This window comes from Colossoma macropomum, unplaced genomic scaffold (genome assembly GCF_904425465.1).
Source record: "Colossoma macropomum unplaced genomic scaffold, Colossoma_macropomum, whole genome shotgun sequence".
NCBI classification, from domain to species: Eukaryota; Metazoa; Chordata; class Actinopteri; order Characiformes; family Serrasalmidae; genus Colossoma; species Colossoma macropomum.
The window spans coordinates 15,423,552-16,000,267 of NW_023494805.1; the positions used below are offsets into that span (position 1 = coordinate 15,423,552).

Below are 576,716 nucleotides of genomic sequence, written 5' to 3' on the forward strand. Positions count from 1 at the left end.
AAAGAAGGAAATAATAAAAGTCCTCAAAGAAAGAAGAAAAGAAAACCTACTATGAAAGAAGGAAAGAATAAAAGTCCTCAAAGAAGAAAAGAAGAAAACCTCCTATGAAAGAAGGAAAGAATAAAAGTCCTCAAAGAAGAAAAGAAGAAAACGCTTTATGAAAGAAGGAAAGAATGAAAGTCCTCAAAGAAAGAAGGAAAGAAGAAAACCTTCCATGAAAGAAGGAAAGAATAAAAGTCCTCAAAGAAAGAAGGAAAACACTGAGAGAAGGAAAGAATGAAAGTCCTCAAAGAAAGAAAGAAAGAAGAAAACCTTCCATGAAAGAAGGAAAGAAGAAAACCCTTTATGAGAGAAAGAAAGAATGAAAGTCCTCAAAGAAAGAGGGAAAGAAGAAAACGCTTTATGAAAAAATGAAAGAATGTCCTCAAAGAAAGAAGGAGAGTGAAAGAACATCATCAAATAAATAAGGAAGCAAAGAAAGACCTCAAGGAAAGATGGAAAATTCGTAAAGAAAGAATAAAAGTCATCAAAGAAAGAAAGAATGAAGTAAAGAAAGTCTTCAGAGAAAGAAGGAGAGAGGAAAGAGAGGAGAGGTGTGTGTGTATTTAGGGTGATGTAATGATCAGTGCAGTACAGTGTAGCAGGTCTGCTGTGTGTATCTGGTAAAGACGGACAGTAGGAGGATTCTCTGTCTACACTCACTGTCTCTACACTCGCCACCTCAGATGTTTTCTTTTATTGGTCTTGTGATTTTCTCAGTGATTGAGTCTTTTCACTTCTGCTTTCTGTCTTTATTAATTTATTCATTTATTATTTATCTGTTCAGTCTATCAAATCAGAGCAGCACTGCTGCAGCTGAAGCTGATGTTCTGCAGTGTGTTTTAGATCTCAGTCTTATAAGGAGAAAACCTTCAGCTTGATTTATTTCCAAATAATCTGGTAAAAAATTTTATCTTTAGTGATGAGAACATGCAAAAACATAGTCCTCCTACACACGACTCAGTGTTCCATCTCTCTGTCTGCAGCCCGCAAACTCAGAAATCAATGTTCAAACTTGTGAAGAGGCTCTAAATCGCTCTCTAACTCCAACGTCACGCTTCTTACCGCATTGATAAAAGTCACACTATGGATCCAAAGGACAAGTAATGCCACTGGAAGCACTTATCCATCCAATGTGGCACTCTGTCTCAGTCCTGCTCTCTCTCTCTCTCTCTCTCTCTCTCTCTCTCTCTCTCTCTCTCACATGGTAGGATGAGCAGAAATTTGTTCCCAGCAGCAGTGAGAGGAGAAATAGGTCAATGAGATTTTTTAAATGTTTGATTATTTCATATTTCACAGACGACAAATCGAAACCAATGTGATTAACATAAATTCTGAAAGAAAGGATAAAAGAAGGAAAAGAGGTAAAAGAGAAAGTAAATACAAAAAAGAGATTAAAAAAGAAAGAAAGAAAAAGAAAGAAAGAAAGAGAAATTAGGAAGAAGCAAAAAAAAACAATAAAAAGGGAAACAGAAAAAGAAAGCAAGAATAAAAAAGAAAAAGTAAGAAAAGAAAGCACAAGAAAGTAAAAGAAAAAAGTAAAAGAAAAGAAAGAAAAACAGGAAGAAGTAAAAATAAAGAATATAATGAAAAGAAAGAAGGAATAAAAGGAAGAAAAAAGGAAAGAAAAAGAGAAAATAGATAAAGATAAAAGAAACAAAGAAAACAGACATAAAAGAATAAAATAGGAAGAAAAAAACAGGAAGAAGTGAAAAGAATACAGGAAATAGAACAGAAAAAGATTAAAAAATGAAAATTAAAACAACAAAGGAAGAAAATGAAGCAAATGAAAGAGAAAAAAGAAGGAAAGAAAAAAAGAATGAATGAAAGAAAAAAAGGGAAGAGGAGGAAGTGAGGAGCAGTATGTGTCTTGCTCAGGTTGCTGCACTGTTTCTTGTTGTAGACTGAAGAGAGACATGAACGCTGACCACTGGAAGCTGAACGCTGGAGTGAAAGCAGCAGAGCAGATGGTTTTCTCATCTCTCCTCACGTCCCCCTCCTGCTCTTTTTCCCTCTCCCGAGAATGAAGAAGAAAAGGAAGTGAAGGTGAAGGGAAAAGAGTGCTTCTCGGCCTCGTGTTTGTTTGGTGAGGAGAGGAAAAAGCGCGAGTTAGAAGGAGAGATAGTTGGAGATGGAGTGTGTGTGATAAGGAAGCTCAAGGGTAAAGAGAGATCATCCTCATCCTCAACTGATTATCACAGAAACAATTTCATTACAAACTTACTTGCGGGAATATGCAGATGAGGGTGATGGGTAATAGAGTAGCTAATTATTTGCCACAAGTCAACTCCCCTGTACCTGTATGTGCTATATAAGCTCAGGACATAAGCTCCCAGTTTTGTATATAATTCATAACGGAGATACTTAATTAGCAGCTAAATTATTCAGTTAATTTATATTAAGCAAATGAGTTCCCTTGTTGTTGAATATTTCATTAAAAGCCTGTCAAAATATAACAAGTTAACTTTGGTCACATACAAATGTGTGTCTCGTGCTCGTCTGCAAATGGGCTCATCTGTCCCCATAGCCACTGCTGAATATGATTAAATATTACAATTAAACATACTAATGCATCTTCACAAGCGACTTTACCGCACATGATGGATCTGCAGAAACAGGTGTAGAAATGCCTTTCATTGCAGCTCAAAATATAACTGACATATATGAACTGAGATAAAATGTATCTATAGAACATATAATCGGATCAGAATAAGTTAAGAGGGGATGAAATTTAAGTGCACTATTCATGAAGCCATTAAAATATTGGTGAAAATTCATAATTCAGACACTAATCTGAGCTTAAATATCACATACAGTGGTGTGAAAAAGTGTTTGCCCCCTTCCTGATTTCTTATTCTTTTGCATGTTTGTCACACTTAAATGTTTCAGATGACCAAACAAATTTAAATATTAGACAAAGATAACAAGTAAACACAAAATGCAGTTTATAAATGAAGGTCTTCATTATTAAGGGAAAAAGAAATCCAAACCTACAGGGCCGTGTGAAAAAGTGATTGCCCCCTAAACCTAATAACTGGTAGGCCACCCTTAGCAGCAACAACTGCAATCAAGCGTTTGGGATAACTGGCAATGAGTCTTTTACAGTGCTGTGGAGGAATTTTGGCCACCCATCTTTGCAGAATTGTTGTAATTCAGCCACATTGGAGGGTTTCCGAGCAAGAACCGCCTTTTTAAGGTCATGCCACAGCATCTCAATCAGATTCCGGTCAGGACTTTGACTAGGCCACTCCAACGTCTTAATTTTGTTTTTCTTAAGCCATTCAGAGGTGGACTTGCTGGTGTGTTTTGGATCATTGTCCTGCTGCAGAACCCAAGTGCGCTTCAGCTTGAGGTCATAAACAGATGGCCGGACATTCTCCTTCAGGATTTTTTGGTAGACAGCAGGATTCATGGTTCTATTTACCACAAAGTCTTCCAGGTCCTGAAGCGGCAAAACAGCCCCAGACCATCACACTACCACCACCATATTTTACTGTTGGCATGATGTTCCTTTTTTGAAATGCTGTGTTACTTCTACGCCAGATGTAATGGGACATACACGTTCCAAAAAGTTCAACTTTTGTCTCATCAGTCCACAGAGTATTCTCCCAAAAGTCTTGGGATCATCAAGATGTTTTCTGGCAAAACTGAGACGAGCCTTTATGTTCTTTTTGCTCAGCAGTGGTTTTCGTCTTGGAACATGCAGGCCATTTTTGCCCAGTCTATTTCTTATGGTGGAGTCATGAACACTGACCCTTAACTGAGGCAAGTGAGGCCTGCAGTTCTTTGGATGTTGTTGTGAGGTCTTTTGTGACCTCTTGGATGAGTCGTCGCTGCGCTCTTGGGGTAATTTTGGTCGGCTGGCCACTCCTCGGGAATGTTCACCACTGTTCCATGTTTTCACCATTTGTGGATAATGGCTCTCACTGTGGTTCCCTGAAGTTCCAAAGCTTTAGAAATGGCTTTATAAACTTTTTTCTCAATTACTTTGTTTCTCATTTGTTCCTGAATTTCTTTGGATCGCTGCATGGTGTCTAGCTTTTGAGGATCTTTTGGTCTACTTCACTTCGTCAGGCAGGTCCTATTTAAGTGATTGAGAACAGGTGTGGCAGTAATCAGGCCTGGGTGTAGCTTTCCAAAGATGTGATAAACCAGTTAATTTATAAACTGCATTTTGTGTTTACTTGTTATCTTTGTCTAATATTTAAATTTGTTTGGTGATCTGAAACATTTAAGTGTGACAAACATGCAAAAGAATAAGAAATCAGGAAGGGGGCAAACACTTTTTCACACCACTGTATATATGACAACCATGTCTAAATAAATATTGATACATTTGCTTGATGTGAAACCAGCATGAAAGTAATTATGTAAGTATGTGATTTGTATGGGGAGGGGTGAATAATTATGTTGTCATTATTTATAATGAATTATGGATTTATTTATAATGAATGTACTGTCCCTTAATATCCATAAAACTATGAGGTCATTTTTTATGATCTGAGGGGAATGGAAGGCATTTTATTTTGAAACAACATTAAAAATCCAAACTGTAAAAATATTTGAATATGTAAAACTATGTAGGCTAAACAGCCCCTGTTCATCAATGTAGTGACAACTCTGAGCTTTATTTCTTAAACCAGTGGTCATCAAACTGCATCTAACATGCCATCCCCTCTTTCGTACCTCCAATGCATCTAATCCAGCTAATCAAGGAGTTCTGAAGAAGTTAATTAGCTGGAGCAGGTGTGGGAGATTGCAGTTGGAACTAGACTCAACAGGAAGGCAGATCTCCAGGACCAGAGTTGGTGACCACTGACTTAAAGCTTATACACTTGTGATACCATTTTGTGCCACACTGTGGCAGTAGATATCAGCAAAACAGCCCTGTCACTCTCCAGTCCTCCCACTTCACAGCATACATTTCAGCTCAAATAGAGACAAACCTTAATATACTTTATTCCAGAAAGTGATTTAAAAAAGTTTTCAAACTTGTGCTGCCAAACTTTGCACAGAAATATATTTGACTCATGATTCATTGCTTTGCTGTCAAATGTTACAGCAAAATGTGATGTTTTTTCAATGTTTTTCAAGCTGTGAAAAAGCACAGACTTCATATGTTGAGATGTTTTAAAATGACTTTTACCTAATTTGACCACAGGAAACATTTGTATATAACTGTGAGTCACATAAACATTTACATTTACATTTACAGCATTTAGCAGACGCTCTTATCCAGAGCGACTTACAAAAAGTGCTTTGTCTATCCAGAGAAAGTATCTTTGCTGGTTACCAATAGGTTAGAGAGAAAGCCAGTCCTGAGCTCAGATACTGCTAGAATCAGAAAGTCATTATTGACACCTAGAGAAAAAGGAACAGATTTAATCACAGAGCAGTGCAATACAATACAATACATAAGTGCTGTACAATACATTACAATCAATACTTAATTCAGTGCTCATTTAAGTGCTGTATAAAGAGATGAGTCTTCAGTCTGCGTTTGAAGACAGCGAGAGACTCTGCTGTACGGACAGCCAGTGGGAGTTCGTTCCACCACCTGGGTGCCAGCACAGAGAACAGTCTTGATGCTTGCCTTCCACGCGCCTTGAAGGATGGCAGGTCAAGTCGAGCTGTGCTCGAAGCTCGAAGGGCTCATGGTACAGTTTGAGATTTCACCATTGCCATCAAGTAGGGAGGGGCTGGTCCATTTTTGGCTTTGTAAGCAAGCATAAGGGTTTTAAATCTGATGTGTGCAGCTACAGGAAGCCAGTGAAGGGAGCGCAGCAGTGGGGTGACGTGGCTGAACTTGGGGAGATTGAAGACGAGCCGTGCTGCTGCATTCTGGATGAGTTGCAGAGGCTTGATGGCCCACATTGGAAGACCAGCCAAGAGCAAGTTGCAGCAGTCAAGCCTTGAGATGACGAGACTGCACTAGTACCTGGGTGGCCTCTCGAGTGAGAAAGGGTCGGATCCTCCGGATGTTGTACAGGAGAAATCTGCATGACTGAGTTAGGTTTGCAATGTGAGTCGAGAACGATAACTGGCCATCCAGAACCACACCAAGACTTCTTGCCTCTACAGATGGGACAATCAGAGAGTTCTCGAATGAGATGGCAAGATCATGATGGGGACCTGTAGTTGCAGGGATGAATAGCAGCTCAGTCTTCCTAGGATTGAGCTTCAGGTGGTGAGCTGCCATCCATGAAGAGATGTCAGACAGACATGCCGAGATCCGACTGGAAACCTGTGTGTCAGAGGGTGAGAAAGAAAGCATTAGTTGAGTGTCATCAGCATAACAGTGATAAGAGAAGCCTTGTGGGACACCAGTGGAGAGCCTGCGTGGAGAGGATGTGGACCCTCTCCATGTTACCTGGTATGAGCAATCTTCCAGATAGGACTTGAACCACTTCCACGCAGAGCCCATGATTCCAAGGTTGGTGAGGACGTCCAGAAGGACTGTGTGGTTGACCGTGTCAAAAGCTGCCGAGAGGTCAAGAAGAATCAGGACAGATGACAGATAGGCTGATCTTGCTGACTGGACCTTCTCGGCCACTGCTATAAGAGCAGTTTCTGTTGAGTGCGCTGGTTTGAAGCCAGACTGAGTAAATATGAAATTTTTTTTATTTTTATTACTCACATAAACTATGAATTATTTAAAAAGTGTGATTTTGTTTTTTCTTCCTTTTTCACTACTATTAAAATGTTCTCATCAGTGTAGACATGCCTCCAGAACACTGACTTCTGTGTTTAGGTCTTTTCCAGCTTGATGTGGGTACGATGTCTGGATATCACAGCTGCATATTCTGTACCAGAGCGGTAAACGGTGCGCTTCAGCTCAGCTGTGGAGAAGTCCACATGAAAGAGGCCAAATCGCGCTCTGAAGCCTTCTGCCCACTCAAAGTTATCCATGAGTGTCCAGGCAAAATACCCCTTCACACTCACACCATCGTCTCTGATAGCTGGAAAACAAGGCGGGACATGGTGATAAGTAAGTGAATGGAAAAGAAATAAAACAATGTGTAATTGTACAGTCTTGTGCAAAAGTTTAAACACCCCAAGTGAACAGCCATAGAAGTGGATGAGTAATTTGTTTGAAAAAGTTAAAAAAGATTTTGTTTCATTCTATTAAAAAAGTGATTCACTATTTCATTGATGTTTATTAAAAAAAGCCACCCATGGCTGTCTATGGATCACTTGCTCCCCATAAGTACTGGCCCAAGAGGATGTTTCATGGCCCAGTGGTGGAGAAATCCTGTTCTAATGTGAAAATAAGTCAGCATATCCTCTACAGGGAACAAACTTACATATGGTATTTTTCTGCAATTTTTAGTGCACAATATCTATTTATTATTTGTTTAGATTTACTATATTGGAAGAAATAAACCAAATTCCTCCATTATGTTCAATTCAGCATAGAAACATTTAAAGAGTGCAGAAGTGGGTTTCATGTAGGGGAACTTATTTTCACTTAGAACAAAACTTGATTTGACCAGAGATGCCCAAATGCTTGCATACAACGGTTTATTCGTATAGCATGTATAATTTGTGCTGAGCAATGTATTGCCTGTACCAGTATACTGGTATTGATGTTGCACCACAATCTTGGTTTTTTTCATGTTTATTATGACACATGTTCATTAACTTCATTAATGAAAACTTTAATGCCACCCTATCCTGTCATATTGAGATGCATAATGAGTATTTGATAAAGCTTTTGTAACATTCACTGATATTGAAAGACCTTCAGATACTTCCTGAAGAGTGTCCTGATAAAACTGGCAGCGCTCAGCGTCTTCAAGTTCAACTGGTCCAATCTGTGAGAAGCCATTTTCAGTGATGTAGATGTCGGGGTTGTTGTAGGTCTCCTGAGAGAGAGATTCAGAACAGTAAAGATAATGCTGTGAATTTTGAAATAGCTGTATCTAATATGAAGTAAATCATTCCTGTCGGAACAAAACCTTGTATCTCCATTGCTGTTGTTTTTTTTTTTACATCATTTGAAAATAAGAGCTGTCCTTTACATTGTTTCATGATAAATGGGCCGATAGAAATGATCCAAAACGACTTATAGCGAAATCTTTAGACTGACTTTCACTGAAATTTAAGAATGTTGTTTGCTTCTTTGTAGAGTTATTGTTTAAGAGATGTGACATTTTGTTCCGTGTTCAGTGACTAAATACAAAATACATGGATTAAAAAATGTGGGGTAAACATCTCTCTCTGTACCTTTATGTAATTTAACAACTTGCGCAGTCTTTCTGGCACTACAGCGAGCCAGGATAGCCCACAAATAGGCCATGATGGATCCATCACACCCTCTGCTCCCTGGTCCCCTTTGAAACTGAGCTCACTGGGATGAGAACTCGTATCCTTCACTTTGCGTGAAGTGTAGTAGTTCAGTGCAAAGAAATCTGCTGTGCCTAAAGGGTTGGGCTCATCTTCTGAAAACTTTGGCAGCCGAGGGCCCTCAGAGAACCCTAGTTCCAGGTTTCTGGCCTCAATCCTGGTCCTCATGGTCTCTGGATAGTCCCCTGTGCAGAACACAGGGCAGGCAAACCAGCCCAGAATGAAGTCCATGTATCGTTGTGTGGCTGCTACATCCTCGGGACTGCTCGGGTCTAATGGCTCAGCCCAGTCACTATTAAGAGCTATGGACACTTTCCCTCCTTGGAGATGTCTGAAATGAGCATTGTAACTATGCCAGGCTCTAGCGTGGGCACGCAGCATGTTGTGGCCCACTAGGTAGACAGAGGTCCCTGGCTCTCTGAGCCCTGGAGCAAAAAGGCCATCCTCGTACCCATGTTTAGCACACACGTAAGGCTCATTCACTGTAATCCAGAGCTTCACTCTGTCCCCAAAGGTCTTAAAGCAAAACCTAGCATATGAATCAAAAACATCTGCAATCTCTGGAGATTTCCATCCACCACGATTCTCCAGGGCCTGGGGCAAGTCAAAGTGGTTCAGGGTGACCATGGGCATAACAGCATTGGCAATTAGGTCATTGATCACTTTGTTATAATATGTAACACCTGCGGATTAAAAGAGAAAATAGTTCATTAATTCTTTTGAGAAGTGGTTTCCTGACGATGAATCATCCAAATCTCCAAAAATTACAGGTTGTAGCTTTAATAAACCTTACAATGTCTTTGGTGTACATTTATAGTATTTGGTGCATACCACCTATTTCTATTGAAATATGCAGGACAGCACATGTCTTCTCTACTCTTCAGATATCTATTTTCAATGTACAGTTAGGGGTGTTATGGCATAAATGTAACATCTTGATATTTCAAGACCTTCTGCCAATACATAACATGCATCACAATATTTCTGTTTTCTGAGGTTTGAATGCATCAATACTGTCAAAAACTATGAACACAGTGATTTTTATTTATCGTTCCACATACTACATACTACAAAATTCAGTTAAACAGACCTAATAATGCTCTCTTTGTAATCAAACATGCAGTTGTTCTTCAAGTACTGACGATATCCACAACATGCTCAGAAATGTGTATTGTGCTCTAAAATGACAGTTTATGACAATAATGATAAATAGCATCATACTGTCCACCCCTGTGTATAATACTGTACCTTTTGGATTGATATAATTTGTGGTTCCATCAGGAAGCAGTCGGGACCAAGATAAGGACAGGCGGTAATGGGTGAGGCCTAACTGAAGGATACACTTCAGGTCTTCTTCCCAAAGCTGGTAGCTGTTGCAGGCCACGTCTCCTGTTTGATCCTCAAATACTCTGCCTTTAGCATGGCAGAACGTGTCCCATATGCTGGGGCCTTTACCATCCGTGTCCCAGCACCCTGCACCAAAAAGACATTTTAGAAAAATGATTATAAATAATACTTTGCCTTCAAACAGGACATAGGAAGCATATAATTTGTACTTTAAATCTTTAGTTTCATTCATTCAGTTCATTTCTTTAAATGTCATAACCCAGTATATTAATGCAATTCTAGGATAAAATATCTTTGGTATGACAGGCAAAGGGACATTCTTCTGGTTTTTATATTCTCTGCATAATTAAATGGAGTCAGTCAGATTGGTAAGTCGTGAAATGCTCCTTTCTAGAGAAACCTACCAAGTCAGAACTGTTTACAGTGGTGGTGACAGGAACTTTTGAAGAGGTTAACACAGGGGTGCACAGCTCTGGTCCTGGAGGGCCGGTGTCCAGCACAGTTTGGTAATCTACCTGCTCAAGAACACCTTGCATGTTTACATTGTTGTTTGCCAAAATAATACCCAAAGAACACTTTTTTTCTGCCCAAATTTACCACTATTTCACCAGTAGTAGAAGGTGTGTAGGTTCACTGGTCATTTTGAATATTAAATAAAATGGTTGTATTTGTGCTGCAGACATCATAACCCCTGCCTCTTCATCCCCACTGTAAAGAAATCCTCAAGGGTATGTTTCTCTATGATGCACCATTTCACAACAAACCACTCTGAATGACTGTTCACATCTCAACCACTGAATTAAGGAGGAATTTTGAAAACTCGTCGGAATTCCCCTTTAAATTGGTTCTATGAACTACGGAGTAAACAGTAAAGGCTGGCTTGGAGACGTGGGTCAGCTGGAGCTGGAGTAACGTTATACCTTCGATTTGATAAGCAGCTGTTGCAGCTCCCCACGCAAAATCCTGTGGAAAGGCGTCCACTGGTACCTCTTTAAGAAGAGACATCTTCATCACAGAGCAGCGTTCATATAACGCACTCGTGTTCTTTCAGGTTTCTCTGCTGGGCATCTACGGTTTTGTTTCGAAAAGTTCTGCTCGTATTCACACAAAAAGGAAATTCAGCGCCGACGCACAGCCTTACGTAGCCTTACGTCATCACGCAGTCAAAGAGGAAGACGCTCCGCTTGAGCTCAGCGGGTCTGCTGGGGTGAGCAGACTTTCTCTGAACGAGAGATTAGAAGGAGGTGGAATTTACACGAATATCAAAACAGGTCCAGTTTTGTCTCCAGTGTTAATCCACACTTGCACGCGAGGTCTTCTTGGCTTTCCGGTTGACCACTAGTCTGTTCCACTGTTCGTGGCAGCAGTACGTCGATATATATAGACTAAATATCTCGAAATAATAACTACTTTTCTCGAAAAACTTGCTTACTGTCTGGAAAAGTGAGTGTAAGAAGGTGTATTTCTGGATTATTTTTTTTCAATATGCTAAGTGATTAGCACGGTAAGTCATTATTCCCTGCTGCAAAAAAATATAGAAACCATTAAAAGGTTCTCCCAAATAGTCAGTAATGGTGTTCTTTGTTTTCCTGATAGGTTGATATCACAGTGTAAAGATGCTACTGGTTTAACAGGTGACCTGTCACTGATTCCAGATGAATTTGATGGTTTCCTAATGGAATCTAAAGATGTCCTACCGGAAACTAGTGGTCTCTAATGGAAAACTTAAACCAATTTCCATTAGAAAGCATCCTAATGCTTCTAATGATTTTTACATACTAAATATGTAATGTTGACTCAGTAAGTGAATATTTTGATAAAAATAAATAATTATTTCAACATATTAATTCAACCCTGCTAGAAAAACAAGCTAGTCATCAACAAACCAGCGATTAGATGCTAGTTTGACCATGCTGGGTGACCAGAAGTAACCTAATGACCAAAATAAATCATTGTTTCGGTCAATATTTTGAAACTTTCCATTTGGTCATTTATGTCATGTTTAGTTTTTCAACATACAAGTTTAAACTTGTATGTAGTAGTCACAGTATTCATATTCTATGAAAATCCATATTTTTAGATTTTTGAGAAATTACTTCGTCATACATTTGAGATACTAAATTCTTTAGAAAATAAATCATTTTGAAATACTAAGTCACAATTTTGACACAAGGAGAAGGGAAAAAATCACTTTGCCAAGTGCTACATAAATTCCTCAGTTAGCTATGATTGTTTAGATTGTATCTTATGATAAAACATAACACAACAAAATGTAAAGTAACATAATATAGCATGTATCTACTCAACACAATTTATTTTTATGAAATCTCTGCTGCCACTTTCCCTAACTAATGGTTTTGAAGATGTACCCTTGAGGCTACCACCCCAGTGACTATTTAGTTTCTTTTTTTTCTGAAAGTGCTCTGTAAACAATTCTGACTCAGTATTTCACATCAAACCACTCTGAAAGACTTTGCTTACATCTTAAATATTATATACAAAAATGGTGCAATTATCCTTTAATGTGAGCTACTGACAAGACAAAATTCTCATGAATGTTGTCTTATATTGTTCAGGACCTCCCCGTGACCCAGAAGGATAAGCGCTTTAGATGATGTGTGTGTGTGTGTGTGTGTGTGTGTTTCTTATGTTACCAGTCAAAGCAGTTCTGATTTCAAACTGTTACATACAAAGCTATTTACCTTTAACATCATGAACTGTCTGCTGATCAGAGGTGGGCAGAAGAGCCTAAACTCAACACGGGAATAAGTATGAAAATACTTTTCTAAAAACAATTTGAATCGATGTGCCACAATATCAGGCCAAGAAAATACTTCACTGAGCAGCTTCTACCCAGCTAACAAGAACTGAGTAACTTATAGGCCTACAGTGGAACTTATTAGTACATTTAGCATCTATGAGTAATGAAGTGCTTCTCTTGGTCTAAAATGAAAAGGTAAAGCTCAGAAGTTAGAACAATCACAAAACTGTTGTCACTACATATTATAATGAACTTAAACACAAAAAATAGTAACTAAATGTAACTGAGGAGTAAAAAGTAGATTCTTTTCCGCATAAATGTACAAATCTAAATAACTGAATAAATGGGTCTAGTCACTACTGGCCTGTGCTGTTAAAATGAATCGCCGAATCGGACAGCTCGATTCATTGAATCGAGTCGTTCAAAAGAATCGGTTTGGTGAATTGAATCGGACGCTCCGCTGCTACTCCTATTTTCCTCTAAAGAGCGAGTGAACCTACTGTGACGTCAGCAGAGGAACTGGAACATGGAGCTCAGGCTGGGAGAGTTCAGTGTGAATGGACGGAGTTCAGAAACTACGGGCAGCTGCTGAGGAGTACAGCGCCGGGCTTTACACGCTTTTTTAATCGTATGTTGCCGCGGACGTGGCTTTACGTTTCCGACACGTGTGGATATCGCGTACAATTCTCAAGAACTGACAGAACAAGTACTCGGTCCGCTGTATTTCAAGAAGCTTATCGTTTGGCATGCGGATATGCATTTAACAGTTGTTTTTGAGAGGCTGACGCACCGTGTCTGTCTGCGAGCGCTCATGGCTTTATCTTCTGCTTGGTGTTCAGTGCTGGGAGTCGGTGTGTAATGAGAGGACCGCAAGGGAAAAGTTGTTCTTGATCGAAGTGTGATCAGATTTCCCCCAAGTTTGTGTGTGTGTGTGTGTGTGTGTTATCTTTGCTCGGCTGCAGCTGTCTCGCTCTCTCGTCGTGGAGTAGCTTAGCAAAAGGACCTGGATTCCACCAAGGAGCAGCAAGAAATGAAATAAAGCATGCTCGAGTTGAAGTTGCGTGTTTTCTCGCTGAGCTACGGTGTGCTGGTGAACTTTTAATGTGCCGGAGGAGCGATGCAGCAGCGGAGCGGAATGGTGAACCGAGGCGCCAGGAAAACAAAGGATCTCCCACCACCTCTCCGCGTTAATGTGGAGCTCTCAAAGCCATGAGAAACCACGGCATAAACCGCTGTTTTGGGCACGACGGCTTCCAACATGACCTGATCAAGTCCGTCTCTCTGAATTGCCCTGATTTGTGCTTGAGGGCGAGCCTTTTCTCGCGGAGATAAGGGGCTACCTTATCAAAGAAACCCCGCCAGAGCTCGCCTGCTTTCTTTTTTCTTTCTTCTTTCTTTCTTCCTTCGAGATTTAATTAGAGGCTACGCTGAATTCTCCTCGTCGTCTGTGGCTATTATCGCCTGAGAAAAGCGAGAAATGTCGGTCTGCGGTCTCTGGCTCCTTCTCTTGGCTTTGGAGCTGCTCGGAGGCTCAGACTCTGCAGTATCATCTGATTGTAAATCATATGACGAGCGCTCCAGAAATGCAGGGAAAGGCTCGCCGTCGGTGGCCACAGAGGACAGGAAGGTGGTCTGCAGCAACATGGAGCTCCATCAGGTGCTGTCTCCAGAGTCTTTTCCCAACAGGACAGTCACACTGTAAGTAAAATAGCACTGGCACCACATATAATGACCCTCTGCTCCACTGTTTTGCCTGCCATTTCTTGTGGGTGTTGGCTCTCCCGGTGCTGGGGGGTAAAAGTTCTCACACTGTACACATCATACCACAGCATTTACTGGGCCAAAGTCAAGTTAGGCCTCAGAGTTGATGAAGAGCAAGAGAGGGACACATGAGATGGTGTATACAGTGCAGTGGTAGGATATTGCACTAATTTCTAAAATATTTTGCTTTCCAGTTGCTGCACACATTCTTCAAGGGTTCTTTAGTAAAGGGAATGCTTCTATTTAGAACCATTTAGTGCTTACATTGTTCTTTGCATGGTAAAGTGGATCTGTCAGATTGATGGGGAATGTATTTAGAACCTTTTTGAAGATGGTTCTATATAGCACCATAAAGAGTTCTGCTATAGTTATGATGTCAAGCTTGTAACAATAGCAGAACCCTTTTTGGTGCTACATAGAACCATCTTTCAGAAAGGGTTTTCATAGAACCATATCTGAAGAACCATTTTGCCATGCAACAAACTATTCTCTCTATATAGAACCATATACAACATATTCTCCATTAGCCTGGCGAACCATTTCACTGTGCAAAGAACCATTCACTTTAATAATAAGCCCTTTTTTAGTAGTGTAATATAACATGACATCAGAAAGCCCAAAATGCCATATATACGTAGGCCACCTTGTACATAATGTAACCTGAACATGGCTGCTACTAAAGTACTCACTCTCTGACTCGCTTGCCAGTTAGGCCTAGTCACTGACCCTGTTTATGAGTGCAGAAGTAGAACTGCTGTCTTAGTAAAAAGGATTTTATGACTTGTAACAACACCAGAACTCTTTGTGGTGCTATACAGAACCATTAAAGAAAATGTTCTTTAGAGGGTCATATGCAACAGGTTTACTATCATGGGGAAGAACCATTTAACCATTCAAGAACCTTCTGCATTCAAATGAATCTACAAGTGTTCACAATTATGTAAAGAACCCTTGAAGAATCATTTTAAGTGTAAAAGCTGTTACAAAACTGCACATCAGTATATTTGATTGGACTAAAGTGTGAGATGCTAACATAGAACCTGGTGCATCGGACTGCTGTATGTCTTAGATACAGCAGTGTTTACCAGCGTTGTGCAAATGTGGGTTGTTGTGTCTATCCACTGTTTGCATTTTTTTCCTCTGTGGAGCTTCAGGGCATTGTCAGGCCAGTTCTTTTTCTGTGTGGTCACCTCCTGAAAGGGGAGGGCTCAAACAACATGATACAATAGTGAAGAAAAAGTTAGTGAATCCTTTGGAATTATCTAGGTTTCTGTATGAATAGCTCTGAAGCCATAATAATAAATAAAGTCAATCTTATTTAACCAACAAAACACCCATTTTACTCTGCCGTGTCTTTATTGAATAAACAATACAATGCAATCAAGGTCATTGATGGAAAAAGCATGTCAGCCTTTAAGATAATGTCCTTTTAAAAAGAAGGTAATTGATCTCAGGTGTTCCAGTCATTTGAGGTGGGGGCCTCATGGAAAAACTGCTGTTTTGATTGCCTACTCTTCACAACAGAATTCTGTTCCAGCGTAATATAGCACAATCAAGAAACTTCAGAGGACGTCTGACTGGAAACATTTACAGAAGAATTTCAAAAGATTTTTTCAGAGCCTGATTGGCTTGCAATTATTCAGGAACCAATAAATTCCAAGTTGTACCAGGAAAGCCTACAGCAGAATGTTACTGCGTCAGTCTGCAATCTAAAACTATAGCAGTTGGGCTGTGCAACAATGACAGTCTTCTGAAAAGTAGGAATAAATCAACAACAGAGTGGCAGGAACAGAAGAACATGCCCATTTTAGAACCACCAAGTCATAGTCCTGACCTCAGTGCAGCTGAAATGCTGTGGTATGTTCTGAAAAAGGCCATTCAGGCAAAACATCCCCAAAATATAGATTAGCTTAGTTTTGTTTTGAAAAATGAACCAAAATATCATTTAACTGCTCATCAGCTGCTGCAGATGGTGTTTAGTCATGTTTCCTGCCAATAACGGAGGCTCCAATCTTTTCTTCCATCAGTCACTGTAATTGGTTAAGCTATTGGTTCAAAAAAGATGTGGCAGTGTAAAATGTGTGGTGTTCAGCAAGACTGTGTATTTATTGTTATGACTTCGGTCAAGTTCTGGGCCTGTGTGCACAAAGCTTCTCAGAGTAGATGTGCTGATCTAAGATCAGATTTCTCTCTCATTTGCTATGACTTTACTGACAGGAACAAATTCTAGATCAGCACTCTGAGAGGCTTCACGAATACAGGTCCAGATCTCAGTTTAAGTTTATCTCACCACCCGTTTCTTCTAGTCTACATTTCAAATCAAACAGCAGCGATTGGCAGTCATTGATAGTATTCCCATGACGTCACAATTGTGCTGTTCAAGCAGTGCTATGGTGGTTTGTAAAGAGAAAAAGGCACAACAGATGAAGCACTTTTTAAATGTCATTTTTAAAGTGTATGAACCAGTGTATTTGAGTGTATTGACTTGATATTATCTGATTTGTTTTTGTACTGACAACAAATGAAAGCTAAAGTCAAATCGGCTGAGATTTCCCAGTGCGATATTAGTTTCACGTTCCAAACTACATACTAGCACATTAAATAATATGCAAAAAATAGTGCGTATACCATTAGAGGTGCACTTGTTAGTGTAGTAGGTGAAGTACGGAACAGTGTGTGGTTTGGGACACAGCGTTAAATGAGCCAGTGAGAAGCGTTCAACAGATTCAAATGAGAAGTTGCCGAATAAGAAGAGGGCTTAAGTTTGATATATATGTTTGAGTTTATTATTTAAGAGCTTTGGCAGTTAGATTCATTTTTATTTTATTAGCCAGTTTTATTCGTTATCAGTCCACCAATCTAGCTAATCTCGTCATAGCGTTTTCTGGAGACTGCATCTAAAACATCTACGTATTTTTTCATCTTTTTCGTGGTCGTTCAGACCTGTTTTGTTTTGCTTTGTTTTTGTCCACCTGCAGGGCTGTGACAGCAGTAACTGTGATGAGACAAGCTCTATCAGAGCACAGTCAGAGTTACGGTTTGCCTATCAGCATGGCAGCATGGTGTTCTTAATGATGTAATTGAATACTATGAATAGTCCTGGCAGTCACCCTACACTTCACATTGTTTTCCTTTTTTCCGACAAAACCATTACAACATTCTTAAGATTAGGGATCTATGATGATATCAGAATCATATCAACAACGGCAGGTATTTGCTTAAAAAATTACCGGCATTTACATTTGACTGATATTTCAAAGCAGTATTTGGTGATGTAATTATTGTGCTCTGTAGGAGCAGAATGTTCAGATGACGCTGGTCTACTGCGCTAAAATATTTGTATTTTATTCATTTTGCTGGATTTGTAACCTTATAGATATAAATGTTGTTTTTATCTATAATGCTGATCCAGGTAGATATCGTCCCAATATCAAAAAATGTTTTTGTACAAAATATTAGAGATCTGCATTGGCTTGCAATTCCCATATTGGTGCTTCCCTAATCAAGGCTTTGATAATGTACTGAGGAGTTTAGTTAGGTGTGTTAAAGGAGGGGACACACCGAAATGTGCAGTGCAAGACATCTTGATTAGTATCAGTCATTTTTATAAGGAGCTGTAATGGCTCAGAATATTTCCAGTCTTTCACAGTTGCCAGTCTTTGAGTAACTGCTCTAACTGGCCATTGTCCTTGTATTGTTTTAGCTGTTATCCACTGATCAGCCATTTGCCCTTCACTTTTTGCGTATTTGCATTGTTTAAATGCAAATGAGTTGGATTTTTCTGAGAGATTTTCACAGCTTCTTTTGCCTATAGAAAGTAGAGTTTGTGGAGTCAAGCATTTGTCCTAACAGTTCATGTAGTTATAGTCTAATATATGAAGGGACAAATCTGTAGTGGGATTTTTGTACTTTCAACCAAAGTTTTTCATTACTGTTCCATTGCTGCACGTGGACCTGACCACATTCCATTTCATTGAGAAAGTGCAGTTGTTCCAGACTTCTCAAGGTGCTGGACACAAAGCCATATCTGAGTAAAATACATGATTTGCTTCAGGCCTCATACTACTGACAAATATTCTTATTTAAAGATTGGTACACTCAAAAAAAAACTTTGTGTACTGTTCAAAAACTATTTCATTATTTTGGTATACAATATTTGTGCATGTTTTCTATGAATAACTTTCTGGCAGTTAAAATATGAAAGTTTGTCCTCCTTGGATAACAAGGGTAATTAAACCTCAGCCAGTGTCAAGGTCTTGGCCTCTCTTTGGGATGTTTGCACATTCCACTGGTGTATCTAAACTCCTTTTTAACTCATGGTGTCTCAGTGGCCTCCTGAGCATGAATCATGCAGACCAGCCAAAACAAATCTGTCCAAAGAATCATTCCATGAATTGTGAAGAAATGAGGTGATTTAGTTTAGGTTGTTCAGCAGAAGGCCTGCTGGATAGTGAAAAGAAAACAGAATTCTAATGTCCACAGTTTGTGTATGTACCGGACAATGGAAAAGAAATACTGTGTAGGAAATGAATAATGAAGATGGCAAAAATGCTTTCAGCGTTTATTAATAGCAGTCAGATACATTTATAAATGTACATTTTAGATATTCACTTAAATAATTGTTTTATTTAAGTGAATCTGTTTTTACTTCACTATTAAACACACTGTTTTTGTTACTGTGCCTTTTAAGACTGATATAAGTAAATGACCTTTGAGCTTATGGACTGTCCTGCATTGTGCCTCATTCAGAAAGTAGTCTGGACTGAAACACTCCCTATAACTTGGGCAAGAATGGATGTGGCTAAACTGCTGTGGGCTGAATGGGCAGATCTGTAATGTAAATGTGTTGATAACAGTGAATTAAAAACAGGCTGTTTTTTGCAGCATTGCTTCCATATATAGACTGTGTAGTAAGACTGGGTAGTAAATGGATGGTCTTTTAAGAACTTTAGAAACTTTTTTTTTCTTTTTAAAGCACTTTCTGTTTAAAGAAGAAAGAGAGAGTGACTAATCTTGTCCAAGCATTTCAACTTCAATGTCTACTCATGAACTATAGACCGACCTCTCACTTCGCTGTATAGTTTAGCACCTTGGTGGAGCAGTTAGTCGACATCTAAAGTCTTGCGGTGCCTCTTCTGAACCTTGCAGTCAGTTACTTCCTCTGGCCTAGACTGTGTCTTAGCACATAGATAAAATCTGTGAGGTCATCAGGTCTGCTCTGTCATCCTTGGCAGTTAACTTGGAAGAGCAATTAACTCGGGAGAGGAACACTTGTCTTCTTGAAGTTGCCGCAGGCAAGGTAATTTTCAGGTTTCTCACATGAGATGTCTAATTGAATGTAATTATGCATGTAGAGAAAATGTCCTGTTTATACTTTTACCTTGAAAAGGAGTCGTCTCTCACTGAATTGTTTTTGAATTCTGGTGGAGAGGGCTGATTAATACTGCTAGAGCTGGCAGTCATGGTGGTGTTCTGCTTTTTTTATGCAAGTGTAGCTGAAGGTTTTTCCCGACTTGAGATTTCAACCATGCCTAAAACTACAAGCAACTAGGCATCCCATTGTTGCTGTGTAATGAAGTGTTCTTTTGGGCTTCAGTTTGGACTGTGTGTGGAAACCACACAGTACATGAGGTACTGTTTACTTTGACTGTTGGTTCTTGTCTTTTAAGCAGAGGTTCCGCTGCACTGATGATTCATGTTCAGTGTGTTTTGCAGACGTATTGTTTGCTTTTTGTTTCACTCTTTCAGAAGATCTACATTATCTGTGTTCCATTTAGTGAGGAGAAAGAGATGAGAATGGCTGTGTGTGAGTGTCTTTGAATGCATTTCTGGGTGTGTGTACACACAGCTGTGGCTCTTGTGTGTCTTTAGAAGGCTGTGTTGAGTGCGAGCATAATCACTCTTTAGGAGCACCTGGCTATTTCTCTCTCCCCAAGGCACACCTGGTGCCCAAAGCAAAACACTGTGGAATACAAGAGTTCCTCCCATGCCAGGAAGAGCAGCCTTAGTTTGGCACTCCAGCAGAGCTCCATTAAATGTGTGGTTTGCAGTAAAACAGGTTCAGTTCTGATCAGTACAACGCAGCCCTCCAATCACAGTGAAGAACATTTTTGTCTTTGTTGTACACTTTTTAAAATGAAAGTTGCCAAATGGAACCAAAGGGCCTGTTTACACCTTGCGTCAACATGCATGGTGGTTGGGTCATGTTCGGATTTCACTTGACCCCATGTACAGCCAGGTGTAAACACCCCCAGGACACAGTGTGATCAGATTGTGATCAGATCACTCAACCCCGATTTAGGTGCACAAGTGTGAACAGAAAGTGTTTTTGAGATCCGTAGAATCACATTAGTGGAAATACGTCTGCTGAGCGCTGACTAGTAGGTGAGAGCATATGCGAGACTGGAGTTATCTCCAGACTTCTTGCAACCTGGACTGATTAAAGCATCCAAGCTGAGCTTGTTGATTTGTATCGTAACAGGAAAAAAGTAAACAGAAGTAAAACAGATACTGTGTTTATGTTCATGTGCTTTTTATGTGAGTAAAGAAAAATTGGCGCTCATCTGGTCAAACTGGGGACACATTTCAGTAAAGTATAAATGGAATCAGGCCAAAATCTATCCAGATGCGATGCTAACAAGACGGGCTCAAAAGGTGTTGCCAAAAAAGTGTTGCTATAGACACCTTTTGATTGCCTTAAGATCTTTTTAAGCCAGAACCATGTTTATGTGAGACATTTGAGTGTCAAAAAGCTCTATATAATGTTAAGGTTGTATACTAAGTTGCACAAAGTATCGAAAGTCCAGTACTTTTTTCAGTACCTCAATTTGGCCAACAATTCAGTACTCCAACTTTCTGTACTTTCAATACTTTCAGCTCTTTATGTAATAAGCTAGCGCCAGGTTGACCTCTTATTTTGCATACATTTAAAGAGTTTTATATTGATAACGGGATTCAGTGAAAAAACACAAACACATTAATTAAGTTGTAGAGATCTGATTTTCAATTCAATAAACACTTGTTGTTCAAAATGTGTTGAATGTTTACCTTTTTGCCGTAGCCTCATTTGGTATTGAGCCTCGTGACACTTGGTATTGGTATCAAAATCCAAATTCTAGTATCGTGACAACCCTTTTTTATACCTGTTAAACGCTTGTCCCCCTGTAGATCCATAAGTGTAGGAGAAGACCCATTTATGAACCTTTAATTCTAAAGGAATATTATATCACAAAAAGGAGCATCTGACATGCTTCTCATTTTGACAAGTCTGCTTTTCCCCTTTTTAAGATTCTAACTATTTCTGACAGATGTGTTTTTGCAACAAGTTGTTGCTTCAGGTGGTAGAGCACTTTACTGGCTTGTTTGATTTGTTTAGCTGCTGCCACATGAAAAGATGAACTTGGGATCGTTTGAAGTGTTTGTGTAAGGGGTGCCCAGGAAAACACGCACGGCTCCTGTGTGCTGCTGTTTGCTTTTACCTTTCAGGCACTGTTCTGGGTTCGGTTGCATTGCTGGCAGAGAAATAGATTTTCGTTCATTGTTCTGTCTGCTTTTTGTAGGTTAAGCAAATCTAGGCAGTTTAGTCCTGTCTTACCAACTGCGTTCTTCCCAAAGTTCTACTGAAAAGTATTTTTCAGTGGTTTTAGAGATCACTCAGATGGGATTAGTTGATTTCTTTGCTATACTCTCAGAAAAAAGGGTACAAAACTCACTGGGGTGGTACCCTCAAGGGTACACTTCAGTACTTTTAGTCAGGGAACATAATTGTACCATAATCCATTGAAATTATTTTCTAAGTTGCATTGACTCCACACACCATGTATCGTCTCCAGGCTTTTTATTTTATTGTTTTGTTTTAAAACATTAGGCTATGGGAGGGTACAAATACATACTTTTCCACTGGGAAAAGCTAATTTAAGGTGCACAATTTGACCTTAAAACCTCTGTACCTTTGAGGGGACACTTACATTGTTTGTGCCTTAATGAATGAAAAATGTACCTGTACAGTACCTTTATTTCTAACAGTGTAGATTGAGGCAAGTCTTCCCAAAAGGATGTAAAACAATTTACTCCATGTTTTTGCCTGTAAAGGTTATTACTTTACCTTGTGTGCTATAAAGTGACTTCCATTTGCTTCTTATACCTTAACTAACTGGAAGTGAAAGGATATGTTTGGCAACTTGCCGCTCAGGAAGGCTCTCTTTACTTAAACCTATTCAGCTTTGACTTAACAAAAGCTGACTATATGTGCCTTTATTTTCTCGGCAAACAGCCGAGTATGCATGTTGAGAGGCGAATGCTACCTCCAGCAAAACTATCTGAATAGTTTTAGGCCTACAGGTCAGTGAGCCTTTCAGTACGGCAAATTTCACATTTCACAGCAGAACAATAGTGAGACGTGATAGTTCTACTATACCTCCCAAGCCTGTCAGCTATTATATACTGGTGTATGGATTTGATATTGGGGTGTAATTTTTCAAACCAGTTAACTGATACTACCCAACACGAATACCTCATTGTATATTTTTGTGATGGACCTGGAAGTGATGGTTTATGTTACATTACAGTGCTCCCATTACAGTGCTTGCCAAAGGTATTTACTGCCTCTGCCTGTGCTTTTTAGCAGTAGCATTAGCATTGCTGGTGAGATTTTACAGCTGTGCTTGCTGTTTAAATGTTCTTAAGGGTAATTAGTAAGCCAGTGTGTATTGGGCAACTGGCCTTCTACTTTTTAGCCCCATCCACTTGACAAAGATATCTTGTGCATTTGTGATTAGGAAGCAGGGAATATACTATAGAACAGGTTTCAGAGATTAGAAACACTAACACAGCAGAACAAACAGTAGCTCAAGACGTCTCAAACAGCTGGCATGTTAACATTAGCTGGCTAGCTACCTTGCTAGTTAAGCTGAGTGGTTACCAGCAAATAAGCACCATTGTTCAATAAGATGTATGTTTATGATGTTTTGATTGAAATCAGTCATAGGGGTGAGCAATACGGCAAAAATGTTGTATCAGTCATAGAAGACGCTTCCATGATACACAATATGAAGCCTGACATTTTGATATGGAACACACACAATGCACTAGTAGTGTGACATTTAAAAATGGCTATTAAAAAGTGTGTGAAATGTTGATTTTTATTCAGTATTGCGCATACTGCACTGCATTAAATCCAGTTAAACAGCACTAATCACACTTTCTTTGTAATTAGACATTTTGACCTTTTTTTTTTTAAAGTACAGATGATTTTGCATGATATCCTTAGAAAAGTGTATTGTTTATCACAGTAACAGAATTTATCATGATTAGTTGGTAGTATCATGATGATTGGTTGGTTCAAATTAGGGCTTTGGCGATTAATGCAGCACTTGGTAACATGGCAGCTGCAGTGCTGGACACGTCTCCACTATAGCTGCGTATATTTACCCCCTTTTATTTGTTTCTTGTTTTGTTTTTTTTGAGAGCACAGAAGGGGGGACTACTGTATTTCAGCAGTGTACAGCTGACTGTTGTACTACTATGTTAATCAGTGCACCTTATATACTGAATGTGCGCAGCAAGCTGCAGGAGCGGTCATGTGTGCATAATGTGCATTTGTTTGCCGCTTGTTATTAATTGCGTGTGCCTACAAGCATGTACAAAGTACTCATACCAAGTTCTTCACTTGTGACTGCCATGGGAAAATGAACTTCGTTAAAACATTTCTGCTTTGCTGCCCCTTAGCGTCACTTTCGGTGTAAACCTTGACTAACTGCCTGATTTCTGCTACTGATATTTTATTCTCTGTGGTGCAGCATGCAGGTGACTAAGCAAGTTTGACTAGTTTCTGTCTTTTTTTTCTGTAAATATTAAATTATTGAAAAATATTAAAGTAACTTGAAAATTAACCATCCCTTTTGGGTCTGTCTGTTGCAGAGGCAAGGCACCCAAACATTGCTGTGGTTTGGCACCACAACAGTTCTAGTTGAAATGAACGAACAAATTACTTTTGTCAGTCACAGTCGTTTCAACTGAGTTGCCGAAGGTCTTGCATCATTCAACTCGTGAAATTTAGTTTCTTGTGTGTTTCAAGCAAAAGTTGTGTGAAAGTTTCACTGTATAAAGTCAGCCTAAATCTGGGGCTGCCTAATCATGTCTTTTAGTTTTGTCTCTGAGAGGCTGGTGTAAAGTGAACAAGTTATTGCTGGCTGATATTTACCCTCTCTTGGGCCTTCCTGAAAACTTGGAGAGTCTCTTTGTAAATATCCAGTTCAGCACCGTCAAAGATATCTAAGTTTTCTGAATTTTATCAACTTCTCGACTGGCAGAACATAGTATCCTATCCCACCAGAGGCCCCTCAAGCTGTCAGACTCTAGTAGGTAATTAAACATGTGTTTGGCCCTGAGGCAAGAAAGGCTTGGGCTGAGATTTCTACCATGTCTAGCCAATTGGCAACTCATACACTTGTGACTTGACTTTGGTTGTGTTCCTGGAGCTCTCCAGGTTGCAGTGAGGCCCTTGGGCTCTTAGTTTGTATCTGAATATCAAGATAAGGGTTAGAATCCCCTAGAAGATTCCTGTCTCCTGGCCTGTGAGACACACAGGCACCAAGGCGAATTTTCATTTGTATGCTAATTGTCTGAGCTTCCTATCCATGCTTAAAGGCCACAGGAGAAGTCTGAATCAGGTTGGCCCGTCCCTGTACTTCATAAACGATCTTTTCTGGAGTCTCTCCGTTTGCTAGATCTGTGCTGATCTTTACAACAAGAGATAAGGGACGATTTTTTGCACTCCGTTGTTCTGAAACATCTGAAATGGAAAGTGGAAAAATTCCAGGTAAATTAAGAAACATACTGGAAAGAAATGCATTCTAATAATTCATTGTCATGTGTGAGGTGGTGATTTCAGTCTGTTCCAAAGTTTAGAGTCTGAAAGATAGGAAAAATTTGTGGCTGATGCCAATGTTTAGTGGATAAAAATTGCAGTAGCTGAAATCAGCTAATATATAATTTATGTATCTGAAACATCTGAAGATCCCAATCCATATAAATGTTGCTCCATTGGGGTTGGAGCTACTCATAATTCTTTGTGATTTTGATGATGTGTATTTTTTTTATTTATTTTTTTTTCCTTGGTTTTTCTTCATTTTGTTTTGTGTTAACATTTTCAGACTAAAGAGTAGATATGGATACAGTTTACATGTTTGTTATTCTAGCCATGATTTTGTTTTTTGTTCGGATTCACCAGTTCAGCCTGTTTTGCTGTCAGATAGCCAAGTAGTGGATGTCTCATGTTGGTTTCCCCATCTAAGGTTTTGCCAAATTGGCAGGAGATCACAAGTTCAAGTTCCGGTGGTGCCTTAACCAAATAGGTTGCTGTTGATCAGTGATATTTTTGCAGGTACAGACAAAAACAATCTCAGTATTGGCCAACCAGTACATCAGACCTAGCAAAGTCTGCTGCAGTTGTTGAAGCCCTCTAGAGCTTTCACAGTCAGTTTGTAGGAAGAACCGTCACTGAGTGGTTGTCGGGGTTTAGTTATGCTGCACAGTATATTCATTGTCAATCACTACTGTAGTATTGACCTTTGATACTGATGTACCAGAAGGATGCAGTTTGCAAATAAACCCTCTGACAAATAGCATTTTTAAAAAATGTGCGCTGTATGCATTTTAGCTAGATTGAGTTAACCAGAATATTGAACCTTTATTCTCCCTTTAAATGCAGCTTTTTCACTGCTAGAGAGATAATTAGATTCATTTTTGGCAGTAGTTTACCTTTTCAGCCATGGTATTGAGTCCTTCATCTCTGGTATTTTTGTCATATTCTGATTAACTCATTCTCCAGAGGAAAGAGGCACAGGCTGAAGGACAGTTATAGGCAAGCTGCTGTACACATGACTTTTGGTTGGCCCTTTTACACCAGTGTATTTCAGCAGTGGGAGAGTCACAAGGTTGCGTGCATATTTATCTAGGCAATCTTCTGAATATTTTTTGGCAATTATTTCTCCCTTGCCTGGGAATTGGCTCCATAAACCAAATTACAGCTGTTCAGTATGAAAGCATAATTATTTGTGTGATCACTGCTGAAATTGCAGAGGGATGTTACACAGATCCAGATTGTACTGTATTTGTTTGCTTGTTTTGTTGCACAGTTTCACTTGAACATGCAAATCAGATTTATTGTATTTTTTTCCCAGCCATCTGTCTGTCTTGATTAGCTACTGACCTGCAGTCACCGAAACCAATAATTAGATTTTTCCAGTAGTCCAGTTTCTTTTTCAGCCATATTTTATTCCTTTACCTCATTATCACAGCACATTTATTTCCAGCTCTTGGGTGCCAGCTGACAAGAGAGCATGCATGTGTGCATATGAAGCAGGGCTATGTTCCAATGCAAATAGCCAAGCAGATCTGTATTTGTAGCTAGTGTAGTGTCTGTGACTTTATTTGGCCTAAATCTGATGTGATGCCATCATACAGGCTGTGTATGGTGTAGTACTTCAGTGCTTTGGTGCACGTTTGGTGTTATGCTCAGTCAGAGACAGAGAAGGAGACAGTTCATTGGTTAAAATATGAATGGGGTATTTTTGTGTTGTTTGAGCCAAACACCTTAACACCTTAAACTGTTTGTCAGATTTGTCAGATTTGTCAGATTTTTACTAGTGATTTTAAATTTAGGTTTAAATGTCTCTCCTCATTTAAATACAGTAAATGTCCAAAAGTATCCAGACTCCCATTCCAATTGATACATTTAGCTACTTCAGTGTGCACTCGTTGCCAATAGAATGGGACAATCTGGAGCAGCTGCACAGGAGCCTGTGGTCACCATACCCAGTGCCAAGCATCAGCTAGAGGGCTGTAAAACAGTGGAACCACATTCTCTGGAGAGATGGAGCTCCTCCAATACCTTTGGGATGAGTTGGAGTGGCATTAATGATCCAGAAATGATCATCCAGCATCAGTACTTGATCTCAGTAATGCTCTTGTGGCAGCATCTCGTGTAAAGTCTGTTACTGCAGCGAGAGAGGTGGGGCAAACCCCCTATTAATACTCTTGATTTCAGAGGAAACAAAGGATGAGCAGGTGTTTACAGACTTTTGAACATATAATGCAGACAGTAGCCTGGTTCTTGTGTGACTGTAAATAGCAGCCCGGGGGCATCATTGAGATTGACGCAAAGAGGGCGAACTTTACTGTAAGAGCTTTAGCTCAATGCAGGAACTGTTAGTGCTATTAACTCTTGGGTAAAGAAATATTGATGCTGGCTGAGCTGTCGAAACTGACCTAGCCTGCAATAAAGTTAGCCTTCAGCACCCTGTAACGACAACAGTGTGGCTGTGTGAGTAAAGGCTGACTGTACAAACCACTACATTCTCTGGAGCTTTCTGAGAAAGTTCTGGCCAGGAAATAGTTTTCCTGTAAGCCGTGTTGATTAACTCCGTTTCCTACCATCCGTTGTTGCAGTAGCGAACAATTTTGCATAGAGCTTAAGAGTTAACAATTGGCATAGAGCTGGGTCCTCCTAGTGCTTTAAAGTAGTGCCGCTGTGTGTTCTGTAATATTTTTGTAGTAAAATCTCATAAGAAAAGCTTTAACGTAGCTAATGGTGAAAAACAGGACTATTAGCAGTAGAAGAATATTACCAATTATAGGTTTATGTACGTCTTTACACGCATTTCCCTCTTGGATTTTTCCCCGTTTGAATATTTAATGTAGGTGTACTTGTGTCTGATCACACAAGTATTTACTTGGTCCCTCAAAATGTGTCTAATTGCAGTTACGTTTTATCTCTATCCAGATATAACACTTCTGTTGCATACTATTGCCGTATCTGTGTTTCCTGAGCTTAACTTAGTCTCATGGTGTGTGAGCTAATACAGCAGTAACTAATGAAAATAACTATAGTCATGCTGTTGATCATAAAGATATAACACAGAAGTAGCTTTACTTCAGTAGTTCAAAAAAACCTACGTTTCTATTCCTACTCAAGTACGTCCTTAAAAAAAAAAAAGCACTTTTACCTTGACTAAAATAGACTCTCTAAAGTAAGAATGCTCCTGCTTCAGTGCAGCTTTACAACACTGATAGTCAGTTGTAGATAATTTGTCAACATTTGTCTTCAGGCATCCATAAACAGTGGCTAATGATGTTTAAACTTACTTCACACTGTGCTGTATAATTCTGTGGCACATTAAAACAAACAGACAGTCTTTCCCTGTACATGGACAGATTACATGCCTTTACTAGCGCATACATGAGAGCGGTAGCCAGGATATGGAAAACAGCCGTCTTATCTCGGTTGTGATTTGCAAAGTCAGTCTACCAAATCCTCTATTGAAGTGTGATACTACAAGAGGGAGTGAGGATAGTGGGTTTTCTGTGCTCCACTTAGGGAAAAAATGGGAGTTCAGCACTTTGAAACTGCTTAGATGAAAATAAAACAAAAAGAATGCATCATATAATGCATCATTATTTCAGTATTGGAATATCATTTTAATGATACTTGTGATTCAAGTGACCTGATGTATGTTGTGCTTTATTTGCTTATCATCATCTGACTATTAATGGCACTTTTGTCTTTGCAGGATTTTAAGCAACAATAAAATCCAAGAACTCCTAAATGGCTCCTTCATCGGTTTGTCCACGCTCGAGAGGCTGTAAGTTGCACTCTGTTTGCTTGATTTTGTTTGTTTTATTTTTACTGTAGTTTGATTGTATTAAACATGTTGATAGTAAAACCATGATTTTGAGCCTCTTGATTGTAATTGATAGCGATGGCTCTAGTTTTATCTTGGTAATCAAGTAATCTGTTCAATATCCAAAATATTCAGATTTTCCAAAATACTTTATTGGAAAAAGGTTCAACCCTGAATCCTTTAAAAAGACCTATTAAAATATAGACATTGTGTGATGAGGCTGTAGTTCTGACTAGGGGAATTTAAAATATGCCTCGTTGCACAAATTGCCAGTTAGTCTTTACAGATTCACTGAGAAAGTGTTTTTGAAATTCATAAATAAAATAAAACGTAAATAAAACGCAAAACAAATGTTGGCTAAGAAAATAGTTGTGGGCAACAAACTTATTCAGTTGGTTTTATTGACTGCTGCTGTTGTGAGTGCAGTGCTGCCAAATGGAGAGTGAACTCTCTCTTACTATATTAGCCTGTCAGCTGCCAGCAGAAGTGCATCCGTATATTTGAGGAATCTTTAAGTGCCTGTTGAGAGGGGGATGGTAGAAGAGAAAGTTAATTTTAGTGACTGCCCTCAGGGTGCACTATTGTCTGACCTGGGTTCTGCTGTAGAAGAGGTTAAACCTAAACCATTCCCATTGATTTACATGACTCTCACTTTATGGACGCATTGAACAATTGGGTGAACATACTAAGCTTATATTGAAACCTTTTATGAAGTTCAGGTCATTGACATTTTTTCATTGCTTAAATTTACTTTACAGAAGAGTTATGAAAACTTTTCTTGTTGTGGGCTAAAATGTCTGGAGTTAGAACTGTGTTTCTCTGGAGAATAAGGGGAAAATGTTAAGGTCCTACTGTGTAGCTCTTGAGGTGATTTACTGCTTGAAAAACAGCTCTGTGCAGATAAAATAACCAGGCCATTAATAGCCCTTGTGTTTCAGTGAGGGCTAAAATAACATGACGCAATCTGAGTGGAATTTGAAGGGCATATTTTCCATGTCATTATTGCGAGTCCTGTGTAATATGAAAAAGAAGAGCCAAGGAAAGGGGCCTTTCTGAGGTGTTTCTGGATATTCTGGCAGTGGTGAGGTGATACTGGCTACAGACACATCTCAAGCCCTGCTCTCTTTGACCCTGCTGTGCCCTTGGCCTTAAAGGCATGCTGTGTAATTTCACTGGTTACAGAGATATTCAAGTCTTGCATTTTAGCTATCTTTTTTTAAGCTGATAAATGGTTGGAATTATCCCAGATGGACATCTGTGAAACAAATTATTCTGTATAAGATATATGTTGGGCTGTGTTCAGCAGAGCTGACTCCAGAATTTCACAGTTACCCATCTTATCTCTGAAAAGTATGCCCTGCGAGTACAATCAAGCCTTCTGCACTACACTGTATAGTGCTGCCAGAAAGCTTTCTTTTGCCAGAGAAGAATCAATTTGGTTCTCCTAAAGAATTTTTCAGTGGATAGTTCTTAGAAAAGACTATATATTTTTATGTATATGTATAATCTCCACATAATGTAAAGGTTCTATCAGGGTGGGGGGGGCTATGATAATATCTATCCTCAGTACATGTATATTATTGCGAGTCCTGTATATTTATCCTCAGTGATGTTATATTTTTGCCATATCACCCATGCCTAGGTTCTATACTAATTATTTTTTCCTCAGAACCTTGTGTCCAAGTCAAGATCTGTTTAGGAACCTTTATTTTGAAGAGTGTAAATGCTCCCTTTTGCTCCAGGTGCAAAGCTTCATCCTGACATCTCTGAGCTCAGGATTAGAACTGCACATTTCCTTGTTTACGCTCTCAGTCGTGTTGTAAAGTGGCTGAAATGGTAAAATTCAGGAGAGGGAGATAAATGGATGTCTTTAAAGCCCATCAAAGTGTAAACAGCTTTGATCCTCCTACACCTTGGAAGCCTGAGGAATTCAGCTTTGCCTCATTGCGGCTAGGCAGAACGGTTGAGTCTGCCGGTTGGCCGGTCTCTGTGTTTCTTTTAGTCTCTGTGTCTTGCTCTTTCTGTCCACCCCCCCTTTCCATTTCCCTCTCCTTTTAACAGCGTGTGACATTCTGCTTTTGTTATGCTAATAAGTCTCTCAGAGGCCAGAGGTGTCGACAGAGTGATTCACCCTGAGCTCTGTGCCTCTGTATGCTTTTGTGTGTGTCAGAGAGTGTGAGCGAGTGCTGGGTTACCGTCCTTTTTTATGTAAAATAAAGAATTGCTGCCGTCTCCAGCTCACGCCGTAGCATTGCTCACTGGAACTGCAGCTGCTCTCTGCTGTGTGATTGACAGGCTTGGGGGAATCAATAAAAGCCCACCTTTCACCTCAAACTCCCAGCCATGAAATTGTAGTGCAACTGTGTCCACCTCACTGTTTCTCCTAAGGCTGTGTGCTGTCTAGTGGGTATAGCCCAAAGGCATTCCATATTGTTGCTGTTATTACTAAAATATAGACCCAAGACCCCTGCCATATACAGGCGAACATGCACGTACAGTACTGTCATAAAACATGCTACATTTGTCATTTCCAGTCAAAATGGCTGTTGCACGTTATTATTTTTTTGGGAACTGAGGAGTTTAAATATAAAATAACCCATTTGCAAGGAGGGGAAGACAGAGTAAAATAAGTATCTGCAACTTCAAAGTTTAAAATATTACAAAGAGAATGGGACTCCTAACAACCATGCAAACTGTCACCATTAGATAAACAGTACTGAAGCTTTCATCTTTGAGAGAGTGGAGGAATTCAAGCTCCACTCTTGCTTCAGATCTGAAAAAAAATCTGCAAGTTTTTGTCCATCCTTCCACTGTGAGATCACAACTCAACACTGAGTCTGAAAGGATGTGTAGCTGTTAAGTAGCCCTTACTGAGAAAATAAAATAGGCAAAAAGAATACAATTTGCAGTCCAGACCTCGACATCACTGAATGTGTTTGGATTACTTGGATGGTGAGAAGCAAAACATGCAACCAATTTCTAAGACTGAACTTTGGACACAGGACAGATTTTACATACTGAAGGTAGTCATAACAAATAGCACATGCATTTTCATCTCATGACTTTTTTATTGTTGTTATCCATGGATTATGCAGGGCGTAATACACAAAGGTCTTAAGATCTCAAAGTTGAGCCTATTAAAATCACTCATCAAAATGCGTCATTTGCTTACCCACAGTTTCAGTTTGTCATTTTAGTCATCTTTCTAAAAAGAATTTTCTTTCCTGGTTGTTACATTGCCGTAGATTCCTGCCAGCCTTTTTTAGCAGTGCACCAGAAACTCCTTCCTGGAGTGGCTTGGGTCAAGAGCTTATTTTTGCTGTGCTTGTGTAAAGAAGCTTGCTGAGCAGAGCCACTGAGATCTTTGTTTGTCTTTCTATTCCACAGTGAGTCTGAGCTCCTCTCTCTGTTGGTCTGGTTGGTTTTTGGAAAGCGAGACCAAGATAAACTTGAAATAAGACTCTCTGACGTGTCACTGTAAGACGCCATTTATTTGTTTTAGCAGCTTCAACCGAAGCAGTTCCTAAGTAACCCATTTTGGTACATTCAGTGGAGGTAATCAAATTTGGCTTTAACTGCCCCAGTGTATTTTAAAGAGGAGCAGAGTGGTTTGGGACTGTAGATGAATTCTTCACTTCACTTTCAAATCTTGCCATTGTATTTGGCTAAAGCTCCATGCAGCTGAGAAAACAGTGACTTCATTTTCATATAGACATTGTAGGCTCATTTGTTGTCCTGGCTGTCAGTGTGAAGTGCATTGTGTGGTACTGATGCAATTTTTACATTTATAAAAACTCACTGACTGCTGGAAGAAAATACATAGATCATGGAATGTCAGAACGAATAACAATTGACTATAATAATATTCAGAAATATAGACATTTATTTATTTATTTATTTATTGGCAAAATTCTCAGGCTGTTATTAGACATAAAATCTTGTTTAAAGCTGCACTATGTTAGTTATGGGGATTTGGAGACCTCTCAGGTGAAAATGTGTAATTGCATGCAACGTGTGGAAGAACGTTTTATAACATCGGACCTAAACTTCGAGCCTTCTTTTTGACTTTGTGAGTGTGACGTTAATATGTAAAGATGTATGATGTGGTCCAAAAAACTCCTGCCAATGATTTAATGAATATTTCATGTATGTATGTATCCGTGTATGTATGTATCCGTGTATGTATCTATGTATGTATGTGTGGAAAATGTATGATTACATTTTAAAATATAAAACAAACTATAAAAGATTTACATTACATCTAAAAACCTTTCCAGCACTCTTATATGGAGTGACTTGGAGTCATTCTGAAATAATTAAAAAAAGTGAATCAAATCAAAGTCAGAGTTTTTGTGATACATTGAAAAAAGAATCTCTATCGAATAGTTGTGCAGTCAGAGGTTTACACTCCTTCTGAGTCCCAGACGTGTCTTAGGTTCCCCTGTAGAACTTGATATCGTGCTCAGCTGAGATTGTTTGCTAGCACTAAGAATGTCTCCTGATGGGAATGAACTCCTAAATTACGTTGTGTTTGATGATGTATGTGTTTTGAACAGTCAGTAGTCTGTTTCTGAACTCTAATTTGCTCAGTCGTTTGTATGTCCCCTGCAATTTATTTTGCATTACCGCTCTTCGTTTGAAAATGGAAGCTTGGGAAAAACCTGAAAACAAGAATGTGCATATTGCATTTCTCTTTCATCTTTCCAGTATATTCTCACCTCTTCCTTTATCATGATGAAAGTCTTTCAGCTTTTAAAAAATAAGGGTGCAGCATATCAAAACCACTCCTGTCAGGCGGGCCAGCCTTCTCTCTGCACTGCACTCTATCCTCCACTCAAACCACAGCGACAAGACTTCAAAAGGCCTTTTGGCCTTTGAGGTATTGAGACGGCAGTCTGTGTTGAGGGTTTTGAACAGGAGCTAGCTGCTAGCTGACTAGCGCAGGTGTGGGCTGCGGTATCAGTGACTGTGGCCTTTGAACTTCGGAGGATGCAATGTGTTGTCTTTTGTGTGCTGACCCTGCAGATCATGGCGCACTGCTTGTTTATCTGCATAATTGCCTCCCAGGAGACCATTAAAGTCCTAATTACTGACTATTAACTAGTTTCTAACAATACTCACATGGATTGTGTAAATTTGATTTGTGTTGTCAAAGCCTTATCTTTTTTGGTTGAAATGTTAAAAATGTGTCACATTGAAAATGTTTGCATCACTTGCTTCTGTGCTTATTCATGAAGTATCATTGCTCTCAGTTACTCAGTTAAGCCGAATTACTTTTAAATATTCAAATTTACTTCATCAAATTAGCAGTGATTCGTTGGCAGTTTGCATGGTTATGCACAACTTAATTGTCCTATTGGTCTCCTTTGTCATAAGGAGCAAATTCTGATGTATGCACTCATTTATATACATTTTCAACTATGTAGTGGTTTATTGTTTTTGTCTGTTTTAAATAAAGTCTTTTAAAAGGCGTCTTTATCTTTTTACAGTACCATATTAATGTATTTTGCAACTTTTTAAAAAGCTGTGTGTGAATTGTTCTTGTTTTAAATCCATTTTGATTGTTTGGCCTTAAAATAATCAGTTGATTACTCTCTTATTAATATAATAAATATTTTCAACCAGAAATAAATGTGTCCTTTGTTTTAGACACTGTCCGTTAGTCCATTTTTCAGTTTTTTTAATTTTCTCTTACAGGAAAATTCTTCTCTTGCATATTGAACTCATTCCACTAATTTATTGTGCTTGCCTGAACTTTTGTGCAGATAATATTGGAGTATTGCTTATGCTTCCTGCTTTCTGTTTTCTTTGTAGGGACATAAAGAATAACATCATCACTCGCATTGAGCCGGGAGCCTTCCTTGGACTTGCTGCTCTTAAAAGACTGTAAGTAATTTTACAGCTGAATCCTCGTCTCTTGCATATTGACATAAAAACCACTCTTGAAGATTAGTTCATGAGAGTCTTTAAAGTGATTTGCTGCAACTAATCGCAAAAGGCCTGTACATAGAAGGCCATGGAAATTGGTAATAACTCTGAGTGATGCTATCAGCTTTCACATAAGCCACTGAGGAAGTGTGTGGGTGTGTGTCTATGTCTGTGTGTGTGGGTGTGTATGTGTGTGCGTGTCTGTGTGTGTATTTTTTGTACTGGGTGTGTATGCATGTACTGCACAAAAACCTTCGGAAACGTCTATCAGGTGTAAATAGCTTGCATCATTCAATCTAGTGTTTTTCTCTCTTAAGATAATGTAACACTAACTCATATGCATATTTGTACTTCTAAGGAGCATCTGTTTTCTAAGTGTAAATGTGCAAATAATCACTGTGGCAAACCTCATATCTCCCAAATGGCAACATTACAGAATAAAAAAAAGCTTAACTTTTACTGTCAGTAAATGTGACAGGATTTTACTTGGTGCTTTTTTTTTCTTGCTGTTTTTTGTTTATTTTCTTTTTTTTTTCTCAGTACTGATAGGGCAGCTGGTCTTTACAAACGTTGTTTTAAAAAATTAATTCATAAAAAAAATCCACAAGGTACAAGATTTTGATCTGGTAGAGATGAGAAGAATACCTCTATGGGTGTATACAGTACTATGTATCTTTTCATTTTATTTAATTTTCAGTCAAAACAGCCAAGCTATTCATTTTTAGATGCAAAGCACCTCATAGACCTGGGCTTGTAACTCACTCACTGACTCACTCACTTGCTCACGTTTAAGAAGATTGCCCACAAAGAGGAGTTACTGGCACTCTAGTAGTAGCAGGATGTCCTGTGTTTGCAGCATGTATGTTTACATTTACAAATCACTCTTTACTTCATTGTTGTCAGTAAATTAATCTAATCAAACTCTACGTAAGTTCACAAATTCAGCACATATTCAATGCTGCACAAAAGCGTTTACCTAAATCTAGGTGTGTTCATTGGTATGTTGAGCTAGTTAGGTTGTGCAGCAACCTTCTGTTTACTGGAATGTCAACTGTGGACATGAGAGGTGCGTGCTTTCTGTGACTTTATAGCAGTGGTGGTCTGACCTGGGAGAATTCCTGGTGGACTGCTGAAAGGGTGAGAAAGATATAAATGCATGGTCTTTATCCTGCTGTTGTCCTATATAAAATGAACGGAGACAAACAGCACGTTCAAGGCGAATACTGGACAGCGCATATCTAGACACCGTGTGTGGCCATTGGCCAATCACAAAAATACCACCATTCCCAGAACCAAGCATACTGATAATGACCAGGGAAGTTAAACGGTGAAGGCTAGCTAGAAAAGAAGGAGAGGACCTCCAAAGTCTCTGTATGACTTTTAGATGTTGACGGCTCATCTAATCATATAAAAGCCACAGCCACAAAGACTGGACCGAATTTTTTTTTTTCAGTAGTTCAGTAGAAAATGTTTAAAAACATACTTTTTACTACAGGATAAATATATTTCCATGTTGAACTTCAGTATATGTTCATTTTAACTTACAGTGCTTCCTTAGTTTCATTTATTCTTTTTAAATGCTATATATTTCACCTGACATTACAAGAATGAATTTAGCTTAGTAAAACCTTTACTTTCTCACATTATTCTACCCCAACCTACACAAGTCAGCTGGGTTATGGTAATGTCCACTGGTAAAAAGCACACAAACCAAACAAGCAAAAAAAAAAAGCTATGACATGCTGGACACTTTTTGTCCTTCAGTTTCTGCAAGGATATTTTTCCACAACACCGAAGTTCAGTCTTAGAAGTTGGTGTAGGATTTTCTGTTTCTCACCATCCAAGTAATCCAAACACGTTCAGTGATCTTGAGGCCTGGACTCTGGGGTGGCCAGCCCATCCTGAGAAGACCAGCAGTTTCTTTGTTTGATTTGCAGATGTTTATCTTTTTGTTTATATATTTTTCTCAGTAAGGGCTTCTTCACAGCTACACATCCTTTCAGACTCATAGTGTTGAGTTGTGTTCTCACAGTGGAAGGATGGACAGAAACGGCTGTGGATTTTTTCAGATCTGAAGTAAGAGTGGAGCATGATTTTCTCCTCTCTCTTAAAGAAGTTTTAAGTACGGTTTATCTGAAGGTGACCGTTTTGGTCTTTCGAGTCTTGTTAGGTGTGCTATATTCTTGGATTTTAATATATAACCGTTTTGGAAACGTGCCTTTTTTTTCACTTATTTTCCTTTGTCTTACTCCTTCCCTATGGAAGTGGGTTATCCTGTATCTATCTCTTCAGAACTATGTCCTGAAAAATAAACAACTTAAACTACTTAATGGCCATTTTGGCTGGAAGTTAAATGAGTGAAAGGGTGGTCTCTGCCTTTTGCACAGTGCTGTATATTTCTTAAAACATTTGAGAGGCAGAGAGCTCTGCTGTGTGTGTGGTAACAAGTGGTTTAGATGGAGCTGAGTGTATGTGTGGTGAGATTGTGAATGTACACATACTGTATATTGTACACATATGGTGAGAGCGTGTGTGCTTAGAGACTGTTAGAATGTTGTATATCTTGCCAATATAAACTACTGCTTGGCTGGCTGAATGGAGAAATATGCAGTTCCTCTGAGCGAAAATGACTGTCAACCTAGCGTTCAAGAGAGAGCCAGTGCAAGAATTTTCATCTTTTTATGCACCACGTTTAAAGAGTGTGAAAAGAGTTTGATTTTTAAATGACGGAAAGGAATTGTAAAAGGTAGATTGTAAACCAGTTCATGGAATATTTCTCAAAGCAGTTATAATCTGATAAATTGTGGTAATTTGGGCTATAAAACAGGGTTCAACCAGTGCCTAACTGTGAATAGCAACAAAATGACTTGACTTTGAAGCTTGCGGTGTCTTGTTTGATTTTTGGAAAAGAGTGACAAAGTTAATTCACACTGAGAACGTGAAAAGCCCACTAGCTGGTTAAATTCGGTCAGTAGCAGGCTTGGTCAACAAAAGAGTCGCTGTGTTTCTAACTCTGCTCAGTCCAATCTTTAATTTCTCCCATCTGCTGCTGCTTTGCCTCAAAGTGCCTAATTACATTTCCCCCGTTACGTTTTGAGACAAGCCTCTGGCTTCAGCTCCTGCTCCCTCTCCTTCACAGAGAGACTGAGGGAGAGACAAGGAGTTTAAAAGAGCAATATAGTGGAAAGAGATGAAAAGTTTAGAGAGATGAGGGAAGGGTGAGACAGCAATGGAGAAAGGAGATGAAAAGATAATGAAAGGAGTGAAGTAGAGGGGGAAAGAGTGCTTGAGAGTCAGTGGACTTGATAAGGGCCAGTGGAGGTGGTATGAGGAACGTGATTTAGACTAGTGGTTCCCAAACTGGTCCACAGGGACCCCCAGACTGGCACACAGATTTCCTCTTTTCGTTGTGGTCACTAACTCCTGGAGATCTATCTTCTTGCGGACTCCACCCCTAATCAACCCCACTTTATCCATCTTATTATTACATTCAGAAGTCCTTGATTTATCTTATTGAGGTGTGTGATGTTTGGGTTGGAGATGAAACCTGCAGGAAGGCAGATCTTCAGGGAGAGAGTTGGTGACCACTGCTATCCTAATGTGTTGGGTTGGAGCAAAAGTGTGGACTGCTTTGAGAACCACTGACATAGACTATTGAAAAAGGACAGTTGACAAAGTTCAGGGGTTACACAGCTAAATATAGGACAGTTTCTTGTCATAGTTGACTGTACTTAATAAAATAGGAAGAAAAAGAAAATAAGAAAAGAAGTTCCTTTTTGTGTTTTTCAGTCTTCGTTGCCACTGCTGCTTTACTTGATCCAATCCAACAAATCCAACCCTTATTCATGTATAACTAGGCGCTGGACCTTTGCTTTTAAAAAGGTTCTTCGCACTCACACATCTTAACAAAAGTGGTTCCTTAAAGAAGCATCCATCAGAAGGACTTCTAATGAACTCAGGGTGGTGGTTCTCTGGCAAAACCTCTTTCTGGCACCTTTATTTTTAAGACTGTAGGTTTGTTAGAAAAACTGATCCCAAGTCAGCAGTGAAGTGCTTTTCCAGCTTACAGTCTGCCCTCCAGCTCCACTCGGAGTGGAATTTCCTTGCTATAAATTCCCCAGCTGTTCCCTAAAACCCACAACAGTAAAATGGAACCACTGTTCTTTCAGTCAACAGGCAGATTTTAGCTGAACAAGAACTTAACATGTGGTTCTGTCTACTCCCTTGACTTAGAGTCACTGTCTGCAGGGCATAGTAAATCCATTCTGACGCTAACATGTCATGTTAGATAGATAGGAGCTAAACGCTTACCCCCCCGCCCCTGCGCCATCCAATCGAACATGTTGTAGTTGTGACCATGAAATTTGGTGCTTTAACTGGTTCTATTTACCTTCTTTGCTTAGATCAGGATCAGGTTTTGTAACATTTTGAATAATTTGGAAGCAGAACTGAGATGGGCTGAGTTCTCAAGGTGAAAGTGGCCTTTTGATGCCCTGAACTGGTATAAACTTTCCTTTAAATTTCTTTAACTTGTATTTAATTATTATTATTATTATTATTATTATTATTATTTAGATTTATTTTTTAAGTTTGTTTGGGTTTGTGTTCCAAGAACAGTCCTAATTCATTTTTGCATGGCTATTTTCCAACTTCTCTTTATCCCTTAGGACAGGTTGTTTTTGTTACAGTGCATTTAAAACTGGTATATGTAAATGAGCTCTGTTCTGATTGGCTTCCTTATAATTCAGAAGGCAGTCCAGGCTGAAACACTCCTTATAACTTATCTTGAATAAAAAAAAAACTCTACATGTACCCTGCAGGATGTATATACATATCCTGTAAATTATTGCATGATTATAAGCAAAAACTAGAACTCATAAATATTAAAATGTAAAATGAAGCAGTCCCCCAGAAAAAGGGGTGGTACTGCAGAAGCTAAAGGGAAATACATAAATAAATTTTTCTCGACATCACGAAAACAGTGAATTCCAAATAGGCTGCTTTTGCAGCTTAGTTTCCGTATATGGACTGTATAGACTGGGGAATGGAGGGTACCATTTGAAACTTTAACAGCGTTTGCACACTACATCAAACTCTTACTTCAATAAATTGAGAGAAGTTCAGTTTTTCTTGATCTGGGCTCTTTACTAATTGTAATAAATTTAATAAATGTAATATAATCATCACTGTATCTTTGGTGGCATGTGCTTTTGTCATGTGTGGCCCAGAAGATCAGATGTAACTGTAGTTGTGTGCATTATTTTGAATATTTGAATCTGTGAAGATGAGTTCAAGTGGAAATCCCAAATATTTTTTTTGTTTCTGCAGTATTCAGTCAGTGAGATGTAAACAAGGTCATTGAGTGTTTTAATGTCAAATACTTTTTCTGGGGAAATGTACCAACTTGAAGTGTCGTGGAGTAATGCCTCCATTGCAAATATAGCATTTTTTTTTTACTATCCAAAACAACCAGAGAACCTACAGATGTCTTCTGAGTTTCCATGTGTAATGTTGATGATGGTAAAAAAGTGGTAAATTTGATCAAATAAGTTTTATCTAGAGACTCTTCAGACATATGGGTCTACCACCACCACTGTGAAAAATTCTGATTCACTAAGTTTCTCCAAAATGGAGCCTTTCCACATCAAAAATCATTTGATTTCCATTTAACTTTATGCTGCATGTGCTGTGGCACCTTAGTCGTTGGTTTTAAAGAACCAGTATAGAAACCATTACGGAAGGTAATTTAAATAGCTTAAGGTTGTCATAAAATGTTCAGTACAAAACTGGGGATACGTCTTGACAGTTATAATTGCACAATCGTCCAGTCTTGCTTTTGATGTGAAAAAGCCTAAGGCTAAATGGGACTTTTCCAATTTATGCTAAAAGTTTCCCTTTACTCTGATCTGAGACTAATTTTGCTCATTTCTTTGTAGTGACCAAAGTCATGATTTGTAGTGAGACAAGCAGAAGTGGCGTCTGCTTTGTCCAAAAGGGCAGCCTCTAGCAAGAGTATGTAGTAACAGCAAGAGTTGGAGAACTGACAGGGTGAGATTAGTGTTGGGTTTTTTGATAAACCAAAGCTCTAAAAGGCCAAAAAAGTAATGTGAACCACTGCAGGGCTGTCATTTATCAGCATTCAACACTGGCTTTGATCTATAGGACTTTGTCTTCAGTACTTTTTGTGGTGTTTTTCCACTGCACAATGTAGCGAAACCTTTGGCACCAGTAAAACGTAAACTGTATGTTTTCCTTTGGTTGTCAGTCCAGCACCGAAGGTTCTGGTTTTATGGTTTTGGGTACCTGCTCAAAATGGGTACCAACAGGACCTAATGGTACTTTAGAGTGTTCTCTTCTGTCTTTGCTAACACTTGCAGATGAAGCCAGTGATGTTTTACTGAGTTCTTTACTCTTTCAGGTGAAGCACTGTTGCATCAGCAGTAAGAGCAGAATGTAAACTAGGATGGTATGTTAATGTGTCAGTGCTATTTTTAGAATAATTACTGTGCAAAAAGTGTTAAGAGGGCATAAACTACTTAGGAAGCTGTTAGCATTTAGTGCTTTTGCTCATATTTTCACACTAGTCAGAGAAAAGTATAAGCTTTGCTTGATGCTACACATGATTCTGTGTGCTTAGTGACATTTTAGGAATATGTTAATATTAAAAGACTAGAACATTTCCATCACTGGTCTCTGTTATTATGGAGGTTTCAGCTGTATCTCCAGCAGGTAGAGAATGAACTAGAACTGAAGCTCTGTTGGTTCCCATTTGGGGTCTTGTTTTTGAGTGTGCAGTGGTATTGCCTCTTCCCAGTGCAAGCTTTATTATTTTGTCTTATTGCATTTTTGTTATTGTTGTATGGGAATGTTTGTGTGAAAAGTGTATATAAATTCATATATTTTCTTTTCTCTTCAGAGATTTGTCCAATAACCGTATCGGCTGCCTCAATGTGGATATATTCAAAGGCCTCACAAATCTTGTCAAACTGTAAGTAAATCGGCTTATTTTGACATTATCAGCATTGCGCAGTATCAGTCTCTGTTGGTGGTTTGAACATTTATGAACTCTGTTCTAAGAACGTGGATTTTCAGACAGTAGGCAAAATGTTTTTTGTAGTGGTTATCTCTGTGTTCAGGGCTTAATGACAAGGACATCAGTGTCATTGTAGGCATTTGGCTTGGAATTATGGACTTAATTGTCCTTCACTGAGAGCTAAAATGTAACAGGTGTTGTAAGATTAGCGTATTAGCCTTTGCATCCCATGGGTGTAGCAACAGCAGCGCACATATTAGTGTGTCCTCTCTACCTCATGAAGGTGAGGGTAAAGCTATTTCTGCCAAGTTCATTAAGACTCCCAGATGACAGCAGAATGAAGCTATTGTGTTCATTCCTGTGAAAATAAATCTAACAAATGCGGGTTACATAATGAAGTGTATGCCAACAAGATTGCATCAGCTATAAGAAATCTGAAACAAGTCAGGTGTTAACTTTAAAACATAGTTTAGTTACTATAGCGACCCTGGCAATGTGGCAGGGTCTGACACTGCAGCTAGCAGGGTTTGTTCTGTTTTTGTTGGACTCAGAAGGTGTGTATGCCTACCAAGTAATATTATATAAACACTTTTCAAATAAGATCTGCTTTACATGTTAAATTTATCTTGACGCTCATCTACACTGCAGCAATCAAGCTGTGTTTTTGTTTCAGGAACCTTTCGGGGAACATGTTTTCATCGCTGTCTCAAGGGACCTTTGACAGCCTTGTGTCCCTCAAAACACTGTAAGTAAACTGAAAAGTCAAAAATCATTTCAGTTGTAATATAGAAACATGGACTCATTTCAGTCCCAGTGTTCTCACTTAATGCATATTAATAAGCAGCACTGGTCTTGGTCCGCCCCTGCAGGGTTTAGCTGCAAACATAACAAACTGCACCTCGTTTGTTTTATTATGATCTTTATGATATGGGCCTCTGTGAACTTCAGCCCAAACAGATATTTCCAAATGCTGAACTATTGTAGCTGTATCAGTAGATCTGGGCACTTTGACTTCTGCCATGTATCAAGTCACTGTAATAGCCAGTGACGTAAATAGTTTTTTGAGAAACTAAACATATTTTTGTTTAAGAAGTAATATTGTTGGATTACCACATGTACTGAAGAGAATAATGAAAGTAGGGTACTGTGCAGAGGTCAGAGACAACCCTTTTGTTTATTTAATTTACAGTGACAAAAATGTTCATTTTTCAGTGTTAGGACAATAAGCAGAAAGCATATATTTAACAGCAAATTACCCAAAAGCTTCTAATACTGAGTGTAATATCAAATCCAATGATTGTAATTTGTCCACTCTTCACTTTTGTGAACGCTGCTGCCACTTTTACTCTTCCATCCTTCAAATCTCCATCTTTCCAAGCTTTCCAGAAAGGAGTTACAGTCCATGTGCATCTGAAATGGCTAAAAGAGCTAGTTCTAAGGAGATTAGCTATAGGTATTATTCACTTGCATAAGGAAGTGTAAAGTCAAAGGAAACATAAGCTAAAAGAAACACGTTCAAGAAATTATTAAGAGATAGGGAAAAAAATGAGACTCCTAATGACCACAAGACCTGGTAGACCACCAAAACTTTCTAGAACACTGAAACTGGACATCTGAGATGTGGAGTAAGGTGTTCACAGATGATAGGGGTTACTTGGATCCTAAGAAGCAGAAAATGCAACCAACTTGTAAGACTCAACTTTGTAGGTGTTTACAAGAAGCATGAAAAACTGAAAACCATAAAGACCACTTGGCTTGACAACTTTCTCAAAAAGAATGGAAGCTGTGATAAAAGTTGACTCACTAAATACTGAAAAATAATATGTTTAGTCGTTGATGCTATTGTATAATTTTCTGTTAAGTATGTTTTTTGTGTGTTTGTTTTTCTTGATGCTGAAAAATGAATCACTTTTACTTCGTAGTCCTTATGACTGGATCTTAAGTAAACGGAAGGGTGATCTTTTACTTTAGCCTGGCACTGTAGTTATTGTGGTATTTTATTTGCTACACTCCACTGGTTTATGCACTGTGTCTGTTCTTAGGGAGTTCCAGAGCCCCTATCTGCTGTGCGACTGTAACCTGCAGTGGCTGGTGCGCTGGATCAAAGAGAAAGGTGTAGGAGTAAAGGACACACGCTGCTCTTACCCTCGCTCACTACAGGGCCAGCTCATAACCTCCCTCATGCCTGAAACGCTAACCTGTGGTAAGAATACACGACCACGAAACTACAGACTGTGTTTGTTCAAAAAGAAAAATTATGATACAAACAAAAGTCAGGGTTGAAGTTTGCCGCTGCATATTTTTGTCCATTTTTAAAGCTGTCATATGCCAGAAACCATAGTCTCCCAACACTAAACTAAATGGCTGTTTAACTACATTTGTGGTTTTATTGCCTGTAATTTTAAAATTTTTAAAGTTACTTAATACAGGCTATTTTCATCTTAATTTGTTTTGCACAAAGTAAATGTAAGCTTGTGTTTTAAAGGGTCCATATTGTAGAAAAATGAATTTCCCTCTCTTCTTATAAATAATGGTGTTTGAAGTAATATATAAACATTGTTAAAGTTTCAAAACGTACCGTTCACTACCCAGTCCATACGGTCCATATATGGAATCTAAGCTGCAAAAACAGCCCATTTTGAATTCAGTGTCACAAGTACTCATTTACATATGTCCACCTATTCAGGCTACAGATGTTTAGCTATGCCCACTCTGAAGTTTTAAAGAGAGTTTCAGCTCTGATTTTCAGTTCTGGTTTTTGAATGAGGCAAAATACAAGGCAGCCCATCAGGACAGAGCTCATTTACATATCAGTCCTAAAGGTACAGTAATGAAAACAGCCAGTTTAAATTTAATGGATAAAGAGAGATTGGACAACAGTCATGTAAAAACTAATTATGACCGCAGTTGTTATAAGTGGGCCTCAGTGGAAAAATAAACTGCAGTAAAAATTTGGAATATGAGTTTGTAAGTATTTTCTATCGTTCAATAAATTTTCCTCTAGGGAAGTGAATGGAACTGAATACATTATTTGAGTATCTAAGGCAGTATTCATTAGAGTATTTGAATGCACACAGTGCTGTGCTTAACCTGTAGCAGGCCCTGGCGCTTACTCTCAGTGCAGACTGTTCAAAAAGATGAGAGATAAGCACAAGTTTGGCACTGAATACCCTTCTTTTTTTTCTCATCCTCATATTTTGCAGAGGTTGTGCAATATTTAAGACTGATAAGAGCAAGGCACACTGGCACAATGAAGACTTTGTCTGGCTTCTTTCCCAGACACAGATTATGCCCACTTCTAGACTTTTTCAATGAAGAATCACTATTCATAGTGCTTGATTTAGTTCAAAGCTAGCTTTAATATGCCTGAGGAAACCGCTCCATGAGGACTTTGATGTTGAATGTTAAATTATTGGTGGCGGATGGTTAAAATGTGGATATGGTTAAAATACTGATTAGGTTTACTCTAAATCATAGTACTCTCACTAGTCTCAAACATTAAAACCAGAGTGGCTTTTTTTTTTGTTCTTCATATTGTTAATGAGTGTAACAGCTTTGAGGCTTGGGAACGCCTCACCTGGATGAAAAATCTTGTGTTTATCTGTACAAAACTAAAAGGGAAAGATGTTTAACTGTTTGGTGACATCAGTCAGCACTGTTGACAGAACCTCTTCTTGCAATGCTTACTATGCCTGCCTAACCTGGACAAAATGCAAAATAGTGTTAGGACTGTATTGCAGTGTATTGTGATACGCCTTGCAATATATTGAAAATGCAGTTGTGTATAAATAATTACATGATTGAAGAGCGATCCAGCAATATTTACCTTTGTCTAACTACACGAATACCCTGATTCATCAAAACTACGGCTGCACCTATGCAGAAATTCTGGGCCAATGCCAGTATTTAGATGCACACATCTGATGATAGTGATGCCGATGTTGACACAAACATTTGTAAAATAGCTTTACGAGATTACTCTTGAGTGATTTACAATTAATTTATTGATACCTATTAAATAGATCGTGAGCATCTTAAAAATCATTCACAAGCATTTATAACATCAATAAAAAGGGCATCTGTTGCTTTCCAAATACTGAGCCTCTATTTATATTGTTAAACCTCAAATCTTGCTGGTTACATATCTTATTCATATGCATTAGATAGAACGGTTTACTGTTGCCCTTTTATTTGTGTTGCAACTGTTCATTACTAATTTTATGGTGTTTATGACGTAATTAATAACTAAATGAATTTTAAACCAATCGTAAAAAGGTAGTCTTATTGTAGAGCAACACAAAAATTGCCACTACGTCTACCTGTATTAAAAGTACAGAGAAATAACACTTATTGGTATAGGATTAGAAAAATGAATGAAATGCAGATATGTTAGCACCGTAACCCAGTGTTGCCCTAAACATTCTGCAATACAATTCCGATATTCCTTTATCATCTTGCATGTTTAATCAAAACATCCACAGAAACACTGAAACTGTGACTGGTCAAGATGCTCACAGCACACAGGGGAAGAACCTTGTGATTGAGTGGAGGGCTCCATTGCATATTGTAGCCTTCTGCAATATCAGTCAGCCAATATTGCTGTAATGTTTAACAAGTGATATTTTATGCAGTACTTGCCTTCACCCTCTCGCTGTAGATGCACCCCTGGAGCTTCCTTCTTTCCAGATGACTCCATCCCAGCATCAGATCGTCTTCCAGGGGGACAGCCTGCCCTTCCAGTGCATGGCTTCCTTCGTGGATGAAGACATGCAAGTGCTCTGGTACCAGGATGGCAAGATGGTGGAGCCTGATGCCACTCAGGGCATCTACATAGAGAAGAGCATGGTGCAGAACTGTTCCCTCATCGCCAGGTACTGCAGCCAGACTCAGGAAAGCTTCTAGTTGAAGACTGTGATGCTTGTTGATATGCTGAAGATCTATATGGTATTTAGGTTGTAAATTGCTATATACTTATGAGGAAGGGCTGGATAAACTAGCGTTTCAACAATTAGTTAATCAGAAAAAGTGTTGATATTTTAATTAATTAATTAATTAATCAATTAATTTATTTTTATGTGCCCTTTACTTAAAGAGTGCTCTGTAATGTTCTGTAATGTGTGATACACGCAGCCATTCTGATAGAATGCAGTGTACTACTGGAAATATTGGGGGAATTCAGCTTCTAGTGTTTTATTGCACCAGTAAAGACTGATGCATGTAAAGAACTTTTTAATGGTGTTGACAGCAAAGAGAGAGGAACCAAAGCAGGCAAAATTGCTAGAATAGTCAGTTAATTGAATAGCATTCCACAAGTTAATTGATTATAGAAATCACCCCAGATGTTCTTCAGCATGCATGTAGAAGCCATACATGATGGTTTGAAGCTCCTCATGCAAGTCTATAGAAATATCAAAACAAAGCATTAACTCCGTAAAATAATATGTCTGATGGACTTATTTGCAGCTTTTGAGGGCAGAGGAGTGACCTCAATCTCTCGTCTCTTGTGAGCAGTCTGTCATTTGAGAACAATCTCTTCTTTTTTCCCTCCTCGCAGTGCCCTGACCATCTCCAACATCCAGCCAGGATTCACGGGGGACTGGGAGTGCCGTGTGCGAACCAGCCGAGGCAACAACACTCGCACGGTCCACATTGTGGTTCTTGAGAGTTCTGCCAAATACTGTGCCCCTGAAAGAGTGTCCAACAACAAGGGAGAGTACAGGTGAATTTGGCTGATCTTCTGAGGCTGAAATGCAGCTGCATATATGTAACTCTGAGCAGTAAGCCATGTAAGGTCAAGGCTTTAAACGTGTTTCATGAGGGAAGCGTGCTTACTTGTCCAGCTTGGGAATTTAGCTCTTCGCTGTCCTCTAGTGGCTGAAAAATGCATGGTTTACAGTTGGTGGAGCAGAGAGAAAACCCAGCATTAGAAGCAGAAACACAAAACATTACACACCTAGAATCTGTTGTTGCAATAAGAGAAACTAGCCTGAGGAATGTAGCAGTTCTCCAAGAGGACGTTAAAGAGATGATTTGACCAGAAAACATCAGATTTACACAGTTTTCCCTTTTACATCTAATATAGTCAGTCAGACAAGTCACGTTGTCTATAAAACTTAAATATTTACCCCATTTGCATCTGTACACCTCTAAATGCCCAAACAATTTAAATGATAGCTTTTCACATGCTGCCGTCTTGCTCATCTCTGCAACCCATTCTTGAAATGAAGGAGCGCCTGCTTTTTTCCATTCCCTAAGAATAATTTGCCTGTCTATCATCAGACTGGTTTGTATCCACTTCTGTAAGTACTTGTCCCTGGTACTTAGAACTAAGGAATCCCCTAAGACAAAGAGTCTAGAACAAAATGCAATTTGACTACCTAGTACTTCATGAATAAATTGCAATCCAGAATTCTGGAATCTAGCGCAATGCCACATAGCACGACTTAAGTCTCCTTCCTCAGACTCACAATGCCAGGGCTCAGCTGTATCCCTGTAACCAAACCTGTACAATCTGGTAGGGGACCGGTAGACCTGGTGTAGAATTTTAAATTGTGCAAGATGTACTCTAAGATCTCTTTGAAGTTTGTTTCTTTAGTTTTCCAACAAGAAAACCGTGGCTAATGTAGCTAACCAAAAATGGAGAATCATGCCCACTGGTTTACAGTGTGCACACTTACCTCGAACTATGTTGTTAAGTAACATCATATAAAATGCTTATGTAGTTTCTAATGTTGTATGACTAAACAAAAGTATGTTGCATAGCTAACAACTTGAATAGAAGCCACCTGAAGCCTGTGTTTTATCTAGCCCTGCCCAGTTACTAACATACATGGCATATTTAAAAGCCGTTGGCACAAAAGAAGCAAATTTTAGGCCAAAATTACTCCATATTGAGTTCCTGTACCAGAGCCTATCAGTTCAATCACAACTTTGTTCTGTGTATGTAGATGGCCTCGCACGCTGGCTGGCATCACCGCGTACCTGCCCTGTGCCCGGCAGGTAACGGGTACAAGCATCTATACGGGCAGCTCGGCTGAAGACCGGCGTGCAAGGAGACGCTGTGACCGCAGCGGGCAGTGGGCTGAGGAAGACTACTCCCGCTGCGAGTACATGAAGGACACCACCCGCGTGCTCCACATCATCAACCAGGTGCAAGACTGCTTCTCCCTCCCAGCCTGCTGCTCAGTGTGTTCTTAGCCTGGTTGCTGTTCTAGAGTGCATGCAGGAGAAAAGCTCTGACCTTTACCCCCCATCACCAATTTTGTGTAATCTCTTGACTACCTTTGTGTTTCATATCTCATTACTCATTATTAATAGAGCCTCATCAATATGATTTTAGATGTGTTCTGCTATCCTCTGTGCGATATACGATCATTTCTCATTTTCTTGGTTTCCATTGTGTCTGTCTTGCCCTATTGTGAGCAGATGGCTCTGAACCTTACCAACGCTGTACATACAGCACAGCAGCTCCTGGCTTACACGGTCGAAGCCCCTAACTTCTCTGACAAGGTGGACGTGATCTTCGTGGCCGAAATGATCGAGAAGATTGGCACATTTGCTGAGAAATATAAAGAGGTGGGTCAGGAAGGAGCAAATGCAGCCATTACATTGTTATAATAGGCTCAAAACTATTGGTTAGATTTAATGGTTACTTGGCTTCATTTATGTTCAATCACAGTTTTTTCTTCCCAGATCAAATAAAGCTGAACTCTATGTATTCCCAGACCCAGATTAAGCCGAAGCTGAGACAGAATATGATTCTTAATGGACAACCAGTAGCATCCCAGTTTAGTCCTTAACTAGGCTTAATCTGTGTTCGCATGGATTTTTGTCAAATTCCTCAAAGACTCTGTTTGTGCTGCTTCTGAAGTTGCTATCCTTAACTAAGTCTGAAATTTAATCAGAAAAAGACAAACTGAACTCAGTTTAAAAGGGGCTGCTTTTATCAATAACCCTGTTCCCCACCTCACTCTCCTGCGTTCTTCCTTACTCAAGAACAAAGCAGGCTTTCTGTGGCTTAATCCATGGAGAGAGCGGCATGGAGAGAGGAGATAAGATCAGAATGGAGGGATTTGGCCGCAGAGCCGTAGAGGAACGTGGAACTTCGTCTCTAGTATCGTATTTCGCAGTGCTCCGTGTTGAGGGGAAATGTTAGCATGTAACACCTGTACATAGATACACTTCATAGCTCTCAGTTTAAAGAGTTGTAGAGCTCACATAGCTCTCTGTTAAAACAAATGATTCTGTGTAATTTCTTTACTTTTTCTGCGCTTATTTACTTCTCAAGTTCCGATCAAGTTAGTCATACATATCTTCGCCTGCATGCCATTGATTACAATATGTAGTGTGTGCTCTCGGCATGATGGACTAATAAGTTAATGTCTCGTGTCTCATGACCTTGTGCTATACATCCCTCAGGTTACAATTCGTCCTTTCAGTTAATCCCTTATTTTCTAGTTATGTAATGTGTTTGTGTGAGGATGTAGGATAAGACTGCTCTCACTTATGCATATGATCTAACACTGTGCATGAACCCTGCTACATAACATTAATATAACCGTCCCCTAAACATGTCATGGAAAATGCAGATATAACATGCTGTCAGGGGTCGTCATAACAGTATCATGTTACGTTTATTGGTGCTGATTTATTGTAATGCGGGCAGATTTTTTCCTGTGTGCTCTAGTTAGCACTCATGATACCCATTTACACCTGGTCATTCATGTGTCTTGAGTATCAGGATTAGGCCTATTGCCAGGTAGGTGTGATCCACATAAAAATGCAGATGTAAATGCACCCAAGTCATTTAAAACAGATTTAAATCTGTTTGATCAAACCACTTCAGGAGGGGGTGCTTTTTAGCCAGATGTTAGATGAGTGTAGATGCATCCATCTCCAAGGCAGTCCCCTGGAATATTGTGTGTGCGTGCGTGCAAGAGGAAGAGAGATGTTAAGATAAAACTTTTTATCTTTTTTAAGTCTGGCTCAACCCTCTGTTCACATACAGAGCGACCTGCAGTGAAATAGCAAGAGGCTACCACATAGTGGACAGAAAAAGTAGGCTCCTGACCTCAAGTTCACTTTGGTAAATGACCATTCCATGTAACCTTTTTTCCTGAGCCAAGATTAACTCAAACCTAGAGGTTTAACACTTTTTAGATAAACCCTTTTCCACTCTTATGCAGAGGGTTTCTTTTTGCCTGTTTTGCAGAAAAAAGCGTGTACAGAATGTGGTCATTTCCTTGCATCGTAAATCTATCACCAGAAAATCTCTATTCACGCAGTCTGACATGGAATTTGGCCAGGATTTTATTTGCACTGTGGTAAGCAGGGTATGCGGCAAACATATAAGACCACTCCAGTTGCACAGTGTAAAGCAGGTTAACTGAAGATGCATTTGATTACCAAGTAAATGCACATAGTTAAAATCTTGTCAGTGTCAGATTATAATCCAGACACACACACACACACACATCTAATAATGATCATAGAAATTATACCAAGTAATATGAATGAAACTGCTCATGTTAAGTAATGTGTATGTTCAGTTTTTTGAGTATATACTACTGAATGTTCCAGTGTTCTCATGCGTGTGGGTGTACGTTTGTTTTGTGTGTGGGTGTTCTGTCTCAGTTGGGGGACGTGATGGTGGATATCTCCAGTAATCTGATGCTGACTGATGAGCGAGTGTTGTGGATGGCGCAGAAGGAGGCACGAGCTTGCTCCCGTATTGTTGAAAGTCTGCAGAAGATCGCTCTACTCAGACTGGCTAGTGGATCTTACTACACTGTAAATACCATCCAAACCTTACAGTACACATCTCAGTTACTTCATTACTTTTCTGTTCAGCCTCTATAGAAGGCAAAATAAAGGTTTTTTTTTTATGTATTTTTTTATTTAATTTTTTTTTTTTTCAAATTGTTGGTATTATAGTTTTGGTTTGATAGGTTTTTTTTTTATGCGTTTATTTTATTTTATTTTGCTTCAACAGAACTCTCATAACATCGCAGTGGAGGCGCATGTGATCAAGGCCAGCAGCTTTAATGGCATGACCTGCACATTGTTCCAGAGGATGGCGCCAGAGCGCACTATGATTCCTCACCTGGGCTCTCTAAACCCTGACTTTAATATGGACCGCCAGCTCAGCTTCAAATGTAACGTCACCAGCAATCTCTCTGCCCTGGCCCTGAAGGTGTGTTACTTGTACTTTTTTTGTTTGTTTTTGTTTTGTAATGGATAATGTGATTCTTCTGGAAATATGTTTTCCCACTCTATATCTAGCTTACATGATCTGCAGAGCATTTCCCTAGTATTTCTGAGATTAAAGATTTGGTCAGTTCTTTTAGGATAACTGCTTTTTTGTCTGCATAATTAGATTGTTGTCATATTATCTTTTATGGTGTTTAACTTTTTTAACCATTTTAAATCAACAGCTCCCCTTTTCATTCTGCTCATTCAAGTTTTCATTATGCTACATTTTCAAGAAACGTTTGAACGGCACAGGCAGAGAATTTTGGGTGACATTTTTAATGGACACACTGCCTTTACTATTCCAGTAAAAAATGAAAATTCTATAAAAAGAATGTACGTTTGAAAATCTAAGATGATTGTGGTTAAGAAGCATATATTTCATTCCTGTGCAGTTGCATATGTAAATAAATTATTTGTGTTTTGATTTTAATGTCAGTGTTTAATAATTTCTTCTTTCCTTGTATACATGCAGAACACAATAGTAGAAGCATCAGTGCAGCTGCCTCCAGCTCTCTTTTCTTCGCTGCTTAGCTCTGGTCAGGCTGAAGATGTTGTCTACAAGCTCCAGCTGCTGGCTTTCCGCAACGGCAAACTCTTCCCCCCAACCGGCAACTCCACCATGCTGGCCGATGGCAGCAAGAGGAGAAGCGTTGTCACGCCTGTGATCCTCACCAAGATCGGTAAGACACAGCAGATCAGAACTGAATGTTGTGGAGTCTACTGTATGTGTTTCTGCTCTGTTTCATGGCTGACAGGGGCTGTACACTACCGTCCAAAAGTTTGGAATCACTGCACTGTTTTCGGTAATATAAAACCAATTTTTGTTACTCAGCATGACTGTGGTCATCACTCTGTGTCCAGAGTTATGACCACAACTGTAGAAAATTCCATAACAACTGAGAAAGCGGCATAACATTGTTAAAAAAAAGAACAAAAAAAACAAGTACCCTCTATAATGACTCATACTAGAAAAGTGGTGATTAAATAGTGAGGCAAAAACAATACCTCTGGTCAAATTGCATGCTTATTGATAAGTTAACATCCTCTGCAGAGAACAAACATAAAATGGCATTTACTGCAAATTTATTGCACATTTTTTTTTATCTATTTGCTTAATTTAACATAGTGGAAGAGTATTTAATGTACATTATACATCATTTTAAAATAAATAGCCACTTGCAGCACAACTGCAGATTTTATGTACTGTAAAACTGTTAGAAAAATCCCCTGACCAGCCTTTTTTATAAATGCACAAAAATGAGAAAAATCCCAGAATAACTATATATGTAATTCTTGTGTTTTAATGTTTAAAGTATCTTGATTGAAGTATTTTGCGGGCTAATAGTTAAGGACAGAGTAAGCAGCTGAATGTCACTTGTGCTTACATGAGAGACTGACGTCCGAGACTCTGCTCAGCCCAGCACATTGCTACTCTAATATTAGACACAGCTTCTAACACTACAATATAATTACAGTGCTGTGAAAAGTATTTGCCCTTCACCCGATTTTTCTTAGATTTTTGCTAATTTGTCACATTCAGCTGTTTCAGATCATCCAACAACACTACCCATAATTCAGTGTCAACCAGATGGGCTGTGAACATGTTTCAGATCTTATTACTGCTAAAGAGGACCAGGAAGAGAATTGAGTCCCCTATAACATTCACTTGCATTGTGAGCACAAAAAGGGTCATTTGAAGCTGGATCGCTTTCAGATTCACTTTAACAGAAATGACTTCGGTCCATTTAAAATGATATGTGAAACCACAGGTAATTTGATCCTTTCTTGCTTTGCAGCTCTTTATGATTAATTTATTGCAGGAAGTTGTATTGTGATAATGATAAAAATATAATTCATTCTGCTGCTCTGATAAATATATAATTACATTACTTTATCACTTAAACTTGTTTTTTTTCCCCAAAAAATAGAAAAAGAAATATAGAAATCAAATAAAGCATCTGAAAGTCTAAAAGTGGTGACTAGTTATGATGTTACAAGCTATATTTTTTTTCTAAAATAACTATAACTATAAATATAACCAGTGACTCCAAACTTTTGAATGGTACTGTATGCTGAAAGGAGTTCACAGCAGTACATTTCACACCTCATGAGTTCATGGTTATAATAGTTCCTTACATAGCTGAACAATAGGTAAATGTTTAGCTATAGTGCAGGCTGCTTAGTTTGGGTTTACTTGTAATCACATGAAGATTAGCTGATGTCTGTGTCTTTCTTGCTGTCAGAGGGTGTCCCACTAAAGCCCCTGCGAAGCCCAGTGAACGTGACTCTGCGGCGCTTCTTGCACGGTTCGGACCCTGTGGCCGCTCATTGGGATTTCAGGGCGCTGGACGGTCAGGGTGGCTGGCAGTCGGATGGCTGCAGGATTCTTCACCATGATGACAACTTCACTACGCTGTCCTGCAATTCGCTCAGTAACTACGCTGTGCTGATGGTGAGGAGGGATGATGTATGTTAGTCGACACAAAGATATTAGCTTTAACAGCCTGAGGATGACTCAGTTCAGGTCTTTACTGCAGCAGATTTCTTTGAATGTTTGACCCTTACAAAATGTAGATGGTGATCAGGGACCACAATATATGAAAAAAGTCCTTAAGTAATTTGCCTGGTGGTTCTTTTCTGGGTGGATCCTGGGAAAAAGCAATAACTGTTCTGTCCAAAGTTTTTGAAGCCCTGCTGAAAAGCAAAACACCAAATGGAAATGGCATGTTAGGTGTTTATCTAGGTGTTTGTTTCAACAGGATTTGAGTAGGACTGAATTCATCACATACAGCTTCAAGCCCCTCCATCCAGTCATCTATGCCACAGCTATTGTACTGGTGCTCTGTCTGCTGGCCATCATCATCAGCTATATCTACCACCACAAGTAAGAATCTAGCCCTCACTCCCATCCGTATACTAAAGTAAACACATAGAACAGCCCAAATCTCAGTCGTAGAGTACGTTTTTTGCTGAGTAGTTTTTCCAGTCCTAACTAATCAGTTCATCTTGTTACAGCTCATCAGCCATTATGGTTTTTTTAGCCTTATCTGATGTATTATTACTTGTTAGAGCTTGTGAAATTCAGAATTGTGCAAGGTACCGCAGGACAGAGATTGCAATATTGTCTTGCTAAGATTGTAGAATTGTACTTAGAAAACTTCTTGTCTGCTAGCGCACTATTTCAAGATGCCACCACTGGGCCAAAGCTGGTAATATCACCTAATAATTTGGACTGTATTTGCCTTAAAGGTGACACTAATCCATGCATTGTTGTGTATGCAGGTCTGTACGTATCAGCAAGAAGTGCTGGCACATGCTCGTTAACCTGTGTCTGCATATTCTTCTCACTTGTGCTGCATTTGCTGGGGGTATCAACCAGACTCGCTATGCCAGTGTGTGCCAAGCGGTATGAGCAACATCACTACAAATCTTTTCAATCACAATGTCATTTATAGCATTTTTGTAATACCTGCATAAAATACTTAGCTTTATATGTTGCATGGGGTATCTGAAAGGTTTTCTCAAATATTGGTAAACTTTTGATCTGTCTGCTTATGAAAAAGTCCTGTTGGAACTAGAGCTTGAATTGAGCCTGAATTTCGGTCCCAACCTGTATACAGCCCCAGAATTTCTGTCTGAATTTCTGACCCAAACCCAATGATAGTCATTAGAGCATGGAGAAATAAAATAGGAAAGGATTAATGTGCTGTAATAAAATTGCCAAAAGAGTGCTTTTGAACAGCATCTCAAACATTTTTGTCTGGCGAAACTTTTCATAAACTGTTATTGCGCTGTGAGTTGCTGACATAGTGAAATGTTAGCCTTTTTCTGTTTAATACTAAAGTCTTTACATTGAACATATTGAATATATCAGAAATATTTTTGGCCAAACAAATCAAGCATTCTTTTGGCCACACTTACTTTCCTGAATCGATTCACTGTTTGTCATGTTTTCTCATGAGTGAGGGGCTCGTGGACCTCAGTGCTGAGTGAATGATTCCAGCATGGCAGATTACAAAAAATAGTTAAAGTAGTGAAGAATAAAATAAAGAGAAAAGCTGAAGCAGGAGGACATCTGGGAAAAATCTGTTAAGTGTGAGGCAGGCTTTGAAAACACAAACATGACTTGCTCTAAATGAAGCAAATCAGCCAAGTGGAGGATTGTGATATGGCAAAAAATGTAATATGACAGTACTTAAAGAGTGTTTCTAACATAATATTATTTTTTTCTGATAAGATTTTTTCTGACAGACAGAGCAGTGTCACAATTTTATAAAGAAAATGCTGTCAAAAACTATGAATCCAATGATTTGTAATCAAAATTGTATTGTGCTGCACTAAATCCAATTAAACAGCACTAAGTATGCTCCATTTGTAATCAGACATGCAGTTGGGAAGAGTCTTTGAAGTACTGATGAAATCCAGAAAAGCATATTGTGACATTCATTATCGAGATAATGATATATATTGTCATGTTACCCAGCCCTACAGCCAGTAAAGTTTACTTGCTCTAGAGCTACAGGACTAATGTTGCTATCAAGTAGCTTAATATGCTTACACCCATCCATTAGTATCATGCCTAAAAAATCTAAAATCTGCCTTAAACAACACAATGTAGTTATGTGATTCTCAAATAGCCAAGCTTATGTAGCTTATGACACTGTACATCATAGTGATATCTATTATGCAAATTAAGAAACCACAAATCAAGTTTATTGAGATGACTGAACAAAACACTGTGTAATGTGTAATAATTTAGGCATGTACTTGGTAACTGATGGCTGTATGCCCTAATTACCTGTCAGCTACCTCAGCCTTATTGCTCCAGTGCAAAACTAAATAAGCAGACTTTGAAAACAATCTTGGCAGATTGACTGATTACATTTGGGGTAAAGGGGAATCTTTGTACATTAGATTTTTGGGCTCCACTTCTCACTGGTGTAGATATTGAAATATTTGGTATGTGATTTCTGTGTCTCAGGTGGGCATAGTCCTGCATTACTCCACATTAGCTACAGCCTTGTGGTCAGGAGTCACTGCAAGGAACATCTACAAGCAGGTTACACGCAAGACCAAACAATACGAGGAGCTAGATGAACCTCCTCCTCCACCAAGGCCCATGCTGAGGTAAAGAACTACATTTCATATGAAAAGGGAGGTTATAGGAAGTTATGACACTTGCTTATATCTCTGTAGTTATGCATTTGATGACACCAACTGTCTAAATATACTAAAATTCTCTGCAGTCTTTTACATATTTTTTGCTACATGTAGTAGAAGTCTGAATATTTGATGTTTATTAGCTTGAAAATATTCTGATTTCCTCTCCAGGTTCTACTTGATAGGTGGTGGGATACCCATAATTGTTTGTGGCATAACTGCAGCTGCTAACATAAAAAACTATGGCAGTCGGCCCAGCGCACCCTAGTAAGTGTGGTTTTTCATAGCGTTAAGTTGATTAACTACCCATTTTATATCAAATGAAAGTGAGTTATGGCTTCAGTCTAGATTTTTGTGTAGATATGTAAAAAATAGTAGACGTGTCATGAAGAGACAAAGGTGCTATTTTGCTAAAATACTTGAAAGTAACATTGCATATATGATCTTGTCTGAAAACAGCAAAAAAGGCAGAACACAACAGAAATAATAAAACAGTCTAGTGTGCTTGCATAGATTTGTCACATTGATTGCAAGTCTGCGTTTTCATATGGTGTGTCTGCAGAAACACAGCCTTACATTATTTTTTGTATAATGAGTGAATGTACATGACAAGATGTGACACTGACTAAATGTGTAATCTTTTTGCATTAGTGGCTGCTTCAACACACTGCTGCTTTCTCAAATCTCTCAGTTGACACCATTGTCACATTCATATCTTTCTACACCCACAAGCTGTTATTGATGGCATTTTCTGCCCACGCGCTGCGAAGTGAATAATGGATACTTTGCGGAGGCGAAAAGTTGAGGCGCTCTGAAGTTAGCGAGCCTAATTATGGCATTCTATTTTTAGCCCGAGCCTAGCCACCCTGTGTCTGCCAGTTTTCCTGCTGCTGTCTTCCTCACTAGTGGCAGCTGTTTGGGTTGGGTAACAGCAGAGCAATTTGGAAAATCCGCACCATCTGAGATTTCTGTAGTTTAATTAATCTTGCACTTCCAAAGACGAGTACATTTCAGTGTGTGCAAAGACGAGAATCGCAGAACAAACTTGCGCATAATGAGAAAGGAAAAATGCACTGTAAATGTTTCACCATATGGCTGATGGAACTTTGATGGCATTCAGCTCTATTTAAACCTGATCTGCATATTTTGTGCTCTTGAGTGGCTTAAATAGAAAGTAAAAATATAGTACGATTTGCTGTCATACATTAATTGGCTATGTACTTTCATTTTGTTAATTAAAGGCTAACAAAAGCATCTGCTGTTTCCTCAGCTGCTGGATGGCGTGGGAGCCCAGTCTCGGAGCATTTTACGGTCCGGCAGCCTTCATCGTCTTTGTGGACTGTATGTACTTCCTGAGCATTCTCCTTCAGCTGCGTCGCCACCCCGAGAGGCGCTTTGAGCTCAAAGAGCAGCCTGAGGAGCAGCAGCGGCTGTCTGTGGCTGAGATCGCTGAGGTCCCTGCCGCACACGTGGAGTCGTCGTCTGTGTCTGGTGTCCAGCCGGTGTCACTGTCAGCGCTAGAGAATGAGCATACGTTCGCAGCTCAGCTCCTTGGCGTGGCTGGAGCCTTGGCTCTCTACATAGTGTTGTGGGTATTTGGCGCCCTGGCTGTTTCTCAGGAGCATCCCATAGATCTGGTGTTTGCATGTCTGTTTGGGGTCGCCGCTTTGGCACTTGGGGCATTCCTCGTGGCCCGTCACTGTGTCAGTCGCCAAGACATGCGCCGCCACTGGGCACGGGCCTGCTGCCTCGGGCGACGGAACTACGCTGTCCAGGTTGATGCCCTCCTTGTGCCAATTCCAGGGCCTGCTGGGAGCGAGTCGGTCACTACGGGGAATGGGGAGGTTGGAAGGTGCCCCGCCAGTGGCACAGAGTCGTCTTGCACCAATAAAAGTGCACCAAGTCTGCGGAATTCTAACCAGGGCTGCAAGCTGACTAATCTGCAGGTGGAAGCAGCCCAGTGCAAGGCGATCCCTGCGCCGACCAATGGAGTCACTCTGCTGGACAACAGCTTAACAGAGCACTCGTTGGATAATGAGATCAAGATGCATGTCACACCTGTTGAGGTCCAGTATCGCCCCGTTGTCACCAACGGTCACCCTGGGATAGGGAACGCCAGTGTCAACGGGTACTCGGGACGGCACCACAAGAACCGAGCACGGGCGCACCGCGCTAGCCGACTGACTGTTTTGCGTGAGTACGCCTACGACGTGCCCACCAGTGTAGAGGGCAGCGTGCAGAGTGCCCCTCAAAGACGTCACCATCATGACAGCCTGCATGCCCGCAACAGCCGGCGAGCGGCCTACTTGGCGTACCGTGAACGCCAGCAGAGCCAGCTACAGCAGGACAGCAGCGACGCTAGTGCTAGCCTGCCTCGCCGCTCGCGCCATTTTGATAGAGGGGCCAATAAAGGTGGCATTAACCTTGGCAATGGCCGTGTGGGGAACAGCCTCAAAAACGGCCTTGGAGGCAGCCTGGGAAACGGCCTTAGCAGCAGTCAAAGCAATGGGGTTAGTAACGGATGTGTAGTAGGAGAGGGAGCTGAGACTGAAGTATCGAGTTCAGTTAAAGACTGCCCGAAGCAGCCGCTCCCTGTCGAACTGGAGGTGCAGCCCAAGTCTTATGGGCTGAACTTAGCCTCGGAAAATGGACCTGCTAAAACATCAGAGAGGCAACAGAATTTGCCGTATCTCAATATGGAGTGTTCGGGCTCTGTTAAGACTGGGTTGTGGAAACATGAAACTACCGTATAACAGATGTTGCCTCTTCATAGACTGCATATCAGTTTCTTTATAACTGTGAACCTCCTGTTTTTTTTTAATTATTATAGACAATATAGTTTCAAAGCAGGAAAAAAAGGATTTATAATTGAATTGTTTGTATTCAAAGTTGGAAGAAAATGTTAGTATACCACTTGCCAACTGTTAGACGATCTACAAAAGGTCTATTTTTGTACCATGTATTTCCTTTCCATATGTAAACATGATTTTGTATGTGAAACTACACATTCTGGCATCCTATGGGTATAGATAGGACTAGATCTTATGCTCTGATGTGTTTTGGCATAATTAAACGGATGGTTTCCAATTGCATTTGCAAAAATGTAAAAAGTCATCAGTGTTTTGCTTCCCAACCCACACCATATGAAACTAAGAGCCGAGTTCAGAGGTGAACTAAAGATTCTTCGGCAGAGGGCTTGATCCAGGCTCTGCGGTTGCTGTAATTGGGGTAAGATGCAACATGGTGTCTATTTCCTGAAGGCTCTGCACTCTAATTGAGGTGCAGGTCTTGCTCTCTATCTGCTTTTCTCCTCAGTGGAGGAGCCAATTCGGCAGACTGTGTCAGGAATATTCCGGGCCACTGCCTCCCGAGTCTGTGCCCACGCTATGATTGACGGCAGAATCTCAGGTCAGCCTGGCTGTTATTGGCAGCAATGAGAGAGGAGTATAATTATTGGAGTGAAACACCACCACCTCTCCAACTCCTCTTTCTCCAGCTTGCTGTCTGCGCAGTAACTCGCTGCAGGGCATCATTGTGTGGGTGAGTATGTGTGTATATTTAGAAAGGGAAGCGGAATTCTCTGTTACCCAGGTAGGAAAAGTGCAGGTATGTCCTTAAAATTATGAACTAGAACTAGTGCCTTGGGTGGTTCTAACAAAGTCCTGGAGTATTTTGCTCACACATCAGGCCTGATATGAAAGGCTTTGAACAGAGGGATGACAGCTAAAGCAACATTCTCACAATATGCAGTGGGTTTCCACGCAGGTTAAACTCGAGATGTAATCGTTATAGTAATAGTTGGGTTTTCTTGTAGGAACTGCCACCTTTAAAGCTTTTTACTGTATATTTCAGTCAATTTTTAATATACCTAAATACAATAGATGTACCTTGCCTGATAATGATCTGATACTTTTTTCTTACTGAAGCAGTTGATTAGGTGCAGAAATGCTGGTGATACTGACATTAATGCAGATGTGAAAAACAGTGGCAGTGTGGAATACTGCACCTAAATAAGTCTTCATAATAAGCTTCATAGCGCTGACGTGTTTGTTAATTGTAAATTATTAGTTAGGGACTTGTTCTGCTTACATTCAGAGTTTTGTTATTTTGTAGCCATAAATAAGTAAAATAGTAAAAAATACGATGAAGACCATATATTGTTATTGCATTTGCATTGATTGGCCATATTGATTCTAAGTCCATCTATGTTTTCATGTGGTGTGTCAGCAGAAACATGGTCTTGAATTATTTGTGCGCACATATGTGTACATACAAGGATATGACTTGAAAACATGCTGTGATTTCGTTAGCGCCAGCTTCAGGGAGCGCACTGCCTCTTTCGTATAATGTTCCATCGACAAAGCTGTCATATTCCTATCTCTGCACACCCACTAGAGATTTCAGCATCACTGTCCTAACTGCATGAGGACTGTACCTTTAGGTGGCTCCTTTAGACTACTGTGAGCGTCATTCGTGAGCCCGATTGTAGAGCAACAATAATAGGGATCTGATCTGTTGGATCAGTACGGGCAACGCTGCTGAGGTTACACATTTTCACACAAGCCATTCACTCCACAATCCACATATATGGAAACTAAACAGCAATGATGTGATGTTACAAAAACAAACACATTTACATATTAGCTTACAGCAGTTTAGCCCTGCCCATTCACACTGAAGTTATAAGGAGTGTTTTAGTCCCAATTGAATGAGGTATAATACAGGGCAGCCAATTGTAACAGAGCTCATTTACATAAAGCAATCTAAAAGATAACAGCAAGTTTTAATTCTATTGCACATAGAAGAATGATCCCAAGAAATTCCACACACTGTAGTTTGGATCAGTCCTCAGCATCAACTGATGCCTTTAGATCATGTATTGGAATCAATATTGGACAGTAAAAAGTGTGATCAGAGCATCCCTAAACACAAATCACAGTTTAATGCTACTGTTTTTGATTAAGCCACTGTTATTATGAACTGTTTTGAAAATCCATGGAAAACTTTGCTTTCATCCTGCCCTCAGAGGTTGGTGTCCCTGCTGATTTATATCCGAGCATGTGGAGTTTTTGGCAACTAAAGGATTGCAATTCTCTGTCCATTCTCAGCCAGGCCAGATGGGTCCAGATTCTGGGGTGATAAATTAAGCTTATGTACTAGTTACCAAATACGACACCATCGGTTGCAACACAGATGAAGTGGTCAATCGTAGGAAAGCTCTCTGGACAGTCTGCTATGTGTGTGTGCTGTGAAAAGCTGGTTTGAGTTATCACCTTAAAAACTTTCATCCAGTTGATTTGAATGATGGCCTGAGCTTTACTGTTTCAAGCTCTTGTGTGAAGGTCGAACAATTAATATAGAAACCATTAAAATGCAGGTTATCTGTTACTGTCATCTGCTGCCACAAGGCATGGAGGACTTTGCCAGCAAAAAAGAAACAAGATGTCCGGAGTTTTCACCCTGCTAATGATGTATTAAAAGTATATTTCACCCAGACAGAGATGCATTGCCTGGCCGTCTTAAGTGTGACAGTGAAATAAGGGTTTGAATTATGTATGGAAGGCTTGTGACTTGATTAGCGATGGATGTGATAATCATCCAATCAAGCTGTTATCTTCAGGCCAAGTCAGGACAAACTTAAAACATCTTTCAGTTTGCAGCATGTGCCCTTTAAAACTCTGAAGTTATTTATGACTTTAGATACATCTAAACAAAACTTGGCAAGAGAACGTAAAATTTATGTATGCCGCAGCTGTCTGAACTCCAAATGAATAACAAATTAGGGCAAGAAAAAGTTTTGTAAGAGTAAGTTGTCTTTCATGATTGAGGAGATATAAAAAGTTTACACACCCTTATTGAAATGGCAAGGTTTTGTGATGTAAAGCCAACTATCAAGATAAATCAGGTCTGACGTTTTTCCATCTTTACCAACAATAGAATTCAAGAGGACTACACAACTTTGTTTATTGCAGCAGTAACTATTTAAGTGAGTAACTTTACACCTGGATTTAGTAATCTTATCCCAGTCTTCTTTGTGAAAAAGTTCAATTTCCTTCACATTGCTAGGTGATCTGTGCACAGCCTGATACAGGTCATTTCACAGGGTTTCCTATTGGATTGAGGTTTGGGCTCTGACTGGGTCATTGTAAGATGCTGATCTTCTTTTTTGAAGCTTTTCCTTGGTGGACTTGGTTGAAGGTTTTGGATAATCATCATGCTGGAAGGGGAACCTCCATCTTCAGTTTTCCCCACGGAGGCCAGCAGGTTTTGTGCTAATGTCTTTAATATTCGGAGCTAGTCATATTCCATCTATCTCGACTAGAGCCCCTGTCCCAAAGGAAAACAAGCAACTCCACAACCATACTGACATGCTTCACAGTTATGGTGTTTTTTTATTGATGAGTTGTGGTGTTGTTGTGCCAAACATATCTTCTGGCCAAGAACACCCAATTTTTGTCTTATCAGATGGTTTTGGGTAATTTAAAATACTTTATGCTAACTTTAGATGGGCTCCAGCTTTTTTCATGTTGCTGTAGGCCTCATGGTTGCCTCTCTGATAAAGTTTTATCTTGTCCTGACCTCAACATTTTGAAGGTTTTTCTGACATTAGCAATGTTTCTGTTGTGCCACATTTTATTCCACCTTTTGATCAGTCTTCACATCTTTGCAGTGCTCTATGTACCTTTTTAACAGTAAGGTTCTATAGATGTATCAGCTTCTAATAGAACATAGCTATCCCAGAAGGATGCGATCAGGAAAACATCAGGGGTAAGAACTCCCACTGTGAAATAATTCATACCTCTCCACAAAGACTGCTGTGCAGAGTCAAAACAGACGGCATGACTGCAATTTTGCTGATATCAAGAATGTGTGTACAACTTCTCCATTTTGTCCCAGAAATAAAGAACAGAAGAGTATTTTGAAATACTGAACACAAAGAAAGAAAAAGTTATGACAAGTAAAATGAAGAAGATTCAAGGCTCAGGATTCTGCATCATGTCTAGGTCACTATTCAAATTTAAGCAAATCTGACCGTGTTCAGGCCTTTGTACAAAAAGGTTAATCTTATTCTTTTCACTTGAGCTCATGTTCAGATGACTCTCAGGTGGATTTGTTCTGCTCGTTAGAGGCTTTTGTCACTGTTAATGGGAGTTTGTGCCTGCTAAAGTGCACAGTGTCATTAAAGGGAGACAAACTTGAAGGAATCTGAAATTAAACGTTAAAATTTTGAAGATTCTACTGTTCACTGAGTTTGTTATGCTGATAATATCATTTGTAGTGAAAAATGTATTATAAAGAAATGCAAAATAGGAGTATTTTTACCAGTGGTCTCAGACTTTTGGACCCCACTGTATATTTCTTATATTACCTTTACTGGGGGAAAAAAATGTAATTCAATGGAGAGACCTCCAAAACAATGCAAAACAAAGGATTAAAGAACCTCCACATAATGGTAAAGGTGCTATACTAACTTTCCCTAGAATTCCCCAAACCTTTTCAGTAACCTTCATTTTTAAGAGTGTGCAGTGGCTTACAGTCTTACCAAACCACTGGTTTATCAAATGTCCTGCATATTTTCTGTACATCCCTAACATAAGCATGATATTTATGTTTTCTAAGTATATACAGCAATGCAATTGTGCTTATTAGCCTTGCAAACGATTCTGTTTTTCAACCTGTCGGTTAATGATTGCCTCAATTTCTCATGTGCTGAGCTCTGAGTGTTTGCTGAAAATGTAATGGGTAATGTCAAAGCAGCATTGATTGTATTACCTATTTCAGTGCTTGGCCAATGCAGCTGTAAAAGGCATCAGGAAGTGTTGAACAGACTGTACCTTGGAAATGAAGAGTGATATCTCCTTTAAGGTCAGGCCTCCTGTGCCTGTAGAATTAGCCTGGACAAACTGTGGAGAGGAACGCATTAGTTGCAGCTTGCTTTGTTGAATGGCTTTCTGAGTGATCCCTGCCCATTTATCTTTGCAGTGTTTTACATATGGGACCATAGTTTTTTTTTATTACAGATTTAGGAAATTAACTGTTGTGAGAAGGTTATTTTATGGTACAATGCAGGAATTCATTCATTGGAAACAAGCAAGGGATGAAAGTCTAAGTTCCTGACTATTTACGGCAGGTTTTCATATGAGAGAACAAGTTGTGTCACATAAATAATAAGTGCCACTTGTCTGTAGAGGTCATGTTCACTCAGCTAGATCTTAAACTAGAGCATAATGATCCAACACATGGCTGACCAAGCATGGAAATAAAGAATCCGAATACATGACACCACGTTCGAAGCCTTGTTCCTAACGAGAAAGTAAGAAAGGCATGATAGACGAGAGATGTTAGTACAGACCCCTCCTAACTGAAATAATGAAAGATTGCATATCGTCACTGTCCAGCGAAAAACAAGCATCTCCAAAATATTAACTTTACAGGAAAAGGCAAAAACGTTCTTTACTTTCCATGTAAGTTAATGGAAAAAGTTTTTATTCTAAGCAATTTTGAAGCATTTCTATTAGTCCAATCATGAAATTTTTACACAATGTAAAGGACAGCTGCGGAGCTCAAATGATGCAGAAAAGTAAAAATCACAAAAAATGGAGATATGTTTTTCATTGGACAGCGACGATATGTTAAACAGCAAAAATGATCCCGACTGTCATAATGTTAACGGCGAAATGTGGACACATTAAATAACTACATATACACCTTTCTTTCTTTTTGGGAGACGTAAATCAGCTTCTTTTTTGCTTTGTTTAAAAAAAACTGCAGGGCTAGTTTGGCATTAAAAGGTTGAGAGTGATGGTACCTTTTAGCTGAGCTTAAAGTAAAAGCCAGTCTTTGTGCCAAATAAATAATAAAAAGCCTATATACATACCTCACAAATACTAAAATACAACAACATAGTGACAACCTGTACTTTTATCCTATACTTATTCCTTGTCTTTAGTTCTAACTGATATAGAGGTAAACCACTATTTTAGATGGCACTGCATTATCATTTTTGTGAAGACCTGTACCTGCACCACTTGTTGAACACACTCAGATTTACCCAGCTCCTTTTTTAGCTAGAGGTCAAAAAGCTGAAAAAAAAACACCTTCAAACTCAACAGCATATGGTAAACCAATAGGAGGTCCAGTTCAGGTTCATTAGTATGCTTTGAACAAACAGTGTGAGGGAGAAAATAAAGGATCTCAGTTAAATATGTTCTTCAGGTGATCTTTAAAATTAACGCATTGAATTTTTAAGCATATAGAGTTTTGAGAACATACTTTTTATCCAGCCTGTTGATATGCAGTTTTGCAGCATGCCATTGTGTATTGCTTGTAGCAGCACTGCACATTTAGTGGTTCAGAAAATTCATCATCTCTGTATTTTAGTGGCAGACGTCTGCAAATAGCATCCAAATAAGCTCTTCATATAGGTCTGTATGTGGCAAAGCAGGCAGGTAACCTGAGCAGGAATATCATAACCTCTGAACTTTGCAGATGGCTATTTGGGCAAAAGTGTAAACACAGGATTGGGGATGAGAAGGGCTGTAGATTTTGACATTCTTCATACTGTGTAATACTGTGTAATATTTCATATCCAAAGGCTGTATTTCTACCTGGGCTGTGTATTTCTGTCCCTTTTCTACTCCCATAATGACACATTTGCAGCTGTCTGAGTTGACTGCACCTCCACAAAATCACCCCAGTTTCCTCATTCTGCTAGTTCGTTCAGTGCTCCTCCAATTGTCAGTATGTTGCATCAGTACACTGGATTGTTTTCTTCTGTCAGTCACAATGGATGTGTCGTTCCTAACAAGAAAAGAAGAGAATGGTTGCATTTTCTGTTTGTCATCTCATGTAGCCTATGTGCCTAAGACAACAGGAGCAAAACAAGTGGGTGATGATGGAAACCAAAATATTTTCACCTGTCTGTGGAGACTGGCTGACTCTGAATTGGTCTTGCACTGTGCCCACTCAAAAACTGTTAGGACCCATACAATAAAAAAATAAATATAATGAATTTACCCGAGTTTGATCCCTGGTGATGCCACAGCCATCTGTGGCTGGGAGTCCTAGAGAGCATAATTGGCCTCATTCTCTCCGGGAGGGTAAGATGGCCTTCACTTCCCCAATCACTTACCATGAGGCTAGCCAACACAAACATCTGTTAGCTGACAGAACAGAATTGGCAGTTAGCATTCTCCTCCAAGCACGTTTAGCTGCCCGGTGACTTTGTTTATGATAGCTTGAAGAGACATGGTGGCTGATACAAGCTAACCAGCTTGAAGGAAATAAAGTACATTCATATGCAAAAGTTTGGGTGTCCTTGGACAATTGAGATGTTTTGTTGATTTTCTAGGTGAAAAACATTTACAGAGACATCTACAGAGAACACACTTCTGCACACAACAATTACTGTTTATTTGCTGCATATAACATATGGAGGGAAAAAACATAAAAGATGGCCTGCACAAAGGTTATGGAACATTTTACAGATTATTTTCAATATATTTAACAATTAAATAGGAATATGTAGAAAAGTATCACGTTTAAGTTTGGAGGATGTGTTAACTCCTTTTCACTTACAAAATCAACAAAATGTTATTTGACCAGACATGTTCAAATGTTGCATACAACTGTATATAAACATTGTTAAAGTTTCAAAAAGTACCTTTCACTCCTCAGTCCATACAGCACATATATGGAAACAATTAAAAAATAGTTCATTTTGAATTCATTGTTTTTGTGATGTCACTAAAACCAGCTCAACTACAAATATCTGCAGTTTAGCTCCACCCACTGATAGTTATAAGGTTAAGGAAAGTTATAAGGAGTGTTTCAGCCTATATTGCTTTTTGAATACGGAACAATAGAGGGCAGGCAGTCAGAACAGGTCATTTACATGTGTCTTAAAGGCACAATAACAAAAACACCATGTTAAGAGATACAGAGTGGAAAATGGTCATGTAAAAATTGTGCCTTTTTTTTTCTTATTTGGTAATAAAACACGAAATAACACAAAAACCACTGGGCACGAAGATAGTAATGATAGAATGAAGCTATTGCATCAGCCAGGTCAAGGTGATGATTCCAAGCATCATTGCATCATTTTTATACCTTGTAACACTTTCAGTTCTGCTGCCCTGTCGTCTCTCCACCATTCCACCATACACTGCAATACACGTTTGTGTTTGTGGATGTAAGTTTTTTTAGGTGCATAAAGCAGCTTTTAGTCACATATGGCTGTCACAGTGTATTGCTGAGACTCTAGCTTCAACCTCTAGGCTGGAGTGTGACCAGCAGACAATTAAGTGAAACTGAGGCTAGGGGCTATAGTTAAGCAAGTGCAGTGGAGTTAAAGGAATCACAGTTGCCCTTAAATCAGTTCAACTTATTTCACAGTCCTTCTTTAAGAAGATTCCTTAATTCAGCTTGTTCAGAGCTCTCAGAGTGGTGGGCTAATTGGCCTAAAAAAGACTTGCTATCAGTTTTTCATTACAGAGCATGTGGTAATTGATTTGTATTGGACCTTAAATATGCAAAAAGATTCTGTCAGTGTGGAATCTATCAGTGCACATAACTTTGGCTTTAAAATTCTAATAATATCCTTAATTATTTCATTTATTCAGCTATCATAGTTGACTGTATCTGAACTCATGCATGGTTTAGCAGAGGTGCTCCAGTGCACAGAATGATTTTCCATAACTGTCACGAGATCTCCATGGCACTGGAATAAACTAACAGATTCTGGAAGAGGAACAGAAATGGCCCATCTGGCAGATGCACAGCACAGTGTTCCTTATTCTCTGTATCCCTTTCATTCGCCACACAGCTTCTCTCTGAGCAAGTACATACTGTATTGAGATACCAGGCAACAAAGAAGTATCTCTTGGGAAATAGAAGCCATTGCTGACATTGTTTGTCTTGAAGTTTTGCAGTTACAGTGCGAGAGATCTTTTGATGGTGTCATCAAGCCATTACTGTGAAATGATGATTATATTTATATTTGTTTAAAAATATGCCACAGAGGACACTGTGCCACTGCTGAAGATTAACAATAACAGAGTCGACAGCTTAGAGCTTAGACAAGCAATAGACTCCATATGCCCATTTGCTATGTGTAAATGTGTATATAGGTATAAAATACGGAACTGGTCACTGTATTACTGTATAACGTTGCTCTAGGGACAAAACCTTGTGTATCCATTTTTGTTGTTGTCCTCTAACCCTCCATCAGTCACTTTTTGACCATAAAACTGTCCTTGGCTGGAGATGGTGGCTGACCTAACACTGATGCTAACATGTGTAACATGGTTCCTTCATACCAGCCCCCCACAGACTACCATATCAATGTCACTGCTGTGCTGAGAATGGTCCACCACCCAAGTAATGTCTGGTTAACAGCGATCCTGTGGTCAGAAATTAACCAAAGATGCATGGGGTAGAGGGTGACTGACAAATTGTGCATAACAACAGTCTGTAATTGTACATGCAGCTTATCCCCACTCATGAAGTTATAAATTGTGTTTCAACCTGGATTGCTTTTTGAGGTCAACCAATCAGAACAGAGCTCATTTACGTATCTCAGCCTTAGAGGCATAGTAACAAAAACAGCCTGTTTTATTCTATGGAATTAAGGGAAGACAAAAAAATGTCATGTAAAAATGAATTATGACTGTTTTTGGTACATTAAGTGTCACAAATGTTTTAAGTAGACCTCTGGGGAAAAAGAATAAAATACAAGAATAATGTAAGATATGGTCCTTTAGTTCTTACTGCCATTTTGACTGTTTTTTCTGCCAGAACTAAAACTGTTTATTCCCTACATAATGTGCTCAGAGAGTCAGTGCTAGGAATTTAGCAGCATTTTACACAGTTTTCAGAAAGTATGTGTGTGGGCTCCACACTGTTTGGGAGAGTTCATGTTTCTTGCCTCAGGCATCGCAATCTGAATGCTCAATATATTTGAGGCACTCTCAAACATTTACAATGTTGAATGATACACTACATACAAAAGGATCTGGATACCCTTCTAATAACTGGGTTCAGCTATTTCCCTTCTAGTCACAGCTTTATCACATCATTTTGTCCACTATTGTAGATAAACATTTACTTTGAAGCTTAAAGTGATGGTAGAGCCTGTGGATAAAAAATGACAAGCAGTCCAGTCTCTCTAGAAGAGGACAAGGTCACGCAGTGATCTAAAACAGCTCAGGTGTGCCTTTACCGTTGGACTGTAATCAGACAGAAATATTTCAAATGGTTATCTCATGCCTAAGCAGCTCACTTCTGGGGACACACTTTGGAAGGCAAAAGCTGTTTGTTTGCTTGCTTAGCCACGTGGGTTTCGTATTCGCACGATGTATGGATCTATTGCAGTCCTGGCCATCCTCAGTAAATGGTTAACTGGACTGCCTGTTCTGTGTCTGATGACTTTAAACACTAAGATATCGCATATTTTGGCGATGAAGGTGAGATTCCTGGGCTTTAGGAAAGTCAGCCATTGTCTGGAGTGGAGTGTCCCATAAGGCCTATATCAAGCAAAGCTTGAGTATGGTAGGACATTGTTTTAAGACAGAAATTTAACACCAATAAGAATATCTATTCTCTATTGCAAATGCTAAATATGGGTGTGTGTGTATTCAATATAGAGTGAATTCAAAGAAGATTGTTAGCTGAAACTGCTGAAGCTTTGACGACTACACAAGCCTTGGAAACTGCTAACAGAGCTGTTAAAGATTCAAAGGGTTCGTGGACAGATCAAGTTGGGTAAGTACCATGGCGGTTTTTCTAAAATGGTGCAGACAAATGGTGGAGCAGAAGCCTTCAACTTCATCAGTTCAAGGGGTCGACGGCGAGACACTAAGATAAATCTTCTCAAACAGAGAATGGAGGCCGTTAGCAGCAAAAGGGGAACCAACTCCATATTAATGGTCTTGGTTTCAGAACGAGATCTACAGCAATATTTTATTATGGTGTCTACATACTTTGGGTCATACCTGAACCTCACTGGCTCTTACGTTACTCAGCTGACATGAGCAGGTGATTTTTTTGAAAGGAAGCCGAGAACTTTCTCAGACAGGAGCGGTAATGATGAAGTAAGCTGTTCTGGTCTTCAGTAAAAGTCAGACACCCGAAAACTGGCGGGAAGTTTTGCGCGAGCGTGCGAAACTGGAGGCGCGCGCCAGCCGTGCGTCAGCATATCGCGAAGTTGGAGAAGGAGCGCGCGAGCAACAGCCTCCACCCCAACGGTCAGTCAGTCAGTCAGACAGTCAGTGTGCGATGAGGAGCGGTAGGAGCGGAGCAGCTGTGGAGATGGAGTCAAAGAAACTGGACAGCATCTCTGCCCGTGTGGACGCGTCGAGCTCGTCGAGCGGTAGGACCAAAGGTGCATGAACGCGTCTCCCGAATGGCTTGGAAGCTTGTTTTGCCATAATATTCGCCTCACTCTCACAGTCGAAGTTGTCATGTTTGTACTTTTGCCGTTTTCTTCAGTCACTGTGCTGGAATGTTGTGGCGTTTTATTTACACCGTGTCTGAGTCTCTGGAGCTGATTTTCTGTAACATACATAGCGTTATTAAGTCTTGAAGGGGCTTTGTGGCGTTTTAAGTTACAGACAGACCAATAATATTTTTCCTCTGTTCAGTCCACCTGAGATACTTTGGCAAAAGAGTTTCTTGGTTTTACTGTTACAGCTTGATGCTTCTCGGCGGCGTTTTGTTTTCTTTAGCCACAACTGAGGCAGTCTTTAAAGCTACCATTGAAGCCAAGTGTCATTATGTTGGTTCAGATTTTTGCCTGGGGTTTGTTCTTTTGGTATGGACTTGTTGGCCACCTCTTTAGCCAGTTAAATTTCATTGTAAGCCTTTTTCTCATCTGTTGTTTACTCCCGCAGTTTACCTATTAAACTGCTCGTGGCACTAAAAGGCCCAGGTTCCCAGATCCAGACTATTCCTAAAACTACAAATGTAATTTATTATTGGCACGGCTGTTTAGTCCAACACCTAGGCATCCACATCTGGGGAAACTGGATCATTTTGATTAGACACAATTATGAAAGGATTTAGTAAGTTGTAATGTTACTTGAAAGACTGTCTAAACACCTAAAGTGCTTCCCTTTAGCCTTCCCTACTAAAGGGCACTCACCTGCAGTGGCAGCCAATGGTGAATGCCAGAGATTTTTTGGAACTGAAAAGAAGAAATTATCCTGTTCTGTAAAAGTGGTTACCAGGAGGTCAGGATGGGTCTTGGTGGGAAGTTTGGCAGGGACCTGGTGCCAAAGAGTGAAATAATGCTCATTCTTGGCTTTCACTGATAACAACCTAAGCTTTTAAAGGGGGCTGTGTTCCTAAGCATGAGGCGTAAGCTAGCGTAGCTTTAGTTGATTTCCACTCAATGGTTTCAGGGTTGTGTGTTTGCCCCGATTGTGGTGGGCGATATGGGTAAAATATAAAATCAGGATGCACAAAGATTTTGATACATGGCATGCAGCTTGATATTCAGTTTTTCTGAAGCTTTATGGGGTGGAACAGACAAATTATTATTATTATTATCATAATAATCATATTGCCCACCCATAACGCTAACTAAATGAACACTTAAATTTGAACATGTAGGTTAATTTCTTACATGACATGAGCAAGCACTTGCATTTGGGTATGGCGTGTACCCTGTGGCGTATAATGAGCTAACTGTTGACATGTCCTGCTGATAACAGAGGGCAAAAAAAAATGGCACGTATTTTTTTTTCCCCCCTTTTTATACTGAATGTCTTATCTACATTGATAAATGTGTTTTGTAGTGTATGTGCCCTTGTTTTCCTCATGATGTACTGTGGCCAGTTCTGCCCTTGCTTGCTAATGGGGCCTAATCAAGTGGCTGGTGGTCCTTAGCCGGTCTGTTTAATGGAGGATGAGAAAGATTGAAAACATAGTAAAGTTAAATCGAACACAACTCAGGTTTGCTGCTGTATTATGTCCTGCTATTTTATTCATCCTGGCACTTCTCCAAATGGAGCATCATGCCTCTAGACTTGCCTCAAGCACCTTGGTGATTTGCTCAATGCTTGGAAAACAGCAAAATTCTCATCACCCCTGCATAGGTTACTCTCTGTTTTGCAGTAATGAAAGCACACTAAGTATGGGCATAATTGCATCCATATAAAGCTGTTTTTACTCAGCTGCAGGCTAATTTAATTTGTATTACGTTTTTGCCATGTATTATTGATTACCTTTTCCCCTATAATGAAATGTCCATGGTATTCTGTGTGAAATGACCAGGTAAACAAGGTTAAACTGGGGAAAAACAACTTGGGAATTGCTGCTTAGGGATTTAATCACATTTACCCCTATGTGCAGCTTGTAATAAATAACCCTTATGATGTGGTCATTCAGCTCATTTAAAAACAAGCAGTGCAATCAAGATTGATGTGAGCAATTTTGTTTTCTCAGTAAGGGAATGCTGTGTAAGTCTTGTGTTAGGACTTGAACCTGCTAATGTGCTAATTTGTTTTGTTTCCCCAGATGAATTGAATACTGTATCTGTAAATCTTACCACTAGGTTGGTTGTTCGTTATTATTAGTGCATCGCACCACCAGTAAAAGTGAGTTAGGCTACATTTGTCTAGAAAGCATGAAATTTCTGAAGTTTGTTTACAGTCCTGTCCTTATCATGGCAAGACTTAATAGCTTCAAAGGTGTGAGATGCGTAAGGATGTGACCATTTTAGTACAGTGTACAAGAATCTGAAAAATGAGCGTTCAAGACAGTGTATTGAAATTTAAAACGATCACTGATGTCCCAATCAGTCTCTTTCGATACTCTCACATTTGCCGTGTTTGATGGAAAGCGCAATAAATGTCAAATTGTTAAAGTTAAACTGTACAACTGTTGACATTTATTGCTACAGTCCGTAGTCAGTAGTTCATTCAATGGAGGGACCACCGCATTGTCTCCTGCATAGTATTCATGCAGTTACTTTGTATTTTTGTACTGCACATTATTCTTAATTTTAGTATATTTTATTCTATTATTTATCTCTACTTTTGTGACTGAGTCTGTCTATCTATCTATCTATCTGTCTGTCTGTCTGTCTGTCTATCTATCTATCTATCTATCTATCTGTGATAAACTAGGCATCTGGGTGCACCTTTTCTGTTTTTGTACAGTGTATAAAATCATTATTTTTCACAAAGACATGGACTTTGCAGTCCTTTTGAAATAAAATTTGTTTTTCTGAGCCAAATCAATATGTTGTGGGGGTGGGTGACATGGCAGAAATGTATTGATGGCCTACTTAGACATTTTCATGATACACAGTTTGTATCACTGTATTTTCTGTGAGGTATGATGGAAGTTGGAACAAACAAAACAAACTAGAATCATGTTTAAAATACTATGAAATAGTAAATATACTATGAAAAGTTGAGTACAGTGATTCACATTAAGCATTTTACATACAACATTGCACCAAATCCGCAACCAGGACTAATTATGCTATGTTTTCTAATGAACTGTGTAGTTGGTTTGAAACATTCAGCTGATCAGTGTTCTTTACACCCGAAGTGCTGTTTTAGATGCTGTCATGTGGACTGTGTACTCAACTGCTGTGCAGCAACATATTATACAGGACGGTTTGTTTCCTGTCTTTTGTTTTATCAGAATGTCTGAAAACACATCTGATAATTTCAGCTTTTTTCTTGTTGAGTTTAATTTTACGCCATACCACTCAGTGCAGTGGTTCTTCATCCCAGTTGTAGGGCCTGTTTTTAAGTTGGAGAAGCACAAGCTTGCTAAAAGTCAGCTTTAGCTGTAAGGCCCAAATAAAAATGGTTTATGGGAGTCCCAGCTACACAAGTTAAATAATAGGCATGCTTATTTAGAGAACCCTGCATTGTGGTGGTCACACTGACTGAACAGATTCCCTCAAATAGAAGTGGGTGTGCATTAAGATAATGTAGGTAGCAACCTTACTTTGCAAGTTACTTGATTCTCAAAGAGAGGATTTGGAAGCCATGAGGATTTTTTTTCTATTCAGTTGAAAATGTAATCCGTGTTGCTTTGCTGACTGCTAACCTTTTTTGTACAGACACATTTACATATAGAACAGATCAAGTCTGCTGAGCGGAGCAGTATTCAATATTTAAAGGCCTGCAAGATAGATGAGTGAAAGAGTATTTTACATTTTGTTAGCTGACCACAGTGTCAGTGATTTGCAGAAAATGCTACACACTCGCTTTTCTAATGGTGAGACTTTAAAGTGGAGAAAAGTTCTGCTGTTTGCTAGTGGGCTGTTTGTCAATTCCTAGCCCAGCATGCTGACTTCATTTACATTTCTGCCTCTTGTTGTTGGTTTGGGATCAAATCTATTGCACATGGAGTTCTTTACTAATGATCTGTAAATGAATGCTACCCCACAGTAATCAATGAAAAACATCATTAATATTCACACTTTGTTTTGCAAATACAGCCTGCTGTTTGTGTTTTGGCATACATTCAGGTGCCTCTCACCATAAATTTACACTACTGTACCATAAGGGTGTTTGAAAGGCCTGGAATAATGTATATTAAAGGAAAAGAAAGGCAAAATGGCTGCATGTGCTTGTGCTTGAAAAAGAGCACACAGTGTAACTGTAGCACAAATTGATGGATGACCAACCACATGATGTGCAGAGTTGGTAAGATTAATTTCAAAGTAGTGGTTGTAGCGTTGTGCCTGATTGACAGAGTTAATGTGGTAACAGCCCCTGTGACAAACTAATTTTACCGCCAGTTTAAAAACACTCTGTTCATTTATTTGTTTGATTTTGTACAAACCATAGCAAGACAGCAGTGTTCCCACGCATGAGGATAAGTTTTTTTTAAAACGTGCTGGGTGACACATTCTTCTTTAATACCACATTTATTCTATCTAGTGTAGATGACCTTGACTAGAAATGTTCCAAAAACTGTTCAGCTGTGCTGGTTTAATGCACTCAGGGCAGGATTTGGGGTGCCACAGCATGCCTTTTTGGCAGTGTGAGATCATGGCTGTAGAAAAAGCCTCATATGTTACTGTGTATGTGTTAGGACATCTTAAGACCACAGTGTCAGGATTCAATCATCAGATAAAACAGCTTTAGATCTTGGGAATAACACAGTCATATCTTAGCTCTCATACAGCGTGACATCGGGCAAAATAGCCTCAAACAAATGGCATCCAGCTATGCCACTTCAGACACCATGGCTTCCCTTCCTCTCATTTACTGCACTTTGCATTGTATTGCCTTGCACTTTGCTTTATTGAAATAAATTGTTCTTTTGACAAATTAAGCTTGAGCTCCCATGATCTCCTGGATTTGTGTCAAGTGTTACAAGGAGGAAATGTTCAATACCGTTCAATGGCATAGTTTGGCATCACTTTGCATTTAGACATGCTGGTGTATAATAAAACTTGAGCAGTTCTTTGAAGTTGACTGACTGCCTTAATCTTTTAAATGTAGTGTTCATTTGCTGGTGTGAATAAACTGATTTGTTCTCCCTGAAAATTAAGTCAACACATTCAAAATATTGTATAAAAATTTAAATCTGTATTCCCCTTGATCTCTTCTGAGGATCCGTCATTTACATCATCTTTAGTAAATCCCCTTTATCAAAACTACGCATTTTGTGCTTCCCAATCTTTATTGTTTATAGCTCAGCTGTACTGTCTTATAAGACCACCGTTTTTCACAAGGACATGCTAGTTCACAGACTTTTGTTTTGAAGTAAACGTTGTATTTTTCAGATCCAAACCAATCCGTGTAATGAGCTGTGTAGACTAATGACATGGACATACATAAAATATTGAAAATCAGGTCACATCCTGACAGAATAAGTCTTACTGAACCCGGACAGATGTGTATTGCTACAAAGCTGACAATATCATTTTATTGTTTGGCATTTAAAGTGGTGCATGATAAGTAAGGCCCGATTTAGCCAGTTTGTGCTATTTACTTGTAGGATGGGAGATATGTTAGAGATAAAATTGTGTCTTAGTGCAGCACTTAATTAAAGAATGCTGGATGCCTTCAAGCAGGTAATTATGGCTTTGCTAAGATGGTGATTAAAGTATCTACCTAAGGTAAGAAAGATTGGTTGGTTGTTTTTTAATTATGTTTGATGTGGCTGACTTGATTTTTCCTCACAAGTACAAGCTGTAACTTGTAAAAGTAACTCAATAAATGGCTTGCAGGCAGGAAAGCCCCAGGTCTGCTGCACTTGTAGGGTCATAATGTTTGATAAAATGATGGAGTCAGTGAAACAGCTGACCATGGGCAGATGCTGACAGCCTTCAATGGCACTGTGTGCATCTTCAGTTCAAAGTAATAATGAATACCATGCCCTGGATCTGTCACAAAATGGATGTTTCTGTTTCGGAAAGAAGCTCTGATGCTTCTGAATTTTGAGTTGATGCTCGGAGGTCCACAGTGAGAAGCATGGACATATAAATCAATTTGAAACTTTGTTCATGTCAGAAACTTCCTTGCCCCAGTAACTAGGCCAAATCGTAGATGCCAAGTGATGCCTGCCTATGCTCAAATGGATTTTTAAAGCTCAGTATAGTCGTACCCAAATTATGGGTGGCCAAAATGGCACATCACAATACTAAAAACATTTTCATGGCATAACATAAAGAAGATTTTCTGAGGTCTATTTTTATGGTCGAAAAAATCCAAGCCTATTTTGGGAAGTTAATTTGTTAATTCACATTTAACAAAAATTATCTGTTTATCAAGGAAAAAATAAATGAACAATTGCTAAAAATAAGTAAAATAAGATGGTAGTCTAACATCAGACCAGATACTTGTCTGACAATATCCCTGATACTCTCAGAAAATGTTCTGATATTGTGATGTAATTAATCACAATAACAGTATTATTGCTACTCCTTAGATTGAAGTTAATTTACTGGACTATTGTGGCAGTTGTAACCATACAGTATAGGCTTGCGTGTACACAAACAGTATTAAAAATAAATAAATAAATAAAGCTCTATTAAAAATGTCTACACCAAATACTCTTGCTTAAAACCTCTGAATCCATTTCTTCCCACTTAGAAAACTGGGGATTAATTGCCACAAGCACTTCCCATTTGTCTCTCGGGCTTTTCCCTCCATGTTTTGTTTGCTGCAGGGCCAGTCTTTCTTTTTTCTCCCCTTTGGGAGCTGGGGTGGCAAGCATCTGCCAAGGATGGCCGCCTGCCGTCGGAGCTAAGCCAGGCGTGAGCGGTGGAGGGACATGGCCCGAGTCAGAAATAAACTTCCAAGATAGAGCCAACAGAAGGCGTTTGTTTATACTTGCTCTGGGCCAAAAGGAGAATGGACAGGCTTTCATGTTTAGAATCCCCTGCCAGGCTTGTTTATGCCACATATTCACTCCCTCATTGATTAGTCGGGGACTGTGCCAGCTAGTATGGCTCAACTACCTACTTCACCAGCGCTTTAAAGAGCATTTTAGCATGGTAAGCACAACGAAACATTAGCAACAGTTTATATCGCATTTAACATTTGCTAAAAGATTGACTCCCCCCTTGTGGGATATCTGTGTGCCATTTGTCTTCTGTACAGTTGCTTCGGTTTGTTAGTGAATTCTATACTTTGGATCCATATATGAAATTATTTCCTATATATTGTCATATCCTCATAACTTTTCACACCATTTAAAAATACTAGTTTCCCTTTACATCATGTGAACTTTTCATGGCTAACAGATAGATAACAGATCAAAATTACTTGGAACTGAATCTTATTACGATGTACATAAAAGATAGTTTTGCCATCTCCCATTGCCATTTTAGAGATGCCAGGTTGTATTATGACTACTTGCACTAAATGACTGACTCAGAAGCTAATCATTTGTTTGTCTTACTGACTGAATTGGAAAATGGTATGGTAATATTTACAGAATCTTATTCTTTCTGTGTTGGTGTTCTGAAGCCCTTTATTAAGTCAAGGCAAATTAAAATGCGTCTGTATTTTTGCTTTAATAAGTTCCAGTTACCACAACTAATTCATGACCGCAGAACGAGTGCACTGACTGCTGTGAGATCAAAGACATGACAAAATCTCAAGACAGGCGCACAAACAGGTGTAGCAGATCAAACTTGGCTACTGATGTAACTCTGTCATCTAAATATATCAGAGCTGTGGAGTTATTCAGTGATGCTGTTGATCACAAAAGATCTTTGCAAAGGAATAAAGAATGTACCAAGTACCAAGAATCTAAAGAGTTCTTATCAGATTCTGAATACAATAGCACAATACTGAAAAATAGAGCATTTTTTATTTCTTTTGTGCCAAGTTTTCCTAAATCTGCTGTCCAGAGGTGCTGTTAAACTTTCTGATATGCCCATTTTGGAAATGCAGTAAAATGCAAAGACCTGCAAACAGGCTTTGGGTACAGAAGTGTTGTATCCTACTTGTTGCTGGATCTTGTGGTTTCTGTGATTATTTTTCAGATATAATTTAAATGTCACTCAAGTACAGCATTTTCAGTAAAATAGAAAAAAATACTGAACTGTGTTCAGCAACAAACCTGTAATCATTTATTTATTTATTTTTTTAAGCTGGTAGTTAACGTGCAAAACCTAAGTAAAGTTGGCATGATGTAGGAAACAGTGTACCAGATCTCCAATCAAAATTAAACAAGTTAGGACGTGGAATATAATTGCGTCACATGTATGAAGTAATGTAGGTCAGTGATGTAGATTGATGGTGTGACTAGTTGCACATACATGTGGTTGTTCCGAAATATGACGGTTGGAATGTTTGCGCTGTGAAACCAGGGATGTTGGGGAAATAACAATACAGCAATTTGAGATGAGGCTCTCACTTTAATATGCATGAGCAATGCACAGGGCTTTACACAAACTGCTTATATTTAATGAAGTGTAATAAAAAATAAACAAGACCCCAATTAGGGCAGATCACTTCATCTTTACCTCAGTGTTGAGTACAGGGGAAAAGCACAGTCTTTGTAAGCGTATAACCCAACTAGCGCATTAGCTTGTACACTTCGTGCTCACATCACTTTTCAACAGTTTGGTGCTGTGGTTGGTATGGTAGTAGTATTTACTAATACGCTTGTGAAACTGCAGTTCTGCCGCAGTTCAAAATGACATTAGGTTAGAGATTTAATTTTAAATCCGTCTGATGCACTGGTTACTCATCTTATGAGGTTAACTTGTGTACCGTTTCATTTTGTTATTTAACTTAGTGCTCAGTATGCTATCACAATTAAATGAAAATTTCCTCCATTTTACTTGCCACAAGTAGTATCCTATCTTTTTCTCCTGAATAAATTTAATAGAATAATTGCTTTTCAGCATCGTAGGAACATAACGACAGTAAAAAATGACTAGCGCACACACTTTTCAGCACACAGACTTGGACAAAGCTTTAGCATAAAGTTATACCTTAATGGCCAGATTCCCAAAGTCCTGGACATTTCAGTGTTTTTGCTGTTCCATTCGTGCAGGGCATTCATGTTTCGAGACCAGGGTGGGGAACCACTGCCTTAATGCTACTCAGAAGTACATGAGACCTGGGTGTCTAACAGCATTCCATGGATGAATGTAACAGTCACTTCTGCTTAAGTCCAAGGCCTTTGTCTATACTCATCAAAAAATTGGCTATGGAAAAAGCAGTGTTTTCGTTTTACCAGTACACTTGTAAAAACAAATTGTGCTGGTCTGGGGCACTCGGGTGTGTTTTTGTTTAATATTTTATTAGGTTACATTTTTAGTAGTAGTATATGCACTTTTTACCTTTTAAATGTACCTTTTTATGTCTGTACTAGAAATATATAATGTACTTTTATAGTCAACAATCAGTTTTGTACTTGAGTGACATTAGCCTAGAGGCTTAATCTTAAATCCAAACTGCATCTGATGGTATGGTGCTGAAACTGTGTGGTGTTTTTAGTTTTGATTCTTTTTTTCTCTATACACAGCTTACATTAGCATTTCCTAAGGAAGCATTTGCTTGCTATAATTTGACTTTTTCTTCTGAGTGATTCTTTATGCTTAAGGATAAATCAATCTGTCATGCAAATAGGGCCATGAACTCAAGTCACAACCAGTGTGCATGGCTTTGTTCTGTCATTGTGTGCAATACTGCCATCCAGTGGCTGAACTGTTTAAATGCATGTAAATGTTGGCTCGATGCTTTATAGCCAACAAAAACCTACTCATGGCAAAATCACACATTATCATATCCTTCATTAATGACCTTTTAGTGTGTATTTCAGCTCAAGAATCCAAAAAGAGTCTACTCTGTAAACGGAATCTGCTGTCTGTATGTAGCAGGACTGTTAGTTCCTAACACCTTGCAGATGTAGTTGAGCCACAGAGCAAGTAGAAGCTAGCTAATTGGCTGAAGTTAGGTTTAAAAGGTGAAGGAAACGTTAGAACGCCTAAGTGCATTGTCTTTCGCTCTGCCTAGCAATGTAACAAAGCCTTACTTAGAGGAAATCTATATCACCCAGGCTTGGTCTGTATCAGGATGTTGTGGAGGGCTGACTGCTAAAGTGCTGCTTGTTATCTCCTCTTACCCGGCACATTAGCTGAATAATTAATGTGGACATTCCTCCACATCGACTGATAGTCGCCCTCAGGGAATGAAAGTAGGAAAAGATGTCAGTGTTTGCATATGTGTGTGTGTGTGTGTGTGTGTGTGTGTGTGTGTTTGTGTATAACTCTGTTGGACAGTGGTGGAGGGCAAAGCTTAATAAGCAAAATACAATAAAATACAATGGATCATGATGGATTGTACAGACAAAATACGATCAACCATGATAGGTTAAGTATATTTCATAATAAGCTCAATGGAAAAAGACGTAGTTTTCGGTGGAATTAAATCACCATATTTGTTAGAAATCAAAATAGTTACCTAACTTATCTGTTTTGGCAAATTACCTTCTTTGGCAAACTTGTTTTGAATTTGCATATTTGACCCTCTGTAACATACTATGGATTTTGACTAGGGCTGCCACAAGTAGTTGATTAAATTGACAATGTCGATGACAAAGAAAAGCTGGCAACAAATCTTGTTGCTTTGTCTTGAGTAGATAGCTTGACCATACTTGCGCTTCCCATCTAACATTACATCACTTCCTTTAAAGAAAATAGATAGTGGAGACTGCACTACAGGGTTGAGGGTCAGCCAGAACCCAAAAAGTCAAAAATATAGAAACCTCACTAAGATCATCTAAAAAGGCAGTTTTCTGTAAATTATATATTTCCTGTAAATAGCTTAGCATGGTGAGTAAATAAACTACTAACACCAACTCAAAATAGGGTGTCTGCTCTTCAGCTAGCTCTGTTTTAACTTAGTGAATAGAGAGAGAAACTATGCTGGTCTCATGTACATGCTCAGTGCTGTTTTGCTGTGTTGAGCTTCAGGACTGTGCGTGACTAACAGGGCTGATAACTGGGCTGTTTGTGTGCTTGATAATATCAGATTTTGTTGTGGTTTTACATTTTACACTGTAACTAATTCATTTAGCTTTGCTGTGTCGTTACATACAAAATAATTTGTTCTTTTGTTTTTCCACCTTTCACCTATAAAATAGGTATTTTTCAAGAACAATGTAGAGGATCCGTTGCTGCTGTAAACGGGCCGTTGTACAGCATTAGGATTAAAACCTAATGGTTTTGCTTTCTAATGGGAATTGGCTTAATGGTTTAGAGATAGAGACCACTAGTTTCCTGTAGGACACCGTTTAGATCCCATTAGGAAACCATCAAGTGTATTTAGAATCAGCTGTTGGACACCTGTAAAACTATCATGATCCTTAACACTGTGATATCAACCTATCAAAAAAGCCAAAACACATTACAAAACTGTCAGGAACCAACAGAAACACTTAATGTTTTTTTTTTCTTTAGCAGAGTATAGAAAAGAAAAAGGAAAATAACAGATCTCTTTTAATATTTTCGGACTCGCTGGAGCGCTCTCTAGTGTTTGACAAACCTGGACGACACTACTGAGTGGCAATTCTCTCTACAAATTCTCTGCCTGTATCTTCTGTCTCATCATTTTATTCCTATTTTTTCAGGTGAGCACCGTCAAAAATGCACTAAAACTAGACTAGTTAAGACAGAGCACACTTAGGCCACGCCCACACGGTGGGGGCAGACAACTCTGCACTTACCATTGATTTGCATTGCACACTTCTCTATTGGTTTTAAACTAAAATATTAAATATACCAAAAAGCAGTTCAGTGGTGCGTTGCAGGGCAAATAAAGTTAAAAACCATGATTTAAGGTTTTACAAAGTTCCAAAACGGAAACCAAAAAGACACCATAGTTGGCTTAAAGCCATCAACAGACAGAAGGGCTTCTTAGCCCTCTTCTTAGCCATGGGATCCTGATGGTATCTATGTCCAGGGGCGCCGCCCTGAGCCTAATAACGTTATAGAGGGGCATGTTCACCCACTCCTCAAAAGAATTGGAGTAAGAGAACGACATACAACATAGCTGAACTTTTAAACATGTTGGGTGATGTGATGTCCTGCTTTATCACACGTATTGTACCCAGGCTACATACGATTTTTCTATAAATGGCTGAGCTGGTTGAGTGTGTTTGGTGTAGATGGATATCATGTCTGTACAAAAAGCTTCTCTTGTTAAGGTGTACAATATAAGATGTTCTCAGACCACAGCGTCAGTTTTTACAGAAAAACATGTTAATGGAAAAACATGTTACAATTTGGTAAAAATCAAGTCTCAGGGAAAACAGGCCTTTTCCAGCAGCCTCAGGTGAAATGGAGAAGAAAACATCGGGTCAGTTGACCACAAACTCAGATGGTTCATGACATCCGCAATTCCATTCTTTCTTACCAGCTTAATTACAGTTTTGTGGATAAATGAAAGATGACAGTGTACAAGAACCACAGCTTTTACTGAACTGTGCTTTTGTATATTTATTTATTTTTTGGACAAAGATTAAGCTTAAACTCCTATGCCATCACTGCGCTTGCTCCCACGTCCACTTCAGTGCAAGGAACTGTCACTAAACTACTAGATAACGTAGCCAGATTTAACCAGTTACCATGGTTATTTTCTACATGGTTACCTAACAGGCCTATACGTTTTTCCTCACAGTATGCTTCCTAACGTATGCACATTCTTTCTAGTATATTGCTAATTATTTTCCCCGCTGTTCTCATCTCTGCCATCATTTGTGCTTTCTCTAAAAATAGCATTCTGAAACATTAAGCATCACTGATAAACATAAACATAAACCACAGCATTTGTGAAAAGCTCCGTCTCATGTCTGTATTGTAATCCCGTAACGACCAATGTAGGCATTTAAGCATGAATCTAATTAAAGGGAAACTAATGAATATTTTCTTGAGATGCCACATTAAGCCACCTGGAATGGCTGCGGTGAAAGACCAGAGTCTATTTGACATGCTCTCATGAGCTTCTCTCCCATTAGCTGCTTTGTTGATGGGGCCAAGGTCACAGTGTTAATGCTCGAGCTGCGGTCGGCCTGCATTCACAGCGCTCTGTCTGGCCCCACTGAGTCCAAACACAGCAGCGCCTGTCGCATAACTGCCACGCTCTCAACTACAATGACTTTGGAAGTCCAAACGGGGGCTGACTCCCACTGATTCACAAGCACATTAAGCTTTGAGACCTTGAAAACTAGGACAAAGCTTTGAAGCAGTTTTACTTTGTGTGGATTTTGTAGTGTTGGTGCAGATAGATGAAATAATATTTACTGACAAAGGCAACAGGAACACACTGACTTTAGCTGGTGTACTCACATAGCACACAGTGGCAAATCATGGCCTTTCTGTGATATTATGGTGTGGAGACCAGTATTTTGGTGATGAACAAGTGATGCATTAGCCACCCTAAGCTAAAGTCTTGTTAAAATTAACAATTTTTTTTTTAAATGCTTGGTGACAACAGCTTTTATTCAAATGATTTGCATAAATGGCAGACATGGGGTCCTTAAAGTAGGATAATTTGAATGCTGTGTGATACTATGTGAGTTGATGTATTAAGAATACAGACTGTTTCTGAGGAAGTACACACAGACCTTGCTGAGCAGGCTGTTATCTACAGGTGTGTGTGAGCTGAATTGACTCTAAATAAAGGAAGAAACTGGATCAATAGCATTTTCAAAATGCAAAGGTTAGCAGTTTTATTACTGCTACAGTTTCAATCAGTCCAGTTAACCGTTTACGTATTTTCTTAATTGGCAACAAATTTTAATAGACCTAGTTGTTTTAAGACCTTTTCTCTTCATGATCTCGCAGCCATGGATGTGGTTTTTACACTCCGAATAAAAGGTTGTTTCACAGGATTCTGGTGCATAGTGCAGTGTTATCACAGCAAGAGCCAGAACTGGGCTCAGCTGTGTGTTAGGATTGTACCACCCAGTGTTATTGACCAGTACACCCTCCTCAAAGACCAGTGTGTTGATTTCGCACAGTGAGATTTAACAGCATATGGATGCTAAGCGAGATCAGCCAACATTAGAACAGTCTACATGTGCAAAGAAAATTAGAAGTGGTCCTGATCTGATAATAGGTGTTATTTAATGTTATTGGTATTCAAGTTATTTGAAGATGTGCAGTAAATATACCATTAACCCGTTTAAATCCCAGGCTTATTACATACTGATTATTCAGTAACTACAGGGATTTCCGTGCAAACTGGTTGAGCTGTTCTTATGATATAGAAGTGTGTAATAAAACTTTGGGCCTTCCGGCGGGCCCTGGCCATGTGAGGGGTTAAATGTAGATTTGAAATATCAGTCAAATCTAAACATTTGTCTGATGTATATTTTTTTAAGCAAATATCTACCAACTCTGATACTGTACTTTCCTCCACTTCACTAATTGTCTTTTTCGTCATCTGATTGAAAGGTCACTGTCCTGACTGCTGGATGAAGTGTGTGCTCACTGTACTGTCTGGAGTCATTCTTTGCTTTTGCTTTTGGCTTTTCATTTACCATGCTGTCATGCTATTTTCCAACAAGAACAAGGAGTAACTACCGTCATTGTCAGTTCCACATTTTCATTATGTTTCAGTAGTGTCCTTTCCTAAAAGTACTTTTTCTACAGACTGTGTGATCACAAAGGAAATGGCTTTTGCTTGCAATGCATAGCTACCCCCACAGATTAGCTATCTTGCTAGCTGTCTCATTCCTATCAAACATGGGTTACAGTTAGGCTTGTTGCAGCCTGTGATTAAATATGGGGTAGTCTGGATTAGTTGCCAGGCATTTAACAAAAAAAAATCTGAAAGTGGCGACTAGGCTAATTTTAGGGCCTAGTTAGCTGTGGTAGGGTCTGGGGATATGATTAAAGCGCTCGATTCTTCATTTAGAGACTATGTTTTTCATTGGACCCTACATAAGCAGTGATTGGCTAAATAATAACTACCTTTATTTTTTCTGAGATTTGCTTCTTTTTCAGTCTGTTAGCCTGTTGTCAGGGTCAGATTTAGTAGGCTGTGTGAATCTGTTGGGGTAGAGGGTGGGTGGGGGCTTACTGTTGCTAATTATGGCAGCTGAGCAGTAGGGGAGTCTGTCTGTGTGTGGTGTATGTGGGTGAGTGGGAGAGAACAGGGAAAGATGGTATTAAAATGTTGATGGGGTTAATTTTTTGATACATTTTTTGTGTATATTTGTGTATGAGAACGCTTTTATGTTTGACAATTCTGTAAACATTCATGCTAAAATATAGATATGGGCACTGACCTGTGAGTATGCACTCTGGACTGTAATTCTTCACAAGGTGAGTGAGGTGGCTGCCACTGACGTGAATAGATCATGCTGCTGTCTCAGTGGACACTCTGGGACACTGATAATGTTGATGCACTGCTCGCGCTTGACTCCAGCAAGAGATGGACAGGGGCTGAGTCCATTGGCAGCCGATCTGGTCACAAGGAATCACTCTCATTCTCTCCTCCTCCTCCTCTCTTGCCATCACTCTCGTTTCACTCGCTTGGAAGAAAGGGAAAGCGGTCAGTTGACTGAAATCTGAGGACCGTGCTGTTACCCAACCGGGAAGATAAACCCACTCATCTTATCGTACAAGGTAAGGGCATGATCTAGCTGAATTATCTGGGAATTCATTGTCTATTGATGTCACATTTAGAAGATGTGAAGCATCCAATGCAGTATACCAATATAAAGAGCCTTCATACTTAATATAGTGATGTAAAAATATGAAGGCTTAGCAGAAACAAATGTAATTGCCTAGAAAAGACAGAAGTCATGTTGTTAAAGTGGTCTGACTGCAGTTTTAGTATTACAATAGTCAAAAAATTAATCTTGTCTTTTAATATATAATATGTTAAAATTCTACTTGATGCCAAACTTCATTAGTTTTATACATATTGAACTTCACTCTTTCAGTTTTGGGTAAATATTGTTAATGGAGTGTCCTGCGTTTCCATTCTTGAAGTATGAAATACAGCTTGGTTCTCTTTGAGCTTTTCAGAGATAGGGCAAGTGCTCAGAGAGTAAAATGATCAAATCTCTGTCAGAGTGAGGCCTCCCTGGCTAGATGGCAGAAAGACACTTTTAGGTTAGGGCGAACAACCCTAGAGACAGCAGACTTGCATCCCAGAAAGCAACAAGAGATACTTTATGTGCTTCTTCTCAGTCAGTCATCCTTTTAGTACATTTTCTTAGAAAGAAAAAAAAATGAATTTCCAGTAATCCAAACACCCCCCGTTTTGTATTTGAACAGTCTGAGCATAACTATGTCCACACCAGTCAAAAGAACCTACTGGAGGGAGGACTTGTGCCACTTCCCCAGAAACCATGGCCTCTCTAAGAAAGTGCTGCTTAACTGCTGTCTGGTGAGACGCATCATCTCCTGGGCTTTGCCTGACAAAAAAGGTAAATATCTCTTTAAGGCAATCAAGGTTGTTGTGGTACTCTGTCCAGAGAGTGTGGGAAGTGATTTCCATGATTGAAGATGCATCTGTAGTTGGTTCCAGGAGTGTAAGAGGAGAATTAACCTTATGTGAATACATACACTGGAGATGAGACTTCAAACTGAGACCAGTTAAACTTGTAAGCTTTCCATCGACATCCTTGATAAAACATTTCTTGATTCTAAAGCCGTTCTGACATTCTATGGAATGTTCCCCTTGCTTGATATGAAGACGATGAAACTTGAGTGGCTTGTTTCTTGTTTTATCTCTGTTGTTATTGTAGTTCATTAATAGTAGTTCGTTTTTGTCCTATTGTTTCATTTCTGATTTTCTGACATTTTTAACAAGTTACTTTCAGATAAAAATGGCCATGTTTACATGTTTGTGTGGCTGGGCAAATTATTGCAGTGTAATCATTTAATTAACCAGGATCCTTTCTCAACTGTTTGAGGTAGATTTGAGTTTTGAGATTACAGCTCTGGAGCACCTTCCATTCCTCAGTAAACATTGTGAAACTCCTGTGCCACAAGGGATTATATTCATTAGCTTTTACAGACATTTCAGGCACATTTCAGAGGTTCATTTGTGCTACATAACCACCTGCCATGAATCTTGCTAACCTCACCTACTGCTTGGTCTACATTTGTGTACCTTTTGGGAGTAATACAAAAAGTGATCCACAGGTGATATGCTAGATACTCTTTAGACTTGCATCCTTTCATTTAGCATATGTTCTCTTACAAACCATACCAGAACTTCAAAAAAAGCCAAGACAGGATTGTTGATTATATGAATTATCTATAAACTGTGGCACTAGGCACGCTGATGCTGATGTGATATTGATCATTTTACTGCCTTGTGAGCTCAGAGAATTTATGGTACTTTTAGTGGAGCAAATCATCATTGGTTCGTGTGGAGTGATGGCTGTAATAAACCACAGTATAGTAGTGGGTGGGATTTTAGTGGTACACTGGCTGTAAATTTAGCATATTTCATTTGCTAAAGTGAGTTAGAACAAGATGCAGTGCATTTGCTGTGTGTCCTTGTTTTCTAGAATGTTCTCTACATATTCCATTTGCATGTGTTGAGTAGGGCTTGAATAATTTCACAAGACAGGCTGTGTAGATTGGCAGCTGAGTATCAAAATGCCACATACTGCAGTAAAGAAACAGAACTAAAACAGAGGATATGTAAAAACACCTATTTATTTTGTCTGTTTGACTATTAAATGTGTGAAGGGATTTAAGAGGTCTCCTTTGGGGTTGTTCAGATGCTATGGGACCATTTAATAATTAAAATTGTTAAACTCTGTGTATTTTGGAATTACATTAGCAGAAGAATATTTACCCTCAGCAGGGTCTAATGCTGTTTTTATTTTATTATTATTTTTTTTAATTTTAGAATTTATTTCATTATTTATTTATTTATTTATTTTTTAGTGATTGTGTGAAAGAAAGAGGACCATGTGTGCTGTGTGTAGATGTGTGTGTTCATGATTATTCTGGCGTCTCCTCTGAATATTATTATCCAAGCCTCTCCATTCTGTAATCACGTTGGCCTGGAAAACAGCTGGGTCCTTCACTGTGTCAGGTGCTGCTGTCAGAGTCTAGCCAGAAGACTGAATGAGTTTGCCTGTCTCAATGCAGAATAATTCTCACGTGTGGGGGTATTTTACACATGCCAGAGTTGATAAACCAACCCCCAACAAGATTTTGACAAGTTACTTAAAGTCAGTTAGTGCAAACATGACTTAGTATGACAGTGATCGCAAGTCAAAAAACAGCTGTGTATGTGTTTTAGCTGGAGTAAACCACTGGGGATGTGTATCAGCTAGAGTATTCCTTTAAACAGCAAACCTGTATAAGGCATGTCTCATAATGCCCTTTAGAAAAGACCTTTTGGGGCAGTGTTTTAGTCAGATACCACACACTCAAAAAAGCCAATCCGTATGGTCTTTTAGTCCATTTTTAACTGCACTTTTGGAAACTTAATGTACCCCCACAAAAAAGTCACACAACGTGAGATCTGGTGATGCTAGTGACCTTTTTCTTGGAACTGTTGGTATGATAAATGCTCTGAGCTGTCGGAGGTTCACTGCTATACTGACAGTCAGAAACTCTATGACCCCCTCTTTCAATTGGTATGTGATTGGTTCCTAGGCGCCTCGCAGTTGTAAAAATATGGCCCTTTGAAATCGGATAAATCTTTTTGAATTACTTGGTATTGAAATGCTGATGTTTTTGCTTGTGATGCAGGACATACGACAATTTGGAACAGGATATGTTTTTTTGTTTTCTTTTTTTTAAGCAGCAAGCACACGAACATGTGCATTTTGTCACATTTGCTTGGTGCCTGTTACTCTATGTAGTGGCCATAAGCAGGAGTAGTAGGTATGAAAATTAGAAAAGAATCTGAAATTATTATTTTTTTTTTTTGTGTATTTCCATGAAGTTTTTTTCTTTTTTTGGGTAATTTCTATTGTTGCCTCTAAAAGACAGCAGTGCTTGCTGAGGGGATAACTGGCACAAGTCATTTTATTATAAAATAAAGAATTTAAACTGAAGTGCAACATCTCTATAAAAGCAAACACAAAAATGTAAACTATGGGGATAAATCTCAATATTACATGAGCTGAGCTATAGAAGTTAATTTACAACTGGATCTTGTGTTTCTATAAAGTGTGGCACTTCTGCCTTAAATGAGTGAGAGAGGGGATCTTCTAACATGGCTCACTCACTCTGGCAAACTTTAAAATCCACAACTGAGTAGAGGTGTAAATGGGTAGCTATCGACATCCCTACAGAGTGAGTTATTTGTTTCACCCTTTCACTGTTGGCTCTTAGCGACTGCTTTAAGCTGCTGAGACTCGTATTTTCTCCATGAGGCTAAAGTTGGCTTCCTGTTTGCCAGCTTCTTGTTAAAAGTTCCCTATTATCCTTTAAATGGAGCAGCAGTAACATGTGCCTACTGCTTCATTTACGTTCGCATATTTCAGGTATTTGTTTGGTCTACCACTCTCTGTCTATCATTATGGTATTTAACTAAGAAACTCACCATTTCAAACAGCTTTGCTAATCAATCACCCACGCTAGGATAACTAAACCATTTTTTTTTCCAGTTTGAAGTTTTCAGTTTGAAGGTTAATATTTTTAAGAATCATTGTGTTGAATAGATCTATGGAAACCATTTCCTTCAGGCATTTTATAGCATGAAGTCTAAGTGTATTTGATTTGCAGTGCATATCTTCTCGTAGCTCCCATATAGAAGAAAATAAATATTAATATGTATTGTGACACCCTTATAAAGTACATAATATTAGTGTTACCTTTATTATAACACATTTATGGCAATATATACTTTTCTAAGTTTATTGTGGTTACTGAACTGAACGAGAAAATGTCTTAAAGAAAATCTTAAGTGTGTGGTTTTTCTTAACTTCATTCTTAAGAAAAAAGTTAATTACTAAATTATTCTTCAAACTCTTAAGAATTATTTTATTTTTCTTAACTATTTTAGTAAGAAGAATTCTAAGAACAGGTAGTATTGTTGAAAATATTATGTTCTTAAATGTTGTCTTAGGTAGTAAGTGTTGATGAGGTAGGCATCTAAATATCCACAATACTACCTAGGCTACTCCTGCCCATCTTCGTCCATACCCCCAACAATTATATTGTTCAATGAGATTTTTTTTTCTTCTGTTGGCGGTTTCTTCCACTATTACCTCTAGTTCTTGTTTGCAAAATTTTTGTAAACGCTTGGTTTGTTTTTTCCTTTCTTTGCTGTCCTCTGAGCAGATTAAACTAAACAGAAATAACAGTAAATTAAAAATGTGTCTTGTGTTGTTTATAATACATGGTAAAATGCAGCTTGGCATACATAAGAAAACAATGATTTTCTTAAATCTTATATCTCAGATATTTTTTTTTATTTAATTTATTTCTAACCAGTTGTTTAACTCCTGTTCCTTCTTAACTAATTTGCTACTGTAATATCTTACTCTTTACTGTAGCCCATTCAGAACAGTTGTTAGTTTTACGTACTGCTTTATGCTCTGTAGACAGAGCAGGTCAGTAACATTTTAATTATATAATTTACTGCAAATTAATTTTCCAATCATGGAACATTTATATTACATTTAGAACAGCCTTGTATTGTAGTTAAATATTACCTGTTTGTCCATTTTGGTGTTTTGGCTTGAGCTATGTTAATATTTGTTAGCTTTTATTTGTTAGTCTAAAAAGGGTTCGGAAAGGTGCAGTGTGGGCACAGGTTTTCGTTCTAATCGAGCAGCAGCAGGTCACCTGATTCCACTTGTTTAATCAGTTTGACTTATCAGTTCAGTGAGGTGTGCTCCTGCTTGGTTGGCATGGTTTTGATTTTTTGATTTCACACATTTTCATACACAATTAACAGAACCTTTGAAGCCCCAAACTTGAATTGTGTATTTTTATTGTGAAAATACACTGATCTCACCAGTGGAGGGTGCTCTATCTCTAGGTATCTCCTTCTCTATGAAAGCCTACATTGCTCTAGAAAGCTGTTGCTTATAAACCAAATACTTACACTTAGTATGCTCTTGGATTTAGAAGAATATTTCTGACAAGTCGAGCATTCATTAATGCTGAGAAATGTACTGAATTGTTTTTTATCATATGCTTATTTGTACGCTCCGCCATTTCTAAAGGTCTCTGCTTTGTTCACATTTTCTAACTTACTGTGTTCTCAATTGTGGGGTATCAAGGAAGAAAGTGATAGTGATGAACAGCCTACAACTTACCAGCTAATTAAGAAGCCTGTCCTGGGCTTAAGTGGTTGTGAGCAGGAAAACACAAATGTGCAGGACAGAGTGGGGAACCTGTGATGTAGTGCATGCTGTACATACTGTACACACTGAGGTGTATTGTGAATCTCCTTTTGTCCATTAGGTGGCATTGAGGTACTCTGAATTGCCCCAAGAATGCCTCAAAGTTGTGCACTTCAGATTTGCTGATTAAATTACACCATGAGCTATCATTACACTGTACTGTACTTCACATTTGTAAGTAACTGAATAGGGACACAGACAGCATGACAATAGACTGTGATCTAGTCATAATCAGTGAAACTCTAGTATACATAGTTGGGGGAGGTTTTAAAGGGTAAACGCTGATGTTAAAATAATCATGTATTAACATAATGTTTAGTTAACTACTTGCGAAATACATAAAAACCAGTCAGATATCGTGTAACATGTCTCTGCTGAAGCTTTGTGTGTCTATGGTTTTTGAAGACTGTATGTATGTTCTAGCATTATTTTTAACTTTCTGTTGTATGCGCACTTTACATCTTATCATTTCAACCCTCTTGAATTGAACTAGCAGCCTTCTGGTTCCTAGCCTTTAGCCCCAGGCCCTGAGTTCTAAGCTTGCTGTCTCCATTGCCTATCCAGACCCTTGATGTTGATGAACAGCCTCTGTGTGCTGATTAAGCTCGGCAGCACAGGATGAATAAATGATGATGGCATGAATATGGAGATATCAGTGACAGCTCTGTTGTCATTAGGCTCCACAGACTGGAATGGAGCGAATTTGCAATATTTACCAGGTGAGACTGTACATCACTGTGCCGCTGCATATAGGCGAATAGCTCTATTTTTCATCCTGATGTTGCTGCTCTTCTGGAAAACGGCAAGCAAATAATTAATCTTATCTGAGGTGAGGAGATGAATAATACAAATGGCTGCAAACTTAAATTCATTACATGAGTAATGGCATAGGCAACTTTGACCAGGTGCAACGTTTAGCATTACAACTTAGCTCTTACAGGAAATAGCAAATTTGCAAGTGTAATCCCAGTTCAGGTAATAAATTACTAGCACTCCTGCTGTTTTTATTACTGAATTTAACATTTGGTCTGTATTATCCAGTCTTCAAGCAAAAGTTGTGCAAATGTCTGTGCCCTCCAGCTCTAGTGCATAAGTGCATTCCCTCTTTTGATGTTGCATGTTATTTCCAATAAATAAATGAATGAATGCATCAAGAGTTTGTTGACCAATACGGTAAAGTGATGCAGAACAAGCCTAAGGGTCGTGTTTATTGAGGGGTGCACAAAACCTTTAGTGCATGCTAAAATTAAATAAGCACTGAGTTTTGTTTTGTGGTTAGTCCATGACTTTCTGTTAAAACCAGGGGCTCCCAGTATTTTCAACCTTTTGGCCCACCTGTTTATCACTAGAAAACATGAAGGCCCACAGTAAAGCAAAAATTTTTGCTGAAAAAATTCAGGAAATGTTCAGCCAACCTGAGTTTGAATGCCAACCTTTGCAATTTTTGACTAGTATGTGTGAACATAACTTGCCATCACTCTGTTGATGTTTTAAGTGAAATGTTTCTACAAAACTTTGTTTGTGATTTTTAGTAGTGTTGTGAGTGGACAGAAGCAGCAGAGGAGAGTGTTTATTTCTAAAGGCAAAGGGGAAAAAAATAAAGCTGCTTCACTGTTCTTGCAAGGCTTGTATTAATGTTTAACATTATAAAACATTTTTAATTTTTTAATGTTAAGTCAGTTATTTTTTGACTAATTTTTACAACAAAGTGCCATCACCGGCCCACTACAGACCACTGGCCTTCCTGCAGTGCTAGCCCATGGACCGCCAAAGGGTGCTTTATGGCCCACTTGGGATACACGCCCCAGTGGCTGACAAACCCTGCTTTAAACAACATACTGCAATGCAAACTGGCTCATTTGAATTGTGGAGATATTAATATACAGATCCACTGTTAGTGTGTTTTGAGCAGTTATAGATATGGAGAAAAGCAGAGAAAGAAGTTATTCACTCTACAGAAGTTCTGAGGGACGAGGTGGTTCCCAGCTGCTAAATGTCCTTATAAATTCTCTTGTAATACATTTTGTCCATAAAACAAGAGACTAAGGGAAAACCGCTAAATGGAGGAAAGTGGAGGAAATCCTGGAAAATTAGTGAACAATAAGGTCTTTATTCCTTCTTTTCTTGTGAAGACACACAAGAAACTTGCCTTTAACAGATTTCAGAGATTCTCTGACTGAATATTCTCTCTTTCCTGTGTCACTCTTCCTGTCTTCTCTTGTGCCTTTAGTGTTATGGCTGATGTCAATAGTAATTTTCCCACCTTCTTGTGTTTTTTTTTGTTTTTTGTTGTTTTTTTTTAAAAAAAGATATTTTGCATAACTAGGGTTAGTAAATCCTTCCAAGTTCTTTGTCACCTCTTATATTTGTGCCTTAGCAGTCCCAGCTCTTTTAAATGCATAGTCATGAAGTCAGGTGGGCTAAAACCTGCAGTTTACTGATGACCTCGTGTGCATGTGCCAAACGTCTCCTGCTCACATGTTTATAAATGAACTGTGTGTGTCCTTGTGCATGCAAAACACAGTGGCAAGAAAAAGTATGTGAACCTTTTGGAATTTTATGGTTTTCTGCATTAATTTGTCATAAAATGTGATCTGATCCTCATGCAAGTCACGTGTATCCTTCTTGTGCAGAGCAAATTCAAAAAGTTTGAGCGGGTTTTTATCAGTCAAAGTAGCTCTAGTCCACACCTCCAAACTCATTTTCTTAACAAGACTCCAGGTGTGCTAACACCTGACTCCGATTAGCTTTTTTGAGATCATTAACTCAAAGGTTCATATACTTTATCCACTAGCGCTATGAGGTTTTTATGGTTGTTCTCAATGAAGACATGAATGATCAGAATTTTTTTGTGTTATTATTTTAGGCACATTATATTTGTCAATACGCTTGACTTGGATGAGGATCAGATCACATTTTATGACAAATTAATGCAGAAAACCATAAAATTCCAAAAGGTTCACATATATAAGTCACTGTATATGTGCCACCGCAAATGTTTAGTAGATATGGTCCTAAGTGTTTAAATCAGGGCTGCCCAAAGTATGACCCAAGGGCCAAAATTGGCCTATTTAATTTGTCCTGTCAAAGGTATCATAACCCCTCATCCAGGGAGAGAACATTCTTTCTTTCTCTCTCTCTCTCTCTCTCTCTCTCTCTCTCTCTCTCTCTCTCTCTCTCTCTCTCTCTCAAATATTGTACTCTAGCCCCACCAAGACACAGGTTGAAGAGGAATACAATGTTTCTCCGGGCAATTTTTTTTTCTATGGTCTTGAATAGTGTTTGTTTTAGTTTACAATTTACCATGAAATCTGAATACTTAGTTGCAGGTGGTACAACTAAGCATTGATTTGATAAGCAGGTTAGTGTGATTGGTTTTAGTTTGGCTTCCCTTGTGTTCATGTAGCTTTTTTAGTGCACTATTTAATTCCATCTTATTAATCACCACATAACTGCATACCTGTTATTACTTGAGGTATGTAATGCTGTGGTAACCCAGGTACAAGCTGCTGTAACACAAGTTACGATCCTGAAGAAACTAGCATTCTTGTAACTAGCAGAGATGTGAATGTGGCGTTGTGAAAACTAGCAGTTGTTTTGCTGAAAGGTTAAGCTAATAGATTTTCCACTAGCTTAAGTTGCCTCACCCAACGGGAGCTTGCTCTCCAGATGCCGGCAAGAGGAGACGACTGACAAGATTAACAGCTAAAAGCAGCTAACAGCTGAGCTTTCCCCCCCGAAGGGTCAGATTTGGTAACAAGGTCTTTGCAAAGTTTCTTAAAGTAGTCTGTCTGCTGACAGTAGACTGACAGTCCATTGTCACACGATAGGTCACATGAGATGTCATTAGAAAACATGACACTCAGGTCATGTGTGTGCCTGACAAAGCCTAGCCTTAAACTGACAGAGCTGGATTAGTGTGTTTGTGTGTGTATGATTGCTGTTTCTATGTGTGGAGAGTGTCTTCTGTACTGCAGTCTCACTACTGTGCTTAAAAGCACAATCACATCATTGGCATCAGTTCTTCAAATTTAGGCTTATCAGCGCAAATTTTGGCAGTCATCACGGCTCAGAAATGAAGGCCTAAAGTCTGACATTGTAAGCCAGATGTACTTACAGGCTTAGGAAGATTGCAAAAATGTGCCTTGATGTGACCACAATATATGCTCACAGTGAGCCCGAATTTAACCTTTGCTATGACTGCAGGCTGTGTACCCGCTACTGAGTTTAAAAGGCACAATGAGGTGATAGAGTCATCAGAAGGTTTGTGGGCTGCTTACGACGAGATAGCAATGTTAATAAATGAAGTTCTTTAAACTCCAGCTAAGATAATATAGTTTGTGAACCAAAAACAAAATGTGATCTGCTACCGCACCTTGCAGCTGCATTACAGCATGTTTTGCACCATCTTCTCACATACGTACATCTAGTCCCGAGCAGCTCATCCTCAAATGCACATGTATGATTAGATTTCCCAGTTTACCATGCATGCAGCTCATACACCGCATGAATAGGCCTATGTGGCAGTTACATACATAACAAATGGGCAGAATGTGCCCGTTTTGCACTAGAAACTGGCACTCGGTCTCATTGAGTTCTTCTGTAGTGTACTAGCCTCTATTAGTGCATTTAGTACATTCACACTGGGCAATAAGATGTTGTGGTACTGTTAATATGAGAATGACTGACTAGAACCACCAAAACATAACAGAAGGGGAGGAGCTGTCAGAGGTGGTTGTGGTTTGAAATTTCAGATATTAGATGCCTTGATCTTTCAGTAAATATTCCTATGCAGCATTAAAGACTAAGGATATCAAAATGTATATTATGGCTGTTGACAGCTGGGCATCTTTTGCTTTTGCACATTAGCTAACTACTTGGGGTTAGCTAACCTGGGCTGCTAGGCTAATTAACTGCTATCCTGATACCTCCTCTCGAACAATCCAGGCTCTAAATGGTGCCTAATGCTAGAATATAATGTAAACAGTAAGAATATAGTGCAGTGTTGGTTCAGTGCCCAAATTAAGAATTGGGCTGTGTCCAAAACTAAGAACTATGCTTATTTTAAAAATGTTATGCAAACTTTTACTTGGAAATTGTTCAATAATAAGTCATCAGACCAGACACCAGATCTCCAAACTGAATATCTTGATGAACATTTAAAATGGGAAAGGTTAAAATAAAGGTCTTCCAATTGTTCTGTGACTTGACATTTAGTAAATAATGAGGAATAAACAATATGTATTCTTGTGTGTTCATTAAAAGTATATTTCTCAATCAGCTGAAGCCTTTATTGGTAGAATCAGACCTTTAGGCCCTACTGTAGTCACACAGCTTTCCAACAATTTAAAAATAATTACCTCATCCACCATGTGCAAATGACATTCACTGATGACCCTTCTCAGTTTAAAATATGCCTCTATTTTTTTTCTCCTTCAAGTGGTTACTACACTGAAGCCTATAAATTACTTCTCTTCCAGACAGATGCTAGAGGATGCAGGTCTCATTGCTCTTTGCAGGTAACCTACTTTGGCCATATTTCTGTATTCCAGTGGTGGCCTGGTAATCTATAAATAGTGGGGTGATTGATACGGGGTACTGGAAAGCCTCATAATTTCTAGTGCCTGCAGGCGGAGATGACTTTCAACTATTAGAAGGCGTTCTGTTTTTACACACCTGCGCCTGTCATGGACCAGATTTACCACTCCAGTGCTAGTATTAAACCACCACTGAACCCATACAGGCACAGTGCTGCTGCTGCTGTGTTTCAGAAACCTGAAGCTAAAGTTTAGCAAAGACCAATTTTGGGACATTTGGTGTTCAAATTGCAAGAAATGCTACAAGAAATCCTGAATATGCCTCCAAGGCATAAGGATATCAGATGGCATCTGTGTGCCATGTGCAGAAGCAAAACTTGCTTTTTACATTGAATTAGATCAAGAAGGCTGCAGAAAATGACACAACACACAAAACTTTTCAGCTTGCTTAAAAGGGTAACATAGTGGATAACACCTTCCATCTTCCCCCACACAAAAGGTCGACATCCAATCTGCTCTGTCCCTGTGGCCTTTGGTCTCACAGACTTTAGACCTACATTCTGTGTTCTTTCAAGTTTTGATGACAAACATGCATAGTAATGCTGTGTTTCACATCAAGTCTGAAACTTATGGACTGTGATGCTGCATAACATTTTTTATTCAGAGCCAGGCTGAACAATTAGAGCTCCGTTGCCATAGTTGCAGTCTAAACAAAGGTGTGATTGCTGCAGAACAGCCCATCTTGCTTGTATCCTGTACATGTCTGGTCTTGTTTGTAGGACGATTGCATTCAGTTTGTTCGCCTTTTAGTTGTAGTGCTTAAAGAAAAAAATATATGTATTGGTGCCACAACTTAAAGAACTAATTTTCACCTTCACTTGTTTTCTTTTTGTGTTTAGAGTTTAAGTATTGGATTTGGTGTGAAGATTCCTGCAATATTAAACATCTGTTTTTCATCTGAAAATCATACTTGGTACGAATAGGCCTTCAGACTCCTAATGCTACGTTCGGCTACCAACATTTAAATATTTGTTAAATGTTATATATATGCATAAAATAGGTTTGTAGTAATTGCCTCATTCAGCTGTCAACACTGTCATTCTCCATCAGGGCATTTACATTTCATAGGAGAAAGGTATTAAATGATGGAAAAGGTTGTGCGTGATGGTGTTTGTGTCTGTGAGGTTGCTTTTCAAAGCAACGACTGCTGTGGGGCCATAGTCCAGGCAGAGGGAAGAGACAGAGACACACTGATCTTGTGCTGCTTTTTAAGTGTAGTTTGTGGAGGTAATGCGTGCAGTAGATGAGTTGGAATCAAAGGGAGTGCACCTTCATCTTATTCTTTGAGAGATGGTGGAAAAACGGCAGCCAAGTGTCCTCTTTGACCTGTGCTGCCCTTTCTGTAGTTCAGAGATGGGCAGCTTCACTGTGGTGATTTTTCTGCTCCTGCACACCTGGTAGCCCTGGTAACTACTGTGCTGAATCAGGTATGTTAGAGCAGAAAAATCACCAACCTGTACTGGACTCCGACCTCCAGAACCAGTGTTTCCCCAACCCTGCTCTAGCCCTTCCCTCTAGCTGCTCCCTCCCACTTTTTCTTCTGTTTATTGGAGAGATGTCAGTATTTGTTGATAACTTAACAATTGACTAATCTGCAGATTATTTTGTTGATTGTGTTTTTTTTTGACCGAACAGTAACAAGTCATGTATAATATTGCAAACATTCTATTTGTGTATCAGCAAGACTTCATGAATGGATATTCGGTTACCCATAGGGAAGGAAAAAAGTCTGTGACCAGAAAATGTAGGGTTGTAGGCCTACCTTTTTGGGTGACAGCAAAGGTGTTGTACTAAAATATAACAGCACACAGTAGGAATGCACGTTTTATTATTAAAAAAAAGGGCCGAAGGAAATTTGGTAGGTTTTCATGTTGGAGGAAAATAGACACTGCCTCTTTAAATGAGCTAATTAATTAATAGGGCTCACTGTCATGTTGGATGCTGATAAGGACTCGTCTTCTTCACAAGGTGTTTTCCTACTCAGCAATGATGTGTTAACTAGGCCTGTTCGATAGAGCAGTGTAATTGGATATTGCTGATGATGGACAAGTAACTTGATGGTGATGTGTAATCAGCGATGTTTGCAATATTTTTGATCATGTTTTTTTTAACTAGAAAAATTGTGCTTATTATTTTGAGATCTTCCCCAGGCCTAGTGTCAACATGTTATTTGTTAGAAAAATATATTTTCATTGTTTCTGGACCTGGCTATGTCATCTAGAGTAGCTAGCCTGGTTAGTTCTAGTACAGCCTGGCTATCTCAGCGTTCTCAGCCATATCCTTAACAACTGCCCTTGGCAGTGCGCTCATGTTTAGGTACTTGTGTTTTGGTGGAGCAAAGTATAATATATTCGCAAACACATGCACATTTTGCTGAACTGTTAACCTGTATATTGCTCTGTCTTCCCATGATGAAATGTAATGAAAACCTAGATAGCGGTTCAAATAGTTCAACCTCGGCACCTCGAGCCGTTGACGGAGTATAAATCCCTAATTTGACTGCCTCAGAAGTTCTGACATGACCTGTTTAAGGCTTTGCTTGTAGCAGGCTATTTACTAGACCAGTGCAACTGCTTATGCTTCAGTATCCCATTATTAATAATCAGGAAAGGCAACTTGTGACTTTAAATAACAGCCTGTTAAGCCCAATAGACCTGATGATTGAGATCTCATTAAGAGGGGCTGAGTGTGTTACATTGCAGGTTGCAGAGAGCCTTTTGTGCCAAGACACCATACGCAAGGGTTGCCAGAGGGAAAGGAGGAACTCTGGTCAATTAACAAATTAGAAACTCATATAAAAGAAACCTCCTGAGGCCTTATTCTTCTTACAGTGTCATTATGTAAGCTCTCACAGAAGAATGAATAATATGTGGCACTTTGTATTCTGTGCATTATGGTTGTTTAATATATTTTCGAAATTATCACACTACTGCCCTTAAATAAATTGCAAAAGGCCACACTATGTAACTGGATGCTCTTGACATTCATAGAAATTTCCAAAACCTTTTGAGCACACTGACCTGATGAATGTTCCCTGAGTGTCCTGATGACATGTGATGTAAAAGTGCTTTCACCAGTTTTTGTAATATTGCAGTTACTTTTGCAGGACTTCTTGATATGCAATTCCATATTTGTGTTTTATTAACAGTTACAGTTGTTATGGAACCTCCATGGACACAAAAAATGTAACAAACATTTGTGTTTTCATTCTGTTAATATGTACACTTTGCAGATTTTATCATGAATCTGGATGGTCATTGCAGTAAGCCTAACCCTCATGTCTTTTACTTGGTAGAGCATCTGGCAAACCTCAGGGCATTCTGTCATGCCCAGAGTCCTTGAAAATGTTAACTCGTACTCTTATGGTAACACGTTCTTGACTTCATTTTCATGGCGCTCTGCTGTGATGAAAACTAGATGCTCAGCATTCTGGCATTCATATTTGAGTTAGGGCAGACTGCTATGAATAATTAAACATCGGAACCTTTGTTTACCCTTGATTACACTGCCTCGTCAACACTTTGCCTAATGGAAGACACAAAATGGATGTTCTTGGAAAGTCAACGTGATGGCAATACCCAAAGCAGCGTGTTAGAGTGAGATGGATGAGAGAGACTGTTGTAGGAGGCTATTTGTACATCATGGCTCTATACTAAGACCATGGTTATTTGACTGTAAATCTTGCACAGAAACTACATTTAAAACCTTTTAGGGCTGAACAATGAATAGATTCTGTATTGAAATCACGATTTAAGTTATGTTCAAAGTACAAGAGCTATGATTTTAATTACGTCTTACATTATTAAACATTGTCTAAAGTTTTAAGTGGGGAAGAACAGCAGAGCTCATGAAGATTGGCAGTCTGGCTCACTACATTGAGAGTTCAAGGCTTAAGAAAAAATGAAGGTGCTGGTGGTCTTTGTTGGGGGGGGTGCCTGAAGCTTAAATTATTGAATATAATCAACAAAAATATAATATAATAGGAAATTCAATTTTACTTCTCTTTTTTAAATGTGTTTTTTATTATTAAAGGGAAGTAAGCTTTAAGCAGAGCCCCTGAATAATGCATAAAATTGTAGCTTCTGTCTGCAGTTGTTTGGAAGAAGAAAAGGCTCGAGAGGTGTTTTGGGAGCCATTGTAGAGCTACAAGGAAAGGAGAGGTAGGAACTGTGTTTCTTAAATCCAGAGAGAACCATGCTGATGGATCCATAGAGACCCATCTCTTAGCGAGCTTGACATAATCTGTAATAGAATTTTCAAGTGAGTGTCTGCACTGTATTTTCCCCTCAAGAGTGAATGCTTGCATTGGTGTGTTTTCTTGTCGGCAGAGTGTGATGAAAGGTGTCTAAGCCTTCTGTTAGACATTGTTATAGCTTTTCTCTGGGATTAGACTGTAAAGCTGCTGTTTTGTGGAGGTCATCTAACCTCCCCTGCAGTAATGATGGTGAAGGTTCGCCAGGCAACCTGAATACTATCAGTTGGAACGTCGCTTTAGAACAAATGTAGTGCTGAATATAGCACTATTATTATTTCCTGACATACTTACATCCATGAATACTGAAGTGATTTACATTATGGACACTGTCTCTGCTGTACATTAGATTCTTTCGTGGGCTGCACAATTTATGTACAGCAGTGCACATTTATTAGACTGTTATTTTCATAGTTATTTAAAAGAAAAGACAGATTCTGGAGACAGAATTGCACTGATTTTTCTAAATTGCTGCTTAATTTGATGGTTGTTATGTAAATAGCCTTTCAGAGCAGCATATCTGGTTCTTATCACCACCACTGTGAACAATTCTGACTAGGTAAGGTTCTAAAAGGGAGCTTTTCACAGCAGACCATCTGAATGAAGTATGCATGAGACAAATACAACATTTCTCAAGATTGAGCAATGTTTTTTGGTCAAAATACCCAAATTATCCACATGAGACCTCTACAATGTTATTTTCTATAACATATTGAAAATTTTTTAGGTCAGTTTAAAATGTAACGTGACCAAGCTGTACTATGTTATAGCTACTCAAAACTGATAATATGCCACCATGCTAACATTAGCTCACACAAAAAAAAATGCAATCTATTTTGACAGTGTAAGCTTTCACATGCATGCAAAATAAATATTAAACTTCTGACAAGATCTGAGTTGTTCGCTATAATGTCCAGTTCAGTTGAATGGGATTTTCGCCAGAATTCTGTAATGCTTTTCTAACCTCCTATAGTTGCTAGTAAAGAACATGCTAATGAGTTGAGCATGAATGTTAGTTGATCGTTTTAGATAATCAGTAGCACATCTACTATCAAAATACCAAGGAATCACAGTTACAGTACTTGTTGTCTACATTGACAAATTTGTTGATGCTACATGACGAATGATCTGTTCAGACACTTTATGCGTGGTTTACGTACTGTACTGCATTAAAATGGTTTAATAGCTGTCTGTGGCAGTCCTTAATCTTAATTTGCAGTCCTGATGGTTTGTGTGCGTAGTAAAATCCATTGAAGGAGCGCTTTTCTCGCTTCTATCTGTAGGTGCAGGTTGTTGTTTAGGTTTCTAAGAGAGGATGGCTCTTGTGTTTAGGTTGAGAGTGGATTCTGGTTTGAGGGAATGTAGGTCGACAGACAGTTCCAGTCCTCCCTGCAAAGGTTCAGCTAAACAAATCAGGCCATGGAAAAACTGTGTCAGCACCAGCCGGCCCTTTTTAATGTGGATAATCCAAGTTCTGTTTTGACAGATAACTCCATTTGTGCCTATTTGGCCTCAAAGAGAGTATGAACTTCGTTTTACCAGAGAAGCGATAAAGAGGGTTCTTGTGTTCATAACAGCCACGAAAACCTATGAGCGGATGGCCTTAAAAGAACAGGCTTTAGTTTCTTTAATCAAATGTTATTGATTCAGCTTCATGTTCATTTGTATCTCTTTCTAAATTTACAAAACTTCTGTTCTCCTTTTGGAATAGGTAAAGACAATTATCTGGGGAAAAAAAAGTTATCTATGTTTAATTAGAAATTACAGGATCAGAGTGACATTTAAATGGTATTATAACTTCATGTCCACCACATATTCTATTTGGAAGCCTTGAAACACAAGTACATTACACTGTAATCCCAAGGCTCAAGTATCCCAAAGGTAATTAAGTGTGTTTTATCACCAACCACTTGAGTGTTGTTATTAGAACTGCTCTGTGCTGATTGCAGCTGTATATACAGTTTTAAATATAACCAGATCCCTGCTGAAGACAAATGCAGCAATGGCATCTGCATAGTCAAGGCTGCACAGTGTGCTCACTGGAATTACTGATGAGAAATGCATATTTTAAAAAATGGATTGACTAATGAATGAATGTTTTCCTTTTTTTACTCTAAGCATAATTGTACATTTCTAATTATATTGGATATTTCATTACTGTGAGTCAGTTCCTAGTCTAAGCCATACATATATCATATTTACAGTGCCATGAAAAAGTATTTGCCTAATTTGTTATTTTTGCTAGATTTTAGATCTTTAAACATAATGTAATATTTAACAGAGAATCTTTTCACTAAACACATTTTAAGATCATCATTTCATTTATTTAAGGCGCAAAGTTATCCAACATGCAAATCACCCGTGTGGAAAAGTAATTGCTCCCTCTGTTACTCAAGCAGCAAATTACTGGATGTAATTGACCGATTCACCTGATTGAACACAGCCAGGCTTGAATGCAGCTAACTCTGTTGAGTGTAAACCTCACTCTTGTTGATGAGTGATGTACACATTTCAAAGTTTTTATAAGGACACTAGGCCATGATCAGAGATAAGGGGGGGTGGGGTGTGGGCTGTTAAAATAGCAGTCTGGACAAGGCTACAAAACCATTTCTATCTATTCAAGTTTTTTGGACATCAGTGAACCACAGTCCTTCAGTATCTGCCATAAAGCAAGTCTATTTCACCATAAAAACTTACCACTATGTTTCAGTGTTGATGTTAGTGGGGAGGGTGTGGGGATAATTTGCTGCTGTGGGAGCTGGACAACTTTATTATTTAAGGAATGATGAATTCTGTTCTGTATCACAGAATTATCAAATAGACAGTCTGTTCATCTGTCCATGATCGCGAGCTGAAGCAAGCCGATGATTCAAAACAGAAAAGCTAATCCAGATCTGAATGGCTCAGAAGAAACAAAGTCAGTGTTTTGGAGTGGCCTTGTCAAAGTCCTGACATGAACCCAGTAGAGATGCTGGGGCAGAGCCTCAAACCAGCAGTTCATGATCAAAAACCTGCCAGTATATAACGGAATTTAAGCAGTTCTGTGAAGAAGAGTGAGCTCAAATTCCCCCACAACAATGTGAAAAGCTGATATCAGGTTATAGGAAATGTTGGTTGCAGTTTTTGCTGCTAAAGATCATGAAACATTTGGTAAATAGGCAATAGTAAAGAGAATCAGAACAGAGCAAATCCTTTTTTATGACATTGTACATAATTCTTAATTATTCTTGTGTGCTTTACCTTGATGTACAAATTAGTAGACCTTCAGACAGTAGTGTCATTAGTTTAAAATGGAGCATGCCATTGAAGTGCAAAAGTGAAACTGATTGTGTTCATACAGAGATTCCGTTTTCATGTGTGAATTCCGTAAAATCCTCTACAGTTCCTCGAACAGAGTCCATAGGGCCCTGCTGAATTGACAATGTGGTAATACAGGTATTGTACTGTCTAATATGCTGGCATTTCCACAGTGTCATCACCATCAAACTAACAAAATCTTCTGCTTATGATTTCTGTTCAAATCTTGTAATTCAACTTTCGGTTCAGTCCTGAAAATGGATCCCCTCTGTCACTGCTTTGCTTGTGATGAGACTTTAGTATATTTCACTGTGTTTCACTACATTGCAGTGAAGCACCAAAACATCTGCAAAATATCTTTAATGAAATGCCAATATGCTACATTAGGCGAGGTTGTTTGAGTCAGGCCAAGGTGCTCCATTATTTGGAAAGTCATGCTTTTTGCCGTGTGTCATTCTGTTGTGTTTACAGCTTAATTCCCAAAGCTGTCAGGTGTGGTAACGTCTACATTTCTCTGCTGTCGGCCTTGGTGACAAGCTCATTTGGTTAACTGCATCATGATATGTGCTGGTCCGCAGTACGTAGCTACCAAACACCATAGTCATCCCTAGGGCTTCTATTCTTGGTGGGATGATGAAATGGTCGCTGTGAATACTGATGACTTAGACTTGAATGCCAAATGCTGGGGAAATGGCCAGGCAGTATGAAAGGCTTAAACATCATGTGCTGGCATCATTGCTACATGTGCTAGTCAAATGTTCACATTTAAATCATATGTTTAGATTTAAAGACATTGCCGAGCACTTGTGCTTCATAAAAATGAAGCTTTTTTAATGCATGCATATTTAAGGTTTTCTACTTGTTCATTCAGACTGTCAATGGTAGTTTATCATGGATTTAAATGGTAATTGGCCACATTCTTCATAGTCAACCAGCAATCAAGACAAATTAGACAGACATAGATTTAATAGCATATCTGCTCTATTAAAAAGGCATGCTTTGTCAGTTCAACCTAAAGATATATGTGGTCATAGATTAACTAGCTTTATTCAACTCAAACACACTGAGCTGTTGTTTCAAAATTGTTTTGTACCACGTGAAGTCATTTATAAGGTTGATCTGACAATGTAATGTCATATGCCTTCCAGATTGATATATGTAAATGAGTTCTGTTGTGATTGGCTGTCCTGTATTGTGCCTCAGTCAAAAAAAACCACCTGAGCTGAAACGCTCCTTAACACAAACACGAATGGACAGAGCCAATTTTCTGTAGATTTGAGAGGTGGATATATATCATGACTTCACAACAGTAAATGCAGCTAGTTTACATACAAACTGGAGAGTGAATAATACATTTTTGAACTTTAAGTGTTTACAGACTACATCGAACTTCACAAAGTGATATTCAGTTTGCTGTGATACAGGTTGAGAAATGGATTTTTTAATGTTGTATCCTCAGCATTGCTTTGATATGGTCTGCATAATTTAGTCTTCCAGTTATCTTGTTGTATAATAGTGCTGGGTATTCACAGTTGCTTGTCTATTTTGATCTTATAGGCTGGTCTTCTAGGTGCAGACCACAGCAGTTGATAGCAAAGTAAATCCTGTTCCTTTTTAGTTTTAGAAGAACTGACTGTTCTGTCTTATTTGAGAGTTCTGTGATTGGATTGGATTGATGAGTGCACTTTCCCAGTGTGGGGAGATGTATTTAATATCTTGGTTGGCCAGAGGGGAATGAGAGAATTGGCTTTGTGGTTTTACACTTGATGGAAGTGCACTATTACATCCTCTAGGGTTAAAATACTGAATTCTCTCTGTTTCAAGGAATGATTGATGGGTAAGCTGCAATTGTCATCACTGTCCAAAGCCCTAAGGTCGTAATTACTATGGCCCTCACTCTCTCGCTCTGTTTCTCTCTCACTGTCTTGTACACAGAGACTCAGTTGCTGTATAGGCATGTGTACCTCCCCTATGGAGTTCCACCTTTAGAGGCAAGTGAGAAATGGAAAGAGAGATGAAGTGGAACAGGAAAAGTTCTTTCATCTCATTCCTAGAGACAACCAAGAAAAACTACAGAAGAAGCAGTTTTGATTATAGGAAGTATTCTAAGCCACAATGGCATAATCACACAGGCTGTTTCTGCTTAAAAAAAAAAAACAAAAAAAAATGAATTAATACATACAAATCTGCATCTGTAGAGCCTAAACTGGAAGGGTGGCTTATTTATTTATTTATTTATTTATTTATTTATTTAGTATACCATCCTCTCACACCAACTTCCGAACCATTAAGTGACTTGCTGTGCCAATAAAATACTAAATACAGTCAGATGCTAGGAGTATTACAATAACCACATTAATATGCCTTTTTTTCCTGTACACAGGTTGTGAGACAGTATGCACCATGCATTGAATGCGGATACATTTTATGTAACAGTATCTGTGATAGTAGACTTTCCATGGTTCTATTAAATCAGCTCTGATCTTCTAAATGCAGTTTGGAATTTAGGTACTTAAAACAATAATACTACATTGAACATTTTTCTTATTTTTATGTAGTCTGCCCCGCCACCTATCTTAATATGCATTGTAACGTTGTGATGCACTGTGAACTTCTGTTAAATGTACCTTCTAATGCAATTGCTTTGTTTGAAGCAACCGTAAGTTTGCACACACCAGTCAACATACCACTCCAGCATGCTCGTGTTGTTCACTGCACTCCTACTGCTTCCATCTTTATCACATTGTGAACCCATTATCATGAGTCAAATCGTGGTCTGTGTGTGCTGTTAAGCCCCTACATCTTAGTTAGGTTTCTACTAGTCAAGGTATTTTGCCCATTCACAGTGAAGTCATAAATTTTTACTTAGCAGTTGCAAATGCAGTCATAGCTATAGGCATTTTACTAGAGACATCTAGAAATCTAGACATCTCTGTTTTGTGGATTTACATGATGGACTCGATCAAGAGGTGAATGGAAATGTTAACATCAAAATTTCAAGCTGTAATGAATATCATCACTCATTCAGGGTTTGTGGATTAAATATGTAACAGATGGTTCATTTACAGTGTGGGAAATCAACCAATAATTATAAATTTGAGTTCACAGCCTGCAATGTCTTTTAAAATCTGTTTAATTAATTAATGAATTTATTTTATAGACACATTTACTTAATGATAATTTTAGCCTTGTTTTCTTCTCCTGTTTATGTAAATAGCTGAGAGCAAAGGTTTTTTTTTTGACCAACCTCTACATAATTTGGCAGTCGCTCTGGATGTTGGCCCCAGGGATGTTCTTGCCCAGCTGTGCCTCAGCTAAAGCTAATGCTACAGTAAGTGTTGCATTTGCTGTAGTGGTACCCAGCAAGCCTGAGGCTGCAGGTTAGCTTTAAAGACGTTGAAAGTAATTTCAATGCAACTTTTAACTTTCCTTTTCTTTCTTACCTACTCTTGAACTAAGTTTTTGATAGTCTGTGACACCATGGTGGTTATGTTTAGCTTAGCAGCTGCTATTGTGCCCTTTTACATGGTTACTCTTTTTCATGCCTTTCACTAGTCAAAGACATGATTGTGCTTAATAATGTTCTCTCCCCTCTGTTAACCACAGTAATGCTTGGTAAATTGGAACATATGGCTTCTATTTTAGTGGACCTTCTATTTTGACCTTCTCTGAAATCGGGGTGATTATAGAAGGTGGGTGATGAACACAGTTCTTGGGTCGCCGCCAGGGGTGAAGATTCAAATAAACAGAAATCCGAGCAGCGTTCCTCTAATGTCTAGACAGCTAGCTCATTAACAGGGCCTAATGCGTTTGTTCCAGCCATATCTGTCTTGCTTTTCTCTCCCTCTCTTGCTTGCATACAGTTCTTTGAGCCGAAACTGGGAATCAAACTTTCTCAGCAGAGATAAGTCATCAGTTACAGGCCTTTTAAGCAGTGCCTGAATTGGGACTCAGTGAGCACTTCTTGCCATTTCCCTGTTCATAGCCCTTCATCATTCTTAATGGCATTTCTCTGATTTTTAAAAACAAGGGGCATCTTTATTTTAGAGTTTATTTTTCTGAAATTGTCAAATTTACACCAAGGAATCATCTAGCTCTTTTTAAATAACCAAGGAAGCACATTGTGATCACCCTTCATCTATTTGATTTCCAGGAAAAAAAATGATTTAGTATTAATTAGTGTTAATTAATTCATTTATTTATTAATTGTTTATGTTTCAGTGTCAGGAAAAACAGACAACAGAACATTACCCAGGAGTCTCAGCTAAATATAATTTCTAAATGTTCAGTGCTTAGTTGGTCTGCACTGAATTATTTGAATACTTTAGTACTTGTTTGTTATGCTGGTATTCCATTCATTCTTTAGTCTTCAAAGGCTTTGTTTTTTCTTCAAGCTACAAAAGTTGTGTATCTTGCCAGGCTTCCACGTCACCTCACCTTTGAGTGAAACAAACTCCACCACTTTCCTTGTGGCCACTGAAGCTGAAAGAAGCAAAGATGTTTAATATTCATGTGCATGAGCACTTTTTTTACACAGTTATTGCTCAGTGCAGAAGTTTGAGAGGCTAGTATCCCCTATAGCCATGACAAGTTTGATTCCTCTCAAATGTGCGAGTGTAGTGTACCGTCTGGTGTCTAATCCACTTCAGATGGTATCAGAACTATTCACAGTGGTGACGGAATAGACTCTTCAGAATGGTCTGAAGAGTGGATTGCCTCTAAAACCTACGTTCCTGAAAATTATTGCTTGAATTGGTTAGGTATATGCCAGTGATGTCTGACACATTGTTTTTAGATAATTCTGAAAAGGTTTTGGCCTAAAATAATCCATTCATGGCTAGGGTTATGTGTAGAACTTATAGTCCCCAAAGAAAACTTTTTTTTTAAATGTTGATTCCACCAGACAGATGACTAAAAACTCTTCAAATGTTTTTGAGGGTGATTTTGACAATTAGTTTTTAAGGATTCTCTTGGAAGTATTCAAAGCCTGTAAAATGCTGCTCAGGTCAGCCCTAGCATTTAGTCTGTCCACACTTCCGTTGTTTTACTTTAAGTCTTAAGACTTTAAGACTTGCTTTCAGTTTTTCAAAGAAATCTGCAGGGGTGTTTTTCCACCTGCAAACTTTCATCTTGGAACCTGGTTTGAAAGCATTTTCTCCTTCTCATGATTCAAAAATACCAAATTGCATTCAGTGATGTTGAGATTTGTACTCTTTCAGACCCATCGCAATGATTTGCATGGACTTCAACTGTAACAAACTAGAGATGAATAAAAAAGCTATGCAGCTGCTTTAGTCTCTGCTGTGATGCAGTTAAGGTGGTTATTCGTTGCTGCCAGGGACGAATGATGATTTACAGTGAACGTCCATCCATTCATTCCATTCACTTCCATGCTGCAGTTTTCTGTAAGCCATTAATAGTTCCAGTCTCTACCTTTTCATAAAATGATGGGTGAAGCAGTTTTGATTGTCATTTCTTTACTGCAGTCCTAACTTTACTTTGTGCTTATTTTTGAGCTCAACTACTAAATATTTACTGTCACCAGCCATTGACTTTATTTAATCATTCATTCAAAGACTTGCTTGATGCACTGCTTAATGTCATGAAAATCGTTTGAAATTGCTAGCCTTCTTTTAATCCACACTGTTCTCTCTATCTCTCAGAACCTTTCCGTGCATTATCTAGTCTGTACACTTATAGCAAACAGAGAAAGTGCAGCAATGGCTGCCTATAAAGTGACTTGTTATGCCTCTTTTACATGCAGAATTTTTGACTGATGGTTGCAGATTGCAGTGAACACTATGGTAAAGAAAAGTGTCTACACAGAAGTATTTAATTGTTGGTTACCAGATGGATTTATTGGTAATAATAAACAATCAGTTTGGTGTGGTACTGTTTTCAAATTGAGAACAACTAGTAGCTGTACCTGCGTTATATGAACAATATGTTATAGTATGTTACATTATTGTGCTGCATTTCCCACAGAAATATGAATTCATAAAACTGTTTTTTTTTATAAAGTGTTTTTAATTTTTGTGAAAACCAGGTATTGATTTATCTATAATTATTGACAATGTCTAAATCAAGAGCTAAAATGTATGTTTGTCTTTTTTTCCGAGCAGTCCTGGTTTTAGTTTATTTACACACACGACATGAGTGCATGTCACTGGTGTGTTGATGGACAGAGAAAAACATCAAAACAGAAATTTTCATTACATTATATCCCTTCATTTTTCACGGATGAGATCCGTGATTTTAATCCACTGTGAATCCACCATGTCTGTAGCTTTTACAAGTCTGCAAAGTAATAATTCCTGAGTGAATTACTTTCTATAATTTGTTGAACTTTGAGCTCCCTCAGTAGTAGTAGTCCTGTTCAAATCAGCATCTCAGTAATATAGTAAAACCACCACCATTTTTTTATTTTTGTGAGCTGAAGACGAGGCTAACAGCTAAAATGAATTTTTTTCTAAATTCCTTATTCCTCAAGTTCATGATGAGACTGCTGAAATCCACACAATTTGACGTAAAGTCTTTACTCTTATCTTCTGTTATTGTTTGGAAGTGTGGCGTCTATCTAAAATCTCGTCTGATGTGTTTTTGTTTTTAACTAAAAACTCAACTAGATCCATGAAATTATGTGGGCTTTGCTTCAGCTCAGAGCTCTGAGCATCAAAAGGAGCAAACAAACCAAGTGTAACCATGAGATCTGACATAAACGTCATTAGTGTGTACGTTTTCAAACCTTTATCGTGTTCTTTATTTATTTTGTGTCAAAACTCTGTACGATGCACTGTATGATGGCTTTGTTGTCCCCTCTGGTGCACATGGAAACTAGATGTACCCCCCCAAAATTGCTTATTGTCCCAGCTCCAGTTTTGACACACTGTGCACTCACATGGTGCAGAGGAAGGCCCTGTGGGAGAGTGTGGCTGGTGGTAGCCAGAGATTGAGGGGGTGAACTCCATTAGATAGCAGAGTAGCACTGCCAGTATGGTCACAGTGTAATTTGATACCATTTCCCTACCTTATTTGGTTTCTTTAAGGTGATTGACTGACTGGAAAAAGCAAAGGAAAAAATGACATTGCCTTGAGCTGTTCATGTATATGACTGGATGGCAACTGCTATTTTTCAGATGTTGTCTAAAAGTAATGAGGTGTGTGGATGCTTGAGTCTGTATCAAGTTATGGACTACAAATTTCACATCCAGGATCTTAGTACTCCTAGAGGAGCGCATGCAGACCTTCAAAATCTGATACTGTCTGAGGCCATCTTCTGAAGTTTTGACCATTATATCTTGCGAAATGTATTAAAAATGATTTCTGTCAGCAGCATATTAGATTTTTTTTTCTGTGCTCATCCAAGTTGTGCAGTTAGATCACAATACTTGTATTGCAGTTGATTTATCTCTCTTAACTTCAGAAGGAGAACTTTTAAGTAGTCTATCTGTATGGAAATTTTTGTCTGACTTGTTTGGCACACCTGTGGAGCTGAACGTTGAAGTGTGTATTAGACTGTCTGCTTTTTGTTTTATCTCGTCTGTTTTTCATCAATAAAGGAGTCAGGGTCATCTCATAAAATTTGGATTGCTGGTTGCTCTAGTGAAGTTTCTTATGCAACAGTTGACGGTGGGATATTTTAATTGTATTCAGTCTACACAGGTTGCCTGCTGTCAATTTGATCCCAGATTTAATCAAATGAAGCTTGCCATTTAGCTATGTGCCCTGTGAAAAGTAGTGCTATATATCTGATTTTAGGAGGTACTTTGGAGACTCAGCAGTTCACAGTAGATATTGACGACCTGTGGTTTTATTGGTATCTGCAAAAATATTGCAGTTAAAGCGACTTGTAATCAAACCCATAATCTCCTGACGGTAGGGCGAAACCTGCTGTGCCAGTGGGGAATCTTGTGTGAGTCACTATATGACAACAGTGCTGACTGTTAGAGGAAAATTTTATTGCTCAAATGTGGCTCAAGAGACCTAGTAGTGATTCATCTAAAATTCTTATTGAGAAATCACGGACAAAAGGGGACATGAGATGCAGGAGAGATAAAGAAGAGATAAGAAATAATTTGCAGATAAAGATTTGTGCAAATTTAAGCAGGTGTAATTTAAGCTCTGCTAACTCAAAAAAGAGACACGAGATTACTTTGCTCTTTTGCTCAGAAGAAATATCTAAGCGGCAGGTGACCTGAGCAGAAGTACTTTGCCTTTCCACCTGCTCTCTTTACCTAGGAGAAATTAAATCTTTTTTTTTATTTCTGTTCTATCAGTGAACTGGCAAGTCTGAACACAAAACACTATCATTGTTAAAATAACAAAAATATACAAATCCAAATTTAGCCCATAGCGTCAGAGTAATGTCATGAGGTAATTAACTGAAACCAAAACCACAAAGAATTGTTGGTAGCTCCTCCCCACAGCACAACATAGTTCATGATTGTTCATGATAGTTCATGCAGCTGACATTGAGGGAGGAGTTTGCAGCTTTACTCGCCAGCTACAATTGACATTCTTCAATAAGCTGAAAACCAGACTTATTAACCCAAATATTGACTCTTGTACCAGTTTAAATGATACATTTGTCTGTTTATTTGTTTTAAATATAAATATAATGTAATTCCTTTTCACATCAGTACATCACTCCCCATTACTTTTGGTTGAGTGTTGTCCATACAGAGTTAGTTGTGGCACCTGCATCTGTTGTGGAAGTTAATGTGTCTTCTGTCAAAGGCCAACAAAGCCTTAAAAGCCACTACATTTCTTCAAAAACACTCACTGGGTGAATCCAGATGAATTATATTCTTTAATTGATTTTGCCTGCATATAATATAAAGTCAATTTATATTAAGGAGAAGAAATTTGTTAACAAAAGTTTGAGATATGTGACACATTTGAGGCTTGACTGGTTTGAGGCTTGAGGCAAGACTGGTTTAAATGGGTCAAGAGCAGTTTGTCCCATGTCTATCTGCAAGGTCCACCACTAAAGACATCCGGCAAGTCAGTATGAGGAAAAACAGCTCTGTTATGGAAAAGAGAAAAGGAGGAAGAATAGACTGAAGTAATATTCAGGGATGTAGTGGTTATTTAAAAAAAAGTAGATTAATTTCTAAATACAAGTGATGCATATCTTTTCATCCCTTTAATAACATCTAATCACATCCATAATATCTACAGTCATTGTGTCATGTGAGCTGCACTGCAGTTTGGTTTCCTGTACTGTGCACACATACATACACAGGTTCTGTAAAACAAGCGTTTAACATTTAAAGGATATTAAGTCATAATATGTAGTTCTAATTGGAAATAGCCACTGAAAGATATCAAGTTTTCTTTAGTGTAACATTACATAGAAAGCTGTATTTTCTAGCTGCGTGACTTGTGATATGTATATTTCATGGTTTTATTTTTGCATATGTGTCAGCTCCAGCAGCACTGCTGTGTCTGATCCACTCAGACCAGCGCAACACACACTAACACACCACTACCACATCAGTGTTACTGCAGTGCTGAGAATGTTTGAGAATGTGTAGATGTTTGGCCCCTGGCAGTGTTGTTTGATTTTAAGCCAGTTTTGTTACAGATTTTACATTTTTACATTTTTGTTTCATACAGAATGTATTGACGGTTACAGCAGAATCTTTCTGGTGCAGGCAAACTTGAATGTCACTGTGTGGAATCGAGTCCCAAGCTTTGATGTCAACTCTGGAGTCCTGAATTCCTAGAGTTAATTCCTTTTGGAATTGACTACCAGACATACTTTTTAATGTTCATTTCATTCAGTTATGGTGAACCAGGGGAGGGTTACTTTGAAAATGTATTCCGGTACAGATTACTGATTGTTTGTTAAAAAATAATGTAATTGTAACTTTATCCAAAGAGTTGCTATCACAAAGTAAAATGTTTTGATGTTTGTTTGTTTTAATAAAACATAAATGATTGTTTACCCTTTCTACATGAAACACTTTCTTTGGGGAGCTTTGTGAAAGTTTCCAGTGTCTGTAGGGCATTTTGCATAATTGATGGTGAGCAAACACTGTTTCTTATTTAAAAAGGGATGTAAGTAGTGTTTATGTATCTTTACCCTCAACTACATCCCTAATAATAGTTCTAGGTGTATAGTTACTCAGCTGACTAAAGAGGTGCAGTGCAACATTAGGAACGCATCCCAGATGATGAATGCAGTCACTGAATGTCTGTTTGGTTTGTGATTAGTGTAAGGTTGGGTTTTACATCATGCAGCATTCCTCACAAACGCTCCGCTCTGTCACTGTGTGATAGATATTCTTAAAACTACGATAAAATCTTTTTTTTTATTTTGTTTTCTGCTGAGACACAGGCAGCAGAGTGTGATAACATTGTACCAGAAATATTCTGCTCTGTTAAGTGAACTGTTAAAGGTTTTGTTGTTCACTGACAAAACAAAAAGACAAATGTAATAATACACCATTAAAGGCAGCGACTCAGCTCCTTCAGTTATTGTCTCCAGCCCTTTTTTAATGTCAAGTCAATATTTTATTTAGATTTTTTTTTATTGATTTTTGTTTAGTTACCATTTCAGAGAACACCTTTTCTACCCCTGGCAGAGTTTTCTAATGTAGTTTAAAGCTGAAGTGCCAAAAATCTATGTGAATAATTCTTTGAGCACTGTAATCTTTTCCCATACTTGGTCCACCCCCCACCCTTGTCTTCTTGCTATCTGGCTCTTACTATGCATTTCTCTTTATCTCTGGGTCTCTCTCTCTCTCTCTCTCTCTCTCTCTGTGTAGTTATCATGCTCTTGCTGTGCCAGAGGCCAGTTGGGTCAGGGTATGTGGCTCTAGGGCTGAGGATATGGCTTTAATATTTCAGCAGGAGGCTCATCCAGGGTGCCCTGCTGCCTCTTGTTTCCTCTGTGGCTGAGCAGAATAAAAGCCAGGCCATGCAGTAGAGCACAGCAATAACACTGCACTCAAAGCCAGACAGGAGAACAATTCTAGTCACTATTGGCCCAGTGCCCCATTCTGAAAAAGACTACAATATGGTGTCATGAACTGTGAATCAGTGACTGGACAGTTGCACTGGTGTTATGCGCTAAGCATATTTTGTCTAATTGGTATGATATAGGGCATATATGCAGTCTAGTATCTGGCACCAAGATGTTAACAGAAGATCTTTCTAGTCCAGTAAGTTGTGAGATGGAGACACTGTGGATTGGATTTGTTCCAGCGCATCCCACAGATGCTTGATTGGATTGAGATCTAGGGAATTTGGAGGCCAAGTCAACACCTTGAACTCTTCGTTATGTTCCTCAAACTATTCCCAAACAACGTGTGCAATGTGGCAGAGCGGATTATCCTGCTGAAAGAGCCCACTGCCATTAGGGAATACAACTGGCATGCAGGGGTGTCTGCCAGCTTGTCGTCTGACAAGTCTACGGCTACACAGCCCCATGCAAACTTGTGACACGTCCCTCCAGATATTCTTTTTTCCCTTGTGCATTGATGAGCCTTGGGCACCCAACTGATTAGGCCCTTGTCAAAGTCGTGTTCTGCCCATTTCTCCCGCATCCAACATGTTGACTGATGAGAACACACTGTTCGTCTGTGCCTGATGTTTCCCAGACCTTGACACACACATCATTGTTACAAAGTAATCAGCGTTATTTGCTTCATCTGTGAGTGGTAATAATGTTTTGGCTCATTGGTGTATATTGTCACTGTCATGTCCACACCTCGTTCAAATTATTATTTGTTTATATATATATTTTTTTTACGCTATTTGAAAACTCTTAACTTCTTAACTGCTCTTAACTTTGTGAAAACATTGTAGTGTCATGTCTCTGTTTCTCAAACATATGGGCACAAGGCTAAGGGGCCACACTCGCAAAATTGTGATAAAAGTGTTGTCATTATTGTTGCTATGTGTGTAAACATTTGGTGCAGGTGTATCTAGTCTTATCTGTAGAGGGCTGGTGTGGCTGCAGATTTTCGTTCCAACCAGTGGCATATCTGATCAGTTGTCGAAGACCGAGACTACCTGATGAACAAGTGGAATTAGATGTGCTCCTGCTTGTTTGGAATGAAAACGTGCCTCAGCACTGGCCCTTTGCAGATGAGGTTGCATACCTGTGGCTTTTTGGAAATAAATAAATCAGTACCACCACATACATAATATAAATAGAAGTATTGTAGTCTGTTCGATCTTGAAACTAGAAGATCTCTTACGGACCAATAAATTGCTATAATGGGAAAGATTCAGTAATTGCCCTGCCTTTTTTTCTGTTTTGGAGAATTGGCTTTTGCAGCTTTTTTACTCATCTTATTTGGGTCTTACTGTATAAGGCTCTGGAATTCTGTTGTGTGTCGCATACATCATGTTGTACGTATGTCGCACTGCAAAGTGAGGGAGCCGTTAGGGTGATGTATGAATGCAGTCTCCTGACTGCTGGGTCAACGCTGAGGGATTGCAGCTGAAACTCTGAGGACAAAAGGCAGCAGGTCCAATTCAGATAAAGCAGCTGTTCCCACTGGCTGCAGCACATTCTGTTAGGGTTGTAATTTTTTTTATGCTGTCCTTTGGCTGTTATTGGCTGGAGTTGGACTTTTAAAAGCTTATTCTATGGCATGACCTTTATTGATCATTGGTTTCTGTTTAGAAAGCATGTCCGATTAGATCATGTTCCCTTATTCTTATTTACGTCTCAGAGGTTTGACTCTTCCAGTGACCTGACTCTCCTGCTCAGTGACTTCAGAGCTATTCAGTGTGGAGCTCCTCAGTGCAAATGCACAGCTCAGCCCAATGTGACCTTTGTAGTCTGAGAGGTTTTATTCCCTTGTAACATTTGTAAATTTGTAGTTAAATTAACAAATTAAATTATTGGTCTGATTTTTTGTTTTTTTGGTTTCAGCAGAGGACTTGTAGTTTACACAAAATGTTCAGCTGAGATACCATGAATGATTAGTGAAACTCATTTTTCCTTTGACCTGTATATACTAAGGAAAATGAGGCAATTAGCATTATACTCACCGCCATACATATGAATTATAGTATGATTGTTTTAAAATGCAGCAAAAGTGAAATTATCAGCCACAGCAAAATTTTATCTCAGTGAATCCCTACTTGCAAACGTTCTGTCACTATGAGAATCAACTGCACACAAATTCCATGCTTGACATCTCTGTAAACATTCTTGTGTGGCCAAATATTGAGTAGTGCCAACCCGGTGCAGTGAGTGATAAACGGCCCTTAATGACCACACAAACTGCCCAACTAAATTTACTTAATTTAATGAAGCAGTCTCTCAAGTGCTCTCCTCATCATTGTTTTATGAGTTTATCTTCAGTCTGCTGTGTCAGTTTCCTCTAGAGAAAGTAAATTGGCTTCTGTTGTATTTGTCTTATCAATATTATTCTAATTTTGTGTAAGTTAATAATTTTTTTTTTTTTAATAAGACTGGAAAAGAGGCTGTGTCAAACATCTAACATGGCAAATACTTGCATGATTAAAATTATTTACATGGCCTCTGTAGTATGTTTATAATAAATTTCCAAAAAAAAGACTGTTGGTTTACTCTGGGAGGCTTAGTTCTTAGTTCTAATGTTACATCTAACCTCACCATGAGGAGGCTGTACTTTTGTCCTGGCTAGATCTTACTGTGAGTTTATTTGCTTCAAAACATTAATACAGCTGCCAAGTGATTAAAATGATATAGAAATATCTGTCCAACTGCTGTCAAATGTTGCAGATGATGTTGCTGTGGGAATGTGTGAAGAACATTCTGCTTGATCCTGTTCAAGTACATAAAATATCCATTTTACACCACGCTAGGTTGTGCCCTGCTCCTCCTTGTACTGAATTGGTGTTTCACAATTTTTACCTTCTGTGTCACCATGCTGGTCCAAAGACTGCAGGACAGAGTGTTCTGTGATAGCACAGGAATACGGAAATGAATGACTTTCTTTTGGCTGCTGTTTTTTTGTATTTTTTCAATTACAAAAAGCAGACACTTGGAAGGTTATGTCAAACATACACCTGTGAAAGTGTAAACTTTTCATCTGGCCTTAGCATTAAACAGACTGTGCTTTAGTCTGTAGGGCAGGTCCATGTATGGAAAAGAACACACCTCTTTGCGGAAACAGCGTTCTCAGATGACGCACAGCAGAACAGAGGCAGGGGTCTAAATCCTCAGTGAGTGTCACTCATGGAAAAAAGCTCTCCTTTTTGAGTACTCCTGAAATAGGCCTTTCTCCAGCAGGAATGACCTATGGAATTCAACCTTCATTTCACATGGAATACAAACCAGCTCATTTCATAGCTGAACGCTTCTTCTGTATAGACGCTCTGCAAAAAAATGGGGCCTTCCACTGTAGTTAGAATAGAAGAGTATGAACACATTAAAGGAATAATCAGTGGGGAAGGTTGAGTCTTTGTGTCGTGACTGATCAGGGATCAGATAGAAGTGTCTGCGGGATTGACGTAATTGAAGTTAATGACAGCACTCATGGAGAGAAGGGCTTGACGTTGACTGATGATAATTGAAGTGGTGGTAATTAGTGCTTAAGTTGATGTGCTCCTAAGTTCATGATGTCACAGGCTGTGCTTTTTGATGTTAATATTTAAAGATGATATAAAATACCTACAATATGAAAATGAGTCTCAATTCACTCACACTTTTTGACTTTCTCCTATATCTGTTACTAACTTTTAGTGATTCTTACTCGTCATTCTTCTCTTTTTCACCTTGCGATTTCTTTCTTTCTCTCTGAATTCATTCTCTTTTCTCTCTTACTTTTTTCTCACTCACTTATCTCCCTTTTTTTCTCTCTCCTTTCTTTCTACTTTTTCCTCCCTTATCTTTGTCCCCCTCTCTTTCTTTCTCGTTGTACTCTCTCCCTTTCTCTTTCTCCCTCTCCCTTCTCTCTGCTTTCTCTCCTACTTTGTCTAGTTCTCTTTCTCTGTTTCCCTCCTGGGTTTTTTTTTCCTCACTCTCACTGCCTTTTTTTCCCTATCCTATTTTTTTCTCTGTCTTTCTCTCCTGTTCTCTTTCCCTCTCTTCCGTTTGCTTTGGCCCTCTTTCATTGTCTGTCTTCTTCTCTTTCTCTCTTTGCTCCTTTCTTCTATTCTTTGCCTCTTTACCTCTCTTTCATTCTCTCTTTCTTTCTCTTTTTCCTCTCTTTGCCTTCTCTTGCTCTCTCTCTCTTCCCTCACTGTGTGGTGCAGTATAGGTGTTGTGTAACGATGGCTCAACAATCACCTGTCACTGCTGATTCATGAGCTTAGACACTTTCACTGCTGCCACTCTTTCCCCACTGCTCTTCCCTGCCCCCCCCACCCCCCTCGCTCTCTGGTCCCGCCTCTCCAGCAGTGGTCAGGGGGAGGGTTAAAGCTCCACAGATGGTGCTGAGCCACACGAGCAGCCAGACTACTACCAAAGTGTGTGTGTGTGTGTGTGTGTGTATATGTGTGCGCATGAGAGCACAGTGTGTGAAAGCGTGTGACGGAGAGAGAGCTGAGGAGCCACGCGCTGCTTGAAGGCTTACAGATAGGTATAGCTAAGAGAGAGAGGAAAACTCAGCATCTTGGGGAAATATTTTTATGAGCTGATCCTCGTGAGCCGGCAGCCTCATCCTGCAGCGCCGTATGACCACGTCACCTCACACACTCATACACAGCTGCCGATCGCAGTTTCAGGAAGGGAAGTTATCTTTTAACGCGCAGCCCTCAGAGGATCCCAAGGCAGGAAGAGTCTCCAGCAAGTGACAACTCTCAGAAATGAGCTGCAGGAAGAGATGCAAGAGAGAATTCCTGAAGTTTGCCCAGTACCTCTTCAGACTCATCACCGGCACCCTTAATGCAGGTAAAGTTTGGAGCGGTTCCCTCACTAGCACTAGTGCAAGTTTGTACTGCGCACTTCAAGTTGTCATGCTTTTGAAGTGCTGATGCTGGTTTGCCATGAGCAAATATTGTGAAATGTATTGAAAAGTAGTGATTTGGCTTGAACAAGCAACTTACCTTATTAAGCAATATGCACAGTAGCTCATCTACAGTATGTTCAAGAACTGATTGTTAACCTAATTTAAAATATTCACTGTTGTAACAAATCTCCAAGATGGTACTTTTATAGGAGAAAGAAAAACCCTTAAAGTATGTTGTTATAATTCGTCATTTCTATTGGTCTATTTATCGTGAAAGGTTTAAACAATTTAAAAGAGCTGGTTTTGATGACAGTGACATTATGCTTCTCCTTGAGCTTATATATTTGCTTATCTTAGGTTGATACAGTGCAGCATACAGTTCAGAGCCTGCAGGCAGTCTCAAACATGATTTTGACCTTCATTACCAAGCCCCTCTATCCTAATCTCTTTAATTAGGTCAATTAATGTCAATGATTAAATTATTATAATGAGGTAAACAGGTTTGACTCATCCTTTGCCAAATCTAAACTAATATGAACTGATATGACTGCAGTGTATTCAGACATGTTTGTGGATACAGTGCTAGAGTCCTTCAAACATTTTGTCACTGGTTATGGTCCTGGCCTTTAGCCTTTACTCTGTGATATACTGTAAATGTTGGTTCCAGTGTTTGAACAGTATAGCACATTTCAAAGATTTACAGGCTTGGTGCATAATTGCTAAAATAAATCAATGATCGTGTAGTGGGCAAGTTGACCTTGGCGCAGCTTTCACCTCTCAAGGAACTGGAAAACTGTGAAAGAATTGGTTTCATTGACTGTTGCTTCATGTGAAGTGAACAAGAAGAAGAAGAAATTGGTTGAAGCTGATGCTTGCTGTGCTGGTCAGTAAAGTGGTCAGAACCTCTTTATGAAAGGTGAAGTAACTATTGCAGTTTTTTTCTCTGTCCTCACTGTATTTCAGTCAGACTTTGGTGGTAGAATTGGCTATTGCATCAGCATCTTGTGCTGGTGTATAAATTTGGACTACTTCAGTGGATGGGGTGCTAATGAGTACATGGGATTAAATTAGGTTTGGCCAGATTATATTGGATTTCTGGAGATTATACCACAACAGGCTCTCTATCAGACTAGTGCAACAGCAGAATGCACAGAAAACCATATTACAACCATTGTGTCTGTGTTTGTCTCTTCTTCTTCTTTGCAGTCAATATTGCGTATCCCAAAAAAAACAAAAACACTAGTATCTGTAAAATAGTACCTGTACAGGAAAATACAAAAATGCTCCTTATTCTTAATATAAATTGGTGTTAAGATGTTATATTCCAAGTGTTTTGGAGAATTTCTGTTGGCCCAGACGTCATAAAATGTTCACTCATTGTAAAGGACAGCTGCTGTTTTCAAATAGTGTAGAAAAATCGAAGAAAATGTAGAAATTTATTTATTTGTTTGTTTATTTAATTTTGACAGTGACAGTGTCTTTTTGGCACCTGTATGTGGAGTATATGGGTATACAATGTGTAATTTGATGCATTGCACTGAGATAGGAACTTATTTACAGACTTTTTGGTTCTTGTTTCACAATATGACACTAATTCTACTTATTTATTTGTTATTGTAGATTTTTATTTCCCCTTGACTTTTTATTTTTTTTTAATTCTATAAAGAGAACATATAATGTAATAATCCTCTGGTTGAGTGGGCAGATACACAAAGGTATGCAAAGGAGCGTGGGTGTTTTGACTCTGAGAACTTCAGAATATTGATGGCAAAGACTGACGTTCATTGCTTCTTCATTCATCATTGGTTCTCAGATGATTGATAAGGTGTGTAAAAGCCTGCCATTGACATATCTCTTTAAAGCTGGACCCCTGTAGTAATGCATAACATAATGGATGAAAGCGATTGCTGGAATGACTTCAGCACTGGCTGCAGGTTAATTTAAATGTAAGTCAGACCTTTGTAGGCGGTTATGTGCAGTATTTGATTATCACTGGATATGCTTGAGACTTTTTGCTTGATGTCCCTTGCTTGATTTGGAGGTCACAGGTCATTTCATCGTATGCAGCTGGAAAATTTTAAATGATCTGTTTAAAAACAGGGTAAAGCTTTGTTTAAAGGTTGGGTACATAATGGTTTAAAAGCAAAGCATAAAGGTTAAATAACATTATAACAATATTTTATGAAGTAAATTACATTGTATTGACAAGCACTTTTATACTTAAGTGATGGACATTTGTTTAATTTATGAAGCATTATTGCCAAGTAATGGAAACATAGTTAAGGCTACATTAATAGTTGGAGCCTGGGGCTTAATTTACAGAAAATAATCATGTTTCAGTCACAATATTTGTTAGAAATGATGCCCTCAAACTAAAGTAATACAAGAAAATATGTGTAAGTTATGTATAATGTGTACATATCCTGTAATGACTGTTATGACTTTAGTGTGAGGGCATCATCTTTCTTAGAACTATTATGGTGTTCTTAACTTGGCGTCTTCCTTCCATTACTTAGAAAAGATGCTTCATAATAATGTTATAGACCATTGTCAGTTACTTTAATATAAGGGCTTATGTCAATATAATGTTTATTTTAAAAAACTTATCTAGTGAATACTGACAGGCTGTTCACAAATTCTCAAGTATCTCTTTAAATGTTATTAGATGCTTATATGTATAATCATTTAAAATCATTTAAAAAAATGGATTAAATTTGGAATATTTTTGTCATAGTCAAAGTTCTTCTGTTTAAATAATGCTGAAGTATTGTTTTTCTTAAGTGTCTTTTTTTCATATATATAGCTTTTGTTTGTCTGTTTTGTTGGAATTCTTGGGTGCAATACAATAATGGGTTTTTAATGTTCTCTTACTTTTATCTACTGTCTCATTAATGTTCATAGAACTGCAGTATTTATTCTGAGAACACACAGTTTATAACAGTTGTATAGATTTCAGGTGGTGTAAAAGGCTAGTGTCTTTTCCAGGGGTGCTGTCCATTATCTTTCTAGTGGGTAATTTACTTTGAACAGGATTTAAAAGAATCAGTAATCTGATTTAGCTCCTTATTGATTGCAGGCCTCTGGTTTGCCAATCAAAACCAGCAGGTATCAATAATAAATAAGTACCACTGGAGTGAGCAGCCCTATTGCTGTTTGGAGCAAGCCCAAAGTTGTTTTTATTGCTGAGTCACTGAAACTGAATGTTGCTATTGACAGCCAGACTCCCCAAGAGCCAGTCAGAGTATTGCCAAACTAATATCGCCTGCCTCCCTGCCTTATGCTGAGATTGATGTTGAGGATCTCACACTCCAGAGAAGTGAACATTTTTTTTAAACAGGTGAAGAAAGTCTGATGTAATATTGTACAAACCAAAAGTCAAAATAATAGGAATAAGATTGTTTGTATGCTTTTAGTTTGTGTGAAAATGACAGTTTTGTTAAGCACTTCCCACTTTTTAGCATTTAGCTCCTTTTAATCATGCAGAACACAACTGTAACTTCATTTGCCCAATGCAGCCTTTTGCTGGGAATGAGTAGGACTTCAAAGGCATATGTTGATGAATGACTTTCGTTTAGCATTTAGAATGATTGATTGATTGATGCGAGTTTTATAATAATTACTACATGGATTTGAAACATAAAAATCTTCTCTCTAGCTCCTTTAACATGCATGTAGTCTTTTCATCCTGTTTTTTTTTCTTAGTAAGATCCCAGATAGTTTGAAAAAATAAATAACAGTCGTTAAATAACACCAACAGTTATGGGATTTTTATTCCTGTCCATGCATTTTCCTACTGAATAGCAGTGTTTTCATCTTCTTTCGATTCTACTGGTTTCTCTTTGGAGAAAGCCTAAAATGCCTTGTCCACTTTTGTAAAATATTTTTGTTGAAGCTAGGCTTGTGCCCTGTGACAGTTAAGTTACCACAGAAGTACTTAGACTGTCTGATGTATAATGCACGCTAAAATCACCATAGCTCCCAGAAACTTACCTCTCACAGAGAACTTAAACTGGCTCTGGTCCATGCACTGTCCGATGGCAAAACAAACGACTGTTTCAAGATAAATGCTAGTAGCAAGCTGTTGCATCTACTCAACAGTAAGCCTTTCAAAGTGAGGTATAGGCCTAGTGGCTGAATCAGCAATCATTCCTGATATACTGTTTCACAAGTTATTCCTAAATTGTGTTTGAGCTCTTTGGTAGCAAGTAAACAAAATATCCTTGTGCATTTGCCAACCAGCACTCCATGTTTATCACGCACATCAAGCTGCACAGTCTGTAATTGTTTTGGATGTCTGTCAGACAGCCCTTTCCTATTGAGGTTCTCAAAATCTACCTGGTCTGGCTTACAAGCCTGTATTTGAGCGTAGTCTGATACAGCTTTCAGTTGCAACTGGTTTCATTTCATGTAGTATTTCCACAGTGATAAAGTACTTAGGTCATTGTGTTTAGCAGAAAAAACGATTTCTAGTTGATTAGCCTATGCAGCCTCTATTATATGATAGTTTGCATTATATGCCATCCGGTTCCAAACACCAGACGAATCACCTTCAGGTCTCAGGGAAAACACCTGAGCAAAAACATGTCTCACCTCTTGTACATCAGGCAAAATAAGCCATTGACTTAATAGAAGAAGATATCAGGCTAAGCAACAAACTGTCAGATGTTAACAGTTGTGGCGTTCGCAGTTCTCTTCTTTTTATTACTAGATAAAAAACAATTTGTGGACAAATGATGGCATCAAACTACAACCACAACTCTTAATGAATTCTTTTGAATGCATTTGTTATTTTGTCAACATAATAATCATCTAATTGCATGGAAAATGCTAAAGAACCTTTTGTAATGTGGGTTGCGGATCCCTATGAGTGGATCACTCTGACTTTGCAGTTGGGTTGAAAGAAAATTCAAAAAGAACTCTGTCAGAACTTGGTGAAAGACATGTCTTTCGAGAATGTAAAGTGAATTATCTACTTTTGTTATAATATTTTCATCAGCATAATGTTGATTTTTGTATTTTTGAGACCAAAACCTCAAGCAGGACCTTCTTTTTTTAGCTTTTGCCTGTGGTGTTAATGAGTAAAAATGTCATCCGAAAAAACCCTTGAAATCCCTTGTTTACTGATTCACAGCAGTGCACAGACAGCATGTTCTTTTTTTCTCCTGACTAAGTAATGCTGCTACTTTTAGTTTTAACAAAAAATCTTACGTAGTGCTGTTTTAAGCTTCAACTGGTACTCCATTACTGTGTTCATTCTTACACCCACAGCAGTGTCAGTGTATCATTGCAAAATTACAGGACAAAAAGGTAAAACCACGGACCCAACCCACCCCCCACCCCCCAATGCGGATTAACCATTTACTGTCGTTATTTTCCACATGGTTATGCAAAAGGATGACTCTGTTATAGGCACAGTTTGGATGAGGCTGTGGTAGGTGGCGTCTTTGATTTGTCTTACACAAAGTTTACGTTTTTCATGCAAAGGTCTTAGACTTGGCCCATTTCTCAGTGCTGTATTCAGATCATTTATGCTCTTCAAAAGATGTGTAATACCATTTACTATGTTGCATGTAATTCTTTCCTTCAGGATTTGCTTAAAATGTCTAAGGTTGTGCTCCTTTAAAGCAGCATGTATCTTTGTGCATTTTAGTCATTTCCACAGCAAGCACCTTTATGAGCTTATGGCCATCATACTTTAGCTTCTGTGTATTATATCTGAGGTGTTTCAGGATGATATGTTAAAATACTTGGCACAGATTCTGGAATATAGTCTGTCTTTTGTCTTACCTAAGAAAAGAAACTAAATTTGACATGATGTTTCTAACTGGCTATAAGCAACCAGAAACACATTCCATTTGCTTGACTTTTATCCCCTCAAACAAAGCTCTGATGTCCATAATGATTAGCAAACAGCTTTGCGCATAGCTATCAATAGACAATCAGTTGTGATTTGATTTTGCCTGTCAGTGCAGTGGTCTGTAGACGGAGATTTGAAGTCATTACTTGCAAGACCAATAATCTCTTACACCAACAGAGATAACTAAGAAGGGAGGGTACTATACTCTTTCTTTCTGCCCGAGGACTCTTTGGCATTATCAGGATGATGACCTGCCCAAACCTTTCCTTTCAATGAACTGCAATTTAAGGAGCTTAGCACTGTATATATTTCAGTCTGTATTAATATTTCACTAAGAAATGCTGGCTTTGACCCCTGCTCTGTGTGTGTGGAGTTGAACTGTTGAGCAGGGGGATATGTTGGTGGTGTGAAAGCATAGATCTGACTGACCGTGTTAGCTGTCTGTGTTTTATGTGGAGCCTGCGACACAAGCCGTCTTGATTTCCTCTCTTTGGTTTCCTGACAGCTATTACCAGGTCATGTTCCAGTCATCCTTACGAGACAGTCCACATAATCCCTCATCAAACACTGAATATTTAATCCAAGGTAGTAGCTTGTTTGGGCCTGAGCACATCCTACCTGTTCCGTCTGGATGAAGCAGACTCACAGATGAGCTGTGATTATACAGTCATGTTAAGTTGTCCTCGAGATGGTCTCATGGTAGTCTAAGGAAATTTAATATCCCTGTTTTTAAATGAGACATCTGAGCATGTTATCATTTTGTAGTCTCTTGTCTACTGTGTTTAACTGTGGGAACCACAGTTTATGATCAAAACTAGCCATCTGGACACATCATCTCTCTGCTGCTCCAAATATCATTGTTATTTGAAGTATAAGATAATCAAAATGGTATAGTTGCTACTTACTTCAAGCAAGCTCCTGTGCATTTACTTGATATATTAAGATACCTTGTTTATAGCTGCAAGCATTGTAAAATGTAATGGTCAAGTAGCTTTGGTATAAGAAGGCTACAATTAGAGTAGCTGGTGTTATTAGGGATGCACCAATGTTGGAATTGTGGAATGTGCAGATGTTTTCCATGTACATATCCCATGCTGATAGAAAGACATTTATAAAATGTGAGAATTGGGTCTAGGTCCACCTGGATTAGCATTATAGTGTGTGATTTATTTATTTTTAGAGGGTTTATAAATTAATAGAATTAATATAATACAGATGTTTTGGCACAGTAACCCAGCATTGCCAATCAAATAAATACGTCATCAAATATTGGCCAAACATCTCTCCGTAGAAGTACAGCATTAGTTTGAATGTAGCAATATTTAACTACTTAAGACTATGTAATGATCATGAAATTCAAAGGTTCCAATGACGTTCAAGGGAAACTGTATATATTACAGAAAGTCTTATTGCCTTTGAAAAATTATTTACCACATAGTATGATGTGGTGATTTTTAATATCATTCAGATTTCCCAGATAAAAACAGCTTAGTCCCAGAGTTCTTATTTGGGAATGTCACAGACTACAAAGTGGTATGATTTCAAAATTCTGTTGTTGACAACTCCCAGGATAAATCAGTCATTTGTCCTTGAAAATCCTGGTGTTGTCCAAGTCCAAGCCAGAACACGCCACCAAATGCCTTTTCTCCAGAGACAGCAGAGAGAGCAGGCCAGTATCACCATATCATATTCCTAAAGTAGCCCTTCTCACTTTCACATTTAAAGAGTTTTTTTCTGACCAGTGTTAAGCAGGCCTTCTTGGCTAATCACCAAATGGTATTATCTGCTCCGATACTATCTATCTGTACCTTCAGACACTTCGACAAGTCTTATGGCAAATATAATTAGTTAAATGGTGATATGTTTTGATTTTGATAACACATCTTAAGAAATGCATATATACTCTACAAGTCCCAGCACGAGAAATTTACTGCGAACTCTAGCTCATTGTGCCTGGTTTAGTGCGTCAGTAGCGTTCACCATTGGCTTTGGCTTCCGCTTCAGCTTGCGGCCTCATGAGCAGCTGCCTCTACAAGATATCAGTCTCTGATGTGATCGCTAGCACTTTGACCTTTAGCTTTGGCCCCTGTACCACAGCTCGCTGCCCTTGGCATCCTGAGCCAAGCGAGATGAGCCTGTAACCTTTCTTACATCCTGCCGTGACTGAAGGCATAATGCTCTGGCTCTTTGTCAGCAGAGGTGTCCTTAGCCTCATTGAGTTACATGTCTATTGTGTCAGTCAGACTGGCTGGCATTCTCTTTGATGGCTGACTGGACTGATGCCAGGTTACTGCCACCCTCAGCAGTTCTGGAACCAGGCAAGACTGGAACACAGTGAACTGAAGGCTTCAAAGACCCAGCTTTCCCTTTTCGTTATGCTAATAGCTAACCAAAGATAAAGGAACAAGCTTTTTGCTCATTGTGTTCAGCTCCCACTGTCTGCATCTTCTTTCCCCCTTTTTTTGCCAAAAAATAACCCTCCACTTCAGGTGTTATTTCAAACTCAGCCCATTGGCATGCATTGTTGTTGTTCTGATGTTTCAGCAGAGAGGCTAAATGCACATTGAATAATTAGTTAGATGCATCATGAATAATTAGATAATGATGATGCTGTTAAGGTGATGTGATGATGTTAATGTTACCCTCAGGGTTTTGAGACATTACAGATTTCCTTTCTCAGGGATCTGCAGACTTGTTACTGTGATACATGCTATATTCAAACACTTGTCAAAATCTTCTGCTGATTAATAGATTTTCGTAGATGAAACATCTGCTGACATCCATGAGTGGTACATGGTTTCCATGAGGATGACAAGCCAAATATGCAGAAAGGAGAATTAAACCTGTAATGAAACGACAGCGGTGGTGACAACAGTATCTGTCAGCATATCGGCTCTCAGTTGTCATCTATTCAATAGGAAACGCATTTTTGGTAGAGCAGATAAGATGGTATTTAGTTATGATACTACAATTAACAGATTTCACACCTGTGCTTATTTGAAAGATTTTATATTACAGTAGAGTCTGTGTCTGTATTCTTTCCACATAATGGCTTTCCTGCTGCAAACGTGCTGGCAGTCATTCTGAAGATTACCCCACAAAAGAATATCAAGGCTGAATGGAATAGATTCTTCCAGGCTTTTTCAGAATTTGAAACATTGGCTGCAATGCAATCATCTGAGCCTTGTCTGGACCTCAGGGAGCCCAGTGCTCTTATTGTTTTTCTGCCATTTGATTCAGCCTGCAGCTTCCAGTCAGCCCAGTTCATTCGATCCCATTTCAACCCCTCCAGCAAGTACAATCAGTTTTCTCATTTGCGCTAATGTTTGTAAATGAGAACCTCCTCAGTCTAGAAAATGGGTGGGTATTTTTGGAAGGGCCCTTTTTTTGGTCTACGAGTGCATTGTACAGGGTTTCACCTTTAACACTTCAATGTCTGGAGTTTTTGTCATAATTACATGGTCACATGCTAAATTACATCTGCTTTTAAAATAGAAACTATATAGAGTCTTTGCTTCTCCTTGTTTAATATCAAAAAATGCAAGAAAAACGTCATCTTTTTTAAAGAGGACTTCTTCTTTTCCATTTAATTCAAATGATAAAATATCTTCCCTTTTACTTGAGATACGAGAGAAGTAAATACTAAAAGACTAGGTTTTTGCTTTTGTAACCATCAGTGATTACTATGAAGTGTCTAGGATACCATTGTATCTATTAGAGTGTATATTAAATACTTTAGGGCCATCACACACAAAAGAACAGCTATTTCTGTATTTACTTGTATTGTGCTCTTTGCCATCAGTAAAGTGATTTCTCTTATGTTATGTTTAATATGGTTAAAATGCAGATTTGTGCAGTGGTAGTTAGGGCAGGTTGGAAAGCTGAATCTTGCTCCACTGCTTATTTTGGGTAATGGCTTTTGGAACTCCAAACGGTTGGACTGAGGGCAGTCAGCATTTGGTGGAGATGGTAGTGTGTGCTCAGTCAGCTTGAAAATGGCTTGCCCTTTATTTGTCTGAGTGTGTTCTGTTGAAGCCTTTTTCATTTTGTCATTTCATTAGTCATCTGCCACAGCCATGCCATTTCCACCCACCTCAACCCCTGTATATCAGCACACTCTCAAATGAACATTACATTACACTTAAATTGCTTCACGTTTTTCTTCTCTTTTTAAGGTTGTTCAGTTTCTGGAGTTTGTATTTCTGTTACCAGTGTTCACAGCCTATACTCTGAACTTTTTTGCACAAGCTGTAACTGTACCTCACCTGGAATTCTTGAGTTTTCTGTTGCTCTTGCCTTTTATGTCATGGAGGGTGAGGGCTACCATGTGCATCCTCCGAGAAACATGAAGCCTCCGCATCTTTTTAAATTTCTACTAATGCGACATCATTGGACAGCTCACTGCGCTTGGAGGAGAATGTTAATTGCCAATTCTTTTGTATTGGCCAACATGCGCCCGTGTTGGTTTGCTCATGCTGAGTGATTCGGGGAGATCTGGTGACGACAGCGCCAATACTTACAAACGTTTGAGTGCTTAAAATGAGTTTTGAGTGCTTTATGATAATTTGATACATGTTCAATGTTGTGATTTATTTAAAATAATATAATGCATTTTGCATTTATCAAAAATACCATCCTGATCCACATACTATGTAGCAATGTGGAAAACATTAGTCATGTCATGTTACAGTAGTCACCACATTAACAAATTTATGAATACGTCTAAAATTGACTACAACACCAGTGCAAACTTTTGAGGCACTTGCCATTTGAGATCTAAGTTGAGTTCACATTTACTTACTGTGTCTAAATGTCAATGGCATTTTGTAAACAGTTTGGATGTACACTGAAGGCAAAGTGTTTGGTGTTAAAGTAGATTTCTGTTGTAGCCATGTTCCATATTGGTGCAGTGCCAGGTACAGAGTTGAAGTGTTTCTGGCTGTAACACTGAGGAGTGAGGTAGTGGGGAGGGGTGGTGGCATGGATGTGGAGGAGTCCACTAACATTCACTGTTGCACCATGACTAATTCACATTTACAGTATGTGTATATCTCTTATTACAACAGTCATTTTTTCAAAGCAACTTTCCAGAAATGTGGGTGTAGCCCCCTAATGAGCATCACTGAGGGTCACAGTGTCAGGAAAACGCTAACCTCACAGCAAAACACTACAAGGACCACAAGAGAGCCCATCCTCCTCTAGATTGTAGTGTACAGTGAAATTGCAATAAAGTAAATAAATTACTGTAAACATTCTACATTGGTATTCAGATCAGGCAGAGGCGAGATCAGTGAGAGAAACCCATTGCTAATGATATTCCTTCTCTGGCCAAGAGGTAGAAAAGTGCTTTGCAAATGAAGACACAGGTAGACACATTCTGAGCATTCTTCCTGTGTTGTTTTGTGTCAAAAGCACATTTTTTCTGTATCATTCTAAATAACAACAAAACAAACTAGAATTAGCAAAAAACCTTTAGAATACAATTCACACATGACATTCAGGTTCCTCTGGTAAATATTTAAAATTGGAGCTCAATCTGATATTTTGACAGTTCTATGGCTCTACCCATGAAAGCCACAACTTAAGAGGGAATTCAGTATTGCACATTTGCTAGAATGAGTTTTTTGCTTCTTTTTTTTCTTTATTTTGCAGAACTGTTGTATAAAAGCAGAATAACACTTGAGATTGCATCACAAATAACATCGGTGGCAGGGCAGTGCTTTCTGCATGGCCAAGTAAGACTAACTGTGCCTGTAATGAAACTTGTAAATAAACAGATATGCAAAAAAGGACATCTGCAGTACGTTTATCACATTATTGCCTACACTTTGGCCAAAAGAGTTTTCCTTTTTGATTTGCTTAGTGTCATTATTTGTATGTTAGTGATTAAAAAAATGGCAATTTCATGAGTGGGTTTTGGACTGTGTAAGGTAGGCCTGTCATAATTATCACAATCATCTGATTGCAGTTATTGGAACTGATTGCAATTATTGTTTACTTATTTCACAACAGATATGAAATGGGCGCATTTATCAGTTGGGTTGGGACAAATACCCATCAATAAAAGCAGAAAATGCATTCTTTGAGACACATTAAGGGTCTTCCCAAAATAGCTAAAGTTGTAACTTCTGACTAGTGGCGCAATTTACGTGACAGTGGTGAATAATGTATGTATGTTTGTTTATTTAGTGTTTAACATCTCTAGAGGGCAGCAGTGAGTAACATATGTTTGTTTCTCTGATTAACATCTTTAGAGGGCAGCAGTGACCTTTGTTTGTTTTAATAGTTAACACCTTTAGAGGCCAACCGTGAAAAAGCTTTTTGTTTGTTTGATTTTGGTTGCCATCTTTAGAGGGTGGTGGTGAGGTAATATTTGTTTATTTGAGCTTCATTTGTTGTCAGCTATGAAGTATCAACTAGAAACCAGGATAGATAATCAGCTAATTTGAGCACTTAACATAAGTTGTTAATTGCAATCATTTATATGGTAGTTGTCAGCTAAAGTTTCGTGATTGTGACAGTCCTGGTGCAAAGCTGAAATTTTATTATAGCAGATATGAATTTGAGGGCTTTGAGGCCACTTAAGCTGCATCTGGGTGGCAGTAGTTAGAGGGTCAGTGTGGTCAACATGCAGAGCCTGGTCGTGCAGTCAGGAAATGTGAGTGCTCTCTAGTGCTGGTATTGCATTCACCCTCTGCTGCATTCTGTACATTATAGAAATGATTTCCTCCTCAGAGAGGGACATCAGTCAATTTTGTTTACTGTTGATTGTTTCCTGTATTGCCCACAAAACAATATTTACCCTCCCCAGAGGCTTTTAGAACTTATGTGAATTAGTCTCAAAAGCCGAGCAATGCCTTTCAGATTTAGCATCATGCAAAGGTCTTTCTGCAGGGAATACAATAATAAGTCATGCTTTTCCAAACTGTGAGTACAGCATCTTTCTGTTTACGGAATTTAAAGGAATTAATTTTAAATGCTATAATTCTGTTTGTCCCAAGTTCATCCACGACTGTTCATACAAAATAATAATGAAATAACAATGTGAGTGTGTGGTGGGGTTGGGATTTCGTTATTTTGATAAATTAAGTCACCATCTTTTTGTCTTATTAAAAGAGGTCAAATAAGAGGCTCTGAAGTGCTGTAGCTTTTTAAGGCTTCACTCTATTTTCTGGAAATTGCAAAGAGTATACCTGGCACTTACTGCTGCAGGCTTTATGATAGTAATATTGAACCTACATGTGTGAGGTGTGGGGTTTTCACATGTCCCCCTCACTTTTAAAATGGATGCTATCCCTTTGGTGTTACTTACCAAAGGTTGCAAAGGAGAAAGTGTGTGGCCTGAAATCTGGCAAAACTAGGCTTACCTAGTCTTGTTTATAGAATCCTCTGATAACCTTGGTGATCCTGTTGATACTCTGTAAAGTTAGATCCAACCTTATGCATTGACATAGGAATGTGACTCTCCTTATTAGCCCTTAAATTGTCATTACGCTTTAGTTTATGAAGCATAAGTTGCATGCAATAACTGTTTAGGTTATAGTATGGCTCAGTTTATAAGGCGATGTTCAGTAGCAGATGGTTGAAACTAATCAGTATTGTCAGAGGAGTGTGAAGAGATCGAAACACTGCTGCACAGCAGCTTCAGTGTGAACATTCTTTTCATAGGCAGATGGAGTGCACCCCTATTGTAAAGCAATTACCATCTCTGCTAGGTGCTGTCATAGTGTATCCATCACTTGTATCCACCAATTGAATTAAAATCTCTTCAGAACTGAATTGTGCGCTTTAATTGAGAAAAATATAGGAACACACACACACACACACACACACACACACACACACAGTGCTGTGTAAAAAAGAAAAGTATTTGCTCCGTTCCCAGTTTCTTCTACTTTTGCATGTCACAATGAATGTTTCAGATCATCAAACTACTTCTAATATTAGAGAAAGACAACCAAATTAAACCCAAAATTTCCCTTTTTTTTAAATTTTCATTTATTAAAGGAAAAATGCAGTACAGCCTTACCTTGCCCTATGTGAAAAACTAATTGACCCCTTAGCTACTATGTCTAAACATCACTTAAATAGAACCTGTTTGGCAACGTGAAGCAGGCTATAAGGCCACAGTGAGCAGCATGCCAATTTCTGAAAAGTTTCAAATCCAGATGTGAAACAAAGTTATGGACATCTACCAGTCTGGAATCGGTTACAAAGCCACTGCTAAGGCTCTGGGACTCCAGTGAACCGCAGCGAGAGCCATTATTCACAAGAGTGCATTGACAACACATCTATGAGGTCACAGAAGAACAGAAACGAACAACTAAAGAACTGCAGGCCTCACTTGCCTCAGATAAGGTCAGTGTGAACAATTCCACAATAAGACGGACACTAGGCAAAAATGGCATCCATGGGAGAGTTGCAAAGCACAAACCGCTGCTGACCAAAGGAGTCATCTTGCATTTGCCAAAAAAACATGTGACAACCAAGACTTTTTGGATATTATTGTGTGGACTGATGAGTCAGAGGTGGACCTTTTTGGAAAAGATGGGTCCCGTTACATCTGGTATAAAGCTAACACCATATTCCACCATAAGAACATCATACCAGCAGTCAAACATGGTGGTGGTAGTGTGATGGTCTGGGGCTGCTTTGCTTCTGCAGGACCTGGACATCTTGTCATAATTGATGGAACCATGAATTCGAATCTAATTAAATCACTTTTGAATTCTGCTGTCTATCAGAAAATCCTGATCGAGAATGTCTGCCCGTCAGTTTGTAACCTAAAGCTCAAGCGCAGTTGGGTTATGCAGCAGCACAATGATGTGAAGCACACCAGCAAGTCCACCTCTGAATGGCTCAAAAGAAACAAAATTAAGGTTTTTGAGTGGCCAAGTCAAAGTCCTAACTTGATTTCTATTGAGATGCTGTGGCAAGACCTTAAATGGGCAGTTCATGCCCGAAAACCCTCAAATGTAGCCGAATTATAACAATTCTGCAAAGAGGAGTGGGCCAGAATTCCTCCACAATGATGTAAGATACTCATTGCATGTTATCGCACGCATGTGATTGCAGTTGTTACTGCTAAGGGTGGCACAACTAGTTATTAGGTTTAGGGGCAATTACTTTTTCACATGCATGATGTTTTGAATAACTCTTTATCTTCACTAAATGTAATGATCATTTAAAATCTGCATTTTGTGTTTATTCATGTTGTCTATCTTATATTAAAATTAGGTGGATGATCTGAAGCAGTTAAATATGACAAATTAGCAAAAACAGAAGAAATCAGGTGAGGGACAAATACTTATTCACAGCACTATGTGTTCTACATAGTCTAACCACCCTGTATGTCTTGCTACACTTCAATTCCTCATTCTCTTAACCAGGTAACTCATAAGTTTCGTACTGGTCACTGAAAAATAAGTGAATAACTGATTAATACACACTTACCAAATGGAACCAAAAAGTTCTTTGAAGCAATGCCATAGAAGAACCACTGTTGGTTCCCTAAATATGCTTTTAATCAGTTTAATTTATCAAGTATTTCACTAAAATAACTTTTAATGGTTTTTCGCAGCATCAAATTCACAAACTTAACTCCAGATATTTCTGTACTGGTTAATGCTGATTATTATGCTGACTATGTGTAGAATTAGGTAGTTTGGTGGCAAACAAGGCTGATAATATTAAATTTAGCAAGCAAGTAAGCTCACTAGGCTAATTTTATTTTTCTGAGGTAAACATATGCAACTTCTCAGAGTATTTGTAGATGATAAGTTTAAAACCTTAGTTTTTTTTCTGCTCAAGTTTCACTCACAGTCTGCATACAGACAGTTCACATAAACTGCACCACTCACACATCAAATTAGATGAAGGAAGGAGAATTAAAGCAGAATAGCTTCATGAAATTAGTCAGATAATTTGTTCTCTTTCTCTTGATGTATTTCATTTAAGATGACAGATGGACATACCAGTAAAAAGCCACTTAAGATTCAGATAAGAAAAATAAGAAAACTGTTTAGCATTTTAGTTATGCATATTAGGTCTATTAAAAGGTAAATACAGACAACTTGTACAGGTGGGAGACAAATTAAAGGAATCTAAGCAAATGAGTGGAAAAACATAGTGAGTGTGGATGCTTTCAGGCAGGTATACAGCATGATACAATTAAGCAATAAACATCCTACTATGCTCTGAGGCAAATAGAATTGCTAAGCAGGCCCAGCTGACCTTGAGTTTGTATCAAGATGTCTAGAGGAAAAGATCTAAGCCACTTTGAAAGAGTTTATTATTGAGGTATGAATAGCAGGAGCTTCAGTTACAAAGACTTTTCAACTGGTAAGTGTTTTCAATCTGAACAGTAGCTAAAATGACATCTACATTTAGATCTGTGAAAAAGATAGTAAGTAGTGTTGGAAATTGTGGTTGAAAGCGCGCTCATAGGGCACAAGGGGTCACTGAATGAGTATGAAAATGAAATCATACATTTATGGCCTTCAGTCCAACTGAACACCAATGGAAGATTTTGGATCAACATGTCACAGCGCTCTAGACCTTCTCTAGACCAGTGTTTCTCAACCCGGGTCCAGGTGGCCCACTGCTCCGCACATTGTACTGTTTTCTCTGCGCCCAACAAACCTGAGCCGACTAATCAGCTCATTAACAACCCCTTACAGAGATGAAATGGGTGTGTTAAAGTGGGGAATCTAGAAGAAGAATCTAGGCCGAGGTGTATTGTAGCTGCTCAGGTTGCTTCACTAAAGCTCTTTATTTTTAATTTAAACATTTTTAAACATGTTTTTTTCACCCATTTGTATAATTAACACGATCAACATTCTATAGTGATATTTTGGGCCACAGACAGTCATGCTTAACCATGTGCTTTTCTCATCTAGATGTTTGTTTGTACAGTTGTTGATTGCATTCGACTGCTTTCTTAAAGCAGTTTCTACCCTGAACTAAGCAGTAGTGCCTGATTTGTCACAGTAAGCTGCCTCTGTTTATTTCTTATAAGTCAGCCTAGCTTGTCGTGGTCCATCACATCCTTGCAGATCTCTTCTGTTGGCCATCATTCAGTGGAGGCTCTCCAAATTGGATTATTTCAGAGAGGTGGTGACAAGTTTGGTCTTCTTTTCCTTATTGTATTGACTTTCCTGCTCAGGAAAGGGTCTTGGTAGCATTCAGCTTCAAGTACAGGTGGTCCAGTTGTGCCATCGAGGAATGTTATTTTATCGCTTCAGTACACACGCCAGTTATGACACCCAAATCAAAGAAATGCATAATCATTCTCAGAGTCCATTTTTTGGATCTGCTGTCTATCTTGTATATGCTTAATGGTTGATCCACTTTGCCTTCCTCACTCATGACCTGGTTCACCTGCTCACCCCACCCATGACCAGTTTCAGCATGCTCCTTCTGGTCTCGCTCTTTCACTTGAGAATACTCTCCAACATTAACAAGGCTGGAAGCTACAGCCACACCAAGTCCAAATGTTTAGGGCTGTAAACATTGTGTGATGTGTCATAGTGTTTAGTTGAACTATTACCCTATTTGAGAACAAACAGGGTAAAGCTTGACTAACATTTGTTAGCCCCCGGGAGCCTAAATCGGTGCTTTCTTTCCAAGTAGGTTAATCTTGTATACTATGTGCCCACAAAAACATGAACACTGTGCTGTATTAACAGTGCTGTATTAATTGCAACTTTCTGATGGTTAATAAATGGCTGAGGCATTTTGCCAACATTCTCCTAGGCAGGCCTAACTTTGGGTAATGAGACATTATAAAGGAGAGGAGACCGGTCACTGCTTGGAAAATAAATGGAAAAGCTCATAATGCTCAACACTTTTTACAGTAAGTGATTTAAATTTTTTTTTTTGTTTTTAGGTCTCTCCTCATTCAGAGAGATTGGAGTCTGTTCTTTTATGACTGGAAATAACTGCCTGTTGACTTTGCAAAGATTGCCACTTAGTGTACAGACTTTTATATAATTTTGTTAGTTTGTTAGATTTTGTTTTGTTCCTATGCTCATGCAACGCATAACAGGCTGGGAATGTTGTGCTGAGGGATGTCAATCACGTTCAGTAATCAGAATATTAAGCAATGCCCAGACAGTTTTCAAACAGGTGAAAATGTCAGTTTGAACTAACATTTCTGTTCCAAGTGTGTGTCCTATGCTGTCTTCTAGTACTGATACGATTCCTGTATCACTGTGCATCCCTACTTGTATAAGAAGTCATAAGATACACCCTGTGTAGTTCCATTTTCTCTTTAGCATACTGAAGGATGGAAAGCTTCCTTCTGAAAGTACCATTTGTTAGTCAGTACAGAGAGTGAAAGATGCCACAGACATATAGAGGTCAGATTTTATAAAGTTGTATCATTTGAAGTAGCCACAAGGAATGAGTGATTCAGTGGTTTCTGAATCATTTCTGAATCCCATGTAGAAAACACGAATATATGTAGGTGCTGTGAGGCCTCTGGATTTGTATCCCCCCCCCCCATTGACAGGTTGGCATAAAATTTGTCCTCATGCAATATTCAATATTTTTTTTTATTTCTGTGCTCTGGGTTTTCCTCACCCTGTAATGTCTCCTCCTACTTCTCTCTCCAAATGTTTTATCAAAATGCTGTCCCTGCTTGTTTCTTCCTGAGTCTGTCATATATGCAGTGATAGATTTTGAAATATTTCACTGCTTTGCAGTCCTGCTGTACAAATCCTTGTGGTGCAGCCTTGATGCAAACAGCAAGCGGCATCACCCCAGAGTGTATGCCCCCCCAGTGTATCTTCAACTTCTTTATTTATGTATGCAAATGGATTTTGCCATAGAATCAATAATCTAAATGAATCAGTCACCTTGGCTCAAAAGTGTTAAAGTATTAGATAGTATAGCGGTTACTTAACGTTTATCACAGAGCTCTGGAAATATGCTGCATGATGCAGAAAACTCCTTCTGTGATGGTCAGGAACGGAAAGCTTCATGGGCTGATTCAGTTAATTCCAATCCTATTTAAATGCAAAGTAACACCACTGGTGTTAATGTGCTTAGTTGCGCTGCATAAGAAATCAATGAGCTAAAGACATCTAGGCTGGATTCATTTTCCCATACTGTTTAACTGTGGAAAACTATCAAGTTAACATGCACTGAATCAGCATTTGATTGGTCTTGGCTTTTCTAATTAAGATAGATTACATTCATTTTAGCCTTTGATTTGGTCTTTTGTGTGGAATTTAATGTAATTGGACCTTTTGTGCTGTTGACAGTGATGGATCCAGAAATTAGCTCTTTACCATATCAACAAATAAGCTGGCTAATAAGTATGCGCACTGTTTGAACTCAATATTTAATATTGTCCCCTTATTCTGTAATTGTAAGTGTTAGATTAATTTTCCAGGTGTGGGAAGTTGTAGGTGAACATTGCCCTGCTTCCAATCCGACATGCAGTAAATTCTTACTTGCCCTCAAGGGACTGCAGTTTTGCTGATGCTTGCTCTCACCTCACTAGAGAGTCAGATACAATCACTGATGTAGGATTTCCCACCTTAAAATACAGGAGATCAGAGATCAATGGGACAACCCGAATTACACAAGGCCAAATGGCTGGTGTCACTTTTGACATTGATATGCCACTGGTTGGTCTCCAGGAATTGCCAGGGGCACATCACCGTAGCGATTATGCGGCATTGTGCTAGCTAGAAATCGGCAGCCTTGCTTGACTGCTTCATAATGAAAATTACTGCCATAGATCTCCATGACAGATGCATTGCACCATAAAGAGTGCAGGATTAGGATTTTCCCTTCTCTCTCCCACTGAATCATACTGAACAAAAATACAGCACTTTGAATAGTGAAATGTTGTATATTGTCTTTAAAGCCACGAACAAAAATTGTCAAAGCAATTTTATATGCCTCAAATATGCAGTACATTACCATTAATTTAGAAGAATAACTTCATCTGGATGGTCTTTTTCTAAAATGTTAGGCTACACTCAGTGAATGTATAAACAAACCATTTAGTGCTTTTAGTTCAGTCGTTTGTGCTGAATGTCTTCTTGCTTTTCACATCTCTATACACTTGTGCAGTGATTGACCTTTGTTTGTTTACTTTTCAGTCAAAACGACCATTAGAACAAGTACCATCTATTCATTTTTCAGGAGATATTTCTGAGGTCATGTGAAAGATTATTGTAAGTAAGGTGAATTAAAAAAATTAATTTAAAATGATTTAAAAAATACAGAAAATGGGACTCCTAACAACCATGTCCTAGTAGACTGCCAAAACTGTCTCTATCAAATAAACAGTACTTAAAGCCTTCATCTTTGAGAGAGAAGAAAATCAAGCTCCACTCTTGCTTCATATCTGAAAATATCCACAGGTGTTTCTATCTTTTCACTGTGAGAAGACAACTCAGTGCCATGGGTCTAAAAGGATGTGTAGCTGTCAAGAAGTCATTACTGAGAAAAAGAAATAAGACAAAAAGAATATTTGCAAATCAAATGAAGAAGCTGCTGATGTTCTCAGAAAAATAAGCTGTGGAAAGTGTTTGGATTACTTGGTTCATGAGAAGCATAAAATGCAACCAACTTCTAAGACTGAACTTTGAAGGTGTGAAAAAATATCCTCCCTTGAGGAGCATATTTGATAGAATCCTGAGACAAGATGATCATCAGTTTCACTTTTATAGCCTCCACACTTTTTTTTTAACAAGAATTATGGTGATAGAAAGGAGAATTAATCTAGCCAGTACAAAGGGAGGCCACTAAGTAGAAACTAAATACTTTGAACAGTACCACTGTCTTTCTTATTATGCTACACAGCTCAGGTGCAGGGCTTCTTCCCTACTAATTGCAGTCTCTTTCTCTCCCACCCACCTTCCCTGTCTGTCTTTGAGCCTGTCTCTCTCTCACTACCTTAGTCTTACTTCTGTTCATCTGTCCGCCAAAGAGATTCTGTAAATGTCAGAAAGTTCACTGCCTTATATGTTTGGAGCATTTTTCTTGGTTTGAGGGGGAAGACATTTTAAACATATGAGGCAGTTCAAAAGCCAGACTTGAACAGAGCTCAGGATGCAAATGCTGTTTTCTTCCAGGAGCTAACTAATGCTAAATGAATTAAAGATACTTTATAAGCATTATGGGTGTGGGGGTGAGGGAGTCGATTGATGTGTTTTTTCTGGGATAGTACCAATACCGATGATTGGTAGACAATCAGACCCATGACCAACACGTGGGGTAGATAAACATGTGCCGTTATAGCATGAAAATTTATCGTGTGTGAGTGATTTAATTTAACATTGAGGCTACTGGTCCTTTGATTGGTTAAAACGTTTTATTTTACATTTACGTTCACATTGAAGGTACATTTAAATTCCAGGGATTGTGATTTTCGAGCTTCTTTTTTATAAAAAAAATTAAATAAATCTTGACCTTTGTTTGCGAAGTTTGCAACCTTTTCCACACAATACTCCGTTGACTAAATGTGTTTCTTATTTTTCATTTTAATCAACTGTATTATTTTAAGAGTAACCAATAAAAATTAGTCACTTTCCGGGTCCACTCGATTTAATACTTTCTGTCTACTTCTTACTAACAAGCTCCATAGAATCCTGTCAGAATGTCTCTTTCAGTACGTTCAGTTTAAAATGGTATTTCTATTAGCAGGCGCTAATTAATAACTGACAGAATGCATAATTACTGATGAGTAAATTACTGAAATAATTGTTTTGCTGTAGCCCTAGTTCAGTTGCTACCTTCCTAAAATCTAATATATATATATATATATATATATATATATTTTACATAATTATGTAGAGTGTAAGGGGAGTAGGTCCATCAAACTAAATAAGGCATTTGGATTTTAGTGAAGACAATGATTGTCACTAGAATGGATTTGCAGTAATATTTGTGAAATGTTTATGAATATAGTAAAGGCAGTCTTGTGTGGAAATTGTGATCTGATGGCATTACAGTTAAATGTACAATGGTGTCAGAGCAAAACAAAACAGGACACATGGAAGTGTAAAGACGGGATTGCATTTAGTTCTTGCATTTAGAATATTAGCTAACCCCAGGGGTTTTAGGAACTTTAGGAACATGTTACATTATGTTTCAAAGTAATAGGTTCACTGACCTCTGATAAAGGGGAAAAAGATGTTTTTAGAGCTACAACCTTTTCGCAATGTCAAGCTTTCTTGTTTAAAAGAATAGTATGAGGATAATTGGGTTGTAGGTAACACGTCTTGTGTGAAGTTGACATTCTGCATTGTTAGTTTCATCCACATCAACTGCGCCCTTATTCGGTTTGTGTTGCCACAAGAGCCTTTTTCAGCATAATGACTGAAGGACTCATCATTATTTCTCAGCTAAGCAGCCGATTTTCCTCTCAATATCACGGAGCGTTTCCTTGTAACTGTGGTAAGGATCCTTGGGTGACTTTTATGTATCTGGACAGTCTCAGTACCTCAACTCCGAACTTCTGTCCAATCCTTGTTGTCTCGGCCTGTTGCCTTAACTGCCTTAAAGGCTTTTTATGCTATTTAGTCGCATATTGAACAACTAATTGTAAAATCTCTTGGCCAGATATACTAAGCCTTTCAGTCCCAGGGTAGAATAGGGATGCTTTCTGCCTGTTTATGAAGTTGTATGAGCCAAAATGCATAATTAATGGGACATGGATGTACGTACATACTCTTTGGCATGAGGATCCTGCAAAGCATGAGATTGGTCTGTTGTACTCATTAGGAACGCACCAATCGTGAATATTTATGGCTGATTCTTGGGCTGCAAAATAAATTGTATTTTTATTGTTATGATTTCCATGATAAACACTGTGTTAAGGACTGCAGTGACAGAACAGATGAAATTACCTCACATGCAGCACCAAAGTGACATAATTAGATTGGCAGAAATTTAGTGTTATATAAGCCCAGCAAGTGCTTCTCTGTGCTGAGCTTGAACCCAGCTCTCCAGCATGAACAGGCAGTAACCAGCTCAAAACCGCTCTATTCTGTTCAACTAAGCCTGTAAAAGTGCTTCAAACGTGATGACTGTTCTCTCTTTCAGTGTTGTCTATAAAATGTGTCTAGCAGAAATGGCTCTCAACAAATTTACATCATCCCAAGGAGCCTTTCAAGGCTTCAAAGCTTTTTTGTGTGTGTGTATGTATTTTTATAACCTCTAAAACCACAGCCCCAAACCATGATACTGCCTCCACCATGTTTCAGAGTTGAGATGAGGTTCTTATGCTGGAATGCAGTGTTCTTTTTTGCCAAATGTAACATCTTTCATTTAAGCTATAATGATCCATTTTTGCCTTATGAATCCACATAACTTTATTTCAATAGTCTTCTGGCTCGTCTGGGTTGTCTTTAGGAAACTGTAAATGGGCAGAAATGTTCTCCAAGAGGCCTGCAGCTTCTTAGATGTTACCTTGGGGTTTTTGTGATCTTCCAGTCATTTTTATTGGATGCCTACTCCAGGGAAGTGAAATAAGTTTTGAATTTCCTCCATTTGTACATTATTTGTCTGACAGTGGATCGGTGAAGTCGAAACTCATCAGAAACAGGTTTGTGATTTCTTCCTGGCTAATGAGCAATGGCAAATCATTTTCTGAGGTTCTCATAAATCTCTTTTCACCAAGACACTAACGTGTCTTCACCATCAAAGTCTGGTCACAGTTAATGTTTCTTTAATAGGGTAGGGTCAGCTACACTCTTATCGGAATGTCATCCAGTTGATTGAACCTCCTGACCCCAATTTTCACCTATACCAAACTGAGAATTCTAAAGGTTCACATATGTTTGTCAACAAAGACGTTTAATGTAGGATCACTTTGTTCAGTAAATGGATGAAAAAACTATATAATTGTGGTGTTGGAGTTCTCTTTATCTCTTGTTATGACAAATGAAGATCTGATCATGTTTTAGGTCTCATTTATGTAAAAATATGTATTAATGTAAGTGTGTGAGTGTAAAGATTCACTATTACAGTGCACTTAATAAATCTTTAGACATAGGTACTGTACTCAATGGTTAATAGCAGCTGGCTAAACTGCACCACTTCCTGCTCCATGTGTAATGGAGAAGTCTATTTGAATTGAAAAATGAAACTCTCCTAATGATGTGGCACATCAAACTAATGTCTTGTGCCGTGGCTATAAAAACACCATCAAAGGGCAAAAAAATGCATTAGGAGCTACAATAATTGCAATAAATGCATTAGTTGTTCCCCCATGAGGCCCAGCACTCAGAGGTAGCTTGTGGGCTTCAGGTACTAACTGCAGGGAATACATTAACATACTGTCAATTTCAAGGAGAGTGAGATCTCTATAAATAGCTTAAGAGTAAGCCACACCGCAGGAATCTGTATGGATGAATTAATTTCGCTGGTGACGGGTTACTGCTTTTCCATTTGAGGATGCACTGAATTGGTATTGATGTGTTGTCAGTAAGACAAGTGTTTACTATGCGCTCGGGCATGATGGTGATTTGTCAACATTTCTTACTGTACAATACGGGCAGTTGATGGTGTCTTTCTTGGTAATATAGTGCATTTAGAAAGGCAGGCAGAAGGGGAGACTACTAGTGTACTTTAGATCTTCATTCATTTAAACAGTCACTGTCGCAGCATAACCTTGCGTCTTAATTTTTTTTATTGCAATATCCTAACTTTTTATCACTGTTTGATTTTATCAGTGTTGTAGTTTTTTATCTATATCAATAAAGATGTTTTGAGAATGTAAGCATGTTTTGAATGTCTTTTTTAAATTGTCATATACGTGTGCAATATTTGCAATAAAATAATCACAAAAAAACAAAAAAAACTGTCCACATAATGATGCTCACACTATATCATTATTATGCAATGCTGTTTATAATTGAGTTTGGAGTTGAACTGTCTTAGAGCACCAGGACCTTTACCAAGACCTGTGAAGCTGCTCCAACATAAAATACAGCAAGGAACAAACTACTAGTACATGTACTGTACCAACATAAATAAATGCTGTATTGTATAATCATTGACATGCTATACCCATTATTATATAACAGTGCTTAATGAGAACACCTTTACTTTATTAGTAGCCTGTGGTTATTCAAAATATTCTATATATTTGGATATCCATTATATATCAATTATGTGCTAATGGTGATTGCCCCCCCCCGACACACAATGTTCAGTACTACATAGCTCGAGTCTAAATACAAACTTTTGCCAAGCAAAGCTTCCAACAGACATTCAAATGTATTTTTACTTATTTTACTACTTTGTATGCTGTGGTTTTACAGTCAGTCTTTCAGTAAACATTTCAACTTAAAAACCCAACTCTGAATCCTACTGGTTTGGCCTTTTAGCCCGTTACCATGAGTGTTTAATATTGGGCTAAACCAAATCATAGAATACTGGCACATGTCTACATTCTCAACTTTAATGTAGGTTAATGTCAGGAGATTGTACTCCAGGTGACTTTGGACCATGTCTGTTAGTTCATTCTTGTGTTCACTGCATGGAAAGGGCAGCTGTCTCTTTCAAATAGTGTAAAGAAAAGTAAAGTTGCTAGTTACAATCATGGATCAGATTCCATTACTAGTTTGTTTTCCCCTTGCTAATACACTAATCATTTATTATGTGACTTAGCATTCTGATAATGATTAGTAATTATCAATATCTTGCCTGAAAGCACCAACTCATTCAAACTTTGTTGACAAAGTCATTTTTAGGCATTTGATTTTGATTTATTTTACTCTGTTGCAAGTGGACATGCACAAGATTTTTCAGTCTAACCTACTTTTAAAATCAGTATTTATTACCTTTGTTCTGCAGTCTCTTTCCAGTCTGCTTTAAATGAAAGTTCTGCAAAGACATTTGGATCTTGTAAAATCTCAGATTGATTGATTTGATTGGACTGGAACTGACTGATATCAATAGTATATTAGCAGATCTCATAGCAATAAAATATGGCCTTTCTGTGTGACTGGGTCTAGCAGAGGTGTTTTCCCAGGTTTATCCATTTACCTAAAACATTTATGCACATCTGGCATATCATTACTTTGAGAGTGCCACACACTATATCTTGTGCTAGGAATTGGACAGTATGAATATGTCCTGTCACGACATCATTGACAAAAATTTTGTGTTATTATCACAGTATTGTTATGCTATTTACTGAAAATGTTTAAAAATGACCCATTACACATTTCACCACAAATATTCATGGGGTTTTACTGAACAAAAAAATAATTTAAATGAAATTATTAGGGTTGGGCTACATCATTTTTACAGGCTTCAGATTCTTGTTCGTATTTATTTAACCATAATTTTAAGCACATTCATTACTGCAGCATCAAAATATATCCCGCAGATGGCAGAGCAATGTTTTTGGAACAGACATGCTTCCATTTTAATCATTGTTTCAGCACAGTTATACATCTGTCAAAATGTGAGCCCTTATGTTTTCCTTTTTTACCCAGTGAATGTCTGTTACAGCTTGAGCATGAATCAACTCATGTTCCATTCAAATCACCTGCTCCCACTATCTATAGCGTTCTGAACGATATTTTAAATTATATTTTACTGATCATATTGATGTGATAATTGCAGAGCAGCTCCTGCGCTATACTAACAGTACTAACAGTGTGTCAGCTACTCTTTTCTGACACCAGCAGAGGTAAAAATGTGTGATTGTTTTGCAGTAAACAGACTTGCTATAAAACTGTTTAAATAGAAAAAAGGAGAAAAGAGCTGAAGTGGAGGTACGATTGCTTGTGCTTCACTCACGCTGTCCATGCATGATGCTAATGTGTCGTGTCCAAGACATGCTTGCTTACTTATTCAAGGTGATTCATCAAACCTGTCATTAAAAGCCTCTTATCACAAATTTTGTGCTGAGCCTTTTTTTTTACGTAATGTAAAATGCTTCCACCTGTGATTTCTTTCAGAAACATCTCTGTTCTTTTATCTTCAGTGAACACGTGAAAAGCCATGGTTGTTGTGCTTAGAGACGAGGTGATATGGATGCCTGGTATGAATTTATGATGCATTCAGCTAAACCAGCTATTAAAATCTGAAAAAAACTAAAAGATCACAAGCAGTGCTACTGTTAACTGTTCAAAAATAACTATGTAATAACTGTAAATTGTGGATCCCTTAAGTCTTTATGGAAAGTAGCTAAAATATGCTTTCATTTCTAATGTGACCTTCCTGATTTTGTTTTCTGTAATGTTTTAGGGAGTGAAGGAGTGTTTTATATGGATGAACTTCTCAAACAGTTCTGAAACAACACCATTTGAAATATTATACTTACTGCAATGGTCAGATGCCTCAGTGCTTTCCTTAAGTGCTTGGCAAAGCTTCATGACCAGTGGTAAGGAAAGGGACAGAGTTCATGCTGTCCTCTCTGGTTGTTTGTGGTGTGCGGTGTGAGTAGACTTACTGGATCATGTTTCAGAAATTATGCTTTTCTGTACTCTGGTGGTTTTGTTACCTGTTCCTCATTCCTTATTTTATGAGCAGCAATCATCATTAAAAAAAGCAGTGCATGCGATTATGAAGAGTAGAGTGGTACAGAAAAAGCAGCATTTTCTTTTTAGTGTGCGACAGGGAGTTGTAGTCGGCATTCATTAAGAAATGAGCAGCAGAGGCTCTGATAGTAACACCCAAAGCATCAGATGGTAAATGTCTCATAAGCCTGTAACTTTTTAGTAGAGATGGTACCAATCTGATAACCTATATCTGTATCAGGTTGATACCTTAAGCAGCTAGCTATGTATATACTAGCATTATTATTATTATTATTATTATTATTATTATCTATTAATCTATTTATTTATTTATTTAAAAACAGTCTCATTTTTGTACGTTTTTCTGTAGGGTGGTGGAGGGTTTGAGCATGGTATATTTAAATGAAGTGGTTCAATTGATAGTGATTCATTTTAAAGCTTAGTAGTTTTTAAAGAAAAAAGTATTTGTGTATGTGTCAACCAGCACTCAAGTTTTCAGTATTGCTATCAAAAAGGAAAAGTGATGTCTTGTCATCCTTATTTATTAGTATGTCTGAAGTAGGGGTGGGCAGTAAGACGATGTGTACGTTATTGTGAAAAGTTACATTGCAATACACTTTCCAGAACCTATCATAAAAATCATCAGTACTTTAAACAACTCTGACCTAACTGCGTGTTTCAAAGCGTAAATATCCTGTTTAATTGAATTTAACACTCAGCCCTAATCTTAGGCTCCATGCAGGAAATTCTAAATGTGTCCAGTGAAATCAAATTTCAAAGATTCAGATTTCAGTGATGAAACAAGGTATTGCCAGTGCAGTGACTTCAAAAGATATAACTCAAGTCAAATATCCAAGATTGTAAAGTTCAAATATGTAATATTTAATAGTAATGATGAAGTGCTTTGTTTCTATCCTGTGCATGATGTGCATCCAGATAGAGCTCAGATCAAACTCTTCCTTGTGACAGATGACTCTGTATATCCATCACTAAACTTTGACACAGCTTTTATCACCAGAATTAGTGTCAGCTTCCCTTTACTGAACAAACAGAAGGGTGCTGTGGAGGAAGCGCTTAGTGCCCCTTTGAGCAAACACTTTCCTGGGGGTCCCTCTAAGCTCTGGGCCAGAGTGACACTGCTACAAACTGCGCTTGAAGAAGCCTCCAGGCAATTGGAGAGCCCGAGTCACCACAATTACTCGTCTCTTAACCTAGCAATCAATGCACACTGCACAGTTCATCAGCCTGGGACAGACTGGAGCTGCAACTTAGTGGTGTTGCAGTGATTCAGGATGGCAGACCAAACCGCTGAAAGCTTACAGTGAGATGACTGGAACCGCTGTGAGCAAGAGATCAAAGTTGTATTCTTTAGGCAGCGGCAGTATGGAGTAATGTAACTTAAGATGTTATAGCTTAGGTTGTTTAAAGGGGATTCCCTATTCAAAAAACAGTTTGTAGCCTTTTAAAATGTGCTCCCAGCTTCAAGATATGTCATCTGAAAGGGTTTTCCCAGCATTCAAAATCAGAATTGCTTAGACTGCTGTGTCACTGCCGTAAGAAGCAAGTAGACATGTTTACAACCGATGATGAGGTTAAAAAAGTACCCATCGCTACATCTGTTGCAAACATGCATACTTGAGCCAGAAGTTTCTAGATTGAGATTTCCTGAGATCTGTATTCTGAGGGTGAAAGTTTTGAAACTACCCCCCCCCAATAAGCCCACTTAAAGATACCAGAGAGCTAATATTTCTGCTAGGAGTCCTTGTCTCTGACTGAAAGGCCAAGACATTTCTCTCTACAGTGGTGTTTTTGTGTTGAATAAAGATGAAATTGCCATTTCCTTTTGTTGGAAACCCAGTAAGTTTCTTCCAAATCTATCTAGTTCTTCAGTTTCCTTTCTTAATCTAGAAAGACTGTGGTAGGAGATTTGTGGCATTAGCTTTCTTGCTCAACATCCTGTATGACGCAGTAGCGGTATTCCTGCTTGGACGGTTAATCAAAAATCAAATGTTCAGGCGGATGGTTTTGTTTATGCTAGCCACTTGCTACTTTTCACAATTTCCACACCTGAATATGGTAAATTCACAGGAGACCTTTGGTTAAATTATCTCTTTGATAAAGACAGACATTGCCTTGTTTGACAAGTTATGTGTTAGCCAGCTAGCTCAAAGGATGTATTTATTAGCATATAGATCAATAGCTAGCAGAAAGAGAACACCGATGGATGAAAACAAAATGCTTAGTATTTAAATAAGAGTACTAAATTATGAATGCTGTCAAATTAGCAACCTTGAGGGATAGTGTGACCAACATTGTATTAAAAGTTAGTTGTCACTTTTTTGTGTTTTGAAGCTGTTATGCAGTCCATATGTGTTTGTCCTGTGGCTTGTATTCTTAAGTCGATATGTCTTATCTGCTGTTGCTTTAAAAGCCCAAGGTTCTCTTCAGTGTCCTCTTGCCTTGCTGATTTCCTTAATCTCACTCTCCAACTTTGCCTTTGTGTAACCCATGTTAATGCAACCGGCGGTGTGCTTAGCAAGTCTAATCAACTCCTCCGCATGGCACAACTGGTGAAATGCGACCGTGAGTCAGTGGATGCCATGGTGACATCCTTGCTTCGATCAGCCACAATTCGTACCTGTCACTGTCAGTGCTATAGGACAGCGCCTTCACAGCAGATGGCCACTGCGATTAATGTGTCGATGCGCTGAGGCACCTGACATGTCTGACAGGAGAGGGGAATCGGATCAGAGAGTCAGAAGGGGCAATAAAGTGAGTGGCGATATGCTGCAAGTTAATTCTTTTAATCCAACTTTGGTTAATCAGACTGTTTAAAGTAACCGTGCAAAGATGACAAGCCAGATTGCAATTTAGAACTAATTTACAATTTTAGGAGGAATTCAGTAATGACACAGATGGCACATAGGATATGACGATTTTATGTTGGTTTTGTGTAAATTCTCTTTGTATATCGGCTACGAGGTTTTGATTTTTTTCATGGTTCTATTTTTGACATTACCATTTCTTTGTGTGCAGCAGAAGTTCTCTGTAAAGACAGTCATACATAAATATAAATCACATTCAAGCATGTAATCATGCTCTCCTCATCTGCCATATGCAGAATTCCTTAAATAATCAATTATTAATCTTGCATGTCCGCTCTTCAGTTTCATCATAAAGTGCTGGCATGCTTGTATATGGGAATATGATTCAATTATAGATGCTCAGGGCTTTTATAACATGTGTACTGTGAGCCTTAACGGGATGGTGAAATACCAGTCTTTAGTTTCAACACTTAGATGCTGAGCTGTTGCTGTTGTTTTGCTTTTCAAATGCTGTGTGTAACATGATTAATTGCAAAATTAATTAAAGAGAAAACGAGTTTTGTCATGACCTTTACACTGACATGCTACAAACAAGCATAGCAGAGCATACATACAGCACAAAACCTGCAATGAGTTCAGCCTGATTGGTTGTATTTCAGAAAAAAAGAATGAAAATGCAGAACCTCCTGCACCAGTTTGTTGTCAAGAGAGCAAATGTTAGAAAGAAATATGCAAAGAACATCAGGTATTTTGGGATTTAGCCTTTAGCCTGCTTGCCATGCTTCTGTTTTGTTTTGCACTGCTTGTGGTGCTGCCTCCTGCTTTCAGCTGCATCAACTGTCCATTCTATTAAACACTCCTACCTTGTCAGTCCACCTTGTGGTTGTAAAGTCAGAGACAATAGCTCATCTGCTGCTGCACAGTTTGTGTTGGTCATCCTCTAGTCCTTCATCAGTGGTCACAGGATGCTGCCCACAGGACACTGTTGGCTGGATATTTTTGGTTGATGGACTATTCTCAGTCCAGCAGTGACACTGAGGTGTTTAAAAACTCCAGCAGCACTGCTGTGTTTGATCCACTTGTACCAGCGGACTACATCAGTGTTACTGCGGTGCTGAGAATGATCCACCACCCAAATAGTACCTGCTCGGTGAGGGTCCATGGGGGTCCTGACCACTGAAGAACAGGGTAAAAGGGGGCTAACAAAGTATGCAGAGAAACAGATGGACTACAGTCTGTAACTGTAGAACTACAAAGTGCACCTATATAATAAGTGGAGCTGATAATGAGCATAGAAACAAGGAGGTGGTCATAATGTTATGCCTGATCGGTGCGTGTATGCACACACACACTGTGGTTTACATCAAATCTCAGTTTTTTTGGCCACACTGTCCATTACTACCTACTTACAAACATAAATATGACCTCGATTGAAAGTTAAGAATCTGCACTTTTAATAAAATTTGATGTGAAAAATATCAAATTACAACATGATTTTGTTGTTGCTGGTGATAAGCCACTTCTAAAATACATTTCCAAGAACAAGGTCTACTTTCTGTTGATTTTCCAGGTTGGTGTTTCAAATGAGCCCATTCTGGTCCTGTTCCTGAACCACAGAAACAGGAAATGAACCACATTGATTTGGACCTGATCCCAGAACAGATGCAGGATGACTCAGAGTTGCCAGCTCTCTACCCCTGCTTCACTACTTCAATCTGCATTCAGCTGCATGGGCTAATATTGCACATGACAGATATGTATGTAGATCATGTATCTGGAATCAATAATTAGAGCGACTATGATTAAGATGTTTGCAACAGCGTATTTAGTCTGAAATTGAGGTTAGCGGTAATACACATTTTACCACATTAATGTCAATTATCAAAAAATGACTTCCCTATTTGCTGCTTTACCCCGATCTTCATTAGTGATGTATGTATTTATGCAATTCCTGTCCATTGTGGTCGAATTAGTGGCTGTTTGCAGTCTGATCACTTCCCCCATTTCCTCGCTTCTCAATTTTCCATCCACTCAGAGCCAAGGCTGCGCACTTTATGGCTTCTCACTCACTAGACAGCACCAAGAAATATTAGAAATCTTATAGCCCAAGGTCTGTGGAGGTCAGTTTTAAGGAGTCGATAAAATGAGCTACAATGCTGCATTCTCTCAGGTTCTATTCTTAGGCTGTCTAAAAGCCAGAGGAGCTGTTCCTTCTGGCCTGTATCTTCTAAAAGAGCAGAGATGAAAAATAAGAGGCAGACCTTGGTGCAGGCGGGCTAATGATGAGCATTGTCTGGGCCTGATACACACCAGATGGATGGGCCGTGGGCAGGAGCATTTAGAGAGTGCCAGAGAGCTCTTGAGCTTACCTGGTTCTACAAGCTGTGTACATCAGATACTGAACTAGGGCTGCACAATATGGACATAAAACATGATGTTCGATAAAGCTGTTGGAGATCCTAATGACAATGTGTGAAGCAGTTAATTGCTATTAAAATGGTCTGTCTCTGTCTGGATGTACAGACCTTTTTTGCTGGGTAACTAGAAATCTAACTAATCTTTCCTTTAGGCAAATAGCAAAAATGCAAAATTACAAAATCACTAGTTTTATTTGTGCAAAATAAAAATAATAGGTTACTAATTGCAACTTGGATCAGAATTGCAAGAACTTTTTTATGAACTATAAGGTTATTAGAAAAACATTCAGCATTCCCTGAACAGCCTGTCATGATTATTACAAAATTATCTGATCCAGTTACTCTAGCTGATTTTTTAATAAGATATTAATTGGATGCTAATTCATCAGTTGAGTTGAGACAAATAGCTGTACATAAAAATAAAAGCAGAAAATGCATTTACTGAGGCCTATTATGGGTCTTACAAAACAACTGAAGTTCTAACTTTTGACATGTTGCTGTGACATGAGTACAAGTTTAAAATTGAAGCTTTTGAGATTTTGCTATAAAAATGATTATTATTGCAGTCGTAGTTCCTGCCAATCTGTGTGTGAAGTAGTTTTATCTTTTCTGCCATTTCAGGCCTTCAGGATGTGTTTATTGGGGGAACTCGTGGCAATAAAAATATGGTTTGTTGTGCTGCCGTATACTGAATGAACCCAAGATGCAAGATTAATTTGCTTTGTAGTCACTGACTTCCCTGAGGGTACAACTCAGTTGTACCCTTACCAACATGAATTGCACCTGTGAGGTATCCTGGAACAGCTGTAGTGTGCCATGGCCTGTTTTCAGTTTTGGCCTTCTTGTATGAACTTACCCTTAGAACTTCCTTGACATCATGTGTTCGAGCTGATGTGAAAGATTCTAGATGTGTTAAATTGACCAAACTCAAATCACCTAAATGCATAAATGAACCAGGGCACTGGTTCAAATTAATATTAATAAGTGTCATACATAATTCAGCTATGCATTTCTGCCAGTCAGGTTAACCTTGTGCATTTTTCATGGACACATTTAGATACATAGCTTCCTCATTTACACATGGACAACATAGTGTAAAGCCAAGGGCTTTTAATGTTTTTAACATCAGTTCAAAACTCTGGCCTCTGTGTATTTATAAAAAAAGACTGTGTTTAGCGTGCATCCTGTGTATACATGAGTCATGCTACGTAACAAAGTGACTGTAAATGGTTTGAATGAGTCATTGATTCTTTTATTTGCCACTTGACAAGTTAGTGGTAATTGCATCCAGTGTATCAAAATGTAATTCAGCTTGATGTGGTGGTAATTTGATATTAGATTTGGCATGTGTTGAGGACTGACATTGAGTCATCACAGCGCAGTGTAGCCTGAATCTTTTGAAATGCAAGCACCATTAATCATCATAATGTGTCAACACATCCATCTTGAGACCGAGTAACTGAATTAAGTTGACATCCTAGAAGACTCCTTCTATGCAATTGACATATTCTTGGAGGGAAACACTGTCATTGTCCCTGTCATCATTTAAATGCCGGTGTTATTGGAAAACAATGCTGAATCAACCTAGAATAGTGTGAAGGTGATTCATTTTGAAGGTGTCCAAAGAGGATAAAAGCTTACAGGTTTTTCTTTCAGTAAAATTAGAGCATGGTTAGTAAGATACGAAGATATTAGTGTGTGGAATTGGAGTTTTCTTTGTGCAACCATGTTTTCTATCGTTTAGAGAGGAAGAGTTTCGTTTAAACACAATTGGCACATTCATCAACTTTCTTTTTTCTCATGATGTTAGTAGTTGGTAGTTAGCTTTTCACATACAAGAAATATCAATGCTATTTTGTGATTAATACCACATTTACTAGAGGAATAAAAATGTGCTGTTTGACAAATGTCAGCTGTTATTCATTTGAAACCTCTGCCTGTTACAAATGGATGTAAACCATTTTGGAATGAAGCTCTTTATAAAGGAATGATGCCTTTATTGTTGGATGCAGTGTGTGCACATGATGGATGTAATCGCTAAGGACTTATTGTTTTTGAGCAAGCTGCCTAAAACTTTTTGACCGTGAGCTTGTAGGCAGTAGCCTTTTTCCCTTTTGCCACTGTTAGGCTGTAGAGATCATAGCATTGCCACTTTGCTACTGAAAAGTCCAAGCTTGTATTCTAACGTTAGTCGTATCAAAGGCTAATACACAACTTTGTGTGTGTGTGTATGTATGAATGTGTATATATGTACTGTTTTCCTATTATTCATTTGTGTGTAACTAAATAGAACATGGCATGCTCAGCTGCTACGATATATATGCTTCCTCAAAGTAATTATAAGAGGTGACTGTTTGTTTACTCAAAATGGTAGTTTGTGAATAACAAAATAAAAATCTGTCTTTTTATTAGGCTTTGTTAGATCATATTCTTTACATACCAAAAAATGCTTCATCATTGAGAAAAGAGTAAATTAAAAGGAGAAATTGCCTGTTTTGCCCTGGTATTAAGGGGTTAAAGCAATGCTGGGACATGCAGGATACAGGAGAAACAACAAATAGGCATAGGAAAGGTAATTGTTTTTGATAGTATGGAATACTACTGACAAGGACAGGCAGGAAAGGGCAGAAAGGAGAATTGGGGAATAGCAGGGAGTGGTGAAAACAGATCGAAAGAGATATTGGATTATAGAAGAACCTATCATGGGAAATACAAATCAGTGAAAGTGTTGCAAAGAAAAGCTGTATTCTAACGCATATATTTTGACAAAACTGCTGACTCGGGTCTCTCTGGATGATTGATGAGCTATATATGACTGCAATATTACTTAGATGTGAAGCTGTCCAATTCCATCAAATTTTGAACATTGTTTAATGTGTACATTATGTAACTTCACTGTTGTAACAAAATCTCGTACTTCTCTTATAAAATGGAAAAAGGAAAAAGATGTTCTTAACTTTGTCTGCTAAGGTAAAGATTAGTCCAGGATTTTTTTTTTTACCCTTTCTATTGGTCTGTTCATCATGACTGTGTCAGAAGTCAGTGTTTTGGTATGATGAAGTTACACAGTTGTTTATTTTATGAATTTATTGCTGTGATTCATGAGTGCAGTATTTTTCAACACTGTGTACCATGTGCTGTCCTTGGCCTGGAGGTCCTTAGAAGTGCATTTGGCGGTACTCTGATGAAACGGGAAACTGACCACCTGATACAGAGATCTGCTACAGTGGGAGTTGGCTTTGACCAGGCTGGGCAGGACAAATGAAAGACAAGTTTCAAAACGTAAAACATGAATGTGATAGTTATTGTAGTCTTTTTGTTTTGTTTGAGATACAGATGTAAATTTATATTAGTCCCACTATAATCGACCAATGATGAGACTGAATTTTACTTGGTGGATAACTTGAAACTGAAATATGAGATGTATCCTATGTGTATAATTAAGATCAGGCAATGTTGTTAGTTGTATGGGATATGATCCACACTAATCACATTACAAGTCAGGTAGTGCTGTTGATAAATTGTGTAACAGCGTAACGGTATTGGTCACTGAATATTACGGATAATCAGTGTGTTGTGGTGGGTCTTGGGTCAATATCGTTTGCAATTGTCCCTCAGCATGATTGGCCGATGCCGATTCTGATCAGGGGTCAGGGCGGGATTATGCAGCATTTAACTGTGCAGTACATTAGATGAGAAATCCACTCCGTCTTCACAGTTTGGTAGCTTATTGTTGATGCCGTGTTCCATGGATTGATGGATAACAAAAACCTGGTTAACCGTAATGTATGTCATTTGCTGGGTGCTTCAGATTGTTTCTGTAAATCCGCTTTGGTCTGGTTAATTATATGACTGTGTAAGGTTCCATTTGATGTAATCAAGCTTTGTTGCCTTTGGAAGAAGTTATTTTAGAGTACCAGTGCTTGGTATGCATTTCATTAATGCACGCATTTAAACATGTATTATGCACCATACTGTAGGTTTAATATAGATTTTATATTTATGAATCTGTAGCTGCTAAATGTTTCTAGAAGAGTGGTATGTGTGACTCTTTGCTGTGGCCCTGACATGGAAGAAGCCACAGGAGTGCTAGCATGCTAAGCGCTCAGTTACAGGGTTGAGAGACATGCCGACATATTGGTTACAGTTTGTAAGTCGTCTCCGGGGGAAAGGGTTTCCCTTGTGCACCTGAGTAGGCCAGGTTATAAATAGGTAAGGAGTCCAGCCTGTCAGAACTAAACCTGGACTAACTGTGAAATTGGGGCTGATGTACCTGATATACCCAACCGTCTGCCTGAGTGATGGCTGATAGTTAGGAAGTGCTTAGAGTCTTTTATTGAAGCTGTCAACACCTTCTTGGTTTTCAGTGTCAGTCCCTGTTGACTGGTTGAAGACCTTGATGGGTCAGAGACCTTGATTACCGTTGATCACCCTGTGATCTGCTGGTCAGTTAGTCGACAGTAGCCAATGAAAATGCAGTTTCCAGCTGATTTTAGAGGTCACTCAGTTGATTTGTGTGTGTGTGTGTGTGTGTGTGTGTTTTTTTTTTGTCTTAAAGACTGCTAATGGGACACATACATGTGATGGGATTGTGTATAAATTACAAAACGTAAAGCAAACTGGATTTGTGTCTGCATAGGTGAGCAAGCAGGTCGGCATTTATAAAAGTCTTTTTATTGTGTTAATAATAAAACTGCCCAGACATATCTTCTTTTTAAATGTAAAGTAGTGATGCAGCCATACATTTTATATCGTCTGATTCACTGAGCTTTTCAGTATTACCAGTTGTTAAACACAAATATTAAATGTTAAAGATGGAAAAAAAATGCAAAGCCAAATGTGTATATGTACAAATCTTTGACCATTTTCCTCAGCACTGTTAGTAAATGTTTTCAGTTCCTGATCTTACTGGTGATATGTCTTGCTATAGAGTCATAGAAAAATGGCAGGTGAGCTTCAATCTGTATACACTGACTCTGCAGATGTAGGGTAGATTTGTCCTTGGATTTCACAGGGAAATAAGTCACACAGTATATATGGCATATTGTCAGAAAGCTGAATTTTAGTTTTGGGTGGAATTTTAAGTTTGTTTGTGTCAAAGGGTTATGAAGTTCTTTAAGCTTAAACACCGTAAGTTCTGGATGCATCACTGGCGCAATGTTAGTTGTGTTAAACACTTCTGGCTGTGGCGTCTTTCATCTCAACATGATCATCGTTTTTGGAGAGGCATGAATTGTTTTCACATCAGGGGGTTCTCATCCATCTTCTTTCACCCCGCATTTCCTGCTAGCAGCTCAACAGAGTCAAAGCATTTCACACAGAGCCAACAATCCTAGTTATTCTGATAAAGGGGTTAAAAGGGTTGATGCAGACCACTAGACCCCTTTTCACACACTTTTGTTTGTGTGTCCACTTAACGTTTATGTAGGTTTATGTATTGTGCCTTTTAACACTGTTCTATACTGTATATATGACTTCTGTTTTGATTGCCTGCCCTGTGATGTGCCTCATTCAAAAAAAAAGGGAAGGCTGAGACACAGTATAAATTTAGTGTAAATGGGTAGGGCTAAATTGCATTAGGTGGAACGGGCAAATACGTGTAAATGTGTTGGTTTGTGTGACATCACACAAATAATTCACTCTGGATGGGCCATTTTTGCAGCTTAGTTTCCATAAATAGCCTGTATGGAGTGGAGTACATTTTGAAACCTTTAACAATATTAACACACAAGTGGCATAGACAAAAATACAGTTTTTGTGTAGGTCTGTGGTAAAATGGAGGAGGTGAACTTGTTAGACACAAATTCCAAATGATGTCATAACATCAGGTTATAGTCTATTCCTGACAGCAGTGCAGTCATCAGCCTACCTATTTCAACACTTCTGCTCAGTGGTGGTACAAAACAATAGCAATCACCATGCAGGATTCACATAAACTCAACCGACTCCAGCACCCTTCTCTATAAAGCATGTTCCTGCTCTCCACAGGCATGCTTGCCCAACAAAGATGACATGATTAGGTAAAATCAGACATCTGAGATGTACAAAGATGAGGAAAAACAACACGACAAACTTAAAAAGCTAAACCTAATCTTCCTAGGCTAAAGCATACTGGCACAGCAGGTGGATCCAAAGAAGACAATATGACTGAGACAATTAGGCAGTTGAGATGTGCAAAAACAAAAAAGGCACAGCAAGCTTGAAAACCTAAACCTAATAATCGTAGGCAAAAGCACAGGACGGAATCTCACTTTTAAACGTCCTGTTTAATTTTTTAACCGCAACTGGAGCTTCAATTTTAAACATTGACGCACTGAAGAGCTGAAGCCTTGAGCAACAGTTACTAAGAAGTGTGGGGAGTGCTGAGGAAATTAAGGTGGTGCTTGGTGGAGAGCGTAATAATTTGATTGGTCATAATAAATTACAGTGGTCACAGAAAACAAATCAGATTTCTTTATCTTTAAAAAATGTAACTTAATGTTTGTTTCATGTTTGTTTACACATAAAAGCATAAAAACTTTGGTGAACTGAACTGCGACTTTGATTGTCTTAAATCTGCTCAAACAATTGATGTATCTGCTTCAAAGCTTTTCTATTTACTGTTTGCAGCTGGGGGAATACCAAACAAAATCTCAGTCATTTTAAAAGGTAAAACCATTTAAAGGAGCTTTTCGAAATACTTGAAAACTTGTAATTCACTTGAAAGGCTAATACGTTGTCTGTGTTCTGTAAGTAAACTGTTTTCAGAGAAAAGCCCAACATTTTGCATGTGCACAGGATGAAAGCTGGTAGAGATTCTGAGATGCTGTCTGATGACAGTGTAGAAAGGCAGTCTGTGCCTATGGGAACAGAAATTTATTTTTTAGAGCAAAGTTATCCATGATGTGTAATAATGCAAAATTGACTTTGTTTGGTAATTTAGTTTTTGTAGCCTTAGCAAACAACGTAATTATGAATATACTCAACTGTGCAAGAGCCATGTAGCCACAAGGCATAACATTTTCCTCGCTCTGCTTAGAAATATAATTTGAGGAAACTATTTTTTTTATGCTTTAAAGCAGTTCATGGCTTATGATTTTCCCCTGTAAAAACTAAATATCTTAATGTAGGGCACTGTGTGTGATATGGAATGCTTGTAAAGAAGCAGTGAAGCCAGCTTTATTTATTTATTTATTGATGTTCTTGTTTATCTAAAACTTCATGTATTTTTGCTTCTTCCTCTTATTCTGTCAGGCAGAGATGAATCACTTGCCCATGAACTCAGCCATAACTCTGTGGTTCAGCCTCAGCAGTAGGTTGATGTGTACAGCTGGCTGTGCACCTGCACACTGAGGCCCTCCAGTGGTCCCTGTGGTGGAGCTAGGAGGACGTGTGTGGATCACTGAAGTTGACGGTTGCCTGCTGATGTATCAAATGGATGCTACTCTAGTTACATTGGTTCAGAAAAACAGATACGTCAGTGAACTGTATTACTTGATTTGGTTGATTGAATGAGTTTATTTGAGAATCAGTATAACGCGAATACATTTACAATATAACATTAATATACACACAGCAGTCATTACACATACTGAAATCACACAGGATTAAAACACAGAACCTGAATATACTGCTAGTGTACACATCCACTTCGAAAGGCCTTTATACATTTTCAATGGGATTTAAGTCAGGAGATTGGTGAGGCCGTGCAAACATCTTCACCTTTTGTAGAAACCAGTCTCAAGTTATTTTGGCTGTATTTTTGGAGTCATTGTCTTGTTGAAATGTCCATCTTGTCCACAGACTCAGTTACTTAGCCATTGAAATTAAATTCTCCTCGAATGTGTCCCAGGACATCACTCATTCATGTTTCTTTGGGTGACATGTAATTCAACAGTACCATTTGCAGAGAAACAGGCACAAGTCATGATGCTCCCAGCTCCGTACTTCACTCTGTGTTTGGCGTTCTTGGGATCATACATGCAACCCTCCTTTTTTCAAACACGATAAGCTGAATTATTACCATAGAGTTCTAGTTTTGTTTTATTTGACCAGAGAATATTGTTCCAAAAGAGTTCTGATTTGTCTAAACGCTTGTTTGCAGATTTTAGATGTGCATCTGAGTGCTGCTTTTTTAGCAGAGCAGTTTTGCATAGGGTGTTGGAACAGAGATGATTGCAGTGCAATTCATTATTGTTCCCTGTGTATCTTCACTTTCTTCGATGATTAGTTGTGGTTCCATAAACTTTCCACTTGCATATTATCAAGTCAGTTGCACTGACAGGAGTTGCACTGTGCAAGATCTTTGTTATGTAGTGAATAACACACAGAGCAGATGCCATGTCATTTGTTAGATGCTCACTGCAAATGTTACAATTATATTAACTTACTGGGATATTGGTTAATGTGCATCTTTTTCAAAGTTTAAATGTAACTGCAGTTTTGGATAATAAAAGTATATAAAAAATTTAAAAATAATTCTGCTCTTTGTAAGAAAATGCAGTTGGTCAGTGTTCCTTAAGGACTGGTGATATCCACGGTACTCTCTGAAGAGCATGTTGTGATGTAATATGACAATTTATCGTATCATATTACCCACACCTAACATCTAACATATTACCGCTGTCCAAAAAAACAAGTATCTGCTTTTTATTTTTCCGTATAATTCAAACACAGCAGCTGTCCTTCAGGTTGTGTCAAAATGTAATAATGAGTGAACCAATAAAAATAGTCCAAAATTACTTGGGAAAAAAACCCTGTTGCATTTACTTACATTAAAAGGAAATAATGTTTTTGCCTTCTGTGAAGTTGCCATTTTGGAGATACTTACTTTTTTCTTTTGTGTAGCGAAGATGTGAAAGCTAGTATGTCTTTTCTGAAATGTTTTGCACACACACACCTGTCCCTGTAGTCACAGCACCCTGTGGGCAGAAACAGCCTGACGTGGTTTAGTCCTGCCAACGCTGCTCTTCTCTCCTCTCAAACTGCCCCTCAGTCTATGAAGAAAAAACTGTAAACACTGACAAACTGTATGTCTTGTAAAACTGTTTATTTGAATGTGGTTCACCAGCTCTGCTCTGTGTACTCGTTGAGGTCATTGTCCTAACTTGGCCGTAATTAGAAACAGCAGGTGATTATGCTCATTAGAGGCTGCATGACTGCATACCATTGACTACCTGTCCTTGGCACCTGCTGCTTGGCCCAGTTGGCAGGGAAAGCTAATGTTAGCACTGGTGCTGATGTTCGAGCTGTCCTTTTGTTAGCCTAGATCTACACATGCTGTAGTTTCACTGACCCTGTTGACTTTTTTGATGCTTTAATCATATGGCTTTTGAAACAAAGCAGCATGTCACATTTGGACAGACCTTTCCTGGAGTACTGTGCAAAAGACACCTGAGAAAATGATATTTAAAGCTGTTTATCTGTGCAGCAAGCCTTTTAGTTTAGCTTACCTATTTCCAAAGCTCTCCTTGTGGAACCCGTATATTTACTTACCAAGCTAAGTCAGATTTGCATATGTTGTATGTGACTACTTTGTAATTCATGCCCCTAGGCTATGTGCTCACATAGGTATGCCACTGTTAGTGAACTGCTGCCCTCTTCCGGTTAAGTCATTTACCCCTGCTAGGCTGGACATCACTTTGAAAGTGTAACAGAAAAATCAACAGTTTAAATATTTGTCAATTTTTATTGTCGATATTACCGATAATGTCAAATAATTTTTTGAGCTATATTGCTAATGAAATTCTAATTAATTTTGTTTTGTATTTAATTTGTACTAATGTTTATTTGTATTTAAAATAGTGTTTTATAAGCGCAGATAGTTTCATAGTTTCAAACTGTACAGCACTGTATATAAAGGCACTTGCACAAAGAGGAAAATATATTATAGCATACAAGTTCTGTACAGTTTTTTTTGTTGTTGTTGTTGTTTTATTTTTTTCATTCTCTGTCCAGTGTTGGGGAAAAGTTTCAGAATTGTAGAAAGTTGACTCTCCACATGAAATTATGCCAAAATGCCAAAACTGAGCTACCATAGAGAGGAAACTGCTCTTAGAGTTGCTAACTACTTTGTAGATTCAGTATGAATTAAATGTATTCTTAAGTAACATCTTTCTTAATGATGAACAGCAGAAAGATTTGGGATGGACGCTGTCCTGGGACTTCTGACTACAGTGTAAAGCAGAAGAATTGCTTTCTGAAATCTAGCAGCATGGGTACATTTAGTCACAGGGACCTGGGGAACATTAACAGAGTCCTTTGCAGAAGAGGTTCAAAGTCCTCTGCATTGTCTAAGGCAGAACAGAGCCGAGACAGAGACACTTCAGTTTCAGTTGAAATAACTTGTCCGTTCGCCTCCGGATATCACAGTTCTCTGCTGTATTTTAATTTCAGCCGGTTTGAAGGCTTTGTAATAATGTTACTATCTGAAAGACGGATTGTTTGTGAATCTACCTGTGCCACCATCTTACCCATGATTTAAAAGCAGTGCTTTGATCTTAATGGAGTTTAGTCTATGTCCTGTGTTTTTCTCATTTATAATGCTGTATTATGGCAAAGGGGATGTATAAGGGTGGCGAGGCTCGAGATTGTGCTTAAAGAAATGAGGGGCAGAGCTTCTGAAGCATTAAAAACTTTGTCTCATACTGCCCCTGAGTGGTGACTCCAAGTACTGTCACTTTTGCTGTCCAGACTTTTCCACTAAGTGGTGCTATTACAGTGTTAGTACTTTGCTGTATTTTCTCCCACAAAGCCACCATGTAGAGGGAAATGGGAGAAATTCTCCACCTCAGAGTAATCGTCATTTACTCTAAAGGTAAACCGTATTTGTACATGGGCTTAGCATGTGTAGGATGATGATGCAAAAATGTACACAGTTAGGAGAAATAAGCTGGAACAGTAGCCAGTTTTGTTTGTTACATGACAAAATTAAAATCATAAGTGGCATCTTGCCCCCTGTGGTGTACAAAGTCCCCCTGGTGTATCCTGCATCTGTTACTCATCTAGGTTTTATAGAATGATCTCCAGCAAGTTGGCTGATAATGTTGCATAATTTTATCGCTCTAACTGGCATGCAAGGCAAGTTTATTTGTATAGCACTTTTCATACACAGCGGTCATTCAAATTTGCTTTACACAAACACAGAAAGATCCTGATCTAAAAGGGTTTTGCAAAGGTAGTTACAAAAACATAAAGTAAAAAGTACATGACATAGTATAAAAACATAATAGGGAGTTGAAACAAAGGACTTACCTGTTATTAAATTAGCTTATGAAGAATAAGGTACAGTAAGAATAGAGTTAAACATAAAAGGGAATTAAAACAAAGCTAAAGTGCAAGTTGTAAAGCTCAATAATAGGCACATGAAAAGGGAAATACTTTTAACCTGGATTTAAAAATTCCTATATTTGGTGCACATTTAAGATCTTCCGACAGTTTGTTGCAGTTGTATGCTGCATAACAGCTAAACGCTGCTTCACCATGTTTAGTCTGGGCTCTACTATCTGACCTTAGTCCATAGATCTAAGAAACTTATTCGGTTTATATTCTTTAAACATATAAAAAACGTATTAATTAAGATTAAGAGATCCTTATTAGTCCCACAATGGGGAAATTTCACCTCCGCAATATAACCCATCCGTGCAGTGAAACACCACATACACACTAGTGAAGACACACACTAGGGGGCAGTGAGCACACTTACCGGAGTGGTGGGCAGCTCTGTCCGCAGCGCCCGGGGAGCAGTTGGGGGATTAGGTGCACGTCCTGTCCGCTCAGGGGATTGCAAAGCTGGTCCCCTAACCTCCAGCCCATGGCTGCCCCAATCCTGGGCCTAAACCACTCACTGATTTATAGACTAGTAGCAGCGCTTTAAAATCTATTCTGTAACTAAATGGAAGCCAGTATAAAGATTTTAGAACTGGAGTAACGTAAACTTGTTAAAATTCTAGCAGCAGCATTCTGAATGAGCTGTCACTGTGTGTTGGTCTTTTTGGGGAGTCCAGTTAAGAGAACATTGCAATAGTCCACTCTACTGAAGATAAAAGCATGGATGAGCTTCTCCAAGTCTTGTTGGGAAACCAAGCGCTTGATTGTGGTTATGTTTTTTAAGTGACAGAAGGCTGTTTTGATGATTGCTTTTATGTGACTAGTGAAGGTGAGTGTATTAAAACGCTAGGATTTCTGACTTGATCTTTGGTTTTTAGAGCTTGAGAATCAAGATGTTCACTGAAACTAATTCTCTTTGCTGCCAAACACTATGATCTCTGTTTTATCATTATTTAACTGAAGGACATTTTGGCTCATCCAGACGCTGACACGGTGAGTCTGTTGGGCTGTGGTCATCTGGTGTGAGAACCAGATATATTATATATTGTTGTTCTGTAGAATTTGACCCAAAGGCAGCATATATAGACTGAAATATAACATAACTGATAGCTAGTCAGTGAAACTCCAGAAAACTGTTTTGCCCCAAAAATTTGGGGGACTTCTTATCCCCCTCCTCCCCTCCAAAAAATCCTCTCAAATGTGGTGCTGTCTTCATGGCTCCACTCATGCATGTTTTTCCCCTTTGTGCAACTATAGTTGTATCCGAAAGTTTGGGCACCCCTGGTCAAATGATGTTGATTTTCTGAGTAAAAATAAGCACACTACGGAGAACACACTTCTGCACATTTTAATGCACAATTTATTTATTTATTGAATTAGAATATTGGGAAAAAAATAAAACATAAAATGTGGCCTTGTTTTATATTTTATTTATTCCAATATAAACTCATCAAATAAATTGTGCAATAAAATTAAAGAAATATAACATTTACCTTTGTTCCCCGTAGAGGATGTTAACTTATTTTTCTATTAGAAAATCAGCCAAAAATGTAATTTGAGCAGGGGTGTTTAAACTTTTATCCAGTGTTAAAAAATGAGATCAGCTGACCCCAAAACGTTTTCAAGGTACTGAATCTCAGGAGTGCAGTCATGCAGATGAAACTTCAAATTGAACTGGATCGTAGCCATTCAGTAAATGTGTTGAGATTAGATGTGACCTCATTTGATCAGGAAAGAAAAAAAGTGGGAGACATCTTACTCTGGTGGGCTTCTTCACCCAAGTTGCCTTACTGGTCTTAATTAATCATCTGTTCTCACTGTGCCTCTTGATTACCCATAATTACCATAGGAATAATTCCATTGGCTTTATTAAACAATCAGAATGGTTTTTGCCTAATGTGAAGTGTTTTAATGCAACCAGCACAACTGTGCTATAAAATTATTTAGAGCCATGGCTATGTTATCTTTAGTTGCTCTTTTATCCATAGATGGCAAAATAACGTCAGCCTGGAACAAAGTGGAGTGCATATGCCTGTATTTATCATTTACAGTGGAAAATAAATAGGATTTAAGAGATGTAAATCCAGCCTTTTATTTAGGGTTAACTCCATATAACCGACTCTTACCGACAGTGCCAGAACTAAGGAAACGTGTTTGATGCTGTTTGAGTTGTACTGAAGTATTTCAGGGTGGGTGCTGTAGAGATGTTAGAGACTGTATGATATATGAGCAGATGTGGGTGGAATGGCCTAAAACCAAGCTCAAGTACAAATATTGTTACCTTGATGAAATAATGACTGAAGTAGAAGTAGCTGCCAGAAGCCAACTTGACTAGGGATTAAAAATAAAAACTCCCTATAGAACAGCAGTGGTACATCTTAGTACATCCAGCATTGGAAGTTGGGAGTTTGTTAGGCTTTATTCTCCTCTTTTTGATTTCCTAACAGCAAATCCAAACAACTATAATGAAATTACTACTACCCAACTCTCCCATAAAAAGAGAAATTAGTGACTAGATATAAAGGACTGAAATAGAATTAAGGAATATATTTTTCACACCAATAGGCCACAGTATAAGTACAAGTACTAGCATTTGAAAATTGTGGGGAAAATGTGGGCTGGCTTGTGTCTTAATCATGTTCTCCATTCCTTGTTCATGATACTGCCTGAAAATTGAATTGAGCTATAAAGCAGCATAAGGCAGTCCATGCATTTACAGTTTCATCAGCCTGAATTAGTCTAATCACAATGTTGCCATCACTGAAGAGGATTATTAGATATTTTAAAATTGTACAACTTCATAGGTGTCAAGATCTAGAGATAGTCTTCAAACTGTATAAATTTACTACCAATGTACTACATTTCTATCATTAAAATCAGTAGCAACAGCAGCAATTTATCCATTTTAGATTTTCTAGCCTGTGAAATAGTCCTAGGGTAATCTTACTAATTACTTTATACAGAATGAGAATTAAACAGCTAAACACACAGACACATGCACACACAAAGGCGCTGAGAGAGAGCGGAGTCAGGCTGTGATCTGACAGAACAAAAAAATCCTCTGATGTATCATCTGCAAGATTGAGGCTGAGGAGGAAATGTGTCTTTGCTGTTGCATTTTTAAGTAAGTTCCACTCTGGACACGGCAATTTTATTTATTTTCTGCCATCAGATTGAACGATGATCTGATTATTACAGCACAACACTTTATCGATTGAGTAACACTTCATGTTTTGGCCCATTTCTCAGGTGAGGTGATGTTTTGTTCATGCATGCGACAGAAGAATTTCATATAAATGGGTGTGCCTGTGCTCTCACCTCACCACCCACAGTCTTATCAACAGAATTATTGGCCAGAGTTTTATGGGGAACCTGTATTAGACTAGGTTTCCCCTTGTCTCAGTCTAATGCGACCATATACTTTCAAAATTGCTTCAAAACAATATTTTGTGAAGGTTAATGTATGGGTTGAAACCTGTGCAACTTATACCACAGGTTAGGTTGAATTCAATTCTTAGAATTTTAGATTTAGGAATCAAATGTATGAACAAAAAGGATTTATTCAGGCATGAGACTTATACTTTTGTGCTATTCACGCTGTTGCTTATACCTCCCCTAGTCAGAAGCAGATTCAGTCAGTGGCTAAGACAAATATCATTTCTGAAATGTTTACAAACAGTTATTTTCACTTTTTATGGTTATTAACTTTGTATTAACATGTCAGCAATCCATGCTCTACCCAAACACTGCTAAATGTAATTGAATGTACTAGCTTTGTATTTATAAGACTAGCCAGAGAGCAGATTGCAAACTAGGATTTTGGTGACCTGGACTGAGATGAATCACTTCAGTAGAGATCATTTTTTATAATTCGGCTATGAATTATGAATTAACCATAATTAAGTTCATAAGCTTCAGAGAGTTTGCTTTGGAACAATAGTTTTTGAGCAGACATTTGTCTTAGACACCTGTATTTCAGCCTTGAAACTACTGTCGCTTCCTAGTCTTGCTTCGCAGGTGTAAATCCCTGCCTTGTAAATCTCACTAGCTTGCTCAGGAGGGGGCTGGACAGAAATCAGGATAAAGAAGACACACATTTCATTTTGTGTTTCATAGGATGCTTCTCATGAGATCGCTCCCCACTGGCTGAGACTGTCACATTTTTGGGTATATTCTGAGAAGATAACTGGTGGTGCTCTGTGATCAATTTGTGCATATTAACACTTCATAATGGGTTTTTTTAGTTTTTGCCTGATAACAGTATAAAGAGTTTTTTTTTTCTTCTTTTTTTCCCCCACCATTTCCTTCGGGGAGCCAAAGACTTTCTAAGTAACATAATATATGTTTGTGATCACATACCTTCCTGTCGCAGTCTTTCGTGTACTCCCCCCCCGCCCCCACGCACCTCACATGGTAAGGCTAGGCTAAGTAAACTCAACCTGTGGAAGTTTTTTTCCTCCAAATAAAAACAGTTTGGATTTAACAGGTTTTATACAAAACAATATGATTGTTGCCTTATGGCAATAGTTTGTAACAATGGAACTGTAATCTGTAATACACATAATGAGAATAAATAACGACACTTCCATTGACACTTTATGTTTTTCATTCCAAGTTGAAGGTTTAAAATATAATGATAATGAAAACATGCAAATATCAATGGTTCTCTTCACTGTGTTGAAGAGCCATGGAGTCATTTAAGAACTGGAATGTGTAGAGATTGTGTCCAAAGTCATGATACAGTAAAGGCTCTTAAACTCAATGAAAAGAACCATGGATATTTACTTGTTTTCGAGCTTTTGAACCCCGCTCCATAGAGCCTTTGATATTTGTTTAGGGCCCTATCAGTAGAGCTCTCCATGTTTGTATTTCTTTGATATTTTCAAATTCGTTTCTGTTGTCTTAAAACATTTATATATATTTGGCTGTTATGCACTTGTTTTTTCATACCTGAGTGATGAATGTGTAAACTAAAAGAAATAAACACTGCCACACTTCTAGAATTTTGCTAGCGTGGCAGCTAGCACCTGCGTGACACTCTTACAGTGACTCACAAGGAATCTCACTGCTGTTTGTTTGTCGTTTTGTCAGTTAAGATAACGGATAATGACTCACAGGAGACTCGTGCAAATATGCAACAAAAAAAGATAAATGGGTTTGTAGTCTCAGCTCTTTATTATTATTGTTTATTTAAAATGTCATTGCATTTCCATCTCCACACAGTCACACTGAAAGTGAGGAAATGTTAAGCACGGCCTCTTCCATGCAATTTCTCTTCAGTAGCGTTCATGATCATTTCATCCCTGCGGGCATTCTGTATTCCTTCTAACCTGTCTAAAGTTATACATACTACCTTGTAATTGCAGCTGCTGGGCCATTAAGGCTTTTCTGATTAGAAAGAAAAACTGTTTGCAAACTGTAAGTCTCACAACTTTTGATTAATAAGCTGTGTGGTTAGTCATTCTAGCTCATGTGGGGATTCTAGCATTTTTCAGCTTGTTTTGCCATCTCTTTAATGCAGCCGTCGCACATTTCTATCAGGAGAAATAGCTGAGCAGAATTGCAAATGAAGGTTGTCAGATGTTGAATAGCACTGATTTAGATGATCTGGCTCTCTGTGCTTTAAAGCTCTAAGGTTGAGAAATTGCTTATGAATTTTGAATAATGTAGACTAGCCTTGCTTTTACATAATTACTGTTCTTGATTTGAAACAGTGCTCTTGTCGCAGCAGTATTTATTATCAGCTGTTATCTGACGTGCGCTTGGTTTAGTAGTGTGGCAGAAGTGGACACTTTGAACGCTGCCTGTGCTTTTGTGGGTAGCTGCTCTCTAACTGTCCCTTTCACTTCCCCTCCTCCTTCTACTCCTCCTCCTCCTCCTGCTCTGCCTCCTTTCTCTCCCGCACTTGTGAAAACAGCGTGCAACAGTCAGCGCTAACAGAAAGCACACACAGCTTCATTTATCTAGTTCCTCAAGTGAGCCAAAGTTAAAGGAGCGTTCCATGAGAGGAAAACAAACATTCATCATTTTGTCAAAGTTTGGAGAAGACCACCTTGCAGCCTTCATCTAGTGTCCAGTGCATCCCGCTGAACAAGGAGAAAAGAGTAGAGCTAACGGAGAAGACTTGTCACTCTTGTCGTGAGGAAGGTGCGGGGTTCTCTGAAGCAAAAGACACCTCAACAGGACTTGCGGACCACTAAGCAGAGCAGATAAAGAAGGGAAGGGGCAACATGGGCGCGCTAATGGTCATTTTCTCCCTCCAGCCGAAACAAAAGAGAAAAAGGAGAGGTAGGTGATTTGAAGCTTGTCTCTTATATTATAAAGAATGGCAGTTAAGCTGGTTCCTTTGCTCTGATGACATCAAGACTTTATGTATTACATACACAGTGCCTTCAGTAAGACATGGTGTGACTTTTAATGGTGTTTTGAGGTTTAAATAACTTTTTAGATATATATTATATTAATAAACTGGTCATTTCAAAATGCTGTAGAATTTTAGGAGCTTTTCTAGATCTTAAATCTGTGCCTACATAGGGCAGTTATTTTGCCTGCAAGGAGCACCTTCAAAACTTTCAAACTCCACATTTTGGTTTCTTTTCATACATGTGAATGTTGCAGTATTATTCAGTGGTACAGTAGAGATATAAAGTTTTTTAAAGTTCTGAGAGAGGTGCTTCAATCCAGCCTCTATCTGGTGATCATACTGAAATAACTGTGCCAACTCCAGATAACTCGGCCTTGAAGAGCTGCTTTCTTCTTCCTTGATGTCCACTTTACATCGTAAACCGTTCTTTTCTGAACATTCTTCTGTACGCTCAGAAAAAAACTATGTTTAAAGGTACAAACACTGTCATTACGTTGGCACCGTCAAGGATACTTCTTTAGTACCTTCAGTAAGGTGACATAATGGTACCATATTCCATTGCATTTAAGTGGCATTAACACCATACACTGTCCTGAATCCATCCTTTCTATTATACTTTTCTATTTTAAAGCATTTGTTTGTGAAACGGTACAAATATGCCCCTTTCCCCTGAGAAAGTGAATGCAGTGTACCTTTAAAAAGGAACACATTTGGACCTAAGGGACCATGTTGTACCTTTGAGGGTGCTTTTATATTGCTTTGTACCTCAAGGACTAAAATTTACCCAAGCAGTTCCATTTTTTTTTCTCTAAAATTTTTTGGACCATGCATTGAATATAGTTTTAAACATCTTTTAATCTGGAATATCTTGGCTTTTTTTTCACATTTTCACATTTTAATTGTTGCCCTGCCTTTCTCTACGTCTTTATTCATGTCTTTATTCTTGATCATCTACGAGAGGTTATGGAACACCAAAGCCTTCATTAAATATGAGGAAATGAAGGGGAGAGCTTTCCAGCATTCACCTATTGGTGACGTGCTGCTGATTTTTATGCAAATCCATCAAGAAAAATGATGCCAGGTCAGCAGGCTGTGAAATGAAGTGTTATTCACCTGCACTTAACTCCATATAAGTGTGACTCAGCTCACTCCAGAGGTATCAGACATTTGCACTTTAGGATCTTATTGGGTACCTTTACTGTGCTTAAGTGCCTGTATCTCTCGCTTCATACAGAGTGACTTTGAGAAGCTTTTTCATTGCACATTTATCATACCTTAAGAGTCAAAGTACTACTGTTTGAAGAGTAAGAGCTTCAAGATTTTTGCTTTTAAGTTTTTATTTAGCACCTGTGTATATTTAGGAGTGTATATTGTGTATGTTTCTAGATATTATCATTATTATTTTTATTATTATTAGTGGTCCAAAATGGTAACTTAATATAAGAACGAAGAAATATTTTTTATTTTAATATACATTAATTTAACAATTTTATTCAAAGTACTTTTTAACCATTTCTATTGGTCCATTTATCATTAAATCTTCACAGTTGATCTTCACTGTAAAGTACAGCTTGTACTTTGAAATGGTGTACAAAAATACATAACTAAAAATTACAGTTGCAAGCTTTTGGTAGGATAGTGTTGATATGTTTATCCAATTTTAAAATTATGTCCAGAGCAGTTAATGACATCAGCAGCTGAGGCAAGTTTAATTAAGTCAATAATGGTACTCTGGTCTTGGTGTTGACTGTCATTTAGGAGCTGTATCTATACAGAAGCCTATATTTAGTGTCTCATTTCCAACCTATATTTTATGGATGTTTTGTGGAACAGGTTGAGAGCAAAATGAATGGGCGAGCTTGGTCCCTCTCCCAAGCAATAGATCATAGAAGAGACAGTTTTGTGCACTGTAAGCAGAAATGGGGGGACCCAGTTTTCACAGCAGGCTTTGTGGTGGCTGTGCAGTCCACTCCTCTCGCTTAAGTTTGGTTTAACTGAGTCTGACTTTTTACCAAAGAGTCCTTTTCAAAGCCGTTGTGAGCAGTAACCCCAAGAGGCACTGAATGTGTGTCAGTATGAGCTTTTGTAGGTGTGGCTTATGAGCTGCAGTATAAAGATCAGTACAATGCAGCATTAGTCATTCTTACAGGTTCAGTTGTGCGTTGGATTGGATGTTGACTAGTATTTTAAACTTGACAGTCAATTCAACAAAAAAGTCTCTATTTTAAGGATCTGCTATCCAGACACAGTCTGTCATGTTAAGAGAGTAGACCATTATAATTGCAATTACAATACTTAGTTGAAAGAAAACTCTCTATCTCCGCAATAGTAACTTTACTGAAGAAGGGAGAAGGTTTTAGCTGTTAATGCAAGTTAATGTAAAGAGGTTCTATTCCAAAGTAATTCAGGACCATTTCTATTGACGCTTTCTTCCAAAATGTTTACACAATGCAAAGAACTGATGTTTTCAATAAATGAGGTTTTGATATGACAGCTATGTATGCCAGCTGTATTACTTTATTCAGACATTGGCACAAATGCTACATTGTATTTCCTTTTGCACTTTGAAATGCAAATCAGTCAACATTTAACAATGCTTTCTGTTTAAAGCATTGTACAAACAAATACATTCAAAAGTGAAATGGGAAAATATCATATGTGTTTTCCTTTCACACTTTGGCCAAACACATTTTGCATTCATGGGCAAAATAGTTTTCACTTAACACTGATTTCAAAAAAGGGAGCACATAAAAGGGCCTCTGTAAGAATGTCTTTCAATTAGCCACTTGTTTTCTCATTTATAATTATGAATGCCTACACAGGGGGCACCTGTAACACTGACAGACGTACGCATTAGCATACCTTTAATCATTTAGTTGTAAAATATAAAAGACAGTTTCAAGACAAGTGTGCTCTGAGTGCAGAGTCTTGAGGGATGGGGTTGGTCTGTGAAGGGATGAGTGTGTATATGTTTGTTTGTACGTTTTCAGGACAAAGGAAAACTAGTCATGTTCTGAACCGGTCTGAAAGTTCAGGATTAGAGCCGATCCAGGCATATTTGAAATGGTTCTCAATCCCATCCTCAGGGACCCCCAGCAATTCCACTTTTTTACTTGATCCCTGTGCGTTGTGAGTTGGGTTGGGTTAAAACTGTGACTGTCTGGGGGCCCCTAAGTGTGGGACTTTTTAAAGTGGAAAATGAAAACTGCGGTGCTGGTGTTTTGACTGCATTTAAGCAGCCTTTGTCTAAAATTCTGCTTTAACTAGCTACATATAAAATGTGAGCTATTATGCTTTGAGTCTGCTTTCTGCTGTTTATTGCAAGCATCATGCATGTACAGAATACACTCTTGCATTGGGGCAAAAACAAAAGCATTGCAGAAATGTTGTGCTGTACAAGCTGTGCCGCGCTACTTCTGGTTTAAAACTACCATTAGCAGTAGTAGCACATTTAAAAAATTAAAGAAAGGAACAGTCTACTTTGTGCATGTTGGAGCAGTGTGAAATTGTATATATATATATATATATATATATATATATATATATATATATATATAGCCACTTCAGCACATCTTGTTTCTACACCCTTTGTCTGCTTCACTTACCATATAGGTACACTTTATAGTTTTAGAATTACAAACTGTAGTCCATCTGTTTCTCTGCATACTTTGTTAGTCCCCTTTAACCCTGTTTGTCAATGGTCAGGACCCCCCACAGAGCAGGTATTATTTGGGTGGTGGATCATTCTGAGTGCTGCAGTGACACTGATGTGGTGGTGGTAGCGTGTTAGTGTGTTGCACTGGTATGAGAAGATCAGACACTGTTACTCTCACATAAAAAAATAATAAAACAAACTAAAATAGTAATAAAATACAAGACTACTGATTATTCTAATAATATGTGGTGCTTTTACAAGCAACAACGCTTATTGCCCAGACAATAGTTTTAAAAAAGTGCTTGTGTTTAAGACATTTACACAATACTGTGTGCCTGTGTGTGTGTGCGCGTGTGCGTGATGCATGAGACATATGTTTGACCCTGCGTCCTGACAAAGCATATAAAACTAATGTGTGTGCTTGTCACATAAATGAATATGAAAGTGCGAGAAAGTAATCAAAGTTGTTGAGAGGACACATCATATGAGTGCATCCAGTGGGCTTTGATGAATGTTGCGCTCGCTTTCAGAAACACTGAATAATAAAGCTTTAGTGGCACTCTACTCCCTCAATAATACCTGCCATTCACTTTCCCTGCCTGTCGCATGGCCATCTCAAGAGCCCCTGTGTTTCAGCAGAGCCTCTTCTGCAGCACAATCATGCCATCCCAATACATCAGGCCAAACACGCTGATGCATTTGAAGTGCACTATAGGGACACAGTCATACCCCATAAAGAAGCAGTGCTGATCGAGAGCTCTTGAGTACTTTTGCAGCTTGCACTCCATTTGAGCTTCAGTTTGGACCAAAAGGGAGGTGAGTGAGTGGGAGTACCATCATGCACTTCATATATTTGTGCAGGAGCACAAATAGCAGAAGGAGCACAACCCGCCTGAGTCAGGGGTACTTGCTTTTCCTCTTGCTGTGGCTGCTAATTGATTTTGTTTCCCTTGTCGCTTGCTGAGGAAGCAGTCGGGCCGTGCTTCTGGCCCCAGTTCAGTTCTGGCCCGTCTGGTGTTTACACTGATAAACAGGGCAAGCAGAAGAAGCACGATGACTTGCTGACCACTACAGGGAGAGCAGCTGTCGCAGAGCGCAGGGTAGCGACTACACATGAGTCTCCATGTCCACTCAGCAATAGAGCCATACACCACGCCTAGAGAGAACTTACAAACCCCATCATATTATTCTTTAAGGGGATGCAAAACCAGCTAGCGTTAGGTTAACCTGACAAAGCAAAAATTTAAGGATACGACCCATCAAAATATCAATTATGAAACGAACAGTTTTAGTTCTGAAATCTGATTGGCTGGGCCACATTCGAAGCCCTTGCAAAATACTTGATTCATGTACATTTTATGAGCACACACGTCAAGTGAAGGCCATATACCAAAGTAATAATAAATAATTTTTTTTTTACTAAATATGCAATTAAACTAAAACTATGTAAAACTCTGCTCCCTGTGGATGAAATGTTAACTTACTTTCATTTTTCCCATCTATTACATTTCTCTATCATTTTGCACACCCATATGTGATTTCCTAACACCGTGAGCAGCACACATTCTCTCAGAGAAGTTGTCTTAACACTCGTGGATGTTTCCCTCACCCCCTTGAAAAGTGGTACTAATTGGCCTTTCTAGCAAAAGCAACTGCTTATTGTGCCCCCCAACATACAATTTTAAAAAAATGTATATTATGTTTTGACAGGCTGCACTCTTTTCTTATGTCAATAAATTACGGTTTTCCAAAAGACAATAGGGTGTAGCGATATGCAGATTTCATGATATGATGACATTTACATTTTTGTGTCATTATACAATAAGTTTTTAGTACAGAATAAGAAAAGAATGCTAACATAAATTTCACATTTATTTGTTTAATAATTTTCCTTGTTTCTACACCCATTTTCTAACAGTTTGGTGACTCCCAGCCAACTGCGGAATTCAGGAGTTTCTACAACCGACTAGCTATTAGAAAATATAAGCATTCCTGCAGAGTTACTTTTTTGGCCCGTTCAAGCTCGGCACTTGGCGACTTTAACTTATAAATACAGCTGTGATGTGGATTGTATTGACAGTTTAGAATGTGAAACTACTTGTTTTAGTGAGCTACGAATGAGATCATTAATCACACCTGGCTTTTGTTGTTGCCAGCAATAACTGTGACTTCTAAGGATTAAAGTACAGGCTTATTTTTGTAAGCTTATTATATGTGCATAAAGGTATTATTCATAAATAAAGAACTTTTATTCATTAACTACAAAAAACTAGTTACTTAAGTTATAAGAATGAAGAAATGAAACGTGGGTTAGAAAAGGTCCCGGAGGGCTGAATTCCTGCACAGTTTGGAGATTCTTTTCTTTTCTGTTTTCTGCTCAAGCACACCTAATTAAACTCATCAATTAACTGCCAGATTTAGGTAATGTGCTAATGTGCTAGAGCAGAGAAATCACCAAATTGTTCTAGATTCTAGCCCTCAGTTGCCCATCTTTGGTGTAGAGTATAAAGAGTTAAACATACTCCCTCATATTTAGCTTACCTGTTCAGAAGCAAGACTTTAGTTGGGAGTCACAAAAGTGGGTCAAACGTTTGAAAACACCTGCTCAGCAGAACATAGATACTCCAGTATGCCCGCAGGGTTATACCCAGCTAGGTGTTTACTGTATGTGTACCTGAGTAAATCAAGTACCTTATGTCTGAAAGTATCTAAGATACCTGCTTGTCCAGAGTTTCTTCTGAAATCAAGGGTCTTCATAGGGAGTTTGTCCCCCTTTGCTGCAGTATCAGCCTCGTTTGTGAAGGCTGTACATTAGATGCTGGAACTTGATTCCATTCAGCTACAAGAGCATTAGTGAGATGATACCCTGATGTTGGCCAGTTTGTTCTGGCTCACTAATATGGCGGTTCTGATTTAAATCGACTTTAATCGATTATTTCTTGATGAATTGCTAGTGATTTAGTTGGCAGTTTGTGTGATGATAATCCATATTTTCAGTTCTTCTACTGCTCTCTCTTACCCTGTGTACACATTAGATCTGAGACCCCCCTCCACCTCCTCAAAAACCTTAGAAAGTGAAATGATGATTAACTTTTGCTGTTAAGCCAAGTTTACATACTGAAGTTGGGATTAATCCTTGTGTGCATATATATATTTTTGGTGATATTGTATGGTGCTCCTTTACTCCAGAGACTGTACTTCCATTGCCCAACGCTAAGGGGGCTTTATACCCTTGTAGGTGATGCTTGGCATTCTGTTGACAGTACTTTTCTATGGAGTTTATGTGGCCGTGTGTAATGCTTATGTCAGCAATGTGTTCACATTAAAGTGGCTGAATTCCCTAACTAGAAGGGATGCTTGGACACCTTTTGGACAAAGTGTAGTTTGGACAAAGTCAGAATGGCCCACATATTACTCCTGTGGAATAAACCTTCCTTTTTCTGAATCTCTACTTAGCATTGTTAGGAAAGGCAGCCCTCCCCAAAATGTTTTCCAAATACAATTTAATCAGTTACTTTACATTTATATTTCCAAACAGGTATTTATTTCTGTTCTAGGAATATATGTAAGTGAAAGCGTTCGGACAAGGATAAACATAAAAGAATGCATCGGTTCAAATTAGCATTTAGATTGAAGAGCCACAAGAAAGGGAAGAGCCCTTAGTGCTTCTGCAGTTTTAATTCAGTGTCTCACTGCATGACTTTCAATGAGAGTTTACTTTGTAGAATTAATCACAGGTCTCAGTGGACTTCACTGAGATGACTTGAAATTGCTTGTTTGCACTCGGATTCATAAGCGCTGTCTCTCCAAAGCACTGCTAGGCGTACCCTTTCAAGTGGATGAGCCAGGCATACTTAGATGTCCTTGCATTAAGAGGGAATTAATTCAATTTGGTGCAGATATATTTGTGCAACCCTTTTACAGTAAACATTGTCGCAAAGCAGTTTCATGTCCAGAGCCCTAATGAGCAAGGGTCAAAGTGGCAGGAGAAACTTCAGAGCATAAAGAAAAAAACGCTAAGAGAAACCAAGACTTCAAAAGTGAATCCAGCCTTGTCTAAATGACACAGTGCAGTCTGTAAGGAACATAGATGAAGTCAGTCTTCCTTATAGCTGTAGTGAGATGAAATGTGCGCAGGTAGGATAAAAAAAAGGCTCTTGGTTCATGGAAAGAAAAAACCTTGGGATAAGTGGCCAAGGTTAGTCTTTAGAAGCTTTTTTTTTTGTTAAACTAGTCAAATGTAATGGCTAGGGCTGTCAAGCAATTAAAATGATTAATCACAATCATGTTATATTGTGTAGTTAATAAAGATTAATCGCATTTGTCTTCTTTGCTCAAGTGCAACAGCACACAACCAGCTGGGCTTCAAGCTTGAACTACAGATGGTTTGAAGGGTCAAACTTGGAAACTGTTAACAGCATTAGAAAAATGAATTTAACTCTGACAAATCTACTAGTGATAATAATAGAATTACGTATAATAGTACTTTATGTAGTGAGTTATGCAATAGATTACATTTGCATTCAGTTTACATTCTGTGTTGGCAGATTTGTCTGCACTCATGGTTTTTGTATGTTTTGATGTTAAGAAATGACAAACATGGCGAAAAAAAGTTTTTTGCAAAACTGTATGCATAACAATAGCTTCATCAAATTATTTTGTAATCCAGCATCTACGTATATACACATTGTGGGATTCACAGTGTAGAACCCCAGCTTTAAACAGAATTTTTCACTTGTTTCAGTGAGCAACAAGTGGGACATAATTTTCATATAAAAATACATCATGCTTTTCTTATCACTAAAAATTGCTATGGATTCAAAATGTGAGGTTTTGGTCAACATGCACAGAACTTGGCGTTTGGATATTGTTGCAAAAAATAAATAAATACATACATAAAGACCTGTGCTTGACCTCTTCCACTGGCAAGATATTCACCAGACATACCTCATTTTTTGTGTGTTCTCATAAATTCCCACTGATTACCAGAGATTGGTAAATACTTGGGGAAATTACCAACATTTGCATTATGCCACATCCTTGTCCATATAATAGAGATATTGATGATGTTATCCACTTGAGGGCAGCACAGTCCTGTTTAGCCACATGTAGTACTTCCCTCAGCCCATGGTCCAATTTCACCCTTGTGACTGACATCTCTCCTGGTGCCTCAAAAAGACACCTGATGCTTTCCAGATACCCAGCTAACAGGCTTGCACTTCACACCAGATCTAAATAGAAGAAATCTGATATTTTAAACAATGTAGTGGTAGCATTGTGGACCCTGACTGTTTCTCTGTGAACTCCACTTGTTTTATTCATAGTTGTATGTTAGAAATAACATTTGTCTCCCCATGACAAAATACCCATGAACACAATTTAGTGTTGAAGCTTGAGGGCTTTAGAGATACACAGAGCAACATGCATTAACTACACAAGGTTATAGGCTGTTGGGAACTTTCAGCATAAATGGAGGAACAAATGGAGGACATTAATTACATTTAACATCTGTGCTTACAGATACATTCATCAAGTGTTAAGAATTCAATGCTAAGCTAATTAAGCTACACAGAGAATGCTGAATAATTGCCTTTTGTCCCGTCTTTCTAAATGGTTGTTTTGCTTCGAAACCAAACAAACACTATAAAGAAAATTGATGATGTTCTTTTGCTTGTATCAAATTACAGGCAACTAAATATAATTAATTCTAGAGTAAGCATGTTATTTGAAAACCTCAGTTGTTGTCTATTCAGACTGGTTAAATGTCAGAAATTCTCTGGTTCTCAAAGTTTTTAGCCGCTTATAGAGAAGAGTGCCTATTGCCTTTAGGAAAATACACTGCTGTATCAATACAAGCATTGTCTGTAAAGATTATGGTGGATGTGTATGGTCCAGTTACACCAAATAAAATGCATCAGAATCAACAAATAATTGCTTAACACAATATTGTTATACATCTAATAGCAGGATAGTGTCAGCAGTTCTTGTTCAATATATGAAACTGATTTGTGGAAATATTTAACATTTTATTAGGGATGTAATGACACATTTTCACATTTTGTATGATTAATATTCATTTTGATTTTCAATATTTTTTGTGTTAATCTCAATCTGAAAAAAACAAAACCTTGTATCTCCAGTATGGTACCTTTAAAGGAGAAGGAAAAAACATTCTTTAATTGAAATGGAAGTTAATGTAGCAAGATAATTTTTGAAACCACAGTGCACATGATAACTGGAATATTAGTTTTTAGTGCTAGAAGTGATAATGTCTTTGTGCAAAGTGATCTTAACCAATATTGAACTATAGATGACACAAAAAAAACTGTCTCCATTTCCAATTCCTTAAAGGAGGAATTTCTGCATAATTCAATAGTTAAGATGTAAACTCTCAGATTTTTTACAGTGGTGGTCATAGGAACCAGGGGTCACAATGTCAACAATTCAGATTTAGCCTTTTATTTACTGTCCAAAGCTAACAGCGAGCCTGCACGTGTCTTCTGAATTTTTATGTAATACTTATGATAAAATAGTGATCTGGAAAGAAAAAATGCTCAAAAAACCTTCTCACAACTATTGTAAAATAATGTCTCGGGCAGCAGCTTATGCATAACCATTTCATATACTCATTTTCTGTGCAGTAATTTTTAGAGGCATTGAAAACTACAGATGTCTGGTTCCTGTCACCACCACTGTGAACAGTTCTGATTTGGTAAGCCTCTATAGAATGTAGCATTTCACATCAAACCACTCTGAATGTTCACATTTCAAGGTTTTAATTATGCAGAAATTTTGAAAAATCAGTGGGCGCTTTTTTCTTCATTCATTTTTTTTTTTACATTTTTGATTACTGTATTGAATTTCTTTTATATACTTAACATTCATTGACGGATTTTTCATGAAAGAAACATCTTACCTGTAGCTCCTTTAAGAACTGAAATTGATGGACTAATCATGGCACTGACCTCTGTGCCACGGTGTGCTTGTGGCTACCGATGTTAGGGCACTATCTGTTACCATTTTATTTGTGGCTGCTGGGCTCACTCTAAATATAGCTGAGGGTACAGGTCCTGATGGCAGGCTTTGTGTGGCTGGATGGTGCAATCACTCAGGACATGCTGGTGTGTGTGTATGTGTGGTGGAGCTATCTGAGACACATTGGGTTGCTTTCTCACCTGTGTATAGTGACGGAGGAGTGTGAATGAAAGACTCACACATGAGGACGTATTGTGTATGGTGATGTTCCATTTTTAGAAACAATGTACTACATACATCAGAATGGATCTTTAGGTTCTTGAATGAAGAGTCCTGAATATTGTGACATGCTTGATCAGTGAGCTTTGAGATGTCTTAAATGTAGATCATGATCTTTATTATGTCAAAAATATCTTGTGCTTAACCTTGTGCACTTGTAGATGACTAAAACCATAGAGAGGATAATTGAATTCAATGGGAGCACTTGATGATGGCAATCAAAACCTGGTTGAGCTAATCTTTAATCCCTGCTTGTCTTCCCAGTTGCACATGATTGATGATGGAAATCTCTCTAGGAGAAACGTGAAGAATATCTTTTATTAGAATCTCAGCATGGTGTAAATTTTCACCCCCAACTTGCATTTCACAGAATATCCACTTGAGACAAGAAATGGCACAGTACCTCCTTTTCCACAACTGAAACTTTGAGTACCAGTTAATACTGACACCAATACAATATTTCTTTCCCTTTAAAAAGTAGTAAGCTTTAAAATTAGCTATTTTCGATTGAAGTACTTCACTTACAATAGCTATATGCTCATTTCACATTATCACCATCTTGAAATCCAAGGCTAGAAACAATAAAAAGAAATCTCAGATAAAATATCATGTTGGCATATCGTTCACTGAGGAGAAAAGACCTGGAAGATGCAAAAAACTATCCATTTCTCTTGGCTGTGTTTGAAAATGTTTTGCTAACCAAACTCTTATGTGTGCTGCAAAATATTTTGCACTTCTAAATTTTTAAGCCTCTTAACAGCAGTGATGGCACTTAAAAGGTAATGTTAGGCCTGTTTGTTTGTTTGTTTTGTTTGTTTTTGATTATATGACTAACCATTCATTAACTCTTACGGATACTCGAATATCACATTTAGTCAGAATGTACATCCCTAATAAGCATTCAGTGCTAAAAACAGTAGTTCTTATGTTACTTTTGTTCTATACTTATCTATGTATCTTATCTGCCAGCACTGAATAATGCAGCCCTCGATCCAGTTGCTGTAGCTTTTCGGCCTCAGTATTCTTGGTTTTTGGGGTCCCTCTTCAGCCTTATTTTTAAAATAATATATTGTAAAATTGGACAGCAGCCTAGAATTAGTAGTCCAGCAAGTCATCTTTTGTCTCCACTCTCAGAATTTTTGTTATGGAAATAAAATGTTTTTGCTCTCTTTTATATTGCAATGTCTGATCTAGCATTTTCTGCTGGTTTTGGCCCAATTCCAGTACTATCTACTGGATATCATATTGGTGCCCAGGGAGGGTCTCTGCACAAGAAAAAGATAGGTGGCTGCTAGGACTCCCATTAAAATACAAATTATATATACTGTGATGACATTAAATATCATATTATGAGGAAAAAAAGATATAAATAGATAATATATATACATAAAATAATTAAACATAATGTGTGTACAAAGTAGCTGTTATTTCTCAAAAATAACTCATTGTAGCTTCAATTTTAATTTCACAACCGTGTGAAGACAGAGTAGTATGAACATGGTAATTAAGTGATAACAGGTCCTTCTGTGTAATTTTGTGAATTTTAAGGGGGAACATCTAATAAAATTGTCCAAGTACAGCAGAGAAACATGAAGGAAGAAACCGAAACGTTTGGTGCCACACTTTCAGAACTAACTTCCGGTTCTCAGTCAGAACAAAGCGCTTCACAGACTCTGCAGACTATACATAACGCTAATGTTAATGTTAGTATAGATAGCACAAGTGTTGGGCTAATGTTACTAATTATTCTCTCAAATGTAATACAATGGGATTGTTACTAATTACTTTCTAGAAAAAGTAGTCTCATCACTCGTTACTTTACCCACCCTATACCTAATTATCTCTCTATGTTGGCAGATAGTTTTGCCCTTTTACTTAATAAAATTACTTGAGTACAAAGTGTCTAGAAATAAGTTTAAGAATGTTAATGTTCTTACAACTCTCTCAAAAAAAGAAATATTAGATATATCGACTAGACTTACAATAATATAACTTGCCAAAAATATTTGCAGTGTACACGGTTGAGCCAGTGCCCAAATAGTTGAGACCTATGGTTCATTCATAAGGGGTCCAATTCCTGTTTTTTTTTTTTTCTCTAGAGCCCTGGAAACACTAAATCCACACCTGTCAGTGCCATCTTTACTCAGAACACTACAGCATGTCTAGATTTGCTTATTTGTCCATATTGCTTTATAGAATTGCATCTGATTTAGCTCCAATGTGAGATCCGACAGCTAATATGTCCTGAGGTAAACTGACCTTCCTTATCAGGCTGAAGGACATGTAACTACAGGTAATTCCATCTCTCACACCCACACAATCATCTGTTCTAAGGGGAGTTATTTTGAACCCAGGGCATGAGTGTGGTTACATGTCCTTGTTGCTTTCAGATCTACAAGAGACAGGCATCTGTTGCTAAGACTTTTTTTTTGGTACATGAGGAGCAGAACTGTTGTATTAAAGGCTGATTTGTGACTGGAACAGAGGGTTCTGTGTCTATGGTTGCTCATGCCTCGTAGAGGTTTGCCATCCAATAATTCATGTACTTAAAAAAAAAAAAAAACCCTAAAACTATCTGGCCCTAATATAGTAAAAATAAATCATTGCTGTCGTAAGAAAACCTTGTATCTCTGAAGAAGTGATTAACTAAAATTAGGGGTCTGTTGGGTCATATGTCATTAAAATGTTCACATTCTAAAGACATAAAAGGTAGTTGCCGATTTGACATATTCAAAAATGGATAAAAGTGAGCAATTCTGACAATTACGATGGTGGTATACTACTCATGTACATCGGAGTATGTATGTTACTTGACATCTACAGTCTCTGTTCACACTGGTTAAAATGCGTATGGCACAGTTATAAACAAACCCAGGGTCATGGTTTTCTTAGAAAACCATGACAATATGCTCATGGCATAATGTTAATGTACCCTAAACTTGTGAACTTTTTCTTCAGTGCTTACTTTGCAGACACAGATGAATTAATCATGCGTGGCTGACAGCTTGACCTTGAAGGTAATCAGGTGTGGGGGCTGCTAGAGGCACTAATTTACCCGCATTAATACAGCTTCATTAGCAGACAAATCAAAAGACTGTTGCCCTAATCAAATGCCACAAAATAGCGTGATCAGAACAGCACTAGAGAAGAATGAACAGCTCTTTCAGCAGCCATTTTAACCTCTTGAGCAAGGGGCTTGAATGTACAGCAGTGTGCTTATGGTGATGAGAAGTGTCCCACTAAGTTGTAGGGGTGCGTGATTTATCGATGGCTGATACGTTATTCTACGGTAAGTAAGAAAAGTACAGTGTGCTGCTTCTACCTTGTGCACACACTAATATAAGTGTAGTGACTTGCTTGACATTTTCTTTCTTTAGTCAGATAGGTAGCGTAGTGGATATAACCCTGCACACAAGATAAGAGCATCTGCTGAACACTTTAAAATATTTACGTAACATAATGAAATTGTTTACAATTAGGGATGTAAATGATTAACCTTAAACTGACAAATAAACAATTGTTTGACCAATGATATCAGTTTAAAAAAGTGAATTGTATTTCTTTTCCAGTAAACAACAGTTCCTATTGGAATAGGCAGGTTTGTCATTCAAGCTGTCAAACATTTTTGAGTTGTACACAAGAGGATGTAATAGGTCTGCTAGGCAAGCATACAAAAATGAAGCACGCAGCTAAAAATAGTGGTGTTTGGGACCACTTTTCAAGAGGGTGATACCACAGCTACATCGAAGCAAACATCAGCTAACACAACCACCACTTTGTCCATTCTGCAATAGGTAGTGTGAGGAAGTCACACAAATGATGTAGAAGGGTGTGGTGCATGGTGACTGCTTTTGAGAGCTATTGAGGGACAGTGAGCCAAAGCTAGCCCTGGTCTTACACTCTTAAAAAGGATTGTTCTTCGAAGGTTGTTCTTTACTAAAGATGGTGGTTCTATATAAAGAACCATGAACACTCAAAAATAATAAATTGCATGCTTAAAGGGTATGTTGTGTGGTGAAATGGTTCTTTAGATTGGAGAATGTGTTGCGTGTGGTTCATATATAGAACCTTTTTAAAAAAGGATTCTGTATAGCACCAAAAAGGGTTCTGCTATTGTTATAAGCTTGACATTTTAACAATAGCAGAATGCCAAAGAACAATTTTCAAAAAGGTTCTACATAAACCCATATTCAACCACTTGTTCCATCAATCTGAAGAACCATTTTTCCATGCAAAGAACCCTTTGCATGCAGATGGTTCTTTGAGTGTTCATGGTTCTATATAGGACCATTGGTTTTTACTAAAGAACCACTGAAGAACCAAATTTTTGAGTGTGACATTTATGTTTGTTTTAACTTAGACGAGTAATGTCTGGCAAATATAACCTTTGAGCTTTTAACTATAGAACTTTTAGTAGCCCATCACTAAATCATTGTCATTTTGTCAACTTTTTAGTTTTTGGTCATATAATCACAAACTTCATTACATACACTTCATTTACATCTGACTGAATCTATCCGTTCTATGTTCAACGGTCCTGATGCATATAAGGAACGCTTCAATATCTCTATGCATTAATACAGAATTCAGTTGGTGTGTGCACACAAAGTATTTTATAACTGCTTCAAAAGTGGCTCAGCCAGTCATATTTTAGGACCAGAACTATATGTTTTATTGATATTTTGATGGTCACATCCTCGACTTTAGGCTTGCCAGTTAACAGTTAATTGTTGATTAATGACTGTCAGTAATCTGTCAAAAGAATTTACCAAAACTTGCTTTCTTGTTTACAATATTGGCCAAGACCAAATCAGATATGAATAACCCGTCTTTAGAGTTTTAACCTGTTTTACGTTCACTGGATTATAGTGTGAACTTGTTTTAAAATGCTAAAAATGTATGTTGTATGTATTGGTATCAACCACAACAAGATGTTAATGGCCCAGAAATTCTAAACCAGTGCATTTCCCTAATGTACTATGTTGTGTTTGATAGCACTGCGATGTAATTTTTTTGTGTTTGTTATTAGGTTCAGCAAGTTTAGCACTAGATTTCTGTAAAACTGTCAGACTTCTGAATGAGTACTAACTCTCTCAGGGACACTGAGTAGTGACAAGTTTTGGCATATAATGTTGTGCTGTATTTTGGGAACAGTCTCTTTGTGTCCAGTGTGGATCCTTACTGTATTTGTTGCAGACCCTGTTTCCCAGGCAACGGATGCTCCATGTGACAGCGTCTCGAGGTGTTTAGAGCTTCCGAGCTCCACATATGCTGTTTTGTGTGAAGGCCAGTCTCAGGGGCTGGATTATGACACCTCACAGTACGATGTCCTGAGGTGTTATCTCTCCTCTGTGTGTGTCTGTTGGGAAAAGATAACTGGACAGAGATGTACTTAAGTGCTTCATTGTGCAATTTTACACAAGGTATAAAAAAGGGCTTTCTTTCTTCCTATGGCACGCCCCCTCATCACTTTCTATTGTCCTTTCTACCTTTATCTGTTTAGTCTTTATCTAATCCATCATTTCTTCCTGCCCTCCGTACTCCTCTTCACTCTGTCTCCCCCTCCTCCTTCTCCTCCTCCTCCTCCTCCTTCTCCTTTACCCTCCCCTCCCCTCTCCTCTCTTCTTTTCTGTCTTCCCTGAGGATGAGACGCAGGCTCTTCAAATGTAGTTAAAAGGCAATGCTCTCTGCCCAAAGCAGTGGTCAGACCATGACCTGACCCAGTCAGCACCATGAACCTGGAGGGGCTGGAGATGATCGCTGTGCTGGTCGTGGTCGTGCTCTTTGTAAAGGTTCTGGAACAGTTTGGGCTTTTAGAGGCAAGCTATGATGGTAAGAGAAAGTGGACACTTCTGTTGCCAATCTTTAGTATTTGCGCCTAAAGAAATTGGTTTAAGTTTGAATAATAGATACTATTTATGCTGTATTTGACTGTGATAATGTATTGACAGTGCGGACTTACAGAACTAAGATGGAATTAAAAAAGTGGAGGTTTCTGAATAGTCGCTAGTATTAATAGTATTTGTGTCTGAAGAAATTGACTATATAAAAGTTGAATTTGAATAATGTTTATGCTCTGTTTTACTCTATCATGTGCTGACAGTTTGGACCTCAAAGGCAAGCTATAATAATGAGGGAAAAAACGTGGAGGTTTCTGTTTACTTGCTAATATAAGTAGCATTTGTGCTATGTATGTTTATAAAGTTGTTTTTGCATTTGAACAGTGCTTATGTTTCTTTTGACTGTATTTGATTGTGTGAGAAGGTTATTTTTGATTATACTCACTGCAGTCAAAGAAAGTGCAAACAGTCTGAAATTTTGTGACTCAAAACAGTCAACAGGTCTGTGAGATGTGTTTTTAATAGTAAATTGTGGTCCTCCTTTTGTTGTTTTTAAGCCTTGGAAATTGATTGACATTGGTGATCTGTGTGGTGTCCTATGTCCAGATACTTCTCGTGTCTCGTATGATTTTGTATTCTTTTGGCAAAGCTAGAAGTTGAACCTGAAAAAGAAAAAAAAATATATTGCACACTGTCCCCAAGATACTAAACTTTTCTCTGGCATGCTTTCTCACTTGGGACAGAATTTATAGAACTGATAAAGCTCAAGATGGCCACTCAGCTAATTGAGTGAATTTTAAAAGCTGTTTCAAGACATCCTAATTATCCAAATGATGAACAGAAGCTACTGGTAGAAATGAATAACGTTCAGCAGAACAATTCACTTTTGTGAATAGTAATTTGCAGTGTAGTAAAATATGTATATTAAAGAACTTCCTTTTAAAATAATGCCCAAAATACAAGAACTGTTGTCAGAAAACTGCTCACCCTGTTTGCTGTTGCAGATTAGCATTTTTTTCAAAATTTCTAGTAAATGTAGTTAGTAGTACTTGGAAGTTATTACCTGATGCAGACTTAAACAGTGTGATATAACTCTTAATTAATGAAGAGTTTGCATGAGTTTTGACATGCATTTTTTAAATCCTCTAAGAAGCTTTTTGGTCCTGAAGGTTCAAATTAAATACAAAGCATTTCAAAGTAAGCGTTTCTCTATTGCAAATAAACTATTCAGCATAAGCTCTTTCTGTAGAGCACAAGATGTTTTGTGGGAAGTAATGCTGGAATCACAGTTAGGGGTCTTTCTACGGTCTTATTTTGAACGTGTGAATCTCATGTTCTGCAGCCACATGGCTACCTGTTATGTGCAACTTTGAACAGGCTAAAAACAACAGGCTGCTTTACAGCGGTCTCTGTATTTGTCAACTGTACAAATGTCATTTGAAGCTGTCCACATCGCCACCTGTGACATCATACAATCAATAGTGTTAATAGTAATGTTTTAACACAATAAATTTCATTTAAGTGGATAGGACCTCTGGAATATTTAGACTAATTATATGGAGACTGTAAACAAAACCAGTGTGTACTAACTATGTATATGGCATAAAAAACAAGTATTCACAACTAGGTGTCATTTTTGAGTGATGATTAGGCTGATTCAGTTTACACTGTTTTGTGTTATGGACGCAGCACGACCATGAACATGTGCTGCTGTTGTCGTTGTTGTTGTTGTTGTTATTATTATTATTATTATTATTGTATTATTATTATTATTATTAATTATTATTATATTGCTGCAATATTTGTTTAGCTATTTGAAAAATAGGTGTGTGTGTGTGTGTTTGTGTTTAAATGTATGTGTGAATTATAGTTCAAGACTGCAATTTTATATGATTGTCTAAGTACAAAAACTAGTTCATGCTCATTTACGGTAATAATAAATAACTTTGATTAAAACTATCGTATTTTAATGTGTGGCTGCATTTCCTGACATTTTCTGCATGGGAAATTTGATAATTCTGTTTAGAAAAGACTTGTACCATTATAAAAGCAATAAGAGAGAATATCAGTACATTGAGTCGATTTTTGCAATGCAAAAATGCACGTCCTTTTTTATAAGGATTTTACAAATTGATTTATTATTTTTATTTGTCATTGATCATACTGTTTTCCTACGGTTACATAGTTTTGGAAAAAAATAAGTCAGTGTACTTGTAGTTTTTCATAACTTTTTTGTGGAATTATAGTTTTACAGGTACATTTTGTCCATTCCAAAATATTTACGTACTTAAAACAAAGTACATGTCGTAATACATATTGTGTATCATTAGAATGTCTTCAGCTAACAAGATACATTTTTGCGATATTGCCCAGCCTTTACCCAAAACCCTTTGTAAACTATATCTTTTTACTATATGTACTATTAACAGGTGGTCAGATCTTTGTGTTGTGCCTTAGATTTAAAATAAACCCTCTATAAAAAATATTAGGTCTATCTGTTGAGTTAATGGGATTTAAAATATGAATCAGTGGGGGACAAAAAGCTTACATGAAGTTCTATATTTGTTTATTTGTTGCTGTTCTGTTTAACTTTGCCAGACGTCAAGTCAAAATGCTGGCTCCAGTTAATTAAGCCCAGAATGTGAGTATGTTTTGCTTTTAACTGTTGTCTTTTGAAAGGCAGCTGGAACAAATAATGGCCACTTAGACATTAGCAGAAACTTAAGTGCCTTAATTGATAGTGAGCTGCTTATGGATGAGGCTAATTGGAAAGTCGAAGGCCAGAACATTGTTCAGACTAATGCACTGATGGCAGCCTTCCCGAGTTCTGTGACCTTGGTTTCTTGTAACAGCTCTTGGTTATTATACTTTTTAATTATAAGATTTATTACAGTATTTACCACACAAAATTATCTTTTGTATCTTTGTTGATTAAAAGTTGGAGATATAACTTCCATGCTTTATAATCTATTTTTATTTAGTATTTGCATGGAAATACCAGCATTTAAACACTGGGTGATTCCTGAACTGTTTGGAAAAAAAAAGGTTAAAGAAATAAATTCAATATTCAACTGATTTTGTATTACTACCTGTTATGTAAGATATGTTTGTTGCTTTACTACTTCACTCATTTCTACTGTAAGGTGCACCAGTTTCTGATGTTCAGTTTCACATGCGCAGCTTATATAATCTACATAGAAAAGCTCTGCCAATAGAATGTGATGCCTTGGAGTACATGAGCCTAAAGACAGCATGCTTAATGCCAGGCATTGGCTAGAGGGGTATAAAGCCCCCCAGCATTGGGCTGTGGAGCAGTGGAACTGCATTCTCTGGAGTGATGGATCTCCATCCAGTACCTATGGGATGAGTTGGAGTGGAGTTTGTGATGCAGAACTAATCATTCATCAGTATTTAATATCACTAATGCTGTTATGGGTGAATGCAATCACATCCTCACACCAGTGTTCCAACATCTGGTGTAAAGCCTTCCCAAAAAGAATAGGGGCTGTTACTGCAGCAAAGGTGACAAGCTCCCTTGATTTCAGAAATGCTGTATGAGCAGGTATCTACACTTTGGGACTTCAAAATCTTGTAGAAAGCTTCCCAGAAGAGTGGAAGCTGTTATAGCTGCAAAGGGGGGACCATATTAATGCCTGTGAATTTAGACTGGGATATCAAAGCTCCTGTGGGTGTCCCTATACTTTTGTCCGTATAGTGTATATAATATATATTTACATATAGAATATCAAAATGTGTGGTTTACCAATTTCATGATTATATTAATTAATATATTAGTATTGTCTACCTTTAGAATTATAACTTGTCATATATTAACTGCACTTTATATATGAATCATAGTGCAAAAAACAAGTAAAATGATCAGTTATTGGTGTTAGAATTCGCCACAACAAGGTATCGATGCATCTCTGTCTAGGTACAGTGACAGTAAATGTAAAGTTGTAGTGAAAGTACTGTATATATCTTGGGCTGAATGATTCTGAAAGCATTTTGGTCCTTCATCAGAGTGCTGACTGGATGTGCACGGTCATCTCCACACGACAGAACAGACATTGATCTAAAACACTCAATGACCAAACCCTATTGAAGGCTTGTCTGTAGAACTGAGGCTGTGTAAGTTCTTGTCTGCTCTGCCTCAAGGGCAGACAAATAACAACAGAAATACGCAAAGTGAGCAAGACAGCTGAGTCATAATGTATAGAGCTGTGATTTGACATGTTTTTATATGCAGTAATTTAAATATTTGTCACAATCAGGAATTAGTAAAGACTTCATATACATTCTATTTATGTAGTAAGCACCACATTCTTTAAGATGTCACATTTTAGATGACTGCTTCAGTGTCCCAACATGAGTCACGGCAGAACAGCTATGACCTCATAGTTTGCCAATGAAAAGTTTCCCAGACTTGTATTAAGTCTCACTTGTTGTGTTGATCACCATTAACACAGCAGGCCTGTTCATTCCAAAAGCTTCAGAGCCTGATGGAACAGAAATCGTTATGTTGCAGATGCTCTAGCTCATAGAGTTTATATAGTGATGATCACTGCTGCAACACTTTAGTGTCTGGACTTTTGTCTGAAACTAAGCCTCTATTCCATTCCAGTGAATTCACACTAAAGATAATTTCCTCTGTATAATGATACAAGAAAGTGTTCCTTATTACCAGATGAAGCTACTGGCTGTGTAGAGAAGGAGGCCTTTTGAATGTGCAAAATATTCATCTAAGATGAGAAGTTTCTCTCAATGCTGGGTTTATATGTATATATGAATGAAATGCCCAGCCTATTTAATAGTTTAGGATTTTTTTTTTTTCGATTTTTATTTTTATACATGATTTGAGCAAAACAGTTGCTATTTGCATTCTGTAAAAATTTCATAAAGAATGCACCAACAAAAATACTCTTACAGAAACTTACATTTGTAAATAGGAATGTTCTTTTCCTCTTCTGTAAAGGTGCCATTTTGGTGATACTTGTTTTGGTTTGGTTTTGTTTAGATGGAAGCTGCTTGCTATCTGTTGTTCACTTCTTTTTCCAAACTTAGGTATGTAGTAATGTAAATATCCACAAAACCATATCCATAATCTACTTTCACTACTTCCACTGCTATGGATCAGCTAAACAAAGCAGTTTATGGTAGATTTGAAAGGTTGTTAGTTGTGGCTAACTCTGTTGGCTGTCTAGTGTTTAGATCGAGTCATCTAGCATCTAGTCACCTTATTTTAAGTGTGATGTATGCCTGAAATACTGTTACCTTTTTGTTATTTTACTGTTAATGAGAGAACCAGCAAAACCTTCACTTTCTGGATGTTTGCAGAATAAGCAACCAACTACTTCCTATAATATTCTTCAAGCCCTAATAATGAAAAGCAGATCCAACCTGCACTTTCTCAGAAGTTTGATAGTCTAAGCCATATAAATACTTGCAGTGAATTATTAAAAGTAAAAAAAATCCATATTCTTACCTATTTCTGTTGAAATATAAGGATTTATCTTTGACCAAATATAAGCTCTAAAACATTCAGTTACACATGAGTTATTCAAATATAAATGAAAAGAAATGTGCTGAGAACGTAAATAGTCCAAGCCCTGCACACGTTTAAAGACTAATGTGTAACAACACAATCTGCCACCTGGCCTGAAAAACACTGTTTTTTTTCTTTTTGTTTTCTTTTTTTTTCCAGGTTGGGCCTAAATATTATTTCCAATTAAAAATTTACATATTAGTGAATAAATGACTGTATACCTCAGTTATGTAGGGAAAAGTGAGCATTGAAAGTGAAGAAATGTCTTACTGCAATTACAAAGGACTTTAATGTACTCAAAAGCAGGCCGTACCTGTTTGTACAGCTGTAGTTTTAGCTATGAATAGACATGAGCCGTAATATTTGAGTAAGAATAAGCAGCCCTAGGTCAGTGTAAATCTGAGACTCACCACAGAAGTTGCACTGCAAGCAGCACATTAACCTGCTTTGGCTGCAGGTGAGGGACCAAATTGTTTGTTTAAACTTTAAGGCTTTTTGTTTTGCTGTACAGTGTGTATATAAATGTCCTCAAAGTGTCAGCACTGCATTTTGTGGATGACTAATGAAATACGTTGTTGAGAGCTCAAAAATGCAATAAAAACTCAAAATAACGTAACTAAACATTTAGACCAAGATGTTAAATGGAGTTATCAAGCTTCTCTAAAGATGTTAAAGAGGAATTCCACCAACTTTTTAAAATTTCTCCATTATTCAGTTGTTGAGATGCAGACAGTCTTTCAAAGTTTTGATCTAGGAATTGTTTGCTAGAGAAACTTAATGACTCATATTTCCTTTACAGTGGTGGTGATAATGTTGATAATAGCAAACACCTGGGAACGTTCCTCTCTTTACCATGAATAGATTTACTAAAAAGGTTTTAGACCACAAAATAATTGCAATGTAATGACTCGGACATCAGGCAGCATATTCATCGGTATTAAATGATGAATCATTGTAATCATTTTCTGTGATTTTAGATGCATTAAACAATTTTGACTCTGTACGTTTCTTTAGAATGGTTATATTTACATCTTATTTATGCAGATATTTTAAAAAATCTGCAGGTTTAATACTAAATAAGGGCAGGAATCTGATTTGCCAGTCACAATTTAGGGTGCTATAATGTGATCATAAAACAATTTGTTATGGATCCTTTTTTAATTCTATGGCCTTTATTAAGATTTTTTTTTTACATTTGAAACAAAAATCGCAGTGTGCTTTAGGATATTTTTTTCTAGAATTTTTTTCCCTACTTCTAGCACTGTGCATTGGTGCAATCATGCTTTGTTAAAATTACATTTACAAGTTTAGTTTGTGTTATTACAACAGCTAAAAAGTTGTAGACTCATGCTTGTTTGCAGTTGCATTTTCTAGCACTTTGATAAAAGACTGAATTCTCCTAAAGTGAAAGGCTGATGTCATTAAAATAAAAAGTCCTCCTGAGCTGAGTGCAAATCAGTCTCTCCACCCTGATCACCTTCCTTCTGGTGGAATGACAATGAGTGACAGCAGTGTGTCCCCAGAGCACAGCAGTTATGACAAATGATGAGACGAAGATAGAGATGACCGGGAGAGCTATGAAGCAGGGCAATGGTCTGTAGCTGCAGCTATAGGAGCACATGGTTTTGTGTTTAATCCATTTGCAGAGTGATATTTTGTCAAATTTCTGATTTTATACACAATATGTTGACTTTGAATTGCTATTGTGATGCTGGCCTTTGTCGTTATGGCATCGCAGAAGGTTACAAATGAGCCATCTAACCAATCACAGTGCCTTATTGTTTGTTGTGAGCACCTTGATTAATATCAGTTCTAAATGAGTGTTTCTGTGGGTGTTTTTGATAAATCAAGGTAAATCGTGGTATTATTTTTGGCCATAATAATGCAGGCGTATTTTTATTTTATGTAGCACTGCACGTCACCAATCTTTTGTACCAATATCATCACAGTACCGTAGCATTCATCATTCTGTGGAAGGCACTGAGGTGATAGGATTTCTCTGGGTAAGCTAAGATGAGACTCTGGCATAGAAAAACAATGGAGGTGTTGGTTCTTGTGTGAATCAGTGTGAAGCCAAATGCTCACACACAGACACCAATCAGTCTCCTGTCAGGCTCTGGACAACTGCTTGTTTGGCCATCTGCTGTCCATTCATGTTCAGCATGTTACAGGCCAGGGATCCTCAATTCACAGTCTGTGGATTTTCCTAAATCCCTTCAGGTGTGATGACAGCTACAGATTGTTCAGTTACCCATCAGTGTCTAGAGCATGGATCAGATGTGGATCCAAAGGGCCAATCTATGTATCACTACGTATAGATATTAGAAATGTCACTTTAGTTTATATTTGTAATCAAGTAACCAGCCGAGTTGGTTTGTTCTGTTTTCTTAGGCTAAACAATTCAATTCTGAAGTTGTTGGAATCTAAAATAATTTACTGGAAAAAAGACTTCACACTTAAAAATGAGAGTTCTTCAGAGGTTCTTTAATAAAGAAAATGTTGCTGTGTAGAACCATGAGCACTCAAGGAACCCTTTACATGATTGAAGGGTTCCTTGCATCGTGAAAGCGTTCTTCAGATTGATGGAGAATGTGCTGTAAATGGTCCTATATAGAAGCTTTTTGAAAAGTTGTCTACATAGCACCAAAAAGGTTTCTTCTATTGTTACAAGCTTGAAGCCTTTAAAGCACTGTGAGGCAATACATGCATGTAAATGGGTCCATCAAGCAGTTTCTTATTCTACTCTTGGTCTCTTTACCAGCAGGAGATATTAAAATATACATTATCATCATGTAAACTGCCAAGTATGAGAAGATAACATTAATTATAAATTAAATAGAAATATCTAAAACGGGTGTTTTGGGGTCTTTAAATTGTCAGCCAGGTACGTCTCACTGAGCTGATCTCTTGCAGTACTTTTAAATTGCCACTTGGTGGAGTTGTTAGGAAGTTTGGCAGTGCTATCCATGTGAGTTGTTGTTGGTGATGGTGTCAATAAAGGTCCATTTATTTAATCAAGAAACTTTTAGAAAGCTGGAAATCTCTAAACATATGGGCATTTATAGCCATAAAGACTATCTTCATATACTGATTTGTGACCATTTTAGAGGAGCTATAGAGTTTGACACACTTGATGTATGACACTGTTAATTCAACAGGTAAATAACCTTTATGGCCAATGGCCAATAATTACCAAACCATAAAAACAAAGATTATCTTTAATATACTGATTTGTGGCAATTTTAGAGGATCTTTTTAATCTGTCTTTAGCTCCTGTATGCAAAATAGTCACATGCAAAAGTTTGGTTACTCCGGTCAAATGACATTTTATTGATTTTCCTAAGTGAAAATAAGTTAACAAATCCTCTACAGAGAACACACTTCTGCACATTTTAATGCAGAATTGCTGTTTATTTGCTAATTGTAACATATTAGGAGGCATTTGTAAAATGTGGCCTGTGCAAAAGTAATGCTAAACTCAGCAAAAAAGTACAAATCGTGCACTAAAACTAGCAGAAAATCATTGTAAGTTAGTTCCTTGTAGAGGTATTGGAGTGTTAAAAATGGACAGTGCAAGGCCAGCGTGATATAACTGCTTTTAATTGGAGTCATTGTGCATTTGCCTGGAGATCTAGTTGATGGAGCTACAGTAGAAAATATTTTCTTGTATTAAATAAATTAAAATGTATTAATTGACAGTACATGGCCATTTTTCACAACCATCATGATATAACTGCTTTTAATTAGATTCTTTGTGCATTTGCATGTAGATCCAGTAGATGGAGCTGCAGCAGAACATATTTTTGGAGGGGCCATTTTGTTTCTCAGTCTCTGTCAAAGACTGCTGTCAAAGCCTGTCTACATGAGTGTGTGTTTGTGTTTGTGTTAAGGGTCACTGGGGATTAATTTGTTATCGAGACCAGATGAAAACTAAATAATTAAATTCAGATAAATCAACTCATTAATAAATAAATACAGCTTTGTTCCTTTATTCATGACTTCAGTTTTGTGGCCCTTACATAATATACATTATCTTACGCTCTCTTTTGATGATTACAGCAGCATCAGGAACTAACATCACTGTAGCTTGTTGTTTTTGCTCTAAATCAGCGTTTTGAAAGCTCTAGCCAGCAACCACGCACATTTGAGCATTCAGTTGTAGCATAACCAGCAACAGCCACACTGAAAGCCATTTGTTTAGTCTTGCATTTATTAAACAGTAAGACTCCTCTTATACATTGTAAGATATTTATATTTGTCTTTTTGATAAAATACAGTGGGGGGAAAATGCATGACATTACCATATCATATTAAAGTTATGTACTTTTGCTTTGGAAACAGGTCATTTTCACGTTTCATTTGATTTAAATGACTGAGTCATCCATAAACATGCACATTAACTGATTTTAATGTGAGTGTAGCTGATAATGAGGTTTTCTTACACTATTTTTTATAGCAGGTACAATACACAGTGGAGTGGCATGAATTTCTATTATATTACACAGGAGTATGAGGCGTTTTCTGAGACATGAATTTGTACTTCATCTATCTTGTTGCACCAGTAAGCGCTGCATTGTGGAGATATCATTTGCTCACCCGTGTATGCTCAGCTATAATTTCTTTAATACGGCTTACAAACACCTTTTTTAATGGAAAAGTGAAGACTGTCTGTGTGTGCAAGCGGAACATCAGAATTAATCCTTCCATTGTTCTCCAGTCCCTCCCATGCATATATATAAAAATAATCCTTTTGTCTTATTTACCTACTGTCTTTAGTGCAAGATCAAGAGAGTTTAGCTTTTAACAAGAAATGTTTGCTATACATGCTATAACTAGCAGCATCACCCAAAGACCATGGCAATAAACTCTCTTATTCTGTAATTGTGACATTTTGACTGAAAGTGACAGTATTTCAATAGGAATATTCCACCTTCAAACTTCAATAGTAATTTATGAACTATACTTTTAGATATCATCTTTTGTTCTTTTATGGTTTGTACCAATTGTTTTGTGATGTTGAAATTACTTTTCATCAAATAGACTATATTGCCAAAAGTATTCACTCACCATTCCAAATCATTGAATTCAGGTGTTCCAATCACTTCCATGGCCACAGGTGTATAAAACCAAGCACCTAGGCATGTAGACTGCTTCGACAAACATTGTGAAAGAATGGGTCGCTCTCAGGAGCTCAGTGAATTCCAGCGTGGTGCGATGATAGGATGCCATCTGTGCAACAAGTCCAGTCATGAAATTTCCTCGCTAGTAAATGTTCCACAGTCACCTGTCAGTGGTATTATAACAAAGAGAAAGCGATTGGGAATGACAGCAACTCAGCCACGAAGTGGTAGGCCACGTAAAATGACAGAGCGGGGTCAGCGGATGCTGAGGCGCATAGTGCGCAGAGGTCACCAACTTTCTGCAGAGTCAATCGCTACAGACCTCCAAACTTCATGTGGCCTTCAGATCAGCTCAAGAACAGTGCGTAGAGAGCTTCATGGGTTTCCATGGCCGAGCAGCTGCACCAAGCGCAATGCAAAGCGTCAAATGCAGTGGTGTAAAGCGCTGCCACTGGACTCTAGAGCAGTGAAGACGTGTTCTCTGGAGTGACGAATCACGCTTCTCCGTCTGGCAGTCCGATGGACGAGTCTGGGTGTGGCGGTTGCCAGGAGAACGGTACTTGTCTGACTGCATTGTGCCAAGTGTAAAGTTTGGTGGAGGGGGATTACGGTGTGGGGTTGTTTTTCAGGAGTTGGGCTCGGCCCCTTAGTTCCAGCAAAAGGAACTCCTAACGCTTCAGCAGACCAAGAGATTTTGGACAATTTCATGCTCCCAACTTTGTGGGAACAGTTTGGGGACGGCCCCTTCCTGTTCCAACATGACTGCGCACCAGTGCACAAAGCAAGGTCCATAAAGACATGGATGAGTGAGTTTGGAGTGGAAGAACTTGACTGGCCTGCACAGAGTCCTGACCTCAACCGGATAGAACACCTTTGGGATGAATTAGAGCGGAGACTGTGAGCCAGGCCTTCTCGTCCAACATCAGTGTCTGACCTCACAAATGCGCTTCTGGAAGAATGGTCAAAAATTCCCATAAACACACTCCTAAACCTTGTGGAAAACCTGCCCAGAAGAGTTGAAGCTGTTATAGCTGCAAAGGGTGGGCCGACATCATATTAAACCCTATGGATTAAGAATGGGATGTCACTCAAGTTCATATGCATGTGAAGGCAGACGAGCGAATACTTTTGGCAGTATAGTGTATTTCGTACATTGTAATGTTTTTGAGAAATGACCTTGTGTGTTTTGCATTAATGCTAAATTCAAGTGCGTGCTAGTACAATTACAGTACAATTGTTTGTCATATATCATATATTTGACCAATGTAGCCAATAAAAACTGATTAAACGTCACTGATGACTTCCTGCTAGGGTTTCTTCCCACTCAGCCTCAGAGACGTTAGTGACAAACATGGAGAGCTGACTATTAGTGCAGACTGATTACAAGCAAAAAACGCAAGATTTCGAGTTTAATCCCCAGTGATGCCACAGCCATCTGTAGGCAGGAGTTCAAGGGACCGTAATTGGCCTCATTTTCTCTGGGTGGGTAGGATGGCCCTCCTTCTCCCACCACCACTTGGCACAATGCCAGCTTACATGTGCATATGTTAGCTGATGTAATAGAATTGGATGTTAGCGTTATCCTCAAAGTTCTTCTCCAACGACGATGCCTAGCTAGCAGGATGAATTAGACATAACTAAACATGACTAGAAAGTTAAGGGGTTATGGCAAAAAAAAGTTTTACTACTTACAGCTGGCCCTGCGTACAATGTTCATACTGCTAAAGACATAATTATGCTTAAGGCGTAATTTCCAACCTCACATGATGCAGACATTATGCATACATTTTTGTCCTCAGCTTGTGTGTCTACACATTTCAACAAGAAAAAGGAAATCAAACTTTCCATGGAATGTGCTGTTCAGAGAAAATCAATATTACAAAATGAGTCAATAAGCAAAAAAAAACATTTTTTTGCTTATTGACTCATTGATGCTGAGAGAGACTCTGTACTTAGATGCTGAAATTTAGTGTTGAATAACAGAAGTTTTCTATACTTTGTGGTATTGAAGGAATTCAGTCAGTATCATAAAGAATTAAATTTTGATACCAAGCCCTGATCTTAAAAACTGTGTAGATGTTTTCGATATTAACAATTCTAAACAAAATTTTCATCATAAGTATATGTACTGCAGAAAGAGTGATTTCACTGTTTTTTGCTCTATACCTCACCACAATGTCACCTATTGTTTTACGTATTTCTTCCAGCATGGAGCATGCAAGTATTAGAGTTTAAACAGCTTAATATTGTATTAAACTGTCTTTAGCAGACTATCTGGCAGCTTTGAGGACTGTTTTCTCTTAGATAAACAGTTGTAGAAAAATACACTACACAGTAACTGTTGTACAGAGGTCCTTTCCATGGGTTTAACAAAGTGAGGCATTACTCATCAGAAAACGGAGTAATCCTGCCCCTGAGATCAGAACTGTCAATACATTAAATACATTTTATAATTTAAGAGTTTAAGAGAAAAAGGTGTCTTCATTTAGGCTTCCATTTGACATAAATGACATTCACCAAAACAGTCAACCTTTGCAATCGCTAACAGGTCAACAACTGCATAAATCCCTCCTCAATATGATTATATGATGTCCCTTTCTCTGGCGTTTATTAAGATTGTTTAATGGTCCATATGTTGTGACACTGATTTTAATGGTTTTGACTTGTGACACATTGTGGGTCATTTCATAGTTTGTAACATTGTCTTTTCTTCAGGAAAGGAAATGAGCAAATACATCCCTCTGTCAACATTTGTTTCAGCTGAACTTACTCTTTGACCCATTTCGTGGGGTTATTTTATACCCACTAATTTAGCAGTTTGCAAAGTACATCTGAAGGGAAAAGACTTTGTTATCTTTTAAATCCTTCTGATTAAATTTAAGCTAATATCATTATATCACTCGTTCATTACAATCCAACCCTAGGTGGTACAAAATTCAGCGTTCAGCATACTGCAAAAGTCAGCAGGTTGAGTGGAACGTAAAAAGCAAGAGCAAGGGAGGGTACCACTGGGGAGCTGTCATGAGCCATTTGGTCCAGTGACATTGGGAGGATGTGTAAATGGACATTACAGTAATAGTTTGCTGAGTTTATGCATCAAAGTCTATGTCCTCATCACTGGGAGAACATTTATGACTGACTGAAAAATAACATTTATGACAAAAAAAATATAATGCTTGTTGTGGATAGAGGAACAGCCTATTCTATGGTGGGGCAAACGGACACATGCTTCAGATGGTTGAACAAGTAGTTATGTACTACTCATAAACTATAGTCATGTATGCTATAGGTCATATCAAATTTCTTCTATCACCCACCACTCATCTTTGTATTAGTATTAAGGTGATAGGTATAAGGTTAACTGTGCTTGCATGAACGTAGAATTGTTGACTGCATACCTTCACATTTGAATATCTTCCTTGTACTGTATCATCTAGATGTTTTGAATTTGAATTAATAATGTATAAATGTAAAATAATGGCAGGTGATGCCTCTCACTTTTTGTTTTATTGTAACTTTTACACTCAAGTATGGCACTAATGTAGAGCTGGGCTATATATATATATATATATATGTATATGTATATATATAGACATATTTGTCATGTCATGATAATTGACATCATGATAAATTTTCTGAGCTTATGGATATTGTCATTACTTAATCACTTTGCAGCTGCATGTTTTAGCAAAGTGGTTTTTTTTTAAAGGGGGTTTTAGTAAGTGTTTGAAATTTTGAATACAAGTTAATTGGATTCATAGATTTTGATAGTATTTTTAAAATTTGGCATTACTACTGTCTGTTCTAACTTATCAGATGTCAGAAAAGGTCATGACACATCATGAATTGTTAAAACTTCCTGAAGTATCGTGATATTACATTTTGACATATCACCCACCTCTACACTGTCCTGCATTGTTTTTGTTAATAGTTTACAATTAACAACCATTGCAAAACAAACTTGCTCAGCTCTTTTTCAGTATCTGTGCCTGACCTTGCCTGCTTGTAAATCTGCCCCTTTGGAGTGCTGGGAGTGTCTAAGTAGCAGACTGGCACAATGTGTCATCGTAGTTGTTGTCTTTATATTTGAAGACCTCAATGGGAATAAATATCTGAATATGTTGTTGTTGTGGCACACTTTGAACCGTTCTTGTATGATTCACTTTAAGAGAGCCTTTTTGATTGTATAGGACAGAACAGTGGTAAATCATTGTTATCTCTTCCATAGCTTCAGTTCAGTAAAGACTCTCAGGAGATGTGGAGTTCCAAGATGGCATCTTTTAAACAGATCTGTTTCTGCAGGGAGCACTTTTAGTAACTCAATGCATTGTGCTGCAGCCATTTGATCAGGTTAGATAGTCCTAGACAGAACCAAGCATTTATTGACCCCAACATAACAATAGCTGTCTGCACAAAGCAGGCAAGTATTGGGATCCATTTGATGTAAATAAAAGCAATTTAAGAAGTAAGACTGTTAAAGCAAAAGGAGGAGTCTCATGGGAGTCCAAGCCAGTGGTTGAGGACAGTATAAGAGAAATTAAGTGTTTGCTGTTGCTGTTTTCATTACATGCACATTATAAAATATCCTTCTAGGCCTTCAGAGAAAGCATGATTTCTATGAACAAAAGTTCTGTAATTTTTAGTTCATTTTTATTTAATATTATCACCAAGCTTGTAGTATTTAAACTATGTAAGAATTGTAGTATTAATCTTGTCATTGCTAAGCTTTGATTGGAAACAAATAGGTTTAATTATTGAACTGCCAAATAGAAAATTGTCCAATCAGGTTTTTTTGTTCTCCATGGTATGTTGGTAGGTATATCTAAGCTACCTCTCCTATTGGTTAGGCCTTCAGAAACTGAACCAAAAGTCTATTGTGAGCCTAACATGTCAGATCATTAGGAACTTTCAGTGGAATCAACCATTTTGATTAACAGTGGGTGGGACCAGTTTTGTGACTTTCTGATATTCCCTACAAGCATTTCAGAAAGATGTAACAAATAGAAAGCAGCTCTGTGCCAGGATATCTTTAATATCTTCAATAAAGGATCACTGTAAAGTTGCTACTACAAGGTAAAATGTATGTTAATGTGTTTGTTAAAATTTTCAGATAAAACATAAAATGTCTTCTACAAGCTTTTAATGTTCTTGCTTAATCTACAACAGCCAGAACGGTTTGTGAATCACTGTCAGCTTAGTGCTAGCATGCTCCTAGAGTGGCATACTGGCACTCGTGGAAATCAGTGTAATCATAGAGGTTTTTTTTTCCTCATTTTTAGGCATTTATGGCTTTATGGTCCAAACTGAAGGCATAGCTCTAAAACTCATGGTTTGCCATTGCATTCACTAAACTTCAAAGATGGTGGCTAAATCTGTTTGTGTGTCTTATTGTGTGTCATGTAGAATCTCATTTTATGTGAGATTTAGGCCCTTTCTATACTACCTTAATGGTGACCAAAGCGTTTATACTCCGTTATTAATGTCGTACGTGGTGGGGTAAGCCTTGTTCTTCAGGTTCTTATGGCAGATACTCTGATCAGTGTTTCTGGAAACACCTTAATGAGCAGTAGGCTGTTGAATGTGTCAGGCCATTTTAGTAGAGCAAACCACACATTTGTCAGCATTTACAGCATTACTTCATCCTTACTCAAAACTGCCCAGGGTTGCAGTTCCTCACCATGCTTTTGCCCCTGCAGACAAATTCATAATACGTTACCCTAGCCGTCCCATTATGAATTAGATGTTAAAGGTCCCACTCAACAAAGTTGAACTGCAACTCTAATAGGTTATTCTAAGATTTTTAATTGATTTGTGTAATGTAGCCTGAACATTGCTAATCACTGATGCTTGCTGTACTGCTGATGCTGGTAACCTTGTTTAGTGACATATCTGCAAAGAGGCATTAGCCTTTGCTGTTCTGAGCACTTGTCTGATGTTTGTGGGCATAGTGAGAATGGCCAGGCCATTGACCTACGCCTACACCAATTGATTTATATAGTGCTGCTTGGGTAAACACAGCCGTTATTTTTGTAAGAGTGTGCTTGGCTGTGTGCCATCATGTTTGTTAATTTCGGCTCATTGAAGCGTGTCATTGGTTGACTTTCTGTATAGACTAAAACTTGCAAGAATGTATAAAGTCTCTTTTTCCTATTATGCAGACTTGTAGTCTTGAAAATGTCTTCAGAATAACATTATTACATCTGTGTTTTGACTTTAGATGAGTTGACAGGGACAGGTCATGTAATTCAACTTTACATACCTTTTACATACATGCAGTATGCGACACTGCTGACTCTATTAATCAAACGCAGAAAGTAGAGATGAAACGGTTACCGGTTTCACAGTAAACCGCGGTAAAATTAATGACGGTTAGTACCGTTTGAACTTTAAAGTATCGTTAAAACCGCGGTCGATTACCGTGGTGTGAAAACTCGGAGATTCAGAGATATTTCAGCCTTCTAAGAAGACCAAGTCTGACGTTTGGTCATATTTTGGGTTTTATAAGGATGCAGAAGGAAAGTTAATTGAAGATGACCACCCTGTCTGCAGAACATGCCGAAAGAAAATAGCGGCGAAAGGGGGCAACACATCAAACCTTACGAGTCATTTCGCGACCACCACCCGCTACTTTTCAGAGAATGCAAGGTTAACTTTAACGTAGAAGTCTGTGGGGACTTCGAAATAGAAGAAATGTCATGGTTTGTGTGGTTTAACCTATGCTTATGGTTCGTTTATCATATAAAATGAAGCTTTTAGCGTCAAAAAAAAAGAAACAATCGGTGAATCAGCTGTGAATCGAAACTAAAGCTTTTAACACATTTCTGTGGAGCAGTGTCTCCAAAATGAGCTCTGAGTTAACGAGACGCTGCAGAGGTTCAATCTGCACAGCCCCCCTTTCTCGCCTCACTTGCAGTGTTTACTCTGAGAGGAGAATAACACCGTCTCAAATCACTCAGTGTCCCCTACGTAGAGCGCTACTGTTCAAACAAACACGATCATCATTAACCAGCAGTTGAGTTTTAAATAGGGAATTTGTAGCCTGTTGTTAATGTTGATTATAGATGACTTAGTCGAACATTTCCTGCACTCTTTGGGTGAAGGATTTGCTATTTCATGATCCACGAAGTGCACTACATAGGGAAGATAGTGTGCTTTGAGACGGGACCTTGCGCGAGTAAACGCTGCGTGCTGCTTTTAGGAAAAGCAGAGTTTCAGAGTTTAAACTGTAGGAGTGTTTCTGCCGCAGCTCAGATGCGCGTTAATTTTAAGTTATGTTTTAGTTTTAAAATGCTTTTAGAGAAGCAGCTCCACAGGTGAACTCACACTGTGTGAGTTCTACACTGTCTGCAGCTCACAGCACGTCACGCAATTCCTCTGTGATTTTGGCAATTTTTCCTGGTGCACTGTATTGATTAGGGGTTCAGCGCCACAACGGCACAATAATGCTGCAGTTGCAGTTCGGACAGAAATCCCCCGAGTGCAGCACGTCTTAGAAGTAGTAATTTTCCATTAAGACCCACCTCAGAGTTGGTCGAGATTTAATTTTCTATGCAGGGAAATCCCTAGTTATGGTAATAAATAATAATAATAATAATAATAATAATAATAATTACAGCAGCAATAATAATACATTTGCTATTCTTTTGTTTACAGAGTATTACAAGTATTGTAAGTAATACAAAAGTAATACTAAAAATGTATTGACCTTATTTTTTAATGTTTATGCAAACAAAAAGTGCATACTGCTGCCAATTCTATTTGTGTTAATATAAAAGTTGGTGAAACGAGTTTCAGTTTGTGTATCAGTATTTAATTTTTATTTATTTTACTTTTTAAAACATTTGAACAGTATCGCGATAATACTGATAATCGTGATAATTTTCGTCACGATAATCGTGATATGAAATTTTAATATCGTTTCATCTCTAGCAGAAGGTAAAATGCATCCTATATTCCCCTGACACACAACAAATAAAAGTACAGGATATGAATTGTGAGCCTACTGCTGGGGTTCAGGCACTAGTTCTAGCCATGTCATGCACGTCATCATACAGAGTACAACACTAGAGTGGGAATCAGTAGAGGCCCTACGAAACAATGTTATCACAATCCTTGACCTACAGTACAGTTCTGTTGAGGCTTGGGATGTGTTAAGTATTGTGATATGACATGTTGTGACATTGTGATGTATGGCTATTGACTGTCTATATTTTCTCCAGAAGTAATCTTTCTTTATCTAAATTAATTTAGACTTTGCTATTGTCCCTAAAATCATTTATTAACAAAGCAAAAACAGAGTTATGGAAGCCACATTGCAGAAGCTTCCTCCTACATTTACATATATAACACATGATCTTATCCAGAGTGACTTACGTTAGGTGAATGTAGTGTAGTCTGAGAACTCATTGGTTTATCCATGACATTCCTGGCTAGTTGGAGATTTAAACCTCAGAATCTGTTCTGCATGCAGGCCAATGGTTTTTTCCGCTATGTCATTCAATCAGAGCTCATTTAAGGAGAGCCCGGCCTCTTCCTATTGCTATCACCTTACCAAAAACATAACTGCTATAGGTTGGCTGTGAGCAAAAATCTAGACAGCTAAAAAAAAGCTGATAAAAGCCTGGTTTTCATCAAAAAGGGGGGAAAAAGACTTCTCTACACCATCTTGTAGACTAAGAAAAAAATTGCTGCACTATTGTTCTAACAATGAACTTAATACACACTAAAATACAATAATGGAATAACATTCCTGGGCTAATATCGTGATGAGTTATATCAGTTTTCATCTGTTACTCAAAGAGAACACAATGAGCTGTATTGTGACTGTGAAGGAAAGATAGCACAGCTAGTTAGACTGCTGCATAGTCACATGGCCTGTATCATTATATAGTGAAAAAAGATGCTGTCAGATTTTTGTTTTGTTCTCCCCCTCTGAGCATGAGGAAGCAGTTGACAATGATTTGTTGCCCGTAGTTCAGAAAGATATGGTGGCACCATGGTACGTATCAGAGGAGGCCTGAGCTGGCCTTAGGCCTTCATCCTCCCAGACTAATATTACTGTCATGCAGCGGGGAAGAGATTTGCTGCTACATTGGGAATTTGCCATGACCAAATTGGTAGAAAACAGAAATAAATAAATAAATTGTTAAAAAGTAAACAGCCAAACAGCCATCTCAAGACTGTGTACAACATCTGCCACATCATCTTAATGATTTCCTCCTCAGGACACTTGCAATTGATTTCTCTCTGCAGGCCTTTCAATAATATATTTTTTTTTCTGCTCAATTTATGGTCCATTTCTTGGTTGTCATAGAGTGTTTTGGACAGGCCGCTGCAGTTCGATATGCATTTCATCTCAGCCAGACTTGCACTGAACGTGCTTCAGGAATTTCGTCAGAAAGTTCAGTGTTCAATCAGTTGAAATAACACGCTCATCTGCGAGTTCCTGATTCAGTACACTGATTGTTAAACAGTCGTTCAGCAGGTGTCGTGGAGTTATTAGTGCTCTGCCTAATTTGCTCCTCAAACACATTAGACACACAAAACTCTCTGTGCCATTTCTGCCACCTCTGTTCAACACCTTTCTGTGAGCACAAAGGGAGGCTCTCTCAGAGGACCTGTCTACTCTGCTGTCTGAGAACCACACATGGAGCTGCAAATCAGTGTTATCAGGCCCACTGTCCTGTTCTCCAGGCTTACAGGTACAGCTCAGACAATGGCCACGCTTCAACTCTTTCACTTTCTATCTGCCCACTGGCAGCTGAACATTGTGTTGAGGGCAGAGCCCAAAAAAACAAATTTAAAATATCAGTTCTCTCTGTGTTGTTTATCTGTTAGCACAATAGCACTTTTTGCAAATGTGTTCAGTTGACTGTGCCCTTAAAAAAAACGGCACAACACCTAAACGCCAACAAAACCAGTTTTTACTGTCTCTCATTATCCCTTAGAATTAACAGACTGTTTTTGGTACTGTGCCTTAAAGATATAGATATGACCTCTGTTCCGATTTTCTGCTCTTTATTGTGCCTGTGGCTGAATAATGTTGGCAAAATGACAGATATCCGTTGTCCAATACTGTGACGGCAATTTAGGTGGTGATGGAACTTTCCCTACAGTTTTTCAGCTGGCCCCTCTTGGAGAAGACCACCTGCATAGTGCCCCCTTGGTAATTATTGTGCTAACTTTTCCCACTTATAACTTATGACAACATTGTTGATAATATAGGCTACAATAAATAACTAAATAAATAATAAAAATTTGTAAATTGTGATTTTTATATAAAACAATATAAAAACTGAGAGCAGAAACACTCCTTATAACTTCTATGTGAATGGGTGGGGCTGAACTTCTCCAGACCAAATAAGTGAATATATGTAAATGCAATTTTTTTGTGACAGCAAATTGAAAATGAGCTGTTTTTTGCAGCTTAATTTCCATAAATTAGACCATCAGAGAGTGAATGGTATGTTTTGAAACTTTAACGTTTACATGCTACAACAAAGTATTTTATTTAAGAAATGTGAAGAAAATGTGTTTTTTTCCATGAGATGAGCCCTTTACTGGTGGCAGAAAAACAGTCAGCTGTGTGTGTGCGTGTGTGTGTGTGTAAAAGATGGAGAAGAGAACAAGTGTGTCCTTTGGTGGTGCATTGTGTATGCAGCATTGCTCGGGGCGGCCACGGTTCACAGGCTTTAATTGCTTGCATTTCACACACATTGCCTTTTTAAATATGATGGGCTAATTTCAATGTTTCCTAAATATTGGAAACCTAAGCTGATTTGCATAGCCTAACAGGTATCACTGTGTGGCATGTAATTAGTCCCAGAACACTGTCCAACTGGTATCAAAACAGCTTAATGATCCTATTATAGATTCTTTCATGTCATGTAACTGTCATCAGCTTGATAAATGGCATTTTTGTGGGGCAGCTGCCGCACATCTGAGAATGGAATAATTTTGGAGCGTGGCAGTAATAGCTGGGTGTGTTTTAATGGATTTTCACTTGTATATTGGAAAGTATGAAGTAGAAGTTGTTTGCTCAACTCTGTATCTATAAAAGGGTGAATAAACAATACATATTACAATCTTTATCTGTAGTGCACAGTGTAAATACAATAGTTACCAGTCTGAAGGCTCTATAGTGCTTATAAACCTTGTTCTTAGTTTTGTTCTGTGTGACCTTTTGATATTTCTGAAGTGTATTTGTTTACATATGATCATTTAGTTCACACTTGGGTTTTCATACAAAATGAATTGCTGGGGAATTTATAGCGATTAATATCCTTTACATCATGCTCATTATTATGGTATATAGTAGGTGGGTTGGTGAGTAAATAATTGCAACTAGATACCAGACATTCACATTAAAAGCTCTCCCAACAATGAAGTTACTGATTAAACAGTCTGCACATAACACAGTAATATATTTGTTGTTTTATCTCTGTACTCAGTACATTGTGTTTGATATGTCTATGAGGCTAAAGTGCTTTAATTTGATGGTATTTACATATATATTGGAGGAACCATAGCCGAATCGCAGTCTTTTTTTTTTTTTTACAGTTTCCCCGCTACAGGGAACCAAAAGTAATCACAGTTTGCTGTTTAGTTTTTTATAACCGACTGTGTGTTGTGCCATTAGCATAAATTAATCAGAAACATAGTTAAAACGCGAGGTGTCAAGCAACACATTGGTTAGATTAGCTTAGTTTAGCAATAGCAAACAATCTGGCAGACCACAGAAGACAGGCGTGAGTGACTGCAGAATACTTCCATCAAGATCAGTGATGACATACATTCTTAAAAATGAAGCTTCTTACATGGTTCTATGGAATCCTTACATACGTTCTTTACATTTTAAAAAGGTTCTTCACTCTCACATCTCAATTACAGAAATGGATCTTGGAAGAGCTACCCATATAAAGATTCTCTGAGAAACCAAGTGTTTCTTCTATAAGGAACAGCTCCAGGGAACTCTTTTTGGAACCCTTTTTTAAGAGTGTATATATGTCTCAGACTACCATAAAGAGAAGAATCCAAAAGCCTGACCTCCACATTAGGTGCAAACCACTGGTAATTCTCAATGACAGGCCAGAAAGCCTGTGGAGTTTTGGGAAGAGGTTTGTATGAGAGGAATATAAGCCTGTATCAGAGTGTTAGAATGATCTAAAGTATACCACCTCATCTGAGAAACCTAGTGGCATGGATTGTGCTGGTTATGTGAACCTTGCAGCAGGTCACTGATTCCAAACATATTTCTAAAGCACATGTGTCAGGCTTCAGTCCTTGCAAGCCAAAACACTGCAGACTTCAGCACACTGCCTCATTAAACACACCTGATTCAGCTCATCAGCTAATTAGCAGGGCCTTCATGGACTGACTTCAGAGCATTAGATGAGAGTAAACACAAATATTCGTAGCACTTTGGCCCCAAAGGTCACCAGTGTGGCAACACTGTTCTAAAGCAACATTCCATTTTTCCCACAAAAGCTTCAATGCTGAAAAATATAATGTTCTTGACTGGTTTATGCCAGTCAGTCTCCTTGGCTGAAAGTTATGCAGACACATATTTACATGTATGAATACTTGATTAGGAAGGACATTTGGCACTTCCAAGGATTTCATCTTTGTTTTGAGTAAGGGGGATATGATAGAAGAGGAAGTGCTTTTCTTCCTATGGTGTAAATAAATAAAAGCATCACACTGAGATTAGATTTACTTCTAAACGCCATGCAGACTGGTGTCAAGTCGATATATTGAGCCAAATGTAAAGGGTTTTTTTTTCTTTTTTTTATTGTTAACTGATAAGGACACCAACGTTGCCAATAACTATAGCCAATAATTATGTACAATAGGCTTTTAAATATAATTATATAGTAGTCTCCTTTTTAAATGGTCTGTATTTAAGGACAGTGACACATTTGCATTATATTGGTCATCAGCCACACTGCTCTCAAAATGTTGGCACTGGCATCAGCCCATGAGAAACTATTGGTCAACCCAGGAATGGAGATTTGTACTAAATGTAGGTATTTTTATGAATCACTTTACACTTTATGAACCTTTATTTACCAGTTTTTTTTATTATTATTTTTTAAATATAAATCAATTGCATTTTACTGTTGCCAGTACATTTGGACATGAACTGTTTTTCTCTCCTGTTTGAGTCGAGAGCTGAACTCTGTGGTGCTGTATGTGACCTGGAATAGAGCTCTTCTCCTCCAGCACCCTCTCTCACGTTTACAGGCAGGCCAGGGCTGATAAGAGAGCCCCCAAGGACAGAGCAGAGAAGGCTTCGGCCGGCAGACAAAATATGTAATCTCTCACCAAAATCGATTTCCTCACCATCAGAAATCGAAGAACAAAGAGCCGTCACATCATAGACATGTCCCTATGGTGTAGCACGATAAGAAATCAGCCCCAGAATAGGGCAGTTCTCCATCAGCCTAGTGTGACATTTTAGCTCTCACCTTCAAGACATTTTCTGAAGGGTAAGTCCAGGAGTAGGCCTGGACCAGTGGGGCATGAGGACATGGGATTTGATGTGGGCAAAGGTCAAAGGGGGCTTGTATTATAAAACTGTTAAATATTCAGGTCTTTAAACTTGAATAAATGACAAAATACCCAACAGTAGTCTTTTTCATAGCCAGGAAAAGTAGTATGTATGGTATTACACCCAGATAAATCTGTGCCAGCTAGCTTCATCTGTATATAGTATACAGGGAAGCACAGTCATATCGATATCAGCAGATATTTGCCTAAAAAATTGGCATCAAACAGACATAGAGATTTGACTGATATTTCAAACCGATATTTAATCCCTCATTTATTGAATTTTTTTTTCCCTTCCTCTGGAAGAGCTCAATGTTTAGATGATGCTGCACTACTGTGCTAAAATGTCTGCATTTTAGTCATTTTTGTGCATTTTTAACACTACAGAAATAGTAATATACCTTAATATATTCATTTGCTTTAAATTGGAGCAGTTACTGTAGATTATAATACAAATCTAGTAATCTATTGATCATTCTGGCAATTAAAAAGTGATCATAAAAGACTTGTTTCAAAATAGCCAACCTGACATAAGATTGAGAAATTTTGGAATATATATGGTTTCTGCAAATTGGCATCAAACCTTTGACAGTTCATTGAACAGGTGAGTTTAAAATTAAATTTTTATCATTGCTCTTTTCCCTAGCTGCGGTCATCCTAGAAAAATATCACCAAGAAAAGGTCCAAAAACTGCAAATCGAAAAGTCCAGCAGGTGGCAGTAGTTAAGTGTTCTGTGGAAATTGTCACTGACCATTGAGATACATCACAGGCTGAAAGACTGAATCACTATCCCCTGATTGAACTTAAGTAAATCCTCATGACCACTTGCTGTTTTTCTGTGGTCTCTGTTTCTTTTCTGCTTAATGAAGATAATTGGTGTCAGCACCAGAAAACAATGGATTCTTAATATGTGCTGGGATCAATGCTCAGGGGCCATTTGGGGAATAGAATAGCGTGTAAATAAAAATGTAAGGTCAGCAGAATGGCTCAACTTTAAGCTTGACTTTACACAGCTTTTACTGTAGAATTAAGGACTAATTTAAATAAGCAAAACAAAGCTATTCAAATTTGCTGAATTGACTGGAGTGTAATGGCTGGAAGACTGTCTTTATATGAGTTTGGTTTCATGTAAGGGTGTAGTGATTTCAACACAGCATAAAAAAATTGGTGTATGAAAACTGTATTGCTGATATGACCCTCACTGTCTTCTGCAGGTGTCTCATTTGCCAACTTTCATACCGTCAGTGATCAAATAAGCAGGCGGGGAGGAGGGAGGGACTTATGATATACATGCACCCACCCTCAAATGGCTTTTTTTCCTGACATTACTTATAAATTCTAGGTGTTGTGATTTTTGGGAGTGGTGCAGCCAAATCCATTTGTATTTTTTATAATTATAAACAAGAACACAAGACGCTGAAAACCGAATTGAATCTTGAATTGCAAGTCATAAGACTGAAAAGATGTCTATCATTACACTCCTGGACCCTGTTTTGCACCTCCTTCTTTCATGTGGCTAACCTCTGGATTGTTAAGATTTTAACCACTGGGATTTACACTTTGTAGTCAAGTTCTCCAGCTAGTCTTTAGCACATAATTTGCTATGTGGCATGCAAAACGGCACATAATTGCCTGCGATGATCTTCATTTTTGTGTTCTATTCAAAAGCAGGTCACAATTTTGTATGGCACTGTTCGTTTCCTTACACCAGAAGTCAGTGTTTACAAGAAGATGGCTCCTATATTAGTCATCATGAACCATCTGTGTTAAAATGCAGCGTATAGTAGCAAGATGGTGAAAAATGACCAGGTAAAGTAAAGGTTAACCAAACTGGTGCTTTGTTTAAGCAAACTAACTTGGCTACCTAATTAAAGTCGTAAGAGAAACTCTTAGATGAACTGAAGGAGTGGCATTGCCTCTTTTAAGTAGTGACAGTCTAAAGACATTTTTCCCTCTTACGCAGAACAGCAGAGGTAGGTGCTGTCATAGTATTGGAAAGGATTTCGGTTGTCGAATGTAGCTTGTTTTCACTGGTATAACATCTGTCTAAAATGTGTCTCAGACTCCGTCTACATCTGATCGTTTCATATATTTTGTGTATTTACATTTGAGTATCAGGATTAATTCCAGATAGAGATTATCCACATGAAATGACCAGGTGTGAAATGCATCTCAGATCACATTTAAATCTATTTTAAATGTGTCTTGGGTGCATTTACACCTGCATTTTATCTGGATAACCCTGGTACTCAGGAAGCATAAAATTAACAGATGTAAACAGTCCTAGTTTCCGTCCTTAAAGGGGAATTCCCCTGATTTTTCAAAATATATGCAGAATTCAATTGCTAAATTGTAAACAAAGTAATTCAAAAAGTAATTTTGTTGTCTAACTGTGCAGAGTCTGCAAGCAGCACATCGTGCCAGCAGAGCAGCGCCGCTTGGGGCAGTGGGGTGGTTAGATGCCTTGCTCAGGGGTACAATCAGGCACACCCAGTCAGTGTTGGGATTTGAACCTGCAGTCTTCCGGTTGCTAACTCACCTATCCTACCACTCCTACCGTACAATGACTTGTTCATGTAGTTTCTTTACCACGAATGGTCTTTACCAACTAAGTTTAGATCAGAACCTTCTCAAAACTGTCGCCAATTTCAACCAGCTTTTTCATATCCATTTCACGTAATAACTTTCTGTGAGGGAGCTTTTAGAGACATATGTTTCAGATGTCTGAAGTAAGTCTCTCTACAACAGAGCATTTCACATCAAACCATGCTGAATGACTTCATTTACACCTTAACCATTAAATTTTGCAGAAATTTTGAACAATCTCTTCAATTCCACTTAAATCAGTCTTTGAAATATCTTACTCTTCTGGCAAGATCCCAAATATTTCTGACTGAATGCTGATGACAGTGAAAGTGAGTGAATCGTGACTTGTTTATATGTTAAATTCAGGTCTGTATCTATATGGTTGCACCTAAAGTCTACTCCTCTCCAGCTCCACCTATTTCTCCTCCTGCCTCTCTCTCTTTCTCTCTCGCTCACGCTCAGCCCCTCCTCTCCGCGGAAACTCGCAGCCTCTCAAATAAGAGCATGCTTCAAACTCGCACAGCAGAGTGGGTCAAACTCTCCTGTTCATCTCTCCTGCTTTCTTCTCCTCCTCATTCCTCGTGGCCTCTTCTTGCGCTCCTACTCTAAGCCAGTGGTCCTGGAGTGCCCCTCCACTGCCTGCTCTAACACACCTGATCCATCTATACAGCTGATTAATAAGGCTTTCCTTGCAGTGGAGTGGGTGTGATAGAGGAGGGAAAACACTGGGACGTGCAGGACAGGGGAACTCCGGGGTTGGGAACCTCCACTCTAAAGAAATCCCCAGGGGTCTCGCACAGCCTGGAATTGGGGGCCTGGGGGTGCCTGGGGCTGCCCGGCCCCTGCAAGCCCGCAGCGGAGGGCACCTGGGCACTGGGGAACTGGAGTGCGGAGGCCGAAGCAGAGTCAGGAGGGCATGAGCCAGAGCAGGGGGCCATGCTGAGCACAGTGTGGGAAACGGAGGGGCTGCAGACGCTGGGCATCGTGGTTATCGTGTGCGCCTCGCTCAAGCTGCTGCATCTGCTGGGGCTCATCAGCTTCTCTGAGGGTAAGAGAGGATCAGGCTGGGTGTATGAGTTTAGGCATGTGGTTCCATTAGTATGAGAACATGAGATCTGGCTACATGCTGGCAGAATGCTGCTGTTATTGCTTCAAGAAGATGGTGAAATGGTTGTTTTGTGAGTCGTAGAAGTTGTGTTGTGAGCGTGGGTTGGGCTTTGGGCAGTCACGATGATGCAAATAAATTAAGAAATTCATAAATATTCACTTTCTTGATAAATTGGTGGTGTTTGTTGGCAAGTTAGATGCTAATTATTCTAAATTTCTCAATAAGAAAAAGAACCTAAGAAATAGCCATTCATGTGCATTTTTTACCACATAACCGCCTTCTAGTTTTTGCTCAAGTCTTTCTGTACTGTACTTTAAATGGTTTGTTGTTGTTCATTTAAGGGGGCATTCCACTGATTTTTCAGAATCTTTCAGAAATTTCAGAATTTCTGCAATATTAAATTGTTGAAATGTATAGGAATCAGACAGTGAACCCAAAATTGTTCACAGTGGTTGTAATGGGAACAGACATCTGAAGTGTTTAATGCCTCTAAAAGCTACATCACATGAAATGATTCTGAATATGCTGCTGGATGCCTGAGACATTGCTTTGTGATGGTTGTGACCAAATAAATTATTTTAAATAAATTAGTTTTAGGCAAAATAGTCCCCAAGGATTTTTTCCCTAAATTTAACACTGTTTCACCATTAAAATAATGTGCAGTTTCGCTGACTGATTTACGTAGAGAATAAAATGACAATATTTGTGTTGTAGACATCGCAGGTCTTGGTTCTACTGCTGTAAAGAAATCGGAGTCAGTGAGTTTCTCTACAATTTTACATTAAACCACTAAAAATGAGTTTTTCATCACAATGATCGAGTTATTCAGAAACTTTGAAACGTCTGTGGAACTTGGCATTTTTTGTATTTGGCCATTTTTTTAAAACTCCAATTATTTGATTAACTGGCAGAATAATCGGTATATTACTCTATTCCTGTCATCAATGTTGACAGCCCTAGTTGGGTTTTGTTAGGAGTTGTGGGTTTGTTGGAGAAGTCCAGAGAGCAAGCTCTCTGTGATTTGAACTGGGTGTAGTATGTAAACATTGCTTGAGACACGAGGAAGAGGAGGTAGATAAAGTAAAGCAAGTCCAGTTTACAAAGCTGCTGGCAAGACACAATGATGAAGTGTTTTGGAAAAAGGTTCCAAGTGTTTTAACTGATGTTGTTATGAGAGCAGGTGAGAGACGTTGGCATGCTGGGGCCTTTTCCCACACTTAAAAGTACTGTATCTCAACAGCTGTTGTAAATAATTATGATTTAATCACACCTTTTCCCAGCCCTCTTCAACCTGTGCTTCGAGTTTCCACTCCATAATGTTCCAGAGAGGTTAGTCCATTGCATAAACAAGGTACTTTTGGCTTGATAACATCAACCTACATCAACTGTATGAATACAACATTTAATGCAATACAGTAGTGTTGTATGTGATGGTTTTAATGTGAGACCTACAAGCTTATGATCCTAAATGGTTAGCGTTATGCTTTATGGTGAAGTTTTAGCCTCTCAAAGCCCTTCTCAAGTTCACATTTAGGCATTCTGCTCTGTTTAGGGGGGAAAAGGGAGGAGCTTAGGTTGCTTGATAAAACTGCAATTCCTTATAAATGGCATTTGTCATATTTGAGTGTATTACATCTACAGTACAATATAGCAAAAGTACAGAACTTATTTAGCCAAACACACTAACATACAGGATCTTAAAATAATCTTTTTACCTTACATGCAACAAAACATCTATTTATTATATATTTTGACTTGAGACTGTGGTAGTGTTTAAAGTACTTTGTGTTGATTAAATTGTAAGAAACCATTATATCCTATATTACATTTTATACATTATAGGCTGTCTAAAACCCAGAGCCTTTGGAGCAGTGCACTGCCAGCTTTCCAGGTTATTCTGTGTCATAGCTGTAGTGTTTCATTTAAATGGGTCATTTAACATCATTAGACAGCACGGGTGCTGCATGCCAAGGTGAGGCGAAGCTCAGCTGGTGCTTTTAGCCTCCTGCCCGAAGTCGTCAGGCAGAGCTGTTTGTTTTCTCAGTCAGGCTTCACCCTTCACGCATAAAGCAAAGCCCTCTGTCAAAAAAACATCTCAATCCCTCCCACTGAAAGCTAGACGCTAGAAAACCCAGCCACCCAATGTCAGCTCTTTCATAATCACTTTACAAAATCCACACATTTTGTAGAACACATACTGTGATTAGCAAAGTGGATGCAATCAAAATGCGATATATGCACAAAGGTACCAAAAGGGTTTTCTAGAGTGATGCTCCAGAAGACCTGCTTTTGGTTCTCTAATGCAATGGTTCTCAGGGACCCCTAGATGGTCCACATTTTTGCTTGAACTCAAATATATGGACAATACTTGAGGACTGGTTTCAGTGGATGGTTCCTTTTTGTAAATGGTCTGAGTGTTGTTCTTTTTTAAAGAACTGGCATGTAATGTAGAGGTTCTTTTGTTTTTTTTTTTCCTTAAAATCCTACAAAACAGCCTTTAGACCTGGTCTCTGGGGCCAAAAAGACCACCTGAGACCAGGACTGCTGGTGGAAAAAGTGACACCTTCACCTTGTGAATATCAATGAGCCATTCTTTTTTTTATTTCCTTCCCATTTTCTTTATAGCTAGTTTACAATAATAAACGTTCTGTCACATATCAGTAGACAGAAAGGCCAGCACTCCACAAGGTGAGCCGAATTTCAGCTGGAGCTTTTTAGCCTCCTGCCTGAAGCCATTAAGCAGAGCTGTTTGTTTTCTCAGTCGACCATCATCTTTCGCATACTGAAAATTTACATTATTGCTTTCTCTCAGTTGGCTGCTGCCATCTACTGGATATATGTAGATTTATAACCTCATGTTCTGAGAAATTGAACACGAAACCTGAAAAATCAATTGCTCGTATATAGCCTAATAGCCATCTCAGTTTTCTGACATGGTGTATTGTGGCAGTTTGTTTTGATCCGTGCTTCGATTTACTAGCGGAGTGAAGTGGAGTGATATTGACTGGTAGGATTTCTGTTCACACAGTAAGAAGGCCAGGTGCTGACAGCAGTATTTAACTCAGATTCATGACTTATTCAAAGACGCAAAGTTGAATATGATATTTCAAGATAGATTATTGAGAAGATGACTTTGAATTCATGAATTCATTAAGCATATAACAATTATAGTACAGTGTAAAAATTAAATAATAAATGGACTGCGATGGACTGGTGACCTGTCCAGGGTGTATCCTGCCTTCCACCCAATGAATTTTTAAAGGAAAAAAAGGAATCAAAAGTGACTTGATGTCTAGATGTAAATGCTTGTGCGTGCAAAAAATAGGAAAACATAGGTGCTGACAGTCTCCAAGTGTTCAAAAGTAAGATGTATTGTGTAAAACTTTCAAAATGTCTATACAATCCATATATGAAACCAAGCAGCACAAATGGTCAATTTTAATTGTTTCCATGGTGTTGTGTATGTACACTATATGGCTAAAGTTATGTGGACACCCTTCAGATGCATAGACATGCGATTTCCATAGACAAACATTGGCAGTAGAATGGGTTGTACTGAGGACGTCAGTGATTTTAAGTGTGGCACTGTAATAGGATTTGTGTGGATTATCATAGGTAGGATCATTATAATAGGCCTCAAGTCAGTACATGGATTTTCTGCCTTGCTAGATCTGCCCTGGTCAACTGTGAGTGCTATTATTGTGAATTGGAAGTGTCTAAGAGCAGCTATTGCACTGCCATGAAGTAGTAAACCGTGCGATAACTTATAGAGCTGCTGAAGCATGTAGTGCATGGAAATCGCCTATCCTAAAAAAAAGGGGTGTCACTCGCTACAGACTGAGTTCCAGACTGCCTCTGGCAGCAATTTAGCACAGGAACTGTGCGTCAGAAGCTTTATGAAATGGGTTTCCGTGGCCCAGCAGCTGCAACCAAACTATGATCACTGTGTGCAATGCCAAGTGTCTGCTGGACTTGTGTAAAGCACACCACCACTGGACTCTGGACCAGTGGAAACTGAAGTGATCAATTATGCTTCATTATCCAGCAGTCTGATGGGCGAATCTTGGCATGGCAGGTGCCAGGGGAATGCTACAGGAATGCATAGTGCCAACAGTAAAGTTTGGCGGAGGAGGGGTAATGGCCTGGGGCTGTTTTTTAGGATTTGGACTATGTCCATTAGTTCCAGTAAGGGGAAAGCTAGATGTACATCAGATGTTTTAAGATTCTAACACATTTTGAAAACAGAGAGCAAGTTATAATGTGATACAAACATTTTTGTATCACATTATAACTTAGAATAGAATGTTTAACAAGCTCATATGGGTGTGATGGTCAAGTGTCCATGTACTTTTGGCCATATAGTATATCTGCCTATTCTTTAGCAGTTTAGCTCTGCCTGTTTATGATGTTATAAGGAGTATTTCGTCCTAGACTGGGACTTTTTGAACAGTTACAGTACAACACAGCCAATCAGAACAGAGGTCGTTTACGTATATCTATCTGGAAGTATATTCAATTCTAAAGAATACAGAGAGATTGGAAATTCAAAATGAGCTTTTTTGCGTAGCAGGTGGAATTTATGACTGGAACAGAGTTTAATATTTGCTGGAAACTGTGGGAAATAATGAATCACTAATGTAGGCCTAACATTTTCTCCATTTAGTTACACTCTTTAAACGCTGGGCTAGGATAGGTGCAATGGCTAGTCATTATCTCCTAATTGATAACAGAGAGACTAAACTTCTTCCAGTTTATATTTCAGCCATTATCAACAAAGCAATCTCACTGATCCCTGACCAGGCATAAATGGTCTTACAACACCTACTTGATTTGTGCGTCTCAGCAATGTGGATCTTAGCACAGCCGTTGTTTCATAGCGCTCACTGAGGACTGGAAGAACTAATTAGTGTGTCAGTGAAGATAAATATTGCCCACCTCAGCTGTGCACTTCAGTGTGTGTACACACACACACGCATACACACACCATGGGCCTTAGTGACTCAGGAATACAGAGGGTGCTTATGTCAGATTAACAGTGGCGCCAGCCATTAGCAGAGGGAACATTGTGGGCACGATGGCGACAGACCCCTTTCTGCTGGCCTTTGTCTCAGACATGTCCTTGTGCGCGATTCACAAGCCTCCGACAGAGCTTTGAGTCTGAACTTTAGCCCGCAGACGCTGATGAGCCTCAGCAGATGAGCTATGGTAATGGGCTGTCAGGAGCTAAAGCATGAGACCTTTTTCTTTTTTACTTCTGCCTTAGTCATATTGTTTTTCTAAAAATGTCATGAAGTAGTAGGTAGGTAATTAACAGAGATATACAGTTCTGCTAAAATCTTGGGCAGCAGTCTTACAAATGAGTCTCACATTTAACCTTTTTCACCTTTTTTTTGCAAAGGGTATAGGTGTCAGTTTTTAATGCCCAGTAGACACTGGAGTAAGTGCATTGTTATATTACACTACAACTAAGAATGATCAATCGGCCAAAAATATATCATAGCTTGGACATTTTCACCATACTCGGGATACTAGTCAGAATTAAAAATTTTTAAAATAGTCATAAATGTTTACAAATTCAAATAGTAAATAATTTGATGTGGTGATAGCTTGTTTCTAATGTTATTTGTTCCCATATTTAGGAGCCATGATATGTCTGGAGTCCAAACTCCACCAGGGGGCAGTGATAACCTGTTTAGTCCAAAGAATGAAGCATGAAAAGACTACTGTGGCCATCTAAAAGCCACCGTACACCGAACAAGATGCACAACAGATAACACAGATCCCAGCTATACCAGGAAGCCTCAAACTCAAACAAAGTTCATTTTCATTCTGCTCGTATAGATGTGATGGAATAGACATTTCACTATTATTTAGTGAATTTATGTTTGGTATCAGCCGACTAACTAACCACAAGCTGTTTTTGTGCTAAAAAGTTTGAGATGAAATAAGCTAAGGAATGTTAGGGGTTCCATATAGCAAAGGTCATATATATATATATATATATATATATATATATATATATATATATATTCAATTGCGTCAAGCTTGACATTGTAACAGTAGAAGAACACTTTTTGGTGCTATATAGAACCGTTTTCAAAAAAGCTCTATATAGAACTATACACAACACCTTCTCCATCAATCTAAAAGAACTTTCACAATGCAAAGAACCCTTTAATCATGCAAAAGGCTCTTTTTGTCTTCATGGTTCTACATAGAACCATTTTCTTTACAAAGAAACACATGAAGAACCATCCTACACCTAAGAGTGTAGAACAGTGCTTTCTTACACACACTAATGTGTACATATTATAATATTAAAGAGTGACAGTGCTTGGGTGCTCTAATATGTACGTATTACATAATATGATACATCGTTGCTACATTCATACCTTCTTAACCCAGAGATGCTTATTTAGTAAGCTAAAGTTCAGGCAGTGTACAGGACAATGTGCCCTCGTTGTGCTTTTACCGGTCTCTAATTTAAGTCAGCGGTTATAGGCGGCAGCTGACACGACCTTTCCACTTAAGTTTCTGTGCATCCCCTCAGGTGGCTTTAGCTATAATCAGAGAGACGGTGGAAGGCTGACACACGCATTTGTGGAAGCGTAATTGGGAATGTTCTGTCTGTTAATTAAAGGGGCTTAATGGAAACTAACGGCTGTCCATTCCAGGGACTAACATTAAGGACAGGTTCTGAGTGGCTGGATTCAATTCACCAAAAGACATTGACCAAATCTGCTTTAGTAAGGTGTGCAACAGTAATATGTACAGTTTAATGGCCCTTCATCTTACCTCAGAGTATTGATCCCCATTAAGAAGAAGCTATAAGTGGAATATGACATCAATTACATTTAGTAAGGGGGAGAGAGAGAGAGAGAGCCAAAGAGAGTGCGAGCTTTTATCACAGTACATAGACCTTTTATTATTAATACATGGGTAATGATAGCATATTTGTTAGACTTTGTTAGGGGAATTCCATCCAATTTTTAACAGTTCTGTGTAATTAAATAGTTAAGGTGCAAACAAAATTGTTCAGAGTGGTTTGATGTGAAATGTTCTGTTCTAAACAAACTTAGTCAGAATGGTTCACATTAGTGGTGATGGGAACCAGATGTCTGCCTCTAAAAGCTCCCTCATGAAAAGTTATCACATGAAGTGGTTATGAATATGCTGCCTGATGCCTGAGATATAATTTTGTGATAAGCTTTTGGCTAAAATGTACTTTTTAATCTATTCATAGCAGAGAATTATATGCAGGGAACTGTAAGGCAATATATCACCCAAAAAAACATTTTTTTTCAGATTTACCACTATATGGATATATTTGTGTTGTAGACATAGTGGTCCCTGGTTCTTTTCACCACCACTGTAAAGAAGTCAGAGTTGGTAAGTTTCTCTACTAAGAACTTTTTCATATCATATCACTCTGAATCACTTTGTTTACATCTCAACAATTTAATTATGCAGAATTTTGGAAAAAATAGTGGAATTCCCCTTTAAAGCAGATCTAAATGCAAAAACCTAGACCACAGATTGTCCTATGGGAAGGCTTGTCTGCTTAAAATGCCTGTCATGTCTGCGCTCAGTCTTGATTCTAAGCAGAAAAAATGGCTCAATTTCAGTGAGAAAATCTATTGTGGGCACAAAATTGATCTCAAAGGATTTGCTGCTTTTTGTCAATTGGAGTGCTTTTATTTTATTAGTTACATTTAGGGCTACATCACGTTTTGCTTTTTCTTCTACTAGACAGCCTAAATCTCTTTCCTGAACACCTTCAGTATGACTATGTTGGAGACAATGTTTGAATCGAAGCAATAGTAATTTCCGGCGTACATCTTTAGAAATGCGACACAAGGTCACTTAGCTTTGAAAGTGGATGCCTGAGGCTCAAGTTACTAGTTTGTAATTCATTGTTTTCATCAAAACAATGTGGACTGAAAGTGCTCCATCATCATTTTTCTTCAAGTTTAATTAGTGAGCTAGATGTGGAATAATGTATCCCTACAAATCCAGCGCCAGTGTTTTGCATGTTTATTCATAGGGCGTCGGTGCACTTATACATTATTCATCAGTTTATAGTTTAGAATTCTGATATTTTTTCTGTAAAGGGCCTTTTGTAGTTTGGATTGTTTAGACTCCATGTTTACTTTGTCCAGCAAAGTCTGAATTTGTCTCATCTCCATAATATCCTTAATAACTGCACACCTAATTTTAGCCTAGTTTTCCTACCTTGGCTTTGTTATCTTAAAGGGGCTGTGTGAAAGTGCAGACCTGTGTCAGTTTGTGGCTGCCTCATTAAAGGCAATGTTGACGTTTCTCTTATTAAATGATCTGTGAGGTATGGGCAGACTTTTATATGCTGAACATCAAGATGATTGTGTCTGGTCACAGAAAAAGGAAAACAGTAATAATAGGGTACAAGGTTTTCATTTAGTTCCAAGATTCTCTCAACATACTGGTGTCATTTGTTTGATTGTAACTATCTGCTTGGGAAAAGCTTTGAAGTCAGTAGGAGATACGTAATGTCTTGCCATCAGAGGATGAGAAGGGGATGTCTTTCATCAAAGCATGTTCACTTTCAAGTGGAGCACATGCAGGAAATGGTGACTGTCTTATGTTGGGAAGATCCTGCTTTAACTGTAAATTCACCAAAAAGACATGTAGAGGGCTATTTCACCACCTTGTTTCACACTCATTGTCCAATTTATCGGCTCCACTTACTATATAGGTGCACTTTGTAGTTCTACAATTATAGACTGTAGTCCATCTGTTTCTCTGCATACTTTGTTAGCCCGCTTTTAGCCTCTTCAGTGGTCAGGACCCCTATGGACCCTCACAGAGCAGGTACTATCTGGGTGGTGGATCATGCAGTAACACTGATGAGGTGGTGGTGGTGTGTTAATGTGTGTTGCGCTGACACGAGTGGATCAGACACAGCGGTGCTGCTGGAGTTTGTAAACACTCTGTCCACTCACTGTCCGCTCTATTAGACACTCCTACATTGTCAGTCCACCTTGTAGAGGTAAAGTCATAGATGATAGCTCATCTGCTGCACAGTTTGTGTTGGTCATCCTCTAGTCCTTCATCAGTGGTCACAGGACGCTGTTGGCTGGATATTTTTGGTTGGTGGACTATTCTCAGTCCAGCAGTGACACTAAGGTGTTTAAAAACTCCAGCAGCACTGCTGTGTCTGATCCACTCAGACCAGCACAACACACACTAACACACCACCACCACATCAGTGTTACTGCAGTGCTGAGAATGATCCACCACCCAAATAGTACCTGCTCTGTGAGAATCCATGGGTGTCCTGACCACTGAAGAACAGGGTAAAAGGGGGCTAACAAAGTATGCAGAGAAACAGATGGACTACAGTCTGTAATTGTAGAACTACAAAGTACACCTATATAGTAAGTGGAGCTGATAAAATTGACAATGAGCATAGAAACAAGGAGGTGGTCAGAATGTTATGCCTGATCAGTGTATGTTTGATGCACTATGTAATATGGATGTGCATTCCGTTTGAGTATCTGCACGAGTAAATGAATGTATACTTCTCAATCTCGTCCTTAACAGCACGTCTTAGGTAATGCGGCTATGCTCAGGCACTCGTGTTTTGGGGTACCAAAGTATAAAATGACATGCTCATAAATAAAAGCAAAACGGTAATATTTTAGAGTCTTGTTAAAATATAAAAGCAGTGTCTTATAACTAGTCTGTATATGTTCTCCATCTTCCTGTGCTGAAACAGAACAAGTACCCACATGGTGGTGTCAGTATTTGAATACTGGCATCTCAAATGGTTAACTGAGTATTTGAGTAGTAGTATTATGTAAACACTGGGAAAATTTCAGAACATATTAGTCAGTTATCAGTTCCTGAATGTGGAAAATAATCTGTAAAACGGACAGGTTTAAGTTTGTTGTTGTGATGTCACATTACCATATATCCACCTATTCAGCCTACAGTACTTTAGCCACCTCCATTCTCATAGAAATATTTTAGAACAAACTGCCTTTCGCACAAGGCATGATCCAGGGCAGCTAATCAGAACAAAGCTCCTTTACATATGTCAGAGGCACAGTAGCAAAAACAGCCTGTGGGATAAAGGGAGGTTAGAAAATAGTCATGCAAAAATGACCCTCATGGTACAAAAAATACAAAATAAATGTAGGATATAGTCTTAATAATGTAGCATAATTCTAATTATTTTTCATGCTGTCATCTTTACTAGTGCTATAGATGTTGCTATTATGCAAGCTAAAAGGACCAATTTGTGGTTTAAATGTAAGCAAGCTATGTGCACAACAAATACATAGATCCTTCATATAAAACTACACAAACACTGCCAACTGACACAGACTATCATAAAAATGAATCAGTACCTTTTAAAGAATATGATTGTTTCCACAAGCAGTGAGATATTCTCTACATAAAACATCATTGCTTATCTGTTTAACCATCCCATAGGCAGCTCTAAAAGGAAGAGTCGTGGAGGTGTCTTTGGCTCTGCGGATGGGGTAATGGCATATAAAGAATTCTGCACTGTCATTACACAGCACTTTACAACTTTGAGTCCAGACTCTCTGCTCTCCAGTGGCCTTTATAGGTGGTCATTTGCTTCGGTTACATGAGAGGAAGCCAAGTCGTTTCTGTTAGAGGGATATTAAGGGTCTAGAATGAAAGATATTTGGCTAAGGTCTTCCGGTAATTCTGCAAATGGTTATTGTTCTGTGTTGTTTGTTACAGTCATGGGTGGTAAAGGGCTGGAATTCTAGGCAGCTGTTTTTTTTTTTAATAGATATTTAGACGTATCGTTATGTACACTTCTACAGCATGCAGCATGCACCCCAAGTCCAGCCTACTGCCATTCAGCCAATGGAATGCTGCGATGCAGCAGGGTCTGCCCACCCAGTCTCCATGGTAACACATTCTACTGCAGCTGGTACAGCAAAAACAGCTAAGAAACTCCTCAGTTTGTAATAAAAGTGGTTGTTCACTGTCTAGTTTCCTAAAAACCTTAGTGGTATAATTTGAATATCTAGTTTACTAAATGTAATTAATATTCTTGTACAATTCATGTGTTGGTTGAACATTTCTGTAAATGAGCTATTAATTAGCCAATGTTTCTCAAAGAGGGAGTGATAATCAATATTGAGCTAACTAGCCTACTAATGTGAGCCATTCACTGTGTTGTATATATCTGAACATATGAAACATAACCAAATAGATACTGGGCAGTTTTGACCATCTAGCAAAGTAGATTGTCATATATGAGAGACCAGATCAGTGTTTTTGTCAAAGTAGTGGTTGTTTTGACAGGTGATTGAAGTTTTGCCTGAGTCCTTTATTCTGCCTTGATGAAAGCCTTGCTTGGTAGTTGTAATGAAAGTTCCATTAACCTTTGGGAGATGTTTTTATACAGTGCTGTTCATTTAACTTTTAGAAAATGGCTTTACTTCTTAGGTTTTAAACTAGTCCTTTTGTTTTTGGATATGTTCCTCGACTGTTCTCAGTAAACTTTCCTACTCTTTTCTCCTAAAATGAATAGGTTTAAGCACAGAGGTTAAAGGTGCGATTTAGGTTTATTTGCAACAATCAATCAAAAGTACTGTTGCTGGCAGCATGCAGAACTGAAGTGTTTTTATTCCTTCAGCTTTAGCAAAAAAAGGCAAATACCATAATGTAAACAAAAACAAGCTTCTAAACAAAAACAGTCACGCTTTCAGCTTTGACTTTAACAGAAAATATCTCATTATTTTGAGTGATTGAAATATACATTGAATTTTTTTAATGATGCAGTTTCTGCCCTAACCCTTTTTTTAAAAACATATTCAAGGTTATTGTGACACTCTATGCAGATTTCAGTCCCCTATCTCGCTGTGTTCCTCTGGGAAGCTAGAGGTGTGTGCGTTTGTGTGTTTTGTCAGTGCTGGTTAACGGTAAGGAAAGCGGGTCCTGTCCTGTTTGTCCAGTGACCATCTGTGCTTCATTAGTGTTTGGCTTTTGGCAGCTCCCTCCTCTTTGCTGTAAAACCCTGACCCCCTTTCAGAACCTCTGAATATGCATGAGAACACACAGAATAGCTAACTAACACAGTGAGAGTTACACTGCAGGTAACACAGCAACCATTCATTATTTCACTGGCCTTCCACAATTCATTTGTTTTTCTGGATTCTCTTCATTTACAGGTGATTTTATCTCTATCTATCTATCTATCTATCTATTTATCTATCTATCTATCTATCTATCTATCTATCTATCTATCTATCTATCTACCTACCTACCTACCTACCTACCCACCCACCCACCTACCTACCTACCTACCGATCCATCTATGTGTCTGAGATATGATAAACGGGTCTGTTTGTTGTCTCTTGCCTTGGACTTGCATTTGGATCTGAGCAAACAAGACAGCTGTCCTGTCTGAGATGAACTGGACAGGGCATCCCTTATTGGCTTGGACAGGAGAAGCAAAAAAAGGAGCCACAAGTAAATTGGAAGATTGGTGTTGTAATGTCAGCTCTGGTTTAGTTAGGATCTTTAGCAAAGGTTTCTAACTTGGGAAAAAAAGGGGATGGGGAAATAGACAATAACACACTGACATTTCAGAGCATTTTGACTGGCCATAATATACTGGGCTAGCACAGTGATGAGAATGAAGCATTTTCTTGAAGTTTCAGAGATTAGTGATTATATAGTATGTATTTATTATTTATTTATTTACAGTTATCAAATAATCAAAAATAATTAATCATAATATCATTATTTTGTATAGTTGATTAATTATTAGCTCTAATTTGATCTTTATAAAGAATTAAATTGTTACTTTTAATAGTATGATTTTAATCATATGAACACAGGATTCACATAAATCCTGAACATGACAATCGTGTGATTTCTGTAGGATGATGAGTTTCCACTTTTCATCACCATCGTCCGGAGAGAACAACAGTCGCTGCATGTTCCAACCAATGACTGTGTTGCATATTGTGCAAAAACAAAACCTTGTATCTCCATTTTTGACTATTTTTCCAGTGAAATTTGAAATTGCAAGCTCCCCTTTATGAAGTGTTAAAATGTAATGAGGAAGGAAGCAAAAGAAATTCTTCAAAATTACTTAGAAAAAGCATTCATTAACTTCCATTCAGAGTTAAGGTTTTCATGTCACTTGACCTCTTTGCTGAAAAACAGAACAGTAGGATTTGTAGCATTGGAAAAACAAAATGATGAATTCATGCCAAAATTGAAAACAGTCCACCTTAAAATGTAATCAGCACACAGCTATATTGCTTTTCACAGTGCTGTACTTCAAACAACGTTAAATCAATGATATGGATCTTTTCCTTTTATTTGAGCACTTTTTGGTGCATGTTTCTGTTTGAACACAGTATCACATGCACATTGCATTTCACTATTTTCTCTGTTTGATTTCATTTCAATGAGGTGTATATGTTTGTAGTACCACTCAGTGGAAAACAATATAGCTGTGTATTGATTACATTTCATGGTGGATTGTTCAGTTCTGACATGAATTCAGAAAATCCTCATATGGTGTTTTTCAGTAAAGAGGTCAAGCGACGCAAAAACAATGTAATAGTGTTTGCATTTCATTTGGCATGTGTTCAAGGAGTCACTATGAAAGTTTTTCCGGTGTAGTGATTACATTTCAGTTTGGCCTGAATATACTAACAGCTATGTCTCTCCTTCTCTTTCTCGTTATATACACGTGTGTGTTTATACACACACACACACACAGTCAATTGGTTTAAACTCTTCTGCAGTTGTAGCTTCTTTCTCCCCTTTATGTTCATACAGTGGAGGCTCTTGAGGGAAACTGTAGCTTTCCACTTGCTGTTGCTTTTGTTATTACATATTAATGTTAGTAAAGTTTTCTAAGCATGATTCACAAAACCTACATACAGTCCATATGTTCATGTTCTTCTCCCTGTACCATTTAAAGTGGATTGGCCTGTTGGTGTTTGCACAGGATCCTTTTTTTTGTCAGGCTTCCAGTCTATCAGATAAACCGTCTCGCAGATCCTGAACAAAGTGAAGGGCTCACAGTGTACATGTTCCTTATATGTTCATTTGGCACAGGAAGCTGGGTCAGTGATTTACTGCTGCAACTCTGTGCTGGGAATGAGTGTTTTGGAGATTGTTGCATTTGTGTGTGTGTGTACCTGTTTTTGTGAGTGTATTTTTATGGAGTTCATCTGTGAGTAGAACAGATGTGATCCTGAGGTTTTAATTCTAGAACACCTGCACACTCTGTCAACTGCTGGTCAAATTTTTCCTCATTTTCCAAAGTCACGAGCAGATGGACTGTGCAGCAGTTTTCACTGCCAAAAGCCGTCAAATGTGCAGCTGAATTCATTTTTTCCACAGTATGTTGCAACGTTTGGCCTGAAATTTGGAAGTAAATAAATGTTCTCAGGCATGAACATCAGTTGGCTTTTAGGTATCAATTAGTGTAATTAGAGGGTAGCAGTAAGTATTTTCTCCAATGTTTAAAAGGCCCATATCCTACAATTGTCTTGTATTTTCACCCCTGATGTCCGTTTAGGTTTGTCCACCAAAAACAGCTGTGATTTGTTCTATCTTTACCATTCTCCAACCTCTCTTTATCTCAAGAATTAAACAGTCTGCTTTAAATATGATGCCTTTAAGACTGATAAATTACCTGATTTCTTTCAGGTTGACATGTATTATGCCTCGATCAAGCCAGTCTGTGACAATATTATCTAAAAGTTCAAACTGAAATCCTCAACGCCAAAGTGATCCTTTGAATGGCTGCAGTTACACATTTGTTTCCTGGCAGCCAGGAACAGCACACCATTTGAAAAGTTTTTGCACAATTTCCACTCCAATAACTCATCTCTGGTTAACCATGGAAAAGTATAAAAGCAATGCCGAAAAAGGAAAACAGATTTAGACTGAAGTTAATGTGGAGCCGTAGCTTACCTCTTTAGATGACAGCACTGATGAACAGAAATCTAGCATCAAGCAGAAGAATTCATTTCAAAACGTTTAATTATTTAGAAATAGCTTCTGCATTTTCCTGTAGTGAAATGAAATGGCTATCCAAATAGTGATTTCAGTGTTCAGATATTGTCACCTCAGAGAGTTAACTAGGCATGTGCCTGATAGTGACATTGCAACCATGATTCATTCAAAGCAGGCTGTTATTTACGGGAAGGGGAACTTTCAAATTTTTTTTATGATTTGGGTCCTTTCAATAAGGTGTATATACCCTCAGTGTGGGCATTGCCCATAATGAAATGGCAGTCAAAGATCCAAATATTCTGGCACATCATTTTGGGCTGTAGTTTTTTTTTTCCTCTATAAAGCTGACTGGCGCTTGAGTTGTGGCTCCTCAGGGCAGTGCCCTGTGCTCTCCAGTGTTTTTCTCTAACTGCTGTTAATGCCACAGGCAGGTGGTCATGACTGAGAATAGATCATTACTTGGCCTATGCTAAAGTACAGCAGTCTCTATGGGTCAGTAAAGTTTTTAAATCACACACAGTTCTCCTATCAGAGACCCCAGGCTCATGCAGAATTTCCTCATTTGCCCAGACTGAGGTACATAATAGATCTAGAGGAACACTGTGAAATTTGATGGATGCCAGCAGGAAACGGGAAGTTGTAAATTCAAGCTGGAGTCAGGAGAAAATGTTGAAGTGTGGAAAAATGAAACTATCCAGACTCATAAATACAGCATAGGTTGTAACTGACTAAACATTGTATTATATAATTACAGACTTTCATAAGTAATTGGCTATTCCAGTGCTTCTGCAGCTGGTGATTGATTTTACACAGGCCATGGTGTTCCAAACTAATCAAAGTTCTGGAGCACATACATCAAGTACTGTGGTTTATGCCTTATTGAACTAGATTTACATTGCCTTAGTTTTCCACCTTGCACTAAACTGAATAATCTAGCATAGACTTCAATTGCTAACCATGTTTCTTTTAGCTCTTAATGTCTTTTGTTAGCTTCCAAATCAGTTAACAAACAGAAGGTAATAGAATTGCGTCACCATGTTGTGCTGCAAAAGGCCTGACACACTGCAGAATTTTTTCATGGGGTCTTCTACTCCCAGTAATAATCCATCATCAGCGCTTTGAGGTTAACCAGTGGGGCCGACTCTTGCTCTTGCCCATATGGCTCCATGCTGAAGTGCAAACCCAGCATCTGAAATCAGCACAAGCCTCCATTCAGTGGGGAATTGATTTGGTGCAGTCAGCTATAGTGTGCCATAGCAGCTTCCTTTAACAACTCCAAATCCATACTTTTGTACATGAAGCAATTTATTTAAGAAATTAAAACTAGTTGTCCAAGTATGGGGTTTAATCAATGAAATGATCTGCTTGCTTGACTCAAACAGTGAATTCCATGGAGAAATTAAGTCAATTGGAGCAAGGTTGATTTGTTGACTTTCATTTTCATTGATTAATCAGAGACGTGGGGAGTGGGGGTGTCAAGGGTGCGGCAGTACCCCCAGATTTCAGGACTGCAACTGTTAAAAATAATAATTAAAAAACATTCTGAATATTATAATCATTTGATTGTAGTAAAGTACCATGTGTGCTTGTTTTAGAGTGAAGTTTGCATTTTTCTATTTATATGATTGCAAAACCTGCAGTAGCCATGCACGGTTTAAATTAACGAGCCAAAATGCTTCTTTCACCAACTGCTATCCTCTTTGGGGGTGTGTTGTTGAATCACACGCAGGTTGAGGTGCAAGGAGGGAAAGTGAACAAAGAATCAAATCCTCCAGTCTTAAATGTCTTAAATCTCACCATGTGACTGTGGGTGTGACAAAATCGGTTACCGTGCCACAGATCAAGAATCCGATTGGTCACCACTTGATTCATTGACATAAAGTTCGACAATGTGAATCCGTGGTTACTCTTTAAAAAAGATGGTTCTTTAGTGAAGGGAATGGTTCTGTATAGAACCCTGAGTTTTATTTAGAATCGTTTCATGCTTAAATGGTTCTTTAGATGGTGGTTCTTCAGATAAATGGAGTTATGTTGTAAATGGTTCTATATAGAATGTTTTTGAAAATGGTTCCATATAGCACCATCATCGTGACATCGTAACAATAGAAGACTTTTTGGTGCGATGTAGAACCATTTTCGCGAAGTTTCTGTATAGAACCATATACAAAATATTCTCCGTCAATCTGAAGAACCATTTCACCATGCACCCTCCCTTCAGTGCTCCATCAGAACCATTACACCATTATGTCTTTATATAGAAAAGAGATGTTGATGTTTAAAATGTCATATACATCACATTTAATTAGAATCATTCCTTTACTGAAGAACCCTTGAGGAACCATCTTTAAGAGCGTTTATATTATCGTCTCTCTCCACATTGTTGCATGTTATGTCACGTTCTGTTTGATGTAAATTAGCGGAAAAAAATTCAGTTACGTTTTTTGCTATATGTGATCGCTCACGTCACACATTCGATGCTCAAAATTTAAGCACCGCCAGCTTAAAACACCTTCTCACATCCCCATATCTGCATTGTTTTTCCCCAATCTCTTAAGACATTGTGGTTGATTTGGATATGTCTTATTTATGCTCAGAGGTGGGTAGCAACTAGTTTTCTTTACTGAGTTTGTACTGAAGTAAATTTCTAATGGATTTGTACCTTTCAGATTGCTTCAAATTGTAATGCTTCTACTACTTATGTTTGTGAGAAGTACTACTACTTTTTACTCAGTTACATTTTAGTGATTAATGTTTAAATACTTATTCCATTTTTAGGGTTTAGTTTCATTACATTTGTGCTTTGCAATTTGTAATACACACCACTTATAATGTTTATCATTTCATTTTAGACCAAAAATAGGCCTGTTAGTCATGAAATTTTAGCTGATGATTAATTGCCATACAAATAATTACAAATTACAAGTTTTCGTTGTAACTAATACAGTACAAGCCTAAAGTGGCCTGATTAGCAATGACATCATAGCTCCCAACTGATGACAGCTCTAGCTTAAAACAACAATATTACTCACCGCTGTCCTCTAAAGATATCAGACGTATTCACATTTGCCTCAACCCAATGAATGAAAACACACCCAATTTGTTTGTTTCGACGTAAACATGACTGTAAAAATTAAACGTTAACTGTAAAAAATGTACAAATTAGACAGTTATGGTCAGTTGAAATATTTGAGATCAACTCAGGTAACTGCAATCAGGCGGTTATGTAATAATTGTAATAAGCCTAACCAAAAGGACATTAAAAAGAGAGCAGTAGAGCATACCCAACTTCGTTCCTATACTGATTTTAGATGTACTAATATGTTCCACTTCAGTTCTAGAAGTTACTTAGTCAACGTGAATCAGAAATCATAGCGCAGTAATCCGGTGTGTCTTTACTGTGATGTATTTCTGAGTGATACACAGTATTAATGAAGGTCTCTAAACTTTTTGAGGTCATTTTTGATTTCAGTTTGACTAAGCTGTTTTGTTGACCTGAACGTTTGTCCTTCTACTCAGGCTGTTTTTGGAAAGTTAGTTTTACTCTTACTGGAGTCATTATTTCACTGAAATAATGACTTTTACTTGAGCTTTGCTTTAGGCTACTCTACCCGCCTCCATATTTGTAGTATTTGTAGATTCATCAAAACATGAACAAGAGAACTCTGAACCACAAATGTATTTTATTGCTTTACAGAGGTAGTTTTGATGTGTCCCCCGGTAATCATGTTCAGCCCAAACCTTTTATTGCTCTGGTTGTGAACTTTTCAAAGTCTCTGACTTCATTTCCAGTATGCCTTCAGGGAACAGTGCTCTGGTCAGCAGTGATGTTTATGCTGGATGTGTATGAAGAACATAGAAGAGTAAAGTTCAGGTTGTGTCCCAATTGTCTGGCTAGATATTAAGTGTTCCTAACCTCTGGAAGAATTTTTCACCAAATGGCAAAAGTACGTCATGACTGCTTCTTCTGGCTTATGTTTTCATAGATTTTGAAACCATTTTGTGTTAGATGCAACCACATAAAACATTCATAAGACATCCATAAACTTTCCTCAACATCTTCATAAAACATTTAGTGTCATGGGTATTTTTATTTCAATAGTTTTGTGTTGCTTAAACATTTACTGTCTCAACACCTTAAACTCTAGATACATCTGTTGAAGTACCATGCTGCCTGTGTATGATGAGCATGCCTGATGTTGCACATATGTAAATATCATGTACTGTGTATTAGGGGTGGACAGTAAAGCAAAAGTACATCAACACCAGTAAAAATGTTATATATTGAGGTTTGATAAGTTGGAACAGACAAAATACACCAGTAGTGTTTTGTAAAAAAAAAAGCTAAGTGTGATTTTCTTACTCCAGGGATTTTAAGGATTTAAACGCACAATCTCTTGACAATAGAGCCTAGCCTTAGACAGCTATGCAACTTAAAGTACTCTTCAAAAGCTCAGATATCTGGTCTGGTTTACTCTTCATTATTGATGTGTGTGTCTGGTGTTATCATGTCTAGGTTAATAGACCTCTCTGAGGCCCTATGAACAAGGCTGTAGATGCCTATGAGTCTGGGAAGGTGTTAAAGTAGATTTTTAAAATATTAAATTTAAAACCACTGCTAACTTGGCCAGGCCAGGCTGCCCCAGCAAATTTAACCTGAGAGCAGACTGTAAAATGCTAAAAGCAGTCTCTAAGAAGTGCATAATTCTGTCACATAATCTGCTGGTAGCTCTTACCACTGTTAATATCAAAGTGCATGCATCCACCATTAGAAAGAGATGGCACAAATTTGACCTACGTGGAAGGTGTGCCAGAAAGAAGCCTTTGCTGTCTAAAGGAACATCAGGGCAAGATTACTGAGTACCCAGGCAAGAACCAGGACTTCTGGAACAATGTGCTATGAACAGATCTGGCATATAACAAAATACAAGTATAAGGAAAGCGAACTCATAATACAGAATTCAGATCAGTTCTGAGTAACTCTGCATTCAGAAGTGGGCAAATATTTCTCCTAGTAGATGTCAGAAACTGGTAGACCATTACAGAGAACACGTACATAAAGTTGTTTCTGCTAAAGGGGACAGAACCAGTTCTTAAAGACGGTGGAATGCTTACTTTTTTAAAAGAAAAAAGTCTTTTTTTATTATTATTATAATAATAAATGATGGCAAGTCAAATTTCCATTGTTTTTTTGTTCTATTATATAGTTGTTCTATTATTTAATTGTGTATCGTTGGAGTCCAAAGAAAAAACAAGTATCTCCAAAATGGTAACTCTACAGGAGAGGGCAAAAACATTCTTTACTTGTAATGTAAGTCGATATGAAGATTTTCACACTGTGTAAAGGACAGGCATCAGGTTCAATTGATGCAGAAAATTAAAAATTTACAAAAAATGGAGATACATGTTTTTCTTTGGACAGTGATATACTGTTTAGCTGAAGATCAAATACTAATACATGCACATATGTTCAGGGAGTGGATTTACTTTTTCACATGATTATCTAACAAAGCTGCTGCTGTTGCTGTAACACACAAATTCAATACACTTCTAAGGATGGCACAAATGTTCAGACACTTTTTTGGGGCCAGTGTAAATATAATTTTGCCCACTTTTAAATGAGTGGTTTTAAAGAAATGCATGTATATTTGCTAGCAGATGTAAACAACGAAAAGGAGGTTTTGTGAGAAAATTAGAAAGTCATTAGTGCTCCAAGATATGCTGTTTCAAAATTGATTTACATGACCTGTCCACACTTTTTCATTCTCTTCCATTCTTTACCACAGCTGGTGCCATCCAGCCAAACAGTGCAGTAAGCAATTCCAAGTTTGACCTGCACTAGTGCCAAATAATGATCTGAGTGATCTCAAATTATCTGCTCCTCAGAGGGCTACACCTAGCTGCCAGAAACTCTCACTGCCTGAGCAAGTTTACCATACTCAGAGCTCATACATCTACTCCATCTCGGCTTCTTCTGCTCGCTGTCCCAGCACTCATGGTAAATACACAGGTTTGTGTGGATGATGGATGACTAGCGGTGTATGAAAGCTTGTCTCCCACCCACTCCCACTCTTTAAAGCCTTGTGCTGAATTTTTCAGTGAAGCTTCAGGGTCAGATATGCCTTCACATTTCTGCTCTCCCCAACACCTTGATGCTAGTACTTTGGGCTATAGTATGATAAGATTTTAGCCTACTTTACTTTGCTTGATCCACAGCCATGTGCCCTTTAGAGCTTTAAAACAAGGTTTTGTTTTACCTGTGAGAATTAGAATACATCCTCAGAGGCTCAATAGAAAGGATTAATGCAGTTCAAAGCATAGCCCACAGCAAAAAATAAATAAGAGCGCTTGCTGTCATGTTTATTATATTACAGCACAGCCATCTTGTCTAGCAAACTTTACTGTTACTTCATTCAATTAACTATCTAGATCTAGACAGCAGCCTCTGCGTCTCACCCTAACGGCCAGACAGCCTTGATTTAAAGGGTCCATATTCACAACTTCTCTTTATCCCCTAGAATTAAACAGGCTGTTTTTTGTTATTGGGCCCTCAAGAATGATACATGTAAACAAAATTGTGCCTCTTTCAAAAGGTAGTCCAGGCTGAAACACTCCTTAGAACTTCAGCCTGACTGAGCAGAGTTTACCTGCCATGGGCTGAATAGGTATATTACGTAAATCCATTGGTTTTCATGACATCACAAAAAAAAAAAATCTTGCTAATTTTTTATTTCTGTAATATTTCAAAAAATTTCAAAGTATTTAAGTGTTTGTAATAAAAAAGTAAGTTTGTTTTTCTAAGATGAATCACCCAGACAGGATTTCTAGATAGCAGCGATTATATTGAAGTGAAGTGCTTAGTGGTGTGTGTTCGTAGTTATTTTAGCTGTGTTACTGAAGACGTTGCCATGAGTGAGAAAACGTCTGTGGGCAAACAGAAATCTCTCTGTATTGATTACTTGGCTTGTTCTTTCAGTGTTTGATACCAATTGTATCAATTTAACATGTACAGTACATAGACTTTACACATCTGCTAAATGAGATAAACTAGCCTGATATGTTTTCCACTTTCTAATTAGTCTCTGTCCCTCAGCTACACTGACCAAACGACTGCCTGAAGACTCATTCAGCTTCCTCACATTGAGTGTCATTCAGCTGTCAATTTGTAGTTGGAGAGTGTTAGTGTTTGTAGGCTAGGTGCATAAAATGTGATTTATCATATTTACCACTAGGAAATAATGATAGATTATTTTAACTAATGAATCTGTTCATTAGTAGTTGTAGTCGCTTCATTTCATATCCCTGTTCTTTATTTCTAGGAATTCTTGTGAATTATTATAGATTTTCACTATTACACTTACAATGCCTTTTACAATTTCAGTCCTGGGCTGACAGCTCTGTGTTGATTTCTGTCCCTTGTTTTATTAAAGAGGTTGGGGTTGTTGAGGTCTTGAGAGTTCTAAATCATTTTCAATATGAATCCAGTAAATTGAATCAGCCTTTATAAAGTTTTCCTCTACTACAAAAATGAAACCGCTTATTGACAACCAAATGTCAGAGCAGCATCAGTTTGCCAGAATCAAACCTGTCCTGTAGTTTGTGTGGATCTGTCAGTCTGCTAGGAAAGCTAGCCCTAGCACCACAGTAAGCACTACCTTAGTGTCCTACTAGCACTGTTAAACATTAGCAATTGCTGTTAGATTGAGGGTTCAACATTCACACTTGCTTAAATGAACTGAAAATAACGCTCAGAATTTATTTGCCACTTCAAAAGAAAGGTGCAGTGGTGTCATAGAAGAACCAGTTTTGATTCCTTGAAGAACCCTCCCATGAAGGGTTCTTTTAAAGAACCATTTTTTTTAAAGGAGATAGTAGTTTTTAAAGCTTAAAGAAACTCCACATAATGTAAAGGTTCTATACCAATTAAGGTTTTTTTTGTCAAGAAGCACTGCGGATCCTTTAGTGAAGCTATGGAACAGAAAATCACAATTTTTAAGTGCTGTGAGATGCCATATTACTGTTACTGCCTAACCCTGGTCAGAAGAATTATAAAAGCTCTCAAAGTGTGAGATGTTTACACTGATCAAGTTGTTGTTATCTTGGTAAAGCTTCCTCCAGCTCATATGTTCTTTAATGTCTCGACTAACATCACATTTCCTCTGCTACTGAGACACTCATCCATCAACCCATTATTAACCAAAAACGCTTCCACCCTCAGTGGAAACTTCACAATGCATCTCCAGCCGTCCGTGCTCCGGATCCAACTGTTGTGCATGCTTTCGACCTTGTGTCTCGCTGGACACCGGTGTCTGTGGTGATGCTCATACTGTATCTCCTAGGTTACGCCTGCCCTCAGAACGGCAACAGGCGGGGAGTCAGCGCACGTCTCCGGAAGCTCTTCCTGTGCTCTGCTGCCAAAAAGCCGTCTGCCAGTATCCAAAGCAAGTTCTCCCTGGAAACACGCTCAAAAGCTCACATCTCCTCTCACCGCACTGTTCTGATGCCAAGTCCCTTTATGAGTCTCTGTCTGTATCTCTCCATAGCCTCATTTCCATCTATCTATCCCTGTTCTGATTTTCTCTCACTCTCTTGCTCTCTGTTTTTTCCCCTGATAGAAGGTCCAGGACATGTCCATACTCGGTGTACCTGCTGCACTGACTCTCCAGTTTATATTATACAGTTTGGGTTCGGATCTTATCGCTCCAGACTGCTGATTTCCTCTGTTCCACTTCTCAGTGGTGTCTGTGTTTTTAAACAGGCTGGATATCAGTGGACTTGGTGACGAAGTGATATTATTCATTTTGAAGCCTTTCTCTTATCACATTTCATTGATTTTATCAAGTAACAAATTCTTAACATCAGTACTGATGTTGACACTAGGACAAGATGTTGTTTGGAGTAGAATAGTAAACAGTTAGCAGAGTCTGGCATTGCTTTATAAGAAGCTTTTAAATGAATTATGGCCCATCCTAGCATTCTGCAGCCTTTCATGTCTGAATTAATTTGACTTATCTATGCTATTTTAAAATAAAAATGTATGCTCTCCCCACGACGCATTCTTTCATAGCAACTGTTGCTAGGTTGGACAAACTTTATAGAACGTTGGCAAATGTCTTCCAAACAAAATTGTATTAGAGCTGCTACGTTGAGTTTTCAGTTTAAAATGCTATACTATTTTAAATTGGACGTTGTTGTGCAGTGTAACTAAAATAGAATTTCTGAAAAAAAAACTTTTAATTTTTTCAGTGCATGAATGAAAGAATTAAGTAAAAACTAAAGTAAAACTAACTTGTCAGAAAATAAAAAACTAGGCTAAACTTACTCTTATATTTTTATTTTTATGCTTCTTATTCACTTAGGACTAGAACTAAAACTGAGCTAAAATCCAAAACCAGAATGAAAAACTAAATGAAAACTAATTAATTAATGAACTAATGAATTTCAAATCTATAATAACCCTGGTCTGGAAAGGGTTACAAAGCCATTTCTCCTGCAAACCACAGTGAGAGCCATTACCTACAAATGGTGAAAACATGGAACAATGCTTAATCTTCCCAGAAGTGACTGGCTGCTACGCAAGAACACATTGTGGGCGGAACATGGATAGGTTAATTATTAAAATTTTGGCTCCATAATTATGGTCTGTTGCTGTGCTATAATGACATATTAACCAGGTCTAATTGCTTTGTTCCTTCACACCATGATGAAAAGGTAGTTCATAAATGGGTAAAGCCTCTGTTTTGATGTTTCTGATTGGTCCGTTCTGCCTGTCTGCCCCAGCATATGATGGGATACATCATGAGGTCACATATGAGCCATTAGTTTTCCTCGCATCAAGAGTTTCAGTAATCTCCTTGACACACAGTGGCCCACGTCCTCCTTCTCAGGTTATCACACAACAGTCAGACTGTTTTATACCAAAATGCAGCAATTCAGTGGTCAGCACTCATTTTCTTGGCCAGTGGGTCTCTTTTCCTGTCCTCTCTAGTGAAATATTTATATTACTTTGTTTGTGTATGTTAAGCTGAAAAGCTAACTTAGTGCAAAGTTTAGCTTTAGATAAAGTAAAATAATATACAGATAAAGTAAAATATTTTCAAGGACTTTACAAATGGAGAGAATTACATATTTGAATTTGAGTCAACAAGATGATGATACTTCTGTTTAGGCCAAGATTCTGTACAGTTCAGTTTGTTCAACACAATTACTAAAAATCATGCATTTAAACTGCATTAGTAGAATAAACCAGAGGCAGTTGAAAACAAAACACAAAGCTGTGCTTTCACCACATTTTGAGTCAATCTGATTGAATCGGTAGTGTTTAGATCAATGCTTGCAGTACTCTGGTGTCTTGTTACAGCCCCACACCAAATAGTACGGCATATTGTCTTCCTGTCAACAGAAGCAGAGATAGATTTTATTTCACAATTTATTTAAGCTGCATTGGCAGCACCAGTAGAGCCCTGTTTCTGTATCTGTCACTTCACTTGAAGAGAAAATGTTACTGGAGAAGTTTAGAACATTTGAACTGGCATCCAAACTATAGCAATAACCCTCAAGTGTGCATCACAGTGATTTCACCACAATTAGGTGGTGCTGTTATGAATCACTAGCCATGATTATTAATACCATTTGTAATAAACAATTTTTCTGCCAAGTGATGTAGTTTAACAGTAGTGTGGGGTTACCAAAATTAATTCACCCTTCTTAAAATTCAGCAAAGACTGGCTTTTTTGGTAGCTGGTTTCAGATGGTCTAAGCTGGTCTTTGATGGTAATTAGTTAAATTCTTGCTATTCTAAAAGTGGTCAAGGTGGCTGACCAGCTGGACATCCAGCTGGACTTGGTGAAAACATGCCAAGCTTTCATACCACCACCCCCCACTACAAACCAGAGAATGAACAGCACAATGTACATAATAGTGTTAATACAGAATAATGATAGATGATAGGACTAATAGAGAATAAAACAAGTTCAATTCAGTTTAAGTAATTTAAACCATTAACTGTACTAGTATTTGTTTGTAGTTGTGTCCACAGTACCGTGCAAAAGAGACCACTTTTCATTTATTTAATTTCCACTCAAAATGGCTATTAAGTATATTAAAATACCCTTTTTGCATCAGAGAAAAAATATATATATTTAACAAAAACAAAAATAATACAATCAACAACTAAATATTCTATCTGATATAATATCTCACATTTCAGTATTTAGTGTGTCTGTCTTTTGCCTTTATTACAGCTTCCATTCTTTACAGGAGACCTGCTTTCAGTTTTTCAAGAAAGTTTCAAAGTTGGTTCTATTTTCTGCTTCTCACAATCCCAGTAATCCCAAACACATTGAGTGATGTTGAGGTCTGGACTCTGGGGTGGTCAATCCATTGTTCTGAGAAGACCAGATTTGCAGAAGTTCTTCTATTTTTTTGTCCATTTCCTTTTCTCAGTAGCGGCTTCTTCACAGCCACACATGCTGTTAGTGCTGTTAGTTGTCTTCTCACAGTGGAAGGATGGACAAAAACACCTGTGGATTTTTTTTTAGATCTGAAGCGTGGAAGAAGAGTGGAGCTTGATTTTCTCCTCTCTCTCAAAGAAGAAAACTTTAAATTAAACTTTAAATGAAAGTACTTTTTATGTGATGGTGACCGTTTTGGTGGTCTACTAGGTCATGCACAGTTGTTAGGTATCCAGTTTTCTCTATATTGTTTAGTCATATTTAAAATCCAGTTTTGTAAACTACTCATTTTTACTTTTTTTTTGGTTTGCGCTTCTTTGTACTTACTGTTTTGAGTGAAAATTAAAAGATAAAGGTGGTCACAGACATTTGCCCAAGCCATATATTTTTACAACAGTTTTGAATGTAGCTCAACCCATAACATTTTAAAACTGGAACTCTTTGCTGTATAATGAATTTTGTAAGTAAGGGATGATCTCCCTACTGGGATAGGTTTGCAGCAGCCCTGGACATTGTTAATCATCAGAAAAAAAACACTAATGCGACTCTTTGAGTGATCATCCCGGTGCTGCTGCTGTACAGAGTGTATCCTTGACAGACCTCACTTGTGTGGAGATATTTACTATGGTTCAGTGCCCCAGCAGACACCAAAAGCCCTGGATTATCAGCTCCAACAGGAGCTGAAGAGTGCTGGCTCCTTTGCTCTGAACTCATTTTAGCTTTTATCAGGTGTCTAATGGGATGTGGAGACTGTGAGGCACAGCGGATGTGGAGGAGAGATGATGTATTTGGAACACTGAGCAAAAAAAGATGCTGTTCTGTTTACACGCATCACTGTGCTTTATGTCTACGTAATAGTTGCTCACAAATTTAGCCAACGTCTTTGATGTTAATCAAAACTCCTGGCGTTCATATGACTTTGTAAAGTCATAAAACTGTTTTTATAATCATGAAGGATTTGAAGCATTTCTAATCTTGCACCAAGATGCATGCTGTAATAAAAGCACTACTGACTGACTGTGAGCTGCCTTTGTGTACCAGTGTAACTGAGCCCCCAGTACTTAGATCGGTTAGACAGATTTGTACATGGAGTGTCCAGATTGATGAATGTCAAAAATATGAAATACTGATTGTTTAAAATTCTTTATCTGGGTAATAACTGTAATCACTGTGTTTTTGCTAAATGCTTAAATACCATATATCATTAGAATAAGTAAAAGCTTTAAAGCAGTAATAAATAAGAATGTCTCGAAGAAATGTTTCCTCAAGTGCCTAAACTTTTGCACGGTACTGTGTGTCTGTGTATAGATGCATTACTTTCTCCGCTGTGTTTTGTTTGTGTATATGTGATGAATCTAGCATAATGTAGCATAATATCTTTACAAATGCAGTGCAAAATACGTAAAAATACTAGGGATTGGCATGATACTTTTCCTTCTTAATACTGATACAGAAACCTTAGGTATCAGTGGATATCAGCATTAATATTGTAAAAAAACTACAAATGAATATTTTAGTCAAATAAATGTTATTTTGTGCTACAAGCAATCCTTTGTTTCAGATTAGAGCTGTTACAGAATCGGCTCAAATTCATTTTTTCCTCAGATATCTGATCCAGTATAGGCCCAATACAGATGCTGGGTGTCAGATCTGTGCCTTTGCTAATACAGACCTATACATAGGTATTCTCATAGTCTCCAATGAGAATGAAATCCATCTACTTCTGTTATTTTTGTTAGTTGTATGAGGGACCACAAGGTTGTTGATGGATCCATCTGAGCTAATTCCTAGTTGATAAACAGTGATCCAGAGTTAAAGATTAATGTGATTTACTTGTGTGCATGTGGTTGTTTTCCACAGACAGTGTTGAGGATGAGCTGGAGCTGTCGGCAGTGCGTCACCGACCTGAGGGTCTGGAGCAGCTGGAGGCTCAGACGCGCTTCTCTCGCAAGGAGCTGCAGATCCTCTACCGCGGCTTCAAGAACGTGAGCTAGGACCTCCGTTTTTCGCTGTAGAAAGAACATAAATTGAGCTAGAACATTTTACAAAGGTTTGATTAACCGTGATCGCTATAAGATTTCACTAGCAAGAGTTTACATGGCCATGACCTAGTTAAATTAGACATGGTGATTATTGTAAATGCTTTTGTAAGTATTTTATATTATTTAACAGATACTTGTCTAAAGGGTCAGTGGTAGGTTAACGTAGCATGAGGAGTCTTGCCAAAGGCCAATATTATTATAGTAGTAGTGTTCCTACCTGGGCAGGGAATGAAACCTTTACTCTTCGTTTTGGAGCAGTAGTTTTATCCACTGTGCTAGCCATTTAAGTGAGCTGAAAGGAATGTAAAAGCCTAATCATAGTTTACTGTGCATGGCTTAGAATGTGCACAAGTTAAAAATTAGATTTTTTTATTATTATAATTATTTGCATATATTTTCTATAACTTCAATATAGGATTGATAGTTTTTCCATTAACGAGGGAGTAACATAGGCTATTAGAATCTTGCACTCCTGAAAACAAAATAAATTTAAGAACAAAGAGGTAAAGCTTTCAAAATATGCCTGGCTGGGGATTATGCCAAACACTGCTATCTGAAAATGATATCACACGTTTTCTTCTAATCAGGTCAGGAAAAGGTCTCCAGAGTGGCCCTGCAGCAGAGATGATGTCCTTTGTCACCTCTGGTGCACAATGGAATGAAACAACACCCAATTAACTCGACCTAAATTGTCAAGTGGCAAAGTTTGAGGTTGGCACATGGGCCCTGCATTATCTCACTGTTGAGAGATGAAGTAGGGGACCTTACCTTGAGACCATACTTGAAACAACAACTGCAAATAATGGCTATATATTAGCTTTCTGCAATACTTCAGAATAGAGAAAATCCATTTGAACTGCCCTCCAACTCGTAATTCCCATACTCTGTTTTACGCAAGAGCATCGAGCCAAAATTATACTTGAGTGAAAGTCAAAAAGTATCTACATTTAAACATTAATTTAAAAGTCAGGGCATCTTAAAAAGTAACCCAAATCTGTTTTGTCTTAACCCTTTTCAACAAACTCTGTGTACGTTGCGGGCAGTACTGGTCAGAACTGCGCTGAAAAAAAGTTTTTTAGCTGAAATTAGTAATTGGACAGCCTTAAAATTTTGATTTTGTTCAACTTCAAATAATAAGTTAACATGACACATTCTTGACTGGCAAGAAAAAATGATATTTAAAATAATTGTAAATTACATTTTAGATCCTAAGTGTATGTTGCAGCTTTTACGATTTTGGCCATTGCAAAATTATTTCATTTAGAACTCTGTTCACTCAAATATTTAATAGAAGACCACTAAATAAATGAGTATACTCAGATAACTGGAAGACAAGGCTGTTCTGTACTACATTGTCCTAACAAGTGCTAGCATACTGTGATCCTACTTTTTTATAACCTTATACAGTTGAGGTTATGTGAACGCTCTAAGGTGGGAATTCAGGCATTCCAAGTTGGAAAATAGAGTTCCCAGCTGCCATGAATGCAGCATAAGTTTTTAGCACTAGATTGAATTTTACTTCATTGAATCGTCAACAAAGTTAAAACGATTGAAGTGATTTTCTCTTTAGAGCATTCTAATATTTCCTGTACGTAGCCCTTAGGTTCAATTATGTAATTGTCATTGCCAGCTGTAGTTCAGTGACTTTCTGCTCTCCATTTTGTACAACAGCGTCTATGAAGTGCTAAAAGCCCCTCTCTTTTTAGTCAGGCAGTTCATCGGGCACCTGTCCAATTCACTCTAAGTGATCTCGTGGTCTTCAAAGGTTTGTAGATGGCTTTTTAGATGGAATGTGTTTCTCTCGCTTTCAACCTGAGCACAAAGACAGAAACTGGGTAATGTGCAGCTGGCACACTCTCTGCAGAGGGGCCGTATATAGTCTTGCTTTTAAAACCTCTATGACAGTTATAGTCTTAGGAATTGGCGCTCTGTCCTGGACATCTCAGTCTGGACTCAGATCAAAAGATACCACTTCTCACAACTGGTGAGAAGACAGGGTCACACTATGTTTTCCCTCAAAAATGGCATCCATGAGATCCATGAGATGTTTTTTTTGTGCAAATGCAACAATCCAAAATGGATTTCTCTAGAGAGTCTGGAATTTAGTGGCAAACTGGAACCTCTGAACCTTTGAGAAATGTAGAGTCACTGTATCCAGCAACATGACCTGACTCTTCAGAGTATGTGTTAAACACTAGACTAAACCCGGATCCACTGCTTTTAGTTCTGTGAGACTGCCTATGACTGCTATCTCTGTCCACACAAGAACACAAAAACGGTTTGAAAATTTATAATTTTCATTTATAACTGGATTGTGCAATGTTTTATGCGATCCCTGCTACATAACATGTACGTGACCATGCCATAAACATGTCATAGCAGGTGTCATGAGTTGTCGTGACCAATTTTGTTCAGTAATGTAACTGTCATGTTGCCATTGTCAGTAATTGTCATGACAGATGCCATAATGTTTGAAAATGTGCTGTGACACATTTCATAACAGATTATGTCGCATGCTGATCTTTGCTGTATACTCTGCTTAGCCATTATTGTATCTGTCATGACAAAATGAACTGTTACGGTAAAACTGTTATTACCGGACATAAACTGCCATGACCACTCATGACAGCATATGACATCTGCCATGACATGTCTATGGCAGAGTTATGTCAATGTCATGTAGCAGTTGTTACTAGAAATGCCTTGGTAAGGACATTGCAATTGTGTGTTGCTCGAGAAATGGAGTGCAAGGCAGCGTGCTGCAAATGCAACCACACAAGTTGTTTTAAAGTATTATGAAAATGAGAAATAACGAAAAGGGAAGGATTCATATGAGGACCGACATTGTAATACTGAAGTAAAGCTAAATTAAGTAAAGATAATCCAACCCGATATACTGATCACACAGAACAACCCAGTCATCAGCCATACAGGCAGATAAAAATCAACGCAGCAAAACAACATCAGTGCTACATCCTAAACCACGATTTTCAGCATTTTCAAAAAAATGCTTCCTGTCCACACAGGAAAAAAAACGTTTTAGAAGTATAAAAGGCATTTTCGTGTGGACAGGAGGCCAAAACACTTAGAAAAGAAAAGAAAAATTGCAAAAAAAGGCATGTTAACCACTGAATATTGGTAAACATTTATGGAGTTATATAAATTACTTCAAAATTGTTTTTCATCAACCTGATTGTAGACTCTTTATATGGAGAAACTAGGGCTGACGCACGTAATTTGTACTTTAGTATTGGTTTGCTACACTTGGTGTTCTATTTTACAAAAATCTTAGCTTAAATATAACATATGGAAAATAATAAAAAAATACATTTTAGCAGATTCAGTTTAATCAGTTATGGAGGTTTGACAAGTTTTAATGAATCCTTCCTAATATACAAGTACAGGAATAAGTATCCAAGTACCACTAGTTTGTCTCTGGAAAGGAAAACGCTAAAACTGGAGAGCTCAGAGCCTCAAACTTTGTTGTGGTGAGTTCTGCCGTCACTTGCGCTGCAGCTTCAAGGGTGGTACCCTTTGCATTTAGACGGGCCTGTAGTTCCAAAAAGCTCCTCAGTCCTCCACTCCACTGTCTGGAGCTTGGCTCTGACTGAGCTCAACTGAGCCTTTGTATCACCCTTACTGCTGCTTTCCATTATATAAAATGCTGAACTAGCCAAATAAAATAACTCAATAAAATAAATGAACTAAATCTGTAATGGTAAAAAATGAAATTATTATTCTAGTTACACTCGTAGCATGACTCGTAAAGTCTGGATTTGAAAAAGAGGGCTACAGTCACAGGTTTTATAGCAACATATGGGACATGAGTAGGCAGGCTTTATCCAGCACTACTAGTACATTGTTGCAGCCTGATAGATATATTGTGATAGGATGATGAATGAATATTCATATACTCATTCAGAAATGCCAACGAGTATTCAAAGCCTGTAAAATGTTTGGGTGAGCCCTAAGAGAAAGAAGAACTCTAACCAGACTCCACTAACAGTACTGTAAAGCACAGAGGTGGAAACATAAAAGTCTGGAGCTGTTTTTCTTAATGGGGTCATGAGCTCTGAAGTGTACAAAGGCACTATGGCATTTTGAATGAAACTGCTGAAACAATAACAATCTGACACGTGCCAGCCGCCTTTTGAGAGAATACTTTGCCAAATGGAAAATTACAGTCTTGGAAGAGTCTGTTTAAAATAAACGCCTCTTGTTTCCTAACACAATCAAATGAATACATTTAGTATGTACAAAAGTATTGTACAAATGTTCAACAGGGTCTTAGTTAACTGAGGCAAAAATACAGTTAAAGCAGTTCTAAACAGTGGTCTGCAATGGAACTGTAGTATTTTTATTTTATTTGCAGATATTCAGCTTCCGACTTTTGGCTTTTTGAGTTCTGGACAAGAATAAGTTCCCTTCATCCTTGATTATATCCATGCAGGCTGTAGTTGTGTTTATCCTCGTGGGCAGCTTCTCTTTGTTCAGCTGTCTGTTTTCAAACTTTCAAGGGTTTGTAAACGATACTTCTCTCTAAAGCATTGCATAATATCCCTTTTACCTAAAACCTGCCATGGTAGTTATTGCCTCTAGTGCTGCGGCCATATTAAAATTGTAGATGCCTTCAAACTTTGTTTGAAACAGCTTCATTTCAAAACACTACGCTGTTACTATGTAAGCTAATTATTGAATGATCATGGATGACTAGACAGAAAAATACTTTTAATTACACTCTGTTTATTTAGAAACTGTAATGAACCTTATGTTGCTCCTCCAGTCTAAAAGATGTTAATAGAACTCTTGACTGGTAGGCAGCTGAAGTACTTGATGGCATTGTGGGAAAAGCAGGATCTCTTTAGATGGTAATTACTCTGACTCTGTCTCATCCTGTGTGCACAAGAGCCAGAGGATGACAGCTACACAAAACATTCCCATTTAATTAACCAGCGCTCAGTACAACAACAAAGCCCCTCAGACACAGCCCCTTTATGTCAGAGTTGTGTGTTAGATTAGTCACCGTAAGCTGTTGTGGGGTGTTTATTTACTTGCTATAGTACAATCTAATTTGAAGATTCTGTAGTTTCATTCTCAGGATACCACTGAAGATGAACCTTTAGAGTATGATAATGTATGATTGATGATAGAATGAAAAATGCTGTGTGGTTTATTGTTGTACTCATCAATCATGGCAGTACATTACTTATGGGATTTGAAAATGGCCTTTATATACCCTCACACTTGGAAAATGCCACTGAAGCATGATTAAAAAAGAAGAGCAGGGATATTTGGCACCTGCTGTGTTTGCAATACACTCACTAATAGGGCTAGCTTTGGAAATAGAGAGAGCTAGCTGAGCTATTTCAAAAAATTAAGTGAGTTTCTCTTTTGTTCGACAATAGCTATGTACAGTTCTGCACAGAAGTTTACTGACTGAATTTCTCATTCATATATTCCATTTTTGGAAAAAATGTTTATTTAGTAAAAATGCTCAGATTAAGCTATTTACCCTCGCAGAAAATTGCATGTATTATGTGCTAATGCTTACATACTACATATGAAACTTACGAGAAGTGTTTCTATGCTTCCAGTAATCCATATACAGTGTTGTGCAAAAGTCAGAGACCACTCTTCATTTATTTAATTTTCAGTGAAAACAACCATAATGTACAAGTTATTCATTTTTCAGGAGATGTATGTGAGGAGATTTCACATAAGATAATCCACTTGACTAAGGAAGCCGGTACTAAGAAAAGGGAATAGATGAAAAACAAGAAGCTGCTGGTGTTCTCAGAACAATGGACTGATCACCCCAACGTTATTTAATATGTTTGAGATTATTTGGTTTGTGAAGAGCAGAAAATGCAACCAGCTTCTCACTGAACTTTGGAAGGGTGGACAAATATCTCTGTAGATTTCTTTAAAAAACTGAAAGAAAGTCTGAAAAGCTGTAATAAAGGCAAAGGCTGGACACATTAAATACTGAAATATTATATTTAGTTGTGCGTGGTGATGTGCATGTTTCGTTAGAATTTTTCCTTCAATTTTCACAACCTGATTTTGAAAGGTTGCTTAGTGTCATATTGTAAAACATTGTGAAACTTCAAAATGTTTTGACTGTTTTTTGACTACTGTGAAAATATCACACTACAACTGATTATGTAAGTTGTGTGGATCAGTTTAGTCATTCAGTTTTAATGTCACAATTCAGTTCCGTTTTCTTTTCAGTTGTTTCCCACAAAAAATGTGGTTGTTACTGTTTTGGAACTGTATTGTGCTTGATTAAGTAAATTTGAACATTTTGTTTGATTTCTTTTAGTCATAGCTGCAGTAAGCTTATGTTGAAATGAGACTATATTCACAATTCCTTAACAGAATAAAATGTTTAAATTGTACTTAATATTGTCACAGTATTGACATTGCTGCCTGTCAGTGGAGAGTCTGTCTTGTACTTTTTTCTAATTTGTATCCAGAAAACTATCCCTATGTGTCCATTGGCCTCCATGTGACCTCACCTTTATTTCTGTAGTATTACTATGCTGACAAGTATGTTAACCAGGTTAAGTTATTGCCGGTGTCAATTTTTTGTCAATTGTTTATTTTATTTTTCTGTCCAGCTGACTTGCTGTTATTCTCTAAGCTAGTAATGCTCTTTTCAGGGCTAAATGGCCTTATGTACCACTTATAAACTTGCCCAGGACTGAAAACCTGTTAAAATATATTAATGTTAACAAATCATCTCTGCCATGCAGTGTTGTTGTGGAAGCAGTCATTAAAATTACTAGCATGAGTGACACAAATTCTGAAGCTTTTACAGTTTTATAGGTTTGTCTTTTTACAGAGTTGACCTCCAGTCAATTGTGTAACAGTGTAAGGAAAAAAGCAGTAACATATTTAACAGAAACTTATGCAGAATTCTCAGCAACTGAATATAATACATTTTTAAGTATTTAATCCACACTTTGACTTTATTACAGCTTCCATTACTTTTCCACACCTCCATATTTTTCCACACCTCCAAAGTTCAATCTTAGAAGTTGGTTTGATTTTCTGTTTATAGCTGATTTTTCTTCTTTGTCCATTGCCTTATTTTAAATAACAGCTATATATCCTTTCAGACATCCTTTTAGTTGTCCTCTCACAGTGAAGACATAAATTCTACAGATATTCAGCACTGGGCTTTTGGCTTCTTGAATTCTGGACAAGAATAAGTAGCAGTTGTGTTTGTCCTTGATTACATTCATGCAGGCTGTAGTGCATGGGTCCTCCTGGGCCGCTTCTCTTTGTTTAGCTGTCTGTTTTCAAACTTTCAAGGGTATGTAAACAATACTCCTGTTTAAAGCATTATATAATATCACTTTAACCTCTCCTAAAACCTGCCGTGGTAGTTGTTGCCTCCAGTAGTGTAGCCATATCGAAATCATAGATGTCTTCAAACTTTGAAACAGTAGCACAAAGCAGTAACATATTTAACAATAAATTATGCAGAACCCTCAACAACTAAATATAATACATTTTTTCCAATATCATCCAGAGTCCACTCTTTGCCGTTACTGCAGCACCCATCCTTTTTCAGGAGAATTAAAAAAAAATCAGCAGGGCTATTTTTTTCAATAACAGCTAAACTTCCTTTCAGACTCGTAATGTTGAGTTGTCCTCTCTCAGTGGAGAAGACATAAATTACATTTAACTGCTGTTTTTGACTGGTAATTAAATAAATTAAGGGTTATCTCTGACTATTGAACAGTACTGTAGCTCAGGAGAATATTTGAATCTCAGGTTCACAGTGACACAAATAATAGGCTAATATAATCAGTAGTCTGTGGCACCCAAACAGATTTTGAGGGACGCAGACTTCCATTACTTGGTAAATACACTTGCCTCGTAGCTCCAGTGTAAAACTAAAGAAGCGCTTTGGACACCAAGCATATCTTGTCCTGTCAGCTACGTTTGTGTTAGGGGGTGAAATTGTAAGTTTGATTTGTCAACCATTTTTTAACTGTCTTGTGTTGGTCTGTTTTTATACATAAATGCTGCATTTCTTCACCGAGGATGGATCTTTCTGTTTAGTATCTCTGTGTACAATCCACAAAACACCTTGAACACTGAGAAAACAAACGTCAAAAAACAACTGACTTTCGTGACTTTTTATGAACCGGACTTATAATGCATTGGACATTTATAATATGGCACAGCTCGTTAATATGGCACTATTTCTGTTCTGATGAACTGTGCTCTGAAAATAACTTTAGCTTCACAGCTTGGTAGATTAGATTCCACAGCACAGAATTTATGACTAAATCTATTGCCAGTGATAAGCTAATATCTTCTGTTTCTAAGATGACCCTAAACCCTAATCCTGTTGTCACAACCTTAACCTCTTTATTATTATTATTATTATTCTTAATAATAGTAATAATAATAATAATAATAACTTTATTTATGGAGCACTTTTCATACTGGTAGCAGCTCAAATTGCTTTGCAGACAGCTGATAAATCTATGAGTATTAATTTAAAGTTATAAAGGCAATAACACAGACCAAATTAAAAAGATAAATACCAAAAAGACTTTAATTTGATTTTAATTAAATGCTAAGTTAGAGATGTTTTTAAATGTTTCTTAATTGTGCATTCAACTTGACTGTTTAATAAAAGGTGGAATTGAGTTCCAAAGTTTAAAGGCATAATAACTGAAAGAGGCTTTTTTCAAGTTTTCTGTGTTTTATGGAAGGTATTTGCAGAAGGCCAGTGTCTACAGATCTAAGAGCCCAGGCTAGGAAATAAACAGACAGACATTCTGTGAGGTGTGTGGGTGCTAGCTCAATTTGAGCCTTAAATGTTAGTAGCAGAACTTTCAAGTCTATCCTGAAAGATACAGGCAGCCAGCGCAGGTTCTTTTGAAAACGGGAGATGTGTGAGCTCTTATTTTTGTTTTGTTTTTGTTAGGATGTGTGCTGCTGCATTTTGTATGCGTTGTAGAGGATAGATTGTTTTCTTGGGAAGCCCAATAAGAAGAGCATTATAGTAATCAGTTCTGCTTGTAACAAATTAGCTCAGAGTCTAAGATTACACCCAGATTTTGTACTTCAGCTTATGAAGCTATAGAACCTAGCTAGTTTTAGTACCAAGGATCAGTATTTCATTTTTTTCCTAATTTAGTTGTCGAAATCCACTGAGAAATATCTGACACACAGCTGGTAAACTTGTCAACTAAGTCTTGATTTTCAGAAGGAATGGAAATTGTGTGTCATCAGCATAGCTATGAAAATTGATATGTATTCTAATTACGTCACCTAGATTGTCTCCAGATGTGCTCTGATTTACAACAGTTCCTCTAAAGCTGGCATATTTCCACATTCATTCATGAGATTTTCTTCTATTTGATTGGTGCGAGAATATCAAGAGTTTCCTTTGATCTGGCATTTAGATCATGGACCGGATCATTACAAGAGGGAGTCAGAGCTGTGCCTCGTGCACTATTATAAATGTTTCCGAACTTCTCAACTGTTTCTAAATCAGTGTGATGTTTTTAAAACAACTTTCAGGCACTTTCTTCTATATTTCTACATTGACTTGAAAGAATGTACAGCCATGATCTGATATGAAAACATTGAACATGAGGGACACACTTTAAACTTTAGAGGTTCAGTCTTATAACTACATGACTTACATGATAGTTTTGTAGTAGTGAATTGAGCAGAATAATTCACAGTACTTACTGAATAATAAGTTATAATAACTCAACAACTTTGTTTTGCATAGAGGGCCATCATAGTGATGAATAATGTGATGAAGTGAATTAAAATAGTTCAGAACCACAAGTTTAGTGATGAACACAGAAGATTGTGTATGTGCACAATATTTGTGGAATGATGTGCCAAGACTTGGTGGGTTATAAACACAGCATTTTTGCATATTTCCCTTGCCCATTTTAGGGGTTTTGTGCAGTATAATGACATCATACTGAAAAAAAATTTGCATTAGATTTCTGGGGCTGCAGAGGTACAATGGTAACTTAGGTTACCCCATTGGGATACCAGCTGCCACCCCCTGCTTTGCAATAGATCTGCCAATGCAGTCTGAAGTTTCTTGGCACCATGAGGAGTTAGCTTCTAGTTCTTTTCAGAATAAAGCAGTATTGTCATGGGATAAATACCCTTCTTGGGTAAACGTCTGATTTAGAACAGAGGGCAGGAAAAGTTGGGCCTCCATGGCCTGCTTAACTTCTAACTTCATATCCCAAGTGGGAACACAGATGAACTGAATGTGTTCTCAGGTATCAGCTAAACCAATACACACACAGACACACACACTCTTCTACCTATTTCTATTGCTCTGTAAATCTCATAGTGCAAAAGCACTGGGCAAGACACTCCAGCAATTGTCCAAAACTTTGAACAAACACTTCGTTGGACTTGGTTATTTTAAGACTGAGTTCTGCAGCGCTGCTTGATGATATTGGCCTCATCTGTGAACTGGAATATAATACACACAGGAACAGTGGCAGATGAAGTTCATTTTAAGTTCAGGCAGTCATTCCTGCTTGAGTCTCAAAGTCAGTAAAAGCAGAAACAGTGCTTTGATTTATGATTCTCGATAAGTGTTCATTAAGAGTTGATTACTAAACATGCACATTGCCTCCACAGTAGAGGGTCTCACATACCTTGGTATTAGAAATCAGGTCATCTGAAATGAAGAATATCAATCATTAAAATTTATGTTTTCTAAGAATTTGTCAAGTGTTTAAGTGTGGCAACAAGATGTTTTGTACATATGTTCCTCACTACAGACAGTGATATGAATCCTTTTCCCTGAGAAAATGACTAAAAACTCAAAAGGCACTTATGATGGAAGCCAATAGGCAGATGCTTCAGCAACGAGTTGTTTGTTTATTTGTAAGTAGAGGGAAGTTATTGCCAGTGGTAACTGTATATTACAGATGTGGCAGATAGATTAGGCTTATGAGATCATGTGCAATATACTATCATCTAATCGTGGCCTGTAACCATCACCGACTGACAGTTGTATCGTGAGGGGGTTGCAGTGGCAGACAAGTGATGTGATCATGTGAGTGCATTTTCAGAAAAAACTTTGAATACTAACTGAGAGCTGCTCATAACTTGCAGTCTGCAAATCCTCTTAGTAGATATCTGTGGCTTTATTTTCCTTTACCTGTTTCAGCTGGTAATATGGTAACACCATGCTTAAATCAGAGAAAATAAACATGCTCGTATTTATGCTCAGAAACTTGTAAGCTTACTTTGTTCTTGTTTATGGTTTGGTTATCAGTATTTTTTGGTAGTTTTTGCTAAAGGTTTAATAAATCATGCATTTATAGCCTAAAGATTTGCTCCTTGGTCAAATAAACAGACAGCTAAAGCTAAGCTTTGTATGTTTTTATTTTTATTTTCTTTTATGTAACATCATTTTAGCCCTTGCAAAATAATGCATTCTGTTCATGGAAGGCTGCAGCATGGCTTTATCTGTTTAGCAAGCATGACCACAGGTTTAAAAAGAAAACAAAAAAGCACTGCCTTGCAGTGTTGTAGAATGTTCTGAAACTGGACAACATATTTAGGTGTGGACATGGACTACATACGAAAAGAAAACATTCTAAAGGCAACATACAAATAAGAAAACAAAGATCATGAGACTGTTTACTTATGTCCATCTTCTAGCTGAGCAAGGCAAGTTTTCTGACATTTAACCTTTTGTGACATCCCACTTAACTGGCAATTGCGATAAATCTTTCGGTGTTTCACAATGCTATCGTCAGTCAACTCAAGCCTAATAGAGATTACATTGAAACACTCTGAAATAATTCTTTATGGCAAAGAGATGTTTGACACATGCCATTTTACTGTTGGTTCAGTTTAGTCCCCATGTCTAAGTGTTTTAACAGAAAAGAAGGCTTTATGGTTGAAGTAGTAAGATGTATCTTACGGGCAGTACTGGTTTCATTAAGTCTGTATTAATACTAAAGGCTAGTACTTTGTTGGTACTAAAGGCTATATGTCTAAAGTTTAGAGCCTTCACACATTTTCCACTGCTTTTCTGCATCCTTTGGCCTTCGTCCAGCTATTCTGTACACAACCAGAGGGACTGCTGTAATTGGGTTGTTTACCTTGCCCTAAAAACCAGGAGCTGTGCTATAATAGTTTCACTTTCAAGCTCTCTTGAGCTCCACACTGTGCTCTTGCATAAACTCCCAGGTAAGACTCAATGAATAGTACCCAGATGGACTTTGAAAAAGATCAGGACTTTAAAATATTCTATTATCTGTGAGGCCATTGTGCTGTATTCCCTATGAAACTCCAGAGTTTCCAGCTGCTCTGTGGTGGATAATGAATTGGAGCTACTTACTGTTCCTACTGCTTCAGCCTGATAATGGACACACTAATGCATGCGCAAAGTCTGTCCCTGGTGTGTAATTAGACTTCTTTTGAGATCATTTCTGTGTTCATAAAGCAGATTTCTTCTTTTTTTTTGAAAACCAGTATGAGCATAATGCTGTTTGATTAGATTTGCTCTTTGCTGGTGTTTGGAGAGAGAGGGCATCAATATAAAGTAGCAATAAAAGCCAGTAATGCTCAATTTCCCATAAGTGTTGTATTTGAACAGTGATCATCTTACAGTGATACTCCTGCTAGAACCCCTTTTGATAAGCCAGACTTTACTTACTAATGTAATTAAACCAGAGAGGTCCCTATCTTTTTTCCTCTGTTGGGTGGTCAGTTTAAAGAGTTTTACATATATACAGCTTTCATAAAGCAAACCGCTCTCTGTGCAGTATTGTTATAGTATTTTTTTCCATACCATTTCAAGCTAATGGTAAAAAGATGGTCAGCCTGGTGTGATGCTTAGGCTTCATTGAAAAGGTTTAAAAATAAGCAAAGCCACCAAGTCTAAGAACTTCATTTCTTATTTTTTAATAAAGCTGTTAATATTAGATTAAGCTACAGGCCATTGATTGGAAAATCTGTTTTTAGTTACAAAGCACCTCATGGACCTGACTCGCTCACTCACTTAAGATTTGTTCATCAGATTAATAATGCTGTTTGTCTTTGTTTGTTTTTTTATTGAAAGAAATAAGTGCATTATGCAATTACATATTATTCAATATGTATTTTCATTTGCATTTACGCTCATGTAAATTACTTTTTCTGCAAATGTTAATGCAGTCACTTTATACTTGATTAACTTAAACAGATAGTTGTGGCATGTGCCAAAGTTTTGACACCCTTTCAGGAATTATCAGTCGATGACAATTTCAGAGGACCTGAAAAGGAAGCTAATTGATGCCTACAAAGCAGGGAAAGGCTATAAAAAAATATCAGAACACTTCCAGCTGTCTAAAATGTCATTAAGAAATGGCAGTTAAGGGGAACTGTGGAAATTAAGACAAAGTCTGGAAGACCAAGAAAATTCTCAGATAGAACTGCTTGTATACAGGCCAGAAAGGCAAAGCAAAGGGCCTGTTGGAAGGTTTAGCTGACACAGGATTTGTTTTTGCACTATTCTCCTGTGCAGAGCTGCTTGCATCTACATGGGAGAGTCATCAGAAGGAAACCTTCCCCGCAACTTCCTCACAAAAGTCAATGTCTAAAGTTTGGTAAACAACATCTGATAAGCAGATGAGCAGAGGCATTTTGGAAGCAGGTATTGTGGACTGAAGTAAAAACAACCTTTTCACCATAATATGTTGTACTGACTTAGTAGTGTGTCCAAACTTTTGCACATGCCACAAGTACTATTTGTAAGCATTAATATTCACAGAAAAAATTATATATTTTATAAAATAATTTGCTTGTGTTCATTTTTTTCCATTAAAAAAAATCAATATGCAGTTTGACCAGAGGTGCCCGAACTTTGCATTCAGCTGTGTATGTATATCAAAGGTGTATGGAGAAAGAAATGGTAATTGAATAAAATAGAACTGTGTTGGCCTGTGGCTATTGAAATCCCCTGTTGGAGAATATTAAAATGCCCTCAGTATAATGTCATAATGAGATTTCCTGTAAGTATTTTTTTGAAAGCGCCAGCTGACATGCATTAACATATCAATACAAAAAGCCGTGCAAATATAACCTTTACGGGCTATTGAAAGTCAAGTGAAGATGTATTTCTTCTAAAACCCCAGCGTTCTTATGGCTTTGCTGGTATTTTCTCTTCCTTTATATTAATGATGCTCTACTGAGCCTGCCTTATCTGTTAAGCACTTGGGTAAATTCCATTCAAGTGCTCTTGCCATAAATCAGGGGTGAGTCTCGCCATTCATTACGGCCGCTGAATCAGCTATAATGATTCAATGAAGAAAAATCATCTCTTACAAGACTGCGAAACATGAATAAAGCCTCTAGACAACACTGGCTTCCTCAGTCCTTGTGGGAGCAGCACTGTGGAAAGAGATCCCATTATTGCTCATATGTGGTTTATAGTACATTGTCCTCATGTATAAAACTGATGTGTTTTTAATAATTCACATTTTGCAAAGTGAGCCACATTTTAGCTGTTCTGAAAAAGGTTTGGAAAAGAGGTCATTATATGATACAGTTCATACAAAGCTTTTTGTAACATTGGCCATATCATCTTTCATAATAGGCCTTTCTATAATATGACTCTTTAAAGGAATCTGTTTTTGAAGATAATGCTACATATTGAAGTAATGCTTTCCTTTCTTACAGGAATGTCCAAGTGGTGTGGTCAATGAAGACACATTTAAGGACATTTACGCTCAGTTCTTCCCACAAGGAGGTCAGTACATCTGCAGATATTACCTACCATTTTCCCCTCACATATACAGTCACATTCAGTTGAGTTACTGCACTGTGCTTGCCAATTTAAAGAATGCCATAGTGGTAGTGTATTACAGTGTTGCTGCATGTAGTCAGAGTGGCAGTAATTTACAAGAAAAGAAAGCATAGGGTTGCCTATGTTCTATACCAGTTTTGGAGCCACACAATATGAATTTTCAGCATAATTGATTGATTACAGAAACTTGCCTTTAATTTGCTGCATGCTTCAGATTGTTTTGATACAGTTGTTTGCAAAAGTTTGAACACCCCAGTTCAAATGACCATGTTATTAAATGTAGCGCTTTTGTTTGCTTTTCAACATATTATAAAAAACCTAAAATATAGCACAAAATAATACATTTCCTTTCTGTAAATCTGTTTTCTGTTTGTTAGTGTTTACAATATTATCAAAGTTTCCCTTTGGTGTAATTTCAAGAGAGCAAAACAGACCAGAACTTTAATGTTAGTGTCAGGTTTGTAAGGTATGCTTTTAGCGTAGACTAGCAGTACTCAGACATCATGGGCTAACTGTATTAATGCAAACTTGAATATCATCTGATAACCTGATGCTGTGGTATACGTTGAAGATATTGTGTTATTGAGCATTATCAGTACCTTATCAGGGTGAAAAGTACATACATACTTTCTGTGCACTCTTAAGTCTTAGTCCCAGTAGCGGTACAGGGACTGACTTTTTGGATGAGCATGACAAATCTGTGGGTGGACTGAACCTTGACTTTCACTCCCATGGCTAACTTATGTGTTGACCTCAGAAGAGCAAAATCTGAGATTTAACAGCATAGATAAATGTGGGCTCAATATTTGGCAGGCAGTAGATCATTGTTGTTCTTTTAATTTATATTTTTTTAATTTAGGTTATAACTGTTTATTCATGATTTTTAGATTGTTTATGGCTCAATTTACAGTTAAACCATTCATAAACCCTTTATTGTAAAGCATTACTGTGTATTTTGTTTTTTTTTTTTGGAAACTGTAATTAAAAGTGCAGGTATTTCATTTTAATAATATTTGAGCGAAGTATAAATCTTCCAAAATAGTACTTATGTATAACAGCAAAGTGCAGCCTCTCAAGTATTTTTCATCTCTAAATATTGACCAGCGCTGTAAAGCAATAATGAAGAGAAATCACTACCAAAGATCCTCTGTGAAAGATACATACACAGTGATTAATGGCTTTTGGGTATAAATATTGCAGTGGAAGTGGCTGCTGTTGTAGTTCACTCTTGTCTATTAAGCTCTGTGACAGCTAGTCAGAGAAACGGGCTAAAGTATTTCTGGGATTTGCAGTTCTCCAGTGACAAAACCTTTGAGGATTTGACATGTTTCACTCTATAAAACCTAACAAACAGAACAATGGCAAATAAAAACTCCTCCTGTTTCTGCTGACTGCCATTTGGACTATCCTAATAGCCTGGAAGATATTACCTCACTATTGCATAACTCTAAGTGAACCATTATTCTGTTTGTTGAATAATAGCAAAAACACATGCCAGTGCTTACTGGAATTGTACTAAATGCAAAAAAAGGAACAATATTGCATTAGGCTACAGACATTTCCTTACAATGGAAAAAATGTAATTAGAAAACAGTTTTCTGTTTCTTCTTCAAATAAGCATAGGCCTCTTTCAAAAATACAAAAGCTTATTTACATGGGCATAACAGATGATGCGGAAAATATGCATATTAATAAAGCTCAAATATATGGCAGTATTATGTGATATCAGAACTTAGTATAGGCAAAATGACCTCAGTATTCATTAGTGTAATAAATTTTGTCACATTACGTCACAGTACACTAGATACAGGGTCTTGCTTTTCTTATTGATTTTAAAGCCTTTCTCCTCTTGAAAATGTTTACGTGTGAGTCAGGTTTTTACCACTCTGGAGTAATTCTTCAAAAGCATCTACTTTTCATTTCACAATTCAGAGAGTGTTTACTCCCTGGTGGAGATGGTCTCTAATAAATAGAGTGAGTAGCAGCAAATCTTTTTTTTTCCAATGATGCGGCATCTACCTGAAACAGTGCAGAGATGTGTGTCTGTATGGAACTGATATTAGGCTTAATACTGCTAAGTTAGGTGAAATATGTAGGTTGGGTAATTCAGACTATAATATTTTCAGGGCAGGAGGGTGAAAAACACCAACATGGCTGATCCGCATGGCAGTAAAATCACTGAGGAGCACCTATAAAAGAGGAAATTACCCCAGGACCTCATTTAATTTAATCCCATCTAAATAGGACTACAGGTTGTTTTGGTTGAACCGTTTGACACCAGTTTGGAACCACAAATGACACCAGAGACGAGCTTGCACAGTATTGTAAACGTTAACTGAACAGAAAGCACATTTCCATAAAGAAAACCTACTAGTTACTTAGTTTTTATGTATTTTAAACAATATGAAGCACATAGTAAATGGCATATACGGAGTATTAGTTTCAGCAGTACTGATTAAAAACTGCAATATAATTCACTTCAATAACAGTGTACCACTATCGACAAAATGTTACCGAGCACTAATAATACATAAATGTAATACAGGCAACAATGTACTATGAACTGTAATGCTTTGATTGAAAGTACTAAGCTGGTTTTGGTTACTGTTTCAGATGCGTCCACATATGCACACTTTCTGTTCAATGCGTTCGACACAGACCACAACGGCTCAGTGAGTTTTGAAGTAAGTAACACTTACTTTATTTAATATTTCAAGCCAACACATGTTGTGCAGTTAGAGTACCCAAATTCACAATGATCGTATTTTTCAAAAACTGGCTCTGTGAACACCTGCCCAACTTGCTATTTCTGTTTCTATTCATTGGGTGCACTTTAATTCTTTTTCCCCCTCTAAGGAAAACCATAAAAAGTGTTACAGCACCACATGAAATCATACTCTCCAGCCTGGGTGCTGCTGGAAGTGTCCTGTTCTCCATGCAGTCAATGTGGATTCTGAAGCTTTATTTATTAACAAGCGTTGCTTGGCCTACAGCATGTTGGCAATTAAAGAAAATGAGAATATCGCCATTATAATTTTTAATAAATGAAAGTTGGATTTATGCTTTAATTATCAGCTAGATTCTTGTGCCTGCTTCTGCTTTACTGTTGTCCTCAGGTCTGCTGGTAATTTCACAAGCCTATGTAGGATGTGCAGTCTAAGAGATCCTTTGTAGTTTATGATGTGTGAAGCACAACTGGGTGAATTATATGTCCTTTTCTTCCTGTAACTGAAGAGAGGTTTGAATCATTCTGACTGTCCTTCTGCTTGATTTGATTGCAGGATTTTGTAATGGGTCTGTCCATTCTCCTCCGAGGGACAGTCCAGGAGAAACTCAACTGGGCCTTTAACCTGTATGATATTAACAAAGATGGATATATAACGAAAGAGGTACCGTCAGTTCTAAAGCAGAGAAAACCTATTTGTTAAGAGTTTTTCACTCGCATTTTAACATGGAAAAGCAATCATTCCTGATTTCTGTCACACAGGAAATGTTAGACATCATGAAAGCCATCTACGACATGATGGGCAAATGCACATATCCTATTCTTAAAGAGGAAACTCCAAGACAACACGTGGAGATATTTTTCCAGGTAAAATGACTTTTTAAGAATATCTGGAATGACTGCATTGTTGCATTTTTGTTTTGATTTTAAAAAAAGAAGCTGCTCTTTATATTGTGTGTTTCGTGATGATTGGATCAATAGAAATGGTCCAACATTCCTATAACATGCATTAAGGTTAACAATGTTTTTGCTTGTGGATTTCATTGTGACAATTGGAGCTGGATTAGTTTTACCAGAGGAGCCCTAGTAATGTAATTTGTAAGGGTATTGACTACCTGTTTTATATGCAGAAAGCCTCATGGCCTGGATGTTCACATCCACATTAAGATTACAGTTACAGGGGTCCAAACAAACAACAAAAACTAACATCCAATTAATGTTAAACAAGAACAGCATTAGGCTGTAGATCACAGTAGTCCTGTTTTGAACTTCAGGGGGAATTCCACTTTTTCCACTCTTTCCACTATTTTTTTTTTAGTTCTGCAAGATGTAATGGTTAAGATTTAAAAGTCCTTGAGAGAAGTTTGATGTGGAATTCTTTATTCTAGTAAAACTTTCAGAGTCAGAATTGTTCACAGTGGTGGTGACAGAAACCAGATGTCTGAAGAGTTTAATGCCTCTAAAAGCTACATCACAAAGTTATTACATGAAATGATTATGAATGCCTGATGTCTGAGACGTTGTTTTACTATAGTTTTGAGATCTGATTTTGGCTTAATGTACTTTTAAAAACACATTCATGGTTTAGAGCAGGCATGTCAAACTGGCCACCTTCCAGGCCAAAGTGCTGCAGATATTAGTGTTTACCCTCATACAACACTCTGAATTCAGTTCATAAAGGCCTTGCCGATTAGCTCATGAGCTAAATCAGGTGTGTTTAATGAGGCAGTGCGCTGAAGTCTGCAGTGTTTTGTCCTGCAAGAACTGGAGACTGACATGTGGTTTAGAGGTACATGCAGAGTGTTGTAACACAAAATAATCCCCAAAGAAAACTTTTTTACCACTGTTATCTATGTCCTAACATTATCATATCAACATTACAAGCTCAAAGAAAAAATAGGTTTACTGGTTGTTTTGGATAGTTAATAATAATTAGAGGAATCTCTGGGTTTGGTCAATTATAGAAGGTAATTCACTCCAGAATGATTACTTAGCAGACCTGTATAAACTAAAGGCATTGCAGATTTGTACCTGATTAAAATCATGCATCTCTTAATAATTGCTCAGATTACAGAACCTCCCAAGGTAACACTAATCCAGCTCAAATCGAGCTTAAGAAATAGATTCTGCAATCAGTGTCCTGAGTTTAGCCTTCAGTCTGATTTATTTTCTCTAGACTTACTGTGAAAATGGGCATTTTTATGAGAAGAAGACTTTTCACTTCTCTCGTTAATCGCTGTGGTGTTCGCATACTGCTGTAGCTGTGTGTGTCAGGGTAGAGCAGAAGTGGTGATGATGAAATTGTCTTTTTTCTGTGTCTTGACAACAGAAAATGGACAAAAATAAGGATGGAGTGGTCACCATAGACGAGTTTATAGACTGCTGCCAAAATGTAAGACTTTTTAAAATTATACATACAAATACTGTGCATGCAGTTTCCTCTGTTTAGTTAAATTTCATCATCAAATATATTTGAATAAAATAATATAATGAAACTGTAGTAGTAGGATGACATTTTTGCATGGTATTGTCTTACCTATGTAAGAGTAATCAGCATTCAGTCAGTATTATTTGATCTGTGTTGCCATTTCATGATGTAGATAATGATAGGCAGGTGGGTGCACTCGCGCTGTATTTGAATGCTGCTGCTACACCTGTACCAAAATATTACAGCATAATTATGCATGACTCTTTGTGCTAAATCAGAGCTCTCCAGCCCTGGTCCTGGAGAGCTAACTTCCTGCAGAGCCTAGCTCCAACCACAATGTGCCACACCTGTTCCAGCTAACCAGCCTCTTCCCAAGTCTTTGATTGATTGGCTGGATCAGATGCATTAGAGTTAAGTAAGGGGTGGGGCATCTTATTAGATAGAGACTGGAACTAAACTCTGCAGCGAGGCAGCTCTCCAGAACCAGGATTGGAGACCACTGTGCTAAACAGTCAATTGCCTCTTACCTTCGATACAGCATTTTATTGGATAAATGTTATATACACAGGCAGTATATAGTAATGGTCCAATAATGTTATGTCATGACTTTGGCTAAGAAAAAGTACTAGAAATGTGCTTCATGTGTTCATTTAGCCAAAATCGACCAAAAAAATCAGCATCTGCCAATTTGGCTGTGAAGAAATCAGCCATAAAACTTCATGGTAATACGTATATGAAATCATAGATTCCAGTTTGTTTTGATTGTTGAGTTGGATTTGGAAGCTAGCAGCTAGAAGCTTTCACTGGGAAAGAATCTCCCTATAATGAGTGGCTCCAAGCTTGTGGGTTGCCTTATTAAAATGTAATGTCCTGTTGTTTTTATGAAGCCATCGTCTCTTGTGGCATTGAGTGTGAAATGTCTCACCTGTGCTTGTCTGTCCTCCGCAGGACGAGAACATCATGAGATCGATGCAGCTTTTTGAAAATGTCATTTAATACCTGAATGGACAAAATGTCTCTGGTGGCTGGCCAGCGCTGACTGGGACCTTTCTGCTGATTTCCTCATCAAGACAAATCTATCTGAATGGAAGTCACACAATCAATCCATAAAACACCATCTCTCTGACTCAAACCTCATTCCACTTCCTCTCATTACAGCATTTGTAATTAAAGTATTAAAGAATTAAGGTTCTTTCCCCCCGCAGTTATTACTTTGAAGGATTCTGTGCAAATGGTACATTGCACACCCCCTTACTTGTCAAATAAGAGGGCATTTGGGAAAGGAGTGCTTTTAAAGGGCGCATATCCCAAATTTGTTGTACGTTTTTTTTTTTTCCCCCCTGAGGTCAACTTTGTGTTTGTGTGGCTTTATGTAGTAGGAGTCATAATTCAGTTTTACTTGACCATTTTCAAACTCTGTTTATCTCTTAGAATTAAACAGGCTGTTTTTGTTACTGTGCCTTTAAGACTGACATGTAAATAACCTCTGTTCTGATTGGCTGCCCTCAAAAAGCAGTCCTGGCTGAAACATTCCTTAGAACTTCAAAATCAATGGGAGGAGCTAAACTGCTGTAAGCTGAATGGGTGGATATATGTAAGTGCATTAGTTTTCATGACATCACAAAAACAAAGAATTTAAAACAGGCCATTTTTGCAGCTTAGTTTGGAGTAGAGTGAGTCTTTCCTTGATATGGGCCCTTTAATCTCCAAGCCATGTTCCATTTTTAAGTTTTAGTGTTGTAACGTTTGACATAAGCGTTGTTTTTTGGACTTACTTAAAATATCTGCCTCCTCTTTCTATGATTAGATTGCACAAGTTGGCATTTTTAACGAAGATAGTACACAGCAGTAACATTTATTTCTGCCCTTAATCTTACGAGAAAGCTGAGAGAACCTGTTGAGGTCAGTGTAGGTGCTTTAACCTCAGCCGTTTTAACCCTTTACTGAACATAGCATGTTTTTGTACGCGCAGTGCATGAGGAAACAGATTTAGGGTGTCATTACTGAAGCTGACCATCCTTTAACTATGAATGATGAAGCATTTCAAAGCATTATAATGAATAAGAGTTCATTTTTAGCTACTTCGGCCCTTATTTCTGTTTGTATTTTACTTTTTGTCCGTGTGAACTTTCTCTTATGCAAGCGATATTGTTCAATTTCTACAGAAACATTCCAGAATGTTCTTATAGCTCCAAGCCACAAAAGGTCCAAAAGACATTTCCAGAGTACGGAAAAGAGATACTGTATCATTTTTAAAAATGTATTTAATATAGATATCTACTGTTTTTCAACTTTGTTCATGATTATTTGCCAACCAGAACAAAAATAATAAATAATATGTATATGAAATAATAGATTCCAGGTTTGTTTTCATATGTTGAGTTTCAAAGCTAGCAGATAGAAGCACACAGTGTTATAGTGTAGGTTTATTATAGGAATAATACTGTCACAATATAATGCTGCTTATGTGTTTATATGTAAGTCCTATCAGATGATCACATGCTATTATCATGTTTACATTTGTTTTCAGGCACTGTGTTGCTGTTCTCAGAGCAACTTCTATTTACTAGGATTCTAACATTGTACCAAGAAATAGAGCACTGTTTGTTACTTAGCTCTACAGTATTTGGTTTGACCTTGTTATGATAAAGACTTTATCAGTATTTGTGTGTCTGCTAAGAACGTACATCATCCAAAGTCACAGGAGAGGCACTGATATGTTCCTGTCAGGGATAGGCACAAATTCTGCAAAATTCTCTAATTGTTCTGAAAAGCATTTTGCTTTGATGTTAATTTCAGGTTGTTTGGACCGACTCTTGAAGTATATCATTATTTTTGTAGATATATTTCTAGCCAGTTAACATTTCATGGCTTTTTTCAATACATTCTTTTGCAGGCTACAAGTTTGGAGCTTCCTTTCATGTCTTCCTTTTATGTCGTTCCAAGGCAGATTCATCCTTTTTATTTTTTTTTCTCCCTCAGTCTGCTTGTTTCTCTCTCTCATTCCTCCTGTTTTCCGGCATTAGGACTGATTAGCTTCCACTGTCTAAATCAAAGACATAGGGCTGCGATTGGCTGCAGCACAGACTGAGCAGCAAGCATGCTGGGTAGCAGATGTATGCTTTCCGTCACTCAGTTGCATCCAAGAGCACTTGGCAACCCGGCACAAAGTCCAAGGCAACATTTCTGACTGCTATGTACTACTCTTACCACCAGCAGTGTTATTTTATGGTGTACGCTGGGTTCTTTTCTGAGCTACTTCATTTGCATAAAATTGCTGTTTGCTGTTGTAATAGTCACTGGAACAGTTCTTTTGCCATTCGTGTTTATCGACTGATCACGTGTAATTGAAATGAAGCTACTCTTTTGTAATACTTTTTTAAACTATAGATAACATCTTTTTTTCTGGTAGACAGTGAAGCGTTTCAGTGATTAGCAGCTCTATTACAGTTCAATTATGGTTTTCTGAGGGTAAAAAGGGCACACAAGAATTTTAAACCCTCTGTTATTCAAGTAAATCGAAAGTCCACAATGTTGACTGGGATGGTGTGTTCATATTGACATGGTGCCACCTAGGGGACACTTGCTGTCTGTGCAAGTTGTACCAAAGTTAAAGGCCCCCTATTTTAAAATAAACTATTAACCAAGGGTCTTGCAACTTAACAAATAGCAAGCTTATTTAGGTTTTGGCTTTTGTTCATATTTGTTTATAATCTGTCTTTGCTTTCTTGTAGCATTCTTCCGACTGCCTTTGGAAACATGATGTCATAGCACACTTGCTGTAGAGATTCTGCATTGAGATACTGAACGTGGAAAATCTAGTAAGGATGCTGTGTGAAAGACTGGCAGCTGCATGTTTTGTGAACGAAGCTGAACGCTTCACTGCGCTAGTGAATGGCCCTTGGTGGTGGGTAGTAGTGAATGCAGCTGATCTAGTACTTTCTGTGCATATCACATGTCCCTATGGTACTAGAGGACATTTTGTGGCATAGATTCAATAAACAGCTCCGAATGTACACACTTGCTTGTGTTTTGTCTGTCAGAGAAACTAAAACAAATCTCTTTCTTGTCCTTTGGTGTTCAGTCATGCCAAATGTGTTTTATAATGAAATCAGGGCTGTCATGAATCATTGAGTAAACTTGATTACTCGATACAAAAAAAAAGTTAAAAAATGATGTCCTCAATGAATCAGCAGTGGCTTGTTGGTAATTTGCATGATGATTATGCATAATTCTCCTGCTCGTCTCTTACAGTAATAAGCATACTCTTTATGGACAAAAGTATGTGGACTCGCCCCCTAATGATCAAGTTCAGTTCAGAGATCAGCCACACCTATTGATAACAGGTGTATAAAATCAAGCAAACAGCCATGCAGTCTCCACAGACAGACATTGACAGTAGAATGGGTCGTATTGAAGAGCTCATTGGCTTTAAATGTGGCACAAGTCAGTGTGTGAAATTTCTGCCCTGCTAGATATGCCCCGGTCAACTGTAAGTGCTATTAAAGTGAAATGGAAGCATCTAGGAGCAACAGCAGCTCAGCCACAAAGCAGTAAACCACACAAACACCCAAAGCGGAGCCACCAATATCGTCTGCTGCATCACCCTCACTACAGAGTTCCTAAAAGCCTCTGGAAGCAATATCGGCACAAGAACTGTATGTCGGAAGATCACTATGCGCAGCACCATGCGTCAGCTGGAGTGGTGTAAAGCACGTCGCTACCTAAAGGAATGCATAGAGCCAAAAGTAAAGTTTGATTTGATTTCAAATAATGGCCTGGGGCTGTTTTTCAGGGTTTGGGTTCGGCCTCATAGTTCCAGTGAAGAGTATTGTTAATTCTACAGCACACAAAGAGGTTTCAGACAATTATATGCTTTCAACTTTGTGGCAGCAGTTTGGGATGAACTGGAACGGAAATTGTGAGCCAGGCCTACATCCAACATCTGTGCCTGACCTCTCTAATGCTCTTTTCACTGGATGGACACAAATTTCCACTAACACTCAAATCTTGTTGAAAGCCTTCTCAAAAGAGTGGAGGCTGGTATTGCTTCAAAGTGGGAACTAACTCCATGTTACTGGCCATGGAATGGGATGCCCAACCAACTCATATAGGTCTGATGGTCAGGTGTCCACATGCTTTTGGCCATAGAGTGTAGCCTGAAAGATATACCTTTTTTCAATGCACACAGAGTTTTATATTGTTTTTAATAAAGTCTTCTTAAAAGCTACCTAGTTTCTATTTCCAGCATTTTGGAGTCTTTGAAAGGTTATGCATGGTTAGTTACTGTTCAGTGAAGTTAATTTTTATTTCACAGAGGTTTTAAAAAACTCAGACACAGAAACATCATTCCAATGAAGACTACACTTTTATTCCAATATTTTGTAAAGGCTTTAAACTGAAATGTATGACACGGCATCCTTGTCTCAACAAATGAATCCACCTTTCCCAAATCAAAAATAACACATTCCTCTAGTTTTACACTACCATAAGCAGGTACATAGTACATGTACAGGTCTACCTATGCTCTACAAAGGTTAAGTACATGGGTTACCTGAGGTATGTTTGCATACAAACCATAGTCTTTCAAATACATCTCAAGTTGTAATAAAATATACAGTAAACGTCTAGAGAAATACCATTTAAAAAAAAAAAAAATTAAGGCAGATTTTAATATGAAACTTTTCTGACCAGCTTGAATTCCATATAATTAAAGTGGACATGTTCCATGAGCATCGACAAAATTACACATGATATGCTTTATACTGTATGTTATTTTATGGTTCTTAGATTATACACTATTGTAAGGTGGCTGAATGCACAAAAATACATGTTTATGATGTACAAAATTGCAAAATGAATGGCACTATAATGACAAAGTCAAGATGAATGGAGAGTACATAAAGTTAAGCACGAAATGTTTTCCTTAGTTTTGATGAATAAATATTTATTATAATGATGTTTCTTGTTACACACAATGTATTTAAGGTAATCTGATTCATTTTACTGGATCTAACTATTCTAATACTATCCAAAGTTGTCATCTATTAATTTAATAGACACAGCATGTTTTTCTTGTTAATGAAAAAGGGCCTTTTTCTTGACTTAAGTATTTTTTAAATAGACATTTTAAATGATTTGTAGACATGTAATGTCACTTTTCATTATCCTGTTGATAAAATAAACAGGGCATATAATATAGAATTTAGGAATTTGGTTCATCTGGGAACCCTCTGTTTTCCTATGCTATCTGAAAAAGCTTAACCCTAATACATACTAGTACATATAATCAAGCAAAGACTGGAATGATTTATTCCCAAACAGGAATTCTATTGAAATGGACAAAAGAAGCACACATGTATGTGAAGTCCTGAAGGTGTAGTACTGTCATCAAAGGCAGCTCTGAAAATAGTACAAAGTTCAAGATGTGTGCTGTCTTAGACATATTTCCTCTGTAAAAGTGTGCGTGTATCTGTGTATTAGGTGAGGAGCTGCCTGATCTCACGATGGACGTAACATAGGAAGTCAATGTATGATGCTCCTCCATGCAGACCTTTATCCTCCACTAGATGTTGGCGGAACAGCATCTCTGATCTGTCTTTCTGCTTCACAATTACCATCTGAAATCAGAAGACACCGTTAAAGACCTACTGCAGCAGATCTGTGATCAGGAACGACTATGACCTTCATGTAGACCTAAAGACTTCTGGAACTGATACAGCAGAAGGACTGCAGTTGGATGACCTCCCATCCAACTGCAGCCATCCTAATGGTCTTATAACACTCTTAAGCTAGGACAGGGGTGCACAATTTCGGTCCTGGGGGACCAGTGTCCAACACAGTTTGGTAGTTCCTCTATTCAAATACACCTACTAAATCTGGTAATTAACAAATAAGTGTAATCAGGTGTGTTTAGGCAGGTAAATCATCAAACAGTGCTGGACACCAGCCTTCCAGGACTGGAGTTGTGCACCCTAAGCTAGGACTGTTTTGTGAGCAGCTAACAGCCTTCCTGGGGCAGCAGTTCAAAAGAAGGACAGGACATCCTAAGGCAGTCGTTGCTGAAGTGTTTCTACATGTTACTACACTCACTCTGATGATGACAACACAGTGTCTGAAATGTTTTGTGAATCACTGAAGCAGCCAGTTATGACCGAGGCTACATGGCCCTAGAGCAGGGGTGTCAAACTCAACCAGTAAAAGGGTCATATTAAGAAATCTCAGAGAAAAAAGTTATTTCATTTTTAATGTTGTGCTGTAACCCAAACTGGCCACTGTTTATTCAAAATACACAAAAACTTCAACAGTAAAATACAGACATTTGTAGCAGACCTCAAAATATTACATGGACACTTGAAATATTCAAAATTTAAATATCCACAGCAGCTCAGTCTTTTAAACCTACCTATTAGCTTAAACTAGACTCCTCGCATCTTTTCTTTGCTGCACGTTCATTAAGACTTGGGCTCAACTTCTGAGCTTCTGAGCTGCTGAGCTTACGTTAAGTGTGTATGTTGGCTGAACTGCAGCTGAAAGGCATTTTGGTGATATGACTGGTGTGGAACTGTGTAGGATTGTGTAGAACTGAAGTGTAACTGCTGTCCCATACACTGTTATTGGGGTGCAAGAGTCAGAGTGCTTTTGTGGGCCAGATAGGATTGTGTGGCGGGCCTGGGCCCTAGAGGGTCCTAGAGGTTTATGACCATCTGGAATGTTTTGAGAATCCAGCCCCAGATTAGTCATCTCAGTGTTGAAGATAAGCAAATAAGAGTTTGTCAAATTACATTTTCAGCTCTTTTAAAACAATTAAAATGCATCTTTGCTTTGTTGACACCACAAACTTTTAAGCATTTTTACGACATTTTGATCTTTTTTATTTCAGATAAACTTGCAGTTATTTATCACTTGATCTTGTAGTAACTGTACAAACTGAATGAAAACAGTGCTGTACCTTCATGGAGTGGGGCCTCTGCTGGGAGATGGCACAGATGATGGAGCGAAGCTTCTTAGACTGGGCATTATCCAGCTCTGGCAATGAAGTCTGCAATAACATTATAATCGGTCAGTGATCACCAGATTATCTTTTGAGATGTTAGACAAATAATTGTTTTTTAATTCATGTTTTTTTTTGGATGAGGCTACATACAGTCAATAATGTAATATAATAACGTTGTAAAAACGCTAAAGGTAAGTAGGTGTCATAGTGGTGTTAATCTGTGACTTATTAACAACTCTGTGGTTGCTGTTTCAAAGGCAGTACCATTGTTTTTCACATGATTTAGTAAACCCTAAGGCAATTATTCTTTAACTCCTTAAACTCTTAGGACCTGTCACCAGGTCCACATGTCTATTCCTCACTCTCACAACTGCACACCTTTGGTTGTACAGTAGTTACTGGACATTAAGCCTTACGATTAGCTACTGAATAATTAGCCTGCAGTTTGTTTGGTTAACCAAATTGTCCCTGAGCAAAGTGATTGTGATTCTATATATGATTCTGTATACCATGTCAGGGCTGAGGTGGGCCAAGGATGGCACGTTAAAGAGGTTCTGGATGAGGTCAGGGGGACAGGCCTGTCCCAGCCACAGGAACAGAGTCTGGCCATTATCCAGCAGGAACATTCCATTCTCACTGAGACGCTCCTCAGAGCAGCGCACTGCAGCCGGCACTCCCTCATTCACTATATCCATGGAGTGCTTAAAAAAAAAAAAAGGACAACAAGAACACTGAATAAACAACCTCAAATAATACTGATTAAAGCAGTAGTCCAGTTATCATTTGAATCATTTCAACACACTAGCCCATTAACTTCAAACACACATATTTTAATATATAATTATTCAGTTAATAGCATTATGCTGTAAATCTGTAGCATTTGTTCTTTTCAGAGAAAAGGTAAAATGTTATCAGTGTATGGGTGACACTGGATTTCCACAGGATCCTGCCTGATCACCATGGATAGCAGAACACGTCAGGGAAAGTGAATGAAACCGAAATGGCTTGAATACTCCCGAATTCAAAATTTGAATAAACTTCATAAGTCTGTCTCATCCTGAGACCTGCATTGTGTGACTGCAATCACTACAGATTCAAATTAACATTGTATAGTTCAATAGAAAACTCAAGGCTTTATGTTACCACAAATAACAAAACAGCTGTGACTGGTTGCAGGCAGTATTGTAGATCATCACAGCAATGTTATTATTATTTCTCAGTAGATCTACCAGGCTTAAAACAACTGGCCAATCACAAGTCAGAAAACTGCAGAGGGTAAACAAATGCATCAAGCTCTTGCTATACCGCTCTGCAGTACAAACGCTATGTGTGAGAGCTGTGGCAGGTATGCTGCCCCATCACTCATATCACACAGAGGTACAATGTGTGCAACAGGCTTTAGTAACCGTTAACTGCAGCGTAAAGCGAGACACTGCAGATTGCCTGAACTCAGAACTGTTAAGTATAGAGAAATGCATCACAATTACTACCTGCGGTAATCAACTGTATGAGACTGATACAGCAGGTAGGTAGAAAAATACTGAAATATTTCTTGAAACAGTAACTTTGGAGAGTCCTTAAGGGAGAGACATATAAAGCCTTCTTCCTTCAAATAAATTGCACAATTACATGACCCATCTTTCTATTAAATATGTCACTGTCCAGGTGCCATTTGCACTTGACTGTGTGCATAACTGTGCTTTTGTACTGTTTTTAGGTACTGCCATCAAATACACGAAATGAGAATTCGTTCTCACCAGGGGGATGAGACGCGGGTAAAGGAGGACCTGGCTCTCCTCCACTCCCATAGACATGACACTGAGTCTGTGGAAGGTTCTTTCATCTGTAGAGAGCTCTGCACTGCCCACCAGCACTGGAGTCTTCATCAGGCTGTTCATGTACACTGGGAACACCTTCATAGCATCAGGCAGGATCAGCTACAGACAAGAACATGAGGAGAAAAGAAAGTGTCAGTTAAAAAGTAAACTCTGATCTGACCTTACACTAATGGAAGATAACACTGATGAATAAATTAGTTTGTACAGAACTGCAAGCATCTTTATAATCTATATCGTCTTTATTTACTCTTTAAATAATCTCTATAATCTTTATCATCTTTATATAATCTTTGAATAATCTCTAGAATCTTTATATTCTCTAACACTGCATTTTCATCATGCTGTAACCATTTCTCTTTTCTCTGAGAACAGCTGTGTGTTGTATTTGTCAGACCTGACTGGCTGCAGAGGGGCTGGCACAGTGCTTCCTGTAGCAGGCCAACATGTGAGCTGTCTGCTTAACCAGAATCTCCCTCACTGTCTTCACAGGCTGGTTTAGAATTGCATGGTATGCTGGAAGACCAAAGACAAACAGTTATACTTAGGACTATATAAACAGGTTTTGAATGACAATTCTCATAACAGTGTAATTTCCACCTATTGTAATTTTTCCAGACATAAACTAATGTTCAGAAAGCTGGAATAACTTGTTCAATAAATATTTTTCATTACTCTACATGCAATAATAACTAAGACAATGAGAGAAACATATACAATGAGTCTCATCACCACTTTTTACATATTGAGGTCAGTTATATACTTGCTTTTTGATGCTATACAGTTATCTCAGACATCTCAGAATCACCTACAGCACTGTTCATTATCATGAACACATTTATTTCTCCCTCTTTATTTATAGTTTTCTACTAATCATTTGAAATCAGTTTGCATCTAGCATACTGACATTTCATTACTATCATTTTGTACAGATATCCACAACAAAGTTGGTTTTAAATAATTGAAAACATCTGCTACAAGCTTTTAAATAACAGTGTACTTAAGACTGATGCTGGATAAAAAAAACGTTTTCCATCATGAATATACCCTGGCTGCAGTTTAGCCCAGAGGTTTACTGCCTCTACCCTTACTTGTCTTAAATACACTGTGTGGGTGTGGATTAAGCATAATCTTGGATTTCAGTGTCAAGGGAGAACTCACATTACAAATTATTTTTAGGTTTAGGCTTAGGCTTAATCTGGCCTAATCAAAACTTTTATTTGCAGTAAATCTCCTCTGATAAAAGTGTTTATCCTAAACTTAACCAACTCTCTTACAAGTTAATGATAGCACGGTTATTGATTTCTTTATCTTAGAGTTTTTATTGTACTTTTAAGATGAACTTGATCATCTTCCTTACATAATGTCCTGGAAAAGGCAGACGTACAAGGCACCAGTGCATTGGTTATCCTGTGTTTAACTGGCTCTTTTGGAGATTGAATGCAAACACTGTCATCCCACAGACTGATTAATATATTACAGGTTATGTGTATTGCTTCAAAGTATAATATATTACAGCTGCCATTCATCCAGTGAAAGGTAGTAACTCTTAAGATCTTCCTCACTCAGGGTGCAGGAAAAGACTCAAATAGAATTTTTATCCTAGTTTTAATCAACTCTCCTGAAGGTTTAATGCTAGCATTCTTACCTCATACACACTTTCAGGTGGTGATCTTTCTCTCTTAGGGGTGTGGAAAAGATTTGAGCAATACTGCCTAGTTTACTTTTTATTTTTATTGTCTTTCACTTTTCACTTTCAAGCACTTTAAGAGTCTTTATTTTTTCCTTTTGATGTTCTTTTTGCTTTTCTTTATGTAAAGCTCATTGAATTGCATTTGTGTATTTAGGTTGCTATACAAATAAACCTGCCATACCTTATCTTGCTCAATGTTTCTTCTGAAATCAAGGGTACTAATAGAGAGTTTGTCCCTCTTTTCTGCAGCAACTGCCGCTACACTTTTGGGATGACTTTATGGTGTTACTGTGATGACTTGAGTACATTCAGCTATAAAAGCATCAGTGACGTTATGTTCTTATATTGGATGATAAGCTCTGTATTGCAAACTCCACTCTCACTTGTCCCAAAGGTACAGGATGCAATTGCACTGCTCCACAGCCTGATTCTGGTGGCCCCTCTAGCTGATGCTTGGCATTGGGAATGGTGAACTTGCTCCAGGGTGTGCGGCAACTCTAGAGCATCCCAATCTACTGGCGATGCATTTCTATGGAGATTATAGAAGCTTTGTGTGCACAATTGAACTCCTGTGTCAATGGGTGCCCCTTAAAGTAGCTGAATTCACTGAGTAGAAGGAGTGTCTGAATACTTTTGGACAGGTAGTGTCTACCTGACTACAAAAGCAGAGGAAAGAGGGCATGACAGTGGATTACCTGACTTGGCAAAGAAGTTGATGAGTGCATCAGTCTCGCAGCTCTTGTAGAGCTCAGAGAGCTGAGAGCTACAGTTGAGACTGAGGTTGTGGATGCGCAGCCGTCTCTGACCACTGATAGAGGTGTACAGCAGAGCACACTGCAAGCAGGAGAGGAACACAGTAAGTATGTGACCAACAGTTGTTTTTTTTTGTCTCTCTTTAGAGGTGAGTGCTTCTGAAAAGTTTTATTTGGTTTATTAAAAAAAAAGTAAACTAGAGAAATCCTCATAGTGAAATAAGAATACTGACAAATAATAAATAATGAGTAGCAGGTCCTGATTTTTTTCAGTTTTATGAATTAAATGATTAAACAGATTACAGCACATATCATGCAGTTGTCTAAATGAACACACAGGTCACTGTACAGTGGTGTATGTGGCCACACTGACCTGAATTAGTGCCCCAGTCTCCTCACTGAGTGCGTCATCGTGTTTAAACTCCACAGTAACAGCCTTGTCACAGTCCACTGCTGCCATCTCCACGTCGGTAGTGTTGTTCATGTAGATGGCACCAAAGAAGTCTGTGGCTCTGAAACCTGAGGTACATCAAGACTGAGGTTAATGGCTCAGCAAAATGTTGTAACAGTTTCATACACTGGAAAAAAAGTAATGGTTTTATTTTTACTTGATTCATGTTGTTCACCATTTCATCATCACAGTTACAGCTTAAAGTAAATAAACTGTGATCATGTATTATTTTTCATCCATGTGGATTTGAATGGAAAACATCTGAGTCAAATAAAGTCAAAGTATGTTTCTATCTTTTTTTATTTGGTACATAATTTAAGATAATCCGTTATTAGTCCCACAACTGGGAAATTCTCTAATTGATTTACTGTCAAGAGTGGCCCATTTCTCTTCTGTTGGCTTGTTTAATATTATAGTGGCAATATTACCTGTGCTGGTACGGACACGCATGATGGCATCAAATCCAATGGACTTCTCCACATCTCGCCTCAAGTCAGTGAGGAAATGTTCACCATCTACCTCAACCTGTGAGCGAGAGATGTAGGTGTCAACATGACCACAAGAGGGCAGTGTTTCATAACACTACAATAACAACTACAAACCATTACCGAAGTCAAAGCTTCATCCATTCATGCAATTTTAACCTGCCGTGAGTAATTTGACTTCATGACTTTTGAAAGTCTTTGTGTTAAGGCCCGACCAATAGGAAAGTTTTTTTTTTTCGTTATTTAAGGTAAGCAACTGATTGTCAACTTAGCAGTTTCTAGTTGTTAAGAGAGAATGATCTTATTAAAATTCACACTAATTAGTGATTTTACTTATAATAGAAGTATCTATTTGTTGTAATATAAAACAAGCTTCTTATAACTACCAATGCTTTATAAAAAGTCTTGTCAATGATACAGATAAATCTGCCACACTTTAATATAGGCCTGTTTCATTGGTAACATGACTTCATTTGGGCTCTTGTATGTACTTATGGATACACACCTGGAAGTTGCTGTACTTGTACACTGAGCCACCAGTGTGTGTGGGGATGTCACCCATAGTGGCCATATCCATGTACTGGTTTGGGAACACAAAGAGGTCCACACAGCAACCCTGGGCAACACAGTCTTTAGTCAGCTGCTCGTACACACCCCGCTGTGGCTGAAACAGAATCTGCAAACACATGTACACTTAGTCTTAGTCTGACATTCTCAGCATGAACTCGGTTTAGCTCCATTCTGCTTTTTCCTCTTTTGTGTCATACAGTTTTGATGTCATTTTCATAGTGAGGATTTGATAGAAGTATAAATGAACAAATGATTGAATGAATAGGCCACCTTTTCCTTCTCAGTGTTCACCAGCTTCCTGTCGTCTCGGTTCTTCAGCTTGCCCGGAGCCTCTGCGGTAGGGAGTGAGGAGTGGAAGATGAAGAGCTTGCCGCTGCACTCAGCTGCCTGAGTAAACAGATAGTTTGAACATGATCAACGACACACAATTCTCACTGGAGGTACAGCACAATTGGAGAAGTGATTAATGAATAATTAATAGCTGTTCATTTTTCTTAAAGGCTTTGGGGGTTAGTGGGCCATTACACTTAGTCGATAAGCTCAAACACTCTCTGAAACTGCTGAGTCACAGGACAACTTAGTAAATATTTGTTTGGTAATGGCATGCAGTATTTAAAGACACGCTGGGTTAACCCTATCTTACCAAAGGTTTATGATGTGTTTGGCATGTGGAATTGGAGCTTTTTATATGTTACTGTGTTTCTGAGCAAATATGAGCACACATTCAGATCAGGATTCAAATCACTAAGGGCTTATCGATATATTTCATCAGAGTAGCGACGGGGGCAAATGTGTGAAGTATAGTGCTCTTCATATGTTGGCTTGCTCAAAAAGGTAAAAATCTATAAATGTTCTGCTTAGATTATAAACATTAGATATTAAAATAAATGTGACAACAATAATAAAAAAAGGTTATTAAAGGAATAGAGTTGATTAAAAGGTAAAAACAGATGCTTAAGGTTTAACACAGTTCACCAAAAAGAAGTACTGAAACAGGGAGTATAAATCAGGTAGGACAAAAACATTTTGGGGTCAAATTAGCTATAATGACTTACCTTTAGTGCCTCCACACCGGCTTGAATGACTGGGGCAAAAACTGTCTCACTCTCATTGGTATCAGCAAACATGTCTGGGATCTGGTCCAATAGACTATAAAAGACAAAAGAAGGGATTCCCAAAAATAAGATATCTCCTAATGCCAAAGGATGTTTATTCCAGTTTTACTTCAATATAGTGATTTTGAATCTCATTAATAAAGTCATACAAAGACAGAAACTTGCTTTGGACAGACTCAAATGGCTATGTTTGCCAAAGTTTTAAAAAATGACACCAATACTTGTCACATGTACCTTATTTAATATTTAATGTGTCCTATTTAATCTAAGTTGTGTATAGCACAAAAACGACAACAACCATACTAACACTAGTACTACTGCTAATAATAATCATAATAATAATAATAATAAACCTACTTGTTGATGACAGCTCTTGACTCCTGAAAGTTCACGAGGAATCCATCGAGTAGAGGCACAAACATCTCTGCCACATCTGATACCACCATCATCTGGGGCTGAGCCAGTGCACTCTTCACATTGTAGAAGTGCAGGATCTTGTTGTAGGTGACGAAGCCCACTTTGATGGATGAACTCTCGGCTCCTTCCTCCCTAAAGACACATGAGGGTACACATGCATTAGGTGATATGCTGCATTTTATATTAACGCACATATACAGCATGTACAAATGTTATTGGAGCAAACAATGAAGTCTGACGTCCTTAAGCTCTTAAACTATCAGAGACATGCTGGTGGGTCCAGACTTCCTCACTCTCATAACTACACACCGTATATTATTTGTATGGTATTTGTACCATATATTATTTGTATAATGTGCAAAACTGCCTTTTTGGCTTCAAATAGCTCTTAGAGGTGGTCTGATGACTCAGTCACTCTACTGATAATTCAATGGGTTTATCTGATTAATCTGATAGGTCAAAATGATAATGTCTAAACAATCAGAGTAACAAAGCCACCATTTTAAAGCACGAACAGTAGGCCAGCATGGATCAGAATGGCTAAAACGTGTGTCTACAAGACATCAGTGAGAAATGCAACTTCCAACTGTTTATGAGGAAAACATCAGTGGACACAAGGCAGACAGGACAGCTAAACTAGTTTTGTGTGTTCTCTCTCTTACTTAAGCCAGTTCAGGCAGCATTGTGTATTTGTAGTGCTGAGAGCCACTTCCTTAACATAAATCACTGTGAAAGCTAACATAAGCCAATATTGCCAAGAACACATTCCTTGTGCAAAAGCAACTCTTAAGAGGAAAAAGTCAGACATAATGGAATGAGGTCATTCTGGCTATGTACCTCTTATTCTGACTCTTTCCTAATTAGACGGACCATTAGGACAGCATGCCCATAGTGCTGTGCAAAGCAGCAGCACAAATGAGCTTCTTATGGTTTCAGTGGTACGATTAAAAGAGGGAAATACTCAAAAGCTTTATGTAGACATGCAGAGTTTGTGCTTAAGCACTAGAGTGGAGGGAAAGAATGTCTGAAAGGCAAAAAAGGCTGAGTGAGAGGTGAAGGGACTTCTATGCTTTCAATTAAGAAACACTCTTATCTCTTTTAGCTTATCATCAGGTCTGAGTAAGCGAGCAAAAGTCAAAAGTACACAGTTCCAACTGGAAGGAAACAATGTAAAGGAGTGCATAATACTGTAGTAGGATGGACACTTTAAAATAGTTCTGCAAACACTAAATATGCTTTTGCAATATAATTAAGATGTTTTGTTCAGGCTGCCTGAAATAATAAACAGAGTAAAGCCAAACTGAGCAGTACATAACCCTAATTCTATTAGTATGCTGCAGCTAAAATACACATAATGTAATCTGATTAGGGTTGTACTTCATTATTCGATACGGTGATATTGTGATTTTTTACATTTTTCAATACAGTAAAAATATGAGCACCAGAAAATCTGCCTTAGGTTAATATGTTTCCATTTTTGTTTTATTAGAGCATTCAACATTAAAAGAACAATATTTGAAACAAAGGTTCTGCATTATAGTGCCCTAATCTAATGGTCTAGCCACAGGCTAAATATGTTAGCCCCAAGCTAACACAGTAGCCACAAACTAACATGCACCCATTAAGGGAGGGCGATATAAGAAAAATATAATATCACAATACTTTAAGATATTTTCACATTTCACAATATGCACCATAATATTTTGGTTTTCTGAGGTTTAATAAGTTGGGACAAAACAGAATCTGTAGTGCCACATATAAAAAGGTAATACAATAATACTATAATATAATAAAATAAACCAACAACTACAATGATTTTTATTCTGTGTTTTACAAACTATGTTGCAATAAATCCAATTAAACAGGCCTAATTATGCTCACTTGTAATGAAGCATGTAGTTATGCTCAAAAAGGTTACTATGACAAAATAATCACAATAACACTAAAATACTGTCATACTGCCCAGCCCTACTAGTCATGACACGCTACAATACATCCCTAAATGTAATGTAATGTTCATACAGAATATGCTGTTTAGTGGCGGAGGTTCAAGGCTACCACGTAGCTGCTAGCCAGGAAGTGGAAACTGTACTTGAGCTAAGCAAAAAGGTTCAGCAAAATGACTTCTACTGATATTTACATCTTAGATTTGTAGTCCTTGCTGGAAAAATCTGCAAGACAGTAAAACATGCTGCTGGCTTGTCTCACTTAGGGTCTGCGTGCCAACCCTGTCATTACCCATACAAAAAACAGATTCAAAACAATATCACTCCAAAACAGAGAACATTAACTGCTATCAGCTTGATGCATATTTTCAGGCTTGAATTCTGATGAAAAATTAAACTGCTGACATAAAAACATACCACTGGGTACAGCTACTAGCTGCCTGCCCTTTCAAACGTTCTCTAAGAGTGGTAAAGTGAACCATATAAAATCGTTGGGTGTCCAATGTGGTTTTCATTAAGTGTAAGCACTCCAGTGAGCATAGCCAGGAACAGAGGGGAGAAATCAGATTTAATACCGCAGGCTTATTTGGAGTGTACTACTAGAGTGCTTGCGAGGTGAGGTCAGTTTCCCAAACAATTATGGACATACCCACATGAGCTGGGGGAGAAGAAGAACAGAATCTTGTAGGAAAGAGACATATGAGTCCATAGGTGGTAGATCAAAAGCCCACCATTTTTTTTCAGGCCAGAAAAATGGCACAGAGAGGAGCCATGTGCACCATGGACTTTTCAGAGACTTGGACTGGGTACAGGACTGCAGTCAACACTGTAACATGCTCTGGCCTTCCTCTATCAGCCCCCACACAAAACCTTGCAGGCAGGAATTTTCGAATGATGAGATATTGGAATGCTTAGCAACACTGAGCTTTTGTTTTTTCTTTTTTCCCCCCACTTTTTTTCACTGTGGCCATATTTGGCATTGGAACTGGGGGCCTTTTTTTGGGTGGGTTGGGTTGCATTCCGAGCTGACAGTAACTCAGACATGCACATGTTCCACCTGAAATGTGCTGACAAAACAGTGAGGGCCTTCACTGCCCAAGGCAATGAGTGTGCTCTAAAGACCCTGCGAGCGACCCACTGCAGCAGTGTGAGGAGCTGAGGAATGTGATGATGAAAACAGTGTGCAATATGCCTGAAATCTGCTGTCCTCTTAAAAGTTACCCGAAAAGCTCCATGCTGATACATATCATTGCAAAAGTAATGCCACACTGGCACTGGAAGACTAATCTTTATTTAATCTTCAAACAATATAAGAAAATCTTTAATTGGTATATAAACTTTAGGTTCTTTAAAGATGCATTATGTAATTTTTTGGAGTTACAGTTCAAAGAAGAAGCAGGATGAAAAAACACACTGAACTATGGTGCGTGCGCAGTCTCCCTGTAAGGCCTGAAATATTCATTTAAAAGTCAGAGGCGTTGGGTCAGATTTCGCAGGAGTTTTTAGGACCACGTCATATATCTTTACACATTAATGTCATGCACAGGCTAAAAAAGAAGCTCTGGCTCTATGTTTAGGTCTCAAATACAAAATCAACATTATACTGATGAAGATATGACGGCAATAGTAGATAATTCACTACCATCCTCGCAAGACACATCCTTCACCTAGTTTTTTCTGAGTTGAAGTGAATACTCTTTCAATACGCTCGCAATCATCAGATTCATCCACTCGGGGAAGGAAACTGAAGCACAACCATAGTTACAGAATGTTCTTCTGCACATTGTGTGCAACTACACATTTCCACCAGAGAGGTCTCCAAATCTCCAAAACATGCACAGTGCGATTAAAGATAAGAAACTATAATAGCCCAACCCATACTCATATATTTCATTTACTAAAATGGTTCATTAAAGAACAATTAATTGAAAAGTTCTTTAGGGAACCACAATTGGTTCTTTTATGGCATTGCTCCAAAGAACCCCATTGGCATTGTTATTTTGTAGTTTAGTTAAAGTTGAGAGATGACCAAAGTGTGCAAAAGCAGCTGAAGATCTTCAGGGCATGATAAAAAAAATCATGTGGTATCGGTCCCTGGCCTGTAAAGTTTTTCCTCAAAATACTAACCGAAAATATAATCAGACATTACACTTGACCATGCTTGTAACTTCTCTGGACAAAAATGGTTAATAAACTGATTTCCTTTGCAATAACTTACCCACCTTATTCTTCAGCCAATATGAACTGTGCACAGGTGAAATAACTTGTGACAAAAGACAGTCAAAGTAGCACCCTCACTCACTTTGGAAGCCGATCCAGAAGCATCTTCAGTTCCTCACATATCAGTTTGACTAGCCCGCTCTTTATGTTGTTATAGGAGACATCGATCATGAAGATATAAGCTGGAGAATTCGGGGGCTTATTGTTCTAAGAAAAAGAAGAAATGAAGCCATCTGATGTTAAGTGCATAAAATTACAGGCAAAAAAAAAAAATCACAACACACACACACACACACACACACACCCCGATCAGGCATAACATTATGACCACCTCCTTGTTTCTACGCTCATTGTCCATTTTATCAGCTCCACTTACTATATAGGTGCACTTTGTAGTTCTACAATTACAGACTGTAGTCCATCTGTTTCTCTGCATACTTTGTTAGCCCCCTTTTACCCTGTTATTCAGTGGTTAGGACCCCCATGGACCCTCCACAGAGCAGGTACTATTTGCACTGCTGTGTCCGAACCACTCAGACCAGCTCAACACACACTAACACACCACCACCACATCAGTGTTACTGCAGTGCTGAGAATGATCCACCACTCAAATAGTACCTGCTCTGTGAGGGTATTCATCATGTCATAATGTTATGCCTGATCGGTGTATTGTATTTATTACTCTGAACCCAGTGACAATCAAACTAGAACTAGCAAATGCTCATTTACTAAACTAAACGCTAACTGAGCTCAACTTGAAACCAGTGCCAACAGTCTTAAAAGGACAGCAATTTAATTTTCAGTTAAGATCCTGCATTCTTTGCCTGAACCAGGCAAAAAGTACACAACCTTTTGGGCCCTAGTAAGGTATTTCACTGCTCAAATGTGTTTTTATTTCACTCCTGTTGTTGTTGAAGCACTTAATTTATGAAATCTTGCTCAAAACCTTGAAACAGTCACTGGCAAAATGAAAAAACAAGCAAACGGACACCAATGAAAACATCCAACTGACACATACTCATTCCATCACCTACATTCTCATGGAATGGAGGGCAGTAGGAGCAGGACTAAGTGCTCACTGTTTTGTTTCCATGTAGTTACCACTGTGCAGTAGGTATCACCTATGAGGCTTTTGTTTAATATGGGCCATCAACAGAATTCTAAACATTAATAAACAGTAGAGCGTGAAGGCTAGAGTCAGGCAACTGAAATGGGGTCAGGCTTAAATTTAGCCTCTTAAGCAACCAGCCGAAACCAAGACCATTACTGGGGTCTTACCGAGGTCTGCTGCTGATTTATCCTTGATTTAATTAAATTTAGTTTTTATCTCACAGTGTTGCCACAGTGTAATCAATTTGTCAGAAATAGTAACAGTAGATAAACAAAAGAAAAAATATTTCTCAAATACACTGTACTCAGCTCCAGTCTTACTACAGTGACTTTTACATCAGTTTATTTGCATTTAGTCACCAGAAGTTTACTTCACTAACAAATATTTTCTCTAAAATGGAATTTTCCCACTGCATATTCCCTTTGTATAATAGCTTGTAATATGATACATCATTCTTCCTGAAAATAATCCTTTGTCCTCAGACTGCTGCAGGACTCTTACAGTGTTTGGGCCTGAGATTTAATCACCCATCTTTGACTGAAAAATGCAACATGACTGCCAAAAAGTGAAGTTCTTTCAGCTGCCTCCTGGGGCATGCTAACCTCTTGAAGCACAATCAAAGACTTAGATAATATTTTCTCAGATGTTTCCTTGACTGAATCTCATTTGTTGATACTTGCTGATTAATATCAGCTTTAATCCACAATAAACACTGGATAAAACTACTCTAATTGTCTATGTTCAAGGTATTTGTTTGTCATCTAGTACAAAGTATGCTTTTTCTATCCTAAGACAGGCCCTGTAATAATTGGCAAAATCATATTAACACTGTAGCCAAGCAGTGCATTATGTGAGACATACATAAATATTCAATAAGAACAAAAGTTCAGTTTTTGAGCTTATGTGTTATGTATGGTTTAGAGGTGCTGCAAACAGAGCATTACCTTACAGTAATCCAGAGTAGCAGTGAACTCATAGGAGCCTAAGGACAGCTCTGGTCTTTCGTATAGGTCCACTCTTCGACCCATATGGTCCAGATGCTGGAAATACTGGACAGGAACTGTGGGGGAGGGGTTGTATGTTTTACTTCTTACTCTTTCCAAGGAAATAACTTTATAGGAAACATGCATTTTTGGCCCATTGTTTCACAGTATTTAATCACAAAAACTGCAGACTTACTTTTGTATTACTATCTTAAAGGACCAATATCATGGAAAATTAGATTTTTCTCACTATTATTAAATTAAAAAGCTTGATGTAGTATGTAAACATTCAGTCCATTCAGTCCCATCACTCCTGAGTCAAAGTAGTAAATAATAGGAATTTAAGCTGCACAGTCTGATTTGTATTCTGAGTTTGAGTTTTGGTGATGTCATGAAAACCAATGAGTTTACATATATTACTTATTAAAAGAGGCACAATTCAGGGTAGACAATCAGAACCAAAATCATTTATGTGTGGAAGAGACTGGAAAGTGGTCATCTGAAAATAAATTACTTAATAAATCATTTATAAAGCTATATGATACATTTATACTATAAATGATTATACTATATTCACACAAACACTTTAAATGGAATTTAGGGAAAATGTACGATTTGGGCCCTGTAAGGCTTTTTATTCTCCAATATGTATAATTTAGACACATGCATGAAAAATGAATGGCAACCTTAAATCTAAAATCCTAAAGGACTGACCAGTGCATTGCAAATCAGACACCATGATGCAGTGAGTAAAGTACTGACCCTCATTAACACAGTTGCAGAAGCTGCACTGGTAGCGCCGTCCTCCATCAATGAAGAGCATGAAGGGGCACATGTAGGCCTTGCAGCGGTTACAGCGTATAGGTCCTGCCTCTCCGTGATTTACCACGTACAGAGGAGTCTATTAAACATAAACAGAATACAGAGAAGACATAGACAAATTATTATCTTTTTGAACGGTAACATGGAGCTTCCTGCACTTGTAATTGCTATATATATATATTGTAGAGTATGACATATTACTGTCTGCAATGCAGTTTATGAGGCATATCCCCACACCCACATGTTTCTTATATCTGTTAAGTGAATAGTAATCACAAACTTAAAAAGCATATGCAGAGCTAATTGGAATAAGCTGGTCTCTGCCTAATAAGAGTGGATGGCATGCTGTAAACAAAGCTGGTAGACTTGCAGCCAATTAACTTCACTTGTTTTGAAGTATTATTCATGCAGTGCACATTTCTGGTCAATGCTGAGAAAAAACAGAGGGAGACTGACCAAAGGGAAAACTGTAAGCACTGGTTATGCTGAACGGTTCTTCAAAAGCACTCAGCAAAAAAAGCTATTTCTGTCCCAGCATTTGTCTTGTTCCTTTAAAAGACTCAGGCATTGTTGTGTGCTCTAAAATTTTTCTAAATACAGTGTTTACAGGGGTTACGAAGAAAGGGTTCATTAAGGCCTGTTCTATTTCTATTGGTGATAGAGTGAGATGTAGCCCTTTTTAGCTCTGTTTTTATTCAGAGAGCTTGAAAACCCTTCATCCAAAATGTTCCCCAGAGAGTGAACTTTAAGCTAATTAGCCTCTTGTGAAAGACTACACTAACATTGCCTAAAAAGGCCCGACAGAATAGTGCTGTCATGGACAGAAGGGTGAGAGTGACTGAAAAAAAGACCCCAGGGGCACACAGCACTTGGAGATCTTGACAAGGAGTTGAAAAAAAAAACATTATACTATCCTTTCTTACATGCAAGTCAGCATGATGAAGTTACAATTAACAAAAAAAACATACAGCGATTACAATTAATGTAAAGGCACAGGTCATGTTTACTACACTAACACTGCAGAAATGTTCATTTTTTTTAAATGTTCATATCATTTTGTACTATTTTAAATGTACCAGTTAAGTACTTGTTAATAGTCTGTGAGCTTGTCTGATCTGTTCAGTATGTTACATGTCATACTGTGTGCACTCACCAAGACAAATGCCTTGTATGTGCAACATACTGGGCAAAATAAATTGATTCTTATTCTGATTCTAACCGTTGCTAAAAGGAGAATTCCACAAATTTGTCAGAATTAAGGCATAATTCTGTTGTTGAGATGTAAACAAAATCATTCGTAGTGGTTTGACGTGAAATGGTGCACTGTACGGAAACGTACAGACTTGGACTTTCTTTACCATCATTTTTACCAGATAACAGGAACCGAGGATTGTGACATTTACAGCAACTATGCTTCAGGCCAAAACCTTCTCTCAAAAGCTACCATAAAACAATGTCTCAGGTATCAGGCAATGTATTAATAACTATTTTATTAAACAGATGACTGGGAGGTACTTAGAGGCATTAAACTCTTCAGACGTTTGGTTCACTGTCATTGTGAACAATTCTGACAATTTAGTTTCTGTAAAATGGTGCATTTCACATCAAACTACTGTGAAAGAGTTTACATCATAACCATTTAATTTTGCAGAAATTTTGTAAAGATGTAAAAAAAAAGGAATTTCCCCACAATTTTTTATGAAAGAAACAACTGCTGTCACTGATACACAAGCATTTAAAGTAATCGAAGTACAAATTTGTGCCTTAGACATGCATCTGATGGTACACACTTTCATTCTGGCTATCTGCATTACAGATCCAAACATTCCAAAAGATGAGCAACACTGATGCTACATACTTCATTTTTGGGCACGGTGGCAAAAGGTTTGATGATGGTGGCCAGGGGCACTTGGCACTGCTTGGCAAGGTCAGAGGAACAGGGAAATGAGTAGGTTGTGCATCGCATGAACCTGGGGCTAGCATTTCCTGAAACAACAATCAACAATTTGAGTCACCAGAAAGTTATTTTCTCAATTCATTAGAAACTCATTAAATCCCTTTTGTCCTTCTGTTATTAAATTCACTATAACTAACTTATTAGCAGTTCAAACACTTCAATCACTTTGTTCTAGAGCTCACCTTGATCCTGGACTGTGAAATTGGTCGTGACCAGAGGAGGCACCTGACCCCTGAGGTTTGTGGTGTAGAGCTGACCACCTCTCTTAGCCTGGTCATCTTCGATCACCTGAGTCTATACAGTGGAAACTAATGTCATTTTCAAGGACACAGCAGTGCATATTGTTTTTCTGTGATCCAAAGAATTTTCTTTTACATACACCCCCTCCTGATTTCTACTATTACTACATATTTGTCACAGTTGTTTCAGATGCTCAAACAAAATTTAATATAAGACAAAGACAACCTTAGTAAACACAAAATACAGTTTTTAAATAATCATTTCATTGATTGAAAAAAAGATATCAGATAAGGTCTGCGTTCATGATTCCACCATTAGAAAGAGATTAGGCAAAAATGGTATCCATGGAAGAGTTGCAAGACAAAAAAGCACCGCTAACCAAGAGGAACATAAAGGCTGGTCTCACAAAAAAAAAAACGAAAAAACAGATGACCTGACCCCCAACGACCCCTTTTGGAATAATGTTCTCTTGACTGATGTTGAAAGTGAAAACTTTTGGATGACAGGGGTCTTGTTACATCTAGCATAAAGCAAAAACATCATTCCACAATAAGAACAACATACCAACAGTTAAACATGGTGGTGGTAGTGTGATGTTGTGGGGATGCTTTGCTGCTTCAGGGTGTGGGAGAGTCATAATTGATGGAACCATAAAGAACATCATCAGTCTATGATCTCAAGCTCAAGCGCAATTGGGTTATATAAAAAGACAACAATCCAAAGCACCAGAGTAAGTCCACCTCTGAAAGGTTCATCTCGCCTCCAAGTATGCAGTACCAATTTGGCTGAATCAAAGGAATTCTGCAAAGAAGAGTGGGCCAAAATCCAAAGCGATATAAAAACTGATTTCTGTTATAGAAACTGTTTGGTTGCAGTTTCACATGCAGGACACAGGTTTTGCAAAACGTTTTTCTTTCATTAAATGAAATGATCATGTATGAGGATCTGAGAGCATTTAGTGTGACAAATATGCAAAAATTGAGAAAATCAAAATACTTTTTCACAGCAGTGCAATCTAATAAAACTGCAAACAGTACATTGGCTTTTCACAAACTATTTAAGCTTCTATATATCCCATCATGAACTACCACCATAAAACCATATTTTTCTGGTTACATGTGATTACATTCCTATGGGTACATAAACAAAACAAAAAGTAACAAAAGAGTTTTATTGCAGTAGTCTTACTGTGCTAGGTATAGAGTCTGGGTCCAGTTTCTTCTGAGGAGGCCCAGCCATATGGGCGGCTCCTCCAGGGAAGCCTCCTGGGAAAGCACCTGCCTGAGGCCCTGCCATTTGTGACCCTGGCATCTGCCCTCCATACGGCCCTGCAACCACAGGTATGCTCAGACCAAATGAAAGTATAAGCTGCTACAACATAGTGTACTCATTATCAGACAATGCTGTACATTAATAACTAGAATCCTGCTATACATCAGAATCATTTTTATGATAAATGAAAGTTAATAATGCCTTAATGTAAAATGTAGTTGCCAAGATACATTTCTAAAAAATGACTTTTAGATATAGATTGACAGGATGTACGGCTGCATGATAAATCATAATTTTATCACTACTGCGATATGTAAATAAACACAATAAACATATTAAGAGCTGTGATGACAGATCAGATAAAATTAGAGACCATAGCGCTAGAAGCCCAACTACATTTTGCCTGCGCTAGAACTCTGCTCTCCCGCATGGAGTAATTAAACCATTCAGCTGAACAGCCAACCACAAAATACACAACAAATACTTATCAAAAACTACACTATCCTGAACTACTGACTTCTTTAAATGTAATGACTAATTTCACACCCACTGTTGTCTGTAACATGTGTGAGAAGAAATGGCTGCTGTTATAACAAACCTGCATCACCATAAGCAGCATCTAAGGAATTAAATAATTTTTTTCCTAATATGTTAAATTCAGCACATAAACTGCACCGAAATTTGCAGAAAATTACATATTTGTTTCTTCTCTGTACAGAATGTGTTATTTTGGCATTTTTGTGGTCAGTATAGAAAACGCTGTTCAGGAATTTTTTTTAACAGTACAGTGTACTTTTTTTTTTTTACAGTTGTGATGTAAGTACCTACCAGTATTTCATTATCTTTGTTTTGCACAATAGTGAATTGTGCTTTTGTAATTTTACATTTTTGCCATTTGCTTAAAGAAAAGGTTAGTTAGATTTTTAGTTTACATTCATGATTTCAATCATAAATTATCAGTTCTCATATCATCATCATCATCATATCCAACAGCTTTATCATACTTCACATTTTATGTCCATATTGTGCAGCCCTAACAGGACATGGCCATTTGACTGCCATACAAAAACAAAAAAACACAAAGCAGTGTTTTAGCGTAACATGTAGGGGCAGATGACATGAACGCCGCCTGAAACAGTGTTACATACTGTGTGGTGACCACTGGAAATTTTTGGACTTCTGTCTAGCAGCTATATCCTGCTTGGCAAGGCTCACTCTGTGAGAGTGTGTAGAGCAAGCAACTGTTTGCAACAGGTGAGCAGATTCTATTAACTTCATAACAAAAAAATTACTTCTGGTCAAACTGATAAAAACAGGGCACTGAATTGTGTAGACACAGGACAGCGTGAGTGTAACTAAAAATGTAACTGACAAAATCTACTGATCAGCTGATCAGTCAGTGTACCTCTGTTGGCAAAGTGTCAGAGGCTCAGACCATGTTTTCAGTTATTTATGCTGTACATTAGAGATGACCTTCATTTGCTTTAATAAACTTCTAACCTGGCTGTTGAGGAAACCCCTGAGGTCCTCCTGGCTGCTGGAATCCACCTCCACCCATTGGAGGAAGGCCAGGCTGTGAGTTAGGCATTCCCATTGGTGGAGCTCCTGTTGCACCCATGGGAGGGCCAGCTGCCATTGGTGGACAAGCACTCATCAAGGGAGGCTGGGGGCCTGTGGGAGACATGGGTGGATGCCCCATTGCTGGTGGTGAAGGCATCTGGTAAGGCTGTGGTGCTGCAGAACTGGTGGGTGACTGAGGAGACTGCAGGGGACCCTGGCCTTGATAAAGAGAAAATATAAGGATTTATGTTTAGAGAACAAATTCCAAACAAGTACAATATCTGCACTGAACTCACTTGTAAAGTTCTACTAAACCTACCATATCCACCAATGCTCATAGTACTCATCTGATTGGTTATCTGTTGGGTTGGAGGTGTTGCCTGAGCCATGCTGTGGTAAGCAGGTCTTTGAAGGGGCTGTCCATAGGGAGGCATGGCAGGGGCAGAGACCGCAGGAGGGGGGACCCTGATTGTAAAGGAAAAGCCGATAAGAGACTCAAATTAAATCTCAAGAGCATTTTGGAAAACACAACAGACAAAACTCTTTAGAAAACTGGGAGCAAGGTAAAGTTACTTCTGAGGGTGTGCGCCATTTTGCTGAATGGGTGATCCATACTGGCTAGACACAGGTGGCGGAGGCATTCCAGAAGGGGATGAGGCTGCTGGCTTCAGCACACCTGGAGCACAACAATTACAGAAAAAGGATACAGGATCATGACCATATTCTTAATGGATTATTACTTATTGAAAAACATTTACAGCAGTCAACAATCAGAAATCAGACAAGACCAAAATCTAGCTTAAGTGTAAGTGTGGTTTAGATTTATGGGGTAGCAAAGCTGGCCAAATGGTCCAGATGGCCCAAATGGCCCAAAAGGTGTCAAAACAACTGGCTAGAACTGGCAGTTCTAAAAGTAAATATCGATGGATATAAAATTTTACAAACAATGAGCAGAACAACAAACACAAACAGTGATGATACATTTTTGTGACTCTCCCATGCAATGTTATGACCTATCAATGCATTCTGAACATACAATTCTTTCCCCAGCCCTCCTAAAGTAATAGTTAAGCCATTTACATTTGCTTTGTCACTATGCCATTTAAAAAGACAGAGCAATCAATACATCGACAGACAGATACAGTTGTATGCACATGTTTGAGCACCTCTGGTTTTGTTGAATGAAAAAGAAGAGAGAGAACACACTTCTGCACATTTTAGTGCACAATTACTGTTTAGTTGCTAAATTTAACATATTGAAAAAATATAAACTGTGTCCTGTGAAAAAGTTAAGGCACATTTTATATTTTGCTTTATTTTTTTTTCCAATATGTTAAACTCAGCAAATAAATAGAAATGCAGAACACAGAACATACAGAATATACAGAAACATGCTATTTTTAAGTTAGTTACCTGTAGAAGGTGTTAACTTATTTTAAATTAGAAAATCAACAAAACATGTAATTTCATGAGGAGTGTTTAAACCTTTGCATTTGACTGTATATAATGACCTGTTCAGACTGATCTTTCAGAGCAGCCCTGTACAATGTACAGTGATGTACAGTGTCGGAGCAAAATGTTATGCATCAGAGCGTGACTACCATACAGGAGTGGTGAAAAACTTTTGACTTAAAGTTTTTGCCCTCATAGTCTCTCACATTCTGAACTAAAGTAAAATACTAGCAGCAATGTTAACTACAACAAGATGATATAATGATAATCAAGGGTTGAATTTCAGCTATTTACAGCTTTTTAAGCTAACGGTATAATCACACTCTAAATTACAGCAGTGTTTTACAACTAGTAAATCATATATACATTAGACACTACAGCTATTACATGCACTTATGTAAGTATTACATGCACAGTATTTCAGTCTGTAAAGATGCCAGTAACTCCATGTCTTCTTTTTTATCGTGAAACTACAAGATGGACTTATAAAACTGAAATATAAAACTGATGATTTCAAATGTTTCTTTGGTGTGAGAACTATATGTTTAAAAAACTCACGAAATGAACTGTTAATTAACAGAACCAAACTACATACAATGGAATGCTGGGGAGTTCTGCCAGACAGACTGCTCAAGACTACACCAAGTAGTGGTCAGTTTCCAAATGTACTCTTCAAGTAACAGCTAATTACTGTAAAATGTGACATTTTAACCTCTTTCACAAGAAGCATAACCTATATCTCCCAGAATGCACCATTTTTACAGCAATCTGCAGTATTTGAGGAAAACAGTCCAACCTTGTTGACAAAAACGTTTCCAATATAAACAAAAACAGAATGCAATTATGTGCAAATCATTTAAACCATATATTTAATTGAAACTAATGCAAAGGCAAAATATCAAACCTTGAAACTGAGAAACAAAAAAGATAGGACAGGCTAACCAAAGACCAGTGAAGTTAGTACAATGCTAAAAAAAACACCATCTTACAATAATTAGGTCTATTGGCAACAGGTCAGTGACATTATTGGGTATAAAAAGAGCATCCCAGAGAGTTAAGTCCTCCAGAAGTAAACATAGAGAGTGGATCACCACTCTGTGAAAGACTGCGCAGCAAAATAGTGCAAAAATTCACGAAAAACATTTCTTGGGGATTTCATCACCTACGGTACATAATATCATTAAAGCATTCAGAGAATCCAGAGAAATCTCTGTATGCAAGGGAAAAGTCTGAAAACCAATATTGGCTGGCCATGTTCTCAGGCTCTCATACAGCACTGCATTAAAAACAGACATGATTCTGTAGTGGAAATCACTGCACGGGCTCAGGAGCACTTCTGAAAACACAGTTCATCACTGCATCCAAAAACACTGCCGCCTTCTCTGGGCTTGAACTCACTTAAGACAGAATGAGGCGAAGTGGAAAAGTGTCCTGTGGTCCAATGAATCGAAATTTGAAATTCTTTTTGGAAATCATGGACGCTGCGTCCTCCGGGCTAAAGAGGAGAGGGACCGTCCAGCTTGTTATCAGCGCATAGTTCAAAAGCCAGCATCTGTGATGGTATGGGGGTGCATAAGTGCACATGGAATGGGTAACTTGCACATCTGTGAAGGTACCATTAATGCTGAACGATTTATTCAGGTTTTGGAGCAACATATGACATCTAGATGACGTCCTTTTCAGGGAAGGCTTAGCTTATTTCAACAAGACAATGCCAAACCATTCTGCATGTATTACAACATCATGGCTCCATAGCAAAAGAGTCCAGGTGTTAAACTGGCCTGCCTGCAGTCCAGACTTGTCACCCATTTAAAACAGCTGGCGAAACAAAAAATATGACAAAGGAGACCCTGAACTGTTGAGCAGCTGAAATTCTATATCAAGAGAACATTTTACTTTCAAAACTACCGCAGTTGGTCTCCTCAGTTCCTAAACGCTTACTGAGTGTTGTTAAAAGAAGAGGTGATGCAACACAGTGGTAAACATGTCCCTGTCTACCAGTACAAAAAGAGCATATATTTTGCGAAAAACAATAAAATTTCACAGTTTCAACATCTGATATGTTGTTTTTGTACTATTTTTAATTGTATATAGGGTTTACATCATTTGCACATCATTGCATTCTGTTCTTATTTTCATTTTGCACAGCATCACAACTTTTTTCGGAAATGGAGTACATTAACGCAGAATTTCTGCTGCACATTTACAGCGTTTTTTTTTTACAGTATACAATAACCACTATCAGTTTGTGCTTCTTAAATTAAGTAAGTCTCTGAGATATATCTAAACATGCAGGGACGAGATGAGGCCTGTCAGACACAAGTGAGAATGTGATCAAGGAGATTTTAACGTACCTGCTGTTTGTGCAGCGTAGGGTTGGGGTGGGGCTCCATAGTGCCCATAGTGGGCTTGTGAAGGGGGAGCTCCAAATCCTGTGGGGTAGCCCCCCATTCCTGGCTGGGCCTGGGAGTAAGGAGGTGTAGCAACATAACCCTGCTGGCTCATCTTCCTGTTAGAGTTCTTTCATTCCAGACTGACAGAAGCTCAGCAACCTGTGGAGTGATTCTGAAACAGATTTGATATCAGTTTTCAAACCTTTTTAATACCATACATACATTTTTTGCATTAACATGAACACAAGCTAATCTAATGTTAGAGCATGGATGGTGTCATTGTACAGTGTTTATGGCTTTCACCATTATGTCAACACTCAGTTATCATACCTTTAGTCAGAGACATAATAATACACCAGATAGAGGGGTGTAAAGCTCTGAGTTCATCGTGATTTGAGTTGATGGCAGTTCTTTGGGAAACTATGACTCCATTAGATTGTTTTGGTACAATTCAATAATGTTTTATTAATTAAAATACATTGCATACATAAATGTGACTATTCACACAGTAGTGGAATACAGAAACATATGGCCTTTTTATTTTAGATTTTTATGTTTCTGATTGTTTTTATGTTTTATGTTTCAGCCTGAGACTTTTATTTTGAGCCACAATTATTATTTAACATCATAATTGATTACAAGCCATTTTGTCACACAAATGTTGAAAGACAATAGCAATCTTAGAGGTTTAATTTAAGCAGAACTTAATAAATGTTACCAACAACCTGATTTTTTGTCACATTTACTGCAAACTGAAACAAAAATGTACTTTTTCGGGTGTATTCAACATATTCATCGTATTACATTGTATCTTTGTAACATTTAAAATACTGTCATATACTGCATTGCTGCAAAATGAAATTATTATAATTTTATTGTAAGTATTATAATGCAGTGCAATCTAGGGTTTAGGATACACCCTTACTTTTTTTGTGGTGACTACCTATGCTCAAGTAAACAGCAGTTTAGCCTGTAATATGAAATTATTACCTGCTGAAGTGCTGCAGTTTTTGTTCATACCATATCTCATGGCAACTCTTGGTCACGTGTAAGAAGGATCTTAACCAATGGACTATGATAAGTGGAGTGATTACATTGGCAGGAATACTCTCAACACTGCCTGTCTGTGTATGTGTGATCATTGGTTTCTCCATCTTCCCCTTTAAAGATCAGAGGGAATGACAAACAAAATTTCTTTCCTTTCAGAATTGGAAGCATATATGCCAAAATACAGAGCACCCTGCGCATAACGAAAGGGCTAATGAGGGAAAAAGTTTGTTCAGCCTGCTGATTTAGCCATTAGTCTAATATAGTGCAGTGGTCTGTGCAGATGTTTCACACATCAGACTGCCATCTCTTAACCTAAGGCCTGGTCAAAGAAGTTTCAGCGAGCAAAATCCACTCCTTATGCATCTATAAATGCTTTCTGGCAGGTAATACTAGCCATGTACTGCTCTAAGAGTAGTCCAGCACCCAAAGGAGGGCATCATTTCAGCTCTACCCAAAGCTGCCACGTCAAAGATTAGCGGTGAAACCCGTTTACGTTTAAATAGCAAGACGACACATGTGTGCCTATAAAAAAAACATTTTTCAACAGTTTAGCTACCGCGACATGAAGAAATTGAACCTTTTTGAACGTTGTTAAATGCTAGTCGACTGCCCCACAGTCAAAGTTGTGGTCTGTTACGTCTGTGATGAGCCTCAGACGGAAACTGACAACAACACGCTGCAAACTTTCCTCTTTGCTTTTGTGATTTTTATATAATGTTGTACACCTTCTCAGTAGAAATTCTCAGTTTGTCTGATAATATAAAAAGAAAGAGTCACTTACCGGGAAGGCAGAGATAACGCCGCCTGTCCTGTCTAAATGAAGCTGGCGGAGAGTGAGTGAGCGGAGTGCCACGTCAAACTCCAGCGTGATGAACCCTGCTGCCTGCAGCGTCATCCTCCCGCTGCCTCTGCGCATGCGCACAGCCGTGAGAGCCGCTACACGTCAGCAGAGATGCAGATGTGCGGAGCGAAATCCTCCATCGAGCAGACTGTGTGTGTGTCTGTGTTTGTGTCTGTAAAAGTGACGATGAACACCTGAATGAGCCTCTCAGATCAAATTAAATCACTCCAACGCTTAGTCGGCCTCCTGAGCGAAGGTGTTAGCGCGTCAGATTTAGCCGGCGGGTAACTGTAGGTTAGCTCTGAATCGACCAAAAACCACCAGACAGAAAGATAACGTCAGCTTTATGTTTATTTTAGCTCTTTTCAAGTGAAAGCGGCATTATGAACATTAAAATATATTTTGTCGTGTCTTGTACCAGCAAAATTTCCCCACAAAAAAAGTAAATCAAAAAAACCTCTTTAAAGAGGCGCGTTTAAAGAGTGAGACTGAATCTATCTACACGCGCACTCGCGCGTTCAGGTGACGTCTGAATACAACTCGGCTGCGTCCAAATTCGCATACGACCATGATAAAGAGTAGGCCTGTGTCACAACAACACTATTATTATTATTATTATTATTATTATTATTATTATTATTATCATTATTGTTGTTGTTGTTGTTATTATTATTATTATTGTTGTTGTTGTTGTTGTTGTTGTTGTTTATTTTTACTATTGGGCGACGTCAAGATGGCTTCGACTCCTGGAGATCATATATGTGCTTCTTCAGAATATCCTGTCTACTATTTGGGTATTTAGGCTTTGTAATGGATTGTTGTTGATACCTCTGATTATCTCCATCCGTCTTGTTGCTGCACTGTGAAAAAAATGGTATTTCAACTGAAAAATAGTTACGGGGCTGCCTTAACAGGTTGAGCTCATTTAATTTCAAATAGAAGGTCAGCAGACCTCAATACTTGTCCTATTAATAACTTAACTAACATTTTAAAGGCAGCCCTGCAACTAACCTTTTAAAGCAGGATTGTCTTTTTCAGTGTCTTTTCTTCTCATAACATGTCCAAAATAAGAGAGCCTCATGTGATCTGGGCAGTGAGTGTAGTATAGCCTACTTTGTGGTTTTGGACGCAGCATCTCTACAGAATCCTGTTCAGGATCGTTATTATTCTCTACTGTTGTTCACTACTCTTAGTTGTTACTCACTAGATCCTGATTGAGCCCAAACTTAGACTAAAGCTGATTTGAGTGATTCCAGCTCCAGCTCGGCTTGTAGCTGGGCATGTCTCAGAGCAGTGACGCTGAAAGTGGGCTGGACCTGATGTGCTCTGGCTGCACACCTACCTAGAGTTTTCAGAGACTCGGCTGATCGCGCTTCATCGTTCAGAGCTCTGTGGCGGAGGGAATGGGCGCGGGGGACCACGCGTGGATAACGGGCTGGGGCTTTGGGCTCCAGCACAGCGGCACTCAGCCTAACTGTACCCTCAGGGTGGATCAGGTGGGGCTCTGATAACGCTGACTACAAATTTCATATGAAACAGTGTTAAGCAATGTATTGAGTGATGAGGCTGCAAAAAGTTTGATGCAATCATTATGACTGAGAGCATCTTCGTCACAGTGCTACTGTATGTCTTTTCTTGTTTGGAGTGATTGGGTTTATTTAAGGCTTTAAGGGCCAGTTTTGTTGGGAAAAGAGGTTATGTGCGCTCCACTGTATCAGTTGTGAAACTCCTCAGGTATGCACAGCAGGTTTGGAACTCGAGAAGCTTCAGTCGCGGTGGGTTTATGGCAACTGAGCGCTGGATGATCAGTCTTTTCAATAAGCATAATTCTATACAACAGGTTGGTTGTAAACATTTCTTTATGATCATGTTGAACTTGAGATGTAAAACTGCATTGGAAGCAAGTAGACTGAGCGCCTGCCTTGTGAAGTTATCTGAATGGGGCTTCTGTGTGTCCATCAGGAGTTCTTCAACTTGGGGGGTTCAAGTTCTGAGAACAGCTTTCATAATACAGTCATGCTTTGCTATTTGCTTTCAAATCTGAGGAAATGGAGGTAGTGATGAAAGTAGTTACTGGCCCTCTCCATCACCCTCGAGCAGGGGCCCTTATATGGTAATGGCACAGCAGCTAGCTGGTGAGCGCAGTGCGGTCTATCTGTGCTCACTCTGGGGATGTGATCAAAAATCTAAACAAGTGAAAACTGTTAGGACTGGGGGAGTATTATTAATGGACTTTAGGAGTTAAGAGGTGACACAGAACTCAAGTGTTTACACAAGAGCGCAACGGTTGTGCAAGAGGGGTTTTTGTAGACACAGACATTAAATTAGAGTCTGAGTGGACAGATGTGCCAGATTTTGTTGTTTTTCTTAATGGAAGTTTTTCTTGCGTATCTAACTATCATCAACACCATTGCTATTCTGTGCCTTTCATGACAAAAGACATAAAGCTATACAGGCATTTGTAAAGGCTTATTTCAACAGCTGTCAGTGGTTACACTTGCTGAGATCACAAAGTCAAAAATGGACAAAAGCAGCCTTTATGACAACTGACGCTTGTTGGAATAAGCCTTTATAGCAGTTTTTGTAGGTTTGTAGAGTATTAACCTCTGTTTTTCACACTCTTAAAAGAAAGGTTTGTAAATGTTTTTTGGTTTGGATGTAGAGTTCTCAGAAAAAAACATTAATTTTTAGGATTGCATTAAATTTAATGATTGCATATACCTCATTACCTTCTGACATCACTGAACTTCCGGATTGGCACACATTTTTTCATAATCTTTAATTGCTTTAATCCTAGAAGTCTGTATATACAGTAGGAACATCACTGTTCAGTTACATGTTCCAAAGCTATTGTAAAACTATCTGGCACTTCTGAGAAAAAGAGTTCTACAACACTCGAAGTATCTTAACAGGCATGATTTTTAAGAATCAGAATTTCTACATAATTAAATTGTTGAGATGTAAACAAGGTCATTCTGGTTTGATGTGAAATGGTTAATTATAGTGAAACTTACTGACTCTTACATCTTTACAGTGGTGGTGATAGGAACCAGGGGTTGCAATGTCTAAAAAAAAAAAATAGCCATTTTAGTTACTATCTAAAAACGTCAGTGAACCTGCACATGTCTTTTCATGCACAAGTTTTTGCATATAATGTTGATAATGGTAAAATAGTAATAAATCAAAAAAATCTTTGGGGACTATTTTGCCTTACAATCTTCTCAAAACTACTATGAAACAATGTCTGAGAGGCACCAAATTCATAATTATTTAATGTAATAACTTTCTGTGAAGGAGCATTTATTGTTGAACATCTGGTTCCTATCACCACCACTGTGAACGACTCCAAATAGATAAGTTTCTCTAGAATGGAGTATTTCACAACAAACCACTCTGAATGTCTTTGTTTACATATTATTGACCGAATTATGCAAAATGTTCTGAAAAATAGTCAGAATTCCCCTTTAAGATAACCTATAGCCAATATGTATTTGGGCAGACAGTGACGCACTCAGACTACACATAGATTCAAGCAGTCAGGAGAGCTGATGAAAAATGTTACCCTAAAATTATCTAAAAGAGCATAGGTACACACTTTACAGATTTATATGACATGCAGGGGCCCTAAATGCTGAATATCTTTATTTTCAGGTAGCTTTATGGGCAGCTCCATAAAATGTTTACACCAAATATTGGATTTTCTTTCATAACTCACTAAAGTTTTAATAGTCAGTAGTAGTTTCCCAATAGTGCAGATGTCCTGTACTCTAAACATAATGGTTTTCAGTTGGCTTCATACTTTAGGTCCAGCTCTGTTCCATGATTCTTTTCTTTATTCTCCTGAATTTCTTCAATAATGATCACATAAAGAATATTTGGAAAGCTTGCATATTTTTACTGGCAAAATATGTCATTTATTTGATGAATAACACCTAAAAGTGAGTAGTGAGACCAGTAAAATTGGCCTTTTGTTAAGCCCTGTTGAGTTAAAGAAAAAGAAAAAGAAAAGCCTGCAGGTAGAATCATTTAGGGGACTTCTCACAGCTCAGTTCCAGTGTGTGAGCCCAGTTCCATTTTGTTTTCATCCATGCAAAAACACTTTGTCCAGGCAGTATTCTCTAAACTCTGTCCCAAAAGTGGGAAAATTCTGTTTCATTGCATTCAGGTTAGGGATCTTGTAGATTTTAGATTTAATGGCTATGAAGAGGTCTGAATGTGGTGTTGTGGTTATGGATTTCGAGGGAAACTTACCTCTTGAACCTGAAGTGCCTGTATGTGGGTCCATGTATCAATTCCTCCCACACATCGCTACATAACTGACATATTAGTTTTATAGTAGTTACTGAATAATATGCCTTAAGATTAATAACTGAATGAGCCCATGGTTAAAGTGGTGGTTAGATGTTATTATTATCATTGTAATGCTGGCACTGGGCATTGCTCTTCAGGCCAAGAACTTACCAAAGGACTGTAAATGGTTTTAAACGGTTCCATGTTTAATTGGTTGTATCTACAACCCCACATTCCTTCAAGGGATTTTTAGTGGTTCTGGTTTTTCTTTTTTTTCACTACCATGTTTTACCCCAAGTGGATTTGCCTGCAATAGGCCTAATTCAACATGCTTACTTATTGATCTTATGCTAACTGCAAATTGGCCCAAATTCTGGGCTGTGGGTTAGCCTAATGTACTGTTCTTCCATGAACTCAGGACATAGTATTCTCAAAGCCTTGCCCAAACTCTCAATCTGTCCTTTAGGAAATCATGTGAGATAGCGCTCTTATTAGCACTATAAATCAGGTGCTCTCTAAATACTGCATAATTAATATATTTGATGGCAGGTGAAGATATGCTCATGTCTCCATGTCGTGTTTCCACATGGCTGCTGGTGCTGTAAAAGTTGTACCTTGCTTAATGATTTTGCCCTGCTGCCATAACTGCTTGGGTTAGTAAACCTGTCATCAACATGTCATCACCACCGAGTGCTAGAACTTTTCAGAAACATGTGCATTCCACTGAGCTGAATGTTGGCCAATGGAGAAAACACAGCAGTCTTAAGAGACTTAAGTGTGAGACAGCATAGCAGTTGTGCATTTTGGTCTGTATTTGTATCATCAACAAGTGCTTTTAACTGCATTCTTCTGAAAGTCACTTAGAGCATGAAAGCTAATATGAAAGGAGTTTAGATGGCCTTTTTTATCCATGAATCCTTCTTCCATTTTGTTGAGCCATCTTCAATCTTCTGAGACTGAGTAAGAGAGTGCCTCTGTTTTATTACTGTGTGGTTACTAACCCCTTTAATTCCCAGACTTATTACATTGTAAAGGTTATTATACAGTTGTTACATGGAAAACGATGCAAAAATAATTGGTTATTCTTAAGTTACAGGAGTGAGGCGTAGAAGCCTGGGCCCACTGACAGGTCCTCGGTATTTAAAGGATTAAGTATGGTCATAAATTGAATTGAATGTTGGCGTATCACTTTAATATCAAAATTGAATAAGCTAATGGGCATTTACTTAGGTACTACATGCTAAAAACCTAATTGTATTTTTAACTGCATTGTACATTTTGTCTCTCGTTGTTGGTATTGTACCGTGTTCAAGAAATGTTCTGCACGTGTATTCTGGGTTATTAGTTCTCAAGCAGCTATTCTCTGGGTTCATTCTGATAAAGAATCTTATTGTGATGGGTTGGCTTTCCTTCACTGTGTTTATGTGTTACATCAGAAAGAACTGGTCAGTCGGAGCTCGGAAGCAAGAGAGTGCAGACGTGAGCTGATGCTAGAGTTAGCTGTTAGCTTAAGGCCTTGCTTTCTGTATGGCATGCAGTATTAACAAGGTTTCATGACTAAGAGTACTTCATTACTTGACACTGCCATTAAAGTTACACAGAACTGAAAGTATTGTATGCATGCTAATAGCAAACAGCTGCCTGTTCTTCTGGTAATTTATTTGTTAGAGTAAGTGTTCACTGTTTAAAGGTATGTCCCCCAGTATGACACTAACACAAGTATACGATTGCAGTTTGATAAAACTGGATTTTCCAAGTATGTCCAGTTTTCTGCAATTGTATGACCAGTTTGCCTAAAATCAAACTGTTAAAAGTAGTCATGTTCATTCCTTGTGTGATGCCATAGAAGAACCACTTTTAGTTTCCCTAAAGAACCTTTCAACTGATTGTTCTGCATTTATTTGATATTAAAGTACTTGATCTAACAAAGCCAGAAATGTATAAATTCTTATTTAGTTTGTCTTTCCAAATACCTTTTTGAACTACCAAGAAAACACATGAATAGGAATATAAGTCACACATCAGTCAAATTTGGTACTCTGATGAAACAAAAATAATAAGCTCCTACTGCTCTGAATGTGCTTGTGCACTTTCCCTTGGAAAAAATCACAGTTCATCCAATGATAAATTTTGCCTCTTGCATCTTTTATACAGTGATAGAAAACACAGTAGCATACAGAAAGCTCCAATTCTACATGCTGATATATTTCACTCTGGCCAACCAATTTACACACCATAACTCCTCTGGCATCAAATTTCATCTCAACTCACCAGTATAGGGTTGGATAGGGTTAAAGAGCCTTCACATTATGTGAAGGTTCTTTAGACCTAAAAAAAGGTTCTTCATACTTTCAAATGACTTTTTTATGGCTCTTTAGGGAACTGAAAGTGATTCTCCTATGTCATCACTCAAAGAACAATTAGTGACTTGCTGAGTGTAAAAGAGTCCATTCTACTCTTTACATGGCAAGGCACATGCAAAATTAAATTAACGGCAAATTGAATTTCTCTGAAAAAAATGGCTGTTATCTGGGGACAAGGCCGAAAAGGTCTTAAGTTAGCTACAGTATTTATTATGTTTTGACCATGTTTGTGCTCTTTACAGCTGCTACAGTTGCTAAACTGAAAGCGGAATCTCTGTGTTGTCTAACTTCACTCTTATATAAGCCATGTGTGAGAGCAGCCGTTTCAGCTGAGCAGTTAAATATTTGCCTGCACTCTTGTGAGGGCGCTTAGAATGACGTCTCTCACAGATATTTGCCTCCACAGAACGGTTCTGTGGGGTGATTCTGCTCCATCTGGAAGACATAACTTTACCTGACTGAGGATTGTTTTTAAGGAGGTGAAAGGCTAACCTATCAGGGGCAAAAACGCCTATAAAAAGGCATAGCGAGAACATAAGAAACTGTGTCCAGGAAAGGCCAGTGTTGATTATGATAAGCAACTTCAGATGTAGCCTTAGCTTTTTAGGGGTAGACTGCCCACGAAAGGGTTGACATTCATTTTCGGGCTTGTGTTTGTGTGTGTGGGTGCATGAAGGAGACTGCCTTATAAGGCAGTTTGTTTTCTTTTTTCTTTGTCATCAGTCTTTCGGGGGAATTCTGGCTTCATCTCAAAGCTGCTGAAGTCATAACTCCTCACATTCTTAAAGATGCAGAACCACTTTCGCTCACTTTGACTTTTGGCCAAAACAAACGTATCCTTTGGAAGAACATACCTGTACCTGATGTTGAAATCCCGATATTAGCTACTACAACGTCCAGCCTGACTGTAAACTTCATTGTGAATTTCAGAGATGATGTCATATATCCAACTATCCCCACCTTTTTTATTTTTATTTTCATTGTTTTGCTTTGGACACACCAGGTAGGTTAGTTATCATCAATTTATATCACACTGATTAATTTATCCAAGATTACACTCTGTAAATACACTACATAGTCAAAACTATGTGGACACTCCTTGTAATTAGTTACAACTGTAAGTGCCATTATTGTGGGAAAGTGGGAAAGTCTAGGAACAACAACAGCTCAGCTGTGAAGCAGTCACACAAGCTCACATAGCATATAAAAACATCTCTCTTCAGTTGCATCACTCACTACAGAGTTCCAAACTGCTGTATTAGCACAAGAGCTGTTCATCAGTGGCTTCATGGACTGGGTCTCCAAGGCCATACAGCTGCACACAAGCCTAAGATCAGCTGGAGTGATGTAAAGCACACCGTCATAAACTCTGGAGCAGCGTAAAAACTTTGCAGCATCTGGGTTTGGTGGGTGCCAGGAAAACACTACCTACCTGAATGTACAGTACTAGTTATAAAGTTTGGTGGAGGAGGAATAATGATCTGTGGCTTTCTTTAATAGTTTGGATTTGCACCATTAGCTCCAACAATCTTCTAGAGAATTGTGTGCTTAAAACTGTGTGGGACCAGTTTGGGGATGGCTCTTTCCTGTTTCAGCAGGACAGTACTCCTAAAACAAAGTGAGGTCCAAAAAAAAAAGCAACCCAGTTTAACAACTTTGGGATGAATTGGCCTGCGAGCCAGGCCTTACCACATGTCACAACAAGTACTAGAAGTACTATGATCAAGAAAAAAAATTGTTATATCTCTTGTTAAAGTGTATGTTAATAGGCATGATAAAGCTCATGTAGAAAAGCCTGTGCATACGCAAAACAATTCCTAAACAGCTACCCCAATCCCAAAAAACCTGTATGAGCTGGGCTTTCCAAAACTGGAAAACTGCATAAAATGATTGCCTAATGTGGTTACTTGAGGCAAACACACATGGTAATTATTATAAATGCCTTAGCGGCCTAAATTACACAGTCACTACCACAATTGTACATCCATAATCAGCATTACGCTGCCATCAGACATCCTGTTTTATTTACGCCCTGTGGCACAACCGTAAGTAGGAACTGCACTGAGAGCTCATGTAGGTTGTATAGTAGGAGCTTCATTTGTCTCGGAACACAACGGTTGGTTTTACCTGCCCTGGGCCTGGAAGTGGTTAGCCAGAGAATTGAAAACATAACAGATCAAATCTGTGGGCAAGAGAAACAGCTGCTCTTCAAACACATGTTGATTTTAGAGCAGGGTTTATTATTGTTGTTGTTGTGTTTGGTTTTGATTGTATTCCCAGTTACAGATTGCTGTTAGATCAAAACCTTATAATTATTATTATTTTCTTAACATTTCATGATAAATGGACTAAGACACTAAAAATAAAGGTGCCAGAAGTTTACCAAAGGTTTTGTTTTAACAGCTATGATGTGCTATTTACATTGTGTAAGCACTAGGTCTGCATGGTATTGGCAAAATGTCATATTGCAATGAACACAGTGGCGAATTCTTGATATGACATTGTTAAAAATGGGTCTACATTATTTTCCCAAAAAGATTTGTGCTATCAAGATTCATCAAAACAGTAATAGAAAATAATCTGGATCATCTGAGATTGGTCAGGATGCGTATTGCAGTCTTCTGTCGCACCAGCATTGCAGGGGCCAATATTGCGTAAACATTTAATATTGTGCAGCCCTCGGATATTATATTATTTTTTGTTATATCTTTCTTCTAAAGTCAAGGGTATTAATACGGAGTTTGTCCTTCTTTGTTGTAGTCTCTGCTCTTTACACTAGATGCTAGAACATTGCTGTGAGGATTTGATTGCATTCAGCCACAAGAGCATTAATGAGGGCAGACACCAATGTTGGATGATTAATTCTGGATCATAAATACCACTTCAACTCATCCCAAAGATACTAGTAGGAGCTCAATCACTCCAGAGAATGCAGTTCCAGCTGATGATTGGCACTAGACATGCTGATGAGCATCCCATTTTACTGGCGTTGCTTCTCTATGCAATTAAATGCCTGTCATCAGTAGGTGTACCTTAAAATAACTGAATTCACTGATTACAAGGGGATACTTTTGTATGTGTTGTGCAGATAGTACCTTTCTCTAATGCTCAGGTTCGTGGCTCAGGTCGCTGTTGTGTATACATCACCATAAGGCATATGCAGCTTTGGCATCCTCCTGTTCAGCTTGCTTTGTCCTACATAGGGGTGATACTTCTTTCCCCTCCTTTTTTGGACAGAAGGCTGAGTGAGGGTTGATTCAGGCTGTTCACACAGGCCACCGTTTCTGTTTAAGCAGTCACTCCACACACACTAGGTCTATGAGAGATCCATATACGGCTGCCTGAACTGTTCCATTTACCCCTGCTGTTACAGTTGTTAAGACAAAGCCCACATCAGTCCTGTTTTATCACTCCCTAATACACATAAAGCAACCATATAAAGCCATTGGAATAATGCCCTATTTTATGGTGAATAACTGCGCTCCAGTTGTTTTTTGCTGAAGTTGCTGTAGTAGTTATATTAAGAATAAATGCTTAGGGCCATTATTTATGACACAAACTCAAAGTACTGGTGGTGTTTATGAAAAATGTTCTATTTAATTATGCTGCTGCTAATGTTTTCATTTTGAAAACCTTGAAATTTGTCCAAATTTTTCTCAGGTCAGTGACTGAGCCCTTAATTGTTTTTAGCTATTTCTTTAGCTTTGGAGCCAACAGGATCTTTGCAACCTCTGTGACCATGCAGTCAGTCCATTTCCTCAAAATAGTAATGAAGTTCTGTGGAGTTGAACATTTGATGGCATAACGGTTGAATGTTTCACTGACACAATACTGCCCTCTAGTGACAGAATAGAGATTCTACACTCTCAAAAATAAAGGCAAAATGTTCTTTGAACTGAGGCCACTGTTTTCCTACCCTGATCCAAGATTACCACTGTCCCGTACATTTCAGTGCCTTCAGTGCTTTGCGCAGCTCAGTAAGGGTTTACTAATGAGCTGATTAGTTGAATCCAGTTAATGGAAAGCAGGAAAAGCACTAAAATGTGCAGAGCAGTGGCACTTCTGCATCAGGGTTGGCAAACACTGCCATAGAGGAGCCATTTTTGGTTCTCTAAAGTTATGGTTCTTAAACCAGGCCTTAGCTCCTCCTGATGGTCCTCGTTTTTTCCTCAAACACAGATCCCAACATAGCTGTGCCAGGTATTTTGTCTGTCTGTCTAGTAAAAAATTTCAGGTCAACTTAAAGGGCCAACATCATGAAAAATTATATCTTTTTCGAAATAAAGAGTATTAAAGCATATCATTCACTTCCCAGTCCATACAGTCTATATGCTGTCTAATACAGTCTAATGTATAGAGACACAGTCTAAGATATAGAGACAAAGCTGCGAAAACAAGCCTGTAAAGTTTTTCTTTGGATAGCGATGATATATAAACTATACTACAAAAACATCCTCTTTTGAAAGAACTGCTTCTGTAATGTCACAAGAACCAGTTCATTTACATTTTCCACCTATTCAGCCTAGAGCTCTTCTGACCCATTAAATCACAGTGAAGTTGTAAGGAAAGTTTGAGCTCCGAGCGCTTTTTCAATAAGGCACAAGACAGGACAGCCAATCAGAACAGAACTCATTTATCTCAGCTCTTTCTTAAAGGTGCAGCAACAAAAAACAGTTCTAAGGGATAATGAAAGGTTGGAAATGGTCTTGTAATACTGAACTATGGCCATGTTTGGTACGTAAAAGTGCACAAAAATGTAGGATATGAGCCCTTTAAGTTGTTCTGCATAGCTTTTTTCAATTTTCTCAATATTAATGCTAATATTAATATTTCCTCATGCTCAGAAAAAAACAGAAGCAAGGAGATCATGAGCCAAAATCCCAGTGATGCCTCGGCTCTCTGTATTCAGAAGTATGAGAGGAGGGAGCAGCCACATTCTTTGGGCCTCAATCACCAACTGTTCTTAAGAAGAAGTTTCTTCTTAAAACCCTCCTACACAGTTTTCACAAAGATTCTGACATTCACCAATGTTTTCCTATTTGGGATTTGTTCTTAGGAAAGAACAGAATACAGAATACATTAAACAGAATACATTAAACAGTTCTACTGTTTAAGAACACATCGTGAATCTGATGTTGACTTTTCCTTAGGAACTTTGTCAAGAACAAATTTAAGAAAAAAGATATTGGCGAATGAGGCCCACTGTTTTTTCTAAGTGAGCTCAAATTAAACATCGACTAAACTAAGTTAAGAAAATGATAAAAATAATAATAGTAATAAAAAATGAAAGTTGACCTGACTTTTTGTTAATGAGATGTGCAAGTGTGATGAACCTTTTTAAAATATAAAACCTCCATATACAACTCAAGGTTTTTTCTAGAACTATCTGTCTAAGCGAAAAGCCATTGAGGAACCTTTGTTTTAAAGGAGTGTACCACACAGCGTTGCTCAGGAAGCTTTAGCTATTTAAAGTGTGTGAGTCTGTAATCTACTGCTGTTGCACTGGCAACATTTGGTATGAGACCATGAGGAATATCTATAAATGTGTTGAAAGTACAATACAGTTGTTCAATATCCAGAGCCTTGCAAATGCCATGCTCAGTCATCCTTCAAGAAACAATGAGATGTTTAGCATTACGGCATAGATAGACATAATATAACTTCATCATTAATCATTAATGGGCTTTAATGAATATTATGCAGGCCTACAGTTTACATGCTTCTGATGAAATTACATCCTTTATAGGGAAGAAACTTTTGCACAGGCCATATTTAATTTTTCCCCTAATATGTTTGATTCAACAAATATACAGTAATTATGCATTAAAATATGCAGAACTTGTTCTATGTAGAGGAAGTGTTAACTTATTTTAACTTAGAAAATCAACAAAAAAAGTGTAATTTGACCACAGGCACACAAACCTTTACATATATTTTTCCAGATAAAGTATAGAATAACACTATGTTTAACTAGAGAAATACTAAGGCGAGTGCAGACTACTAATACGTAAAAAAATGTCATTTGAATATTTAGCGAAGTTGAACATACTGTATGTTCTTTTGCTTTTTGTAGACTTGTAGCCAAATTAAAAACAGCATGACTGGCAAAACTACTTCTGAGAACATCATGGTGACGAAATGATCTAAATCTCAGGCAGTTTGCTAACTGAAGTAGAATTGACATATTTAAATCTGAAATGGATCTCTTTACCCTTGAGGCACAAGCCAGTGTGTGCTGGACTGAGACACCTGGTGTGGACTGACCTAGAATGAAGCGGAGCATGTGAAAGTGTTATTTACAGTTTGGCTCAGGCTGCTGTGGCCTACACCCGATGCGTTATGATAGTGTGGTCACTGCTGTCTAAAATTATAAAGCAGTCCAGAATGATGTCTTAGGCCCCAGTTGCAGTTTACTCTATACTCAGTATAAATAGCTGAATGTTTTGTTTGGAAGGAGAACTGTCCACAAAGATTGTTTAAAATTGCCTTATTAATTACACTGGGGGTCAAAATTAGTTGATATTACGTTAACAGTGCTGCCAGCGGTTGTGATGGCCTGCCTCCACTGCAGTTCTACTGCACCACATCCACTTTTAGCTTTCAGAGTTTTGTCAACTTCTGTCCAAATTGTTGAAATCATGCAATGAGTGCCATACATTGTCCAAAAATTATTAACTGCTTAAAGGTGAATTCAATTTCATTCCTTTTTACATAGTTGTATAGTTAAGATGCTAATGAAGTCATTCAGAGTGGTTTCGTGTGAAATGCTCCATTTTAGAGAACGTTACTAAGTCAAAAATGTGCACAGTGGTGGTGATACGAACCAGACATCTAAAAAGTTTAATGCCTCTAAAAGTTACATCACAGAAAGTTATTGTGTATGAAATGGCTCAAATATGCTACTGTTGCCTGAAACACTTTTTTATGAAAGTTTTGAGATAAGATTGTGGGTTAAAACATAATTTTTTAAATCTTTTCATGGTGGAGTGGTACATGAAAGTGTTACAAGGCAAAATTCCAAAAAAGTTTTTTTTAGATTTGCCACCATTTTACCATTATCAACATTGCATATACACACACAGAAAACATGTGTAGGTTCACTGTTCATGTCAGATAAGAAGTAAAGCGGCTATATTTGCATTGTAGACATCACAGCCCCTGGTTCCCATCACCATCACTGTAAGAAAAGTTTCTTCAAATCACTCTGAATTACTTTGTTTACTTCTCAAACATTGTAATTGTGAATAATCCTCAGACTGCCTCTTTATTAACTGCTGAATTTATTTAGTAACTTCAAGGCAAATATACAGTATCACAGTACTGGAAGATGTTTTCATGATATACATTTGGTAATAAATGATATATCATTTTTCTGAAATATGATAGTTAGAACAGACAAAATGTTACAACAGTAGGGCCACATTTAAAAATTCTATTAAAACTCTAAGTATAAGACTTTATCATTTAGAATTTTGCATAAAGCACAGCACAACATCTAATTAAACCAGACCAGTTATTTCTATTTATTATTTGAACTTGATCTCCTGACAATAAGACAAAACTTTATGCAGCTATGCCTGTTGGGAACCTTTTTAGGCCTCTTTTTTAACATAGTTAGTTGTGACAGTTCTAACAATACAATACAAGAAGAGAAAAGCTTGTCTTGCTGTAATTTATCACAGTAATGATATTGTCATATCATCCACCCCTTCTAACTACTATGAACCTCATAAGTAAATTGTGTATTTATGAGAGTAAGTTAGAGTATGGATGACATATAAGCCCTTACAGTTTAAGTAGCAAATAAGAGCACATTTTGTGGTTATTCAAACTGAATAACTACTATATTTACAAATGCACATGCATCTTTTAATGCTGAAGGTAAATGGCTTTTGTGAGGCTACAACAGCAGTGTACACTAAATCTGTCTTGGCTAGTTTACTCTGAAAGGGATCTAATCTCTTATTATAATTACAGATAACACTGCAATGCGTTAGCTGCGCAGACCATCTTGGAGCAATTGTTGGTGTTTTACAAGCTGACCACCTTTCAGACTGATTTGTGATGAGTACAGTGTCAAAGTAAAGGTCAGTGTTAAATCTTACACTAGACTGCCACCGTTGCTCCTCTATTCTGGACTTGTGACAGCCATCTGATGACAGGAGCTCTGTTTGGTCATATAACATGCAGCTGTTGTGTGGTGTAATGTAGGGGCACTAGGTCTGAAACTAAACAAGAGCTGCTTAACAAGAGCTTGGATTGCAGAAAAAAGTTTTATTCGTTAACATGTTTGAATTGTTTTTCTAGCAAAACAAAGTCTCTGTCTATAGGCCAAAAGTAGTATGGTTTTCTTAAAGCTGCACTGAGATTGTTTTGTTACAATTGAAATAAGTAGCATTACTGAGACTGAGAAAAAAAGCTTAAAATTTTAGTATCAACATACAGATGTTTAGGTCTCAAATGCAAAATCAACATTACTCTGATTATATATATATATTATGACAATAGTAGATAATTCCCTGCTAAGGGAAGGGTTCTGAAGCACAACAAACATCACAAAATATTGCTTGTTCTCACAACTGTACAAATGTTAATTTTTGTACAAATATACATATCATTCTGTAATATATTGTTTATTATAATTATTATGTCATATGTCTCCCCAGACCCAGCACATATGTACATTTGGCATATTCTTCTCTTTTAGCTCTTTTTACATTGGCTCTTCTATATCTACACTCTTAGTCTTTATATATTTTATGCACTTTATTCTACTTTTATTTATATAAGTGGCCAGCCCTGAAGCCTTATGTGCCAGAGACATCACTGTAGAGAGGTTGACAACCATGAACTAGCCTACTTACTTAATTCTATTCTATTCTGTTTTGCTGTTGAAGAACAGTTCCTTGGCTGATAGATACTAGCACACTAAAAAGTTCCACTGCCATTCAATAGAGAACTACATATTCCATGGCTTTCTTGACCTGATATTTTACTCCAGCTCAAGTTGTTTATTGATAGCTACTTTTACTTGAAACGTAATTTCATTGAAGTAACTGCTTTTACTTCTGTCCGTTTGTGTCGTAACAGTGGCTTTCTTATTGTCTTAACATAAGCTCTCGTATGTCTGTACTCTCTTCCAGGTGGAAGAAGGTAGCCATGCATCATTGGCTGGTTTGCGTGTGGATGATGAGGTAGTGTCCGTCAACGGAGAGCCATCTTCCAGCCTCAGCCTTTCAGAGGCTATTGCTCTCATCAAGGGCTCCACTGATGGTCTGCAGCTAGTGGTGAAAAGGTACTTTATGAAAGAGTATAATAAGTCTTGAACAGAAAAGTCTGTTCTTGAAGCTGTTCCTCGTCGCTAAAGTCAGATGTCCAGATCTAAAGCCTAACCTCAAATTCATGAAACACAGAGGTGTAGCTACCACAGGGACATATCTGCAGGGGGACGCTGAGGGCCTAGGTCCAGTCACTTGGAATTCAGGTCCCCCCAGCTCAAAAGAAAGTCCTCCATTGCCACGGAATACGTTACAAAATGTAATAAAATCTTGCGATAACCCAAAGGCGCTAAGTTCTTGCATCCTTGTGCCTTTATTTCCACTCTAACCCCTTAAAATCCCAGGCTTATGATATACTAATGCTTATCATTCATTGATTCCACAGACTACTATGCAAACTAGCTAGAGTTATTCTTCAGATGTAGAAGTGTGTGGTAAAACTTGGAGCCTGCCAGTGGGCCTTGGCCATTTAAGGGGTTAAATAAATGTGACCACAAAGCATTGGGAACATCACAGTTTAAGCCTACTCTGCAACAAGGCAGTCTTATTTTTTTTCTGATGCCGACATGTTGCATAAAACACAGTGTTACCCTGTTCAGTTGTTTTTGCAGACTGTCTGAACTGAAGCTGAGCTGTGCTAGTTCCTATCATAGGCTGCTACCTAGCTTAAGGGAGCTAGGTAAGCAGCAAAGTTGACCATGCTAAAGAAATCAAAGCTCAGTACTGTGGGGAAAAAACTATGAGGAAAACCGATGTCTTCAACCATTCGCCAGACATTAATGTCTAGTAGTGTAAAAAGGTACGACTGGTTAATTAGCCTTAACCTGCCATGCTATCAGTTGTTATGGTGATAAAGTTAGGCACTTAAATGTGAAGTCAGCAATCATGTTGTGTTTCAAATTTTCTCTGGTTATGGTAGCTACACTGAAGTAGGATGGTTGGTGGTCATCAACCTCACCATAGGGATGTCTCTGGCACATAAGGCTTCAAAGATGGCCCCTTCAACTTATAACCAGGAATTCTGACTCAAAACTAATTTAACTTATCCAATATCTCAGATTGTTTTGATGTATTTATCTTATTAAAATATTTGAATGAGTGGGAGAAATTGCTGTCTTAGTGATGACTGATTTGACCTTTGGGTTAAACAAATGGCAAGACAGCTGCTTTGTCTTTAGGATCCAAAAGTAACTCTCCAACTGAAAGTAGCTGTTGACTCCTGTTGGTGGGATACCAGAGGATTGTAGAACACTAATGCTGAACACTTTGTTACACATGATTAATTAGTGAATAGTTCATGTGCCTATCCTTTCTGTTGTAATGCTGCGTATGACCTTATAGCATATGGCCTACATAAAGTCCGGCTCATTGAACACAGTGACCTTTCTGTGTGGTGTCCCATTTGACACTTTTTATGACACAACATTTTGTGAGATTGCTTGTACAGTTATACTCTTGGTTACCATGGAAGTGAAGAACAACAGCATATTGCAAAAATTTTACACCATTTTTATCCCAAATTTATTCCAGCTATGTATCAGCATACTGACAAAAGGCTGGAGTCAGCTCACTGATATAATGATGGAGTCAGCATACTGATATAATGATGAAGTCGGTATACTGATATAATGATGAAGTCAGTATACTGATATAATGATGTAGTCAGGATACTGATATAATGATGGAGTCAGGACACTGATATAATGATGGAGTCAGGACACTGATATAATGACGGAAATGCATTTTGCGTTACTGTGTTCTAACGTCCAAAATGTCAGACAAAATCAAGCTATATGAAATAAAATAATTGATACTTAGGATTGCACAGTTGCTGGTTGTTCACATGTTTATATCTCCCATGAGAATGATATAAATATAGCAGTAAAATCTTATTAAAATGTGATCAGTCAATAATAGACTCTCTAATGATTATATGTACCAGATATGGTAGTTATGTCTGAATTATAACATTTTACTTTTTTAAAATTTCTCTTGTAGAGCTTTTTGTGATTCAGCCCTGTTTCAATACTTTTTAATGTGCCCTCTCCCACTTTAACTCACTCATGTGCATCACACCTACATTACGTACGTGGCCATTCATGGCAGAAGGGACGGTAAGGACAGTGAAGAGCAGATTATTCAAACGGAGCACAGTTGCCCTCAGCACGTTAGTCTCAGGGAGCTAATTGGCTAGCTATGTCAACTATGTAAAATTTTGCTATGCAAAATATTTTTAGATGTTTGAGCATAACGTACAGGATGTGTGTGAGTATTTGCTTTGTCTGGCTATAAACCTTGGTGTTGTACTGTGCTGTAGTGCCTTTCTTGTTGTTGTTAGCCATGTAGCTTTTAGCATGCTAACTAGCCACTTAGCTAAGTAAAGTGATTAAATTGTACCAGCAGTCATGTATAAGCGATTGTTTTATAACCTAAAGCCCAGCAAATTCAGTGACATGATTTTGAAATAGTAAGTCTTTTTTTTCCTTTTATTCCACAACTTGAAAGAAAACAGTTACAATTATAACAATGACAATTCCACAATATCTTGTAACCATCTAGCCCCACTCCCCCCAACCCCCTAACCCACCCTACTCGCCCTTCTCCTCTTACTCACCATTCTCACCCTTCCCACCCAACCCTGGATACCCCCCCCCAACAGTCTCTACCTGCCTTCCCAACTTAAAAAAATAAATAAATAAATAAATAAAATTAAAAGGATAAGGACGTCCTCTAATCTGTATTTAAGTTAGATAGGCGTTTAAAATAGGAGATGAATGGTTGCCAAATCCGGTCAAATAAGTCTGCAGTACCTCTCAGGCTAAATTTAATCTTTTCTAAGTCCAAGAAAAACATGACATCAGTTAGCCATAGAGCGTGTGAGGGTGGGGTGGTGGATTTCCATGCCAAAAGGATCCTTCTCTTAGCTAAGAGATTTTTAGATTTTTGGGAAAGTTCTGCTACTGTAAGTCTACACAAATCTATACTTAAGTTCACTCGGACCTCACTTATGTTCACTCGGTCCCCCACCCCTTAGTTTCTCGCCCCTCAGCTAATAAAGTAATTCAATGGTCTGAGGATTGTGTTGGGGATTCTCCTGAGGGGAAATGACATGGCCAGGTGGACAAGGGCCTGTTAAAACCGGTATTGAAACGGGCTGATCATCTTCCTCAGGTACATGCTTGAAGCAAATGGCTCTGATTATGTGACCAATTCACACCACCCACATAAAAATGTTCATTTTAAACCAAGACAACCTATAATTTAATATGTGGTTTGTCTTTCAATAATAAAAGCTAAAAAACTCTGGTGACACTTTACTGTTGGACAGTGATTAGAAGGTTACATAACAGCTACATAAGCCCCTTATGACAACTGGTATAAATATATAAAGATTTATTAATAATTCCAATATCTGTCTTTTGTCATGAATGTTGCATTTGCCAACTTTGATGCCAAGTTGACATGTGTGTCAGATTTTTTCTGGTGTTAATTTGTGTCATGACACTTTCTGGGGAGAAATGACAGACTTTGTGGCTCCTAATGTCCTAATGAATTTCAGAGTGACATAATGATAATATAACCCAGCTTGCCAAATCAGGCTGGTGGAACAAAAGTGAAGATTTTCCTTGGCCCTTAGGTAAAGTGAGTTTCATTTTGTCAAACCTTGGCTGGTTTGCGCATGGGATAGGATTTAAGCTATGTGACATCAGCATTATGACACTATGATATGATATACACTAAGCTACAAAGTCATTTGTTATAACATGACAACCTAATGTCAGAAAAAATCAGTGCCGCCTGACATAGGTGTTCAACTTGACATACTGTATCAGTGTGAGCCTCTCAATTCAATACGTACAGAACATCAAATAATTCATACAACAGACTGGAGCAAATAAAGTACTAGTTTAATACTGATTAGACTGCATGTTGTATAACAAGCACAACAAGCCAACAATGAGACCAGACCCCCCAACCCATACCCCTTCTATGAAAACATCATTTATTATTTACCTCAAAATGAAGAGCAGGGAGAAAAAGCCCAGAACTAAAAATTTAAATATTAGCATATGAACATATGCCAGATTTTCAGACGCTCTTTTAATAATGAACTATAATATGATATCGTTTGGACCTGCATGTGTTGGAAATACTTAAGGGTCAGATTTGAATGAGTTAAAGGGGACAAAGCCAAAGTCTCTGACTGTATCGGCACATTAGGTATGATAGAGTTAACCCATACTTCTAACCTTGCTTTAACCAATAGTTCTCCCTTGCAGATGCTGTTTTCAGGGGGGCTTTCAGACAGTTAGCACCACTCTGCGGATCCCAGCTCCATATAGACCTCAGGGTCCAAAGGAACTCTACATCTCTGGGTCACAAGATGAAGCACTCTATGGGGAGACAGATAGTGAAGCTGAAAGCCCTAGACGGAGCCCTATGGTCCGAACCCAGTTTTGCATTCCAGCTCCAAAGGACAGAATTGGAGCAAACACCAAAGGCTCTGGGGGTGGAGGAACCAGGTTAGAAATCACTCCAGGATCTGTGGTAGAGTTACAGCTGTCGCTGTCTAAGACCACCCTGGGGGACACAGGCTGTACCTCACTGGGCAGCGCTCTTGGAGTTGAAGGAGGCTTCTGCCACAAGAAAAACGATGAAGATGATGACACTACCACCAGCACACCAGGCTGTACCTTGTACATCCCCCTCCATGAGAGACAGCCTTTGAGTCAGCGAGGGGTGCTCATCAGTGGTCCATCTGCTTTGCAGGGACAGGTGGAGGTGACCACACAGCCAGCAGGGAGGAGCTCTGGAAGGGAAAGGGTGGGATCTGGTGAGACTGAAGCAAAGGCCAGTGAACGAGGGGATTATGGTGAGGGAGAAGGAGGGCGCACTGAGGAAGCCCCCACCTCCTCCTCTGTCTCCTTTGGAATTCAATCAGAAGAGGGGGACTCTGAGTCGGAGAGGGAGCTCAACGAGCCTAACAAGCACCGGCCGAGGCACGCCAGTAAGTGACATCTTGTGATTTTATCAATAGATTTTATGCTCTTTCACAAAGTTGTTTAATGTCGTCATTGTTTGCCAAACTAGATTTGATCTCTTGTTTTTACAATGTGAATTTTACTGATGTAGTGCTTCTGAATGAACTATTGAATTGTAATTGTCTCTTAGTGACACCTCTATCCTTGTACTAACAGCAGTAATATGTTTCGAAAGAGTCCACAAGAACCAAGTTTAACTTAAAGTTATGTGTGGGATCATGTATGGAGTCTACATGCAGAGAAAATTTCAGTTCTATTTATACCTTGTCTGTTAGGCTGTTTGAAATGATATTTGTTATCACAACTGTTTACATTTGACCACATATCTGTAGTCAGTTAGCTAGAAGTATGCATATCCCCTTTACCACTTATTTAATGTTCTTGACTTTATCTATTCCATGAATAAATGCAATAATTCTTATTAAAGTTTGTACTGCTTTCATACCTAGCAGTGTAGGGGAGGGGGTTTGGAGAGTGACATGCTGAGGATAAGAATAAAACATGGGTATGCTACTGCTGCCTGTAGGAGAGCCATTTGACAGACACTAACATGTGCTACACTGGCGTGTTACCTGATCCTTTAAAACTGGTCATCTTAGCAGCACTGAAAAGGGAAGTGTTCGCTTCTCATCTGTGGCTATCCTCATCTTGAGACTGACATTACGAATATTTAGAATGTAAGAGAGAGTGTTATCAAATGTTCCTTTGCTTTACTGCTTTGCATTGTGTTTGAAGGGTAAGGGGGCCTAAGTTGAAAACCTAGAGATAAATGCTTTTAATAACAGTCTGATGTGCTGAGCAAAGTGGAGCATTCAATTTACTTTATTCAAATGTGCATATCGTTCCTACAGGAATAAAATATATCACATCAAACCAATTTTGAATCAAGTATAAATTCAATGCATTTTTTATTAGTACACTGGTGGTGCTGAAATCTGTGTTTGCTGGTCATTTCTTCAACCTGAGTCCCTTGACAAACTTTCACAGCTGTGAATGGCTTGTGTTAAAGCCTTGTATTATCAGTCAGTAAATAAGAAGAGAATATTACCCATGGGTCAGTGATCTGGGGTAATGGTCCACTGTGCTGCCAACATTTTGCATACTGAATTGATTGATAGTGTAATTGAGGGACAATACTATAGCGTGTCGGTTATTATTTTGAGACTGTACACTATAGGGAATTACCTTGTCCTATGTTGTCACACAACCTTGTATAGCCAAACTGGTAACTTCTCTGGAGCAGGAAAAAAAAACATTTTGTTCCAATTCATTTGCATCTATTAATCTACTGGAGCAATTGTCATAAAGTTTTCACACAATATAAAAGGCAGCTGGCATTTTTCATATGACCGCAACAGCATACAAAGTCAGTCAGTTAATATTTTCATTTGCCTAAATTGATGCAGGTCACACACATGAAAAATGTTAAGATTCAACTATTAACTATTATGCCACGGCACATTCTGTCTACAAACATACTTATACTTGTTTGTACATTTAATTGTATTTTTTTAATTGTATAAGATAATTCTTGTACGTTTTCCAGGTTAGTGCTCTCTAAGGACATGGTTTCTTGACTTTTAGCCATATTATTCATGTAGCTCAAGGAACTAGGCCCCCAGGAGTAACTATTTGAAATACCCATCTCTCTTCATACCCTATCACTGTGCTCTAAACTCCTCCATTCTTTGTCTTTCCAAGGGCTCCGGCGTAGCGAGAGCCTGTCTGAAAAGCAGGTGAAGGAGGCCAAGTCTAAATGCAAGCGCATTGCTCTACTCCTCACTGCTGCTGCCCCCAACCCCAATAACAAGGGGGTATTGATGTTCAAGAAGCATAGACAGAGGGCCAAGCAGTACACACTTGTAAGCTACGGAACCGGAGAGAACGAACCAGAGTTTGAGGCCGAGGAGGACGAAGAAGGCAACAAGGAAACACATGCTGTTGAGTTCACAGTTCTAGCCACCAGTGAAACTGAACTTGATGAGGATTTTTTCACAAATCCCCCAGGCCACAAGAGCATTGTGACTTTTGACTGGGACACTGGACTGCTTGAGATAGAGCGCAAACTTCACAAACCAGAAGACATGAATGCGCTCCCTGAAACCAAGGGCAAAGGAGCCCTGATGTTTGCTCAGCGCAGGCAGCGTATGGATGAGATTGTGGCTGAGCATGAAGACATGAGAAGTAAGGGGATCCCTGTCGAATCGGTACAGGAGGACGAGAAGCATTACCAACAGGTGGAACCACGCACTTACATGCCAGCGACTGAGAGTCAGAATTATATGGATGTCAATGTGCACCAGCAACAACAGTACCAGCAATACCAAGAACAATATTATCAGCAGCAACAGCAGCAACAATATCAAGAATATCAGCAGCAGTTACAGTACCAGCAACAGCAACAGCATTACCAGCAGCAGCAAGAGTACCAACAACAGCATTACCAGCAACAGCAAGAGTACCAGCAACAGCAAGAGTACCAGCAACGGCATTACCAGCAACAGCAAGAATACGAACAACAGCAACAGTATCAACAGTACCAACAACAGCAGCAGATGCAACAGTATTCACATCAAATGAATGGTATGTCCAGTCAACAAACCAGTGTAATGCAGTCATCAGTAATGAATAGAAGTGCCAAGCCATTCTCTGTTCAGAATACGGCAGCAGCCACATTTTCACAATCAGCAAGTCAAGAGCAGCCTTGCTATTCAGTTGGACAGGGTGAACAAATTGCTTCCCGAGATGAGCGAATATCCGTACCCGCAATCAAGACAGGGATCTTGCAAGATAACAGAAGGAAGAACAAAGCTAAGCCAATGTTCACTTTTAAAGAGACTCCCAAAGTTTCCCCGAATCCAGAGCTGCTAAATCTCCTTAACAGGGGTGACAAGAAGGCTGGTTTTGAGTCAGGCCCAGAGGAAGATTACTTAAGTTTGGGGGCAGAAGCCTGCAACTTCTTGCAGTCTCCTAAAGTAAAGCACAAAATCCCACCACCCGTTGCTCCCAAGCCACACATAAACCCAACCTCTCCACCATGGTCTCCACAACCAGAAATCGCAAGCCAGCAGTTCCCTCAGCATGCTGAAAATAACGTCCCAGCAACTGCTGAGGCTCCTGGGCCTGAAGCCGACCCTGTCCCTGAAATGGAGTCCTCAGCCATACCAAAGCAAGAACCCTCCCCCACACCTGCTGCTGAATTACAGGAAGCTCCTGCTCACCCCCTCTCACAGGAACATCAAGAAGCAGTCAATGCATGGGGTCCATCTGAGCAACAAATGCAACCAGAACAACAAGAAAATTGGAATGAGAATCAATCCCAGCAGCACATAAATAACACTCAGCTTGTCCAACCGTCACCTCAAGTACAAGCAAAGTCAGAGCCACCTGTCAGCTCTTGGGGTCCATCTCCAACTCAGGCTCATCAGCAGCCACCAGTGAGTGCTTGGGGTCCAGCTGAGGTTCAGTCACAAACCCTTGCACAGACTCAATCACACATGCAGCCTGCTTGGGTAACACAACCCCAAGTCCAAGTGCAACCATCTACATCTATTCAAACTCAGTCACAGCCCCAGCCTCCTTGGGTGACACAAAGTCCACCCCAACCACAACCTCACCCACAGTCTCAGCCCCAACCTCAACCCCAACCTCAATCCCAACCCCAACCACAAATGAATTCATGGGCAACAGCTCCAGCTCAGTCACCACCCCAACCCCCATGGGCACAATCTCAAGCATCAGCACAGCCATCTGTCAGTACCTGGCCTCAAGATCTAAATCAGACCCAAGCTCAGCCACCCTGGGTGCAACAACAACAACAACATCAGGAATCTCAACCATTACCATCTTGGACAACCCCTCAACAGCATCCCCAGCCTCCTTGGGCCCAACCTCAGGGCCAGCCACAGCCCCAACCACCTTGGGTCACTCAGACCCAACAGCAAGCGCTGCCACAGGAACCTGTAAATGCATGGACCCAACCTCAGAGTCCAGTTCAAGCACAGCCTCCATGGACTCAGCAGGCTCAACCACCACCACAGCCTTCATCACAGGTACAACAATCCCAGGGTCCTTGGGCCTCAATGCCTACCCAGTCACAACCACAACCACCATGGGCTCAACAACCTCAAGAGCATCCACAGCAAATGATGAACTCATGGGCACCAGAGCAGAGTCAAGTACAGCCACCCTGGAGTCAGTCACAGCCTCCAGCTCAGGCACCACCTCCATGGGTCCATCAACCTCAGCAAGAGGCACCACCACCGCATTCTCAACAAACAGTTGTAAGTACATGGGCACCACGGCCCCAGCAAGGTCCAGTTAGTACCACAGCGCCTGCTGAAACTCAGAAGCTGAATCAGTCAGCCAAACCATGGAGTCCACCTCAGACCACTCAGCCCCCTCTACAGCGAATGGGCTCATACACATTTGGAACAAAGGTCCCATCACCCACTCCGACAAGTAGTACAATGTCTCCCTCTGGAATGGGATCAGCTTTCGAGATGCCAGCCTTGCGAGGGAAAGGAGCTGAACTTTTTGCTAAGAGGCAATCCAGAATGGAAAAGTATGTGGTGGATTCTGACACAGTGCAGGCAAACAAGGCAAGACCTTCTTCACCTTCACCTTCTTTGCCAACCACATGGAAATATTCACCTAATTGTCGTGCTCCCCCACCATTAGCGTACAATCCACTTCAGTCACCCTCATATCCACCAGGTGCTATCAAACAGCCTCCATCTTCTAGTCCTTCTATAAAGAGTAAAAATAAGGGCAAAGAAACAGAGAAACCTGCCCCCAAACCCCTTCATGTTCTGGATGTCATGAAGCATCAACCCTACCAATTAAATTCCTCTCTTTTTACATACGGGCCAGCAGCAGAGAAACTTGCTGCAGAAAGGGAGGCAGCTGAAAAGCTTGCTGCTCAGAAAGCAGCAGAAGCCCAAGCTCAAGCTCAAGCTCAAGCTCAAGCTCAAGCTCAGGCTCAGGCTTATGTCCAAGTTGCTGGTCCTCCAAACCAAAATGGGCATTTGAGATATGATCAAGCTCCTGCCCCCTATGGTTTTATTCCACAGCAGCCCCAGCAACCCCAACAGCAATATGGGATGTCTGGTCCCCCACCTGCTATACATGATGGCCCTTATCACCATGCTCCTCCTAACAGCTACCAGCCTCCCCCTAATGCTTATCAACAAGTTCCCTATCAACAAATGTATAACCCCCAGCCTGCTTACCAGCAACCTCCTTCAAATCCTTACCAGCAAGCCCCAAGTCCTCCTTACCAGCAGCCCCCTCCATATCAAACCGGCCCTAACCCAGCCTATCCAGCTGCCCCAGCACCAAGCTATCAACAAGCCCAAAGCTCCTATGTGGTACCTTCTTTTCCTGTCGAAGCAAGAGTAGATTCTGCCTCAGGAAGTAGCATTCTTACTGCTCCAAAACCAAAGTTCTCAGCCAAAAAAAGTGCCGCACAGGTTTGGAAGCCTAGTGCTGTTGAAAGTGTTGAAAAGTAGTCTTTAGCACTTTTTAGTCATAACAAAGCTGGGATGCAAAGCTGTATATAAGAAGTTTGACAAAAACTAATGCAGGAAATATGTACTAAATATATTTTTGTCACAGAGAATTTAAAAACTTACTATCAACAATGAAATTAAAAGCAGACCTAGTGTCTGATTTTCAAACTGTACAGTATTGTGCAAAATCACAGGTTGAGTGCATTTTCTCCATCTCACAGTCCAAGACCTAGGAAGTACTGTTAAGTACTGTTTATCTGATGGTGACAGTTTTGGTGGTCTGTCAGGTTTTGCACGGTTGTTAGGATTCTCTTAATACTTTTTTGAAGTCCTGTAATCTTCTTTCTCCTGGTGGTTTATCTTATATGAACTTTTCTGTTCTCTTGAAAAATTAATAATGTGGACTTAATAGCCATTAAATAAATGAAGGATGGTCTCCGACTTTTGCACAGTACTGTAAGTATACCAACAAATATTTTCTGTATACTAATTGTGTTGTATCAAAATATAATATTGTATCTATCACAAAATTAGACTGATGTCTAATTCAGTTTAGACTCAATTTAAATGTGTGTACCTCAAGCAGGTAAAAGAATCTTTTTCATGACATGGCCAAAAATGCGGTGGTCCATCCGATGATGAAAATGGAATATTGTTATGTGAATGATTAGTGTGAGAGATAACAAATAGGTAAAAGAGAGATTGTTTGATTAAGTTGGATATCCACTGAGTACTTGACTTTATAAGATACTTTAATTTTGACTAACTACTGAATGCTATCAACATGAATTATAATCTGTAAGACAGAAAACAATTCCTGTATGTAGAGTCTGTAGAGTATGAATTAATATTGCACAGTACCTCAGTGGTTTATGTGAACAGAGTAGTCCAGGTAAATGAAATATGTAAGTATGGATATATTACAACATTTGACTGAGACGAATACAGATGCAGTTCAGCGATGGCCATTGTATGCAGCCAGATCCAGTCTTTTTAAGACTGAAGAAATTTGCTGTCTTTTTAAAAAGTAACGTTCAGGCCTTTTTTTAAGTAAGAATGAATGCATGCATTGCTGTTGTTGGTACAAAACCTCGCGTCTCCATTTTTGTTGTTTTTCAGTTTTTGACATAATTTGATTGTAATGCTTGTTGCCCTTTATATTATGTGCAAATTTCATGAAGAATCAACAAAAGAAATGGCCTAAAATGACTTGGAAAAAAGTCTGGTCCTTTGACTTACATTAAAAGTAAAGTAGGTTTTTTCTTCTCCTGTGAAGTTATCATTTTGGAGATACAAGGTTTTCTTCCGACGACAGCGATATGCTATTTTCAACGTGGTCTGTCAATGATCATCTCTGAAATCTGAGACATTGTTTGATATCATTATTAAATTTGAGCCTTTTGTAGATATTGTGTGATGACAGCAGAAGAGGGAGGAAGTAAGGCTTGCCTTTCACTACACTCAAGCTATCATGCTTGTGTTCTTCATTGTTTATTTTTAAATAAGAATTCACGCCTGGCTTCTTTTCCTGCTTCACCCTTTTCATTTTTATGTTTCTACCAGCTTTATTTTTTTTGACAAATTAGTTTTCAAATGCTGATAAAAACAAACAAGTTTCTTCTGAATGTAAAGTGACTGCAAATTTGGAAAACATTCATTTTGAGTGTTTTGTAATTTGCTAGCTTCTTGTAATCGATGTCTTCATCATATCCTTTTATTTTTCATTCTTCTGTGTGATTTTTCTTCATAGTACACTTTCTGTACGATTTGCCACAGTGCTATTAAAAGACTCTCTGTCTGTTTTGGGTTTCTTTGGTTCACTTTTGCATGTGTCTGTCACTTTCACCCTGCCTGGCATCAGCTTGTCACTTCTATTTTTTGAAATGTCATATATTTGTGTACAGTTCTTTGAATAAGTTTTGAGAAATATAACATTGCCGTTGCTCTCAGTAGTAATGGTACTAGCAGTGAACAGCTTACCAGTTTGAAATTATACTGCATGGATTACAATATAGCACAGAGATTACAATCCATTAATACTGAGTAATATTAGTTTGGAAATATAAACCTGCACTTTTAAAAATAAAGGTGCCAAAAAGTTTTGGTTTCCTAAGGAACCTTTCAACAGATGGTTCTTAGAAGAACCATTTTTGTATGTATGTATGTTTCTTTTTATAAATGGTTCTCAAGCCAGTCCTCAGGGACCCCCAAGTGGTCCACATTTTTTGCTCCAACCTAACTCGCAACACATTGGGATGGAGCAAGAATTTTGACCGTCTGGGTGTCCCTGGGGACTGGTTTGAAAACCACTGCTTTATATAATGTAAAACAGCAGTGACCAGTCTTATCCACAGAGGGCCAGCATGACTGCAAACAAAGCAGGAATACACCTCATATAACCAATCTATTTTTTGAAGACTGAGACCAACTGATTAAATAAGTGCTATCTACTGGCAAAGCCTGGTCTAAAGGTTCTATACCAATCACAACTTTTTCTTCAAACCACACTTAGAAGAACCACTTTAAAACCCTAATTTTTTAAAAGTGTAATAGCCAAAATTAGGTTTTATAAAATTGAGGCAAGTAGTAAGACACCTTCCAGCAGTGGCTTGCTTAGAGCACTTAGTAAAATGAAGGTTCTAAAATTGGTTCTGCATTGCATCATGCACTTGAGGGGTGCAAAGGCTTGTAATTTGTGAAATATGGAAGTGATCTGACTCGAGGTCCACTGCTAGGCCAGGCTCCGGCTATTTTTGGAAGAATCTGATCTCATCGCATGACCTGAAAGAGAAGAGGGCACTCAAATCCCACCTGTCTCTTTATCTCATTTAGGTTGATTCAGACTTTATATTAAAGAAGTGAGAGCCATCAAGTGTTCATTTAGTGTGGATCATGTCAGTTCATGTGTCATGACCATTTCATTTCATTTTAACTGAATTAGTATTGCCGTAATAAATGGGTTTTGTAATGTAAATAACTCACATACAAACCCAAAATCCCAGCAGTTTTATTCCTAAAAAAATGTATTTGTTAACAAAAGTAAACTCGTTTGAATTAAGAAGTTTGAGTTCATGTATATGTGACACTTTATAGTGAGTGCATTTTATGCACATCTAAAATAAGTGTTTTGTTTAAAGCAAGAGCAGATGCCACCTGTTCTTTGGTGTGATTGATTATTAGAGGTATAAAGGCAAGAAGGGTTATATTGGTTTTGTAGGTCATTAAGAGATAAATAAAGGCTGTTGTTACTGTAGTGACAGCATGAAGCACTAGGCTGGACCAAAAGAGCTGACTTAGCACTAGCTGTTAGAGCACTGATTCATGGCGCAGTTGTTATTTAAAAAATAACAAAACTTCATTTCCACCTCTTAGACAGTAGGTGGCAGCACAACCTTTTCTGCTTCAGCTTCTGCAATGCACTGCTAAACACAAATCCTGCCTTCTGTTTAAAGTGTTCAGAATGTGGTAGTGTTTGATTCTAGTGAACCTCTTATGGGAAAGAGAGTTATGGAAATAATGATCATGTCATTCAGAGGCCCTTGGCTGTAGGCACACGCCACTGAAGGTCATGCAGCTCCCATTAAACAGGACTAAATGTGGATTACTGAGGAGTACCCTCTCCATAAGCTAATTGTTCAGAGAAATCAGAGGTGGTGGGGAGGTTGGGGGGGGGCTAAGTGGTGTGCTGACACATCCTGTATCAATGGCCACTTGAAGTAACCCCTACTCTTTAGCTTGACTCGCAGGTGGCCGGTGCTGGCTGACTTCTTGGTTCTTGGAGTTTAATCTGCTTTGACTGAGACATTCATGTGTTCATGAGGCAAAAATACTTAGGATTTCTCATGAACTGCGTGTCCTCACAAAAACATTCCAATGAATTAAACGTAACTTTCCTCAACAAAACAATGCTGGTAAGAGAAAGAGTGTAACAGTATTTTCAAGGCTCTAAGAGACCTTAACTTAAAATGTTGCTAATGATGGTTTGTTTTCACTGTTTGTCAGCTGTAGTTTTACTGTGGAAGCCCTGATGCTGCAAAAAAATATTCTGAAGTGCTAAGTCCTTATTTAAACGTGATAGCTCGTTTTAAATAAAATAACTAATAATTTCAACGTTATTTCAAAATCCTAATGCCATGATTTCAGGATATAGTCTCATTATTTTGATTTAATATCCTTTTATTTCAAATTAGTTGCTGTTCATTTTGAGATCTTTGTTTTGACTTTTGTGACTATTATTTCACATGAGGAACTTTATTTAGTTATTTTCACTTAATATCTCACTATTTCAAATGAGCAACCTGTCATTTTAAGAAATTATCTCATTTTTTCACTTAAGATCTCATTATTGTAAATTAGTTACTTATAACTTCGGAATATACTCTTTTTTATTTCAATGTAATATCTCCACTTTTCAAAATATTTACTTGGAACTTCGGGATATACTCGTTATTTTGACTTGAAACCTTGTTATTTCAGATTAGTGTCTTATAATTTTGCAATATTTTCTTATTACATTGACTTGATATCTTATTTCAAATTAGTATCTTGTAATTTTGAGATGCTTGTTATTTTGACTTAAGATTTCATTATTTCAAATTAGGTACTTGTAATTTTGGAATGTAATCTTGTTCATTTAACCCCTTAAAATCACAGGCTTATTACATACTATGGCTTATTATTTAGTAAGTACAGGGACTTCAGTGCAAATTGGCTGAGCTATTATTAGGTTATAGAAGTATGTAATAAGACTTTGGGCCCACCCATGGGCCCTGACCATTTAACGTAATATCTCCTTATTCCAATGTATTTACTTGTAACTTCTCAATGCAGCCTTGATATTTATTACCTCAAACTGTAAACTGTTGTTATTTTAACCTAACATTATTTCAAATTAGTCGCTTGTAATTATGAGAAATTATCTCATTATTTTGACTTAATATCTTGTTATATTATTTTGCTTGCTGTTCAGGATGTCTATATTTTACTGCTGTTTTTTCTTAAAAGTTTAATTTTTTTTCAGGCACTTGGAAGAAGCTCGTCTTTGTCTCCACCTGTTAGATTGTCACCACTGGGCCTAAGTTCAAGGTCTGCGTCTGTTTCCCCATCTCCCAGACCTTCATCCCACGCAACCTACACCTCTCGCTCAACAGAGAGGCAGGCCATCTGGTCAGAAAAGAGCCGTAAGCCTCCCACTCCATGGGAGGCCGCGTCCCGCCACCCCCTGGGCCTAGTGGACGAAGCCTTTGACTTTCAGGACCTGCAGCACTCCATTGCTACCAACCTGCGCTCAGCAGCCCATCGTAAGCTGCTGCCTGAACCTCCAGCAGACTGGAAGGCCAAGGTTGCGTACGAGCCTCCGTCAAAGAGCCAGGGCTGGGGAACCAGTCGCTTGTCTTTGCCTTTTCTTTCCCCAACCAAAAGCACGGCATCAGCCCCAGCTGCTCCTGTGCCATATGGATCACCATTAAGACAGTTTCAGCCACCCAGGTCCATCACTGAGGCTAATCTTGGAGCATCTCTGGCTAGGCCAGAGAACAAGAGGATTCTGGGACAGTCTAGCTGTAAGAGCACATATAGTTACACCTGGAGACGGTAAATGTATGTTGGAGGATTTGTAATACTTGGCAGTGCAGATACAGCAGGTTCTGAATGTTTATTGATGAGACGAGCAGACTTAAATGAGTTGTTTCAAAATTGTTCCTGGGAGATCAGTAGCCAATGATTATGCAGTGATAATGTATAAATGCAGTTTAGAAAATTGTTGAAGTGTTGATTGAGGGATCAACCAACAGTCAGGCTATAGGGCCACATAGGAGAGTGTAACTGTGTGTTAGACTATTTTTAACATTTGGGCTACAGACATCAGTGTAAATACAGCAAGTACTGGTCGTTGAGACGAGATTAAAGGACTACTCCAGCAACAGAATCTCTATCCCAGGGATGCACATCTCTGGTCCTGGATGGCCAGTGTCCAGTACAGTTTAGTGATTAACCCACTCAGACACACCTGATTTCACTTATCTGTTAATTGCAAGTTTTAATGGGCGTGTTTGAGTAAGGAAACCTCCAAATTTTGCTGGACACCGGCCCCTCAGGACTGGAGCTATGCACCCCTGCTCTGTCCACTACATCTGTAGCATATGGTCAATTACCACTGACATCATTTTCCTGGACGTAAGATAGATCAGAAAACCTGTTCACTCAAAACACACTATGACACATAATAAATGGCGGTAAATAAATGCCCATTTGCTTCTATTGTCCACCCTTCATTTATTTAATTTCTAGTCAAATCAGCTGTTAACGTACAAGGTATTCATTTCTCAGCATCACAAAAAAAACAGAGAACATATTTCACAGAAACTTTCACAACTAAATATAATATCAATATTTTCAGTATTTAGAATGCCAGTTTTTTGAAGAAATCTGCAGATATTTTTCCACACCTCCAAAGTTCAGTCTCAGAAGTTGGTTGCATTTTCTGCTTATCACGATCAAACTGTTTTGTCTATTTTTTCTCTCAGTAAATGCTTCTTGACAGCTACACATCCTTTCAGGCTCACAGTGTTGAGTTGGCTTCTCACAGTGGAAGGATGGACAGAAACAGCTGTGTATTTTTTCAGATCTGAAGTAAGAGTGGAGCTTGATTGTCTCCTCTCTCTTAAGATGAAAGCGTTAAGTACTTTTTATGTGATGGTGAGAGTTTTGATGGTCTACCAGCTCTTGCATGGTTGTTAGGAGTCCCATTTTCTCTGTATCTTCTAATCATTTTTTCGACTCCAGTTTTGCAAACTCTCCTTCCTTATGTATAATATCTAATCTCCTCAGAAATATCTTGTGAATAACTTTGTAATGTGGCAGAGCAGACGAGATGCTTGCAATAAAAGCAAAAAATTGGAGGCTTTAATGTAACAAGGTTCAATTGAAATCGAAGTAGTAAAACGGGCAATGGTCAAAACCGGAGAGAGGCTAATAACATTAGACATTAAAGGGATAGTCAAGGGCCAAACAGAGGTCAAGATCATGAGACAAAACATGAGAAAAAGTAGACTAAGCCAAAATGGACAAAGACAGAAAAAAACGAGGTCAAAAAACAAGCCAGGTCAAACACAAAGTAGCAGTGGAGAAAGAACGCTCTATATGAACAAACTGTGGCAACACTTTGCAAAGCTGTGAACAAAGTGTACCAATCTTTATAGGGTAGAGCAGACATGTCAAACTGGTGACCTTCCAGGCCAAAGTGCTGCAGAGATTAGTGTTTACCCTCATCTCATATTCTGAATTCAGTCCATGAGGGGTTTGCTAATTAGCTGATGAGCTGAATCAGGTGTGTTTAATGAGGCAGTGCACTGAAATCTGCAGTGTTTTGGCCTATAAGGACTGGAGTCTGACACATGTGAGGTAAAGTGATGACAGTCAGGTGTGGTTGAATTCAGGTGACTGGGATCTGGAGAGTGGTTGATGATTGGCTATTGCAGGTAGGGTAAGAGTCACATGCCCTACTGAAGGATTCTGGGAGTTGGAGTCTGGGAAAGGATCAGCATCCATAGTGTTACTCGCTACAGAGCCAGAGGGAGGCATGACAAACTTGTACTTAATGGCTGTATTGAGTGGAAATGAAATGAATGAAGGGTGGTCTCTGACTTTTGAACAGTCATTTAAATGCATGAAAAAATTATGTCTGTGGTTATTAATGGTGTGCTAGATGTGGCAGATTAGGTTGAAAAATGCCAGAGTATTCCTTTAAAGAAGTTGTTTTAAAAGGGTTTCTGGGAAATAAATGACTATGACTATGCAATGACTATACAAATGCAAATCCAGAAGTGCAGGTTAGATTATTATTGAAATGTTGACTGAGGGATCTAAGAGAAGTTTGGTGACGGATGAAAATGTTTAGTTAACTGTTCTGAAAGGTTTAGAAGAGTGTGTTTAGCAGCGGTTGATGATGTGTAGATAAGCAGAGCATTACATAAGTTCAAATGACTCTTAAAATCAAACCAGTGACTACAGTACACTACTGTGAGCTCTATTACTATATTCATATACACAATGCTTGTCACATTATGCACATTTTACTGTCCTATTCATTTCACCTCCCCTGCATGCTGTGCATACTTTTAAATGCTAAATTTAACATGTGTGGGGCCGAAACAGTTGAATTAGTATAATGCATTTAGTCCTTACATAAGGCCCACTTTAAGAGATTAAATCATTGTGTAGTGACCGTGTCTGCCCTTTATTTACTACATGATGTCTGGCCTTGTTTCCTGGGACAACACACGACTCACTTTAGCACGACACAGCTTGTAGGCTACAGCAGACCCAAAACTAATTTGCCTCCATTTATTTGTTAGTCTCAAAATGCAGCAGATGGTGTGTTTGTGTGACTTCCCTGTTTTGCCCCACAGTGTGGATGTGCAGTGTGTGAATGGAGATCTTTTTTAATCAGTCTAGAACACTGCATGCTCCATTGTTGTGATCAGTGTTCTGAGTTACGATTCACTGATTGTAAAGGAACTGCATTAGTCAATGAAAGTGACTGTATGATGTTTTCTAGTTCAGTAGTCATTTAGCTTTGTAGCTTTTCCTTCTGTTCTGCGATATCATGTTTGTAGAGCGTTTCTGAATTGGGTTCCAGAAGTGAACATGTTTTTTGTTCTCAGTCTGGTGAAATTCTCTCTTCCTCTCCTCTCTTTTGGGAATGACACACAGTTATTTTCTTTTATGGTGACACCATCTCTATGACACAAGCTGACACAAGAGTTTGTTTTTTTCACTTTCCATTAAAATGAAATATATTCTACATCCCTCTGCATCTCCTTATTTTCAGAAAGTTCCTAAATGTTTGTTTTTGGGAGGAGGACGAGAGAGGGAGACACACAGACAGACAGATGGACAAAGAGTAATAGGTGGAGAGACAGTGACAGAGAGAGCAAAATAAAGTCAGAGAGTGAGAGAGAGAGCAAGATAGAAAGAAAGAGATAGAGACAGCAAGAGAGAGAGAGAGAGAGTATCTCTCTCTCTCTCTCTCTCTCTCTCTCTCTCTCTAGCTCTTACTGTGTCTCACTCTTTACTGTCTTTCTTGTTATCTCTCTCTCACCCTCTCTCTCTCTGTTTCTCTCTCGCTCTTACTATTTCTCACTCTCTTCTCTGTCTCTTTATTTCTCTCTCTCTCTCTCTCTCTCTCTCACCCTTCCTCTACCTCCGTCTCTCTGTCTCTCTATTTCTCTCTCTCTCTCTCTCTCTCCCTGTCTGTCTCTCTATATATTTTTTTATAAACACTGTAAAACTGAGAGGTGAAAGCCCAGCAGTTAAACAGTTAAACCTTTCCTTTTACAATCAAGAGGATCTTGTTCACTGCAGGTGTATGTTGCACCATAAAGTCTGTATTGCACTCATATGTAATTGACTGTACAGTACATACTGTACAGTTCCTCTGACCTTTTTAATCCTCCCCTTTTGCTTTGACCTCTCAATTCCTCTGTGAATGTCCTTACTTCAACAATTGCATTCTTGTCCACATACATAAGGAGTCTACAAAGAAGATAATACATATTATCAAATCATTTTGTTTTGACAGGTGCAAATGTGCACTTTTGGCTTTTCCCATTTGTTTTGATGTAAAAAAAACCTCAGCAAAACATGAACATTTTTCTTTCCGCAAAAGAAACTGTATACATAACAATAATATTATTTCAAATTCAATGAAATATTTCCCTTTACTACTTACAAACACAAACATGGTATTGAAAGTATAGAATCTACACTTTTGAGCTTGTTTCAGTGAAGTATGAGAGAGAGATTATATGGACTATGCTGTGTCCATATATGGAATATGCTGTGCTTGTGATCTATAATGGTGAATTTACCATTCGAGTTTAAGTACAGGTGCAGAATGATATTGGGATCACTTTGGTATTGGTTAGATAATTGTTTAAAGATCCCATTTCCTTTTCCCTGAAATCCACATGTAACATTTGCACAGGTTTATGTACCAAAATCATAATTCTTTATTACATGACCGTGTATCAACCTTCATTTATTTCTTAGAATTAAATAGACTGTTTTAGTTACTGTGTCTTTAAGACTGATGCATGTAGATGTCTTCTGTTCTGATTGGCTGCCCTGAATTGTACCTCACTCCAAAAACAGTCTGGGCTGAAACAATCCTTATAACTTCACAGTAAATGGGTGGAACTAAGCTGCTGTAGGTTGAACAGCTGAAAATGCACTTGTTTTTGTGACATCACAGAAATAGTGGATTCAGAACAGGCTGTTTGTGCAGCTTAGTTTTCATACGTGAACCCTATGGAATGGAGAGTCAATGGTATGTTTTGACACATCAACAGTGTATGCATTCCACATCAGACTCTTAATTTATATAAAGATAGGCAAAGGAAATTTGTTTTTCCATGATATGGACCCTTTAACCCCTTAAAATCCCAGGCATATTATATCATTCAGTAACTACAGAGACTTCAATGCAAACTGGCTGAGTTATTCTTAGCTTATAGAAGTGTGTAATAAAACTTTGGACCCGCCGGTAGGCCCTGGCCATTTAGGGGTTAAAATAAAAATGCACTGTCATTCTACATGTTTACATTTGACCAATATTTCAAATAGTGAGGTATTTGTTACACTCTGGAAGAGCAGAATATTTAGGTACTGATGGACTACTTGGCTAAATATCTGCATTGTATTCATTTTGAGGCATTTATGACCTCACATAAACGGCACATTTCTTTTTAATGCTAATCCAGGTAGACATAGTCTCAAGTAAAAGCTGGCAACCCTGTCAATCTGATCACCATGTACATATGTTAGTCCAAAAATGACATCAAAGTTCTACACCCTGACAGCCTATTAATACTCCAACTCCACTGACACACTTAGGTCATACCCAGAAGAGACATCAGCGAGCTCCATTACACCCAAATACATGTGAGTGTATGTATGTCTTCATGCTATTTTTAACTGTATACAGACTTAGAGTCACTCCCATCTTTCTGCACCCACCCCCACCCTCATACTGCCCCTGGCCAGAGCCCCTTGGCCTACAGAAGAGCCCTGACCAGCACAGGTCACATTACCCAGTCCATTCCTCAGCCCTGTCCACTAAAGGATACAAGACCAACCTGAAACACCTGTAGACACCTCCAAAACACAGGTAAGATCACTTCCCTCCTTTATGTGTGGTGTATAGGGGGTGTTTGGATGAGTCCGACTTCTGCCCTGCAGCCCCCAGTATATGATCATGTACTGGTAATACATGCACTGGAATAGATACAAGACAAGCTGTGGTTGTCCATTAACTTCAAGCTTCTTTACTGAAAGAAAAAACAATTCTAAAAAGCATCCCCTTTCCTATTCTCTGTCTGACTCAAGTCTTAACTTAAAATAATAATAATAATAATAACAATTATAATATATACTATAATAATTTAGTTGGAGTTTAAAATTCTATCATTTTCTTATGTAGCTCAGTTGTATCATTGAAAGGTTCTCTTGGTAACCACAAGTAGTTCTTTTATCGCATCACTCCAAAGAAGCATTTTTTTCACCTTTATTTTAAAGACCATGCCTTCAGTAGCTTTCTTAAAGCATATGCTTATAAATTTGGGATTATTAAAAAAAAAAATGTTTAAATGTTCTCTCAATTAATCTTTATTTTGTGAGTTCAGACCATGCCTTCAACATGTGATGGTAGTATAAGAGAAGAGGGAGAGAACTCTGAGAACTTGGGCTGGAGTTCTGTGTCTGCCTGTAGCTAAAATATATATTAAATAAATCTATATAATAAATATATTATATATAGCTGTAGCGGGACTAATCTAGGACTGAAAAACAGGCAGGAGATGGGGTGGCGGTGGGGATTGCAAACACTTCGTCACAGGAAAGAAAGGTGAGGATGTGAATTTATAGGGCGTTAGATCGGAAGAAGGAGGGGTTACAGACATGTTCCTCCCCTAAAACTTCAGTTATAACATAACTACATTAAAGCAGTGCAGTTCTGCTTGGACTTCAACATTAACCCATTTTGACAAAAAGCCTTTAAAAGCCATTTCAGCAGGTCGTTCTCAGTCCTCCTCTTTTGCCCCTCCTCACTCTAGCAGCTCAACACAGAATCATGACATGTCACACACAGAGAGCCAACAGTGTCCTAGTTACTCTGATAACAGAGTTGTGTGTAAAACTTGTTTTTTGTTTGATTATATTGCAGCATTTACTGCTATTAAAGAAGATGCACAACTCATGCAAAGGTTGTTGTGCTTTATTAAAAGTCTGCCCCAGCCATGCTATACAGAAAGCAGGGCTTTAGGCTAATAGCTAGCTCTAGCATTAACTCAAGTGTGTATTCACTCATGTCCTGACTCACTAGTTCTTCCTGTTGTACAGGCATAAACACAAAACCAAGCATCTAAACCTGCCTTCACGATAAGAGTCCTTGTCAATATAAACCAGAGAATGACTGCTGGAGAACTACTGACCCAAAATAAACATATGAACATTTTCTGAACATGCTACAATATCAACCAAAAATATCCAAGTTTATTTCCATTCTGTCACTGGAATAACCAGTAGAGGACCTGTAGAAAGAGATTGTTTATTTGAAATGGTTCCAGATTGAAAATTATGATCTTTTTATTTTCCATGAAAAATGCCATGGTTCCCCCCCAGTCATGCTGGTTTGGCACCCTTGTTCTGTGCAGTTTTCAGTGTAAAACATTGTAGGACTTTTGTCCTTGGACAGGAACGTGGAAAAAAAAGGATGTTGGGATGATAATATGGATGGACACAAACTGTCAGCATTCTTCACTGTACCATCACTGAAGTTAAATAACCTGCCTCATGTAACGTCACGCAGTGCCTTAGGCTGCGCTGTTCAGTCCAGTCAGGTTTAGATCAGGCATTTTGATTACTCCATTTCTCTGTAGGACAGTGTGTATGTAAACAGTACATGGGTTTAATGTTTATTTAAGGGACATGCTAACTTTATCCTTTGCACTGGCACTGGATATCCGCTAAACAGTGTGTGCAAATGTCTGTTTGGAAGTGTTTCTGTGTTTGATGCGAAAACATGAAGTGGAAATCTTTGCGTGTGGTATGTATAAATGAAACATCGCTTGTTTGCTCTGCAGGGCACCATGTCACAACCGTTCTTTCTGACAACAAGGGAGAGGAAGATGCAGGCAGCAGCCATTTGCAGAGAGGTTCATGCTGCTGATGGTAAGATGAAGTCTTTGCCATTTCTTTGGCCAAATACAAGCCTATCAATGCTCCACTGGCAGAAATCTCAGTCAATCTAATGAAGAACTGTTGAGCACAACTAATATTTGTCAAAATACTGCACTCAAATTTCTGATTAGGTTGCATGGGAAATTTAGAATGTGTTAGAAATTCTAAATGATTAGTCTTCATGCATGTGAAAGGTCACACTGTCATAATGGGTACAATGTAGTTTGTTTGTGTGTTAAGCATCTCATGGACCTGGCTAGTAACTAACTCGCTTACTTATTCACTCACACACACACATGCACGCACTCATTTACTCACTTATTCACTCACTTTTTCACTCACTCCTTCATTCATTCTCCCACTCGCTCACTCACTCACTCATCATTCACTCACTCACTCACCCACTCACTTACTCCCTCACTCATTTACTCACTCTCTTACTTATTCACCCACTAACTCAGATTTTCCATAAGGAGGGGCTATTCACTCACGAAATCACTTACATTTTCCACAAGTGGGCGCTATTAGCACTCCAGTAGCATTTGCTGCTTCACATCAATGACACTGTGTGTCCTTGTTGTCATGTAATCCAGCTAATGTTAGCAATGAGGCAATTATCATTAATGATAATTTAGTTTAGTCACAGTATACAAAAGAGTAGTTGAGTAGTGTAGAATTTTTTGATTGAAAATGAATCTACAATTTTTCATTGAGTTGAATGGGAATTTAGCCAGCTTTCTGTAAAGCTCGTAACCTCGCAAGAGCTGCTCTGAAAGAATGCACCTGTGGGTGGAGTGTGTATAGATAAATTAGAACATGTTGTATGAATCCAGCAATTCAGTCTTCTTTAATGTTATAATGTGACGGAAATCTTTGATGACTGTATCAATGGCCATATAGCACTTTTAGCAATGGCACTGGACTTTCATTAAATCACAGTCTGTTCAGATTATAATGCTCACAAATTCATTGTGATTTAATTGCAAGCTGTACAATGAACTCCAATGTATTAAGTTTATTGTGTTGTGTGGAAACAAAAAATCAAATCAAGTGGCATTAGTCCTAGGCCATTTCAAGACTGTCTTCTTTTTTGGCAGAATGTTCTTTTAAAAGGCAGCTGGTGAGATTCAGATTGTTATAATTTGAGTATTATTTGCAGAGCTCCGCAGGTTTGCTTCCAAAATATCTTTACACACTTTTCAGTTCACAATTACATCATTAAACACAAGCTCACCAACACCACTGTAAGAAAAACAACCTCAGATTTCAATGTTTCCTCCTCTGTGATTTACAGTACTCTTAGTGCCGTCTGTTTGGAATTCTTCTTCAGGTTTTCTCCACACAAATTGCCGACCATCAGTTTGATGTTGTGCTAAAAGTGTTTTTCTCTCAAATTAATTATTATTAATTAATGTCATTTTGTTTAAATTTTTGAAGTAACAAAAAGGACTTCAATACACTTAACCAGAGGTTAAATGGCTAAAGTGTTTAAGCATCTTTTGGGCCACTTTAAGCCTTGATATGCCATAAAGGCCTTAATAACCTCCATACAAAAAATAAATACGCAGCAACTCTAAGGAAAGTTAGATATTGGGATATTTCATGTCATTAGTTTGGATATAAAAAATAGTCCATAGTCAAGTGGTTGCTTGAAAGTGCTGAGACAGAAAATACTCTTATTATTTCATGTGCATTTCAGTGATGTATGTTATTTTTTTATAATGCAGTGTACTTAAAACCCATAAACTGAACCTCAGTACTCAAAGGGATACAAACTGTTCTTTACTTGGTATATTACTCTGAGCAACTCACTGTTAGCTGCCCTTCAGTTGCTCTGGTTTATTTTTGTAATTAGCCGCCTGCCACACCCTGGCTGGGTTGTAAATAATCCAATGAGATGTTTTACTAGTGAAAGTAACTAATCCTTTTGTAGTTGTACATTTGAACTGCTATTTCTGGGCACGGTCAACTGCATGGTGGAGGAGAAGATGAAGACTCTTAACAGCTGTGAGAACAGGCTAGTGGGATAGCTTTGCAACCTTTGATAGACCAATAACGCCTCCATAAATTAGTCTGCACTCAGTTGAGGCCAGGTCCTCAACAAATAATTGATCATCACATTCACTGGAACCAAATGGCTGGTAGAACACAGGTTAAGGTTACTCATGACTGAGTAAATGATTAATGTGAAAATGTACTGTGCAAATGTCAAACAAAAAGAATCTGAGGCCTGTGCAAAATATATTACATTTTTATCAACTTTGTATTCAAATTTAGAGTCAGGTTGAAAATACACTGCATACACAAGGTCACTTTATAATAGCAATGAAAATAACACTATCACTTATAATTCTGATTCTTCATTCCTCTGCACCAGATGTGTCAAACTGGGTTCCCTTCAGACCACAGCTCTGCAGAGAGTATCGTTTTCCTCTTCCGACACTTCTAACACACTAATTAGCAGATGAATTGAATCGGGTGTGTTTAATGAAGCAGAGCTGTTGTCTGGAATGAACCCAGTTGGAGCTCCACACATTCCAGTCCACCACTTTATATGAAATTAGCTAAAAGGTTTTTACTGAAACTGCACACCTAATTTGTGATTTGTTGCATCCTCAGGGTCAGAGGTGGATGTGGGGCGGAAGGTAAATGCACCTAAAGAAATTATGCTGGAGGAGCTCTCCTTAGCATCCAACAGAGGATCTCGGCTCTTCAAGATGCGTCAGAAACGCTCGGAGAAATACACATTCGAGAACATTCAGAATGAAGCAAATGCTCAAATCAGTGTAAGTGTGACTGGTTTGTTCTGCATGGTGTCAGTATATTAATGTAATTGCCTTCTTTAATTGCTTCCTTTAAATGTAAAGCAACAAAATTGTGTATCTTTTGTAGTTTACCATGACTAAAGTTTGAATTAATGCATGGAAAAGTCTTTAGCCTCTTTCCTTATCTTCTTTTCCTCTTTTTCTTTTTTTTTTTTACAGAACAGTGTGATTCCTCCTGTACCAAGTAATGAAGACACAGATATCAAAACCAATGTTAATGGTGTAGCTGACCAGGCAGATCCATGTACCAATCCTGGCATTATAGCCCCAGGTTAGTGTTCATTCTAGTGCATCCAGTCAGCATGGAAGCAATTGAATTTACAGCACAATTTCCAATAAATTCAAACATAATAGCCTAAACACTGGCAATGATGGTGGTACAGCTGCTATAAGTAGTATTAATCCTGTTGAGGGACAGCGAATGCTTTACTCTTCCGGTTCCAGTTCATGCTAGTTAAGAAGCTAACACTATTAGTATTTATGCTAGCAGCCACTCTTCACACAATTCTGGGTAAATGTATGAGTGAGTGCCTGAGTCTTTACAAATTCTGTGAAAAACAAAACAAAAACCGAATGGTTGAGGTTTTGTCCTCACAGCGACAGTTTGCTGATGTTGGGGTTATCTTAACATATGCTACAATAGGGATATATGACAGAGAATGAAAACTGTGACAACCAACCCCAGCCTTCTCTTAAATCCACTACAGAGATCAATGGATATGTCATAGAATTTGTCCTGTACACTCTTCACCTCTTGAGACTATCCCTCTCTGAACATTCCTCCATAATAGCCCTGTGCCTCTACAGGATGTTAGTCAGGCACTTACTGTGTCTTCTAAGAGCTGGCCCAGTGCAGTAACTGTCTGTGATAGCATCTCTAACAGACGTTATCTTTCCATCTCTGTACCCTGGTCCTGCTGTTTCTAGATTAGAGAATGTTTTGGTGACTTGTACAAAGCCATTACTGCACTAGGAAGTATTGTGTTTGTAACCATTTGAGAGCACTGGGTTCATCAGTGGCTGTAGTGCAAACATTGTTATTTTTAATGCTAGTAATACTACAAAGTGATCATGCGAAATATGACTCCCTGTCATTATGGCAATTACTGAGTGTTTAACATTCAAGTCAAACCCTTCAAGAATGATTTATTAATGCACAACCACCATATAAACATTAGAGCCTTCACTTTTAGAAGTCTAGAGTTATCATTGTTGTTTTGCTACACAGTTTAAATGTAATTACATATTCAGTATGTAGTAATGACCCTTATGAAAGCGATGAACATGAATTTGTACAAGACTCCTAAATGAATCTGAAGACTACAGGATACCACAATTAAGTATTGTGGATAACAAGTATTGTGGATGACTGTGATAACTACAGTACAATAGGAATGATAAACAAATATGAAAACATTATGCTATATTGTTACTTAAGTATTAAACGGCACTATTTAAATTTTGTAAGTTCACATAGTATTACGATATATTATTTTTGTAAAGGGATAAAAAAAATTAAGGATTAAAACAAGACTCCTCTGCCTGTAGTATTTCTCGAATGTCTGCTCAGTGGCTCAGGAACTTTGTGCTGCTTTCTTGAGGCTGATAAACTAAGGAAAGAGATTGTCCACAGTGTGAGGCTGATATGTGACAGAACACCCTCCTTACATAACCACTGTTTTGGGCTTGCTGGCTCCCAGCAGCTTGCAGAGATTTGAGGGATACTCGTTTGGATGGGCCTCCCTGCATCTCTCACCCCCCACACTTGCTTTGAGGACTTTAGGTTTAAAAGATGCTACTGTTATTTTGACTGTCACATTTTGCACTGGGGTTGGTTAATAGAACAGAGCTGTTCAAGACAGTAGCAGTAGCTTGCTGACTCTTGATACAAAACAAATTAAAGGAAAAAAACATGACATAGAAATCTGCCGTTTATTCAAAGTCTCTGGAAATGTACTGGAGGGGTTGAAAACCATTCTTCCCAAAGATGTTCCTTCGCTTGGTGTTTTGATGATGGTGGTGAAGAGCTCTGTCTAATATTTTGGTCCAAAATCTCAATAGGTGTTCAGTTGGGTTGAGATCTGGTGACTGACTTTTCATCATTTTCATACTCGTTAAACCATTCAGTGACCCCTCGTGCTCTGTGGATGGGGGCATATCCTGGAAAAGACAGCTCCTGTCAGTATAGAAATGTTCCATCATAGGATAAAGGTGGTCAGTCAGAATACCTTTATATAGCTTTGAGTGACCCTTCCCTTGAATTAGAGAAGTCTACCCAAGTCTACCATGCCAGCAACCCCCCCCCAGCATAACAGAGCCATGAGCCCCTCTCACTGTAGGGGTCAAACATTCAGGTCTATACAGTTTTCTTGGTGTGCACTACATATGCATTCTCCTACTTGTGGAGAACATGGTGATTTACGACTCATCTGATTATCAGTCTTAGTAATGAGGGGTTTATGCACTGCAATCTGACTATAATATCCATCTGGACTTAATGACATCCTGTATTAATATTCTCAGTTAACTGAGAAACAGTTACTCTGTTTTTCTTTACATATCACACTAATGCACAATCATCACAGTCAGTGAATGTGTGCTTTTGACCACAATTTCCAGCCTTATTTACTGATGACTTTCCCTTAGAACTATATAGAGCTTGTCACTGTTCCTATTAAAACACTAACTAGTTGAGCAGTCTTTGTGACTGAAGCTCCAGTCCTTCATGCCCCAAAAATGAACGCTTTACTTAGATCTTTTCCTCATGACATCTTGGTACCAAAAGTTAACATCAAGATTACAAGTCACAGAGCATGGTAAGATGTTAACTGCTTAATTCATGTAGTACACCTGACTAAATGTATCTGCAAATGTTATATTTCTCCACTCATTTATTCACATTTATCCTTTAATTTGTAACCCACCTGTACATAAATAATATCACTTCATGTGAAATGTGAACTTTTATGTTCTAAATGAGACAATGCGTTAATAAATAAACAAACATGTATTAATAATCTAGTTCACTGAGAGCACTCAATGACAAAACATACACTTTCAGAAATAAGGTATGAAACTGTCACTGGGGTACCCTTCTTGTCACTGGGGTGTTTCAGTACCTTTAGTCAGGGAACATAATTGTACCATAATCCATTGAAATGATATTTTCTAAGTTGTATTAACTCCACGCACCCCGTCTCATCTCCAGGCTTTTTATTTTATTTTTATTGTTCTGTTTTAAACATTAGATTATGAAGATACAAATATGTACTTTTCCACTAGGAAAAAGTTATTTAAGGTGTACAATTGGACCTTAAAATCACTGTTGTACTTTTGAGGGAACATTTACATTGTTTGTACCTTGAATGAAAAATGTACCTACACACTACCTTTATTTCTAACAGTGAATCATAAAATTCTTATAATTACATATAATACAAAAAAAGTAATCAATGGACTGCAGGGTTTTCTGGTGATTATAGGGAATCTTTGGAAATAAAATTAAGCTTTTTAGTGATTTTAGTTATAAAATCATTTGAAATGAAAGTGGATCTGTCTTCAGATCATACTAGCACACATAAATGTGTTCATGGAGAGTATTCTTTAAAGGCGCCTGCAGGCATAGCACATTCTTTTCCCATGATGGCACAGCAGGTAATGTGTCTCCTTGACCTGTGGCTGTCTCTCTGCTCAGCCAGCTAAGGCTCATTTCTCATCTCCTATCACATGCTCTGTTTCTCCCTTTTTCACATGGGAGGTCCTTTTGACCACCTTTCTTCAAGGTGCACTGCTCGCTGTCTGTCATTCCTTCTCTTTCTCTGCCTCATGGTACCACAAGACCTACTCACAAAAGGTGTTCTTTGGAGAAATGCCACAGAAGAACCAATTTTGGCTCCCTAAAGAACCTTACAAGGTGTAATTTCTTAAAGAAGCATTTTTGGAAATGAGACGTGAAAGTGTGAAGAATGAAGCTTTTTAAATGTAAAAGTTTCAATACCAATTTTAGGTTTTCCTAGAACTGCATGTCCAATCAAAGAACCATTTAGGGAACAAAGTACACTTCTGTCTTTGTAGATGAGCAAGCAAGCAAGCAAGCATTTATGGTCCCACTATGAACATTAAGTGTCTGTAATAAATGTGTAGTAACAAATTAACAATACATGCAAAAACAATGTAACTACTGCTGATGTATTCACTGTTACAGATGGATTACAGTACTGCCGCTTATGTAAATGTATGCAAATGTATGTGTATATATATACATATATGTTGTTAGAAGAAAACCTTGTATCTCCAAAAAGGTACCTTCACAGGAAAAGGAAAAAACCTACTTTACTTTTTCCCAAGTCATTTTGGGCCATTTCTTTTTGTCCATTCATCATGAAATTTACAGATTACAAATTGTCAAAAACTGAAAAACAACAAAAATGGAAATACAAGGTTTTCTTCTGACAGCAGTGATATATATAATAACAGCAGTTCAAACAAATGTCATTACCCACATATTAAAAGTGTAATTACATGAGTGAAAATATGCTGTTATGACTATTGAAATACTTTTGTGTCACTATACGAGGTAAAATTGAAGCTCTTACACATGTGTGTTTACATAAGCTGTACTACTGTAATCCATCAGTAACAATGAATACATCACCAGTTATTACATTGTTGTTGCATGCATTGTTAATGTGTGACTACACAGTTATTAGGCACACTTAAGACAAAGTGGGACCACATTTTCTGTTCACACATATTGTGTTTGAATGAATTTTTAATGTGGTAATTTAACAATTTTTGACATCAAGAAGGCTGGACTTGTGCTGTCCATTTTGTTTTAGCCTGGCCTTCTTTGTGGAGAGGTGTGAATTGACTTCACAGCAGGGGGTTCTTACAAGTCACTGCTCACTAGCAGCCCAACACAGAGTCACAACACTACACACATAAAGAGGCAAAAGTGTGCTAGTTAATCTGATAGTAATGTGGAAAAAATATTAGATTTGATTATAATCAAAAAAAATTGCTGCTGCCAGACCAAAAACTTTTTCAGTTTTTGACATAATTTGAAAATACCTACAGCCCTTTATATTTTTTGTAAATTTCACGATGAATGAACCAAATGAAATGGCCCAGAATTACTTGGAAAAATGTCTGGTTCCATTGATTTACATTAAAACTAAAGTATGCTTTTTCCTTCTCCTGTAAAGTTATCATTTTGGAGACCAAGGTTTTGGTCCAACAGCAGCGATATTCTAGTTGATCTGAATTTTGCCAGTGGAATGGCCACTAAGAAGCCTGGAGAAAGAGGCTACCTGTGTCTAATGTGTCATCCATCCTCATTTAACAGGAGCCATTGATTTGTTCCATGTCCACTTTTTAGGTTACGGAGGTCCTTTAAAGGATGTTCCAGCAGAGAAGTTCAACTGCACAGCCATTCCCAAATCCTACCACTCTCCATGGGAGCAGGCCATCAGCAGGGACCCCTCTCTAGCTGACACACTGCGTGTACAAATGCCTGAACCTGAGCCCAGACCTGAGATACCAGAGTACAAGAGCTTTAACCGGTGAGTATTGCTCTCCATAAAGAACGTCTATAACCTAGCTGTCCTCTCCTAGTGAATTATGGTTTTATCAGCAGCCTTTTTCTTCTTTGAGGGATATTGCAGGAGCCAGTAATCCTGCCTTGCAGTGAGAGTGGACCATATTTTGTGAGCAAAAAGATGTAGCTCAGCAATTTTTGAATTGTATAGTTAGCAAGGTAATTTGAAATAGTGAGTAAAATAGAAGAACTTTGCCTTAGATTTACCCAAGCTTGCGTTTACTAGAGGTGAATTGTTTGGGATGTGTTATTTTTCATTGCAATGAGATTCTGCTGTACAAAAGCTGTGTTCTCAGCCAGTTCCTTTCCCCAGTTGTCTTGGCCATATTTTCTCAGCCAAAAAATGCAGCTCAGCAATTTTTGAGTTAAAACTGTATAGTTAGCAAGGTCATTTTAAATTTGAAACAATGAGTAGAGTGTAAGAGTATTGCCTCAAACTTACTTTAACAAGAGGTGACTTGTTTGAGACTGTGCTATTTTTTATTGCAATGAGATGCCGCTTTGTGAGAGCTGTGTCCTCAGCCAGTTCCTTCCTCAGTCTTCTTAGTGTAGCAGCATTAACATCTAATCTGTCATTTGACGTCCTCTAGGGTGGCTACTCCATTCGGCGGCTTTGGAAAAGCACCTAAAGTCCCAGTGAAGCCACTTGAGGTGGATGTTGTCTCGGGCGTCCCCAGCCTTCCCCCCCCAGCGCCTCCAGCAGACCATGTGTCCGCACGACCCTCCTTCAACAGGACAGCTCTAGGCTGGGTGGCTGAAAGTGCCCCTCTGGCCCTGCCCACTGTCAGCCTAAAGCCCATGTCATCCGTGCCGCCCGTGTTTTTCCCTGAGTCTGATGAGCTCTGAGTGAAGCTCTCGTTGCAAGACAGAAAAAAGTAATGCACTGAATTTAGTTGATTCAAACGTGGGCATGATTATAAATAAAATATGTCACATAAAGCCGAAGGGAGGTATTTATATTTATTCTAGTAGGTGTACTTAGGTAAAATATCAATAGATTTGTACTCATTTATTTTCATAATTCTTTTACTTTTCGAGTATGTTAGTGAGTAAAAGAATCTACATTAAACTTACATTTAAGCCTTTCATATTTAGTTACCAATTCCTTTATTGAGTTTAATTTCATTTTGTTGTTTGTTCTAACTTTGGAGCTTTATTATTTTATTTTAAACCAGAAGAATCCCACAAAGAGAAGAATAGAGTGATGTTTGTTCATTTGAGCTCTTATTTGGCCACTTTAAGCCTGTGCTGTAATAGAGCTGTAATAGTTACATACAATGAACAAAAAAGGCATTTAAAGTGTGGATCAGATTTATTTATAATTATTGCAACTAATCATCAGCTAAGATTTGTGATTGTGACAGGCTTATTTATTCATGAGGAAATTATGTACCTGTTTTAATCAAGTAAATTCAGTGCATTGCTTTTTTTCAGTGTATTGTGATGCACATGAAGCTGTAATTCGGGTTGCACTTTCAAAGATGCCCATGTGCGTGAAGCACATAGGGGATGCACAGCTGTTTACAGTGCCACACTGCCTGATCATGACATGTAGACAACAACATCTGTTTAAGCTTTTTCCAATGTGAAAGAAAGTTCTACATGCTTTAAGTAGCATAGTTAGTACTGTTATTAAATTGCATACTTGTTAACTTAAAGTATCACATCTTATGCAAAATGTTGTAGCAAACCTTTTTGCATATAGATCTACATACATAGACATTTCTTCAACTGTTATGTGAATCTACACCTGTACATACCAGTACACCTGTAAATAGACATAACATTGAAGACTGTTAATTTATGACTTATTACTGTCATTTATAAAAAGAAAATAAACGGTGGAAGGAAGACACATGCTGTTCCAGTCTATTCTTAACATAAATAGAAAAGAATCAAACATTAGTTATGCAAAGCAATGCACTACTATATTCTTCTTCGTTTTGTATCATTCCTCTATTTTATTCTTATTTTTCTGCTGGATTTAACTCGTCCCACAGTTTTCGAGATATCAACACCGTTCCAACTCCAGATTGTCCAGTCTGATTGTGTAATTCAGGCCTATATACGGCTTCATTAAATTCTGAATTTATTTTCCATTAGGAATGAATGGGGAAAAAATTGCATGACCATCTACTGTACTTCTGCTTGACTCGATTGTTGTTCTGACCTGCACTCATCTGTTTTTCATTTTTTCATCCCTCAGTTCTCCTATAGAGCCCAATTCATTTTCGCTACCACACAAACTCTATTACATTGTTGCCCTACAGCCAACAAACTACATGTACTCACTAAGGGTGGGACCTCAAACTCTACTGCAAAGCCATACAGACCAGCACATCCTCTATGTGTCGTTTTTTCATCCCTCGTTCCTCCCATAGAGTCCCATTCATTTTTGTTCAAACCCCAGCCCTGTTTTTCCCTTTGCCCAGCAGACACCAAAATGCATGTACTCACTCAGGGTATGTCCCCAAGCTCTAATCCACAGCCATACTGACCCGCACTCCTCTATGTGTCATTTTTTTCATCCCTTGTTCCTGACATAGACTCCCATTCCTTTCCAACAACGCATAGCTAACACTTGGCAACTCCCTACAAACAACTAATGGCACAATGGCAACTGCCTAGCAGCAATTTAGCAAACACATGAGATACCATAGTAACGGCTTAGCAACAACCTAGCAGGAAGTGGGAACCATTTAGGCTGTGCAACCATTTTGTGTTTCCTTCAGGAAATGCACATTTCTAGTTGCATAAATGTCGTCTCACTGTGCTTTTTCATGTACAAAAGTTTGAAAGTAAGTTAACACATCCACTACATGGTTGTAGATAAATATGGCATTTTTTTACAAATAGTAATGCACAGTGTTTGTTCATTTGCAGAAATCAACATGTTGGAAAAAAAAAAAACATAAAATAGAAAATGTGCCATAACTTTTGCATTGTGTGTTAACATGTGCAGAAGTGTGTTCTCTGATGATGTGTTAACTTATTAACTCATTTTCACTTTTTCCACTTTTGCACACGATTGTGTGAAAATTAAAACTTCAAGCCTCCATTTTTTTATCTATTTATTTTTCATCATTTGAAAGCACCAGCTGCCTTTAACATTGTGTGACAAGAAAATGACGAATGATCCAACAGAAATTGACCAAAAATGCAGGAATACATAAAGTTAATATGTCAGAGATATGAGGTTTTGTTATGACAGCGACAACATATAGCAGTAAATGGCTTGTTATTTTTATAAACAGCTCAGGTCGCTCTAGCCTGTGTGCACTGTACGTGTGGCACCATGTGTGTTGAGCAACCTCAAGGTTACAATCTCCAGGCCTGACAAATCAAATCTGTTTTACTGACGGGACAGAGATGAGTGATGAGTCTCCTGCCTTTTGGCTACATTCTGTCTCTTGCACTCTATCAGGCAGACACTGATGGGTTTGCTGTATGTCCGTCACAGCTCAGTATACTTCATACTTCACTCTATCTAGCACCGTGCTCCTCAGCCAAGTCATAGCGCTCATCATAGAGACCAGAGACAGGCAGCAGAAAAAAAGGGCACAGGGCCACGAGCAAGGATCTGGTCGTGACTGTTTGCAGTTGTTCTGGCATTTTGTAGACCTCAAAAATAATAACTGCACTATGTTAGACTGTTGTTAAAATTGAACGAAGTAGCTTTATTGACTCAGGAAAAAACACGCTAAAATACAGTGTGTGTGCTCTACTGTAAGTCACTCTGTAAACACCCTAAAACAATAACTTAAAAGTCAGAGGTGTTGGGTGGAATTCTGAGGGAGTTTTTTGGACCACGTCATCTGTACATATTAATGTCACACACATAGAGCCAAAGAACAGGTCCAACTCCTACTGTTTAGGTCTCTAATACAAAATCAACATTATGCTGATGAAGATTTAATCACAATAGTAGATCATTCACTTACATCCTCAGGAGACACGTCCTCCACCAAGTTTTGACCGAGTTTTCTTTGAGTTTTCTTTCGTTACCCTTGCAATCATCAGATTCATCCACGAAGGTACAACCCATGTAACAAAATGTTCTTCCACAGATTGTGTGCAATTACACATTTCCACCAGAGAGGTCTTAAAATCCCCAAAACTTACATAGTGTATCTTTAAATAGGTATGTATGATTTCAGACTATTTTTGTTGCTGTCATGACAAAACCTTGTCTCTCCAAGATGGTAACTTTACAACAAAAGGGGAAAAAAAAACAAAACTGTTTAAAGAAGTTAATGAAACAAGATTTCTGAAAGTAATTTTGGCACATTTCAAATGCTCCATACATTATCATTTTAACACAATGTAAACAACAGCTTCCATTTTCGAATTCTGTAAAAAAAAAATATATAAAATTACAAGGTCTTATTCCAGTAGTGACGATATGTATCGATAGGCAAATGCAGTATTTCGCAACAATATTATTAATATTATTTGTAATTATTGTTCATAATAGTATTTATGAGATCTTAATTATCATGTAATGTTTTGATGGTTTAGCATTAATTAAAGGATTGCTTCTGTGCTTTCCCCTTATCTCTATCTGTTACACCTGTATCACACCATCAATTAGCATGGACAACAATTTCTTACTTATAAACAATTTCTTATTTCGCCACTTATGCTTGTAGGTATATGTCGGTTTCTCCGTCTGAATTTACATGCCCAAATCGTAAGGCAAATTATTCTGTAACTACATGAAATAACTGTAAATTTTTGCTTTTTTTTGTAAAAGGTTCCCTCAAATTAACAGAAAATTTGTTTTATGATCATAAACATAATGCTATATGCTTACAATTTACTGCTAAAAGCCAAAAATCTTAGATGCTCTTTGTATTTTTTTATAAAAGTAATTTTTACAGAGCAGATCACTGAAGAGACGCCATCTGAGATCCAGTTTATAGCCCAGATTTGTGGAAAAATGGGTCAACTTTCAGTAGACAAAAAAAGTTGTGAGTTCTTCTTTTATCCCGTCTATTTGACTGGAAAGAAGACAGTTACAGCTCTCATATGACACCCACCTTTTGAATGAAGCTTATAAAATATGAAAGTTATGAAGTAAAAAATATGATGAAGTGAGTTTTGGAACCACCGGTGGTCCCAAGGAGTTAAAGAGGTTAGAAAAGGACAGAAAATCTGCACACTGGTAACAAGTGTCCATTGGATTCAATTGTAAGTGTATTTTAAATGACTGCATTTTCTGTTCCTTTGCTAATTACTGGGTAACACATCACAATCATTGTTAATGGTAATTAACCATATGCCACAGATTTGGCAGATAGAGATCAGATTGAGAAATGTTGGGCTATTCCCTTTAATTTAATTGGGATATTCCCTTTCATCGCTTTGAAATTGTTCCAAAAGAACAGTTCATATCTTTCTAACTGTTGAAACATTCCAGAAACAAACTGGCTACATTCTGCTGGATAAGACTATGCTTGTAGACCTGGCTTATAACACATCCTCAGTGCTTGGGGAAAAAAAGGGACTGGATGTGTCAGACTTTCTTAGCATTTCTTACATTTACATCATAAATCTGAACAGTTGAAAACCTTGAAGAGTGCATATTATTCAGCGTGGCCCAACAGCTTATTCATTCTGTGGGTGGATGGGCAGCTACTGGACAGGAGCCAACCAATTAGACTGAGATTGCTAGCTCAGAGGAAAAGTTGCTGATCTTCAATCGCTTTGCTTTCCTGTGTTTGTGTTGTCCCTGTATCAAAGACACTACATTGCAGATTCATCGAAGCAGCAAACAAAATGTGTTCTCTGAGCCACAGCATGGTTGATGCATGAGCTCTCCTCACACAACGTATTACAACACACAAACAAAAAGATGCTGAGCTTGACTGTTTTGTTTGTTTAAATTGTTTTTGGATTATGACAGTGCTTTTCAATCCAAGTCATGGATTGAAATAAGCATTGCAAATTTCTGTGGCTGGTAGTAACCAGAGCTGGGTTTCCCAAAAGCATCTTAGAATAAAAGGTGATTGTTAAATGGTAGAGCGAGTATCACACTGAATACTCTCTCTACCAGTTGGATGATATTAATACTAAGATGCTTTTCGGAAACTGGGCCCGAATTAATTTAGGTTGGTGTGTTAGAGCAGTGGGATTGAGAAGCTGTGGATTATGAGGTTCTGTTGGTCTAACACACAGCTGACTGCTGTCATAGATTATATACATTCACTGTCCAATTTATTAGGTCCTCCTTTATATCTACACCTATTGTCCATTTGATTGAATCCACTTACCAAATAGGTTCACTTTATAGTTCTACAATAAAAGATTGCCATCCATTTGTTTCACTACAGAATTTGTTTGCCCCTTTCATTAGTGGTAAGGACCCTCACAGAACCACCACAGAGCAGGTATTGTTCAGGTGGTGGATCATTCTCAGCAGTGCAGTCTCACTGACAGGATAGTGACACTTGTGTATGTGTTGCTGGAGTTTTAAACTCCTCAGTGTCACTGCTTGACAGAGAATAGTCCACCAACCAAAAATATCGAGACAACAGTGTCCTGTGAGTGCAAACTGACCACTAGGACTAGAGAATGACTAACACAAACTGGCAGCAACAGATGAACTACCATCTCTAACTTTACAACTAAAAGGTTGACCAACAAGTTAGATGTGTTTAATAGAGTGGACAGTGAATGGACACAGTTTTTAAAAACTTCAGGAGCTCTGCTGTGTCTGATCCACTTGTACCAGCGCAACACACGCTAACATGTCACTACCATGTTGGTGTCAGTGCTGAGAATGATCCACCAACCATATAATACCTGCTCTATGGTGGTCCTGTGTTGTTATGACCACTGATGAATGGGGTAATGGAGGGCTAATAAATGCAGTCTGTAATTGTAGAACTATGAAGTGCACCTATATGGTAAGTGGGTGAGGCAGTGCTGTCACCTCACAGCGAGAATGGCCTGGGTTTGACTCCCCGGTTGGGGGACCAGGGTCCTTTCTGTGTGGGCTTTGCATGTTCTTCCCTTGTCCGGGTGCTCTGGTGTTCTTGCACAGTCCAAAGACATGTGGTTGGGCCAATTGGACTTGCTAAATTGCCCCTAGGTGTGAATGTATTTGTCTGTGTGTCTGCCCTGCGATGGACTGGCAACATGGGTGTTTCTTGCCTTCCGACTGATGGGATAGGTTTCAGCACTCACTGCAACCCAGAAGGATAAGCGGCTTAGAAAATGTGTGCACATGATGTAAAACCTCTATTTAATGAAAAGTTAAAGCCAAGAACCATTCAGGAACTGTTTTTAAGAATGTAGAGAATAATCCAAAGGTGAAGCAGGCATTTGATAATGGAACTCTCTCACATGTTCAGGAAACCATATTCCTCATTTGTGCATCATGAAATGGCTACTTGTTATGCGAGTCCAATCTCACGCAGAAGAAAATCCTAACACAGGAAATAACTATTCACTGTTTACTGTCGCTTGACTGCATTTCTTGCAGTGGCTTGTTTTCTGCTGGAAGGCCCAGCTGAACTGAACACCTACGATAGCGTTCTCAGAATGCTTCTTTTGGCTTCATGAGAACTTGGTGTCCCATGAACTTCCTAGATGTCTGCTTTTGAGAATATTTATCAAGGGTGGGATTCACTCTCTTTGAACTGTTAATGCGCACCATATCAGAGTATGAAAAGAAATATTTTGAAAGATGCTTCAGTCTTTCTGTACCACCTGTGTCCCCTAAGGGGGTGTTGTTTGACAAACAAGCAAGCCATGATAACACAGACCCACTATGGTCTTCAATGCTGAGTTGGGAGCCACTTATTTGATCTGTCTGACACAAGATTTTAATATTTCTTTGATCAACCCTAGACCAAACCCCACTCTCTAAAACATGATACTTCTCTATTGGTGGGGGGTGGATGGTGTAATTTTGTATTGGAATGGATACAGTTCCTACTCCTTGATCATCTGTGCTTTTGGTTTATTGTTGCACAACTTCATTTGGCTCATGCAGGGGAATAGATTTGAGCTCCCAGTAGGGTGGATGATTATGCTTTCTAGTATCAAGTCTAAATCATGCTAGTGTTACTTGTGCTCATTTTCTGCTGCTAAGCTGCTGTAGCTTTAGAAAAATGGTTGCTTATACTAAGCTCTATTCTGGTGCAATCTGGTTGCTGTGGGTTTAGAAAAATGGCTACTTACACCAAGCTGTGTTCTGCTACAATGCTGTGCAGGTGATTGAGCACATGGACATTACTGGAGCCTCAAATACACAGATTCCACCTGGGTCAGGGAAGCAGGCTGAAAACAATGTGCAATCTTAGATGCATTCTTAAAAATAAAGATGCCAAAAAAATCAAATTAACATGTCTGTTCTGGAGCAGATTACCTTTATGATAATGTTTTGGTTGTGTTTTTGTTTCTAGCAAAATATTGTTTCTTTCTCGTCGTTGTTTTTGTTCCCTTTATCTTGTTTGGAGCCCTGGTTCTTTGCAGCAGTGCCAAATAAAAACTTTTGATTCCCTAAAGGACCTTTTAATAGATGGCTCATTAAAGAACCATTTCTGAGAGTGAAGAAGTCCAAAGAGCCTCCACATAATGTAAATGTTCTATACCAGTTAAGGGTCTTTCCTAAAAGTGTGCATCCAAGCCAAGAATCATTTAGAGACCTTTATTTTTATGAGTGTGCAGCACTGGAAAACCTGGAAAACTCCTTTTATTTGTAAACAGTAGCTAATTAATAGTTTTTGATGCTTTTCCTTATGAATTAAGGGTAGGCAGTGAGTGGTTTTCAGCTGGTCTTAAGCTAGAATAGCCACAGCAGGTGGTCAGACACTCAAGTAGTAGGAAGAATCTGCAGACCGGGTTCCGGTGCACCCTGCAGCCCAAATTGGATTTGGAGGAAGAGAAAATATCCACGGTCGACAGGCTGGTGTCGGATTGCTGAGGAAGTTAGTAGCAAGGTGTAATTTGTCAGATGAGTCAGGTGAGCTGTTTTAAAACTTCGCTTTTGAAGCGCCAGAGGTTTCGAATCAAATAACAATGAACTAAATCAAATAATCATTAACTGGCAAAAGTCATTCATTGTTACACCGCTTTCTCCATTCGCCAGGGGAATTTGACATTAACTTCCTTACTGCTTGTTTGATCTTTGTAGTGAGCTGCATTTGCCACTGTTCGCCTGTAAACCTGCTATGGCATACATATATATTACATATGTACATGAAAAAAAGGCTCAGGTTAAGCAACACCACAATAAGGGTCCTTCCTCAGTGTTCAAATGGAAATGGTGTCCTCAGGAGACCAATTAAAGCCGACACGATCACAACCAACTAGAGCATGACCTGTTCTCTTGAGGCCAGTGTGGACGATGCATACATTATGCAACTGCTTCAGCAGAGTGAACCACCAAGCAGCTATAGATACTTTACACTTAGGAAAAAAAGGTATGAAACTGTCACTGGGGCAGTACCCCTCTTTTCCACTGTACTCTCAAGGATACATCTCAGTACCTTCAGTCAGGGAACATAATTGTACCACAACATTTTTATAAATGAAACTTATGTATAAATATATATAAAATATATAAAAAGAAACTTTTTACGTATAGTAAAGGATCCATATTCCATATCCAAATGTTTTTTCTTATCAAGCACCATTAAGGAAATGTTTTACTTTATTTTTAATATTCTGCTACTTATGTCAGTTTTGAAAAGTCAAGATTAAGAAAGGTTTAGAAGGACTAGAACTGCTATCTGTCTCCACAAAGTAATGTGTTGAAAAAGGTCCCCCCCAGTTTTACTCAATGATGCGTCAATGGAAAAATTATTTGTATCTTATCCTAAATGTCAGAGCCTGCTCCTCTTCTCTAACAGTATCAGTGAAAGCCTTGCTGCCACGGCTACAGCAAACACACAAGCAAAATACATCACCACCACCACTTGACAATGTTCCAGAGTTAATGTAATGTGGGTAAATGGCAGAAAATTGAACCTGTATTTGGATGAAATATTTGTTTCAAGAGCTTCCCTTGATGCCCACAGCCATTTAGCTGGAACTGAGCTTTAAAGAATTTGCAGGGGAAGATTACAGCCTAAAGTTAGTGACCTGAAAGTCAATTAAAATGCAGCTAAAAAGCAGTGATTTCAACGTATTCTCCACCTGCCATATCTATGTCACATTGTTGAATAATGTGGACATTTTGACCCTTTTTCTTAAAAAAAAAGAACTAAAAACACACTGACTTGAAATTCATGTAAAATAGAAGTCAATAGGAAGATGCTGAATTGTGAATAAGCACGTGAAATACCATAACAAGATAACAACCTCTAATTTACATCATATAAAGTTAAAACATCAACAACTACACTGTAAAAATACAGATCAAATGGAACACCTTACCTAAGCTTCTTACACTGTTTTGAACATTGGAGCTTAGGTTACTTTCACATTCTCTGAGGTTTTCTGGTGTCCATATGTGATTAGACCCTCTGAAAACTCTGCCCACACTACTTCAGTAAATTCTTCCCTCTAGAAAATGCCTATGACTTACAGATTCATCAAAGTACCCTACAAAAATGTGTGTTTAGTTTAGTTTACAGACAGAATACACTGGCTTCTATTAAAGGGGAATTCCACTGACTTTTCAAAATTTCTACATAATTCAGTTTTTGAGATTTAAACAAGGTCAAACAGGGTGATTTGATGTGAAATGCTGCGTTGTAGAGAAACATTCCAGTTTTGATTTCTTTACAGTGGTGGTGATAGGAACTGTGAGTAACAATATTTTACATTGCAATCTGAGACCAACAATGAATCTACACATTTCTTCTAGGTTTTAATATATAATGTTGAAAATAGTAAAATAGTATTAAATCTGAAACATATGTTTCTGGGACTTTTGCCTTATGCTGACTTGTGTGTACATCTCCACCATGAATAGATTTTTCAATATACATATTAAGTCAAAATATTCTCAAAACTATTGTAAAACAATGCCTCAGGTATCACGCAGTGCAGTCATAACTATTTCATGTGTTAGCTTTCTGTGACGTAGCTTTTAGAGGCCTAAAACTCGTCAGATGTTTAGTTCCTGTCACCACAATTGCAAACAACCCTTACTCTGTAAGTTTCTCTATGATTAAGCATTTCACATCTAACCACTGTGACTAACTTTGTAACCATGTAATTATGCAGAATTTTGAAAATCTGTGGAATTCCCCTTTAAGTGTGTTTGAGTCAAGAAGTTCTTTTCTAAATATAGGGAAGCATGTGAAAATTATTCTCTGTGATAACTGACCATTCACAGATTAGGTTGAAAAATGCTGGAACATTCCTTTAAAGAGAATTCACTAATTTTTCAAAAAAATTGCATAATCAAATTGGTAAGATGTTGACAAAGTCATTCAGAGCAGTTTGATGTGATATGCTGTGTTCTGGAGAAACGTACCAAGTCAGAAATGTTCATAGCAGTAACGATAGGAACCAGACATCTGAAGTGTTTAATGCCTCAGAAAAAATTATTACTTGAAATGGTGATGAATGCTGGATGCCTAAGAAATTGTTCTATGATAGTTTTGAGAAGGTTTTGGTATAAAATGTATTTTTAAAGATCCATTTAGGGTAGAGAAGAACATACATGGTGGTGTGAGGCAAATTAATCCCCAAAGAAAACCGTTCATTCAGACTTACCACTTTTTTACCATCATCAAGATTTCCTATAAAAAATTGTGCAGCTTCACTGGTGGTTTTGGATAGTAAATAAAATGGCTACATTTGTGTTGTAGACATGGTGACCTCTGGTTCCTATCACCACCACTCTAAAGAAATCGGTTTGTGAGGAGTTGGTAAGTTTCTCTACAATTTCCCATTTCACACCCAAACCAGATGACTTTGTTGTAATCTCAACTATTGAATTATCCAGAAACTACCAGAAATTTTTAAAAATCGGTGGAGTTCCTCTTTAAGGGACATTCAAGTTTTTCTGATAGTCTGTGTCATTGAGTGGACAACTTTGACGGTCTTCTCTCTTTCAGTATGTCTCCTCTAAAAGCAATATTATACCTGTTGGCCTACATTTGGGAAGGGTACAAACCATCAGATGCTGCTGAAGTTGCCATCAGATGGTGGTATGAAACCCATTTAAAGAGACCCACTGTAAGTCGAGACTGGGTTACTCTAATGGAGAAAACAACCAGCTCTATGTTATCTTAACCTATTCTCTGCCTTTACTTCATGATAAACAACTAAGAAAAAGGACTCAAAGGAAATAACTAAGTAAGAATAAAGAGCTTTTATTATGCAACATTTATATTACCTCTCATACAAGTTTGGTGTCATGTGTGAGAACACACCAGCTTATTATCATATCTCTGAAATGGTCACTTTAATTGAAGAAGGAAAATCTTTTTTAACCTCCACGTATGTTAACGTAAGATTTTATTCTAAAGGATTTTGAGGGTGTTCATGTGGTTTTGTTCTGACAGTGATGCTGTACAAGTGACAGTATGAGATGACGTAATGGTTTTGGATAGTAAATAAAATGGCTATATATGAGTTATGTAATTTTTCATCACAGGTTTCTTGAAACAGACCAAGGCGCCTCCCACAGAGTTTCAGTTTTGTGAATTTTAGTTCAGTTTCAGTCAAACACTCCTATTTTTTCTTATCACTTACTAAGATATTCCTCAGGCTGCTGACTTCCTGAGTACACTGTGTCTACAGAGAGCTTAGGCAAAACCTGCAGATCCGGTAGCTTACCTCAGAAGGGCTGGCACACCTCTGACCTACAGTACTGCACCAAAACCATGACATGAATGTTCCCGTTAATCCACAGCATGAACCTTACAGTCAATTTAAAGAACAACTCAGCGTGACAGTCAGTATTTGTTAAAGTCATCATCTTTCTTGTTTGTGATGCAGGACATTCTTAACAGAAAACATTTCAAAAGGACTTCTTTGGAGTGCTGTGATAGATGAACCACATTTGGTTCCCTAAAGAACAGTTAGTGGATGAGTCATTTTAAAAGAATCATCTTTTTAAAATTTTAAAGAACCTTCACATAATGTAAAGGTTTTGTACTATATGTCCAAGAAAAGTGCCATTTAAAGATCTGTGCTGTTTCAAAGAGCTGTGAGTGTGTGGTGCTATTGCTGGGTGACATGCTGCCCTTTAAATAACTCACAATTTAACACTGTTCACAGCACAGATATTATTTTTTTAAAACTGTGGTGAATCCCTTTTTTTTTTTTTACAAACTTTGTTTTATGTATGCGAAGTTGTGTCAATGCATAGCACAGAAGTTAGTTTTGCTCCCAAAAAAGCTATCATCATTTTTATAATTTATTATTTTGATTTTGGCCAATCTGTGTTTTATCTGTGCAAATTTTATGATGTAAATAACGTTAGTCAGTAACATCAGTCAGAGTCAAATAGTGTTATTTATATGGTGTTTTTGGCTAATAGAATGTTCTAGAAAATGCACTAGTGTGTTTCATGTGTTCATTTAGTCCAAAAAGTGTGAGCTTCAGGTTTTAAAAAAAGTTCAATAAAAATCAGCCAATAACATTTCTTTGCAGCCGTAAAAATATGTTTCCAAAACTGGACTTCAAAAATGATTAAAAGACTTAAAGAAAAGAGGACTATTAACAACCACGCAAGACCTTGGAGAACACAAATACTGTCACCATCAGATAAACAGCATTTAAAGCTTTTATTTTTGACAGAGAGGAGAAAATCAAGCTCCACTTTTGCTTCAGATCTGAAAAAAATCCACAAGTGTTTCTGTCCATCCTTCCACTGTGAAAAGACAACTGAACACTGTGAATCTGAAAGGATGTGTAGCCTGTCAAGAAGCCATTACTGAGAAAGGAAAATAGACAAAAAACAAATAAGCTGCTGAAGTTCTCAGAGCAATGGATTGACCACACCAGAGTCCAGACCTCAACATCACTCAATGTGTTTGAATTACTTTGATCGTGAGAAAATGCAACCAACTTCTAAGACTGAACATGTGTAGGTTATATAGGAAAAAATACCCTTCAGATTTGTTTGAAGTTTCCTAAAAAGAATGGAAGCTGTAGTAAAGGCAAAGAGTGGACACAATAAACACTGAAAAAATAATTTTATATTTAGTTTTTGAGGTTTTTTGTAATATTATGTTTTCTGCTTTTTTGCTGATGCTGAAAATGAACAACTGGTACTTAATGGTCGTTTTGACTGAAAATTAATTAAGTCCTCAGATATCCAAATATGACACTTTCCCTCATATAAATCTTTGTGAAAATTCAGATTGTCAAAATATTAAAGAGGAAGCATTGTGTCCCATCGAGACCGGGTCAGCAGAGGGAAAATGCATTGTCTCTTCAATGGACTTACCAAGTACTTCCTGGGGAAAAGCCTGCTCCATTCAGATACACTGTGGCCTCTTACGGCACACACTCGATTACTCTGTCTGATTACTTTTTACAATTAAACTGCTTAGACTCAGCACACACTCACACACAATGACTGATAGTGACACTTGGCCTGGTGTGAAAATCATTAGTCTAGAGAGCTTTTTATTACAGTCGGCCAGTCAATGGATGTAGTTTAATGAATGCTTGAAACCTAAAAACAGATCTACACTGTAATTTTCATTAGCTGTATTCTGCACTTTATACTGGCACATTTTACCTACTAAATATGACAGAAATTCAATATGCACATTCATTTTTATAAACATTAAAGCATGAACCTGCACCACAATCTAACCTGTCATTCATGTGAAACCATTTATATGAAATCTTATTGTAAATCTCTAGGTAAGAGAGGCTTGACTAATTCATTCATTTTTGACTGTGTTTTTTCTGTAAAAGTAATGTATTTCTTCCTTTTGAGAGAGTCTAGAACCCAATTTATTTGAACATGAGTTAAAGAGTTAAATATTGTTTAAATTTTCAATATTAAAATTATTTTTATTGTTGTTGTTCTCATTATTATTTCAATATTATTATTTATCATGCAGACATCTAAACTGATTAGATTCGTGTTAGAATATCTACTGAAAATGACCATAAAGAGTTCTAGACTGGAGTTCTAATTGTTTTTTTTCCCCTCCATCTTTTTATGTAACAGGATTAGACAGATGGTGTTCGGATAACAGTGCCCTTGCATCACATTCAGAGCAGCAGTTTAGGTTTTTTTCGTCACCCTTCATCCTTTATCATTTTAACCACTCAGCAGCGTAAGCAGTGCCCGTCAATGAAAAGTGAGCGAGAAAGCAGTGCATTAATCACGCGCTGCGACTCGGACCCTCATAGACCGTTTCCCACCAACCATGTCCGATCCTGAATGAATCGCTCTTTATGATCCGGTTCTTTTTCAACAAATGACTCACCAAACCGCTTCACCGGGCCGAATGAATCAAACTACTTCGAACGTGTTCGTACATGTTATACACTGAAGACGTCTAACAAAAAACTGAATCATAATCTTTCACAGTTTTGTTTAGAGGAATAAACACACCACTATGTAAGAACGTGTTCTCGTAGCTGACCTCTCTCTGTTCTGTGTTTGTGTTTTGTGTATACAGAGCCAGCACCCCATTAGTGACAGTCATGTTGTTAGGAGGGCCGTCTCTTGCTATAAGCGTTATAAGCAGTTGCTTAGGATCTCCAAGTCACTGGGGGGTCTTTACCATGTCACCATCAGAGGAAAATAGTTTCAAAAAATAAGACGTCACACTGCCATTTTAAAGCCGCTTGATGAGCTCGTGCATATAGTAACATCTTTATACCTAGTTTTACTGTGTTTACCTCACAATTTAATCATTGTTCCCTGATTCTGAAACGATGATTCTTTTTCATTCTTGCATACAAAATGACATAACCAATTTGTGTGGGGGTCCCAATTAAGGTTAGGGCTCCTGCGTGTCCAGAAACTGCCCTCGTGAGGCCACATGAAGGAGGTGAGAATGAAGCTGAACTTGTGAATCAACGCATTAAGTGACACGATTTGATTCATTGAGTTGGACACTTATGAAGAATCGGTTCAGTGGCTGAACTGAACTTCCATCGGTGTTTCCAGAACAGCTGTAACACATGTAAACTGCGGACCGAGCGCCACTAAACCGTAAACTGACTCCTCCCCTCTGCCGGAGCAGCGCGAGTCGAGTCACTGCTACCTCCTGTGAGCTCCGCGAGTCCCAGCCTTGTGTTGTTGTGCGCGAGACTGCAGTAAACAGCGCGCGCTCGCACCAGGGAGGAGGAGGACGGGGGGCGGGGCTTCAGCTCCGCGCACTGAACGTTGCTAATCCCGAGTTTCAGGTGGCCGCAGTCAGAGAGAGCTCGAGCTCCCGGGACAACACGAACCAGAAAAGTAACGTCCTGGTCAGCCAATGCGTGACAGTTGTGAGGAAAAAGCGCGAGACGCGGGAGGAGAATGAGAGAAGAGACCACTTCAGCGTGAAAGAGGGACCGTTTAACGTTTGAACGACTTTTCATTAACGCGCTCACTCTCGTGAAGACTCGCGTCTTCCGCCTCGGACTCCTCACTGTTCACTTCAGCCGACGACAAACTCCACACTGTGGACGCGTTTTGGAGTAATTTGTGATTCATTAACGCTGCAAAGAGGCAGGATTGTTGGAGAACTGCTTCTTACAGCCTTCATATGGTGAGTAATACACCTTGCCGTGTCTGTTTGCTTTGTTTTGAGCAAAGTTTCTCTGCCATTTTGCAGTCGCCAGTGCGCATGTGGAGGAAATCTACCTGATTCAGGTAAAACACGGAGGTAGCCTCAACATCCGTGAGCAGACAGAGTGAGATCGTTCACCACAGACGTGCTATTAAAATACAGTGTTTAGGGTTTTCCCCTCTCAAATCTTCAAATCTGTGACCGATAAAGATTAGCTACCCCTTACACACGCGTTTATTTGTTCTTGTCAAATATAAAAACATTAAAGCTCAGGGTTTCTTAGCTCGTGTAGCTTGCCTTCAACGTGAGGAACGTGAGGTGTTAAAAACATGGATAAAAAAGTACATTTCAGTATTAGGTCGTATATCTGTCGTCCAGCGTTTCTTTTTCCTGTGTTCTGAGGTGTTAAGTGTCTAGAAAGGTGTTTTGGGCACAAGTTGTTGTAGGCTTTGTTCGTTTTAATTCAGTGAAACTCACGTCGATACTCCACCTAGTATGCGGCAGTGTGCACGGCCGAGAATTTCGAAACGCAGGTGGCTTTTTTTTCCTCGAAGTTTTACCTCAGACTGCAATGGCGCTGGTGTCCTGTTCCCATTTACTTCGTCAGATGATGTTTACATACTGGACCAGGAACCAGTGTGTACCTCTTAAATAGGTAGAAATGAGTACTTTAGTAAGTTTACTGAGTTTACTGAGGAGTTCATCTTCTGTAAGTACTGATTATTCCTTTAGGATGGGGCTTTTATCTACTAAAAGGGTGTCAGAAAGTTCGCAGGTCAGGGTTATTTACATTTCACTTCACACCCTGGCGCAGGCTGTAAGGCTGATGAAGCAGCCCACAGTGCAGAGCTGGTAATATAGCTGAATTATCATAATTTGGTTTTTCCCACATTAACCGCTAGATTAAGAGTTGTGTTGGCAGTCTCTGGTTTTATAGCAAGTGTCACAATTTAGCATATTATATTTTAAAGGGCCCACATAATGGAAAACTAACATTTTTGAAAATAAAAGCGTTTGATGCATTGTGCACACATTTGTCGAAGTTTCAAAACACACCATTCACTTCCCGCTCTTACAGTCCATATATGGAAACTAAGCTGTAAAACAGCCCAGGCTGAATTCATTGTTTTTCTATGATGTGATAAAAAAACAAAACATTTACATATCATCGCTGTCCAAAGAAAAACATGTATATCCATTTTTGTCAATTTTTGTTTTTCTACAACATTTGAACACAGCAGTTCTCCTTCACATTGTGTGAAAGTCATGATGATTGGACCAATGGAAATACCCCAAAATCAATTAGAATAAAATCTCTTTGCATTAACTTGCATTAAAGTTAAGGGAGTTTTTGCCTTCTCCTGTAAAATTACCATTTTCAATATACTTGTTTTTCTTGGACAGCAAAGATATATCTCCCTATTCAGCAGACAGCAGTTTAGCATCGCCCATTCACAGTGAATTTATAAGGAGTGTATCAGCCAAGACTGCTTTCTGGACAAAGCACAGTATGGGGCAGCCAATTGCAACAGAAGTCTTTTACACATATCAATCTTAAAGGTACACTAACATAAACAGCCTGTTTAAATCTAAGGGATAAAGAGAATTTGAAAAATGGTCATGTATAAATGAATTAAGGCTGTTTTTGGTACATAAAACCACACAGCAAGAAAATTGTAAGATATGGGCCTTTTAATGCTAAAATAAAATAATGGTGCAAAAGGCCAAAGTAACATACTGGGAATATACATTTTTCCTAAATTTAGCTGTTTGCTGCTGTTTGCTTATGTTGATCAGATTGCAGAATATTTTTAATAACTTTATTCTGCTATTAAGTCCTTCTCAGTATTTGTATCAGCCTTACAGATCACTTCATTGTTGAGACCTGAGCTATAATACAGCTGCTGGAGAGCAGTGCTAATGTTCTGTTCAGTAAAGGGAAGATGGTCATAGAGTTTGTTGTGAAATGTCACGTCTACTTTTACCCTCTCACATGCCTGCATCTTCAGCATGCTCAGCTTAAAGAACATTACAGAATTGGTCAGAATGTTGAAGAACCGGCTGATGGGTGCCACGCCACGACCATCCGATTCAGGATTAGCTTTGTGTTTTTTTTACCTCTGCCACGGTTAGAGACTATGAGAATATCTGTGCACTCCCATGATGACAGCACGTTTCCTTGTGGAAATGAATGAAATAGTTTAGTGAGGAGGGTATTTTTCCTCTTTTTTGTGGGGCTGGTGCCAGTTCTGCTGTTGTTGAGCACAGAATGTAGCTGGGCAGTGCAGCTTTTGTTTTTGAATTTGTTCTTATCTAACAGTGACATAACACACACAGGCACCTGATGTTTGAGATTGCGTGTGTGTGTGAGTGAGTGAGTCAGAGAGGACATGATTGTGCGTTTTAAATTTTTTTCTTAACAATGTTTGTCCCCTGTAAGGATTAGGAAAAGGGGTACAGTCCATATTTAACAGCTCCCTTAATTTCATTTAGGCCTCTCAAAGTCATGTAGTTAACCACCATACAAATAATTGCCATTAATTCATTTTGAATATAAGATACTGTTTGAGCATAAGCTTAAAGCGGCAAATTAGCTGATTACTTATCAGTTTATCAGAACAGATGACAGACACAGCTCGAGCTCAAATATACAAGCCTTACTCATTACTGTGTCATAACACCAAGTCAGCTGTTGGAAACGCTGTTTTTGTATTATGAGTCTCAACGAATGCTTTTTTTGCTCTCTTTTATTTATGTGCATTTATCTCAGCCCAACACTTGAAAACACACCCTATTCACTATAGCAACTATAGCAAAATAACTGATGAGTTCAAATAATTCTCATAACGATACAGTGATATTAATTATATGCTCAAATAAAAGATACCTTACTTTTACTGCTGAATGTTGACACTGCATGGATTTTAAAAGTTTGAATGGCTCCGTCCTCTTTGAGTGACCCAAGGAAACATTTCTGTTCTGTTGTGACTGACATTTCTGAAGTTGTTCAGATGTTTTCTGCTTTTGCGAAGTGTTTTCTACAAGCGTCTACAAATTCGAAGCGCATTTTATTATTTTGCAGAACTGTTGTAAAGGGCAGTGCATATGCTGTCATTTTCATTAAAGTGGTTTCCGTGTTTGCAGCTTGTCTATTATTTGCTGTTCTTTGGGTCTTCTCAGCTACTGTAGATCTGGGCAGTTTGACGATATTTATCACTATTGTAATAAATTACATCACAATATGTCACAGTGCACTTTTCTGAGCATATCATCAATATTTAAGAACACTTCCCAACTGCGTGTTTAGAAGGAGAGCATAATTTGTTCTTTTTAATTAGATTTAAAGCAGCTCAGTATGTTAAATGTCAAACACAAATCATGTATGCATAATTTTTGATTATTTTTTAAATGTGGCATTGCTTTGTCTTTTCCAACTTAGCAGATGTCAGAAAAAATATATTGTGACATTGTTTATTGTGAAATTACATTTTTGCCGTATCACCCACCTCCAGTAAGGAAGTTTAACTACTAATAAAAAATAATCTCCTAATGGGGTACGGCTTTAAAAAGATCTGTTTGAAGGAAGGAGCGTAGAGGTCATTATGACTAAGAGAATTTCTAACAGCTAAGAAATGAAAAACGTCTACTTCCTAGGAAGAGGAACCATAAAGGATAAGCTGAGCAAATGTTTAAATCTCATGAATCAGTTAATAATGAAAGGAAAGAAAAGTTGTTGGCTACATTGTTACTCTGACATTTATTGGCAAGCTACACGGAAGCGAGGATACGTTTAGGAAGTGGCTTGCCGCTTTTAAGAGGCGATATTCCACCTCAGCTGATTCCTTGAAAATGTGATAGGAAATGTTCTGTCATGCATTTTCCTACTGCTGCTGAGATTGAGTGTGTGTAAGAATGAAGCTGAGAACTGGGTGTGTGTGCATTCCAGCTGTAGATGTGGTGATGTGAAGCAAGAGTGTGTGTTTTGTACGTGTGTGTGCAACCTGTTCTGTCTCGGACTAAAAGTGCTGACCGCATGCTGGAACACAGTGCGCAGGCAACAGGAAGTCCACACAGGAAACGGCCGCTGCATTGTTGCTGGAAGCCAAAACGTCCTGCTCCAGCCCGTCGGGAATTTTGCCGCTCCTTTAGTGTTGTTTCAGAGTTTCGGGAGCGTGTCACATTTCGCCCCCACACACTCACTCACAGGCGCTAAACGTGCCTTCACTCTTTTTTCCTCCTGAGTTTGTGAGAGAGCAAATAAGAGGAGGATGTTTTTTCAGAGAGCAGCAGTATGTGTCTTGGCTTTCACCACAATAGAGTGTTGCTTCCTATGCTTCTTGCATTAATATTTTATTAGTGTATAAATACAGAAGGTCCTATTGTTCTTTTTTGGTTTATATTGTTTATAGCAAGCCCACCCGCTCTTTGCTTTTGTGAACTTGACGTGTTAATTATGTTTCCATACCCAGCTGTCATTTTGTAAGAGGATAGGAGTTTTTAAGAAGATGACATGCTTTACAACCTCCTTCTTCCACTTGTGTATCAAAATGTGCAGTTCCCATGTTTTTGGGCAACAGTGGGAAATTGTCATTCGATACAAATTCACTAGGGCAGCTCTGATCATTCATTTTTATGGCCTTAAGCGTAACCCTAGATTTTTTTTTTACAGCTAAATTGTGTAATGGCTGATTTTTTTCATTTGTTAGCTTTCTAATAAAGTTCACACTGTGTGGGGTAAATGAACAAATGAGCACATTTCTTGTAATTTCTACTTGTAAAACTGTATATAAACAACAGTTGCTCTTTAATGGGCCAAACTGTCATTTTTTTTTTTTTTCAATTTTATATCAGTTGTCTGTTTAAATAACAGAGCTGCATCAAAAGTAAGAGGCATCTGTTTAGAACAGTGAGTCATGTATAACTATGCAACAATGTTTTGGTACAGTAATGGCAGCAACACTCAAATACGGTGTGAGTGCACTTACCTGCTTCCTGTTATTTACATCATAAAATTGCAAAAATAATCTGCCAAAATAAAAATAATAAATTGACTGATGTGCAGTTTTGTATTTTGAGTAAAATTCTGAAAATTTTGAAATGTGCATCTTTAAAACAAGATTCTGACTGTGCATCTCTAAAATTTACACCTAAATACACTTTTAGACCAGGATATCCACAGCTTGTAATGAGACGTGTAGTGCGTTTCTTTCATGCACATCAGTGTTAGAAGTTAAAAGTAAGATTGTCAAACTACTAAAATAATGAATCATGATTAATTATATTATTTTAATCTAATCTGTCTTTTTTACTTTAATTCTGCCATAATTTTTTCCCCATTTAAAACGGTGTCTTTTGTTGTAGCTGTATGATTTGACAAAATAAACTCATCAGGATGTATTATTACTTTATCTCATAACATTACTTTCATCTGGATTCATTCATGTAAACATGAAACATGAAAACATAAAAAGTTTTCTTCACCATGTGAGTTACTGGGTTTCAGGTTGGGACTACAGGTTGTTCGAGGTGTCAAACTAAAAATGTGATAATTGTGCTAATAAAATTAGTGCTGTAATACTTCATCAAGTATTAAATTAAGGTTGTAAACTTAATATTATTAACTATTAACTATTAACTCAGTGGAGATCTGTCACTCATAAACTATTTGTTTTATTATTACTGGCCTTAACGGAAACATTTCCCAAGTAAAATTTTGCAAAAGAAGTGTTTCTAAGGTATTACTGATGGTTTTGACATTAGAACAGGCAGCTCTATCATTCTTAATTAGACAATTCATCATGCTCTTGAAATTAATTAAATGAGCACTGATGACTACGTTCCACGTTCTGTGTATTGATGATTTCAGTTCATAATATATGCTGAGTATGAGCTAGTAGAGGGTACATTCGTTGCGTTTGGCTGTTTGGCTGCACCTAATGAACATTTAATTCAACTAAATAAAATTCTGCTATTTGTCACTTGGAAGTTCTCAGAGCAGCTCATCAGGTAGAAATAATTTCTTCCAGAGAAAGTAAAGGAAGCAGCAGGATGCTGCCCTCAAGGATTGGAGTTGTGTAACTGTGCTGTTTGTTCAGCTGTTCCAATGTGACATTAACAGCTTTTCAGACATAATAGCAAAATGACTTAATTATAAAATCCCTTAAAGGAAGACAAGAAGTGCTTTTTAGGTGAAATGAGTCTTCAGAGTCGTTTTTTCATTAACTAGCATGTTTATCCCTCAGCAGTGGAATTTCTCTGTGTAATGATCAAAGGCGTAGACTGCAGGAAATGATGTCACCTGCAGGCCTGACTTCTGTAGGAAGGGTGCGGACAGACTTGTTCGGGTTAAGCGAGGCCTGATACGGTGACATCATCTGGTCTGACTGCTTGGAGTTGCAGCGGTAGTAAGGTGAGGCACTGCATGGTCAGAAAACCTGTATATCTGACTGTTAGTTTGTGGCAGAAAACAAAGTAAGAAAAAGACGTGGTGTTTAATTGTGATACATTGATAATATTGCAAGGAGTGTATTTGCACATTTAGTCTGAATGTTGTTTGTTTTATAAGGCTTCATAAATACTGATTCAGACTGATTGTCTGAAGTCTACGAAAGAAAAGTAAATGAATTAACGAAGTAATCCACAGTTACATAACAACTGATCTTATTCTTTGCACTTATTGGCCATGAGTTCTAGACAGATGACGTTTAATCCTAAACTTTCAATCCTATCACTTTGCACACTGCAGTCCAAGACTAGGCTTAATCAGAGAAGTTGTTTAATCCAGTCTTACCAAATACAGTCACATGAGCTTCTCTTTTGCTGTTGATTTTCTGAAGGCTGTAGTCTCACACAGTGTATTTGCCACATGCTTTCTCTTGGTCTCCCATATTTTTCCTTACCGGCCAGGTCTGTCATACTGGAATGACTGTAATCCCCAGCTGAAGATTTGAGAAGAGAATTGTTTTCACTATCAGTGCTGTGCTACATTTCCCACGCTCATAGTGAATCATCACCTGACTGTAGTAGCCATCGTTTGCTCCCTGATGTCTTCTTCCTATGGACAGAGAAAAGGCTGAGTGCAGGGATTATTGTAGGCAAACAGTGGCTCAAAGACAGTCTGTTGTAAGCTGTATTTAATTGACTGAAGTAATTTAATATCAAATGACAAAATTTTCTGCCAAATATTGACAGTTCAGTGAGTTCTTGTTTAAAAAAAACCCCAAAAAAACAGAATTTCGTCCTTTGGTCCTAATCAGAGCTTAGGTACTGCGGTATCAGCTCTCATCCACGCTTCCAGTATTGGTTAATTTAAACGGTTTGTGGAGGGTAAATCCTAGTGCTGAACGATTTGGGGAAAATGTCTAATTGTGATTTTTCTGAGCCAGATTGCAATTCCGAGTTTAAATGTGATTATTTTCTGTAAATTAAGCTCCATAATTAAAAAATCAATATTATAAAATGTATAATTATTAATTATTTAATTATGAATCTTAATTTATAATTAGTAATTATAAAATGTGTAATTAAATAATTAAGCATAATTAAAATCATAGCTCTTGCTTTTTATAAACTGCACTCTTCAAATTGCAAATTTAATATAAAAAAATGAATTGTTCAGCCCTGGTAGATCCTGCTCCAATCAGCAGTTTTCAGAAATAATTATTCTCACCATTTCAGATTTACTTAATACTTTTAGGAAATTATGTCTTTGTGAGTAAGTGTGCACAGGTCTGGATCTTCAGAACACATATATTTAACAGAAAATTGCACAAGAACCTTAACAATTAAGTTTTACTTTTACTTTTTTCTAATTTACTAATTTACTTTTTTTCTCAGTATTTAGTCCTTCTATTCTTTTTGGGAGAGTTACTTTCGATTTTTCAAAGAAATCTGCACAAAGGTTTTTCCACATCTCCAAAGTTCAGTATTTAAAGTTGGTTGCATTTTCTGCTTATCACGATCCAAGTAATTACAGTTATAAATTTAGACTCATCAGTCCATAAAACCTTACTCCACATAACACATGTCCACTTTCAGTGTTCTAGTGCAAAATTCATTTTCTCAGTAACGGCTTCTTGACAGCTACGCATCTTCTCACAGGGGAAGGAATGACAAAAGCTGTCCCATTTTCTCTATATCTTTTAGTATTTTAAACAGTTTTGGAAAGTCTTGTTTTTTTCATTTGTATCCCTGTTTCCAAAAAAATTGGGATGCTGTGCAAAATGTAAATAAAACAATGCAATGATATGCAAATGATTTAAACCCTATATTTCTTTGAAAATTGTACAAAGGCAACATATCAAATGTTGAAAGTGAGAAATTATGTTTTTTGAAAATATGTGCCCATTTTGAATTTGATGCCAACAATACGTTTCAGAAAAACTGGGACAGAGCATGGTACAACACTCTGTAGACGTTTCTGGATGCTGTTTATATATGCTTTTTTCTTTGCTTGGTAGAGTTTTAACTTGCGTTTATGGATGCAGTGACGAACTTTATTCAGACAGTGGTCTTCAGAAGTGTTTCTGAGCCCATGCAGTGGTTTCCACTACAGAATTATGTCTGTTTTTAATGCAGTGCTGCCTCAGGGCCCAAAGATCATGGCCTGCCAATATTGGTTTTTGGCCTTGTGTCTTACATACAGAGATTTCTCTGGATTCTCTGAATCTTTTAATGTTATGTACCGTAGACAATGAAAAGCTAAAGTTCTTTGCTATTTTATGCTGAGAAACATTATACTTGAATTGTTGCACTGGTCTTTCACAGAGTGGTGAACCCCTCCTCATCTTTACTTCTGAAAGACTCAGCCTCTCTGGGATGCTCATTTTATACCCAATCATGTTACTGCCCTGTTGCCATGTTCTATTTAGATTTTGCACAGCGTCCCAACTTTTTTGGAAATTAGGTTATAATTTCTGTTGACTTCCCTCTTGCTTATGCCATTGGATTAGTATCTGATCTCAGAAATATCTCCTTTAGCCATTTTAGATGCACATGAAAAATAAATTTGCAAGGCAGCTAAGGTGTGTTTGGGTAGTTGCTTGTGTGAATGTTACTGTGTCTTTGAAGATAACTATGTCACACAATTGTAATTTGATTTTAAGATTGGAAGTATGGAAGAGTTAAAGTGGCAGAGTGCACAAAAGTAAAGAGTGGATCAATTAAGTACTCAGATTTGAGATAGTTAATGTTGAAGGCTTTATGTAATTTTCTGCTTAAAATTTCTGCTTTTACTGATTTTCATTTCTAAAAAAAATAACTTGTATGTAATTGTCTTTTTGACTTGAAATTAGATAAACAAAGCAATGGTCTCTGACTTTTGCACAGTACTTTACATTTCAAATGCTTGTTGCTTGCGTGTCACTTTTAAGCTGTGCAGTCTTGTTTTAGGCTGTTTTGCACATATAACCCTGGTTAATAGCAAAGTAGCAGGTTGTTTTGCCAGTGAATATAGATTGCATTAGGGTCAGCTGAGAAATTGGAGAGCAGGTATTTTGTTTACTAATATAAAAAGTATCAGCAGATGCTTATTTATTCTCAGTCTGTTGTCCTGAGTAACACTGTAGTTTCTCTTGGAGATGCATCTCCAGCCTACAGCACTTTTTAATCCTAAAGGCAAAAGCACTTTAGCAACGCCAGGCCTAAGTGATCACCTTGGAATTCTGTTGCTAAGGGAGGCAGTGGCCAGCCTACAAATGTTCAGGGTGCCTCAGCCTTGAATTGTGGAGGTGGTTTGGTTTGGGTTGTTTTTTTTGGCTTTGTGTAGTGTTTACTCCTTTTTTTTTTGTTGCTTTAAGAATGTTGAAAACCCAGTCTAGGGAAAACGCTGTCTGTGGGTGAAAACAATGAAACTCCAAACTTCTGGTTTGATCACTTGACAAAGTAAGCTAGGAACTTTTTAAATGCCACTGAGGCAGAAATGTTGTTGAACTGGTTTTTATTGAGACATGCTCGGTGAACAGGTGAGCTGCGTTTGGATGACCTCAATAAATCAGGCTTTTGATTTGTAGTCCTGAAACTCAGCTTAGACAGTATTGATTATGCCAGAGGTGTTAGTGTTTTTTTCCATTCAATGTACATTCAGGTAAATGCCAAATCTTCTAGAAAAGATTAGATCTAAAAATCTATGATTGAATATAATTAGCCTTAAAGCTTGGGGTAACTGGGGGCTGGAACTTTTACTTTTCACTTTTACTGTTCCAAACAGTGTTAATCGTAACTCATGCAATAATTTGGATGACTGTTCATCCATGTTTCTTACTTTTGGCAAGTTTTCCACCAAAAAGAAGTGCTCTACCATTGATGCTGAGCAGACTTCCATTCTGTGCTATCAGCCAAGACCTAACCACAAACCGTGAAGTGTGTGTGGCTTGCATGAATGAGAACGATCGTGCTTGTACTCCACAGAGAACTGTTTGTCTTTCATATTTAAAGGATGGCTCAGAAGTGTGAATGTGTCTTTCCAAAATGTGGTGTGAGGTATATGGTTTGGCAAGTTAATACAAAGTCCCAAACATCATGTTGAGCATTTGGGGCAGAAAGGCCTGCACAAAGATGATTAGTCAACTTAAAAAAATTTGACTCGTCGGTCTTTGAATGTTGAATATTTCTACACAGCAGTATTCTGAATTATCTTTCGAGCTTGTTTTGCATTGTAAGGCCTTCTACTCGTTTGTTTGCCTTAATTTGATATACTGGTCAGTAAGAATGTCTGGAGCATGCACCTCTGAAACTCACATTCTTTCTGATTGTTCTTTTTTCTTTGCTCGTACTCTCTAACAGTCCTCATCTGCCTGAGCCAGACAGAAGTAAATCAGCACTCAACTTTATTTAAAGGAGAATTCTACTGGTTTTCAAGATCTCCTCATAATTCAATTGTTGATATGTAAAGAATTTGTTTAGTGTGGTTTGATGTGAAATTGTAGAGCAACATACTGACTTAGTGGTGGTGATGGGAGCAGCGCAAGTGTAGCCATTTGATTTAATTTACTACCCAAAACAAACAGTGAGTTTTTATTTGCAATGTTAAAATTTTTTAAATAGTGGTAAATCAAAAAAATAGTTTTTAGTGAGTACATTTTTAGTTTTTAGTGGGTACTTGTTTGTTTTTAGTGGCTACTTTTTAGTGTAATGGGTACTTTTCTGCCCCCTCTGCTGTTACTGTGTTTAAAAATACCTTTTTATAGGCCAAAAGCTTTTCTTAAAACTGTTGTAAAACATTGTCTCAGGCATCTGGCAGTGTATTCGTAACCATTTCATGTAATAACTTTTTGTGAGGTGGCCTTTAGAGCAAGGGTGTTCAGTCTTATCCTCAGAGGGCCAGTGTGCCTGCAGGTTTTCGTTCCAAACAAAATGGAGCACACCTAATTCTACTCATTAAATCAGTTTGTCTCAGTCTTCAAACAGTTGATCATGTGAGCTCCTGGTTTTTGGAAAGAAATCATACAATTACACTCCAGTCCTGTTTTAGAGACATGATTCTGATCACCACCACTGTGAACAATTCTGACTCAATAAGTTTCTCTAGAATAGCACATTTCACATCAAACCACTCTGAATGACTTCACATCGTAACGATTTAACTGTGAATAAATGTAGAAAAATGTATTCAATTTCTGTTTAAGTTCTAATGATCAGTAGTTGTTCCTGTGTTATTAGGACTGCATGTGGTGGTGATGTGTAGACAAAACTGTAGGTGACCAGGAGGTTCCACCATGTTCTATGCGTCCAGATTTGTGCTATAAGCCAGTGTTCTTTCTTTGCTGAAGTGTGACATGTTAGACCCAAGGTAGCTCATTGATCTAAAACACTACTTTAGTGCAAATGTTAGCTCTACTGCTGTGACCTGAGCTCCCACTGGAGTCATTAGCATTATGTTGGCATGGAGTCCAAAAAAACATTAACTGACCATGCCCTCACAGAGTGGGAAAGCTCAACACCTTATATCACATAAGGGCTCAACACCAGAGGTCACCAACCTAGAAAAAATTGTGAAATTTGTGCTGTGGTGACATATACACAGATATCAATCTGCATAATCATGATAAGCCATCCAAGTGGGGTTCACCATTTAAAAAGCATGCGTCTGAGTTGAGTCTGTGGAGATATTAATGTCTTATGTGTGAAAATAAATGAGGAATGCTTAAAACATCGTTTCCTTTTGCCTTGTCTCATACAGTGACACTGACATTACTCAATTTACCTGTTCTCCTTGTAGTCTTTTAGAAAAAAAAATCCTGCTCTGGAGGTTTCAGTTAGGAAGCAGGTTAGCATAAAAACGTCATAAAAGCTGACTATATATACTTGGCAGATGAGCTCTGATAATTGTGAATGTTGGTTCAACATAAGGTGAGACACAAGTGGTTAGGGTTATAATGTCATTGTATGGTTGTATTAATTGTATATAATTAGCTACAAAAATTAACTGTTGCCTTTCTTTTTTTCCTCTTAGGTTCGATTTGATTTTGTGTTGGATGCACTTCTGCCCCAGTGATTGAGATATGGATGACCCTTTGAAAGTTTATTTGGTTTCTACTGACTTTCGATGTGAGCTCTTAAAATGTGCTCAAAGGCAATGAAAGGCCACATGTGACCAATGACTTCCTGAAACCTCTTTCCTAAGAGCCAACTGACTTCATCTGCTTGAGTAAGGGAATGATCAAAGCAGTCACTTCATGACATAAGCCTCCTGTTGTGGTGTTAACCTCATTTGTTTTTGAGTGCTTGGACATACCTTGGAGGTTCCCAAGAGGCACCTGCCTCATCTCTGAAGCATTTGTGAAATTCTACTCTCATGTTCAACAACACTTCAGCTTCTGCTTGTGGAATTACATAGTCTCCCATTGATGAGGCACTTCTAATTCAAGAAAATAAAACCTGCTTCATCAAGAGACTCTCTCTTAACTGGAAGGCGGACCCTTATTGTCCAATGGCATGGGTAAAGTTCTTCAGGAGACCTGGGGGCAATCTTGGCAAGTCTTACCAGCCGGGGTCTATGCTATCCCTGGCTCCCACCAAGGGACTGCTCAATGAGCCAGGACAGAATAGCTGCTTCCTCAACAGTGCAATACAGGTATGTTCTCCTATATATGTATACACCTAATTTTAAGTGGCCTGTGGAATAAGTTTGTGTTTTTCCAAATCGTCCGCTGAGATCTCAGACATCTCTTGCTTGTTTCCTCCTTGGCTTTGGTGCATTACCCTTGGGAGTGTACATCATGTTTCTGAACAGACAAATATTTACTGCGTCCTGACCACTACCCTCCAACCACCACTGACTCAGACCACACTTAGTCATATTCCCAGTTTGTCTGCTTATTACTGGAAGGCTGTATTTTTGCTGGTATGGGCTGGTTGACATGATGACTGAGCATCGCTCTCTTCTCTCTTTCTTTCTCATTCTTCTATCACTGCATAATGAGGTCATACCCAGGGCATGATTGAGTCCAAGATGTATGAGGCCTTCAGGCTGAGACTCTCAATGAGTAGTAACCTTAATCTGCCCTTTCTAATGCACACACAAACAAATCTTATCCCTCTGGTCTAGTAGCATTGCCTTAGCTCCTTATGTCCTGTCAACCACAGAAGGACAGTGAATCACTGTTCAGTCTTCAGAGGAGTGTGGTGTACAAAATGATATCTTAGGATTTGAAAGGAAGGTGAATATGACTATGGAGTCATTTTCAGAAGTCCTAAAACTCTTGCAATGAGGGTGAAGCTTCAGGATTTTAGATATTGAGGGTATGTTGATGTGGGTCTCTGTCTGACAGCAGACAGCTATCATGCCTGTACAAAAAGCCATATTACAATGTACATTTCAGGGCACCTTTAGACTGCAGTGTCAGGTTTCACACATCAGAAAAAGAGGCTTCAGCTCTTGAGAAACACATGAATAAAATCATGTCTTTGGAATCCCTTTGGAGAAGAAAGCATCAGACTTGTCTAAGTGGCCACAAACGCTCAGACGGTAAAGTTTTTGTGACATTTGTAATTCCATACATTCTTATTAGGTTACTGTTTTGTGGGCAGATTAAAAGTGACTGGGTTTTTTTTTTTTTACAACTTTTACTGAAGGGCCCTATTATTATCCTCTTTTATTTGACAAAGACTGTGGCTAAAAAAGGGCTGAAGGATTAATCATTTTAAAGAACGCAATTTTTAAATTGTAATTTTTATTATAGCCAACATTATCAGCAATTTTGTCTTAACAAGTTTTAAGTGAGGACATTAACCTAACGACACTGACCTGTGGACTGCCCATAGATGAGTTAGACTAATCAGAAGCAATGAACACCCGTATGCTGTGTACATAACAACGCATCCACTATTAATTGGCAGTCTGTTCAGCATTCATGCTTCAAGCTAGAAAAAAGTGTCTATTCTGACACTACTGACCAAGATACAGGCCTAGAACTCAGTTTATAGAAAATGAATGAATGATTGAAGTCACAATTGCAATATTGGTCAGAAAAATCACAAAAAAAAATCAGAAAAAGCCCTAGCCTCAACTGAATCCATTTCAGTTTAAGTGACCATTGCAAAAATAACAGATGAAATGGGAAAGCAAAGTAAAAATACCCCCCAGCCTGTTTTAACTGTTTACTACAGTTATTTTCCACATGGTCACCTGCATAAGAGGACTCTGTTACCAGCACAGATTTATATTGTTGGTAGACTTGCATTGAGTATGGACTTTCAGATGTTTAGTATGCATTGTGCATAGTGTATGGATCTTCAACAAATTTATTAGGAGCCTCACTGTGTTTTGATTTTGAACTTGCACCACAAGATCAGATTTCCAAAATTAGGGTTCTCTTTTTTTCATCCGGTGGTTTGTAGGTTTAGAACAATTACCTGTAATCACTGAGGGGTGTAGCAACGTGTGAGGAAACTAACACTTAATACTGCATCTCCAATAATGCCTTTGTATAGGTGCTATGGCAGCTTGACATCTTCAGACGGAGTCTGCGACAGTTGCCTACCCACTACTGCTTAGGGGACTCCTGCATCTTCTGTGCATTAAAGGTAAACTTTTGTCTGGCACAGGGACTTGATTGGTAAATTTTTACAATAGCAAGCATGATTTGGAGTCAGAGATGATGATATATTTTTCTTTTGTAGGGAATATTCTCTCAGTTTCAGCACAGCAGAGAGCGAGCGCTACCCTCAGACAACTTACGACATGCCTTAGCAGAGACTTTTAAGGATGAGCAGCGCTTCCAGTTGGGCTTCATGGACGATGCTGCAGAATGTTTTGTAAGTGTGTTTTTGTTATTACTAGAAATGCACTAGTGCCACTGTTTCTTCCTCTATACTGATTTCTGTAGCTAAACTCAAGATGTCATTCGATACCAAGTACTAGCCTGATTCTAGTGATATTTTTTCAGTTTAAAATCTGTATACTTGACATTGCTTAGGATCACTCCTCTATGTGTAAGGTGATATGGAGCTGTAACTACACATCCACACTTGTCTATAAAAGAGAAAAAAACAGTGATAAGATAAGAAAACAACTATAAACGAGAAACAGTGTCAAATGTTGAGTCATAGCTGGTCGATGTTCAGGCTGTTTAATAAGTGTCAATGCCAATACCAAGCCAGTATTTCAGATCAGAGAGTTATTACATGAATAAGAAGGTCACTTCACAGAGTGTCAGCAAGAGATTATCAGTGAGGCTCAATAACAAATAACATGAAAGGAAAGACAAAAAAACAGGAAAAACCTGCAATGTAGAACAGATACTTTGATGTAGATGCTGAAAAAATGGTATTGAGTGACAAGAAAGCTGTTTTTTCTTTTTTTGTTTTTTTTTTAAGTTTTGAGTTTTAAAAGAAGAGCCATGGCACCATATTACACACCACCTAAGATAGTCTGGCTTGAGGGGTCACTAGTGATGCAATGCCAGCAGGTGTGGAAATGGAGGGTTGTAAGGGTGAAGGATCTGCAGTCAGGGTTTTGCATAGTTTAAGAACTCTTGTCAAAACTTGCGGGCAAGTGGTCAAGATACAGTTTCATCTGGCTGTATAATGAAAAGAGATTGCATGTAGTAATTGCATTAATTGTATTAATTAATTGTGTTGTATTGAGTAAGGAGGTAATGAACCAGTGTTTCACCTCGTTTCTTGATAAATAGAGGCTGAAGTTGAGCAAAGTTTTGTAGGTGGAAAAATCCATTGATTGTGGCTATGAGGTGAGAGTAAGTATATTATGAAAAGGAGAGGACCAAGAATGGGTCCCTGGTTCACTCTTTGAGTAACAGGGGCAGAGTAGAATTGGTTTTTCTGTTGTAACAAAGTGCTATGAAATAGCGAGATTTGATGAAAACCAAGGTTCAGCTGTGTCTGCAATTCAAACTGAGAAGAGACAGAACATTACATTATTATTCTATTACCAAATGGTCAAGAGTTTTTGGTAGTCTTCTGTAAAAAGGCAAAATAATGACATGTGAGATGTGACATCTTCATGAATCCCGTCTACTTCCCCAGCACAACCGGAATGAGGGAGAGCATAATCTGTATACACTACATTACCTCATTGTCCCAACCTCCCCAGGTCTTCAAGTTCAGTCTCTTTCCCAAAGGGCTGAAGTAAGCACTGTCCTCCTGTATGCCTGTATAGGATTTTTCTCAGGCAGCATAATTGCAGTAAACCTACTTAGCACAGGGACCTGTAATCATTTTCTGTTTAGCACAGCAAGACTATGAGGAGTAAGTCATTAGCTCTGTAAAGATCCATTTATAGTGCTGCTGTGAGACAGGTCAATGAAGTCTCTCTCTATCAGGGTTTAGATGGGAAGCAGCCTAGCCAATAAACAAGTAAGTCATTGTTAAAGGCTGATGTTCTTATGGCTGCAGGTAGAAAATGCATTACTGTGAGTGTTCTACAACTAACTGATGGCAAATCATCACTAAAGGAAAAGTTCTGTTAATATCACTGTTGCAAAGACAAACCGTTGTGTTCTCATGGCTGTGATTCCAGGAAAGGGTGTGTTTGAGTAGATAATAGACTTGGGGAAGCTTACTGGAGCTTACTGTACATCCAATTAAAGCTCAGGTGGCAATGTACCAACCAAAACAAATGTCATAGCCTGTGTGGTAGGTCTTGTGACATTTCTTTCTATGTAGTCCCATGGTGTCACAGCACTTCACAGTTTGGTGCATGTTTCCACAACATCTGTATCACTCCATAGTTGGGTGTGAGAAACATCAGTATATGCTAGCGTTGTCCAGTCTTACCCACAAAAGGCCAGTGTGTCTGCAGGTTTTCTTTCCAAACAAGCAGGACCACACCTGATTTCACTTCTTTAATCAACTGGTTTCAGTCCAACAATTGATCATGTGATCTCCTGCTTTGCTGGAATCAAAGCCTGCAGCCACACCAGCCCTTTGCAGATAAGATTGGAAACCCCGGGACTATACTGTAGACACTGATAGATAATTGCTTACCCTAATGAGGTTGTGTTCAGGCAAGTAAGTTCACTTTTAACTCAGTAATTATTAATATTGACTGTTATGTATGATGTTTTGTTATTTTCCTAAGGAGAACATTCTGCAGAGGATTCACCTCCATATTGTTCCTGATGCTGAAGCGGATTCCTGTACATCTCAGTCCTGTATTACACACCAGAAGTTTGCCATGACACTTTATGAACAGGTTTTTTTTCCTTTTTGCTTACTTGCACACTCAAGTAGGGGAGAGCGGGGCGCAAATTAACTAGGTTAAATGTAATGTGAGTAATTTATGTAGTTAAACAGGTTCAAGTAAAACATGCTTCTGGTCTCTTTGTCCTGTTCTCATAGCAACATTATCTGCAAATTCATGCAGCAATAGAACTGATATTTCTTACGATTTCTTAAGTCTGTTTTTTGTATAATAAATTGGATTGCTGAGATTGTATGTATATTGCTCTCAGAATTCGCTCCCATATTAATTTCATCACTCTCTTGATGCCTGTAATATTGCATTATTTTGAAGCATGTAAATAATTCAAAGTAAAAGGTGGCCAGGCTAAAGTGCATCCTCCACATGGCATGGTTAGTTTAAACAGACTTTTACAACTAAGCCTCCCAATAAAAATAAAAGAAGTCCATATCCTCCCATATGCATATATGTATTTAGTTTGGGAAACATGTCTGGTTCAAACAACATATAATTCTATTGAAATAATTGTGTTTGCAACAATTAACCAGACTTTTTAGACACTGTATAACAGGCCCCTCAGTGTGTTGTAATTAACCCTGCCTATTGTAAGCTGTAATACTTACACTTCTGCCATGTTTGGCTGAACAAATGTAGGTGCTGGAAACCAAGGTTACATTTTGATTTGTAGCAGAGATGTGAAGGTTGCTTGTATAAGAAGTATTGGGTTATTTTAGATTGTACCCTGCTCTCCCCTACCCACATTTCACACAAGATGTCTAGTAGGGAATAGGTCACTGTGCCCTTTTGGTGAGTTCCAGTCAGTCAAGTGTGTGGCTTAGGTAGAGAATACAAATATTTAAATGAACTCATTCTGTAGGGACTGATTGTTTCTAGTTTATTTCTAGCATCATCTGTTTGTTTCTCTCTGTATGTTGTTGAGTGTGGGTGCATTGCTAGTAAAAAGCTGCTGTGTATTGCAGGTTCTAGAGTCTGCGTAGTTGTATGCAAAAGTTTTGATGCCCCGGTCGAATTACGTTGTTGTTGATTTTATAAGTAAAAGTAATTAAGCAAGTAATGAAAAATTGTGCACTGAAATTTACAGAAAATGCCATGTTCCCTGTAAAGGATGTGTTACCTTATTTTCACTTAGAAAATCAACAAAACATGTAAATTGACCGGGGGTGTTCAGACATTTACATACAACTGTACATTTATAGTCAAAGTGAAAAAGAAACAAACCTTTTTAACCATTCCTAAGCCTGTAAGCCCCCTCCTATAATGGCAGAGGTAATTAGTGTTTAGCAGTTGCCAGGTGGCACCTAGCTGAGTTTGCATGTGTTTTTTTTTTTTTTATATGCAGTGTGTATGTCGAAGCTGTGGGGCCTCGTCTGACCCTCTGCCCTTCACCGAGTTAGTGCATTATGTTTCCACCACAGCCCTCTGGTAAGCTGAATTTCCCCTCTACATAACACATGCCATACTACATGTGTCCTGTTTTGAGAGTTATTTGCTATTTTTGCTCAGAAGTCTTCCACGTAGCTTTGTTGCATAACAATTCAAGACATATAATTTATTCGTTGGTTTCTTTTTTTGGAAAATGAATTATAGATTTCATTTCATTTGTACTCTTGAAGGCACATGTAGTGGCTTTTGAGAAAGCTGTCTTGCTTCATGGCTTGATTGCTGGTCAACCTTTCCCTCTGTCGTTTCTTTACACTCACTCGTGCTTTCTTCTTTCCTCTGCTCCTCAGCCAGCAGTTCTTTGAGAGGAGAGATGAAAGGCTGCGCTCTGACATGTTTGGGGAGCTGCTGCAGGCAGCCAGCACCATTGGAGACCTGCGCAACTGCCCAGTAGGTGCCCTCCAATGTGCAGTACATTCTTGAGCACAGAAATGAAAATGTACATGAAGGTTTTTCATGGCTCCATGTTTCCTAACATGGAAAAAAAAGCTTTGCTGAATTAATTAAAAAGAGTTTGATACTTTATCTGTGTAGGCTAGTTATTTCACCTTGCTGCTAATACGTAAAATTGATTTATGCTGTCAGGAAACTAAATTTGTCAGACAACATGTACAACTGCTTTTTCTATGGTCATATTAGAAGTCTTAAATTTATTCTTTATGTTGTGATTGTAGATCTGTCCTGTGTATTATTGATTCTAAATTATTATATTAATCCTTATTGGCAAAGTTAATAAACTTCTACAAAAATATAAGTTTACTCTTAACAAATGTGTGTCCACTCCAATAGAGTAACTGTGGTCAGAGGATCAAGATTCGACGTGTGCTGATGAACTCTCCTGAGATCGTCACGATTGGTTTTGTGTGGGACTCTGAGCAGTCTGACCTGACAGAGGATGTCATCAGGTCACTGGGGCCACACCTCAGCCTTTCAGGGGTAAGCAGTGGTCAAACTGCAAATAAATTTAAAGAGAAGTATTGAGTTCAAATGACCAAAGAAAAGCCTGAATTTCTACAAAACCACTTCTTTAGGACATGCATGGGTGCTTTACTCTTATTGTAACTTGTTGGTTTGGTGTAAAGAGCTCCTGATATTCGCAAAACAACTTAACCTGTAAATCTCAGATATACATAGAATTCATATTCATAGTGGACATCAAGTGATGTCACATAATTACTTGAATCCAGTGGTATATAAAGAAGGAAATGGGGATGAAGTTTTTAATTTTTTTGGGGACTATGGCTTGCATCCTATTGCAACCCCCCTTGCCCTGGGGGTAAAGCTGACACACCAATTACATTAGAAGTATTCAGTGAAAATCACTAAACTGTGCTGGATTAAATACCTCTGACATACATCTTCAAAACTTCTACTTTTTCTTGATTTTAGTTACTTCATCAAGGGAGTACAAATTAGATAGCTTGAAAGCCAACCAAAAGATTGAGAGACCATCATGCTAAAATTCTGCCAAAAACAGAAGATTAGAAAGTTCTTGTTTACTCCAAACACTGCCAGGCTGTGCTAGCAGATTAGTCCAATAGCCTGATTACACTTGTTACAGTACAGGCAGTAAGAGACTGTCTAAAAGAGACTGTTGTCAGCATCAACACTCATTTTCATAAACAACAACAATAACAGCTGTTTTTGATGAGTTAACAAGTCATCTTTCTTTAGTTCCTTTACAAGAATGTATGCTGTTGTTGTTAATACTAGATAACTAATTATTTCAATCTTGTACTTTATGTAAAACCGATTAGATCCAGGAACATGCCTTTACACTTAAACGTCTGTAACCAGATCTTCTTTAATATCACAGAGATAGTTGTTTGTTTGTTTGTGTTTGTTTTTGTGGAGCTACAGCTGAAACTGGACAGAGAGCCATTTTTATTTTGGTGCTACAGAGCATATGTGAGAATTGAACTCAGACTTTATCCCCTTTTATAAGGCTCAGATTGTGTAACTGTATCAGCGGTATAGTTGGCCGACACTAATGACCAGACTTCTGGTCATCTGGTGTACTCATTTTTCCCTGTAGTAGAGTATAGCTCTGGAGCTTGGTATTGTATGTAGGTTTTAAGAGCTTATGCACTTATATTCTTGTATCTTCTGCAGTCCAAAGCCAAAGTGCTGTACTCAAAACACTTTTCCCCCTAACGGCAAGAAAGCATGCATTCTTCCTAACGCCCCCTTCTCTGGATCTGAACACACTCCAGTAGTGGATTAGTGTTGCCGGAAGCCCACGAGTCACTACAAAGGCCTTGATTCATGCCTCAGCTCTTCATGTGATGGTGGAGGGTGTACAGGAAAATAGTTCCCCTCCTGCGCTGTGCACCATTGTTTCAGATGCTTTAGAAGACAACCAGCAATTCAAAAAGTGGAGGTTGAGGAGAAAGTGACCCTGGCTCTGTGCAAGCACCTTTTTTTCTATAGAAGATGATTGCAATGACAATTGTACTTTTCCTGACAAAAACTAGTGCATGAGGGAGAAAAATAAGCTCACAGTATTCTACAGTGGCAAGCCATGACTGTTGGATCTAAGCATTCACTTTGATCCATAAATTCAAAACGTGGTCAAGAAAATTATACAAAAACATAATTATAACAATGCTAATTCTGCTGATACCCCTATGGGATTTCTAATAGTATGTTAGTGCTAATCTTTTTTTTTTTGGGTTGTTCTAGACAAAACATGCAAATTTGAAATTGGCTGTTTTCAAGAAGCCTTTTTTTTCCCAACCAAACCCTAACAGTGCTTAACAATTAAAGAAGAGTAATAATACAAAACTTTTAAATACAACAACTTGATGATTCTGTTAAATAAAAATGAACTAAAAATTGCAGACATAGAGGAGATATTTGATCTCCCATAAGTCATTAAGGCTTTTGTATTCTTTGTACAATACATATGCCAGCGATCTTTAAGTGACAGGGAAACTATTGTCTATATCAGCTATTAAAACAGCTGTCAGATCAAGAATTATATGGTCACATATGACTCTCTTCTTTTTCTCTCTGTCTAGCTCTTCTACCGTGTCACAGATGAACATGCCAAAAAGATTGATCTGCAGTTGGTTGGAATGATTTGCTATTCCAGTAGACACTATTGTTCCTTCGCCTTCCACACAAAGTCTTCCAAATGGGTCTTTTTTGACGATGCCACAGTCAAAGAGGTTGGTGGTTCACACACACGCACACAGAGAGAGAGAGAGAGAGAATAATATTTTCCATTTATTATGAACAAAAATTAAACAACCACATCTTCTTCTACTTTTAATTTTAAAACATCACATTAAGTACATATTGTACAGATACACATTGATCTACCCACACATTTATACATATACATACAGAATCTTGCAAAAGTCAGATACTGTACATTTGTTTGAGATGTGGAGTAAGGTTATATGGACTAATGAGTCTAAACGTATGCTGGTGAAGCCATGACTCTTAAATCATGTCTACAGCAGTAAGTCCATCATGGTGGATCAGTGCATGTTTAGGCATGTACAGCAATATCAGGACGTGATGATTTGTTTTTGATTGAAGGCATCATGAATACTAACTTCAAACAAATGTTAATACATCACACAGTACCCCCTGTAAACAGTTTGCCTTGGAAGTAATTCCTTCTACAGCAAGATAACAACCCAATGCACACTGCTGAGAAGATCCTATTTATAAAACAAAAAAGCTGCTGGTTTCTCAGAGCAATGGACAGGCCATCCCAGATCCCAGACCTCAATATTGTTGGATGCCTTTTGGGTTTTGAACTTAGATCAGTAGAAGCAGAACATGCAACCAAGTTTATCCAAATTCTAAGACCTTCCTGAGGTGTGGAAGGATATCCCTGTAGATTTTTCTGAAAAGCTGAAGGCAAGTCTCCTGCAAAGAATGAAAGCTGTAATAAAGGCAAAGGATGGACACACTCCGTACTTGAAAATGAGATTATAATAGTTGTGTATTATTTTCTGTTAAATATGTATTTTCTTTTTTTTCCCTGATGCTGAAAAATGAATAGCTTGAACTTTAATAAATGCAGAGTGGGCTCTGACTTTTGCACAGTACTGTACGTACTGTACATCCTACAATTTTTCTGAAACAAAGAACCCAGCTAGCTCTCGTTGCCAAACAGTTTCCTTGTTGCTCTGCACACCTGGCTATTTATTCCTATTCATTATAACTGCGCACTAGTGAAAGCTCAAGTAAATTTACAGTAAATTTGTACAAATTGCACACAGCCAATTCTCTGTTGGTTATGTTAATTCTCGTCATTGTCAGAGTTTTAGTCCGTATAAATGAACATACAGAAATCAGTGTGTACATTGTAATGTGTTGTAATGCATTTGTGTGTATGTGGTGATGCTCATGCGCTTGTGGCTGAAGTGCAGTGCAGTGTTTGGCGCCAAGCTCTGTAGCCCTTCATCAATCCATCAGCAGTGCAGTGCTTGTGCTGTGTGTGCACTTCAGCTCTCACAGGGCTGGAGGTGCCCGTCGCCCCCACCAAGATGGATTACCTCTCTCTCTCTCTCTCTCTCTCTCTCTCTCTCTCTCTCTGTCTCTCTCTCCCTCTGTTCCTCTCTCTCACACACACACACACCCAGACACACACGTGCACAGTGCTTGCTTACAAACAGCCTATGTGTTTTTTCTTAAAGCTATAGTGAATGAAGAGGAGCATTCAGGCTCTAATTTAAATAAATAGTGAGTTGTAATGTGTTTAAGTGGTTTTAAATCTCTGTGAGTTTTTTTTTTCGCCTCTGCCCCCAGCCTTCCTTTCTATTTTGTATTTATATTTTCCACTGATGAATCTTGACTATTAGAACTAAGTCTTCAGTTCAGGTCAAAAATATCAAAACTCGAACAAATGAGAAAAAGGGAAAAAACACTTCTACCATAATGCTAAATTCTGCTAGTGCCATGGAATTCTAATAGTATCTTAGCCCTAAGCTAACGGTGATTCACATTAACATTTGTTCTGCGTTAGACATGGACATTTGAAGCTTGTGAAAGACATTCCATGTTTATTTAAAGCTTGTAGCAGACATATTAACATATTTTACCTACTTACTGACTTTACCTGACTGAAACGCTACTGCTTACTGCTTGTAATCGCAGTCTGTGATGTATATAGGACTTCCAGAAGTGATATTTTTTCTCAAAAAATTCTAACAAATCCTAACAAATAGGAAAGCTCACTGGTTTGTATTTACTTACATATCATGAGAAAGAAAATCTGTGATTGTACATTTTTCTGTTGGGTATTTCAAGAATTTAACCCAAAACTTACTAATGATATAAGTGTAGTACTACATTGCCTACAGAGTTTACATGATGATCTGTTACAGTGTTATTTTACAGAAATTGTTAGGCCTTCTCTGAAGGCCTAGACAGCCCTCAGATATTTCCTCATTAATATTTTCAACATGTACAGACACTATAGAGGCATAACTGCTGCATCTTTTGCATCTGATGAATACACAGTCCTGCTTTTTATCTTTAAAAGAATTCAAATCCATTGTATGTGTGTGCATACATATGGTGTGCTTTTGTACACCTAGATCACTCCTTCTCATTCCTGCTTATCTCACTTCCTCTCACACTGCTTCTCTCTCACTCTCTGTCTCACACGGAGAAATGCACACACGTGTGCACACACGTTTTATTCCTATTGTGTTAATTAAGGAGCAAGGTTCCATCTGTTTGCCTGGAGTGGCCTGTTGTGGTGTGTCCCTGATACACACATGCACACACACTCATTAACTCACTTAAATACTTCCTTGAACCATCCCAAGCCATCCATGCTTTTATCTCTATAATAATAAACTTTGCTGTAAGTCAAAGAGAAAATAACAGTGTAGCACTGCTTCTCATGGCTTGAAGATTCACTCAAATACTGACTGATTCTTTGGTTACACACATTGCTTATTGTTCTTCGTGTAACTCTTGTCTCAGCTGCTTTCAGGTCCTCATCCAACTCTTTTCAAGCATTTGCTGTCTTCTTTCTTACCTTCCTTATCATTAGCTGAGCGCACAATGAAGAAATCTTGCATAGCGCACTTCTTATATGTATTATTTTTTTATTAAGTGTGTGATTACCTTTTCCCTATCAATTTTTTTTTTATTTTGGTTTTTAAGCTTATCTTTGTTTAGGTTTATAAATACATACTTTTTAAAATTCATAAGTACAACATCAAAATACATTCTCTTGAACTAAAGTGCATGTATGCACAGGAAGTTCATTAGCTGACAAAACTAAATGTGTCCTAATACCTGTTTACTCTCACTGTAATTCTCGTTCATTTGTATGTAGGGAGGCAGAGTGTTTGGTGACTTCTGGAAGAATATGGTCATTAAATGCTTGCGTTTGTGTGTTCGTATAGGTGGGCACCAGGTGGAAGGATGTGGTTACTAAATGTATCCGAGGTCACTTCCAGCCCCTCCTGCTGTTCTACTCCAACCCTGAGGGCAGTGCAGTGTCCGTCAATGATGCCTCTCAGTCTACAAACACTACTAACAATCACAAGAGCCATGTCAATGGTGACGTCCCAGGTGCAGTACCACATGCTTTTTCTCCAGGGCTTCTATATTAACTACACTACCTCTTAATATTTACATTTTGCTTGCCTTGACTTCTGGTAGTAATGCATAGTGGTGTAATATAAGACCAGACAATGGTGATTGCATAGATTTTGGAATGTTATTATTGATTATAGTCTTATGACCCCGGTTTCAACCTCTGTAATATTTGTGTATTTATTCAATACATTTTAAAAAAAAATCTGATTCTTACCAAAATAATTAAATCAGATAAAATTGTGGCTGAATCTGAGCTTTCATGTGTTGAATCACCCTGTAAAGACGTGACTCCTAGACGTGGTCATGGAGTACTTCCTGTCCTGCACATTTTAGTGCTTTCCTGCTCTAATACATGTAATCCCAATGACCAGCTGCTTAACAAGCCCTTATTGAGTAGAGATGTGCATGAGTAACCTGTTAGCCTTTTGAGATGTCAGTATACTAATGCTGAAATTAGGTGGACATTCATTCTGTTTCGTTTGGAGAAACAGTTCAATGAAATGCCACGTTTACGTTTTATCAGGATTGTAAAATGTTATGCTTTTGTTTATATCTGAGTGAGTGAGTATGTATATTACAGTGTGCCACTCCAAAACATGAGTGCCTGAGCATGTTGCCAAGGATCCGTTAAGGACCTGATTGAGAAGGCAGGTGTAGCACAGCTTCATTGCTAACTAGGCTAACTACTCCAGCTGATGTTAGCTAGGTCTAGAAACAATGGAAATATATTTCTCTGACAAACTAGCATGTTGGCACATTGTCCACTGAGAAGAAAATGTCTCGTATAAGATGACGAGTCAGCACCCAGTGCTGTACCTGTCCAAGATGTCAAAGATTTACACCACTATTAATAGATTAAGATTCAGAGTCTTATAATGATTGTAATGTTATTATTAAATAAAATAAAAAAAAAAAACTTTAGTTTGCCTTCACCATCTGGAAATTGAAAGATGCAGTCATAAAAGTCATCTGAAGAAAGAGAGGCGGTTAATATTTTAAGCCTAATGTCCTAGCTTGACCTCAGCTACCCAATAGCTCGGTGACATTCTTTGACAAAATTCTGCCCTGTGAACTCAGTTGGTCTGAGATAGAAATAGCTTCTTTTCATTAGCGCTGTTTCAAACGTGCCATTTGGTGCTGACGTTCATGCTCTTTAGCTCTCTTTGATGAACTGCAGGAGGTGTAGAGTTTAGAAGGACAAATGAACTAATGTAGCTCCCTGTGTAGTTGGCTGATCAGAGATAGGGCCGCATGTCTGGTGTTTAAGAGGACAGCGACGATACTGTGAATCTGAGCTAATGTTTGTATTGATCAGCAAATTGACTACAGTATTCTAATTTTAGAACCAGGACAGTCAGTTCATTTGCCACTTTGATGGCTCTCATCTGGTGCCACATGTAATCTCTTCAGTGTTTAAACTCTCATAGATTTCAGTGTACCACAGGAAGTAAAGGAATAATTAAAAAATAAGCAACACTTTTGAGAGCCAAACAACTTGTACATATCCTGTAAATAGACTTCCCAATATGATGTCTAGTTTTTGTTCTGTTCCTGTGAAAACAGTTGGAAAGCTTTTTGACGAAACTGGCAACACAGTGCAAAAAAAATTGCCTGGACCAGGGTCAGCCCTAAAAGCTGATGGACTGTGCTTTGAGAGTAGTGCTTTCAGTCATTTGGAAGTAATGTGTGCTAGTATTCTTAGTGCTCTCGCTGGGAGTTTAGCTGTTTGTTGACCTCACAAGCCCTGACTGCTGACTTGTTTGGTGGTAGACTGTCACATGACAGTGCTTTTAGCTAGTGTTGCATCATTTGTGAATATTTTTGCACAACAGTGTAGTCAGTTCAACATGGTTGCTTAATTTATTTATTTATCTTATTCTCTCTCCATGCCTCTTTCACTCATTCACACACACATACACACACATGCAGGCACTCCACAGCCAAGCAGTAAGAAGCTGGAATTGACCCGAGAGAACCTCGCTGCACTATTGTCAGGTCATGGCACTTTAAAGCAGAAGAGCCAGCCCCTGTCTGCATTCAGTCGTGGCAGCAACCAGACCAGCGGAGGCAGAGGGCCAGGTATGAGACCAAACACTCGAAACAAAACCCCTGAAACACAGAACTAAGACAAAATATTTTTTATACAATTCTAAATTCCCAAAAAGTTGGGGGGAAAGAAAACAGAAAACATTGTAAAGTAAATTCTGTCTGACCTGTTTGAAAACGGTACAAATCACAATAATTGATGTCTTATGAATTTTATTGTGGATTTGTAAAGACATGCTCATTACAAAATTGATGTCTGTAGCATCTAAGAAGGTTGGGACAAGAGCATGTTAGGAATGTCACAGTTCCTAATCACAATTATTTGAAAACATCACAATTATTTATGTTGACTGCAATCATTCTCCACAGTTACAGTTAGATTTTACAGTCATATGATGCTGCAACTAGCAGAATTAGAATTGGACGCATGAATTTACTCTTAAGATCAAACGTAGCTTTGTTGACTCTACACGTTTCTGTGAAGCTGTAGACATTTGTTTGAGTAAATATGTGTTGGAGTGTAGAAGGCTAATTTGGCCATTTAAGACTTTTGCAAATGATGGAAAAAAAAGACAAATCCTTAACTGCGATTATTTACCTAACAATTAGCCATAAGCTAAGCTAAAATCTTGTGATCATAGGCGATCCTATGACGATCCTAGGGCATGTTTACCAGTGTGTTGCATTACTCTAGATAATCATTTGAAGACTGAAGGTTGATAGTTTCGAAAGCGTAATTTTTTGGCATTCTTCTGATATACAAGTTTTTCATTATCCAAGACGTCACACACCTGACCTTAAGAGAATGTGGCTTTTGCACTTTTCTGTGGTAACAATCTTGGCGGTCCTTTTTTCTTCATCCCAGAGAACACAATGTCCATTATTTCAATACATAATCTGTGAGGCTGACTCGCAGACCACAATACACATTTCCACTGTGTGTCATTCCATTTCAGAGGAGCTCATAACACGAGAAGTCACTAGTGGTGCTGGATGTTGTTGACATAAAGCTTCCACTGTGCATAGTACAGTCCAAACCTGCATTTATGGATACAGCAACATATTTAGGTTTGACAATGTTTTGTCAAAGAATTCCTGAGCCCATGTGGTGATACACTTTAGAGAAGCATGTTTTCAATGCAGTGCCATCTGAGGGATTGAAGGTTACAGGCATTCATGGTTTGGTTTCTGCCTTGTCGTTCATGCACAGAGATTTGTCCAGATTCCCTTAATATTTTGATGATGGCATGCACTGTAAAGGGTGAAACACCTCAAGTCCTTGTAATTATTGAGGAAAGTTGTTCTTAAACTGTTGGATTATTTGCTGATGCATTTTTTTTGTACACCTCAACCCATTCTTGTTTTTAAAGGACTAGGCCTTTTCTGGATTCTTCTTTTATACCCAACCATGGTTGCATCACTTGTTTAAGATGTTTTTTGAAAAGTTTTAAATTGTCCATATCCCAACCTTTTGGAATGTCTTACAAGCATCAATTTATTTACAAAACACAGTGAAGCTGATAAGATAAAACATTAAATATCTTGTTTTTGTACTGTTTTAATTTAAACACTAGTCAAAGTGGATTTACTAATGCTGGTTCCTGTTTTTATTGGCATTTCATATGCTGTTTCAGCATTTTTAGAACCTTTTTCAAAAGTGCTACTTGAGGCATCATAGTTAATTAATTGAATAAATAACTTCATAACCCAAATTGTGGGCTGTTTTTCCCCCAACTCTATTTTTTGACCTTTTGAGGTCAGTACAAAAGGCAATGCCAAGAATACAATACTGAATAAACAGCCTGGATACTGAAACAAAATGTGATTAAAAGAAAATAGTCAAAGTACCAAACCTAGTTATAAATGCAAAAAGTAAAATGGTGAAATAACAATAAAGCAATTAAGCAACAAACAAATAAATAAGGTTATGTCTGTTAACAAGTTTAATATTTCCGTCCAGTACCTGTACAGAGAGTAGCAGGTCCAAAATATGTATATATGGCTCGCTAGAGCTTGGTGACATCTGTCAAATGTAGTGTCTATATTCTTGTGGATAGTGGGCATTTTTTAATTGACCTTATTTAATCTCAGGTAGAAGGGGGACTGGGGAGAAGAAATGCCCCTTATATTGTATAATCTGCAAAGTTTCACCCATTATAGCTGTGGGTCCCTTTTAAAGTGTAGTGCAGTCCTTCAAATGTTTAGTGGTGTCCCCTCTAGTGGATATTCATTGTTTTATTTTGTAATGTAGTGGTTTCTTCAAAGTGTTTAGAAGAGAAAAACAAAGAGACCTGCAGGGGAGAAGCATAGGCTCTTATTTTATTACTTTGCATTCCATTCTTATTACCACCCATAATAGCTTAATGCCTTCTCTGTTATTGTTCGTGTTGTTCCTAGAGCAAAAGCTTTCAGCTAAACTTTGTAATGTATTTTCTGTCCGCAAGCAGTGGAGGGTATTCATTCTGGCTCAGAAGTATAAAACCAGTAAAGCTTGGCTGCGTCTGAATTTCAAAAACAGGGACTCAGAAGTTTAAACAAGCATAATATGGGATGCAGAAATGTATTCAAGTATATTAAACATATCTTCACATACCATGCGTCACTCTGGTTAGAAGTCTGTTGTGTCTGCTGTGCCTGCTGTTTTGACTTAAATTTTGTAGGAAATCTAGAAATTAGCCGAACAACAGACTGCATTGTGTGGTGGGTTTTTTTTTTGTTTTTCTTTCCTTTTTTCCCTCCCCTAACTTTGTATGCTTTGAGTAATTGTCACTTTTCTGAACCTACTGAGGCTGTTCCATCTTAAGCATCTGATTATGAAGAAGAACGTTTTAGATAAAGATTATTTATTTTTTGTTTTTTTCTTCATTCTTACAGCATAATGAGGAGGATAATACATTTATATCAGGAATATATTTGAGGGTTGGTTCTGGATTTTATAGAAACCAAATTCCAAAAATAGTTGTGGCAGTGTGTGAAATAATAAAACTAATATTAAAAATAAAAACAGAAAGGAGTGAGTGATTAATTCTGTTTTACCTGCATTAAATTGAAAATGGTACAGAAACACAATATTTTATGTTTTATGTTTTACTTTATGAATTTCCTTGAGGCTCCATCACCTGTTTAAGTTGTGTTTTTTAAACATTTAATAACATTCTTAGTCTTAAATTGTCCCTCTCCCAACTTTTTTTGAACAAGCTTCAGGCATCAATTTCAGAATGAGTGTATGTTAACAAAAGGACTATAATGTTGATAAGGTAATTCTATATCGTCATTAATCTGTTTTCATTTGAAAACAGGTAAAGTGGATCATTTTTAATCGCTTTTTTTTTTAAATCACTTTGAAATCACTTTTTTGTGTTTTTAAAGTCCCAACTTTTGGTGTATGCAATAATATTCTTTAGTAAAGCAAGTCTTTTTTTTTTCTCCTTTTTTCTCGCTGTGCTATTCAGGAGCTTCCAGTTTGAAAGGGGCCATATCCTACATTTTTTCTTGCATTTTATTTTTTGCCTCTCTGAATTCCGCTTAACATTTTTGTGGTTTTCTAACAAATACAGTCATAATTACTTTTTACATGACCATTTTCGGAACTTTTTCTTTTCCTTTAGAATTAAGACTGTTTTTCAACTTCCTGACTACTGTATGTAAATGCCCTCTGTATTGTTTGACTGACCTGTGTTCAACAGCAGTCTGGGCTGAAAAACTTAATTTTGACAGGGATGGGCAGGGATAGACTGCTGCATAGCCGAATGCTCAGATGTATGTAAATGTGCAGATTTTCATGATGAAAACAGTTCATTCAAGACGGCCTGGTTTTGCAGCTTAGTTTCTGTATATGGACTGTATGTTAAAAATAAGGGGATTCATTCCGAAACACATTCTAGACCATTTTCAAGATTTGATGTTGGGAGTGGACTTACACACACTGAAATTTATAATGCTATGGTATTCTTTTTAAAAACACATTATAACTAAATTTGTTACTGGATTTATATGATTTTTGGATTGATTATATTATTAAAAACACCAACAACGATTTGTATCATTCTCTGCTGCTCCTTTTTTTTCTCTCCGCTAAAGTGCCAAGTTGGTGTTGAGGGGTGTTACTGAAAGAAGCTTCAGTCTAACTCACTCCTGCAACACTTGACTGCTTTTCTCCTCACACAGCAAAATGCAGCAATGCGCACACACTCATCACACACATCGATTGCACTTAAGTCTCTCCTGGCTCTCCAAGAAGCCTCGAGGGTGTATTTAAAGAGTGCAGTAGCCACACTTTTTCCTGCCATCCAAGTGATGTTCGGCTTAAGACATACGATAATGTACTGTAAAATATACACTGAGGGCATAAAGGCACTGGGTAGGGATTTTATGGGGCAGCTGTAAAACAGAGCTGACATTTTAAAATTGGATACATTAACATTTTATGAATACTTATGTAGACAAGCTGCTGGTGCCTTCAGATTGAGATGTCGTTGCTCGCAAGTATACAATATGCTGTTGACTGTGCCTCTTTTGTTTAAGCAAAGTTTTGTGACACTGATGTGCTTCAAGCTTTCAAGTTCTGCGTCCCAAAGTTTGTGAGACTCTTCTTAGAAGCAGACAATACAGACAGAATTAATAAATAAAAAATACACTATAGACTTTAGAATGGTACAGGTTTTGACACTCGTTGTAGATGCTGTTGAATGCTTTTTGTGGTTTGTTAGATCAGTGGCTTCTCAAAGAAGTAGTAAATAAATCTGGAGTGAATACTGCCATATGCAAAAGTTTGAACACCCATGGTCAAATTACGTTTTGTTGATTTTCTAAATGAAAAACTAACACGTTCTCTACATCCTCACACTTAAATATGTCTCGTTTCTGCTAATCTTTGTGCATGATTTCTGTTTATTTAACATATTGGAAAATAATAAAACATTAAATATAAAATGTGCCATAACTTTTGCCCAGGCCACATTTTATGTTTTGTTTTTTTCCAATATGTTAAATACAGCAAATTAAAACTTTTTTTGGCTGTTCAGTTCACACAGAAACATATCTTTCTGTTTGCAGTGAAGATAAGCAGTGATCCAAAGGGTTACTTCCGAGAGCTCTCCAGAGGGATGGCAAGAGAAGCCCGCAACATCAATATTATGAAGAAAGACTCCGACAGATCACAGCACAGGCCTGAAACACTGAGAAACAGAGGTAAGATGGAAATGCACAGACATGCTGAACTTAAAAATTCCAGGTTGTTTCCTTTCTGTTTCTTTGATAGGTTCATTATTTCAACTGAATAACTGAAAATGACATGTAAAGTATATTGTTTAATTGGAAGAACCACTGAGGTTTAAAGTGGTCGCGAACACTCTAGAAGCTCTTAAACAGAGGGAACATGCAGCTCTGCTAGTCCTTATGTAACCTGAGGTCAGAGAGAAGTGTCAAAAACACGGATTACCTCTGACGTGCGCTCCAGCCCCTGCACTGCAGTCCAGTAATCTGTCCACATTCCCAATGCCTAATACGCACCCAGCCTATGACTGAGAGACTGAGATACGCAGAAATATGTTCACTGCTGTTATGATGCAACACATATTCTATACATTAAATTCAAGTCAGATAAGCACCCAGTTCAAGTCTTTAACACTTCTTGGTTCAAAGCCAGAGTTAAAAACACATTTTGAACTTTTAACTGACTTGGACTTTAGACTAAAATCCTTTTGCTTTGAGTGATTTTTATAACTTAATTATGATTATTACAAAAAAAGATTGAACATTCTGTTTTGGCACAGTGAAAAACAAAAATGCACTACCGAAACTTTACCAAATGTTTTGGTAATGACGATTTTAGCTGATTTTGAGCATAACTAAAAAAAGTTATCCAGTACATGACTAGCAGTCACAGCTTTGAGCAGTTGTACACAGATGAAGTCATATTTTTATTAAAACACAAACAAGTTTACTTAATTGCAGAAAATATGTATCCAATAGTGACAATTCCTAATGTTTTCTTGAACTTTGATTTTCTGACTTAGTTACTTTAAAACAATGTTAAAGTCTTTGCCATGTGGCCATGAGGGACAGGCATCGATACATTTTTGATAAGTAGTGTCTGAAAACGTGCCTTACACTAATCCTAATGTTTCCAGTTTCAGTTTATTAGAGCATTTAACTTTATAGAAGTGCAGTACTTGAAAAAACAGCTTCAGAGTGCGCTGACAATCTCTGTCCACAAGCTAATACACACTAGCCACAAGCCAGCATGCAACGGTACAGTGATACAATATGGTACACTGTGATACAACTCGCTACAATACATTGTGTTACATCCCTGTGTGAATTCACAGGAATGAATGGGGAAAGATGTAGCTTATTTTCCTCTTAAGTTGAATCTTGAAATAATGACATGATCTTCACTGAAACAGATCCCACACCAGGTACTTACCATGTAAACTTGGAGATATTGGCAGTGCCAAGGTCAAGTCTGTGCTAAAAAACGTTTCAAAGCATTCTCTGAATTTATGGAAAATATTCAGTGTAAAGCATAATTAGACATTTGGCACATGCTCTGCATTTGCAATTTAATGTGAGCATTGACACAAAGTTTGAATCTGCCCTCATTCTGGGGTATTAAATCCATGAACACACAAGTCTGTACACACACAGAGACATGCACACACTCACACAGGCACGCACTTAAAAGTGATTTAAAGTCATTCTCCAACATAGTCAGCAAAATGAAAGTAAATGGCTGACCTACCCTCAGTAAAAGCCCTGTACGTTCATATTTAGTGATTTGATGCAGCATCCCAGCCAATATTAGCTAGCACACCATATCACATAACTGTCACTGCAGCACATTTACTCAAATGCTTCTGTACTTTCTACCTCGTTGAAGTGTCTTTGTGAGCTGAGAGCCCAATTCCAATGTTCCTCTTCATTTACACAAGTGAAAGTGCCAAAACATGCATTATAAACTACACACACCAAATCAGGTACACAGTGAGACCTTTGACTCCTTTAAAGAGATAAAAGGGAAAAGTATGCTTTTTGCCACTAGCCTAATGGGGCCATAGATAAGTTAATGTTACTTTTGCCCTGAATTGTTAATAGACCATAATAGTAATGGTAATGTGTGTTGGGGTGTGCTGGTAATGTGGAACTTGTGTGCTTGTCTTATTATTTGTCTGGGAAAGTCATTATAGGGGTGTCATAGTAAAGTGTGACTTTAGTGTAAGTGTTGAGGGTAAGTTGATGTCAAACACTGAACTCCCTTGTCCTGTTTCATTGAGCAGCTGGGCTTTATAGACATGGTATGAGTGTCAAGGTGTTATCGCTTTGTGTTTGTTCACACTGGCATGCCACACTGCGCTAAGGTCACGCCATAAACTTCTTACATTTGCTTTAATGCCCTCAGGCAGTGTAATCTCTGCAGTCAAGCTGAATTGTTTTATTAGTAATATACAGAAATAAGACGATACCACTTTTCTGATAGCAATACTGTAACATCAAGTACTGGCCAGTACTGATACCAGTCCAGTAGGTTTTTCTTTAAAATACTAAGCTTTAAACAAACTTTCCATTTATCTTTTTTGTAGAATGGTGTGTACCCAGTGTGTGCCTTTTAGTAGCAGTGCAAAAAAGAAAATGTGTTGAATGAAGGGATGAATCTATTTTTTTCTTTCTCTTCCATCTTCCTTTTGTATGCTCAGAGTGTTAAAAAAAAACATGATGAAAAGGTTTTACTGCATTTTCCTGCTTTTTTCAGTAACACTTTCACAAAAAATGAAAACTGTGCTGTAGTCACTTGAATTCTAATTCAAGTATGACTATTAGCTGGCTTTTCACTGCTCTTATGTCCTATTTTTGTTATTTTAGACTAGATTTCTTACAAAATCAGGTTGCATTTCAGTGTTTTTTTTGTTTATTTGTTTGTTTGTTTTTTTGTCCTCTGATATATGATCCAGTATTTTCTGCTTTTAGCAACAAAATTCTCACCATGCCATTCTTTCCACAAATAGAGCTCTGTGTGTAAGGTCATGGTGCCTACAGAGCAGAACTGCACCTATGCTTACACTGAAATTTTAAACAAGATTCTGGGTTTTAATTATCCTTAAAATAATCTATAGTGACCTAGCTTAAGCAATAAAAGAAGACATGCACACCCACATGCTGGTTCCTCTAAATAAAATAATGACCTGGCAACATTGGTTTTATGTACACACCCTCAGAGAGACAGACATACACAAGCTCCCCATAAATATCTCAGACGTGCATAGGTGACCATCAGCATCCGCTGGCACTCATCCTACTGCTCTGTCTGAAGACATAATAAAGGTCTGTGCCAGGTCCCTTGGCCAAAATCCTTCTACAGCAGCCCTGTACACAAAGAACAGGACAGGTCAGTGGACCTGGCAACCACACAGTGACAACACAGCATTGCACATTAGCCTTACAGCAGCGAAACTACCTATCAGCCTATAGGATAATGCCAAGATCAGCAATGTTCAGCCCAAAGAGTCACTCTTCCACCTTCATCAATGTAAGGGTCATTGAAGCTGGAAGAGCATGCTTCCTTTGTCAGAGATGGATATGTTTGACTCTTGTATTTTAGCCCCTTCCTCAAAAGCTCTTCACTAAACATGCAATGCATAGAAAAAGAGTGGAGTATTCAGGAGTAGGAATACACTAGTGTAAGTTCTGTTAGAACTTCAGATTTTACTAAAACTTATGCAGCTTTCTTGGTAATTTTAGAACCATATGCAACTCTGTACATGATGTTAGACGCATCTAACATTTCTTCATTTTTATTTATGGCTTCCTAGTTTCCTACTAAGCAACTGAAACCCGTGAAGTTGTCTGCATCCAAATCAGTTTTATGTTTATTGAAAAACTTGATTCCAAACTTTTAATCTGTGGTGTATATATTAAAGTTGAAATGGCAATGATTAAATACCAGGTGTGGGACAGAAAATGCAGGATTGCATAACAAAGGGAGGAAATGGACAAATCCAAACGGATTCTGTAACAAATCTAGACTGGTGTGTCACAGATTTACAGTGCAGTATAACATAAAGCATAATAAAGTAGGTCACGTGATATATTAGGCTGTATGTGATTACTTACATTAACATAAGAGTGGTTAGCTAGCTAATTATACCCGTAATGTATTAATGTATTTTCATGTATTTTCTTTTAAATTGTCTTTTAGTTTTGTGTATCTGTTCAATTTGTAGTTCATCAAATGTTTTTATTTTTAACTTTTTTTTTCTCTTTCTGCAGATGCAGCCTCAGACAGGACCTATTCACGCTCGCTCTCTCCTCCTGAGAATGGATTCAAAAATGTGGAGTCACGATTCTACAGCAGTCAAGGCAGGGGCCCGACACGGGCAGAGCGCCCACCCTATGCAAACAGCCATGCAGCCCACCCGCCACGTTCACACTCCCAGCCACGTGTCCCTGTCCACCCTCCGAGGGTTGACCTCTCCAATGGTTATGACACAGACAGCAGTCAGGATTCACGAGATCAGCCCAGTGGAGCTTCGCGCTTCCGCCGTGCCCGAGCCTGGAGGCCCTTGAGAGAGGCCCTGAATGTAGACAGCATCCTCAGCAATGATGATGACCAACCTCTCCCCAGCCTGCGACGACAGAATCCCAGACAGGAGAGGACACACTATGAGCGTGATGCAGCTTGGTCTGGACGTGAAGAAGGCAAACCAAAAAGTTTGATGACTATTTACGAGGATGAGCAGCGGCTCGAATTGGGCAGCCGGAGCTCCCTGGACTCGGAAGGCCGTGAAAAGGAGAGGACTAAAGGTACAATTAGCAGTCTCAATGTAAGAAACGATAACTGGAAGATCCAGCGAACAGAGTCTGGCTACGAGAGCAGTGACAGGCTCAGCAACGGCTCAACTAACTTGGACTCTCCTGTGGTGGAGAATTTAGGCAGCAAAGAGCTTCGGCCCATTCCTGAGGTACACATGTCCAGGTAAGAGGGGGTTCAGTGTGGATTGTTTTTCATTACCTCACCATTTTGTGTTTGTTTACTTGTTTTCCCACAGAAGTACTGGATGGTACTGTTAGGGCCATTTGATTGCCACACTTTTGCAAATAATCTTGTGATCAGATGGTTTCTGCTTCTTATCTGTCTGAAAACAAATACTGTTCCAAGGAAATCAAAGCCTTTTAATTAAATCTGAGCGTTATGAAATGTGAAACGTGAAAAATTGAGTTTCCAATATTACCTAAAATGATAGATTTTTCATTCATAAAGTTTATTGCATTTTTTTAATTTCTAATGTCTTTGTTAAGCTTCATAATTTCGCTGCTGCCTTGAATTGCTGCTATTTGTGGGTAATTAACAGAGGCAGTTGCAGTATTTTTTTTATGACACTGATTAAACCTGCTATCCAGTGAATATATGTTTAGTGGTGGGGGGGTTAGTGAATGGAGTTGGTGGGTCTTTTTCAATCAGATTTTTACTGCTTTCTTGTAAATTTTTTATGATGGATTGCTGCATTTGGCATTTTTAACTAAATTAGTTTTTTACTTGTATTGCAGATGTTATATTCCTCTGGGGTGAATTTGCTGTTCATTCCAGACTTGCAGTGCAAAAACTAAAAGGAATAGTTTAACTTAATGAGTGCACATGAAACTACAGTTGCAATCAAATGTGCAAGCTTGTACGCATAAGCAGTGCCTTGTCTGTTTTCACGTATGCGTTGTGCTGGTTGGTGCTGTACATACAAAATAGATTTCTACTGTGGCTGTTTGATACTGTGTATACTGTGTTCATTTGCTTGAGCAAAATGCAGGTGGTAAAGAACGTGACCAAAAGAGAAAGCTCATAGACCTTCAATTAGAGAATGACTTTCTTTTCTATAGTAATCTATGTGACAGTGGAGGGTACTTTTTATTCAGATTTCAAAGCCACAAGCAATAATCACACAACCTACAAACCAAACATTAAATTATTACTTGGTGAAAGCTAGGTGCTTTATGCAGTTTCTCCATAATGACCTGCAGAAGAGTGAAATGATAATGCTTGTTGCAGTAAATTACAGGCTCACTGATTTGTCTTCTATACTTGGCAGCATTCCTCAGATAAAAGGCAACTGATGATGTGACAGAACGTGCTCATTTAAAAATCTGAAGTCTGTCATTTAAGGCCCCAATTTAAGATATTTGAATTTAAGTGGAATATACAATGCACATTTCTGTCAAGGTCACACACCAGTTTTTTATTTATTTATTTGATATCTTTTAAATATATTTAAAAGCATAGCAAAGGTTCATCTGTTAGATTTACATTTAATTTTTTATTTTCTCAGATATACATCTACACATACATCCATGGTATGGATGAAGATGTACATCTTAACTTTTTTCCACCTTTTAGGAATAAACGATATATGCAGATTCAGAATATTAACATCTGAGTACATCTACACTTTTAGCAAACCCTCTAGTCCAGAGCAGCTTATACAGGAAAAAATGGTTTGTCAGTTCAACCTAAAAACTTACTTCATGTGATAAGCAACTTAACTAGTTTTATACAAATAAGAATAATTACTTTGAATGAACTGATGTTTTAAGCAAAGTATTTATTTGAGTTGGTTGAAACTAGATTAATGACTTGTTACCACATGAAGTGATTGTTTTTATTTTGAACTGACAAACCATTTTTTACAGCTTAACATTGCAAACATATTCAGCTTTAGCAGTTTTGCTTTTATTTTCCCCTGAATAGGGAATCAAACCCTTCCTTGTGCAGGTTGCTGGGTTTGTGCCCTGTGCAAATTGTTAGTTATGCTATTGTTTGAGGTGTTGGTAATATGGTTTAACACACATTCACAAGACAAGTCACATCACTGTGGCGGTCTTTTGGAAACTGAACCATGACACAATTTTCAAATATGTATAAAATGTGCATCATGAAAATGCATTAAGATCACCAAAATATTCACAGTGCAGGCTAATTTTGTGTTTCCAAAAATGTTATTGTGGATATATTGTATAATACATTGCACAGTCTTGTATTCTTCCTTCTCTTTCTCTCCACCACTGTGGATTAAGCAACAGTAGCCTGATGTTAAGATATGGTAAAAGCTTATTAAGTTTTGTTTGACTTTGCCGTTATAGCACAAACGTGGCTAAACATCTCCTTAAAGGCACAAACTTGTCATAGTATTCATGAACAGCAACAAATTTTCAGAATAGTGCTTTTGTAGTGTTTTTTATCAGATATTTGTAGACAGAGTTAAATATATATATATAAATATATATATATAGCATAAGCTTACAAGAATTAAAATCCAAAGTTTATGCAAGAAGAGGTTGCTGTCCTCAGTACTGTAGTTTTACAAATATTCAGGCATCACGGGGCATCTTTATTACCATATCTGTGATAAATATTAAAAGGCTTTCAACTTCTGATTCGGAAATCTGGGATGCTGTCAGCAAAAACAAATCTCTGATTTTCTGATGAGTTAAGGGCAAAAGAGCCTCAAAGTAAGGAAAATTCATATTCCAGTTTCCTCTGCTCTTAACCTGACCTGTGCACTGAAAGTTCATCTATAACTTTGTGTTCTCATACCCAGCTTTGTCATATCTTTGGTCATGAGCTATGAATTCAGATTTTTTGTAGCATCATAAAAGGTACAGAGGGTTTTAACTTCAGTGTATTTCTCATGTGGTGAAGTCCCATATGCTAAGCAACATCCTGAACTAAATTTAGAGCTTACTGGGCCTTCTAACTTGAAAATATTTTGTTGTTGTAGGATTTAAATGTATTTGAAAGTTTGTCTGTGTATATATGTCAAGTAATTATATATAATTGCTTGATCCAAATATTTATCTTGTTGTAATAAATAAAGTTACAAATGTTCATCAATATTTTCATGGTTTCATATTTTAGTTGTAGTAGTGCCGCAGTTATTTACAATTTCAATGACAAATAAACATAGAATTTGTTTGTTAGTACTTTAAAAACACATTCACTCACTAGACATTCATAGTGTTGTCACTTTTATATACTGTAAATTGCCTTTTGTACTAAGTGTTGCTGTTAAAGTTTTAATCTGTTTTTAGTAGTAATTTAATGAACAATTCACAGGAAACTGGTCATTTTAAAGTATTAAGTTCCTGCACAGCCAGTGATCTAAAATCACTCATGTTTCTAGTGTGAGAAAAAGGGGTGGGATCAGATTTCAGCATGGTGAGGCAGTGTTTTGGGTGAGGGTGTTGGTGCCAGGCTGTGGATTTAACTTAATCTTTTGAAATGGGTGGGTGTGAGGGAAAACCTGCTGGGATATGTTCTCTCAATATATACTCACCTGGGGAGTGTTATTATTGTGTTTTATCACTTAGTCCAATTAATTGTGTATTTCTAGGGAACTGAATCACCTTTGGAGGTACGATGAATCAAAGGCAGACATCTCACAGACGCCATTTTCCTACGGTAAGCACCCCTACATTGGTATAAGATCAAGTGCAGCACCATTATCACACAGATACTACACTTAAAATGTGAGTAGGCCTGTCACAGTGAAGTATACTAGTAAATAAGAATATCTGGAAATTGCACCAATATGGGAATTACAAATAGATGGTGATTATTGTTTTTTTTTTATTTTATTTTTTATATTTTTTGGCAGAACAGATGTGTACAGTAGCAAAGCTGATAGTTAAACATTTATAAAATGTATCATTTAAGATTACATTTACCTGAATAAGCACTGCAAAGAAGTTGAACACTTATTTGTAAGGTTACAAATGCAAAAAAAGATGCTGATGTTTTAGCACAGTTGCCCAGCATCACCTAAACATTCATACAATGAATGATAATATAATAGTAGAATAATACAGGAAAGTTCTGAAGTTTCTGTACAATGTAAAAAAGTAGCATTACAAAAATATCATTTAGTCCAGTGTACCTTTAATCTGACATCATGTCTTTGCTCAAAAAGCCAACTGAATCTGAACACATGAGCAAAAAAGTGAAGTAAAAGCATGTTAAAAATAGTAATGTTTATTTTTATTTTGTGGCTAGACAGAAGATTACACAGAAATTAGTCAGGCTGAGAGAGAGAGAGAGAGAATGAATGGGATATTATAGCTGTCTGCGCCCTGTCTCGGCCGCCTCACTCTTCAACCTGACACATCAGACTCGATCAGGAGGTCAAACGGCCCCCACAGATCAGACAGGAAAACAACTTAACTGCCAGTCATGATGGATAATAAACAATGTCAACAAAAACAAAGAAACAGACAGTTCTCAGCATTGCAGTTCAGGGTGGCGTTCTTCTCAGTGGGGGGTGAATCAGAATGAATGCGCTGGGACTGCCCAGCTGTGCCCAGCCAGCCAGGAAAAAAACGACAAGAGTAGGGTTGTCAGGAGGGTGGCATTTAAACCCCCCACACAAATTTACAGGAAAAAAAAAAACCAAAAAGCTTTTTCATGGCTGTGCACTCACATTTTTTTCTCCTTGTTTTTCACCATGATACCCTGTTATCACACTGCAGCTGAACTGATGAGGTAAAGGGGCGAATGGTGTCAGGCAGTGGAGCATTTGTCCTGATTGTCAGTGCTAGGAGGCGGAGTTTAGGGGAGGCGGGGGTCTGTTTTTCCCCCGATGAAGGTGGTTTACGTAAGCTTTATGAGTTGATGAATTGAAGCGGAAAGGACAGCGTTTAGGCCTGTCCTCACGCTGGCCTTTGAGGGTCTCTGTATCCATGCAAGTGGTTGCTGAAAAAGAGCATGAAAATGCTTTAATGTGGCTTTGAGGCTTGGAGAGTTTAGCATTCTTTGTTCTCTCTCCTTTTTTTCTCTGTATAATGAACTCATTATACATCTCTGTCTCTTTATTTCTCTCTCCCTCTCTCTTTCCATATCACTTGTGTTGAAATGGAATTTCATTTTGCAACTAGCAGCTCTTATGTGTTAAGTTTGATTGTGAGATTATTTTTGAGCCACAGTGTTCCCTGCTGTTTTTGTTCCGTTCCATTTGCAGATTGTATTGGCAGGCGAATGTCAATTTGGCACCCGTTCAGACCTACTGTCTACAGTGTGGGACGTCTCTCAAATAGCACAGTGTTGGATCTTGTGACCATTAGAACCCAAATCCTTTTTGTAAGGCTTCAAAAAGGAGGGAAGCTGTGAAAGAAAATCTGTTCAGCATGTTTGAGATAAAGCAAGTTGGTGAAAATTGCCCCTCAAAAACCAGACGTCCAGTAAGCAGGTGCCGTTAGCCCCTGTTTTGGCCAGACTTGCTGTGTAGATTAATTTTTTGAGAGTGTGTTTAGAAGGGAGATGCTTTGTCTTGCGATTTTGCTCATTTTCTCAAATGGCAACTGTCTCGTTTATGCTAGCATCATTTGTTTAATCTCAGTGCTGTGTTCACACATTTCTAGGCTGAGAGCGGCACTTTGTTTCCCAGCAGCTAAAGGTTAAGTCAGCAAGAGCTGATGAAAGTTCAGCCTGCTAAATAGCCACACGCCAGGCAATCTTGCTCTAAACCCTTTCACTGCTGCCTTTTCTTTCCTTTTGTTTCACAAAGGCCTGTCATTGCCTGCATTACTTATGGTGTCATCGACTTACATTTATGGCCAAGAATGTTTCTGAACTTCAAAAAGCAAGTACTAACATCTGAGCACCTTTTTACCGGTGCTTTCCTGAATGATGTGTCCTGGGCTGTCACATGGCAGAGCTTTTGTCATTCATTTTAAGAAACATGATGAGACAATCCTCGAGTCTTTGTAAACATAAATTGTACATATAGCACTGTGCAGAAGTCAGAGACCGCCCTTTGTTTATTAAATTTTCATGAGAAAGCAGAAGATGCAACCAACTTCCAAGACTGAAGTTTGGAGGTGTAAAACAATATCCCTGTAGATTTCTTTAAAAAAACTGAAAGCAAGTCTCCTGAAAAGAATGGAAGTTGTAATAAGGGCAAAATGTAGACACACTAAATACTGATTTAAGCCTAGAATTATAATTAGTTAATGATGCATCTGTGTAATTTTCTGCTAAATGTTTTCTTATGCTGAAAAATTAGTAACTTGCACTTTATGGCCATTTTGAGTGGAAGTTAAATAAATGAAAGGTCTGACTTTTGCACAGTACTGTATACATTTTAAAATATTTTCTTAATTTTTAAGATTAAATACAGCAATAAGTTCAATGTAGTTTCTAACAGGGCGGATTCACTCTCCACACCAAACTTGGAAATTAAGCTGCAAAACCAGCTAATTTTCAATGCATCGTTTCTGTGATGTCATGAAAACCAATACTTTTACACATATCTGCCTATTCAGCCTACAGCAGCGTAGCCCTGTTCATTCACATTAAATTTAAAGGGAGTGTTTCCATCTAGACTGCTTTTTGAATGAGGCACAAGACACGACAGCCAGTCAGAACAGGGATCGTTTACATATATCAGTCTTAAAGTCACAGTAACAAGAACAATCTGTTTAATTCTAAGGGATAAAGAGAGGTTGGAAAATGTTCATGGAAAAATGAGTTATGATTATTTTGTTTAGTACATAAACCCACATGTCATAAGTGGACCCTGTAATGCCAGTGGATGCTGGCTCAGATACAGCTAAAAATATTAAAGAGGGGTGAAAGCACTTTTACCCAAGCACCTTTGTTTACATGTTCTTCCTAACAGCTTTAAACAACTGTTTTCTTGGCCTGTGCCATCATATTTCTCAATTTTGCAAGATCTCCATGATATGAGTCTGAGGTTTGTTTAGTTTTGGCCCTCCAGGTGTAACTGGCTTATGATGCCCTAAATAAATGGGTGGATGATACAGGAGTGCTGTAATAATGCCTGTGGAGAGTCCAGACCGATCCACCATCATAATGATGAAACTATGGGCAGGCAGTTTCAACATAACCCAGTCCTGCAGTTTCCAGTTGATATAAATTTGTTTGTACAACAGTTGTTTGGTTTTACTTTTTGTTTGTATTATATAACATGTAAAAGGCAAAGTACATGTATGTCTACAAGTCATGGAAATTAATACTGGACTTGGTATAGCATCTTAACATTTCATGGATGCTGTCTTGCTAATATGCTTAATTTTAAATACTATCTTGTTGCACGTTGGAAAATAGATATACTTAGACACCGATAAATATTTCTGGCACGTAAGCTGATCCAGCTGAGATATGTCCAGCATTAGACATAGCTTTGTAGTGAAGACTGCCTTTGGAACTGAATTTCTTGCGTGATGTATCTGTGAGTGACATGCTGCTCATATTAGCAGTCGGCCTCCAGATATATCTTGAGAGATGTTGGTCAGTTACATTTACATCGTCTTTGCTTTTGAAGAACAGGATAATTTGTGCTGCATTTGTTGAATAATTCTCGTAAAATCTAGAGAGACTGCAAAAGTGTGTAATGTGACTTTTGTCCATCCAAACATGTGGATTACTTGATTACTAATGTAATTGATGCGGAGAGCTGTAATATAAACTGTATATTTGACTGGCATTGAATATCTGTATTACAGTATGGAATGTTTTTCATGATTGTTTTGTAAGTCTTGCAGCTTTCATTACACTGCACTAAATCACTTTGTCGCACAGTATGCAGTGTGTAGCATTCGCTTGTGTTCATTTGTGTTTCATGGTGCTGGTTCAGTCTGATCATTGACGAGCAAACCTACAGAACAGGTGTGTGACCCTCAGCTGTGGTGACGGTGATCTCATCGTGCCAGATCAGGCCTGATCAACTGACTGTTGATTTATGGGTGTAGCAGTATCACCCTTAGCCCTTCCCTCCTTACTCGTCTATCTTAAGCTCCCGCACAGAGGAGCTCTGCCAGGAGGGCTGCCACAGCCCTCTCTCTACACATGATATACCTCTGCCCTTAATTAATGCTTCTTCTGTATCTGTGAAATCATTAGAAGTTTAGTATTCTGTACATGGGGCAGCACTCTAACAGTGATCATGTGTCTGTGTGCAATGCTGCAGACTGTATTACTGGTTAAAGACATTTTGTTAAGAGTACATGTGAACATGGTGTAGTGTGTGGGTTTTTTTTTTGGTGCTCGGAAAACTACCTCGTTTTTCCTGGGTTCCGTGGCTTAAAATCAGTCATGAGAACTCTACTCTTTTTGGCCTCCTCATAGAATTAAAAAGCCAAGACCTCTGTTATTTAGTGGCATTAGTTAATGATTTGATTGCTGTGCACTGATGGCTGGCTCAATGTCAGTGTTGAGTGGTTCTGCCTGGGCATGGCCTCAGAGCAATGGCTTCGTTTGATTGATAGAAGAAGCTGCTCAACTGCAGCCCTACCTATTAGATTTTTACACAAACAGTTTCACAAAAAGCTATTCTCAAAGGGCCCTTCCTGTGATTTCCTAAGCTTTGTGTGGTTTTATTTACCAAAAACAGTCATAATTTATTTTACCATGACCATATTCGAAACTGTCTCACAGTTTACAAATTACAATTAAACAGCCTGTTTGTGTTGCTGCACCTTTAAATGGGAATTTCACAAATTTGCTTTCTGCATAATTCAGTAGTTGAGATGTAAACAAAGTAATTCAGAATGGTTTGATGAGAAATGCTCTTTTCTAGACAAACTCAGAGTTGTGGTGATAGGAACAGATGTCCATAGAATATAATGCCTCTAAAGGCTACTAAGCTATTATACAATATGGTTATAAATGCATTGCTTGAAGCCTGAGACATTAGTTCAGGATAGTTTCATTTTGCCATGTATTTTTAATTCTCTCCGTTTATGGTGGAGAGGTACATGCAGGGTGTTGTAAAACAAAATAGTCACTAAAGAAGACTTTCTTTTTTTTCTTCTTCAGATTTACCACTATTTTGCCATCAACATTACATATAAAAACTCACGTGTAGGTTCACTGATACTAAATAAGGCTATTTTTGTGACATTGTGAATTATTTCTCTACAATAAGACATTTTAGATTTTACAAACCACTCTGAGTGAGATTGTTTACACCTTAACAATTGAACTACGCAGAAGTAAGAAAAAAACAGTATAATTATCCTTTAAAACTGACATGTAAATGACATATGTTGTGATTGGCTGTCATGTATTGTGCCTCATTCAAAAGCAGTCTAAGTTGAAACACTTTTTATAACTTCAGCATGAATAGGTTGGCGTAAACTGCTGTTGAATGAATGGGTGAGTATATGTCAGTGTGTTGGTTTTCCTAAAATTACAAGAAAGTGATTAAAAACTAGACTGTTTTTGCAGCTTAGTTTCCATGTATAGACTGTAACATACTACACTGAACCTTTTTTATTTCAAAAAAGCAAGGTGATATGTAAACTGTGATATGGACCCGTGTAACTCTTACAAAATTTCTTTCTCACTGCATTATTTTGTAATATTTTATATTGACATTGTCAAGTCATGGTTATCAAATAGAGAATCTCCACCAGCTTAACAGCTTAAACATGACTGGCTTGAGGAAAGAGGAGGGAAGAGGGAGAGGGAGGGGTGGGGAAAACATAAAATGGGGTCTGAAGTCCAATCCTCTCATAATTGCGTGCTGGCCAAAGGGATTTGGTTGCTAATGCTCAGGGAAAAACGGAAGAAGGGGGGAGCTGTGTGTGCTGACACATCGCATCTCTCTCTAACACACAAACTGTAAGTCGGTGCAGTTTCAGCTCTGTGAGTTTGCAGTCTGCATCTCAGGGAGGGAAACTGATACCAGAAGTCACCATGTAGCTGAAAGGGAGGTGCAAATTTGACAATGCAGGGCTTTTTATGCTTTAATTTGTACTGACATTCAATTGTGTTAAATAATTATGCTTTTTTCTATTTAAATAAAAATGACAAAGCATAAAACGCAGGCGAACTTTAAATAAAAAAAGCAGTATACATATAAAAAAAGTACAAATAAAAAGTAGTGTGTATATACACATTTTTTTTTTCTTTTTAATGCAGAATGTAATTCATAAAAGATCAAGCAAAATATACCCTTTAAATAAGCTGCCACAAAGGGTTCTTTGGTGTGGTGCTGTAGAAGAACCATTTTAGTTCCCTAAAGAACAATTTTTGTAAATGAGATGTGAGTGTAAAGAGCCTTTTAAAGGTGTGAAGAACCTTCACATTCTAAGAATCTTTACCAATTTAAGGATTCTTTCTAGAACCTTTGCATTATGTGGGAGTTGTTTAAACCTCAAAAAGGTTTTTTAAAGTCACATCTCATTTACAAAAGTGGTTCTTTAACCAACCATCCATTAAAAAGTTCTTTAGTAAATTTAAAAGAATGTGTTCTTCCTTTGTATCGCTCAAAGAAACTCTTGTGGCAGCTTTATTTTTAAGATTGTAGATCATTAAGCAAGATATACACTCCTAAAGGTGCCACAAATGGTTCTTTGAGCAATACAATAGAAGATATAATAGAAGAATTTATAGAACATAGTTCACCAAGCCTCCTCCTGGATATCTTTCCTGTAGAGTTATTTACAAAAATAGTTTTCTGAATATCCATCCATTGAAAAGTCCTTTAGACAACCAAAAATTGTTGTTCTGTGCTATTCTTCAAAGAACATTTTGTGGCCTCAAGAGTGCCGAGCAACAAGTAGAAAATACTGTATAGACATCACAGAACCAGAATGTAGGAAAATTATGTAAATCAAATTTACCCAGTTTATGTGGCTGGAATTCTATGGTCAAAATTATATTGCACAAAATACTGGGAGCACATCTAAGTTTATGCTTGAAATGTTGCCTCAGTGTTTACCAGTCCTGGTCCCGGAGTACCCCACAGCACACACACCTCCAATGCCTTGCACATTTTATTGTTCATCCTGCTCTAACTCACTCTGTTTATCTCAGGAAGGGTTTATTAATTAGCTTGTTTGTTGAATCAGGTGTGTTGGAGCAGGAAATACTAAAATATGCAGGGCCTGGACCGGATTCCTGAGAAGTTTCCTGAGGGGAAAAAATCATTTGACTATTAAGGCAAACAGTAAAATGTTCAGAAGAATATTCCTCAGTGTAACTCATAAGACATTCTCAAATATTCCCTTAAGATTTTTTTTAATTATCTCAAGAAATGTTAATTGTTTTCTTGTGTGGGCTGTAAGTTACTTGTCATGTAGCTGATCAATATTGTGTTATATTTACAGCTTAACATGTACAATGTGAGAGGCATGTTAAATTAAACTTAACTTGCATTAAATGGTTATTCAGTTTGAAGGACAACAAAATGGAAGCAAAACTAAATTAAACCAAACTTTTTTTTTTTTCTAGAAGTGACTTTGGAGGAAGTAACCAGTAGTGACAATAAATACTCTTTGGTCTATTTCAGCAATTATATTTTGTTCATTAGAAGTTACAGTTTTAGAGGCTTACCTTTATGATTTAGATTTAAAACCAACCAGACCACTGCTGTAGTCCTCTCCAGTCTGCTCCTGTCTCAGCAGTGTTTTGGCTGTATCTTGAGCACCCCCTGGTGTCTCCATGATGTATCACAGTTTACAATTCAAAACTTTTTCTTTCTTAGTAGCACAAAAGTGTACTGTAGATGTTAAATGTGAGTAATAGTGTTATTATATTATAGTGTTATGAAATTATTAATTAAGAATTTTGAAATTATATATTGGAGCTGGTATATACAGTAAGAACAGTGAACTGGTCGCATCCGTTCATATAATCCTTTTCAGTGTTATATAGAGGCATAAGCTGAACCAAGATCAGCATTTCTACTTCAAGAAGTTTGACATACCCTGATATCATTTACTTCCATGCAGTGTGGTCTCACAACTACAGCTGATGTTCCATTCAGCCCTTCTTTTCTGCATGCTTGTTGTGCTATCATGTTTTTTTAACTTCTACATTTGCTGCTAAGTCATTCTTGGCCAGTTGTAGGGAGCAGACTGAGGGGCTAGTTTAAACCGGATGGCCTGAGCAGGGCCTCTTAGTTTGGAGCAGGGTGGAGGAGACAGGTTCCTGATCCCCTGCAGTGTTCTGGCTGCCCGATACCCCACTGAGATATTTCCTCATTGCAGCAAGACAGTGCCCCTCTGAGCCCTCTTATATAAGCCTGCAGTGGAGAATTACAGCAATATGCCCCCACTAGTCTAATATTTACCAAAACATGTCTGCAATATAGGAATATACGTGAACGCATAACATTTTTATCACTCCTGTTTCTCCAGCTGTTATGTTTACTACAGAAGAGTGCATGACGTTTTGGGCAGGTTCATGTCTTACACTACGGTAGAGCTGTATGGTATTACGTTGCCAAATTTAGATTGTTTAAGCTTTGTTTAAACAAAGGCCTTATTTAAGCCAGACGTTACAGACTGGATTAAATTAAAAGCATTCCTTCACTTCCATGTTTTAGCTATGTATGTGTACGTGTTTAAAAGTCTTGTGGAGATTTAAAAACAGTTTGACTTTAGGTAACTTGTTTTTCAAAAGCAGTTGTGCAACACCTGGCCACAGTCAAGGTCATTTTTTTAATCAGCTCAAGTATAAAGCATGTTTATGGGTGTAAACATGAAAAAATAGTTTGGGCTATATGCAGTATGTGTCTATATACAGCAATACAAAAGAATTATCTTAAAAAAATGTTTTGTTTGGTTGAATAGATTTTTGAACAGATTGATTCTTCTTCAAATGTTTGACAATGACAATTTCAAAGAGAAATTAATACTTTAAACATTTGAATAAAATCTATTTTCCTTGTTTTTCTCTTGTAGGTGATCTTCAAGGCAAACCGGATAAACTTCAGTTGAGTCCCAACATTCAAAGGTAAGTCCAGACATCATTCAAACAAACGCACTCAACACTTCTTTATAATCAATCATATAAGTCTTTGATTATATGAGTACATGAAATGAGAAGTTTTATTTATTAATGACTTATTTTTGTGCAATTTGTGCATTTTTCTTTGTGTATTTGTCATGTTTTGATACAATGTCCAATAAGTGACTTGTTTGCTTTCTTTCCTCTTACCAAAGACGAGCTTTTCATTATTTACCTACTAATTTGGAGAGAATTGAGAAATCAGCAGATGAGATGGACGACGGCCCCTGCTCCTGCTTTCTTAAACAAAACCAGCAGCTCTGAATGGAACAGCTCTGATGACCTGGCTGGTCCTTTATCAGAGCAGGAGGATGCTTTCTCTCGCGCTGATGATACGGCTCCTTTTGTTCTTCAGCATCCTTTCCAGAGCCTTTACCAATCCTCACCTCCACCACTGCCCCCCAAAACTCACATTCTAAGAGTGGAAAACAGAAGGGGCCCGATCCACGACTCTGCTCCGGTCATACCCCAATCTCCGCCTCGTAAAGGAGCAACTCTGTCCAGGAGGAGTCCCGAGAAATGGTTTGAGAACTCTATTGAACCAAACATGCACTTCTCATCAGACTCCAGTTCCAAATCTGGCTTTTCTGACCAGGAAAGGAACGATTTGTCCACCAGTGAGAGTGAGGAGAAGTGCCCTACAGTCTCTAAGGCTCGGCTTGATTCCCCCACTACAGGAGAGAGTGCAATCCCCACCACCTACTTTTCTGTTGATAGCTGCATGACGGACACTTACCGGGCAAAGTACCATAAGAAAAGGCCTGCTCTTCATATGACCACAGATTCTAAATCAGGAGAACACACGTCGTCTGGAGAAAGCGATCATGGGGAAAGGGCTTCCCCAGCGCCTTCAGACACACAGATCCCAGAGCTCCTCAGAACAAGGCCAGAAACAGGTATTATTACTGCTTTCAGCTCAGCACTCTTAAAATAATAAAGGTCCCAATAAGAACTCTTAGGAGTAATGCCATAGAAGAACCATCTTTTATTTAAAGAACCATGTTTGTAAAGGAAGAGTGTGAGGGACTTTTTAAAAGTGGAAAGAAACTTCTAATAATATAAAAGTTCTAAACCAACTAAATGTTTTCCTAGAACTGGACATCCAAGACAAAAATCATATAAAGAACTTTTTATTTAAATGATTTATTTTACAGTACAGTAGGTATTTTGTAAAATGTAATGATATAACACTCACAATACTCTGTGCCTGCAAGTTGAATGTGTAAGTACATGGCAATGTGTGAAATACCTTAGTAATTATTGCATTGTGGTATCACATACTCCTGTATATAGTTGGAGGTTTTACATAAGTTCTAGCAGTTCATTTTTTTCTAGAGCTGTACATCCAAGCCAAGAATCGTATTCACTGAACAAATATATAAATGCAACACTTTTTACTGAAAAGATTTAATGAAACCCTACAAAAACAGGGTGTGTAGTAAAAAATTTCTACATTAGTATCTGGTGTGACCTTCATTTGTCCCTTCTGACAAACTGCTGCAAAAGTGGAGCAAAACCAAAAGTGTTGAATTTAAAATTTTTGTTTAATGTAGTGTGAAGAGCTTCCACTGATGTTTATGGAACCTCCAGTTAATGCAAAGATTCTGTAGCAGTTTAAAGGTTTTTGTAAATCCAAGCCAAGATACATTCACGAACCTTTAGTTTCGTAACACATATTTAGAACCTTTAGTCTTAACTTCATCTAAATTGTCATCCACAATAATGTAAAATGTTGAGTTTGATACAAGAATGTTATATCTTTTTTCCTCAGCCCAAATCACCAGTAAACCGATAGCCAAATGGAATCCTGTTTCTATGAAAGGACTGGATGAACATGGCTTCCTATGACACCAAACATCAGCTCCAGTGGACATGATGGTAATGATGATAGTGTTAAAAGTTGCAAAAACAAGCTACTTCAAAAAGTTAATGTTAGTTAGAGTTAGTTTTTTCAATACAACTGCAAGAAGCCAGTGTCTGATGTAGGGGGGAAAGTGTTATTAGGGGGCCACTGAAATTTGAGTCCTTGCTTAGATTGTAGTAGCATTTTATTTTACAGTACGGTAAACATCTAGTTTAAAAGGTAACTCAGTAGTAATGTGTAAAATACTTAAGTATTATTGTAGTACCAAGGCCTGCTGTACGTACTGAGAGGTTTCATATAAGTTATGTAAATGAATATCCAACAACCAAAGTATGTGAAATTCTGAGTAATCATTGCATTGTAGCACCTGTACATACCTGGTAGTTTTCACATAGCTTACCATGTACTTTAACATCTAACAAGCAAAGTATGTTCCATACATTATTTGTAATTACTGCATTTATCTATTAAATGCTAAGTATGCCTTCAAACCTAACATACAGAAATGTATAACATTGGTTTATACATGTATTTTGCTTCTTTTAACAGATGGAGAGGTGAAATTCAGAGGTCTAATGCCAAAGAGATTGATTTATCCCCCAAGTAGCTACTCAAGTGGATTACATTACATCCATTCAAGAAGCAGTTCTATGGCAGTATGAAACTTTTTACTGCTGCACATTAATGAGCCATAAGAGAATGAAATTGTAAACGTCGGTTCACTCCAGTAATGTTTTTCAGTCTGTGTAGTTTTTGAATAATGTAAGCCATTAAATGTATCCGGATGCAGTAAACTAAAACTAGGACCAAGATCTGGATGGTCTGCTGTGTTTGCACCACTGTGCTCATGGAGGCCTCCACTGCATTTGGATAATTATACATATGGAGAATATTTCCTTTCTGACAAATAGTGGATTTCTTTAGAACGGTCAGTGATTTGGATTATATGTTCATTTTGTTTTATTGATAGCCTTTTGCAAAGATGAAGCAAGTACTGCTCGATGGCCTTCCTTCCTGAGTTATTTTAATATTGGACCTGCATTGTTTGTTTTTGTTTTGAAATAGTTGGCTCAAATTTGCAAAAAACATGCATTTCCAAAAGGCAACTCTACATGAGAAGACAAAAGCATTCTTTACTTTTAATGCAAGTCAATGTGAAAAGATTTCATTCCAAGCTATATGTTGGAGCATTTTTAGTTCAGTTATCAATTTTCACACAAGGACAGCTGCCATGCTCAAATGATGTAGAAAAACTAAAAATAATTTTTATTTATTTTATTATTATTATTTTTTTGGGCAGTGACAGTATGTTAAGTCTAGATACACTAAGCCAGTCTAAGGCATGTATCAATCTAACATTGAGTAAATGAGAAATATTATTAGTGTCTCATATATGAAGACATGCAGGTTGAATGTTCTGGAGGGTAACAGTGCAGACAAGCTCACACAAATCTACCATGGCAACAGTCCAAATAATTAGAATAAATGCTACACCTCTGTTAGAAAGGTTCAACTTCTTTGCTTTTGGACATGGTGGTGTCCTTAAATTGGCAAATTTGCACATTTTTTGACAAAGTTCACAAACATCGTAACAGTAGAAACCTTTCGCTCATAACCTATTTTGTATGCAAATATACTGAGTTGTACATAAATTCACATTTGGCGATGTCTTAAGCTGGTCTAAAATATTTGCTTGTATGTGTTAGATTTTTAATTTAGACCTAAATATATGGGTACATTGTATTGGTTTATTTGAATGTGATATGATGTTTTGGTTCCAAAACTTATGATGTACATTTTTCATATTTTATTTTTGTTACGTACAATTACATTTTGTACATTCCTAGGCAGACACTACTTAACAGTGCCTTATTTTGTATGTTGACAGAACTGCTATCCTGAATATAGCTGATTCATTTGTAATTATAAAAATTGTTTTATAAAACTAATTCATTTCTATTGATTAACAACTGTTAAATAAAAGCTTTTCATTTGATCATGATATTGATTGTTTGCTAACTGTCAATTAACTGTGAATAAATGAGGGCTAACTGACAATTTTACAGATGCTGCTGACTGGATTTTTTTATATTTCTGTGAGGGACAATGTACATTAATCAACCCAAAATTGTGTTTCAGTATTAGTCATCTGACTGATTAGTCCCTGAGGCTTGATGTTATAACCCAGAAACTATTTAAATGAACAATAAGACATTTTACATAGACAGATTACAAATTAACATTTATATTGGCCAAAGCAATTTCAGTAACATGGCTACAAATGGGTACTGAAAGTGTTCTTAATCGGCTGCTGAACTGTGATGGCAAAGAAATTCAACACGCCAAAGGCAGGTAACTTGAGCCCTTAAGGCATTTGAATCACATCTTAACATTCATATTATAGACATACATCAGTAAAATAAATATTCAAGAAGGTATGCAACTACAGTATACATTTACAGTATAAAACAGTTGAGATACTGCTATTGATTAAATAAAACATTTGCAGTTCATCATAGTGTGCATAGCTTTTGTTCTGGTTGTAAGGTGAAACATCACACCGTGTGATGTTATCATATGCTATATACAGTTGGTGCACTATGACAACTTTGGCCAACTTAAAGTACTGTTATGCTTGAGGCCTGATGCATCCAGAATGCCCAAATGTAAGTGCCGGTTCATCATGTACCCAGTGCACTATTATTCGTTATGTGATCTCCCTGCAGATTGAGAAGTAAACAGTCTTGATAGAGGGAAGGGAATAAATGGTTTAGTAGCTGGAAGCACCTCATGTTTTCACATAGCACACATAGCGGTGTCCCCTTCCTGTCTTGCAATCTCGTATTTGCCACTTTGTCTTCTTCCAGACCAAAACGCACTTCTTGTTTCCTTTCTTTCTGGTTCGGGGAGGACTCCGCCTCCAGTTGGTGTAAGTGACAGGTTCTCCGCCCACCCATTCCCAGCGGCCTTTACTTTCTCGGTCATTCAAGCCTGCAGAGAGTTGTTGCAGGTGTCTCTTAGGACCCAATTTTGCATTGGCATTTTCTGAATTTGTGATTTTATAAACAGTAATCTCTGAAAGAATGGAAAAAAAGTTACCAATCCAGAAGGGTTTTCTCTCGCTGAAGTCCCAGAGCCAGTCCATATCTGTCTTTGATAGGACACTGACAAGGTTGCCTTGGAAGCTACATCAAATAAAATACAGGTTTGACAAGGCATGGGTTAGGAAATCTGATTTTCATTACAGCGTAGCTGACAAACCAGTGTGGTCCATTTTGTGCTTGGTCTTACTTTTCTCGGCACGACCTGGCAGCATCGCTCCATGTGGCTTTGCCCTCTGAGCTCAGCAGATAGCAGTGGTGGTTATGGTATTTCCACCCCTGTGGACACTTCTGAGCATTCACTGCCTGGATAAGCACAAAGAAGACATTAATATCAGGGCATTTGCTTAACTTCCTTTATTTTCAGTACAATGGATTATCAATAACAGGTGTTCCAAGATGAGGCACCGTGTCTGATTTGTATTAGTTACCTCATCGCTAGCAGCCCATGGTTTCCAGGAGATTCCATTGCAATGGAAGAGCTGGCCTAAACTCTCATTATAATGAAGAAAACCTCTCAATTCTGGAGTGCAAGGTTTAGAGACAAGTTTATATGGTGTGATCTGAGGATACAAACACATAAATTAATTATACAAGAATGTCTTTGGAATTTTAAAGTAGTTACAGCTATATACAGTGAGGGGAGACAAGTATTCGGACATTTTTGTTTTTGTTATCTAATATCCTTCCAGTGCATATATCCTCTTCAAACTTGACACATAATATCTTTTGACTGGAACATACATAAAGGTTTCAAATCAAAATAAATCTAAACAAATCATCATTTCTAAATATTACTAATGCAAAAATAGAAATACAAATGTTCAAAGCTCAAATTCAAAGTTTATTACTGCAAGCAATTTGCATATATACCTACAGTATGCATACATGCAAAGGCACACATTAAATACAAGCTGCATTACAACTTACTCCTGGGACAGTGAAGCACTAAGACATATAACATTAAGTACACCTACTTTACAAAATAACATGTTTTAAGTAGTATACATCTTGTATGCCCTTGCCAAAATGACCTGACTGTTGTGGCAATGTTAAAATTTCTCTTATTATGGAGTCTGTATTTAGACTGAGTGACAGTCAGAAATTCATGCAATGGACTGGTTTGATCTTAAACTCCTTAAGTGTTGCCTCATCTCGTCTTTCCTCCAAAGACTGAAAATGTGTGGGAGGAACACCAATAATTTGGCAACATCTTCTCTGTACACCCTCTAAGTCAGAAACGAGTTTCTTTGGTAAACAGGCCCAAACCAGAGAAGCACACTCCAGCATAGGACTTATGAAAGATGTGAGACACATAGACCTGCGCTAGGATGTCTGTAGGGAGCCCTGCATGTCTTGCCATACTCAGATAGTAAGTCCTGGGTTGCACTTTCTTCAGCATATCTAAAGTTCTTACCCACTCAGTACATTGACCACTGACCTCGTGCACACTGCATCTGGTATGGTTATAAAAGAAGATATCATGCAACAAGTAACAATCACAATGAAGGTGAAAGAGCTTCATAAAGTTCTCAGGGACAACATTATCAAACAACACTCAAACAGAAAAAGCAACAGAGCTCTACTAAAGCTATTACGCATCCCTGTTAATATATGCAGTGATAAGTAACTAATGATGAGTAAGGTAAGAGAAAAGCTTTCACTTGAAAGGAGCTGCAAGCCGATCTGAAAGCAGCAGGAACAACAGTTACACAGAGAACAATAAGCAATAAAGTGCAGCGCAATCATCTCCACTCCTACAACTCACGCAGAACCCGTCTGCTAAAAAAGTTCAGAGATGCACGTCTAAAATTTGTACACAAGTGTTTGGACAGATCAGAACTCTTTTGGAACGAGGAAATCGGGTCAAATGAAACAAAAAGAAAAACTCTTTGGCAATAATTCAGCTCATGTTTGGAGAAAGAAGGGTAGTGTGTAAGGTCTCAACAACACTATACCTACAGTGAAGCATGTAGGTGGGAACATCATGATATGGGATTGCTTCTCTGGTACTGAGGCATTACACGTCATTGAATGAAGCATGAATGGAGCAATGTACCAGGACATTATAGAGTAGAATTTAATCTCATCTGCCAAGAAAGTGGAAGAAGATGGACGTTTGAACACTGTTTTGTGTCTGTCCTCTTATCCGGTGTCGACCAGAGGAGGATGGGTTCCCCTTTTGAGTCTGGTTCCTCTCAAGGTTTCTTCCTCCTTTTGAGGGAGTTTTTCCTTGCCACTGTCGCCAAGGCTTGCTCACTGGGGGCTTGGACCCGGATTCTTTGTAAAGCTGCTTTGTGACAACATCTGTTGTAAAAGGCGCTATATAAATAAATTTGACTTGACTTGACTTGACTTGACTTGAACAAGACAACAATCCCAAACATACAGCCAAAACAACTCAGGACTGGTTTCTAAAAAAGGTGAAGGTGCTTGCATGGCCTAGCCAATCTCCTGACTTGAATCTCATTAAGAATATTTGAAATTATCTTTATGGAGGTTTTGAAATTGCAAGTCCAACAGAGACTATCTAAAGGGGGATATATGTGTGTGTGTGTGTGTGTGTGTGTGTGTGTGTGTGTGTGTGTGTGCAAATATGAAATGGATGTGTGCACTGGGAGTATATTAAATAGCAAAAACAAAAGAATCTAAATACTTGATACTCTTCCCTGCACACCAGCTTCATGTTCAAGTACTTCATCATGAATTTTTAACATTTGATTCCCACCTGGGCAGCAGCAGTGCCTCTTTGTGTATTTGTAGACAATGCTGCATGCTGGCTTGTGATTTTGACTGGGAGTGAACGCTGCTGCCCTCTACTGGTCACTTGAACTTGAGCCTTCCTTCCAGTGTTAACAGACTCGGTGTCATCCTCCACTGCCAGTGATATGATACCATGATACTGCAGTAAAAGATGGTGAAACTCTTTCAGACTTTCATCATTTTGGTCAGAGGTTTTTCACAGACCTAACTGCACTGTTATATAATTTTATATGATTTTTATGATGCATGCTGTGCAGTACAGGTCCCTGAGGAGCAGAAGGCACTGAATTACAGGTATGTTCTGTGTAAAACTATGCTAAAGGGTTCAGCTTACAGTGTAAACAACCTCAGATCCACTTCGAATGGCTGAAGAAGGTTGAACCTGTGGGCGAAAATAAGTTCAAAGTTCACTGAAAACATATAATTATAAGCCAGATTTGCAGGTCCGATTAGTCATGTGTTGATTTAAAGAAGTAAGCACTGTGTTTTTAGAAGGCCATTACTCACTTTCTTTCCATTGCCATTGGTTCTCAGTCTTTTTTTAGAGGCAGAAGGAACGATTTGAGGTAAATCATCACCTCTGGCACTGACTGTCCCATCTTTCTGTGTGATAGGTAAAGTCTCCACCTGTATGGAGCCATGTCTTGGGTAGGGCCCTAGTGGTACCTCCTTACCCTGAAGGCTTGTACCCCTCTGAGGAACTTTCTCACCACATTTCCCTGCAAAGTCAGGCAAGAGCTGGATGAACACTGCTTTGTAAGTTCAGTTTTTGAAATGTTAAATCATTGTCGTAACAAAACCTCATCTCCAAATTGTCAACTCTATATGATAAGGAAAAACATTCTTAGCTTTAATGTACTTCATAGAAAGAGCCTTTATTTATTTTTTTATTTATTATTAAGTAATTTTAGACCATTTGTATTGGTCCATTTTTCCAGAAATGTTACACAATGTAAATAGCAGCTGACATTTTCAAATAATAATAATAATACCTTTACTTATAGAGCCCGTTTCACATTGGTGACAGCTCAAAATGCTTTACAGACAGGTGATGAAGTTTAACAGTAATAGAAGAAACTATGAGTATTACTTTAAAATCATGTAAGACAATGACACAGATCAAATTGACCTCTTAATATTCCAGGTTTATTTCATACAAAGGCTTATTATTCAGTAACTACAGGGACTTCAATGTAAACTAATAGAGCTATTCTTAGGTTATAGAAGTGTGTAATAAAACCCATGACTTGTTAAGGGGTTAAAAAAGATAAATACCAAAGATATGTAGATGTAGATGTAGAATTTTAATGTCTCTTTAGACGTAGAATAAATGGTGTAAAAGGAAAGTAACACTTTACTGAATGGTTAGCGTCAGTAAAGCTACAGAACACCTACATAAGGCTTTCATGACAACTGACAAAAACCTACCTAAGCACTTATAAAGGTTTATTCCAACAAGCTCCAGTTGTAATAAAGGCTGCTTTTGTCAGTATGTCATTTCATATCAGCAAGTGTTATGAAAACTGACACTTGCTGTAATAAGCCTCTATAAATGTTTATATATCACTGCTGTCGGAACAAAACCTTGTTTCTCCATTTTGTCTTTTTCATTTTTTGGCATAAGTTGAAAATGCCTGTTGCCCTTCACATGTGAGTAAATTTCATGATGGAGAAATGGCCCAAAATTACTTGGAAAAAGTCTGATTCCATTGACTTACATTGAAAGTAAAATGGAAAGCTGCCCATCAGTAAAGTGTTACCACCAAAAAAAGTTACGTTTTGTAATGAAAGCAATGGTAAAACTTTCAGATTAGGGATCTCCCATCTTATTTTGGGTGTCCATTCAAGGGGTCAAAACTAATACCAAAGGCAAATGACAGACAGAGCTGATTAATGAAATAATGTCACATGATACATGTTTACATAACAGGCTGACCGTTTCTGGTGTCCAGTAGTGTTACAATGGCTTTTGAGTTTCCTCCTAGAATAGCTCCAACAGGAGAATCCAGGGTCACTTCAAATGTTTCCTCAGCCTCCTCCAGAGAATCCTGCAACAGCTCCACCTTCCACAGTCGACTGGCCATGCCTGGAGACACACGGACACAGAGTGTCAGCATTTAGTCTGAAGATTAGCACCTGGGACTGCACAATATATTATGATTTTGGCCTTCACTATATTTTCATAACTTTTTTTGCCTTTGACTCATGCAAATGAGTCATCAAACAAATAAGAAGGTTTTATTGATGTGAAAATACTAAACAGTATCACATATTCTAATCAAAGATCAGCAAAAGTAAATGGTTTTTGTCAAAATACTCATAGAATATCATAAAGGTTTATCAGTATAATCACAATAAGGCATTTTGTGTATATTGTGCAGTCCTAATAGCTTCCATAACTGTTTCAGTTTTGATGTAATATTAGCAGGTCAACATGGTAAAAATTGAGAATTTCTATTAAAAATAGAACTGCCAAAGTTAATGTACAGTACCAGGGTCAAACTGAATCAAAGTTGAGGGAGCAGGCAAGAAATCCTTTCCAACAGATGCTGTTAGCTCTTTTACCTGATGAGTGAAGAAGATGCAGTCATTAAACTATACAGCACACTAAGAGTTCATTTGTTCATCACTGCAATGTTCACTGAAATCCACCAGAGGCCAGTGCATAATCAAAAATAATATTTACCAAACTCAATCTAAATTAGACAACACAAAAAGACTTCCCAACCAGTTCTCCAATTCAGTGAAAATAGAGGCCTACTTTGGATCACCTTGACAGTTACATACGATGAATCCTGCATATTTCCATCCCTTTGAATGGTAAGCGATAGTTGTCCTTGGCCTTCACACACATGATGCTCTGTCTTTGTCAGCTCGATTCTGGCCCAGCTGAACTCTAACCTACAGGAAGACATACATAGATGGACAAGCCGGCATTCTGGTGCATCTCTTTTCACCTACTATGCCTTAAGAACTCAAGAAACAGATGTTTGCATGGCATATTTCCCAACCTTTAATTTGAGGACATAGTGTATCAATTTTTTAGCATGACTCAAAACAGCATTTACTTGTGAGATGGCCCAGTGTTGCCCAATGGATCAGAGACCGCAAACTCCAGACTGTCAGTCAAGGCCTCCAGGGCAGAGTTAATTATATAGAGAATATTCCTCCTGTTCAGATCCCTCTGAGTGAACCGCTGACGCACAAACTCACCTGCAGACAAAGAGCTTGTAAGAGTATGCACATTCTCCCACAGCCTGCTAAAAGCTTGGGTTTCATCATGAGTAGAGATTTCTTTCCTCAACTGCTTTCCATGAATGAGAAGCATTAAATAAAGAGAGGTCTAATGTAATTACATAACTTGTTTTGCTGTAAACCATCTTTTTAAATTGACTGCATTCTGAAGTTCTTTTTTCAGTCACCAAAACCTTGAGCTGCGTTATGAGCAGAATTCCATACATGAAAAGAGCTAATTCATTACTGTGCAAAAGTCCTTTTATTTCCAGCCAAATAGCACAAGTTCTTCATTTTTCAGGAGATATCGCTGAGGAGATTAGATAGAAGATAATCCACTTGCATAAAGAAGGAAAGTCAAAGGAAAAAAAACAGGAGTTTCCAAAACTGTAGTTCAAAAATGATTAAAAGATACAGAGAAAGTGTAACTACTAACAACAATGCAAGACCTGGGAGACCACCCAAACTATCACCATCAGATAAACAGTACTTAATGCTTTCATCTTTGAGAGAGAGGAGAAAATCAAGCTCCACTTTTGCTGAAAAATCTGCAGGTGTTTCTGTCTATCCTTCCACTGTGAGAAGACAACTCAACAATATGAGTCTAAATGGTGTGCAGCTGTGAAGAAGCCCTTACTGAGAAAAGAAAATAGATAAAAAAGAAGAACAAGAAGCTGCTGGTGTTCTCAAAACAATGGACTGACCCCAGAGTCCAGATATCAGCATCACTAAATGTGTTTGGAGTACTTGGATCATGAAAAGTAGAAAATGCAACCAACTTCTAAGACTGAGCTTTAGACGTGTGGAAAAACATCCCTGCAGCAAGTCTTCTGAAGAGAAAGGAAGCTGTAATAAAGGTAAAGGGTGGACACACTAAATACCTCTGCGCAATTTTCTCTTAAATATATTTTCTGCTTTTTTCTGATGCTGAAAAGTGAATAACTTGTACTTAACAGCTGTTTTAGAAATTAAATGAATGAATGGTAGTCTCTGACTTTTGCACAGTGCTGAATATACAACATAGGATTTAAAGGTTTTTACTCCTATATATCATTGCTGTCTGTACAAATCTGTATCTCAAGAGAGGAGAAAAAATATTACTACCTTTGTATGGAAGTTATCTGAACAATAGTTTTTCCAAGCAATTCTGTACTCCTTCTATTGATCTGTTCATTATGAAGTTTTAACACAACGCAAATGGGAACTGGAGCTTTCAATTTATGCAGGAAAAGTAAAAAAAACAGAAACAAAAGCGACGTTATAGGGATTTACTGTTATTACACTCATTTGGCCATAATACACCAACTTACCATTGGTGGCATTCTCCAAGTAACCAAAGTAAGGAACTCTGAGTATGTGAAAGATGAGGTCAGCATCTGCAGAGTTCGCATCCTGGGCCTTCAACTCTCTGGACGAGATGTAGATTCCATAACGTCCATCTTTGAGAAGCTCCACTTTCCACAGAGTTTCCAGCACCATTACTCTAGGAGCAGAGCTGTCTAATGCTTCAATCTGAACACACACATGCAGTATGGATGGTTATCCACACTTTCATACATCAAATATTCAATAAATATTTAACAAATATTCAGCAGATTTCAATGATTAACACTGCACACCTGGATGGTGAAGAAGGCTGGTTCTATCTGCACCTTCCCTTCCACCAGAAAGCCTCTGTCAGTGCTATCAGCAGCAGTGAATATAAAGCAGTCAATCTGAGAAGCTCCACCAGAATGTCTGTATGCAACATCCAGATCCTGAACGTTCTGCTGGGTAAAGTTACTCCCTGCATTTAGAGTAATCCCCTTCAAAATCAGTTGACCATACTGCGGCAGCTGGACCACCCTAAAGATCAACAAATGGGGAGGGGTGTCTGGGTCAGACAGGTGAAGGTTATCAGGGGTTATGGTGATAGTTGAACCTTGAGGAACCCGTAGACCAGCTTTCTGTACTAGCGTAGGCAGAACCCTGTCTGTCATCTCCACCAAAATCTCCAGAGTACCATTACGGGTGGATTTTCCATTACTGACGACAAATCTAGAAACAGTTAAGAACAGATACGTCATATAAAAACTTACAGAGAAGGAAAAGACAAGACACACAAAAACATAGTAATATACACTGACTGGGCACTTCATTAAGAACACCTCCTTGTATCTGTACTTTTTGTCCATTTTATCAGCTTCACTTATCACGTAGGAGCACTTTGTAGCTCTACAGTTACAGACTGTAGTCCACCTGTTTCTCTGCATACTTTGTTAGCCCCCTTTTACCCTGTTTTTAAACGGTCAGGACCCCCACAGGACCACCACAGAGCAGGTACTATGTGGGTGGTGGATCATTCTCAGCACTGCAGTGACACTGATGTGGTGGTGGTGTGTTAGTGTGTGTTGTGCAGGTATGAGTGGATCAGACCCAGCAGTGTTCCTGGAGTTTTTAAACCCTCACTGTCCACCCTATTAGACACAGCTACCTCGTTGGTCCACCTTGTAGATGTAAAGTTTGAGACAGTAGTTCCTGCACAGTTTGTGTTAGTCATGATCTAGTCCTTCATCAGTGGTCACAGGACGCTGTTGGCTGGATGTTTTTGTTTGGTGCACTATTCTCAGTCCTGCAGTAACACTGAAGTGTTTAAGAACTCCAGCAGCACTTCTGATCCACTCGTACCAGCACAACACACACTAACACACCACCACCACGTCAGTGTCACTGCAGTGCTGAGAAAGATCCACTACCCAAATAATACCTGCTCTGTGGTGGTCCTGTGGAGTTCCTGACCACTGAAGAACAGGGTAAAAGTCTGTAACTGTAGAACTATTAAGTGCTCCTATATGGTAAGTGGAGCTGATAAATGGTACAATAAGCATAGAAACACAGAAGTGGTTTTAACATAATGGCTGACTGGCGTGTGTGGGTCTCTCTCTCTCTCTCTCTCTCTCTCTATATATATATATATTTATATATATAGATATATATATAAATATATATATATATGTGGCCAGTTGGTGTACAGTATTTACAGAATGCTTAAACTAGTTCAAAACTCAAAACTGTTCATCTGGGAAGTAAGTATGTTGTTGCTTGTATACAATATATTATATACTATATAACATTAGAATAAATACATTACTTAAAAGAAAGTTAGCTTTGGTTTCTCTTCTACGCAATGTGCTTCAGCAAATGTATTTGTTCAGTTCATCTTAATAAAGCATTGCTTTTCTTGTATTTTATTTTTCCCCTGAAGTCCACTTATGACATCTGAGTGTCATAATTCATTTTACATGATCATTTTCCAGCCTCTCTTTATCCTTTAGATGTGTTGTTTATCATTAAGTACTATTAAGTGCCATTGAATCAATTCTGACTCCTGGCAAATATATCAATGTGTTACTGTCCCTTTAAGACTGATATTTGTAAATCTGTTGTGATTGGCTGTCCAGCAATGTGTCTCATTCAAAAAGCAGGCCGGGCTGAAACACTTATAACTTCAATGTGAATAAACAAAGCTAAAATGCTGTATGCTGAATAATGATATATATACATGTAAATGGTTTTTGGTTTATGGTTTTTGTGACAGCACAACAATGAACTTAACTGTTTTGAAAGTTTAGTTCCTGTATATGAGCTGTATGTTTACACACTGCATCATTTTTACACACTGTTTGACATTTTTTTAAGTGTACATACAGGTTGATATTACCTTTAGGGCTGTAGGGAATTATTTTGCAAATAATGCATTGCATACATAATGCATAATGAGGTATGCATTACTGTCAGAAGCTGGGCACTGTGTAATGAATTAATATATTACGTTCAATGTAATCTATTATAAATACAGACCACAGAGTAACACAGTACAAAGTCAAGGCAAAACAATCATGGTCTGCTTACTGCAGTGTCTCTCTAGGTGAAGTAGCTCTGTTGTCATGGACGTAGCACACCAGATTAGCCGCTACATCCAGCTGGCTGAAAGAGTCAATGGGAATGCCAGTGTGTTTGATGTACTCCACATGACCATGCGCTGGGGGTACAGTGATGACATACAGCAGCTCTTCTGGCTTGTCAGCACCATCCACAGCCAGCAAGACATCAGTGGTGATCATAACATGCTCACCACGGCTCGCTCGCACTGGCTTTACAAACAGTGCTATGTCTCCTGAAGAATAAACATGTTTGGCACAAATGATAAGATGGCACCAGTTATAAAGTTCTGTGCATGCTAATGCATTATATCAAAGGACAGACACTATCATTCAAAAGTCGGAATCAATGATTTCAGTAACACTCTTAACAAAAGGTGCCACAGGGTTATTTGAGTGATGCCTTAGAAGTACCATGTTTGAAACAGAGATTTGTAAGTGTGAAGAATCTTTACATAAAGGTTCTTCTTAGGACCTTTACATTCGATAGAGGGTTTTTAAACTTTAAAAATGTTCTTCATACTCAAACATCTTATTTACAGAAACAGTCCTCTGAAGAATCATCCACTGAAAAGTTCTTTACGGATCCAAAATGTTTCTTTGATACTATTGCACAAATTTTTTTGCCACCTTAATTTTTAAGAATGAATATAAACCAATCGTCAGATAAATGCGTAAAAGATTATGAAATGCCAATCCTGTCCAACAGCATATTGTTTATCATTAACTTCTTATTGTTCTCAAAATGTGTAAATAATGAATAAAACATCTGAAAAATACCTTTTTGTCTAGCAAGGTATATTATTGCATATATTTATATAGAAAATAAAAAATCCTTAGATTACAAGTGTTCCCAAACTTTTGAATCACCAAAACATGTACACAAATACCTTTCTCTAGCTCCTTCAGTGAGATATGGAAGTGTTGTGCAGGGGAACGGTTCCTGCCATCGTGCAGATAGAAGACAAACAGGTCCTGTGTGTGAACTCCAGGCTGAGCTGTGTGTACATATCGCAGCAGGTTCATATTCAGATCCTCCTGGGAACAGTTCATTCCTGCTGATACATCCACCCAGTCCAGGCCTGCCTGAGAGGGCACCAGAGAGGCCTTTTGTATGATATGATAACATGTAATCACTGGCATTTCACATAAGCAGGTTATGTAACATCCAGAACTGCTGCTTAGATTTTAACACCCTTATGTGCAGTTTAAGTGACACTTAAAAACATTAAACACTAGTGTTCAAAAGTTTGAAATTACATTTTTATACAATGATATCATATACAGTGTAGATTCAAATACTATATGCCAGACACCAGAAGATATTTGAAGATTTTATTCAGTGTTTAAATTTTTTTGGGACGAGCAAAAAAGTATTAAATGATGAATAATACATTGTCATTATGTATTTATATGAATTTCTTGTCAAGCTATCTGCCTGAGACTTCAAGGCATTACAAGGCATTCTGGATGCAATTTTTTGTTGTAATTTGATTTCCAGTGTTTTACAGCTTTTTTGGTCTTCATGGAATTATTTTTTTTTCTTTAAAGTGATTCAAAACTTTTGAATGCTAACGTATACACACATTATAATAACTGATGCACTGTAGAGCCATAACCCACATTGAAAAGGTCTATTTTAGTCACTTGTTATCCATGTTTCATGCTCTGACCTTGATCTGAAGCAGGCCGTGAGTAGGAACACTTTCAAACACGTAGATGATGTCACTGGAGGGGGTGTCGTTATCATGGGCGCTTAATACAGCACTGGAGATGAGTCTGGCTTCTCCTGCTTCCACCTCAATCCCTGTGTTCCTGTAGTACAGAGACACCACAGATCAGCACACTTCATTTACTTGGTATAAAATAGTATTCTAGATCTTAAATCTGACTGGCTGAGCCACATTCAAAGCCACTGTAAAATACTTAATATACACACATATGAACACACATACACAAACGGAACTAATGCACCAGGTTATGAAAAACTAAAGGATCTTTGTGTTGATATTTGAAGAATCATTATGTTGGCAACCATAGCCTACTGTTAAAATAGTACATTGTTCAATGGAAGAACAGTAGATTGTGATTATTATTTACATTGGATTAATTAATTTACAAAATATTATCTTTTGCCTAACAAGAACCCTTAATTGCTTCATTAAGTATCATCATGCTGTATACGCATTCACAGACCAAATGTGTTCGTACCGAATGATGTGTGGCTCCTCATCATTGACAGGCAGAACTTTCACCACCATGTGTCTCTGAAGCTGGTGCTTCCCATCAGAGAGTTGAATAATGAAGCCATCCTGCTCACTCTCTGAGTCATCATGCATGTACATCAGAGCCATACCTGAGAGACAGTCATAAAGAGAAACGTTTAGACTTCACAGACCAGAGTACAATAAATAACACAGCCTAGGTTATAATTAATTAAAGGTACACTATGTAAGTTTTGGGCATTTGGAGACCTCTCTGGTGAAAAAGTGTAATTGCATGCAAAATGTGGACACACATTTTGTAACGTTGGTTGTACCCCTTCCCCCAGTGGACAAATCAGACGATTGTGGGTGTGTTGAAAGAGTATTTACAAAGAGATCAGTCTAATCTGAAGGATGTGTCTTTTGGGGATGTAAGTTAATCATCTACTATTGTCATCATATCTTCATCAGTATAATGCTGATTTTTCATTTGTGACATAAACATCTTACTAAGACTATGTGTGTGACATAAAGATGTGATGATGTCCACAACTCTCGTGAAATATTACCCGACACCTCTAACACCATATTTAAGAGTGTTGTTTTTCCTCTGACTCAGTAATGTTACTCCTTTCAGTTTAAAAAATAATCCTACATCGGACAGCTTTAAAGACCATGCTGGGTTACGCTATGTATATTAAAGCAGATGCTGTACATAGACAATATTTGTACACTATTGTTTATAAAATATTACAGATAATTGTGATTTTAAGGGAATTAAATATAGAGTAAAGTATGTCCATAATATTTGGTATACTACAAAATATTGTAAGTATGATACCAGACAACATGTTTCAGTACCATTTCTGAGATCTTCCATGGTGAAGTCTTGTACAAGGACCTCAGTTCCATGCTTTTGGGTGGATCTTTTATAATGGGCCACTTCATTACCATGAAGCCTGCCCATGATAGCGCCATGCTGAGGCTGCTGAATGATAGTGAAGGTTAAATGATCTCTGGGAACATCCAGATCCACGACGTTAATAATAGATGGATCCAATTCTTTCATATCTCCCTCTCGGACCTGTAAAGCACACCTCCATATTCACTGGTATGAAAGAGCATAGGACATTTTCATTTAACAGCACCCTCGTGCATTCTAAATGGTGTGATTCATACTTAATTTCATGTCTTAATGTCTTTAAATATCTTTCTATAATAGATCTGGTAGTGTAGTTCAATAGAAGCAATAGCAGAAGAAAAAAACTATGGTTGCAAATTATACAATACACTTGCAAATTGTGTAATGAAGCTACAAACTGTAGAAATATTTACAATGTTCATTATGTGGAATTTTGAATATATAACACTTCACAGTCCAGCACCGAATTAGTCTGTCTACAGCACCATTCTTTAACTCACAGTAAAGTTCCTGGCTAAGAAGTCTGGGGCTTCATCATTAGTTGGATTGATGATGATATAGAAGGGGATTGCAGAAGACTGACGTTTCCCATCAGAGACACACAGCATGAACTGGTCAGCGGTGGGTTCAGTTCTTTGATGCCTGGACTGTACATAGTTTATGTGTTGATTCAGTACATCTCTATAGGAAAAAGAGGCTGAGAGACCACACGTGAAAGTCAACAATGTTAGCAAGTTAATTGGATATCTAGTGTAATATTTCATTTATGTAAAATCTCAAATTCTGAGTCCATAGTTCTAATAAAGAACAGCACATCTTAGGAAATTACCTCCAGTGTATACTACATTTTAGCTAAGATTTAAGGCTTTTGCATCTCAAAAGGCTACCTAATCCCTATATAGGGCACTACATAAATTACAAAAGTACTGACCAATACTGATGCCCATGTTGCTCTTCTCAAACCCTGGGCTGGGCAGGATGTTCTCAATATAGCCAAACTGTGGTGGAGAGATCAGAATGAGCTGCAGGTCCTCCACAAGAGTGTCCTGGTCAGAAGCTCTTAAATGGGTCACAGCGATAGCAGCAGAACCTCCTTCATCCACTTTAAACACTGCACCTGTGGAGACATAATTAAAAAATAGAGAAATAATTCTTTAAGGAGAATGAAGACACTATGATTCTGAATAATTAGAAGGAGCCAGTATGGTGTAGTACTTGTGATCCTTAAACCTATACATAAAAGATGGGTTTGTATTAATTTTTGTGACTGTAATTTAATCACATAAAATTCTTTCTTCGCTGGTATTTACATAATTTTGACTACCACAAGTACTGAAATGTGCAAAAATCTGTTCTGATGCACTTCCCTGTCTAACCAATCTCTAAGTCCTCACTTCAATTTCTTACCTCTATAACTGCAAGACCATATGAGTTACTGAATTATTCATTGTAGTTACTGAATAATTCATGGTTTAAGACTTAGAATTAATAACTGAATAATAAATAGGGTTCAAATGTTTAATTTAATGTTAGTCTAGTATTTAATATATAGTTAGTACAGGGGTCGGCAACATTCGGCTCCTTTACTGCCCTGTTGCGGCTCCACAGCAGAATTAGATTTTGAGGTAAAAATAAAATAATCCTCCTTTGCAGTATAATAAAGTTCTGCTAGTCATTTTAACAATAAATGATCTTAAATGCTGGATTTAATACATAACTGCTAATTCACCCTTTAACCCTGAAGATTGCTGGTCACCATAGCAACACAGACAACATCTTACCTAGCTAGTAGCTAACAAAAAGGCAAAGAGAGAGACTGAAGACGAACATCGATAAGTTGTACAAAAGTACAAATGGACTTATTTGCATTTATAAGCTGGTTTCCTCATATGTTTAATCTGCAACGAGAAACTGGCAAACACTGGCACCTCAGGCACCATTTAAGATGGAATGGAAGAATTTGAACAAGAAGCTGGTGAATGAGAAGCTGACCCTAGCCTCATAAAAAATCGAACGCTGAGAGACATTTTACAAGAAACTATTCGACTTTTGCAGAAAAGTTTCCTGCTGGAGATATGAGAAAAGTGGCTTTAGCTGAGCTAAAGCTTAAAGCAGAGCAAAGTAAGTCTGCATGCTTGTTTCTAGCACATCAGCACATACTGAGACATATTTACAGCGAAGATGGTAAAATAGAAACATAAAATGTTGTGGCTCCCAAGGTGGTTTGATTTTTGTTGAAAGGACAAAATAGCTCTTCTTAACATTTTGGGGTGGCCGGCCCCTGAGTTAGAACATAGTTCATAGAACATGTAATAGCAATATTTTTTTAATGCATGTATGTAAGCACAGTTTGTCACTTGCATAATTTATCTACAATAGAATATTGTTTCACCTTAACTTAGAAATAAGCAAATAATTGATAAAAATACTTGTTCTTTTACTTCAAAATTAGGGCTACCAATAGTAATAGATGGTGGTTGGTTGTCCACAGGATAAACAGTAACATTGAGGTCGTAGACGGGCAGGGAGTCCTGTAGGCGAGGTGCTGGTTTGTTAGGCACTTGACGTCTCTCATAGCAGCAAACAGGAACTGCATCTGTCTGTCCATCGGAGATCACAAAAGTGATGACGTCATGACAAGGAAGCAATCCAATCTCCTGTCCTTAGGAATATAATTTATATCAATGTGTTAAAACATGGGGTAAGTAATATAACTGATGACACCGCAGAAGCATGACGAACATACAGATTCACATACTGGTATACATAAATGTCAGTCATTTTGCTAAACTGCAGTTAGTCTAAAGTCAAATAAAAAAGATTTAGCCTTTGTACCTGTATGTTTATAGGTGATGATCCCAGTGTTTATGTCCTCTTGAATGAACCTGTCCACTATGATACCATTCCTCAGCACTACACCATAATAAGGCTGTCGGGCAATCATATAGATCAGCCTGCTGTCATCACTATCTGAATCTGTTGCATAGATGTACTCTGCAGTGATCACAACATCCTGTCCCTCTGCACATTCCAGAACAGTCTTCAACTCTGGCACCAGCACTGGCACTTCATCATTCACTAAGGTCACCTGTTAAGGAATGTGCAAGTTCAACATGAATGTACATGTTTAAATGTCTGAATGTATGTTTTAGATTTTGTACACTCTGTTACCTTAATAGGCAAAACAAAGTCAACTGAATTCACTCCATCTGTGGCTGTGCATTCAATGTCATCTCGATCTGTCTCTGAACTATCGTGGTGATATCTGTGGAGGAACATGCGTAACATCATCATACTGAAGAAGGCTCAAATAGTGGAATATTATACTATTTGGACAGAATGAACATATAGGAATTGAGGAAAAAAGTGGCACAATTGCAGAGTAAAAATGAAAATGTTGAATAAAATGCTGCCATATCTGACCTAACTTTTAGGTTTTTCAAGTCCCTAACAGTGAAGGTCTGGCCCTGACTCAAGGGAGTGCCATCCAGATACACCTCTCCATGCTGAGGCCTTCTCTTCAGCTCCACACGCAGAGAGTCCTCCAGAGAGTCCACATCAGTCAGGCGCAAGTGGTCCACACTTACCCAGCATTCGCCACCCTCATCCACCGTCAGCTGGTTCACGTGCACCTGAGAGTCAGCAGCATTATTCAAACTCATGCTCAACTGCCTTTGCTTTCAGATCTTTTCTTTTCAGAATGTACATGCACAAAACATCCACAAATATAATGCTATTAATGCAAATCAGAGCAGTTAAAAGAATTAAGTTTGGCTAGTAATTAATACTTGTCCCAACTTAATCCTAATAGCATGTGAGAATTTAACAGCATAACACATTGTGTCACAAAGACTGGATACACCAAGAATAGAAATCAAACTACACATCTAAGCATCAAAACAGAAACAAACTACATCCCTGTGAGGTAACATAAATGCACAAGGCTTCAACTGCAAAATGCAAAAGAATCCTAGCTACATTGCTTATCATTAATGTAAATCAATTTTCAGATCGCAACATTTTAGCTACATGTTTTATAATTAAACAACAAATAGAAAATCAGTAGCTTATTGCAGGTAACACCCACAAATAGTTGTTTGACTAACCAAATTACCAATTTAACTACATTATCTGGTCAGCAATGTCATGAATGTTAGCCTGCTAAACACACCATCCCCCTATTATTACCTCCATCTCCTGCACAGACCTTCATCCATTTTTGTTATTTGTGTCATCGTCCATTGGATTGCCCATTTAACAACCCATCAGACACAATGTTCAGTAAAAATGTTACCCTAAGTACATGTTAAGGTAAATGCAATCTTACCTCAGGGGTCTGATTGTCTACTGGCAGCACTGTGATATTGAAACAGACTCCAGTGGTGGTGCGGCCTTGCTGGCTGGTCACGGACAGAACAAACTGAATGTGTTGAGGGTATGGGCCGATGTCATGGATAGGAGGCATGTAGGCCACCTTCATGTAGTTGACAGCATGCTAGGTGGTGGAAAGAAGGCTGTTAGAGTTATGTTCACTTTATACTACCTGTGAGAAAAGACACTGGCTAAATCGTATTACCTGTGTGAAAAGTCTAAGCACAGGGGCATTGGGGTCCTTTGTCAATTTTGGGATGCTGTCAACCAGGAATAGCCTCCCAGCATCAGCACCACTGAAGCACAAAAGCATATAAACACATTTCTAAAATAAAAGTATGTATAAAATCACTTAAACAGTATTTATGTAGATAAACTCTGCATAAATGTGACTTAAATGTCTTTTAAATGCATGTTTTTAGAAATATTTTACTCTTTGTTATTATTTTTGTAGGCTTTATTCTATTTACTACTAGTAGTATTATCCAAAGCATAGCATCAAACAATAAAAATATTCTGTTCTTTTCTATTCTAAATATCAAAATACATTGTAGGCAAAAATTTACAACCACCTACCCATGGATGTTGCTGTAGTAAGGTGGAGTGGTGACAGTGTAGGTAAGCTCACAGTCTGGTGACTCCAAGTCAACAAAATGCAGCTGCTGCTTGGTCAGATACACCACATCTGTCTCTTTGACTACTAGGTACCGGGTGGCTCCTGGAACCTCTTTAGGTGGCTGATCTGGGACAGGCTGAATTTGAACCACAATGATCTGCAAACATAAAAATAAAAGGTGTGAGAGAGAAATCTGAACCTCGTCTGAAATTCAAAGGAAAATAACACCAAAAAGGTTTCATGCAAGAAATACTCGTCCAAAAACGAATTGATATTAACACTCCAAAATACATGCGTATACCTGAGGGTCTGAGAGATTGGGAGGATCATGGAAATCTGACAGGACCACCTCAAAAGAGTCATCAAATACTTCATTGCCAAAATGCCTGTAGTAGATGATCGAATTGAAGAGATCCTTTTGGAGAAAACGTGTTACAGGATAACCTACAAAGAAAATGCAAAACCCCCAAGACATAACACAACATAAGCAATCACACAAGAAATGCATGAGCTATGAAGATGTTAAAAGAAAGTGAAATAATCCCTTTTCCTGAACCTGTAATTCCTGGACCTGGCATCTTCATGATCTCCCCTGCTTGAGGAGGCCTAGTGATGTTGAACATGATGTAATCATCACTGGAGTCCATATCCGAGGCTTGCAGTATAGATCCTCTAAGAAGAGCCGTTTGCCCCTCAGACAGTTCCAGGACCATATTGGTGATGAGGAAAGGTGGACTGTCATCCTTGGGCAGGATGTTTATGGGGAACTTGTGTCTGGCCTGGTGGCGGCCATCGGTGATCCGAAAGATCACAAAATCTTTGGTGGTATCGCTGTCGTCATGGTGATAGCGCACCACTCCGGACTTGATGTCACTTACAGTGAACATGAATCCTTTCCCACCTAAAAGCAGTCAATTAAAATGAAATGCTAAAACAGGATAATACATTGATTCTCTTCTGAAGACAGAGAGTTTCATTAGTTGATGTAGGTGAGGAAGCAAATCATACTCACGCACCTCTAACAGTCAGTCTCCCATGCTGTAAGCCATCTACAGTGATAATTCTCACACCCTTTAGATCATCATTATCCACAATCTGGAGCTGCTCCCATGTAATAGGACGTGACTGACCCTCCAAAAGACTAAGACCTAAGGACATTCCAGCATTACTAGAATCAGCATACAACTGTTTTGTAAAATGATGTAAACAATAAACTGCCTGCAGCTACAACAACATGTTAACCAGAATACCCACCCATATTCCATGACACTCTTGGTGCATTGGTGTCTGCTGTCCTGATTGACACATGGACCATCATAGGCTGGCTTTTCTCAAAGTAGAAATCGTGGACCTCAAACTCTACCTGGTAGAGTAAAGGTTAAAAGCTCAGTTACACATAACCAATATTTACAGTCTTGGTGAAAATTAAGTATATTCGGACATGACATTATTTTCTTTTAATGAGAAAATGTTACTACAGGATGTGTTTATGACTGATTTACAGGGCATAAGAGTTCTCTATTTAAACAAATGAGATGGGCCAAAAAAAAAGGTTATTATGCAATGCTGAAAGAAATATTAATTCTAAAATCTAAAACTATTAGGAACGAGATATTTGGCCTGATTTTCTGGCTAAATGCTACATTCACAAGTCTGTTATCCCACAGGGACAGAATTTGTATCTTTAATGCAAACAGAGCATTGACATTTATTATAACCTGGGCTTGAGAACTGTAGGTTACATGTACAGTGCTTCCACTAGCATTAATGAAACCCAAGTGTGCGGTTTCATCTTTGTTGATGTATTGGTGAGAAAACCAGGGAGATCTGCGCTTCTGGATGTTTGCAGACATAAGCAATTAACAGAATAGCATTCTTTGAGCCCAGTTCAAACAGGATTTAGTGTTGGTTCAAGAAGCTATCAACAGTACTCTTATACATTTCTGTATAAATATATGGAAATCATTCTTTGGCTTGGTATGAATTTAAGGCATCAGCTACAAATTAATTCTTTAGATATAAATTAACTAACTATAAATTAAATATAAAACTCTGAATCAATCAAGCACAACTACACTTATTGAAAGTAAATCTAAAACTTGATGCATAGAAAAGGTGTGAGATAGAAATCTGAGCCTCGTCTGAAATTCAAAGGAAAAAAACACCTAAAAAGTTTCATACAAGAAATGCTTGTCTGAAAACATACACTATATTGCCAAAAGTATTCACTCACCCATCGAAATCATTAAATTCAGGTGTTCCAATCACTTCCATGGTCACAGGTGTATAAAACCAAGCACCTAGGCATGCAGACTGCTTCTACAAACATTTGTGAAAGAATGGATCACTCTCAGGAGCTCAGTGAATTCCAATCATGAAATTTCCTCGCTACTAAATATTCCACAATCCACTGTCAGTGGTATTATAAAAAAAATGGAATTGATTGGGAATGACAACAACTCAGCCACGAAGTGGTAGGCCACGTAAAAGGACAGAGCGGGGTCAGCGGATGCTGAGGCGCATAGTGCGCAGAGGTCGCCAACTTTCTGCAGAGTCAATCGCTACAGACCTCCAAACTTCATGTGGCCTTCAGATCAGCTCAAGAACAGTGCGTCCATGGCTGAGCAGCTGCATCCAAGCCTTACATCACCAAGCGCAATGCAAAGCGTCAAATGCAGTGGTGTAAAGTGCCACCACTGCACATGTTCTCTGGAGTGACGAATCACGCTTCTCCGTCTGGCAGTCCGATGGACGAGTCTGGGTGTGGTGGTTGCCAGGAGAACGGTACTTGTCTGACTGCATTGTGCCAAGTGTAAAGTTTGGTGGAGGGGGATTACGGTGTGGGGTTGTTTTTCAGGAGTTGGGCTCGGCCCCTTAGTTCCAGCAAAAGGAACTCCTAATGCTTCAGCAGACCAAGAGATTTTGGACAATTTCATGCTCCCAACTCCTTCCTGTTCCAACATGACTGCGCACCAGTGCACAAAGCAAGGTCCATAAAGACATGGATGAGCGAGTTTGGAGTGGAAGAACTTGACTGGCCTGCACAGTCCTAACCTCAACCGGATAGAACACCTTTGGGATGAATTAGAGCGGAGACTGTGAGCCAGGCCTTCTCGTCCAACATCAGTGTCTGACCTCACAAATGTGCTTCTGGAAGAATGGTCAAAAATTCCCATAAACACACTCCTAAACCTTGTGGAAAGCCTGCCCAGAAGAACTGAAGCTGTTATAGCTGCAAAGGGTGGGCCGACATCATATTAAACCCTACAGATTAAGAATGGTATGTCACTCAAGTTCATATGCATGTGAAGGCAGGCGAGCGAATACTTCTGGCAATATAGTGTATATACACATTATTTAAAAAAACATAATTCTGTGCCATGGTAATACTCCAGCTCACTGCAAACATTGTATGACATCATGTGATGCATGACCACACTGGTCTACCACACAAGGGTCTACCACCCACCCTGAAAAGAAAATCTAGGGAAGGCACTGATTTACTACATTAGGAGGCCACATATGTAGGCTTTACATGTGCTACAACATACAATAGGTTATCTAAAACTGCCAAAAGTGTTGCTCCTCTGATGAGTCCTTTTGAATGTTTTCTCAATTTTAATATTTTATATCATACACTAGAGGCGGGCCAATAATGTTAATAACTGCATCTTCCCATATAAAGCTAATCCTAACCCGAATAGTACTCCATTTAGACAAATATTCGTAAGTGTAGGTAAAAGTGCTACTGTGGAGCAGATTAATACTACAGATCTTGTGCAGTGAGTATAAGGTACCTCATAGTTTCTGCGTTGGGTGTGACTGGAATTAGGGGGCTGGTAGCTGATGAGCATGTCATTGAGGTCCGTCCAGGTGAATGATGAGATAGGCTTGGTGTGGTCAGACAAATGTGTGATGAAGCCCTCACTTGGGGGCTTGGTTATATTGAAGACCAGCCTGTTTTTAGGGGTCTCAGCATCTACTGCATCCAGAGTGGCTGTGGAGAATGGAGTCAGGATGAATTGGTCCACCTCTAGGATGAACATGGACATGAAGGCAGGCTTGGGGGGCTGGTTGCGGACAGCGCCTTTGATTGTCACAGGAATCCAGGCTTGCTCTGACTGGGTGAAACAAAAATAAGCTGTTCAATATCACAAATACTGTAATTCGAGGATGTTTATCATAACACCTAGAATAGGTGAACATTTCTTCACGTTGAATGCAATGCCACACTGTCATATTTACCTGGATTATGCTCTTGCTCCTGGTGTCTGTGAGGTCCAGCCTGATAGCAATGTAATCAATGTCAGGTGATGGAGGATTAATATGCTGGTACCGAATGCCCATCATTAAGAATTCATCGCAGGGCACTTTTGTGATCTTCACTAGTTTCAGTCCTTTCAAACAACTTTCAGTCTTGCAGTTGGCTCTGGCTTTATTGTCTGAAAGGTGTGAAAAAACTCAAAGTAAAAAACAGGTGTTTACTAAGAATATCAAGAATATCAATACTATATTTTAAGGTGCCATACCTAATTGTTGTCGGATAGACACAAAGCTATCTGGTTCATCTCCTCTCGGCCCTTCTAGCTTGTCAGGTTCTCCAGTGACCAGCTGACCATGTCCAGGTAGATATGACTCTGGTGTCAGTACCCTAACTGTGCACTCTATGTTGGATCGATGCTCGTAATGGAAGGACACCACATTACCGTCCAGCACGTTGGAAAGACCATAGAACTCTGGAACCTGCAGCGTCTGTGGGCCCAGCTTTATAACATTACAGTCAGGCTCCATTATCTCTACATGGAGGGAGAACACTTCACTGTAGGTCTCTGTCTCTGTGAACCTGAAACACAAAACTATTCTCATGAGTTTTTAACAATATCATACTTACACTTATAACATCTATACTAAAATGATAACTTACACATTGTTGATTTAAAAGTTATAAACTAGACCCAAATCATACTTTTAGGTATTGTATTCAACATTTAAAGTATTTTGGGATCAAAATACTCTAAATACTTTAACCCCTAAAATGGCAAGGACCCATCACCGGGTCTAAAGTTTTACTACACACTTCTGTAAGCTAAGAATAACTCAGCTACTTTGCATTGTAATGCAAATAGTTACTGGATGATAAACCTTAGTAAGTCTGCACTCTGAGAAAAGGTGGTTCTTCAAGGGTTCAAGAAAGTCAAGAAAATTGTTAATACATAGAACCAACACACAAAGAACCTTTTGCATGATTAAAGGGTTCTTTGCATTGTGAAAGCGTTCTTCAGATTGATGGAGAATGTGCTGTAGAAGGGTTCCACTATTGTTACAAGCCAAAGATCCCTTTTTTGGTACTACAGAGAACCCTTTTTGCTAAAAGTGTGGGATTTTAAGGGATTAAATTTTATTGAGGGGATTTTTTGCTGGGTTGTTGGCTGTGCTTTATTACTTGTTTATTTATTTATTTATTTTGCTTATTGTCATCTATGTTTAGTTTGTATTTATTATAAATTTCAATTTTATTTTCCTACTTCATTATGGTGGCTTTTGTTTTTTTTTGCTTTAATAAAAACAGATGTGTTCATTGTCTACAGTATGGCTTATAGGGTGCATAGCATTTTGGCTGTTTGCCTAGTTCTCTCTGTTCTGATTGGCTACCCTGTATTATGTATCAGTCAAAAAGTAGTCCAGGCTTAAACAATGAACACTGTTCATTTTTCTGGACACATCTGAAGTGGCTTATTTTTTAACAGATTCCTGTCTTCCTACTAACTATGTGAAAACCTGTTGGGTCATTCCAAATTTTGAACATTTCTGTAAGCAAACAATGTAACTTTAGTCCTTTTGTCTCAGATATGTCTAATATTGCTCTCTTCATCCAATGCATTAAAACTCATACCTGTATAGTCGAAGGCTGACAGTATCTTCTTTTAAAATGGGACAGCCGTTATGAGTATATTTCACCTCATCCACCAAATAGTGGCAGTCAAAAACCTGGCAAAAGAAACATCGATTAAGCAATGCGTTATAAACCCAACTGATTGGGCTCTGCCTGAGAAACAAAAAGTCGGGGCGGGAAATACTGCAGCATTAAAGGACGATCGCGGCTCTTTCTGTGACAGACTGAGGCAGTACACCACATGTTCAGCTACTTTTGAAAGCCACATGATGATAGAGGAAAACATAGAGAAGCAATTAGAACACTTTCAAACTCTGCACATCATTATTTCAACAGGCTCCAGACATAATGAAGCCTTACAAGCAAACAAAAATAATTCCACACACTAAGAGCATCATTTTTTTTTGTCTGACTGTGGTTTTCATTCCTGTGGTGACTTAGAGGAAATAATCATGAACACACATTACAATCCCGCAGACTGTTAAAAGAGAGGAAACAAACAAAAAACTTAACCTCTACATCCTGTGCAGTGATGAAACAAATTAACATCACTTAAACAGCAGTTCATTTACAATTTTGCAATGTACAGTCCTGTGCAAAAGTCAGAGACCACCCTTCATTTCTTTAATTCCCAGTCAATACAATACATACAACTTATTTTCAGTGTCAGGAAAAAAGTGAAAAACTATTTAACAGAATATATTATAACAGAAACTTCAACAACTAAATATAATATCAGATTTCTCAGCATTAAATGTGCCCTTTTTCTTTTATTACAGCTTTTTGGGAAGACATGCTTGCCTTCAGTTTTTGAAAAAAAATTGCAGTGATATTTTTCCTCAACTCCAAAGTTCAGTCTTAGAAGTTGTTTTTTCTGCTTCTCATGATCCAGGTAATCCTAAACACATTCAGTGATGTTGAGGTTTGGACTTTGTGGTGAGTCCATTGTTCTGAGAACACCAGCAGCTTCTTTGTTTGGCTTGTTCTTCTTCTATTTTCTTTTCTCAGTAACAGCTACACATCCTTTTAGACCCACCTGTGGATTTTTTCAGATCTGAAGCAAGAGTGGAGTTTGATTTTCTCTTATCTCTCAAAGACTAAAGCTTGAAGTGCTGTTTATCTGATGGTGACAGTTTTGGTGGTCTACCAGTTCTTGCATGGTTGATAGGAGTCCATTTTCTCTGTATCTTTTAATAATTTTGAGCCTTTTTGGAAAATCTTGCTTTTATCACTTATTTTTCTTTGACTTTCCCTGTGCTTGTGCAAGTGGATTATCTGATAGCTAATTTCCTCAGAAACATCTCCTGAGAAATGAATAAATTATTGTTCATTTTGACTGAAAAATAAAAAAAAATGAAAGGTGGTCACAGACATTTACACAGTTCCTTATATATTATGCAAATTTGTTTGCGCACTACAATGTTTTTGAATGTTACGATGAAAGAATCCAAACCTCACTGCAGTTGATGTAAACCAATGCTAATGTGCAGCTGTATCACTTTACAAGTCAGCATTTCTGTCATCACATTCTCATTTATCCAAGACGTTCACTGAGTAGGGCTGAAGGTGGGACTAATTAGATGGCTATCATCCTGAATGGTGATCCATTCTAATCTGAATGAGAAGTCGTTTGATACTGCGGTTTCTCTCACCATCAAAAGCTCATGCGACATGCAATATGATCATTAACATTGGGTCAACAGAATGAAAAGCACTGTCTGATTCAGTAAAAGTCTGACATCTGATCCAGCTGATTCCAAACATTCTACTATACAGCTACAGAAAAGACCTTGAAAAAGACTGTAGAGGACAGAACTATGAGAACAGGAAAAAAAATCACCAAAAACAATTTTTAGCAGTCTTTCAGTGCAGCTGTTTCTGCACAAGGTCACAATTACCAGCCTCCAAAACAGGTGGTTTGTCTAATTATGCATGCAGTGACCTCAGTTCAGCCACAAAAGCTGAGGTAGAGCCACCGGAAGACCTTCCATTTCATTACCAACCATGTGGTCAAAGATGCTTGTTTTGATAGCACTTTTCTGATGATAGGTTTTACTGATATTTAGGTGACATTCTTTTATGTGACATTATGAGAAGTGAGACAAACCAGGTCATATTTTCAGATGTTAGTATAAACAAAATGTAATAAAATTAAAACAGTTTTTCTTGAGCTACAAATAAAATCCTCTAAAAAGTTCTTGGATGGAACATATGGTTCTAGGAAAAAAAAATCAAATGGTTTACACTATAAGGAGGTTCTTTAAATTTAAAAAAGGTCTCCAAAGAACTTTTTTTGCATTCTTTTTAAGAGTGTAATTAAAGCTGATAACTGCAAGGTCAGGGGTGCCCAGTCTTATCTGCAAAGGGCTGGTGCGGCTGTAGGTTTTTATTCCAACAATCTAAGAGCACACCTCACCAACTGTTTGAAGACTGAGATCTGACTGAACAAGTAAAATCAGGTGTGCTCGTGCTTGGTTATAATGAAAAACTGCAGACACCCCGGCCCACTGCAGATAACACTGGACATCCCTGAACATCCCTAAAGGTATTCGGCATAAATCAATATTTCGGGATGTAGAAGCAGAAAAGAGGGCAGTGCATTACCTGTGGAGACAGTGTGCCGACACGTTGTGTAATAGGTTCATGTAGAACCACTTCCAGCTTGCAGGCATCCTTCTGTCTGGGTATATGGAACTGCAAATCTCCTTCCTGCAGGAAAACTGACTGGCCTCTCTTCACCCGCAGGCCAAGATTGGTCTTCACCAGCGAGCCACAAGTCCAATGCAGAAGTCCCAGCAGAAGGAGAAGCTGGGTGCTTATCTGAAGAGTCATCCTCTGTTTGTAAGATCAAAGTTCCTCATATACTATTCAGTTAGAAGGAATGCCTTTTAGATTTTATGATGCTGCTTCTGGGGAATGTATTGATTTGAATTAATTGATGTGCTTGATCATTTTTATGTGTGAGACATGGCCTAGCTGATAATCTGCTTCAACGATGATGATGTATGTCCATCTTCTTTTGGGTCATTTCAGGCACTTTGTCATAGTCAAGTGAGATCTGTAAAAGATGGACAGAAAAAAGACTTACACATAATGTTCATAGCTGTGATTTTCTTGTTCACCTATGAAAGGTAGCAGTAGCAAACTGGGCTTCATCAGAGGTAGTCATGTTAAGAGAGCAGTTGAGTTAGGTGCAAGGCATCCTCTTAAAAAAGCAGTGATAACAAGAACAATTATTGGCCATTCTAAACTAAACATGGACATTTGAAGCTTGTAACAAACATATTAATGTATATTTATCTTGCAACAGTTTTACACTTGACTGACTTACTGACTTCTTAAGTAAGTAGCTGTAAAATTAGTAAATTAATGGTTAATCATTAAGTGATTATTAGTCTTCAGTTAGGTCATTAGGTCATTATTAGTCTTCAATTAGGTCATTATAATATTATTAGGCCTTCTGTTAGGTCATTAGGTCATTATTAGGCCTTCCCTTCAGATGCTGAAGTCTTAACCAATGAGAGAGCTCGCTTGCCTGTATCTACCTAAATACCACTGATAAAATTTTTTGATTGTTGGGTGTTTAGCCCTTTTGTTTCCAACCAAAACTTTTACAATGAAATAAGAGCATTACTACAGACATGTATTTTTTTTTTCACAGAAATCATTAGGCCTATTCCCTCACTGGTCTTCACCAAAACCAAAGAAAAGCAATGGTTTTCATAGATTAATGGACTAATAACAGACTAGCCATTAATACATCTATGTCAACCAATGAGCCAATGTCATCTTCATCACCAACACCTAAGATATCAAGGTTAAAATGTGTCAGTTTGGTGCTCTCAATAATGAAATTTTAATTGATACAGTGAGTCATCTCAAAATACTCACTTATAATGTTGACACATTGCCAACCAACTTTTTTTTAAAAAAAGCTTCACTCAGTAGCAGTAGACATACTTCAGGTAGTAAACACTTCACTCATGTCAGGCATTTCTCCTGAGACATTTAAAACTGCAGTTATGAAGCCTCTCTTAAGCAAGAAAAATCTAAAGGCAACTCTATTAAGTAATTACCTATTTCAAATCTACATTTCATTTGAAAAATCATTGACAAAATCGACTTCAAGCAATCTACTGGTTTTCTGTCCTGTCTAGACAAATTTCAGTCAGGATTTCAGCCAAATCATAGAACTAAGACTGCTCTAATTAAGGTTTAATTAATGGCATCTGTTCTACTACTGCTCAATCTCAGTGCTGCCTTTGCACGGCATCGTTGACCATAAAGGTCTTGTAGATAGACTTGAGAACTGGGTTGGACTCTCAAGAATTGCCCTAAAATGGTTCAGATCATACCTGCAACTACTTTGCTGAAACTGAATATACTGTTTCTAAGAGCAAGCCAGTGACCCTGTGGTGTCCCCCAAGAATAAATTCTTGGTCCACTCTCATTTAATTTATGCATGCTTCCTCTTGGTTGAATTCTACAAGACATTACGACAATTATACTAAACCACAGCTATGCAGATGATACTCAGATTTACTAGGCTCCTCTCCCCAAACAACTATGGTCCCCTTTAATTACTTTGTAAGTGCCTTAAGCACATCACTTTCTGGATGGGACAAAAGTTTCTGCAGTTGAATAAAGATAAAACAGAGATTATTTTATTTGGGAATAGCAAAGAGAGGCACAGACTAGCTGCCTATCTGGACTCAAGAGCCCTCTAAAGAACTAGCATGTAACCTTGGTGCACTAATGGACTCTGATCTCAGTTTTAGCAGTCATGTCAAAGCAGTTATTTTATCACCTTAAGAACATCAACAAGCTTCGAGATTTTTTGACTAAAGCAAACAGGGACAAGCTCATCCGCACCTTTATTTCTAGCAGGATTGATTGCTGCAATGGTCTCCTATCTGGAATCCCAAAAAACAAACAGCTTCAACTGATTCAGAATGCAGCAGCCAGAGTTCTCACTAACAGTAAAAGAAGGGAACACATCACCCCCATTCTTAAAATATGAGTCGAGCAGAACTCTCAGATCATTAGGAACTAGTCAGTTAGTCCTGCTAAAGGTAAAGACTAAACTTGGAGAAGCAGTGTTTAGCTACTATGTGCTCTTAAATAAAACCAGTTGACAGAGAGCATCAGAAGAGCCCCGACACTGGACACTTTTAAATCCAGGCTCAAAACGTTCCTATTTGAGCAGCTTTCAGCTCAGTTTAAAACACTGTTAGCTCTACTGCACTTCTATCAGGTAATGGCACTATACTATCCTAGTGTAATTTTTAATTAGATTTTTTAATTTAATGTTCAGTTTCATCTTTTTTGAATCATGCTTTAATCACGTCTTTAATTTCTGTTCTCCTATATCTTTTCATCAGAATTACCTCGTTGTATTATGGTATATTCACATTTGTAAACCACTTTAAATGAACACAGTGTATGATTAAACGAATACATAAATAAACTTGACTTGCCTAATCAGTCAACTAGCAATGCACTATTATTTCTATCTTTAACATGAATGAATTAAACGTTACATACCATAACATTTTCCTCCAGGCTTGGAAAAAACATTTCATTGACACTTCTGCCTGACATGTTTGTAGAGAAAGAGGAAAACACTGCCCAGTCCCACCAAGGTGAGATGTCAACTTGAAAGATGACCTTTGACCTTAAACAATCCTCAAGCCCTAGACTAGCAGGTTTAAGGGGAGATGGCTGTCTCATCTGTCAGCACTGAAAACACAGCTAAATGGGGTTAATTTCTCCAGCCACAGTTAACTGACATAGCCTCAAGGACATGATAAATGGCTTACACCTTGCTGTCATGTTTATATTCACAGTGGGTATATCTCTATTACCTTTCCGGTCTGCCTTATCACAAGTTATACATAAGACAGAGTGAAGAAATGTGACCAAAATAATTGCAAATGGAAACTTAAGGGCAAAACACTTACAACATAAGGACCTCTATCAGATGAATGAATGACATTTTTGTCCTGACTGCAAAATTGTGTCCTAACTGAAAAAGAGACCACGATCCAGTAGTAAACAAGCATTTCCCTAGGATATTAGACACACTCTCTTTTTCAATATGGACATTATTAATCTTTAATATTCAGGTTTCATCATCAAAAAGAAGGGTAGTAGTAAAACACCCCAGGCGTATACACAGTAAATCTCACTAATGCAGTGCCCAGTGGGTCAGATTTCTGCTGTTTCAGGACTTGCTCTCACAGCCCCTGACCTTTTCTTGTTTACTCATTACTTTTTCAGCTTTTCATTTATAGTCCTTCACTGCATATCCATTAAATCACTCTCTTTTCAGAGACCCAAAGCAGCTCCTGTTTCATTTATTTATGAGGCTTGTCAAAGAAATGGCCCCACGTTTTAGCCAGTAATCTGTATCTTTAGAAACAATACTATTTTTAAATTAGTGGTGATAAAGAACGTGCTATAGACTAAAAGCCAAACAGCTGGTTGTATTTTCCAGCAGGATTTGGCTTAATTACTTCAAAATTAGTTTGTTTTAAAGGAGTTAATTATACTTTTACAGTCACTTCCTAAATTGGTCTTAAAGGCACAGTTACAAAACAGCCTGTTTAATTCTGAAATAAAGAGAGGTTGGAAAATGTGAATGTAAACATTAATGACAACATACATAAAATAAAATAAACATTATAAGTGGACCCCATTATAAGAGTGGGGGGTTGTAAAATACAAGACGAAGACATCTTTTCTAAATTGAAGAAGTCAAAACTAAACCATCAAAATGAGATTTGATAGCACACTTTGGAAATGCTAAACCTATTCTAGTGTAGTTTATCATGTCAGTGTACTCTATTATACTGAACACCAAAACTAAAAATCATACATTACTATTATGTTTAAAACGACATCTAACTCAACAAAACAGAAGACAAACAAAACACCTGGAGTCTTTTCAATACAGATTAAAGTAAAGACTTTAAATTACATTTTCAATCAGTACTAACTAAAACAATATGGCACTAATGTCATGTCTAGGACAGGAAAAATCAGAACACTACACCTACAGAATGGTGGACACAGGCATCACAATTAAACAATATTTATCAGAAAGTGGGGGTAAGCATGCAGCATGTTAAATGGCACAATCTCAGTGAAAAGAACTGTTGTGGAAACCATGAGTCATGCATAAATCACCTTTTTTCACAGTGTGGATGTGGTTAGAGAAATTATTATCATTGCAAAATCTAGAAAGTGGGCACTGTGCAAACACTGCAGTGTAATGTAATCTATAAAGGATTAGAATCAGGCTTGCTAGGTCCCTTCAAATCTTTTGCTAAACAACTTCAAAAGTTTTATCATGTGTAAATGGTCTCTGAATCATCACCATTCTGATAATCCTTGTCCATCTGCGCTGAACCTCATGAGACCTAATATCTTGGTCATGCACTTTATATTAATAGAAACACACCTGATAGCGGGAAACAGATGTGGTCCCAAATTATTCCCCTTAACCCCAAACCACTGTTTAACTCTCTTCCTATTTTTTTTTTTCTTCTGAATTACATCATACTTTTCATTGAGAGCACATGTCAACACCTGGTCGCTCACACACATGGTATACATTAAAAGTCTTCTGCCCTCTGGAGCAAACTGACTGTACCCATCTGCAGTTTAAAGCCACTGTCCGTCATTTTCAGCATCAATAGTATCGCATATAAATACTCATTACTGAAGACCATTTCTGAAGAATGCAAAGATTACTTTTCACTGGTCTGTTCTCTTCTTTCCTTTCTTACAGACCAATCTTAAAGGGTTAGATGTTTGTAAAGAGTTAGATAGAGTAGGTAAACATCGGCAAAGTTTGCCGTTCATTCCTCAATCCATACTGTCCATATATAGAAACTAAGCTGCAAAAACGGTCCATTTTGAATTAATTTTTTGCGATGTCACAAAAACCTGTGCATTTACATATCATCGCTGTCCAAAGATCTCCAAAATAGTAACTTTACAGAAGAAGGCAAAAACACTCACAATTTAAATGTAAGTTAATGTGAAGACATTTTATTCCAAGTGATTTTAGAGCATTTCTATTGGTCCATTCATCATAAAATTCCCACACAACGTAAAGGACAGTTGGTGTGTTGAAATGATGTAGAAAAATGAAAATCGAGAAAAATGGAGATACATGGTTTTCTTTGGACAGTGACGATATATCTGCCTATTCATCATACCACAGTGTAGCCCCACACTGAAGTTGTAAGTAATCTTTCAACTCAAACTGCCTTTTGAACAAAATACAAGACAGCCAATTAAAAAAGGGTCATTTACATATGTCAGTCTTTAAGGAAACAGTAACAAAAACAGTCTAAGAGATAAAGAGGGGTTGATTAACAGTCAAGTAAAAATGAAATATGACTGTTTTGGTACATAAACCCACACAAATTTTATAAGTGGACCTCAGGGAAAAAATAAAATACAAGAAAAATGGTAGGATATGGACCTTTTAACCAAAAAGAATCTCACACTGTGAAATACCCTCCTGTATTTTTCTAAATATTTTCTTGTTACTAACTATTGGTTCTGCCATCTTCCTTCAGCTGTTGGTTGTGTCACTACTTTGTTGTTCTAAAATTACCTTGAACATTTCTTTGAGAAGCAACCATTTAGGTAGTTAAGAGGAGAAAAAGAGCCCAAACTGGTAGGAGTCCATAAACAAGTCAAACAATTTGTTCAGTGCAAGAGCTTTTGAAAGATCCATTAGGCCAAAACAGAGAGTTCCTTCCCAACAGTGACCTCAACCTCCCTCTTCATTTAAGAGCTTAAAAGGCCAATATTTTACCGGCCTCGCTTATTTCCCACCAAGCACTGCTCATAGATCTTCGCTTCCTCTAAAAGAACCCCAGACTTCTCAGATGTCGACAGCAACAGTGACCAGTCTGATTTTGCTGCTATTCAACTTTTAATGACAAACCACATACTTTTCTGTTTTATGAGCCTTTTGAAACAGGTATTCTCTTTTATTCATGTTTCTTTAATCCCAGCACTTTTTAGCCAAGGTTGGAAAACAGCGGGTTTGGATCACAAAACTACCACAATGTCTGATCTGTCCCAGATGGATTCAGTCCAAAACAAGCACAGCATTCCCCTGGAGACCAGCAAATTTGACTCATTCATCACCCTGGTTCAAGACACAAGAGGGATAAAATGCCAGAAATGTGGTCAGGATGCATTCTGCCCCAAGATAGACTAGACAGGCTAGATTGACCCAAGCTCCTCAGATTTGACACTTGGCTACAAGAATCTTTTTAAGCTACCAGAGCTTTTGCGTAGTAGTTGGTAATAATGAGCAGTGCAGAGCAAAGTCAACATTTTTTCAGATCTTTGTTTTGCTTCTTGCTGAGGGAGATGATGTACTCCACTTTGGATGTATGATATTTTAGTGGTGTTCATTTTAAATGTCTGCTACAGGTTGGACATTAACATCATGTCACATTACATATATTAAACATAAGGTCAGGGCCTTAATCTATGGGAGTATATGTGTTTAGCTTTGTAGTAAATACAATGGCCTCAGAAAGTGTTTGCACATTTGTGCCATACATAAAAGTGCATAAAGTTCAATGCGTTAGGAAACAACATGTCAAACCAAATGGCATTTATTTTAAACCACTGCAAGATTGTAACTTTCTTTTTGGCAAAGTATTGTTGTCATCTGAGCAGTTTCATTTCCTCAATCTTTGCAGGTTTACACCTAAAATGTCTTTTTACACTTCTGAGTTTATGATCGCCTCAAGTTTACTAACACCACTGTAAGAAAAACAACCTGAGACCTGGACGTTTCCACCTCTGTGCTTTACAGTACTCTGAGTGCAGTCTGGCTGGAGTTTTTCTCCAGGTTTTCTCCACACAAAGAGTCTACCATCAGTTTGATGTTGTGCTAAAAGTGTTTTTCTCTGAAACAAATAAATGATTAAACATGTTGTGAATTACCCTACAGAACTTCAAGAACAAGTTTAAAAGGTTAAAGTGTCCAAATGCTTATTTGGGGCCACTGTACATATTATGTGTTCTGAGTTGTGTACAAAAGAAATCTTCCTCCACAAATGCCAACCATAGACCATGTTGTGTGTGGAGTTATTTTAACTAACATAATAAGACGCTAAGCCAATTTCTTGAGACCTCATGTAAGCTGAGCCTCCACAACACTGCAGGCCCAGGATGTCTATAACAGGGAGAGGATTAAGTGCGAGCTCCATGGGTTGCTCTCCAAAAAAAGGGCCAAATTCCTTACTGTGCTTGTGGCAGATTAGCCCTGGGACCTTTTCCCATCCCCATGGTCCTCTCTGACAACATGTTACTTGTCCTAGATCAATCCAGGGGCTCGCTGTAGAATAAACATCACTCCCTAAGTCTGCAAAAACCCCTCTCTGGCCAATGCTCTGAAGAATTATTTCTTTCATTCTGCAAGAGAGAAATGATCTTGGTCTCGCTACATTCTTAAAAAGATGGTTCTTCATGGGTTACTTAAAGGAATGGTTCTATTTAGTACAATATAGAACCATTTCATGTTTAAATGTTCTTTGCATGGAGAAATGGTTCTTCAGATTGATAGAGAATGTGTTGTGTATGGTTCTATATAGCACCAAAAAGGGTTGTTATTGTTAAGCTTGACATTGTCCCAATAGAAGAACCCTTTCTGGTGCTATATAGAACCATATACAACACATTCTCCATTAATCCAGAGAATGACTAGTTAAGATAAGAACTAATTAAGGACTAACAAATAAGATACTAAATAAGAACTAAAAGCATACAATTGTTGTATATAGTACTAAACCAAACCATTCTTTCAACTAAAGAACCCTTGAAGGACCATCTTTTTAAGAATCTATGCAGTTGTAGAATGCTATAGACTTTCTGAGATTTATCTTTCTTACACATAAGATGAATGGCAGAGAATGTGTGTTATCTTAAAGCACAGATCTTATCTGGTTAAGCGTTTGATCAGGGCTGTGCCTGAAGGTGGGAGAGCATTGTCATTACAAAACTTTGCATCTCTGAAGGAAAAATGAAGGAAAAATGTTCTTCACTTTAATCTACATTAAAGTAACAAGATTTTATTCCAAGTACATTTTGGATCATTTCTATTGGTCCACTCCTCACATAATGTTCACACAACAGTAAAGGTCCGATGTTTTTTTTAAATGGTGTAATGAATGTTATAAAATCAGAAAAAAAGACAAAAATATGGTGTTAGGTGGTTTTAATATCAGGGAATACTACTACCAGCTCTATTGTTAGTGTCAGCCTATTTGTGATCTACCAGGTGCCATATTTATAGCTGAAAATAGATAACTACACTGGTTCTGTGCAGGTACATTTTTTGTTCATCAAAGTACAAACAATGTAAATGTTCCCTCAAAGGTACAACAGTGGTTTTAAGGTCCAATTGTGAACCTTAAATAAGTTTTTTACAGGTGAAAAGTACATATTTGTATCTTTTCATAACCTAATGTTTAAAAACAGAACAATAAAATAAAAGCCTGGAGACGAGACGGGGTGTGTGGAGTAAATACAACTTAGAAAATATAATTTCAATGGATTATGGTACAATTATGTTCCCTGACCAAAAGTACTGAGATGTACCATTGAGGTTACCACCCCAGTGACAAGAGGGGTACTGCCCCAGTGACAGTTTACTACCTTTATTTCTGAGAGTGTAGGACTTCCATTCTAATCAGATTATACTGAACAAATGCATTGCTATCTGTTTGAGACATTTTCAGAAGTCTTGCAGTGCCTCTTGTCTGTTCCCACCACATTCCCAACACTCCACTTGTTCATACAACATGATCTCACAGTTGCAAAACCGCAAACATTGTTCTTAAGGGCAAGATTGAACATGTGAAGATCTTGTCTATGATTATACCATTCACCTCATTTAAAGTGTTCACAGAAAGGTTTGAAGCAAGTTCAGCAGCTCGGTGTTGAAAGGTCTCTGTCTGAGCTCACATAAACACAACAGTAGTAGAGGTCTACTTAGGGTGATTTGAGTTACCTGGAAATCCATTTGTAAGGCAAAAACTGTACAACTTTCTCAAAAGAGCACTTAAAGACTGGCAACTGAAAGAATGAAACTAAAAGCTCTGAAAGAATGTAAGAAATGGCCCAGAAAATTAAAAGTAAAAGAAACTGTAATTTTTAGAAGTTTTTTTACAGTTTTTACAGACCTGTATAATACTATTGTTTGACTATCCTGTCTAAAAATTGCCCCATTACTGGTCTTTTTTAATTCAAGGCATGTGAACCATTTTTACAACAGCTATAGCTCAGAATGGAATTACACAAGAAAACACAAGTACCAAAAACACAGGACCATATTTCATGCTCAATTAAAGCTAGTGAACCGTGATTGGAGGTACTTTTGTTAAATGTCCCGCTCTGTTTGGTTTCAATTAGAAGTTGTAGATTTAAGATACACAAATCTACATGTGGTTTTACATGCATGGTGAGCCAAATTAGTAATTGAGACTGAGAGATTCTGCCAAAGGAAAGCCGACGGCAGTCTGGGTGGGTGGCCTGCACCCCTCTGCACTCTCTCTGAACTGTCACATCTTAGCCTCGGATTCCACTCAAGCACGTGGGGGTAGGGCTTCCGAGCCATCAAAATGCAGGGGGAACAAAATAAATAAAAAAGGAAAAACAAAACACTGACACAATGTGCAAAATATAATAAGTGAAAACTATCTTCACACGCCATACTATACACTTTTAAAAATTAAGTTTCCTAAATGATTCTTAGCATGGATATACAGTTCTAGGCAGAATCTGTATTTGGTATAGAACACTCTGAGCTTCTTTAAACTAGAAAGTTCACATTCTTTAAAGAACCATACATCAAAAGGCTCTTCAGAGAACCAAAAGTGGCTCTTCAATGTCGTCACTCTAAAGAACGCTTTTTTGCACCTTTATGGTAAGAAAATCTTCTAGAGGTAAGAAAATCTTGCATGGATGACCTAGATCACTCCACCATACAATACTGTTCAAAAGTCAGAGAACACCCTTTTTATTTAATTTACAGATTAGATGTAAGATAATCCACTTTCATAAGGAAGAGGAAGTCAAATGGAACTAAAGGAAAAACAGAGGTTACCGAAACTGGACTTCAAAAACTATTTAAAGTTTAAAGATTTAAAGAAAGTGGGAGTCCTAACAACCCTGCAAGATCAGATAATGTTCTGGGGTCTAAAAGCATTTTCTCGGTTTTTGCATGTCTTCTTAAATTCTCCATAACATGATAAACATATGATTCATATCAAAATACTCCCTTATCTTTGTTGCTACTTTCCAAAACATTGCAGGACCTTCAGCAGCTGTAAACTCTGAAGTTGACTGAGCAAATGATGAAGGGTTTCCGACATCATGGGTAAGCGCTTTTGATTTTCTTAACGTTCATTGGTCAGTTCCACACATAATGAAGATGAACACACGGATCCACTAATCACAAATGGTGAGAGGCAGATGACGTGTATGTCAACCCCCGTTCATAGCCTCATAACTCCGGATACGATCCACATGTGATCTCATAATACAATGAAATGGAAAGGGCGACTCTACAGATCCAGGAAATGTTTGAAATGTATTTCTGCACTATATTATAGCAAAGATAGAGAAACATATATAGAAACATCGAATTTGACACGCAGGTGAGTTTGTGGACCCCAGGGGGGGGGAAACAGTATTTGAACTATTCATCTTTAAAAGAGAGGAGACAATCAAGCTCTACCTTTCTACTGTGAGAAGACAGCTCAGTGCTATGAATCTAAAGCATGTGTTGCTTTCAAGAAGCCGTTACTAAGAAAAGGAAACAGAGAAAATAGAAGAAACTTGGACATATGAGATGTGGAATAAGGTTTTATGTACTAATGTGTCAAAATCTGAGACATCTGGAAGTAACGGAAGGCAGAATGTATGCAGCCACAGCAATGAAAAACTCTTCAATGTCAACAACCATCAGTTATGCATGATGGACGATCAGTGCAATTTGACAGTGTATAACATCTGAAGGTGAAATGTTTTTTATTACAAGCATCATGAATGCTGATAATGAAAATTTTAATACATTTTAATATAATGTGATTGGGAAGAAATTCATTCTAAGACAAGATAACGATAAGAAGGACACTGCTGAGAAGATCAAGATGTACTTATCAAACAAAGAACAAGGGACTGGTTACCCCAGAGTCCAAACCTCAACATATTTGAATATGTTTGGGATGACCTCCTTCATGAGACACAGAAAATAACCAACTTCTAAGACTGAACTACGGAGAAGAATAGAAGCCGACATAAAGGCAAAACGTGGACACACTAAATAAAAAAAGTATTATATTTAGTTGTTGATGTTTCTGTGCAATTCTCAGTTAAACTGATGTTTTTTGCTTTTTTCCTGAGGCTGAAAACTGAATAACTTATTCTAAATGGCCATCCTGACTGTAAACGAAATAAATGAAATGTTCTCTGACTTTTGCACAGCACTGTTTTCATCATGCTGAGTGAGCAATGTTTGAGAAACATGAAAAGTTTGAAATGCTTTCAGGAGACACCCCATCTACTCAAAACACTCCTACAGCGCGATGCTCTGGGGTTTAATTGCCACTGTGCCTCAATGCAAAACTACACCTTCAAGAAAATTGTGGGTCCTTTGGGTCACAAGGAAAAAATGTGGCGTTCCTTTCTTGACAAGTGGGTACTCTCCACAGCTGGGAAAGAGCAGAGACAACGGCTGGAGCCTGCAGAACCGGCTTCCTTTCCTTCACTGCGCGGAGCCCTGCTTCTCATCTCGCTAATGACAGGGTCCCAGCCAGCCAAGTGTTTCCAAAGCAAAGATGAGTAAAGCGTGAGGGGGGCGACGGGCAGGCAAAAGCTCCTTCTCCTCTTTCTAAACAGCCTTGGCCTCTATTTGGCAGCAGACCAGGATGGCCTTCTCTAGTGTGCAGAAGTGTTGAGGACTCCCATGCGAAAAGGGGAGTGTATTTGTCAGATGGGGCAATGATTAATTCAAGAATAAAGAAACCTAAGTGGAGGTTGTGCACTTGTCTTGTTCATAGAGCTCGAGATGAGCATGTGCTAGGGAGCTGTGGTTTAGACTTGTCTCTAAATCCACAGAAATGACTCTTTCACTGAACCATGACCTTATCAAAGTCAATCAAGACAAAATCACTTCATGATGGCTGAGCTACACTAGTTAAAGATTAAAACTGCCAGCACTTTTAGCAAAACTTATTACCGTCCTCTTTACCGTCCAACATGTAAGTATATACAAATGTCAAGTGTATATGGATGTCAAAGTAACACAGAGGAAGGAAAACACTGTGGCATTATTCATTGTACATCTTACTAAAGGGCTTATTTCTCAAGGAAAAACTGAAAAAACACTTCAAGATGCCCCTTAAAAAGTTTTGGAATCCATAAAAAATGCGCTTTTCTTTTACCAGAGATTTTGGTGGTGTAAATGCATAAAATATCATATTACAGCTAGTTTTCTGCCTGCTCCCAGTCCATTATTACTTTTTTTTAGGCCGACGTTTTGCTTGCCAACTCCAAAATCATCCCTCCTTATTAAAAATTTCCATCACATAATCCACCAACTGCAATTATCATCATTACACCCACATAAAAAGGCAGATGGACCTGTTCTTACCTGAAATCCACAGAAACCTCACACACAAACACAAGCTCTGTTCTCCTGTCGAAGAGCACCCCACTGCTTCAGAACGCTCCTCCGCTTTCCACAGCAAACTGTCTAATTGACAAGGCTCCCTCTACTAGCGCCAATGGCAATCCACATCCCTCCACAGAGACAGTGGGAGGGAAGGAGGGAGGCACTGTGTGAGAGCACAGGGGAGGGATGTTGTCCCACTCCGGAGACTCCAGAGGGAGGGGCGGGTGGGGGGCGTGCATGGAGGTACACAGAGTCTCCTAACAAAGAGAAAAAGAAATGCAGAGGCAAACAGAATGGAGAGACCCAAAACACAAAGTAAGATCAAAGAGAATCCAGAATGCTTTTAGCACTCCACTCAGTCACGACGCCTACACCATTAGATAATTAAAGACTGAGGACAACATGCAGGATCTTTCATCATATAGACGAGGAATCTGGACAAACAATGTATATTTTTAAGACTATTTTTTTAAGCCACTGTTTTAACTACACTTCTATACTGTCTGAACACACCAACAAATAAAGGTTCCAAAAGGGTTTTTTGGAGAAGAAGAACCCCTTTTGGCTCCTTAAAGAACCTTTCAATAGAAACTTTCAATAAACCTGGAGCACTGGAGTGGAGAAACCAGTGTTCTTAGGAAGTCAAAAGTGGTTCTTCTATGATATCATTCCAGAGAACATTTTTGGAGCGTTTAGTTTTACGACTGTACCTTTCTTTGAATTAATTCTGCTCAGCAGCAACTTGCAGTGATGGGTAGAAATGAAAAATAGTGCCTGTCTAAAACCAGATGCAGCTGATCATTCAATCAAATAAATAAGTGAAGCAAATTGTGGTCAAACCAACAGCTATCAGGCCTAATTACATTGCTGACACTAGTTTCCTGTGCTACCTGACCTTTGACCTGACAATAAATAGCTCATCTAGTCTAGTCTAGAAGGTTGTGAATTAAATGTTCCACTGACATTTTTGTCAATGGCATAATTAATAAATGTAAAACCCTTAAAAACTAAACTTTATTTTCCACATTCACCAATATTTTCGTACTGTTCAGTATTCTGAAAATATGACCATCCATAATAACCAATAGAGGGTCGAAATTGGGCCTTTAGAGTTTTGGACTACATTTTCCTTTCAGTGGAGAATCTCCAATCAGAATGCAGTACAGTCCCGGACTAGGCTTAATTCCTGTCTGGTAAATTGAACCATTGTGTTTCTGTATTGCTCAGCAGTGTTGGGAGAGTTCTTTAAAAACATAATCTATTATAAACTACCAACTACATCTCTCAAACTGTAATGGAATTATTTTACTCATTACTTCATGGAAAAAGTGATCACAGTGCTCATTACTTTACTTTTACTTTACTCTATATAACCCAAACACATCTGTACTAACGAGAAAGCACAGCAGCCCTTTTACTACTTTATTTAGTAAGAATTATTTGATCACAGCAAGGCCAGTCACTCTGCCTTTGAACAGACACAGCCATTTATACTGATTCAAATTCTGAACATCTGATGCTGTTTGAAAACCTAGAAACTAGTTGACAGAAAGGGTGCTGAAACAGCTGCACCAAAATAAAACGGTTATGAACGGAATGTAAAGCCTATAGAGCTGTTGCTGAATGAACATCTGTCTTCTTTAGCACAGAGATCTTAATTCATCAGTTTCATATTAGTGTGATTAAATACTCTGACAGATTGTCTGCTGAGTTTATGGCACTGAGCAGCTCAAGTACACAATCGAAACTGCGCAGTCAGCTGTCGCGGATGGTACATCCTCACGCAAATTACACACATGGACTGGCACAGATTATATTAAATTTATGTTTTAAAAGCAAAGAGCATAATTATTATTGCTCTGTTAGGGACATTTGAGCAGGGCGGATTTAGGGATCATGGAGTTTTAGATTAAAAAAAAGGAAAGGGGCCCCCCGGACACAGATTTAAAACTTAGTCCATCTACAGTACAAAAGTCCATCTATCTTAGTCCTTTTACAGTGCAAAAAATGTTATCTTGAATCTAGTCAATATATCTAATATTTCTCATTTTAAGATTGCTGTAAGAATATTATAAGATTTTTTCAACGTGGGTCAAAAAAGTTTTATCCTATATTGGCAGATTTGCTTGTTTTAAGAAATATGCTTGAAACAAGTAAAATATATAAATATATATAGTCAGTATAATGGGATAATTTGGTACAGAGTAACACAAAAGTAATGAGATTTTCCACAAAGTGCTAAGCTCTGTAATTTCTTTACATTTTGAGAGAAGGAACTTGTAATGGATAACTTTTTTGAGTAACTACAGCAACACTGGGGCTATCTATACTAAGATTAATGCTAGCATTATAAACAGTCTGCTGAGCCTGTTCAGCACTCTTACAGAAAAAAATGACGTTAGCCTTTGCTTTTCTCTCTATTTTTGTGTTTTTTCTGCTGCACTTAGATGGCTTTGCTTAATTTTCTCTTAAAGCTCTGAAAATCACACTAAAGCACCTCCTCTTTATAATGTAGTTTATCGCTTAATTTTCTTGTTCTAACCAGCCTGTCTTTACGCAGTTTGTGTCATTACACAACAACATGGAATAGTCCATTGTTACCATGAATGGCGGGTGAGGCTGCATTGAAATGACTGAAAATAAGCACTACAATCGCAAATAACAGCTGTTATAAGAATGTATATAAATTTCAGGATAGGTTATTTAACATCAACATGCACAGATATATAGATATATAATTTGTATTGTAATGGGGCGTTGGCTTATGGGGGATCTACCTTTGCCTAATGCAAAGACCACCACTGCATATGATTAATGCAAGTAATGCAATTCTTATTAAGTCATTAACGTGTGTGTATAACACAGTAATGTGTGTATAAGATTGTATACTGTATTTCACTGTATTTCACTTGTCTTGTTCTATGCTCTATTTGCACTTAAATAAAAGCTCACTGTAAAATGAATGACCACTGACAACACAGGCAAATAAATAACAGCTCTTCCACTTGTATGAATTTGGCTTAATAGTGGAAATCTGAATAGAATACAGGAAACACAGCTGCCTCCAAATTAACAGCGATAGTTGCAAAAAAGGAACCCCCTCCGTCCTGCACCTCCAGCTCCAACTCAGTCTTCTCCACCAACAGCAAGCGAGTCCACATGTACATACAGCCTATTATCTGCAGTGCTCTCTCCCTGGGGCCTGTTGGCACATGACAATGTTTTAAGAAGTAAGTGGATCCAGGTTCACCCTCCTCACACTGACGGGCTGCAGGAGGTTTCCGTGTGCTCAGTGGTGGCACAACGACTGTTTTTCCTTAGATACTTACAAGTAATGAGTTAATGACTGTGAAAATGATCAGAATAGATGAACCAAAATATCAGACTAGTGAAAAGTATTTTCCAGAAATGATGGACAAATCCTACAGAGTTAAATGTTTTGTGAGGTACATAAAGAAAAGCCAGAGATCAGAGGACATTCTGGTTGAAGTAGATTTTGAGTGAGAACGTCTCATGCCAACCCCTCACTTGATCTGTTGCCAAGTGGGTTTCCATGACTGAATACCGAGGTATGACTAATCCATCGCTTGGCTCTGCATGTAAGGTGATTAATAAATGCTTGTGTGAAAAGTAAAGCCTCAGCACTTAGGACAGACCTGCTTAACTCTACAAATACCAAACGTTTCACTTGTTATAAACCATTTATCCATTTGTCTCTGACTAGAGAACTAAGTAGTTACTAGAACTAATTTTAGGTGCTTTCTTACTTGATGTTAATTCATTCTTCTTTTGTATCATATTCTCAGAAAATAGGTTCTTTTGAAAGATCACTTCCCCAGAAGCTGAGCTGAGAATGTATAACAATTACTCCTCAATAAGCCTTGAAGCAGGAGGAAACACTCTTCTTAACAGAGAGACTTGTCAACAGGGCTGTTAAAAGATGAGGTTTCCTCCATTAGGCTCCTGTTTGGATGGGAGAAGATAAATCAGCCATTGATCATGTATGTCACAACACTAACTGACACTGGCTCACCTCAGAGCAAAGCAGAACAGAGCAGAGAAGAGTTGAGCCGAGCACAAAGTCTGAATCACTGCAAAGCTCTGAAGAGAGCTGCATATAAACATAAAATGGTTAAAACAAACACTACTAGTTGTGTTAGTACTATGAACTGTACAACTACCAAAAAATCTAATTTACAGATGTTGTGCAATATTGATTAGGCTTATTTTCATTGGTTAGATTTTGGGATTCATTATTATTTTTGGTCTGATTGGTTAGATTGTTTTTATTGTTATTTAAAAATACCAAAAGAATAGAAAAGAGCACAAGATATTTACGAGATACCTGGGGCAGAACAACACACCACAGTTAAGGAAATATTTGTGGAATATTTTGAGTTGCATTTTGGTAAAATGCAGCACACCAATAATATTTCTAAGAGATTCAGGTCTAGTTTGATCACCCTGGTTAAACTACATTGAATTGAAAATGAACATGTTAGCTGACCAGGTGTGTCCAATGTGCATAGGACTGTATGTTTTGATTGAATTTTCAGCTGCAAAGGTCTCCCCCTTGTGGTACCCTTCAAGAAAGGAAAATTCAAGAGTCACCCAGAATTCCTAGCAAGTTAGTTGATTTCTGTTGATTGGCTCTTATTTTTCCTTCAGATGTTGTTTTCAAAAATAACACTTCATGAAAAGACAGTTTTCATAAATGAACAGGAATACGGGAAAAGCACAAGCTAATGAGATGAATCAACACTGACATCTGCTGTTGAAATGGGACCTTCAAATGATGTACTTGTGATTTCAAGCATAAGTAAATACTAATAAGCAATAATATTAATAAGCAGTTCATTCATATAATAGGGTATTTCATTGTATCTCTGCACTGAACTTTGAACAAATGAATAAGTAACTGAATACACAGACCCTATACCCTTAAAAATGGGTTCTTCAAGGGTTCTTTGGTAAAGAAAATGGTAATACAGAACCTTGACAACTCAATGGTTTACTACGTGCTTAATGGTTTGTTGCACGTAGTTGTAGATGGTTCTTCTGTTCCACCGCTATGGCTCAATAAAAGCAGCCTTCTCATAAGCCAAAGCTGAGTATTTATACTCGCTTCTTATCACCAAGTGTAAAGAAAGAAGGGCTTGCAATTAAAAGTGTAAGAGTTGAATAGAGCCCTTGATTCCACAAAGCGAAAAGCAATCATCCTTCAAACCAAAACAAGGCTCTCTGCTTTGCTCTGCTGCCAGGAACAGCAAGGGCACAATGCCTGTCAAATGGACTGTGACATTCCAGGGGTTTTCTGAGTGAGCTGTAATTACTTTCTCTCTAAGTTTTGGCTGTGGGGTCCACAGCCTGTGAATCCTCTCCACCCCCCAATTAGCAAGTGAAGTTCGCCTTCCCTACTTGTTCCCTCATCTTGTTGTGAAGCTCAGTCAAGGAACAATCTCCTTCTGTTCCGAATATGGAGTTCAGAAGATGTTTATATGTGGTTCTACTCCTGGATACAGTGCGTACCTTGATGTTAGAAGAGGATCTTACAGAAGATTTGGAGAACCAGGATCTTAGCAAGGCCATTTTAGAGATGCTGCACATCAATAAGCTGTCTGTGCCTCACCAGGCAAAGCCTCACCCGTACATGAAACAGGTTTACCAGCTACTGGACACACAGGAGTCAAGGCACAGGAGTGATGCAGATGGGACACTGGTGCAGAGTTTCCGTAGCATCCAGGGTAAGAAACACCCTCTGATGTGTCACCTGATACATTCAGAACCTTAGGAATATTTGCTTGAAGAAATGTTTCCTCTCTTAGTGCTCATCTCAGTGAGTAGTATATTAAAGATAGAACTTCAGATCTACAAATGAACAGCATAGTAAACTTACAGTGCCATTCAAAAATTGGGAATAATTGGTCATGTTAATATTTAGTTATCTTATAAGTTATATTATACATTATTTATAGTACACTGTTAGAAATAAAGGTTCTGTGCAGGTACATATTTTGTTCATCAAGGTACAAACAATGTAAATGTACCCTCAAAGGTACAACAGGTGGTTTTAAGGTATATTTGATTTTCTAAGTGAAAATACATCCTATACAAAGGACACATTTCTGCATTTTTGAATGGCACTGTAAGTTTACTATGCTGTTCATTTGTAGATCTGAAGTTCTATCTTTAATATACTACTCACTGTGATGCACAATTACTAGTACAATATAAAAAGTGGCCTGTGCAAAATTTATGAAGCATTTTATATTTTATTTTTTCTGAATGTTAACATCAGCAAATACATAGAAAGATCACACTAAAGTTAGCATAAAAATGGCCTATTTACATTTTTTCCCTGTAGAGGATGAGTTAACTTATTATTCTTTACACAATTAATAAACATGTAATTTGAAACTTTTGCATGGTGATTGCTGTTCAAACTTTTGCATTTAACTGTATATTTACGGTATTTTGTTAGTTTATCTCAAAGTTGATCACTACTATTGAAGGCATTCGCGTTCCCGTCTTATTAGCCATACAGTTTAGTCAGACATTTTAGAATCATCTTTATCTTTGTTCATTATTTTGGACACATCTAAAATGTTTTCTGTAATTTTAAGGCTTCTTAGCTTCATAAAAACATGTGAAAATGGTCTATATTCTTAAAAAAACATCATTTGAACTGTACTGCATTTTAATGCTGATTTTATCCATGAATAAGATCAGCTAAGTATAGCTAATTATGGATCTATGTCTAAAACTTTGTAACCAGGTACAAAATATAACACCCCGGGCTGGATCTGGTTCAACGTGTCACACCTCAGGCCCTCTATGACTGTCGCTGAGCTAGTCCTACTGAGAAAAACGCTTCATCCTGAGCCACTGACCGTAACAGTGGCTGTGCACAGCCTCTCACCAGGAGTGGGGAACCTGAGCATAAGCGGACCCCTCGCTGAGCAGCTGCTGAACCTGGACAAGCTTCCCCCATCAGGCTACGATGTGTTCAACGTGACGGCAGCCCTGATGCAGCAGCGCCGCTGGCAGGATGCCCTGGGTTTCCAGCTGCGCTTTGGAGATGAAAGTGGAAGCCTAGTGCTCCACGAGGCCCTCACACAGAGCCTCTACTGCTTAAATGGGAGCTCCCTCAGTCAGCCACTGCTGGTGGCGTACAGGGTCAAACCAATAGAGCTGCACGAGGGGGCCCAGCAGGCCTCAGGGAAGACCACCGAGCGCAGGCAGAGGCAGCACTGCAGGGCCAGCACTCAGCAAGAAAAACGGCGACCACAGTCCAGGCAGCAGAGAAGAACTGCTAACACAGCATGCAGACTTCATGTACATCATGTTGATGTTTATAAGAGTGAACTAGCTCAGTGGATACTACAGCCAACAAGGTTTAACATCAGTTTCTGCAGGTATGATTTGTGAATGTGGGTATTCCATTTTTTTCTTCTTTCAACAGCTTTGTTTAACAACCCTGCACATTTTAGTTCTTTTCCTGCTTAACACCCCCACGTTAACTTGATGATGGGCTGTTAATGAGCTGATTAGTTGGATCAGGTTTGTTGGCAGCAGGGAAAACACTAAAAACTGCAGGGTAGTGGGCCGGCAGGACAAGGGTTGAGAAACACTGCCCTGTACATTTCACTGTTTTGCCTGTTCCAATACAACCCCCATCCCACGGACCCAATGCCTTGGGGTTTTTTTTTTAGAGCAACTAAATGAAGTGCCCAGGAAAGGATGGCATGCCCACTCCAGGTAAGGGGAAAGGACTTGCCCCAGGTGGAGGAGTTTAAGTATCTCTGGGTCTTGTTCACGAGTGATGGGAAGAGGGATCGTGAGATCGGCCGCAGGCTGGGACAGGCGGCAGCAGTAATGCGGTCACTGTACCCGACTGTAGTGGTGAAGAGGGAGCTGAGCCATAAGATGTTGCTCTCTGTTTACCGGTCGGTCTGCATCCCGACCCTCACCTGTGGTCATGAGCTGTGGGTAATGACCGAAAGAACGAGATCGCGAATACAAGTGGCGGAAATGAGCTTTCTTCACAGGGTGGCGGGCTACACTCTATTTGATAGGGTGAGGAGCTTGGAGGTTGTTGTCTTGGAGGAAGTTGGCCTGGGAGCGGCTTGGGGTCCCCGGGAATGAGCTGGAGGAAGTTGCGGGGGACAGGGTCATCTGGGATTCTCTGCTCTCCCAACTGCTTCCGCGACCCTAGCTGGACTAAGCGGTTGATGATGATGATGATAAATGAAGGGTTCCACTTCAACAGTATCACATAAAACATATTAGGGTTCGGTCAACCGATGCTGCAAATGCTGGGTCGATGTATTGTACCTGTGTGTGATTAGAGACTGTAGGATGTTCTCCGCTGTTCATGCTCTTCCAGAATGTTCCACTTTATTCACTCTGTTCTAGAACGTTCTTGTTGCATTCACATGGTTCATTCATCTTTTCTGTCTTATTCTGACTCAGTAATAAAACCAAATGGCCACTTTACAAGGTTGGTGTTTGTTGGGGAATGTTGGCTCAGTGTGCCATGACCGCAAGGTCAACAAAAATCAGAAATCATAGCACATTTTTGAGACATGTACCGAGACACCAAGTGAAACACGGTGTCAGAGAGGGTCTCTGAGCTAGCCGAGCATTCTCTCTTAATGATGGTCCGGGCAAAAGCCATTCCATTACAGGAAAATAAGGAAAAGAAACATTTCAATTTGATGATATGATGAATTATGCATAATATAATTAGGCACAAGATAAAAACCTAAAGCTAAAAGTCAAATTTGACCTCAGGATGACTTTATGATAACCGAAAGTCAATGTCTCTTTTGCAGGGGTTTGTGTATGAGGGAGAAATCCAAGCTCTCTGTGGATGTACAGAAGCTGAACAAAAGGAACAAAGAAAATGATAAGCCCAAAAGGTATAATTTAAACCAATTTCTCTCTAATGATTTGTCACCTGGTTTTCAATTGCAGTGAAATCAGTTGGATTGATAATTATTTTAAATGTTTACAATCTTGTACTTCTTTCCAGTTCACAGTGCATTCCACAGGAGCTGTCTCCCCTCAGAGTGATGTATCGAAGTACCACGAATTACATCATTATAAAGGAGTTAAAGGACATCAGGGCAGAGAGATGTGTCTGCCCACCAAAGACTGAATAATAATAAGTGAACTGAAACACTGACACCTACTCATATGCAAAGGAGTTGGTATACAGTAGTGTGAATTATAAGACAATGCCATTAGCCAACATCCACATGAAATCTGATCCAGCATAACAACTTCATCATGTATGAATTGTAAGGTAACTCAAGCTGAAAAATAACTCTATTCATGGGAGTTGCAATATAGTGTTTCTCACTACCAACCAAGATGACCCATTTCACTGCATGTTGTGTTTTCCCTTCTGTAATGCACCTGATTCAGCTAATCGAGTAGTTATGGACTCATTCATGAATTATAGGTGCAAGGGAGCAGAAAAATAATACAAAATTAATAATAAAAATTGTGCAGTGCATTTGATTCCCATGACTGGGATTGAGAAACATACTGGATACACCATTAAAAAGGTGAGACTACTAGTTCACACTGTAACGCTTTACACCACAAGGGGGCAGAAGAATGCAAAGCAAGGAGTAAACGGAGTTAAAACATTCTATCTCGAATGTATAACGTTAACCGTGTAAACAATAAAAGGCTACGAGCATTCTCAGTGTATTAATAATGTGAATATAGTTTATCCTTATGAATGATGGTAAAGTTAAACTGAGGCAGATTAGCCTGTGAATAAGAACTGATAACACTTTTCATCTCTAAGGACTGTAAATCACAAAGACTCAGCAACTTTAACACTATCGTGAAACAAAACTGGCGCTTAGAATGCCAAAATGAACTTATCTTCAGCTCCTCGTGGCAGAAAATTTGACAGTGTTTGTATAAAAACGCTCCTTTGTTGAAATGTTCGCCTTAGCTAGAAAACTAGGGCTGACAGCCGATCCCAAATGGAGTCGATTCTCCGATTCCAAGCGTTTGAGAATAAAGAGTCGACTCGTAAGCTTTGTACTCGATTCCACACAGACGTTCAAGTTTGCCCATAACCTCGCACACCGAGGATGATAGCGCTGCTCCGCTGTCAAGGTTTTCACAGCCTGCCTGAAAACTTCATCCTTCCACAACGAACACATCAATACTAAATACTAGAGTGGCTAGATTGGCTGCGTGTTGCTTTGGACAAAGTAACGTAAATTTTATTTTTATAAAAATGTGGTCTACAATGCCCTGCGATGGACTGGCGACCTGTCCAGGGTGTATCCTGCCTTCCGCCCAATGACAGCTGGGATAGGCTCCGGCACCCCACCGCGACCCAGAAGGATAAGCGGTTTAGATGATGTATGTATGTATGTGGTCTACAATCAACTTCCTATGCTATGCCTACAACTTCCTATGCCTATGTTAAAACCTCTAGTTACCCACCCGAGGCTAACACGGGAAAATTAGGTACAGTTAAGCTAATCAGGTAATTTGGCTAGCGTTAGCGCTCTAAAACTGCCATGTTTGATTAACCTTGCATTTTTGAAGAACCACTGATGTGGCAGCACATGCAGTTAATTTACCATCAACCAAGTGTATTATTACTTAATATTACACCTTTTACTTTATCAGTTCGGTTTTCTTACGTTTTTATTTTGGAATCAAGAAAGTTACTGCACGGAATCGACTCCGTTAATTCTCATCACACAGAACCTGAATCGGAGTCGACTTCCTTATTTCTGGAATCGAGCAACTCTACTGTAAACGTTCATGTTCCCGCCTACCACACTTCCTCCGCGATTGCTGCGTTTTGATTGGCTGAGACCGCCATCAATCAAATCCAGCCATGTCAAGTGCAGGGAGAAAAGCGAGCTGAGGGTTAAAACTAATCTCAGAAGAAAGGCCGTTATTCGTAGCCGCGGTTTGTTTTATCGGCCTACAGAGGCCTCGTACTAAAGACATGCCCCGTTCGTTTGGGCTTTTAGGCGCCAACTTTTAACCGCGCCGAGGAATTCCCCCAGTATGTCCCCCGTCTGCGGACACTGAGCCGTCGCTTTTCAGAGAGGATAACAGGGATAACGGGGATAACAGGAGTGAACCTGCTGCTGCTCTCCGCGGTGGATGTGACCCACTAGTTAGTATCTGCGCTCAGAGACGGATGTGGACGAGCATCAATGATGTCAGGAAAGCATTACAAGGGCCAGGAGGTCAGCTGCTGCATCAAATACTTCATATTTGGATTTAACATAATATTTTGGGTAAGAGCATTTCCCCGTCGCTGTGTCTTTATTCTGTCTGTTCTTGTCGTTTTGTGAATCCGTGTCGTTATCGTTTCTCACTGTGGGCCTGAACGCTGTGGGGTTTGTTTTCTCGGTTTTATTCTGTGGACTGTTCTCTTTGTTCAGAGCGCACGACGAACTACAGCGCCGCGGACGGAGAAGCGGCTTGTGAGCGTTAGAAGAGCCGAACACGCTTCACTGTTACTCGGTGATAAGCGCAGCTCCAGCATTTGGTGGAGCAGTTTATCCGGACAGCCGGAGCTCAGTGTAACCTGACTGTGCGCACAGATAATCCGCTTTAGCTCTGTACTGAGGAGTGCTGTCGGCCTTCTAATACGATATTACAATTTCAAACCACATGACTAGGTGGTCTATCTATCTATCTATCTATCTATCTTGTTAAATTTTCTTTCTCATTGCCTTGCTTTTATTTTTTCTCTTATTGCATAAGGACCCTAATTATTGCAAAAAACAATAATGCATATTCACTGGAATAATCAGAAGTTAATTCTCTACGATGACTTTCTTTCTTTCTTTATTTCTTAGTAATTAAGAAAACAATAATAATGATTGTAATGGGGAAATGATTTGGGAAAATAACTGATTTTTCTGACCAATACTGCAATTTAAGTGCTGTTATTTTCTAGAAGTTAAGCTTCTTTTCCCCAAAAGACCAGCACATCCATTTTTAAGGACGTGAATGTAGCGTGCTGGAGTGCTGTTCCACAAACTCAGCATAATTAAGTTACACTGGTTTAAATATTGAATAATGTAAGATACAATTAAAATTGCAGCTCTTGCAATCTGAAAATTGCAATTTCAATATAAAAACAATGAATCATTTCAGCCCTAAAGTCAATTAATATTTACAGAACTACACAACCATTAATTATATTCAACAACATTCTTTTTTCCTTCTTTCTTTCTTTGTTTTTCTTTCTTTCTTTCTTTCTTTCTTTCTTTCTTTCTTTCTTTCTTTCTTTTCGTTCTCCCTTTCCTCTCGATAATTAGTAGAAAGACAGTCATGCATATTCAGTAGTCTACTCAAAAGTTCATTCTGAACAGGAATGTCGAGCTGGGCTTCAGGAACACTGAGTGCCACGTCTCAGTAGTTTTTGTAGATACAGCACTCAGCTGTTAGATTAAGCCCAGCAGACAGTGATTCTGTCAATACAGCTGTAAGCTGACTCGGCATCAGTGCACAACTTTCCAACTCCAAATACAGCAAAGTTAAGCAATTTACCACTTTCATTAAATCACGAATGGGTTTCCTTTTTTCCTGAGTCACAAAATGTCACTAAATTGCAGTTTCAGCTTGTCAGGGGTTGGGGGGTTTGGGGGCTTCTGTGTGTCGTTATAGAGAGCTCTCAATGCACGTTCAGCATGTTCAGTATCGTATTTCTAACAAACAGGCTGCTCTATTGTTATTGCCAGTTTGCTTCAATTACCGCCCCCTTGTTCTTCCTAACAAGTTATTTGCATTGCATTGACATGCCATGGTACCATGCCATGAATTGCACTGAAAGTGTTTGATATAAAAGGCTTTATTTTCGATTAGTTAAGTTCCCTCTGCAGGCATAGCTTATCTATAGCAGAGAGCCTCACAAAGACAAGATCCTTGTGCTTTCCACTCTGGAATAACCTCCATTTATCTTGTTTGCTCTGCAAGTGTGTAGGAGTCATTTGTGCTGTTTCTCCCTTTTCTGGGAATTTGCAGTACTTTACATTGCAGATGTGCTTAGTCAAACCCAACGTTAAATATTTAATCAAGGGTGGAAGTGCTAGAATGTAAAATTTAACGCTACGTTTTGAGGGGGAGGAAGAGAGAAAATCATATTTGCTGTCTTTCTGTTAAACTTTTCATCATTTTTAAAATTAATGTCCTAATTTTTCACAATTTGGTCCCCCCTTTTTGTGATACGTATTGGCTCCATCATACATAACCAACAACAGCAGTCAGCACAGCAGGGTCTAAAATCTGAGTCCCAGCTTTAGGGAACAGCTCTGCAGTGTTAAACTGAATGTACGTTTGAATGCACGTTCCCCCGGGGGAGAATTTGTCATCTTTTATCATTGAATTCCTATGGACGAGTGGATGATATTGCAGTGCTGGAACACTGTGCTTTCAACATTGTGGCACAGTGGTTAATGGAATAGCCTTCATTTTACCCACTTCAACTCAGACTAAAGCATTTGTAATGAATAATTTGAGTCCACTGTGAATAACTAAGAAGCAGAATTTATGCATTATGAAATTTGTTCATTTACGCAATTACTGAAAAGATCTTTTATGGCAAAAACCAAGCTCTATTTGTCTCAGCACAGGCCATTGACGGTCAGCGCTTGTGTCCTGGTTTGCGGTTCAGCTTGCCAGAACCTCTTGAGAAGTTCACATCCCTGGCAACAGCTAAATGAAACCACGCCCCCGCACACCCTTCAGCTTTGCATCACTTATGCAGGCTGAGTAGAGTAATTAAAGAACCCTCAAGACCTGAGAGCATTTCTGGGTCAGTGGCATAATGAGTGCTAAGAGTTTAATTGCAGCGACTAGTAAATTTTAAAGGCTAAATGAGGATAAAAGTGAGGTACTCATCTATTTTTTATTTGTCAAAATCAGAGCTCAACACTCACTGGTGGTTTTTATTTTATTACTACTTGAACTGGCAAACATATAAACATAATGCTCTACACTAACTTCATACTTCGGCTCACTTTAGTGCACTCTACATATGGCCTGTATTCTGCTTTCAGGGCGGGTCTCTAAACCAAGTGTCAAGCTCCACTAGCTTGTTCCTTCAGTGAAAGCACTCCTTTGTTTTCTGTACGGTGTTTTCCTGGCAACATGATGCAGGGGTTCTGAGGCATTTTCTGGAGCCTTGCTCATTTCCTGATGTTTTTTCATCAGCCATCAATGAGGCTGTGAGATATATACATTTATATCTCTATACATTGAATAGATATACATGCGAGATATATATCTTCATTGTTTCCAACAAGGTATTCTGGCATATATCAGAAAGCTAGTAGTAGGCTGAATATGTTACTTTGCAGACATCATAAAAGTGATACTAATGCCTGCAGTAAAGGCACAGATGCTTTTAGGTTAATGGTGAGTGCAGTCAGTGCACCAGGTTTGGAAATAGGGACCCCTGTGGTAGAATTAAGCCTCATCAGGATGAGAGATGAATAAACTAAAAAAATAAAAGTTAAATAAAATTCTTACTGGTGTTATAACACCTTTAGAGGGCAGCAGTGAGTAATGTTAGTTTATTTGAACTCAGGCTGTTTCTATTGCCATTTGGGAGCTACTAACTATCAAAAGCTACGAAACAAGGTAGCTAAACAGACCATTTGGCCAGCTACTTTAGGCTGTTTTATAAGTTGGATACAATGAACAAATGAATTTTTTACAATCATTTATATAATCCTCAACTAAAACTTCACAATCATGACAGGCCTACTTGTAAAGCTATGTCCCGATGAATGCAAATACATCAGCTTTTGTGCTCTGTATGGCCAGTGAGGGCCAGATTAGTTGTCACCTTTCCTGTTACTTTTTCTGTGTAATTGTCTCTGGGTTGCTGAGCTTTTGTGCTTTCATACTACAGACAGTATTCATTTACCTTCAGAATGCTCACCTTTCTCACCCAAGGACCTCAGACAGCAACACTGCAAATTATATCTTGGCCAGTGAAAGCAACTTAAATGTAGACAATAGGCCTATGTTTCTCATCAAGCTTATTGAATCTACTTTTTGAGATATTTACATATTTAAAGTAATCTTTTTAAGTGAAATTATTTAATTGCACTGACAGATGAATACTTTGTGGCCAAAAGTTTGTGGGTATGTGACCATCACCTTGGACATCCCATTCCAAAACAATGGGTATTAATATGGAGTTGCCTGCCTTCTGCAGCTATAATGGCCCCCACAAGACTTTCCACAATGTTTTGGAGTGTGTCTGTGTGTGTACAGCAATGCAATGAGATTCCAAGTCATTTCAGACCATTTCTATTGGAGATTCTGTTGGAGTCTTGAGAAAAAAAAAAACAGAAAACAAAAAACAACTAAAAAAAGTTTTGATATGCCAGCAATGATAAGCAATGTGAAGCAGCTGTCATGCTCCTTAAGCATTTTTCAAGTCTGTATAAAGTTATTTTATTTCATTTTATTTTATTATTCAACAAATTTGCATCCTTTTAGACACTTCTCTATTTAGAAAATAGGTTGGTTTATATTAGGGATGGATTACTGACAGGGACAGTGTCCAGGGGCTTTGGGGGTTCTCGTATTCCAAGTTCAATGGAAGTCAAGAACTTGTCGCAACCCACTGCGGATATATAGATGGTACAAACAATTAAATCAATGAAATAAATGAAAGAAAACGTTTTTCTGTTTTCAGGCCAGTCACGTTTTACATTGTTATTGACTCACATATTGCATATTAATAAGGTGAATTTTGTTTATTTTCCAAACAAAAAGAAACAAATTTGCATTGCACGTAAACCACATCTGTGAACTACTGTCTATTATTATTCATACATTTATTGTTAGAGTTCAGGGGGCCTTCAAAGATGCTGGTGTCCATGGTCCCCACAACACCTTCCCTGGTTCATGTAATGTAATATATATTCATATTTTATATCTGTCTGCAAGTGTTTGAAACAGGCCTTAACGGTGTTAGTTACACAAGTGATCATCTGAAGTCTGCTCATCAGAAATACGCCTACTCAACTGTGCAAACACGATAGTGAGTCATAATACAAGATTGACAGCAGATGATCTCTTTATATTTGTGTGCATGAGGAGCGTTTGCAAATGTACAATTATAATGGCAGGCACTTCTTACAGCTTTCCTGAAAAAATAGAGCTTTCTTTCTAGCAGCAATGCTTGTGTATCACTCTAGGGGAAGCACCAGATGTTTTTTAGTGCAGTTCTGCATTTTTCAGTATGTGCTGGTCTGATTGCTTTTCTGTTTCTGCATATGTGTCTGTGTATCACATAGTGGTGGTGGTACTATACAGAGAAATTAAATAAGAGAAATGAAAACACTAAGAAAATGTAGTGGTTTCGTTATCAGTGGACATTTTGTTTGGCTACTGATGTCTCACACATGAAAATAAAGCATCTGTTTCTGTCTTTTTGAGAAGAACACATTGATTGACAGCAGATGAATGAGAATGATATATCAGATTTGGGCAAATATTGCTGCTTTTCTCTGCAGTGTAACATGCTCATTGCACTGCACCAGCAGGTCTAAGTGTGTTCCTTCTGTATTTACTGACTTTTACGTTGGGCAAAGATGAATACAGTTAATTGCTCTCTCATACAGTGAGTACATTAAATATTCATCCAGCTTCAGAATGGTCCCTTTTAGAGGTGTAATGATAGTCATTCCAAGATTCGATTTGTTTCCCAATAATGAGATTACAATTTAGTATGCTTCTGATATTTTGAACAAAATTTGAATGAAGAAAAATGATGACAGTACTTGTTTAGCAACTTTGTAATGACACTAGAGCTGCGAGGCAGGAGGAGTGCTGGAGTGAGGTGTTGACTGGTGCTGGTAATTTGCAAACTGTGGGATCAGATAGTGCAGTTAAGCTAGATGGCATAATTAATAGAATGTTCATTCTCCAAATGCTTTGTTATATCTTCACGATGCACATTGTCACATTTTTGCACTGTGATATTACAGTATTGCAATGTATTGTTAAACCTCTAGTCACCTTTAACTTTCAAATAGCTCAACCAGCAGATGTGCAAAAATGGTATTCTAGCCAGTGAAAGCACCTTAAATGTGGCAATATATGTTTCTCATTAAGATCTGCCGCTTGATATATTTAGTTTAGAGTAGCAAGTGAAATTCTTTTTACTGCAGTAGGAGATCATTTTGTTTCTTTTAACAATCTTATAATAGGGCTGCATGATATGGAAAAAAACAGTAGTATTGTAATTATACTGCTACATTTTGTGACTGCTGTACCCTTATAATATATTAAAATGCATAGTTTGAAACATTAAAGTGACGTGGTTTAGGACTGGTATACATTGTTTTGACCAATTATTTATTCATTTAACGAATATTGCATAAAAACCTTGATTATTTGGAACTGACTGGTCAGAATGCTCACAGCACATAGCAAAAAATACACTCAGATGGGTTACATGGCCTATTTGCATACCTCAGGCTTCTGTGATTCCTGTATTACACAGGCCAAGACAGTAACAGTTAACAAACAATATATTGAGCAGACGTCTTTCATAATGAGAAATATCAGATGCCTACATTAAAAATGTTTTCACTTGCCAAGATGTCATGCATCGTCTTCATCTTATTGCTCTCAGTTGTAGGAAAGGACGCGAAGTGATTTTCTCCTCTTTGATTCTGGACACATATTCTTTCACACATCTGAAATCACACAGACTGGATCAACAAACAACAAGGAGATTAATCAGAAAGCTTATCAGAATGGCAGGAAGTCTGAATTACAGTCTGAATTACAGGATCGCAGCATATAATCCAATAAATGTGCCCAAAACTACACATAGTGCAACAACATTCACAGTGTACATTCATCCACATGTATGGGCCGTTTCATGCTTTTCTATATTGGGTCTACATATCTGGTACAATATGTGACCAATCTTACATGATTTTAAGGATCATCAAGATGGTCATATAGTCCCAGTTTTCAGCACACATGCCGAGCAGTGTACTACAGTTATCTCTGTTTATTGCAATAGTTACCAAGCTGCTTCTTTCAGATGCAAAGCCCCTCATGGACCTGGCTGTAAGACTCACTTGCATGCTCGTTCACTCACGTTTAGCCTCCTGAAGATTCTTCATAGCAGTGTGCTGTTAGCATTGAGTAATGCATTGTTTCAGTGACACTGTGTGTCCATATTTTTTGCATAGTTTAACAAGTAATCTTAAAGGTTAGTCACAAATTTTTAGATTTTTTTTTTAAAAGGCCAAATGATAAAATTAAATAAAAACAAGCCATGCATAAAATTTCATTTCTCTATACTATCGTAGTAGTTTAAGTGGTGAACCGCAAAATATCAACACCCGACAAACAGAGTCCTCTTTTTAGGTATGTTTAAACTGAAAGCGGTGCTTTTGTGTCGTGTTTGATCTACAGTATCATCACTTCTCTGTGCTGTGTGAGTGACAGTGCGCTGCTTCAAGTTAGCCAGCTGCTAAAAACAGCTAGCCTGGAAAGATAGCGCTCTCCAATGTCTCACAGCTTCCTCAGTTTACTTTCGTATAAATCAGGGCTGTAACTGCATGAACACACTTCTTTCTTTCACTTTCGTTGCTTGGGAATGCACTCATACTAAATTATGACTGTCCGAGCGCTGCAACAGCGCTGTAGTTGTGAGGATTGTGACTGCTAAAGCTGGTTAGGATGTACAGGAAGAGGTGAGTTCGCTGTAGGACAGTATAGTTACTCCACTGACCTCGTCGGTCACAGGAGAACAGATCGCCTGTCGCTCCGCTCAAACAGGGAATGTATAACTCCGCGTTTCAGCCGTTGCTAAAGACTCATCTTCCTCGTGGCCCCCTCCCTCTCTAATCATGTCGAAAAACTCGGAAGTGCGCCCTCTCCTGGCGACAGCAGAGTAGTGTCGCTTTCCTTGTAGTAGAAACGCCACGAAGGCTTTCGCTGAACGTGGAAGTGTGAGAGTGGAGTATTATATCGAACATTTACCGAACATGTCATATCGCTCTATCGAGGAAAAGTTATATAATTATAATTATAACGATAATTATCGTTATCGTTTTATCACCCAGCCCTATGCCAAACAATATATTTTCATGTCTTAGAAAGAATTTTTTTTAAATCAAGTAATGGAGTTTAATCATTAAATCATGACAGCCCTACAGTGGACACCTAAAGTTGTTTGAGAAATGTTCTGTCATCAACAATCCACACATGGCGTAGTATTAACTGCTTAGTGCTTTTAGATTAGTATTATTTCCTAATAGTTCCACTGTGCCTTTTTTAGCAAGCGTTTTATAATTTTTTTGCTCTGGTAAGGTTGTTTTGATTTGTGTCCGTGTATTTCAACACATTTAGGAAAAATGCTGAATTATGACTACCCTGAATGCATTCTGTCGATTGTGAGGATGTTAAGAAGCTTAGCAGTGGCCTATTTTAATGCAGATTTCCAAGGAGTGTACACATATTTTTCTAACATTTAATTCCTGTTGGCCACTAAATCCCAGGAAAATTCCTTAAAAATCCACGAAACACAGCTGTGCATTGCGAAGAGATGTGTTTGATGTGAATCGGAAACATTGCAGACGGAATATAAATCTTAAACAATAAATCGTAAGCTTATCACCCCTCTGGGTCCTTTCTAAAGCTCAGCCCAGTTTCGATTCTTAAACAAAAGGCTGAAAAGGCAGCGTGCACACATTCACGTAAATAATTAATGCACACAGTAATGGCTGTGTGGAGTGTAGGCGCGCACCCAGGGAGGCTGTGAATGAAAAGATGACCGTTATGAGAGACAAAAACAGCCATTTAAAGTGAAACGGCTGGGAAAAATGGGGGTAGCGGGGGGCATTCAGAGTTGTGAACAGAATTCTGGAGCATTTCCAAGTCTGTTGGCTTGAGAAAAAGAGAAATGAGAAAAACAAAAGGGGCCTGTCTGCCATGAGACGCGCATGCATTGTTCAAAGCAAGAACTGATCTCTGAGCTGATACAGCTTGCTAAATCTGAATGAAGTCAGTGTCTTTTCCAAGCTCAACTTCATGCTCTTACTCCATATTTCTTTCTGTTTTTCTCTGTCTCTCTCTGGCTATTTGGCTCGTCAGACCTATTCCTTTAGAGACTCAAGAGACCAAACATCCGGTCCTCTGAGAAATACAGCGCTGTCCCTGTTTTTCCACATGGTGATGAAAGCTTCCTAGTTCAAGTCCAGCTGTGAACACATGTACCTACACTCTTTGAAAAAAAAGGTTCATTGAGGGTTCTTTAAATCCGCTTAGAAGAACCTCTTTTGGTTTGATCCGAAAAGGATTTGTGAGTGTAAAGAATTCTGTAAATGTTTAAAGAAACCTCACATGATGTAAAGGTTCTATACCAACTTAAGAGTTCTTCCTAAGACTATTACATTATGTGAAGGTTCTTTAAGGTTCACACTCACACATCTCATTTACAAAAATGGTTCTCTAAAACGGTGGTTCTCAAACCGGTCCTCAAAGATGGTCCACTTTTTCCCAGCTCCCACACAGGAGTAGAGCAAAAATGTGGACTGTGGGGACCATTACTCAATCCATTGGTAAGCTCTTAGGGAACCAAAGGTAGTTTGTCTATAGCAACAGTGTTCTTCAAACCTGTACCATGAATCCACTTTCTGTCCCTGGAATTTGTAATCACCTGTAGTTATGACAATAGTTGGCCAATCTATCATTGGTCACTGGACTCCAGGTCCAGAATTGAAGATTACTGTTCTATGGGTTGCTCCAAAGACCCCTTTCAGGCTACAAGCAAACAGAATCAAGGGACATTTGTTACTCCTAATAGAGTAAACAGCATTTGAGTCCCAGTGATATTAGTGAGGAGAGAGTGTAGCAGAAGAGTTCACATTCATACAGTTTTCTCAGCTTATGAAAGAAAAAGCTGTCAGTTTAAGATATTTCATCTGTCACTATACAGACTATTCAAATCTCAGCTCTCATTCTGAATAAGTGCTTGATTTCATAAGACATCTTAATGCGCAGAGCTCAGTGCACTCTCAGACACCACTGGGAGCTGCAAAAACTGTCATGTTCGGTTCCAATTCCAGCACAGTTCTTCTGCAGAGCTGTATAAGTGAACATCTGAAATGGTAATCAGGAACTGACAAAAGAGCATCATGCTTGCCCCGGCCTAACCCTCATTACAGCATCAGATTACTAGTATCATGGTATGTATAAGCCACCATGCAACTCACTGAAACATTCTTGTTCAAGGGTGCGTGCTGTTGGTAGACCCTAGCAAAAAACATCCTACTAGTTACAGTGGTTCCATACCAGAATGACTGAATATGTCCAAATAGGAAAACAAATCATTGTGGTTTTTATTTTGGCAGCTAGAACATCTGCAGCTGAACTGATGAAAGCTTTCGTAAGAAAAAACTCACGAAGAAGCTTAAGACGAAAGCTAAGAAGTTAAGAAGAATATTAGAAAATGCAGTTCTCAAGGAAAAAAAAGCAAAGTTCTTAATTATTGTCTTATTTTAGTGAGAAAACAGAACTGTTTTCTTATATGTTTTTGGTCATGTAGTCCATCAATGTCATGTTACGTTTTACAGCACACCATAAATTATGTAAGATGCATTTTGTAATTGAATTAACCGTTATTTCTATTAATTGGTTTAGTTGAATCCAAAGGAGAGAAAAATAAAAGGTAAAAAAAAATCAAACCAAATGTTCAAAAAAATGTATCAAACAAGAACTAGAAGTGATGGAGGAAAAAACAGCCAATAGGAAAATAATTCCTTGGGAAATATAATAACTGTGGGGTGATGGTGGAAAGCAAGAGAAGAGTACGGTCAGAGGTAGCAGAGGAAGACATAAAGTCAAAGACAAATATGAGGCTATTGTGGAGTTAAGAAAATACTTAAGAACGTTGGCTTCATTCATCAACCATTCTCAAGAAGAAATGTCTGCTTAAAACCCATTTATGCAATTTTTAAAAAGATTTCACCAGTGTTTTCTTATGTGGGATTAGTTCTCAGGTAAGAACAGAATCTACGCACACTCAAGAGCACAAAGGTGCAAACAATTCTGCAGTTCAAGAACACGTCAGGAATCTGACGCAAACTTTTTCTTAGGACTTATCTTAAAAACAATGTTAAGAAAAAACTTAGATATTGGTGAATGAGGCCCATTATTTCTCCATTACGAATTCTACTTGTTCTTAGACTTGCTCTAAAAGAAAAGTGTATGAGACGGGTATGGTCAGGGATAGGAGAGGCAGTCATATAGTCCAAGATAGTGGTCACCAATCCTAACTGCAATTAACATGCTTACCCAACACTAATACATCCAGTCATGGACTTCTGAATAAGTAGCTGGAACAGGTGTGGCAGATTGTGGCTGGAATTAGACTCAACAGAAGGTAGATTTTTTCTTAAATATGAAGCTAAGAAAAAAAATCACATTTAAGAAGACTTTTTAAGACACTTTTGTAAATCCGCCCCAGATTTGAGTAATCAAAAGAGAAGTAAAAACATTGTGCCTTTAGGAGCTCACTCCCTTGTTGACATCTGAACCAACACCTTTGGTCTGGTTTTGAAAGAACAAATAGCTGTCGTTGTTACAAATTAGGCAAACAGTCAAGTGGTGAGGATGCAGTTTACAGGTGAGCATGATCAAATGAATAACACAAAAATGTATTCTTTAAAAGGAACAAGGCCATGTGCAACTGATTTAATTGTACTTTTTTTTCTCAAATGTTAACCAGTTACAAGTTCTTCTATTATAACGCTGTTAAAACTAGTTGCTGTGTATCGGTTGTTTGGTTACATTTATTGAACATCAGAAGACTTTTTAAAACTGGTCACTACATTCGATTAAAGATTTCGGAGAAACAAGAATTTTGTCTTTAAAATGATGTGATGAATTGTGCTTAGTGTTACCAGGCAAATGAACTAACAAAGTACAAACTTAATTTTGATTTCAGATTGGCTTTAAAACATTCTAGACTGACAGTCAAAGCTGATAAACAGGAATATCTCATAATCTCAGACTATGAATAATAGAATTTTTTCTTTAAAATATTAAAGGTCGCCAAGTATTACAGAGAACTTGACCCTGTTATTGCCACATGCAAATATATTTTCTCTGTTCATTTGATGATAGACTCTATGAGGACTTACATGCTTGACTCACTGATAACAACTCTCAGGAATTTGCACTGATAAAAATTTTGGTGTGCTGAGACTCAAGCAGTCTGTTGTAAGAAGCCAAACATATACCTCAGTGGCTGAGAAGTCAGCACACTCTCCCACTCGTTGACCTCTGGTCTTATTTCTGTCATTCTGATGGATTCTTTTTAAATATTTTAAGTGGCTCAGGGTCAAGGGAATCAGAGTGTAATATAAACATCTAGCAGTATGAAAATACCTAAATAAATGAAAGTTTTCCAGCTGAAATGTTTAATCATTGGTGAATAATAGAATGAAGTAGTGAATAACTGACACTTTGTTTGTTCTGTTTTGCAGTTGTTGGGGGTGGCCTTCCTGGGCATTGGATTGTGGGCATGGAATGAAAAGGTGAGAAACAGCTGTGTGGCAAGAAAAGTGGCTGAATTAATGTTGAATATGTTATGCTGAATTAGCTGTTGGCAGCACATTCTACCATCAAATTAATCTCCAAGGAGAATCAAAGATAAAACTGGGTTTATGTTTGTATGGAAAATGTCATTGAGTTGAAAAGTCAACATGATAAAACTGCCATCCAAGGGCATTCAGATGGTGATGTCAACATTTTCAACATATTGTTCAAATCTCAAACCATGCTCAGTATGAGATTTGGTGGGGGTGATTGCAGTCACTCTGAGAAATCTGTGTCCCATTTGCACCATCACTGTCCATGAATCTTTTTGACCCATTCTGATTCCAGTTTCTTCACTGCCGAATCGTTTTTTTTCAAGCAGCATGCAGTAAAGACATTAACATTGTTTATTTGCTTTGTGGACTAGACAAGCACACTAATATTAAAACACAGGCAGGTGTAGCTCTAACAGTTCCACACACAGTGCATGAGTATTTAACTGGCTCGTATTATTTACATCAGAAAACCATTATGCAAATTGAATATTGGTCTAGTATAATATATGACAGATATTGACTCACTATATGGGAGGATATTTGTAAAGGAAAGGTAAGTACAGAAATACCCAGGATATGGTGCGTATTCTGAGCCAACCAATATTTGGAGAATCAAGATAATCTCAGATATCTATGCTTTTCAGTGATAGAAAATAAAAATGGTTGGTTGCAGATCACAGTTAGGATGGCAGATCAACCAATTTTGATCCTGTCTGATTCTGATCATTTGCCCTTACGAATAGTCATAGCTAGGGCTGGGTGATTAATTAAAATTTATTTTCACATACAATTTTGGCTTCAGATGATCATGTAAACAAGACAATTGTGATAAAACAATTATTGTCGCATTCCATTTTGCAAAAATGCTCTCATTTGTGTCTTGTGTTATAAATCCTTTACAGTGGTGCGCTTTCACCCCTCTCTAAAAGCCCAAACTCACTCTCAGCAAGGCTGTGGCCTGTTTAGTTCAGTTCAGCCAAGATGACAGAAAGAGAACCTTTGGTCAACAAGAAAGGTAAAACCAATTCAGCTATTTGGAAACATGTTGGTTTTAAGGAGTCTGATGAGAAATGAGTGCAGTGCTAGGAACTTCTAAACTGACTGTCAATTGATGGTTAACTGAGTTAACCTCTGCACTGCTAAGCAAGCCTATAACGAAGCGCTAATTTGTGATCAATGTTTTATTAATAACTAAGCATATAGATCACAAGAAGCCCAAGATATGCCTACAAAATTCTTCACAATAGTAATAATATAAATTGAATAGTTAATATTGGATGCCTAATGTAGTAATGCTAAAGATAATGGTAGTGGTGATCACTGTTACACTCACAAAAGAAAAAAGACATACACATAAAAAAGGAAATTAAATAAAGGACCATATTATGAGGAAGTTTCTACACACTCAGCTAAGTTATTAAAGGTCATTAAGCTCTCATTGTTTTAACAGTTGTTTTTCAGTGTTTGTCCAGGACCCAGTTGTTTTTATTTTGGCCTTATTTAGCCCAGCCGTTGTACATTCCAGAATTTAATGTCTCGAAAACAAGCAAGCCAAACACGATGAGCAGATGAGCGGAGGGTTCGAACCATAATTTCAAAATTGTCTTTTCGGCTGCTGTAAGGCCTGCTAAAAAAGCCTTTTTGATGAGTAGAAAACAATTCTGCAGAGTTGTCATCTAGAAGGAAAGTCCAGTGCGGTCTGTGTGCAGATTTTCCCAAAATATTAGAGAGAGTATCTTGGACATAGGGCCAGAATACATTTACAATAGGAGATGCCCAAAACATATGCATATATGTGCCAACTGCTGTTGAGTTACATAAATGACAGCAAAGACTTGACTTTTAATTTATACAGTAAATTGGGTGTAGCATATGTCTTTATATGAACTTAAAACAAATTATTTGATTGCTGAATACTTTAAAGTAATAAAACAGTTGTTCCATACTATGAACCAATTAGGTTTAACTTTAAATTCAGGCTCCCAAAACAAAGAAACTGAAGGATTAGAATATGTTTGTATACTGTAGATACCATGCCTCCTGATGCAGAAGTAGAATCTACCCATTTCTGTAAAGGGTGTAGAAATATTTGATTAGACCAGGGGACACCATACGCTTTTAAAGTGGATCTCAATCTTAAATATGAAACAAAAAGGAGAAACCTCGTAAAGTAAACTCTTCTTTGAGATCCTGAAATGATTTTTGACCTTCCTCATTAAAAATATCTCTCAAGGTATGTATGTCTTGGTTAGATCAAACTTTATGTACAAATGGCTTGTTGCCTGTATTGATGTTACTGTTATGCCAGAGAGTCATTCTGCTGGCATAAGGAAAAGGTCCTCCCATGATTGCTGAGTGGGAAATGATAGAGATAAACATCTTTAAAGATTTCTTGGGAATCCTTAAAATAGACTGCAGCCTAATGGTGTGAACGATGTTAGCTTCAAGACTGCACAATGGTACAGGGGAACCTGCAAGTCTTCAAAGGTCTAATTTGAAATGCCAGATAGTATAGTTTAAAATCCAGAACCAATCACCTCTTGATCTGAGGATGATTTGTCCCATTCTACTGTTTGCTAACTATTAGAAAATAACTAGGGACAGTTTGTAATAACACAGAGACAGTTTTCTCACTGCTGGATATACAAAAAAAGGCTACAGATGTGCACTCGTAATAAAATATACAATAATGTGCAAAAGTCTAACACCTAAGCACATTCTTTAAAACCATTTATCTTTGCAATAACTGTGTTTGTGCCTATAACACCATATATCATTAGAATACATGCAAATAAGCATAAATACAGTAAAAAGAAACAAGAAGGTCTTAGTTTTAAAAAAGTAGTCGATTTGTAGAACAAAGTTTGGTTCCAGAGTTCTCCTCTAAGCCCCCCCCCTTCCCTCCACCCCAGGCATCATATAGATTTTTTTTAATTCCATCACCAGCACACCTGATTTAATTTAATGAAGTATTGATTAGACAAACCAGGCAGTGGATGATAGCTACAGTTAATACTGGGCTGCCATGAAAAGAGGTTTGGAACTGTTTAAATTAACACACTGACATACATAAAATAATCACAACTTTTTTATTAATATTCTTTGTTTTTCTTCTAATATTAGTGCTTTTCTGAACAAATTAACAGTTTTTGCCCAGCCAATTTTCTCAGGTGCCTAAAACTTTTTCCCAGTGCTATATATGTGCATGCTATTCCATTTCAATACTTACCAACACTTTACTAAGACTTTTCACTTTCCTACTTTTTTAGTTTAGAAATATTCTGTATTTACAGTATTGCCTCGCTGGGCAATTGTTGAAAATTTCTGGATAATTCAGTTATTGAGATGTAATCAAGTCATTCACATGGTTTGATGTGAAATGGCGCATTGTAGAGAAACTGACCAGTGGTGGTGGTGAAGGAAAGCATTAGTTCTGATATCTGCAACACAAATATAACCATTTTATTTACTATTCAAAACTATCAGTGAACCTGCACAGGTCATTTAAGGTTTTATATGTAATGCTGATAATGGTAAAATAGTGGCAAAGCTGGAAAAATGCGTTTTCTTTGGGTACTATTTGTGCCTTACAACACCCTGCATGTATGTCTCTGTCATAAATAGATTTTAAACACGAATTTTATGCCAAAACCTTCTCAAAACTGTCATAAAACTATGTCTTAGGCATCATGCAGTGTATTTGTTAGCATTTCATATAATAATTGTCTCTGAGGTAGCTTTTAGATGCTTTAAATGCTTTAGACGTTTGGTTCCTGTCACCACCATTGTGAACAATTCTGACTCTCTAGTTCTCTCGAACTGAGTATTTCACACCAAACCATCTTAAATGCCTCTGTTTACATCTTAAAAATCCAATTGTGCAGAAATCCTGAAATGCCCTTTCCTGCCTTTGTGTCAGAATTGCGCATGCACAGGCACACTTTGTCTGGTTGGGCACTAGCCGCTAGCACAAAGTGTACTTTTGGGAGCATGTAACTGGAGCTGTAAAGATAAGTGTGCCAGGCACCGAAGGCTCAGAGGATCCTGTGCCTAAACTGTACTGTACTTAGGTGGACAGTGATTCACTGCGGAAACACTTCATGCGAAACATCTCAATCTCATCTTACTCAGCCTCCCTGTAAAAGAATTTGGGTTGGGAGGCACTTTCATGCTTCTTGCAGTAGTTGTTTACAAGAGATCACTACACTCAAAGTCAAGAGTCCACTAACATCAAAAGTTAAGCACTGTCCTAGAAACTTGGGCGTTATTTTTGATTCTCAGTTAAAATTTTCAATGCATATTAAAAATTTTCAGTCCTGCTTTTCCAGTTGAAGTATTGCAAAATTTTTAGGACACAGAGAGGATCTTTTGTATCATCTTACTTGGACTATTATAATATCCAGTGTCAGACTGATATTCTCTACTGTTTCAGTTTGTTTTAGATTAATGTGTTTTGTTATTTTATTGTTTTTTTTTTTTCTTTCAAAAAAACATACTAAGTAACTATTATTTGCAGATTAACATAAGTTACATGAAATTAACATACACTCTGAAAACGTACACTCTGAAAAAAGGTGGTTCTTCAAGGTTCCTTATTAAAGATAATGGTTATATATAGAACCATAAACACTCAAAGAACCCTTTGCATGATTAAAGGGTTCTTTGCATCTTGAAATGGTTCTTCAGAGTGATGAACTCCTCACAAAAAATGACTCTCGATCACATCATCAACTGACCCCTCTCTCTCCCTCTGTCAGGGTGTGCTCTCAAACCTCTCCTCCATCACTGATCTTGGTGGGTTTGACCCTGTCTGGCTCTTCCTGGTGGTAGGAGGGGTGATGTTCATTCTGGGTTTTGCTGGCTGCATTGGAGCGCTGAGAGAGAACACGTTCCTGCTCAAATTTGTAAGTAATGAGGTATACTGACCATATTCTTAGCCTTAGATGCCCAGCCCACACGTACATGGTGCATTTGAATGCACAATTACTGTTTATTTGCTGTTTATTTGGGGGGAAATAAATTCTACCCTATGCAAAAGTTATGGCATATGATTAACTTAGCATATAAATAGTAATGGCACACTACAGTTTGCTGAAAATACCATATTCAAGTTAAGTCCCTGTAGATGCTGTGTTAAAATAGTTTTCTTTGAAGCATTTGCCATGTTACATGACCAAACCCAACAGACTCTCTGACAATGTGCAGAGGTCTGGCTTGTGAGGCTATTCTGGCCATTGTGGCCTTTTTAACCAAAGGTGCGATGTGTCCAAAGGTCCTCTCTGTCAAATATGGGTAAAAATCCTCAATTTTGTCCCAGGCTTTCTCTCATTTCCTAGTAAATGTTTGCTATGCTGTTCTCTGTTGACTGTATTGCATGGCAATATTGTCACTAATAGCTTAACATGGAGGTCTTTACTTGGACAAATGGTAGTGAAGTATAATTGGGTTCTTACCTTTCCTTTCATTTCCTCTAGTTCTCTGTGTTTCTGGGGATTATATTCTTCCTGGAGCTGACAGCAGGAGTTCTTGCCTTTGTTTTTAAGGACTGGATCAAAGACCAGCTCAACTTCTTCATTAACAACAACATCAGAGCCTATAGAGATGACATCGACCTCCAGAACCTTATTGACTTCACTCAGGAATATGTAAGAGAGAGAGAGAACCTGCTGTGTTCATGACAAGCTCACTGGAGTATTTCACGATGTTTCAGGATGTAGATGAAGAGAAAGACAAAGTAAAGCAAAGAACGGGAAAAGAAAATGTATGGTGAAACAGGGAAGGAGGGCTGAGTGAATAGAAGAAAAAGAGAGAGAGAGAGACTGGCTCCCTGCTTCTAGTATAGGTCATGAAATATTTTCTGCTACAAATTGTGCATTATATGTCTAATATAAAGCCATTACTCCCTGTCTAACACTTAGTGCACTGTATGGGTGTAGAAACCTTAGTTTCAGACCTATACAGTACACTAAATAGGGCAGGGCAGCCCTGGACTTTTGTCTAATCACAGACTCTTTCGCCTCCCTTCAGCCCTGCGGTTCTTTGCTCTGGCATCTGGTATTTCTGTTTTTTACCACGCAACTTTTCACATCCCCCCTCTTTCTAGCTAGCCTTCACATTATACCTTTCCTGTTTTTTTTTTTCATTGCATTTTGTCCTGGAGGCAGTTTTGGCATTTACAGTCACAATTTGTGATTGGCCAATGGCCATGCATGGAAAATACAGTTGACCACTAACAAGTCTAGATATGTGTACCCCAGTATTTGCCCATCACATGCCATTTGTCCCAGGTGGTCTCCATTCATTTTCATGTGGGACTGCATGTGCAGGCAAATACTTTAATACAATTTGTCTCTTCCTTGCTCTCTTAGGGGCCCCACACTTTCCCGGAATTGTCCCGGTTCTCCTGATGGCCAGTCCTTCCCTGGGGCAGGCTATCCAAAGTGTGGCCCATGGGCTAAAGTTTGTCAATGAGGACATTTGATTTGGCAGAAAAGTCACCAGAAAATTACTGTAACTCCACCCCTCACATAGTGCAAGAGCAAACATAATTTTATACTGTATGTAACATATTAAATTCTGTATTTTAAAATTCAAAGTATTTTACCAACAAAATAGAATAATCTTGATTTGAAGCCAATTTATCCTCTTGATTGGTATATTCTTTTGTCTTTTTGGCCCTCTGCCCACCACAAACATAGCATTTTGGTCCCCAAAGACAAACCCCATATAGGAGGTAGGGAGATATTTGAGATTCAGAGAGAGAGAGAAAGAAAGAGAGACAGACAGATAAGACAGACACATACACAGACACAGATAGAGAGTCAGGAGGACACAGAGAAAGCCAGTTTCCCTGGCAACCTGATCTATTTGTTAGTACTATACCGAATCCTTATGTTCTTACTCCAAACTTTTATTTAGCTGACAGGACCTTCGTGTTCATACAGAGTGCTCAACAGTGGGCTGATAAGAAGCCTGTATGTTACTCAGTGAAACTTCACCACCTGTTTCTTTGAAGGCTTCCCATCTTTGTAAAACAGTAGATATAAATGGTAATTTGTGTTTAGTATTCAGGGAAGGGATTTGTCTGTACTATACACATATCTAACCAGAGATAGTTAAGCAATGGATTCATTAGAAAAACATGAATCCATCGACAAAGTATGTTTGATGGTCAGCTAAACCCAAAGCAGTTTAGTAACAGTAGTATAAATGTTATTATATAATTTGGTATAAACTGTCCTCTTTAAACTTTCTGTATGCTGCCTTAAAACTATAGCTTAAGACAAATAGGCACTTCATCCAGAAATGTCCTCATGCACAAAGACATTTGGCGCCCAGACGACAGTTTCTGGATCTGAGCAGTCGGACAGCAGTGCAGTTTTTCAGCTCTGTTTGGGGCCAGCGGTTGCCAGATCTACTCCCAGCAGATGACTCTACGAAGACAAATTTAATTAGATATTGGAGTTCAGCAGAGTTTATCACCCATTGGGCAGGGCTGTGATCCTGCCTGACAGAAATGATAAAGCACTCTGTGTTAACATGGGATACAAACATAGGCTCACAAGAGCTTTGGTTTAGCAGACATCCTCCAGACGTGCACAGTAGACTGCCGTAGCTAAACTGCTAATAGATCCTTCAGATATGCCAATTTGGTATGAAGAAAAAAACAATTACTTAGAGAGTTGTTGGCATTTAATGTTTAATTTCATCCTCTCTGATTATTTTTTCAGACATAAATCAAAATTTACACTTGATATTTCTGAAATGTGGCAAATGTAAGATCAGAAAGAGATTGTGTTATTCCCTCTTCTGTTCAGTGGGAGTGCTGTGGGGCATTTGGAGCTGATGACTGGAACCTCAACATCTACTTCAACTGTACAGAAAGCAATCCCAGCAGAGAGAAGTGTGGGGTGCCCTTCTCCTGTTGCACCAAGGACCCAGCGGTAAGAGGGTGACACACAGATACACATAACACTTGGTAACACTTTATTTTAGTACTCCAGTGTAGATTCTTTGTAGATGCTTAGCATAACTTATATTAAAATAATTATATATGAAATGCAATAAACTTGAAGTTGAGTGTGATATTCTAACCCTGACTCTAAACCTAACCTTAACTTAAACATAAAACCTACCCCTAAACCTAACCCTTCACCTAATATTGTTGAGTATTACAGTTAACAGTTTGTTAATAATTTAATTATCTTTAGACCATTTATAAGAGGCCATCAAAATAAAGTGACCATCTCTTTATGCATTTATACTTATTAAGTGTAGCATTAATGTACAGCATATGCTTAAACTGAAAATACTATTAGTATTTTATACTATTATGTAATTCTAGTATATAGCATACTACTCTACAACATTCATTTTTTTTTACTATTTTAAAAAGTAATACATACATTGAAGCAGCAGGCATACTTAAACAGACTATGCATAATGTTCCAGTATTTCTAAAAGTATACACACTGTTTTCAGTGTATCCCATTTAATTATGCTTACAGTGGCACAAATATGGATACTTAAAAATGGTATGCATAGTAGTATGTAAACTATTTTCAGTGAATGCTTACTTACTATATATGCATACCTAAAAACAAATGTTTTATATATTTTATAATATTATTGTTGTTTGCTTTGGAACTTGCTTCAGTGTGACTCACTGCAGTAAAACAACCAAGCTAAAGTGACTGAATATTACTGTAAAGCAGCAAGTAGAGAAATATTTTGATAATCATTCGATTTTCATAATCAAGGATCGCATTTTTTTAACTATAAATATAATGATAATTATTTTTAGATATTATTCAGGCCTAACATGCACACTACCTTTCTAAGTATGTGTAAGTAAAAAAGTAGCATGCCTGGTAGTATGCATATTATGTTTGAGTATGCATACTATTTTCAGTGGATGCATACTACTTTTTAAGTATGCATACTACTATATGCACAAAATTGAAGAGAATGCATGCTGTGCATACTTATGTAGTATGCATACACTGTATACACTGAAAAATAGTATGCATACTTAGTATACATGGTAATGTGCATACTTAAAAAGCAGTATGTATGTACTGAAAATAGTACGCATACTGTTTACACTGCATGCACACTACTTTTTAAAGTATGTATAGGTAAGTAAAAGTAACATGCGTAGTGCGCATACAATTCTTAATGTATTTCCAGTATATGAACTAGTTTTTTAAGTATGCATACTTCAAAGTATATGCCTTTTATGTACTTCATTAGTAGGCATTTGCTGAATCTCTTTTGCATTATTACATTTTTAAGTATGTGTAATATAGTATGCACATTACTCAGCATATTAGTTTTATTAAGTAGTATTTTCAGTGTTTGTGCACAAAGTGGTATGCATGCACTGAAAATGTATACATATAAAAATCAGTGGCAGAACTCTTGGCAGTGGCAGACTGCTTTTCTCCACACATCTGTGCTAGAGAATGGAGAACAGTCACATCAAATTGTTATTTCCTTTAGAGAATATAATGCAAAGATGCATTAATCATAGTATGATGCTTTTGTGAAAGATTCCCTTATGTTCAGTCTCTTTTTTGTCAGCACTGCATCTTAGGGCATTTACAATAAATGACTAAGATGTAGACAGAAGTGATGAGGAAAATACTCTTTAAAATGTATGAAGACCATTTTAAACTCATAAAGGGTTGATTGGATTTGTGAATAAAAAAAGTTTACTCACAATAAATAAGTGCTTCTGAGTCAGAGGAGGGCGCCTGAGGCAAAAAGCATTGATTGTGGCATGCTGTGAGTTATTAACCTTATAAATCATCATCCGAAGGCATTAAACAATTTGTCTGTAGGCTTTTTTCTTCCTGTGTGTAGTTAAATCACATCAGCAGTCAGACAGAGGAGACAGGGGCGCCATCTGGAGAGATTCTGCTGCTTCAGTAGGAACTGGACAGGCCAACACAAAGCAGTGCAAATGCATATCGTGTAAGGCTGTGTCATGTCTGGAATTCATTTCAAGAAGTTGTGGAGAGCAAGGCACAGACTGACACGTTTGTTTTCGCTTAATAATTTTAAAAGTATTTGAGCAAGATTAATAATTCTTTTATACAAGCCACATACACATCTCTGCTTGATGAAAGCACAGACAGTTTCCAGCACCTACTGTTTATGACTAAATCAGCTGAAAGTGGCAAAAGTGCAAAAGTTTACAGCTAACTCCATAGGCAGGGTTAGCTGTAACAGACTCGGGGGCTAGTTGTAATAGTTTCTGAAAAGTCTGGTTAATCAGTGAAGGCACAGTTGATTTAATATAGTAGTATGTTGCTTGAAACAGAAGACATTTCCAATCTAAATACGTCAAAATAAATATGATTAGTGAAAATGGGCAAACATGTCAAACATTAGAAGTGCAATACCAGCACAATAAAACTGAAGTATATTTTATTTATATGACATCTATTGCATGTTATAGATGAATCTCTACATGAACACTTACAGAAAATAACTTGTTCATTTATATGGAGGAATATGGAGTCCTGTCATTATTTATATTTGTAACACTGGATTAAAACTAATCCCACTGTGTGATGACTGTACTTTAGCCTGGCTAGTTCTCAATGTATGTTATTCACATGGTTCAAAACTATAATATACTATAACTACCAAGTGGGTTAAAATAGGTGTGAATTTTGTGACTTACACACACAACTCAGTAATCGAAAATTACTTATGATGAAAAAAAATACCTCTATGGTACAAATGGTACAAAGAAATATCTGCTGTAAAAAATTTAGAGATGAAGTAACTGGAATAGGAGAAAGTATTTTCTACTTGTAGTTACTTGTTTAACTAGATAAAATGTCCATGTTACATTTTACCCTACATTAGTCTGCGACTCAAACTGATGTAAAGTAAAATGTATTGTAGGGTAAAATGTAACCCTCTTCTACTGAAAGTGAGGTCATAAAGGAAATGCAGGGCAGCATCCTAAATACATTTGACTTAACGATGCCCCACCCACAAGAGCGTCCTTTCATAGCAACACTTGTAAGGCTGAACAAGTAAGTTATTCATTTCAAATCACATTTATTGTGTATGCATCTGTGAGAGATCACACTGTAGAATTATAAACTGGTAACTCAACATTATGTAGTGAGACTAAACTCAGATTGCTGCATTAGAAGTTTAAAATAAAATAAACCCCATATTTAAATGAAAATAGTACAAAGACAAGATGTCAAATGTTGAAACTGAGAAATTTTGTTGTTTTTTGGAAAATACATACACATTCTAAAATTTTTTGCTAGCAACATGTTTCAAAAAAGTTGGGACAGGGCAACAGAAGACTGGTGAAGTTGTGGAAAGTTGTGGAAAATCTCCCAACTAATTAGGTTAATTGGCAACAGGACAGTAACATTATTAATTATAAAAATGGTTCACACTCCACACCAAATGCTGTGCAGGCAAATAGTGCAACAATTCAAGAATAACATTTTTTAATGTAAAATAGCAAATAACTTGGGATTTCATCATCAACAGTACATAATATCATGAAAAGTTGTAGAGAATCCGGAGTAATCTCTGTTTGCAAGTGACAAGGCTGAAAAGAAAATATTGGCAGGCCATGGCCTTCTGGCATTCAGGCAGCACTGTGTTAAATACAGACAATATTCTGTAGTGGAAATCACTGCATCTCATCACTCTATCATGCAAAGAAAAAAAACAAATATAAATAGGAAACAGAAATGCCACCGCCTTCTCTGGGCCCGAGCTCATTTAAGATTGACTGAGGCAATGTGGAAAAATGCCCTGTGCATTACGGGAAAACATTTCACTTTCAAAATGACAGCAGTTGGTCTTCTTAGTTCCCAAATGCTTACAGAGTGTTGTTAAAATAAGAGATGATGCAACACAGTGGTAAACATGCTCCTGCCCCACCTTTTTTGAAAGATGTTGCTGGCATCAAATTCAAAATGGGCATATATTTTTCAGAATAAAATTTCTCAGTTTCAACATTTGATATGTTGTCTTGATATGTGATTTAAATGATTTGTACATCATTGCATTCTGTTTTCATTTACATTTTTTGCATAGCATCCCAACTTTTTTTGGAAAAGGGGTTGTATTCTGTATGCATCTGTATAAAATTATAAACTGGTAACTCAACATTATGTAGTGAGACTAAACTCATTAACAGTTTCTCATTAAGTTAATGGGATTTTTGTTAATATTCTGTAAAGTTTGTCCACCTCGCAACAGTTGCTACAGAAAAATTTATTTGGCAAAGCATAGATAGGCCGTTTGTTCAATTCAGAATGAGTATTTCCTTCCTGTTTCTTATCTCTCCCAACCACACATGCCCCAGTGCCACTGTCCAAGTGCCTCCTCAGAAACAAAGCGCTTCTGTCCACTTTCTCCCCATTTATTCTGAAGAAAGAATTTATAGTTCACTTCCTGTTTTTCAGGAGGATGTCATCAACACGCAGTGCGGATATGATGTCCGGGCTAAATCGGTGCGTTGGCCTTTCTTTCTTTCAGTATCTCCCTCAAATGCCATCTTCAGAAAAATAACAAGACGTTATGAGCCTCTGACTATCAATGTTGATTCTGTGTTTGAACGATAGCACATTATAATAGAAAGAGCTACAGTACAACAGTAATACAGTCCATATCATTACTGAAGTTTTTTCTCCTGTGAAAACATTTTGGAGATTAAAAGTTGTTACGATAGCAATAAGTAGGCAAAAGTAAAAACAAAATTACTGCTAGAATTACATTCGTGTGCTGTCAGAATAAATTCCTAAGCAGATATTGCAGAGGACTACACAGTGTGCAGAAGGAGCCCCCTGCAGGCCATAACAAGCAAAGCTAAAGCTATATCAGTGATTGTGTTGTAATTCTACTGTTTATTGTCATATCACAAGCAAAGGAACACAAGAATAAACATTATCAAATGCCTGACCGTGCATATTTTTAAAAACATCAACATATTTTGATATTAAGCTTGCTGTCTTGTCTGTTCCTTTAGAGTGAAGAGCAAAGGACATACATACATGTGAAAGGCTGCGTGCCTCAGTTTGAGAAGTGGTTACAGGACAACCTGACAGTAGTGGCAGGCATCTTTATAGGAATTGCACTTCTACAGGTGAGGGTCCATAACCTTCTCAGTCTCTTTCTTATACACTCAATCCATTAAAAAAATACATTTTTTTCTTGAGTTCTTCTCATTTCTTTTTTTAATTATAATAAGGTTTTCTGCATTTCTTTTCTGTTTGGCAGATATTTGGAATATGTCTGGCACAAAACCTAGTGAGTGATATTGAAGCAGTGCGCGCAAGCTGGTAAGCAAAGACTGATGAAGCTTTTTAAAACATGTTTAGCTTTGTCTGCTCTGCTTCTACACAGTGATTTACCACCCACAGCCAGCTGAGACCGTCTCCTTCAGTACACTAGAGGCAGGGCCTCCCTTTTTAGATTTTCAGCTTAATGAGTCACTACCCATCTGTAGTGGCTCTCATAAGGCAGCGCTTATTTTCCAGTACTGCGTCTCAAACTGCATGCTACCAAACCAAATAGTACGTCAAAAATAGTACACCACCATTAGCAGTACATTCACTGTATGTGTAGTACGGTACTATGTGGCCTAGGACGCAGCCTAGGTTCCTGTCTTTTTGAATGGGCTGAGCTGATAAAATCTCTATGCTAAAATCGCACAGTGTGTAGCATTTGGCTCTAGTAATGTACAAAAAAAAGTTTTTTCAGCTTGTTTTGGCTACGGCACACATCTCCACAATGCAGGATGGAAAGTGAGCTGATTGACCCTTTAATTGAATGGTGGGACGTTCCTCATAAACAGATGTAATGTTGAGCATTATGAGCTTTTCCATTCATTTTTCAAGCACCGAACTGTCTTCTCCCCTTTGTTATATCCCAGCAATAGACTTGCTTACGTGGTTTCTGACTGTATGATGTACTGCCAATACTGACAATACAGACAAAGTTCAGGCTATAAGGTGGCTACTACTGTATTAGACATGCTACATTTTTAGCTATGTTCATGTTTGTAACAGTGTCTCATAGTGTCAGAAACCACTTAAGGAAGTCTATTTTGTCAAAAACCACTTAAGGAAGTCATTATGAGGCAGGTATGTGATGAATTGGTTTATTAGCTACAAATTAGCTACATTAGCCCTGTAGTTCCAGTGCAAAACTAAGGAAGCAAAATTCAGACACCTGACATTGTCTATATATCAAATATATTTGGAGTTAGGAGAAAATTGTGTATGATTTTTTGCCAGTCAGTCATTTTAAGGGCAGGGGTGTCCAATCTTATCCACATCCTAGCCACAAAAATCTAGTATGACAGCAGGTTTCCATTCCAAATGAGCAGTAGCACACCAGACTCTCCTTGTTTTATCAATTACCCTCAAACATTTAATCAGATGAGTTCCTTGTGAACAAGACTGGACACCCCTGCATTAATGCCACTGAGTGAGTATTTGAGGGCAAACAGGCAGATGCTGATTCAGCCCTCAAGACTGCCACCTTGTGGACAATGTGTAGACATTCAGAGATGCTTTCCACAAGATGCACTTTCAAGATATTTTGGGAATAATGCATGTTTGGTGTATTTAATCCAAGATATTAAGGTTATTTACATTCTATGTAAAAATAGCACAATATAGCACAATATTAGTCACAATATTACAATATTAGTCAGGCAAGGACTTTTATTGTGCTCAGTCGTGACTTTACCGCAGCTTCCCTTATGTAATTGAGCTTTTCAGGAAAAACTGTCCGTGACTTCCACCCTCATATTCCTCCTCTTCCTTGAGGGGGCCTACCACAGTGTGTTTGTGTGTGTTGCGCACTACCATGGCCATTGCTTTGCCAGCTCACCTCACTTCACTTCTCCTCCCTCACGCTTTTATCAGGCTACCGCCCCCCTCATACGTCGCCCACCGCCTCCCACCCCACTCCAGCAAGAAAGTGCACTCCTGAGGGAGGTGTGTGCTCACTCGGTGGGTGCAAATGTACGCCTGTTTCTGACCTTTCTCAACTTTGTCAAATCTACAGCCCTGCAAGTCTCTCTCTCTCTCTCTCTCTCTCTCAGGGTAATGTTTCAGAATGACAGTAATCATTCTACTAACGGTTGGGCCATTTACTAACAATAGATACAGTCACGGAAACACCATCCATTCAAGGCCCTCATATCAGTGATGCACAACTCTGGGTTTTCTGGAGTCGACTCCTGCCGCTGGTGTTGACTCCTCAACTCCACTTCATTTTAACCAACACAGCGCCAGCACCATTAATAGAGTTTTAGCACACATTATGCCATCCTAAAAATGGTTTAACCACTTTTTTGAGTTGCGAAAGATCATAGTGACAATTCGTAAATACAACCGGTTGTGTCAGACAAATACAAGTTCTAAAAGTTATGGGCTGGAGATGGGGTTATGCGCTTGCAAGCTAGAACACTGTTTCAACTATCTGCTGCCTTGTAATTAAACTAACGCTACTCACACTCAGCACCTTTCCTGCAGTACACACACAGACGCCAAAATGTCCCTCAAGGCAGTCATGGTAGGAAAAAAAATCACAACAGAAGAGTAGATTTGATCAGGAGTCGCCTGGACGTGTCAGAGTCAAATCCTGATCGCCACTGCATATCGCACTAATAGTACAGTGGAGATTTTAGTAGACGTATGGTACCAGTCAAAGGTTTGGACACCTCCTGACAGTGAAGACGACAGAGTTATGAAGTAACACTTTAGGAATTATGCAGTGACCAAATAGTGTTACACTAACTAAAACAACCTTATATTTAACAGTTTTTACAAAAATACTGTTAAAGTAGCCCCTCTTTGATGCAGCTTCAGACACTTTTGACATTCTGTTAAACTGATTCATGAGGAGCCACCCAGGACGCTCTCAACAAGCTTAAAGCTAAACGTATTTTGGCATTTTTTTATTTAATTTGGCTTCATATTTAGTCATATTTACCTTAGAAAAAATGTAAATTGATTTAAGCATGAACCTTAACACTAAATTGTCTGAAGAAATACATACATTCAGTGTGCCCAAACATTTGACATCTTACTGTGCAATTTTAATTGACATTAATAAATAATAATTGCTAATTATTGTTATTATCCCTTTGCTACAGTTCAATTACTGTTACATAATTCCATAGTTACAGTAAGTTAGAGAAAGGCTTTTTTCATTTTGTTTTGATCACAACAATGATTCTAAAACATATAAATATAAATAATGCTTTCTCTACCTACAAAACATCAAATTCAATTCAAAATAAAATATTTCCTCGTCTACTTGTGTAGAAACACTTGTGTAGGGATGTAACAGTCCAGCATGCCGTATTTTATGGTATCGTAACTAGCATGTTAGCTTTTGGTTAGTGTGTTAACTTGAGATTATCATTAGCTTGAGGACCATTTTGTTTCATATTCTGTAGTTTTATAATGCTGAATGCTCTAATAAACTGACAATGGTTAACATATTAACATAAGCTATATTTTCAGCCACTGACAGTGGAAACATTAACATATTGACATAAGCTACATTTTCAGGAAGATATATCGGATTAGGATTATATTGAAGTGAAAATGAATTTTATGAGTTGTTACACCTCTATAAATGTGGAGTTAACTGAAACTTTAGAAAGAACTACAATAAGCTAACAGTAATAATAGGGAAATAATTGATATCAAATCACACCATGCTTCTGTTAGCGCTGGTGGTAAGTATGAATTCTAAAGGTTAATGCAGGGTGTAAATGGGATCTGTTTGCATCTCAGGGTTCAGTACAGTGATTGTGGCCTCTAATTCACTCCATGTTCATTGCCATCCTAACTTAGCCCTCTCGCTCCTCCAGGTTCTGTCCACTGTCTTTAGCCTCTGTAGTCTCAGCGTGCTGTGTCATGCCGCAGCAGTTTCACATCTCATCTCTCACTGTGCTCTTCACATGCTGGCCTGCCTTGCTACAACCCTCCTTATTCACCCTGCTCTCCTCAGAGAATTACGGGGATTTTCTCCCCGCTCGCAAAAAAACAGTAAATGTTGATCCTCATGCATTACTGTGCAGTTTGTAGGTAACAGGGCAGTGATTTTTGTTGTTTTGTCTCTGTAGTTCAGCATTTGAAATGAAACCATGACTGCAAAGTTAAAGTGCAGAATCAGCTTTAATTTGAAATAGAAAATAGAATTCTCTAAATAGAATTGTGCTTCACAAGCTATTCCTGCCATACCTAATGAGTCTATACCTAATGAACATTACCCATATAATCACACATACTTAACAGAGTATTTTCCCTGGTGATGGCATGCTAGGCCTGTAATGTAGCTACAGTTTCTGCTTGTTTTGGGGCTTTTTGCTTTTAGTTTTTGCCTTTCGGTGAAATGCTCCTCAGTGGGGATCAGAGTGCAAAACAACAGAGATAAAGCAGTTATTACTGCCCAGCTACTTACATCCTGCCATGTATACAGCCATATGCAAAATGTTGAACACCCCTCAGTCAAATTACATGTTTTGTTGATTTTCTAAGTGAAAATAAGGTTACATATCCTTGACAAGTAACAAACGTAAATATCATAATCATTTTTCGTATCATTTTTCTGTACTTGTTTGCCCAGGAGTCTGAGTTTAGAATATTATAAATAAATTATAAAAAAATGTGCCTTAACTTTTGCATGGGCCACATTTTATGTTTTCCCCACAAATATGTTAAATTTAGCAAATAAACAGTAATTGTGCATCAAAATGTGCGGATGTGTGTTCACTATAGAGGATGTGTTAACTTATTTCCTCATAGAAAATCAACAAACCATGTCATTTGACAGGGGCACCCAAATTTTTGCATACAGTTGTATGAGGAACTTTGCTGAAAGCGTGATCAGTTAAAGATGTCATTTTAATGTTTTTTCAAGCTTTCAAAATTGTAACATGTAAACGGGCGAGTATTAACTCATCCATTTCATATACAGCACATTAGCAGCATAAGCTTTTGAAAAACTAGAGATTCTAATATTGGTGCTAGTATTATTATCCAAGTAGAGCTTCAGGTTGAACTTACATTATAGCAGCAGTGCCCAGTCACAGTCTTGGAAGGCCACAGCACTGCACTTTAGTCTTTTCTCTGATTCAGCCTATTAGCTAATTGCAGAGTCCTTAATGAAATGAACTGAGGGAGTTTGGCAGCTCAAGTCTGTCTCTCTGACATATACAGTTTCAGCAGGAGATATTTTCTGCACTGTGAACAGCAAAACCTACATGAAATCTGACTTTTTTCAATCAAATTTAAGCCACATGTGTGGATTCAAATCAGATCTCTGGATATGCAACCAGTCAGGATTTCATGTTCTATCAGCTAAACTATATAAACTAAAAGGTGAGCTTGATGAGGGCTTGTTAAAAATGGTATTGAAATGGGTGGCATATTTTGCTTGTCTGTCCTAGTCAGCAAATGCATTCCTGTGATTACCAAAAATGGATATGTGAGTAAATGTTGTTGTAATATAAGCATGTAAATCAGATATTGTAACTTGCAATGTGGACACAGTCTAAAAATCAGATTTAATAAATCTGAGTTGACCTGCTTTGTGAATAAGGGCAAATTCTGCACTGCTGTGGCTTCCAGGACTGGAGCTGGATATGTCTTCATTATATTTACAGGCCTAAAAACTACTGCTCAAAAACCTGACTGTGTTCTATTAGTAAATAGATGGATTGTACAAATAGAGCTCATCATTTCTTGCCTGTAACTACAATAATCAGGTTCAGTCAGCTGTCTGGGATAAAGGCAAATCTGATCAAAGACCTATTTGATTTTCATCTCTTCTTCTTCTTGTGCAGCTTGTTCTCCTGAAGCAGAAGCTAAGGTCCCAGCATACGTTCACAGGTAACCCACAATGAATGGAACACAAAAGCTGTATAGCTAATGCTATCATGACTATCAAAATTAACTGAATAGCTGAGATTTGTTGTTTTTTTTTTCCCCCCCCACACAAACAGGAATACGCCTGAGTAAGAGCGCCAGCAACGCAGCAACTCTACATGCCAAGTTCACCAGGTCATCTATGTACAAATGTGACCTGCACCACTGTCTTTTACTACGTGTAAATATTGATTTTTCTAGAGTGTTTCTTGTGTCAAACACTTGTGTACGAAATATAAAAAAAAGTGTGGCTCTGTGTGTGAGTGTGTCTGAACTGTGAGAGCTGTGTCCCTCAATGCACTGCATGCCTCTCACACTGGCAGTGAACATCCCATATTAAAAGAAAACTCTGGCATTTTTCAAGCTAAACTCTCTCTGCTGCGTCCAAATTCTGTTAAATCAAAATTGTCTTGGAACATTCAGTCCAAGACAATTATGCTGCAGTTTATTGTTATTTTGAGCTCATTTTAATGGCTTCAAAGCTGTGGGACATCGTCTGCCAGTACAATGATAGAATGATCCACTCATAGTAGAAGCCAGTGGGCAGTTGCTCAATTCTGTGAATAAACATTGGTAATACATGGAAATAAGCAGAAAAGCTGTTGTTAGTAAATTTTATCTAACTTGGTAACAAATTACCATAAATACTTCCCTCTGGAAAGCGTATCTTTGAAAGAACCAACTATGCAGCCTTACAACTTAATTTACAAACATCTTTGACTGCAGAATTCAGGAAAATGTTCTACAAAAATATGTTTTGCATAAACATTTACTGACAAATCTCTGTCTGCCCATTTGGATCTGTTTTGAGTCACAAAATGTTCAGTACTTTTCTAAGAACAGGGACACTAAGTTACTATCCATTACTAATTAACCATATGCTACAAATGCAGCAGACAGAGATTACGCTTAAAATCCTGCTTGTGTTAACACTGTTTCTCATAAGTGTAAGGATAGCTGTGTATACAGAAGCTAGAGTAGGAGTGCACAACTCCGGTCCTGGAGGGCTGGTGTCCAGCACAGTTTGGTAATTTACCTGCTTAAGCACACCTGATTACACTCATCTGTTAGTTGCCAGGTGGGTGGGTGTGTTTGAGCAGACATTAAAGGCCAGGTGTGTGTTGGACCAGAACTCTCCAGGGAAGTAGATCTCCAGGACCAGGATTGAGCACCCCTGCAATAAAGTTATGGTCCACTTTAAGGGCATCATTATTAGCTCCACTGGAAACTGTGGATATTGCTGATTTCATCAGCTTGTGTTTTCTTTATCTTTTTTTCTGTTGTACCATTTTTAAAAATGCAGTATCAGCTTTTTTTCTCAAAATTCATGTAAACACTTTAATCTATGCTGTCTGGTTGCACTCTTTTGTCTCAGAGGGTGTGTAATTATTCTGTATTAAGCAACAGTCCACAATCTTTTCTGAACAAACTGCTGCAGCAGCAAAATGAACAGAATCAGTGTTGTCAGGTGGTTTATGAACTAATCAGAAAGATGTTTGTTCAGAGGTCAGGGTTATAGCTAACATGCAATACATAAGTAGATGGCTTTATATATTTATCACATTCAGGATGTCTTTTTCATTCTTTGACAGCAATGTAAAGTGGAATTTCACAGATTTTTCTTCTGCACAGTTCAATAGTTGAGAGGCAAACAAAGTCATTCAGAGTGTTGTGATGTGAAATGGTGCATTGTAGAGAAATGTATCACCTCAGATTTCTTAACAGTGTTGCTGATGGGGACAGGGGTCGCGATGACATAGCAATTTTATTTACTATCCAACAGAACCAGTTAATCTACACATCTCAGTTTTTATATGTAATGTTGATAATGTTAAAACTGTGGTAAGTCTGAAAAAATGTTTTCTTTGGGTACTTTTTTCCCTTTCAACACCCTGCATGTACCTCTAATACTACATTTTAGGCCTAAAACTTCTCACAACTGTGGTAAAACAACATCTTGGGCATCAGACAGCATATTCATAACCATTTCATGTAATAACTTTCAGTAATGTAGCTTTAAATATTTTGTATGTCTGGTTCCCATCACTACTGTGATTCTGACTTGGTAAGTTTTTCTAGAATAGTGTATTTCAAAACAGACCACTCTGAACAGATGTTTACGGTCATCTTGACTGTTTACATATATAAACAATTTGAACAATCAGTGTGAATTCAGATTACAGATTATAGAACTGGAGGCATACAGCAAAGAACTTTGTAAGCCTCGACATGTCTAGAACACATAAATATACAGTTTATATAGAAGCCAAGTATTTTTTGTCATTTAATGAAGTTTTACATATAAAGATCACTCTTCACACAATTTATTTGAAGCATAAAATGACTGGAGTTCAACAAAAGTACACAGAGTCAAATGAAAATCTGTACAGTTAACTAGAAGGATGTAAAAATGTGTAAGAAAGTGTTTTAATAAATAATCACGTTAGAGGGGGCCAGAGTTTGTGATAAATTGTATTTAGTCGAATAAACCAATGTGCTGACCTGCTGACATTGTGAAGAAATGTATTAACATTAAAGCTGAGGAAGGGATCACTAGATGTGGTTGGTGTGGTCATTACTCATTATCAATAGTTCAGCCTTTTAAGTGTTACTGTGTTACATCAAGATGAGGGTTTGTAGTGTTGCTAGAACAAACTGCCCTAAGAGCTAAAAATGCAGCCGTCCCATGTAGACAGATTACTGCTCGCTGACCATGTGGCCAAAAATGCCATAGCTGTCGCTTGTGGACACGAAATATATCAAACACTTCCCTACATAGTACATTTGATGAATAATTACAACAACGTAATTAGCACTGATGTCCCATATTACTCTATTAACTGTAAATGAACATTTAATTCAAAGGTTTAGGTACTTAGATCATAGATCAGACTCAGCGTTTTCAGTGTAAATATTCATAATTAAATGTGATTGACTTAACTTACACTGCGATGAAATGACTGGATATTAATTTTATAGATGTAAATGTAGATGATTAAAACAGTCTGCAGCACTCAAGCTGAACATACAGCACATACAGTATAAAACAATATGGTTTATATCCCTTAAAAATACACTGCTGTAGATAAAACATGCAAGGGCCTGAAAACTAAAAATGGAGAAACATAATACATCAGATCTCTCTCATACTCTCACGCAAACAAGCTTCAGCATGAAGGACCATCAGAACAATGTTTCTGGACAGTCTGTGCACTACTTACCAGAAAGCAGACCAAGCTGTGCTTTCGTGGAAACACTGGAGCAGTTGCAGGGCATCTTGAACAGTGTGACTGTTCGGATCTGTCTGGAAGGAGCTTTGTGACCATTAATGAGGCCAGACAATAGTTTAGGTTCATAGTTTACTCTTTAATTAAAATGCTGATGCTAGTTTTCAGCAGTGCTGAGTCATGACTATTACGAGTTAGGCCTTTGATTTGGGCCATAAATGTCAAAACCTGGGCAAAAAACTTCAATAACACTAATTTAAAATTTGTAATATTATGCTATGCTATGCTAGCACTACTGCACGTTAACATTTTTTGGCAATTCTAGATTAAAGCCAGACATTTAAAGCTTGTAAAAGACATTCCACATGTTTTATTTGAAGCTTGTAACAGACCTTGACATAAATTTTACCCTGTATGTTGCAAAGCCCTGCACAGAGCTGCCACCACCGTTTTCCATTTCTAACAACTGAAGGCCTAGAAGGCTATGAGGTTTCTTCTGTTTTTTTTTTTTTTGGTATCTGAATTGAAGGGTGTTCTTTTTTTACCTGAAAGCATAAAACCTTTTTGTTTTTGGTCACCAAGGTTACGGTTAGAGTTAAGACTTTTCCTGTGTTTTTTTTTAACCAGAGGCTTTTTTTCTAGTGGCCATGGCGGAAAATGCAGTGTCTAAATTTCTCTTTGTATCAAGTCCCTTGCATGTCTCTAAGATATTTACCTGATGTTCTATCCAGACCTTTGAGTGATACATCTGCAGCTGGATGAAGTGATCAGGCTCTACAGAGATTTATGTATCTGCCCTTTTCAATGCCTCCTGAATGGATTCTCCTATGAAGAAGATGGTGATAAACTGTTTCTATCTTGTCTGAGAGTGCAGCCTCTGTTCCAATCTGATTCTGCATGAGAAACTAGTTACTAGCACAAGCATTATACATTAATGCATTTACATGATGTAATAACAAACTGAAGATTAATTTATAGTATAATCATATTTATCATGACGTAGATCACTTCAGTTACAGGTGTCCATCATGTACCCTTTAAAGTGACAGCTGGCAAAGTTTGACTGATCATGTGTCTTCACCACTGCTGCTAAGACTGCATCTGTTTTCTGCTCCCTTCATTCACTTAAGTATTCCTGGCAGAAATAAAATTTAAAGGGATAATCAAATTGGCTAAAATTCATTTAGAGAAGAGCCTATAAAACTGGCACTGTGTCGAACCAGGAGTCATAAAACAAGAATTCATCGCCAGCAATTGTCTTTAATAATCAGAGTCTCAATCTTCCAAATGTACAATTCATCAATTACATTTACAACAACTAGTCGAGTTTATATTTGTAATGCAGTTATTATGGATATGTTGGACTGCAGTGTGGTTCCTTATTGGTACAAATCTGATAAATAAGAATCGTTTACCAAACGTAAAATGGCCACACCGGGGTGGTTACAGTATCCCGACATGCAGGGGAGGTGCATGTTCTGCGATACTCTGTGGACAAACCCGTACACATGCAAAGATCCGTCTGAGGAAATAAAAATGTACCACAGTATCAAATGCACACATTTGATAAAGAGCACACAACAGCACATTTTCTAAGACAATCAGAACAGCTTGTGTGTTCGCTCGATGGTTTGTGGAGTTGTCGGCAGGATTTCAGCCCCCTTCAAACATAACACAAACACACACATCCCAACTTGTCAAAGCCCTTTCATGACACCTGACATGATGTGTTATTACTGTCTTTGGACCCACAAATGACCTACAAATTCATAACCCATTACAGTGAGCTGTATTGTTAATGTGTTATTACACCTGTATTGGCAGTCATGTTATATAAAGAAGTGGCAGTGCACTCCATTTCAACCGACTGCACAGTATAAAGTTACTGCTAAAGCTTTATTTTGATGGTCCACTGTAGATCCCCTGCAAGTGCTTAGCTTCACATTAATTTGCATTTAAATGGGAATTCCACCAACTTTTCAAAATTTCTCTATGATTAAATTGTTAAGATGCAAAGAAAGTCATTCAGAGTGGTTTGATGTGGTTTCACAGTGGTGGTGATAGGAACCAGACATCTGAAGAGTTTTATGCCTCCAAAATCTACCTCACAAGTTATTACATGAAATAGTTAAGTATATGCTCTCTAATGTCTGAGACGTTGGTTAATGATAGGTTTGCGATAAAACTTTGGCTTTAAAATAATTAATGGCAGAGAGAGACGAACAAAATGGTATAAAAAGTAAAAGAAAAACTATTTTCACATTTATCACTACTTACAGCAATCACTTGTAGGTTCACTAGTGGTTTTGGACGTAAATAAAATTGCTAGATGTGTGTTGTTGACATCGTGAGCCCTATCACCACCACTTTAAAGAAATCAGAGTCAGTAAGTTCTGCTACAATTCACCATCAGATTTACATCAGATCACGCTGAATAACTTTGTTCCATTAATAGCAGATTCCATTAATATCAACCTAACATTTCCCTATCTGTAAATAAATCGCTCACTCTGATGTTAACGTTAACATCAAAACCTAATCTTAACCACAACGCTAAGGCTGGTTATAATCCTATTCCTACAATCATTGTTGATAATCAACTGAGTTTCAACAGAATGTTAATAATTTGAGCATTTGTAGATTATCTATAGGGGACCATCCTAATAAAGTGGCACCAGGTTATTGGTTATTGATACTGTGCCATCTCAAATGCTCAAGAGCAAACAGTTCCTTCCTTCATAGAAAACAGCCAGTCAACTTACACACACGATCATGATTAAGGAATTCTGCCCAGACAATGTGGTGACAGTAAAATCGCCAAGTAGATCGACTCATTCTTCGGTACCAAGACACGATTATTCGTTCAAATGTCCATTTGACAATAATATTCTAGTTCAAAATGCAACAGACTAATGATATGGAATTAGCTCTTTCCAATAAAGTGACTTCCACAGATATGAACATGGGCAGCACTAAGACCAAGAGGTCAAACATGAAGAGTCCACTCCGGTCCAGACCCCTATACAGTACAAACACATTTTGATCTCTACTCATACATGTCGAAGGCAGGTTCGGGGAGGAAAGGTGGGGGAAAGGCAGGGGGCGGTGTATCGTTAAGAGCAAAGTCTGGCTAGCCGAACACGAGTACACCATTAAATCAGACTATTTAAAAAACATGCAGGTTTCAAAATTGGCTGGTACTCAAGCTACATGGAACACGTGGGGTTTTTGTACACAGCAAGAATGTATGGCTGCACTCGTTCCTCCTCCAGCCCTCATATGGTTATTGTCTTGTTCTTTTTTTTGTAATTTTTTTAGCTTCTTTCTTTTGTTTTTTTTGCATTTTCGTCTTTCTCGATGACACGGATGCTTCGTGTATCACAGCTATGGTCTTTTAAAAAGTGTTGCGCTCTCTGGTATCTTGCAGAAACCTATTGCAGAAGGCTGTCTATGATGTCAGACATTTCTGAGTCATGAACGCATGCGCTGACACTCTTAAAAATAAAGGTTCCTGAATGGCTCTTGGCTTGGGCGGACATTTGTAGGTCAAAACCTTTAAATGGTATAGAATCTTTACATTATGTGGACGTTATAGGTTATAAGAACTTTATTCGGTTCTTCACACATGCCTCATTTACAAAAATGTGGTTCTTCTTGGTTCTTCTTCTATTGAAAGGTTCTTTACAGAACCAAGAGTGGTCCTTCAATAGCATCGCTCCAAAGAACGCTTTTTTGGCACCTTTACTTTTAAGAGTGCAGAGTGAGGGTTGAGGAGAGGTGGCTTTAGAGCAGGGAGGTCGAGTAGGACTGGATAACCTTGGCACATGACAGAGGGAGACAGGGGGGTCAGAGGAGGTTAAGTGTGTATAGGAAGGGTTGGCAGGCAGAGAGTGGATGAGGTGTGTGTGTGTGTACCTGTGTGTATGCATGTATATGTGTAAAAGAGTCTTTTAGCTCTGCGCCGTTAGCCTCTGTTCTGTGAGTGAGGCCTGGTGTGCCACCGTTTTGTTCTCATGGGAGCGTAGTTTGGAGACAACATCAATAAAGGCCAGGCTCTGTACTTCTTTATGTAGTGGTTCTGAAGAAAGAGAAACAGTGTAAAAAGGAAATAGTTAATGCACATGTCAAACAAACTTCTGTTTTTAGAAAAGTGCTGTGAGGTTTTAGGCACCTGAGAAGATTCAAATTAAAAAGCTGTTTCTCTGGTCAGTAAGCATTTGCTCAGAAAAACATTAAAATCAGAAGAAATACAAATAACATTAATACAATAAGTAGTGATTTTCTGTGTCAATGTGTTCATTTAACCATTTCCAAACCTCTCCTCGAATTGATTAGAATCATTATCCAAACATTGCCTTATTTTATTAATTATTGTTACTTTTTACTGTATTTATGTTTTTTAGCATTTAGTCTAATGGGAAATGGTGTTTTCAAAACAAAAGCCCACACACCACCCAGATAAATGGTTTTAAATAATGCACTTATGCCAGACTTTTTTTTATGTTTTTTTATGTCTAGAGCACATTGTCTAAAGCACTAATTCGGAAAAATCGGATTTAAACAATATCTCTCCTACTGCAAATTTTGGTGATGAGGCAACACAAAGTTTGCTTCTTTAGTTGTGAACTGGAGCTGTGAGACCAATGTAGCTAACAAGCAATAGATGGTAATGCATCACCAATTAGCGCTGTGCAAACTGCATGCTTAAATTTCAAAAACTTGCCAAGCTGAGAATATTCTCAAACAGACTTGTTTCTGACCATGTATGGTATACTGTTATCTATATGAAAGAACAAAAGCACACTGCATAGCTAAAACTGGCAGCAGCAGCCTGAATCTTGCAGTCTGAATTGTCTGTATTTTGGTCCCTTTGTAGGTTTACAGCAAAAGTGTGAAGATTTAAGCAGGCATTAGCCTGACAGCTCCAGCTCCAAGACACCAAACATCTCTTGGTTAATCAAATACATTTGGAATAAAGGAAACTTGTGGAATTTGAATTGTCAATTCTTGCTATAAAGGGCAATTTCACCAATATTTCAAAATTGCTAAATAAATTAATCATTCAGAGTGATCTGATGTCAAATGATACACTGTAAAGACACTTTTTTATTTAACAATGGTGGCGATAGGAACCAGGGGTCACAATGTCCACAACACAAATATAGTGTTTAATATGTTTACTATCCAAAATGACCAGTGAATCTGCCCTTGTGAGTACTATTCCACATCTCTAAATTAATAAATTACATATAAACGAATTATATTTAAAAATATATATGTTTCAGGCCACAACATTTTCTCAAAATTATTGTAAAACAATGTCTCATGCATCAGGCTGCATATTTCATGTTAAAACTTTCTCTGAGGTTGCTTTTAGAGCCATTATACACTTCAGACAACTTGTTTATATCATCACTGTGAACAATTTCAACAAGTTTCTCTAGAACAAAGCATTCCACATCACACCACTCTGAATTACTATGTTTACATCTTAACCATTTAATGAATGCACTGTGGAGGCTCTCTTCACCTGAACCCATGACAGAGCAGATGAGGATCATGGAGTTGTATTTGATCTCAGGAGCGCTCTTCTCCTCCGTCAGCAGCTTGTGCAGAACTTGCACCAGAGTGGCTCCCACAAAATCCTTTTCTGCTGAATCTACCAGAAATGTTTAAATGATACATTTAAAAATGGAACTGAAAATTGTTTGCAGTAGAGATAAGGGCCAAGTTTAAACTGTGCACATGAAATTAGCTGTACAGGTGATTTTCATGGGTCATACAAAATGGCTGGCAAACTAAATGAGCAATGCTCCATTTAATCCAATACCAGGCTTAAGACAGACTTTACAAAACCAGCCTTAAGGGAATGATTTATCACTACACAGATTGATGGTAGCACAGAGTGAAGCTATGGGCTTTATAGAGTTTTTATGTCTTTCTTACCTAAGTCTAGTGCTGCGATGAGACCCAAGGCCACCAGCGCTTCATTCTGCATGATCATGTGTTCGCTCGTTGCCATGGTCACCAGGTGCTTCACACCCCCACACTGAATAACGGTTCGGACCACTTCCTGTTAGTAATCAAGAAACACATAAACAGTAATAAACGTCTGCAACATATTAGCAAAAGAAATGCTCATAGCATTTTTTTTTACATTTTCAGTACTTGGTGTGTCCACACTTTCGCCTTTTTTACAGCTTTCATTCTTTTCAGGAGCCTTGTTTTTCAAAGAAATCCACAGGGATATTTTTCCACACCTCCAAAGATCTTAGGAGTTGGCTGCATTTACTGCTTCTCAATATCCAAATAATTACAATAAAAAATTCAGATTCATCAGTCCATAAAATCTTATTCCACTCTCTCAGATGTCCAGTTTCAGTGTTCTATTGCAAATGCTCTTCTTTTTTTTTCCTTTTTTTCTGTGATATGTACACATCCTTTCAGACTCTTCTCACAGTGGAAAGATGGACAGAAACACCTGTGGAGCTTTTCAAATCTGAAACAATAGTTTATCTCCTATGTCCTATCTGAAGTTAGGCTACCAACAGTTGTGCAATATCAATTTCTGTACATGGAAAGCTTTGTCTTTTCACTTCTTTTCCTTTCACTTTCCTCTTCTTTATGCAAGTGGATGATCTTCTATCTACACCACTCAGAAATATCTCCTGAAAAATGAATAACTTGTACTTGTAATTACTGTTTTGTCTGGAAATTGAATAAAGGATGGTCTCTGACTTTTAGACAGTACTGTAAGTGTATATGTGCATTTGACCTTTGACTTGCTGTGGCGGATGAGTGCTGAAAGCAGGCGGTTGGATTCCCCCATCACTCCTGCGTGGTCTTTAGCCTCACACCACTCCACCAGCCTCTCCACCAGTTTACGATTCGTCCCCAACTGATCCGCAGCGTCCGCTTCAACACACACACATACACAAAACTGGAATAAGAACACACACTCATGTGAGTCGTAGACATGGAGAGTGAAAACAAGACTCTGCACAACTGGAACAGGTCTGTAGTCTTAACACAAAATCAGTAATCAGTAATGTATTGTGGCCAGTCTGTGTGATGATTCTGCGACAGAAATGAAGCCAGCCTGCTAAGTACTTCTGTACACAAATGCATCTGAATCTGCACACATGCGTCCATGCATGTGTTGGGTCTCCCCTCCACTGGGGATGAGCTGCATTCAAAGATTTTCAAGACCTATATTTTAAGGTCGATACGGATTCCTGAACATTTTTTCCAATTCCTTCTTTTAAATTACAAACTTAAAGTGGACGTGGCTTAAACCAGAAATGAATGCTAGATGTTGGAAGTGGGTACATTTACTGACTGCAACAGACTGCAGACTAATCAAGAAAAGCTGATGTTAATAACATTCATATAGAATGTAATTTAAAATTTTGGTGTTGAATGACACTTTTGATACACTGCAGAACTGAAGTAGTTCGGTCTATACTGTACAAGTACTTTAAATTTGTTAAATTTATTTGTAATTAATTTATAAAAGTACTGTAAAGTTTAATACTCAATCCTATCCACCACCATATGATGTGTCATATCAGTGTGTTAATTTAGAATGCAAAGTGTGATCTTGCAAAGAGCAAATAAACAAAGTTAGTGTCTTTGATTAAAAAAGCTCATAAAAATCACTCAGAAAATCAAAGATCAGCTAATTTGGGCACAAAGAAATCATGATTTGGTGCACCCTTATACACAACATTTGTCATTAACCACAGGAACTTGATCAATGCAAAACCCATACAAAACTCCTTTTGGGGAAAAAAAGAGCACATACTAAAAACTGGTTGTCAATTGTGGAAGCTAATTTAATCAAATCACAGTTGATATAAATGATTTTACTGTTAAAAAAAATACCAAACTATTAAGTATATAAATCTCTTTCTTTACTTTCTCAAGAATGCTGAAGCTGTATTTAGAGCTAATGCTGACGTTGACAACACACAAGTCTTACTCTATTCCACTTAAAAGTTAAGTGTCACTGAAGGCAAAAAAAAAAAATCTGGCTCAGCACCCCGCACAGCGCAAAGCAATACGCCGTTGTCTAGTGCAGCTCCAGTGTCACTCACAATCCACAGCAATTAAATCTCACCACAGCACCATCGATCCTCATCTCACTTAATTTCAGTTAGGGCTAACAGCCTTCCAGCTGACTCACGGGACACAAAGGAACCAGTGAACACCTGACAGAGCTTCCGTGAGTCGAGACATTAATAGGTCATCCTGTCCTTGAATGAGGCGAAGCCTGTTTTGTATGCTTCCCACTCTGAGCATTTTCTACTGTGGCTAACTATGGAACTTTTATTGAGGACAACTCAGCTGCAACATAAAACATTAGACAGCAGTAACAAGAAAAATGTTTTAGGGGTATAAATCTCTGATCTCACAGTGTTTTTAAAAGATTCTATAAGAAATCTCAAATTTTGCCATATACACAGAGCCATACACAAAAGTTGCACATTTTAATATATCATTATTGTTTATTTGCTGAATTTAACTTAAAAATTGAAACCTAAAATCTTGCTTGTGCAAAAGTTATGGCACATTTTATGTTTTATGTTTTACTAAAAATTGCCATATTTAAGTTTGTTCTCTATAGAGGATGTGTTAACTTATTTTCAGTTAGAAATAAAACATGCAATATGTAATTTCACCATATATGCAGACGTTTGCATATGACTGCATATGTGTAATATAAAGAATAAAAACAACACATCAAGTTTGTTTTTTGTTTTTTGTTTTTTGAAAATAACCCTAGGATTGTATACATGTCAAAAAACATGAGAGCACACTTTACTGAACATTATTATAATAGATCATAACACCCCAAAATGCATTTGCACGTGGCGGCAGCTACCTTGTGTGTCGATGAGCATCCGTAGTGTTCCCAGCAGTTTGAATTGGACTGGCGGCATCTCTGACTGGAGGAACTTCAGCACCACATCCGCCACGCCGGCTGAGAGCATCTTAGATTTGTTCACCACTGATGAAAAGAAGATGGAGAAATCGTACAGCACCGCTGATAAAGCTGAGCCAACAACTGCATTAGTACTATAATAATACTCAGTCTTGTAATACTGACTTTTGCAATAGTAGGCTACAATATGCAAATGACCCTTCTAACTGATCGCAATTTTTTAGTTGGGCTATGAGCCTCTCAGACACTTCAAATACATTTCTGGGGTTATTTTGATGACCCAAGGCATGCACAAGATCCGACAATGGCAAGCAATTTTGATCAAAATCATGCAGGCTGATCATGCAGTGCAGTGAGGAGGTCTAGCACTGACCTGGGATGGCCAAGTTCCTTAGGGCACTGAGTGCCGCGTGCTGCACTGTAACATTTCCTTCTTCTACATGTCTGTCCAGCAGCTCCAGCAGCATCTGCACAATACCGGTGTCTACCATGTGGATGCAGTTTCCATCTGACGAGGGGAGAAAATACAATTCTATGTTACACTGTCAGGCCTTATACTGTAGACATAAAGGCAATGAATGGGATGATCCATATCATGATGTGGATGAGACTTCTTAAGATATGTTATATTACATAATGACAACTATGTACAACTAAATGAATCCAGTGAACTAATATGACTAATCATGAATCAGGCCAAAGTATTTAAGGTCTGTTAAATCCAGTATATCCAGTCATATGGGGACATGGCTCATTGAGGAATGCATTTCTATAAACATTAAGGGATCTCAAAGGAATCCTCACTGCAGTGTCCAAGTCTTAATTTGGTCACAGAGCACCACAGCATGCATCACTTGGTACACACGTCTGCAGTCTGCATCTGGAATCTGTAATATTCAAGCACTGTAAAGCTGACGTAAACTAATAGTGATTGCTGATCTTTAGCATTAGGCAAAAATACAAATACAAGAAAGCCAAAGAAAATGTGTTTTTAATGCTAGCTTTACAGTTTAAACTACATTGAGTAGTATCCATACAGAGTTTCCAAGTATGGATATTTCAGTATTTAATTATGAATTCCTTTAATGTGTGTTAGTCCCATTGTTGGACTAATACAGTCACATGCAAAACTTTGGATGTCCCTAGTTTTGTTGATTTTCTGTAAAAAACACATTATCTACAGAGAACATATTTAAACACAACCCCATTTCCAAAAACAGAATTTACTGGAAAAAACTGAAACCTAAAATCTTGCTTGTGCAAAAGTTATGGCACATTTTATATTTTGTTTTACTGAAAAATGCCATATTTAAGTTTGTTCTTTGCAGAGGATGTCTTAACTTGTTTTTAGTTAGAAAATAAAACATGCAATATGTAATTTCACCAAATTTCATTGTTTTTGTGAAAAAAAAGCCCATTTTGCATTTGATGCCAGCAACATGTCTCAAAAAAGTTGGGACGGGGGCAACAAAAGACCAGTTAAAGTTGTATAATGCTTAAAAAAACACCTGGTGGTTAATTGGCAACAGAGCATCCCAGAGAGGCTGAGTCTTTCAGAAGTAAAGATGTGTAGGCAAATAGTGCAACAATTCAAGAATAAATTTTTCAACATAAAATAGCAAAAAGCTTGGGGATTTCATCAGCTACTGTACATAATATCATTAAAGATTCTGAGAATCTATAGAAATCTATAGAAAAATGCAAGAGACAAGGCTGAAAACCAGTGTTGGCTGTTCGTGATCTTCGGGCCCTCAGCCGGCACCGCATTAAAAACAGAAACGATCCTGTAGTAAATCACTGCATGGGCTCAGGAACACTTCGAAAGCCAGTGTCTGTGAACACAGTTCATCACTGCATCCACAAATGCAAAAACTCTGCCATGCAAAGAAGAAACCATATATAAACAGGATCCAGAAATGCCGCTGCCTTCTCTGGGTCGGAGCTCCTTTAAGATGGACTAAGGCGAAGTGAAAAAGTGTTCTGTGGTCCGACGAAACAACATTTGAAATTCTTTTTGGAAATCATGGACACTGTGTCCTCCGGGCTAAAAACCACCCAGCTTGTTATCAGCGCACAGTTCAAAAGTCAGCATCCATGATAGTATGAGGGTGCATTAATGCACATGGCATGGGTGACCTGCACATCTGTGAAGGCACCATTAATGCTGAATGATATGTACAAGTTTTGACAAAATATGCTGCCATCCAAACAATTTCTTTTTCAGGAAGGTCTTGCTTATTTCAGCAAGACAATGCCAACCCACATTCTGCATGTATTACAACAGCACAGCTCCATAGTAAAAGAGTACCAAACTTGCCTGCCTGCAATCCAGACCTGTCACCACTGAAAACATTTAGCGCATTATGAAACAAAAAATCTTACAAAGGAGACCCCGAACTGTTGAGCAACTGAAATCTTATATCAAGCAAGAACAGGAAAACATTTCACTTTTCAAAACTACACCAATTGTTCTAGTCAGTTCCCAAACATTTACAGAGAGTTGTTAAAAGAAGAGGTGATGCAGCACAGTGGTTTTCATGCCCCTGTCCCAACTTTTTTGGAACGTATTGCTGGCATCAAATTCAAAATGGGCATATATTTTTCAAAAAACAATAACATCTCAGTTTCAACATTTGATATGTTGTACACACACACACACACACACACACACACACACACACACACATATATATAACATGTGCCACAACCTTTGCACAGGATGATTTATTCATAATTAATTAATGAAATATTCATACTTGGGGACGTAATGTAGTGACATATACTGTAACAACTTTTTGTGACCCCTATCATACTTGACATATAGCCTTCTTCTTGGGAGTTTGCACTGTAAAGCTAGCATTACAAACAATTCTTTGCTTTCTTGGATTTGTATCTTTCTCCACTACTGAAGATCAGCAACAAATAGAATCAGCCTGTGCCAACGTTCTTTTTCCTCCAAAAGGTTAAATGCAAATGAACTGTATTAAAATGTGCAGAAGTCTGTTCTCTTTAGAAAATCTTAAAAAGAGAAATGTAATTTGACCAAACTTTTGCATATAACTGTAGATGACCAAAATGCATTTCTTTCCTGTGAGATTAGTACAGTGATTAATATGCTCACTCCACATGTGGGAGAACAGGGTGTGATACCACACTCAGGCAGGATCAGAAACACCACTATTATATACTAATAAGACTGACTGACAGGGCAAGACTCCTAACATTACGTTCGCCCACTATTGTAAATTTCTCTTGATAAAAGCATTTGTAAAGTATATATGGACAAATCCTGTTTTGAATGTTTTTTGTCTGCTTTACAAATTAAAGCATCTGCTAAATAATTGATCTGATCTGCTTTGCTTAAATAAAATAACCAAATGAAAACTTTATTAGATTAAACAAAGTTTTCTATTGGAGGAATAATTTAACAAATATCACAAATCTTTTATAAATCACAAACTGAACTGTATCATCACTCAAGTATGATGATAATATTGTATTGTGGGCTCTGTGGCAATGTCCAACCAGAACGTATGATAGTTCTTATTGTCAGATTATGACTAATTAAGCATCAGGCTAGAGCTCTTACCATTGCGGGCGAAGTTAGCAATGGCCAGTGCCCCAGCTAGCTGCAGCTGGTGGTTGTTAGATGGGACCCAAGAGAGGACCCTCTGGAACACACTTCCTTTACCTCCCTCGAACAGCTTCTGCATTGACTCATCTGGAAAAAAAAGACAAATTAAACCATGACTGCAGCATTACAATATATGGAGTTATGCAGTCATCATGCAGTGACTCAAGCACTGTTCACCAAAATCTACTGTACAGACAGCAGCATAATTGAGGTCTGCTTACTTTCCCTACCAAATGGAGCAAAACGCACACTGTAAATCTAATTCACATGTTCAACAGCTCACCATTTTTGGTAAAAAAATAAGCATCTATCCAGTGCAGTAGGTCATTAGCTTATATTACATCTGTGTCATTAAGTACCTGAGTTTATCAGGTCACTGAGCACACTTAAGATCTGCCTCTCTGTGAATTTTTTTTCCTTCCTTATATTAAGCATCTAACTTTTTATAAATCACTAACAGTTAGTAAAGCTTGTCACTCGCTTACCACTGCATGACAAAATGATCTGTCACCTGTATTGTTTCAGGGGAAAACCTACCATAAAAGGAACTCTGATATTTATTCTCATATTGAAAGCAGAACAGCATAACAAGTAATTCATTATTTAAATGAATCCTCAAATCCCTGTCTAAAGTACTTTTGAACACCATGGAATAAAACCAGTGACTCAAGCAGCAATTCAGCAGAACTAAACTATCACATAAACTACACAGTACTCCTATAGACACCTGATTTAATGGAAATATCCCAGAAGCCCCACTTTTTCCACCAAGGGGAAACCCAGAAGAAAGCATTCCTTCAATCCATAAAAATGCCACACAGTGGAAGTCAGATTGTTTTAGCACCCCAGGACCCATTCTGCCAGCATTAATTATTCAGACAGAGATGAAAAATACATCCTGCTCTGCCTCCTGTACACTGAGGAGTCTGTTAAGCAGAGAGAGGAATAGAGCACATCCATGTCAACAAAGGGGATTCTCTCTCTCTCTCTCTCTCTCTCTCTCTCTCTCTCTCTCTCTCTCAGCTGAGATGTAAAAATATCTCTTGGCAATCTTTGGCAGCACAGTACAGAACACTGACTGGACCCCTATTGGAATTACATAATATATGTCATTTATGTTGTTTATTAAAAGCCTTTGGTCTTTGTGACTGCATTTTAAAGCCATTTTGTTAATTACAAGAGCGAACTTTGGTCTCTAAATAATGTTTTAACAGTTGTTTTAAAATGTGGTACAGTAAAACAAAACAGATCTTTGAAGACGTTATCATTTTGCAGATTGCCATTAGCATATGGATGAGCACTGGCCCTGAGCCATTTTTGTCTATGTGAAAAATTAATAGTGTTTTCGGAATTTGCCTCGGTCACACTGACCAACAAGTTTCAAAGCCTATATGTTTTTCGTTATGTGTATTTTTCCCCAAATATCAGTCACTGGAATTATGGCGTCATTAAGTAGTTGAAATATGAATATTGCTACATGTAAGCTAACACTCCTGCTCAATAATTAATAATAAAAAAGACTGGCAGCCTCATCAAAATACCCCATAAAAACCAGCAAGGTCTGTCAGGTGTTGTAGTCAAGAGGCTTTGGTAGTATTAGGCTACAGTTTGAGCAGCTGGTGTATAATAGTGTTCAAGTAGTGTACAGCTACAGTGGTAGCCTGTTTTTCATGTAACTTAGTGATATTAAATGAGCAGGAGTGTTAGCTTGCTTGTTTCATGTATGTAGCAATATTCATATAAATTAATGAATGAAACCATTCCACTGATATTTCAACATCCCTCCATGATTCAATTGTTGAGATGTAAACTCATTTATTCAAAATGAATGGGTGGGGTGGGACAGGATGACATGACAATTAACTGCCCAGGCAAAAACAAATTGGTTTAACAATCAAAAGAAAACTGCATGTGAAATAGGCACAATCATAAAGCTTCACAGCCAAACAATACACACCTTAAAACATTTTAACTGCATTTTGGGACAAATAAACATGAATATAAATGATTAAACAACTGTGACAATGAACTCATACGCAGGGCAACAGGCATACTGCAATCTCACAAGATTCTGACAGAACTATTTTCAAGCACTTATATAAATATTTTAAAACAGAACAAATTGCCATGGGCACATGACTGTGAAGCTGGGCTTACTGTTGAGCATCGATGGCAGATTTTTTTTTCCCTAAAAAAGTAACATTTCAGCTTTCTGGCCTTCTAGCAGTGCTAAACAATCTTTTGCTGTCCATATCTGTGCAAGACTCAGAGACGTTGACTTGAGCAACAAGAGTAGGAAAGCCTTATTGGTCCACCAGTAATTTAGGCAAGGGTGAGGTTGGTGTCTTTTCCAAATTTTCTGTTCCACCTCGAACGTACAATGTGTCATATCTGGTTAATGGTGTTAAAAGTTAAAATTCTGATTACTTTGATTTCTTACAAGTCACATTAGCTTTTCCAAACTCGGCTCTCACTATCAGCCAAGTTAAAGGAATATCAAATGATCCTGAGCTATAGCCGACCAATCCCTCCCTCTCGACGTGAGAGGAACAAGGGGTCACAGAGTCTACTACTCAGATCACCACTGCTGTGAACAAGTGTCACTTGCTGTGTGTTGTACTGGAGTAAAAGGCCAAAACATTTCATCGTCTAAATGTGCATTTGTATGTTATTTAAATAAGGGCTCTAATGAGAATTGGACATCAGTCTCAGATGGTTTTCCTTTGCAAATACCTATTAATAACCCCTAATTATGACAGGCCTGGTGCTGTACCTCCTAGCAGCAGCAGCACCATGAGGTCAGAGGCTGTTTTGAGCTGAGCCACGTCCTCCTCTCTGTCACTGTCCACTGTCTGGCCAACCACATCCAACAGACACTCCACCAGCCCTGCCTCCACCAGCTGCAGCTTTATCGCATCTGCAAAGAGTGACAGGGAAAAGAAAGAAAGAAAGACAGAGAGCAAATGAGAAGGAGAAGTTAGTGAACTTTTATCAATTCCATGAAACAGATTGCTTCTGCACTTTTTTTTTATCAGCACCCCAAAGTATCCCAGCAGTAACCAAGAATATATTTACAAGGTTTTGTGTTTTTGAAAGTGATGTGATGATGTCATTTATATAATATGAATAACATGAATATTAAACAGTGCAAAGTAGAACAATCTAGGATTTAATTTCTTGCATTACGTAACATTCATTACAAAACAGAATCAGGCACAAGAATAAACCATCAACTGTAGTCTATCAACTGCAGATGGCCCAACACAATTTTTTTTCAGCACTGAATCGTTGAGTCTTGGCTAATACTCGTACTGATCTAGTACATTTTCTTTGAAAACTATGTTAAAGATTTAAAATGAGTTACTTAATTGAGCACTTAATTTAAAATGGCCATACAAAACTATCACTGTCACACAAACACTTTGCTATAAGAACAAATACATAGCATTTATAAACTTTTATAGAAATTAAATAGAATTACAGCCTTTTATTAAGTTAAACTGTTTCACAAAAGAAACTAGAAATATCACTTACAAAGCAAACATGGGCAAAATTAGACAATTAAACAAAAGAATGTAAAACCTGTGTAATACTAATTAGCTATTTGTCGTTATGTTTATATTAGATTTGTCAACATACACACTGTTATCATATCCCATGCTATTATATTATAAATATTGTGATAAACTATGTCACATTACCACTTTTCTGAGCATACTGTGGATACCGTCAGTATTTAAAGAACACTGACCAACTGCAATATTCATTGCAAATAGAACATAACTGGCCCTGTTTAGTGCAGCACAGAATGTGAAAAAATGGATATATATATTTTTAAATGTCTCACTACTGGTTGTTACATGTTTGTTCCAAAATACTGCAATGCACATTTAGTGAAAATGTCTTTGAGTATTGTGATGTTATTTTTTGCCCACTATATGTTGTGCTATATAAAGTAAAGTACATTCAGTGATTCGGCTACAGACATATGGCTGCCTTTGTGACTCTCTCTTGGCTGGTTACGAAACCCCTGCAACGTTTAGGTATTTCTCTCTCTCTCTCTCTCTCTCTCTGCCTGTAGGGCTGTGTAGTGGCTTTAAGTAGGACGTTGTCTTGGAGACTGGCAGTCCGGGAGAGCAGCTCTGTGCACTGAATGATAACAAGCAGCCAGCCGGTCACTCTCTCACCGGAGACACTCTCTCTCTCACTCGCACTCTCCATCACTCGCACTTTTCCTCCCTTTCTTTTTGCTCCTCACATGCAGTAATTCAACACCGTCTGCACTCTCTCCATTGCTCTCTTCATTAGAATAAGAATAAATTCTCAACTCTCTTTACCTCCCTCTCAGTATTTCCTGCTTTTTTTCAAATGCTCCTCTTACACAAGCTCTCCCTCCTGCAGCTTATTTGCTCATAAACCTGTGTGCCTCTCACACACAAACATACATACACACACACATTGCCCCTTTACCTGCTCTCTATTTCTCTCTCTCTCTCTCTCTCTCTCTCTCTCTCTCAAAACATCCTATACACTCTATTCATCTCTCTCTTTCATAGACACATGAACACACGCACAGGCATCGTTTTTATTCAATGTCAGGATGGGGGGTCCTACATGTGGTCAATATGCATTTTATACACAGTACTGTGCAAAAGTCAGAGACCACCTTTCATTTACTTAATTTCCAGCCAAAACAGCCATTAAGTGCAAGTTATTCAAATATTTCTGAAAGAGATCAGATGTAAGATAATCCATGTGCATAAGGATGGGGAAAAACACACGTGACAAGTTTCCAAAACTGGAGCTCAACGATTAAAAGATATAGAGAAAATGACATTACTAAAAACTGTGTAAGACCTGGTAGACAACCAGCACTGTCACCATCAGACAAACAGCACTTTCATCAGTGAAAAGAGGAGAAAATCAAGCTCCATGTTCTCCACACTTCCACACTTCAGATCTGAAAAAATCCATAGGTGTTTCTGTCCATCCTTCCACTGTGAGAAGACAACTCAACACTATGAATCTCAACCGATTTTTAGCTGTGAAGAAGCTGTTACTAAGAAAAGAAGATACCAGAGAAACCAGGTCTCCTAAAAAGAATGGAAGCTGTAACAAAGGCAAAGGGTTGACACACAAAATATTTAAAAATGTAAGGTAAAGTAACTAATGTGATAGATAATCATAATGATGGTATGCATATATATTAGATGCACTGTTGCTGTCAGAACAAAACCTTGTTTCTAAAAAAATAAAATAAAAATCAACATCACAGGAGAGTGAAAAAAAGAGTAAAACATTCTTAACTTTCAGTGTTAGGCAGTGTAAACAGATATTGTTCCATGTAATTTTATTTTCTGTTGGCTCATTTTTCATGTCATTTTGACACAGTTAAATTGCAGTGGGTGTTTTTAAATTATGTAAAAATAAATAAATAAAGACCAAAATGGAGGTACAAGGTTTTATTCCAACAGTGACAATATGTGACCCATGTTTAAGAATAATGTGCCCTGTATGTCACCCAACTACTTATATGTAATGAAACTTTTCTAAGCCTAACTCTAACCTTAGGAACAAAAAAGAGTAGGTAACTTCTGTTTTTTTTTTTTGTCCTGCGTATGTACAAAAACAAACACGGACACACAAATGCACATTACTTTCACACACATTATTTTTCCTTCAAGAATTGCAGACAGTCTTCAGACAAAAGGCAGAGGGAGACAGCTGAGAGCAGATCTTATGTCACAGCAGTAGTGCAGCCGCAGCTGCTCCCACACCACACACTCCTACTGTGGGCGCGATGGCACAGGGGGCAAGTGACAGCACTTATTATCCAAACACAGACTGAGCTCAAACCACTCCAGCATCTGCCTAATTGTAGACCACTCTCTAAAACTGGTACGTCTGGAGAAGAAAGCGTAACAGACCTATAATTCCAGTAGCTATACTCGTTCTAACTAGCAAACAGAGTCTAACTAACAAAAATATTCTAGACAGAGTAAAGAAAAGTTTAATGCCTGTACACAATGCAGATGCTTACAGAGACACTTTTGTTGTATCAAATTTCTCACATTCAGACACAACAGGTGGCCATAGTCCCTTGTATGTCACTCTGTGTGAATGACGTGTTGAGCTTAGAGCCAGATAGAATATCAATGAGGCTGCTGGAGACAGCACAGGCCATGTCCTCTTCCCAGGCAAATGTGTAAGTAGCACTGGCTATGAATTTTTATCTATACCAGCAATCCAAAAGAATTATAGGTATTTTATCACCTCTGTTCGTTTAAAGGAGGAAAAATACAAAAATTACTGGAAATTCTAAGACAATGCAATACGCCACACTGCTCTACAAGTGCTGGAAGTGGTTTGAGGTGGAGGAAACTGGAAAATCAAGTCATGACACGGCCAGGATGACTAGCTTTAAATCCCCCTGAGAACTGGGGGACTGAGTTGGGAAATTTGTGGAGAAGAACAATCCATCTGTGATAGATGGTCTGTAAACAGCAGTTCCTTTAGATCTTTTAAGGCGAAATTCCACTGATTTTTCAAAGTTACTGTATAGTTTAACGGCTGAGATGTAAACACAGTGATTCAGAGTGGTTTGATGTGAAACAGTTAACTGTAGAGAAACTTACTGACTCAGAGTTCTTTACAGTGGTGGTGACAGAAACCAGGCATTGCAATGTCTGCAGTGCAAATATAAGCATTTTATTTACTATCCAATTCCACCAGTGAACTTATATGCAGTTTTATATGTAATGCTGAAAATACATTTTCTTTGGGTTCTATTAAAACAACATCTCAGGCATCAAACAACGCATTTAGAGATGCACAGGTATTAAACACTACGGACATCTGGTTTCTATCACCACCACCGTGAATAATCCGGTTAGGGCTCGATAAGTTTTTTTACAACTGACACATTTCACATCAAACCACTCTGTATGACTTTGTTTGCACTGTAAATATTCAATGTAAAAAATGACTTCGATTAAAAAATGAAAAGTAAAACTTAGTATTACTTATTAGTAGCTTTGCTTTGTGAGGAGCTCGAGGAACAGTGGAGGCTTTTCTGGTGGACAGTTAAAGAAAGAGACTAGACATGTGAAAACAAAAGACTGCTTCACCCCTGTTTTTAATTATGCATTTTAGGTTAACTAGAGAGTCAATGGTGAATAACCATTTCTTTTAGTCTGGGCCTAGGCTTAATCTGAGTAAGCAAAACAGGCCGTAGCTGACATGCACAAACAATTATTTCACTAACAAACAATGTGAGGTGGTCATAAAGGCTAAAAACATGCTTAGTTGTCTATTTTCTATGTTTGCATTTATTTTATATATATGTATCAGTTTTCATTACAAAAAACAACTCCTAGGCTGCCAGTGAATATTGAGTCACACAGCCATTGATGCCTCTAGCCTCATACATATCACTTGCCAAGTAGATTCATAAATACCATGCAGTGCTGAAACAATGACTTTATAAACAAACCTTGTTACGCATCCAAAGACCACCCACTGATTTCATAAAACCTACCAGACAACACTCAAATGTTGCCATTTTCTATCTCTAATTCAACTTTTAATGCTTACCATTCTCAGCCAGCGGAGCCAGCACCTCAAAGATCATCTCCTTCTTTTCATGCTCCACCTGCTTCCGGAACAGCCTCACCAGCTCCTCAGCGATATTCGTAGATGCAAACTGCTCCTTACTTGATTCTGAAGAGAACCAATCAAACATCACAGTTAGAGAAGAGAAATAACAGCTCTGTAAGTGATTTCATTAAGCATCCAGAAACCAATTTTAAATGTAAACTAATTATCATAGTCTACTTCCATCACAGAGAGTCAGCACCAAAAACTAAATACAATACTTTTTTCAATTTGATCCTCTGAAGACAAAAGTGAGAGGGAAAGTTCTTCAGGCTTATAGACCATGGATTCAAGAAGTTGGGGCTACTGAAATTTGAAGTACATATACGTGATACGCACTAAATAGTATGTCAAATCATTTGTACATGACAGACAAGCAAGAGTCACTACACCGCTAGTACACCGTGTGAGCACATTTTTGGAAAAAAGAGGCTTGAATTCAAGAGGCTGCTTCTTTCTGCAGCTTCTTTCTTTTCAGCAAGGCAGACGATGTGGTAATACCACAGAGAAGCCTGCTTAAAACTAGAGAAAATAAACTCGCTTGTGTTTCTGCTCACTTGTAAGCTAATTTTGTTCATGACCTGGTTTAGTAGTTCTTGTTTTTGCTATGGGTTTAATCAATTACGTGTTTGCAGTCGACAAATCATTTCTTGTTAAAATAATAAAAAAACTAAAGCTTACCATGAAGCAAGCCTATAGGCTACTGTTATTGTAGCTATTTGTTACTGTTATTGCAAACTATTATTGTTTATAGGCTATTAATAACAATAACAGACTTTGTCTTTCTTGTTTTGATTAACTTTGATGTAACCACAACGTCAAAAGGCCCTCCCTCATTCACGTTTTGCAAGGGAAGGTGTATTGTGCGTAGAAGGCTGCAGGATAGCTTTATTTGTTTAACAAGACACCATGGACTAGACATTAAAAGAAAACAAGCTAAAAGAAATGTTGAGACAAGAAAATTTACGTTTGTCCATTTTAAGGTCACAACAGATGGAATCTATCCGCGATTGCTGATGCTACTCTCAACTGGCTCAAGCTTAGTAGGCCGACAACTACAGGCTGCTATGTTGCAGAGTAACAGTGTGTGACTGCAGTGACCAGAAATGACGATGACAAATGTGATAGGTTAATGCAATTTACCATTTGCATTTGCAGTTAAACAATCCTGAAAGTTTGTGCTGCAGCCTCAGCAACCCAATTTTTGTCGTCTTTGTTACTGACAATGGCACGCAGGTACCGGAGCTGCAAAGAACGGCAAGTGTGTCAGTTACTCACCCAGTTCGGCGAGGTTCCCGAAAGCGATGAGGCACATTTCTGTTAACGCTGTGTTCTGCGCGTGGACTCCCAGAAGCTTCACCAGAGTGGGGATCACGCCCATGCTAATGAGCTGGGCCTGCAATGTGTCTGAAGACGCAAAGAGACGAGAAAGACAGTATCAACAGCAGTGCTCAAACACTTCAGTGCACCAAAATGGAGATGTTAGCTGTGAAACAGATGTGGTTGTGTGACTCTGTCTGACTGTCTCTGTAGCTGCCGCTAAACACATGAATTAAAAGCATGCTATATTTAGCATCATGTTCTGCCAGTTACATTTCAAGCTGGGTGTTACTTGATTAGCAGACACCTAAAAAGCTGAAATACAAAGAGCTTAGATCTCAAATGCTAATGAAAAACGAACTGCATTAATCAACACCTCAGCCAAGTATCCTGTGGGTCTAAACACTCCTCTAACAGCTTCAGCCGGCTTAGACACGCACATGCCTTTGCAAGATCAAACCCTCAACCTGACAGTTTGGCTGATACTTGAAGATATCACAGGGACAGGATGAGTTGCCCTACACAGAAACAATCCTCTCTGCCTCAGACGTTTCACACCAGGACGGTACAACATGTATATCTATGCTGGATAACAAAAAATACCCCAAACTAGCTATTATTGTTTTTTTAACTTTTGTGTGGCCACAAAACATACATTTTGACAGCGATATCTAGACTGTCCATAACTGCATCTCTGACTGCTGCAATATGGGTAGCCCTGTCACATTTGATTTCATCACATTTTCAGCTAGCGGTTGTTTTTTTCCCATGAATGCAGAAAAAGGGTGATAAAGCCTGAAAGAATCTTCTAGAGCACAGCCAGGACTGAAGAAACTGTACTCAAGGACCCAGATACTGAGGTGGAGAGGGAAAAAAAAAAACAGAGGAGAAGCAGACAAAAAGGAGGCGAGCCAAGAGGGAGCGATAAAAAGAGAGGAATGAGACAGAGACATAAAAGCATTTGGGAGAACTAATGGAAACAGGAGTGAGAGAAGAAGAAGCTGAGGTCTGGAAGCTGTGGGTGAGAGAAAGAGGCCATAAAATAGTGCATGTACTGTGGAAACAAAAGCAATGTAGGGTTAAGCAGGAAAACAGCCTTGATTTTCAATGTGTCCTGACACATATCTCCTGAATACATCAACTATATCAGACAGGACCAATAGGGATCCTATTTGAAGGAATACTCTACTATTCTTCATCCTAATGTCTGTCTAGGACACCCTCAGTGTATCGTTAATTAACACAGACAATAATTTTGACCTGTTTTCCAGTAACTTAGGAAAGAACCAATGCAAAAAAATGAGAAGCAAAAAAAAAGTACACTTAGAAAATGGGCAGTTGCTGAAAACAGCACAACCATCACTGTATGGATGTTGTACGTAAGACATTTGTGCAAAAACATAGTAACGGCACGTTTGTACCATGTAACCAAAGTAAAGTTATAAACCAGCTTATTTGCATTTGACTAGTTATTTCTGGTTTTCAAAAAGTGGACACTTATGGCAGAGGGAGCAGGTAAAACCTATTAAAAGAGGCTGCGTAGGAAATATTTACCAAAATCTCATATTTTAAAAAGAACATTTTTCAGTGCTTATGTCAAAAGTGGTAAACAGAAGAAATTTACACCAAGTTTTGAATCACGGTTCTCAATAATATAAAACCAATTTTGTATAAGATAGATGTATAAAATGAGTCCAACACGCTGCTGAATCTCTATAGGTTTTAAATAATTTGTAAAAAAAAAAAATTAAGAAGTTTTGTATGATGAACAAAGCTGTAGATGAATCATTATAACTGAGAACGTTAAACAGCATTCAGAATAAACTTATAGTAAAATTAAAATGCACAATGTCTAATATTTGAAAAGTGGTGACCAAATATCGCTGATCATTTATCTATCCATAGAAATTTTGTGACAAGAAATTACTAAAAATAGATAATTACAGTTTATGTAACTTAACTTGCTATTTTACAGTAAGATAACTTCTTGTTGGTCTGCTTTACATTTTGTGCATTATTGCCTATTATGATTATGTTTGATGCATCCAAACACCCAGAGAGACTGGAGCATTTGAGACTGCTCAGGGTGCTCAGGGCACACATGACAACTAACAAACAATATATAGTGCAACTCCTGCGTTTAGGAATCGCATATGCCACATGTCTCCATATGGTCCCTCACCCCTCATTGGAGGGGAAGCTGTCCAGATATTACTATGCCAAAAAGCAGCAGCCTCTCTCTATTCTGCTTTCCTTCAGCCTAGACCCTGCTGGCAAGCTTCTGCAGCACTGTAGCCGCCATCAATATTAATGAGAACTACATTAGCCACAGTGACAGTTTACAAACATCCAGCCACTGGCATCTGCACAAACTCATTTACACAGTATAATTGCAAGTGCTTCAACTATTGCAGAATACTGTCCCACTTCACCCCAGCACAAGGCTAGCAACATGACTGTGTGACTTTTACCGTCTTTACAAACTCCTCCAACAACCTTGAGAGTATGAAGTTACAGCACTGAAATAAACATTTGTTACAAAAGTCTTGGTGAAAGGATGTACACACAAAGAGGTGTGATGAGCTTGAATCTTAGCTCTGGTGTGGAGGCTGTGAAACATTTAATTTGCTGTTAAGGAATTTGCTTTGTATCCTTAAGTGCACATAGCCATATTTACCATCTACTACAAAATAGTGGGGAGAATCTGCCATAGTATGCCTGTATAACACCAGATTTAATGCTAATACAATATCTATAATGAAAAAATACAAACAAAAAAAAACACAACATTGAAATTTTGGATTAATAACAATATTTTATCTTTTTTATGTACAAATCTGCAAAAGCTGATGTCATCAATACATAAACATTTATAAAATGTAAACTGCTGCTATATCCTGGATTAGCATTACGAATAAATGTAGCTTTTATTATACAAAAAGAAGAGCAGGGAAATTAATAAAATGCAGGCATCTTAGCAGAGTAGTCCAGCATTGCCTAAACATTATGGAGTGCAAAAAATACATCAAATTTCAAATACTGCTTTGAAATATGAGTCAGATCTAAACATCCAAAGCCAATATTTCTATAGTGATATGAATCTGATATCATCATGCATCACTATTTAATTGTTACATTACTTCTAACAGGATCATTATCAATTAATCTTTAGCAGTCATAGTTATTGCTGGAGATGAAAAAGCAGTGTTATTCAGTATAATTATTCATGTCTAAAGCACAGATTCTAAATTGTCAGATTCTAAATGATACCACATTTGTGTCTGTAAGCCAAAGATGGGACGTTTTATAACGATCTGAATTTGATGAAAAGTTATTGTTTTGTGTACAGTTTTGCTCTAAAGGAAAGATAAACATTCTTTACATTTTTGCTATATGTTTGTTCTATTTCTTTCAAGGTCAAGCTATAAAGTCAGAAGTGCAGGCTCAAACCTGTTAATACAGAATATAAATAGAATGTAAATGGAACTTGTCATTAATTATATAATGAATTTAACAAATTTGCAATATTATTTATGTTATACACGTATTTGCTTAGTATTATAGCTAATTTTATATCTGTACCACTGTATGACACTGATGAATCATGTCTGAGTAGGACGAACGCTGATTCACTGTCATTAAGGATTGCTTGTCTAAATGAAATTTTGATCCAATACACTTATTAAGACGTGTTTAGTTTAAATTAGGATTTTGCCTTAGTAGCAAACAGATGAGCATGAAAACTAGCAAGTACAGAATTACAGAGTGCAGAGAAACAAAGACAGACAGACAGACAGACAGACCAAAAGAATGAGAAGTTGGCGTATTACATAACAAGGGGTTTATGCACTTGTCAATTAAAATCATATTTCACTAAGAACTTTCCAATGGCAAGACAGAATGAAAAAGTCTGACCCCAATTTGGCTGGCCTGGACAAGCTGCCACACATCAGAGATAATATACTGAACAGTAATTACCATTTCATATTCAGTAGGTAAGTCTGCTAGAATGAAGAAGAAATTGAACTTAGCTGTTAATTACCTCCGAAACAGAGAGATAAATACACACATGCATTCTCCAAATACTACACAAGTCACACGGTTGATGTACAGTAGTAGACAAAACCTTTGCCACCTTTTATTATTGATTCAAAAGCAAAAAGTGCTACGACTATACAAAATTAGACAGTTAGATTTACTCATGAATTACTTCACTGTTCTATTTTCAGCCTATAAGCACCTACACAGCACTGTGCAAAAGTCAGAGACCCCCCTTCATTTATGTATTTACCAGTCAAAATGGCCATTATGTACAAGTTTACCTTTTTTACAGATTCCATTTTTTCAAAGAAATCGGTCTCTGTCTTCATACACAAGAAGAATGAACAGAAACACTTTTTGATTTTTTCAGATTGAAGAGTGGAGCTTGATATTCTGCTCTCTCTCAAAGATGAAAGGTTTAAGTACTGTTTATCTGATGGTGACAGTTTTGATGGCCTAATTAGCCAGATCTTATAAAGTTGTCACACGTCTTATTTTCACTATAACTTTTCATTATATTTGTATATTTTATATTTTTTATTTGAGATTATATTTAATTGTTAAAGCTTCTGTATAATTTTATGTTATATATATGCTCTCTGCTTTTTTTTCCTGACCCTGAAAAATGAATGACCTAATGGCCAATCTGGAAATTAAATAAATGAATTGTGGCATATGACTTTTGCATAGTACTGTAAACATATTAACACATTGTAATACTAATGTAGAATTGTAACTTTTTTAAAGAAAGCTTTATTTTTGCCTTGTTCTACATACATACGAATTAATCTTAAACCATTCACACTTAATGATAAATCAGCAATCGTACGTTTAAAATTTCAGGGAGGATCTAGAACACGTTTGTGTACATTAACTGTAGAATATAACAAAAAGCAACTTATAGACAACTAAAGAAAAAAGACAACAACTAGGGTTACTTAGTTACAACTAGAACAACTAGGGTTACTAAGTAACAAGGGTTACTTTTCTCAAAGTTACAGTGCCCCTGATTCTGTAATAACTGCTAAATTCCCAGGTAGATCACAACCACATTAGCATCTAATATATCTTAAAGCACAGAGCTGGTGTACAGAAATCAAGGCCACTATTGATAGCAAGGAAATGGACAAAAGCCACAGCTGAGCCTTAGGGACTAAACACCAACACCAAAGCACTGTGGGCAGGATGGGTGGGTCAACAATTCACATCCTCAGCTATCTCCCTTCACAACACACACGTCACACAAGAAGAAGAGAATGTCAAGAAGCTTCATCTAAAGTTGCAATCTGTAAGATTTACTTCTTCTATTTATTTGGATTAGCTGTAAAAGAAACTCTGCTATGACAACTGCACAAACTAAAAGCTCTGATCAGTTTCCAGAAAACCCATTTAAAGATATCCAGTGTTGTCAAGTTTGATAATGCTGATATTGTATTTCAGTGGAGAGAGACATGCTTTAGGCTACTTTGTGTAGATTTAAAATCTTACAGAATGCATCTTCAAAGGCAATTCATCAGAGACAGTGTAAGAGAATAAGTTATGAAAAGAAAATGCTACCTTTGATCCTTTTTGGATTTCATTTTTGTTCATTCATTTGGGATTTCACACAGCTTTACTTCTTGACTACTAAGAATACATGATTGTTTTCTACTACCTAATAAAGAGGACATTGTGAAAGGCCTTAGTGACCCAGAATCTTTTAAAACAACTCCATATATCTACATATATGTTGATTTGGATGGTCCCCTAGAGATTTTAGCATTGACACTCAACAACCTGTCAGTTAGCCTACATGTAACACCATAAAAAACATTAATACAAACAAAGCAAAAAATATACTGGATACATATACAAGATTCCACCTTGAACACTAAATTACCACTAGCTCCAACTAGCCTAGAAATCACTGGCAGTTTGTTGAGCATCTCAGAATACATCTATAGGGAAACTTCCAAATTCATGTTTTAGGTTTGGTCATTACCATTATCATTGCTATAGTTCATCAGCATGCCACAAAAGACAGTCAAGAGCTTCCCGGTGGCCGGGTCAGTGTTATGGGCCAGAGCCTTAATGTGCTCTGCTACTATCTGAGCACCGCCCGCTTCGTCAACTGCACTTCTGCCCTCATCTGCAAAACAAAGAGGTCACGTAAAACAATAAACAATAAACAAGACAACAAAGGACACAAAAAGACAAGAACCTGCAAATCATAAACGACAGGAGAAGGAAGCTTTAACGCAAAGTAAATCATATATGGTAACACATTGGGATATAATCATAAAAAAACAATAATAATGCACTGATACTCAATACAGCAGGAAATTCTTTGATAATACTAGGGTTTGTTTTAGAAACACTGTGAGGAAAAAGCTGTAAAACAACAGAAAATCGAAAGTAAAGTCCTAATAGCAGCTGCAGAACATCCAGTTCCTTCTCACTGACAGTTTCTTATCAGCATCTCTCGGTTTTTCCAGCGTGCCGGTCGCTGTCAGGTTGACATGACCTGATGAACAGACCCATGGGCTGACTCCAAATCTCAGAAGTGCCACAACACCAGCACAGCTCACGTCCAGACTGTAACACTCAGGCAACCCTGAAGTGTGAAAGATCACCTAAAGCCTCCGCTGTCAAAACCAGAGTTTGCTCTCTAAGATGACAAATCTTCAGAAAAATGGAAAATGTGACCAAATCAGTCTTTAATAAAACAGCGTAAATAAAACGTGATTCTTTTTTCCAGCTGCCATAGTCGTCCCTGCTGATGTTATTTCTTAAAGTTTGTACTATTATGGGTGTGACTGATAAACACATGAAGATTATAGAATAATAGATTAATAGTGATGTACAAAGCAACGTACCGTATTGCACTGGATTGTATTGTTGCATTGTGACTTGCATGTTAGCCTGTGGCAAGAGCATTACATTGGGACACTATTAAGCACAACTTTTGTTTCAAATATTGCACTTCTGTAATGTTGATTGCTGTAATAAACTAAAAATGAAAACATTAAAATATTAACGCAAGGCGCATTTTCAGCCGCTCATTTTTGCTGTTTTGAAAAATGTATAGGAAGAGGCACCACCGAATCTGAATCTCTGAATCTCATAATGAATTTTGTGAATTGTAACCCTTCTACAGATTACACAAGAATAAACTACAGCACAAATGTAACAGTATCAGACATAAAAAGCAGACCTTAGAATGTTAGAGTAAATGAAGGGAGTGTAAAATAGGAATGTGCATTCTGACTAATTTCTGTAAGACTCAACCGGAGGGAACAGAAAACAACACCAGGAAACAAAAAAACGGACTGTATTGCTGTAGGCTTACTGTTTTAGGTGACAGCACTGGTGTTGTACAAAAATATAGCAGCACACAGAGAAAGACATGTTTGCTTAATTATTTGAAAACAGCTGAGGAACATCCGTAGGTTTGAGTGCTGGATGAGTAAAGAAGGCTGCCTCTTCAAATTTGCTAATAAGCTAACAGAGCTAATGCTGGATGCTGATGGGGACCCACTGTCTTCTACACAAGGTTTCTTCTCCTCAGTGGACAATGTGCCAACATGATATTTGTCAGAAAAATATCTTTCCATTGTTTCTGGACCTAGATAAAATCAGCTAGAGTAGTTAGCCTAGTCAGTGCTCATAGAGCTACACTATATCTACCTTCTCAGCCACGTCCTTAACAACACATCCTTGGCAACATGCTCAGGCTGTCATGTTTCAGGGTAGTAAAGTATAACATTACATACTTACTCACAAAAACAAGCGAAACCTAACTGAACTGAAATGTTAGCCTGTATATTTTCTCAGTCTTCCAGAAATAAATCGTAAAGAATATGACTTCGGTTGAATTGGTGTGTTCAGGTGTTTTGTTTTCATTGTCAGTTTTCTGAATTGAGTGTACCTTAATATTTCTGCATCGTCACAACATAATCAAAACAAAATTTGAGATTATATGATGCGCTGAATCAATTCCTAAAGAAATGTCATCAGATTTAAACATTTAATCAGTGAGTGAATCAGAAAGTGGCACCCTGGTAAATAGGTGATACATGGCCTGAGGATACAGATGAAACTAATGCTTACTATGTGAAATAAACTGAAAAAGGAACAACCACCGGATTTCAAACAGACCTCTCCAAACCTCTCTTCCTCTCTACCGTCCCAGTGAAAATCATAGCAGCAGCTTTGTTGCATCCTCTGTCATATACGCCATATCAGCTCAATCGCACCTCTGCTCCACTCCACTCCTCCCCAGTCCCCTCCATTCTACTCCCCTCCTGTCTTCTCCTATCTTCGAAGGAACGAAGGAAACGTCTCTTTTCTCCTGCACCAGCAAATTACAGGCCATCATTCAAAGCCACAGCTGCAGAGTCGACAGCAGCATCACCCACGCTGGGTAAGCACACATGGGGAGTTGCTGGATTCAGAAAAGACAGAAAGATAAAATGCACTCCTGATATCCCGAGTCATTTAAATATATTCACATCATTTTAAATAGAGTTTTAATTAGGCATCTAGCATATGATGGTTACCCAAACATGAAAACTGAAAAGTAGGTAATGTTGCAGTCCCTGGTGAATAGACACCAACTGATCTACCCATGCTCCACCCACAAATGCATTCTTTCGTAGCAACTGCTGCGAGACTGGGTTGAGTGTCCATTAATAACAAGTTTGGAACAAAGGGATGTTAATGATTAACCGATTAACCGTTAACTGATGAATACATAAATGTTCGACCAATGCTTTTAATGAAAAAGTTCATTTAATTTCTGACAAGCTATTTATTTAATATTCGGATAGAGTTTTTCATTTAACCTGAAAACTTTTTGTTAATTACACACGTAAGTGTGCAAGAGCACAACTTGTTCCAGTAGCCCTACTTAGCGATGCACAACTCCGACTTTACTGAGATTAAACCATCCTATGTGTAGTTTACACAATTTCTGAGTAGCTACAGCTCACAGTGATCCATGCTTTTCAGCCTTGTCAATGGCCAAGGTCGACCCAGACACCCTGCTTATTTTGATGTTGGTATTATTCAACAAAAATGACTATGATATTTAGCCACAGGGAGGCTACAACAGACTCTTTCTTAAACATCATGTCGCTTCTGTTGAGTGCAACTTCAAGCTTCAGCCTACAAATGTGTTTGTTAGCTAACAGTTGGCCTGTGTACTTAGTCCCATGACAAAAGAGCTTAAAAGCTGTAAGGTAGCGACTTATGCTGATTGTTGTTTAAACTATGCATATGTACTTCAAGCCAGATTCAGTCAGATCATAAATATTTGTTAACTTAGGCCAATAATATGTGGTTAATGTAAGTAAGTAGATTACATATGTTACTGTCATATTTGTTACATTAGCCTTGTTTATATACAACACAGTGTTTCGTTTATGTTTTCATGGGTCATGTCTGTGATTCTAGGACTGTCGGTTAGTGATTAACCACAGACTAATAATGGCTGGTTAAAAGAATTTGCCAAAATTCACATCCCTGCATTGACGTTTAGATTCACTACATAACACTGAGGTTCCAGTATGAAATGCTACACTAACAAGCTGTACTGCTTTGTTGTCTCTAATAAAAACTTGGAAGGTTAAAAATGACAACCAATTTTCTACTACACACAAAAAAAACTCACCTGATCTCTCATGTGAACTGTAAACCACGTTTCACTTAAAATTAGTAATGCACACATTTCCAACCTTTGGAAAAAAAATTACAGTTTCCCACAAGGTCAAATGGGATTTTTACCACCCTTCTGTAAAGGTAGGTCCAACTTCACAACAGTTGCTACAAAAGAACTCATACAAAAAAAGAATTTGTAGGCGGAGCAGAGATTGATCATGAAAGCATAACTCTACCCAAACATTTAGACTATAGCCTTCTTCTTAAGCAAAATCAGTAAGTTTTGGTGGATTTCTGATTTAAAGAAATGCAATCATGAATTATCAGAATAAGTGAGAACCTATAAAAGTATTAAATATTCAATTATAAAAGTACATTTGACAGCTCTGTGCCTGTTCTCACCTCCAGAGCAACAAGCATTAGACCAGGCTGGACTCCTGCATTAGTAGCCACTATCAAACCAGCTGGGAGAAAAGCCAGAGCAGTGGGGGAGATATGAATCACAGCTGAGCAGCACAGAAAAGTCTGCCAGTGAGCGAGCTCTGCGCGAGGCTTCCGGAAAGCAGCACGGGAGTACTGTCGGAGTGAGAGACACCTCCAGAGAGCAGTGCTTTTGCAGCATTTTCTTTTTGCAATTAGAAACAATATACAGAAATCAGCAAGAGGCTTCTTATTTGTAGCTGCTGTCCAGCTTTTAGCTCATATGCTATTAGTTTCAAAGGAGTAATCCATTGCACTTGGACAGCCAAAACACAACTATTACAGGAAGTGTAAAGCCTTTAGAGACGCTGTCTAACCCAGCCTAAATGAAATTATACACTTTGGTCCAATGTTTACAAAATCTATGGTCAAATGAAACAATTAGCACATTCAAAATTAGTTTATTAATCACGAGTTTAAACAGTGCCACTTGTGCCCAGGATTTCAGGGGCATTACATAAATCATACTGCTACATGCATACAGGCCTACACATCACACTACTAACTACCTTGGACAGCAACCATCTATTCAATCACAGAATAAATAACCTGAATGCTTCAGTGTTATTCACTACAGACATACACCCACCCACGCACACCCACCTAAGTGTACAAGAAGCTATCGTCAAGGTTAGGGGATAAACAACATGTAACAAAATATTACTGTTTGGAATGCTCTATCACAGACTCATCTTCTATAGCAAACAAACAGTATTTCTTCGCTGCACATAGAAGAGCTTGGGCTGAACATTGTAAAATTATATAATTTGTAAGATCAGTGATGCACATAATGGAACATTTCGTGATTGCAGAAACAAGTATAATAATAATGATAATAATATGAATTCCATACCCAGTCATACGGTATTTCTGGCATTTTGCCCAACTCCAATTTCACTCAGAAATACAGCAAATCAAACATGATTACTCTGTTATATAATCTAGTAATTCAACAAAATCTTAAATAAATTGAGCATTCTAGAGCCTGAGAATGAGGTTATATGAAAATATGGATTTATCATATGACTGGTCAGTCGTATGATAAATCCAAGTCACTGAAATAAAGATTACAGGACCATAAATACACTATATGACCAAAAGTATGTGCACACCTGACCATCACACCTATTTGAGCTTTCCATTCTAAAATCATGGGCATTAATATGGAGACTGCCCCCCCACCTTTGCAGCTAAAATATCCAGAACTCTCCTGGGAGGATGTATCTGTGGGAATTTGTGTCCATTTAGTCAAAAGAGCATTTCTGAGGTCAGGTATTGACGTTGGACGAGAAGGCCTGGCTCCAATTCATCCCAAAGGTGTTCAGTGAGGTCAGGGCTCTGTGCAGACCACTACAATTCCTCTACAACTTGTCAAACCATGTCTTTACTGTGCACAGGGAAACAGTCATGCTAGAACAGGAAAGGGTCTTCCCCTAACTGTTGTCACAAATTTGGAAGCATATAAATGTCTTTGTAAACTGTAGCATAAACATTACCCTTCATTTGAACCAAGCTACCTAGCCCAAAGCATAAAAATACAACCCAGACCATTATCCCTCCTCCACCAAACTGCCAGATAGGGATACCCAACTCCAGCCAACCCTTAGCATTGTGCAAAGTGATCTTCTTAATGATCTTTTTATTCAGAGGCTGAAGTGAGTGAGCCACATGCTGCAACACTCAGCAGCAGTCCCACTCTGTGTTTTTGCAAGGTCTGCCATTTCATGGCTCATCTGTTGTTATTTCTAGGTGCTTACATTTCATGAACTGATTTGTGGCACACGTGGCATCCTACAATATTGCCACAAGTCACTGAGCTCAACCCATTCTGCTGTCAGTGTTGGTCTATGGAGACTGCATGTCTACATGCTTTATTTTATACACCTGTTAGCAAAGGGGTTTGGCTGAAACACCTAAACTCAATAATTACTAGGTGTGTCCTTATACTTTTGGTCATATAGTGTGCATCCAAATAAAGGTTCCAAAAACATCTCTTTGGAGCAGGAAGAACTACTTTTGTTCCCTAAAGAACCTTTCAATTACACTTAAGTCGACTGCCAACAACATTGAGAATATCCAACATGCGTCATCTATCACCATGATCTGCCATTGTGGCAGGGTCAGACAGTCTAAGCTGGTTCTGAATAGTTGAACAAATCTGCTGTATGAAAGGATTTCTATCTGCTTTCCAAGATTTTCGCTGATCCAAAGCCCATGGACTAAATTTATTTGCGGAGCTGACTACTATGTGGATCTATATGGCTATCAGATCAGAGATCAGAAAGAGATCAAGGAAAGCTGATACAAAAGGTAGGTTCATTCAACTATTCAGATGCAGTCCTAGTCAAATAACGTTAGCACACAGGCGCATTGCAGTGGTAAAACACATAAAGCTCATTTTATACTCTAATCAAACAGATTTAATGGAATAAAACCACCAACAAACATTATTTATTGGATTCATGTTTTGTATCACCTAAATAACTCCTCATAACTCACAGTTCTCCAGCTACAAGGTATGAGATGAAGTAAGTTATGCTGTATACTAAGCTAGTAACCTTACCGGTTGTCAAATGATTAGCCTTTGTCTGTTTCTCTTAAAGACTGTAGCTTGACTGCCCCTTCAACTACAAGCCATGTGTGATCTAGTATGGATTTCTGTGGGGTCACGGAACAGTAATACTGCATTAGTTTGCTAACTAGAAAGGCAAGCAGTGTTGGCTACCCACAGTATATGCCAATGACTGAGAGAAATATGCCAAAACCAAGTGAAATATGCCAATAACTGGGTGAAATCAAAGATCATATGAGTCTTCACTGGTTAAATATGCCAATGTCTAGTGAAATACACTAGTAACTGAGTTAAATCTGCAGTGGCTGAGTGACAGGACAGGAAGTTACCTGAATTAAATATGCCAGTTGAATACCTATTTGTACACTATACATGGGCTTAGAGTGACTTGAAAATACTACAGTACTCAAAAGAGCAGGCACCCATACACACCAGCTAGAAAAGTCAGTGAAAGAATAAGATAGTGACATTAGCATATCCAGACCATTACTCCACTGTTAAGGAGTTTGTATGAATTCACAGGATCAAAAATGATAATTTTCTTATTATATCATTATTTGGCATCTGTCTGGAGTTGGACACACACTGTGTATGGCAAGCCTGAAAAACTAGAATAAAACAGTAATCTCTTTGATGGGAATTCCAACAATTTTTCAGAATTTCTGCAGAGGCTACTCAGTCTGTAGATTAATAGCAGCCTGTCATGCAATATTTGTGGCAAATTTTTTCCCTCCAAGATGTTTTTTTTTGTTTTTTATCACCACACAGCTACTGCTCCAAAGAACACTTTTGGCACTTTCATTCTTAAATGTGTATCGTAAGAGAAAATGTCACTTTTTGCTGATATTATTCTTGTTTCTGAAGTCCGAAACCCGATAGCCCCCCAGTCACTCGGATAGTGCATATTCATTCCAAAGCACATATATGTACATATTGGAATAGAGAACATTTTAACTCAGCACTCAGTAATTCTCTCCTGTTTATAGCTGTAGCTGTGTGTGAGCTGTGAGTCACTCCAATTGGCATGAACAAAGCTCCAGGTCTCACTCACCCATGCCCACACAGAGTCTAGGACAGCTGCCCACTACCCACAAACCCTACACAAACACAACTCATGAATCATGAAGAAAGGGAAGGAGCGAGAGAGCTTTCATAGTCAGCCTTTCTGGTTGGGTTCCAAAGAGCAAGCATTAGTCCTGTCAGTCTTCTGCTTCAGATGAAGCCTTGAAGCCTCATCATTATTCCTTTCAATCCTTCAAAAGAACTACTCAGACTAAGGGCAGCATTGCTGTAATATGCTTACTGTAAGGTGACTACACAATAGCCAAGGACATCCACATATATTCGCTGGTTTAAGATATTCAATGGTCTTAGTCACTGACAAAGATTAATCTCAGCTGGAGCTCTCAGGCTGATGCTGTGATGACATGTGTTGGCCCTGGCCCAGGGTCACTCTCAGCTGGGCTCCAGTTCAGCTGCTCCATCACTCAGCTCTCCACAGAGCAGGACAGTGGCTGTCTACTTCAGACAGAGGCAAGCTTATCAGTGAACATATATACATGAATTGGTACTTTCTCATGTGCTTTTTTGATCATTTATGAGTGCAGATGAACCTATTTTCACCAGCTTCTCACATGCTATTCTCACAGTCATGACAAATAATACCAGGACATGGAAAACTTGGAAAAAATTAAAATGAATAAAACCCGACATTTTTTTTGGATAAACAAACGTCGCCTGGTTGAACATAATATAACTTTCATTTCACTGATTTCGAATTTAATTTTAGTAGGGTTTCCTAATCTAAGTAAGTTTGTAAGAATTGTGGATGATTGAGGATAATCTGTAAATAGTGTTATTTCCCAACTTTTCTTTCCATAATCTCTGTTGTGGAAATAAGCATTTTAAAGCTAATTATTAAAACACATATATTTTAGAGGACATGATATTTTGCAATTTTATCTCATTACTGTAACATTGACTACCAGTGAGGTTTTCATTTCCTTAACTTGCCACATAACATTATGTTGGTTTGGTTGCTTAGATTTTAAAAAGACAACAATAAAAGGTAAGAGAACCAACAGTTCAACAAGTAATATGAACTTATTCTTTGTAATTAAAAAAAACACTGATAAATATCAGTCATGAGAAAGAGATATGTGGACATGTTGTATTAGAATCAAAAATGCCAAAAAACTTTAAGACAGAAAAATAAAGAATTGAACTTTTTACTGTACCATAAAGAGCTCCAACCGACCTGCTTTATTATATGAGTTCGGTTTGATTATGATGCTCAAATATTTATGAACTTGGTTTGAGGTGATTTTGTGAGAATGAATAAATAGCATAATCCAAGGGCACGGCATAAAACTGCTGTAACCTAAATTGCTACTGCTGGTTGTGCACTAGTTTTTGGTCTTTTTGGGTGATTTATTGATACTCATTAATGGCAATTTGGCAAAAATGATCCATGCACTTCACCACTGATTGTTTAGTGGATACACCAGATTCAGCTTTACTTAACCTATCTACATACCTCTGAGCTGACTTTTCAGAACCTGATGGTGCAGAACTGCAAAAATATTCATGTTTTCCATTCTTCTCACCACTGGCTAGGCTATGTTAGTGATGTGCAAACACTCTAGGAGAGAAAAGACTTGACATTCTCTGTCACTCAGCCAACAAGTCTCTTCCTACTTTCTCTTCACTCTGGTCAAAGTCATATACCATTCCTCCACTACTCCACTAAGTCCCAACAACAGAGCACAGAGTCAAGGAGGCAGTGAAGTGCCTTACATCTTATAATAAGGCATCATCCAAAGATATCACAACATGTTACCATGAAAGCACCAGACTAATTAGCATGTACGGAATGAGGATAATTAGTTAAAAGAAGGAGTAAGCAGAACTCTAACAATAAGCAATAAACGGCCAGCAGATATTGTTTCTGCACTTTGAATTCACACATAAAATCAAATCCATTAGATACTCCATAGTAACAAAGCAATTAAGCTAAGGTAAGTGAGTGGGTGAGATGGAGTTATTTGCTGTGCTTCTAAAAGACAGACTGCAATGAGTCATAAAAAGGCCATGGCGTCTACTTTGTTCTCCATTTTATCAAAGTAACTCTGCTGTGATTCTGAACCATTTCTGCACTAATCCTCTTTATACTTTCCCCGTAGGCTCTGAAATGGCTCCTCTCAGACAGGCCAGCAGTAGGTATGAGGTGGGGGGTTGGGGGAGGGTACTCACGGCTGTCATAGCAGATGTTGCCCAAGGCTCGACCCGTCTGAAGCAGTACCTCCTGGTCTTTGCAGTTCAACAGCTGAACCAAGGGGGGTATGAGTCCTGCCTCCACACATGGACTTCGCATGAACTCTGGGGAAAGAGACCGAGATGTAATTAATCAAATATGGGGACAAGACTCAGAGACTGGGATTGTCTTACTCAAAGTGCATGCTGACTAACTCATGATTTGACTTTATCTGACCTGTTATTCAACTCATACTCAAGAATAAGGACTCATAAAATTTCAGCATGAGAAAAAAAAACAAAATTGATTATAACTGCCAAACTTAATGGGATGATTGAATAAAACGTTTAGTTTCCAACCTTACACGTATGAACTTTGCTTATCAGTATAGCTACGGTCATGAACAGTCATTACTGTAATGTTCTCCCGTAGCATGCAGCAGTGTCAGGTTTAATACAGCTTCAAATAACAAGCTTGTCACTACAGAATCTTCATTCTGATGTACATAATGAAGCGCTACATGCATTAAAAGTGTTCAGAGGAAAGCAGCGATGCAACTGGAACCAGACGAATAGCATGCAGTTTGGATGCTGGCTAGCGTACTAGCTAATTTAGCTGAGGTGGTCAGCTTACCAAGCTGCAATTTTATTGTTACAGATCACATTTCTTTCTTATTGTTAAAGATCACAAACTTCAAGCAGATTATATATTATGCTAGCCAGAATGATGTTACATTCAGAATAACCCTTTTAAGTTGTTTTGCATCTTTCCTTTTTTACCATACTGCATGTAGAGCTTCAGTTCTCTGCTTTTCTTTAATGAAGGACTCGTTATTTGAAGCTGTGTTGAACCTGACGGTTTTAGTAGGGTTTACTTTTGTACAATGCAAGTTCTGCAGTCAATAGCAAAACTAAAATTCTCTAGTAATTCTCTGATGACACTACAGACCCAACTCACATGAATGACTTAAATATATAATATAATAAAAAAAAATGTAAATGCTTGTGGTCTAGAGAAATACTACATGGTAAAAATGGATATGAATGGGTGTCCATCAAACTGCATTAGGTTTCTTACTGCAGGACGGACTAATAGGTTAATCTAAAGTGGCATTATCATCATGCCAACTGCCAACTTTCACTCCCAATCACTGATAAAAGAGAAAGTAAATTCTGAGCAATAATTATTCTAATAATTAGTAATGGAGTTTAACTGAGTAATTACGAATGTTCTAACTGAAAGCAGTTAAAACCATGAAAACGCCTCAAAACCTTCTGTACCTTACATAATGTATGAAACTGGAACAGTCTGCTAATTAACTACAGCCATGCTACAGCAAGTTGCTGTCCACATTCCTGCCAAAATCACAGCTGCTGCTAAAATTTAATGAGGAAAGCCACTCCCATGAAAACATCAAAAAGTGATGTTAAAAACAAGAAGCTTACAGATGCTCATAAACTGGGTGATTTTGAATTTTCTTAGTCAATTTTCTGTTTTTGCCATGTAAAATATTTTCATTATACATGTGTGTGTGTGTGTGTGTGTGTGTGTGTGTGTGTGTGTGTGTGTGTGTGTGTGGTGCTGATCAGAAATGATGGAGGATGCATCTGGTGCATCCTTGTTCTTTCAAAAGCAGGTTGTCGTATTTTTTGGCCCTCTTTCAAGGGTCTTCTAAAATGGGACAGTAATTATAAACACCTTAAAAAGTCCCCATTCCCCATGAAGAGCAATGTCCCCAAAGCGCTAAAGCCTCAAATGGACGGAGCGCAGATGCTCCCAGTGCAACGCTACTAGCCCCATGCCAGCAGGAGGCTGCCAAATCGCTGGCACACCAGCAGGCTATCGTCATTAGCTGCCTTGCGCGTTGCTAATAGCCCATTCATTATTTTAAACCTTTTTATCTTATACAAACTCCATTCACTTCCAACCTCTCTTCTTGCAGTCCTCCTTAAGCATGGTCTAAAGAAAAGCTTGTGTAATTAGCCTAAAAGCACTGAACAGACAGACTCTGCAGAACTGAGGTTTTATGGGCTTTGCAGGCTGGAAGGATGACAAAGAATAAAGTAACTGAACATGAAGCGACAGAGGGGGGTGAAAGCTGAGGTGTTTCATAGTGGGTGTTAGATTCTTTGTTGAACATCAGTGTGGTATACAGCAGTAGGGTCTATGATCATGACACAATATGTCGGTTAATTTAAGCGCTGATTTTATTTAATGTTGAACAAATGACAGGTCCTATTTGAACAGGCAAACTTAAGTTGAGGATAGTTTCTGAACTGCACAAAAGAGGGCGCAAGAGGCAATTCATTCCACTAGATGGGTCTACTAAAAAATAAAGCGCAGGCTAAACAGCTAAAAAAGGTGGCATTTGGGACCACTTTTTTTTTCGAGAGGGCCATAGCACAACAGCAACAATGTACCACGTACACAAAAGCAAACATCCAAAATGATAAGACTCCAAGAGGGAGTTTGATGCATGGTGATGTATGGAAATCACATGGGTGTGAAAACTTATAGAGAAAGACATGATGGACAGTAACAGCTTTTGACAGCTACCGAAGTACAGTGAGCCAAAGTTAGCCCCGGTCTTCCACTCATTCCACTCATTTTCTCACCTGTTTTGTTTTTGGGCATGCAACCATTTACCTATTAACAGCTGCTCCTCAGTTTAAACAAAAACCAGGATCCACAGTCCACACAAGGTGCAGTCTTTAATATTTCAGTGCATTTATAGAGAATTAATTTGATGTATTGCTCATAAATGTACACATATTAAGTATTTTACAATGGGTTCTATCATGGATCAGTGAATCAGATGTCAGAACTGAAACTGTCCATTTTGTAACTGATATTTTTGATTGGTCATATCCTTGATTTTAGGCTTACGGATTAACAATCAGTCACCGACTAATAACAGCTGGTTGTAAGTCACAATAAATAAAAGACTTTCCACACAAAAACACTGTGTCTATATCTTTGAACTAATTACAGTATTCACATTGTGGAAAACACTAAGCATCTGTTTTTTGAACTGCACATCTAACTCACCTTGAAAAAGCCCCAATTTCCTCAGCAAAAAAGAGGCCGCAGTATATCTTCGCAAAAAAGAACAGTCTAGTCAGCCTGCCAAGCTGTCATGAACAGCATGGCTGTGTCTGCACTTTGGGGAGCACGAGTCTGCATATTAAGTCTTCCAAGACGGAATCATATTTTTGGAGAAATATTTTAAAATGCCACTATTCATTAACCTACCATCACTTAATAATCTTCCAAAACACAGTACTGAATTCATGTAACATCAAGGTATTACATATTAATGAAAATATGTTAAGTTAAATACTAGCTCAATATTTGAGACATTAATATATTTCTTCTGAAACTTAGATATTCCCCAAGCTACACTTAAAGTAGTAAATAGTTCAGATACGGATGGTACTGCCAGAGAAACAGAGGGAGGAGACATAATACTTCATATCGTTCCGTCTGTTAGTCAGGCAAGCTCCATCTGTTGTCAGACTAGGAGGGCCAGCATTGTGGAGCTGGCAAAAACAATACAGCAAAGTAATACACTGTGGGCTGGATGGGACGATACAGACACGAAGGAAAATAGACGTAATTAAAATTCATTTTTGGCACTTAAATCTCTACTTTTCAACCTTCTCACTTAGCTCTGATCTGAATTGAGGTTATATTGCTGTTCTTAAAAATTGTCTGTGAAGACCCTGCTCTATGTTTGTTATCTAGGCCATCATCAGGTCTACTATCTATTACTGAATCTAGGCCAGAACCTAAAATTGCTAAAACAAATTCTATTGGCCACAAACACACTTTATTACTACAAAATACCTACCAAAAATCAAAACATGTAACATACTGAGGAACGTCTGCATAAATCACGATACATTGGGAGGTAAGAGATGTTATTAAATGACAAGCGCAAACAGGTGGATCTGTCTAAATAACACAAATAGGCTGATGTTTAAATGAAGCCTCACCGTTTTTGGCTAGCTCTGCTATGATGTTGGCTACTTTGGGTGTACAGGAATTCTGTGTGGCCAGTAAAGAAGGCATCATGGGAAGAACACCCATCTCCTGGATCTTTTCACTGGCTTCCACATCTGTAAATACAGAAAAACAAGGAATTAATATTATGCAAAAATGACACAGAATCTGAAATACATTTGTGTGATGTAAAACAAATGCACATGTCAGATATGCATACATTAAAAAAAGTTAAATGATTCAATTCAGTTGACTGATTTATCATCAGCATTTATTAAAAATTGACAATATATATTTTTTTTCCGGATAGTATAATCTTGTTAATTTATAGCCAATTTATTGATTTGAATCAAGTAAATCAGTTTCAAGTACATTTCATTGCAAGTTTCGGTACATATGCAATGTGATATTCAAGTTTTAAACCTATATAGTTCATAATTTTATTCTTTTGAGTAACTATATGAATTTATGCAAATACTGGCTCTATATTTACCTGATTCAAATGTGTACATCAGTTCCACATGAATAAAATCAATCACATCAACACAATCACTGCCAATTGTAAGAAAATAATTCATAATTGATTTAATCATATATGTATTAATGTGGAAGTGATGCATCATATGATAGTTCATAAGAATTACATAAATTACAATGGCTATTTTTTAGTGTGTTGTGATTTACAGTATGTGATAGCTGCTTCTGGACTGAGAATGAACTTCAGTTGAATGAACTTAGCCACTCTTGAAGCCAAACACTTAAGGTTGCTTTTCAGGACAGGGACTAAGTCTAGTCCTTGACTGCACAGCATTTTGAATGGAGAATATCCAGGATTAGGGTCAATCCCTGGTTGGTAAACCAACCCTCAGGGGTAAAATGTTATATTAGCCATTAAATAGCTAATCAAAGAGCAGCATAGCTGAGACTGAACCTGTCTGGGGACAGCAGATAGATACAACAGGACCAGGTAGCACTGGATGTTAAAGTCTACAATGGCTGAAATGCAGGCGAGTGTTGTATGTGTGTGTACGTGTGTCGGGGGGAGGAGCTAGCAGGCAAGAGCTAGTGAACTGGCTTCACCCCTCTTCCTTGGCACACTCCACTAGCTCCATAATAATTTATGACTGTCCTGAGCATCACTACAGCAGCACCTCTCAGCCCACAGAAAGATCTACACATAAATTAAAGGCCTAGAGCAGTCAACCATTACATTCATCAAAACAACATGCAGCCTACAACACAGTGCTGCTCATATCCATACAAAAGGCTGCAGAATCTACGGGAGAATTTGTATCCCTTTCCAGAACATTTTCAAAAAGGATCTATGTGAGACTCAAGGATTTCTAATGAAGACTATTATAACAGGATCATGCACAAAGGTGCACATTTTACATTTTTTTAAATGGCAGTGAACGTTTTCTACAGTAAATTTTTACGTTGGGCACAAGCTCAATCTTGATCTCTCTGGTAAGCAAATGGATTTTACCATTGACTGATATTGGCTAGAAAAAGAGCTGGCCAGAATTGCATTTTGCAAACACTGAGCACTTATTTATGTTACACCTTAAATGGTGCAGCAGTTACAGCAGCAGCCTCAGAAACCAGCATGTAACTGCTGAACCATTTAAGTTGAAACAGGAAAATTTGAACGAGAACCTGGCAAATAAGAAGCCATTTCAGCCTCATACCCTAATGAAGTAATAGTAAATTTATCTTCGACCCGCATGTCTGTAGTTACAGTCAGTGCATATGAAAAAAAAACAGAGGGGACACATAAGTAAACATGAGCTGAACAAGTATCTATTATGGTAGCCAAACAAAGTTATCTAGCTTCTCTTAAACGTGTAGTGTGTGTAGGTCTGAAAGATTAATCGTTTTTATATCGGAATCACAATTTAAGAGCTGCAATTTTCTTTATTTATAGCCTACACTCTTAAAAAAATATAGTTCTTCAAGGTTCTTAAAAAAATGGTTCTTTAGTAAAGACAGTCATTCTATATAGAACCATGAACACTTAGACTCATTTGCATGCATAAGAAGTTCTTTGCATGGTGAAAAGCTTCATCAGATTAGAGAATGTGTCCAATGTGGTTCTGTATAGCATAAAAAAGGGCTGGTACTGTTACTCTGGTGCTTGTTGATGTCTAGCAACATTTTGGCTTATAGAGAACTCTTTTCAAAAAGGTTCTACATAGAACCATATACAACATATTCTCCATCAATCTGAAGAACGATTTCACCACGCAGAGAACGTTTTATGCATGCAAAAGGGTTGCTGAGTCCTTATGGCTCTACGTAGAACCATTGTCTTTACTAAAGAAACCTTGAAGAACCATTTTTGGTGTGTACATTAGCAAAAACAATGTTTTAAGTTTTAAGAGGGGAATCCGAACCTAATAAGAGTTTGTCAACGGCCTGTAAGTGAGGTAGACCAACCAGAGGCAACTGAACCTCCATGTGTTGTGACATCACAACCACAACTTACTGACAGATGCACTACATTCAGGGGTCGAGCCTCAGAACCTCATTTTTTTTTTAGAAAAATCGCAATTTAAATTGCAGTTGCAATATTAGTTGGAAGAATCGCGATTAGATATTTTCCATAAATCGTTCAGCCCTAAGTGTGTGCCATTATTTTGTTAGAGCACAGAGCACTCTGATATACGTTGAGATGTTGTTTACTTCTCACAAAACAGCTCCAGTGTTCTTATACAGTAACAATAAAGTAACATGCCATGTTCGGATGCTCCTGCAAGTAAATCGGTTAAACAATAAATTCCTGAAATTATAATGTGGCGGATGTTCATTTGTGTTCATAGCACTACAGTGTGAAACCCCAAAGTTGCAGGTTCATTTTTAAACTGCATTATGTCATGTTATCTTTGTGATGAAAAAAAAAAAAAAAAAAATTCAGGCATTTGTCAAGTCACACTTGCCTGTCTTAACTCAAAAAACATTAAATAAGATGTAAAACGTGAAATGGAAACACATTAGGGTAAACACAGCAGTAAACAGTTAAAAACCTATGCCGCTTCCTACGCTGCTTACCCTTAGACTGTCACTACCCATCTTATATCGATGATGTCAGTCTCTAGCGGCATTTACAAGTATACCCTCTAGAGCAGGGATTCCCAATCTCAGTCCTGGCAACCAGTTAAAGAGTTGAATCAGGTGTGCTAAATGAGACAAAGAAGAAAAATGTGCGGTGTGTAGTCACCAGGGCTGGGACTGGGAGCATTTGCTCTAGAGGCACTGGTACAATTACTACAGGTAAGCATCATATTAAGGCAGCACTCTACTGAACTAAATCATTTACTAAATCACATAATTGTACAATATTGACAGTAAACAGATAATTACACAGAATCATGTATTTTCAAAATAATAAACTGGCTCCAACACTACAGTACTACTACAGTGTTTCCAAATCCTGCTCTTAAACACATCTGCACTGCGCACTTTATTGTTTTCCCCACACTAAGTCACTCACAGTAAATTAGCTGATGAGCTGAGTGTCTGTGCCATGGAGGAGTACTCTAGTACCAGTGTGAAACACTAAACTAAAAACAATAATAGCTTCTCCACTTTATCTCTTCTCATCCTTAAATATATTAAATAAAGAGAAGTGAGGAGAAAGCTACTTTTATCAAAGGCTGCAGTAATAAAGGGGACAGTCAGGCTTACTGTTGTGGGCCAGGGCTTTGAGCAGGCAGTCCAGGCAGCTCTCCACACTGTCTGAGGCGCTGTCTGCTGAGGAGAGTTTCAGCGTCTTCAGGGCTTCACTCAGGTTATCTGCTAGGAAAACACATTACAGTGCAGTAGAGTTTAAAAATACATTTTCAAAAGGATCTGTTTCTTTCATTATGCACAAACTTGCATTGAACATGTTGAAGGAGCAGTTTCAGTCACAGAAGTGGTTCAGTTCAACTTGGTGGATACTGGGGGTCAACAGATTATCAGCTTCTGCAGTCTGCCTCCATGTCCCACCCAGCAAACAAAAAAACGCCGATGCTGTTTCCTCATCAAGGAAAGGTATGTCAAGCTTAAACAACACAGCTGGACAAAAGCTCACTGCACTTAGCCATATAATTCCAAATGTGTTTAGTGTGTTCAGGACCCAAACCGTTTCTGTAGGAGTTATACCGCATTCAGAAGTTATACACCCCTACAGCAGAGCTTCGGTGGACCACCTTTGCAAACAGTAAATTATTTGAACAATCATAATATTTCGTTTTACATTTACTTAACAAGTTATACATAATTTCTGGCAAATTTCATTTCTATGTTTGCTCGTTTAAAGTACAAACAGCTGAAGCTCACTACTTCCAAAGATTCCACCACTCTGCTCAGGCTAAACAGGCTGTTTCCATGAAATTATGCAGTGCATTTTACAAAGGCAATCACTATACATCTAATACATCCAACTACAGCTTGTTATTGCGTAAAATACTATATTTTTGGATGAACAACATGAAATAAACATATTAACATTCATACTCCCTCATTGTTATTGCTTTTAACAAAGTAATAATACTTTCACTGCATGATTGCTCAGATTCTTACTGCAAATTTTTTACTGCAATACATTTACAGCTCTACATATTTGGTTAGTGGAGGCTTTATACAGTTTTCAGTCTGTATCTAGGTTTTCTAGCTTGCATCCATATACTGAAAAGGCATGCTCAGCTCCTGATGTGTGTCACTGTCAGTGACTCATATTACAAATACACCGATCAGGCATAACATTATGACTACCTCCTTGTTTCTATGCTCATTGTCCATTTTATCAGCTCCACTTACTATATAGGTGTACTTTGTAGTTCTACAATTACAGACTGTAGTCCATCTGTTTCTCTGCATACTTTGTTAGCCCCCTTTTACCCTGTTCTTCAGTGGTCAGGACCTCCTTGGACCCTCACAAAGCAGGTACTATTAACACTGGCGTGGTGGTGGTGTGTTGTGCTGGTACGAGTGGATCAGACACAGCAGTGCTGCTGGAGTTTTTAAACACTGTGTCCACTCACTGTCCACTCAATTAAACACTCCTACCTTGTCAGTCCACCTTGTAGATGTAAAGTCAGAGACAACAGCTCATCTGCTGCTGCACAGTTTGTGTTGGTCATCCTCTAGTCCTTCATCAGTGGTCACAGGACGCTGCCCACAGGACGCTGTTGGCTGGACATTTTTGGTTGGTGGACTATTCTCAGTCCAGCAGCACTTCTGTGTCTGATCCACTCAGACCAGCGCAACACACACTAACATACCACCACCACATCAGTGTTACTGCAGTGCTGAGAATGATCCACCACCCAAATAGTACCTGCTCTGTGAGGGTCCATGGGGGTCCTGACCACTGAAGAACAGGGTAAAAGGGGGCTAACAAAGTATGCAGAGAAACAGATGGACTACAGTCTGTAATTGTAGAACTACAAAGTGCACCTATATAGTAAGTGGAGCTGATAAAATGGACAATGAGCGTAGAAACAAGGAGGTGGTCGTAATGTCATGCCTGATCGGTTTATGTTCTATATAAAAATTGCGTAAATATAATAATATAATCTGCATAAATTTTTCAGTTGAAAGTTTTTGAGCTCCATATTTCTTACAAATATGACTGACTATTATACGCCATTGAGGGCTTTTTGAGTAGCATTCTTGTAAATTTACACACTACAAAACATCACTTTCATGATAAATGAATATTAGCCCCAAATATTGGTTATCAGTATCCTTGATTATTAATGATCAGTATTGTATCAGCCCTTTAAAAAAAAACATATCGGTTGACCCCTAATTGATACAGTGTCCTCCTATGACATCTCATGTGGCAACACCTACAGAAAGATTCAATTGCAGGGCCCAGTTGTTGGACCAACAACATCTAATACCACAATTAGCCTACACATCAAGGCTCTACTGGAGATGATTCACATGATCCACATTTTTTCCTTCAGTGGGCATACATGTGCAGTATACTGTATGCTGTCTCTACTAATGTCAGCAGGTCACAAGGGAAGCCAATCAAATTCATGTGAATAGAGATTCTGAAGACCTTAAGACCACTTGGCAGTAGAGATAGTGTGAAAGGATAGCACAGAACCTATTACAGTGGCTTCTACCAATCATCTCAGAGCTAAGAACATCTGAAACATTCAGCAGATGAAGGTTGAAATAGGCTCCGACAAACTGTCTGCCATGCTATTCTCCTCTACCCCTCTGAAAAAGGCTGGCTGAAGTTATTGGGTGTCTGTTACTGAAGCAATATCATGCTCACAAGGAGTTTGCTAGCCTAATCTCAGATAATAAATAGATAAACAAAAGAATAATTTGAGCACAGCCATATGGCAGCGGGGTGACTCTTTGCGAATAAGTTATGACAGAGAGCACATTGCAAAAATGGATTCTAGTACTTTCTGATGAAAATAAATGGGCACTAGCAGAAACAACTGTCTGGTCTGCCTGATACACAATCACGGGGCTACTGTGCAGCATCTCAACTTGACACTAATGCTTACTCAAAAGACAACAGAAGCTGTTCTTCTGCAAAAAACAAAAAAAAGTGTAGGGACAAGTTGATTTAAAAAACTTATTCAATTGACACAGGCTAAAAAAACACCTTCAATGAAGTAGCATGCACCAATAGTTCATCTGGTACTGGAAATATTAGGCCAATGCCTCTGCTGATACTGTAGTACATAATGATGCCGCTTGATCAAACACTAAAAATTACAACATATGTAAGATTACAATGAGACTGTAGCCAACAGTCAGTCAACCAACTCTGAAGCAGGCAGACATTAACAAGACGCAAAACAACTTGCAACTGACAGTAGAAAAGGCAATGCTGGGATTGTATGGAGTTACAACAGATGATGTACAGCAAATCGTTGAGAACAGAACAGCTGTGTACATGACAACACAGAAACAACTAATTGGCAGTCGGGCGCACTACATTCTGCATACAAGCCTCAGGCTAGATACAAAAAATGGATGTGCTGGTCTTATGCAGGCTGAGACCCAATTTAAAGAAAATAATCACAATTTAAATGACAGCAACAATATTGGTCAGGAAAAAGACAATATTACACATTTTCCCCAAATCATAAGCCTTACATCTATTATGTATATCTTTCTCTTAGGTTAACAGGGCTTTAGGCCTATTTGATGGGGTCAAAAAAGACAGTTTTCCTTGTAAAACTGCAGAAAAAAAAAAATCACAGTAGAATACACCCAAACTAATAACACGGCATTAAAAAAGGGAGTTTATGATCTATATGGACAAACATGCACTAGATAAGACAAGTAATATCTGAAGAGGTTTTCTGACATTTGAAAAATATTTATATCTACAATTCATTACAAACCACAGAGCGTTATTTCATTCCACCATCCCCTTTAAAACAATCTGATCACGGGTTAAAGGGGCATTCCAGCCTAAAATTAGCGTTTAATGTTATTTTCATGTTTTTGTTCATCTGTCTTCTCTCACTACAATATCCTGCATGCATTATGCAATGATACAAACACTGGAAGTCCCTGTGGAGTCAACCAGCTACCCTTGCCACTGATCTACAGGCTAATCATTACAACCAAGCGAGCATTCCTTAAACTCTTCCCTCATTCATCAAACAATATTGTAAAAAACAGCGATTCAATCTTTATTCAGCATTTACACTTTCAGCTAAAGAGAGTTTACATATCAAGATAGTCAGGTAGCTACCTTACTAACTTTAACTTTTAGCTGATCCTTTCTCTCATTTCTCTCACTTGAACAATTAATTCTCTCCATTGTAGTGACGACACGAAGACGGTTACTAAAGCTTTACAGCTGTAGTACGATATACGGCTTCTTAGCAGTAACTTCAGCTACATACCTTCCTTCTACATTTACCTCCTAATAATATAACATAAAAATCTAACCATTACGAACCAAAAAGTTGTAGTTTTTCCTCCCAACGTCAAGACATATAAATAAATAAGTCTTTAAACTGGAAAATCTTACTCTAGAGTCTACTGTGGCACTGCTTTAAGATGAGAGTAGGCATGTTCACAACAGAGAAATGACTAATATTTTTTTATTTTGTCCAAGTGTCCCATTAACACTAAGTGCACATGAGCATTGTACACTGTTCTGGCCAATGCTCAACAGATCTGTGATTATGTGAATAATGGGATCAAGTCAAAAACTTTACATCTTGAGCAAGACACTCAAAGTTTTATGTGACAATACCTGACCCCAGCTGATCAAAACTGACAGACTCACTGACCAGTGACATAGTTTACATAGTTTACAGACTAAGCTTATAGTCTACAATCACTCATATCACCATGACCAACTGTCAGCTAAGCATATGTGCAGTTTTACTAAACTGAAAAAAATGACTAGCTGCTCAAAATCATCAGTGCCACTTCTACCACAGACATAGTTTTACTGGGCTACCTACATCATGCAGTGCCAGTTTGTAAGCATGTCACACTCAAAAGTTGGCCAAAGAATGATCCAAAACAAGTCACATTCATTTAACAATTAGCATGTTTGCTGCTGTGCCAGAGTAGCTGGCAGGAGTTCGTGCCATAAGAGCATAAACAGATCAGGTTTAACCACAGCTGAAACGTGTGAGGAGGCTTGCTGAATTTCAAAGGATGAGCACAAACATGGCTCGTGCTGAAGATTAAGATATGGTGGCAATCTAAGTACTAGCAACAGCTGACAGACTGTTCAGTGGGGATTAATGTAGCACAGCTGGCAACAGCGAAGTGTTTGAGGTTGGTTTTGAGGCATCAGACATCTGACATTATGGCCCATTTCCTAGTGGCGACAATTTTTTTTGCCTTTTTTAGGGCAAAAAAAAGGGGCTGCACAATATATCACTTGTTAATCATTATCGTGATATCAGACTTTATAATCACACATCACAAAATATACAAACTGCAACACACAAACAAGACTCTAACCAATAACAAATGTTACTGTGTGCTGTACAGAATTTCAGATAAGTGCTTCTATGGGCATTTTGATGATTCAACGTTTTCATGCAATCCAACAAATTAAATATTTTAACCGTGTCAAATTACTGATCCACCAGTTTTCTTTTTTTAATATATTTCAAGGCGTACGGCAATAACAATACAATCATCGCAATACTTCAAGACATTTCTTGATATATAATATGCATCATGAAATTTTCTTTAGTCTGGTAAGTTGGAATAGTCAAAAAAGAACCAGTAGTGCCACATTTTAAAAACTCCATCAAAACTTATAAATACAATAATTTTTGTTGTTAGTGTTCTTGAAATACTGACATGTACAATATGTTCAGAAAAGCATACTGTGACATAACGTGATGTAATTTGTCACTATAATAGTAAACATCGTCCCAACGTCCACCCCACAAAGCAATGACAGTACTAGCATATTATCCGATTTGACTTTAATACATCATGCCCTTATGTGAAAGGTCATATAACACAGACACAGAACCCCAAACCCAGTCCATGCTTTCTGTAACTGGGATACAAGTCTCGTACACATAAGCTGAGCGCATCTTTCCTGGCCTGATTTGACCCTAAAACAAGACGAAGATTATGCTGTTAGAATCAGAGTTGTCACTGAGAGACTTTGCCCCCCCCCTCCCCAAACTACAAGTGACATACTGTCAGGCACTGACAGAACACCTGGACCCCTGTGCCAACTCTAATAATCGCAGAGATTTAAGACCAACAGAGCATCAGCCTGAGAGGAAATCAACCTAACGGGATCAGCTGAGTACAAAAAGGCTGCTGGCTGTGTATGTGTAAGCTAATTGTGAGTAGGTGTGAGCGAGTATGACAGAGGGAAAGAGAAACAGGAACAGATAGAGGGTGGGAAGCTGTCTGTCTGTGTGAAAAGGAAAGAGAGAAAATATCTACTGGCGCAACTTCGGGGGGGGATATGGGGGGTCACACCCAACCCATTTTTTGAAGTACACAAGGGTTGCAGGATGGTTCTCGAAAAAATGACAAAGCTGCAAAAAAGCTGACATACTAATTATTATAAAGTCATCAATTACATTTTAGAACGCTATCGTAATAAACAACAAAAAGAAAGAATCGTTTTCAATACTTCCTTACTGTGCCATTACTGTTTGTTGACTTATGCAATGACAATTCATTTGTCTTCGTAATTTTCATCAAACGTATTATTTTTAGGGTATTTTGCATAAAGATTTTGAACAACATGCAGATCAAACTAAACATGCCACTGCATGCAAAAATGTAGCCTCTACGTTGAATATGTATGATATTGTTACCTCTGTTAACAATACTGTTTGTTTTTTGTGTTTTAATATTGACATACAAAGCATTAGGTATTAATAATATATTAGCACTTGTCAGCACCTCTGCGGCCACCTAAGCTCAGCAGAGGTTTCATAACCAGGAATAAAGCTCAGTCTGGTTAATCACTGAAAAAACAGGCCTCCAGCCTCAGCCATCCGTGAGGAAGCCCAGGCTGGCCCTCTGGGTGTGCGTGCAGGGCGTGGATGTGTGGAGCCTCTCTTCTGCGCACTCACCACACAGACACACACACCTCTCCGTATTACTTTGATATTTCATGCCTGTTTTAACCTCCACAGACTGCGCATCGCAGCTCCCGCCATGTGCAAAACGACATTCTGCTGTAAGAGTATTTCAAGTCTCTCATGTCAAAAAGCTGTCAAGTGACGTTACATCAGTCTACACCTTCAGGAAAAACACGTTAGAGCTCACACTGAAAGATGCTGGCAGCTCCTCTACATCTAAACACACGTCTACAACAACCAAACGGATATTTTAAACGCGAAGCTCTATCCAGACTGATCTCAGGAAGAAGACGCAGCTCATGTTGTTGATTAGGATCTACCGTTAGCGAGCTAGCTGCATGTGGATGCTCATATTTAGCAGCATTTTCAGCGCAGGCTCAACCTCCTGACTCCTCACCGCGGGACTCGGAGTGTTTTCACTGGTAAATACGTCGTTACATCAGCAGCCACCAGGGATACGGTGCTGCTCGTGGGTTCGTTTCTGTAGAGTGTACACCGTGTGACCAAAACACGACACTCAAACTGCTGGCTGTTGCTTTCTCCCCCTCCTCCTCTTCCTCCTGCCACAGTATTGGACATCCCTGGTGTGTGAGGGAGACACTAAACTAGACTAAACTAGGGCTGCGTCCTAAACAGCACACTACCGTACTAAATAGGGTGTGTAAACAGTATAGATACCTTGTCACCGGTAGCTTATTCATTAATGTAGTACGTACAGTGTCTACAGTATAATGCAGAAAGTGGTTTTAAGCAGTTTGTGAAACTGGCACACCACCAGTAGCAGCGCCTTCATGAGTGTAGTCTGCGTAGTGTGGTTTAGGCTGACCGGGTAGAGCTTCACTCTCACCGAAGCAGCGAGCATCCAGACAGAGTGCCGAACAGCCAGCAGCCAGAGCGTGGAGCTAAATCACGCCCAACAGTGAAACCCGGCTCTGTATCTGCAAAACATGGCAACACTTACCCATTTGTGTAGGCTGTTTCAGTCCAGGTGGCTTCTGCGTGCTTTTCGGGGACCAAACGTGGACGAGTGGAGGTGTTTTTGTTTGTTATCTTGTAGGTTGTAGTGATTTGGCAGAAGGCGCTAACGACTTTGCTTTGCCTGTCAGACAGATATCCGGGCAAGGCCCACCTTAACCCGCGCCGCTCCGTTCCCCTTCAGCTCCAGATGTAGCCGGCTAACCAGAGTGCTCGCCGGGCGGTGCGAATATCCTGGCGCCCCGCTGCGCTGATGTCCGCGATTATGTAATGATCTTTATCCGTACAGACGAACGCACACGGCCATGAAAACAGCAGCAGCCCTACTGTGCACTTCCTCCACTTCAGAGGCGCTGGAGCGAGGCGAGGCGAAGCTCCGCCCTCCTCTCCACTGATTGGCTCACAACGGGCAACGGGGGCCTCCTGTCGACGATGATTGGATGGTGAAGCAGGTGACGTATGCTCACACTACGCCCTTCTGATCCCAGCCCGAGTTTGATGGCCACGATGTGCAAGCAAGAATTAGCGGATAGCGCAGCCATGTCTCTTATTCAGAGCCACGACCAAGTACAGATTCATAAATAATGACGCTTTTAGCGTTTTATCAGAAATTCTCAGTGGTTGCGCTCAGAAGAAACAAGTTTAATATGGATGACCAGTCTGTACAATTTAATCTGGTTACGTAGTACCCCATACTTGTAGCCTACAGCATTTTATAAATGCTGTGCTCCTAAAACCGACAGCTCAACGTGATGTGCTCTTAAACCAGGTTTCTTAACACCAAAGCCGGTAAGAAAGCGTGTACACTAGTCTATGCCTATGCCACAGGACAAGTCTCCGTGGGACTGTGAAATGGTACCCCCCAAAGGCCATTCAGTGCATTATCTGATGTAAATTCATTAAAGATAGGTAATATCCACTTTACTGTTAGCTTAATGTGAGATGTGTTATGAAGAGCTTTATTTATGGATTACTGTTCTGTGCATTGGTCACTGCACTTAATACCTCACAGTGGCTTTCAGTAAACCATGTGTATCTATTAAACAACAATTGTCTGTTACTTACTAGAAATGGCAGCATTTAAATTTACATACAATGTACTGATAACAAAGAGAACTGTTTGCTGTTGCTAGTAAAACCTGGGCCTGGAATTGCTTGTAGCCCAAGTGCCAGGAAATAAAACATGATAGTAAGAGTATCTCATGCTTAACCTCATGTGTTTACATTTCTAAGTGCAGATCTACATGCTAGAGAGCTTTATTTTACAGCTTGATCTGCTATCGGCATGTTTGCTCGTAAATATGCCAAAGATTCCATGTGTTGAGTTAAAGCCGGGATGTGTTGAAATCAGTCAACAGCTCAACCAATTAATTTATGGACATATTGACAATAGGTTTAAATCGAACATTAAACTCAGGCCAGATATGCAGACCTATAATGCAGCTCGAATGCATGGTCAGTTTATTGGTTTATTATTCTATTCAGAACGTAACTACAGGTCAGGACAGAAGAGAGAGAAAGTTGGCATACTTTGAATTTTTAAATTGCAACTCTTGTCATAATTGCATTTGAAAAATATCTCCTGTATTGTTTCTTGTCTTATTTTGAATGCAGCTACATTTCCAAGTAGCTTATCACAATTGTATTATGTCAAGTAATTTGGTTCTAAATGTTAATATTTTATTCAGAGAATATGGGCAGCAAATTTGTATGCATTTCACGGTTAATGTTGGTTGTCTATTTAAGGTAAGCAGCTGTGTTCAGTTTTGGTAAGCCCCAATGTTGTCCATCATTTAACACAATTATACATTTTTCTAATGAAGTACCATCAGTATAGTTCAGATATGCCATATTTCCTTAGTGCTCTTCTCCAAGCTTGTTGAAACTCTGAACTGTGTGCAGATTTGTTGGAGAGATATAATGTCACACCCCATCACTAACATGGGAGAAAATTAGAAAAAGTATTAAATAAAAAATACTGTTAAACAATTGGCCAAGTCCATGTAACATCTAGTAATTTTAGCTACTCCAGAATGGATTTTTGTGTACTTTTGGGTTGTAGTTTTCGTGTTTTTTGTCAATGATTGCCCATTTTTTGTGTGTAAAAGAGTAAAATACATTGCAAAATATATAAAATTTGACAGCAGATGCCTTTTAGATCACTTGAATAATTAATATGAAATGCATTAAAGGTTACTTTATACAATAGAATGATGAATATCTAAATACATTCATTCAAATGTAAATCTTCAGTGTAAGGGTAAAATTGCAGAGAAAGGGCCTGTACTATATGAGCTGGTGCAGACGGGGGCAGTGTTCTTCACAATATGAGTTCCATTTGCTTCTAAGTTGCAATGAAATTGATGATTGTGCTGTAAAAATGAAACCCATTTGGTCTTGGATTGGATCAGATAAGAGGAGTGAATCAGCACACTTTTTAGTTTATTCTTTAAGAGGAAAGTTTCTTTTATAGGACCAGCATCAGATTTGTTTGGCACTTACAAGGCACAAACTTGTGCCATCATACTTAGCTGTGAAGATGTCCCATCCTATTTTGCTGTAAAAATATCCAGTTCTTTTTTTGTTAAAAGGCCCATGTCATGGAAAACTACATTTTTATCACTTCTTTTAAATAAAAGAGTTTGATGTAGTATAATAATTACACAGTACAATTATTTAATTGTAATGGATAAAGAGAGATTGAAATGGTAATATAAAAATAAAATACAACTGTTTTTGGTACATAAAACTACACAGATGTCATATGTGGACCCTTATGGACTCCTCTATGGACCCTTCTAAGGCTGGGCACACCTTTCCTTAAGCAAAAGAAGACTGCTGTAAGTTTCTTAATGTTTAACCGACACATCATAAAATCTTGCGAAAGTATTTTGTTGATTCATTGGGTTTTTTCCACTTTGTGGTATTTGATAAATGACATCTGAATGTTAGCTTTGGTTCAGTGATTTGTACATCAGTCATAATTCACTTTGAGCTGTCTGAAACCTTTATTCACTGATGTTATTTTGGCCTCTTCCATTCACTGACCCTGACAAGAGTGTAATATGTAAAAAACGAGATTAACAACCTGAGAAAATGGTTAACCATGGCTAAAAAGGTTAGAAGCCAAAAGTCTTTATACAGCAGGTGCTGTATTTGTGTTCTTGGCCTGCTTGCAAAGGAATTGATCATTGTTATGTCAAAATTAGACCCATGGATTGGATATTTGTATACTTGGGCCATACTTGAAATGTATTAAGTTTATTGTGTTAGGAAACAAAATATCAAACCAAGTGGCATTTATTTTAAACAGACCAAAGAATTTAAAGAATTATTTCAAAAGGCAGCTGGTTTGTTTTAGATCATCATGGTTTGAGCAGCTTCTCTGCAGGTTTGCATTCAAAATAGCTTCACAATTACATCAATGAACACAAAAAGTTCACAATTACATCAATGAACACAAACTCACCAACACGACTGTAAGAAAAACAGCCCTAGACTTTGATTTTTCCTCCTCTGTGCTTTACAGTACACTTAGTCCAGTCTGGTTGGAATTCTTCTACAGGTTTTCTCCATTCAAAGAGTCTACCATCAGTTTGATGTGCTGAAGGTATGATTTTGTTAAACATTTTATGAAGTAATGTAAAGAAATTTGTTAAAGTTTACTACAGTTAAATGGTTAAACTTTTGGAAGATACGTTACTGGAAGGCATGTATAAAACCTGCTGGCCACTTATTTCTTTCAGCTTGTAAATATGCCATCACATACAGATATCAAAATGTCCCGAATTGCAATTGTTTTTCTATTTTTGTTGTTTTTTTTTCAGTTTTTGTGTTTTTGACATAATTTGAAAATGCCTGTTGGCTTTTACATTTTGTGTAAATTTTATGATTAATGGACCAAAAAAATTTCCCAAAATGACTTGGAAAAAAGTCTCGTTATATATATATATATATATATATATATATATATATATATATATATGTATGTATATGTTATATTTATATATTTATATATATATATATATATATATATATATATATATATATATATATGTATGTATATATACATATACATATATATTAGAAGTGAAATATGTTTTTTCCTTCTCTTGTAAAGTTTTGGAGCCATATACAAAGAAATATAGATACAGATATAGAGATATCCAAAAAAAAAATTCTATGTGTATGCATATATATGCATAAACATATTAGATTATATGCATACGTACATATATATAAACACCTACAAAAGTGTTATGAGGCAATCTAATGTCTGAAAAAAATGTATGACATAGACATAGACCTGACACAGATGTTTTATCAACTTGACATCAAAGTTGGTAAATGTAACCTTTATGAGATATGATACCTGTTGGAATAAGTGTTCATTCCAACGTTTATGTAGGTCTATGTCAGATGTCTGTGTCATGAAGGGCGTGTGTAGGTGTTAAGTAGCCTTATGAATACGACAGTAAAGTGTCATTTTTTAACTAATACATCACGTTTAGTTTCGTAATTCAGCTTGACTGTTACATTAAAAGGATGTTCACAGTTTTCGTCATTTGTACTGCTGGCTTAGCGCAGTACTCAGCTCACAGATGACGGAACTGTTGACACATTTTGATTCACAGTGGGAATTACCCGTGTTCACATAATCCAGACTGAACACATGAAAATTACAGATTTTCATTACAGATTCGCCACCTGTAACTAGCAAAGGTGACGTATAAACATAAACACTCGATACACAGTCACATTACAAGGAAATAGGCAGTGCCTACGGGAAGGCTCAAAGGTTACTAAGAGCAGAAAATCCTTCTGAGCTGCTGCCTCCTTCAGAGAGCTTCAGACGCACGCTCACGCACACTCAGCCTCACGCTCACTGAGCAGTCAGAGGCAGCTCCTGCCTCCCACCCCCCACCCTGCTGGAACTGACAGCAGCATCGCTTTTATAAAAGCCACGACGCTGCGTCCATAGCAGCTCCCTCACTGCTCTTTTGTGTCTCCTTATTTTTTGACGTTTGCGTTATTTATCAGCCTTTTGTGCCTTGCTCTGGACTACCACCATGGACATGCTGGCTAAGAAGGAGCGCAGAGGCAGGGATGTGAAAGGCTTGCTGAAGAGGAATTGGGTTCTCATAGCAACGATCGCCTCAGTCTTACTGGGTAAGCCTCATACAACACTGCGGTGCTCTCTGAAGTCATAGCGAGACCGCTCTATATGGCAAATAATGAGCTGTATGTTTTTAGACGTCTCCTTTTCTTGCAGACGTTTTGTCTGCTATGATTTTATTGCCTCTGCTGCACTGAGCATGCATTGAGAGGTTACATCCTTCTGCAGCTGCACAGCTCTCTGTCTAGCTCTCTTTCTTTCTGTGTCTGCCTTGCTTTTTTCACCCTGTCTGAACAGAGTAATGTTTGTTTGCGGTGTGGAAATCATTAAATGGGTCATGTAGCAATAAGACATGTTGGCAAAATGAAATATTTATGCTATTTTTTCCTTTCTGTTATCTGCTCTTATAATTTAAGACCTTTCAAACAGCCAGTGTTTGTTACATTACTGAATGTTTTAGGTATTTGCTACAGGCTGGATGTTTTTGCAAGTGTGCATGATGTGTCTGTGTGTGGTTAATCGCCAATCAGCTCCCCAATGCTCTCACTCACTGTTTTGCGTGGGTCTGCAGCCAGGCTGGTATCTGAGCCTCACTTGACTGTTCAAACATATTTTGCAGCCACCACTGAGGAACGTGACCAGACTCAATGTGGAAAAAAATCTATAAGCCTGGCCTTCTACACATATATTGAGCTAGGGGTGGACGATATGGAAAAAAAGGAACATAATGATACTTAAAGACATTTTCTCGATACACAGTATGCATTACTAATTAGTTTTTTAAGGTTTGATAAGTTGGAACTGCTCTGATAAAGCATCAAAAGATTTCACTGCTAATGGCGCCCCCTTGTGGAGACATTTTAGACTTTTTAACCTGCTAAACCTGCTAAGTATCTATGAGTGAGTTAGTGAGTGTGTAAGTTACAAGCCAGTTCTATGAGATGCTCTGCATATGAAAATACTATCAAAAACTAAGAATACAAACTAGGCATTCAATGATTGATTTCATTCAGCGTTTCACATCCTGTGCTGTACTAAATCCAGGTAAACAGGACTAATTATGAAACATGCAGTTGTTCAGTGTCCTTTAAGTACTGACAATATCTAAAATATATGTTCAAAAAAGCATATTGTGACATAATATGATGTTATTCACCACAATAACCATAAATAACATAATTTTGTCCACCTCTGTATTAAGCCTAACGCTAGACTAAATTAATCTGTTAATGGTAATCCACCATTAAAATGCTTCATAGCACAGAACAGTGAGCCTGTGTCTAGAACAGAGTTCGGCAACTCAAAAGTTAAGAAGAGCTATTTTGTCCTTTCAGCAAAAAACAAACCACTTTGAGAGCCACAATATTTTATATCCATTTTACCATCTTGGCAGTAAATATGTCTCAGTATGTGCTGATGTGCTAGTATAGGCTAAAAAATATAATATAAATGAAAATGCAGACTTACTTTACTCTGCTTTAAGCTTTAGCTCAACTGTAGCTGCTTTTTTTGCATCTCCAGCAGGATTTTGCAAAAGTGAAATAGTTTTTTGTAAAATGTCTCTCAAAAAAGTCTCTCAAGGTTCAATTTTTTACAAGGCTGAAGTCAGCTTTTCGATTGCCCACTTCTTGTTCAAAAAAGAAGCTGGTGACTGAGAATCTGACTTCAGCCTTGCGACTTTATACTGTTTGGCAGTTTCTCGTCACGGATTAAACGTTTTAGGAAATAAGCTGGAGTGCTTAAAAATGCAAGTCAATTCATCTCCAAATTATCAATGTTTGTCTTAAATCTTTCTCTTTGCCTTTTCGTCAGCTACTAACTAGGCAAGATTGTTGTCTGCATTGTGATGGTGACCAGCAGACTGCACACCAATCTTCAGGGTTAGAGAGTGAATTAGCAGGTATACATTAACTCCAGTGTTTAAGACATTTATTGTTAAAACTGTATTAGAATGATCAGCAGAGCTTTATTTTACTGCACAGGAGGATTTTTTTTATTTTTACCTAAAAATCTAAATCTGCTGTAGAGCCGCAACAGGGCAATAAAAGAGCCGCATGCTGACCCCTGGTCTATAAAATCAATCCTATGACTTGAATAGATAAGTATCTATGCGTACTGTCTATAAATCTATAAGATAAGATAAGATAATCCTTTATTAGTCCCACAGCAGGGGAAATTCACAATGCTACAGCAGCAAAGGGATAGCAAGGCACTCAAGAAAAGATGTATCAAGAAGAGAATTTAAAAACAAGGAATTAACCTTGTTAATTACTTAACAAGATTACGGTTTATTACTTATCTAATACATACAGAGTACCTCAGTGGTCTATGTAATGCGTGTATCTATGCATAGTATCTATGCAATACATCAGTGGTGCATAATGGGTTACCAAGGTGTCTAATTAATAAATCTATTAGAAATGAGTATACATTGCAGTACTTGCATTGAACTATTTATTTCAATGTAGATGCTGTATGTGTGAAAAGTTTGTCCAGGCTAAATTTGGCCATACAGGGCCTTATGGTCATAAAAATAAAGGTGCCAATATGACCACAGAAGAACAACGTTTAGTTCCCTAAAGAGTGTCTCAATGGATACTGTATTGAAGAACCCTTTCTAAATGTGATGTGCAAGGTGAAGAACCTTTTTAAGCTTTATAGAACCTCCACATAATGTAAATGCTGTATACATTCAAGCCAAGATCCATTTAGTAATCCTTATTTTATGAGTGTAGTTTGGACCAACCTGTCGTGATCTGAATATGACAAATACAAATGGTGCCTCAATTATTTTTGAAATGTGGGATTGTGACTTCCACCAACGCACAGTAATAACTACAACTCAGATAAAACCGAGATAAGCATGAGTTCTGTAGAGTTTCATTCGAGTACTTTGCTCATTGACTGTACAAAATCATCTTGACTCATCTGCTCAGATTCACAACAGCTGATAAGATTAGAGAGATAGTTTATGATATATAGACAGGCATCATTAACGAGAACCTATCAAACCACTGCTCTGTCCTAAGACACGTAAGTCATATCACACCGTTGTTATTCAGGGTAATTAGTACGATGCTCTCAATCATCGATTGCCCCGTAAAAGACATGCTATTGCACTCTTCAGCATTTCTTAGACTTCCCAGCTGACGATTATTTTACTGAAGCAGTTCACTTCTGGGCATTTTAGATTATGTAACAGTAAAGTGATTACAATGCAGAACAGTGGAAAGTTCCACTCGAAAGTGTTGCTGTATTTAAAACAGTCCGGTGCTAAAATGCTATTAATGCCCCGAATGTGCTTCCTTGTAACAACTGTTGCTTGGTCGGACAAGCTTTACAGAATGTTGGCAAAAAATTCCATTTAACTTAATTAGGAACAGTAGTACACAGCTCAGTTTTTGCCAAAATATGTGTATTTAGAGTTATTATTTGTATGCACATGAAAGTGCAAACTTTTAGGACAGATCGGGTGTCTTTTTTCTGGTATAATCGAGCTACAGTTATAGTGGTGGCAAATTTGTTGTTTCAAACGTGCCTAGTTTCAATTAACTGCAACAACACAGCATAGCTTACTAGTGTAGCATCTTAAACCAAAAACTCAATGTTGTGTCTCAAAACTAATTGGACTGAATGGTATTTTTGGCCCACATTCTGTAAAACTTTTTTTTCCCAACAGCTGCTAAATAAGAATGCATCGGTGAACAGAGCATAGATAGATCAATTGAGTGGTCCCACTACACTGCCAGTTTATTAAGTACACCTACCATATAGGTGTTCTCAGGTTTAGTTTAGTGTATAAAGTGTGCAGTTACTGACTGTAGCCCATCTGTTGCTGCACAATTCAACCCCCCCCCCAGCCCATTCATCGGTGAAAAGGGACCACCATAGGACCACTGCTGACGAATATTATTTTGGGTGGTGGACTATTTTCAGCACAGCTGTGATAGCAATGTGTCAGTGGCATTATAGTGGGTGTTGTGTTAGTGTTTATACAAGTTTATATTTACATTTAGACTACAGGTAAAACAAAAACTTTTGTTTTTGTCACAATTACATTGCCTTACATTGTTTATCACTCAATATCAAAATCGCTTTCCCAGAAGTGCACTGAAGAGTGAACAATGAGTTTTATGATGGACATAGGACAGCATTATGTTAATGTGTTGCTTGGGGAAGTCAAATCCTGTGCATGGTATGGTACGGAATAGCTGGAGTAGATGATCAGAGTATTCAAGAAATTTGTGCATGCAGTCAGCATAACAGGCCAATAAAGCAGCATATACACCAAGCCAACTAGAAACAAAGTAACCAGCTTCATAACATACTGTATATCTGGGTATTCAATGCTGGCCCTAGAAGTCTGGAAGGTTACTTAAGCAGCTGCCCAATGCTGAGTATTCCTTTAAAACAGGTAGTGACTAAACTGTATTAGACTAAGATGCTCCTGGACTGGAGCTGGACACCAGAATGTAGCATCTAATATAATATGTATTAAAGCGATGTTTATGGAAGAGATGAAGAGACATTGGAAAGTGGTCATGTAAACATGAATTATGAGTATTATTGAGGTTTTGGTACATAAAACCAAGTTAAATTCAGGGAAAACAAATACAATTTAAGAAAAAATGCGGGATTAAGCTATGAAAATACTGCCCTACCTCACTTTACATTGTAATTTTTGGTCAAAGAATTTCACCTGGAATACTGCAAGCTAAGACTGTAAGCTTTCTAGGTCAATATGTTTATTTTTTAAGCTCAAGCAGGAAAGAACTACCAGAGTACTTATTCTTCCTTGATAACAATGTTTACCGTAAAATTGTTGATGTCCCACTTTGCAGAAGGTATATCAAGTACTCTTTAATGTTTGATAACAAGTCACTGCTTTATCCTGTAGCCCAGTCATCAAAGTTGCGGTAATTGGTCACACTGTGGTCAACACTTGAGGGAATTTACTGTAAAAGGCTCTTTCACCCTCAGAATGACCTTAATTCAGTGTAGGAGTGTCAATCACATGAGTGTCCATCCGTGAGTCTTCAGTGTTAGTCAGTCATTGTCCAGTGCACTCAGCATTCATTGTTTTGAAAAATTGGAACTGTGCATATTTCAACTGTATTTGCCATAAATAGACTCAGTTCTTCTTAAGGGCTTTAGCTGTATTTAAAAACTCCTTCTTTCTTTACTAATCACAAAAGAGATAACGTTGTTCTTCAGGGATCTTCAAGCACTGCACAAAGCACACTGATATAAAGAAGATTTTATTGAATTACTCAGGTCTGTAGTTGTTTTAGAACCTGTGTAAGTATCGAGTAGCTTCACCTCAATCCACTGAGAAGGTTTCTCTCTTTCTTTTGACAGGAATCGGCTTGGGAGTGCTGGTGCGAGAGTATGCTGGTCTCTCTCAGCTTGATAAGCAATATTTTGGCTTCCCTGGTGAAATCCTGATGAGAATGCTAAAGCTGGTTATCTTGCCTCTCATCATCTCCAGCATGATAACAGGTATCTGTGAATGTCTTCCCTGACAGTAAAATCTTTAATGAGGATGGATGTGAGCCAGAGTTTCACATGGGTTAAAACAAATGTTCTGTGGTAATGAATTAGCCTCCACAATGTTTGTTTGCGAACAGAAGACCAACTGTTTGACCAACTCACTAAGGACAAATAAACACAAACACAGAGACCGGCACTGAATACATTTCATTTTTTATATTCTCTAATGAGAAAATAAAAAGTAACCCTCCCTCGAAGGAAGGACTGCTACCAAATATTGTAAATGTGGCAGTTGTCAGCATCATAATAACAATACTGTAAACAAAAGCACAATGATACTGAACTATTCTTTCAAATCTTGAGGTTTCATTTTGAAAACTGATCCTTACATTAAAATATCAGTTCCAAGTTTTTTTTAACCATTGACTTTAAAGTATCTGTCCTAATGAAATAGAATGCGTATTTAATGCTAAAACCCAAAGTTCACTGAAGAGATTTCATAGTAATAAATAAATTATTGAACAGGCACTTACATGATTAGTTTGAATAGTTTAGTTAAGACTAATGCAAAGACCTTTAAATATATTTTATTGATGTCAGCATTTCCACTGTAGACATCACAAAGATTTTATACTTTTTATGCGCACAAAAACCACTCAAATGTGTTGGTATCGCTATCGGGATACTAGACTTTGTATTACTCATTATTGGAATTTAGTTGTATTGCTCGGAAAAACAAAAGAATCAGTGGTATCTTCATCCTAGGGAGCCTCCAAGGAAACACGGCCATTATTTTTTAATAAGGTGTTGTTAGAAATTAATATATCGAGGCCACCAGTTAAGTTTCTACGGCCACATAGTAAAAGTATATTAATACTTGGCCACTAGAAACCTAACTGGTGGCCTCGTCTAATTAAAAAATAACCATGTCACCTTAGGGGCTCCAAAGGCTCCACCTAGCTTTCTTGCTGTGTAATTTTATAGAGCTATACACAGTTTTTTAACTCTATACACACTAGCCAATCCCCGCCTCCAGCGCTAGTTGTTCTACAGCCTGTACCAGGATTGGCTAGTCAGAAGCACTCTGTCGATCGAGTGAACTCCTAGCCACTCACAGCACAGAGGGGGCGGGGGGAATTTCGTGACCATGCTGTAATGGCGGCGGGAAAACGTTCCTCAGTGAGGCATTCAGCTCTTGACTGCAGAGTAATGAAAAATGCACACAAGCAGTAATTAATAATTATATAGCAAAGTGCTGCACAGAGGTGTCGGTGCGAAACACTAATGATTCACCGGTTCAGTTTGGTTGCGTATGAAAGTTCACAGAGCTCTCTCACTCTGTTAAAGTGCAGTATGTCACTACGGCTCAGTGCTTTTAGCATACCCACTACAAATCATGGGATTTATCATGCAAAATGATAAAAAATATCAATTCATAACGTATTCCTAAAACAATAAACACTTTATGAATGTTAAATATAGTGTAATCTTCCCACATCCCAAGTGTTGTGTGTTCAATCTTTATTAACAATAAAAATGGTACAATCATAAAAAATCTTGCCCTATGCTTGATTAGCCTTATGGTGTCTTCCATTATTAGATTTATTTTATCAATCAAGGCTTCTTCGCCTGTCCTACAAGTCTTGTGTACTAACATTGTCCTGAAAATGGCTTTTCCCTGCTAGAAAACGTTTTAAAAATATTGTTGCTTTCATACAAAAACCTTGTATCTCTATTTTTGTAATTTTTTTACTTTTTGCATCATTTGAAAATTCCACTTTACATTGTGTTCAATGAATGGACTAGAAATTGTCTAAAATTATTTGGAAATTAATCTTTTTACATTAACTTACATTACAGAGCTAAGAATTGTTTTTTCTTGTACAGTTGTCATTTTGGAGATATGAGGATGTTGGTATACTTCTCTAACAGCATGAAAATGCTGGGTGACCAGCTAAACCAGCACCAGACCAGCACTATGGAATTCATGCTGGTCTAAGCTTTTTTCAGCAGGTTTTTTGACTATGACTTTTGAAAATGTTATGTCCCTTTTTGTGATAAAACAGAAAAGGACTTTCAAAACAGTGTTTTGAAGGTCTGGATGTTCAAAAAGCATGGTCATTCATATCAGGAATGACCCTCAGCAGAGTTGCTTATGAACATGGAGCTTTTTTAAAGCAGGAAAAAACATTGTAACAGCTGACAGAAAAACCCAGAAAAGCCACAGACTGCATGACACCCTATCACAATACAAAAGGACACAAAAGGATGTATCCTAAAACTGAAAACTGAGCAAAGGTTAATAAAATCAGAACAGACATTCAAGTAAACATGGTCAGGTCAGTTAGGTCAAGTTTTGCTGATCCAAACATTGGAGGTTTAGATAAATTCACTTTAAAAACTTCACTTAAAAAAAACAAAAAGCAATGAAAAAAATGTAAGCATTGTTTTCACAAAGTTAGAGGTTAGGGTTTGGGACAGCCAATAGAAATTACTCCATAAATAACAAGTTTGTATATCTTTCACTTATTACTCTCAATGAATGCTTTGGGTTTAAATAGATCATAACATAATCCTTATAAATATCATCTGGTTTTGTAAGGTCTGAATAATTTTTTTTTACTGTGGGACTGCAGTTTGAACTAGTCCATCTAAAATATGAGATATTAATATACATACATCATCTAAACCGCTTATCCTTCTGGGTCGCAGTGGGATGCTGGAGCCTATCCCAGCTGTCACTGGGCGGAAGGCAGGATACACCCTGGACAGGTCGCCAGTCCATCGCAGGGCAGACAGACAGACACACACATTCACACACACACTCACACCTAGGGACAATTTAGCATGTCCAATCGGCCTGACTGCATGTTTTTGAACTGTGTGAGGAAACCGGATTACCCGGAGGAAACCCACGCAGACATGGGGAGAACAGGCAAACTCCACACAGAAACGACTCTGGTCGCCTGGCCGGGAATCAAACCCAGGCCATTCTTGCTGTGAGGCGACAGCGCTACCCACTGCGCCACCGTATGATAAGTGTAATTTTAAGTGTCCTCCACCACCACCACTTTGCACCCCTGATTCGAATGGTGAGTTATCATGAGCTTGTGTTTTTGCAGGAGTGGCGGCCCTGGATTCTGAAGTGTCAGGCAAGATTGGTCTTTATGCAGTGATCTATTACTTCTCCACCACCATCGTAGCTGTTATTCTCGGTGAGTAATTCAAGCACATCCATTCTAAAGCTGTGAAGATTTTCACCATTAAAAATACTATGCTGACAAACCTCAAATCCCCAAAAGGAATAATCTTGGTGACGACTATTAAACCTGGAGTCTCTCAGAGCGCAGACAATATTGACCGAGCAGGAACCACTCCAAACGTCACCACTGTCGACACCCTCTTGGATCTTGTCAGGTGACCATTTGCTCCCATTCATCACAGTTTCACCTTTAATGAGCTTTGAACAGATTCTAAGGACAGGTGGTTTTGTACCTATTTAAAGGGCCCATATCCTACATTTTTCATGTATTCTCGCCCCCTCTCTTTTTCCCTTATAATTATGTGTGGGTTTAAAGGGTTGGCAGTGTTGGTCAGGGTGGCCAGCTCCCTCTTGAAATCTGATTGACCACTCCAAATTCCACCCTAAAATTTCTGTCATGTCTTTGGATTCCACCGCCTTTACGGGGAGAGTTCTTTGTGATCAGCAGAACATTTTATTGCGAGCAACTTTAGCTTTTATCCTATTTTTCAATGTACAATATATTTTACAAAGAAATTCATTTACACATGGCAATGACAATTTACTAGTAAAAAAAATCCATTTCTTACAAGTAAAATTTTTTTTTTTGCTAGTTAAAAATGAATGTTACTGGAATTTCTTCTGTGTAAATCAAATTCCTGGTATCAAGAATTAAATATTTATTTTTTGCAGTTACATTTTCACATGACTAAATTGAATTCTGAGATTTAAACTTGCCTTAGAAACAGGCAATAAAGGCTAAAACAGCTTAGCTTGCTATAGTAATTAAAACTTCAGCACATCTTTTTTAATATAAAATGTTTATGTTAGTAAATTTTGCTGCTGCAGTTATAATGAACTGGAAAAGATTTCTTCTCAGTGACAAATGAAACCAATTGTTGTGTGATGTATTTGTGTAATGCATACTGGGTATTGGCCATGAGCGTTAACACTTAACTGGGTGTTGTGTGTCTCATTTGATCAATAGTCGAAGGTTAATCAATATCCACCACACTGCACTGTAAAGAAAGCAGTTCTGGCTAAAATGCTCCTTATAACTTTGTGTGAATGGGTGGGGCAAAACTGCTACAGGGGGAATAGGTGGAGATATACAAATGTGGTGAATTTCATGACATCACAAAAAGTAGGCTGTTTCTGGAGTTTAGTTTCTATATATGGACTGTATGGACAGGGGAGTGAATGGTACATGCTGAAACTTTAACAATATTTATGTACAACATCAAACTCTTATTTTAAAAAAGTGGGGGAAATTTGTTTGTCTATGATATGGGTCCTTTAAAATCCAGTAAAATGCAGTAAATAAGGGTATTCATTATTGTTCCTGCAGGAATATGTTTCCAGAGAATCTTGTGCAAGCATGTTTTCAGCAGGTAAATGACAGAATTCTCATCTTTTGTAAAATGTGCATATAAATAAATTAATAAATCTTCCTTTAGAGAGAAACACTACACTATGGCCATTTATAACTCTTTTTGTGCTTCAGTACAAGACTCAACGCAAGGAGATTGAACCATCTGCATCCAACACAAGCACAAACACAGTTACAACAACTTTCCCACCATTTTCTACCATAATGGCAACAGTCGCACAGGTAAGGAAGATGAGGGGAACAATGAGGGAGCAAAATAACAATGTTTGTGCATCTCAGATATGAATGAAATATTTCTTTTAGACAGTAACAAACATGTCTATTTATTTATTTATTTATTTATTTATTTAAATGTCAGAACCTGACCAAGGACTACACCATAGTGGGAACGTACTCAGACGGGATCAATGTTCTTGGCCTCATTGTGTTCTGTGTGGCATTCGGCCTGGTCATTGGTAAGATGGGAGAAAGGGGACGTATCCTGCTAGAGTTTTTCGATGCTCTGAACGAGGCCACTATGAGACTGGTCCAAATCATCATGTGGTCAGTACTGTCACTTCAGTTCAGATTTTATAACAAACATTTATCATTTTCTTTATTACAGATGGCTTAGGTTTGTTGTTGTTATCTGAACAATTAACATTCTTTTATTGGCTGTACGCTGGGTGCTAAACACCAAAAGCCTTAAAGGGACACTCCGGCAGTGAAATTGGTTTAAAAACAAGGAAACCAACTGTGATGATGGGAGGAAACTTTTAAAAACCTGCAACTGCTTTTGGGTGGATTTTTGGGGTCGGGCCATTTGAAATGTTTTGTTTTTGTTCTTGCTGGTGAAAGTAGAAGATAGCTAACATTACTGCTAGGAAGCTCTATATTTTATTGCAGTCACATAAGTGTAGTAACTTCAATTATAAGTGTAATATCTTCAAGTCATCCTTTCAATGGATAGAATGAATTATTCGAATGACAGAAATGACTATTCTGATGAGGGGGACAACATGCTAAAGGCTAAAGTTAGCAAGCTACCTAGTTGTCTATATAGCTTGCCTTAGTTTGGCTTCTTTTCTCTGGCTGAAAAGGGTAAAAACTGTCTCTGGTGTCCATTTCGTTCAGAATACAGATAGAATCCCTGCTAGAAAAAAAATAGCATAGCCCAGCATAGCTGGTCACCAGCAAAACCAGTTGTTTTGGATGCTGTGATGATGGTCAACCAGCCTGACCATGCACAATTTTGTCCACTGACTGAGTAAGAGTTACACTTGTGCTACCTTCTCGGTTGTAATGATTAAAATATAGATCAGTGGCTAGGCTAGCAGTTAGGATTGGTTGACACCACAGGGATTCCCAATGGTTGTGTGATGTATTTGTGTAGTGGGCATACTGGGTACTGCAGTGAGAGAATTCAAATGAATTAAAACATGAAAACAATATAAAATCTTGAATTCAGGCAAACAATTAGGCTAACAGATATAATGCTGAAACTGAAATGCCCCTTTAAGCAAAAGTGGAATAGCTATGTTGCTAATTCAACTGATGTACTGAAACAGTAGTTTGGATACAGGCATACTGATTCTATTTTAAAACTCTTCATAATAATTTAAAACCTTAACCAGTTTGCTTAACTTTGAACAAGATCTTTGTTGAGGACACTGTTTTTTGATTTTTGATGGCGTATGACATTCTATTTTTCAGCTACATGCCAGTAGGTATCCTGTTCCTAATTGCTGCCAAGATCATCGAAGTAGACGACTGGGACATCTTCAGGAAAATGGGCCTGTACATGGTGACAGTGCTTAGTGGGTGAGCCTTCAAAATTATTAGCATTTTTTTGTTGATTTTCAGTGAAGCGGATTTACTACAGCAGCCATGGTGACATTTTCCTACCTGATACCGTTTAATATCAGCCCTGTCCCTGAACAGATAAGAGGCAAGGACTTTTAAAATTGCTTAACCTCGCAGTTGTGGTAATAAAAACCTTTCAGGGATGTACAGTCCCTTAAATTTTCAGTGGCATGAATGATGCTGCTGACTGAACATCTAAGAGGAGATTCTTAGCTGCAGCTAAGTGGGTGCCGTCTGCACTGATGTGGAAAGGAAAGGTGCAAGAAAACCTCTACTGCTGAGTCATATTGAGAATGTTTGGATCTCACATGGCTGAACAGGACATAAATCTATACTTTACATGCCCTTGGTAAAACTGCAGGCTGTGCTTAAAACTGAGGCCTCCTGCTTCCTCCAGCAACAATGGTGACCACTGTTCACTAACCATTAGAGCCTAACCTGTACATCGATTTGCGATATCGCTAGCCGATATTGAAGGCCCACAAATTTATTGCCATCTGTAAAATTCTCTCAATAAAACACCTATTTTTATATATAAACAATTTATAAAATGTTTTATATTGTAAAGCACAGACACATCTGAGGCCAGGAATTTATTTTGACTGCTCAACTGACCGTCACCACCTGCTGATTTTTTTTTTTTTTACAGTAATACAGATGGTATTGGTGGTACTGATCAATTTGAACATAAAAATGCACATGCTTTTAGCAAGTGGATATTTGCTGGATATTATGTGGATATCAATAAGAGCTAATTAACAGAAACCAACAAAACCAGTGAAAATTCTGGGAAACTCCACCTGCCACACTACAATATTCATAATATTTACAATACTGTAGTTTATAAAATGTGGCAAATGAGATCTGATAATCATATCAGTCAGTAAAGCATTGTTTTACTAAAATTTGGAGTCTCTGGTGGAAATGTGTAACTTCATGCAACATGTGGAAGAATATTTTGTAATGTCAGTTGTGCATCAGACCCCTCTAACTGGATGAATCTGACGATTGTGAATGCGTTGAAAGAGTATTTAAAGAGACCTCAGCCAAAACTTGGTGAACATGGATGTAAGTGAATTATCTACTACTGTCATCATATCTTCATCAGTATAATATTGATTTTGCATTTGAGACCTGAACATTGAGTCAGTCCTTCTTTTTGACTCTGTGCATGTGACATTAATTCATAAAGACGTATGACGTGGTCTGAAAATCTCCCACAAAATTCTGATGACTGTCAGCTTTAAATTAATATTTCAGGCTTGACAGGGAGTTATCGGTATTTTAGCACCTTAAAATTGGTCACAGAATTTTTATATTGGTCAGGCCGTACTCACAATGCATTATCATTCACTGACTGTGGTATGGAGTATAATATATATATCTCTTGCTCAACAGACTTGCCATCCATGCTGTTGTGTTTCTACCCTTGATTTACTTCATCTTTGTAAGAAAGAATCCATACACATTTGCTCTGGGGATGGCACAGGCGTTGGTGACAGCTCTCATGATCTCCTCAAGGTGAGTCTCAGCTTGTAATGTGTTCTAAAGTTGGGAGTAGTGGGGATAGCAGATAAAGTAAATGCTGGCCAGACGTTAAATGGTAAAGAAAGTTCCTTGATTAGGGCTCTCACATGGCTGTGATGGTTACATCCAGTTGCTGGTACCTGGGTTCAGTTCCTAGCAATTTTACACACATGAGTTTTGCCTTCAAGTCATTAGTAGGGAAGGATGATTTGAGCAATGCTGGCCAATCATTGGCCCCTGTTAGATCATACAGAATAGTCTTCTTTAATCAGAGGTAGCTCAAAAAGATGTGGTGACTCGAATGTTTCATGGAGAAAACGTGACTTAGTTCATACTGGTAGCTATTTTACAGTAGAGAAAAGCAGGATAAAAGACAGGAAGGCGATAACTAACACTGGGGATTAATTGCAGTAAAAATGTAGGGGAAAAAAAGAAAAAAAAACAATGTTGTAGGTTGGATTAAAGTGAACTGTGCTGGTTAGGTAAATATTTGTTTATCTATCTTAATTATTAAAGTCTAAAAAGAAACTCTTATTATAGAGTTTTGTAAAATAACTTAAATAAAAAGGTCCAAAAATGCAATTTAAAGCTAGAACATTATTTGAAAAGCTGCACAA

General features: G+C 38.1%; 12 protein-coding genes across 26 annotated transcripts in view; 8 read left to right on the top strand and 4 right to left on the bottom strand.

Annotated features, from left to right (window-relative positions):
* Positions 1-5,956: 5,956 nt before the first annotated feature.
* Positions 5,957-10,868, bottom strand: gba3 (glucosidase, beta, acid 3). Of its 3 annotated transcripts, XR_005008769.1 has the most exons (7): positions 10,653-10,868; positions 9,634-9,858; positions 8,266-9,068; positions 7,781-7,904; positions 6,779-6,998; positions 6,410-6,637; positions 5,957-6,283 (listed from the first exon to the last, which is right to left on the bottom strand). XR_005008769.1 is itself a non-coding variant. In XM_036597712.1 (5 exons), exons 1-5 carry the CDS (start codon positions 10,741-10,743, stop codon positions 6,787-6,789), a joined length of 1,455 nt encoding a protein of 484 aa, XP_036453605.1. In that variant the 5' UTR covers positions 10,744-10,868; the 3' UTR covers positions 6,327-6,786. The 3 variants fall into 3 exon arrangements, 1 of the variants encoding a protein (XP_036453605.1); XR_005008768.1 differs by having other exon boundaries at positions 6,410-6,998; XM_036597712.1 differs by lacking the exon at positions 5,957-6,283 and having other exon boundaries at positions 6,327-6,998.
* Positions 10,869-13,970: 3,102 nt separating this feature from the next.
* On the top strand, positions 13,971-60,399 carry LOC118825715 (adhesion G protein-coupled receptor A3-like). The gene is made up of 19 exons (XM_036596500.1): positions 13,971-14,191; positions 28,825-28,896; positions 34,750-34,821; positions 41,780-41,851; positions 42,570-42,641; positions 43,939-44,099; positions 46,554-46,767; positions 47,451-47,615; positions 48,844-49,045; positions 49,322-49,471; positions 51,530-51,685; positions 51,888-52,088; positions 52,620-52,827; positions 54,391-54,599; positions 54,907-55,031; positions 55,430-55,553; positions 57,129-57,274; positions 57,479-57,574; positions 58,578-60,399. The coding sequence occupies exons 1-19, from the start codon at positions 13,971-13,973 to the stop codon at positions 60,058-60,060; spliced, it is 4,149 nt and encodes a 1,382-aa protein (XP_036452393.1). The 3' UTR covers positions 60,061-60,399.
* Positions 60,400-71,585: 11,186 nt separating this feature from the next.
* kcnip4 (Kv channel interacting protein 4) lies at positions 71,586-267,007 on the top strand. 8 transcript variants are annotated; one of them, XM_036597413.1, is made up of 9 exons: positions 71,586-71,687; positions 240,403-240,504; positions 245,377-245,501; positions 260,247-260,316; positions 262,987-263,057; positions 263,655-263,762; positions 263,861-263,965; positions 265,428-265,490; positions 266,475-267,007. In XM_036597413.1, exons 1-9 carry the CDS (start codon positions 71,615-71,617, stop codon positions 266,520-266,522), a joined length of 765 nt encoding a protein of 254 aa, XP_036453306.1. In that variant the 5' UTR covers positions 71,586-71,614; the 3' UTR covers positions 266,523-267,007. The 8 variants fall into 8 exon arrangements, with proteins under 8 accessions (XP_036453306.1, XP_036453302.1, XP_036453303.1 ...); XM_036597409.1 differs by lacking the exon at positions 240,403-240,504; XM_036597410.1 differs by lacking the exon at positions 240,403-240,504 and having other exon boundaries at positions 71,586-71,675.
* A 3,868-nt stretch (positions 267,008-270,875) lies between these two features.
* sec24d (SEC24 homolog D, COPII coat complex component) lies at positions 270,876-298,741 on the bottom strand. Its single transcript, XM_036596632.1, has 23 exons — positions 298,628-298,741; positions 296,758-296,968; positions 293,525-293,627; positions 293,271-293,416; positions 292,892-293,170; positions 291,308-291,447; positions 290,062-290,173; positions 289,781-289,908; positions 287,863-288,001; positions 287,062-287,177; positions 285,089-285,213; positions 280,781-280,972; positions 280,364-280,457; positions 279,579-279,695; positions 279,244-279,414; positions 278,682-278,778; positions 278,176-278,321; positions 277,746-277,884; positions 275,755-275,873; positions 275,280-275,459; positions 274,032-274,223; positions 273,478-273,567; positions 270,876-272,146 (listed from the first exon to the last, which is right to left on the bottom strand). The coding sequence occupies exons 2-23, from the start codon at positions 296,906-296,908 to the stop codon at positions 272,006-272,008; spliced, it is 3,117 nt and encodes a 1,038-aa protein (XP_036452525.1). The 5' UTR covers positions 296,909-296,968; positions 298,628-298,741; the 3' UTR covers positions 270,876-272,005.
* Positions 298,742-300,058: 1,317 nt separating this feature from the next.
* LOC118825493 (synaptopodin-2) lies at positions 300,059-331,596 on the top strand. Of its 2 annotated transcripts, XM_036596116.1 has the most exons (5): positions 300,059-300,183; positions 314,484-314,635; positions 318,899-319,626; positions 321,362-324,261; positions 330,191-331,596. In XM_036596116.1, the coding sequence occupies exons 1-5, from the start codon at positions 300,091-300,093 to the stop codon at positions 330,764-330,766; spliced, it is 4,449 nt and encodes a 1,482-aa protein (XP_036452009.1). In that variant the 5' UTR covers positions 300,059-300,090; the 3' UTR covers positions 330,767-331,596. The 2 variants fall into 2 exon arrangements, with proteins under 2 accessions (XP_036452009.1, XP_036452008.1); XM_036596115.1 differs by lacking the exon at positions 330,191-331,596 and having other exon boundaries at positions 321,362-326,971.
* Positions 331,597-336,176: 4,580 nt separating this feature from the next.
* On the top strand, positions 336,177-348,682 carry myoz2a (myozenin 2a). Its single transcript, XM_036597475.1, has 6 exons — positions 336,177-336,337; positions 338,310-338,397; positions 341,026-341,192; positions 341,391-341,502; positions 346,609-346,792; positions 347,418-348,682. Exons 2-6 carry the CDS (start codon positions 338,316-338,318, stop codon positions 347,671-347,673), a joined length of 801 nt encoding a protein of 266 aa, XP_036453368.1. The 5' UTR covers positions 336,177-336,337; positions 338,310-338,315; the 3' UTR covers positions 347,674-348,682.
* Positions 348,683-363,045: 14,363 nt separating this feature from the next.
* Positions 363,046-417,928, top strand: LOC118825452 (inactive ubiquitin carboxyl-terminal hydrolase 53). Its single transcript, XM_036596043.1, is given in 19 exon segments — positions 363,046-363,464; positions 375,937-376,557; positions 378,417-378,509; positions 378,606-378,740; positions 381,025-381,138; positions 382,487-382,569; positions 382,878-382,977; positions 383,377-383,523; positions 385,608-385,757; positions 388,968-389,136; positions 391,093-391,242; positions 396,265-396,399; positions 400,474-401,179; positions 404,583-404,650; positions 413,896-413,947; positions 414,157-414,235; positions 414,237-414,897; positions 415,773-415,879; positions 416,415-417,928. Coding segments are annotated over 17 exon segments (3,063 nt in total). The 5' UTR covers positions 363,046-363,464; positions 375,937-376,413; the 3' UTR covers positions 415,850-415,879; positions 416,415-417,928.
* Positions 417,929-418,094: 166 nt separating this feature from the next.
* Positions 418,095-458,723, bottom strand: frem1a (Fras1 related extracellular matrix 1a). 2 transcript variants are annotated; one of them, XM_036596042.1, is made up of 37 exons: positions 458,587-458,723; positions 445,494-445,947; positions 442,890-442,984; positions 441,526-441,839; positions 441,242-441,438; positions 440,794-441,117; positions 438,251-438,359; positions 438,013-438,144; positions 437,553-437,897; positions 437,298-437,440; positions 436,957-437,153; positions 436,586-436,676; positions 436,337-436,504; positions 435,433-435,641; positions 435,181-435,274; positions 434,845-435,097; positions 434,468-434,671; positions 432,941-433,126; positions 432,510-432,706; positions 431,949-432,171; positions 431,095-431,239; positions 430,557-430,698; positions 429,774-429,969; positions 428,855-429,119; positions 426,583-427,000; positions 426,274-426,475; positions 424,798-424,942; positions 424,501-424,630; positions 424,222-424,294; positions 423,666-423,815; positions 422,237-422,448; positions 422,064-422,111; positions 421,695-421,868; positions 419,398-419,529; positions 419,157-419,272; positions 418,965-419,050; positions 418,095-418,856 (listed from the first exon to the last, which is right to left on the bottom strand). In XM_036596042.1, the coding sequence occupies exons 2-37, from the start codon at positions 445,719-445,721 to the stop codon at positions 418,654-418,656; spliced, it is 6,546 nt and encodes a 2,181-aa protein (XP_036451935.1). In that variant the 5' UTR covers positions 445,722-445,947; positions 458,587-458,723; the 3' UTR covers positions 418,095-418,653. The 2 variants fall into 2 exon arrangements, 1 of the variants encoding a protein (XP_036451935.1); XR_005008661.1 differs by lacking the exons at positions 418,095-418,856; positions 418,965-419,050; positions 419,157-419,272; ... (16 more) ...; positions 432,941-433,126; positions 434,468-434,671 and having other exon boundaries at positions 434,963-435,097; positions 435,438-435,641.
* Positions 458,724-464,107: 5,384 nt separating this feature from the next.
* Positions 464,108-467,771, top strand: LOC118825359 (bone morphogenetic protein 4). Its single transcript, XM_036595950.1, has 4 exons — positions 464,108-464,351; positions 465,383-466,022; positions 467,442-467,528; positions 467,642-467,771. Exons 1-4 carry the CDS (start codon positions 464,141-464,143, stop codon positions 467,769-467,771), a joined length of 1,068 nt encoding a protein of 355 aa, XP_036451843.1. The 5' UTR covers positions 464,108-464,140.
* A 1,722-nt stretch (positions 467,772-469,493) lies between these two features.
* tspan5a (tetraspanin 5a) lies at positions 469,494-503,752 on the top strand. 2 transcript variants are annotated; one of them, XM_036597752.1, is made up of 10 exons: positions 469,494-469,898; positions 482,145-482,195; positions 487,010-487,156; positions 487,727-487,897; positions 490,070-490,195; positions 494,708-494,755; positions 495,271-495,387; positions 495,522-495,583; positions 501,115-501,160; positions 501,274-503,752. In XM_036597752.1, the coding sequence occupies exons 1-9, from the start codon at positions 469,815-469,817 to the stop codon at positions 501,125-501,127; spliced, it is 819 nt and encodes a 272-aa protein (XP_036453645.1). In that variant the 5' UTR covers positions 469,494-469,814; the 3' UTR covers positions 501,128-501,160; positions 501,274-503,752. The 2 variants fall into 2 exon arrangements, with proteins under 2 accessions (XP_036453645.1, XP_036453644.1); XM_036597751.1 differs by lacking the exons at positions 501,115-501,160; positions 501,274-503,752 and adding an exon at positions 497,177-497,337.
* A 1,911-nt stretch (positions 503,753-505,663) lies between these two features.
* On the bottom strand, positions 505,664-557,841 carry rap1gds1 (RAP1, GTP-GDP dissociation stimulator 1). Of its 3 annotated transcripts, none has more exons than XM_036597749.1 (15): positions 557,480-557,841; positions 549,644-549,751; positions 545,953-546,075; positions 541,957-542,082; positions 531,997-532,143; positions 525,933-526,061; positions 524,595-524,720; positions 519,775-519,918; positions 516,957-517,088; positions 513,741-513,875; positions 513,308-513,433; positions 511,199-511,338; positions 510,370-510,496; positions 509,954-510,082; positions 505,664-508,501 (listed from the first exon to the last, which is right to left on the bottom strand). In XM_036597749.1, the coding sequence occupies exons 1-15, from the start codon at positions 557,481-557,483 to the stop codon at positions 508,374-508,376; spliced, it is 1,824 nt and encodes a 607-aa protein (XP_036453642.1). In that variant the 5' UTR covers positions 557,484-557,841; the 3' UTR covers positions 505,664-508,373. The 3 variants fall into 3 exon arrangements, with proteins under 3 accessions (XP_036453642.1, XP_036453641.1, XP_036453643.1); XM_036597748.1 differs by having other exon boundaries at positions 549,644-549,754; XM_036597750.1 differs by lacking the exon at positions 531,997-532,143 and having other exon boundaries at positions 549,644-549,754.
* Positions 557,842-562,326: 4,485 nt separating this feature from the next.
* slc1a1 (solute carrier family 1 member 1) overlaps positions 562,327-576,716 on the top strand; it is an 18,909-nt gene continuing 4,519 nt past the window's right edge. The window contains exons 1-9 of the mRNA XM_036597819.1: positions 562,327-562,662; positions 567,968-568,108; positions 571,222-571,314; positions 571,402-571,516; positions 572,689-572,731; positions 572,845-572,952; positions 573,089-573,273; positions 574,423-574,530; positions 575,971-576,093. Coding sequence (XP_036453712.1) covers positions 562,563-562,662; positions 567,968-568,108; positions 571,222-571,314; positions 571,402-571,516; positions 572,689-572,731; positions 572,845-572,952; positions 573,089-573,273; positions 574,423-574,530; positions 575,971-576,093 — 1,016 coding nt within the window. The 5' untranslated portion in view covers positions 562,327-562,562. The remainder of the gene's footprint in view (positions 562,663-567,967; positions 568,109-571,221; positions 571,315-571,401; positions 571,517-572,688; positions 572,732-572,844; positions 572,953-573,088; positions 573,274-574,422; positions 574,531-575,970; positions 576,094-576,716) is intronic.

Coding starts and splice junctions, on each gene's coding strand:
- LOC118825715 (XM_036596500.1), top strand. CDS start 13,971: ATGTCGGTCTGCGGTCTCTGGCTCCTTCTCTTGGCTTTGGAGCTGCTC. Junction 14,192..28,824: donor CCCAACAGGACAGTCACACT/GTAAGTAAAATA, acceptor TTGTCTTTGCAG/GATTTTAAGCAACAATAAAA. Junction 54,600..54,906: donor GTAACTACGCTGTGCTGATG/GTGAGGAGGGAT, acceptor TTGTTTCAACAG/GATTTGAGTAGGACTGAATT.
- LOC118825493 (XM_036596115.1), top strand. CDS start 300,091: ATGGGCGCGGGGGACCACGCGTGGATAACGGGCTGGGGCTTTGGGCTC. Junction 300,184..314,483: donor GTACCCTCAGGGTGGATCAG/GTGGGGCTCTGA, acceptor ACTCTCTTCCAG/GTGGAAGAAGGTAGCCATGC. Junction 314,636..318,898: donor CTGCAGCTAGTGGTGAAAAG/GTACTTTATGAA, acceptor TCTCCCTTGCAG/ATGCTGTTTTCAGGGGGGCT.
- frem1a (XM_036596042.1), bottom strand. CDS start 445,721: ATGACTCTTCAGATAAGCACCCAGCTTCTCCTTCTGCTGGGACTTCTG. Junction 435,098..435,180: donor ACTTTGTTTTGCCTATTAAG/GTAACAGAGTGT, acceptor ATTCCTTAACAG/GTGACCTTAGTGAATGATGA. Junction 434,672..434,844: donor CATCACCTATAAACATACAG/GTACAAAGGCTA, acceptor TATATTCCTAAG/GACAGGAGATTGGATTGCTT.
- kcnip4 (XM_036597413.1), top strand. CDS start 71,615: ATGGAGTCAAAGAAACTGGACAGCATCTCTGCCCGTGTGGACGCGTCG. Junction 240,505..245,376: donor GCCGTCTGCCAGTATCCAAA/GCAAGTTCTCCC, acceptor TGTTTTCCACAG/ACAGTGTTGAGGATGAGCTG. Junction 263,763..263,860: donor ATGGATATATAACGAAAGAG/GTACCGTCAGTT, acceptor TCTGTCACACAG/GAAATGTTAGACATCATGAA.
- tspan5a (XM_036597751.1), top strand. CDS start 469,815: ATGATGTCAGGAAAGCATTACAAGGGCCAGGAGGTCAGCTGCTGCATC. Junction 494,756..495,270: donor ATGATGTCCGGGCTAAATCG/GTGCGTTGGCCT, acceptor CTGTTCCTTTAG/AGTGAAGAGCAAAGGACATA. Junction 495,584..497,176: donor GAAGCAGTGCGCGCAAGCTG/GTAAGCAAAGAC, acceptor CGCTTTTATCAG/GCTACCGCCCCCCTCATACG.
- LOC118825359 (XM_036595950.1), top strand. CDS start 464,141: ATGTTAGAAGAGGATCTTACAGAAGATTTGGAGAACCAGGATCTTAGC. Junction 466,023..467,441: donor TTTAACATCAGTTTCTGCAG/GTATGATTTGTG, acceptor TCTCTTTTGCAG/GGGTTTGTGTATGAGGGAGA. Junction 467,529..467,641: donor GAAAATGATAAGCCCAAAAG/GTATAATTTAAA, acceptor ACTTCTTTCCAG/TTCACAGTGCATTCCACAGG.
- myoz2a (XM_036597475.1), top strand. CDS start 338,316: ATGTCACAACCGTTCTTTCTGACAACAAGGGAGAGGAAGATGCAGGCA. Junction 341,503..346,608: donor TCCTGGCATTATAGCCCCAG/GTTAGTGTTCAT, acceptor TCCACTTTTTAG/GTTACGGAGGTCCTTTAAAG. Junction 346,793..347,417: donor GAGTACAAGAGCTTTAACCG/GTGAGTATTGCT, acceptor GACGTCCTCTAG/GGTGGCTACTCCATTCGGCG.
- rap1gds1 (XM_036597748.1), bottom strand. Junction 532,144..541,956: donor CAACATCTGCTATGACAGCC/GTGAGTACCCTC, acceptor TTTGTTTTGCAG/ATGAGGGCAGAAGTGCAGTT. Junction 524,721..525,932: donor CGGGAACCTCGCCGAACTGG/GTGAGTAACTGA, acceptor GGTTCTCTTCAG/AATCAAGTAAGGAGCAGTTT.
- sec24d (XM_036596632.1), bottom strand. CDS start 296,908: ATGAGCCAGCAGGGTTATGTTGCTACACCTCCTTACTCCCAGGCCCAG. Junction 293,171..293,270: donor TATGAGCATTGGTGGATATG/GTAGGTTTAGTA, acceptor CTCTTTATCAAG/GCCAGGGTCCCCTGCAGTCT. Junction 278,779..279,243: donor ACAAGTACAGCAACTTCCAG/GTGTGTATCCAT, acceptor TCTCGCTCACAG/GTTGAGGTAGATGGTGAACA.
- gba3 (XM_036597712.1), bottom strand. CDS start 10,743: ATGAAGATGTCTCTTCTTAAAGAGGTACCAGTGGACGCCTTTCCACAG. Junction 7,905..8,265: donor AGTTGTTAAATTACATAAAG/GTACAGAGAGAG, acceptor TCTCTCTCTCAG/GAGACCTACAACAACCCCGA. Junction 6,999..7,780: donor TCTTCAGGAAGTATCTGAAG/GTCTTTCAATAT, acceptor CTTGTTTTCCAG/CTATCAGAGACGATGGTGTG.